General features: G+C 38.4%; 3 protein-coding genes across 3 annotated transcripts; 1 reads left to right on the top strand and 2 right to left on the bottom strand.

Moving 5' to 3' along the window:
- Positions 1-29,081: 29,081 nt before the first annotated feature.
- LOC111902732 (isoleucine--tRNA ligase, chloroplastic/mitochondrial-like) lies at positions 29,082-31,492 on the bottom strand. Its single transcript, XM_052767290.1, has 9 exons — positions 31,487-31,492; positions 31,344-31,413; positions 30,903-31,015; positions 30,749-30,817; positions 30,518-30,625; positions 30,217-30,361; positions 29,847-30,078; positions 29,439-29,725; positions 29,082-29,361 (listed from the first exon to the last, which is right to left on the bottom strand). The coding sequence occupies exons 1-9, from the start codon at positions 31,490-31,492 to the stop codon at positions 29,114-29,116; spliced, it is 1,278 nt and encodes a 425-aa protein (XP_052623250.1). The 3' UTR covers positions 29,082-29,113.
- Positions 31,493-254,830: 223,338 nt separating this feature from the next.
- On the top strand, positions 254,831-256,363 carry LOC111881033 (uncharacterized). The gene has a single exon (XM_023877428.2). The coding sequence runs from the start codon at positions 254,831-254,833 to the stop codon at positions 256,361-256,363; it is 1,533 nt and encodes a 510-aa protein (XP_023733196.1).
- A 1,931-nt stretch (positions 256,364-258,294) lies between these two features.
- On the bottom strand, positions 258,295-258,759 carry LOC122195717 (uncharacterized). The gene is made up of 2 exons (XM_042897793.2): positions 258,607-258,759; positions 258,295-258,537 (listed from the first exon to the last, which is right to left on the bottom strand). The coding sequence occupies exons 1-2, from the start codon at positions 258,757-258,759 to the stop codon at positions 258,295-258,297; spliced, it is 396 nt and encodes a 131-aa protein (XP_042753727.1).
- Positions 258,760-576,716: the final 317,957 nt, after the last annotated feature.

Below are 576,716 nucleotides of genomic sequence, written 5' to 3'. Positions count from 1 at the left end.
GGAATTTATGAAACTGTTATGATTGTAGATAACCTAGGAAATGATGTTTTATGCATGGATTCTTCCAATGGTATGGATAAATCATCCTTGTGGCATTGTCATCTTGGACATGTCAACAAGAAGCGCATAGCCCAACTCCAAATAGATGGAGTGTTGGAGTCATTCGACCTTAGGGAAGATGACACATGCGAGTCTTGTTTACTTGGAAAGATGACCAAATAACCCTTCACTAGTACGTGTGAAAGGGGTGAGGGTCTATTGGACCTCATACATACCTATGTATGTCGACCGTTTAGATCAACCACAAAGGATGGGAACCGCTTCTATGTGACTTTTACCGATGACTATAGTAGATATGGGTATATCTACTTAATCAAACAAAAGTCAGAAACGTTTGAAAAGTTCAAAGAGTTCAAGAATGAAGTGGAGAATCAATTGGGCAGGAAAATCAAGATGCTTCGATCCGATCAAGGAGGAGAGTACCTAAGTCTTGAATTCCACGACTATCTCAAGGAGTGTGGACTAGTTTCACAATTGACGCCACCTAGGACACCACAGTTGAATTGTGTGGCAGAAAGGCGTAATCGAACCTTGTTAGACATGGTCCGCTCTATGATGAGTCGTGCTTCACTACCTATCTCATTCTGGGGGTATGCCTTAGAGACTGCCGCCCATATCCTTAACCAAGTCCCTACTAAGAAGGTTGCCAAAACACCTCACGAGATGTGGACAGGGAAAGCTCCCTCGTTAGCACATATCAAGGTTTGGGGTTGTGAGGCTTTTGTAAGACGAGATACTCACGACAAGCTTGAACCTCGTAGTGAGCGATGTATTTTCATCGCCTACCCACATAAATCCTTTGGATATCGCTTCTATAGACCGAAGGACAATGTTGTCTTCGTTGCGAGGAGAGGAGTTTTCCGAGAGCGAGAAATCATAAGCCAAGGAGACAGTGGGAGGCAAATCGAGCTTGAAGAGATTCAAGAGTCAATAGATGAAGCAACCTCTACCGCTGGCACTCAACCCGAGGAGGAAACTCCGGTTGACGAGTCATTACCTCTTAGACGTTCCGAAAGAGTTAGAGTTCAACCCCAGTTTTATGGTTTTCATATTACTACCGAAGGGGACACGTATATTAGTGATGGTACACTAATAAATCTAGATGAACCTGATAACTATAAGGAAGCCATGGCAGGCCCGGAGTCTGCGAAGTGGAAAGAGGCAATTGACAGCGAGATCCAGTCCATGTATGACAACCAAGTTTGGAATTTGGTTGATAATGTGCCCGGACGTAAGACCGTTGGGTGCAAGTGGATCTTCAAGAAGAAGACCGACGTGGATGGAAACATACACACATATAAGGCGCGATTGGTTGCAAAGGGCTTTACTCAAACTCCCGGAGTTGACTATGATGAGACTTTCTCACCAGTTGCGAAGATAAAATCTATTAGGGTGATGCCAACAATTGCCGCATTTCATGATTATGAGATTTGGAAAATGGATGTCAAGACCGCTTTCCTTATTGGGAAATTGGTTGAGGATGTGTACATGGCTCAGCCAGAGGGTTTTGTTGATCCAAAGCATCCGAATAGAGTGTGTAAGCTTGAAAAGTTCATTTATGGACTTAAGCAAGCATCTCGCAGATGAAATCTTTGCTTCAATGAGAAAGTCAAAGAGTTTGGATTTGTACGAAGAGAAGATGAATCATGTGTATATGTCAAATCCAGTGGGAGTATAGTAAGCTTTCTCGTTTTGTACGTCGACGACATACTACTCAAAGGAAACGACGTCCTGACTCTGCAGGACGTTAAGTCCTGGCTCGGGAAGTGCTTTGCTATGAAGGACCTCGAAGAGGCTTCCTATATTTTGGGAATAAGGAACATGAGAGAACGAAGTAAGAGACTAATAGGACATAGTCAGAACACTTACTTAGATAAAGTACTAAAACGTTTTAGTATGGAAAATTCGAAGAAGGGAGAATTACCGATACAAAGTAATGCCAAGTTGAGTAAGACTCAAAGTCCGAGTACCGAAGTCGAAATAGCATAAATGAGCCGAGTACCATACGCTTCCGCAGTTGGCTCAATCATGTATGCTATGACTTGTACTCGCACTGATGTAGCCTTTGCTTTGAGCATGGTTAGTAGATATCATGGGAACCATGGCAGAGCCCATTGGATTGCGGTCAAGAATATCCTTAAGTACCTTCGGAGGACGAAGGAATGGTTTTTAGTCCTCGGAGGGAGTGATGACTTGAAGGTACGAGGGTATACTGACGCCAACTTTCAGACCGATAGGGACAACTACCGTTCGCAGTCGGGTTAGGTCTTTACCCTGAATGGAGGAGCAGTAACTTGGAAAAGTTCCAAGCAGGAAACCGTAGCTGATTCAACTTGCGAATCAGAGTACATTGCAGCGAGCTAAGCGTCGAAGGAGGCAATATGGTTGAAGAACTTCATTGGTGATCTTGGAGCTGTACCTGCCATAAAGGAGCCCATGGAGATTTTTTGTGATAATGAAGGAGCGGTTGCCTTGACCAAGGAACCGAGGGATCATGGTAGATCTAGACATATCGACAGAAATTATCACTTTATTAGACATCGTGTAGAAGAAGGACAACTCGTGGTTAAGAGGATATCATAAGAAGATAACCCAACAGATCTTCTTACGAAGGGACTAAGCAGGGTTAAGCACTTGTAGCATGCTAGGAGTATTAGGTTGAAGGATTATATTAGTATAGATTAGATAGTATTGGAAACATGTAATGGATAAATGTAATTAACATTTGATGATTAAATAAAACAGTATTATTTATCAGTAATGTTACTGTATTATGTTAATTGTTTAACTATTGTTTCACTTTGCATGTTTTGACTTGCAGAAAAATTGAGTTTATTAAGAATAATCGAATTATTCAAAATTGTCCACAATCGTTCATATGTTGGAAGTAGGTATGAATGAAGATTCTCATGAATTGGTGTGTAGATTGTCTAAATGGTATTAGACATTGCAAAAGTTTGCTGCAACGTTCATGAGTGCTTATGAACTAGTTTTGAGCATTGGAACAAACCTGCGCTTACTGGAATCACCTTATGGAATGTGATAAAAAGGGTGATCGCAAGACGATAATATCATATGGTCTTAAAACCTAGATATATGGTTTGTTATTTGTTAATTGGTTGTCCATTGATAATGTGAAACCGTATCAGTAACTTGATGTTATAAAACGCATTGTTGTGTATAGTTGATTAATGAATAAGTAAAGGCATATAAGTCGAAGTTTATCTGTTACTTTTATCCTAGAGGGTAAAAGCGATATCTCGGCCGCTCGATGATTTGATTTGACTTATGTGTCGAGCCCGATCAGAACTGAATTGATGTGTTCGATTAAGTTCTATGTCAAATAAAATCTGAGATTGACAAACCAAGTGCCAGACAATTGGTTCCATGTAAATGTCTGCATGATATCTGAACAGAGGACTGTACGATCCCTTATCTAAAGGACAAGATTGATAAGATCAGAGTTTGACAACGTCTTTGAGAGCTACGATTGCTGATCGGATTATACTTGTATATAGTTACTAGACTTATGCAAGCGGGAGACTGTTGGAATAGTGTCTAAGGCTGAAACTATATTAGGAAAGTATTTGACCTGATTGAGCATGGTCCTTTGGGTTGCCTTCACCATAGCAACTTGACATGATGCTTTATAATGAGAGAAGAAATATTATTAATATATTATGAGAATAATATAAGGAATAATAATATTATTATTTGATTAATATAATTCATAAATTAATTAGGAATTAATTTGGTGACTTAAAGAGATTAATTAAATAAAGGGGCATAAACTGTCAATTGATTGATAGTTGTATTTTAGGCTATAATCCCTTAAGGATAAAGGGGGACGGTTTTGAGGGCTTAGGATAGGCCTTAAAATCGTCCAAGGCTTATCATTAGGGTATTGGATTGCTTAGGGACTAAGTTATACAATTAGGGTTTAAGGGTGAAACCCTAGGAGCCTTACTAGTATAAATAGACCCTATGGGTTAAGGGAAATTGGCACTCTTATCTCTAAAGAAACCATGGCTGATTTCTAGCTCCTCTCTCCTCTCTCTATAATCATCCTCTTGCTAGTTGGTGTTTTTAAGCCATTAGAGGAGTGACAATTATGACTCTAAAGCTCCAAGGACAAGAAGATTCAAGCAAGTGATTCAAGGTAATCTTTCAAATCTGATTTCTAATGTTATTATACTCTAATAGACATTAGATGTCTTAGATTCAATGCTGTTCAATTACAGAAACCTGGATCCAAGGATTAGGGTTTGTATGTGCACATAGGAATGTTCATATAGCCAAAACCCATCAGTATCTGACTCATCTCAGCTATCTCAGCCTCTGTACTCGGTCGTTGAGTCTTACTTAACTTGGCATTACTCTGGATTGGTAATTCTCCTTTCTTGGAATCTTGCATACTGAACATCTTCAGTACCTTATCCACATAAGTACTTTGACTAAGTCCAATTAGTCTCTTACTCCTATCTATCAATATCCTTATCCCTAGGATATAGGCAGCTTCCCCAAGGTCTTTCATAGCAAAACACTTCCCAAGCCAGGCCTTAACCCCCTGCAAAGTTGGGACGTCAGTTCCTATGAGGAGTATGTCATCCACATACAACACCAAGAAGCTAACTATGCTCCCACTAGCCCTGACATACACACAAGACTCATCCTCACTCCTAGAAAAGCCAAACTCTCTGACTTACTCATCAAAGAAAAGATTCCACCTGCGAGATGCTTGTTTCAATCCATAAATGGATTTTTCAAGCTTACACACTCTATTAGGGTATTTTGGATCGACAAAACCCTCTGTGTGACATCCCCATATTTCTCGGCCAGAAAAGACCGATTTAATTTATGCTTTTTAAAATAAAATCAGAGAAATCTTTTTATAAGATATTTCGGAATTGGTCCCCAAACAATATATGATAAAAGTTTTATCCAAATCCTTCATTAAGAAGGTATATATTTTCCATATATATATCAAAACCTCGGGATGTCATGTTCCGATACAGATCAAAAGCATAAACAAGACATTATAAGCCTTTCAATAGTTATTTACAACTACTAGCCTATAATCCAAAAATCTCTCGTCATCCTCCGACTATGCTCGGGGTCCACTACCTGTAATCATAAAACTGAGTGGGTCAGGCTTGGGAGCCTGGTGAGCATATAGGGTTTTCAACCCACAATAATAATATACTTATTAAGTTCACCAATCAACAATAACCCTGATTACCCATTCCCGTTGTCCTCACTTTACGTCCCTAAACACCTATCACAAGAGACCTAGCCTAAGGATTATCATCGGGATGGACACTACTGCTAAGGGGTTTCCTCAGCCATACATGTCCTTAAGGCAATCATGAGGGGGATGAAGTACGCCAATGAAAATTTAATTCATCAACACCTACAAGTTGCGAACCTGCTAGTGTTCCACTGGACTATCTAGAAAGTCCGTGGTCGTCATCTATACTTCGCTAGATGGCTACAACAACAACACAACATCGACATCGAGGCCTCTCACCATTTTAACACACATCAACTATTTCATCTACCCATGTTCTACCCAACATATTTTGTAGATAAAAAGCATATACAGTTTAAAACTTGTATAAAACATCAATTCAACAGTCACCTCGAATAAACAATTAGCATATTTACACATAACACGTATTTCAAGGTAAATACTTCATATCTATGTGTAAATTGAAAGTAACTACACACTCACTTATTTTGGTGAAAATCGGGCAGCAATTCGTTTCCTAAAACGATCGTTTCTAATACAACCGGGAGTTTTATTGAGAAACCGGGCTCTGCAAAAGTCGGGCTTCGAAACCGAAAAGATAAATTTTTCGGGCTTCTCGGGCACTTCGTGGGGTATTCCGGGCTTTACAATTGATACCGGGGCTTTGCGGGATGTTAAGATGAAGAAAATATGGAGAGAGGGGCTAAAAATGGCTAAATTCCAAAAGTAACCGGAAACCCTCGCAGGTACCCTTCTATTTATAGGGTCCGAAGTTTGATCCAAAGGCTGAGAAGTTTCCTGATCCGACGGCTAAGAGGCTTCGCAGGGGGGGGTCTCGCACATGGCTCGCATGGCTCGCACATGGCTCGCACATGCGAGGGCTCGCTGTCGGCTTCTAAGTGGACCGCGGCTTGCTGGCGCACCTGCGAGGCTCGGAGCTAGGCTATGCGAGGCTCGGACACACGCGGCAGCTGGGCGAAGCTTCGGCTGGGGAGCTGGCTGCTTCGGATTGGGCCTCCTCCTCGGTCGAATCAGAAGAGGACACGTGGCTCGCATGACTCAGCAGCCTCGATGACTCAGCAGCCTAATGACTCAGCAGCCAGGTGACTCAGCAGGACACGTGTCACTTTCTAAGCGAGGGTGACGTGGCAATTGTGACTATGCGAAATTTCTCGGTTTTCGTGCCAAAACTTCTAAAATCCATAACTTTCGCATACGAGCTCCGTTTTTGACGTTCTTTATATGCACGCGTAGCTAAAATTACGATCTACAACTTTCGTTTAGACTTCGTCGGCTAATTTTTGACTTTAATTTTTATATTATTATTTTTAACAGACCGGGACAGGAAATCCGTTAAAAATTCATAACTTCTTCATCCGACGTCCGTTTTCGTCAGACTTTTTACCGTTGTGCTCCTAATGACGAGACCTTCAATTCTCGTTTAGGTTGTGTCGGCTAAAAATCGCTCGATCTAAAATTCGAGTTTTTAGCTGTCTACTGCTACGCTGAAACTTCGAAAAATCATAACTTCCTCATACGAAGTCAGATTTGGGCGTTCTTTTTATCGAACTTCTCGGTTTAACGAATACTACAACTTTCGTTTAGATTACTAAGGCTAAAAAGTAGTTTATCAAAAACTCACTTTTTACGACATTCAGCACCGTGCCGGTTTTGTCGCGAAACTTCGACAGGTCATAACTTCTTCGTTATAACTCGGATGTTGGTATTCTTTATATCCCCGAAATCCTTGTTTCGACCACTACAACTTTATGTAAAGATATCGGGCTTATCTCACACTTTAATTTTGACGCTTATTTTTATTCTTAATTAATTAAGCCCTAATACTTAAGCATAAAACACATAATTCACATAATATTCACATAACTCCTTTTCATTTCTTCAAAATGAGTTACAACGGTTAACCTAGACTATCAACTCAATATAAATACCTAGGCTAGAAACACGAGTGTTACAATTCTCTCCCTCTTAGGATGATTCCGTCCCCGGAATCACATATTACCAAACAACTGCGGGTAGCGACTCATCATGTCACTCTCCGTTTCCCAAGTGAGATTTGGTCCATTCGTATGTTTCCAGCGCACAAGCACTAAATCGACCATCTTGCGTCGTAACTTCATAGTCTTACGGTCAACGATTGCCTCAGGTTCTTCGATCAACCTCTTGTTTTCATCCAACCTTAACTCAGAAATCGGAATTATGTCGGGCACATCTCCTGTGAATTTTCTCAAATAACACACATGAAAGGTGTTATGAATACCCTCTAGTTCTTCCGGTAACTCTAGCTTGTAAGCTTGATTCCCGATCCTCTGAAGAACTTTAAATGGTCCAATAAACCTTGGACTCAACTTCCCTCGTTTCCCAAATCTTATAAGTCCCTTCCACGGCGAGACTTTAAGTAAAACCAAATCTCCAACATCGAAGGATATCGGTCGTCTTTTCTTGTCAGCATAACTCTTTTGTCGATCTTGAGCAGCTAACATCCTTTCCCTTATCACTTTCAACTTTTCAGCAGTCTCATGGACTATTTCAGGTCCCATAAACTGCTTTTCCCCAGCTTCCAGCCAACATGATGGCGTTCGACACTTCTCTCCATACAAAGCGTGATAAGGTGTCATCTTAATGCTTGAGTGGAAACTATTATTATAGGAGAATTCTACTAAAGGTAAGTGTTCATCCCAGTTACCTTGGAATTCTAGGGTACATGCTCTCAGCATATCCTCCAATGTTTGAATCGTTCGCTTGCTCTGACCATCGGTTTGCGGATGGTAAGCTGTACTCAAACACAACTTGGTACCCAATTCCTCTTGTAGACTCCTCCAAAACCTTGAGGTAAAACGGCTGTCACGATCGGACACAATCGTTAACGGAACACCGTGAAGCCTCACAATTTCCTTCACGTAAGAATTCGCAAGTTTATCCATAGACCATTTCTCTTTGGCCGCTATGAAATGCGCACTCTTAGTGAAGCGATCAACGACCACCCAAATCATGTCGTGACCGTTCCTTGTTCTGGGCAGTTTAGTTACAAAATCCATGGTGACGTCTTCCCATTTACCCATGGGTACGGGTAAAGGTTCTAAACTCCCATACGGTTTCTGATGTTGTGCCTTAACCCTAGCACAAGTTACACACTCGGCCACATACTTAGCAACATCGAGCTTCATCGTCGGCCACCAATAATAGGGTTTTAGATCCCTATACATTTTCGTACTGCCGGGATGAATTGAGTACATGGTCTTGTGAGCTTCTTCCATCAGAAGATCTCTTATTCCGCCCGTCTTAGGTACCTAAATTCTATCTTGAAATACCTTCAACCCTTGGTTGTTTGTACCGAACACTAACGTTTTGCCTAAACGTTCTTCCTTTTGGTCATTTTTCTCTAAAGCTTCCTCTTGAGCTTTCTTTATACTTCCCACAATTGTCGAGACAACTTCAATTCTCAATGCTCTTGGCCTTTTCTTTTCAAGGTTTACCTTCCGACTGAGAGCATCGGCAACAACATTTGCTTTACCAGGGTGGTAAAGTATCTCACAGTCGTAGTCCTTGAGTAACTCTAGCCAGCGTCGTTGCCTCATGTTCAATTCCTTCTGATTAAAGAGATATTGGAGACTCTTATGATCAGTGAAAAGTTTACACTTTGTGCCATAAAGATAATGCCTCCATATCTTCAAGGCAAATACTACCGCTGCCAACTCCAAATCATGAGTGGGGTAGTTCTTTTCATGCTCCTTCAATTGCCTCGATGCATACGCGATCACTTTATCCCTTTGGGTCAGAACACAACCTAACCCAACTCCGGATGCATCGCTATAAACTGCAAAGTCATCAACTCCTTCGGGCAATGAAAGAATCGGTGCTTCACACAATCTCTTCTTCAACTTCTCAAAGGCTTCCTTATGCTTCTCATTCCAAGAATAAGTGGCTCCTTTGTGGGTCAAAGCTGTTAATGGAGTAGCAATCGAAGAAAAGCCTTGGATAAACCTTCGGTAATATCCAGCTAATCCTAAAAAGCTTCGAATCTCCGTAGGACTTTTTGGTTGTTCCCACTTCATTACAGCTTCAATCTTTGCTGGGTCGACCATTATCCCTTCTTGGTTAACCACATGACCTAAAAATTGGACTTCTTGAATCCAAAATTCACACTTGGAGAACTTTGCATACAGCTTCTCCTTTTTCAGGACTTCTAGCACTTCACGCAGATGCTTTTCATGCTCCTGCTTGCTTTTCGAATAAATCAAGATATCATCTATGAATACTATCACGGATTTATCTAAGAATGGTTTACAAACCCTATTCATCAAATCCATTAAAGCTGCTGGGGCATTGGTTAGTCCGAACGACATAACCAAAAATTCATAGTGTCCATATCTCGTTCTAAAAGCAGTCTTTTCGATGTCCTGCTCTCTCACCTTTAGTTGATGGTATCCCGACCTAAGATCGATCTTCGAGAAATAGCTCGAACCCTGCAACTGGTCGAACAAGTCATCGATCCTTGGCAACGGGTACTTGTTCTTTATCGTCACTTTGTTCAGCTCTCTGTAATCAATGCACATTCTCATGCTTCCGTCTTTCTTCTTTACAAATAACACAGGGGCTCCCCAGGGTGATGAACTAGGTCGAATAAAACCTTTGTCCAATAACTCCTGAAGTTGTGTCATAAGTTCTTCCATTTCGGTTGGCGCTAGTCGATAAGGTGCTTTCGCTATCGGCGTCGTTCCTGGCAACAAGTCGATACGAAATTCTACTTGTCGATCAGGGGGCAATCCGGGAAGATCTTCGGGAAAGACTTCCGGATAATCACACACCACCGGAATATTCTGCACCTCCTTCTTTTCCATCTTGGCATCGATCACGAATGCTAGATATGATGTACATCCCTTGGCCAAACACTTTCTGGCTTTCATTAGGGAAATTATTCCAGAGTTTACTCTGCGTTTGTCTCCGTACACCATAAACGACTCTTTCCCTGGCGGGTTTACTTTTACTATCTTCTTTCTACATAGTATTTCTGCGTCATTGGCGCTAAGCCAATCCATTCCTAGAACTATGTCGAATCCATTTAACTCGATAGGCAATAATTCCTCTTGGAACTTATTCCCATCCAAGTCAATGACGATGTTTTTCATACGATGGCTAACAGGTACAAACTTGCCACTAGCAATCTCGACTATTATAGCATTAACTAGCATATCTACAGGCAAAGCTAGCTTTCTACCAAATTCATGCGATATAAAGGAGTAATTGGCTCCAGAATCAAACAAAATTTGGGCAGGCAATTCGTTTACGAGAAAGGTACCTGAAGCAACATCGGCTTCTTCTTTCGCAGCTTCGAGGGTCATCTGAAAGGCTCTCGCCTTCGGCTTTGGTGGTAGATTGGGTTTTGCTGCATCCTTCTTCTTCGGGCAGTCCCTCAAAATATGCCCGTCTTCATTGCACCCAAAACATACGTTCTTATTGAAGGTGCATTCATTGGCATAATGCCCTGGCTTTCCACATTTGTAACAAGTGACTTCCATGCTGCACTTCCCAGCATGTTTCTTCTTACACTTGTTACACCACTTGGCTTCGCTTCCTCCTCCAAACTTTCTCGAACCAGTCTTCGAGAATTTGTTCTTTTTATTGGAACCTGAAGTTCCTTCAAACTTTCGCTTTTCGCCAACTTCAACCTTGCTGGCGGCTCTCCCTTTTATCATATCTTCAACAGACTTGGCAGCCCAGATAGCTGCCTCCAAAGTAAGTGCCTGACGTACTGGCACCGCATACTCCCATGGAAGTCCCTTTGCGTACCTGTCTATTTTTGCCAACTCATCTGGGACAATACGCAAAGCAAACTCCATTTTGTCTGTGAAGTTATTTGTATATTCGTCAACGGTCATACTCCCCTTCTGCAACGTTAGAAATTGGTTTTCTAACTCAAGTACGTTTTGGGCCGAGCAGTACTTGCGCTTGAAGTGCACTAAGAACTCTGCCCAAGTTAATTGCAGTGGCTCGTTAGGGCTTAGGGTTTTCCCCAAAGTGCTCCACCAACGGGCAGCACTACCCCTGAACTGACGTACTGCAAACGTAGTTTGTAACTTGCCTTGGCAATCACAAGTCATGAAAGCCAACTCCATTTCCGATATCCAATCCATTACTCCGACAGGATCTTGTTTTCCATTGAAGGTCGATGGCTTGCAAGTCATAAAGTCCTTATACTTGCACCCATTTCTCTCCGCTCTACCCTCGTGGTTATTCCTCCCAACCATAAGCGGTTCACCATGACCAACCGATCTGCTACTGTTCCCTTCTTCAGATCGATCGTTATTTAGTTCACGTTGTTCAACAGGAACTGAAGGTTCATCCCTGTCGTTCAGCAACATTTGCCTCAATTCCTCCCTCTGTTCAGCCAACATGGCCTGAATCATAGTTCGTACTCCAGCCATAGTGATGGGTTCGGGTGTAGCTCCTACTATAGGCACCTGTTCCACCACTGGAGGTTGAGGTTGTTGGTTTCTGTTTGCATTTCCAGCTCCACTCCGAGTTCTTGCCATTACAATCTATATACCGAATAAGGCGAAATTTAGGTCTTTATCCTCGTATTCATACACTTAGAATCCTACACACATAAGGTTTCCAGATCCGGTCGGCAACAGACCATAGATCCGAACAAATAATGGCACACATGGCAAACACATAGCATTTAGCACATAAGGGCATTTTAGGCATCTTCCCTAAAATAAACTAGTGCTCGTGCCTAAAATATGGTAGACACTCATCTCACAATCATCACTTAGCATTCTAAGTTCAAGTCTAGAAATTCTACAATTTCTTAGTTCGCTTAAACTAATGCTCTGATACCAACTGTGACATCCCCATATTTCTCGGCCAGAAAAGACCGATTTAATTTATGCTTTTTAAAATAAAATCAGAGAAATCTTTTTATAAGATATTTCGGAATTGGTCCCCAAACAATATATGATAAAAGTTTTATCAAAATCCTTCATTAAGAAGGTATATATTTTCCATATATATATCAAAACCTCGGGATGTCATGTTCCGATACAGATCAAAAGCATAAACAAGACATTATAAGCCTTTCAATAGTTATTTACAACTACTAGCCTATAATCCAAAAATCTCTCGTCATCCTCCGACTATGCTCGGGGTCCACTACCTGTAATCATAAAACTGAGTGGGTCAGGCTTGGGAGCCTGGTGAGCATATAGGGTTTTCAACCCACAATAATAATATACTTATTAAGTTCACCAATCAACAATAACCCTGATTACCCATTCCCGTTGTCCTCACTTTACGTCCCTAAACACCTATCACAAGAGACCTAGCCTAAGGATTATCATCGGGATGGACACTACTGCTAAGGGGTTTCCTCAGCCATACATGTCCTTAAGGCAATCATGAGAGGGATGAAGTACGCCAATGAAAATTTAATTCATCAACACCTACAAGTTGCGAACCTGCTAGTGTTCCACTGGACTATCTAGAAAGTCTGTGGTCGTCATCTATACTTCGCTAGATGGCTACAACAACAACACAACATCGACATCGAGGCCTCTCACCATTTTAACACACATCAACTATTTCATCTACCCATGTTCTACCCAACATATTTTGTAGATAAAAAGCATATACAGTTTAAAACTTGTATAAAACATCAATTCAACAGTCACCTCGAATAAACAATTAGCATATTTACACATAACATGTATTTCAAGGTAAATACTTCATATCTATGTGTAAATTGAAAGTAACTACACACTCACTTATTTTGGTGAAAATCGGGCAGCAATTCGTTTCCTAAAACGATCGTTTCTAATAAAACCGGGAGTTTTATTGAGAAACCGGGCTCTGCAAAAGTCGGGCTTCGAAACCGAAAAGATAAATTTTTCGGGCTTCTCGGGCACTTCGTGGGGTATTCTGGGCTTTACAATTGATACCGGGGCTTTGCGGGATGTTAAGATGAAGAAAATATGGAGAGAGGGGCTAAAAATGGCTAAATTCCAAAAGTAACCGGAAACCCTCGCAGGTACCCTTCTATTTATAGGGTCCGAAGTTTGATCCAAAGGCTGAGAAGTTTCCTGATCCGACGGCTAAGAGGCTTCGCAGGGGGGGGTCTCGCACATGGCTCGCATGGCTCGCACATGGCTCGCACATGCGAGGGCTCGCTGTCGGCTTCTAAGTGGACCGCGGCTTGCTGGCGCACCTGCGAGGCTCGGAGCTAGGCTATGCGAGGCTCGGACACACGCGGCAGCTGGGCGAAGCTTCGGCTGGGGAGCTGGCTGCTTCGGATTGGGCCTCCTCCTCGGTCGAATCAGAAGAGGACACGTGGCTCGCATGACTCAGCAACCTCGGTGACTCAACAGCCTAATGACTCAGCAGCCAGGTGACTCAGCAGGACACGTGTCACTTTCTAAGCGAGGGTGACGTGGCAATTGTGACTATGCGAAATTTCTCGGTTTTCGTGCCAAAACTTCTAAAATCCATAACTTTCGCATACGAGCTCTGTTTTTGACGTTCTTTATATGCACGCGTAGCTAAAATTACGATCTACAACTTTCGTTTAGACTTCGTCGGCTAATTTTTGACTTTAATTTTTATATTATTATTTTTAACAGACCGGGACAGGAAATCCGTTAAAAATTCATAACTTCTTCATCCGACGTCCGTTTTCGTCAGACTTTTTACCGTTGTGTTACTAATGACGAGACCTTCAATTCTCGTTTAGGTTGTGTCGGCTAAAAATCGCTCGATCTAAAATTCGAGTTTTTAGCTGTCTACTGCTACGCTGAAACTTCGAAAAATCATAACTTCCTCATACGAAGTCAGATTTGGGCGTTCTTTTTATCGAACTTCTCGGTTTAACGAATACTACAACTTTCGTTTAGATTACTAAGGCTAAAAAGTAGTTTATCAAAAACTCACTTTTTACGACATTCAGCACCGTGCCGGTTTTGTCGCGAAACTTCGACAGGTCATAGCTTCTTCGTTATAACTCGGATGTTGGTATTCTTTATATCCCCGAAATCCTTGTTTCGACCACTACAACTTTATGTAAAGATATCGGGCTTATCTCACACTTTAATTTTGACGCTTATTTTTATTCTTAATTAATTAAGCCCTAATACTTAAGCATAAAACACATAATTCACATAATATTCACATAACTCCTTTTCATTTCTTCAAAATGAGTTACAACGGTTAACCTAGACTATCAACTCAATATAAATGCCTAGGCTAGAAACACGAGTGTTACACTCTGGCCGAGCCATGTAAACATCCTCAGCCAACTTCCCATTAAGGAAAGAGGTTTTGACATCCATTTTCCACATTTCATAGTCATGAAACGCAACTATGGCTAACAACACTCTAATAGACTTAATCTTAGCTACTGGTGAGAAGGTCTCATCATAGTCAACTCCCGAAGTTTGAGTGAAGCCCTTTGCAACCAGTCGCGCTTTATAAGTGTCTACTTTCCCATCCATGTCGGTCTTCTTCTTGAAGATGCATTTGCACCCAACTGTCTTATGACTTGGTACATTGTCAACCAAGTTCCAAACTTGATTGTCATACATGGACTAAATCTCGCTGTCCATAGCCTCCTTCCATTTCGCAGACTCAGGGCCTGCCATGGCTTCCTTATAATTATTAGGTTCATGAAAATCTATCAGTGTACTATCACTGATAAATGTATCACCTTCAGCGGTGATGTGATAACCATAATAAAATTCAGGTGTGTTCCTCACCCTAGTGGAACGTCCTGGAGGTACAGACTCATCTATCGGCTCAACAGGAGTTTCCTCCTCAGGTTAGCTAACAGCATTTGAGGTTCCTTCACCACTTGACTGTTGAAGCTATTCAAGGTCAATTTGCCTCTCACTGTCCCCTTGGCTTATGAATTCTCTCTCACGAAAGACTCCTCTTCTTGCTACAAAGACCACATTATCACTTGGTCTGTAGAAGAGGTAACCAACGGATCTCTTCGGGGCTGAACCTTGTCATGAGTCTCCCGCCTCACACAATCTTCACAACCCCAAATCTTGATGTGGTCCAAATTGGGCACTTTCCCAGTCCACATCTCGTGAGGTGTTTTGGCAACCTTTTTAGTAGGGACTAGATTAAGGATATGGGCAACAGTCTCTAAGGCATACCCCAGAAAGAGATTGGTAACGAAGCTCGACTCATCATGGAACGAACCATATCCAACAGGGTTCGATTGCGCCTCTCAGCTACACCATTCAATTGTGGTGTCCTGGGAGGTGTCAGTTGTGAGACAATCCGAAATTCCTTAAGATAGTCAAGGAACTCAATGCTAAGATACTCACCTCCCCGATCGGATCGGAGCATCTTGATGTTCCTGCCCAATTGATTCTCAACTTCCTGCTTAAACACTTTGAACTTTTCAAAGGTTTCTGACTTATGCTTGATTAAGTAAATGTATCCATATCTACTGTAATCATCAGTAAAAATCACATAATAACGATTAGCATCCCTTTTAGCAACTCTGAAGAGCCCACACACATCTGTGTGTACAAGGTCTAACAAACCTTCACCCCTATCACAAGTACCTGTGAAGGGTGACTTTGTGATTTTTCCAAGTAAAGAAGACTCACAACTATCATCTGACTTGAGGTCAAATGATTCCAAGACTCCAGCCTTTTGGAGTTGGCCTATGCGCTTCTTGTTAACATGTCCAAGACGACAATGCCACAAGGATGCTTTGTCTAAGCTATCAGAAGAATCAATATACAACACATTATTTCCTAAATTATCTACAATATTCACAGCTTCATATACACCATCACAGGGTATTGCTTTAAAGTAAAATACATCATTGTAATAAACATTAATAGCACCATTTTTATTATCAAATGACAATGTAAAACCTTGCTTGTACAAGCCATGAAAAGAAATAATATTTCTTGCCATTTCGGGCGAGTAACAACACTTATTCAAATCTAACATTAACCCATTATTAAGCAATAAAGAATAAACTCCTATCTTGGTAACAGGTGATGCTTTCCTGTTGCCTATGACTAAGTTTATCTTCCCGTGCTCCACTTGCTCACTTCTTCTTAGTGCCTGCAAATTAGTACAAATGTGAATACCACACCCTGTATCAAGGACCCAAGAATTAGCATTAGATGAGTTGTTAGACAATATTGTGTAAATACCTGCATGGGTGGGTTTAACCTTCCCATCCTTTACATCTTGCAGATATTTGGCGCAGCTTCGCTTGAAGTGTCCCTTATCCTGGCAATAGAAGCACTATGCTTCATTTGGGTTTGAAGAAGGAGTAATGGGACCTTTCTTTTTCCCGCTTGAAGAGGAACCATCAAGAGTCTTACCCTTGGTACCCTTCGAAGGGCTTTTCCTCTTCTAACCCTTTCCGTGCCTAATAGCCAGAACAGGGGCTGTTAAAGGAGTAGAAGTAGCAACCGCTTTACCCTTAAGGCCATTTTCAGCTATCCTTAAGAGTCCTTGAAGTTTGCTAAGTGTGACTTCCTCCTTGTTCATATGATAAGTCATACGAAAATGATCATAACTTGGAGGTAAGGAATGGAGAATGATGTCAATCGCCAATTCCTCAGGGAAGTCAACATTGAGCTTTAGCAACCGGTCAATGAACCTCTGCATCTTCAGCAAGTGACCGGTGATGGGTTCACCATCCTTCGTCCTTGCGGTTATCATGGAGGAAATGATTTCATACCTCTCTTGACGCGCGCTCTGATGGTACCTTTCCATCAGATCTAGGTGCATCTCATAGGGGTAGAAATCTTCATAAGATTTTTGGAGTTCCGGAGTTATTGTGGCCATCATGATGCAGCACACCTTGGTGGCATCCTTTTCATGCGCAATGAACTCCGCAAGCTCTTCTGGAGTAGCAGTGGCTTCATTAACAACCTTAAGCTCCCTGTCAAGGACATATTCTTTGTCCTCATAGCGGGTAATCATCCTGATGTTTCTGATCCACTCATTAAAGTTGGATCCATCAAAGATGACCTTACCACACAAGTTCATTAGGGAAAAGGAGCCTATTGGGTTTGAGCCAGCAACGTTATTGGAAGACATCTGGAATAAAAGGAAGATAAGTTTCATTAGATTAAGAGTCCTTAAGAAGTCACCCAAATGAAATTTTAAGGCTAGGATCCAACAAACTATTTATAGGTGGAAGAGGGATGTCGTAATCCACACTATAAAATATTTGAAGGTAGGTAAATGGCGATTTACCAATTTCCACCATAAGAACGAAATATTTTATTATTAGTTTTTATTGGTTTTGAAACTCCTAGATATTTTGAGATACATTGAACTTTTCAATGGCATGTTTGAATCTCGAATGTGCCCTCTCAAGTTTGTGACTGGGATGCCGAGGATCACAAACAAGGTGTGAATAACCATACAAATTGACTCGGTACCCTTAACAATATTACCTAATCGATGTGCCGGTTAACCACACACGCTCCACCGATCTATAATAAAGTCAAGTTACCCTTTGCCACTCTTACTAGTCCATGTTAGTGTGCCGGTTCACCACACAGGCTCCACTAATGACTTGGTAAGGTACAAAGTGTAATTTTATGGGCTAGCACCAAATTCACATTTTCCTAAAGTAACTAAGATTGGGAATTTATAATGTATAGTTACTTTATAATTCATTATACTTTTAATGTGAATTTAAAGTCGTATCCTACCCGTTCGGCTAACGACCCTCCACCGATCAAGGAAGCGGTGGGTGAAAGTGGACACCCATTAAGTCACCATTTTATAGGCAACAACCTTACACCCCCCTTATAGACTGACTTCGTGAATGAGGCCTACTAACGGTAAGAATGACATATTCTTATAGATATCTACATAATAAAATTATAATAATAGTATAAGTGTTGATTTTTAAACTTTTTAAAAATCTATGGTTTAATTTGGAATTAAAGTATTAAAGTGTAAGACTTTTCAAATTCTAAAACTTGAGGGCAAGAATTGAAACTATTCCAAGTCTCTTCAATTTGTAACTTATGAGTTTTAATGGTTCATAAAAATGAAGAATCTTCATTTTATGAAACCTCTTTAGTTCTTTAATCACAATTTAAAGAAGTGACTTTTGGTTATCCATAACTTGAGGACAAGTTATGAACACCATCATTACCATTAATATCATGAACTAAACACACATGGAGGTTACACATAATTCCTATGATCTTCTAAAAACTCATAAGAACACAAATTCATGTCAAGCAATTTCAAGAAATCATATAAACATATACAATACTTGAAAATTAATAAAATCATGTAAAATGGGTTAACATGTCACACCCCAAAACCAAGAACGGCGGAAACGTTCTGGGGCGGAGGACGTCATGTATAATATCAACAACAATGTAAAGTAGTAAAGATGCAACAACATCATCCATTGCATTAATAAAATAATTATTATACAATTGTATTCTGTCAAACTTTGATAAACACTAAAGCATAAATCAAAATGAAAGATAAGTCTTGAACAAGCTCCATCTTCCTTTCTCCTTGCATCGGTACCTGTCTATGATGACCTCAGGATACAAGTAATTTTGAACGCGAGTATCAGCTTGGAAGCTGGTGAGATCATAAGTATTTAGTGTCTTAATTTGTATGTAAGTATTTGTATGTAAGAATTTGTAAGTATATGTATTGTAAGTATTTGAAAGTGTATATAAACTGTAAGTGTTTGAAAAACCCTAGAATCCCTATGATTCCTTCTAGTATATGAAGGTGTCTTCTACCAAGACCTAACTGTTCTGAATGTGTGTCTCTTGTAAGAGTATGTATTTTCCAAAGTATAACTATCATTATCCAAAAATATAGTTTGTACATTAATGTTTAAGTGAGGTTATCACTAAAAATATGTAATGGGAAAATTAATTTAGTACTAAAACGTAGCTCTAAAAGGACTACTACCGTACTAACTACCTTAAACTGGATTTTAGGCTAAGGCATTATGTGATAAATTGTACCATACTATCGACTGGTAACAACGACATAAGAATGGTCGTAATAAGGAATGACGTTTGGCACCCGCAGATCTGCAGATCCCACTGTAGCTAGCAGTAAGGTGTAGGATAGTCAATCCAATATAGATCTATACACAAACTCATACTATAGACTGGTTACATCGAAATAAAAATGGACGAAATTAATGTATGACGTTTGGCACCCGCAGACCTGCAGGTCCCGCTATAGCTAGCAGCAAGGTGTAGGATAGTAAATCCATTATAGAACCTATACGCAAACTCACGCTCTCCCTTCAAGAGACTCTGGCTACAACTCGGGCCATGTCATTTAAGTCATGCTCCGATTTAAATCATAGTAATTAACGTATTCTAGTATATGTAATGTAATGAACTGTTCTAGCTGTAATGTACGTGCTCTCTACCTAGCAAGTATAGTAATGTAATCGTTCTAGTATAGTTGTATATGTTCTTGTCCTAGTATAGTTGTATATGTAATGTACAGTAATGTTCTAGAAAGTATTGACTCATGAATGAACTGACTCATTGTATGATATCGCGTTCTAGTAATTGTTCTAGTATCTTCCTAAACTACCCGTATGGTAGTTTACTAGTAATCTAACTGGTGTGTATGGTCGTGGATGTATACCCTTGCTACCCAAGGGCATGGGATGAACTGGAAGGACCTTTTATGACTATATATGTACATATGATATATAACGAATATTTAAACGACTTTTGGACGAGTACCGATATCCCACCAGACCACATCTCAAGCGCGAAAAGGAAATAGGGTGGATAGCCTTCCTAAGTCTTTTAAACATTTCTTATATAACTATACATATAGAGGCATGAAATTTATTATAATATAAAAGCATAACTAAGTTTTGTAAGACATTTGAAACAAAAATATTGGTTTAAGAAAAGATCGACTTGATGTCAGTCTATAAAACAATTTGAAGGCATAAGTTTGATAAAACAGTTTAGGTATAAGGAAACATTTGTTTGGAAACACAGTTGTAAATAAGTTTGAAAGGTAATGTACTGAGTAAGATGTATAGTGTAATAAGTAGTTTAAAACATATAAAATGTTTTAATAAAAATCGTTTGAAGGAAATCGTTTGGTAAAACGGCTAATTAGTAGCCAAATCTTTTGAATGCTATATATTAATCACAGGTGATTGATATAATAACTAGCGTAATTCTACTTATTAATCGCATGTGATTGATATAATAACTAGCATGATTCTACTTGTATCCCCCCATAAAACATTTAAAAGTAGTTTAAAACATTAATTAAGGGGTATGAACTCACCTGCAGTAAGTGACTGGAATTGAACGGACTGTTATCGTACGGAAGGATCGGATAAGTCCTTTGTGTCAAGTGAAGACTTAGACACACACAAAGGTCCTAATTACATATGAAAACATATTTATATAAATAATTAGTGATCAAAACACTAGTTATACAAGTAATAACGTTTAAGCGCGAGGAAAACAATTTTGGTCAAGTGCTAGGAGGCTAATGGGTTGCAACAAAGGAGTGCAATGCCCCTAATGTGAGTTTAAGGTCTAATGACCATAATCATCGGAGTTTACGGCCCAGGGGAGTAAGCTCCTAGCCGTAAACTCTCAACCAAGGCACTAAATGGAGCTTAGAATTATCACAACTCTAGTGGGGAATTGTTTCAAGGCTTAAACAAGTTTTTGGGTACCATATTGACTCCTTTGGGGAGTTTATGGCCCATAGACCATATTCCCTTGGAGTTTACGGCCGTAAACTCCCTTGGGAGGGTTATTATGGTGCTTTCAAGTCTCAAACATTTCTAGGAACAAATCTAGACTTTAGTACTTGGCTTTAGGAGAGTTTATGGCACATTTGGCACCATTTTATGGAGTTTACGGCCCTGGAACCTTTTGGGCCGTAAACTCCCTCACTCATGGAGTTCTAAATGTTTTACCTAGTCCATAACACATTTAGGTACATGCCCACATTGTTTCTTGGCTCAAGGAAGGATTTAGGGTGTCCTTTGACCCCTTAATAGGAGTTTACGGCCCAAGAACCACTCTTGGCCGTAAACTCTTCAATACTTGTGCTTTTCTTATGTTTTCTAGGTTCTAAACACATTAGTATACATGTCTATAATGAAGCCTAAGCCTTTGAGGGGAATTAGGGCACATTTAAGCCCTTGAAATTGGTGTTTACGGTCCAAGAATCTCTTGGGCAGTAAACTCCTAAGGCTAAGTGTTCTTGGTTAATTTCTAGTCTCAAATGTACATATCAATTATCCTTAACTAGTTGCCTAACAAGGAAATGGGACTAGGTGGCCTTTAAGCTTTATTTTGGAGTTTACTCCCCAACAACATTCTTGGGCGGTAAACTCCCGGATCTCATGTATTTGACATACAATCTATGTTAATAAGCATAAAACAAGCATTAAAACACAACTAGAGAAGTGTACTCACGATTTGGGATGAAAACCCGAAGATCCGTGAGAGGGAATTTGGCTTTTCTCTAATTGGAATTCAACTAATGAACCAATTTGGTTCAGAATTCTGTTTATAGTCCTGAGATTTTTGGCAGAAAAATATTTCTATTCTAGGAATGGATTCTAATGTCCTAGAGTATTGGATTTACAGTGTTGCACAAAACCCTAGTGCAACCACTCTCCTAATATCTCCTTAGATGTACAATCCTGAAAACTGCCAAGCTTACACTCGAAATTTGAGTTTTCACTGTAACTGCTCTACTTCTATTGGCTTGGTGTGGTTTGTTCAGAATGGAAATTTCGGGTTGTCACATCATCCCCTTGTTGAAGGGAATTTCGCCCCAAAATTAGAATTTAGGCAAGGAAGTATGCACGAATGATCGAGTCGTGAGGAGGATACTTCCTACTTGATTGGTTCTAGCGCACCTAAGTGAAATCGGGTTGTTTGGTGGAATCCCAACGAACCTTCACTATCGGGCGATCGCGCTGCTTCGTCCGCTTGACCTCTCGGTAGAGGGTCACTACGGTTCTAAAACGAAGGCGAGGATCTCGACGAGTGGAGTTACAAGAGTCCTAACGGAAAGATATGGTTCCACGATCGAGACGCGAAGAGTAGGATGTATGTTACTGCGTTCGTGGAGTAGGTCTAGTTTGTGCAAGGCACAAGACCGATTCTGATAAGAATCTCGGAGGTCCTAACTATATTGGATTTAGCCATCCACGCTTTACGAAGCGTATTAAGCCATTCCCAAAGTGAGTTATCCTAAAGAACTTGGTCACTCACTTGGAATTTCAAAGGTTCCTTTTCTTGCGTAACTTCCCAGTCAAAGGCCACCCCTTGTTGGGTCAAAGTCGTACGGGTTTCTGTATCTTGCGAGGAGTTCTGAATGAACTAAGACGGTAGGTCGGTAAGACCTAGAATTTGGCGAAAGACTACCGGCATCTTTGGTGTCGATAAATGCTCAGCGGTTTTGACAAATTGAAAGAGTGCTCATAATTTCTCACATTACTAACAGTGTGTCATAGAAATTTGACTCTTCAATTTCAAAACTCGTGTTTAGAGAACTTCGCTAAAGTTCCTCTGTAGGAAATGTTTCCATGGGTTTTCTTCTTACTACGAGGGTAGATAAGTAAGTCATTACATGGAGAAATGACGAATTGATCCTAGTAAGAAAGACGTAACCCTATTCATTTAGCTTATGAAAACTATGGGGGTATTGGTCCTATCCGCAGGGTATCACTACGGACTCGAAGTCTCTGCATCAAGTTCAGGAGATAGTCTTCCGGACATCTTTCCCTAACACTCGAACTGGTGATATTTGGATCTCAGGCCCATTTCTGAAAGTAATTTTGTCCTTGCGTTTGCTCAACCATTTCGTCTACGCGAGGCAGAGATAGCGATTTCTAATGAAAAATCTTGACGGAGTCCTCGAAATCCGAGGCACATACGATGCAATCCGTCAATCTCTGGAAGAATATGACCGGGGTTCTCTAGGGTGAGAAACCTAGTCTTCTAATTTTATTTCTGTGTAGTTTGCTAAGTTGTCCGGACTGTTCTTGTATCTCCGTAGGTGTTAAACTATAGGGCGATCTGTTTACGGGAGTCGTACTGGGTTCTAAGTTTGTTCACATGACGATGTGATTTCTCGTAGGCTTAAGTAGTTCTCCGTCCTGAAGTTCATATTATAATTCATACGTGGTTTCACAATCACAATTTCGGGTATACGAGTCACATATAATTAAGGTTGAAAAGGTAGTCGAATAACTGATTCTTCTTTAAGCTCACATCCCATCGGGGAAAAGAAGTTAAAGTGGAATCATCAGTTCTAAACCTGTAGAATCTTGATTATATATCACTCTTATGTATACCATTCCTCAGTGATAGATCATTCGCATGAATCCTTGGATTAAACTTGACGTACTGCTCGAGTGGTACTTCGGGGATTTCTTCGGAAAGAAAAATAACTAAGTGGTACTCCTGGCATGAGTACTTCGGTGTTCTGATATGACGGCTTCGCTGGAAAAGTGATCTAGAAGAAAGAGATGTACGTAAAAAGCTGTTTTCGTGAGGATCAAATTTAATCGAGTCGTATGATATTGTCGGAATCATAGTGAAATTTAAAGACATTAGATTTGAACATAAGACGTTTACAGACAAAACACAACCGTGCAACCATGAACAGAGTTACAGTACTTTAGATTTACCACTGGACTATTGCTGCGAATAAGATATACTACAAAAGACAAGTATACGCAACACGAGAATTCCTATACAGTCAGGGTCTCGCAAAAGGTAAGACTCTAGTTGCACTAGTTCTAGATAGTTTATAAGTCTGTTACAACGAAACCCCTAAATTACATTAACGTGGGTTCCGGAGTAGGCTCTCCTGCAGCTGTGATCCTGAGGATCTTCCCATCAACACCCGAGTTCTTGGTTATCGGGAAATCTCTCTTAAAATGTCCAATTTCACCGCATTGGTGACATATCTGGACAACACCAACATTGGTGGTAGAAGGGAAGCGTCGAGTGGGATTTATGGGGATGCGGGTTCTTTCCTTGATTTCCTTCTTTGGGAAATCTCTTTTATAGTGCCCAAACTCACCACAATTATAGAAAACTAGGCTTGCTCCAGTGGTGGAGGTAGTTCTACAAAAACGAGCACTGTGCCCCATCTTGTTGCAATTTTTGCATTGCAAGGCTCGGCAAATTCCCTCGTGGTGGTAGTTGCACCGATCGCAATTTGGGAGTGTTCCTTTGTATGGTCTGCTCGGTACTGGGATGGCAGAGGTTTCTGCTTGCTGTTGTTGCATGGCAAGTTTTCGGGGTTTCTTGCGTTCTTTCTGGGTTTGACGATTCCGTTTCTTGTTCTTTGATTTTCGGCTTTGCGGGCCTGAGGCCGTTACTGTTTGATGACCTCCTAGATGGATACCACGATTGGAAACTTCATTCCCATCAGCAGCATTGACTGTGCTGTTAGCGCTACGGTGCGCAAGGACCGCGGTTACGGCAGCCACTACGACTGTTGTAACTGCTGTTTGAAAGGTAGCGGTGTCCATAGTAAAAGCGGAGGTTTCCTTGTTCGACTGATTGCTTCCGGATGATGACATGATTCTGTAACACGAAAGATAAGGATTTTATGAGTGATTCTGGTTGATCCTGATGTACTTTGATTGTTCATGTAAAGAGTACGACTATGTTCTCGAAAGTTTGACCGACATCCCTATGATGCAGTCCTAGTACAGAATGAAAGTATGTTCGCGAAGGTTTGACCTACATCCCTATGATGCAGTCCTAGTACGGAATGGAAGTATGTTCGTAGAATGGTCTCAAGACGTTGGTTGTTCAAGCCGAGGTATCGTGCGTTAGTGAATAACAAGATCTAACCACTGTAAGAGACTTGGAAATGTCTCCGGAGCTTAATTACTATAGCCAAATGACTTGACTAAAGCATGATTCAGATAGACTCCAATGAAAGTATGATGAAAGTACTTGAATGAAGAATAACACAGAAGTTAGCCGGCTGTCAATATCTTCGATATTCACGACGTAAAGATTCTGGATAATAACCTTGTAAAGGTCTTACATCATATCTACAGAAGGTAGTTCCTGAGAGCATAAAGACCTAACTAAAGTACTTACGGTACAAGATAATTTCATAGAAAATGCCACATCAGGCATAGACAGAAAAATACGATTCCTCTTTATAAGGAAATAAAGTAAAGCGTCTACTACTGGCGACAGTCATCCTTCTGGTGAACTCTTAGTTCAGCCAATTGACGTTCCATGTCAAGTAGGTATCTTTCGCACACCATCTGGCATACTCGGAGTTCTATGACTTCGGCCCGTGATTCAGCCAGTGCTTGCAGCAGGGTTTCATGGTTTCTCTCTGACCTCTCGTGAGCATCTTCTTGATGAACGGTGTGGAGGGTATGCATTCTAGCATAGGCGACTATTTCTGTAATCTGATGTAGGGCTGTCCTGCCTTGAATCTCATTTCGGGCCACTCTGCGGACCAAGATTGGCAAGACTCTATCTGCTGAGCCCACATTGTTTCCAAGCATGTTTCCAAGCATTCCACTCACTCAGGGGATCGGGCCATGAAAAAGTCGGACGAGGGTTAGGAATTGGAAAGGGAGCTGCTTAGGGTAGGTTCTCAACCTCTGGTTCGGATTTAGCATCGTACGAAAGGTCTTCATCATGGTGATCATTCAAGGGGAACAGGATGATCATTCTCTGGTTCTTCTCCAATCCAACCAGCTATGACTTCAGTCGGAAGATACTGGTTGTCAAGGGGATGGAGTCCAGCTATGATTTCTATGCGAGAATTTAGGGTAAGAGAATAATTATTAGGCGAACTATCTAGATAATTATTTCGAAAACCTTCATTAGTTACATCGCTATTTGTGAAGTGCATACCAACTATGTGTAATCTAAACAGGATAGACCTTCGAATAAGTGACCTTAATTCCCAATTCACACAAAATAGGGGTAAGGCAAAATTATCACCGATTCTAAGTCTATAACATCCTAATTACATATAGCCTTAGTGTATCCACTTAGCAACTATCAACTTAGTAATGAAGATCCCGTTTTAGTTCTCAAGTATAACGTACTTATAGTAACACCAAATACTCCTATAGTATTTTAAGTTTTAATGTTATGTTCACTACTAGAAAAAGGCCTTTTACGACGCTCATTGCGCGTCGTAAAAGGCTCAGACGACGCGCAAATGCGTGTCAAGGAAGGCCCTGTCATAAAGAGAGACGACGCGCTTTTGCGCGTCGTCTATAGACGACGCGCATTTACGACGCTCATTTACGACGTGCAATTACGACACGCGTTTACGACACGCAATGCGTATCAAGGAAGGCCCTGTCATAAAGGAAGATGACACGCATTCGCGTGTCGTAACCTTACGACGCGTGTGTTAATGACACACAATGCGTATCAAGAAAGCCCCTGTCAAGAAAGGCCATGTCATAAATGAAGATGACACACATTTTTGCGTATCGTAAATTTAAATGTTTAAAAAAAATAAATTTATATATTTATTAATTTTTAAATTAAATTTGCATTTAATTTCTCATAATAGAAATAAAATACCATATACAAAAAATACAATCCATTGCATAATATAAAATAAAATTTCATACTCAAAAAATAAAATAAATTCCACAAATTGTAATGTCATACAAAGAATCATTAAAATGTTAAACAAAAATAATACATTGCTAACATGGGTTATACATTCCTATAAAACTAACAAATAATCATACAACTCTGTTTAATTCATTCAGACCAAAAAAGAAAGACTTTCTGTATACAGCACATACTACAGACATACATCATTTACCCATTCATAACTTACCCTAGACAGATCAAATAAACAATCACTTGTTATTCTACCTTGTTTCTAAACAGAAGGGTACAATGGTCATTTACTCACAAGTCATTTGGACCATAAAAGAAAGACTTTATGTAAGACAGACATCATTTACCCATTCAGAACTTACTCAAGAGTCGAGGCAGATCAAACAAATAGTCAATTGTACACCAAGTCAAACCTACTCACTTGTTTTCTTGGATGTTGAATCTGAAACCCAATTACCAAATCTTAAAATATTAAATTAAAAAGAGATTTTCATAAAAAAGTTTATTTGACTGATTAATGTGAGGAGAAAGGATTCGAGTTGACTCACCTGAACAGCAAATACATTTTCAGATGCTAATCTTTTTACATAGCTAGCAATTGATATAGTATCTCTACCACATGCAACCATCAATAAAGGCCCATCCCTAACAAAAAAAAATGATTAATGATAAAAGAAATGCAAATTTTAGTTAGAAGTAAGCTGCTATTCTTAAAAATTAATGGTAAAAATCTATAAGAAAGGCTTACTTGTAAGTAGTTCCTCTTGCCATTGTTACTACTGACTTAACATCAACTTCAATTATAGATGATAAGCCAACACTTCCACCATTTTCTGTGGTCAAAGCATTTGACTTTACTCTATTTAGTTGTAAATAGATTAAACACTTCATACGTAGCCCATCAGTTTAGGGTTCCACTGATCTCAATAACTGGGCTCACTCACCATGGACAACCAGTTATATTCGGTTTTGGATTGCTTTGAATCCGATTGTTCTTACATTTCGCTACTCCAAAATTGGCTCCATGCAATGTCAGAAAACCAACCTGTCTCCATCACAACCGAACCTAATCATCACATTCAAATGGCTGTTTCACAGGGTTTTCCCCAAACCCATCATTGATTCTGTAAATGGAGAAGGAGAAAGAGAACATAATTAGTTTAGCTATGACATCAACAAAATCTAAACCTTTCATCAAAAAACTCATAAAACTTACTCAATAAAATAGATTTTCCATTGAACTTAGCTACTATACGATGTCTAAAATAACAACAAATTTCACTTGGGACTTTCAACAAACACCTGGATGGCATCCACATTGGGACATCCTCCTTCTATTTATATGTACTCAGACAGGGTAACTTACAACCGATTCAAAAAAGAAACACAATAAAAATAGATGATCAATACTAACAAATAGAAAAAACAAAGATGCAAATATATATTTACCAAGCAAAGAGGTGAACCGAGTTGGTAAGTGTGTCACAGGGAGCTGCGATGGATTACAATGAAGAGATGGATTCTTCAGTCGTTGAAGAGGTGAACTCAAATCAGAGATGGATCCAAAATAGAACTCAAACCGAGTTGGTATTTGCAATCCCATCACTACCCCCTGTAACAGCCCAAACCTATAAAACAAACACACCCACTAAGCAAAATAGAATTATGCAAAAAACTTTGAAGCATTTCAATCCTAATCAAAAGATACTTTTGGAGTCCAGAAACTATCATAATTTTTTTTATATATTTGAATAAAACTTCAACTTTTAACAAACTAGTAATGTACCAAACCTTTTTCAGTTTTGGTATTTCAAGGTTCTAGAGACCAAAATTGATATGATACCTTGAAATAAGGACCAGTTTTGAAAAAAAGCGTTCGATTTTGGACTAAAAATGTAAAAATCAGATAGACGTTGAACCATTTTAGTAATTTATTTTAGTCTATATATTATTATCTTATGTACCGAACCTTTTTTAGTTTTGGTATTTCAAGGTTCTAGGGACCAAGATTGATATGATACCTTGATATAAGGACCAATTTTGAAAAAGCGTTGGATTTACGACTAAAAATGTAAAAATCAGAAAGAACTGGAACCATTTTAGTAATTTAGTGTTATATATTATCTTATGGATTAAACATTTTTTAGTTTTGGTATTTAAGGTTCTAGGGACTAAAACTGATATGAAACCTTGAAATAAGGACTAATTTTGAAAAAGTGTTGGATTTTGGACTAAAAATGTAAAACGTCAGAAAGAACTGGAACCATTTTAGTACCTGAGATGGAGTCCATACTACTTGACTAATGGCATCCATAGCAGCCTCTCTGAATCCTTCAACAGATGCAAACCATTGTGCAGTTGCCCTAAAAATCGTAGGCTTTTTTGTCCTCCAATCATAAGGATACTTATGCTCTAATATCAAGAAAACAAGGGCATTTAAGTAAATTTTATATTAAACCATTTCAATGGTGTCTTTATAACTAACTTACTGTAAGGTTCCACCATGATAATTGATGAAAGTTGATCCAAGTGATCAATTACAGCAGCATTCCCATCTCCTAACACATCAAGCCCTTTAAAGATTCCAGCTTCTTCAGTGAATTTTCCTTCATCGTCTACTGGGGATATTATTGGCAAATTGTATTTTAATCCTGTTATATAATCATCTTGTCCATGTCCAGGGGCAGTATGGACAAGTCCTGTTCCTGATTCTGTTGTGATGTAATCTCCTCCAATCACAACTGGACATTCTTCCCCATTTATTGGATGTGCATATCTGTTCAAAATAAGTAATTTCAGAAAAAAAAAAAAAGTAAGTCATGATAAAAACATGAAACTATGAGACTTGTTGGTTGGATGGAATCGGAATGAATGATTCCATTCCTACCTAAGTATACCTGCAATTTTCAAGATCTGAACCGAAAACTGTTTTCTTAACAGCAAGTTTCACATTCCATTTGGATTCCAGTGTTGACAAAAGGTCAAGTGCAACAATGAAAAATGGTATCTTAGAGCCTTTCAAAACACTACCAATTCTCTTCTTTCCATCTTCAGAAGATGAAGTAACATCAGGTGAAGGTGATTGCACTTCAACAATGGCATATTGGAGCTTGGAATTCACTGCAACAGCTAAAAAAAGAAAGAAGAAAAATTACACTATTACAAATAAACAACTGATTACATAAAAGTTGTTTAAGGAAAGAAAGAAAAAGAAAAAGAAAAACTCACATGATACATGATATATGAATTATGAAGGTGGACACATACCAGCATTTGCAGGAATAGTCCAAGGAGTTGTGGTCCAAATTGCAAGGGACAATTTGGGAAATTCATCAAGTAATCCATCTTTAGTTGGAGTAGTTAGTAATTTGAAAATTGCATTCATGCTCTTTGAAACATGGACTTCAGGATACTGCAAGAAACTTCCAAGGAAAATAAGACACTCTATATATGTATCCTATTTTTAGTAAATATTTCATGATATGAATTAAATTATAATTTTGTTTTCTTGAAATTAACTAAAAACTTATTTATTTATTTATTTTTAATTATAATCTTATCTGTTTACCTCTAATTCAGCCTCTGCAAGAGCAGTGCGTGATGAAGGACTCCAGTGCACTAGCTTTCTCCGTCTGTATATGTACCTTTTGAAAACCATTTGCCCAAACACTTCAATCTAGAAAAAACAAAACAATTAAATAAATAAAAAATAATAATAATAATAATAATAATAATAATAATAATAATAATAATAATAATAATAATAATAATAATAATAATAATAATTTGGCATCAGTACCTGAGCAGCTTCATATTCTGGATCAAGAGTGAGATAAGGATGATCCCAATCTGCCCATACTCCAAATCTCTGTAGACATATATTATATATTATATATTTTTAATGTTATCTTTTTTTTCTTAATAATACTAATAAAGAATTATAATAAATTGACCTTGAATGATGCCATTTGTGCCTTGACTGTTGCTTTAGCAAATTTAGCTGATTTTGCTCTTAATTTTATTGGTGTCAATCCGTTTCTGGCATCTTGATCCAATGACTGCAATACTAAGATAGTTCAACAGAAAATTACTCTTAAGTCTTAATTAATATAAGCTTTAAAAGATTATTCAGTTTTATTATTGAATTGCATTAATCTGATGGAATTGGAATTCGAGATTCCATTCCAGGGTTGCCAAATGGATGGAATTCCATTACCATTACGTTGGAATCCTTCAGATTCCATGGTTAATGGATTTAACTATTCATCCTTGTTCTTCTTTTTCAGTAAATGACCAAATTATCATATTAACATAAAGAAAAACAGAAGATATATAAATATGACTTAAGTTAAAAGATTATTTAATGGAAGAAGAAGCAACAAACTATCACTTACCTTTCAACTCAATGGGTAGACCATGGCAATCCCATCCAGGAATGTAATGCACTTTACAGTTTTGAAGAAGCTGTCAAAAAAATAAATAAATAAATAAATAATAGAAGTTTAGATACACTCATACACATTCATCATATGCATACTTGCATAGTATTTATACTATAAAGAAGATTTTCACACATAAAACTTGACTAAAATCATTTTCTAGGATAGCCTTTTGCATTATCACTATAAAAGGATTTGGATATAGCACAACAATCATGGAAGATAGAAAAAATTCCACTTCTATCCTTCAATAAGTGAAGACAACCACATCAAATCATACCTTATATCAGTTAATAATATCCTTTATGATCTTGTTTAATGCAAGTCCCATGTGTAAATCACCATTAGCATATGGAGGACCATCATGAAGAACAAAAGTTCCCTATTAAAAGCAAGAAAAAAATATATCAGAGAGAACAGAATAAGAAAAATTTAAAAATGAACTTGAATAATTTCCAAAACTGACCCCATTATTCTTTTCAGAAACTTTCTTGAAAACCTGATTTTCATCCCATAATTTCTGGATTTCAGGTTCGCTTACTGAAGAATTTGCTCTCATACCAAAAGTTGTTTTAGGAAGATCAACAGTGTGCTTGTATTTTCCATCTCCTTGCTTTGTTCCTAAACAATGGAATACATGGATAGTTAGTAAGGTAGTGTTTGGCATCAGGGAATCAGGGAAGGAAGGAATGGAATCGGTTACTCCATTGTAATGAGACTTTGTTTTGCCTGATGGAATGGAATAAGACCCCGATTCTTTCCATTTTGTTAACTTTCATTCCATCATGGAAAGGAATGAAAGATTAGTTTATAATGAAACATTATTTTTTCAAAATTTCAATACTTTACATAGTACATACATTATAGTTTTATTTTTTTACCAAATAACAAAATAAAATTTTTTGTTACAACTTATTTGGTATCTTTCTTACTCAATTACCATGTTCACTCCATTCCATTCCCATCCAGCCAAACAACCCTAAAAGCTCTTTAAAAAAAATGTAATCAGGTATATACCTTTAGAATCTGCAAAGGGTATATATGATAAAAAGAAATTTTAGTTGTAAGGTGATATCATACTAAATTACTAATTACTACAACATGTTACAACATGGTCAGAGACCCTTGGCGGTGATGACAGAATGTGTGATTGCAATTTAAGAGATGGATGATAACATATATAATGATAAAAGAAATTATGAGCTGCCTATATGTGGATCGTTGGTCCAGATTCTTAAAGGTTCCAAATTTTCTTCTTGCAATAAACAATTTGCTCAAGGAATGTGTGATTGGCAATAATAAATAAATAAATAATTTATTTGTGTTACCTCTGTAAGATCATCAGGGAGATGAAAAGTGTGACGCATTTCTTCAGGAGATTTTCCTTTTATCATGTGGGCAAGTGCACGGCTTGTGAGGTCAACTAGTGATCTTAGCCGGAGACTATCCTCACCAGATGTCAATTCACATAACTTTTTTGTATCCAACCGAAGTTATGATCTGCTTACCTCAATGTTGAAATGGCGTTCAATGACCAAATCAGGGGCAAAATCGCACCATCAATGAAATGGTAGCGGGGATGTTGATCCGAGCCCTAGAAATCGGACCAAAGGAGTGGGGGTTATTGACTCACAATGTTATACTGTAAAGGTGAAAGTGAATGAGATTTAGGAGAGGGGGAAAACAATTTTTAGTGTAATATGGAGAAGGTTCCTTCAAGCACTAGAAGATGGTCAGAGACCCTTGGCGGTGAGAGATCGGAGGCTAGGTGGTGGTACCATAGAAAAGATAAGATGTAAAATAGAAAATGCTTCCTTCTCTAAGATGCGATCAAAATTTTTGCGATTCTAGCCTCGTCGGACTCCAAATCCAAAAAATTAGTTGAAGTAAACTCAATCATTGGCTTTATGATAGAAGTAGATGGATGATGAGAAGTAGAGCGGAGGTGAAAATAACCCCCAATCGCTATCAGGCTCTGGAATCATTCGCTTGTGAAATTTTTGTGAGGCAGTGGATGTCGATGAGAGGTGGAGACGAGGGAGGGGAGATATGAGATACATGGAAATGAATGTAGGGGAAGAAGGCGGGGTTTTAAAAAATTTGGGGATTTTATTTTCCCTCTGAGAGGAGACATGCGTTTCTTAAAAAAAATATAAAACGACATTCACAGAGGACGCCCGTTTTAAATAAAGTGCCCTCCGTTTTTTTAATTTTTTTACATGAGACACTAATTTAAGGGCACGCAATAATGCGCGACCTAAATCCTTAAATTTTTTTAACAGATGACACTTTTTTAATGTCACTCTCTTTTACGTAACATAAATCAATAAGTGTCATGGTTTGCGCGTCGTAAAAGGGTTTTTTTCTTGTAGTGGTTCTATTGTTCTCATTGTGGTAGGGTTGGTAAGATTTTAGCATTGTTGCAACCACACAATTAAACTTAGGCACATGCTAGTCAACCCTCGGATAATATAGGCGATCAGGCTATATCTTCCCAGTTTTGACCATATGCCTCTAAGCCCACTTGTGTTGTCCAACAATCGTAATTCTTTTGTACTGTCCTAGTGACACTAATTTTAGTATGAATGCAGCACGTATACTTACTTAAATATTTTACTATTTAAAATATGAACTCTTGGTCAGAGTATTTTTAATCCCTTATGTATTTATAGTTAGTATATCTTTTATGGGTTGATATACTTAATTCACTATAAACAATGCTCTGATACCAATCTGTCACACCCCAAAACCAAGAACGGCGGAAACGTTCTGGGGTGGAGGACGTCATGTATAATATCAACAACAATGTAAATTAGTAAACAAGCAACAACATCATCCATTGCATTAATAAAATAATTACTATACAATTGTATTCTGTCAAATTTTGATAAACACTAAAGCATAAATCAAAATGAAAGATAAGTCTTGAACAAGCTCCATCTTCCTTTCTCCTTGCATCGGTACATGTCTATGATGACCTCAGGATACAAGTAATATTGAAAGCGAGTATCAGCTTGGAAGCTGGTGAGATCATAAGTATTCAGTGTCTTAATTTGTATGTAAGTATTTGTATGTAAGAATTTGTAAGTATATGTATTGTAAGTATTTGAAAGTGTATATAAACTGTAAGTGTTTGAAAAACCCTAGAATCCCTATGATTCCTTCTAGTATATGAAGGTGTCTTCTACCAAGACCTAACTGTTCTGAATGTGTGTCTCTTGTAAGAGTATGTATTTTCAAAAGTATAACTATCATTATCCCAAAATATAGTTTGTACATTAATGTTTAAGTGAGGTTATCACTAAAAATATGTAATGGGAAAATTAATGTAGTACTAAAACGTAGCTCTAAAAGGACTACTACCATACTAACTACCTTAAACCGGATTTTAGGCTAAGGCATTATGTGATAAATTGTACCATACTATCGACTGGTAACAACGACATAAGAATGGTCGTAATTGATGGGTTTTGAGCATTCTAACACTTCCTAAGTGTACATGCAACCCTAATAACCTTGGATCTATGTTTGTCTAATTACCATGCAAAGTTGAATTCCAAGGTTATATTCCTATCTAGCATACATGGGGAACAATTTTAACTTGAATCATAGATAGAATAACTTACCTTGTTGTTGCTTGTGTTCCTTGAAACCTTGTGAGCCTAGCACCCCAAGTGTGATGCCTCAAATGCTCCACACAACACCAAATGCTCTTGGAAAGACTCTTGAGATAACACACACTTGTCAAAATCGGCCAAGCTCTCTAGTTTCTTTTTCTAGCCGATTTTGGTGGAGAATATGATCCTTATATAGTGTTGACACATCTAGGGTTACACCATGTAAACCCTAATGTGTCATGACTCTTCATTTCCATGACCCATGGGTTTGTAACTCCCATGGAGCATCCATGGAGCATCCTATGGGTAGAACCCAACTTGATAATACATGGAGCCTCTTAGCCCACTATACAAGATATGGATGATTTACATAATCAACCCATATATTTAATTAGTTATCCTTTGATCACTTAATTAATTCCAAATTAATTGTTGATCAAACTAATCAAATAATATTATTAATATATTAGAACTTATAATATGTTAATAGTCTCCAAGTGTTATTTCTCTCATTTAGTCTAACCAATTGCATGGTGCCATGCAACCCAAATGGACCATGCCGGGTCGGGTCAAGTACAAGCCCAAAATAGTTATGGACTTAGACACCTTATCCAACAGTCTCCCACTTGGATAAGTCTAATAACTATATCTCTAGTACTTCAGGAACCGACCGGCAATCGTAGCTCTTTCAAGGTCTCTCGGAACTGAGAAGATGATGATACGCCATTTAAGATAAGTGATCATATAATCCTCTGTTCTAGATTTCAGCCGGACAAATACATGGAACATTGTCTTGCTTATTGTCCAGCATTTGTTTCCCGATTTCCGATTTGTTTGACATAGAACTTAATTGAACACATCAACTTAGTTCTGACCGGGCCCGGTACTTGGGTCAAAACAAAATCATCGAGGGGCCCAGATACCAGCTTCTAATCCAAGAAGGAACAGATAAACTTCGACTCATATGTTTGTTCTACCACTTATTGAATTACACACAAAAGTACGTTTTATAACATCGAGTTACCAATGCGGTTTCGTACAGTCAATGCATAACCAACTTGTAAGTAACAAATCATATCTCTAGGTTTGAAGACTTATATGATATTACCGTCTCACGATCACTCGAGATAAAATTCCATGAAGTGATTCCAGTGAGCGTGGGTTGTGTCCAATGCTCAAAACTTATGAGCACTCATGATTGTTGTAGCCTTGTCCAAGACCTCTACAACCAAACATGACAGTCTTGATTCATATCTACTTCCAACATATGACCGACTGTGGAGATTTGAATAATATGTTATACCAAACAAAGTTATTCTGGAAGTCAAAACATGCAAAAGAAATATAGTAAACGATTGACAAGAGATAGCAACACTTTACTCATAAATAAAACACCTTTTATTCATCATCAAATATCAATTACACTTTACAAATTTCCGGGTTATCTAACTACTAAAACTTATATCATCCTTCAGCCCTATGCTCCGAGCATCCTGAAGATGCTTAACCCTACTCAGTCCCTTCATGAGGGGATATGCTGGGTTCTCATCCGATGATACCCTCTTTGCCACGAGGAGTCCTTATTCGATCCGATGTCTGATGAAATGGTATTTTCTGTCGATGTGTCTGGATCTCCCGTGATCCCTTGGTTCCTTGGCTAAGGCAACAGCACTTTCACTATCACAGAAAATTTCCATTGGCTCTTTAATAGCTGGTACAACTCCAAGGTCACCAATGAAGTTCTTCAGCCATATCGCCTCCTTTGCTGCTTCACTAGCTGCAATATACTCTGATTCACAAGTAGAATCTGCCACTGTCTCTTGCTTGGAACTCTTCCAAGAAATTGCTCCTCCGTTTAGGGTAAAGACCCAGCCCGACTGAGAGCGGAAATTATCCCTATCAGTCTGGAAGCTAGCATCACTATACCCAACAACTCTCAAGTCATCACTCCCACCGAGGGTAAGAACCCAGTCCTTAGTCCTCCGCAGGTACTTGAGGATATTCCTTACCGCAGTCCAGTGTGCCTTGCCAGGGTTTGCCTGATACCTGCTAACCATGCTCAAGGCAAAAGCTACATCGGGTCGAGTACACGTCATAGCATACATGATCGATCCTACAGCCGAAGCGTAAGGTGTTAGACTCATTTCTGCTATCTCAGCCTCAGTGCTAGGGCTTTGTGTCTTACTCAATCTGGTGTTACTCTGGATGGGTAACTCTCCTTTCTTGGAATCCTGCATGCTGAATCTCTTCAGCACCTTATCCAAGTAGGTACTCTGACTAAGTCCAATTAGTCTTTTACTCCGATCTCTCAAGATTCTTATCCCTAGAATATAGGCAGCTTCACCAAGGTCCTTCATAGCGAAACACTTCCCAAGCCAGGACTTAACTTCCTGCAGGGTTGGAATGTCGTTTCCTATGAGTAGTATGTCATCCACATACAGTACCAAAAAGCTAACTATACTCCCACTAGCCTTGACATACACACAAGATTCATCTTCACTCCTAGAAAAGCCAAATTCCTTGACCTTTTCATCAAAGCAAAGATTCCATCTGCGAGTTGCTTGCTTCAATCCATAAATGGATTTCTCAAGCTTACACACTCTATTAGGGTACTCGTTACTGACAAAACCCTCTGGCTGACTCATGTAAACATCTTCAGCCAACTTTCCATTAAGGAAAGCAGTTTTGACATCCATCTGCCATATTTCATAGTCATGAAATGCAGCTATGGCTAACAGAACCCGAATAGACTTAATCTTGGATACCGGAGAAAAGGTCTCATCATAATCCACTCCAGGAATTTGAGAGAAGCCCTTTGCAACCAGTCTAGCCTTATAAGTGTGTACTTTACCATCCATGTCGGTCTTCTTCTTGAAGACCCATTTGCACCCTACTGTCTTACGACCTGGTACATTTTCAACCAAGTTCCAAACTTGATTGTCATACATGGATTGTATCTCGCTATCCATAGCCTCTTTCCATTTAGCAGACTCGGGGCCTGCCATGGCTTCCTCGTAGCTGTTAGGGTCATCTTGACTTACTAGTGTTTCATCACTAATAAGTGTCTCACCTTCTGTAGTAATATGGAATCCATAGTAATGCTCAGGTGCACTCCTAACTCTCGTGGAACGTCTCAGAGGTACAGATTTGTCAATTGGCTCAACAGGAGTTTCCTCCTCAAGTTGAGGGCTAGAGTTTGAAGTTCCTTCACCGCTTGATTCTTGAATTTCTTCAAGATCAATTTGCCTCCCACTGTCTCCTTGGCTTATAAATTCTCTCTCTCGAAAGACACCTCTTCTTGCTACAAAGACCACATTGTCACTAGGTCTGTAGAAGAGGTAACCAAAGGATTGCTGTGCGTAACCGATGAAAATACACCTCTCGCTTCGAGGTTCGAGCTTATCATGAGTCTCGCGTCTCACGAAAGCCTCGCAACCCCAAATCTTGATGTGGTCTAGTTTAGGTACTTTACCAGTCCACATCTCGTGAGGAGTTTTGGCAACTTTCTTTGTAGGGACTAGATTAAGAATATGGGCGGCAGTCTCTAAGGCATACCCCCAGAATGAGATTGGTAGCGTAGCTCGACTCATCATGGAACGAACCATATCTAGCAAGGTTCGATTACGCCTCTCAGCCACACCATTCAACTGTGGTGTCCTGGGAGGTGTCAATTGTGAGACTATCCCACATTCCCTTAGATAGTCGAGGAACTCTGAACTAAGATACTCACCACCACGATCGGATCGAAGCATCTTAATGTTCCTGCCCAATTGATTCTCGACTTCCTGTTTAAATTCCTTAAACCTCTCGAAAGTCTCTGACTTATGCTTGATCAAGTAGACATATCCATATCTACTATAATCATCAGTAAAAGTCAAATAATAACGATTAGCATCCCTTGTGGCATGTTTGAATGGTCCACACACATCCGTGTGTATAAGGTCCAACAAACCTTCACCCCTCTCACATGAACCTGTGAAGGGTGACTTTGTCATTTTTCCAAGTAAGCATGATTCGCAACTATCATCTGACTTTAGGTCAAACGACTCCAAGACTCCATCTTTTTGGAGTTGGCCTATGCGCTTCTTGCTTATATGTCCAAGACGACAATGCCATAATGATGCTTTATCCAAGTTATTATTAGTAGAATCAATACACAAAACATTATTTCCTAAGTTATCAACAACAGATACAGCTTCATACACACCATCACAAGGTAATGCTTTAAAATAAAGAATATTATTAAAGAAAGCATCAATAGAACCAACTTCATTATTAAATGAAAAGGTAAACCCTTGTTTGTACAAAGCATGGAAGGAAATAATATTTCTTGCCATTCCTGGCGAATAACAACACTTATTCAGATCTAAACTAAACCCACTACTTAGCGATAAAGTATAAACTCCAATCTTGGTAACAGGTATAGCTTTCCTATTCCCCATGATCAAGTTTATCCTTCCTTGCTCCACATCCTCACTTCTTCTTAGTCCCTGCAAGTCACAACAAATGTGAATACCACACCCGGTATCAAGGACCCAAGAATTAGAATGGGGAGAGTTATTAGAAATGATAGTGTAAATACCTGCATGGTTGGGTTTAACTTTCCCATCCTTCACATCTTGCTGGTATTTTGGGCAGTTCCGCTTCCAATGAGCTTTTTCATGGAAATAGAAGCATTCAGCCTCTTTTGGGTCAAAAGAAGGAGTAATGAAACCTTTCTTGGTTCCACTTGAAGAAGAGCCATCAAGGGTCCGAGCCTTGGTACCCTTCGAAGATCTCTTTCTCTTCCTCCATCGATTCTTCCCAATTGCCAAAACCGGAGTAGAGTTTTGAGTAGGAGTGATAGCAACCGACTTCCCCTTAAGACCTGATTCTGCGGTCTTGAGAAGTCCCTGAAGTTTGCTGAGGGTGACTTCTTCCTTGTTCATGTGATATGTCATGCGGAATTGATCATAGCACGATGGTAAGGAATGCAAAATAATATCTATTGCAAGATCCTCCGGGAAGTTCACATTAAGCTTCAGCAAACGATCCACATACCTTTGCATTTTCTGCATGTGGCTCGTGACGGATTCCCCGTCCTTCATCATGGTTGTTATCATGGAGCAGATGATCTCATACCTCTCTTGTCTTGCACTTTGATGGTATCTTTCCATCAAATCTTGGTGCATGTCATAAGGGTAGAAATCTTCATAAGACTTTTGGAGTTCCGCTGTCATCATGGCCGTCATGATGCAAGCCACTTTCGTAGCATCCCTTTCATGTGCCCGAAATTCAGCGATCTCCTGAGGAGTTGCAGTGGACTCATTAATCTCCTTAAGCTCCTTGTCAAGGACATATTCTTTGTCCTCATAGCGGGTAATCATCCTGATGTTTCTGATCCACTCATTGAAGTTGGATCCATCAAAGGTGACTTTCCCACACAAGTTCATAAGGGTAAAGGAGCCATTAGGATTAGAGCTAGAAGCATTGTTGAAAGACATCTGAAGGAAAGAGGACAAGATTAGTTTAGATATAAGAGAGTCCTTAATAAAACACCCAAATGTAATATTAAGGCTAGGATCCAATCAAAATATAATATAACTTAGAAGAGGTATGCCGTAATCTAAGCTATATCATATTTGAAAGGTAGGTGAATGACGATTCACCAATTTCCACCACGAAAACCGCAATATTTTAGTATTAGGTTTTTGAATGGTTCTTAGAAATTCCTAGATTCTTTGAGATTCAATGAACTTTTCAAAGGCATGTTTCAATATCGAGTGTGCCCTCCAAGTTTTGTGACTGGGATACCGAGAATCACAAAACGAGGTGTGAAGTAACCATGCAAATCACTTGGTACCCTTAAAGTTTATCACTCAATCGATGTGCCGGTTAACCACAGACGCTCCATCGATACTATAATAAACTCTAAGTCACCCTTTACCTACCTTGTTAAGTCCAAGTTAGTGTGCCGGTTAACCACACACGCTCCACCAACGACTTAATCAAAGTGTAAAGTGTAATTTCATGGAATAGCACCTTATTCACATTTTTCCTAAAGTAACTAAGATTGGGAATTTAATAAAACATTTAGTTACTTTATAATATTCATCATACTTTGAATGAGAATTAATAAGTCCTTGTCTTACCCGTTCGGCTAACGACTCTCCACCGATCAAGCAAGCGGTGGGTGAGAGTGGACACCCATTAAGTCACCATTTTATAGGCAACAACCTTATACCCACCTTATAGACCGGCTTCGTGAATGAGGCGTACTAGCGGTAAGACGACTTTGTTCTTATACATATATATATATATATATATATATATATATATATATATATATATATATATATATATATATATATATATATATATATATATATATAATTATTAAATCATAATAATATAAGTATAAGGGTTGAATTTTAACTTTTAAAATTCTAGGGGTTGGAACTAAAGTTTTAACTTAACTTTACTTGTTCCAAAACTTGAGGGCAAGTTTTGTAAACTTTCAAAACTTTTCATTTCTTGTAACTTATGAGTTTAATAGAGTAATAAAATGAGGACTTTTCATTTTTCCTAACTCTTGTGTTCTTTTAATGGTTTTTAATCCAACAGACTTTTGGTTTTCCATAACTTGAGGACAAGTTATGGACTCCATTAAAACACATTATGATCATGAATTAATCTACCACATAGGTTACAAATAATTCCTATGATCATCTAAACATCATAAGAACAAGAATATGAATATGAACACTTTCACGAATCAAAATCACATTTAATCTTTGTAATTTTGATAACTAGTTGTTGTAAATGAGTTAGAAAAGACATTACACCTTCTAAAATAAGTTTTCAAGTACCAAAATATTTTAGCGTAATGATTCTAATCCATTTCCAGCAACTTAAGTCGAAATTCTGCACTCTGTCGACCCTACTCGTCGAGTGCATAAACCTACTCGCCGAGTAGGTTGAAGATACACATGAACTCGACGAGTCCTCCCCATGGACTCGCCGAGTCCATCAGTCAGACAGCAAGATTTTCGACTTTCTTCAACTTTTAAGCACAAATAACAAACAAACAAGCCTAGGCTCTGATACCACTGATGGGTTTTGAGCATTCTAACACTTCCTAAGTGTACATGCAACCCTAATAACCTTGGATCTATGTTTGTCTAATTATCATGCAAAGTTGAATTCCAAGGTTATATTCCTATCTAGCATACATGGGGAACAATTTTAACTTGAATCATAGATAGAATAACTTACCTTGTTGTTGCTTGTGTTCCTTGAAACCTTGTGAGCCTAGCACCCCAAGTGTGATGCCTCAAATGCTTCACACAACACCAAATGCTCTTGGAAAGACTCTTGAGATAACACACATTTGTCAAAATCGGCCAAGCCCTCTAGTTTCTTTTTCTTTTGCCGATTTTGGTGGAGAATATGATCCTTATATAGTGTTGACACATCTAGGGTTACACCATGTAAACCCTAATGTGTCATGACTCTTCATTTCCATGACCCATGGGTTTGTAACTCCCATGGAGCATCCATGGAGCATCCTATGGGTAGAACCCAACTTGATAATCCATGGAGCCTCTTAGCCCACTATACAAGATATGGATGATTTACATAATCAACCCATATATTTAATTAGTTATCCTTTGATCACTTAATTAATTCCAAATTAATTCTTGATCAAACTAATCAAATAATATTATTAATATATTAGAACTTATAATATATTAATAATCTCCAGGTGTTATTTCTCTCATTTAGTCTAACCAATTGCATGGTGCCATGCAATCCAAATGGACCATGCCGGGTCGGGTTAAGTACAAGCCCGAAATAGTTATGGACTTAGACACCTTATCCAACAGTAATAAGGAATGACGTTTGGCACCCGCAGATCTGCAGATCCCACTGTAGCTAGCAGTAAGGTGTAGGATAGTCAATCCAGTATAGATCTACACACAAACTCATACTATAGACTGGTTACATCGACATAAGAATGGTCGAAATTAATGTATGACGTTTGGCACCCGCAGACCTGTAGGTCCCGCTGTAGCTAGCAGCAAGGTGTAGGATAGTCAATCCATTATAGAACCTGTACGCAAACTCACGCTCTCCCTTCAAGAGACTCTGGCTACAACTCGGGCCATGTCATTTAAGTCACGCTCCGATTTAAATCACAATAATTAACGTATTCTAGTATATGTAATGTAATGAACTATTCTAGCTGTAATGTACGTGCTCTCTACCTAGCAAGTATAGTAATGTAATCGTTCTACTATAGTTGTATATGTTCTCGACCTAGTATAGTTGTATATGTAATGTACAGTAATGTTCTAGAAAGTATTGACTCATGAATGAACTGACTCATTGTATGATATCGTGTTCTAGTAATTGTTCTAGTTTCTTCCTAAACTACCCGTATGGTAGTTTACTAGTAATCTAACTAGTGTGTATGGTCGTGGATGTATACGCTTGCTACCCAAGGGCATGGGATGAACTGGAAGGACCTTTTATGACTATATATGTACATATGATATATAACGAATATTTAAACGACTTTCGGACAAGTACTCGATATCCCACCAGACCACATCTCAAGCGCGAAAAGGAAATAGGGTGGATAGCCTTCCTAAGTCTTTTAAACATTTCTTATATAACTATACATATAGAGGCATGCAATTTATAATAATATAAAAGCATAACTAAGTTTTGTAAGACATTTGAAACACAAATATTGGTTTAAGAAATGATCGACTTGATGTCAGTCTATAAAACAATTTGAAGGCATAAGTTTGATAAAACAGTTTAGGTATAAGGAAACATTTGTTTGGAAACATAGTTCTAAATAACTTTGAAAGGTAATGTACTGACTAAGATGTACAGTGTAATAAGTTGTTTAAAACATATAAAATGTTTTAATAAAAATCGTTTGAAGGAAACCGTTTGGTAAAACGGCTAATGAGTAGCCAAATCTTTTGAATGCTATATATTAATCACATGTGATTGATATAATAACTAGCATGATTCTACTTGTATCCCCCTATAAAACATTTAAAATTAGTTTAAAACATTAATTAAGGGGTATGAACTCACCTGTAGTAAGTGAATGGAATTGAACGGACTGTTATCGTACGGAAGGATCGGATAAGTGCTTTGTGTCAAGTGAAGACTTACACACACACAAAGGTCCTAATTACATATGAAAACATATGTATATAAATAATTAGTGATTAAAACACTAGTTATACAAGTAATAACATTTAAGCGCGAGGAAAACACTTTTGGTCAAGTGCTAGGAGGCTAATGGGTTGTAACAAAGGAGTGCAATGCCCCTAATGTGAGTTTAATGTCTAATGACCATAATCATTGGAGTTTACGGCCTAGGGGAGTAAGCTCCTGGCCGTAAACTCTCAACCAAGGCACTAAATGGAGCTTAGAATTATCACAACTCTAGTGGGGAATTGTTTCAAGGCTTAAACAAGTTTTTGTGTACCATATTGACTCCTTTGGGGAGTTTACGGCCCATAGACCATATTCCCTTGGAGTTTACGGCCGTAAACTCCCTTGGGAGGGTTATTATGGTGCTTTCTAGTCTCAGACATTTCTAGGAACAAATATAGACTTTAGTACTTGGATTTAGGAGAGTTTATGGCACATTTGGCACCATTTTATGGAGTTTACGACCCTGGAACCTTTTGGGCCGTAAAATCCCTCACTCATGGAGTTCTAAATGTTTTAGCTAGTCCATAACACATTTAGGTACATGCCCAAGTTGTTTATTGGCTCAAGGAAGGATTTAGGGTGTCCTTTGACCCCTTAATAGGAGTTTACGGCCCAAGAACCACTCTTGGCCGTAAACTCTTCAATACTTGTGCTTTTCTTATGTTTTCTAGGTTCTAAACACATTAGTATACATGTCTATAATGAAGCCTAAGCCTTTGGGGGAATTAGGGCACATTTAAGCCCTTGAAATTGGTGTTATGGTCCAAGAATCTCTTGGGCTGTAAACTCCTAAGGCTAAGTGTTCTTGATTGATTTCTAGTCTCAAATGTACATATCAATTATCCTTAAATAGTTGCCTAACAAGGAAATGGGACTAGGTGGCCTTTAAACTTGATTTTGGAGTTTACTCCCCAAGAACGTTCTTGGGCGGTAAACTCTCGGATCTCATGTATTTGACATACAATCATTGTTAATAAACATAAAACAAGCATTAAAACACAACTAGAGAAGTGTACTCACGATTTGGGATGAAAACCCGAAGATCAGTGAGAGGGAATTTGGCTTTTCTCTAATTGGAATTCAACTAATGAACCAATATGGTTCAGAATTCTATTTATAGTCCTGAGATTTTTGGCAGAAAAATATTTCTATTCTCGGAATGGATTCTAATGTCCTAGAGTATTGGATTTTCAGTGTTGCACAAAACCCTAGTGCAACCACTCTCCTAATATCTCCTTAGATGTACAATCCTGAAAACTGCCAAGCTTACACTCGAAATTTGAGTTTTCACTGTAACTGCTCTACTTCTATTGGCTTGGTGTGGTTTGTTCAGAATGGAAATTTTGGGTTGTCACATAACATAATCATTATCATTTTGAAAAACAGATTTTACAAGTCCAAAATAGATTGGGATAATGATCTTAATCCATTTTCAGCAACAAAACACGAAAAGGCTGCCCAACACGCACCTACTCATCGAGTGCATGATCATACTCGACGAGTAGCATGAATTTGTTCATGGACTCGGCGAGTCCTCCCCATGAACTTGGCGAGTCCAGTCGACAGTGAGCAGAATTTTCGATTTTCAAGTAGTTTTGCATCAAATATACAGAAAACAATCCTAGTCTCTGATACCATTGATGGGTTTGGAGCATTCTAACACTTCTTAAGTGTACATGCATCCCTAATAACCTTGAATCTATGTTTTCTCTATATACATGCAAATTTCTTTTTCAAGGTTATTTCCTAACTAGCATGACATGGGGAATAAATAAAATATCAAACTAGTAGAAAACATACCTTGATGTTGCTTGGATTCCTTCAAGACTTTGTGAGCCTAGCACCCCAAATGTTGTGCCTCAAATGCTTCACACAACACCACAAAACATGGAATAACTTGAGAGAATACTTCTAGCACTCAAAATCGGTTATGCCCTCTCTAGTAACACTAGGTCATGATTTTGCTAGCCAAAGGGTTCCTTTTATAGTGGTCTCAGAATTAGGGTTTCATTAAGAAGACCCATAATTGTCAGGACTCTTCATTTCCCACGAACCATGGGTTTGTAACCCCCGTGGACTATCCATGGAGCTCCAAATGGTTACATCCATAACCCATAAACCATGGATCATTAATCCACCATAAAAGAATTGATGATTGTCATAATCAACCCTATATATTTAATTAGTCTAACTTTGATCACCAAATTAATACTAGATTAAAACTTGATCAATACTAATTAAATAACACTATTATTAATATATTAGAACTTATAATGTATTAATAATCATAAGTCCCATATTCTCTCATTTACTCTATCCTAGTACTGCAATGCCATGCAACCCAAATGGACCATGTCGGGTCGGGTCAACTACATACCAAATATAGTTATGGACTTAGACACTATATCCAACAACTACATGACCAGAGAAAATGTTTTAACCGAAGGGCACCACCACATCGAGTCCTGACCGCTGTCTTGGACACATCATCCTCACGGAGATTTGGCTATGAGATAGTTTCAGGGATTAGGTCGATGCGATACTCTACTAGACGTTCGGAAGGAATTCTCGGGAAATCTTCGGGAAAGACATCAGAGAAAAAGTTGCAAACTTCCCGTTTTCCCGATGATCACACGGACAATGAATACATGGCATTCCCTTCAGGGAAAATTTTTAAGATTTGATGCACAAAGAGATGCGAAGGTTGGATTTAGGTTGTTGCCGGAAATTATGAGAATTGGGTTAGAGGAAAGATTTAGCCGGACGACCTTTTCGAAACCAGGAATAACAGCATGAATGAGACCCGATCATTACATGCCAATGATAGCATCAAAGCATTTCATGAAAAATTTTCCATTTTATCGAATGGAAAAGAATAATCGTCCGGATTAAGGATACAACCTATAGGTATGACATTAGCGTTCTCTTTCTCACTTGTTAACCATTTTGGCGGTACACGTTTCGGTTACTAACGAAGGATTAAGCTTAGAAATGTGTTTGAATGGATAGTTAACAAATTTTCTTTTAGCATTGGAATCGAAAAGGAATCACAGGTATAAAATTCATTGAGGAGAAATATACCTGTGGCAACAGTGGGGTCGGCGGCTGCCCCTTCTTGTCCCATAGCTAGGACTCTCCCTGTGTTGCTAGATGTTACTGTCTTAGGGCGGTTTCGCTTGTAATGTCCAACTTCTCCACAGCTGTAACAGGTCTAGCCGATACTCACTCCGGAAGCTTGACTAATCGATTGGGTTCGTGTTCTGCAGCTTCGCGCGAGGTGACCTTCCTGGCCACAGTTTTTACAAAACTTTGCATGACAAGGACCAGGGATACGATGGTGGTAACTGCACCTATTGCACCACGGGAGGATACCGACGTATCCGGTGATAGGTGCTTGGGCTGAGGAACCGATAACAGAAACAACAGCAGGGGTAGTGGCAGCGTAGACTGCCACTATCTGTTGTTTCTTCGAGCACTCCTGGGAAGACTGACTCTTCTTCTTCTTCTTCTTCCAAAAATTTCTTTGCTGGGTCATCGCTATGGTCGATCAAGGTTTGTGCTAGGTATTTGGCACTGTCATAGGTATCCGGCTTCGCAGGTTAAACGTTCCCTTTGGTTGGCTGGGTCAATTCCCAGATGAACCTCTCAACCTTTTTACTCTCCGTGGTAACCATTCCCAGACAGAGTAATGCCAGGTCATCGAATCTGGATGTGTAGGTGGCGATATCAGAACCTTTCATCTTCAGGTTCCAGAGTTCATGTTCCAGCTTCTGTATTTCACCCCGAGGGCAGTATTCCGCGAACAGAAGTTCCTTCATAACCTCCCAACCCATAGCATTTGCTATAGGTAAAGTTAAGGATTTGACTCGGCCGTTCCACCAGGTCAGAGCTTTATAAGTGAATATGCAGGCGGCGAATTTCACCTTGTCGGATTCTGAACAGGCACGCATCTCAAAGATAGATTGAATTTTCTCTAACCACCGAGTTAGGGCAATGACACCCCCTGTGCCATCGAAGAATGTGGGTTTCGCATTCATAAAGTCCTTATAGGAACACTCCTTCCGGTGTCCCTGGCTACCTTCTTGGTTTTGGGGCTGGGGACCACCTCCTGAACCACCAGGGTTTATGTGAGACAAGGCAGCTGCCACTGCAGCAACAACAGCTGTTTGGAACACGACAGGATCAATTTGAGGAGGAGGTGGTGGTGGCAGAGGGTTGTTGTTGTTCTTTGAGCTGGGTATTTTCCTATGAGGCATCTTGATCTAGAATAGCCAGGAAAGAGAGGATAAACTATCTCGATAAAGCAGGAAAGAGTTATCAAAGCAGATAAACTATCACTAAAGGAATGATCAAGGAACAATGCTTGAATGAGGATTTCTACAACGGATTGGCTCGAGAAATACTCCCATAGTATTTAATGATTCGCTGTGATGACAATTTGTTGTTTGGGTATTGGGTAAGTTTTAGGCATGCTGCATACCACAGTCACTCCCAAGCACATGTTGGCCGTGTATCGAATGAATATAGTTGGCCAAGCTATATTAATACTAGACACGACTACATAACTGCCCAAATTTAACCGCAGCGTACAACACCCATTTACTTATCTTTTGTTCTACTTGTAGTTACGGATTTCGACGGCTAGGTATACTTGTATACTCTTGAAAATACTTATATTTTAGAGTATACTTTTAGTTTAGAGCACTTAGGCCCCTTAATGTTTATAGTCTTATACCATGTAAGGTTTGGTATACTAGTTCGCTATAAACAAGGGTTCTGATACCAATCTGTCACACCCCGAAACCTAAGGCAGAAACGTTCCGGGGTGGAGGACGTCATGAATATCGCAACCAATGTACATAGTTAGCATAGTAAACACAAAAAAATACATTACATAGATTCATTTACATTGTCTGAAAACAAAGAGTTACATGTGTTATACATATACATATCGTATGAACAAAAGTAAATACGAGTCTTCCAAACGCTTCGTCTTCTCCAAAGGATGGCGGTGTACCTGTCTAATGCTGACCTGAGAATACAAGCAGTTTGAAAGTTAGCATAAAGCTGGTGAGTTCATAAGTGGTTTAGTTTTGAAAAGAACGAGTTCCCTTTTGGTTTTCTGAAAAGTTGTTATCCAATAAAATCCCATATTTTCTTATAAATACAGTTTAGTTATCATTCGTTACCCGATTCGATTATGAGTAGTTATGTTATCCCAGGAAAATCCCATATTTTCCTCAACGTTGCTGTCACTTCTTAGTTCTAATTTCGATGTACTAGTATCTACCATAATTTTAGTATTACCTAGGTATTCTGATATCTTAGTTACCCTACATTCGAATGTCGATTATCTACTATACTTAGTTGTATTTTCGAATATTTGGGTACACTCAGAAACTTACATTAATAGTATTTTCGATGTTCTGGTGATTTCCAAAAGAGTACATTAGGCGTATCTTCGAAACTCTGTCGACATCCAAAGGCGTATGTTTTCGAAACTCAGTCGATGTCCAGAGGCGTACTTTCGAATTAATTTTGAAACTCTGGTGACACTCAAGGCGTACATTAACTGTATTTCCGAAGTCTTGGCGTCATCCAAAGGCATGCTTTCGAATTCGTATTCGTATTCCTATTCCTACTCCTATTCATATTCGTATTCGTATTCGTATTCGTATTTGTATTTGTATTTGTATTCGTATTCGTATATCTATTCTATTCGTATTCGTATTCGTATTTGTATTCCTATTCCTATTCGTATTCGTATTTATATTCGTATTCGTATTCGTTCTATTCCTAGGTACACTTTCGTATTATCATCTGTTTCTAACTATCCTTTCGTATCTACGGGGAGTTATATTAAGAACACTTTAATACTTTAAGATTCATGCTTTTAACAATATAGATATGGAAATTCATTTGTGAAATATAAAATATAACATTTTAAAACGAGCTTCACAAATAACAAGATGGTTTACTCTGCAAGTTAAACAATTGGTTAATACAGTTTTCCGTGTTAAAAGCACATGAAATATGAAATAGATCAAATGAAATCATATGTTTCAGTATAGTTTTCCGGGTCTCAGATCTTATGAGCACTCATGAATGTTGTAGCAACATTTTCTATGTCCAACACCTTAGACATCTACAAGCTAACTTCATGACAGTCTTGCCTTAATACCTACTTCCAACGTATTGTCAACTGTGGATGGTTTGAATAACTTAGTCATTTGGTAAGAACGATCTAGTTATTCTTGAAGTCAAAACATGCAAAGTGAAACATGTGACATCCCCAAAATCTTGGCGAGAAAAGACCGATTTCATTTATGCTTTTTAAAATAATTTCAGAGAAAATCCTTTTGATTTAAAAGAGTTGCGGAATTTGTTCCCAAAAACAAAATATGATAAAATAATATTTATCAAATCATTTCCTCAAGAGATACGTTTTCATTATATAATCAAAACTCGGGATGTCATGTTCCGATACATACCATAAAGCATAAACGATAACATTACAAGTCATTCAACAAATATATACATATACATACGTGTAAACAAAACAACTTGATGATTCATCCATCTTATGCCCTCGCGCCACTACCTATAATACGAATAAACTGAGTGGGTCAGGCTTGGGAGCCTGGTGAGCATATAGGGTTTTCAACCCACAATAAATAATTATATTTAATTTGACCAACCATCAATAACCTGATTACCCATTCCCGTTATCCTCACTTTTTATCCTTAAAACAACATCTGTCTCAAGGGACCTAATCTAGGATTTTCATCGGGACGAACATTACTAGTAAGGGGTTTCCTCAATAATAGATATCCTAAAGGCAACCATGAGGGGGATAGAGTACACCGGTGAACACATCGTTCACAACACCTACAAGTTATAAACCTGCTAGCGTTCCACAGGACTATCTAGAAGGAGTCTTTGGTCATTATCCATACTCCGCTGAATAACTAGATCAACTACAACAAATCGAGGCCTCTCATCTGTTTATCACACATCAACTATCTACCCATGTTCTACCCAACATATTAGTAGATAAAAATATATATTTTTATACATAGTTTAAAACCTATATAACATTATCATTCTATACATATTCCACATAACAGATGAGGCACACACACACATAACACGTATTTCGTATAAAATACTTCATAGTTATGCGTTAGAAGAAATTAAGTACACACTCACTTGATCAGAAGATGATCGGACAACACTACAGTTCTAAGAGTAGTATTCTTCGGTGAAACCGGGATCACTTCACACACCGGGCTTCTCGCGGATAGAGCTTCTACTCGGAAACTCTTTTCTTCTCAGGATCTTCGAGCTTCGGGACTAGCTTCGGGTCTCAGGATGAACACCGGGGCTTCGGGGGTTAACATAGGGCTTGGAGAGAGTATCGGGAGTGGGAGAGAAGAGATGGAGCAACCAAAATCACCTCGTGAGTTTTTAATTCTTACCTCGTGAGTTTCGCAATTCTCACCTCATGAGCTCGATATGTCATTGCATTTGTCACGGCCACTTGCCCTGGAAGACGTCCATCAACTACTCACCTCGTGAGTTTTGCAATTCTCACCTCGTGAGTTCTGACACCACCTTGGGTTTCACACCCGTATTTCAGAAATTCATAACTTTCGCATACGAGTTCCGTTTTACGTTCTTTATATCCACGTGTAGGTGAGATTATGCTCTACAACTCTCGTTTAGACTCCATTGGCAAATTTTGACTTTAGTTTTAATATATTATTAATATATTATTTTTAGTAGGCTGGGACAGGTAAACTCCGTTCGAAATTCATAACTCCTTCATCTGAACTCCGTTTTCGTTTGTATTTTTATTGTTTCACTACTATCAATGAGATCTTCGATTCTCATTTATATTGTTTCGGCTAAAAATCCCTTGATCTCAAATCGAGGATTCGGGCTGCATACTGCTAAGTCGAAACTTCGGAAAATCATAACTTCCTCATACGAAGTTAGATTTGGGCGTTCTTTTTATGCACGCTCTAGGTTTAACGAACCCTACAACTTTCGTTTAGATCACTAAGGCTAGATACCGCTCTATCTTAAATTCATATTTTACGTCATTCAACGTCGTGTCGGTTCTGTCGCGAAGCTTCGACAGGTCATAACTTCTTCGTTATGACTCGGATTTCGGCGTTCTTTATATCTATGGAATCCTTGTTTTGACCACTACAACTTTATGTAAAAATATCGGGCGTATCTCACACTTTAATTTCGACGCTTATTTTTATCATTTATTAGTTATATCTTTATAATTAAGTAATAAGCACACAAATACACATAATTCACATTATACTCAAATATTTCATCATTAATACTTCAAAAAAAGTTACAAGGGTTAACCTAGACTATTACATCAACGAAAATGCCTTGCCTGGAAATGCGGGCGTTACAATTCTCTCCCCCTTATGATGATTCCGTCCCCGGAATCACACATCAACAAACAAATGCGGATAGCGACTAAACATGTCACTCTCTGTTTCCCAGGTGAGATTTGGTCTATTCGAATGTTTCCAATGGACAAGCACTAATTCGACCATCTTGCGTTGAAGCTTCTTAGTATTTCGGTCAATAATTGCCTCTGGTTCTTCAATTAACCTCTTGTTTTCATTAATTCTCAATTCAGAAATTGGAATTATGTCAGGAACTTCTCCCGTGAACTTCCTCAAATAACACACATGAAAAGTGTTATGAATTCCATTTAGTTCTTCGGGTAATTCGAGCTTGTAAGCTTGGTTCCCAACCCTCTGAAGAACTTTAAACGGTCCAATAAACCTTAGACTCAACTTTCTCCTTTTACCAAATCTTATAAGTCCCTTCCACGGTGAGACTTTAAGTAAAACCGAATCCCCCACTTCAAAAGTCATCGGTGTTTGCTTTTTGTCAGCATAGCTCTTTTGATGATCTTGAGCGGCTAACATTCTTTCCCTGATTATTTTCAACTTTTCAGTGGTTTGATGAACCATCTCGGGTCCCATAAACTGCTTCTCTCTAGCCGCAAGCCAACAAGACGGTGTACGACACTTTTTTCTGTACAAAGCTTGATAAGGTGCAATCTTTATGCTCGAGTGGAAACTATTATTGTAGGAAAATTCTACCAAAGGTAAACGTTCACCCCAATTATCTAGGAATTATAGGGTACACGCTCTCAGCATATCTTAATGTGTTTTTATTGTTCTTTCACTCTGACCACCAGTCTGTGGATGGTAAGCTGTACTTAAACACAACTTGGTACCCATTTCCTCTTGTAGTCTTTTCCAAAACCTTGAGGTGAAAGGGCTATCACGATCCGATACAATCGTTAACGGAACACCATGAAGCCTCATAATTTCCTTCACATAAGAATTCGCGAGCTTATCCATAGACCATTTGTCATTGGCTACTATGAAATGCGCACTCTTAGTGAAGTGATCAACTACCACCCATATCATGTCGTGACCGTTCTTTGTTTTGGGCAATTTAGTGACAAAATTCATGGCAATGTCTTCCCATTTACCCATAGGTACAGGTAAAGGTTCTAAACTCCCATATGGTTTCTGATGTTATGTCTTGACTCTCGCACAAGTCACACACTCGGCCACATACTTTGATACATCAAGCTTCATCATTGGCCACCATTAGTAGGGTTTCAGGTCCCTATACATTTTAGTACTGCCAGGATGAATTGAGTACATGGTTTTGTGAGCTTCTTCCATCAGAAGATCTCTTATTCCTCCTGACTTAGGCACCCAAATTCGATCTTGGAATACCTTTAGTCCATGACCGTTTGTATCAAACACTAACGTTTTACCCAAACGTTCCTCCTTTCGGTCATTCTTCTCTAAAGCTTCTTCTTGAGCTTTCTTTATAATCTCCACAATTGTCGAGACAACGTCTATTCTGAATGCTCTTGGCCTTTTTCTCTCAACATTGACTTTCCAACTGAGAGCATCAGCAACAACATTAGTTTTACCGGGGTGGTAAAGTATCTCACAGTCGTAGTCCTTGAGTAACTCTAGCCAGCGCCATTGCCTCATATTTAACTCTTTTTGATTAAAGAGATATTGGAGACTCTTATGATCAGTGAAAAGTTTTCACTTCGTGCCACAGAGATTATGCCTCCATATTTTCAGAGAAAAAACTACCGCTGCCAACTCCAAATCATGAGTAGGGTAGTTCTTTTCATGCTCCTTCAGCTGTCGAGACGCATATGCTATCACCTTTTCTCTTTGGGTCAAAAAACAACCCAACCCAACACCAGACGCATCATTATAAACAGCAAAGTTTTCAACTCCATCGGTTAGAGAAAGAATCGGTGCCTCACATAGCTTCTTCTTTAGCTTCTCGAATGCTTCCTTATGCTTCCCTCTCCAAGCATAAGTAGCTCCTTTGTGGGTCAGAGCTGTTAATGGAGTAGCAATCTGTGACAACCCGAAATTTCCATTCTAAACAAACCATATCAAGCCAATAGAGCTTAGAACAGTTTCAGTGAAATTCAAAACTTCGGGTATAAGTTTGGCAGTTTTTCAGGATTTACACATAAGGAGATAACAGGAGAGTGGTTGCACTAGGGTTTTGTGCAACACTGTTATTCCAACACTCTGTTATATTAGAAATCATTTCAGGAATAAAAATATTTTCTGCCAAAAATATCTCAGGACTATAAATAGAATTCTGAACCAAATTCATTCATTATTCGCATTTCCAACTAGAGAAAAGCCATTTTCTCTCTCACGGATCTTCAGGTTTTTATCCTAAATCATGACCACACTTCTCTAGTTGTCTTATAATGCTTATTATGTGCTTAATAACTTAGATTACATATCAAATCTGTGTGATTCGGGAGTTTACCGCCCAAGAACGTTCTTGGAGAGTAAACTCCTATATGTGGCTTAAATGCTACCTAGTCTTTTCCCCATGTTAGGTAATGAACTTAGGCTTGTATATAAGTGTGTTTGAGGCTAGAAAACAAATAAAACCCTAAGATTCGGGAGTTTACCGCCCAAGAACACTTGGGGAGTAAACTCCAATTTAAGTGCTAAAGGTGTCCCAAAGTCCCTCAAAGCCTCGGATCTCAAACTAGAAGCCTACATTACATGTTTAGACCACAAAATCAATTAAGATTCAAGGGAGAAAGAGAGTTAACGGCCCAAAAGGTTCTAGGGTCGTGAACTCCAATAAATGGTGCCATAATTCCTCCTAAAGCCCTGAAAAATTGCCTAGAACATATCATATGTGAGTATGGGACTTGAAAGCATCAAAAACAACATTCCAAGGGAGTTTACGGCCGTAAAATCCAAGGGAATATGGTCCCAGGGCCGTAAACTCCTAAAAGGAGTTATATTATGCCCTAAACTCTTCCATAGATCAAGCCATTTAGTAGAAATGCTTATTAGGGCCTTATAGAGCATCAAGCATCAAATGGTAACATGAGTGTGAGATTATGGCCGTAAACTCATGAGTTTACGACCGTAAACTCACTTAGTAGGGTCATTAGGGCCGTGAACCTCATGGTGGAGTATTCCTTGAGCCCTACACACAATAGCTTCCCCTACAAACACTTAGATGCAATCCTAGAGGCTAATAACACTTGATAAAGGTATTTAGCATGTCCTAGGGTGTCTTGACTTGTTTATTAGTTGTTTATAGACTAATTTGTTACATATATGTGAAATTATATGGTAAATAGGATCGTGTGTTCAAGACTTCACTTGACACCTAGCAGTCCTACCTCTTCAGTTCATCCGTATCACCCACAACAGGTGAGTTCATACCCCTTAATCAATGTTTTAAATGATTTTAAATGCTTTAATAGGGGGAATACAAGTAGAAAACAATATGTTATTAAATCAATCATATGTATTTTATAACTGTGTTTTCACTCAGTAGATTTCACAAACGTCAAAAGGTGATACATGAAATGGTTTCCTATCTTAAAAACACGTTATCAAAAGTATTACTTTGAAATGTTTATTTAAAATGACATCAAGTCACTCTTTATTATAATTTCAAAACTCATAGATATCTTACAAAACCATTTCTTTTACCTACTTGATCAAAACTATACTTACACACTTATGCTCATATAAATGTTTTGAGATTATAGTTTCATCTTTCATCTGGTTTTTCCCACAATCTTGTATAGTAAGGGTGTATAAAACTACTTGAACAACCAATTACCTTTCAGTTAATTATCATAGGGATAGTTAGAAGATACAAAACATTATTCCTATTACAAGGAATCACACAAGAGTCAGTTCATTCATGAGTCTATACTAGTACATTACCTGATACATGAGTACATCTACATATGCCTACATGATACATTAATACGCTTACATGAACACATTACATGAATACCTTTACGTAGATACAATTACCTATGTATACTTACACGAATACTTGAACCTCGGTTCATTAGGATGAATTATTAGTACCTTCAGTAAATCGTCCTGCCTATCCCTGGTCAACGGGAGACAATTACGGGACTAACCATTCCTGGAACCTACTGTTTGCTACGGAGGCTAATTGGACAATCTTCGGATGTTCATTAGGTTGTTATTACTATTATTAAGAGTCAATTACAGGACTAACCATTCCTGGAACCTACTGTTCGCTACAGAGGTTAATCGGACAATCTTCGGATGTTCAGTAGGTTATTTATTTCCCTTACCGCGATGTATTGTTAGCACTAGTACCTCCGACTAACACTTACATTATTAGATATTTCCTATTAGTTTATTTTGTGATATCTTCACATAAACGAGTAGTTAGACTAAGTGCTTGTTAGCACCAGTACCTCCGGCTAACACTTACCTGATTATACTTTTTCCTATTTACTTTATTTTGTGATACTTTCACATAAACTAGGAGTTAGACTAAGTACTTTATTACTAGTCAATAGAAAGGAAAAATTATCATTTTACTTACAGAACATTCGGGTCTTGGTAGAAGACTACATTTCATACTTGTAGGAAATACGGGATTTTCTAGGATTTTCAAACTTATATCAATTGTTACATTTAAAGATTTGCCAGACAATCATGACAGTTTTCCAAACAAGACAATGACACTTAAATACTTATGAATTCACCAGCTTTAGGCTGATACTCACTTTCAAAATAACTTGTATTCTCAGGTCACCAGTTAGACAGGTACGATGTCCAGGCCTTGAGAAGACGGAGCACAATCAAGACTCGTCATGTTTTGATTACTCATTTTTATTATTGTACATTATGAAAGAACACACATGTATTAAAACTTTACTTTTAATGCAATGGATGATGTTGTTGCTTGTTTACTACTTTACACTGTTATGATACTTCACATGACGTCCTCCACCCCGGAACGTTTCCGCCGTTCTTGGTTTTGGGGTGTGACAGATTGGTATCAGAGCATTGTTTATAGTGAATTAAGTATATCAACCCATAAAAGATATACTAACTATAAATACATGGGATTAAAACACTATGTCTAAGAGAATATACTTTTAAATAATAAAATATTTAACACATGCCCAAGAATGGTTGTGCCTGCATTCATACTAAAATCAGTGTCACAATGACAAGAGCAAAAGTATTACGATTGTTGAATATCACAGGTGAGCTCGGGGATGTATGGTAAGTCTTGGGAGTGGCATAGCCCGATCAACTATGCTGTTCCAAGGAGTGATTAGCACATGCCCAAGAATGGTTGTGATATGGCAACAAGTCTAAAAACTTACCAACATTACCACAATGAGAACATTATAACAGAACCTAAATCTAAAATACCATAGGAGTGTTTTGTGTTACTAAAGTACTTTATACTTGAGAACTAAAGTAGGATCTTCATTACCAAATTGATAGTTGCTAAGTGGATACACTAAATTTATATGTATCTAGGATGTTATAGACATAGAATCGGTGAAATTTTTGCTTTACCAATATTCCTTGTGAATTTGGAGTTAAGGTCACTTATTCGAAGGTCTATCCTGTGTTGATTACATATAACTAGTATGCATTTTGCAAATAGCGATGGAACTAATGATGATTTCCTAAATAATTATCTAGATAGTTCGTCTAATAATTATTCTCTTACCTCAATTCTCGCGTAGATAACATGGCTGGACTCCATCCCCACGGTAACATGTTCCTTCCGAACGAAGTTATTGATGGATGATTTGGAGAAGAACCATAAAATGATCATCCGATCCCCCTGAATGATCACCATGCTGAAGACCTTTCAGACGGTGCTATCTCCGAACCCGAGGTTGAGAACCTACCCCAGGCAGCTCCCGTTCAAATTCCTAACCCTCGTCCGACTTTTCAAGGCCCGACGCCTCCATGGGTGGAATGCTTGGAAACATGGAGCGAAGGTCAAGATCAACCTATGTCGTTTAATGGAGACCGAAGCTTTTACAACGTAATTGAAGGGAGCTCAGCAGATAGAGTTCTACCAACTCTGATCCGTAGAGTTGCCCGAAACGAGATTCAGGGCATGACAAACCTACGACGTATCACAGAAGTTGATACAAATGGAGGAAAGCATATACTTCGCACCAGTCACCTTGAAACATGCTCGTGAGAGGTCTGAGAGAGACCATGAAACCTTGCTGCAAGCACTAGCTGAATCAAGAGCCGAAGTCATAGAACTTCGAGTGCGCCAGAGAGTGTACGAAATACACCTACTTGATGTGGAACGCCAACTAGCTGAACTGAGAGTTCACCAAAGGGATGACCGTCGCTAGTAGTAGATACTTTACTTTATATTCCTTGTTAAAAAGGAATCGTGTTCCTGTCTATGCCCGATGTGGCATTCACTATGAAACCATCTTGTACTATAAGTACTTTAGTTAGGTCTTTATACTGGCAGGAACTATCTTCTCTGGATATGATGTAAGACCTTTTTACAAGGTCATTTTCCTGAACTTGTACGTCATGAATATCAAAGGTATTGACAGTCGGCTAACTTCTTTGTCATTCCTTATTCAAATACTCTTATATTCTTTCATTTAAGTCTATTTGAAACATGCTCTGGTCAAGTCATTGGACTATAACAATTTAACTCCAGAGACATCTCCAAGTTTCTTTTAATGATTAGATCATGTTATTCACCAACCAACGATACCTCGGCTTGCACAACAAACATCTTGAGACCATTGTAAGAACTTACTTCCAAACTTTACTAGGACTGCATCATAGGGATGTAGGACAAACCCTCGTGAACATACTTCCATTCCGTACTAGGACTGCATCATAGGGATGTAGGTCGAACCTTAGAGAACATACTTCTATTCTTTACGTGAGCGATCGAACTACGTCTAGGTTTAACCATTTTCGCTCACAAATTCATTTTCTTTCAGTGTAACAGAATCATGTCACCCAAGAAAAACGATCAGCCCATCAACCAAATGCCAACTCTTTAGATTGATGCAGCTACCTTTCAAACTGCAGTCTCGGCTGCCGTGTCAGCTTTTCTGACCCACCTGAACGCTAATAACGCAAGTGTTAGCGGGTTTGTTAACGACATTTCCAACCCAAGTAACAAGCCAGTACCTCAGCAAGCAACAAACTACCACGATACCCCGAGTCCTAAGACCAAGAGTAACAAACGAAAGTCTTGGACTAACTCTAAGGACAAGTCGCTTCGAAGGGCGAACAGGAAACAACCACCAGTAACAACCTCCACAGCTACGACGTCTGCACCTCCTACGACCATTCCTTCTGGTGTCCCAATGGTCCCCACACCCGCCAAACTTTATGCTGGAAGTCTCCCAAAATGCATTAAATGTAGTTGTCACCACCGTGGACCTTGTAGGGAGAAGCAGTGCTCACACTGCAACAGGAAGGGACATAGAGCCCGTGTCTGCGGGACGCCAACAGCTCAAGACACTCGAGTGCCAAACACCCGGGTAAACCAGGTTTGCTACGGTTATGGCAAAGTAGGTCACTACAAAAGGAACTACCCAGGGGCAGCAATTGCTGGCACAGACGAAAGTCTACTACCAACCGCCGCCGCAAGAGAGTCTACTCCGGACCCACATTAATGTAAATTTAGGCGTTTCGTTGTAACAGACTTATAAACTATCCAAAACTAGTGCAACTAGAGTCTTATCTTTTGCAAGATCCCGCCCGTTTAGGGATGCTCGTGCTGCGTATACTTGTCTTTTGTAGTATACCTTGTCCGCAGCAACAATCTTGTAGTAAATCTAAAAGTACTATAACTTTGTTCATGGTTGCACAGTTGTTTTGTCTGTAAACGTCTTATGTTCAAATATAATGTCTTTAAGTTTCTGTATGATTCCGACATTATCATACGACTCGGTTCCATTCGATCCTCGCAATACCAGCTTCATAAGTACATCTCTTTTTCAGTAAATGTCTTTTAGCGAAGCCGTCGTATCATAACGCCGAGGTACTCGTGCAGGAAGTACCTTATAGTTCCTTTCCTTTCCGAAGGAATCCCCACAGTATTACGCGTGCAGTACGTCAAGTTCAACTCCAGGATTCATATGGTTGACCTATCACTGAAGAATGTATACATGAGAGTGATATATAATCAATGTTCTACAGGTTTAGAATTGATGATTTCACTATAACTTCTTTTCCCTCGATGGGATGTGAGATTAAGGAAGAATTTTTCAGTCTTAATTATATACGACTCGTATACACGAAATTGTGATCATTGAATCACATATGAATTCTAATAATGAACTTTAGGACGGAGACTGTCCAGGAGTACGAGTAATTGCATTGGCATAGGAACAAACTTAGGACTCAATATGACTCTTATAACTAGATCGCCTTCAGTCTAAACACCTACGGAAGATACAAGAACAGCCCGGACATCACAGCGAACTACTCAACAATAGAATTAGAAGACTAGGCTTCTCACCCTTGAGAGCTCCGGTCTTATTCTTACCAGAAGTCGACGGAGTGCATCATATGTACCTCGACGACCGGAGATTTCATTAAGATTTCCTTTAGAAATCGTTGTCTCTGCCTCGCATAGACGAACTGATTGAGAAAGCACAGGGAAAGTATTACTTTCAGAAATGGACCTGAGATCCGAATATCACCAGTTCGAATGTTAGGGAAGGAAGTCCTAAAGACTACCCTCCGAACTCGATACGGACACTTCGAGTCCATAGTGATACCCCTCGGATAGGACGAATACGCCCATAGTATTCATGAGCTAAATGAGTGGAGTATGCCTTTCTTACTGGGATCAGTTCGTCATTTCTCCATGTCATGACTTACTTATCTACCCTCATAGTAAGAAAGAACCCATAGAAACATTACCCTCGGAGATACTTTTCGCAAAGTTCTCTAATCAAGAGTTTTGGAATTTAGAGTCAAATTTCCTGAGACAAACTATTAGTGTTGTGGAAACTCCCGAGTACTCTGTCAAATTATCCAAAACCGTTGGGAATTTGTCGGCACCGTAGTCACCGACGGAAAATTCTCCAAATTCTAGGTCTTACAGACCTACTACCTTAGTCCATTCGGAATCCCTCACAAATTTCAGAAACCCTTTCGACTTTGACCCAACAAGGGATGGCCCTTGACTGGGAAGTAAGTGAGGGAAAGAACCTTTGGAATTCCAGGTGAGAGACCAAATTCTTTAAGAAACCTCACTCTGGGAATGGCTTACATACGCTTCGTAAGGCGTGGAAAGCTAAATCCAATATAGTTAGGACCTCCGAGATTCCTACCAGAATCGGTCCTACATCTCACCGAGTAGATCTACTCCGTGAACTCAGTAACCTACATGTTACCCTTCGCATCTCAATTTTTAAACAATACCTTTCCGTTAGGACTCTCATAAGCCCACTCGACGAAATCGAGATTTACGAGATCCTCGCCTTCGTATTAGAACCGTTGTGACGCTCAACCGAGTGGTCTAGCGGACGAAGCAGCGCCATCGCCGTTAGTGAAGGTTCGTTGGGATACCAACCGAGAACCCGATTTTCACTTAGGAGCGCAAGAACCAATCGATTAAGAAGTTCACATAAAGACTCGATCATTTATACTTACTTCCTTATCTAAATTTTAATTTCGGGACGAAATTCCCTTTAATAGGGGGATGAAGTGACAACCCGAAATTTCCATTCTGAACAAAGCATATCAAGCCAACAGAGCTTAGAACAGTTTCAGTGAAATTCCAGACTTCGGGTATAAGTTTGGCAGTTTTTCAGGATTTACACTTAAGGAGATATCAGGAGAGTGGTTGCACTAGGGTTTTGTGCAACACTGTTATTCCAACACTCTGTTATATTAGAAATCATTTCAAGAATAAAAAATATTTTCTACCAAAAATATCTCAGGACTATAAATAGAATTCTGAACCAAATTCGTTTATTATTCGCATTTCCAACAAGAGAAAAGCCATATTCTCTCTCACGGATCTTCGGGTTTTATTCCAAATTGTGAGTATACTTCTCTAGTTGTCTTATAATGCTTATTATGTGCTTAATAACTTAGATTACATATCAAATCTGTGAGATTCGGTAGTTTACCGCCCAAGAACGTTCTTGGAGAGTAAACTCCTATATGTGGCTTAAATGCTACCTAGTGTTTTCCCCATGTTAGATAACGAACTTAGGCTTGTATATAAGTTTGTTTGAGACTAGAAAACAAATAAAACCACAAGATTCAGGAGTTTACCGCCCAAGAACACTTGGGGAGTAAACTCCATTTTAAGGGCTAAAGGTGTCCCAAAGTCCCTCAAAGCCTCGGATCTCAAACTAGAAGCCTACATTACATGTTTAGACCACCAAATAAATTAAGATTCAAGGGAGAAAGAGAGTTCACGGCCCAAAAGGTTCTAAGGCCGTGAACTCCAATAAATGGTGCCAAATGGTGCCATATTTCCTCCTAAAGCCTGGAACAATTGCCTAGAACATATCCTATGTGAGTATGGGACTTGAAAGCATCAAAAACATCATTCGAAGGGAGTTTACGGCCGTAAACTCTAAGGGAATATGGTCCCAGGGCCGTAAAATCCTAAAAGGAGTTATATTATGCCCTAAACTCTTCCATAGACCAAGCCATTAAGTAGAAATGCTTATTAGGGCCTTATAGAGCATCAAATTCCCAATGGTAACATAAGTGTGAGCTTACGGCCGTAAACTCATGAGTTTACGATCGTAAACTTATTTAGTAGGGTCATTAGGGTCGTGAACCTCATGGTGGATTATTCCTTGAGCCCTACACACGATAGCTTCCCCTACAAACACTTAGATGCAATCCTAGAGGCTAATAACACTTGATAAAGGTGTTTAGCATTTCCTAGGGTGTCTTGACTTTTTTATTAGTTGTTTATAGACTAATTTTTTACATATATGTGAAATTATATGGTAACTAGGATCATAAGTGTGCTCAAGACTTCACTTGACACGTAGCAGTCCTACCTCTTTAGTTCATCCGTATCACCCACAACAGGTGAGTTCATACCCCTTAATCAATGTTTTAAATGATTTTAAATGCTTTAATAGGGTGGAATACAAGTAGAAAACAATATGTTATTAAATCAATCATATGTATTTTATAATTATGTTTTCACTCAGTAGATTTCACAAACGTCAAAAGGTGATACATGAAATGGTTTCCTATCTTAAAAGCACGTTATCAAAAGTATTACTTTGAAATGTTTTTTCAAAATGACATCAAGTCACTCTTTATTATAGTTTCAAAACTCTTAGATATCTTACAAAACCATTTCTTTTACCTACTTGATCAAAACTATACTTACACACTTATGTTCATATAAATGTTTTGAGATTATAGTTTCATCTTTCATCTAGTTTTTCCCACACTCTTGTATAGTAAGGGTGTATAAAACTACTTGAACAACCAATTACATTTCAGTTAATTATCATAGGGATAGTTAGAAGATACAAAACATTATTCCTATTACAAGGAATCACACAAGATTCAGTTCATTCATGAGTCTATACTAGTACATTACCTGATACATGAGTACATCTACATATGCCTACATGATACATTAATACCTTTACATAGATACAATTAGCTATGTATACTTACATGAATACTTGAACCTCGGTTCATTAGGATGAATTATTAGTACCTTCAGTAAATCGTCCTGCCTATCCCTGGTCAACGGGAGTCAATTACGGGACTAACCATTCCTGGAACCTACTGTTCGCTACGGAGGCTAATTGGACAATCTTTGGATGTTCATTAGATTGTTATTACTATTATTAGGAGTCAATTACAGGACTAACCATTCCTGGAACCTACTGTTCGCTACAGAGGTTAATCGGACAATCATCGGATGTTCAGTAGGTTATTTATTTCGCTTACCGCGATGAATTGTTAGCACTAGTACCTCTGGCTAACACTTACATTATTACATATTTCCTATTACTTTATTTTGTGATATCTTTACATAAACGAGTTGTTAGACTAAGTACTTGTTAGCACCAGTACCTCCGGCTAACACTTACATGATTATACTTTTTCCTATTTACTTTATTTTGTGATACTTTCACATAAACGAGGAGTTAGACTAAGTACCTTATTACTAGTCAATAGAAAGGAAAAACTATCATTTTACTTACAGAACATTCGGGTCTTGGTAGAAGACTACATTTCATACTTATGAATTCAGCAGCTTTAGGCTGATACTCGCTTTCAAAATAACTTGTATTCTTAGGTCACCAGTTAGACAAGTACGATGTCCAGGCCTTGAGAAGACGGAGCACAATCAAGACTCGTCATGTTTTGATTACTCATTTTTATTATTGTACTTTATGAAAGAACACACATGTATTAAAACTTTACTTTTAATGCAATGAATGATGTTGTTGCTTGTTTACTACTTTACACTATTATCATACTTCACATGACGTCCTCCACCCCAGAACGTTTCTGCCGTTGTAGGTTTTGGGGTGTGACACAATCGAAGAAAAGCCTTGGATAAACCTTCGGTAATATCCGGCTAATCCTAAAAAGCTTTGGATCTCCGTAGGACTGTTCGGTTGTTCCCACTTCATTACAGCTTCAATCTTTGTTGGATCAACCATTCTCCCTTCTTGGTTGACCACGTGACCCAAGAATTGGACTTCTCGAATCCAAAAATCACACTTGGATAACTTTGCATACAGCTTCTCCTTGTTCAAAACTTCTAACACTTCTCGCAAGTGTCTGCCATGCTCCTCTTGGCTTTTCGAGTAAATCAAAATATCATCTAGGAACACTATCACAAATTTATCAAGGAATGGATTACAAACCTGATTCATTAAATCCATGAATGCTTCTGGAGCATTGGTTAGTCCAAACGACATAACCAAGAACTCGTAGTGTCCATATCTAGTTCTGAATGCAGTCTTCTCAATATCTTGCTCTCTTACTTTTAGCTGATGGTATCTTGACCTTAGATCAATCTTCGAGAAATAGCTCGAACCTTGTAATTGATCAAACAGGTCATCAATCCTTGGCAACGGGTATCTATTCTTTATCATTGCTTTATTCAGCTCTCTGTAATCAATGCACATCCTCATGCTCCTGTCTTTCTTCTTTACGAATAACATCGGAGCTCCCCAGGGCGATAAACTAGGTCTAATGAAACCTTTGTCCAATAACTCCTGAAGTTGCATCATCAGCTCCTTCATCTCTGCCGGTGCTAATCGGTAAGGTGCCTTTGCTATTGGTGTCATCCCTAGTAACAAGTCTATTCTAAACTCCACTTGTCTATCAGGCGGTAATCCAGGAAGATCTTCTGGAAATACTTCCGGATAATCACACACGACAGGAATGATCTGCATCTCCTTTTTCTCCTTCTTTGCATCAATCACAAATGCTAGATACGATGTACATCGTTTGGCCAAACACTTTCTGGCTTTGATCATTTAAATGATTCCAGAATTTACTCTACATTTATATCCATACACCATAAACGACACTTTCCCTGGCGGGTTTACCTTTATAATCTTCTTCTTGAACAATATCTCGACATCATTGGCGCTAAGCCAATCCATTCCCAACACGATGTCGAACCCATAAAGTTCTATAGGCAATAATTCCTCGTGGAACTTATTCCCATTCAAGTCAATTAAGATGTTTTTCATACGATGTCTAATAGGTACAAACTTGCCACTAGCAACTTCGACTAATAAGGCATTATCTAGTCTATCAACAGGAAAAGCTAGTTTCCTACCAAATTCATGCGAAATAAAGGAGTAGTTGGGTCCAGATTCAAATAAAATTTGGGCAAGCAATGTGTTTAGGAGAAAGGTACCTAAAGCAACATCGGATTCATCTTTAGCAGCTTCCAGTGTCATATGGAATGCTCTCACCTTCGGCTTTGGCGGAATGTTGGCTCTTGCTGCCTCCTTCTTTTTCGGGCAATACCTCGACATGTGTCCCTCCTCACCACAACCATAACAAACTTTCTTAGTGAGGGTGAATTCATTGGCATAGTCCCCTGACTTTCCACATTTAAAACATGTGGCCACTACATCACATTTTCCATGATACTTCTTCTTACATTTTTCGCACCATTTCGCTTCGCCTCCTCCTCTTCTCGAACTAGACTTTGAAAAATTGGTTTTCTTGTTGGACCCTGAAGGTCCATCGAACTTCCTTTTTTCACCAACATCTATCCTTTCCAAACCCTTTTCCTTCTACTGGGCCTCCACATTCTTAGCTGCTCGAACAACTGTTTTCAGAGTGGGTGCCATCTTGACTGTCGGGCCAAAGTCGGTAGGCAGTCCATTAGCGAACCTCTCAATCTTGGAGAGTTCCGTTGGCACTAGGTACGGAAATAAATTCATTTTCTCAGTGAATGCAGTAGCATAGTCATCTATGCTCATACTCCCCTTCTTCAAGTTTTGGAACTCATTGTTCAGATCAATCAGATCTATCTCTGAACAATACTGCACCCTTAAGTGTTCCAAGAACTCCTCCCATGACATTTTCAGGGCTTCTCCTCGTGGCATAGTATCTGCCAGCAACTTCCACCAACTCAAGACTCCAGTCTTCAGTTGTCTAACTGCAAAGACAATCTTTTGTTTGTTTCTACAGTCGCAACTTTCAAATACCATCTCCATCTCGGAGATCCAATCCATAATCTGAACATGATTTGGGCTTCCAGAAAGACTTGGCGGCTTGGCACCGAAGAAATTCTTGTACATTCGCCCATCCTTATTGTTTCTCCTTTCCGGGTTGTTCCTTCGTTCTCCTTGACTCCCAAATTGACTCACCATGCGACTATTGTTCCCTTCCTCCGATTGCTCGGGAATCAGTTCAGGTTCCTCAATAAGTATGATAGGTTCGTCCCTATTATCATGCAACATCTGTCGCATTTCATCCCTTTGTTCGGTTAACATAGCCCGAATCATGGCTTGCACCCCAACCATCATTATTGGTTCTGGTGCTGTTGCTACAATAGATGCTTGCTCAATCACTGGTGGTTGATTCCTGTTTTCATCCGCGTTTCCAACGCCACTTCTAGTTCTTACCATTTTTGATCTACACACCGAATAAGGTGAAATTAGATCCTCATCCATGATAGATAATTAAATCATCCTTACTACTCCGAAACGTTTACATGTTAGTTCTAATACCATAGACGTACGCTTAGAATCCTACACACATAAGGTTTACAGATTTGGTCGGCAACAGACCATAGATGCGAACAAACAATATCATATATGGCAACATATAACATTTAGCACATAACAACATTTTAGGTAATTTTTCCTAAAATAAACTAGTGCTCGTGTCTAAAATATAACCGACACACATCTGAAAATTTCACTTAGCATTATAAGTTTAAGTCTAGAAATCCTACAAATTCCTTGTTCGCTTAAACTAATGCTCTGATACCAACTGTGACATCCCCAAAATCTCGGCCAGAAAAGACCGATTTCATTTATGCTTTTTAAAATAATTTCAGAGTAAATCCTTTTGATTTAAAAGAGTTGCGGAATTTGTTCCCAAAAACAAAATATGATAAAATAATATTTATCAAAGCATTTCATCAAGAGATGCGTTTTCATTATATAATCAAAACTTGGGATGTCATGTTCCGATACACACCATAAAGCATAAACGATAACATTACAAGTCATTCAACAGATATATACATATACAAACTTGTAAACAAAACAACTTGATGATTCATCCATCTTTTGCCCTCGCGCCACTACCTGTAATACGAATAAACTGAGTGGGTCAGGCTTGGGAGTCTGGTGAGCATATAGGGTTTTCAACCCACAATAAATAATTATATTTAATTTCACCAACCAACAACAACCCGATTACCCATTCTCGTTATCCTCACTTTATGTACTTAAAACAACATCTATCTCAAGGGACCTAATCTAGGATTTTCATCGGGACGGACATTACTGCTGTCACACCCCAAAGCTGGAACGACATAAACGTTCGCGGGTGGAGGACGTCATGTCAAGTATCACAAGATATGTATATGGTAAGAAAGTAACGAACAACCATTTCATTTAGAAAGAAAGTGTTTACACTGTGTGTGATCACAAAATATAGAAGTCATAAACAAATAACAAAACAGGACTTGAAGCTGTAATGCTCCATCTTCTAAATTCCCAGCACTAGCACCTGTCTAATAGTCTCCTGAGAATACAAGTTATTTGAAAGAGTTGATCAGCAATTAAGCTGGTGAGTTCATAAGATTTTAGTGATGTGAGTAAGCTGTAAAATGTTGTTTGAAAATGTATATGCACAAGTGATGTAAGCTGTAAGCTCTATTTTAAAAAGTTTGCCTGTTCCTCTAAAAAATCCTATATTTCCTACTTTAATGGAAGTTAAGTAAAAGGACACTACAAGCCTTTCTATGCGTACTAAGTGGGTACAATTTATATATACTTGGAGTAAATAAAGAATCGATTGTGCGCATTTGTCCTGAACTAACAACCCAACGGAGAATAGTAAGTAAGGCGGCTAGCACACATTCCATTTGTTGTTAGATCGTTGTCATATACAACCTTGGTGTATTCACTTGTTACTCATGGAATTATTTGTAATGGTTCCTTTATATCTAATGGAGAGTTCTTGTAAGAAAACCTATATTTCTTATAGTAAAATATTGACTACGGTGATTACTTTTATAATAGCTTTGTTTATAATGCTATATATAACCTGATATCGGGTAGATAGTTAATTGGGGGAATCTGCTCTAAGCCCACATCCAATAGGAACAGGACGTCGGGGTAAAACACACATTTAGCTATCTATCGGATGTTAGTTTTATATATAAACATGGTGTATAAACTAAGGTGTTATAAAGTTAACTCACTTAAAGTCTTTAAATTGTACTGGCTTAATAAAATGGATTAATCCCTTAACTGGGAAATCGCTAGTTTTGTATACCAAAAGTACTGACTTTGAAAAGTAAGCTTTGTACTTGAATAACTGTGCGTTGACTCTGTGTCCTATGACCTGATCCATACCTGGTACCCTTATGATGACTTAATGTATACTAACCATAGATATATATAGATTCGTGTAGATAATAGATTGGGTGACCTCGGTGTAAGCCCACATCCAACGGGAACAGGACATACAGTGAAGAGCACACATCCTATTAGCTGTCAGAATCTACTAGCATATATGTATCCTATAGTGTATACATTAAGGAATCATAACAGTATCATTATGATCCTAACCTTTAAAAGTATCCTTCTACCAAGACTCGACTGTTTTGAAAGTAGTTTTCTACCAAGACTCAACTGTGTTGAAAGTAGCCTCCTACCAAGACTCGATTGTTTTGAAAGTAGCCTTCTACCAAGACTCGACTGTTTTGAAAGTAGCCTCCTAGCAAGACTCGACTGTTTTGAAAGTAGCCTTCTACCAAGACTCGACTGTTTTGAAAGTAGCCTTCTACCAAGACTCGACTGTACGACTATTAATAACATTGACTCTGGAATTTTATATCCTTCTGTAATTGTCATAATGACAATGTAAGTACTGTAGTATTTGTAATAAGCGACTACTTTAAGTACTATTGTGCCTTATTTGACGGTTAAGGCATAATATGATGGCTAGATCCTATGCTAGACGCTCCCTTGTCAAAAGATTTTAGGAACTTCACGTGACCCCTGCACGAGTGCAAGCCGTGAACATCCACATTACTATGATCATGTATACCCAATATAACTATCACAAATGTAGAAGTGATTCATTGGTATAGTTAGATCCTGAAAACGTTCCATGCTATAGCACCTTATTATGTTCTGTTTTGTTATCGTGTATTGATATCGTATTTATGTAAATGCACTCCATGTAAAAGTATTTATGTAAACGCATTTCATGTAAGCGTATTGTATTTGTATAGAACTGTGAACTGAACTGACTCTTTGTGTGTTTCATTGTCCTACAAGTAATGAATGACATTCTCCTAAACTATACCCATAATAGTTTAGTAATGTTCTAACTATACTGATACTTAAAATACTCATTTATCTACGAAGTTATGCTTATACTTTAAAAAACAGAGTTTTGTTCAACTCTAAAGTAACAAAACCTTTAAAAGAGTTTTGAAATGTATTGAGAACTTATAAATCATATAAGTAACATTTTGAAAGATGTTTATAACAAACATTTACACAATTATCATTGTGTTCAACTTGTATTCCCCCCCTTAAAACATTTAAAATAGCTTAAAAGATTCATTACGGGGTATGAACTCACCTGATGTGGGTGATTCAAACGGTTATGCGCGTACGGATGAGAAGTTCCACGAATAAAGACCCGAGACACAATAAGTCCTAAATGATATATGAGGACACATATTGACATGAATATAGTGTTTATAAACAACTATATGAAAGATAACACCTTCCGGGACTAGGAAACACCTTGGCTAGGTGTTGGAATCACATGTGATTCAACAAAGGGAAGTGAAATGGCACTAATTGGTGTTTACGGTTTTGAAACCAACTCCACTTGAATTTAAGGTGGTAAACCCATGAGTTTACAGTCGTAAACTCATGGTACTTTCACCATATGGTGGTTTGAAGTCCTAGAAGTACTTTTGAAGCATCCTAACTTCTAGGTAAAGGTCTAGGTTAGTTTGTTGGCTTAAGGAAGAAATATGGGGCATTAAAACCCTCATTGGGGTGTTTACGGTTTTGGGAGCTCCCCAAACTGTAAACACCTAAACATGGGACATTTTTGTGGTTTTCTTATGCTAAACACATCAAAGGAAGGTTTTATGATTGCTTCTAAGGTTTGGCAAGAGTTTAGGGGCACTTTGGCACACTTTTAGCACCCTTTTTAGGGTTGACGGTCCAAGGAGATTCTTGGACCGTAAACACTAATTCCTTGTGATATTTGGGTGTTTTCTTGATGCTCTTAAGGTTTAAACATGCTAAGGCTTGTTTCTATGCTTGTTTCAAAGGTCTAGAGGCGCATTGGGCACATTTAAGCCACACTTTTAGTGTTCACGGTCCCATAAGATCGTGGGCCATGAACACCTTGTTCTTGGGGGATTTTGATGATTTCTTGATGTTTAACACTGTATCTAAACATAATAGGGCTAGAAACACTTACTAGTTGAAGATCTTGAAGAAAAACGGGATGATACTTGAGAGAGAAATGGCTTTAGTCTTTGGAATTGTGAAAAAGTGATTAAAATTTCTAAGTCTTACTTATATAGTCTTTTGGGTTTACGGTCCCAAAGCCAATTTGGACCGTAAACTCAAAACTCTTGAAGTTTTGGGCACTTTGCTACATAATCAACCCTAGGGTATCCACTCTCTTGATATCTTTTGAAGCACTAACTTTAAAACACTCAAACTTATTCCAAGAAGTTTAAAAGTTAGTAGAAATAGTTTTAACTCATATTGAAGTGGATGGTTGATCAGAATGGAAAGTTTTGGGTTGTCACATCATCCCCCCGTTACAATGAATTTCGTCCCGAAATTAGCTCTCTTAACGTTACTACTGGGGTTTAGCTCTTCTGCTTTGTAGAATACTCACTCGTACACCTGGCAACTTTGCCCTGGTGTTCTTGGTAGGATTCATACCTGGTCCATATATCATTACCTCACGTATAATAGTTGTATATGATTAAGATTAGTAGTTCTGTCGGATGTGCGACTATGCCCCAGGTCCACAACCCAATGGGAAACAGGAGATAAGGCGGAAACACACATACTAGATCTGCGTAATCATACTCATATACCGCTCTTGTGTATACTTTTAAAAATAATAGGCGAGCTATATTCGTCCATAGCCTCTATGCTCGAACTTGGTCTATTGGACGAGTGGTATTTCGTGACGGTCTGCGGACGTTTGATGATAAGGCTTCGGAGGACAAGGTACTCTTCGCACGAGTACTTTGGGGGTTTACAATGCGTAAGATAAAATTTCTGATTTAGGTCGGAATTTCGATACAAATGACGAAAGTTTCGAGAACATGCCAATCGAGGGGATAGAAACATATGAACTCAGTATGGTGAGGACCACGCCAACTCATGACGAAAGAAAACAACGGACTCTATACCGAATGAAGTTTTGGTCAAATGAAAGAAACGTCTGATAAACGACGATGTATCCCTGGTATGCTTGGTACTGTACTCCTAGTATGTTCAACAATGTACTCCTTGTAACTGTTCTCGAGATTCCTGTTTTCTATTTTGAAATCAACACTCCTATGTATTGTACCGCTATGTGCGCATACATACAAATAAAAGTGAATACTTAAGATGAGCCAGGCAGTTGACTGAGCATCTCTGCCTCAAATCCTCAACCAATTAAGGAAAGGGGACCTGAGCGGTGTCACTCACTGTAAGTCTGCAACATCTTAGTTGCGCACAACCCTGATGTATATGGTGAGTCATAATAGCTTCTTTAAGGGATCTTTTATTTCTCTTGAATTTTACGATCTATTTCAACATGTGAGTTGTTATAGTTACTTTTAAGTGTCATCCCCAAATTTTAATCTTATATGAATATAAATTAATTTGTAAATGTAATTACTAATTTGAAAACGTACCACCACTCGACGACGACTTCGGGGTAGATTCTCCTGCGGTGATCATCAGAATACGTCCATCCGTGCCTGAGTTCTTCATTATTGGGAAGTGCTTCTGATTGTGTCCATTCTCAACACAACCATAACAGGCTTGGTTTTCTTTAGCTCCGAGGACTTGGGAGATCGGTTGAGCCGGTGCCCTGCAGTAACGGACTGCGTGTCCTTTTCTGTGGCAGTTTAGACACTGCATTTCCCGGCACACTCCAGTGTGGTGAAAGTTGCACTTTCCACACTTTGGAAGGTTTCCAACATAACGACTGGCAGATGCTGAAGCAGTAGGCATCATTGCGGCGTACATAGTACTCGCTTGTTGCTCTTGTGGGGTATCTTGTGTTGTTCGCTTTTTCTTTCTCTTGTTCTCCGACTCCTTATTAAAGTCCTCTTCCCTTGACGACTCGGGAATAGGAATTTTTACGTTGTGGCGGACTCCATGATCGATGAGTTGCTGAGCCAAGCGTTTGGCACTAGCGAACGTGGCTGGGTTAGAAGACAACACATTTCCTTGGGTTGGAGCAGTCAGACCCCAAATGTATCTTTCTATCTTCTTGCCCTCCGAGGTAATCATCTCGATGCATAGAGTTGCTAGTTCGCTGAACCGGTCAGTGTAGGTCACTATGTCTAAGCCGACGATAGTGAGATCCCACAACTCTTATTCCAGCTTTTGAATCTCGCCTAACCGGCAATATTCTTCCCGCATTAACTCTTTTAGGTTTTCCCAACCTATTGAGTTTTCCACTGATAGGGTCAGTGACTTAACATGGCTGTTCCACCATGTTAGTGCCTTGCCATCGAAGATGCAGGCAGCAAACTTCACTTTGCTTCCTTCTAGGCATAGACAGATTTCGAAAACCGACTCGGTTTTCTCGAACCATTGCAGGAGGGCAATGACTCCTTCAGTCCCTTTAAAGGACAATGGTTGGCATCTGGTGAATTCCTTGTAGGAGAACTTTCTCTGGCGTAAAGGGACCTCACCTTGAGTAGAATCACCAGGTTTTTCACCTCCACTTGTACTGATGGAGTGATATTGTGCCATGGATGTTGCCACAGCCACGGCCACTGCAGCGTTTAGAGTTGCTGCATCCATTTGTGGAGAAGGTATGGGAGTTATCGGAGTAGCGTGTCTGGGTGATCTATGAGGAGGCATATTTGCTAAAAGAAAACAAAGATGAGACGGAATAAGTCTAGAGTAACGGACACAAGCCGAAAGCTGAAAAGACAAGGTTATCCTAGATCTGGATGTATCGGGTCCTGACTTCCACATGGTTCTAGGAACAATTCATAAATGAGTCTATACCAAATATACTCTATGAATTTGAAATAACTATCCTCGAATTAATATATGTTTCCTGAATAACTATTACCAGCTACATGTAAGAAAATAACTCTAACACATGTAATGTGAGCAGTGTTTCCACTCGCTCAACAAATTAACCTACTTAATATTTATTAGTGTGACGCGTAAGACGTTTTGGTTACTTTGGCTGATCTTTCCTTGAAATTTTCTCATGAATTTGTCCTTGTTCCTCCTGAACTCTTCTGTTCTTTACTATGAAGAAGTGGTTACGTTTATCTAGGCTTGTCGTGCGAGAATGAAAGTGACTAAAGAACCTATGAACTTTAAGGTAACTATATGGGGTGATTCTTACGGAATCCCCCAATAATTGTACCAGGTACACCAGTTTGTATTGTATATAATTGAAGATTAAACAGACCTTCAAATAATTAATCCCACCTCAACACTACTTCCTTAAAAGGAATGGATAGCGAAGCGTCGGTCACAGATTCTATGTCTATAAGATCTTGAATATATATAAAACTTTATGAATATACCCTGTAAGATTATAGACCTATCTGCAAGGGTCTTTTATGTTATCACATAAGTTATTTATCTGGACTAAAATACTACTATAGTATTCTAACGTAATGTACTTGGTATGTTCTAAACTTGTTATTGCGCTATCGTATCATAGAATACTCCCATAGTACTCTAACTCTAACTATACTTGTTCTGGCATTCTCTTGGCTGGTGTTTCGGTAAGTTTTAACTCTGTTGCAACACCACATCATTCCCAAACACATGTCGGTCACATCTCGAATAAATATAGTTGATCAGGCTATATTGATCCTAGCTATGATTACATAACTGTTCAGGTTGACGACAGTGCCCAACCTTTAAATACTTTTAATTATGTTCTCCTCGTGACCCTAGTTCTATTATGTACATGTATGAGAAAGTATGTATATTTTTATAACTTGTAGTTATAGTCTAAAATATATCATTATCCAGTGCACTTAATCCCCATTGTATTTATAGACGTATATCTTTTATCAGTTGATATACTTAATTCACTATAAACAATGCTCTGATAACAATCTGTCACACCCCAAAACCGGAACGGCGGAAACATTCGGGGGTGGAGGACGTCATGTCAAGTATCACGAGATATGTATATGGTAAGCAAGCAATGAACAACCATTTCATTTACAAAGAAAGTGTTTACACTGTGTGTGATCACAAAACATAGAACTCATAAACAAATAACAAAACAAGACTTGAAGCTGTAATGCTCCATCTTCTAAATTCCCAGCACGAGCACCTGTCTAATAGTCTCCTGAGAATACATGTTATTTGAAAGAGTTGATCAGCAATTAAGTTGGTGAGTTCATAAGATTTTAGTGATGTGAGTAAGCTATAAAATGTTGTTTGAAAATGTATATGCACAAGTGATGTAAGCTGTAAGTTCTGTTTTGAAAAGTTTGCATGTTCCTCTAGAAAATCCTATATTTCCTACTTTAATGGAAGTTAAGTAAAATGACACTACAAGCCTTTCTATGCGTACTACGTGGGAACAAGTTATATATACTTGGAGTAAATAAACAATCGATTATGCGCATCTGCCCTCAACTCATAACCCAACGGGGAATAGTAAGCAAGGCGGATAGCACACATTCCATTGGTTGTTAGATCGTTGTCATATATAACCTTGGTGTATTCACTTGTTACTCATGGAATTATTTGTAATGATTCCTTTATATCTAATGGAGAGTTCTTTTAAGAAAACCTATATTTCTTATAGTAAAATGTTGACTATGGTGATTACTTTTATAATAGCTTTGTTTATAATGCTATATATAACCTGATATCAGGTAGATAGTTAAATGGGGGAATCTGCTCTAAGCCCACATCCAATGGGAACAAGACGTCAGGGTAAAACACACATTTAGCTATCTATCGAATATTAGTTTTATATATAAACATGGTGTATAAACTAAGGTGTTATAGAGTTAACTCACTTAAAGTCTTTAAGTTGTAATGGCTTAATAAAATGGATTAAGCCCTTAACTGGGAAATCACTAGTTTTGTATACCAAAAGTACTGACTTTGAAAAGTAAGTTTTGTACTAGAATAAATGTGCGTTGACTCTGTGTCCTATGACCTAATCCATACCTGGTACCCTTATGATGACTTAATGTATACTACGCATAGATATATATAGATTCGGGTAGATAATAGATTGGGTGACCTCCGTGTATGCCCACATCCAACGGGAACATGACTTACAGCGAAGAGCACACATCCTATTAGTTGTCGGAATCTACTAGCATATATGTATCCTATAGTGTATACATTAATGAATCATAACGGTACCATTATGATCATAACCTTTAAAGGTAGCCTTCTACCAAGACACGACTGTTTTGAAAGTAGCCTCCTACCAAGAGTCGACTGTTTTGAAAGAAGCCTTCTTCCAAGACTCGACTATATTGAAAGTAGCCTCCTACCAAGACTCGACTGTTTTGAAAGTAGTCTTCTACCAAGACTCGGTAGTTTTGAAAGTAGCCTTCTACCAAGACTCGACTGTACGACTATTAATAACATTGACACTGGAATTGTATATCTTTCTGTAATTGTTGTAATGACAGTGCAAGTACTATAGGATTTGTAATAAGCGACTACTTTAAGTACTATTGTGCCTTATTTGACGGTTAAGGCATAATATGATGGCTAGATCCTATGCTAGACGCTCCCTTGTCAAAAGATTTTAGGAACTTCACGCGACCCTTGCACGAGTGGAAGCCGCGAACATCCACATTACTATGATCATGTATACCCAATATAACTATCACAAATGTAGAAGTGATTCATTGGTATAGTTAGATCCTGAAAACGTTCCATGCTATAGCACCTTATTATGTTCTGTTCTATTATCGTGTGTTGATATCGTATTTATGTAAATGTATTCCATGTAAAAGTATTTATGTAAACGCATTTCATGTAAGCGTATTGTATTTTGTATAGAACTGTGAACTGAACTGACTCTTTGTGTGCTTCAGTGTCCTAAACACTTCTAGGTAAAGGTCTAGGTTAGTTTGTTGGCTTAAGGAAGAAATATGGGGCATTAAAACCCTCATTGGGGTGTTTACGGTTTTGGGAGCTCCCCAAACTGTAAACACCTAAACATGGGACATTTTTGTGGTTTTCTTGTGCTAAACACATCAAAGGAAGGTTTTATGATTGCTTCTAAGGTTTGGCAAGAGTTTAGGGGCACTTTGGCACACTTTTAGCACCCTTTTTAGGGTTTACGGTCCAAGGAGATTCTTGGACCGTAAACACTAATTCCTTGTGATATTTGGGTGTTTTCTTGATACTCTTAAGGTTTAAACATGCTAAGGGTTGTTTCTACGCTTGTTTCAAAGGTATAAAGGGGCAATAGGCACATTTAAGCCACACTTTTAGTGTTCACGGTCCAAGAATATCTTGGGCCGTGAACACCTTGTTCTTGGGGGATTTTGATGATTTCTTGATGTTAAACACTTGATCTAAACATAATAGGGCTAGAAACACTTACTAGTTGTAGATCTTGAAGAAAAACGGGATGATACATGAGAGAGAAATGGCTTTAGTCTTTGCAATTGTGAGAAAGTGATTAAAATTTCTAAGTCTTACTTATATAGTCGTTTGGGTTTATGGTCCCAATACCAATTTGGACCGTAAACTCAAAACTCTTGAAGTTTTGGGCACTTATTGCTACATAATAAACCCTAGGGTATCCACTCTCCTGATATCTTCTGAAGCACTAACTTTAAAACACTCATACTTATTCCAAAAAGATTGAAAGTTAGTAGAAATACTTTTAACTCATATTGAAGTGGATGGTTGATCAGAATGGAAAGTTTTGTGTTGTCACAACTGCTAAGGGTTTTCCTCAACAATAGATATCCTAAAGGCAACATGAGGGGGATAGAGTACACCGGTGAACACATCGTTCACAACACCTACATGCTATGAACCTGCTAGCGTTCCACATGACTGTCTAGAAGGAGTCTGTGGTCATTATCCATACTCCGCTGAATAACTAGATCAACTACAACAACATCGAGGCATCTCATTTGTTTATCACACATCAACTATCTACCCATGTTCAACCCAACATACTAGTAGATAAAAATATATATTTTTATACATAGTTTAAAACCTGTATAGCATTCTCATTCTATACATATTCCACATAACAGATGAGGCACACACACACATATAACACGTATTTCATAGAGAATAAATCATATCTATGAGATAGAAGAAAGTGAATATACATTCACACATACAACAAAAAAATATACACATAATATGTATTTCGTATAAAATACTTCATAGTTATGCGTTAGAAGAAAGTAAGTACACACTCACTTGATCAGAAGATGATCGGACAGCACTACGGCTCTAAGAGTAGTATTCTTTGGTGAAACCGGGATCACTTCACACACCGGGCTTCTCGCGGGCAGAGCTTGGCCTCGGAAACTCTTTTCTTCTCGGGATCTTCGAGCTTCGAGACTTGCTTTGGGTCTCCGGATGAACACCGGGGCTTTGTGGGGTTAAAATAGGGCTTAGAGAGAGTATCGGGAGTTGGAGGGAAGAGATGGAGCAACCAAAATCGGTTGCCCCTTGAATTCTATTTATATGGCAAAAAATTTAGGCTCACCTCGTGAGTTTTGCAATTCTCACCTCGTGAGCTCAATATGTCATTACGTTCATCATGGCCACTTGCCCTCGAAGACGTCCATCAACTACTCACCTCGTGAGTTCTGACACCACCTTGGGTTTTGCACTCCGAAGTTCAGAATTTCATAACTTTCGCATACGAGTTCCGTTTTTGACGTTTTTTATATCCACGCGTAGATGAGATTATGCTCTACAACTCTCGTTTAGACTCCATTGGCTAATTTTGACTTTAATTTTAATATATTATTTTTAGTAGGCCGGGACAGGTAAACACCGTTCAAAATTCATACCTCCTTCATCTGAACTCCGTTTTCGTCTGTCTTTTTATCGTTTCACTACTATCGATGAGATCTTCGATTCTCATTTACATTGTTTCGGCTAAAAATAACTTGATCTAAAATCGAGGATTCGGGCTGCATACTGGTATGTCGAAACTTCGGAAAATCATAACTTCCTCATACGAAGTCAGACTCGGGCTTTCTTTTTATGCACACTCTCGGTTTAACGAACCCTAGGACTTTCATTTAGATCACTAAGGCTATATACCGCTCTATCTTAAATTCATATTTTACGTCATTCAGTGTCGTGCCGGTTCTGTCGCGAAACTTCGACATGTTATAACTTCTCCGTTATAACTCGGATTTCGGCGTTCTTTATATCTCCAAAATCCTTGTTTCGACCACTACAACTTTATGTAAAAATACCGGTCTTATATCACACTTTAATTTTGATGCTTATTTTTATCCTTTATTAATTATATCTTTATAATTACATAATAAGCACACAAATACACATAATTCACATAATACTCAAATATTTCATCATTAATACTTCAAAAAAAGTTACAAGGATTAACCTAGACTATTACATCAACGAAAATGCCTTGCCTGGAAACGCGGGCGTTACAAAACACAAGAATAATAATAATCCTATATGGCCCCAACACTTTCAGAGTAAATAAAAAACATCTTTTATCTAAGCACCATATTGATTACTCATTATTCATGTAATGTTTCGAATTGTCAAATTAATACTTGAATTAAAACAATAATCATGCCATGCTCCAAGCATGCACACTATGTTTACCTATGGCCCTTTCTTTTATGAAATAGATTAATTGAACACGACTCCAATGATGCTCATTTCACAATCCCAATCCCTTTTGTAAATGTAAGAATACCAAACTCTTGCCATTTACTGTAATTTGTTAGATTCTAAACTTATATGCAATGATTCTCTTGTAATGACTATGCACAAAAGTCACAAAGACTTGGCAACTAACATTACAAAGAATTCCAATGGAGATCAATTCCATGGAAAAGAAGTATCATATTTAAAGTACATTCCTTTGAACATCCTTCTTTGCATTAAATTTTATAATCTTACACAGATTCAGAGAATAACTTCCACCTAAGGAAACAATTCAATATTTCCATTTGGACCATCACTTCTGAACAAGAGTTTCCTCTTTTCAAAATATGTCAATATGGTCCTAACTATATACTTCCAATTGTCCATGAGCAACCAATATTTGGTAAACCTCAGATTGTCCTTGACAATTGCTTCATCATTTTAGTCATATCCAGTTCTATTCCTTTTTTCCTCTTAATGCCCTAGTCATTTGGAAAATTTAGAATGGATAAATATTATATCACATGTAATCAATCCTCTACCCGAAGCATATGTGAGACGATTCATACTATAAAAAAATTTATTTTCTATGTTCTCATAATTCGAACTATGAAGAGGGATGTCATAATCATAAACGGATTTTGAGAATGCAACATATATAGAATTTCCTCATGTTGAACCATTCCAACATAACATTCATATATATCCTTGACTAAAGTTTATTAAAATATCAATCTACGCTTGTAGAATGGGAATGAAGTATACAATCGTCTTCCTTAATTATAGCAAAACAACTTTTTCAAAGCGAATTGAAACTTTAGTTTTCTATAATTAACATTGATAACTTGCAACACTTAATCATAACAATCATTATCCCACTAGTATAATGATTATCACCTTACGACCATAACACTTATGCTCCCACTAACTTTGACTTGTACCCAAAAATCAGCTGGACATTTAGAAATCAATATACGAGATGCTTTGGTAAGACTTTATTGAAATCATACACCTTTCCTAAGATGGCTCACATGTTTAGCTTTCCATTCTCACTAGTTAGTGTGTCGGTTAACCATACACGCTCCACTAACGACATGAAAATGCAAAAATCACAACTGCTATCTTACTTAAAATCTACTTAGTGAAAGCATTTCCTCTCCATCATTTTCATGAATCGAAGAAAAACCTTATGACACTTAGATATTTATGGTGTAAGTGTTCCTATCCATGCGAATTTGTCATAACCAAATTCACAAGACAAGGTTACTGACAAATCCAAAGTCATATGGACTGAACTTGCACAATCTTAATTTCTTGCCACTTGGTAGCACAGTTTCCACCATTGCTTCCGGGTTGTTATGCAAACAATTGAGAAGTCATAGAACTCACACATACAGTCAGCTTTGACTGGAATGGGCATAGAAACAGAAACATGTCAACATGATAGGATACAAACCTCAAGTCGTAGGCTAGTGATTAACAAAACTCTTGAAACTTTCTCAAGATCTTTTAAGACTCCTAATGTCCTCTCGTCATATAAGATTCTCTTGTCAAGAACCATTTCTTGACAAAAACAAATATTTAAGAGTTAGTGCGGATTCTTATTAAGTTAAACACTTTATACAATTGGTCTTAGATGGTCTTTGTTTTATACAAAACATCACAACTTACCAAGTTCAAATGTATAAGAGTAGAACTCATTTTACTCTACATTTGACAAGTGTTTTTAAATCTTTCTTAAGATTATGTCAGTCAAGGCTCAATCTTGGAGCATGACTCTAAGATTTGATTTTGGAACGAATTATGATTTTCTTTTGATTTAACTAATTCAACAATTCACGAATCTCCCCTTAGCCAAACAAATGCACTAAGGTGTACTTAGAGGATCAATTGTAATATGGTTTCATAATCACTAAGATGATCATAAAACACGATACTAAAGTACTTTCCCATCTCTTCAGATTCGAGAAACTTTTATCTTTCTGCCTAATTTGATTCTTCTTATTCATTCTTCCAATCATTGAAACTTTTCCAATATTTCAGAATTACACTTAAACTTGTAAGCATAACCATATTTACTTAGCTTTAGTAAATCATGACGAATAGTCTTATCGATCTTTGTGGTGAACCTGACCGGTGCACACCCTATGTACCTGATCCCTTAGTCCTTTACATGACTCACATACATAGGAACAAGGAATTAGTCTTAATTTCCCAAAGATGAAAATTCTCATTCATCACACAATACAACTTGCATGATTCTAAGTATCTATCCAACTGAAACTTGGGTGATGAGAATCTTTCCATATTTGTCACAACTAGGAATTTTGAGGCCTTGTAACTACAACGCTTATAACAACTATGAATCAATAACATGAAAGCATGCATGATGTTGTTCTATAACAACAAAACTTCAACAAATACTTCATTCTAGCACTACAAATGGTCAACAAAGAATTGGAAACCTTTGAAATCTCAATTTAAGTCCATTTCGGACTAGGATTTCTGTATTGGGATTAATGGACTAATAAACTTCCAAATTATCCATCTTGAACCTATAACTCTAAAATGGGCCCTATTTGGACCCATATACATGAAACTTAATATTTTTGGGCCTTATGAGCCAAAAATATACTTGGTTAGCTTTAATGGGCCTTAATGGGTCACAACCAAATTAATTTAGCCCTATTAGGTCATAAAAACTACACTTTGATTTATTTGGGCCCAAACATCATCTAAAGTGAGTCATAATATGGGCTAAGCACTCAAGACCCAATTCTTTCTCTTTTCCCTCTCCATTCTCGGCCCAAGCCCACAAAGAAGGAGGAGTTTACCTTCTGTGTGCCAACTCATTTTTACTTAATGGTCTTCCATGCATTCTCCCATATTTCCATGCAACCAACTCATCAACCTTCTCTCTTCTCTTCTCTATTCTTCTCTTGACCGAACACAACACACACACACACTCACAAAAATTCATTCCATTCTCTCAAACTCTCACTAGAACATCCTTACACTCACTCATCAAATTTTCAAGATTAAGGGAGCTTTCAAGGAGATTTTTCCCACAAACACATCATCTAAGGTAAGTTGATGTTAAATCCATGATCTAGCTGCTTCATTTCATCAAAAATCTCTTCTAAATCTATTCCAACTTGTGATCTTGCACCTTAGAAGTCACTAAACTCGAGATCTACCAAGACGACTTGCTAGGATCGAAATTTTCTTCTTTTCTCTCTTCAAAATCGAAAACACAACTCAAGGTGAACTTCATACCCCTCTCTTTTTGGTTTTCATATGTTTTATGGGAGAGAATACAAGAAAATGTGTAGACCTATGTGTGAAAACCCGGAATTTCCATTTTGAACAAACCATATCAAGACAATAGAGCTTAGAACAGTTTCAGGAAATTCCAGACTTCGGGTATAAGTTTGGCAGTTTTTCAGGATTTAAATTTAAGGAAATATCAGGAGAGTGGTTGCACTAGGGTTTTGTGCAACACTTTTAGAAATCATTTCAGGAATAAAAATATTTTCTTCCAAAAATATCTCAGGACTATAAATAGAATTCTGAACCAAATTCATTCATTATTCGCATTTCCAACTAGAGAAAAGCCATTTTCTCTCTCACGGATCTTCGGGTTTTTATCCCAAATGGTGAGTACCTCTTTCTAGTAGTGTTAGAAAGCTTTATATGTGTTAATAACATGATTTAGATGGCTAACTCACTAGATTTAGGAATTTACTCCCCAAGGTGTTCTTAGGCGGTAAACTCCCGAAACAAAGCCTAGACCGACCCTTGTGTTATGCTACTAATTTAGACTCATTTATATGTGTGTTAGGGACATGAAATCAAGCAAGAACCACCCAAGTTTGGGAGTTCACGTCCCAAGAGTTTCTTAGGCCGTAAACTCCAAAATCATACTCTAAATGGTGCTTTCAAGGCACCTAAGGCCTTAGGCTTTTACCTAGACTTGTTCCCAATAAATCAAGGGCTTTAAAAACATCAAAATCACCTTCCAAAGTTAGTTTACGGCCAAGACATGGTTCTTGGGGCGTAAACTCATTAAAAGGGCACCAAAGTGTGACAAATGCCTTCATATGCTTTTGGTAAAAGTCTAGAACCTATACTTCATATACAATCGACTTGAAAACAACAAAAATACCATTCCAAGGGAGTTTACGGCCGTAAACTCCAAAGGAAATGGCCTTGGGGCCGAAACTCCTAAATGGAGTGTTTCTATGCCTTAAACCCTTCCAAGGACTTAACCACCAAGTTGGAATAATTCTAGGGATTATTTAACACCTGAAAACAACCAAAGACATTGAGTCTTGTAGTTTACGGTAGTAAACTCAAGAGTTTACAACCGTAAACTCCATGTGTGTTGGTATATGAGGAGTAAACTCATATATGGGGTCCTTTGGAACCCTAAACACAAGTGCCTTGTCCCACAATAGCATAGATGCAATCCTTAGGGCTTAAAACACTTACATAAAGTGTTTATTATGTCTAGGATGTCTTAACTTTATCAATTAGTGATTTGAGACTAATTGAGTGCATATATGTGTGATTATATGTTCATTAGGATCGTAGTGTGTGTACAAGTCCTCACTTGACGCCTAACAATCCTACACCATCTAGTTCATCTAAACTACCAACAACAGGTGAGTTCATACCCCTTAATCAATGTTTTAAATGATTTTAAATTCTGTAATGGGGGGAATACAAGTAGCAAACAGTATGTTAGTAAATCAATCTTATGTATTTTATAACTGTGTTTTCACTTAGTAGATTTCAAATATTTCAAAAGGTGGCACATGAAATGGTTTTCTATCTTAAAATACCTTGATAACAAAAGTATTAGTTTTGAAATGTTTATTAAAATGACATCAAGTCACTCTTAATTATTGTTCAAAACTCCTAGATATCTTGCAAAACCATTATTTATCCTACTTGAATAAAACTACACTTATACGCATATGTTCTTATATATGTATTGATGTTATAGTTTCCATCCTTCGTTTAGTGGATGAGGGTGCATAAATCTACTTGAACAACCAATTACTTTCCAGTTAATTATCATAGGGATAGTTTGAAGAAACAAACATTTATTCCTATTACAAAGAATCACACAAGAGTCAGTTCATTCATGAGTCTATATCAATACCTTACATGATACATGAGTACACTTACTTAGGATTACATGATACATGAATATGTTTACATATACTTACCTGTTACATGAATACACTTACATGAATACCATACAGGAACACTGTTACTTAGGTGCACTATCATGTATTTACTTACCTGGATACTTGTACTTAGAACTACGAGGATGATTTATTAGTACTTATTGTGTAAATTATCTTTCCTATCCCAGTTCAATGGGATAATTCGGCCGGACTTACCATTCTGAACCCCACTGATTAGCACCAGTGGTCGATGAACGTCTACGGATGTCTAAGGTTGTCACTTATTTAGTAGTCAGTGACGGGACTAACCATCCCTCTGTCCACTGTTGCAACAGTGGATTGATGGGTTTTGAGCATTCTAACACTTCCTAAGTGTACATGCAATCCTAATAACCTTGGATCTATGTTTGTCTAATTATCATGCAAAGTTGAATTCCAAGGTTATATTCCTATCTAGCATACATGGGGAACAATTTTAACTTGAATCATAGATAGAATAACTTACCTTGTTGTTTCTTGTGTTCCTTGAAACCTTGTGAGCCTAGCACCCTAAGTGTGATGCCTCAAATGCTTCACACAACACCAAATGCTCTTGGAAAGACTCTTGAGATAACACACACTTGTCAAAATCGGCCAAGCTCTCTAGTTTCTTTTTCTAGCCGATTTTGGTGGAGAATATGATCCTTATATAGTGTTGACACATCTAGGGTTACACCATGTAAACCCTAATGTGTCATGACTCTTCATTTCCATGACCCATGGGTTTGTAACTCCCATGGAGCATCCATGGAGCATCCTATGGGTAGAACCCAACTTGATAATCCATGGAGCCTCTTAGCCCACTATACAAGATATGGATGATTTACATAATCAACCCATATATTTAATTAGTTATCCTTTGATCACTTAATTAATTCCAAATTAATTCTTGATCAAACTAATCAAATAATATTATTAATATATTAGAACTTATAATATATTAATAATCTCCAAGTGTTATTTCTCTCATTTAGTCTAACCAATTGCATGGTGCCATGCAACCCAAATGGACCATGCCGGGTCGGGTCAAGTACAAGCCCGAAATAGTTATGGACTTAGACACCTTATCCAATAGTCTCCCACTTGGATAAGTCTAATAACTGTATCTCTAGTACTTCAGGAACCGACCGGCAGTCGTAGCTCTTTCAAGGTCTCTCGGAACTGAGAAGATGATGATACGCCATTTAAGATAAGTGATCATATAATCCTCTATTCTAGATATCAGTCGGACAAATACATGGAACATTGTCTTGCTTATTGTCCAGCATTTGTTTCCCCATTTCCGATTTGTTTGACATAGAACTTAATTGAACACATCAACTTAGTTCAGACCGGGCCCGGTACATGGGTCAAAACAAAATCATCGAGGGGCCCAGATACCAGCTTCTAATCCAAGAAGGAACAGATAAACTTCGACTCATATGTTTGTTCTACCACTTATTGAATTACACACAAAAGTACGTTTTATAACATCGAGTTACCAATGCGGTTTCGTACAGTCAATGCATAACCAACTTGTAAGTAACAAATCATATCTCTAGGTTTGAAGACTTATATGATATTACCGTCTCACGATCACTCGAGATAAAATTCCATGAAGTGATTCCAGTGAGCGTGGGTTGTGTCCAATGCTCAGAACTTATGAGCACTCATGATTGTTGTAGCCTTGTCCAAGACCTCTACAACCAAACATGACAGTCTTGATTCATATCTACTTCCAACATATGACCGACTGTGGAGATTTGAATAATATGTTATACCAAACAAAATTATTCTGGAAGTCAAAACATGCAAAAGAAATATAGTAAACGATTGACAAGAGATAGCAACACTTTACTCATAAATAAAACACCTTTTATTCATCATCAAATGTCAATTACACTTTACAAATTTCCGGGTTATCTAACTACTAAAACTTATATCATCCTTCAGCCCTATGCTCCGAGCATGCTGGAGATGCTTAACCCTACTCAGTCCCTTCGTGAGGGGATCTGCTGGGTTCTCATCCGATGATACCCTCTTTGCCACGAGGAGTCCTTCTTCGATCCGATGTCTGATGAAATGGTATTTTCTGTCGATGTGTCTGGATCTCCCGTGATCCCTTGGTTCCTTGGCTAAGGCAACAGCACTTTCACTATCACAGAAAATTTCCATTGGCTCTTTAATAGCTGGTACAACTCCAAGGTCTCCAATGAAGTTCTTCAGCCATATAGCCTCCTGTGCTGCTTTACTAGCTGCAATATACTCTGATTCACAAGTAGAATCTGCCACTGTCTCTTGCTTAGAACTCTTCCAAGAAATTGCTCCTCCGTTTAGGGTAAAGACCCAGCCCGACTGAGAGCGGAAATTATCCCTATCAGTCTGGAAGCTAGCATCACTATACCCTACAACTCTCAAGTCATCACTCCCACCGAGGGTAAGAACCCAGTCCTTAGTCCTCCGCAGGTACTTGAGGATATTCTTTACCGCAGTCCAGTGTGCCTTGCCAGGGTTTGCCTGATACCTGCTAACCATGCTCAAGGCAAAAGCTACATCGGGTCGAGTACACGTCATAGCATACATGATCGATCCTACAGCCGAAGCGTAAGGTGTTCGACTCATTTCTGCTATCTCAGCCTCAGTGCTAGGGCTTTGTGTCTTACTCAATCTGGTGTTACTCTGGATGGGTAACTCTCCTTTCTTGGAATCCTGCATGCTGAATCTCTTCAGCACCTTATCCAAGTAGGTACTCTGACTAAGTCCAATTAGTCTTTTACTCCGATCTCTCAAGATTCTTATCCCTAGAATATAGGCAGCTTCACCAAGGTCCTTCATAGCGAAACACTTCCCAAGCCAGGACTTAACTTCCTGCAGGGTTGGAATGTCGTTTCCTATGAGTAGTATGTCATCCATATACAGTACCAAAAAGCTAACTATACTCCCACTAGCCTTGACATACACACAAGATTCATCTTCACTCCTAGAAAAGCCAAATTCCTTGACCTTTTCATCAAAGCAAAGATTCCATCTGCGAGGTGCTTGCTTCAATCCATAAATGGATTTCTCAAGCTTACACACTCTATTAGGGTACTCGTTACTGACAAAACCCTCTGGCTGACTCATGTAAACATCTTCAGCCAACTTTCCATTAAGGAAAGCGGTTTTGACATCCATCTGCCATATTTCATAGTCATGAAATGCAACTATGGCTAACAGAACCCGAATAGACTTAATCTTGGCTACCGGAGAAAAGGTCTCATCATAATCCACTCCAGGAATTTGAGAGAAGCCCTTTGCAACCAGTCTAGCCTTATAAGTGTGTACTTTACCATCCATGTCGGTCTTCTTCTTGAAGACCCATTTGCACCCTACTGTCTTACGACCTGGTACATTTTCAACCAAGTTCCAAACTTGATTGTCATACATGGATTGTATCTCGCTATCCATAGCCTCTTTCCATTTAGCAGACTCGGGGCCTGCCATGGCTTCCTCGTAGCTGTTAGGGTCATCTTGACTTACTAGTGTTTCATCACTAATAAGTGTCTCACCTTCTGCAGTAATATGGAATCCATAGTAATGCTCAGTTGCACTCCTAACTCTCGTGGAACGTCTCAGAGGTACAGATTTGTCAATTGGCTCAACAGGAGTTTCCTCCTCAAGTTGAGGGCTAGAGTTTGAAGTTCCTTCACCGCTTGATTCTTGAATTTCTTCAAGATCAATTTGCCTCCCACTGTCTCCTTGGCTTATAAATTCTCTCTCTCGAAAGACACCTCTTCTTGCTACAAAGACCACATTGTCACTAGGTCTGTAGAAGAGGTAACCAAAGGATCGCTGTGGGTAACCGATGAAAATACACCTCTCGCTTCGAGGTTCGAGCTTATCATGAGTCTCGCGTCTCACGAAAGCCTCGCAACCCCAAATCTTGATGTGGTCTAGTTTAGGTACTTTACCAGTCCACATCTCGTGAGGAGTTTTGGCAACTTTCTTTGTAGGGACTAGATTAAGAATATGGGCGGCAGTCTCTAAGGCATACCCCCAGAATGAGATTGGTAGCGTAGCTCGACTCATCATGGAACGAACCATATCCAACAAGGTTCGATTACGCCTCTCAGCTACACCATTCAACTGTGGTGTCCTGGGAGGTGTCAATTGTGAGACTATCCCACATTCCCTTAGATAGTCGAGGAACTCTGAACTAAGATACTCACCACCACGATCGGATCGAAGCATCTTAATGTTCCTGCCCAATTGATTCTCGACTTCCTGTTTAAATTCCTTAAACCTCTCGAAAGTCTCTGACTTATGCTTGATCAAGTAGACATATCCATATCTACTATAATCATCAGTAAAAGTCAAATAATAACGATTAGCATCCCTTGTGGCATGTTTGAATGGTCCACACACATCCGTGTGTATAAGGTCCAACAAACCTTCACCCCTCTCACATGAACCTGTGAAGGGTGACTTTGTCATTTTTCCAAGTAAGCATGATTCGCAACTATCATCTGACTTGAGGTCAAACGACTCCAAGACTCCATCCTTTTGGAGTTGGCCTATGCGCTTCTTGCTTATATGTCCAAGACGACAATGCCATAATGATGCTTTATCCAAGTTATTATTAGTAGAATCAATACACAAAACATTATTTCCTAAGTTATCAACAACAGATACAGCTTCATACACACCATCACAAGGTAATGCTTTAAAATAAAGAATATTATTAAAGAAAGCATCAATAGAACCAACTTCATTATTAAATGAAAAGGTAAACCCTTGTTTGTACAAAGCATGGAAGGAAATAATATTTCTTGCCATTCCTGGCGAATAACAACACTTATTCAGATCTAAACTAAACCCACTACTTAGCGATAAAGTATAAACTCCAATCTTGGTAACAGGTATAGCTTTCCTATTCCCCATGATCAAGTTTATCCTTCCTTGCTCCACATCCTCACTTCTTCTTAGTCCCTGCAAGTCACAACAAATGTGAATACCACAACCGGTATCAAGGACCCAAGAATTAGAATGGGGTGAGTTATTAGAAATGATAGTGTAAATACCTGCATGGTTGGGTTTAACTTTCCCATCCTTCACATCTTGCTGGTATTTTGGGCAGTTCCGCTTCCAATGAGCTTTTTCATGGCAATAGAAGCATTCAGCCTCTTTTGGGTCAGAAGAAGGAGTAATGAAACCTTTCTTGGTTCCACTTGAAGAAGAGCCATCAAGGGTCCGAGCCTTGGTACCCTTCGAAGATCTCTTTCTCTTCCTCCATCGATTCTTCCCGATTGCCAAAACCGGAGTAGAGTTTTGAGTAGGAGTGATAGCAACCGACTTCCCCTTAAAACCTGATTCTGCGGTCTTGAGAAGTCCCTGAAGTTTGTTGAGGGTGACTTCTTCCTTGTTCATGTGATATGTCATGCGGAATTGATCATAGCACGATGGTAAGGAATGGAAAATAATATCTATTGCAAGATCCTCCGGGAAGTTCACATTAAGCTTCAGCAAACGATCCACATACCTTTGCATTTTCTGCATGTGGCTCGTGACGGATTCCCCGTCCTTCATCATGGTTGTTATCATGGAGCAGATGATCTCATACCTCTCTTGTCTTGCACTTTGATGGTATCTTTCCATCAAATCTTGGTGCATGTCATAAGGGTAGAAATCTTCATAAGACTTTTGGAGTTCCGCTGTCATCGTGGCCGTCATGATGCAAGCCACTTTCGTAGCATCCCTTTCATGTGCCCGAAATTCAGCGATCTCCTGAGGAGTTGCAGTGGACTCATTAATCTCCTTAAGCTCCTTGTCAAGGACATATTCTTTGTCCTCGTAGCGGGTAATCATCCTGATGTTTCTGATCCACTCATTGAAGTTGGATCCATCAAAGGTGACTTTCCCACACAAGTTCATAAGGGTAAAGGAGCCATTAGGATTAGAGCCAGACATCTGAAGGAAAGAGGACAAGATTAGTTTAGATATAAGAGAGTCCTTAATAAAACACCCAAATGTAATATTAAGGCTAGGATCCAATCACAATATAATATAACTTAGAAGAGGTATGCCGTAATCTAAGCTATATCATATTTGAAAGGTAGGTGAATGACGATTCACCAATTTCCACCACGAAAACCGCAATATTTTAGTATTAGGTTTTTGAATGGTTCTTAGAAATTCCTAGCTTCTTTGAGATTCAATGAACTTTTCAAAGGCATGTTTCAATCTCGAGTGTGCCCTCCAAGTTTTGTGACTGGGATTAGAGGATCACAAAACGAGGTGTGAAGTAACCATGCAAATCACTTGGTACCCTTAAGGTTTATCACTCAATCGATGTGCCGGTTAACCACACACGCTCCATCGATACTATAATAAACTCTAAGTCACCCTTTACCTACCTTGTTAAGTCCAAGTTAGTGTGCCGGTTAACCACACACGCTCCACCAACGACTTAATCAAAGTGTAAAGTGTAATTTCATGGAATAGCACCTTATTCACATTTTTCCTAAAGTAACTAAGATTGGGAATTTAATAAAACATTTAGTTACTTTATAATATTCATCATACTTTGAAAGAGAATTAATAAGTCCTTGTCTTACCCGTTCGGCTAACGACCCTCCACCGATCAAGCAAGCGGTGGGTGAGAGTGGACACCCATTAAGTCACCATTTTATAGGCAACAACCTTATACCCACCTTATAGACCGACTTCGTGAATGAGGCGTACTAGCGGTAAGACGACTTTGTTCTTATACATATATATATAATTATTAAATCATAACAATATAAGTATAAGGGTTGAATTTTAACTTTTAAAATTCTAGGGGTTGGAACTAAAGTTTTAACTTAACTTTACTTGTTCCAAAACTTGAGGGCAAGTTTTGTAAACTTTCAAAACTTTTCATTTCTTGTAACTTATGAGTTTAATAGAGTAATAAAATGAGGACTTTTCATTTTTCCTAACTCTTGTGTTCTTTTTAATGGTTTTTAATCCAAGAGACTTTTGGTTTTCCATAACTTGAGGACAAGTTATGGACTCCATTAAAACACATTATGATCATGAATTAATCTACCACATAGGTTACAAATAATTCCTATGATCATCTAAACATCATAAGAACAAGAATATGAATATGAACACTTTCAAGAATCAAAATCACATTTAATCTTTGTAATTTTGATAACTAGTTGTTGTAAATGAGTTAGAAAAGACATTACACCTTCTAAAATAAGTTTTCAAGTACCAAAACATTTTAGGGTAATGATTCTAATCCATTTCCAGCAACTCAAGTCGAAATTCTGCACTCTGTCGACCCTACTCGCCGAGTGCATAAACCTACTCGCCGAGTAGGTTGAAGATACACATGAACTCGACGAGTCCTCCCCATGGACTCGCCGAGTCCATCAGTCAGACAGCAAGATTTTCGACTTTCTTCAATTTTTAAGCACAAATAACAAACAAACAAGCCTAGGCTCTGATACCACTGATGGGTTTTGAGCATTCTAACACTTCCTAAGTGTACATGCAACCCTAATAACCTTGGATCTATGTTTGTCTAATTATCATGCAAAGTTGAATTCCAAGGTTATATTCCTATCTAGCATACATGGGGAACAATTTTAACTTGAATCATAGATAGAATAACTTACCTTGTTGTTGCTTGTGTTCCTTGAAACCTTGTGAGCCTAGCACCCCAAGTGTGATGCCTCAAATGCTTCACACAACACCAAATGCTCTTGGAAAGACTCTTGAGATAACACACACTTGTCAAAATCGGCCAAGCCCTCTAGTTTCTTTTTCTAGCCGATTTTGGTGGAGAATATGATCCTTATATAGTGTTGACACATCTAGGGTTACACCATATAAACCCTAATGTGTCATGACTCTTCATTTCCATGACCCATGGGTTTGTAACTCCCATGGAGCATCCATGGAGCATCCTATGGGTAGAACCCAACTTGATAATCCATGGAGCCTCTTAGCCCACTATACAAGATATGGATGATTTACATAATCAACCCATATATTTAATTAATTATCCTTTGATCACTTAATTAATTCCAAATTAATTCTTGATCAAACTAATCAAATAATATTATTAATATATTAGAACTTATAATATATTAATAATCTCCAAGTGTTATTTCTCTCATTTAGTCTAACCAATTGCATGGTGCCATGCAACCTAAATGGACCATGCCGGGTCGGGTCAAGTACAAGCACGAAATAGTTATGGACTTAGACACCTTATCCAACATGGATGAGATGTGAATCTTCGGAGGATCATTAGTTTAGCAATTTGTATTAAGAGATCTATATCGGGACAGAGGATGAGGGGACACTCTTCGGATGTCCATAGGTTCTATCTTTCGCTTCGGCGATGTCGTGTTTGTCCTGGTAAACCAAGATAATAACACTTACATGATTATATTTTTCCTGTTTACTTTATTTTGTGATACTTTCACATAAACGAGGAGTTAGACTAAGTACTCTAGTACTACTCAATAGAAAGGAAAAGCTATCATATTACTTACAAAACATTCGGGTCTTGGTAGAAGACTACCTAGTCATTACAAAACATTCGGGTCTTGGTAGAAGACTAGATAGTCATAACAAAACATTAGGGTCTTGGTAGAAGACTATCATATCATTTTCCTATTTTACTTTATTTTGTGATGTATTCACATAAACGATCAGTTAGACTAACTGCTCTAAGTACTAGTCGATAGAAAGGAAAAACTATCATTTTACTTACAAAACGTTTAGGTCTTGGTAGAAGACTATCATACCATTTTCCTATTTTACTTTATTTTGTAATATATTCACATAAACGATGAGTTAGACTAAGTACTCTAAGTACTAGTCGATAGAAAGGAAAAACTATCATTTTACTTACAAAACGTTTAGGTCTTGGTAGAAGACTATCATATCATTTTCCTATTTTACTTTATTTTGTGATATATTTACATAAACGATGAGTTTGACTAAGTACTCTTAGTACTAGTCGATAGAAAGGAAAAACTATCATTTTACTTACAAAACGTTTAGGTCTTGGTAGAAGACTATCATATCATTTTCCTATTTTACTTTATTTTGTGATATATTTACATAAACGATGAGTTTGACTAAGTACTCTTAGTACTAGTCGATAGAAAGGAAAAACTATCATTTTACTGGTCATAACAAAACATTTGGGTCTTGGTAGAAGACCACATTTCATACTTATATCAACTATTCTATTTAAGGATTTGTACGACATTCTTAACAACATTCCAAAACAGGACAATAACACATAAATACTTATGAATTCACCAGCTTTAAAGTTGATACTCGCTTTCAAAATAACTTGTATTCTCAGGTCATCAGTTAGACAGGTGCGATGGCCATGTTTTTGAGAAGATGGAGCACAGACAAGACTCTCCTTATTTTGATTATTCATTTTATTGTCGTACATTATGAAAGAACACACATGTATTAAAACTCTACGTATAATGCAATGGATGATGTAGTTGCTTGTTTATTATATTACACGGTTGTGATACTATACATAATGTCCTCCACCCCTGAACATTTCTGCCGTTCGTTCTTTTGGGGTGTGACACTATGTTTATGTGTATGCTATGTGTGATTTTATGTATGTATGTGTGTGATTTTATATGTTTTTCTGATAAATATGTAACCAAAAGGGGTGTTAACTCGAGATCTATGACATGAGAAGGGAAACAAACATAATCTAAGTTATTTTACACTAAACAAGTGAAGAAAATAGCTTATAAGGTTATGAGGAACATATTCTAACATAAAACCCATTTTAGGACTTAAATTGTCAAAAATAAAAAACATGGGTTAAAAACTGTCAAGTCACAGTTTTTTGAGGGTCATAAGAGTCAAAAAAGTTTCTATAATCATTTTTCTAAATATTAGAATTTTCAAAGGACTTGAAACGCAAAAATTTAGCTTAATGGGCTAAATTTGGGCTTTTCGGCCCAATAAGCCCATAATTGCGAAATTTAAAGTTTTAAGGGGCTAAAATGCAACATTCTGCAAAATAGGGGATAAGAAGTGAAATAAAACTATTTCAAAGGTCAAAAATGAAATTCTTTTATCTAACGGACTAAAAGTGTTATTTTTATAAAAGAAAGGTAGTGAAAAGTTCAAAGTCATACTTTTAAACAAATTAATTCATCAAGACAAAATAGAAGATACCCGACTAGCGACAAAACGGAAAACGAATGCACATCAATACCAAATATCGTTATAAACGAATTGATTCGGTCTCGAATCGATACAAAACAACGATCGCTAAACCAAAACTCTCCAATAGATATGTGATGACTAAAATGAATAAACCTACAAACTTTGGGCTTATGAGTTTCAAATAATGCTTGTTGGGCCTTTCAAGCCCACCAACATGATCTTTGGGCCCAAAGGGATAATGCTTATATGTTATTGGGCCTTCAATGACCCAATATTTTGTAAAAGAACATTCAATAGCTTTTATGTTCTAGTGGGCCAAAGTGTCCCGTTAGAAAAAGCTAGTAAGGTCACAGTAATCAAATGCGAGTTGGACCATCATGTCTTTTGCATCCGCGACAGCCTAAGGTACTTACGATAGTAGTGGGACATAATTCTCCCATTCTCTTCGTTCGCTCAGGCTTACGAGAAATCAAAGTAGACAAAATTAGGACGATATACAATGTGGATTAATCAGTATTCATTCGTTAAGACAATACAAAAATCAGTAATCACGAATATATTTCAACATCGGAAAACATCGAGTTTTCCAGGGAATTCAATACTACTCGCTCGAAATTTTATAACCATAATACAAAATACCCTTCATATACATACATATATATATACATATATATATATATATATATATATATATATATATATATATATATATATATATATATATATATATATATATATATATGATTTTTGAAATTATTCATGCATCAACTAATGGATCTTCACACTTTGATAAACAAAAGTCTTTTCAGAAAATATCGGATTTTCTGGGTTTTACAAACTACACAAATCATTTTATCACAACATTTCTTATGAACTCACCAACATTTAATATCTTGACATTTTTACAAAATAACTTGTATTATCAGGTAACAGGTAAGCGGGAGCGTAATATGAAGTAATGTTAGGATGTTATGTTGTTAGAAGTACTCAAACAATTTATGTTATGAATGTGTAATGTTAAAACAATGCACTTGATGTGAACAATTCCAGTTGTAATATATTGATGCATGGGGACGTTTATGTTATGATTCATGTATATTCTTTGTGATGATATGCAATTAAAGTCACGCGAGCCCTCGGACGTTTCCGCCGTCTGGTTTGGGGGTGTGACATTATTTGCTAAATTATGACACTACCACAAATGAAAGAATCAAATACATTTTCCAATATTGCTATCAATGAAATCATATAAACAACAATTTTTCACAAATGTCATTGTAAGGATACTAAAAATAAATAAATCAAAACTCTTTTTTTTCTTTTATTTTAAAAGTTGCGGAAAAACCTTATCCTTACAATGCAAATACATATGAAATCTATGTTGTTATCTATTCCTTAAGCAATCTATCATATCTCTTAAGCAATAGCTCAAAATTTTGATCATCGAACCATGCGATCGAAATCCATTTTTGTGATCAGAATTAGCATACTCTTTCTTTAAGCTTCCTTTGATTCTCCAAAACATCAAAACGTAATTACATTATATCATGTATTAAGAATATTCAAATAGGAACTTAATAGAGTTAGATAATGGAGTTTTACCTAAAGCAAAGCCAATCTTTTTGACTTTTACCATCCTTATGAACTTTCAGGTAAATTCGACAACTTCACAACCAATGCCCCTTCTTTTGGCAAAAGAAACATATGGACACTTTGGAAATGGCACACTTGATTGTCTCAGACTTATCCCTTCTCTTTACCATCAGTAAAATGACTTGACCATGGCCAATCCCTTTCCATTGGGAAGAGAAAGCTTTTCTGGACTTCCAATGTCACAATTGTCAATGTCGAAATAGGTTTGGGAAGTAGATCTTCTAGTCTAGTTTGCTTTACCAATGCTCCAAATCATTGCAGATTTAGCAGCCTCAAGCAAATAGGTATGATCACTAAAGGTTCATATCACGATCTGTCATCAGAGAGTTACTGAAGAACCAAGTCAACAGTCAGTTACCTCGAGACTTCGACACCCGACTCTCCTGGCTTGCCAATATGTGACTTAACCTCCAAGATGTATGTAAATATAGTCTTTTCTTGCCAATAGGGATTAAGTGACTTGGAACTTTTCAAGTCTTGAAACTTGTAGGATAGTGAGAATTATTGGAAGAGGTGGAGGAAGTGAATTATGATTTCTAGTCCCATTAATGCACAACAAAGGGATTAATGTTTCACCTTGATTGCCATTTGGGATATCATCTTCATTAGGAAGCTTGTTCCTAAAGATTTGGGAAGACCATAGTTGTCTAAACTAGACATTTATAGTGGGAGAAGTTCAAGTCAGTTGATTTAAAGTCCTTAATATAACACCCAATATGAAACATTAAGGCTAGGATCGAACAACCTATTTATAACCGGAAGATGGATGCCGTAATCCAAGCTATAAAATAGTTGAAGGTAGGTAAATAACTATTTACCAATTTCCACTATGAAAACGAAATATAATTAATTTTTAATTGGATTTGAAAATCCTAGATCTTTTGAGATACGTTGAACTTTCAATGGCATGTTTGAATCTCGATTGTGCCCTTTCAAGTTTATGGCTGGGATGCCGAGGATCACAAACAAGGTGTGAATAACCATGCAAATTAACTTGGAACCCTTAACTTTATCACCTAATTGATGTGTCGGTTAACCACACGCGCTCCACCAATCTATGATAAACATTAAGTTACCCTTTGCCACACATTATCAGTCCCAAGTTAGTGTGCCCGTTAACCACACATGCTCCACTATCGACTTAATAAAGGTGCAAAGTGCAATTTCATGGGTTAGCATCGTTTCACATTTTCCTAAGTAACTAAAATTGGGAAATTATAAGTTAGTATTTATCATTATACTTTTAAAGAAGGGATAATTATAGTCATTTGCAACCCGTTTGGCTAACGACCCTCCACTAGTTAAGGAAGCGGTGGGTGAGAGTGGACACCCATTAAACTGCAATTTTATAGGTAGTAACCTTATCCCCCACCCCCTTAGAGACTGGCTTCGTGAACGAGGCCTACTAACGGTAAGATTGACTTTATCTTATACATGTCTATATAATTAAAATTATAATAATAGTATAAGGGTTGAATTTTAAACTTTTAAAATTCTAGGATTTGATTTGGAATTAAAGTATACATGGGGAGGTAACTTTGCGAATTCCAAAACTTGAGGGAAAGTTTTGAAACTTTTAAAAAATCTTAGATTTTCATAACTTATGAGTTTAATTAAAGTTTTAAATACTTTAATGAAGAGACTCTTGAACATCCATAACTTGAGGATAAGTTATGAAGTCCATAAAAACAATTTATGACAAAGATGACTCTTCAATTTTGTAACCTATGACTTCTAATGATTCTTTAACTAGGAAAAGTCTTGGTTTTCCGTAGCTTGAGGACAACTTACAAAAACACATATTATGAATAACTTTTTGATTAATTTGGATTGATAACAACTATCGCAAACATGTCTAGCAATATTTATAATCTTGATTAAACTCATATGAATAAGACAATTCAAATCACACAATTTTCATCTAATTAGCCTAACCATTAAACTAATACAAAAGATGAAACTTTTGACAATTATCTTTTGAATTGGATTAGAATGATCATTACCAAATCAAAAACAGGTTTATAGGTTCAAAAACAGCTTATCGTAATGTTCCTAGTCCAATTCCAGCCAAAAAACACAAAGATATGCCTTCTGGGAAACCAATTCATCGAGTTCATGCTTTTACACATGAAATCGTCTAGTTTTTGGCGAGAACTCGTCGAGTTTTCAGTTTGGGCTATTTCTTGGCTTCGAAAAATGAGTTTGCATCAATTATAATTGAAAACAAGCCTAGCCATTGATACCACTGATGGGTTTTGACCTTTCTAACACTCCTAAGGTGTACATGCAACCCCAAATACCTTGGATCTATGTTTTCTCTATTAAACATGCAAATATCAATTTCCCAAGGTAGTACCCTAAATAGCATAGAATAATATGCACTAGGATAACAAAACTAGATAGAATACATACCTCTTTGTTGTACCTTGATTCCATGGAGCTTAAGAGCCTAGTGCCCTAAGTGTGACACCTTAAATGGTTCACACAAAATCATCAACATTTGGAATAACAATAAGAAGAGATACTTGACTCTTTGAAATCGAATTGCGCTCTTGTGTATCCACTAGTGCCAATTTCACTAACTAATGGGGTCTTTATATAGTGTGCACATCAGGGTTACACCATGTAACCCATGACTTTACCCATTCCTTATGCTCCATGGGTTTCAACCTCCATGGAGTATCCATGGGTCACCACATGGGTTAAACCCAACATAAGGAATCATGGATCATAAGCCTACATATATAAGAATGAATGATTTACACAATCAATCCCCATATATTTAATTAGTCTCTTTTGATCACTAAATTAATTACAAATTAATTCCTTATTGTGACAACCCAAAATTTCCATTCTGAACAAACCATATCAAGACAATAGAGCTTAGAACAGTTTCAGTGAAATTCAAGACTTCGGGTATAAGTTTGGCAGTTTTTCAGGATTTACACTTAAGGAGATATCAAGAGAGTGGTTGCACTAGGGTTTTGTGCAACACTGTTATTCCAACACTCTATTATATTAGAGATCATTTCGGTAATAAAAATATTTGCTGCCAAAAATATCTCAGGACTATAAATAGAATTCTGAACCAAATTCATTCATTATTCGCATTTCCAGCTAGAGAAAAGCCTTTTTCTCTCTCACGGATCTTCGGGTTTTTATACCAAAACGTGAGTACCTCTTTCTAGTAGTGTTAGAAAGCTTTATATGTGTTAATAACATGATTTAGAAGGCTAAATCACTAGATTTAGGAGTTTACTCCCCAAGGTGTTCTTGGGCGGTAAACTCCCGAAACAAAGCCTAGACCGACCCTTGTGTTGTGCTACTGCCTTGGACTTGGATAGGAGTGTATTAGGGACATGAAATCTAGCAAAGATCACCCAAGTTTGGGAGTTTACGGCCCAAGAATATCTTAGGCCATGAACTCCAAATGCAAGCTAACAATGGTGCTTTTAAGGCACCTAAAGCTTTGGACTTTTACCTAGCCTTTTTCCCAATAAATCAAGGGCCTTAATCACATAAGAATCACCTTGCAAAATGAGTTTACGGCCATGACATGGTTCATGGGCCGTAAACTCATTAAAGGGGCACCAAAGTGTGCCTAAGGCCTTCATATGCTAGGAATAAAAGTCTAGAAACTATACCACATGTACAAGAGACTTGATAGCAACAAAAACACCATTCCAAGGGATTTTACGGCCGTAAAATCCAAAGGAAATGGCCTTGGGGCCGTAAACTCCTCTAAGGAGTGTTTCTAGGCCTTAAACCCTTCCAAGAATTTAACCACCAAGTTGGAATAATTCTAGGAATCATTGGAACTTCAAAACACACAATACACCCATGGTTGGGAGTTTACAACCGTAAACTCCATGTGTGTTGGTATATGAGGAGTAAACTCATATATGGGGTCCTTTGGAACCCTAAACACAAGTGCCTTGTCCCACAATAGCTTAGATGCAATCCTTTGGGCTTAAAACACTTATATAAAGTGTTTATTATGTCTACGATGTCTTAACATTATCAATTAGTGATTTGAGACTAATTGAGTGCATATATGTGTGATTATATGTTCATTAGGATCATAGTGTGTGTACAAGTCCTCACTTGACGCCTAACAATCCTACACCGTCTAGTTCATCTAAACTACTAACAACAGGTGAGTTCATACCCCTTAATCAATGTTTTAAATGATTTTAAATGCTTTAATGGGGGGGGGGGGAATACAAGTAGAAAACAGTATGTTCTTAAATCAATCTTATGTATTTTATAACTGTGTTTTCACTCAGTAGATTTCACATATTTCAAAAGGTGTCACATGAAATGGTTTTCTATCTTAAAATACCTTGATAACAAAAGTATTAGTTTTGAAATGTTCATTAAAATGACATCAAGTCATTCTTAATTATTGTTCAAAACTCCTAGATATCTTGCAAAACCATTATTTTACCTTCTTGAATCAAACTATACTGATGCGCATATGTAAATTTATATGTTAGAGATTATAGTTTTCACCCTTCATTTAGTTTCCAATACTCTTGGGTAGCAAGGGTGCATAAATCTACTGGAACAACCAATTACTTTCCAGTTAATTATCATAGGGATAGTTAGAAGAAACAAACATTTATTCCTATTATAAAGAATCACACAAGAGTCAGTTCATTCATGAGTCTATACCAATACCTTACATGATACATGAGTACACTTACTTAGGATTACATGATACATGAGTACACTTACTTAGGATTACATGATACATGAATATGTTTACACATACTTACCTGTTACATGAACACACTTACATTAATACCATATAGGAACACTGTTACTTAGGTGCATTATCCTGTGTTTACTTACCTGGATACTTGTACTTAGAACTATGAGGATGATTTATTAGTATTTATTGTGTGAATTATCTTTCCTATCCCAGTTCAATGGGATAATTCGGCGGGACTTACCATTCCGAACCTCACTGATTAGCACCACTGGTCGATGAACATCTACGGATGTCTAAGGTTGTTACTTACTTAGTAGTCAGTGACGGGACTAACCATCCCTCTGTCCAACTGTTGAAACAGTGGATGAGATGTGAATCTTCGGAGGATCATTAGGTTAACGATCGGTATTAGGAGATCGATTTCGGGACTAAACCTCCCTCCACGTTGCTGCCGCTACAGAGGATGACGGGACACTCTTCGAATGTCCATAGGGTCTATCTTTTGCTTCGGTGATGTCGTGTTTATCCTGGTAACCCCAGATAATAACTCTTACATAATTATATTTTTCCTGTTTACTTTATTTTGTGATATATTCGCATAAACGATGAGTTAGACTAATTACTCTTGGTACTAGTCGATAGAAAGGAAAACCTATCATTTTACTTACAAAACATTAGGGTCTTGGTAGAAGACTATCATATCATTTTCCTATTTTACTTTATTTTGTGATATATTAACATAAATGATGAGTTAGACTAAGTACTCTTAGTACTAGTCAATAGACAGGAAAAACTATCATTTTACTTACAAAACGTTTAGGTCTTGGTAGAAGACTATCATATCATTTTCCTATTTTACTTTATTTTGTGATATATTCACATAAACGATGAGTTAGACTAAGTACTCTTAGTACTTGTCAATAGAAAGGAAAAACTATCATTTTACTTACAAAACGTTTAGGTCTTGGTAGAAGACTATCATATCATTTTCCTATTTTACTTTATTTTGTGATATATTCACATAAACGACGAGTTAGACTAAGTACTCTTAGTACTAGTCAATAGAAAGGAAAACCTATCATTTTACTTTGTCATAACAAAACATTCGGGTCTTGGTAGAGGACCACATTTCATACTTATATCAACTGTTCTATTTAAGGATTTATATGACATTCTTAACAACATTCCAAAACAGGACAATAACACATAAATACATATGAATTCACCAGCTTTAAAGCTGATACTCGCTTTCAAAATAACTTGTATTCTCAGGTCATCAGTTAGACAGGTGCGATGGCCATGTTTTTGAGAAGATGGAGCACAGACAAGACTCGCCTTATTTTGATTATTCATTTTATTGTTGTACATTATGAAAGAACACACATGTATTAAAACTCTACTTATAATGCAATGGATGATGTTGTTGCTTGTTTATTATATTACACTGTTGTGATATTGTACATGACGTCCTCCACCCCTGAACGTTTCTGCCGTTCGTGGTTTTGGGGTGTGACAGATTGGTATCAGAGCATTATTTATAGTGAATTAAGTATATCAACCCATAAAAGATATACTAACTATAAATACATTGGGATTAAAACACTATGTCTAAGAGATTATACTTTTAAATAATAAAATATTTAACAAAGTATATGTGCCTGCATTCATACTAAAATCAGTGTCACAACGACAAGAACAAAAGTATTATGATTGTTGAATATCACAGGTAAGCTCGGGGATGTATGGTCAGTCTTGGGAGTGGCATAGCCTGATCAACTATGTTGTTCCAAAGATTGATTAGCACATGCCCAAGAATGGTTGTGATATGGCAACAAGTCTAAAAACTTACCAACATCACCACAATTAGAACATTATAACAGAACCTAAGTCTAAAATACAATAGGGGTGTTTTGTGTTACTATAAGTACTTTATACTTGAGATCTAAAATGGAATCTTCATTCCTATGTTGATAATTGCTAAGTGGATATGCTAAAGTTATATGTAACTAGGATGTTATAGACTTAAAATCGGTGAAATTTTTGCTTTACCCTTATTCCCTGTGAATTTGGAGTTAAGGTCACTTATTCGAAGGCCTATCCTATGTTGATTACATATTAACAGGTATGCACTTTACAAATAGCGATGGAACTAATGAAGATTTCCTAAATAATTATCTAGATAGTACGTCTAATAATTATCTTCTTACCCCAAATTCTCGCGTAGATAACATGGCTGGATTCCATCCCCACGACAACTTGTTCCTTCCGAACACGGTTATTGCTGGATGGTTTGGAGAAGAACCAGTTAATGCTGAAGACCTTTCAGACGATGCCATCTCCGAAACCGAGGTTGAGAACCTACCCCAGGCAGCTCCCTTTCCGATTCCTAACCCACGTCCGACTTTTCATGGCCCGACTCCTGAGTGGATGGAATGTTTGGAAACATGGAGCCAAGGACAAGATCAGCCCATGCCATTTAATGGTGACCGAAGCTTCTATGACCTGAGCAATGGGGGCTCAGCAGACAGAAGCATGCCAATTCTGATCCGAAGAGTTGCCCGAAACGAAATTCAGGGCAGGACAGCCCTACAACATATCGCATAAGTTGATACAAATGGAGGAATGCATATGCTTCGCACCAGTCGCCTTGAACATGCTCGTGAGAGGTCTGAGAGAGACCATGAAACCCTGCTGCAAGCACTGGCTGAATCACGAGCCGAGGTCATGGAACTTCTGGTACGCCAGAGAGTGTACGAAAGACACCTACTTGATGTGGAACGCCAAATGGCTGAACTGAGAGCTCACCAGAGTGATGACCGTCGCCAGTAGTAGATACGTTACGTTATATTCCTTGCTAGAAAGGAATTGTGTTCCTGTCTATGCTCGATGTGGCATTTTCTATGAAACTATCTTGTACTGTAAGTACTTTAGTTAGGTCTTTTTAATGTCGGGAACCATCTTCTCTGGTTATGATGTAAGACCTTTTACAAGGTCATTTTCCCGAACTTGTACGTCATGAATATCAAAGATATTGAGAGTCGGCTAACTTCTATGTCATTCTTTATTTGAATACTCTTATCATACTTTCATTAGAGTCTATTCGAAACATGCTCTAGTCAAGTCATTGGACTATAGCAATTTGACGCCGGAGACATCTCCGAGTCTCTTTTAATGGTTGGATCACGTTATTCGCCAACCATTGATACCTCGGCTAGAACGACAAACATCTTGAGACCATTGCATCAACTTACTTCCGATATTTGCTAGGACTGCATCATAGGGATGTAGGTCAAACCTTCGTGAACATACTTCCATTCCATACTAGGACTGCATCATAGGGATGTAGGTCGAACCTTAGAGAACATACTTCTATTCTTTACATGAGCGATCGAACTACGTTTAGATTCAACCATTTTCGCTCACACATTCGTTTCCTCCCGTGTAACAGAATCATGTCATCCAAGAAAGACGATCAGCCCATCAACCAAACACCAACTCTTCAGATTGATGCAGTTGCCTTTCAAGCTGTAGTCTCGGCTGCCGTGTCAGCTATTTTGACCCACCTGAACGCTAACAATGCAAGTGTTAGAGGGATTGTTAACAATCATTCCAATCCAAGTAACAAACAGAAGTCTTGGAATAAACCTAAGGGCAAGTCGCTTTGAAGGGCGAACAGGAAACAACCACCAGTAACAACCTTCACAGCTACGACATATGCACCTCCTACTACATTTCCTTCTGGTGCCCCAATTGTCCCTACACCAGCCAGACAATATACCGGAAACCTACCAAAATGCTATGAGTGTAGCTTTCATCATCTGGGTAGTTGCCGACCGTTACACTGTTATAAGTGCAGCAGGAATGGACATACTGCCAGTTACTGCAGGATCCAGATCCAACACATTTCTTCAACCACCAATGTCCAAACCTCTCAGATATGCCATCTATGTGGCATCATGGGACACTCAAAAAGTGACTGTCCATCGGAGAAGGACAACGGAGAATCCGGAGGAGTTTGACCTCAGAATGCAAAGAGGCAGTTAAGGACCCTAATATAGTATAGGTTCCCTCCAAATCGTCAGTATTTAGTATGTTCAAAAACATGTTTAAAACTAGTGCAACCAGAGTCTTATCTTTTGCGGGATCCCATCCGTTTAGGAATGCTCGTGCTGCGTATACTTCTCTTTTGTAGTATACGTTGTTCGCAGCAATAGTCTTGTAGTAAATCCTAAGTACAGTAACTTTGTTAACGGTTGCACTGTTGTGTTTTGTCTGTAACGCCTTATGTTCAAATATAATGTCTTTAGATTCCATATGTTTCCGACTTTATCATTTGACTCAAGTAAATTTGATCCTCGCAATACCAGCATCATAAGTACATCTCTTTCTCAGAAATCATCTTTTAGCAAAGCAGTTATATCAGAACAGCGAAGTACTCATACAAGGAGTACCTTATAGTTCTTTTCCTTTCCGAAGGAATCCCCACAGTATTACTCATGCAGTACGTCAAGTTCAATTCCAGGATTCATACGGTTGATCTATCACTGAAGAATGTATACATGAGAGTGATATATAATCAATGTTCTACAGGTTTAGAATTGATGATTCCACTTTAACTTATTTTCCCTCGATGGGATGTGAGATTAAGGAAGAATCAGTTATTCGACTACCTTTTCAGTCTTAATTATATACGACTCGTATACATGAAATTGTGATCATTGAATCACGTATGAATTCTAATATGAACTTCAGGACGGTGACTGTCCAGGAGTACGAGTAATTGCATTGGCATAGGAACAAACTTAGAACCCAGTATGACTCTTATAACCAGATCGCCTTCATTCTAAACACCTACGGAAGATACAAGAACAGCCCAAAAAACACAGCGAACTACTCAACAATAGCATTAGAAGACCAGGCTTCTCACCCTTGAGAGCTCCGGTCTTATTCTTACCAGAAGTCGACGGAGTGCATTTTATGTACCTCGCCGACCGAAGACGATGGCGTGCATTTTATGTACCTCGATGACCGGAGACTTCATTAAGATTTCCTTTAGAAATCGTTGTCTCTGCCTCGCATAGACGAATTGATTGGGGAAACGCAGGGAAAGAATTTCTTCAGAAATGGACCTGAGATCCGAATATCACCAGTTCGAGTGTTAGGGAAGGATGTCCTAAAAACTACCCTCCGAACTCGATACGAACACTTCGAGTCCGTAGTGATACCCCTCGGATAGGACCAATACGCCCATAGTACTCATGAGCTAAATGAGTGGAGTACGCCTTTCTTATAGGGATCAGTTCGTCATTTCTCCAAGTAATGACTTACTTGTCTACCCTCATAGTAAGAAAGAACCCATAGAAACATTACCTTCGGAGATACTTTCCGCAAAGTTCCCTAAACAAGAGTTTTGGAATTTAGAGTCAAATTTCCTGAGACACACTTTTAGTGTTGTGGAAATTCTTGAGTACTCTGTCAAATTATCCAAAACCGTTGGGAATTTGTCGGCACCATAGTCACCGATGGAAAATTCGCCAAATTCTAGGTCTTATAGACCTACTATCACAGTCCATTCTGAACTCCCCACAAATTTCAGAAACCCTTTCCACTTTGACCCAGCAAGGGATGGCCCTTGACTGGGAAGTAAGCGAGAGAAAGAACCTTTGGAATTCCAATTGATAGACCAAAATCTTTAGGAAACCTCTCTCTGGGAACGGCTTAATTTGCTTCGTAAAGCGTGGAAAGCTAAAATCCAATATAGTTAGGACCTCCGAGATTCTTACCAGAATCGGTCCTGCATTTCACAAACTAGACCTACTCCGCGAACTCAGTAACGTACATTTTCCCCTTTGCGTCTCGAACTTGAAATAGTATCCTTCCATTAGGACTTTCGTAATCCATCTCGACGAGATCGAGATTTACGAGATCCTTGCCTTCGTATTAGGACTGTAGTGACTCTCGACTGAGAGGCCAAGCGGACGAAGCAACGCCGTCGCCCACTAGTGAAGGTTCGTTGGAATACCAACTGAGAACCCAATTTCACTTGGAAGCGTGAGAGCAAATCGATTAGGAAGTTTTCCCCCAACGACTCGATCATTTATACCTACTTCCTTATCTAAATTCTAATCTCGGGACAAAATTCCATTTAACAGGGGGATGATGTGACAACCCGAAATTTCCATTCTGAACAAACCATATCAAGACAATAGAGCTTAGAACAGTTTCAGTGAAATTCTAGACTTCGGGTATAAGTTTGGCAGTTTTTCAGGATTTACACTTATGGAGATATTAGGAGAGTGGTTGCACTAGGGTTTTGTGCAACACTGTTATTCCAACACTCTATTATATTAGAGATCATTTCGGTAATAAAAATATATAGAATTCTGAACCAAATTCATTCATTATTCGCATTTCCAGCTAGAGAAAAGCCATTTTTTCTCTCATGGATCTTCGGATTTTTATACCAAAACGTGACTACCTCTTTCTAGTAGTGTTAGGAAGCTTTATATGTAATAATAACATGATTTAGAAGGCTAAATCACTAGATTTACGAGTTTACTCCCCAAGGTGTTCTTGGGCGGTAAACTCCCGAAACAAAGCCTAGACCGACCCTTGTGTTGTGCTAGGAGTGTATTAGGGACATGAAATAAAGAAAAGATCACCCAAGTTTGGGAGTTTACGACCCAAGAGTATCTTAGGCCGTGAACTCCAAATTCAAGCTCAAAATGGTGCTTTTAAGGCACCTAAAGATTTGGACTTTTACCTAGACTTGTTCCCAATAAATCAAGGGCCTTAATCACATAAGAATCACCTTGCAAAGTGAGTTTACGGCCATGACATGGTTCATCGGCCGTAAACTCATTAAAGGGGCAACAAAGTGTGCCTAAGGCCTTCATATGCTAGGAATAAAAGTGTAGAACCTATACCACATGTACAAGAGACTTGAAAGCAACAAAAACACCATTCCAAGGGAGTTTACAACCATAAACTCCAATGGAAATGGCCTTGGGGCCGTAAACTCCTCTAAGGAGTGTTTTTAGGCCTTAAACCCTTCCAAGAATTTAACCACCAAGTTGGAATAATTCTAGGAATCATTTGGAACTTCAAAACACACAATACACCCATGGCTGGGAGTTTACGACCGTAAACTCAAGAGTTTACAACCGTAAACTCCATGTGTGTTGGTATATGAGGAGTAAGCTCATATATGGGGTCCTTTGGAACCCTAAACACAAGTGCCTTGTCCCACAATAGCTTAGATGCAATCCTTAGGGCTTAAAACACTTATATAAAGTCTTTGACAAGCACTACTTGCGTCGAAGGTTGCGCTTGGAGCTTGACTCCGTATCTGATTGCTTTGACTCCATTAGACGCCTATCTAAAGCGGCTTGTTGTTCCCTTAGTTCGGCGAGGGCTGCAATCATTTGCGCTTGAAACGCTTCGGTTTGGAATTGAGCGTTGTCTTGCATCTTGTCCAGCCTACGGATGTCAGAAGTGTGAACCTGCACTTCTATGTTGATATCCCGAAGTCGACTAGCTTGTACTCCAGACTGACAGGACTGATTGGCTAACTTACCTACCATTACCGGGAGTGCTCGATCAGCCGAACCTCCGCCGCGGACATCATAGAAGTCCCGGCACATGCCGTAGGGAGGGCGTAGGTTTTGCTGTTGGCTCCAATGGTGGAGGTGACTTCCCCAGACGGGAGTCGGTCCTTGAAAGTTCCTTACGAAGACGGGAGGTTGAATGGGTGGTGGATCGATAACTTCCGGCTCTGAGTCGGTACCGGAGTCATCACCCACTTCTATGGGTTCCTCGTCCTCTTCGGGATCATCTTCGATCCATCCTCCGTTGCCTTGGTTGGGAAAGTAGGGGTCGCCAGGGTGGTGAAATCCAGCCATTTGACTGTACGAGAAATAGGGTTATAAGAATTGAGTAAAGTCGGAACATGTAAAACATGTAAGTTAAACTAGTTTAGATAGCAAATACTCCTATAGTATTTAAGTTCTTGTGTTTGATTCTTGTAATGGTTTGGTAAGTTTTGACTTGTTGCTTACTACGATCATTCCTCGATATACGTTGGTCCAATCTTCGGCAAATATAGTTGATCACGCTATATTTGTCCAAAATCTGATTACATATATTGAGTCTCAATCGTAGTGTCAACTTGTCTAAATACTTGTATAGTTGTATAACATGAAAATAGTTTGTGTTATGCATGTAATTGTACTTAAATGAACTATCAATTTAAGTTGAACAAAATGCTGCTTAAGTGTAAAAAAAAGAAAATTTGTTTTGTCAGAGAGTATTAGTCCCTTAAGCATTTATAGTTTGTATATCTTATGTGGTTCGATATACTTAGTTCACTATAAACATTGCTCTGATACCAATCTGTCACACCCCCAAACCTGAACGGCGGAAACGTTCGGGGGCGGATGACTTCATGTGGTAACGTAACAAATGAATACATAGTAAAGAAAGCAATACAACCATCATATATATAATTGAAAGTTTACATTTGTCAAAGTTACATGTTCAAAACTCAATTACAATATGATGTCAAAATACGAGATTAAACTGGCGCCGCAGCATCCCTTCATCAAAAGCGAAATGAATACCTGAAATTACTGATTTCCTGGGACATACAAGTAATTTTGAAAGAGTAGATCAGCATTTAAGCTGGTGAATTTCATAAGTATTTAAGTGACAATGTTTGAATGAAATGAAATGTTTTATCTTTGTTTGTTTGTGTTTAGAAAATCCTATATTTTCTACTAGTATAAAAGTAGCCTTCACTCAAGACCAATGTTTGTTTCCAAAATGTATGTAAATGTAAAATAACCAATGAGTTTGAAAACCTTGTAAATCAATGCATTTTTAATACCCCTTGTGAGTTTTATAACCATACTATTGACTCGGAATGCCTATACACAACGTTCTTCAGGCGTTGGAATGTTATGAAGTTTGTCACCCCAAACGGTGGACTGCAGCTAACAGTCAGGGCGCGGGTTGTCAAGCCCGTATAGATCTATACGCAAACACGATGCTCCCCCTCCAAGGGATTCTGGTATATAATACAGGACTTGAAATGTGTACTCGAACGTACATGAAGTTAGTGTCTCACAAAACCGTGGTATAAAAACAGATCTACTTGTTAAAATGTTATGTTTGTTCTTGTATATGAGAGTAAACTTCTTGAAATATATGCTTCTAGTACATAAGAGTTAGAAATTTGTTCGTAAAACTATACCTATTATAGTTTTCAAAAAGTGTGTCTTGTTTGTTTAGAAATACTGAGAAAAGGAATCACTTGGTTATAAAAGTATAGATTTTTGGTGTAGAGTCTAGGATAGACAAGAAAAATCTAAGAACAGTTTAGTTTATACATGCATTTCAACAATTTTATATTTTAAAAGATAAAATGCTATTGTAACATATGTTATATATATAAAAGTTCCTTTAAAGGTTTATAAATCGCATGTGATTTGAATATATAACAGTATATAAAAGGGTTTCTTTATGTAACACACGATAATACTCGTGTGTTTTACTTGTAATCCCCCCCTTGAAAGCATATAAAAGTATTTAGAATAATTAAAAAGGTTGATTAAGGGGTATGAAACTCACTTGAAAGTTTTGGAGATAGCGAGATGGAAAACCGGGCAGAGTTTCGTCTCGGGAAACGGATTTTCCTCGGGATTCTCGGGAATCTCGGGAGTAAAATTGACCTTTGGGACTTGAGCCAAAAAGACCAGAGCTTCGGGTTTGAACGGACACGGAAAACGAGGCAAAGTTGAGGGAGAGAGGAGAGAAATGAGCCCTTTCTTTGGAAACCCTCGCATCCTATTTATAGTAAGGCTGGTGTGCCTCGGTATGCGGGGTGTACGCTCGTACGCAGCGCGTACGCGTACGTCATGCATGACCGAAGCCTCGACTGCCTCGGTTCGGATGGGACGGGTTGCTGGGTACGCGGGTCAGATGGGACGGCGGGTCGGATGGGACGTCGGGTCGGACGGGTCGGGGCTTCGGACGGGTCGGACGGGTCGGTTTCCTTCGGATAGCGCGACGTGGACGATCAGAGGCCAATCCTCTCGGTTACGCGGGGCATACAGGGTACGCAGCGCGTACCTCGGATGAGGACGCTGACTCCCCTTCGGATAATATCCGAATTTTGAATAAAATAAATAATTAATTTATTTAATAAATTTCAAAAAATCATATCTTCTTCATACGAACTCCGTTTTCGATGGTCTTTATATCCTCGCGTAGGTGAGACTACGCTCTACAACTTTCGTTTAGACTCCGTCGGCAAATTCCGAAATTATTTTTTTTATTATTTATTGAAAACCCATCGTGTTTAAGGAATTTCTTTGAAAATTCATAACTTCTTTATCTGATGTCGGTTTTTGCCAGACTTTTTACCGCTGGAATACTAATGTCGAGACCTTCGATTCTCGTTTAGGTCATTCCGGCCAAAAGTCGCTCGAGTTCCGATTCGGGTTTTTAGCTGTCCGTTGCTAAGGCGAACTTGGAAAAATCATAACTTCGCTATATGAAGTCGAATTTGCGCGTTCTTTTCACGTACGATCATGGTTCAAAGACATTTAATCATAGAAGGAAATTAAATAGAACTTATTTGTACATTTTATTATGAAAGTAAATTTTATTACTCAGAAGTGGTTACAATACTTGACCCATTTTGGTCGTTACAAAGAGTTGAAATATCGGGTTGCCACATCATCCCCCCGTTAGAGAGAATTTCGTCCCGAAATTTAAAGTAGTAAAGATACTAGTGAATATGAAAGAGATGAGGGTACTTTTGTTTCATCTGATCTTCGCGTTCCCATGTGAATTCGGGTCCCCGCTTGGCGTTCCAGCGAACCTTCACGATGGGTATGCGACTTTGTTTTGTTTGTTTGACCTCTCGGTCCATGATTTCTACTGGTTCTTCCACAAAGTTGAGGCTCTCGTTGATCTCGATCTCGTCGAGTGGAATAACAAGAGTCTCGTCGGACAGACACTTTTTCAAGTTTGAGACGTGGAAGGTTGGATGGATGTTACTAAGTTCGCGCGGTAGGTTAAGCTTGTAAGCCACAGGGCCGATTCTGGCAAGAATCTCGAAAGGCCCTATGTATCTTGGATTCAGTTTCCCACGCTTTCCAAATCGTATTAAACCCTTCCACGGTGAGACCTTTAATAAGACGTGGTCTGCTACCTGGAATTCCAAAGGTTTCCTCCTTTGGTCAGCGTAGCTTTTCTGTCGGTCTCTTGAGGCTTTCAATCGTTCACGAATCTGAACGATCTTCTCTGTTGTTTCACGTATGATCTCCGGACCTGTGAGAGTGCTTTCAGGAACTCTTCCTCTAGCTAACTGGGTATCGCCAACTTCAGTCCAGCATAGAGTGGATCTGCACTTTCGAACATAGAGGGCTTCAAACGGAGCAGCCTTTATGCTTGTATGATAACTATTGTTGTATGAAAATTCGACAAGGGGTAAATGAATATCCCATGCCTTTCCAAAGTCAATCACGCAGGCTCTCAGCATGTCTTCTAAAGTTTGTATTGTTCTCTCACTTTGTCCGTCTGTCTGTGGGTGGTAGGCTGTACTCATGTCTAGCCTAGTTCCCAGGGAACTTTGTAGTGACTTCCAGAATCTTGAAGTGAATCTACTATCTCGATCGGAGATAATGGATATCGGAACACCATGCAGTCGCACTACTTCCCTTAAGTAAGTTCTTGTGAGCTTCTCCATTTTGTCAGTCTCCTTGATGGGTAGGAAATGTGCGGATTTGGTCAATCTGTCGACAATGACCCATATGATATCGAGTCCACTTGTCGTCTTGGGTAACTTGGTTACGAAGTCCATAGTAATCCGCTCCCATTTCCATTCCGGTATCTCTGGTTGTTGTAGTAGTCCTGACGGTTTCTGATACTCGACCTTAACCTTAGCGCAAGTAAGACATTTACTCACGAAGGTAGCAATTTCTGCTTTCATGTTAGGCCACCAGTACAGTTTCTTAAGATCCAGATACATTTTATCTGAACCCGGGTGAACGGAATATCTTGAGTTGTGAGCCTCGGTCATGACTACGTTTCTGAAACCAACATGTTTTGGGGTCCAGATTCGGTTCATGAGATAGTAGGCTCCGCCACCCTTGACCTCTAAATTCTTCTCCATTCCTCGCAGGGATTCACCCGCCACATTTTCAGGTTGCAAAGCTTCCATTTGTGCTTCCTTAATTTGTGTGGATAAGTGGGAATGGATAGTCATGGTCAGAGATTTAACCCTCCGACCAGTGTATTCCTTTCGACTGAGGGCGTCGGCTACTACGTTGGCCTTGCCAGGATGATAACGAATTTCGCATTCGTAGTCATTCAGTAACTCAACCCATCGTCGTTGTCGCATGTTGAGTTCTTTCTGATCGAAAATGTGTTGAAGGCTCTTGTGATCGGTGAATATAGTACTCTTTGTTTCGTATAAGTAGTGCCTCCAGATCTTCAGAGCAAATACCACTGCTCCTAACTCGAGGTCGTGTGTCATATAGTTCACCTCGTGTGTCTTAAGCTGTCGGGAGGCATAAGCGATAACCTTCCCTCTCTGCATAAGAACACAACCAAGTCCTTGATTTGAAGCATCGCAATACACTATGAAGTCTTCTATCCCTTCGGGGAGGGATAGTATCGGTGCGGTGCACAAGGCCTGCTTTAGTGTCTGGAATGCCTTCTCTTGTTTCGCTTCCCAGTCAAAGGCCACACCTTTCTGGGTTAATGAAGTAAGAGGTTTCGCAATGCTCGAAAAGTTCTTTATGAATCTACGATAGTAGGCAGCTAGACCTAGAAATTGACGAATTTTTGTAGGTGTCTTTGGTGCCGACCAGTTCTCAATAGCCTTAATTTTGGAGGGGTCCACGTGTATACCTTTCTCGCTAACAACGTGACCTAAAAATTCGACTCTTCGAATCCAAAATTCGCATTTAGAGAACTTCGCATAGAGTTTCTCCGTTCGCAGTGTTTCTAGGACCTTTCGCAGGTGTTGACTATGCTCTTCCTCACTTCAAGAGTAGATAAGTATATCATCGATAAAGACGATGACGAACTGATCCAAGTAAGGGCGGCATACCCTATTCATTAGGTCCATAAATACTGCTGGTGCATTGGTTAATCCGAACGGCATCACCACGAATTCATAGTGTCCATAACGAGTTCGGAAGGCTGTCTTTGGAATGTCCCCCTCTAGAACTCGTAATTGGTGATATCCGGATCGCAGGTCTATTTTGGAGAAGTAGTTCGCCCCTTGAAGTTGATCGAATAGGTCGTCGATACGGGGTAGAGGATAGCGGTTCTTGACAGTAAGTTTGTTCAGCTCTCTATAGTCGATGCACATATGGAACGATCCGTCTTTCTTCTTTACAAACAAGACCGGTGCTCCCCAAGGTGAGAAACTTGGCCTTATGAACCCTTTGTGAAGGAGTTCATTAAGTTGACTGGAGAGTTCCTGCATCTCTGCTGGTGCAAGACGATAAGGCGACTTCGCTACTGGGGTAGCTCCTGGAATTAAGTCGATTCTGAACTCGACTTGGCGTTGCGGTGGTAATCCTGGTAGTTCTTCTGGAAAGATATCGGGAAAGTCGCGTACTACCAAGATGCTCTTGATGTCCTTCAGTTCTTGACTTGTATCAACGATGTGCGCTAGGAATGCTCGACAATCCTTCCGCAAGCACTTTCGAGCTTGGATGCACGAAATGATGCGAAGGTTTGTACTAGATTTGTCACCGTAGATAACTAATGTTTCGTTGTTAGGGAGGTTAAGACGGACTGCTTTCTCAAAGCACATGATGTAGGCGCGAAGAAGACTCAACCAATCCATGCCGACTATGACGTCGAAACTTTTAATTTGAACCGGCATGAGATTGATTGGGAAAGAATGGCCGTCTAATGTTAACGTACAGCCCATGTATATGTAATTTGTGTTTTCGGTTTTTCCATTGGCCATCTCTATAGTGAATGAATTTTCTAACTTGCTAGGTTTAGGTTTAAGTAAATGAATAAAGTTTTGACTCACGAAGCTTCTCTCCGCTCCACTATCGAATAATATGCATGCGTATGAATTATCGAGAAGGAACATACCAGCAACTATAGTTGGGTCAGCTACAGCTTCGTCGTGGCCTATTGCCAAAACTCGTCCCACACCTCCGGTGCCTGCTGCCTTAGGACAGTTTCTCTTGTAGTGGCCCACCTCGCCACAACCGTAGCAAGCCTGCCCTACACGCGCACCGGGAACTTGAGTGATCAGCTTTGCGGGTTCCTTGCAGAAACGGGCTATGTGTCCTTTCCTGCTGCAGTTGGCGCACTGCATATCTCGACAAGGTCCATGGTGGTGGTAATTGCATTTGGTGCATTTTGGGAGGTTACCTATATAAGGCTTTGTTGGGTAGGTATTTGTAGGGGCTGTAGCAGGTACAGTGGCAGCATTTACTGACACCAGTTGTTTCTTTGCAGATTCTTGGGAAGACCCACCCTTCCCTTTAATCCACGCTCTCTTCCTGCCATTGTTGTTGTTGTTGCTGTTGTTGTTGTTGTTGTTTCCTTTCTGTAGTGCTGGTGCAGAAGTGGTTGAGTTCTGATGACCTCCGTAGTCGATCAGAGATTGTGCCAGTTCCTTAGCACTTTCAAAGGTGTCAGGTTTAGACGCTAACACGCTTGATCGCATTTGGGGCGTCAGTCCCCAGATGTACCTTTCTATCTTGTTGCTCTCGGGAGCAATCATATCTGGACAAAGGATTGCCAGTTCGCAGAATCTGTTGGTATAAGTAGCGATGTCGGTACCCACCATTCCGAGAGTCCATAGCTCGTGTTCAAGCTTTTGAATTTCTCCCCGTGGGCAGTATTCTCTCATCATCATGGCCTTCAAGCTCTCCCAGCTTATGGAGTTCGCCACGATTAGGGTAAGTACTTTAACGTGGCCATTCCACCAAGTTAAAGCTTTATCGAGAAGGGTGAAAGTTGCAAATTTGACCTTGCTGTGCTCGGGGCAGGAGCATATTTCAAAGACTGCCTCCGTCCTTTCAATCCACTGCCTTAGGGCCATCACACCACCAGTACCATAAAACATTCGGGGCTTGGCATTAGTGAAGTCCTTATAGGTGCATTCTCGAGGTGGTCCATGACTCTCGCCATGGTTGGATAGGTGTGTGCCAGATCCCGAGCCATTAGTACTCGAGTTATTGATCTGTGACATGGCAGCTGCTACCGCTGCGGTGACTGCTGCTTGAAACATAACAGCATCAAATTGGGGTGGTGGAGGTGGTGGTGGTATAGGTGCTTCCTCACCGTTGTTTCCCCTAGGATTCCTACGCGGAGGCATCCTTCAACTATAGATTGAAAAGACAAGGATAAGAATTTCATAGAATGGAAAATGTATGTGTCTCATGAACTAAATCGCTATAGTTCAACAACAGATGATAGTATAAGTTTTAAAATAGAAGAATGAAAGTTATTTGTAAGACTGAAGGTATGAAACAAGTATTTGGGTTCACACAGACCATTCAAGGTTCGAACGAAATACTCAACCTAGTAGTAATAGTGCCACTTATATTAATATAAAAGTTGTTACAACGATCATGAAAATTTGACCCCTATAAGGGTCTCCGATTACAAAGTTCGAGAAATTTAAAGACTTTTAGCCGAGGTCCTAAGCTATAACAAAATTTGAGTCTTTGACAAGCACTACTTGCGTCGAAGGTTGCGCTTGGAGCTTGACTCTGTATCTGATTGCTTTGACTCCATTAGACGCCTATCTAAAGCGGCTTGTTGTTCCCTTAGTTCGGCGAGGGCTGCAATCATTTGCGCTTGAAACGCTTCGGTTTGGAATTGAGCGTTGTCTTGCATCTTGTCCAGCCTACGGATGTCAGAAGTGTGAACCTGCACTTCTACGTTGATATCCCGGAGTCGACTAGCTTGTACTCCAGACTGATAGGACTGATTGGCTAACTTACCTACCATTACCGGGAGTGCTCGATCAGCCGAACCTCCGCCGTGGACATCATAGAAGTCCCGGCACATGCCGTAGGGAGGGCGTAGGTTTTGCTGTTGGTTCCAATGGTGGAGGTGACTTCCCCAGACGGGAGTTGGTCTTTGAAAGTTCCTTACGAAGACGGGAGGTTGAATGGGTGGTGGATCGATAACTTCCGGCTCTGAGTCGGTACCGGAGTCATCACCCACTTCTATGGGTTCCTCGTCCTCTTCGGGATCATCTTAGATCCATCCTCCGTTGCCTTGGTTGGGAAAGTAGGGGTTGCCAGGGTGGTGAAATCCAACCATTTGACTGTACGAGAAATAGGGTTATAAGAATTGAGTAAAGTCGGAACATGTAAAACATGTAAGTTAAACTAGTTTAGATAGCAAATACTCCTATAGTATTTAAGTTCTTGTGTTTGATTCTTGTAATGGTTTGGTAAGTTTTGACTTGTTGCTTACTACGATCATTCCTCGATATATGTTGGTCCAATCTTGGGCAAATATAGTTGATCACGCTATATTTGTCCAAAATCTGATTACATATATTGAGTCTCAATCGTAGTGTCAACTTGTCTAAATACTTATATAGTTGTATAACATGAAAATAGTTTGTGGTATGCATGTAATTGTACTTAAATGAACTATCAATTTAAGTTGAACGAAATGCTGCTTAAGTGTAAAAAAAAGAAAATTTGTTTTGTCAGAGAGTATTAGTCCCTTAAGCATTTATAGTTTGTATATCTTATGTGGTTCGATATACTTAGTTCACTATAAACAGTGCTTTGATACCAATCTGTCACACCCCCAAACCTGAACGGCGGATGACTTCATGTGGTAACGTAACAAATGAATACATAGTAAAGAAAGCAATACAACCATCATATATATAATTGAAAGTTTACATTTGTCAAAGTTACATGTTCAAAACTCAATTACAATATGATGTCAAAATACGAGATTAAACTGGCGCCGCAGCATCCCTTCATCAAAAGCGAAATGAATACCTGAAATTACTGATTTCCTGGGACATACAAGTAATTTTGAAAGAGTAGACCAGCATTTAAGCTGGTGAATTTCATAAGTATTTAAGTGACAATGTTTGAATGAAATGAAATGTTTTATCTTTGTTTGTTTGTGTTTAGAAAATCCTATATTTTGTACTAGTATAAAAGTAGCCTTCACTCAAGACCAATGTTTGTTTCCAAAATGTATGTAAATGTAAAATAACCAATGAGTTTGAAAACCTTGTAAATCAATGCATTTTTAATACCCCTTGTGAGTTTTATAACCATACTATTGACTCGGAATGCCTATACACAACGTTCTTCAGGCGTTGGAATGTTATGACGTTTGTCACCCCAAACGGTGGACTGCAGCTAACAGTCAGGGCGCGGGTTGTCAAGCCCGTATAGATCTATACACAAACACCATGCTCCCCCTCCAAGGGATTCTGGTATATAATACAGGACTTGAAATGTGTACTCGAACGTACATGAAGTTAGTGTCTCACAAAACCGTGGTATAAAAACAGATCTACTTGTTAAAATGTTACGTTTGTTCTTGTATATGAGAGTAAACTTCTTGAAATATATGCTTCTAGTACATAAGAGTTAGAAATCTTTTCGTAAAACTATACCTATTATAGTTTTCAAAAAGTGTGTCTTGTTTGTTTAGAAATACTGAGAAAAGGAATCACTTGGTTATAAAAGTATAGATTTTTGGTGTAGAGTCTAGGATAGACAAGAAAAATCTAAGAACAGTTTAGTTTATACATGCATTTCAACAACTTTATATTTTAAAAGATAAAATGCTATTGTAACATATGTTATATATATAAAAGTTCCTTTAAAGGTTTATAAATCGCATGTGATTTGAATATATAACAGTATATAAAAGGGTTTCTTTATGTAACACACGATAATACTCGTGTGTTTTACTTGTAATCCCCCCCTTGAAAGCATATAAAAGTATTTAGAATAATTAAAAAGGTTGATTAAGGGGTATGAAACTCACTTGAAAGTTTTGGAGATAGCGAGATGGAAAACCGGGCAGAGTTTCGTCTCTGGAAACGGATTTTCCTCGGGATTCTCGGGAATCTCGGGAGTAAAATTGACCTTCGGGACTTGAGCCAAAAAGACCAGAGCTTCGGGTTTGAACGGACACGGAAAACGAGGCAAAGTTGAGGGAGAGAGGAGAGAAATGAGCCCTTTCTTTGGAAACCCTCGCATCCTATTTATAGTAAGGCTGGTCTGCCTCGGTACGCGGGGCGTACGCTCGTACGCAGCGCGTACGCGTACGTCATGCATGACCGAAGCCTCGACTGCCTCGGTTCGGATGGGACGGGTTGCTGGGTACGCGGGTCGGATGGACGGCGGGTCGGATGGGACGTCGGGTCGGACGGGTCGGGGCTTCGGACGGGTCGGACGGGTCGGTTTCCTTCGGATAGTGCGACGTGGACGATCAGAGGCCAATCCTCTCGGTTACGCGGGGCGTACAAGGGTACGCAGCGCGTACCTCGGATGAAGACGCTGACTCCCCTTCGGATAATATCCGAATTTTGAATAAAATAAATAATTTATTTATTTAATAAACTTCAAAAATTCATATCTTCTTCATACGAACTCCGTTTTCGATTGTCTTTATATCCTCGCGTAGGTGAGACTACGCTCTACAACTTTCGTTTAGACTCCGTCGGCAAATTCCGAAATTATTTTTTTTATTATTTATTAAAAACCCATCGTGTTTAAGGAATTTCTTTTAAAATTCATAACTTCTTTATCTGATGTCGGTTTTTGCCAGACTTTTTACCGCTGGAATACTAATGTCGAGACCTTCGATTCTCGTTTAGGTCATTCCGGCCAAAAGTCGCTCGAGTTCCGATTCGGGTTTTTAGCTGTCCGTTGCTAAGCCGAACTTCGAAAAATCATAACTTCGCTATATGAAGTCGGATTTGGGCGTTCTTTTCACGTACGATCATGGTTCAAAGACATTTAATCATAGAAGGAAATTAAATAGAACTTATTTGTACATTTTATTATGAAAGTAAATTTTATTACTTAGAAGTGGTTACAATACTTGACCCATTTTGGTCGTTACAAAGAGTTGAAATATCGGGTTGCCACATCGATGAACGTCTACGGATGTATAAGGTTGTTACTTACTTAGTAGTCAGTGACGGGGACTAACCATCCCTCTGTCCAACTATTGCAACAGTGGATGAGATGTGAATCTTCGGAGGATCATTAGGTTAACGATCGGTATTAGGAGATCGATGTCGGGACTAACCCTCCCTCCACCCTGCTGCCGCTACAGAGGATGAGGGGACACTCTTCGGATGTCCATAGGGTCTATCTTTCGCTTCGGCGATGTCGTGTTTATCCTGGTAACCCCAGATAATAACACTTACATGATTATATTTTTCATGTTTACTTTATTTTGTGATATATTCACATAAACGATGAGTTTGACTAAGTACTCTTGGTACTAGTCGATAGAAAGGAAAAACTATCATTTTACTTACAGAACATTAGGGTCTTGGTAGAAGACTAGCATATCATTTTCTTATTTTACTTTCTTTTGTGATATATTCACATAAACGATGAGTTAGACTAAGTACTCTTAGTACTAGTCAATAGAAAGGAAAAACTATCATTTTAATTACAAAACGTTTAGGTCTTGGTAGAAGACTATCATATCATTTTCCTATTTTACTTTAGTTTGTGATATATTCACATAAACGATGAGTTAGACTAAGTACTCTTAGTACTAGTCAATAGAAAGGAAAAGCTATCATTTTACTTACAAAACGTTTAGGTCTTGGTAGAAGACTATCATATCATTTTCCTATTTTACTTTATTTTGTGATATATTCAAATAAACGATGAGTTAGACTAAGTACTCTTAGTACTATTTAATAGAAAGGAAAACCTATCATTTTACTTTGTCATAACAAAACATTCGGGTCTTGGTAGAAGACCACATTTCATACTTATATCAACTGTTCTATTTAAGGATTTATACGACATTCTTAACAACATTACAAAACAGGACAATAACACATAAATACTTATGAATTCACCAGCTTTAAAGCTGATACTTGCTTTCAAAATAACTTGTATACTCAGGTCATCAGTTAGACAGGTGCGATGGCCATGTTTTTGAGAAGATGGAGCATAGACAAGACTCGCCTTATTTTAATTATTGATTTTATTGTTGTACATTATGAAAGAACACACATGTATTAAAACTCTACTTATAATGCAATGGATGATGTTGTTGCTTGTTTATTATATTACACTGTTGTGATACTATACATGATGTCCTCCACCCCTGAACGTTTCTGCCGTTCGTGGTTTTGGGGTGTGACATTGATCAATACTAATTAAATAATGTGATTTCATATTAGTATATTAGAACTTATAATATATTAATATGTCACAAATATCCTCTTATCACAAAAGGTCTATCCAAATGTTCCGATGTCATGCAACCCAAATGGACCATGTCGGGTCGGGTCAAGTATATACCAATTATAGTTATTGTTGAAACATAAAAGTGACCCTCTTGAACTAAGATACCACAATCATCTATCTACCGCAACTGTTCACCATCAGCGATCATCTCAGCACCCGGAGTCAACTCGTCTTCAGCATCCACAGTCCTTTGTTTTTTCTTTTCTTATCTTTATATAATGTACTCTATTATCCAACATGCCTTGCACGACTGCTTATAGAGTAGTTGTTTATTTCTGAGACTCTATAAATAGAGACTCTTTCTGATGTATTCGATATGACTTATAATTTCTTAATACACAGGTTATCTTCTTCATTCCTCTATCTTACTACTCTCCATACTCTAAATTGCTACTGAAACATAAACTCTCTTCGGAGAAAGTCTTCTAGACTTAATCACTAAACTTGATCTTCCTTATTAACTCGGAGTGAATGCATTCCTTGTTATGAATCAGTTTAAGTGTATTCTTGATATAACAATTGCTGTCATTTATATTTCTTTACTTTCCGCAACTAACAATCTAACTATCTAACTATATTATTGTTGAGCTTTTAGATCCTTTGAGATTAACTATTCCGCAATATACTTGTTCTATCGTTTGTTCAAGCGTGTCTCCAAGTTTTTCTCTCAACAATTGGTATCAGAGCCAAAGTGGTTGCTTTTTGAATATCGGAACTCTTATTTTCTCATTAAGCCTTCTATACCACTAAAGCTCATTTCTTAAAAAAAACACAAAAAAAAAACAAAATGGCACAATCTTTATCTCTGAATGTCTCCAATAGTGTTGGTGGTTCTAACCGAGCTCCAATACTGGTAGCAAATGAATATCATCACCGGTCACAAAGAATGCAGAGGTACTTAAGAAGACTGGGTAGAGATGTATGGCGATCCGTGGAAGGACCACGTGTTCCAGTCCTCACACCAGTCCAAACTGACGGTGCGGCAACTAGGCTAGGAGGAGATCAACCAACCATGAGTCGTCCCACTAAGGATGATCTCGATAAAATGGAAAATGATGCTGTTGCTTTTTGTGAAATTTCTTGTGGTGTTGCTCCTGACAACTTTGATATAATCATAAACTTCAAGTCAGCAAAAGGGATATGGGATGTACTCAAAAACCTGTACGAAGGCTCAGAACAAGCACAAGATAAGAAGCTCACTACCGCACTCAACGACTTCAACAACTTCAAAGCTCCTACCGGTGAAAGTTTGGAGGACTCCTTCAAGAGATTCAACCTGATAGTCACAAAGTTATCAAATGCTGGTACCATCCGCAGCAACCATGAAACCAATCTCCAGTTCCTTAATGGCTTAGGACGACATTGGACTACGGCTAAGATGATAGTCCAAGGTGACAGGAAGATTCACTATTTATCACTCTACAAACTCTATGGAGAACTCCAAGCACAAGAATCTACTGTACTCAAAGACTGTGCTGACTTCGGAGGACCACTTGCTCTCATAGCACAATCTCCACCACAGTCACCCTACTCTTCATCGTATGATAGCCCACCACAGTCATACGAAGCGGATTCTGAGTATGATGATGAAGAAGAATTTAAGAAAGTTATTGCTCTGGTTAGCCAACACTTCAACCGCATACCACCTTCTTCTTTCTGCAAGAATCAGCAATTCAACAAACCTCTATTCAACCGTAACTTCGGTCCTCAAAACAACCACTCTCGATATAGTAAAGGCTCTCAGAACAATCGATCAAAGGAGGTACAACAGTCTCCTCAGAACAATGACTCCGATACTCAATCAGAAAACAAGACTGATGTTGTGATTTGTCACAAATGCAATAAAGAAAATCACTTCGCAGAAGACTGTAAGGCCAATGTAGTCAAGGGCAAAGCATTCTATCTTAGAATGGCTCAAGAGTTGGAAGAAAAAGAAAAGGCAAGGGCATATGTGGCTCAAGTTAAAAGAGACCATCAAGTTTGGTCATCAGGAGATGAAGAAGAGACCATCAGCAGTGTTAAAGGAAAAGGGAAAATCAGCATGCTGGCCACTGCGGATGATGATGGGTCAGCAATGTTGAACAAAAACTATTGCTACATGGCAAAGGATGGGACTCTAAGCATCGTTGAACATGTAAAACTCATGATCCAAACTTTAAATTATAGTATGCATGACTGTCAACCCTACATAGATGATCTTAATGACACATGTGTTGCCGTCCTTACAGACTATAACAAAGCCCTAGATGAGAAGAACATTGCATCCCAAGAGATGTTCCATGTAAGAGGAAGACTGGATAACAAGAGACTTAAGATGGCAATGTTAGAGAAGGATCTAGAGTTAGAGAAAGATGCTAGAATGTTAAGTGAAACCCAATTAGAGATAGCTTTGAAGTAGAGAGATTTAGCTCAGAGAGAAATTGTACGCTTAAATCTCTTAATCGAAAAATTATTTAATGAAAGTAAGGCTATTGAAAATTTGGTAAACAATAGAACCGTGGACAATACATATAATTGGGGTTGGTCAAATGGGTATCCTACCGCAATGGATTCCTCACCCCGTTTCAACAAAGACAGAGTGTATGTCCCTCCTGATAGAGAATTCCATTTCCCTGTCAATGACAAGACTTTTCCCGAAGATATCAAAACTCACTTCGGTAGATTACAAAATTTGAGCAATAATTGTGTCATTGAGGAAATTGTGCCCGAGGATTCTAGTGACACATGTTATCAAACTCCCGTCTGTGGCACCACATATTCAAATTCTCAAAATTCATCCATAGTTAATGAAGACATTGTTGTTAAAGGCCCCGAAGTCTCAAAGGACTTTCCATCTTTGTCCTCAGATCACAGTGTTCCACACTATAGTCAAATGTCCCAGAAGTGTCCCACCGCAGTTTCATCTAAAACCTACTCTGCGGTAGTCAAATCATCTTTACCAAAACCATCAGTTCAAGGAACCACAACCCTTTAGACAATTTTTCATGAGTTACCTATAGAAAATTTTGAAGTAGGCCAATGCTCTCAAATTCCAGAATCCTCAAGTTCTGATGATTCTAGCCGACGTTTTCAAAATCGTTCAAGAGATTCCAGGAATCCACAGTTGAATAACAATGACTGCGGTTCACCAAAATCCTTGGCAAAAAGAGCTTTCAAAGAAGAAATTAGATCTTGAAACACAAGCAGACAAAGTTTTTCAAAAAATAAGAAACATATGAGAATTCCAAAATCTAAGAGTCCAGAAAAATTTGTTTTCACAAACTACATTTCAAAAAACTCTTCTTTCATGAAAACGAGCAAAAAAGGAAGTTCAGTTTCAAAAGTCATTCCTGCTACTTCTGACATAACCCAAAAAGGTGTCAAACTTGAAAGAAACTATGTTTTTCAGGTCTATTCCTCAAAAGACCCTAATTGAAAAGGAATTTTACCCAATCCAACACTTTTAAAATCACATCAAAACAAGTGGAAGGGAATCTTACCAAATCCACCCAAAGATTTACACGTGCTAAACCTCGTTCAAAACAAACTTTTCAGAAACCAAACAACATGCATGTCAAATCTTACAGTCCAAAACTTCGTTCGAAACAAACTTTTCAAAAATCAAATGTCAAATCTTTCAGAAGTTACCCACCTCGGACCAATACCAAGTCCAATTCACTCTATAAACCGCTGACCAAGCACAATGTCAGATTTAATGACAAACATTCTTTTTGTAAATGTCAGTGCAGCTGTCAAAAGTTTTTATCTCATGTCAAGTCAAATCAAAGTCAGAAACCTCGTACTTTTCAAAAACCTCGCAACAATCCAAATCTAAACAAACACCCAGGACTGGGTCTAAAAGTTGACAAAAGACCTGTCCATGCAACCTCGGACTATGCATCATTTAAGAATACATCAATTCTCCCTGGCTCCAAACTTGTTTGGATGCCTAAACTAACCGTGTAATTCTTAGGCTTTGTGCAAGGAGGAAATAGAAGAAGAATGGTTAATTGACAGTCCCTGCTCCTTGCACATGACCGGAAGCTTAGAGTACCTTCGGGATTTCAGGCCTATATGCAATGATGGAAATGTCACATTTGGCAACAATGCAAACGGTGTCATCCGAGGTTATGGTGTTCTCACTATGGGGAACTTTTCCATTCAGAAGGTTGCTTATGTAGAAAGCCTTAAACACAATCTTATCAGTGTTGGCCAACTATGTAAAGCAGGACATCACGTTGAATTTGAAGATCAATTCTGTTACATAATGACGAGTGATCGAAGCACTTGCTTAATCAAATATTGCTCGGAAGGCACGATGTATCCTCTGGATGTTTCTCTCATCATTGGTAACCCGCAGCTGTGCTCTCTGTCCAAAGTTGTATCCGAAGTCTACTGGTTATGACATTGCAAGCTAGCTCATCTCAACTTTCGGTACATCAATAACCTCGTCACTGGAGAACTAGTCTGTGGTCTCCCCATTCTCAAATTCATCAATGATACCCTTTGTCCAGCGTTTGAATGCGGTAAACAATCAGAAGCAAGCCATCCTCTGATAATGGATTCTTCCATCTCTGAACCACTAGAGCTATTACACATTGATCTCTGTGGTCCCTCAAGCATAGCCAGTCTTCACCACAAAAAATATATACTAGTTATTATTGATGACTATACACGCTTCACATGGGTCTTCTTTCTCATACTCAAATGAGAGACACCGCAAATCTTCATTAACTTCATCAAAGAACTCGAACTTCAAGTCAAGCTTCCAATCAGACGCATCAGCAATGATAATGGAACTGAGTTCACTAATCATCTTCTCAACAGTTTCCTGGTTTCCATAGACATATCTCAAAACTTTTCAGCACCCTATACACCGCAACAAAATGGTGTAGTAGAAAGAAGGAACCGCACACTTGTTGAAGCAGCCAGATCCATGCTTAACTTCGCCCAACTTCCTCTCTACTTCTGGGCTGAAGCAGTAGCAACTGCATGCTTTTTTCAAAACTGAAGTATCGTGTGCAAGCGTCTCAATAAAACACCATATGAAGGTCTCAACAATCGCAAACCCAATGTTCGTTTCTTTCATATCTTTGGATGTAGATGCTTCGTGATCAACAACAGAGACCAACTCAATAAGTTTGCACCAAAGTCTGATGAAGGTATCTTCCTTGGCTATTCCACTAACAAGGTTTCATATCGAGTGCTCATCAGACGAACAAGGTTGATCATTGAAAGCTTTGATGTAAAATTTGATGATTCTCACATCCGCATTGCACCTCCGTCCACCGACACCACTACAATCATCGAAAGTGACATTCCAGCTGCTTCCGGACCTCTAAATCTTGTTGAAGTCAACTATGATGATCTTTTTGATCCCATTGAAATGGCGAAACTATCCGAAGTTCTAGTGTCACCCGCCGCTCAACAAAAACATGCCGACGTATCTGGACCATCTGTATCTGAAGTAGTATCGCTCAATACTTCCACCTCTCCGGTTGAGGGGGAAAGCTCTACTCTGGATGTTGTCACAACCGTTGATGTTCCAGTACCTGATGCTGCTTACATTCCTGCCCGAAGTGAAGCTTCACCATCAAACGAACCTTCGGAGGACTCAGATGATGAATTCATAGAGAATATTGGCACTAGAACTGATCCTAGAATTGTCACTCTCCCATATGCATTCCAGGGGGAACCTTATCAGGTTCCAGAGGAACTCCCATCCACAATCCAGGGGGAACTTCAACCTCTGCCGATTCCTTAAGAAAATTTTGTTCCAATAGATCAAGATGATTCAGCAGGATGTTCTCAAATCCAGGGGGAACTACCATCCCCAATCATAGATTCCTCTGACATCCAAGATATCCCTTCTACCGTATTTGTTGATCATCTGATGCCACATCTTCATGTATGGACAAAAGACCACCCACCAGGTGAAATTATTGGCAACCCATCCGCAGGTATCCAGACTCGATCGTCCAAGGATTTATCTGATCACTGCCATTATGCAGTATTTATGTCTTCGGTTGAACCTAGAATGATCAAAGAAGCATTGCTTGAACCGGACTGGATAGCCGCAATGCAAGAAGAATTAGAAGAATTTCAAAGAAACAAAGTATGGCAACTTGTTCCTCTTCCACAAGGTCATACTATTGTTGGTACAAGATGGGTTTTCAAGAATAAGCTAGATGAATCTGGCACAGTCATCAGAAACAAGGCAAGACTTGTTGCCAAGGGCTATAGTCAAGTAGAAGGCATTGACTACGATGAAACGTATGCTCTGGTAGCACGCATGGAAGCCATCCGGATCATTCTAGCATACGCAGCCCACAAAAATGTCAAGGTACACCAAATGGACGTTAAGAGTGCTTTTCTCAATGGGGGTACTAAAAGAAGAGGTTTATCTTTCGCAACCTCCAGGATTTGAAAATATTGAATTTCCAGACCACTCCTACAAGCTTGAAAAAGCAGTCTATGGCCTGAAACAAGCCCCAAGAGCTTGGTATGAGACACTCTCTGAATTCCTTGTCTCATCTGGGTACAAAAGAGGAGTGATTGATCTCACATTATTCTGAAAAGCAAATGGTGACCACCTTATGATGGTACAAATATATGTGGATGATATCATTTTCGGGTCGACTGATCAAGGCATTGTAGATGAATTTGCTAAGCTCATGACCAACAAATTCAAAATGAGCATGAATAGAGAGATTAATTTCTTTCTAGGTCTTCAAGTCAAACAAATTCAGCAAGGAATTTTCATTCATCAAGAAAAATACACCACTGAACTTCTGAAGAAGTATTCAATGGACAACTTCTCTTCTGCTAAGGTCCCTAAGGTCCCTATCATTGGTTCACTGATGTACCTCACCGCAAGCAGACCTGACATTGTCTTCGCAACTGGTGTATGTGCAAGATACCAGGTTGATCCAAAAGTGTCTCACATGACCGCAGCCAAACAAATTCTTCGGTATCTTAAAGGAAGCAAATCAATGGGTTTATGGTATCCCGCAGGAAAAGACTTAAGTCATCAAGCCTTCACCGATGCGGATCATGCAGGTTGCAAGCTCGATAGAAAAAGTACATCAGGTAGATGCCAATTCTTAGGAGGAAGACTTGTAAGCTGGTCTTCAAGAAAACAAACATGTGTATCCCTATCTACTGTAGAAGCCGAGTATGTGGCCGCATCCAGCTGTTGTTCCCAAGTTCTTCGGATGAAGACACAATTGCTAGACTATGGGTACAGAATGTTGCGGATACCAATTTACTGTGACTCTGAAAGTGCTATAGCTATCTCTTATAATCCTATTCAGCACTCCAAGACAAAACATATTGAGTTACGGTATCATTTCATCAAAGATGATATTCTGAAAGGTAATATTGAACTCATCTTTGTTCCTACTCATGAAGAGATTGCTGATGTTTTTACAAAACCTCTTGACTCTACAAAACTCAATGCATTCTTACAAATGTTGGGAATGATGAATCCGGACCCACAATTCTTTCTAAAGTATTAGCTACTGCAGACCATCATTGGTCCCCATTGCGGTTCTAACTGAGAATTACATATGATAGATGGTTTTGGTACCACAATCTAGGTACCACAACCATATGTCATACGTACCTCTCATGGGTTTTAATGATCTTTTATTTCTAACTTTTGTACAAGTTTTTTTCTCACAGATTCTCTCTTAAATCTTTCTTTGCTCATCCGCGATGAAGTTTCTCAACCGCAATAATGATTCCATCCGCAATCATCTTAAATAAATTCCAGCAGATTCATTAACTCTCGAATCTTTGTGTGCTATTTAGTGATCCTTCATTAAATAAAATACAAACATTCCCTTTAGAATCTGTCACATTCCCTTTCTGAATAAACCCCGTATCAGACCTATTTTAGGTATGATGACAAAAAGAACGATTCCCAAATAAATCCATCCTCAACTTGTCCTTTCCTCTCCCAACCACGTCCCATCATTTACAACTTTATCTCTCATCACCCCACGTTTACCTGGCGTATTTCCATGCGTCTAATCCGCCATTAAATGCAAACCCTTTTTGAGATCTCTCAAAATCTTTCCAAAACCAGTTTCATCTTCGTGTGGCTGAGATTTAATCCCAAAATCATTGATTCTCCCCAAAAACCCCATTCAACTTCTTACCCTCTTCTATCTTTTACCTAGGCTTAAAATCCTTTTTAACTCCTTTATAAACCCATCTTCTTCCCTAAAATCGTTTACGCTCTCTGTTTAATTGATTGTTCTCTCTCAACTCTCCAAAACTCCCATAAACTCTCAAGAACTCCAATTTCTCATCTCTCAATGGCTAAATCACGTGCATCAAAGAAGCAATCCAAGGCTTCAGGCTCCATGAATCTAACTGGTTCCACATCTCCAATGATAGCTTCAAGCAACTTCAGAGCAATTTTTGAAGATCATCCATCGTACAATGCCCCAACCAAGCTTATGATCAAGTATCTCAAGAACCATATTTTGTTTGGCCCATTTGACGCATTCACTGATGTTGTTCCTGTTTCTACACTCTTCAAGTGTGCTCTTTCTGCATACAGACCATTGGAGAACCCACAATAAGTGCATCTTAACCTTATCGATGATTCTTTGGTCATCTTGACCAAAGAGAAGTTCTTGTCTGCCATAAATCTTCTGATTCATCCCTCCATCAAGATCTTCACAGCATCCTTATCTGACATCACCACCGCACTCTACCAAATGGGTTATCAAAAACAGATCCGATGGATTGTTGAGGTTAAGAAGAACCAACTGCCTACGGTTTGGCAGTTCGTATGCCATTTCGTCATCCGTTATTTGTCTGGCAGGACCGGAGGCATCGACAACATGGGTTTGAAGCTCCTTGAATTAGTGTGGAGCATCTACATAGTCCACGATGTCAATTATGGTCAGATTCTTTGGGATGATTTCCACCAATATATCCCCAAAGAGCACCCAAGGGAGAACCCAACCGAGCCCACCTTTGCTCAATTTTGGTCTTGGTGCATATCTGATCTACATGCGGATGTTGGTATCAACATGGGCAGTGACATCAACTTCTTTGTCACTAAGGATCTCAAAAGGTACAATCCCTCTTCTGATCAAACTTTATTTGGACCTATCCGCAGGCTCCCCATTCACATTCTTACCTTGCTTGGTCTTGAGACTGCTGATGTCTCATATCATATAGAGGCCACGAAGGGTATTGTCCCATACCCTTCTACCCCACCTCTTCCTTCTACAACCATTCTTCCTGAGGGTACCGCAACCCCCTCTGCTACTACACTATCTAACCCTTCTCAACGGAAAAAAACCGTGGCATCTAAAAAGAAAACTAGTACACCTAAGAAAAATGCCCCAAAACAAACTGCACCCTCAAAGAAACGCAAAACCAAACCCACCACTGTATCGAGCAGTGACTCTGAGGAAGATAGACAGCCAATATCTATCCTCAAGAAAAGAAAAACAACTGAAATCTCTGGCCAAATGCCTGACCGGACTGATACCATAGCCTCTCAACAGGCTCCGGTAGTCCTTGGGATGGCCGCACATCCATTCAATACCACACTCGAATACCACTCAACCTCATCATATGAGATTGTTTCATCCTCTTCATCATTCAAACGTGGAGACAGCCCCCCCAGTTATATCTAAAGTAGATAAATCTGGACATCACCCTAAGGTCTCCAGGGCTTCCCGACTGCATACCTTTTCTTCTGAGGAGTTAGACTCCATCCTTTTGCATGTATCCAAAACACTTCAAACGCCACTCCATCCGCAGGGCATCTCTTTCACCCATGCCAGAACTGGGTCGAGGCCAGACTTGACCACAGGTCAAGGAGACCAAGGAAGCCTAGGAAATCCTACTATGCTTCCCTTCTTTTCAGGTGGTTTAGGCACATGTGCAAGGATCCATGAACCCAAGGGACACCTTGGTGCGAACACAACGAATTGACGACGATGATTCAAGTGACTCTTGGAGTCGATATCAGCCAACTACTGATGTCGAAATCAAGAAATATGTTGCTTTTAAAAGAGCATTCCAAGCCCGCAAGGAGCAACAGGTCAAACAGCAACAACAGAAGGAACAAGAAATATTGTATGTGGCTAAGTACTGGGCAAATGCCATCAACAATGCCCATACTGCTGCCATAATCCAAACGGTTCAAACCTGGATGGATCAAATGGCAGACACTATGTTGAAAGCTCAAGCTTCAGCCGCAGCCGCAACTACCTCGAAAGTTCCTCCTACTCCAACTCCTGTTCCATCTCCCGCAGTCAATCCATCTTAAGACGAAGAGTCGGCAATTGAACTCAGCTCAGCCCCAACCTTCGGTTTTTATGATGAAGACATCCAAGAGGTCAATAAACCAAATCCTTCAGACGACGACCTTATGATGTTCAAAGCAGAAGAAGATTCCAGCGGTTCTCAACCTTCCACTTCTAAGCTCAAGGAAAAGAAAAAGAAGAAGAAGGATGCTGTCACCAGGAAGGAATTCCTCAATCTCCAAGCCAATGTTGATCCAATTTTGGCTGCGCTTAAACCCACCCAACCTCCATCTGAAGATATTCTAGGACCGCAGTCCTTAATTGAACGAGTTGAAAGACTTGAGACGAGAGAGTGTATGGCTGCTGAGCGCATCTCTCTCAAAGTCGAAATGGGGATCCGATCTCTTGACAACAACCGCAGGGCCGATCATCAAGAATTTATGGCTGCAGCGGAACGCCTCATTACTGAGGTGACCGCAATCAAACAAGATCCTTAAACAGCCATTCCGGATCAAGCTTCACTATCTCAAAAAGTGATAGATGAGACTCATACTGCCTATGAGTCCACTATCTCTGTTCTTCATGCCATAATCAACAAAATGCAGAAATCCCTCACTTCTAACTTCCATGGCCCTGAGATCCTCTAGCTTACCAAGGATATACACAAGCTGCTCTTCAACTCCTCCACCGCAAACAACTCACAGTTGGCTGAGACCATGAAAGCTCACTTTGCAGAAGTCTGTGCCAAAGTGGATGGCCTTAAACAATGGTTTGAGGAAGCACCTCCGTTGCATCCCTCAAGAGGGGGAAGTGATGAAGAAGTCCACCACTCGGATACCTCCATCCATCAGAGTCCTCCCATCACCAGAAAGAAAATTCCCACACCGCAGCCCTCACCTCCACCATCCCACAATATTCCATCTCCTCACTCTTCACCTATAAACAACACCCTCAATAGGCCTGAGACTCCTCCTCACCTCAAAAATCTTGAGGAAAATATATCATCAGCAAGTTCCACATACTCTCCTGACACGGCCCAAAGGAAACACGATTGGAAAGCGGCCAAGCTTGCTGAACTCATATGGAGAGAATGCGGATTTGATACAATGATAGATGAGTCGCTGATTAACTCATGGGTCAATCCGCTCCGCAGGCTACTAGATGAAGACTATGATGGGTTTTAGTCATAAGAACATCCTATGTGCTCATACAAATCCTAATGCTTGGATCTAGGTTTCTCTATTGTACATGAAAGTTATCTAAGACTATAAACCCTATATCTAGCATATGATAATCAATATAACATATAATTAGGGTTTAGATCATACCTTGATTGTTATGTAGCAATAACAATCACAAATCCTTCTTGTATTGACTTTAGAAAGCTTAGAGTCACAAATGTCACTCCTCTAATGGTTCACAAACACCAAGAGCAAGAAGATGAAGAGGAGAGGTAAAGGAGGCTGCCCTAAAACGTGTGAAACCCTAGAAGAAGTCTTGGACACGTTTTTGGGTCATAAGGGATGTATATATAGTTAGCCTATTAGGGTTATCTAACAAGGAAACCCTAATTTGGATGCTTAAGCCCTAAGCAACCCATGGATCCCTTTCCTTAAGGCCTTGGACGATTTCTTATGGGTTTCCCCATAGAATTTGTCCACTCCTTAATATAAGGCAATCCATGGCCCAAATTGCAATTATCTTATAATTACAATTCCAGTCCCTTAAGTTTAATTAATTTCTTTTAATCACAAAACTAATTACCAATTAATTATTGACTAATATTAATTAAACAATATGATTTCTTTTTGAATATATTATTCTCATAATATATTAATAAATCACATTTAATCCTTTCTCTCCATAATTCATCCTATCAAGTTGCTTTGGTGAAGGCAACCCAAAAGGACCATGCAGCATCAGGTCAAGTACATACCAAAATAGTTATGGACTTAGACGCTAATCCAACAGTCTCCCACTTGGATAAGTCTAATAACTATTATGCGTATGACTTCAGATCCTGATCTGCAATCGTAGCTTTCCAAAGCCGCTGTCAACTCTGATCCTATCAGATACGCGTGTCCTTTTGATAAGGGATCATATATTCCTCCATTCTAGATATCGTATGAGACATGATTTCTAATCATTCTCTCTGTACTATTTCTCTAACTCCGATTTATGACGACCGACTAATTGAACAAATCAAATTAGCCCTAGCCCGGCCGAGCATTTACGTTTGTCATCATTAAATCACCGAGAGGCCCAAAAATATCATTTTTATCCTACATTGGATAAAAGGAACGGATAAACTTTGATACAATGCTCGCTAGCACTCACTCACCGAATCACACACAACAATATGTTTTATGAAACCAAGTTACTGGTGCGTTTACATATTATCAATGTGCAACCGATTTGCAAGATACAACTCACACATCTCGGTTTCAAGAATATAAGATGGTATCGTCTCACCAATCACTCGTGCTACAATCCATGGAGTGATCCAAGTGAGCGTGGGTTTAATCCAATTCTCAAATCATATTTATAAGCACTCATGAACGTTGCAGCAAACATTTGCTTATGTCTAATACCTTTTAGAAAATCCACACACCAATTCACGACGGTCTTCATTCATACTTTCCATATGAACATCCTTTTGCATAAAAGTTTTTAATCTAGACATTGATTTACAATATCCAACTCCCAATATGGAAACGTTTCCATATTTTCCATATGACAACTTATTCTTAATAGAATCTTTTCTATTCATAATAATGTCGACATGGTCCATCCAATATCATACTTCCAACTACTCACAAGCGACCAATCCTCGGCGAACTTTGGATTGTCCATTGTCCTTTGATAGTTGTTTAATTATCTTAGTTAAAACCGATTCTTGTCCTTTTTCCCTCAAAATGCGCTAGACATTTGGAAAATTTTAGAATGGTCAAATATTATCGCATTTGCAATCGATCCTATACCCGAAGCGTATGGGACACGATGCATAATGCCTTACATAAAGATTTGATACTTTATCAATCTTCTGCCATAATATTTTATGTGCTATGTTCTCAAAATTCGAACTATGAAGAGTAATGCCGTAATCATAATCGAAATTCGAGAACACACTATTGATCCTTGACTAAATTTAATAACATTCCACTACCTAAACCTTTAAATTTGAAATGAAGCATAATATTCTCTCCCTTAATTATAGCAAAACAACTTTACAAACCTTACGACTTTGTAAGGTGTAACTCTTGTTTTTCTATAATTAATATTGCTAATCATACAATCATAACATTTATACCCCCACTATCATGATGATTATTATAAACATAACACTTATGCTCCCACTAGCTTTGACATGTATTCAGAAACCAGCTTAACTTCCTGAAAAAAAAATACTTATTGAATTTCTTAAGTTCATGTTTCTAATACCTAATGCTTTGATAATCCTTTATCTAAGCTTATACACCTTTCCTTTAGATAGCTCATATGTGTGTCTAAACAATTTAGAATAATTGCCAAATCTCACAATTCGAATCATGGAAAGGGATACCGTAACCATAATCGAATTTGAGAATACAATTTTCACAATCACTATCTTCTCAAAAATCTATCTTAGTGAAAGCCTTTCCTCACAGTCATTTTCATGAAGGAGGGAATCTTATGACACTTAGATTTTAATGATGTATACATTCCTATCCATGTGAATTTGTTAAAGCCAAATTTAACGACAAATTCAAACTCATATGGACCGAACTTTCTTAATCTTGATTTCTTGCCTTATGGTCGCACAGCTGCCCACCATGTCTTCCAAGTAGTTAAGCAGTTCACCCTTTCCTATCAATGTACTTTTCATTGATCAAGGTTCTTGCCTTTTTATGCATTCAAATGAGAACTCATGGAACTCACATGCATAATTAACTCAATTGGAGTGGCCCAGAAACAAAATAGAGTCAACACGATAGGTTGCAAACCTCAACTCATGTGCTAGTGTTGATGATAAGGTTTATTTTGATTTGTTTTTTGAAACTTTTCAAGACCATTAAGACTCCCACTGCCTCCTTGACATATAAGATTCTCTTGTCAATAAACATTTCTTGACAAACAAATATTCAAGAGTTAGTGTAGTTTTTATCAAAACACTTCATAAATTGGTCCTAGTTAGTCTTTGTCTTATCCAAGACATCACAACTTTCCACATTTGATGAATGTTATAAACCTTCTTAATACGTTTTCACTCAATGTCACAATCTTAACTCTAAGACTTGTTTTGGAATGAATTATGATTGACTTCTTGATTTAACCATTTCTTCAATTCTTGATTCCTCTTCTTAGACATACAATTGTACTAAGACTCACTTAGAGGATCAATTGAGATATGGTTCTTAATCATTAAGACCTATCATAAAGCATAAAAGGTACTATCCCTTCTTCTTAGAATGGAGAAACTTTTATCTTTCTGCCTACTTGATTCTTTTTATTCATTCTGATATTGATTTAAACCTTTTTTAATCAATTCAGAATTACACTTAATCTTATAATTATAATCATATTTACTAAACCTTTCGTAAATCATGACGAATATCTTTGTTACTCTTATGGTGGACTTGATCAACACACAACTTGTGTACTTGATCTCCTAGTCCTTCACTTGACTCATTGTCAATGAATTAGTCTAATTTCCAAATATGAAGTTTCTCATTCATCGTGCAAGGAAATAAACAAATAAATAAATACGTCAAACCAAAATTTATTTTATTTATAAATGCAGCGGAAAACATTTGTCCTTACAATGCAAAATCCATTGAAAACTATGTAGTCAAATATTCTTAACAATTCTATCATAACCATCTAAGCTCAAAATCTAATCTTCAAGTCCATGCGATCTAGATCCATTTCTTTGTGATTAGACTCATCTTGCTCTTTCCTCAAGCTTCCTTTCTTTTCACCGATCCTGCAAGACATTCAAATGCAATCTTATCACATCATGTATTAAGAATCAACGAATAGGAACTTAATGGAGTTAGATAGTGGATTTTACTGAAGCACAACCATACTCTTTGACTCTCCCATCTTCAGGCTCTTAGGGCGGACTTCTATCCAACGCCCTTTCTCTTGGCAGCAAACGCAAGTCGGTTCTCCTAGAACGTCCTCGGAAGCATGGTTGGTTGACTTTCCCAACAAATACGCTCCATTGCTTTGCCAAATCATTTCTGATTCAGCAGCAATGAGCATGTAAGTTAGGTGAATGAGGTTGTCGTCATGATCCATCATATAATACTTTCTTTTGAACTCATTATATGATTCAGGAAGTGAATGCAGAACCCAGTTCACAGCCAACTTATCGGGGAATGACACACCCAACATAATCAACCTATCGATGTGTGATTTCATTCCTAGAACGTGGGCACACACGGATTTACAATTTTCATGTTTCATTTCCAATAGGGCTTTAGTGATATTGAACCTTTCAATTCATCGATCTTGTGGGTTAGGGAGAACAATTGGAGGAGGAGGAGGAAGTGAAGCAGGATTTCTAGTTCCTCGATCGAATCGTGGAATATCATTTTCATGTGGAATGCTTGTTCCACGGGATTTAGGAAGACCATAGTTGTCGTACTTTGACATCTACAAAATGGGAGAAAACGAATTCAAGTTAGTTGATTGATAGAGTCCTTAATAAATCACCCAAATGAGATATTAAGGCTAGGACCCAACACAATACGCTACAACCTAGAAAAGGGATGTCGTAATCTAGTTGCAGAGTATTTGAAGGTAAGTGAATGACGATTCAATAATTTCCACCACGAAAAACGAAAAGAAATTTAAGTTATAAATCTATGAAAACTCCTAGATCCTTTGAGATTCATTAAACATTTCAATGGCATGTTTAAATCTCGATATGCCCCTCTTGTTTGTGACTGGAATGCCGAAGATCACAAAGCGGGTGTGAATAACCATGCAAACTACATGGTGCCCCCACATGTTACAGTCACCTATTCGATGTGCCGGTAAACCACACACGCTCCACCGAACTATGATAAACATTGAGTCACCCTTTGCTACCTTTGCTTAGAACCATTTAGTGTGCCGGTAAACCACACACGCTCCACTAACGTCTTCCCAAGGGTACAAAGTGTAATTTCATGGAAATGCATCAATTCACTTTGCCTAAGTAACTAAGATTGGGAATTTGAAAAACATTTAGTTACTTTTGTACTTCATTATACTTATAATGGAAGGTTTCGTCATATCCTACCCGTTCGGCTAACGACGCTTCACTAGTCAAGAGTGTGGTGGGTAAGAGTGGATACCCATTTAATCCCCATTTTATAGGCAATTTCCTTAAACACCCCTTATAGACCAACTTCGTGAATGAGGCCTACTAACGGTAAGACTTGACACTTTACTCATACATATATAATATTAGACTTTTAATGTTATATATAGTATAGGGTATATTTTACACTTTTAAAATACTAGGTGGTCAAATTTAATAATTATACCTTTAATTCAATTAAATTATAAACCAAAACTTCTATAGATTTATTAAACCTCTTTTAATTATACACCTTAATTAATAAATAAAACCATAAGGGTGTGATTTGAACTTTTCAAAACAAAACTAGGGTTTTAGAATTTAACAATCCTAGTTAAACTTTTAATCAACTTTTAAATTCCAAAACTTGAGGACAAGTTTTGAAACATTTCAAAACATTAGGGTTTAGAATTTAAATATTCATCAAAATTAAGCTATTAATCAAAATTTAAATTCCAAAACTTGAGGGCAAGATTTGAAACCTTTTTCAAAACATTAGGGTTTCAACTATTAAATTTCAAAACAACAAAACTTTTGAGTTCAAATTTAAACTATAAAACCTAAAGGGGAAAATATGAAACTTTTCATAACACAAGGATCAAATAACAAATAATCTTAATTAACATTTAATCACATAATTATCCATATTGGATTTATTTAATGATTTCTTGCAAAACAATTTACCAATTTAATAAAAATAATTAATCAATTATCACATAAGGAAACAAATAATTTATTAATTGATAAATATCTTCAATTAGATCAAGAATATAGTCATATATATCAGAAAATCGGATTTATATTCATCTAATATGATAAAGGCAAGTATCTCAAAGATAAACAGCAAGAAATCCCGAAAATAGCTCCATCTGACGCTCGAACTCGCCGAGTACCCCCATGGACTCGCCGAGTCCACAGTGGGACTCACCGAGTCCATCATGCAGAACCACAAAAATCAAATTTTTTCAACATAAAAGGCATCAATACAATAGAAACCAATCTAGGCTCTGATACCACTGATGGGTTTTAGTCATAAGAACATCCTATGTGCTCATACAAACCCTAATGCTTGGATCTAGGTTTCTCTATTGTACATGCAAGTTATCCAAGACTATAAACCCTAGATCTAGCATATGATAATCAATATAACATATAATTAGGGTTTAGATCATACCTTGATTGTTATGTAGCAATAACAATCCCAAATCCTTCTTGTATTGACTTTAGAAAGCTTAGAGTCACAAATGTCACTCCTCTAATGGTTCACAAACACCAAGAGCAAGAAGATGAAGAGGAGAGGTGAAGGAGGCTTCCCTAAAACGTGTGAAACCCTAGAAGAAGTCTTGGCCATGTTTTTGGGTCATAAGGGATGTATATATAATTAGGCTATTAGGGTTATCTAACAAGGAAACCCTAATTTGGATGCTTAAGCCCTAAGCAACCCATGGATCCCTTTCCTTAAGGCCTTGGACGATTTCTTATGGGTTTCCCCATAGAATTCGTCCACTCCTTAATATAAGGCAATCCATGGCCCAAATTACAATTAACTTATAATTACAATTCCAGTCCCTTAAGTTTAATTAATCTCTTTTAGTCACAAAACTAATTACCAATTATTTATTGACTAATATTAATTAAACAATATGATTTCTTCTTTAATATATTATTCTCATAATATATTAATAAATCATATTTAATCCTTTCTCTCCATAATTCATCCTATCAAGTTGCTTTGGTGAAGGCAACCCAAAAGGACCATGCACCATCGGGTCAAGTACATACCAAAATAGTTATGGACTTAGACACTAATCCAACAGACTACACTCCACATCTCACGTATGCTGAACCTCCCTCCGATGGTTATTGGGATATTCCAATATCTCCCAATGCCAAGTATTTTGCAGCTTTTGAGTCCTTTGACTGTAGTCTCCCTGATCACAAACGACTGCCTATGGAATTTGAAAGACTCAATCGCTTGTATGCGAAGCATGGCTCCTCTGTGGAAAACATATGGTCTAACGATAGACCATCCGCAGTTAAAATTTACAAGATGTGGAAGTTCATGAAGGCTGATTTCGTTCAGTACACTCTTACCAAAAGAGAGCATGACTACATACGCACTCAGGCAGCTTTTCCTAGCATGAATCCGGAAGAAATATTCCTCATTGCCAGAGTATTCCAAAACAAGGCAGAAAAGCATCTGAAGATGCAAATGGCGCTCGACAAAGCCAAATCCTTTCTAAGCGACACAGTTGATGACTTCGCCAAGATCGATGCGGATATCCACCCCACCATCATCAGGAAGTTTGATCTCCCTCCACTTGAACCTGTGCCAATGCCCACCGAAGGCTTTAAAGAAAGATCATTAGGCGCAACAAACTTTCCTGAACTTGGGATCATTTTCAAACGGAAGGCTAACAACGTCAAATACTTCATTCTGATGAATGCTATGCACCGCTTACCCAAGAAACACCTTGACATCTGCAAGACCGCAGTAGAAAGATCGAAGCACACTACTGATGAAGTCAAGTATGAAATTTCTAGAAGAATCACTTGGCTTTAAAATGTCAGAAAATTCTGGTGGATTTTGATCAAGTTCCTCAAACTTGATACCTGAACCAAAGTTAAAGAGGTCACTTAGGGGGAAATTGTTGAAACATAAATGTGACCCTCTTGAACTAATATATCGCAATCATCTATCTACCGCAACTGTTCACCATCAGCAATCATCTCAACACCCGGATTCAACTCGTCTTCAACATCCGCAGTCCTTTGTTATTTCTTTTCTTATCTTTATATAATGTACTCTATTATTCAGCATGCCTTGCACGGCTGCTTATAGAGTAGTTGTTTATTTCTGAGACTCTATAAATAGAGACTCTTTCTGATGTATTCGATATAACTTATAACTTCTTAATACACAACTTATCTTCTTCATTCCTCTATCTTACTACTCTTCGTACTCTAAATTGCTACTGAAACATAACCTCTCTTCGGAGCAACTCTTCTAGACTTAATCACTAAACTTGATCTTCCTTATTAACTCGGAGCGAATGCATTCCTTGTTATGAATCAGTTTTAGTGTATTCTTGATATAACAGTTGATGTCATTTATATTTCTTTACTTTCCGCAACTAACTATCTAACTATCTAACTATATTATTGTTGAGCTTTTACATCCTTTGAGATTAACTATTCTGCAATATACTTGTTCTAACGTTTGTTCAAGTGTATCTCCAAGTTTTTCTCTCAACAATTATGGACTTAGACACTAACACAATAGAAACTACAACAAACGATATAATTAAGAATTAAATCCACATTTAACATTGGTAATAATAGAAATATAACCACCAATTTACATAAATTCCATTTCAAGGAAATATAAAGTAAATAAATTAAAATTTCACTTTTACTGATAATAAGTAGAAAAATATATCCTTACAATGCAAATATATGAAAAATATGTTTCTAAATATCTCTTAAGCAATCTATTAAGTTATCATAACTAGAAAGAGTAGCTTCCAAAATTTAATCATCGAATGCGACCGAAATCCATCTCTGATGATCGGATTCAACTCACTCTTCTTCGGATTCCTTCTTTCTCTTAGATCCTGCAAAACATCAAAATGTGATCATCACTAGTTTTGGTTCGAACAACGTACTATAAAGCTTGTTTAGGGTATTTCATCTAAAATATTGAATCCAAGAAAATCTTAGAGTGTATTTTATTGATTTATGGCTTTGTACTTCAATACTATCAAGTCAGGATTGGCCAGGTGAGAAGTGTCGGAGAGCAGGACCATTTTAGCATATAGCCCTTCTGATATCTAGCAAACTTGTCACACCCCCAAACCGAAACGGCGGAAACGTTCGGGGGTGGAGGACGTCATGTGTAGTATCACAACAACTGAATAATAGTAATCAAAGCAACCACAACCATTGTATTAGTAGTATAAGGTCTACATTACATTTGAATCATACACGATTGACTCCAAAAGTAAATAACAAGTAAAGACTCGAAGCTACTATGCTCCGACTTCTTGAACCCGGTGCGTGTACCTGTTTACTAATGTCCTGAGAATACAAGTAGGCTTTGAAAGCCTATCAACATAAAGCTGATGAGTTCATAAGCTTTTTGTTTTGGAAAAATTGTTCTTTTTTCCTTTTGAAAATGCATTATCTTTCTCCAGAAAATCTTATATTTTCTGATGTAGTTAATTAAAAATTATTCTTACAAGTTCTTAGTGTGAGTACCTAGTGTATACCAATTATATACAATCCAGATCGAACAAGCAGTCGATTGTGTGGTTCTGCCCCAAGCCCACAACCAAACAAGGAATAGGAAAAGAGGCGGAGCCCACACATTCCACTGGTAGTCGGATCCTCATGTACATAATCCTGAAGTATTCACTAGGTACTTACAAAGTTAACAGTATTAGTCCTTTGATATCCGTTGAAAGTGTTCCTTAAGAAAATCCAATATTTTCTGATGAAATGTATGATTATTCCCATTCTTTGTATAACTTCTTGGTTCATACTAGTTACGTATAAACCAATATCGAATAGACGGTTAATTGTGTGGATCTGCCCTAAACCCACAACCAAACAAGGAACAGGGAATGAGGCAAAAACCACACATTCCACAGTCTATCGGATATTCTTCATACGTAACCCGGATGCATAAACTAAGGAATTATAGAATTAATAATGAATATTCGTTAATTGAATAATTAATTAGTTATTGTAAGTACTGATGTTTACTCTAGAAAATCCCATAGTTTCCCTAAGTGTACGTTATTGAATTATATGTTCCCTTTCGTAGAATATAAGTATCTACCATACTTATGTTTTTTAAGTATTGTTCTGTTTGAAAAACTTTTATATGAAAACCTTTACATGAAAACCATTGTATAGTGGTCTTATTACATAAATAAAACTAGTTGAATGCATGTTGTACGGTATACTAAAAGTGTTGTTAATACCCTCCTGTGATCAAATAGTACATACGAGTTATAGAAATCTAGATCGAACAGACAGTCGATTGGGTGATTCCGCCCTAAGCCCACAACCAAACAAGGAACAGGAAATGAGGCGGAGATCATGCATCCCACTGCATGTCAGATGTTAATTTCATATTACCCTAATGTACATACTAAGTTATCACATAGTTACTAACCCTATTGAGTGTTTGTTAGTTATATTATTACATGAACGAGTCGTTGTTTCACCTGTGGATTGTTATAACCATACTATGGACGATCAACATTAAGGCGTACTCGGACGTCGTGAAAATTGATGTTTGTCACCCTAGGTTGACTATAGCTAATAGTCATGGTTCGGGATTGTCACTCCCGTATAGATCTATACACAAACTCATGCTCTCCCTCCATGAGACTCTGGTTACAAAACATGACAAAACAAAATGGTTGTTGTGTCATGAAGTAGTATCTCACATTGTGTTATCTTGAATCTTGTTATAGTATACTTGATATAGTAATAGTATTCTATGTATAGTATTCTCTGTCTAGTACTCTCTGTTATAGTATTCTCTTTCTAATATTGTTTTGTGACAACGCGAAGTTCGTTCCATTATTTGTAACCCTTTTCGTTAATACATTCGTCGTTTTAAATTTCATTTCCGTTTACGTCATTAAATTAAGTCATAAGTATGGGATTTGTATTATGACTTAATGGGTGTCCTAACGCGTTTAGAACTCATATTAACACCCCATTCTAGTAATCAGAATATTTTTAGAATCGACAATATTAGGTTACAGCAACTGAATCGGGTGCGACCAAAAGCCACGTCTAACGTCGGTATCAGGTAGAATTCCACCGTGCCATGAACTTACAACATATTTAAAGGGGATTAATCTTCCATTTGAAGCTTTTGCACTCTCTCACTACTCTCTCTCTAACCTCTCTCCTCAATCCAACTTAAGGTCCAAAATCATTCAATTTCAAGCTCTAAAACATCAAGGTAATCACCCTAACTTGTTGTTCAACCTTTTAAGCTTCCAAATCCAAGTTCAAACAATGGAATAGGACCATTATAATGAGTTTACGGCCCTATAATAGTCCTAGGCCGTGAACTCATATAAAATGGGTTTTAGAGCCCAAAAACCCTTCCAATCGACCTTTGGAGCTTAGATATGGCTAGATGGTTTAATGGAATGGACTTAGAACACCTTAAACTTAACTTTTGAGGAGTAAACATGATTTTACTACCCAAGAACATGCTTGGGCCTTAAACTCATCTTCATGGGGAGTAAACTCAAATTTGAGTGTTTAAATGCCACTTAAACACACCAATAGCCTTGGATTAAATTCTAGAACCAACCACAATCGATTTAGGGGCCATAAACATAATGAAAACCATCTTTTTGAGAGTTCACAGCCATAAACCCCCCAAGAATGGGTTCCTGGGCCGTAAACTCTCATAAACTAGTCAAATGATGCCCTAAATCCATTCTAAGGCTTGTAAAAATTGTTTGAATCACATGTGATTGATCTAAGGCCACCAAATCATTAATATAACAAGGTGTAACACCAAGAATTTAAAAATAATTTTTAAATTTAATAAAGACAACTTCATTTAATATTCATAAAACATCATTGTTTGTAATCGATTTCATCGTATATATAAAATCCCCAAGATCACGTAATATAAAAATCCCGCGTGTGTGCACTGATCAGGCCGGCGCCTTCCCGCGATCCTCACTAGTACCTGAAACAATTAACATCAACACTGTAAGCATAAAGCTTAGTGAATTCCCTAAAATACCATATAACACATATTAGCCACTCGAGGCTATAACTCTGTGGGTCCGTGCACCCAAACTCTGTGAACCCTCAGGTTCTAACTCTGGGAACCTTCCGGTTCCAACTCTATAAACATGCACACCATATATCACATAGACATCATACAGTACAACACATAGCATACACATAACATACACATACTCTGTCACATAACTCTGATTACCTACTCAAGGTAAAGTATAGTGAGAAGACTCACCTCGCGTGTCTCGATATCTCACAACCTGGGAATCCCTCGTGCCCGATTCTCCGAGTTCTAATCCTCCTATAACATCATAATGTCCCTATTTAACAATTTATATCTCTAATGTTGAATATCCCTAAGAAGTCAACACAGGTTCACTCTGGTCAACGGTCAACGGTCAACGGTCAACTTTGACCGGACTCGGCGAGTGCTAGGGCGACTCGGCGAGTCTAGACGTCCTCACCAATTCTCTAAGATTCCCTTTCTACTCGTCGAGTATCTCCCCTGACTCGACGAGTTCCTCCTGGAAGAATCACGGGGCCACCCCGACTCAACTCGCCGAGTCTGAAGAACAACTCGACGAGTCCCAGTTAATCTTCAAGCTACTCGCCGAGTCTGTTCATCGGACTCGGCGAGTCCATGCCATGCAACCGCTCAAACTGCTTTCTGAGGTCAGAACTGCTCCGACCATTCATAGGTCTGGCCTTCCTAGACTGATTCATCACGTGAGGTCCTCATTTCGGTGCTCATAATACACCCCATGACTCATAATTTACATTTTGACCTAAGGCATAACGATTCCAATCCAAAACCTCCATTGATTCACGAAATGCTCAGGCATGGGACATTCTGGACTTCCAAAGATCCCAATACAGGGTTCCAATCGTTTGGGGGACTAAGGTAACACTCAATCTAGCCACAAAAGGGTTCAATAAACCCTAAATCCATATACACATCAATCATAGGAGGATGCAATTCGAAATATTACCTGAATAGCGTGCTCTTTGTGTCCCCAATTCTCAGAATGTGGCTTCCCTTGTTGTTCCCTTAGCCAAGCCTCCTCTTCCTTGCAAAACAACACTTCCAAAATCAACAATGGTCTTCTACCTTGCTCCAGATGCTCACAAACGAATTAGGGTTTCTCTCAGAGGACTAGGGTGAACAATGACGGCCATAAAGTCCCTCATATACGTCCCAAACCTGAACGGTTAGGGTTTTCGCTAAACAGCGCAGATTCGCCGAGTCCATATCCGGACTCATCGAGTCCAGTCATGAACCCGCGGCCAGATCCGTGATCCTACTCGGCGAGTCTGAGCTCCAACTCGCCGAGTCCCCTCTTAAAACACCCAAAAATCATAAATATAACGATACCTGGAATTCCGGTCTGTTACACAAGGGTATAGGAGCTTATGGCCGTAAACTCCTAGTTTAGGTTTATAAACTCCCTTTGATGGTCCCTTTGGTGTTTTAACTCTTTCCTATTCCTTAGATTAAATCATAACAACCTTCCTCAAGTGTTAATTGACCATTTGACACCATAAAACCCTCATCCATGAGTTCACGGCCGTGAACTGATGTGGAGTTGGTCTAGGGGCCGAACACTCCATGAGGAGTTTACTCTCGAAGAGTAAAAACATTATCTAAAGTCCCTTATATCCGTAGATGTCACCCGAGTCACTCCAAACACTTGATTTGAAGTGTTTTCGCATCTTGGAGTGTATAATCATATCTAATTAGTGATTCAAAGTCTAATTACGTACCTTTATATACCATTTCATATTACATAGGAACCTTGCGCGTTAACAAGCCCCGAACCGACATTTAGCATCCAAACCGTTGCGTTTTCTCGTCTGGTGAGTTCATACCCCTACCCTATTTCAATGTTTTTCACTGTTTTCAGGGGGAATACAAGCAAATTAGAAGGAATACTTGTACTCAAAAACTTGTTTTATATGTGTTGTGTTTCATATTACATATGCTTTTAACACTGATAATCATATTTGATAACAGTTTGAACTTGCAGAACACATTACAGTATTATTTGTGAAAAACATTATAAAATGTTGTATTTAATATTTTCACAAATGGTTTTCCACATTTTATCAGTGAAAAGCATAACATTTGATCCTTGAACATGAAACTTAGTACACTGTTTTGTCCTCGGTAACACTCCACAGAGATACACGAGTGGAGGATCATTATTTGTAACAGTATCTTTCTGTATTATTACTAGTAAATTTGCTATTCCTATAAATTGGAGACACGTCCTCGGAGAACACTCCACAGAGATACGCGATCGGAGGACCGCACCCGTAACCAGAATCTCTTAGATAGGGAGCGTGACTTGAGTGTATAGATCTATACGGGGCTGACTACCCCACACCTGGCTACTAGCTACAGCCGAACCAAAAGGTTCAAGGGTGTCGAAAGTCTTAAGGTGATGTGGACTACTTATTGCCATATCTAGTCTATCGTATGGTTATGGAACTCGTAATTTGGATAACTGAGATTTACTTGATAGTAATAATGAATTAAGTAACTTGTTTACTTTGTACATATTAGTTTTATATACGTGTTAAAACTAATACATTTCATAAGGATAACCGGGTTTTCAGTATACATCTTTCATATTTCAGATTGGTAACCAACTTTCAGGAAAATATGGGATTTTCCTGGGGTATCATTTGTACATAACAAACCAGATAACTAAACCTTAAAATTTACAAGAGTAACCATGTTTTCAGTGTACATCTTTTACATTACATTTCGGATTAGTAACCAACTTTTAAGAAAATATGGGATTTTCTTGGTGCATAACTTTTCAGAAACAGAAAGGAAACAAATACATTTTCAGAAAACAAAACCACTTACGAACTCACCAGCTTTATGCTGATTTTCAAACTGCTTGTATTCTCATGTCAACACTAGACAGGTACCTGATGATCCTTTTTGGCGAAGACGGAGCGCGTAGAAGACACGTCTTACTTTTGTCTATATATATACATATGTATCACACTTGTAGTACTTTTTACTTTAAAACAAATGTAAAATCTTTATATGTAATGTAATGGTTGTTTACTTTGCTTACTATGTAGGTTAGATTTGATACTCAACGTGGAGTCCACCCCGGAAACGTTTCCGCCTTGGGTTTCGGGGTGTGACAGATTGGTATCAGAGCCCATGTTTATAGTGAACTAAGTATACCAAACCATACATGGTATAAGACTATAAACATTAAGGGGCCTAAGTGCTCTGAACTAAAAGTATACTTTAAAATATAAGTATTTTCAAAAAGTATATAAGTATACCTAACCTTCGAGATCCGTAACTACAAGTAGAACAAAACAATAGTAAATGGGTGTTGTATGCTGCGGTTAAACCTAGGCAGTTATGTAGTCATGTCTAGGATCAATATAGCCTAGCCAACTATATTCATTCAAGACACGGCCAACATGTGCTTGGGAGTGACTGTGGTATTCAGCATGCCTAAAACTTACCTTAATACCCCAAACATCGAATCATGGTCGTAGCGAATCCTGAAATACTATGTGAGTATTTCTCGAGTCAATACGTTGTAGAAATCCTCATTCAGACGATACCCCTTGAACATTCCTCTAGCGATAAATTATCTGTTTTGATAACTCTTTCCTGTTTTATCGCTTATTCGGAATATATATAACTGTCATATCTCTTGATTCAATTCGGAGGACTTATCATCCTCTCTTTCCTGATCTTATTAGATCAAGAGGCCTTCAATAAAGAGACCCAACACAAAGACCAACAACCCTCCGCCACCACCTCTTCCTCAAATTGATCTTGTAATGCTTCAGGCAGTTGTTACTGCCGCAGTGACAGCCGCCATGTCACAAATGAACCCCGGTGGTTCAGGAGGTGGTCATTAGCCTCAAAACCAAGAAAATAGCCAGGGACACCGAAAAGAGGGTTCATGTAAAGATTTCATGAACGCAAAACCCACGTCCTTTGATGGCACTGGAGGTGTCATTTCCCTCACTAGATGGTTCGAGAAAATCGAATCTATCTTTGAAATCTGTGCCTGTTCGGAATCTGACAAAGTAAAGTTCGCAGCCTGTACTTTTATCGATAAAGCCCTGACTTGGTGGAACGGCCAATTCAAATCCCTAACCCTACCTGTAGCCAATTCCATGGGTCGGGGCGAAATACAGAAGTTAGAGCACGAGCTTTGGAACCTGAAGATGAAGGGTTCCGATATTGTCGCATACACCTCGAGATTTGATGACCTGGCATTGCTCTGTCCGGGATTGGTTACCCCGGAGAGTAAGAAGATAAGGAGATTTATTTGGGGGTTGACCCAACCGACCAAATGAAATGTCTTATCTGCGAAGCCGGATACATATGACAGCGCCAAAAGTTTAGCCCAGACCCTGATTGACCACAGTGATGATGTTGAGGAAACAACCGCCACCCCTGAATCGACTAAGAGGAGTGGTGAGAAAAGGAAATTTTGGAAGAAGAAGAAGGGTCAATCTTCCCAAGGTTCCTCAAAGAAATAACAGACTATAGCAGTCAATGATGCTACTACCCATGTTGTTGCTGCTTCTGTTGTGGGATCCACAGCTCAAACACCTACTAGTAGGTATGCTGGTAACCTTCCCCAGTGTGAAAAGTGAAAATACCACCATAACCCCGGCCCCTGTCGTGAGCTGACATGTACCAACTGTGGTAAAAAGGAACACACGGTCTGATTCTGCAAAGCACCAGCCCAATCCGCAAATCAATCTTCTGGAGCAGGTGTTGGTCAAGCCTGCTACAATGGTTGAGAAGTTGGGCATTTCAAGAGGAACTACCCCAAAAAGACGACAACTGATAATACCGGAAGAGTCCTAGCCATGGGATAGGAGGAGGCAGTCGCCGATCCCACCGTTGTTTCGGGTACGTTCCTTCTCGACAACTCTTATGCTAGTATTCTTTTCGATTCGGGTGTTGAAAGAAGCTTTGTTAGTCATACGTTCAAACATAATCTAAAACCTAATCCCCAACCATTAACCGAAATGTTTACCATCGAGATGGATAAGGTGAGAAAGAGAGCGCTAGCGATGTATTCATAGGTTGTACCCTTACCCTGAACGATCATTCATTTTCCATCGATCTTATGCCAGTCTCCATAAGGAGTTTTGATGTTATCATTGGCATGGATTGGTTGAGTCCCAATCATGCTGATATCCTTTTCTACGAAAAAGCCATCCGTCTCAATCTCCCTGCGGGTCAAACTCTCATAATCTATGGCGATAAACTCAGCTCCAATCTTCACATTATTTCCTGCATCAAAGCTCAGAAACTCTTGCGAAAGGAATGCCAAGCATTCCTATCCCATGTAATCAATGAAAAACTGGAATTTAAAGACCTCGCGAACATCCCCGAAGTTTGTAACTTTCCTGATGTCTTTCCCGAAGAGCTCCCGGTAATTCCTCCTGAACGTCAAGTTGAATTTCGCATTGACCTAATCCCTGGAGCTGCCCCCGTAGCCAAATCTCCGTATCGCTTAGCTCGAGCAGAAATGTAGGAGTTATCCAGTCAGCTCAACGAGTTACTCACTAAATGATTCATCAGACCGAGTTCCTCACCCTGGGGAGCTCCGGTTTTGTTTGTGAAGAAGAAAGATGGATCCTTCTAGATATGTATCGACTACCGTGAGTTGAATAAGTTGACCGTCAAGAACCGATATCCTCTTCCGCGAATAGATGACCTCTTCGACCAACTTCAAGGAGCCAGTTACTTCTCAAAGATAGACCTTCGGTCAGGGTACCATCAGCTACGAGTTCATGAGGGTGATGTTTCCAAAACAGCTTTCAGGACTCGATATGGACACTACGAGTTTGTAGTGATGCCCTTCGGTCTAACCAATGCACCGGCAGTGTTCATGGACCTGATGAACCGGGTGTGTCGTCCCTTCTTAGACAAGTTCTTCATTGTGTTCATTTACGACATACTTTTCTACTCCAGAAGTGAAGAAGATCGCAAGAAGCACTTGAGGCTAGTATTGGAAACCCTTAGATCCGAAAAACTGTACGCGAAATTTTCCAAGTGTGAATTCTTGATTCGGAAGGTAATTTTCCCCGTTCACGTGGTAAGCGAAGAGGGTATTCACGTGGACCCATCCAAGATCAAAGCGATATAGAATTGGTCGGCATCGAAGACACCCACAAAAATTCGTCACTCTTGGGTCTCACCGACTATTATCGGAGATTTATCCAGAATTTTTCCCGAATCGCCAAACCTATAACCACTCTGACACAGAAAGGTGTACCCTTTTGTTGGAGTGAAAAGCAAGAAAACGCATTTCAAACAATAAAGCGATCCTTGTGTAGTGCACCGGTCCTATCCCTGCCCGAAGGAACAGATGACTTCGTTGTTTATTGTGATGCGTCTAACCAGGGATTAGGTTGTGTGCTTATGCAAAGGGGAAAGTTGATTGCATATGCCTCAAGACAGCTGAAGGCACACGAGGTCAACTATACCACTCATGACTTGGAACTAGGAGTCGTAGTCTTTGCACTGAAGATTTGGATACATTATCTCTATGGAACCAAGTGTACGATCTTCACTGACCATAAGAGCCTGCAGCACATCTTCGATCAGAAAGACTTAAACATGAGGCAACGACGATGGGTAGAACTACTCAGCGACTATGAGTGTGAAATCCGCTACCATCCCGGCAAGGCCAATGTGGTGGAAGATGTCATTAGCCGAAAGAATAGTTCAAGCCGAAAAGTGAAGACCCTGACGATGACTATCCATTCTCATCTATCCATGCAAATTCAAGAAGCCCAATTAGAAGCCCTAAAGCCCGAGAATGTGTCAAGCGAAGCATTGAGGGGAATGGACAAGAAACTTGAGATCAGAGGTGACGGAGTCTATTGTTTCATGGACCGAATCTGGATCCCAAAGTCCAGAGGATTCAGAGAGATTGTCATGGAGGAAGCACACAAGACTAGATACTCTGTGCACCCAGGTTCGGACAAGATGTACTTAGACCTCAAGAGACAATACTGGTGGCCCAACATGAAAGCTGAGATCGCTACATTTGTGGGCAAGTGCTTGACTTGCGCCAAGGTGAAGGTTGAGTACCAGAAACCCTCGGGTCTGCTCCAGCAACCATAAATACCTGAGTGGAAATGGGAAATGATTACCATGGACTTCATCACCAAGTTACCCAAGTATCCGAGTGGGTTCGACACCATTTGGGTAATTGTCGGTCGTTTGACAAAATCTGCTCACTTCATTCCGATCAAAGAATCATTCAAGATGGAAAGACTCGCGCGGATATACATCCAGGAGGTAGTCCGACTACACGGTGTACCTGCATCCATTATCTCCGACCGAGATAGCAGGTTTACCTCAAGGTTTTGGCAGTCCCTTCAGAAAGCTCTTGGAACTAGGCTAGACATGAGTACGGCCTATCATGCTCAGACCGATAGACAGAGTGAGAGAACTATCCAAACTCTGGAAGACGTGCTTAGAGCATGTGTCATTGATTTCGGAAAGTCGTGGGACACACATTTGCCTTTGATCGAGTTCTCGTACAACAACAATTACCACACTAGCATCAAGGCTACCCCGTTTGAAGCCTTCTACGGTCGCAAGTGCAGATCCCCTCTGTGCTGGGCCGAGGTAGGGGACACGCAGCTAGCCAAGAGTCAATTCCCCGACAATGCTCTCAATGGTCCTAAAATCATTCGCGAAACCACCGAAAAGATCATCCAAATCTGGGAGCAATTGAAAGCTTCACGAGATCGCCAAAAGAGTTACACTGATAACCGACGGAAACCTCTGGAGTTCCAGGTTGGAGACCGTGTCTTGTTGAAGGTCTCGCCTTGGAAATGCATGATATGGTTTGGGAAGCGTGGGAAACATAATCCGAGGTACATTGGACCCTTCGAGATCCACGCCAGGATTGGTCCGGTAGCCTATAAACTCCAATTACCCCATGAACTCAGCAACATTCATCCCGTCTTTCATGGCCCAAATCTCTAGAAGTGCTTATCCGATGAAACCTTAGTGATTCCCTTAGACGAGATCGAGATCAACGAAAACTTGAGCTTCGTGGAGGAACCAATCGAAATCATGGATCGAGAGATCAAACGCACGAAACAAAGTCGCATCCCGATAGTGAAGGTTCGTTGGAATGCCAAGCGGGGACCGGAATTCACTTGCGAGCGTGAAGACTCGATGAGACAGAAGTATCCACATCTCTTCTCAGATCCATGATATGTATCTTAATTCTGAATTTTGGGACAAAATTCCCTCTAACGGGGGGATAATGTGACAACCCGAAGGTCGTTCCTTTATTTGTAACCCTTTTCGTTAATACATTCGTCCTTTTAAATTTAATTTCCGTTTACGTTATTAAATTAATTCATAAATGTGGAATTTCTATTATGACTTAATGGGTCTCCTAACGCGTTTAGAACTCATATTAACACCGCATTCTAGTAATCGGTAAATTTTTAGAATCGACCATATCGGGTTACGGCAAATTAATCGGGTGTGACCAAAAGCCACGTCTAACGTCAGTATCAGGTAGAATTCCACAGTGTCCTGAACTTAGAACATATTTGTAACAACCCGTTATTTCCAAGCATTATAAACCGAGTCTTGTAACCCCTTTTGAATGTAATGGGATTATCATCGATAAATGAATTATTCAAAAGCTCTGATTTGGAGTACGCTATGTGGTAGATATCATCTTAAAGGTTCCAAATATATAAAGAACACTAAAATCTGAGTTATGGCGAAGAAGCTATGACCATTCTAAGATTTCTGTCAAAACCGACAACACCGATCAAACGAAAAATGCAAAGTTTCAATACGATAACATTTAGCCTTAGGTATCTAAATGAAAATCATAGATAACATTAAACCGTGAGCGTACACAAAAAGAACGTCCAAATCTGACTTCGCATGAGGAAGTTATGATTTTTCAATGAAATTCCTTAAAAACGATTAGTTATAAAATAAATAATAAAAATAATTTTGGAAATTGCCAACGGAGTCTAAACGAAAGTTGTAGATCGTAGTCTCACCTACGCGTGGATATAAAGACCATCGAAAACGGAGTTCGTATGAAGAAGATATGGATTTTTGAAGTTTATTAAATAAATTAATTATTTATTTAATTCAAAATTCGGATATTATCCGAAGAGGAGTCAGCGTCCTTCTCCGAAGTACGCGCTGCGTACTCCTGTACGCCCCGCGTAACCGAGAGGATTGGCCTCGGATCGTCCACGTCGCCATATCCGAGGAAGCCGACCCGTCCGACCCGTCCGACCCGACGTCCCATCCGACCCGGCGTCCCATCCGACCCACCTCCCCAGCAACCCGTCCCATCCGACCCGAGAACCCAAGAACCCGTCCCATCCGAACCGAGGCAGTCGAGGCTTCGGTCATGCATGACGTACGCGTACGCAGCGCGTACGAGCGTACGCCCCGCGTACCGAGGCAGACCAGCCTTGCTATAAATAGGATGCGAGGGTTTCCAAGAAAAGGGCTCATTTCTTCTCTCTCTCTCACAGCCTTGCCTCGTTTTACGTGTCCGCTCAAACCCGAAGCTCTGGTCTTTTTGCTCAAATCCCGAGGCTCGATTCTACTCCCGAGATTCCCGAGAATCCCGAGAAAAATCAGTTTCCCTAGTCGAAACTCTGCCCGGTTTTCCACCTTGCAATCTTCAAACTATCAAGTGAGTTCATATCCCCTTCGAACACTCTTTAAATACATTTTAAATGTTTTATACTCTTTTTGGGGAGGAATACAAGTAAACACATGACTAAAATCGTGTGAAACATTAACCTTTTGATATACTTTTCATACTGTTGTTTTAACTATCTTGTGAAGTTATTATGATACAAAACCCCTCACAACACAGCTTTACCCTCTTGGGATATAATATGTTTATAAATAGAAATATGTTTTATTTATACGTTTACATACAAAAACATCATATCAAGGGTAACATTCTTTACTAAGTCATTTTATGCACTTAAAAGAACTTATGATTTATGCTTTGTCAAACATTGTAAAAGAGGTTAAACTTTGCATACAAACTACTACTTTATTACAGACTTAGTTGAGAATCCATGAGTCGTGTATATCTTCAAACGTTACTTTCTTTATTAGAAAATAATGCTGCAAGTCCTGTCTATAACCAGAGTCTCCCGTTCGGAGAACGTGTCAAATGTGTATAGATCTATACGGGAAGTCATGATCCCGCGCCCTGACTGTTAGCTACAGTCCGTCTTTTTGGGGTGACAGTTGTCATAACGCTACGACGCCTGAAGAACGTCGCTACAGGCATATTATGTTTAGTATGGTTATAAAACTCATCGGATATACAATTATTATGGTATTATGCTCTTATGAACAAGTAGTCATTAAAACTATTCTTCATTTAATAAGGGCGATTTTCGTATAGCTTTACTATGTAAAACTATGACACAACTTACAAGCACGTCGCTTGCTTGCGATTTTCGGTCTTAAAGACTGCCAATTATGTCAGGAAAATAAGGGTTTTTCCTGTATACAAACCAAACAACTAATAGGAAAATAAGGGATTTTCTCGGTACAATTAGTTGCAATTTACATCACGAACATTCATATGCATTTCATACTTTTATAGGAAAATAAGGGTTTTTCTGGAAAACATGCAAACACTTTCGAATGGCATACATCTTCTCAAAACACCACTTATGAATTCACCAACTTAAATGTTGACACTTTTTCTTTGAAATAACTTGTATTCACAGGAAACCGCTAGCCAGGTAGCAACTACTTCTGAAGACTAACGCACTGGCGTTAGTAACATATTTTGGATCACCATTTTATATTTGATTTCTTTTGCAAATATGTAACATCTACAATCATGTAAACTTTTCAAACATATTTATATTATGGTGGTGTGTACTTTCCTTTCTATGAACTGTTATGATACTAAATATGACGTCCTCCGCCCCCGAACGATTCCGCCGTTCTGGTTTGGGGGTGTGACAGATTGGTATCAGAGCATCGTTTATAGTGAATTAAGTATATCAAAACCATTTTTTTATATACAACTATAAACTCAACTGGGCAAAAACACTCTGAGAAGAGTCATACTTTTGAAATTAAATCTATTTAGTTTTTGTAAAGTAAGCATGCATTCATTTAGTAATAAATAACAGTTCCACATCGTACCATATTAGAAGTATTATTAATAAGTTGTGCAGTACAGGTACGCCTTGGGACACGTAATCGGAACTGGGAAGGATATAGCCTGATCAACTATATTTGTCCGAGAGCCGACTAACGTGTGCCGAGGGGTGTCTGCAGTGGACAACAAATTTTAAAAACTTACCAAACCGTTATTAGAATCAAACACAGTAATTTAAATACTATAGGAGTAATTGCTATTTAAACTAATTTACATGTTTTGCATGTTCCGACTTTATTCAATTCTTATGACCCTATTTCTCGTACAGTCAAATGGCTGGATTTCACCACCCCAATGACCCCTACTTTCCCAACCAAGGCAACGGAGGATGGATCGAAGATGATCCCGAAGAGGATGAGGAACCCATAGAATTGGGTGATGACTCCGGTACTGACTCAGAGCCGGAAGTGATCAATCCACCACCCATTCAACCTCCTGTCCATGTGAGGAACTTCCAAGGACCCACTCCCGTCTGGGGAAGTCACCTACATCATTGGAGCCAACAACAAGGCATACGCCCTCCCTACGGCATGTGTCGGGACTTCTATGATGTCCGCGGTGGAAGTTCGGCTGATCGAGCACTCCCGGTAATGGTGGGTAAGTTAGCCAACCAGTCCTATCAGTCCGGAGTACAAGCAAGCCGACTCCGGGATATCAACGTGGAAGTGCAGGTTCACACTTCTGATATCCGTAGGCTGGACAAGATACAAGATAATGTTCAACTCCAGTCTGAGGCATTTCAGGCACAGATAATTGCAGCCCTAGCCGAGTTAAGGGAGCAACAAGCCGCTTTTGATCGGCGCCTAATGGAATCGAAGCAGTCAGATGCGGAGTCAAGCTCCAAGCGCAATCTACGTCGCAAATAGTGTCTGCCAGGATTTCAAATTTTGTTATAAATTAGGACTCGGATAAGAATGTTCTTTTCGTTAAAACTTTCTGTAATCGGAGACCTTTAGATAGGTCAAAAAGTTTTGTCTAAACCCGGATGTAACACAACTATATGTTTTATATATATATAGGGCATACCCCCTTTTTCTGGTTTTAAATATGTGTATTCCGTTCAACTCATAAGTGCATCCATTCACACGTTATTAATAAATCAAGCTCAAAACCCATTGTTGATCAAACCAAATTCTTAATCTATTTTAAGGCAGTTAACTCAATATCATTCAACACACAACCACCAAAACTCATAATATCTCATTTTTTTTCCTTTTGACAGAGCAATGCCTCCCCGTAGATCAGCACGTACCAACGCAACCCCACCACCACCTCCACCACTAACTTATGATCCGGCAATGGTCCAGGCTGCTATCACAGCAGCAGTAGCAGCAGCCCTCTCTCAAATAAACTCCAATGCCAATGGAGGTACAGGAAGCAGCACGAATCATCCAAATCGTGGCACCGGCCAGGGCCATGTTAGAGAGTGTACTTACAAGGAGTTCTCCAACTCGAAGCCAAAGACTTTTAATGGCAGTGGCGGAGTCATTGCACTAATGCAATGGTTCGAAAAGACCGAAACGGTCTTCGAGATCTGCTCGTGCCAAGAAACAAGCAAGGTTAAGTTCGCTGCTTGCACCTTCATAGATCGAGCCCTCACTTGGTGGAAAAGCCATGTGAACTCAGTGACGCTCACTGTCGCTAACGCCATGAGTTGGGAAGAACTGAAGGTACTACTACTGGAAGAATACTGCCCAAGGGGTGAAGTGCAAAAGCTTGAGCAGGAGCTCTGGAATTTGAAAATGGTCGGGTCTGACCTAGTCGCTTACACAGCTAGGTTCAACGATCTCGCTGCTTTGTGCCCTACCATGGTCAACCCAGAATCAAAGAAGGTCGAAAGGTACATTTGGGGGTTGTCACCCCAGATTCAAGGGCATGTCCTAGCCTCCAACCCTATCACCTACAACAGCGCTAAACGCCTGGCGCAACGACTCATCGATCACGGAACGAAACAGAGTACCATCACAACAACCGCAAATCCACCTAGGGAGGCTCAGGGACAGAGTAGGCCTTGGAACAAGAGGAGGGGACAAATCCTCCAGGAGAACCCTAAGAAACAACAAGTGATAGCGACCCACGCCATTACTGTACCTACCAACTCTGCCCCCACAAGTTCATACAATGGAAAGCTACCGAAATGTAACCAGTGCAACTTCCACCATCACGGTCTCTGTCATGGCCTTCAATGCACCAGATGCAATAAGAAGGGTCATACAGCCCGCTATTGCAAGGAGCCAACCCAACAATCCGCCCCCACTGCTAATACCGGAGTAAGCCGCGCTTGCTTTGAGTGCGGGAGCACAGGGCACTACCGCAAGGACTGCCCGAAGGCAAACAACAGGAATACCGGCGGAAGAGGCCGAGTTTTCGCAATGGGACAAGATGAAGCCATTGCGGACCCTACTGTTGTTACGGGTACGTTCCTTCTCGATAACTCGTATGCATGCATTTTGTTTGATAGTGGAGCGGAAAGGAGTTTTGTGAGTCACGACTTTAAAAGCATGCTAAAACCAATACCACAATCATTAAGTGAACCGTTCATAGTAGAAATGGCCAACGGGAAAACTGAAGGCACTAAAGAGATATACTTAAATTGCACCCTAACTCTAAACGATAATCCCTTTCAAATCAACCTCATGCCAGTCTCGATTAAGAGTTTCGATGTCATCATTGGCATGGATTGGCTGAGTTCACATCGTGCGGACATTCTATGTTACGATAAGGCCGTTCGCCTTAATCTGCCAACCGGCGAAACCTTCCTTGTCTTGGGCGACAAACCTAATACCACCCTTAGAATCATCTCAAGTATCCAAGCTCAGAAGCACATACGAAAGGAGTGTCACGCATTTCTTGCACATGTTGTAGACGTGAAACGCGAAGTCCGGGACATCAAGAATGTGCCCGACGTTTGCGATTTTCCCGATGTGTTTCCCGAGGACCTTCCAGGGATACCACCCGTAAGACAAGTCGAATTCAGAATCGATCTGATTCCCGGAGCTACCCCAGTAGCCAAAGCACCCTATCGATTAGCCCCAGCAGAGATGCAGGAGCTATCCAGTCAACTGAATGAACTACTGGGAAAAGGATTCATCAGACCGAGCTTCTCACCTTGGGGAGCACCCGTGTTGTTTGTGAAAAAGAAAGATGGATCGTTCAGGATGTGCATCGACTATAGAGAACTCAACAAACTGACGGTCAAGAATCGTTATCCTCTACCACGCATAGATGATCTATTCGACCAACTACAAGGGGCGAACTATTTTTCTAAGATTGATCTGAGATCCGGGTATCACCAGTTACGAGTGCTAGAGGAGGATGTGCCGAAGACCGCCTTCCGAACTCGTTACGGACATTACGAGTTCGTGGTGATGCCATTCGGATTGACCAATGCGCCCGCAGTCTTCATGGATCTGATGAATAGAGTATGCCGACCTTACTTGGATCAGTTCGTCATCGTCTTCATTGACGACATCCTAATCTACTCCCGAAGTAAGAAAGAACATGGCGATCATCTGCGACAAGTTCTAGGGACATTACGAAAAGAGAAACTTTATGCGAAGTTCTCGAAATGTGAATTTTGGATCCGAAGAGTCGAATTCTTAGGACACGTGGTAAGCGAAGAGGGAATCCACGTGGACCCAGCCAAAATTAAGGCCATTGAGAACTGGTCAGCACCGAAGACTCCTACAGAAATTCGTCAATTTCTAGGTCTCGCTGGCTACTACCGCAGGTTCATTCAAAACTTCTCACGAATAGCGAAGCCTCTTACAACCCTAACCCAGAAAGGTGTGGCCTTTGACTGGGAAGAGAAACAAGAAAGAGCGTTCCAAACGCTCAAACGAGCCTTGTGCACCGCACCAATACTATCCCTTCCCGAAGGAATAGAAGACTTCGTAGTTTATTGCGATGCATCAAACCAAGGACTCGGATGTGTTCTGATGCAGCGAGGTAAGGTCATCGCCTACGCCTCGAGACAGTTGAAAACACATGAGGTTAACTACACGACCCACGATCTTGAGCTAGGAGCAGTAGTGTTTGCTCTGAAGATCTGGAGACATTACTTGTATGGAACGAAGAGCACTATCTTTACCGACCACAAGAGCTTACAACACATTTTCGATCAGAAGGAACTCAACATGAGACAACGGCGATGGGTCGAGCTACTCAATGATTACGAATGCGATATTCGTTATCATCCGGGTAAAGCCAACGTAGTAGCCGATGCCCTTAGTCGAAAGGAGTACTCAGGCCGAAGAGTGAAGTCCTTAGCTATGTCGATCCATTCGCACCTATCAACGCAAGTCAAGGAAGCTCAATTAGAGGCCTTGAAACCCGAAAACGTGGCAGGTGAGGCCCTTAGGGGGATGGGCAAGAACTTAGAAATCAAGAGTGACGGAGCACGCTACCTCATGAACCGGATCTGGACACCAAAGTTTGGGGGATTCAGAGAGGTAGTTATGAGCGAGGCACACAGGACCCCATACTCCGTACACCCAGGGTCAGACAAGATGTATCTAGATCTCAAGCAACTCTACTGGTGGCCAAACATGAAAGCAGAGATCGCTACGTATGTGAGCAAGTGTTTAACTTGCGCCAAAATAAAGGTAGAACACCAAAAACCCTCAGGCCTACTCCAACAACCTGAAATACCTGAGTGGAAATGGGAGCAGATTTCCATGGACTTCATAACCAAACTGCCCAAAACTCAGAGTGGCCAAGATACTATTTGGGTAATCGTCGACAGATTAACCAAATCAGCCCATTTCTTACCTATCAAGGAAACCGATAGGATGGAAAAACTATCAAGAACCTACATCCGGGAGATCGTACGACTTCATGGGGTGCCAATGTCCATCATCTCAGATAGAGACAGCAGGTTCACTTCCAGATTTTGGCAATCATTGCAAAAATCCATGGGAACAAGGTTGGACATGAGTACAGCATACCACCCTCAAACTGACGGACAGAGTGAGAGGACGATCCAAACCTTGGAAGACATGTTGCGAGCATGTGTAATCGACTTTGGCAAGGCATGGGATATTCACTTGCCTTTGGTCGAGTTCTCCTATAACAATAGTTATCATACTAGTATCAAGACCGCCCCATTCGAAGCCCTTTACGGCCGTAAGTGCAGATCACCCCTGTGTTGGACGGAAGTGGGCGACACCCAATTGGCAAAAGGTCTAGTCACTAAAAGCACCCTTACTGGTCCAGAGATCATCAGAGAAACTACCGAAAAGATCGTGCAAATACGAGAACGACTGAAGTCCTCAAGGGATAGGCAAAAGAGCTATGCCGACAGGAGACGTAAACCCTTGGAATTCCAGATTGGCGACCGTGTGCTACTGAAGGTCTCACCCTGGAAAGGCATGATACGCTTTGGGAAGCGTGGAAAGCTAAATCCCAGGTACATTGGACCCTTCGAAATCATTTCGAGAGTTGGTCCAGTGGCCTACAAACTCCAACTTCCAATCGAGCTTAGCAAAGTGCATCCAGTATTCCACGTGTCGATCCTGAAAAAGTGTTTGTCCGACGAAACACTTGTAATTCCACTCGATGAAATCGCGTTAAACGAAAATCTTAACTTTGTGGAAGAACCCGTCGAGATCATGGATAGGGAAGTTAAAAGGACCAAGCAGAGTCGCATTCCAATAGTAAAAGTTCGATGGAATGCTAAGAGAGGACCCGAATTCACATGGGAACGGGAAGACCAAATGCTACAGAAGTATCCGCATCTCTTCCTCAGCCCCTAAAACTCTTACCTTGTATTAAATTTCGGGACGAAATTCCGTTTAACGGGGGGATGATGTAACAACCCGTTATTTCCAAGCATTATAAACCGAGTCTTGTAACCCCTTTTGAATGTAATGGGATTATCATCGATAAATGAATTATTCAAAAGCTCTGATTTGGAGTACGCTATGTGGTAGATATCATCTTAAAGGTTCCAAATATATAAAGAACACTAAAATCTGAGTTATGGCGAAGAAGCTATGACCATTCTAAGATTTCTGTCAAAACCGACAACACCGATCAAACGAAAAATGCAAAGTTTCAATACGATAACATTTAGCCTTAGGTATCTAAATGAAAATCATAGATAACATTAAACCGTGAGCGTACACAAAAAGAACGTCCAAATCTGACTTCGCATGAGGAAGTTATGATTTTTCAATGAAATTCCTTAAAAACGATTAGTTATAAAATAAATAATAAAAATAATTTTGGAAATTGCCAACGGAGTCTAAACGAAAGTTGTAGATCGTAGTCTCACCTACGCGTGGATATAAAGACCATCGAAAACGGAGTTCGTATGAAGAAGATATGGATTTTTGAAGTTTATTAAATAAATTAATTATTTATTTAATTCAAAATTCGGATATTATCCGAAGAGGAGTCAGCGTCCTTCTCCGAAGTACGCGCTGCGTACTCCTGTACGCCCCGCGTAACCGAGAGGATTGGCCTCGGATCGTCCACGTCGCCATATCCGAGGAAGCCGACCCGTCCGACCCGTCCGACCCGTCCGACCCGACGTCCCATCCGACCCGGCGTCCCATCCGACCCACCTCCCCAGCAACCCGTCCCATCCGACCCGAGAACCCAAGAACCCGTCCCATCCGAACCGAGGCAGTCGAGGCTTCGGTCATGCATGACGTACGCGTACGCAGCGCGTACGAGCGTACGCCCCGCGTACCGAGGCAGACCAGCCTTGCTATAAATAGGATGCGAGGGTTTCCAAGAAAAGGGCTCATTTCTTCTCTCTCTCTCACAGCCTTGCCTCGTTTTACGTGTCCGCTCAAACCCGAAGCTCTGGTCTTTTTGCTCAAATCCCGAGGCTCGATTCTACTCCCGAGATTCCCGAGAATCCCGAGAAAAATCAGTTTCCCTAGTCGAAACTCTGCCCGGTTTTCCACCTTGCAATCTTCAAACTATCAAGTGAGTTCATATCCCCTTCGAACACTCTTTAAATACATTTTAAATGTTTTATACTCTTTTTGGGGAGGAATACAAGTAAACACATGACTAAAATCGTGTGAAACATTAACCTTTTGATATACTTTTCATACTGTTGTTTTAACTATCTTGTGAAGTTATTATGATACAAAACCCCTCACAACACAGCTTTACCCTCTTGGGATATAATATGTTTATAAATAGAAATATGTTTTATTTATACGTTTACATACAAAAACATCATATCAAGGGTAACATTCTTTACTAAGTCATTTTATGCACTTAAAAGAACTTATGATTTATGCTTTGTCAAACATTGTAAAAGAGGTTAAACTTTGCATACAAACTACTACTTTATTACAGACTTAGTTGAGAATCCATGAGTCGTGTATATCTTCAAACGTTACTTTCTTTATTAGAAAATAATGCTGCAAGTCCTGTCTATAACCAGAGTCTCCCGTTCGGAGAACGTGTCAAATGTGTATAGATCTATACGGGAAGTCATGATCCCGCGCCCTGACTGTTAGCTACAGTCCGTCTTTTTGGGGTGACAGTTGTCATAACGCTACGACGCCTGAAGAACGTCGCTACAGGCATATTATGTTTAGTATGGTTATAAAACTCATCGGATATACAATTATTATGGTATTATGCTCTTATGAACAAGTAGTCATTAAAACTATTCTTCATTTAATAAGGGCGATTTTCGTATAGCTTTACTATGTAAAACTATGACACAACTTACAAGCACGTCGCTTGCTTGCGATTTTCGGTCTTAAAGACTGCCAATTATGTCAGGAAAATAAGGGTTTTTCCTGTATACAAACCAAACAACTAATAGGAAAATAAGGGATTTTCTCGGTACAATTAGTTGCAATTTACATCACGAACATTCATATGCATTTCATACTTTTATAGGAAAATAAGGGTTTTTCTGGAAAACATGCAAACACTTTCGAATGGCATACATCTTCTCAAAACACCACTTATGAATTCACCAACTTAAATGTTGACACTTTTTCTTTGAAATAACTTGTATTCACAGGAAACCGCTAGCCAGGTAGCAACTACTTCTGAAGACTAACGCACTGGCGTTAGTAACATATTTTGGATCACCATTTTATATTTGATTTCTTTTGCAAATATGTAACATCTACAATCATGTAAACTTTTCAAACATATTTATATTATGGTGGTGTGTACTTTCCTTTCTATGAACTGTTATGATACTAAATATGACGTCCTCCGCCCCCGAACGATTCCGCCGTTCTGGTTTGGGGGTGTGACAATATTTAAAGGGGATTAAGCTTCCATTTGAAGCTTTTGCGCTCTCTCACTACTCTCTCTAACCTCTCTCCTCAATCCAACTTAAGGTCCAAAATCATTCAATTTCAAGCTCCAAAACATCAAGGTAATCACCCTAACTTGTTGTTCAACCTTTTTAGCTTACAAATCCAAGTTCAAACAACGGAATAGGACCATTATCATGAGTTTACGGCCCTAGAACAGTCCTAGGCCATGAACTCATATAAAATGGGTTTTAGAGCCCAAAAACCCTTCCAATCGACCTTTGGAGCTTAGATATGGCTAGATGGCTTAATGGAATGGACTTATAACACCTTAAACTTAAATTTTTAGTAGTAAACATGAGTTTACTGCCCAAGAACATGCTTGGGCCTTAAACTCATCTTCATGGGGAGTAAACTCAAATTTCAGTGTTTAAATGCCACTTAAACACACCAATAGCCTTAGATTAAATTCTAGAACCAACCACAATCAATGTAGGGGCCATAAACATAATGAAATCCATCTTTTTGAGAGTTCACGGCCATAAACCCCCCAATAATGGGTTCCTGGGCCGTAAACTCTCATAAGCTAGTCAAATGATGCCCTAAATCCATTCTAAGGCTTGTAAAAATTGTTTGAATCACATGTGATTGATCTAAGGCCACCAAATCATTAATATAAGAAGGGTATAGGAGCTTAATTACAACCGTAAACTCCTAGTTTAGGGCCGTAAACTCCCTTTGATGGTCCCTTTGGTGTTTTAACTCATTCCTATGCCTTAGATTAAATCATAACAACCTTCCTCAAGTGTTAATTGACCATTTGACACCATAAAACCCTCATCCATGAGTTCACGGCCGTGAACTCATGTGGAGTTGGTCTAGGGGCCGAACACTCCATGAGGAGTTTACTCTTGAAGAGTAAACACATTATCCAAAGTCCCTTATGTTCGTAGATGTCACCCGGGTCACTCCAAACACTTGATTTGAAGTGTTTTCGCATCTTGGAGTGTATAATCATATCTAATTAGTGATTCAAAGTCTAATTAGGTACCATTTTATACCATTTCAAATTACATAGGAACCTCGCGCGTTAACAAGCCCCGAACCGACATTTAGCATCCAAACTGTCGCGTTTTCTCGTCTGGTGAGTTCATACCCCTACCCTTTTTCAATGTTTTTCACTGCTTTCAGGGGGAATACAAGCAAAGTACAACAAATACTTGTACTCAAAAACTTGTTTCTATGTGTTGTGTTTCATATTACATATGCTTTTAACACTGATAATCATATCTGATAATAGTTTGAACTTGTAGAACACATTACAGTATTATTTGTGAATAACATTATAAAATGTTGTATTTTATATTTTCACAAATGGTTTTCCACATTTTATCAGTTAAAAGCATAAAATTTGATCCTTAAACATGAAACTTAGTACATTATTTTGTCCTCGGTAACACTCCACAGAGATACGTGAGTGGAGGATCGTTGTTTGTAACAATATCTTTCTGTATTATTATTACTAGTAAATTTGTTATTCCTATAAATTGGAGACACGTCCTCGGAGAACACTCCAGAAAGATACGTGAGTGGAGGACCGCACCTGTAACCAGAATCTCTTAGATAGGGAGCATGACTTGAGTGTATAGATCTATACGAGGCTGACTACCCCGCACCTGACTGCTAGCTACAGCCGAACCGAAAGGTTCAAGGGTGACAAAAGTCATAAGGTGATGTGGACTACTTATTGCCATATCTAGTCTATCGTATGGTTTGTGGAACTCGCAATTTAAATAACAGAGATTTACTTGATAGTAATAATGAATTAAGTAACTTGTTTACGTTGTACATATTAGTTTTATATACATGTTAAAACTATTACATTTCATAAGGATAACCGGGTTTTCAGTATACATTTTTCACATTTCAGATTGGTAACCAACCTTCAGGAAAATATGGGATTTTCCTAGGGTATCATTTGTACATAACAAACCAGATAACTAAGCCTTACAATTTACAAGAGTAACCATGTTTTCAGCGTACATCTTTTACATTACATTTCGGATTAGTAACCAACTTTTAAGAAAATATAGGATTTTCTTGGTGCGTAACTTTTCAGAAACAGAAAGGAAACAAATACATTTTCAAAAAACAAAACCACTTATGAACTCACCAGCTTTATGCTGATTTTCAAACTGCTTGTATTCTCATGTCAACATTAGACTGGTACCCGATGATCCTTTTTGGCGAAGACAGAGCACGTAGAAGACACGTCTTACTTTTGTTTGTATATATATATATATATATATATATATATATATATATATATATATATATATATATATATATACATATGTATCACACCTGTAATACTTTTTACTTTAAACCAAATGTAAAATCTTTATATGTAATGTAATGGCTGTTTACTTGGCATACTAGGTACATTGGATTTGATACTTAACGTGGAGTCCACCCCGGAAACGTTTACGCCTTGGGTTTCGGGGTGTGGCATGTTTGTTATAGTATTCTCTGTTATAGTATTCTCTCTATAGTATTCTCTGTCTAGTATTCTTTGTTATAGTATTCTTTGTTTTAGTATTCTTTGTCTAGTATTCTCTGTTATAGTATTCTATGTCTAGTATTCTCTGTTATAGTGATAGTGCTCTCCTAAACTATTCCTATTATAGTTTACTAGTGATTTCTGTAGTTCAAAGAATGATTGTATACCTTTGGTACCCAAAGGTACTGAACTGATTGATAGTACTTTTATATCCACATATGTATACATAATATATAACTAATATTTAGACGAAATTCGGACAAGCAACCGAATACCCTAAGTCCACAACCAAACAAGGAATAGGAAGTAAGGCGAGTTATCAGTCCTAAGTCCTTTAAACATTACTTATATAACTATACATATATAGACATGCTTTTGACAATATATGAGTTTAAAAGAAGGTTTGTTAATACATTTGAAGAGGTTAACAATAAATATTAATGACTTGATGTCAGTTTATAAAACGATTTAAAAACAGTTTGTTTGATAATAAAATTTAAAGTATAAGAAATCCTTTGTTTGAAACACAGTTTGAAGTATAAGAAATCCTTTGTTTGAAACACAGTAATAAATCACATTTGTTTGATTATATAACTAAGATGATTTCTACTTGTATTCCCCCCTATAAAAGCATTTAAAATCATTTAAAAGATAAGTTAAGGGGTATAAAGTCACCTGTAGTGAGTAACCCGAATGTAAGATCGATAAGGATGCCAAGTGTCAAGTGAAGGCTTGAGAACACACGGATCCTATTTAGCATATAATGAAACATATGTGTAACTAATTAGTGTTTTAAACATCTATACATGAGATGGAACAACCTTAGGGACTAGAAAACACTTGTAATGAAGTGTTACACCACATAGGGTTGCATATAAGGAGTGTAGGGCCTCACATAGGAGTTTACGACCCAAATGGTAAGACTCCCATGAGTTCACGGCCCATGGGTTTACGACCCTATGAGTTTACGGCCGTAAACTCATGGTATTTTGTTCCAAAGTGTGTGTTAAGGTCTAATGGTCTTCCAAGAAGTGTTCTAGTTCACAAGCTTAGCTCCTCGAAGAATTTAAGGTCAATATGGGACCATTTTAAGGTTTACGGCCAATGGAGATGGTCTTGGCCATAAACTCCCTTTTTTCTTGTCAAATGGATGTTTTCTAAGTGTTCTTCAAGTATTTCAAGTATACAACAAGCTAAGGAGAGAGTACTTACGATATAGAAGCTTGAAAGGGTGTTTAAGGTCCAAAACACTAGTGTGTGTTCTTGGTGTTTCTTGAAGATCTAACCAAAATAGATGATTTCATGGATGAAATCAAAGGGTTGTACTAGTTAAAGTATTGCATCAACTAATTAAATGGAAAGAATTCTTACATTTTTCGAAGATCAAGATGAAGATCTTAAGATAATTGAGATATAAATCAGGTTCTTAGACTTGGAATGGAAGAGAAATGAGGAAAAGTGATGAAATCTCATACATATAGCATGTGTTTACGGCCCACATGAGTTTACGGCCGTAAACTCAAGGTGGTGTGGCCGTAAACTCCATATGATGGGGTTTAAACCTTGATTAAGGCATAATAGGCTCAAGCAGATGCTTTCTAACACCCGATCCTTGAATGTACTTTGCTTAGAACACTCAAACAGACTCTAAATAGTGCTAAATGATAGTAGAAACAAGTCTGAATTTGATTGAATTGAATGGTTGTACAAGGTAGAAATTTCGGGTTGTCACAAAATTTCGTCTTCTCAAAACTTGGTCGACTGAACCTGTCTACTGACGACCTGAGAATACAAGTTATTTTGAAAGTTTAGATCAACATTTAAGCTAGTGAGTTCATAAGCATTTAGTGTCAATGTTTGTATAACTTTACTTAAAGTGTTCGTAAATGTTTATATATGCTTGAAAGCTCCTAGAAAATCCTATATTTTCTACTAGTATAAAAATAGTCTTCTACCAAGACTCGACTGTTTCTTACGTTTGTTTCTTTGTAAAAGTGAATGTTTTTACCAAATATGACTATCATTACCAAAATATAGTTTTACATTACCCTTTATGTGAGAAGATCACAATTTGAATGCAACGGGAAACTGTGTGTGTAGTACAGTATTATATGTAGTAAACGTTCTAGTAATAACTACCTTAAACCAAAAAGGCTTATATAAGGTAAAATGTGATGAGTTTGTTACCATACTAAACCGACTATAACACGACAATGAAAGACGTCGGAAGAAATGACATTTGGCGCCCGTAGACTTGCAAGTCCCACTATAGCTAACATCAAGATGTAGCATAGTCAATCCAGTATAGATCTATATGCAAACTCACGCTCTCCCTCCAGGAGATTCTGGTTACAAAACGTGACACAACAAAATGATTGTTATGTCATGAAGTTGTATCTCACATTATGTTGTCTTGAAGCTTTTTATAGTATACTTGATATAGTCGTAGTATTTTATGTATTGTATTCTCTGTATAGTATTCTCTATCTAATATTCTCAGTTATAGTATTCTTTGTTATAGTATTCTCTGTCTAGTATTCTTTGTTATAGTATTCTCTATCTAGTATTCTCTATTAGAGTGATAGTGCTCTCCTAAACTATACCTATTATAGTTTACTATGGATTTATGTAGTTGAATGAATGATTGTATACCTTTGCTTTCCAAAGGTACTGAACTGATTTATAGTACTTTTATATCTACATATGTATACATAATATATAACTAATATTAAGACGACATTCGTACAAACAACCGAATACCCTAAGTGCACAACCAAACAATTAACAGGAAGTAAGGCGAGTTATCAGTCCTAAGTCATTAAACATTATTTATATAACTATACATATATATACATGCTTTTGACAATATATAAGTTTAAAATAATGTTTGTTAATACATTTGAAGAGTTTAACAGTAACTATTAATGACTTCATGTCAGTTTATAAAAAGATTTAAAAAAGTTTGTTTGATAATATAATTTAGAGTATAAGAAATCCTTTGTTTTAAACACAGTTATAAATCATATGTGATTGATTATATAACTAAGATGTTTTCTACTTGTATTCTCCCCCCCCCCCCCCCCCGCCCCCATAAAAGCATTTAAAATCATTTAAAAGATAAGTTAAGGGGCGTGAACTCACCTGTAGTGAGTAACTCGAATGTAAGATCGATAAGGATGACAAGTGTCAAGTGAAGGCTTGAGCACACACTGATCCTATTTAGCATATAATGAAACATATTTGTAACTAATTAGTGTTTAAAACATCTATACATGAGATGGAACAACCTTAGGGACTAGAAAACACTTGTAATGAAGTGTTACACCACATAGGGTTGCATATGAGGAGTGTAGGGCCTCACATAGGAGTTTACGACCCAAATGGTAAGACTCCCATGAGTTCACGGCCCATGGGTTTACGACCCTATGAGTTTACGGTCGTAAACTCATGGTATTTTGTACCAAAGTGTGTGTTAAGGTCTAATGGTCTTCAAAGAAGTGTTCTAGTTCACAAGCTTAGCTCCTATAAGAGTTTAATGTCAATATGGGACCATTCTAAGGGTTTACGGCCAAGGGAGATGGTCTTGGCCATAAACTCCCTTTTTTCTTGTCAAATGGATGTTTTCTAAGTGTTCTTCAAGTATTTCAAGTATACAACAAACTAAGGAGAGAGTACTTACGATATAGAAGCTTGAAAGGGTGTTTAAGGTCCAAAACACTAGTGTGTGTTCTTGGTGTTTCTTGAAGATCTAACCAAAATAGATGATTTCATGGATGAAATCTTACATTTGGAAGATCAAGATGAAGATCTTAAGATAATTGAGAGAGAAATCGGGTTCTTAGACTTGGAATGGAAGAGAAATGAGGAAAAGTGATGAAATCTCATACATATAGCATGTGTTTACGGCCCACATGAGTTTACGGTTGTAAACTCATGGTGGTGTGGCCGTAAACTCCATATGATGGGGTTTAAACCTTGATTAAGGCATAATAGGCTCAAGCAGATACTTTCTAACACTCGATCCTTGAATGTACTTTGCTTAGAACACTAAAACAGACTCTAAATAGTGCTAAATGATACCAGAAACAAGTATGACTTTGATTGAATTGAATGGTTGTACAAGATAGAAATTTCGGGTTGTCACAAAATTTCGTCCCGAAATTCAAGAATAAAGATACAAATCATGGACTCGGAAAAAGATGAGGATGGTTCTTTCGTAGCTCTGAGCAGCCTTCGTCCTAAAGTTAATGATATGACAAATACCCGATCCATATATAGGCTAAGTGTACCCACCCCTATCCTCTATGCTTGAACTTGACTTGCTGCACGAGTAGTGTTTCCAAAATAGTCTGTTGAGGGTGTTTTAGGAAGGTTACGGGTGAATACCATACTCCTCGAATGAGTACTTTCGGGGTTTGAGCGAGATGAAATTTCGAGGTTCGCATCTAGTTTGTCGTTATGAGTGACGTGATTTTTGTTATTCGATCGGTTTAAGGCAAAGGGTCTCCTCGGTGACGCGTGGGTTTGGTATAAGCGGGATAACATTGTAGGATCGCGTGTTAAGTTAGCTCGGGAGGAGTGTTTCGTTATCGCATTAGTGTATCTGTGTGTGGACATTCTTAGTGCTTTCCGTGTTGACCTTGTTATTACTACTGCGAATTTTTTGTACTGTATTAAGTGTACTAACCGAGAACTTGTTCTTAGTGAATGATACTTGATATTCTGGTCCCTATCCCGTCCCTCTATAATCGCTTGGTGCTTACAAGTCATATATAATTAAGATGAATAAGACGGTCAACTTAGTGACTCTTCCCTAAATCCACAACCAAACAAGGAACAGGAAATAAGGCGAAATCACGCACTCTAAGTCTATTGGTCCTTAATTATATATGGCCCTACTATTTACACCAAGTCATTATAGCTTACCAGAAAGAGTATTTAGTTCTACATAAACTATTTGCTCTGTTTAGACGAGGAAGAAAATATTATAGTTAGAATTTAGTTGTGAGACAATTTCCTTAGATAAATGTAGGTTTAAGGAGAGATTCGAGTTGTAAGACGTACCGCTGTTCTCATGTGGTTCCAGGGTAGACTCTCTTGTAGTGATCATTAGCACTCTTCCTTCGTTACCAGGGTTCTTGACCAATGGACAATCTCTCCTGTAGTGTCCCGTTTCACCACATTCGTGGCAGGTCCGACTCACCTCTTCAAATGGGACCTGAGAGATTGGTCGTGCCGGTGCCCTACTGAAGCGGATGGTATGTCTCCTTCTGAGGCAATTCTTGCAATACAACTTTAGACACCTTCCGACATGATGGAAGTTTCACTTATTGCATTTAGGGAGGGTTCCAGCGTAACGACTATCTGGTGTAGATGTGTTTGGTGTCGTAGCAGCACAGGCTGCACCCGTTTGTTGTTCCTTGAAGGGTTCTTGTTTTGAATGTCTCCTCTTTCTACTCTCGGGTCTTTGATTATCATCACCTCCTTTGGTCGACCCAAGAACAGGATCCATTATGCCTTGGCGGGTCCCATAGTCCACCAAAGTTCGAGGAATGCGTTTGGCACTTTCAAATGTAAGAGGTTTTGCTGCCAATACATTTCCTTGGATTAGAGAAGTCAATCCCCAAATGTATCTCTCTGCCTTCTTGCTCTCCGGGGTAATCATTCCCAGGCAGAGCGCAACTAAGTCGTTGAATCTATCGGTGTAAACTTCTATGTCTGAGCCTGCCATGGTAAGATTCCACAACTCGTGCTCTAGTTTCTGTACTTCGCCCCTCGGGCAGTATTCTTCCAGCACAATCACTTTTAATTTTTCCCATCCCATTGTGTTTGCTATTGGAAGAGTCACTGACCTGACAAGGCTGTTCCACCATGTAAGGGCTCTGTCAGAGAAGGTGTAGGCAACAAACTTCACTTTGCTTCTTTCGGGGCATGCACATAACTCGAAAATCGACCTGGTGTTTTCGAACCACTGCATCAAGGCGATGAATCCCTTATTTCCATCGAAGGATTTGGGTCCACAAATCATGAAGTCTTTGAATGAGCACTCCCTTGTGTGTCTATCGTTAAAATTGTTGGTACAGTTACTCGATCCACCGGTACCACTTGCATTGATTTGAGCCATGACAGTTATCAATGCGGCTGTTATTGCCGCCTGAAAGACAACCGGGTCATACTGAGGAGGTGGTGGCGGTGGTTCATTGTTCTTGTTTTTGTTCAACTTCTTCGGTGGCATCTTGCTGCCAACAGGTTTAAAAGACGAAACGAGGGTATGTCCTTAGTGGTTACAAATCGAGCGCATTCTGAATGAAAATTTTCTTAGTTCTGAGTGTTCCGTGTTCTGATGTTCGAAGTAGTTCATAACAAAGGTCTATGCAACATACACTTACGAATTTGATAGTGACCGCCCTCTAAATGAAGTTATGGAATATGGTTTACTATTACTTAGCTGATATGATAAAGACGATAAACCTAACACACAGTGTGAGAAGTGTAATCACTAACTCACTAGATCATATTAGTTAGTTAATTATTAGTATGACGTATATGGTGCTCTACCACCTTGTGCGCCTCAGGAGGGGTTTCTCTTTTAGTTATGATGGTCCTGAATTCGGCTGTGAGGGTTTGTTGTTACTGGGCTTTCTTATGGATTTCCTATTCACTATAGATCATGCTTCGGGTTTTACCACAAATCTCCATCACTTCCTGATGGAAGAATTTCATCCTCGTATGATTTCTCCTAGGAGTCCTCTTTATGAATCCTCTATGGTTCCTCCGTGATTCCTCTGTTAGTGATTGTAATGGAGTGGCTATGTCTATCTAGGTTGTTCGCACGAGAATGAGAATGTCTAAAGAATCTTATGAGATTAATTAAATCATTTATTTTGTAGTTATTGATGATCCAAACTAGGTCCTCCTATAGTTAAGCAGTGCATGCAAGTTGTATATAACCAAGATCAAATAGACCTTTGAATAGATGATCCTACTCTAAAACCACAACCAAACAAGGAACATGTTATAGAGCGGAGATCACCAATTCTAAGTCTATAAGATCCTAATCATATATAACCCTAGAAGCATGCACTTCGCAACTATAGACCTGCCAGTAAGGGTCTTTTAGTTTTCATATAAGTTTGTTATAGTGCCTAAAATACTCCTATAGTATTTTATCTTTAAGTTTTGTTCTAAGGATACTTTTGTATATGGAGTTAGGTAAGTTTTAGACTTGCTGCAACACCACTATCACTTCCAAAAACATGTTGGTCATGTCTCAAATAAATATACTTGATCAGGGTATATTTATTCTCGATATGATTACATAACTGCTCAGGTTTGACTGTAGTGTCCAACAACTAAATACTTTTGTTTGTTTTATTCTTACTTATTCTTATTGTAATACTTTCTCTTAGTATGTATGCTTACTAGTATACTTATCGTAAAATACTTATATTTGAAAAGTATACTTTTAGTCAGAGCACTCTGGCCCCATTGTATTTATAGTTTTATATCTTTTACTGGTTGATATACTAAGTTCACTATAAACAATGCTCTGATACCAATTTGTCACACCCCCAAACCGAAACGGCGGAAAAGTTCGGGTTTGGAGGACGTCATGTGTAGTATCCCAACAACTGAATAATAGTAATCAAAGCAACCACAACCATTGTATTAATAGTATAAGGTTTACATTACATTTGAATCATACACGATTGACTCCAAAAGTAAATAACAAGTAAAGACTTGAAGCTACTATGCTCCATCTTCTAGAACCCAGTGCGTGTACTTGTCTACTAATGTCCTGAGAATACAAGTAGGTTTTCAAAGAGTATCAGCATAAAGCTGGGAAGTTCATATGCTTTTTGTTTTGGAAAAACTGTTCTTTGTCCTTTTGAAAATGGGTCATCTTTCTCCAAAAAATCCTATATTTTCTGATGTAGTTAAGTAAAAATGATTCTTACAAGTTCTTACTGTGATGTACTTAATGTATACCAATTATATACAATCCAGATCGAACAAACAGTCGATTGTGTGGTTCTGCCCAAGCCCACAACCTAACAAGGAACAAGAAAAGAGGCCGCGGCCACACGTTCCACTGGTTGTCGGATCCTCATGTACATAATCCTGAAGTATTCACTAGGTACTTACAAAGTTAACTGTATTGGTTATTTGATATCGGTTGAAAGTGTTCCTCAAGAAAATCCAATATTTTCTGATGAAAAGTATGATTATTCCCATTCTTTCTATAACTTCTTGGTTCATACTTGTTACGTATAAACCAATATCGAATAGACAGTTAAATGTGTGGATCTACTGTAAACCCACAACCAAACAAGGAACAAGGAATGAGGCGGAAACCACACATTCCACAGTCTACGGATATTCTTCATACGTAACCCGGATGCATAAACTAAGGAATTATAGAATTAATAATGAATATTCGTTAATTGAATAATTAACTACTTGTTGTAAGTACTGATGTTTACCCTAGAAAATACGATATTTTCCCTAAGTGTACGTTAATGAATTATCTGTTCCCATTCGCAGAATATAAGTATCTACCATACTTATGTTGTTTCAGTATTGTTCTGTTTGAAAAACCTTTATATGAAAACCTTTACATGAAAACCAATGTATAGTAGTCTTATTACATAAAGAAAACTAGTTGAATGCATGTTGTACGGTATACTGAAAGTGTTCTTAATACCCTCCTGTGATCACCTAGTACATATGAGTTATAGAAATCTAGATCGATCAGACAGTCGATTGGGTGATTCCGCCCTAAGCCCACAACCAAACAAGGAATAGGAAATGAGGTGCAGATCACACATCCCACTGCATGTCGGATGTTAATGTCATATTACCCTAATGTACATACTAAGTTATCACATAGTTACTAACCCTGTTGATTATTTGTTAGGTATATTATTACGTGAACGAGTCGTTGTTTCACCTGTGGATTCTTATAACCATACTATGGACGATCAACATTAAGGCATACTCGGACGTCGTGAAAAATGACGTTTGTCACCCTAGGTTGACTGTAGCTAATAGTCAAGGTGAGAGATTGTCACTCCAGTATATATCTATACACAAACTCAGGCTCTCCCTCCAGGTGACTCTGGTTACAAGGCGACTCACATTGTAGTTCCCTCAACGAATTCACTAATAATACTATGAAAATCCATTTTCTTATTAACATGAAATCTTATAAAATAATATATTTTATTTTATAATTCACAATTTTGTTTCCTTTGTTCTAAAAAATGTATTTTCAACGTTTATATCTTAACATGTTTATAAAGCTATCCACAAATCTAGTAGTAACTATGTTCATCATGTTTAGTAAGTTCTGTGTTCAGTATCTACTAATGATAGGAAAATAAAGCAAATCAAATTATATTTTTCAACACAAGATTTCTTGTGGTTTAACTTGTATCCCCCCCTGAAAACATTAAAAACTCGGAAAATGTAGAGGTATGAACTCACCTCGAGTGAATGGTTTGAATGAAAGATCGGTATGAGGTGTTGAGTGTCTAGTGAAGCCTCAAACACAATTAGATCCTATTTATCATGTAATAACACATATAGGAGTCAAATTAGGGTATTTCACTACTATACATGATGGGAAACCAATCTAGGTACTTGGAAACACTTGAACTAAGTATCAAAAGCACATGTGATTGAGTGAGAGAGGTGTACGGCCACCTTAAGGGTGTGTACGGCCATGGGTGTGCGGCCCACGAGTGTACGGCCACACACTCATGAAGAGGTGTGCTTTTGAGCTGTTTCTAAGGTTCTATCTAGCATCCAAGAATTGTTCTAGGTCCCATGCTTAGTGGTATTACAAGTTTCAGGCTAAAAATGATCATCAAAGTGGGTATACGGCCCTAAGGGTGTGTGTACAGCCTTACAAAGGGGTGTGCGGCCATACACTCTTCATTTACATGTCCAAATTGTCGATTTTTGGTGCATCAATGCTAAGATCATGTCCAACTAGAGCTAGGGGCCAAACTTCACACTTTGGAGAGCCTTTAAGGTGTGTACGGACAACCTTATGATGGCGTGCGACCGTACACCTTCAACGGGATGAAGAACTATGTTGAAACATGAAAAAACAAGAGGTCCTTCAAGTATAACGAGCTAGGGGATGAATTACTTATGTTTTTGAAGCCTTTGGAGGGTTCTTGGATGAAGATTCTAGAGACAGAAAGCAGTAGTGTGCAGTCAAAAGAAGAAAATAATGAAAGCAGGGGGTCTCCTCATATATATATATATATATATATATATATATATATATATATATAGAGAGAGAGAGAGAGAGAGAGAGGTGGGTGACCCACCACCCCGAGTGTGCGGTCATGGGGTGGGTGTGTGGTCGCACACCTATGTGCACGGCTGTACACTCCTCCCAAGAGGGTGTATGGCCCGATTTTGCTACTTTACGACTTCATAGTTCATCCCTAATTTCAACCTTGGTTGTACTTAAGCTTAGAACAGCTGAATGAATCCTTAGATGATGCTAAAATGTGATGGAATCGAGTTTAACATTGATAGAATTGACCAATTGTACAAGATAGAAGTTCCGGGTTGTCACAAAACTAAGCAATAGTTCAAACTAGAAACCTCTCACATAGGTATTCTATCAGTAGTGCTTTAATAATAATAATTTTATTTGTAGGTCTTAAGGAGACCTTTTTAAAGTATATGTCCCTACTTTATCGTTGTAATTCTTTTTAAGAAGAATACATAGTTCGCAATAACTTATAGCTCTGAAACCAATCTATCACACCCCGACCGGCGCTGGAAATGTCGGCCAAAACAATGATAGGATGTTGGTTCATGTATATAGATTGAACTTGAATTTAGGCATACCTTTATAACATCAATATAACTTCTATTTATGAATTTATTATATAGTGATTTATCTTTTTAATTATGCCTCTCGACAGACTACTAGTCACCTCTTTAGCCATAGTTGTAAAATCATCTATTTCCATCAGTTTCCTTGGAATACATGTTTCAAAGGTCAACATCATGTTGGTGAGTTCACATGTTTTGTAAAACTTGAAAAGTTTAGTATAATTTTTTATGTCAATGTTTACTGTATTCCTAAACTTGTGCCAGTGGGTTTGTGTATGACAAACTATTTTCAAAGGGCTATCATAGTAGTAGTTTGGATAGTTAAGAATCTATATTTGATATTTTGGATTTTTATTTATGAATAGGAAATATATATATTATGATTTCATATTCTCTTGTGTCTTAGTTCTTGTTACATTCGTTAGAATCATGTATAGTTTGTCTCTTGTAGTCACTAGCTAGAGAATTACCATCCTAGTATTCTTTTACTGTTTACTTTACATGTGCTACTACTTCTTTTGAGACATCCCTTACAAACTAGTAGTTTAAGTTTAAAATATTACAATGACTTCCCATATTCGAGCTATCACTGTGTAGATTAATCCCCGAAACGACGACGCTTCACCGGACGTCAAAAATAGTTTCGAAAGATATGTCTTCTTTGACTTGCCGTTGGGTTGTAGCTAGAAATCACATGTGAGAGTTTCAATCTCGTATACATCTATACATATCTTTCATGCCCACTTCAGATTTAGCGATTATAGGTTGGGGCTAGCTAAAGTTTATTTGTCTAGAATATGAATTGTTTCTCATCTAACTCTTGTTTGTGTGTAACCTCCACTTGTGAATCAATATAAATATATATATATATATATATATATATATATATATATATATATATATATATATATATATATATATATATATATATATATATAAGTTATAATATTCAGTTCAGCTGGGTGTTTGAGTGTTGTAACCACTAGGTATAAAGTTATCCAAAGGGTGACTATAGGTTGGCTAGTGTAACAGCTACGTAGAATGTTTCCCTAAATGCTTTATAAGCACAATGACTGGGTATGTATAATTTTTGAGTATTTGACTAGGCCTAACATCCAAGCATAATATTATACATAAAATTTGGGCAGGGTAACTACCATACATAATATTATCCTAATATCCTAAGCATAATTAGATAACTAGTGGTATACAATTAGTAATAATTATGAAAATAATTGTAATGTGACATATACCCTCCCCACTTGGTAAAAGGTTTGAAAATTGTAAATTGGGGCCGTTGAACTCACTCTTGTAGCAAGAACCATTAATGTAGGGTAGACTCAAAGGTCCTGAACTCGAGGATTGCTTTGATGGTCGCTTAGATGGTATCAACACGAGAATCCAAAGAGTGAGAGAGAGAAAGAGAGAGAGAGAGAGAGAGAGAGAGAGAGAGAGAGAGAATGGTGATTTTGAAAGTGTGAGAAATGATCCACCGAAGCTTCCTATTTACAAGGGAATTTTGGAGAGCACATCATGGAGCGCACGACATGCAAGTTGCGCATGAACCACCCATGAGCTGGCATGTGTCCTCTCTTTCATGGTGCCGCATCATATGTATCTTGTTGGATAGGGGTGTTGGTAAACACGTCGCGCGTTGCGTGTGGGTCTAGGCGTGGGAAATTTTTGAACTTTGAAAATCTTTATCTCTCGAATACACACTCAGTTTTATATCCATATAGGTTTTGACATGCACTACAACTTTCCTTTTGATAGTTTTGGATAACTCTAACTTATGCTTTTAGCTAATATTTTATAACTACGATGATTTTATAAAATTCATAACTCTCTCGTGTAGATCCTGATTTAATGTTCTTTGCTTCAAAATTCCTACTTTATGAAGTACTAAATTTCTCCTCTTGGCGACTTTTGCTAAAGGTCAACCATTCTAGTTGTAGTTGTTGACGTTGTAACTTTTTGTGTGCGGTAGATTTTTGTTTACTATAAAAATTATATCTCTTTGATGCAAAGTCGGATTTTTCACGAAGTTTATATTTGATAGGGTGCAAAGTCATGCTTGGATGTAGTGTTTTAGGCTTTCCTCTTTGTATGTGTAAATGGGTTGAGTCTTTCCTATAAATAGGAATTGAGTGACTCCCATTATGTAAGTGAACCATTTGGAGTGTTAGACTACAGAAAGAAATTGTATACAAACCCATTTGTATAATCTTTCTAGATCTAATAAGAGCCCACAAAGATTTATTTACTCCTTGTGTTCTTGATTTTACATGATGAATTACTAGATCTTTCCTAATTCTGCACATGCCATCATAATCATCACCACTTCAATTGGTATCAGAGCGGGTGTTCTTGATTTTCATCAAGAATTGATCCTTGATGGTTATCTTGATTTGGTGATTCTTCATGTTCTTATTGATCTTTGTGTTTTGAGAGTGTTTTTGTGTTCTAGAAGTCGAATTTTTCCTTGATTTGATCCATAATTCGACTTTCTCTCTCTAGAATACTTGTTTGTATCACTTTCTCTTTCTAGAAAACCCATTTGAAATCACTTTCTCTCTCTAGAAATCTTCAAGTTTTTGTAATCATGGTGAATTTTCCATACAATTCTTGTATTTTGATCATTGAAGGTATCAAATACAAAGTCAATAAAGATCAATATTATGGGTTGGTGTTAAACAAGAAGATATATTGGGGAACTATGGTTTCTTATGGAGGATTGAAGGATGATCAGGGAAGCTTGATATTTCAACCACTTTGTGAGATCAAATGGTTGGCTGATATTACATGTTCCGTAATATCACGTAGTAATGATAAGATTGGAGAAGAAAAATATTTGTTCGATAAGAAATATGTTTCTCTTGTTGAAAACCCAAATGATCTTCGTGCTCTTAAGCTTGTTGAAGTTCTTGACAATGGAGTTCAATGTGATGTTCTTGATGTTCAATAAAAAGGAGTTCAAGTTGATTTTCAAGATGAAAAAGTTTTTTTCTCGATTGGAGTTCAAACTGATGATATTTTGTGTTCTTGTGATTCGTTTGAAGGAATGATTCCTTATCGGAACCCGATGATCCAAGAAAATCACAAGTATCAATCTCCAAAAGATTTGATTCAAACTCAAAATGTTCATGTTGTTGAAAGTGGGTTTGTTCATGAAATCAAGTCATCAAGAAGCAAAAAGATGAGAAAGAAAAAGAAAAAGAAGATGAATCGGAAGAACAAGCGGGTTTACTCACAAAAATTGTCAAATGTTGTGAAGCCGAAATCCGTGAAACAAATTTGGGCTCTAAAGCACAAATCTCCAAAGGTTGAAATGAATTGGAAGTCAAAACCCAAAAGTGTTGGTGGTTCTTTTGAAGATGTTCTTGGATCGTTGAAGAACACGAAGAACACGAAGAACGAGTTGTACATTTCGCATGGTGGATGGTACAATGTTCGATTTGGAGATTTTCTCATTCCAACAAAAGAACCAAGATTTTCAAAATTTTATTCATTCTTTGAAAATGGATCTTGATTCGTCAAAAAGGTATCTCAAATTCTCAAATGGATTCCAAAACATCCATGATTTCAATTCGTGCTTTACGTTTATCATTTTTGAATGATTTGCCTCATTGGATCAAATCTGTTTCAACCCCATTGTTGATCCAATTATCTTTTGTTTAGATCAATTCAAAATCAAAATATTATTCTAATTTTTTTTACTGTTCATCACATGCCCAATCAATTTCAATAAATTCATTTTGTTCAATCGATTTACAGCTCATCCGATTAGAAGCCCATTTAATTGAATTGTTACTGTTCATATCGGATCATTGAGCCCAAATTTAAACTGCTCGTACACAATAAGCTAGATCCGATGAACTTCTCATTCATAATATCTCGATTTCTGAGTCGCATGATCTGTATCGTTTTTGGTATTGATTCCATTTGTTTCACAGATTTATGAAACTCGACATTATTTCTTCGATTTCATCTCGTGTTAATGAATTTAGAACCGATTGGAAGTAAAGATCGACTTGTTCTTTGATGTATCCAGTTGTGCCATCATCAATTTTTGTCTCAGATTATAATCGAAAGTGTTATTGAATAAAGTTCATACGATATATATCTTTCTCATAATTCTTAACAATCGATACCTTTTGATTGTTAAACTGGTTATGTGAATCGGTTCTTCTATGGCAAGCCGATGATGATCAAGTGAATCAGTTTTTTTGAAATTGTTAATCAAGAATACTTGAAGGTTATGAAGAATAGTGAAGTAATCTTGTTTGATCTAAAAATTGTTGAGAGATGCATCGATTTCGTGTTTAATTGCATTTGATTTCGAAAAGTCAATCATCATAAAAAGTCAACTGCAATTTTCTGGAGTTGATTCGTTGAATTGGAGGATGAAATCAGTTGATACAAGTTGAACAGAGGCTATGAATGTTGAAATCATACTTGATTTGGTGTTTAATTTCGAAAATCTCAACTCAAATATCGATGTCAATTTGCGATGACTTAGGTTTCACAGTCGATAATTTGAAGTCGATGGTGGATGATTGAAAACGAAATTGAGTTTGTCGTTGATGGTCGAATTGTCAAGAATGGTTGATGTCGATTTTGATTTGCTTGATTGTTTCTGGGAAGCAAAGTTCGTGAGATTGAATTCAAGTTTGGTTTATTTAGTTCACAAGAATTTATTTTTGCAAGTTCGTTTGATGTTGACTGAAATACTGAACGAACAGATTGATTTATCCATTCGCATCTTGGTCTCAATTTGTGTTCGCATCCGGGTTTCAAAAATGATTTCGCATTTGGTGAGAAAAATTGTGTGATTAATGGTAAAACAAGATTCGCATATAAGGATATGAACTGGACTTTGTTCGCATCTATGGATTGAGTTTGTATATGTGATAATCAATTTTGGGTTCGCATATTGATTTTGTTCACATATTGATTTTGTTCATCATACGAGTTCGTGAATTTGGGTCTGGATGTCAAACTCACTTCGCATTTGGTTACTTGGGATAAAGATGCGAAGTATCTTCTTATCCATGGTTCGCATATCTGGAAGTCGTTCATTCCCATTTGGTTCATTTGGTTAATTGGGTTAAAGATGCGAAGCATTTGTAAGGAACATGTGAAGAATCTGGAACATGCGAAGTAATTGACTGTATAATGTGATTTGGGGAAGAACACAAAGAATTTCAGTTTGCACCCCTGATCTTTTCACAAAATGACAGTTTATACCCAATTTCGCAAAAGGGTAATAAAAGCTGAGAAATTGCAGAATTTTCAGTTCTGGTCCTTGCAGTTTGTGCGAATTTATGCTTTATGCCCGGTTTCGCAAATGGGCTAGAGTTTTGCATATTTGACTGTTTTTGGCGCAACGGGTCCCTGCAAGTTTCAGAAAGTGACAATTTCTACCCGGTTTTGAAAAATCTTGCAACTTTCACCCAAAAAGTCAAAAATTTCATAAATTGGAAATTTTTGTGGCTTTTTCGTGATTGTTTTTCCGTGCAAGATTTTTGGTGATTCATTTTTGGTACACATCAAGGGGGAGTATTGTGAAGTTTATTCCTCGAGCGCTTCTCATCCTTAGTGGGTTTTATAATAATTTTTTGATTATATAAAGGGGGAGAATGATGGGTATTCGAAGCTTCTCGGGTTTGTTGAATATTCATTTGCGGATTTGAAGACCGGTGTTACTTCGAGGGGGAGTTTGGTCTTGATCGCGCTAGCTCGTTGGAGATTAAAGCCGGACATCCAATCCTAACTTTGAGGGGGAGAATTTTAGGGTGCAAAGTCATGCTTGGATGTAGTGTTTTAGGCTTTCCTCTTTGTATGTGTAAATGGGTTGAGTCTTTCCTATAAATAGGAAGTGAGTGACTCCCATTATGTAAGTGAACCATTTTGGAGTGTTAGACTAGAGAGAGAAATTATATACAAACCCATTTGTATAATCTTTCTAGATCTAATAAGAGCTTAAAAAGATTTATTTACTCCTTGTGTTCTTGATTTTACATGATGAATTACTAGATCTTTCCTAATTCCGCACATGCCATCATAATCATAACCACTACAATATTTTTCGAATTGCGGTAATGTGTTGGTTTAAAAATGTTAACATGCTCATAAGATGACACAATTTTTCACGCATATATATTTTGAGCCTATTAATCGACATAATTAAGGACAAAATAGAGTATATGCATTTATATGTTGAATGGTTATAGAGTGGTCTAATTACTTGTTATTGACAATGTTAGCTTCTAGTGGAGGCTGGCAACATATTTTCTAGGTTGTCACAAAATATGGATATTTTAACAAAGGCACATAGTTCCATTCTATTGAGTTTGATAGATGAAATATTGAGGTAGATCATTGAAGGCTTGGGTACATTGTTACATGGGCAGAGTGAGAGGACAATATAGGCGTAAGATGATATGTTTAGGGCTTTTTTACTTTACTTTGGTGAGAGTTAGGATTTGTATATACCGTTGATATACTTCTTTATGGAAAGAAGTGTAGGACCCAGATTTGTTGGGAGAGCTCATTCAGAGGGCTATGGGGAGCATTGGTTTCATGCTTAATATTACTAAGATTGCTCGACAAGTACATGAGAGGAAGTGTAGGACCCAAATTTGTTAGGAGAGATTCGTCATAGGGCTACATGGAGCATTGGTTTCATACTTAATATTACTAAGGTTATTCAGGTTGGGGACCTCGTGCTTATGAATGAGTCTTCAGACTTTCCATAATCAGTAGAAGATTTATGCATATTATTGTTGGTCTAATCTTGAGTTTCAGGTTGCGGACCTCGTGCTTATAAATGAGTCCCCTTCGAAAGGTGTCATCCTGTTCCATAAGCGAGGAAAGGTTGGCCCTAAGAATATTACACCCTTTAAGGTTATTGCGCATATAGGCTAGGTCTCCTACCGATTGGAACTACCTGAAAAGTTCACCCAAATCCACAAACTTTCTGAATTTATGAGTTGAGAAAGCGCTTAGCTGATGAATCTCTAGTGGTTATGTTAGATGACATTCAAGTAAATGAGAATTCAAAGTATAGAGAGGCTAGTTGTGATCTTCGATAGGATGACAAAGACCTTATGCAACAACGTGGTAAGTTTAATGAAGGTGCAGTGGAAGCACCATAAAGGTTCTAAACGAACATGGGAACTTGAGGAGGAGATGTGTGGGCACTACCACGAGTTGTTTGCAACAACCAATTTTGAGGAATTGGTAAAGGAAAGTTGTAACACCTTATTACCGATACGTGGTATGTATCTCATTTTAATTTTAATTTTTTAAGTTTTAAGAATGGACCTGAAGTGTGGGTCGACTGATTTGGTCGCGACGCACTAGATTAATGAAGGAACGAAACATTTTCTATAATGTGCAATGCACCCTTTCTAATTAGTGATCCCTAATTCTCATCCTTTGGTCAGATTTAAAGGAACTAAATCCACGGGATTTTGTTTCATTCTCAGCCTCCACCCACTAAAAACGAAATCCTAGCCTCTTGCCCCCCTCCCCCCCCCCCCCACTTGTAAGAGGTTTGAGTGTGTTGAAGATTCGTAATCCTTTGGTGTGATCATTGAAGATTGTGTGTGAATCTTTTGTGCAAAGGAGTATCTCCAATGTAGATTCAACATCTCTACTCATTCCAAAACCATTGCAAAGTATAAAGCTTGCACCTTTTTGGTTCTTTAATTCACATATCTTGATTTTATGTCCCTTTTGACAATTACAAGGAATGTTCTTTGCGTTTGAGCAACTCCAAAACCACAAGATGACATTTTGTTGATCTCTTGAGCTAACATCCTAGAAACATATCTGTGCATGGGCTTTATTTAAGTCGTGCCCAAGTTCTTGGTCATTTTGGATCATTATTTAGTTAGGGTTTAAATTTTAGCAAATGGGAGCCTTGGTTATGGGTAAAGTTGGAAACTTTATCCATTAATACATTGATGATTTTCAGATTTGAAATTTACAACCACTAACTTTAAGGATTAAGTGCTAAACAGAAGGATGTTGTCAAGCAAGTAAGCACATAGCACTGATTAAGGGTTGCGACATGCCTTTTGAATGATTTTGAGTATATTTTGTCGTGTAGTGGGCATGTCGTGCCTAGTCTTTGCTACAACGCACTTCCATTGACTTTAACCATTGATTTTTTGACTAAGTTTTACTTTTGGTCAAGGTTTTGAGGAATTAATTGTTGAATGAGGATTAACCTCTTTTGAATTTAGGTAGTTCGTGCTAGTTGATCCGCTGAGGACTCATGTGAGTGTGTATGATTAAGATCTTTCGATTCAGGTGAGTGTTCTCACTATATTACTTATATGGGTCTTGGATCTATTGTGTGTAGCACGCTTGTTTGATATTATGATATGCTCGTATTCTTAGCTAGACTAGTAGGGTCTTGCTTATTGCTTGAATGTTTATATGCTTGTTTGGGATGATGACGATATTAGTGTCGTGTCATGAGTCTACACGCCTGTTTGGATGATGGCAATACTGCTGTCGTGCAGTGAGCATACAAGTTTGAGGGACGATGGTGAAAGCCAACAGGCATGCTCTGATATGTATAAGTGTCACAATGATGTATGTGATATTTTGAGAATCTCACTAACCTTTGTGCGTACGTTTTAATGTTAAATGTTTGTTCATATTGTTCTTCTAATCATGAAAAGTATCAAATGCGACTGTACTGCATCTGTATTGTTGATGATTTTTGATTTTAGTCTTTCACTATTTATTATGATTTTGATATATTTTTTTCATTGATCGACTTTGTAGATTTTAAAACAATTTGGTATTCTATCTTTCTAGAAAATGTATGTTTATTTATGTCTAAGAAAGAACAATATTGTTTAAAATTTTAGGCATCACACATTGACGTCATCGCTACCGCCACTGACTCAAGATCTAGTTGTCATCATCGTTGTTGCGCCTCCGGCAAATGTAATAACGTCATAGCCACCGCGGATGCCATTAGTTCTTGATCTTCATCTCTCCAAATCTACCATCTCTCTCTTGATCTTCATCTACGTTAGTTTAATTGTCCAATACTCTTCTACCATTAAACTAGAGTCTCCTCCTATTAAAACTACGAGAAGGTGTTAGTTTAGAAATAGGATTCAGACGGATGCACCTTAGAGTTTAGGTATTATATTTATATATTCCACCGAAATTCTTATTTTAATTTTATGAAATAAAATGGCTATAATATTTGCATATATGTATAATTCGGATTAAATAAGATTTTAAAATTTGGTTCTAAATATAAGAAGTAATCATAGTCTTTGGGAAAAAAATAGTGGGCGGATGAAATGAAATGTTACGCAATTTAAAGCTGTTACAGACTGATTAACTCCCTATAAATAATATTCGTCAAATTATTTTGATTAAGGACATTGTTTATTTCATAACTTATGAATAAAAAATTATATTATTTATTTTATTTATATCACCTACTTTTACTATATTATAATCCTATATGTAGATTCCCCGTCCATAATATTTTAATAAAGAAACAGCAACAAAAAAGAAGATCCCACATGGACCCTAACCAAAGTGCCTATATTTTAACCTCACATGACGGCATGAGCAAAAGTTAATCCAACGAAAAAAAAAAAAAAAAAAAAAAAAAACCGTCTGGTTTGAAATGCAAATATTTCTATATTTCATTTAGAAATGAAAATATAATAGGAAGTCTATGGGTAGGTTATAATATAAATGAACAATTATTGTGCGGACGTGTGCGCATTGCTAGAAGAATAAGTTTGTTAATAATATGAATACGTTCAACCTTACAAAAATATCATTATTTCCATATATTCTCACTAATAATTATTCATTTTTGTTCTCATACATCGTTTTTCACTCATTTTCATTCTGACAGAATACAACTCAATAAAAATTCTAACAAAATGAGAATAATAATAAAAAGTATATAATAATCTTATAAACGATTTAATTACTAAAAATATGTGATAATGACAGTAGTTATGTAAAATTGAACGTATTCATATTATCAAACAATATATTTTCTTTGTCATTCTCACAAAATAGCATTGTCCACACGTTCGCACAATAGATGTCAAACCACATTTGAACCTAGCATCTCTCCCTCTCTCAATATATATATATATATATATATATATATATATATATATATATATATATATATATATATATATATATATATATATATATATATATGGGGTTAGGTTCATTTAAGATGACTTAATTTTGTGAGACCGTGGGACCATTTTTTTCAAGTGAAATATTCTAATGTTATTGTACGTCGAAATATATTTTTCTAAGCCAAAATAATTTTAACATATTTTACATGTTGAATTATTCTAAAACATATAATATTAGAATAAATTGAATATTATATTTTTACGAACGATAAAATATTAGAATATTTTTCTTAAAAAAAGTTGGTATCACGGTCTCACAAAAATATGGTCGTCTAAAATGAACTCTTATATATATATATATATATATATATATATATATATATATATATATATATATATATATATATATATATATATATATATATATATATATATATATATATATATATATATATATATATATATATATATATATATATATATATATATATATATATATATAAGCAAAAGATCAAATGAGAACCACTAAAAATTAAGAACCGTAAGAACCCTTTTTTTATAATGAGATCTACACACACTACATACGCATATAGTTATTTTCTCTCTTATCTCAAACTTAAAGAACACACAAACACTACCACTAGTTAGCCACCAACCACAACCATTGACTGTCACCGCCTCCTACCACCGGCGAACCGCCGCCGCGTACTACCGCCGAAGAACCACCGCCATCGGATCCACTATGAGAACATGGATCTGATTGCGCAGGGACAAGGCTTCAAAACTCAAACCTTGAGTTAATGCTTAAGATCAATGTCTGCTTCTTATTAAGTGTTTCAGTCATGTCTGGTAAGACCAATCGATACTGAAGAGGAAGATTAACAAAGTACTTTAAGTATTAAATATGGAACTATGAGTATAATCAAAGTAAAGACAATAAAGGAACACGAAGAATATGAGAGAAAGGTGAAATTAAAGTAAATGTGAATATAGCTATCTTTGGAGCAACAAAAACGACTTATATTCTTATCATTAAACAATCCTTATATAGGAAAAGGAGATACGACGTAATACCAAGATGTATACAAAGGACTGGATAAAAGTATAACTCTTGACACACTGATTATCCATTTTGACAAAAAGACATAGTCCTATGTAAAGTTACATTAAACAAAACGACAAGAATAATTAATGTAGACGGATTTACTATCTCGGAACATCTTTTCACTTCTCACCACAAAACTTCATTACTGACTTTAATCACCATATCGGACATCAACTCCATTTCACACTAATAAGCATTCCTGACCACAACTCCATTTCGTACCAGAGACTGATTTCGGATCTTCTTACTAAATGACTACTAGAGGTTCACTTTCAGGTACTGACAGTCTCCCCTAAGTGAACTTAGCAATCCAGTCTTTTAGCTCGATTCTTCTTTGATGAAGACATATGCCCGATACAACCAATATCTGACCTCGATGTACCACTGCAGCTGACTTATGAACTTGGCTTTTACATGTTCTGGTGCCTCGGACTTTGATGCGCGACTGATAAACTTCTGAAGTGCCTTGGTGGGAACCATATGTTTGTCGAGGAATCGGAAAAAGTCATTTTTTTTTTCTTTGAAGATAGAAAAATCCTAGGACTAGTTCGTCAATTGGTCCTTCTACCGATATCTCAGTTTCTAGCAGCTTGAAGTCAATCTTGGCCAAATACTTCTCGATTATGAACAAATAGGCCAATTCAAAATCATAAAGAAAAAATTCAGTAACATAATCTTTGAGAAAGCTCATGGTAGCATGATAAGCTCCCATGCTAAGATCATCGTCTTGGTGTGTTCTGAAATATGCGGCAATGGTTAGGATGTCATTTGGATTGAGTGATGGAATGTCGACGTCAGTGATGGTCTTTTGTGTTGGTTTGTTACGGAAGATGTGGTATCGAAACATCACCCAATTCAGCTTGAATTTTGTTAAGATTTTCCTTCCAAACCCGGAAATCTTGGTGATCCTTTTCCTAGACCATACTTCTTTTTGAGGAAGTGCGTTCTTCGAATAAATGGTCTTCAATCTTTCACGTTCTGTTCTGATGATCATTTGTGGATCATTTTTCGGGTGAAGTGGAGCAAACTTTATATAGAACTTGTTGTATGGAGAGAAAGGCAGATCGATTTGGTCTAAGTCTTGGTAAGGAAGATCATAGTAGATGAAAGGCACTATGTCTAGATCATGATGATCCCTTCGCGACAAAGAGGAGAAAGCCCTAGCATCATATTAGGATTTTTCTTTGATGGCTTGAATCTGGATGCTTTCCTCAAGAGCTTGGTTTATCTATTCTTTGGACCAGCCACTTCTCTCTTTTAATGGAGGTGCGAGGTAGGGAAATTTCGAGATGGGCTTCTTTCCCTTGTCTTGCTACTTATTAAGGAGGGAGAGAATGTGTTGCATGTTTTCATAAACAACAAATTTTGGAGGAGAAGAAGGCATGTCCTATTCCGGAATATCATTCGACTTCCAAATAGGAGAGCTTTCATCAATAGGAGAAACCTTTGGTGAAGGAATCGGAGGCAGCATTGATGTGGTGGCTCGGAAGGCATCAGCGACTAGTTTGGATTTAGTCATAGCTTCTTCTCGGCATCTTTGAAGTACTTCGGCTAGAATTGATGGCCATGAGATAGCTGACCAAATCCTTTTCTCTTCCCAGAGAGCACCTTTGTCGGAAACATTTTCAGGGCTCGGTTGCATTAGTAACATACTTATCTTTATCATCATATTCATCATCATTATCACCACCTGAAAAACCTGAAAGAATTTGTATGGAATCATCAGAATTTTCATCTCGAAGTCTGAACTCCGAGACAGGCTTCTAGAGTTGAGTTCTCCGGCTAGGTCCTTCTCCCCCTCTTACAATGGAGGATCTTGCAACTGGTGCAAGCAACGGAGATACCTTAAGTTCCGAGAATTGTTTGAACACCTTCTGGAAGCTTGTGTTAATTTTCAAAGTCAAGGCATCATAGGCATCAGCCGTTGGAGCCTGAGCTTTGAGGTGATCGAAAAGGTTGCCAAGGACTGAGAGCATCTCGTCAAATTTGTGGTTCAGAACAGTAATGATGTTCCAAGATGCTCTTAAAAGCTTGATAAGGACTTGTTGCATGATCAGGTTCATTTCATCTTTCTTACGAATCTCCTTCTCTAACCTATGAGTCTGTTTCTCATGGCGTACATGAGTTTTTTTGATGAGTTCATTGGTGGCACCGATTAAATCATCATGTACATTGAGCATTTTGGTGATGGTATCGAGATAGTGATCGAGAGAGGAATTATACTTCTGTTCAACCTCCTCGATAGTGTGCTTGAGTCGAAGGGAGATGAGCTGATCAAGTTGGGCTTCCCTATCAACAGCAGTGAGTCCGTACTTGTTCGTTTCAAACAAGGATGTGAGAATTGCGTCATGTTTAGAATCCAGTCCGGAAACTTTTTCATCAAGCTTTGCATTGAGTCCGACCACATAAGTTTCTATTGCATCAACCTTGTGCATGGTGTCAGTGGCATTATCTTGGAGTTCCAGGAGGGCAAAAGGATTAACGTAATTGCCAGCGGATGATCCTGTGTCCGAGGTGGAAGTCCGGGACTTGTTTTTGTCATCTCCTTGATTCACTGGCGGTTCGGAAGTGTCAGGCTGGGTTATATTTTCACTGTATTGCTTGGGAGTAGATTCTGTTTCAGCTCCCGGATGCATCTGCTGAACTTGGCCCTTAGTGTTGATTTCTTCATCAATCAGTTTGGAAAAGGATGATGAGAGTCCGAAATCAAGATCTGGCCTTGATGAGGATGGCTTTAATGAAAGAAAAATTAGGTGAACTGAGGAGGAGCAACAATCGAAGCACCTTCATCATCGAACATGACTTCATCTGAATGTTCTTCATTTGGATTGGAGTGCAGACCATCATGATGTTGAGTCTTGAAAGTATTGTCAGATATGATGTTTTTGGATTAGTGTCTAAGGCCGTAACTATATTTGGTATGTACATGACCCGGTTGTGCATGGTCCTTTTGGGTTACCTTCACCAAAGCAACTTGATAGGATGATTTATGGAGAAAGAGGATTAATTGTGATTTATTAATATATTATATGAATAACATATGAAAGTAGAAATCATATTGTTTAATTAATATTAGTCAAAAATTAATTGATAGTTAGTTTTGTGACTAAAAGACAATAACTAAACTTAGGGGACTGGAATTGTAATTATAAGATAATTGCAATTGGGCTATGGATCACCTTGGAACATAGGTTGGACGAATTTTATGGGAAGCCCATAAGGAATTCGTCCAAGGGGTGTTCTAAAGGGAGTCCATGGGTTGCTTGGAGCCTAAGCGTCACACCCCAAAACCAAGAACGACAGAAACGTTCCGAGGTGGAGGACATCATGTATAGTATCAAAACAGTGTAAAGTAGTAAACAAGAAACAACATCATCCATTGCATTAAAAGTAAAGTTTTAATACATGTGTGTTCTTTCATTGTAATAAGACACCAAAATATACGATCAAAATAAAAGACGAGTCTTGTCTGTGCTCCGTCTTCTCAGAAACCTGGCCATCGTACCTGTCTACTGGTGACCTGAGAATACAAGTTATTTTGAAAGCGAGTATCAGCCTAAAGCTGTTGAATTCATAAGTATTTAAGTGTCATTATCTTGTTTTGGAAAGCTGTTATGAATGCCATGTAAATCTTTAAATGAAACAGTTGATATAAGTATGTAAACCCTAGAAAATCCCTTATTTCCTACTAGTATGGAATGTAGTGTTCTACCAAGACCCGAATGTTTTGCTATAAAAATGATAGGTTTTCCTTCCTTTTTGACTATTATTAACAGTACTTAGTGTAACTCATCATTTATATGAATGTATCACAAAATAAAGTAATAGGAATGATGTAATCATGTAATTGTTATCCTTTTGTATTAGGATTAACACGACATCGCGATTTGCGAAATGAATAACCGTTGAACATCCGTAGATTGTTCAATTTTCCTCTGTAGCTACAACAGGTTTAAGGAATGGTTAATCATGTAAAGGTACTCCTAGTATAAGTATTAACCGTAGGCATCCGTAGATGGTCATTTACCTCTGTAGCGAACAGTAGGCCAAAGGAATGGTTAGTCCCGTCAAGGTACTCCTAGTATAAGTGTTAACCGTAGGCATCTGTAGATGTTCATCTACCACTGTTGCTAACAGGTGGGTTTCGGAATGGTTAGTCCCGTCTAGATATCTCGTTGAACTGGGATAGGCAGGACAACTTACACACAAGGTACTAATAAATCATCCTAGTGAATCGAGGTACAAGTATTCATGTAAGTGCATACAAATAAATGTATATATGTAAATGTATTCATGTAAGTGTACCGATGTAGATGTATTCATGTAACATGTAATGTATAGTATAGACTCATAAATGAACTGACTCTGGTATGATTCCTTGTAATAGGAATTATGTTTTGTATCTCCTAACTATCCCTATAATAGTTAACTGGAAGGTAATTGATTGTCCAAACAGATTTATACACATTTGATACACAAGAGTGTGGGAAACTGAATGAAGGATGAAAACTATAATATTAATACATATAAAAGAACATAAGTGTATAGATATAGTTTTGTTCAAGATGGTAAAATGGTTTTGTAAGACATCTATGAGTTTTGAACAATAATTAGCAATGACTTGATCTCATGTTAATAAACATTTCAAACGTAATACTTTTGTTATCAAGGTATTTTTAAGATATAAAACCATTTCATGCATCACATTTTGTAGTATGTGAAATCTGCTGAATGAAAACACAGTTATAAATACATATGATTGATTTAATAACATGCTATTTTCTACTTGTATTCCCCCCATTAAAGCATTTAAAATCATTTAAAACATTGATTAAGGGGTATGAACTCACCTGAAGATGGTGGTTTGGATGAACTGAACGGTGTAGGATTGCTAGGTGTCAAGTGAGGACTTGTACACACACTATGATCCTAATGAACATATAATCACACATATATGCACCCAATTAGTCTTAAACTACTAATTGAAAATGTGAAGACATCCTATAACATGATAAACACCTTATATAAGTGTTATAATCCCTAAGGATTGCATTTAAGTTGATGTGGGACAAGGCTAATGGGTTTAGGGTTCCAAAGGACCCTATATATGAGTTTACTCTCCAATAAACCTCACACAAGGAGTTTACGATCGTAAACTCTTGAGTTTACGGCCGTAAGCTCCTTAGCTTAATGTCCTTTTGTGTTTTGAAGTGTTACATAATCCCTAGAAGCAATTCTACTTGGTGGTTTAATCCTTGGAAGGGTTTAGGGCATTAATACACTCCTTTGAGGAGTTCACGGCCCTGGGACCATTTCCCTTAGAAATTACAACCGTAATCTCTCATGGGGATGGGTTTTTGGTGATTCCAAGTCCCTAAATTAACTAGGAACTTATCTATGCTAGTGTGCAAGGCTTTAGGAGTGATTAAGGCACCTTTTGGCCCTTGAGTTTGGAGTTCACGGTCCAAGAACTTATTGGGCCGTGAACACCTTACTCTTTGTGTTCATGGATGATTTCAAGTCTTATGTACACTAACATACAAGTCTAAGGTAGTTACATATCAAGAGGAAGGGACACGGCATAAATTTACCCTTATAAAAGAGTTTACTCCCCAAGGTGTTCTTGGGCGGTAAACTCTCGAATCTTGTTGTTTTGTTATGAAATCTATGTTATTAAGAACATTATAAGCCATATAATACAACTAGAAAATGGTTTTTCTCTAGTTGGAAATGTAACTAATGAATGGATATGGCTCAGAATTCTATATATAGTCCTGAGATTTTTGGCAGAAAATATTTATTCACGAAATGAACTATAATATAATAGAGTTGTGGAATAACAGAGTTGCACAAAACCCTAGTGCATCCACTCTCCTGATATCTCCTTATGTGTAAACCCTGAAATACTCAAACTTATACGGAAAAGTCTGAAAATTTACTGTGACTGTTCTAACTTCTATTGACTTGATAATGTTCGTACAGAATGGAAATTTCGGGTTGTCACATCATCGAATTTCGTCCCAAAATTAGAATTTAAGAAAATAAGAAGTTACAAATAACTAAGCGAAAAGATGAGGATATTTTAGTTTCATCTGATCCTCTCGTTCCCAAGTGAATTCAGGCCCTCGTTTGGCGTTCCAGCGAACCTTCACTATCAGGATACGGCTCTACTTTGTTTTCTTGACCTCTTGGCCCATGATCTCTACTGGTTCCTCCATGAAGTTGAGGCTCTCGTTGATCTCGATCTCGTCGAGTGGAATAACAAGAGTCTCGTCGGACAGACACTTTTTCAAGTTCGAGACGTGGAAGGTTGGATGTACGTTACTGAGTTCATGTGGTAGATTGAGTTTGTAAGCTACGGGGCCGATTCGGGCAAGGTCCTCGAAAGGCCCGTACGTATCTTGGATTGAGCTTCCCAAGTATCTTGGATTGAGCTTCCCACGCTTTTCGAAGCGTATCACGAATTTGAACGATCTTCTATGTCGTTTCCCGAATGATTTCCGGACCCGTGAGAGTGCTTTTGGGAACTCGTCCCTTAGCTAACTGAGTATTGTTGGATTAGTGTCTAACTCCATAACTATTTTGGTATGTACTTGACCCGATGGTGCATGGTCCTTTTGGGTTGCCTTCACCAAAGCAACTTGATTGGAGAAATAAATAGAGAGAGAGGTTATTATGATTTATTAATATGTTATAAGAATAATATATTAAAGGAGAAATCATATTTGTTTAATTAATATTGGTCAATAATTAATTAAGAATTAATTTTGTGATGAAATGTAATTAATTAAACTAGAGGGGCTGAATTGTAATTATGTGATAGTTGCAATATAGGGCAATGGTTATCCTTGTTGAAGGATGGACGAATTCAAGGATAAGGATATCCTTAAAATCGTTCAAGGTCCGAGAGATAGGGATTTTCAAGGCTTATCTTATGGTTGCTTGATGGGCAAGTAACTAGATAAGGATAAGGACTGAAACCCTAATCCCAACCCTATATAAAGACCCCTAATGCCAAAGGATTTCATGCACTTGATCCCTAGAGCATCTAAGGACGAATTTCTACCTTTTTCCTCTCTCTTTATACCTTCTCCATTTGCTCTTGGTGTTTGTAAGCCATTAGAGGAGTGACACTTGTGACTCTAAGCCTTCCAAAGTCAATTCAAGGAGATTTGGGATTGTTATAGCTACATAACAATCAAGGTAATATCTTAAACTTAATTATATGTTAATATCAATTTCCATATGCTAGAATTAGGGTTTATAGCCTCGGATAACATGCATGTACAATAGAGAAACCTAGATCCAAGCATTAGGGTTTGTATGAGCACATAGGATGTCTTATGACCAAAACCCATTAGTGGTATCAGAGCCTTGACTGGTTTCTATTGTATTGATGCTTGATATGTTTGAAAAAAAATTCAATTTTTGGTATTCTGCTTGATGGACTCGGCGAGTCCCACTGTGGACTCGGCGAGTTGCCCCTACTCGGCGAGTTCCAGAGGGTGACTCGGTGAGTCGGTGCGTCAGACAGAGGTATATTCGGGATTTCTTGCTGTTTTTGCTTATGGATGGTTACCTTATCATGTTAGATCAATATCAATCCGATTATATGATATATTTGACTATATTTTTGATCTAATTGAAGATATATATCAACTAATATAGTTTAAATTTGAACCTAAATTTTTGTTGTTTTGAAATTTAAATAGTTAAAACTCTAATGTTTTGAAAAAAGGTTTCAAAACTTGCCCTCAAGTTTTGGAATTTAAATTTTGATTAAATGGTTTAATTTTGATGTATATTTAAATTCTAAACCCTAATGTGTTGAAATGTTTCAAAACTTGCCTCAAGTTTTGGAATTTAAAAGTTGATTAAAAGTTTAATTAGGAATGTTAAATTCTAAAACTCTAGTATAGTTTTGAAAAAGTTCAAATCACACCCTTATGGTTTTATTAATTAATTAAGGAGTATAATTAAAAAAGTTTTAATAAATCCATAAAAGTTTTGGTTAAAATTTAATTGAATTAAAAGTATAATTGTTAAATTTGACCACCTAATATTTTAAAAGTGTAAAATACACCATATACTATATATATAACATTAAAATTCTAACATTATATATATGTATGAGTAAAAGTCAGTCTTACCGTTAGTAGGCCTCATTCACGAAGCTGGTCGATAAGGGGTGTTTAAGGAAATTGCCTATAAAATGGCGATTGAATGGGTATCCACTCATACCCACCGCACTCTTGACTAGTAGAGGGTCGTTAGCCGAACGGGTAGGATAGGACGAAACCTTCCATTATAAGTATAATGAATTATTAAAGTAACTAAATGTTTTCATAAAATTCCCAATCTTAGTTACTTAGGCAAAAGTGAATTGATGTAATTCCATGAAATTACACTTTGTGCCCTTGCAAAGACGTTAGTGGAGCGTGTGTGGTTTACCGGCACACTAAATGGTTCTAAGCAAAGGTAGCAAAGGGTGTCTCAATGTTTGTCATAGTTCGGTGGAGCGTGTGTGGTTTACCGGCACATCGAATAGGTGACTGTAACATGTGAGGGCACCATGTAAGTTTGCATGGTTATTCACACCCGCTTTGTGATCCTCGGCATCCCAGTCACAAACGAAAGGGCATATCGAGATTTAAACATGCCATTGAAAGTTCAATGAATCTCAAAGAATCTAGGAGTTTTCATAGATTTAAAACTTAAATTCCTTTTCGTTTTTCATGGTGGAAATTAGTGAATCGTCATTCAGTTACCTTCAAATATTCTGCAATTAGGGTTACGACATCCCTCTCCTGAGTTGTAGAATATTGTGTTGGGTCCTAGCCTTAGTATCTCATTTGGGTGATTTACTAAGGACTCAATCAATCAACTAACTTGAATTTGTTTTTCTTTTGTTTTGTAGATGTCAAAGTTCGACAACTATGGTCTTCCTAAATCCCGTGGAACAAGCATTCCACATGAAGATGGTATTCCACGATTCAATCGAGGAACGAGAAATCATGCTTCACTTCCTCCTCCTCCTCATATTGTTCTCCCCAACCCACAAGATCGAAGAATTGAAAGGTTCAATATCACTAAGGCCCTATTGGAAATGAAACATGAAGATGGTAAACCCGTGTGTGCCCACGTTCTAGGAATGAAATCACACATTGATAGGTTGATAATGTTGGGTGTGTCAATCCCAGATGAGTTGGCTGTAAATTGGGTTTTGCAGTCACTTTCTAAATCATATAATGAGTTCAAAAGAAAGTATTATATGATGGATCATGATGACAACCTCATTGATCTAACTTACATGCTCATTGCTACTAAATCAAAAATGATTTGGCGAAGCAATGGAGCGTATTTGTTGGAAAAGTCAACCGACCATGCTTCCGAGGACGTTCTAGGAGAACCGACCTGCGTTTATTGCCAAAAGAAAGGGCGTTGGATACAAGTCTGCCCAAAGAGCCTGAAGAGTCTAGAAGATGGGAGAGTCAAAGAGTATGGCTGCACTTCAGGTAAAATCCACTATCTAACTCCATTAAGTTCCTATTCATTAATTCTTAATACATAATGTGATAAGATTGCATTTGAATGTTTTACAGGATCGGTGAAAAGAAAGGAAGCTTGTTGAAAGAGCAAGATGAATCTAATCACAAGGAATGGATCTTGATCGCATGGACTTGAAGATTAGATTTTGAGCTTAGATAGTTATGATAGAGTTGTTAGAAATTTTTCTTTTGAAATACATAGTTTTCAATAGATTTTGCATTGTAAGGACAAATGTTTTCCGCTGCTTTTATAAATAAAGTAAAGTTTCGTTTGACTTATTTATTTATTTATTTGTTTATTTCCTTGCAATGAAATCGTTATGAAAATTGGTGTTTGCATATTTCTACAACAAATGGATATGATTCTTATTTATGGTGTTTATGGAAAAGTCGAGAATTTACCAAATAGGGAGAGTTTCTCATCACACAAGTTTCAATTGGACAGAAACTTGGAATCATGCAACTTGGTTGTACGATGAATGAGAAATTTTATATTTGGAAATTAGACTAATTCATTGACAAAGTGTCTAGTGAAAGACTAGGAGATCGAGTACACAAAGGTGTGTGTTGATCAAGCCCACCATAAGAGTAACAATGATATTTGTCATGATTTACTAATGGTTTAATAAATATGATTATACTTACAAGATTAAGTGTGATTATTAATTGATTGAAAAAGGTTTAAATCAATAAGCAGAACGAATAAGAAGAATCAAGTAGGCAGAAAGATAAAAGTTTCTCCATTCTAAGAAGAAGGGAGAGTAGCTTTTATGCTTTATGATAGGTCTTAATGATTAAGAACCATATCTCAATTGATCCTCTAAGTGAGTCTTAGTACAATTGTATGTCTAAGAAGAGGGATCAAGAATTGAAGAAATGGTTAAATCAAGAAGTCAATCATACTTCGTTCCAAAACAAGTCTTAAAGTCAAGATTGTGACATTGAGTGAAAAGTATTAAGAAGGTTTGTAACATTCATCAAATGTGGAAAGTTGTGATGTCTTGGATAAGACAAAGACCAACTAAGACCAATTTATGAAGTGTTTTGATAAAAACTACACTAACTCTTGAATATTTGTTTGTCAAGAAATGTTTTGACAAGAGAATCTTATATGTCAAGGAGTAAGTGGGAGTCTTAATGGTCCTGAAAGGTTTCAAGAAAAAATCAAATAAACCTTATCGGTCATCACTAGCACACGAGTTGAGGTTTACAACCTATCGTGATGACATTATTTTGGTTCTATGCCAATCCAATTGAGTAAATTATGTATGAGAGTTCTATGAGTTCTCATTTTGAACGCATAAAAGGCAAAGCACCTTAATCAATGAAAGGTACATTGATAGGAAAGGGTGAGCTGCTTAACTACTTGGAAGACATGGTGGGCAGCTGTGCTACCATAAGGAAAAAAATCAAGATTAAGAAAGTTCGGTCCATATGAGTTTGAATTTGTCGTAAACTTTGGTTTTAACAAATTCAATTGGATAGGAACACATACACCGTTTAAATCTAAGTGCCATAAGATTTCCTCCTTCATGAAAATGATTGTGAGGAAATGCTTTCACTAAGAAGGATTTTAAGAAGATAGTGATTGTAAAATTGCATTCTCGAATTCGATTATGGTTACGGTATCCCTTTCCATGATTTGAATTGTGAAGTTTGGCAATTAGTCTTAATTGTTTAGACACACATATGAGCTATCTAAGGCAAAGGTGTATAAGTTTAAGAGGCCTTGATAAAAGATTATCAAAGCATTAAGTATTAGAAACATGGACTTAAGAAATTCAATAGGTATTGTTTTTCTAAAAGTTAAGATGTTCATGAATACATGTCGAAGCTAGTGGGAGCATAAGTGTTATGTTTTATAATAATCATCATGATAGTGGGAGCATAAATGTTATGATTGTATGATTATTAAGGAAAGTATTGCAAGTTGGCAATATTAATTATAGAAAACAAGAGTCATTCTTTGCAAAGTTGTAAGGATGGAATAGTTGTTTTGCTATAATTAAGGGAGAGAATATTATGCTTCATTTCAAATCTAAAGGTTTAGGTTGAGAAATGTTAATAAATTTAGTCAAGGGTACATAGTGTGTTCTTAAAATTTCGATTATGATTACGGCATTCCTCTTCACAATTCGAATTTTGAGAACATAGCAAATAAAACATTATGCGTCGTGTCCCATACGCTTCGGGTATAGGATCGATTGCAAATGCTTTAATGTTTGACCATTCTAAAATTTTCCAATTGTCTAGCGCATGTAGAGGGAAAAAGGACTAGAATCGGTTTTGACTGAAATAATTAAACACCTATCAAAGGACAATCCAAAGTTCGACGAGGATTGGTCGCTTGTGAGTAGTTGGAAGTATAGTATTGGAAAATATGGAAATGTTTCCATATTGGATGGACAATATCGACATTATCATGAATAGAAAAGATTCTATTAAGAATGAGTTGTCATATGGAAAATATGGAAATGTGTCCATATGGGGAATTGAATATTGAAATAACTATGTCTAGATTAGAAACCTTTATGCAAAAGGATGTTCAAAGGAATCTAATTTGAGTGAGAGAGATCATATCTAAGGAATTGTATTGTAACAATCTCCGATAGAGGACTTTGTAATATCATTGGCAATAGTCTTTGTGACTTTGGTGCAGTGACATTACGAAAGGATAGTTGCATAGAATGTTAGAATCTAGCATATTCTATAAGTAGCAAGAATTTGATATTCTTTCACTTGTGGAAAAGGATTTGGAGTTGTGAAATGAGAAAGATTGGAAATGTGTTCAATTTGATCTATTTCACAAAGTAAGAACCATAGGTAAACATTGTGTGCATGCTAGGAGCATGGGACAAGTGTTGTAATTCAAGTAAGAAGTTGATTAACCGAAACGACAAATAATGATTAATCAATATTGTGATAAATAAAAGGCGTTTTATTTATACTCAAAGGTTTGAGGCCATATGGCATTAGTATTATTCTTGTGTTTCACATTTGCATGTTTTGACTTCCAGAATAATTGAGTTTATTAAGAATAATCGAATTATTCAAACGGGCCACAGTCGTTCATATGTTGGAAGTAGATATGAATGAAGACTGTCGTGAATTGGTGTGTGGATTGTCTAAAGAGCATTAGACATAAGCAAATGTTTGCTGCAACGTTCATGAGTGCTTATAAATGTGATTTGAGCATTGGATTAAACCCACGCTCACTTGGATCACTCCATGAAATTGTATCACGAGTGATTAGTGAGACGATAACATCTTATATTCTTGAAACCGAGATGTGTGAGTTGTATCTTACAAATCGGTTGCACATTGATAATATGTAAACGCACTAGTAACTTGGTGTTATAAAACATATTGTTGTGTGTGATTTGGTTAGTGAGTGCAAGCAAGCATTGTATCAAAGTTTATCCGTTCCTTTTATCCAAAGCAGGATAAAAGCGATATCTTTGTGCCCCTCGATGGTTTAGTGATGACAAACGTAAATGCTCGGCCGGGCTAGGGCTAATTTGATTTGTTCAATTAGTCAGTCGTTATAAATCAGAATCGAGATATAGTACAAAGAGAATGATTTGAAATCATATCTCATATGATATCTAGAATGGAGGAATATATGATCCCTTATCTAAGGACACGCGTATCTGATATGATTAGAGTTGACAGCGGCTTTGGAAAGCTACGATTGCAGATCAGGATCTGAAGTCATACGCAAAATAGTTGTTAGACTTATCCAAGTGGGAGACTGTTGGATTAGTGTCTAAGTCCATAACTATTTTGTTATGTACTTGACCCGATGGTGCATGGTGTTTTCGGGTTGCCTTCACCAAAGCAACTTGATTGGAGAAATAAATAGAGAGAGAGGTTACTATGATTTATTAATATGTTATAAGAATAATATATTAAAGGAGAAATCATATTTGTTTAATTAATATTGGTCAATAATTAATTAAGAATTAATTTTGTGATCAAATGTAATTAATTAAACTATAGGGGCTGAATTGTAATTATGTGATAGTTGCAATATAGGGCAATGGTTATCCTTGTTGAAGGATGGACGAATTCAAGGATAAGGATATCCTTAAAATCGTTCAAGGTCCGAGAGATAGGGATTTTCAAGGCTTATCTTATGGTTGCTTGATGGGCAAGTAACTAGATAAGGATAAGGACTGAAACCCTAATCCCAACCCTATATAAAGACCCCTAAGGCTTTAGGATTTCGTGCACTTGATCCCTAGAGCATCTAAGGACGAATTTCTACCTTTTTCCTCTCTCTTTATACCTTCTCCATTTGCTCTTGGTGTTTGTAAGCCATTAGAGGAGTGACACTTGTGACTCTAAGCCTTCCAAAGTCAATTCAAGGAGATTTGGGATTGTTATTGCTACATAACAATCAAGGTAATATCTTAAACCTAACTATATGTTAATATCGATTTCCATATGCTAGAATTAGGGTTTATAGCCTTGGATAACTTGCATGTACAATAGAGAAACCTAGATCCAAGCATTAGGGTTTGTATGAGCACATAGGATGTCTTATGACCAAAACCCATCAAGTATAACCCACTTCAGCCCAACACAGAGGGGATCTGCACTTTTGGCCATAGAGGGCCTCGAATGGAGCTGCCTTTATGCTCGTGTGAATGGGTATCCCAAGCTTTCCCAAAGTCAATCACACAGGCTCGCAACATATCTTCTAATGTTTGGATAGTTGTCTCACTTTTTCTGTCGGTCTGTGGATGGTAGGTTGTACTCATGTCCAGCCTAGTTCCTAGGGAACTTTGTAACGACTGCTAGAACCTCGAACTGAATCTACTATCTCTGTCCGAGATAATAGATAAGGGAACACCGTGCAGTCTTACAATCTCCCTAATGTAAGTTCTTGTATGTTTCTCTATCTTATCTGTTTCTTTGATTGGCAAGAAGTGTGCAGACTTGGTCAGTCTATCGACGATGACCCATATGGAATCAAGTCCACCCGTCGTCTTGGGCGACTTGGTTATGAAGTCCATAGTGATCCACTCCCACTTCCATTCTGGTATCTCCGGTTGCTGTAGAAGACCGGAGGGCTTCTGGTATTCTACCTTTACCTTCGCGCAAGTAAGGCACTTACTTACGAAGGTAGCAATATCTGATTTCATGTTAGGCCACCAGTATAACTTTTTAAGATCCAGATACATCTTATCTGAACCTGGGTGGACGAAATAACGAGTGTTGTGAGCTTCGGTCATGTCCAAGTCTCTAAAGTCACTGTGTTTCGGTGTCCATATCCGATCCATGAGGTATAAGGCTCCACAACCCTTGACTTCCAAGTTCTTATCCATCCCTCTAAGGGATTCGCCTGCCACGTGATCAGGTTTCAAAGCGTCGAGTTGAGCCTCCTTAATTTGTGTGGACAAGTGTGAATGGATAGTTAGAGTCAAAGATTTGACTCTACGACCAACATATTCTTTCCGACTTAGGGCGTTGGCTACTACATTGGCTTTACCCAGATGATAACGAATTTCGCACTGGTAATAACTGAGTAGCTCGACCCACCGTCGTTGTCTCATGTTGAGCTCCTTCTGGTCGCAAATGTGTTGTAGACTCTTGTGGTCTGTAAAGATCGTGCTTTTTGTACCATACAGGTAGTGTCTCCAGATCTTCAGAGAAAACACAACTGCTCCTAGCTCAAGATCATGGGTGGTGTAGTTAACCTCATGTGTCTTCAGCTGTCTCGAGGCATAGGCTATGACTTTACCTCGCTGCATCAGAACACATCCGAGTCCTTGATTTGATGCATCACAATAGACAACGAATTCTTCTATCCCTTCGGGGCGGGATAGTATTGGTGCGATGTACAAGGCTCGCTTGAGCGTTTGGAATGCTCTCTCCTGCTTCTCTTCCCAGTAAAAGGCCACGCCCTTCTGGGTCAGTGTTGTAAGAGGTTTCGCTATGTAGGAGAACTTCTGAATGAACCTGCGATAGTGGCCAGCGATACCTAGAAATTGATGAATTTCTGTAGGTGTCTTCGGTGCTGACCAGCTCTCAATGGCCTTGATTTTGGAAGGGTCCGCGTGTATTCCTTCTTCGCTAACAATATGGCCCAAAAATTCGACTCGTCAGATCCAAAATTCGCACTTGGAGAACTTCGCATAGAGCTTCTCCGCTCGCAATGTTTCTAAGACTCTATGGAGATGTTGACTATGTTCCTCCTTACTTCGAGAGTAGATAAGTATGTCATCAATGAAAACAATGACGAACTGATCCAAGTAAGGACAATACACCTCATTCATCAGATCCATGAATACTGTGGGCGCGTTAGTTAATCCGAATGGCATCACCAAAAATTCGTAGTGTCCATAACAACTTCGGAAGGCTGTCTTGGGAACATCCTCCTCTAACACTCGTAGTTGTTGATATCCGGATCATAGATCTATCTTCGAGAAGTAGTTGGCTCCTTGAAGTTGATCAAATACATCGTCGATGCGGGGCAAAGGATAACGATTTTTAATGGTAAGCTTGTTGAGTTCTCTATAGTCGATGCACATACGAAACGATCCATCTTTCTTCTTGACGAACAAGACCGGTGCTCCCCATGATGAGAAGCTTCGCCTAATGAATCCCTTCTTGAGAAGTTCGTTAAGCTGACTGGAAAGTTCCTGCATCTCGGCCGGTGCCAGACGATAAGGAGATTTGGCTACGGGAGTAGCTCCTGGCACTAAGTCGATTCTGAACTCGACTTGGCGTTGTGGTGGTAATCTGGGAAGTTCTTCTGGGAAGATGTCAGGAAAGTCGCGTACTTCGGGGATTTTCTGAATGTCTTTCACCTGTTGACTCGTATCGACGATGTGTGCGAGGAATGCATTATATTCCTTTCACACGCACTTCTCGGCTTGGATGCACGAAATGATGCGAAGGCTCGTACTAGGTTTGTCGCCATAGATAACTAAGGTTTTCATTGTTAGGAAGGTTAAGACGAACTGCTTTTTCAAAGCACATGATGTCAGCGCCAAGAAGACTCAACCAATCCATGCCGATGGTAACGTCGAAACATTTAATTGGCACCGACATGAGGTCTATCTTGAGAGTATGGCCATCTAAAGTTAAATTACAACCTACGTATATGCAGTTAGTACTCTCTGTTTTCCCGTTATCCATTTCTACCGTGAATGATTTATCTAATGCACATGGTTTTTGTTTAAGCAGGTGTGCAAATTTATGACTTACGAAACTTTTCTCTGCTCCACTGTCGAAAAGTATGCAAGCATATGAGTTATCGAGGAGAAACGTACCAGTAACTATCGTAGGATCAGCTACTGCTTCCTCGTGGCCCAAGGCCATAACTCTTCCTACTCCTCCATCCATCCCTGCTTTCGGGCAGTTCCTCTTGTAGTGGCCCACTTCGCCACAACCATAGCAAGCTTGGCCCATACCGGCGTTAGGAACCTGGGCGGCCTAAGCTGTTGGAGTCTTGCAGAAACGGGTTGTATACCCCTTCCTGTTGTAGTTAGAGCACTACATCTCCCTGCAAGGTCCGTGGTGGTGGAAGCTGCATTTGTTGCACTTCGGGAGAGTTCCAGCATAAGTTTTTGCTAGTAAGGGGTTCGCAAGGACAACGGGAGTTGCCGTGGCAGCATTGATTGCCACAAGTTGTTGTCTCTTGGAGGATTCTTGCGAAGCCCCTCTTTTCCTCTTGTTCCACCCCTTCTTGTTGTTGTTGACCTTTTGTGGCACTGGTGCAGGGATTGTTGGGTTCTGTTGTTTCCCGTGATCTATGAGAGATTGTGCCAGCTCCATGGCACTATCGAAGGTGACAGGCTTGGAAGCTAACACACTTGACTGGATCTGGGGCGATAGTCCCCATATATATCTCTCTATATTCTTGTTCTCAAGAGCAACCATATCAGGGCATAGGATTGCCAGATCACAGAACCTATTTGTGTAGGTTGATATGTCGGATCCAACCATTTTTAGACCGCAGAGTTCCTGCTCGAGTTTTTGTATTTCACCTCGAGGACAGTACTCTCTCATCAGCATGTCCTTTAAGTGTTCCTAGCTGATGGAATATGCCACCACTATAGTCAGATACTTAACATGGCCATTCCACCATGTTAGTGCTCTATCAGAGAAGGTACAAGCTGCAAACTTGACCTTGTTGCCCTCCTGGCAAGCACAGATTTCAAAGACTGAGTCCATCTTTTCAATCCATTGTCTTAACACCATAACCCCACCAGTTCCATTGAAGCTGCAAGGTTTGGAGTTCGTGAAGTCCTTGTAGGTGCATTCCCAGGGATTCCCATGGCTTTTGTCGTGGTTTGAGGGAGGTGCACCTGATCCCGATCCACTAGGGACAGGAGCGTTGATGGCTGACACAGCAACTGCTACTGCTGCTGTGAAGGCTTCCTGGAACATAGTGGCATCAAAAGGAGAAGGTGGTTGAGGAGGTTGAGGTGGTGGTGGAGGTGGTGGTATTGGTGTTTCGTTATTTGAGTTACGCCTGGGATTCCTGCGTGGCGGCATCTTTAACTATATGTTTAAAAGATGACGACATGGATAAGAATAAATGAATAATGAGTGTATCTAATGGACTAACTCTCCATAGTCCAACAACATAATGAATAGTATAACTAAATGAAGATGATGGCATTTGGATAATAATTTCCATATGATTAGATATCTGTCAATAATACTGGGATTATAGATGTAATAAGTTCAGGAAAAATGGCTTAGAAGTAGGCCTTACATCAACCAATATAGGAAAATTTTGACAGAACTATGACTAGATCAAGACCTAACAGGTCTAAGATTTACAAAGATACGAAATTAGACCAAAGTTTTTACATAAACTAGGTTATATCCAAAAGATGAGTCGTCGAGATTCTATCGACGACGAGAACTGCTAGCATGAGTTCTTGATCCCGAAAGTAGACGTTCCATGTCCCTCATACACATGTCAACTCTCACTTGCTGAGCTCGAAGTTCCCTAACTTCAGCTTGAGTTTCAACAAGTTCCCTTTGTAGAGCTGCATTGCGGACCAGAGTCCTTTCATGAGCAGACTCTAGTTGGCGAATACGGACGGTGTTAACGCCAGAGTTGGCGTCAATCTCCAAGACTCGATTGATAGTTGATTGACCCAGTATCTTGTTCCTATAAATCCTACGAACCACGATGCGTAGGACCCTGTCAGCAGAACCTCCCTCAGTGAGGTTGTAGAAACTTCTGTCTCTGTTGTAGGCAATGGGTTGACCCTGTTCATGACTCCATCTAATCAAGTTAGTGGCCCATAGAGGTGTAGGTCCTTGAAATGCGGGACGGGGGTTCAGGTTTGGGTCTTGAGCAGCTGGGGGTAGGTTGTTGACTTCAGGCTCCGAGTCAGAACTATCGGAAAAACCCTCGTCATGGTGATCATCCAAAGGGATTGGGTGACCATCTTCTAGTTCTTCCTCTATCCATCCAGTGTTGCCTTGGTCTGGGAAGTACGGGTCGCCGTGGTGAAATCCAGCCATTAAAATCTACGCGAGAAAAGGGATATAAGAAATACCTAAATAGACGAACTGACTAAGATAATTATAGTAAGACTAAATACCCCTATGATATTACTTTATGGTTGTGTTGGTAAGTTTTTAGACTTGTTGCCACATCACAACCATTCTTGGGAATATGCTAATCACTCCTCGGACCAACATTGTTGATCAGGCTTTGCCATTCCCAAGACTGACCATATATCCCCAGGCTTACTTGTGATATTCAACAACCGTAATACTTTTGTTCCTGTCATTGTGACACTGATTTTAGTATGAATGCAGGCACGTATACTTACTTAAATATTTTATTATTTAAAAGTATAACCTCTTAGACAGAGTGTTTTTATCCCAATGTATTTGTAGTTAGTATATCTTTTATGGGTTGATATACTATATTAACTATAAACAATGCTCTGATACCAATCTGTCACACCCCAAAACCAAGAACGGCAGAAACGTTCCGGGGTGGAGGACGTTATGTACAATATCACAACAGTGTAAAGTAGTAAACAAGAAACAACATCATCCATTGCATTAAAAGTAAACTTTTAATACATGTGTGTTCTTTCATTGTAATAAGACACCAAAATATACAATCAAAATAAAAGACGAGTCTTGTATGTGCTTTGTCTTCTCAGAAACCTGGCCATCGTACCTGTCTACTGGTGACTTGAGAATACAAGTTATTTTGAAAGCGAGTATCAGCCTAAAGCTGGTGAATTCATAATTATTTAAGTGTCAATATCTTGTTTTGGAAAGCTGTTATGAATGCCATGTAAATCTTTAAATGAAACAGTTGATATAAGTATGTAAACCCTAGAAAATCCCTTATTTCCTACTAGTATGGAATCTAGTCTTCTACCAAGACCCGAATGTTTTGCTATAAAAATGATAGTTTTTCCTTCCTTTTTGACTATTACTAACAATACTTAGTCTAACTCATCGTTTATGTGAATGTAAGACAAAATAAAGTAATAGGAATAATGTAATCATGTAAGTGTTATCCTTTTGTATTAGGATTAACACGACATCACGATTTGCGAAATGAATAACCGTTGAACATCCATAGATTGTTCAATTTTCCTCTGTAGCTACAGCAGGTTTAGGAATGGTTAATCTCGTAAAGGTACTCCTAGTATAAGTATTAACCGAAGGCATCCATAGATGTTCATCTACCACTGTTGCTAAGAGGTGGGTTTCGGAATGGTTAGTCCCGTCTAGATATCCCGTTGAACTGGGATAGGCAGGACGATTTACACACAAGGTACTAATAAATCATCCTAGTGAATCAAGGTACAAGTATTCATGTAAGTGCATACAAATAAATGTACATATGTAAATGTATTCATGTAAGTGTATCGATGTAGACGTATTCATGTAACATGTAATGTATGGTATAGACTCATGAATGAACTGACTCTGGTGTGATTCCTTGTAATAGGAATTATGTTTTGTATCTCCTAACTATCCCTATAATATTTAACTGGAAGGTAATTGATTGTCCAAACAGATTTATACACCCTTGATACACAAGAGTGTGGGAAACTGAATGAAGGATGAAAACTATAACATCAATACATATAAAAGAACATAAGTGTATAGATATAGTTTTGTTCAAGATGGTAAAATGGTTTTGTAAGACATCTATGAGTGTTGAACAATAATTAACAATGACTTGATGTCATTTTAATATACATTTTATACGTAATACTTTCGCTATCAAGGTATTTTTAAGATATAAAACCATTTCATGCATCACATTTTGTAGTATGTGAAATCTGCTGAATGAAAACACAGTTATAAATACATATGATTGATTTAATAACATGCTATTTTCTACTTGTATTCCCCCCATTAAAGCTTTTAAAATCATTTAAAACATTGATTAAGGGGTATGAACTCACCTGAAGATGGTGGTTTGGATGAACTGAACGGTGTAGGATTGCTAGGTGTTAAGTGAGGACTTGTACACACACTATGATCCTAATGAACATATAATCACACATATATGCACCCAATTAGTCTTAAACTACTAATTGAAAATTTTAAGACATCCTAGAACATGAAAAACACTTTATATAAGTGTTATAAGCCCTAAGGATTGCATCTAAGTTGATGTGGGACAAGGCTAATGGGTTTAGGGTTCCAAAGGACCCTATATATGAGCTTACTCTCCAATAAACCTCACACAAGGAGTTTACGGTCATAAACTATTGATTTTACGGTCGTAAGCTCCTAATCTTAATGTCCTTTTGTGTTTTGAAGTGTTACATGATCCCTATAAGCAATTCTACTTGGTGGTTTAATCCTTGGAAGGGTTTAGGGAATTAATACACTCCTTTGAGTAGTTCACGGCCCTGGGAACATTTCCCATAGAGATTACGACCGTAATCTCTCATGGGGATGGGTTTTTGGTGATTCCAAGTCCCTAAATTAACTAGGAACTTATCTATGCTAGTGTCCAAGGCTTTAGGAGTGATTAAGGGACCTTTTGGCCCTTGAGTTTGGAGTTCACGGTCCAAGAACTTCTTGGGCCGTGAACACCTTACTCTTGGTGTTCATGGATGATTTCTAGTCTTATATACACTAACATACAAGTCTAAGGTAGTTACATATCAATGGGAAGGGACTAGGCATCAATTTACCCTTATAAAAGAGTTTACTCCCCAAGGTGTTCTTGGGCGGTAAACTCTCGAATCTTGCTGTTTTGTTATGAAATCTATGTTATTAAGCACATTATAAGCCATATAATACAACTAGAGAGAGGTACTCATGATTTGGGATGAAAACCCGAAGATCCGTGAGAGAGAAAATGGCTTTTCTCTAGTTGGAAATGTAACTAATGAATGGATATGGCTCAGAATTCTATATATAGTCTTGAGATTTTTGGCAGAAAATATTTTATTCACGAAATGAACTCTAATATAATAGAGTTTTGGAATAACCGAGTTGCACAAAACCCTAGTGCATCCACTCTCCTAAAATATCCTTAAGTGTAAACCCTGAAATACTCAAACTTATACGGAAAAGTCAGAAAATTTACTGCGACTGTTCTAACTTCTATTTACTTGATAATGTTCGTACATAATGGAAATTTCGGGTTGTCACACTAAGCAGTCAAATTAGGGTTTCCTTGTTTGATAACCCTAATAGCCTCACTATATAAAGACCCTATGGTCCCAAAACGTGGCTAACCCTTTTGGAAGAACCCTAGGACGTTTTTGATGCTCCTCCTCCTTCTCATAAATCATTATCTTGCTCTTGTTGTTTGTGAGCCATTAGAGGTGTGACACTTGTGACACTACGCTTCTTAAAGATCAAAGAATTCTTGTAACTATTGTGAGGTAAGATCTAAGCCCTAATTCATATGTTGATTTGATTATTGTATACTAGATCTAGGGTTTACGACTTTGGATGATTATTGCATGTTCATTAGACAAACTAGATCCAAAGCTCTAGGGTTTGCATGTACACCATAGGAATGATGTAGTGCTTAAAACCCATCAGTGGTATTACAATCATGAATTGTTTCTGTTGTATGGGATGCAATGCTTGTTTATCTGCTGAAAATCGAGTTTCTGGCCTCTGCCAGACCCGACTCGGCGGGTCAGCCCAACTCGGCGAGTCGAGGTAGTGACTTGGCGAGTCCGGGAGTCAGGCAAAGGATATTTCGGGATTTATTGCTGTTTTGCTGAAGGATAGTTGCTAAAATCGTTTTCTTATGATAAAATCCGAATTTTATTATTTCTATGTGATTATACTTAGCAAAACAAAAGACAATTTCAAATTGTTTGAATAATAATTTCCTTATATGATAAAAGTTGATTATTTAAATTATTTGGTAAATTATGTTGTAAATAATCTTGATTAGGTCAAATTTAGATATTTATTAATTTAACTGTTTAATTTAAAATTATTGACTATTTGGTCCTTTGTGTTTTTAAAAGTTTCAAAACTTGCCCTCACGTTTTGGAATTTAAATTTTTTGATTAAAAAGTTTTATTTTGAAATATTTAAATTCTAAACCCTAATGATTTGAAATGTTTCAAAACTTTCCATCAAGTTTTGGAATTTAAATTTTAATTAAAAGTTTAATTTTAAAATGTTAAATTCTAAAACCCTAATTTTTGAAAAAGTTCAAATTGCACCCTTATGGTTTTATTAAATTAATTAAGTGTATAATTAAAAGAGAGTTAATAAATCCATAATGATATGTTTTACATTTAATTATACTAAAAGTGTAATTTTTTAAAGTAGACCACATTGTATTTAAAAGTGTAAAATACACCCTTATACTATATATAATATTAAAAGTCTAATATTATATATGTATGACTTAAACTGCTAGTCTTACCGTTAGTAGGCCTCATTCACGAAGTCGATCTATAAGGGGGGTATAAGGTTATGACCTATAAAATGGTTGTTTAATGGGTGTCCATTCTCACCCACTGCTTCCTTGATTGGTGGAAGGTCGTTAGCCGAATGGATAGGATAGGGCAAACCCTCTCCTCATTAAAAGTATAATGAATGTTAATGTAACTAAATGTTTTACAAAAAAAATTCCCAATCTTAGTTACTTTAGGCAAAAGTGAATTGATGCAATTCCATGAAATTACACTTTGTACCCTTTCTAAAGACGTTAGTGGAGCGTGTGTGGTTAACCAACACAATAAATGGGTTCTAAGCAAAGGTGACTCGATGTTTGTCTTAGTTCGGTGGAGCGTATGTGGTTAACCGGTAAGTTTGCATGGTTATTCACACCTTGTTTTGTGATCCTCAGCATCCCAGTCACAAATCGAGGGGCATATCGAGATTTAAACATGCCATTGAAAAGTTCAATGAATCTCAAAGTATCTATGAGCTTTCAATACATTTAAAGCTTAATCTTTTTTTCGTTTTTCATGGTGGAAAATTAGTGAATCATCATTCACTTACCTTCAATGTTCTACAATTTGGGGTACAACATCCCTCTCCCGTGTTGTAGAGTATTGTGTTGGGTCCTAGCCTTAATATCTTATTTGGGTGTTCTATTAAGGACTCAATCAATCAACTAACTTGAATTTTCTCTCGTTTTGTAGATGTCAAAGTATGACAACTATGGTCTTCCCAAATCCCGTGGAACAAGCTTTCCACATGAAGATGATATTCCACGATTCAATCGAGGAGCACGAGATCATGCTTCACTTCCTCCACCTCCTCCTATTGTTCTCCTAACCCACAAGTTCAAAGGCTTGAAAAGTTCAAGCTCACTCAAGCCCTTTTGGCTAGTAAACATGAAGAAGAAAAGTCAGTGTGTGCACATGTCCAAGAGATGAAGTCACACATTGATAGGTTAAGAATATTGGGAATCGTTGTCTGTGAGAAGCTGGTTGTTGACTTGGTTCTTCAGTCGCTTCCTGTCTCATATAGTGAGTTCGTAAGAGAGTACTATATGATAGACCACGATGTGACCCTCATCGATCTCACCTATTTGCTTGTTGCTGTTGAATTAGAAATGATTTGGCGCACCGGAGAATCAATGTTGTTTGGTGGATCTACCTTCCAAACATCTATGGGCATAGGCAATGGCAACGAAAGGCATTCCATGGTCGAAAAGTTTGATCATAAGAGAAAGGAAAAGTCTGAAGTAGCTTTGTGCGCTGTTCCAAAAAGAGTCAATTTGCTTTTATTGCAAAGAGAAGGGGCTTTGGAGATGAAGCTTCCCTGTCTACCTGAGAGATCTAAGAGATGGGAAAGTCAAGACGTTTGGCTCTGCTTCAGGTAAAATCCATTAACTAACTCTATAAGTTCCTATTTTTGATTCTTGTTACATTATTTGATAATATTACATTTTTGATGTTTTGTAGAATCGAAGAAAAGAAAGGAAGGTTAAAGGAAGAAGTGAGTTGAGTCTGATCGCGAAGAAATGGATTTTGATCGCATGATTCAAAGATCGGATTAGGATAAATTGCTAAGAAATGTAATAGCATAGTTTTTCAATTGAGTTGCATTGTAAGGACAAAATTTTTCCGCAATAAAATAATTTTTGATTTTGTCTTATTTATTTATCCTTGCAATGACATGTATGAAAAATTAATGTTTGTGTATTTCTATTATTACCCATGTTGAAATGGAAGTGATTCTTAGTTATGTTATTTATGGTAGTGTCATAATTTTCAAAGTAAGGAAAGATTCCCATTACCAAAGTTTCAATTGGACAGAAACTTGGAATCATACAACTAGTATTATGTGATGTATGTAAATCTTGGTACTTAAGTAATTAAGACTAATTCCTTATTCACATAAGTATGTGACTCAAGTGAAGGACTAAAGGAACTAGTACACAATGTTGTGCACTAGTCAAGTTCACCATAAATAACAATAACACTATTCGTCATGATTAACTAAAAGTCTAGTAAATGTGGTTATACTTACAAGATTAAGTGCAATTCTGAATCATTGAAAGGTTTCAATGAATGGCAGAACGAATAAGTAGAATCAATGAAGGCAGAAAGATAAAAAGTTTCTCCAATCTAAGAAGAAGGGAGAGTACTTTTGTATCGTGTTTTATGATCATCTTGGTAATTGTAGGAACCATATTACAGTTCATCCACTAAGGACACCTTAGTGCACTAGTTTGGCTAAGAAGATGAATCAGGAATTGTTGTAGTGGTTAAGTCAGTAAGATGTATCGTACTTCCTTCCAAAATCAAGTCTTAGAGACATACTCCAAGATTGTGACTCGAGTGACATAATCTTAAGTAGGAACGTTCTTACACTTGCACATTTTGGTAAGTTTGTGATGTCTTGAATAAGACAAAGACCAACTAGTACCAAACTGCGTGTAGGTTTTGTCTTGATATAAACACACACTAACTCTTGGATATTTGTTTTGTCAAGAAAAGTCTCTTGATAAGAGAATCTAATATGTCAAGAGGCCAGTGGGAGTCTAAAGATATTGAAAAGTTTCAAGAACAAATCAAGAAATAAACCTATTAAAAACTAGCACACGATTTGTGGTTTATAACCTATGGTGTTGACAAAATTTTATTTCTATGCCATTCCAGTAAATTTACTTATGCATATGAGATCTACAAGTTCTCAATTAACTGCATAAGGGCAAACACCTTGTTCAATGAAAGTACATTGACTGGCATAGGTGAGCTGCTACATAACTTGGAAGCAATGGTAGGACCCTTGATGGCAAGAAATTAACAATAAACAAGTTCTGTCAATAAGAGTTTGAATTCGTCACAAACATTATCTTATGATTATGCTTATGACAAATTTCCATTGATAGGAACACATGCACCATAAAATCTAAGTGTCATAAGGTTTCTCTCCTTCATGAAAATGATTGTGAGGAAACGCTTTCACTAAGAGAGATTTTAAGGAGACAGTGATTATGTAAATTGCATTCTCAAATTCGATTATGATTATGACATCCCTCTTCATAGTTTGAATTGTGAGATTTGGCAACTAGGTTGAACATTTGGGACTTAGTAATATATGTTCTAAATTAGTTTAGATGCACATATGAGCTATCTAAGGAAAGGTGTGTGAGTTTGAGAAGCTTAGATAACGGCTTATCGAAGCACATCGTATTGGAAATATGAACTTTGGAAGTCAATAAGTATTGTCTTCTAGAAGTCCAAATGTTTTCTGAATACGTGTCAAAGCTAGTGGGAGTATAAATGTTATCCTGGAATGGATATAATAATCACGTTAGTAGGAGCATGATTATTATTTAAGTATTGCGAGTTGTTAATATTAATTATAGAAAAACAAAAGTTTCAATTTGCAAAGTTGCAGGGGTTGAAAAGTTGTTTTTGCTATAATTAAGGGAGAGAATGTTATACTTTGATTCCAATCTAAAAGATTAGATCGAGAAATTTTAATTGAATTTAGTCAAGGGCATATTTATTACTTGCATTCTCAAAGTTCGATTATGATTACGCCATCCCTCTTCATAGTTCGAATTTTGAGAACATGGAAAATAGAAATATTATGACAATATTATAGCAAGAAACTGGTAAAGTATCACGTTTTCATTATGAATCGTATTCCATATGCTTCGAGTATAGGATCGATTGCATATGTTGTAATATTCAACCGTTCTCAAATTTTCCAAATGCCTAGCGCATTAAAAGGGAAAAAGGGAATAGAACCGGATTTGACAAAAATAATTAAACAACTGTCAAGGACAATCTAAGGCTCGCTAAGGATTGGTTGCTTTTGGGTAGTTGGAAGTATAGTAACAAATGGACCATAAATGGAATTATTATGATTAGATATGATTATATTAATAATGAGTTGTAGTATGGAAAATATGGAAAATTTTCCATATTGGGAGTTGGATATCGAGAATCTATGTCTAGATTAGAAACTTTTATGCAAGCAGAATGTTTAAACGAATGTACTTTAAATGTGAGACTTCACTGTTGGATTAGTGTCTAAGTCCATAACTATTTTGGTATATACTTGACCCGATGGTGCGTGGTCCTTTTGGGTTGCCTTCACCAAAGCAACTTGATAGGATGAATTATGGAGAGAGAAGATTAATTATGATTTATTAATATATTATGAGAATAATATATAAAAGGAGATATCATATTGTTTAATTAATATTAGTCAAGAATTAATTGATAATTAATTTTGTGGCTCAAAAAGAGATTAATTAAACTTAAGGGACTGGAACTATAATTATAAGATAATTGCATTTGGGCTATGTATAACCTTGGGATAATAGGTTGGACGAATTCTATGGGGAAACCCATTAGAAATTGTCCAAGGGATATTCTAAAAGGGTCCATGGGCTGCTTAGGGCTTAAGAAGTCAGATTAGGGTTTCCTAGTTGAAAACCCTAATAGCCTACATGTATATATAGTACCCTTAAACCCCAAAAACGTGTCTAAGAGTTCCATTGGGGTTTTTGGATGTTTTGGGCAGCCTCCTCTCTCCTTCTTCTTCATCCTCTTGCTCTTGGTGTTTGTGAGCCATTAGAGGAGTGACACTAGTGACTCTAAGCTTTCTAAAGCCATTACAAGGAGGATATGAGATTGTTATTGCTACATAACAATCAAAGGTAATTCTCTAAACCCATTTCAGTTTATAATATGTTAGATCTAAGATTGTAAGTCTTGGATACATTGCATGTACAATAGAGAAACCTAGATCCAAGCATTAAGGTTTGCATGAGCACATAGGATGTTCTTATGGCTAAAACCTATCAGTGGTATCAGAGCCTTGATTGGTTTCTGTTGTATGTGATGCTATGTTGAATTATTAACTGAAAATCGAATTCTAGCCTTCTGTTCGAACTGACTCGGCGAGTCACTACATGGACTCGGCGAGTCTGCCCTACTCGGCGAGTTCTAATGTGTGACTCGGCGAGTCGAAGCGTCAGACAGAGGGAATTTCGGATTTTATTGCTGTTTTGCTTAAGGATAATAACCATATTCATTTTAAACTTATAAAATACGATTTTTAATGTTTATAAAAGATTATCCTTGCCAAAACACAAGATAATTATCAATTGATTAGATAATAACTTCCATATATGATTAAAGATTGATTATTTGTATTAATTGGGTAACTTATCTTGCAAGAAATTGAAATTAGGTCCAATATAGATGATGACAAAGTTAATTGTTTAATTTCTATTATTTATTATTTGATCCATGTGTTGTGAAAAAGTTTCATTTGTGCCCATGTAAGTTTTATGGTTTAAATTTGAACTTAAAGGTTTTGTTTTGAACTTTAAATAGTTGAAACCCTAATGTTTTGAAATGTTTCAAAACTTGCCCTCAAGTTTTGGAATTTAAAAGTTGATTAAAAGTTTAATTTAGAAATGTTAAATTCTAAAACCCTAGTATTGTTTTGAAAAGTTCAAATCACACCCTTATGGTTTTATTAATTAATTAAAGTGTATAATTATTAAATTTGACCACCTAGTATTTAAAAAGTGTAAAATACACCCTATACTATATATAACGTTAAAAGTCTAATATATATGTATGAGTAAAAGTCAGTCTTACTGTTAGTAGGCCTCATTCACGAAGGTGATCTATAAGGGGTGTTTAAGGAAATTGCCTATAAAATGGCGATTGAATGGGTATCCACTCTTACCCACCGCACTCTTGACTAGTGGAGGGTCGTTAGCCGAACGGGTAGGATAGGACAAAAACCTTCCATTATAAGTATAATGAAGTACAAAAGTAACTAAATGCTTTTACAAATTCCCAATCTTAGTTACTTTAGGCAAAAGTGAATTGATGCAATTCCATGAAATTACACTTTGTGCCCTTGCGAAGACGTTAGTGGAGCGTGTGGGTTAACCGGCACACTAAATGGTTGTAAGCAAAGGTAGCAAAGGGTGACTCGATGTTTTTCATAGTTTGGTGGAGCGTGTGTGGTTAACCGGCACATCAAATAGGTGATTGTAACATGTGGGGGCACCATGTAAGTCTACATGGTTATTCACACCGGCTTTGTGATCCTCGGTATCCCAGTCACAAACTAGAGGGGCATATCGAGATTTAAACATGCCATTGAAAAGTTCAATGAGTCTCAAAAGATCTAGGAATTTTCAATAGATTTAAGACTTAAATTTCATTTTCCTTTTTTATGGTGGAAATTAGTGAATCGTCATTCACTAACCTTCAAATATTCTACAACTAGATTACGACATCCCTTTTCTAGGTTGTATAGTATTGTGTTGGGTCCTAGCCTTAATATCTCATTTGGGTGATTTATTAAGGACTCAATCAATCAACTAACTTGAATTTAATTTTTCTACCATTTTGTAGATGTCAAAGTATGACAACTATGGTCTTCCCAAATCCCATGGAACAAGCTTTTCACATGAAGATGATACTCCACGATTCGATCGAGGAACACGAGATCATGCTTCACTTCCTCCGCCTCCTCCTATTATTCTCCCTAACCCACAAGTTCAAAAGATTGAAAAGTTCAAACTCACTCAAGTCCTTTTGGTAAGTAAACATGAAGAAGGAAAGTCAGTGTGTGCACACATCCTAGAGATGAAGTCACACATTGATAGGTTAAGAATGTTGGGATCTGTTGTCTGTGTGGAGCTGGCTGTTGACTAGGTTCTTCAGTCACTTCCTGACTCATATAGTGAGTTTGTAAGAGAGTACTATATGATGAACTACGATGTAACCCTCATTGATCTCACCTATATGCTTATTGCTGCTAAATCAGCAACGATTTGACGCACTGGAAAAGAAAAGTTGATTAGTGGATTTGCCTTCCAGACCTCTGTGGATATAGGCAACGAAAGGCATGCCATGATCGAAGGGTTTGATCATAAGGGAAAGGCAAAGTCTGAAGAAGTTCCATGCGGTGTTCCAAAAGAGTCAATTTTCTTTTTTTTGCCAAAAGAAGGGGCATTGGAGATGAAGCTGCCCTATTTACCTAAGAGATGTAAGAGATGGGAGAGTCAAAACGTATGGCTCCGCTTTAGGTAAAATCCATTAACTAACTCTTTTAAGTTCCTATTCTAGATTCTTGATACATGATGTGATAAGATTACAATTGATGTTTTGTAGGATCGAAGAAAGGAAAGGAAACTTAAGGGAAGAAGTGAGCAGAATCTAATCATGAAGAAATGGATTTCGATCGCATTGCTTGAAGATTGGATTTTTTATTTACTACTTAGAATTAGAATAGATTGCTAAGAAATATGTATTAACATAGTTTTTCAATGAATTTCATTGTAAGGACAAATTTTTCCGCAATAAAATAGATTTTGATTTTAAATTTATCCTTGCAATAGCGTGTATGAAAAATTGGTGTTTGAATGTTTCTGTTATTAGCAGTAATGGATTTGTTTCTTAATTATGTTATTTGTGGAAATGTCAAGAATTTACCAAATAGGGAAAGTTTCTCATCGCCCAAGTTTCAATTGGATAGAAACTTGGAATCATACAACTTGGTTGCATGATGAATGAGAAATTTCATATTTGGAAATTAGACTGATTCGTTGACAAAGTGTTAAGTGAAGGACTAGGAGATCGAGTACACAAGGTTGTGTGTTGATCATGTCCACCACAAGAGTAACAAAGATATTCGTCATGATTTACTAAGGTTAAGTAAATATGATTATACTTATGAGATTAAGTGTAATTCTCAGTTGATTGAAAGAGTTTCAACAAATAGAAGAACGAATAAAGAAGAATAAAGTAGGCAGAAAGATAAAAGTTTCTCTATTCTAAGAAGAAGGGAGAGTACCTTTTATTATGTTTTATGATAAGTCTTAATGATTAAGAACCATATCTCAATTGATCCTCTAAGTGAGTCTTAGTGCAATTGTATGTCTGAGAAGAGGAATCAAGAATTGAAGAAATGGTTAAATCAAGAAGTCAATCATACTTTATTCCAAAACCAAGTCTTAGAGTTAAGATTGTGAATTGAGTGACAAGACTCAAAAAGGTTTATAACATTTATCAAATGTGGAGTTTGGAAAAGGTTTTCTTATTCTTGCACATTTAAAATTGGAAAGTTGTGATGTCTTGGATAAGACAAAGACCAACTAGGACCAATTTTTTGAAGTGTTTTGTCTTGATAAAAAACTACACTAACTCTTGAATATTTGTTTGTCAAGAAATGTTTATTGACAAAAGAATCTTATATGTCAAGGAGTCAGTGGGAGTCTCAATGGTCTTGAAAGGTTTCAAGAACAAATCAAGAATAAACCTTATCAATCATCACTAGCACACGACTTGAGGTTTACAACCTATCGTGTTGACACTATCTTGTTTCTGTGTCGTTCCAATTGAGTTAATTATGCATGTGAGTTCTATGAGTTCTCATTTGAATGCATAAAAGGCGAGGACCTTGATCAATGAAAAGCACATTGATAAGAAAGGATGAGCTGCTTAACTACTTGGAAGACATGGTGGACACTCGTGTTACCATAAGGCAAGAAATCAAGATTAAGAAAGTTCGGTCGATATGAGTTTGGGTTTGTCGCAAACTTTGGTTTTGGACAACTTCGCATGGATAGGAACACATACACCATTAAAATATAAGTGTCATAAGATTCCCTCCAGCATGAAGATGACTGTGAGGAAATGCTTTCACCAAGAGAGATTTTAAGAAGATAGTGATTGTGAAAATTGTATTCTCGAATTTGATTATGGTTACGGTATCCCTTTCCATATTTCGAATTGTGAGATTTGGCAATTAGTCTGAATTGTTTAGACACACATATGAGACATCTAAGGCAAAGGTGTATAAGGTTGAGAACCTTTGAAAAAAGATTATCAAAGCATTAGGTATTAGAAATATGAACTTAAGAAATTCAATAAGTATTGTTTTTCATGAAGTTAAGCTGTTTTCTGAATACATGTCAAAGCTAGTGGGTGCATAAGTGTTATGCTTATATGATAATAATCATCATGATAGTGGGAGCATAAATGTTGTGCTTTTATGATTATTAAGGCAAGTATTGCAAGTTAGAAATATTAATTATAGAAAACAAGAGTTATACTTTGCAAAGTCGTAAGGGTTGAATAGTTGTTTTGCTATAATTAAGGGATAAAATATTATGCTCCATTTCAAATATAAAGGCTTAGGTTGTGGAATGTTAATAAATTTAGTCAAGGATACATAGTGTGTTCTCAAATTTCGATTATGATTATGGCATAGTTCGAATTGTGAGAACGTGGCACATAAAATATTATAGCAGAAGATTGATAAAGTATCAGATCTTTATGTAAGACATTATGCATCGTGTCCCATACGCTTCGGGTATAGGATCGATTGCAAATGCTATAATGTTTGACCATTCTAAAATTTTCCAAATGTCTATCGCATTTTGAGGGAAAAAGGACAAGAATCGGTTTTGAATAAAATAATTAAACAACTATCAAAGGACGATCCAATGTTCGCTGAGGATTGGTCGCTTGTGAGTAGTTGGAAGTATTGTATTGGATGGACCATATCGACATTATTATGAATAAATAAGATTCTATTAAGAATGAGTTGTCATATGGAAAATATGGAAATGTTTCCATATTGGGAGTTGGATATTGAGAATATATATCTAGATTAGAAATTATTATGCAAGAAGGATGTTCAAAGGAATGTACTTTGAATGAGAGACATCATATCTATAGAATTGTTTCTAATAGAGATTAGCCAAGTCTAGAAGCTTTTGAGCTATGACTTTACGAAAGAATCATTGCATAAAATGTTAGAATCAATCATAAGTAACAAGAATTTGATATTCTTATACTTATGATAAGGATTGGGAGTTGTGAAATGAGTATGATTGGAAATGTGTTCATTTGATCTATTTCACAAAGTAAGGAGTGTAGGTAAACATTGTGTGCATGCTGAGAGCATAGGACAAGTATAGTAATAATTCAAGTAAGAAGTTGATTACCTAAAACAAAAAATAATGAGTAATCAATATGGTGATTAAATAAAATGTTTTATTTATACCCAGAGTTTAGGGCCATATGGGATTAGTATTATTCTTGTGTTTCACTTTGCATGTTTTGACTTCCTGAATAATTAAGTTGGTTCAGAACAATCGAATTATTCGAACGAACCACAGTCGTTCATATGTTGGAAGTAGGTATGAATGAAGATTGTCGTGAATTGGTGTGTGGATTGTCTAAAGTGTATTAGACATAAGGAAATGTTTGTTGCAACTTTCATGAGTGCTTATAAATATGAGTTTGAGCATTGCATTAAACCCACACTCACTTGGATCACTTCATGGATTTTATCACAAGTGATTGGTGAGACGATAATATCTTATATTCTTGAAACCGAGATGTGTGAGTTGTATCTTGCGAGTCGGTTACACATTGATAATATGTATACGCACCAGTAACTTGGTGTTATAAAACATATTATTGTGTGTGATTCGGTGAGTGAGTGCAAGCAAGCATTGAATCAAAGTTTATACGTTCCTTTTATGCAAAGTAGGATGAAAGTGATATCTATGGGCCCTCGATGATTTAGTGATGACACTATGTGCTTGGCCAAGCCGGGACTAATTTGATTTGTTCAATTGTAGTCTGTTGACAGTCTTCATCAATCGAAAACCGAGAAACAACACATACACAGAGAGAATGATTTAAATCCATGTCTCAGTCTATAGGATATCTAGAATGGAGGAATATATGATCCCTTATCTAAAGGATGCGTATCTGATAAGATCAGAGTTGACAGCGGCTTTTGAAAGCTACGATTGCAGATCAGGATCTAAAGTCATACGCATAATAGTTATTAGACTTATCCAAGTGGGAGACTGTTGGATTAGTGTCTAAGTCCATAACTATTTTGGTATGTACTTGACCCGATGGTGCATGGTCCTTTTGGGTTGCCTTCACCAAAGCAACTTGATAGAATGAATTATGGAGAGAGAAGATTAATTATGATTTATTAATATATTATGAGAATAATATATTAAAGGAAAAATCATATTGTTTAATTAATATTATTCAAGAATTAATTGATAATTAATTTTGTGGCTAAAAGAGATTAATTAAACTTAAGGGAGTGGAACTGTAATTATAAGATAATTGCATTTGGTCTATGGATTACCTTAGGATAATAGGTTGGACGAATTCTATGGGGAAACCCATTAGAAATCGTCCAAGGGATATTCTAAAAGGGTCCATGGGCTGCTTAGGGCATAAGCAGTCAGATTAGGGTTTCCTAGTTGAAAACCCTAATAGTGTACATGTATATATAGTACCCTTAAACCCCAAAATGTGGCTAAGAGTTCGACTAGGGTTTCTGGACGTTTTTGGGCAGCCTCCTCTCTCCTTTTTCTTCATCCTCTTGCTCTTGGTGTTTGTGATCCATTAGAGGAGTGACACTTGTGACTCTAAGCTTTCTAAAGCCATTACAAGGAGGATTTGAGATTGTTATTGCTACATAACAATCAAAGGTAATTCTCTAAAACCTAATTTCAGTTTATAATATGTTAGATCTAAGATTGTAAGTCTTGGATACATTCCATGTACAATAGAGAAACCTAGATCCAAGCATTAGGGTTTGCATGAGCACATAGGATGTTCTTATGGATAAAACCCATCATTCACATCTATGGAATTGTCTTGTAACAATCTCCAATAGAGCACTTACTAATTTCATTAGCAAAAGTCTTGGTGACTTTGGCGCTGTGATATTACGAAAGGACCGATGCATAAAATGTTAGAATCTATCATATTCTAGTACTGGCGAGAATTTGTATTCTTACACTAACTGATTAAGATTAAGAATTGTGAAATGAGCATTGTTGGAAATGTGTTCATTTGATCTATTTCACAAAGTCAAGACCACAAGAAAATTTAGTGTGCATGCTATGAGCATGAGACAATGGTTGTTATAATTCAAGTAAGAATTTGATTACCCGAAACAACAAATAATGAGTAATCAATATGGTGATTAAATAAAAGGTGTTTTATTTATACTCAAAAGTTTGGGGCCATATAGGATTACTATTATTCTTGTGTTTCACTTTGCATGTTTTGAATTCCCGAATAATAAGATTAGTAAAACCCTCCACAGTCGCTCATTCTTTGGAACTAGGAATGAAAGAACACTGCCATGAATCCGTCTCTAGATTAACTAAAGCGTTTAGACATAGCAGAAGTTTGCTACAAAATTCATGAGTGCTGCTATAAGATTACAGTATTGGAGTAAACCTACACACATTTTGGATCGCTTCATGGATTTTATCATGAGTGATTGGTGAGATGATAATATCTTATATTCTTGAACTGAGATGTGTGAGTTGTATCTTGCGAGTCGGTTACACATTGATAATATGTAAACGTACCAGTAACTTGGTGTTATAAAACGTATTGTTGTGTATAATTCAGTAAGTGAGTACTAGCGAGCATTGAGTCAAAGTTTATCCGTTCCTTTTACTCAAACTGGGATAAAAGCGATATCTGTCGGCCCCTCGATGATTTAGTGATGACACCCTAAGCGCTTGGCCAATCCGGGACTAAGTTGATGTGTTCAATTGTAGTCTGTTGCCAGTCGTTATAAATCGGAAATCGGGAAACAACACGTGAACTGAGAGTATGATTAATATCCATGTCTCAGTTCATACGATCTCTAAAATGGAGGAATATATGATCCCTTATCTAAAGGAAAAGTTGCTGATAAGATCAGAGTTTGACATCGTCTTTAAGAGCTACGATTGCTAATCGTTTTGCACTCATATTATAGTAACTAGACTTATCTAAGTGGGAGACTGTTGGTTTAGTGTCTAATCCCATAACTATATTTGGTATGTACTTGACCCGGTTGTGCATGGTCCTTTTGGGTTGCCTTCACCAAAGCAACTTGATATGATGATTTATGGAGAAAGAGGATTAATTATGGTTTATTAATACATTATATTAATAATATATTAAAGGAGAAATCATATTGTTTAATTAATATTAGTCAAGAACTAATTGATAGTTAGTTTTGTGACTAAAAGACATTAATTAAACTTAGGGGACAGGAATTGTAATTATAAGATAATTACAATTGTGCTATGGATCACCTTGGAACATAGGTTGGACGAATTCTATGGGACGCCCATAAGGAATTCGTCCAAGGGGTGTTCTAAAGGGAGTCAATGGGCTAGTTGGAGCCTAAGCAGTCAAATTATGGTTTACTTCTTTGATAACCCTAATAGCCTCACTATATAAAGACCCTTATGGCTCCAAAACGTGGCTAACCCTTTTGGAAGAACCCTAGGACGTTTTTGATGCTCATCTTCCTTCTCATAAGTTATTCTCTTTCTCTTGGTGTTTGTAAGCTATTATAGGTGTAACATTTGTGACACTAAGCTTCTTGAAGATCAAAGAATTCTTGTAAGCATTGTGAGGTAAGATCTAAACCCTAATTCATATGTTGATTTGATTATTTTATACTAGTTCTAGGGTTTATGGCTTTGGATGATTATTGCATGTTCATTAGAAAAACTAGATCCAAAGATTTAGGGTTTGCATGTACACCATAGGAATGATGTAGTGCTCAAACCCCATCAGATGTTGCTTTGTGTCTCTTCGGAAGAAAACTTGAGATCTTCTACGTCATCAGTTGGAGCAACAAGGGGAAAGTTGCTTTGGATGGCCTTGTTTCTCATTAAGACGAGAGTTGCTTCGACTTGAGGCTTGGTGAGTTTCGGATGCCTCATATGAGCCCTGTCAATAAAATCTTCCCACAACGGTTCATTAGCAGATGGTCGTCCTGTACCCTTACTGGGTATCAGACCAGTTCTGTAACCTAAGGTTGGAGGGATAACTCCATCCTCGGAATGCTTGGGGTCTGTAATAGGGATATAGGGACGTGCATGTGTTGAAAGAATTGGGATTTCCAAGGAGACACGTGGGTTTGTTCCAGTGGGTGCAAGGAACTTTGTTCAATACAAACAACACCTTGTTGATAAGGTGAGGGTGGATCATGTAGAGACTCCCCCCGTGTGTGTGCTAGTGATATTGAAACTTTGAAGCGTACTTTGGAAGCGTGGGAAGGTAGGGTAAGTGGATGGCCAGAGTCAGCCATAATGGATTTTGTTCTTTCCTGTTGAGAGGAAAAACTAACTTTGGTTTTCTTTTTAGTCTTGGGAAGAGAGGGAGAAGTCTTTCACTTAGTTGGCTTCTTTTTCATACCTCCTAAGGGAACAGGCTTGGCCACTTCCAGAGTGGGCTCAACAGGGACCGGGGTAGATTGTGTAGGGCTCTACACAATTGAGGTCTCCTTTTGATATTTCAAATGAATTGATCCAGAAGGTAGGATGGCTAGATTATGTTCCGGTAATTGTTTAATTGGTCTGAAAGACGTTTGGTCCGGAATGCGGTAATTTCTAATAGTTTTGAAAGAAACAAATACCTCTCTCGGAATCGTGTTGAAGGGAACTGGTTCATTCATTTCACGATACATTTATTGGATCGTCTGGACCCAAAACCATGGACTGGAAATCTCTTTGTGCTTCATGTTGATGGAAAACTTCCGAAAGTCTTGCCACAAGACTTCAGGAAGATCTACAATGTTGCTCTTGCCGGAGAATATGCTGTAAACTTCTTATAACCAATCTTTGTTGAGAGTGTTTCTACCTCCATGTTTGCTAGATAGACCGCTAACAATGAAATGCATCAGGACTATCCAAAGTCCTAAAGTAGCCGATTTCTTGAATTTCATGGCTTTATATTCTTCGCCATAACCGATGCGAGTGAGAAACAATTGGAATTCTTCTGTTGTTGGTTCTTGGATCTTGAAATCTGTAGGGTTCTCGTGTACTTCAATTGCCTTCAGAAACGTGGATTTGTGAACAGGTACAATGCAATCACCTATTATTTTGATTTCAAGAACATCATTCTCGATTTTGATGCTATCAAAAGTTGTGTGAAGAAGACGAATAGGAAGTGGAGGTTATGGAATCTTGGTGAGGGGAACTGCAATGGGATGGTAAGCAATGAACTCAATCATGACTCTGATGGACTCATCGAAGTCCATGGGATCTAGGAAAACGGTTGCGTTGTTTCTGAGTAAGGGTTCATTGGACTGAGATGATGAAGATCCTTTGGATGATTTCTTTTTGGAAGTTGGTTTGGAAACTACAGGAGCAGGTTGAGAAACTTTTGGAGGAGATTGGGAAGACGTCGTTGTTGCAAGAGATGAAAGATTGAAGAACACGGTTGAAATTGCAGAGAAAAGAGATGAATTTGAGAGTGTAAAAGTGAAAAAGGTTATAAAGAAAGGTTTATATAGGGTTAGGGTTAAAATGGGTCGGGTCTAGAAAGGGTAATGATGAAACACAGAAATAGAAATGGATGGCATTTATTATGTTTCCGTTTTTGGATGAGTTTACCTACAATGACTAAAGATGTCAATGGCTTATTGTGCAAAATAGAAACCGTCACGTTGTTGATGTGATGTTTACTTTACAAAGACGTGTGCAACATGGAGCGAGTTTTGAGGGTGAAAAGATAATCATCATTAAAAAGCAACCATTAAAACGTTTCATATGAAAACCTTTTGGGCTTCATCATGTGATTTGATTTCGGAGCTGTAAGGTTCCAGAATGTTTTCAAAACTGTTTCTATCCACGAAGAGTTCAAAAATATTTTTAATGATCTCGTAACATGAGAAATGCCCGAGATATGGTCTGGAATGAAAACATATGATCCATAAGGTCCATAATGAATTTTTGAAGAGATTCCAGAGTGAAGGATCCGGGGTGAATTTTTTGAAAAGATTCCGGAGTCAAGGGTCCAGAGTGAATTTTTTTTTGAAAACTCCAAGATCTGATCTCAGACAAGATAAGAGAAGAGAGTTCAATACCGTTTCAGACTTGAATTCCGGGATGATTTTACGAAGTAAGTTCCGAGGTAAGATTGATAGCAATGTGACTATATTGGTCATGGACTCTATATGATGAAATGAGTTGTACAACTTAAAACTACAAGAAGTGGTTAGATAAAAAAGGCAAGTAGAATGACCCTATTTAATCCGAGAGGCAATAGTTCCGAGATGAGAGAAAATTTGACTCCAGAACATTCTACTTTCTGATTTGCTATCAGAGAGTGCAAACCTCTTGAAAGAACTGAGGATCTGGCATCATCATACCCATTTTCTTCAGAAAACCATTGAATTTGGCTTCGTCTAATGCCTTAGTAAAGATATCATCAATTTCATCGTCAGATGGAACAAAAATAAGTTCGATGTTACCATTTAAAACATGAGCTTTAATAAAATGGTACCGTATGTCGATGTGCTTCGTCATTGAGTGTTGAATTGGATTGTGCAAAATTGCAATTGCACTTTGAGAATCACAATAGATTGGGATTTTTTGAAACCGGTAAGCATAATCCAAGAGTTGTGATTTCATCAAAAGAACGTGAGATATGCAGCTAGCAACAACAAAGTATTCTGCTTCAGCTGCTGAGAGTACAATGCAGTTCTGTTTCTTAGATGACCAGATAACAAATCGACCACCTAAAAATTGATAGCTACCATATATGCTTTTTCTGTCAAATTAAAGACCGCCATAGTTCGAATTGGAATATGCTTGAAGGAGGTAACTCTTATTTGTTGGGTACCAAATTCAAAGATTCTTTATATCTTTGAGGTATTAGAATATTTTCTTAACGGCCAAGAGATAAGACATATTTGGATTGAATTGAAATCTGGCACACAAACATGTTGAAAACATGATGTCCGGACAACTTGATGTAAGGTAGAGTAGTGATCCAATCGTTTCTTTGTACTTCTTTTCATCAACAGCAACACCCGAAGGGTCCGAAAAGATATTGTGTCCGAAACCCATTAATATCTTTGTCGAGGCACAGGTGTCCATTGAATATATTTCTTTAGATGTTCTAAGATGTACTTTTCTTGGTGAATGAAAATTCCTCGATTGGTTTGTTTAATTTAAAGACCGAGGAAAAAACTCAATTCACGATTCATACTCATTTGAAAACGATTGATCGTTAGTTTGGAAAAATCAACAACCATTGATGAATCTGTAGATCCAAAAATGATATCATCAACATAAATTTGGACAAGCATGAGATGTTTTCCGTCTGACCTTTAGAACAAGGTAGGATCGTGAATACCTCTTTGAAAACCTAAACGCTTGAGGAAGTTGGTAAGAGTCTCGTACCAGGCACGAGGAGCTTGCTTGAGGCCATAAATAACTTTTCGGAGTTTGTAGTAGTAATTCAGAGATGAGAGAGTGACAAAACTGGGAGGCTGTTGGAGATATACTTTAGTATCAAGTTCACCATTTAGAAAAGCACTTTTGATGTCTATCTAGTAAACCTTAGAAGTCTTTGTGAGCAGCATAAGCAAGGAAGATTTTGATGGCGTCAAGACGGGAAACAAGAGAAAAGGTCTCATCGTAGTCAAGCCCTTCGATCTTTGTGAATCCTTTGGCCACTAATCTTACTTTGTTCTGAATGATAACTCATGCGTCTTCTAGTTTGTTCCGAAACACCCATCTAGTACCAACAATGGGATCGTCATCATTGTTGATTGGATTAGAGTCAAATTCAGCAGTTGCATCTTGGAATCCATTCACATTTGATTCAAGGGAATGTTGCCCATTCTCCCCCTCAACCTGAGAAGGTTGAAACGGTTCGGAATCAAATGGAGGAAAAATGGGTGTCAGACCTAAAACATTTTGGAAAACTGGAGCTTTGATTGATGAGATTTGTCTTGTTCGATATTCTGAATCAAGAGCTATTTTGAAGGTCCGAACAAGGTTTCAAAGTCAACTTCATAATTCCTGGTTCGGACATCTTGACGCAAGTGCATCGGACTCCATGATGTGAGTTGTAACATGGGTTGGGCCAGAATTCCGAACAAAGTTGTCATCAAAGGTAACATCAATGCTTTCTTCTAGAGCACGAGTTCGCCGATTAAGAACACGACAAGCCTTTGATTTAGCAGAGTACCCAAGAAAAATTGTTTCATCAGCTTTCGGTTGGAACTTTGTAAGTTGATTGTGGTTGTTTTTGATGAAACATCTACATCCAAAAACATGAATAAAAGAGATACTAGGCTTCCGACAGTTCATGGCTTCGTACGGTGTCATGTTGAGGCGTCCATTGGTAATACTCCTATTTTGAGTGAAGCATGCAGTTGAGACAGCTTCAACCCAAAGTTAGAGTGGAAGATTCGACAATCGTTTTGTTGCATCGTTTAACTACACCATTTTGATAAGTGTGGCACAACTCACTTATGCGAATAGACGAGTTTGAAATGGAGAAATTGTCATTTGTAAGGATGCTATAACCTCTTATCTGAGAGTTGGAGTTGTTGTCATTCGTCATGTAGCCAGCATTTGAAGAAAGTTTGAGATCTCATAGAAAGTCCTTCTACCCCGTCATGTGCATGGAGCAAGCACTATCAATATACCATATCTTTTCTTGCTCTGAAGCACAGAGTGCCTGCAAAATTAGTGAGTTGTGGAGTTTTTAGGATCCGAGTTTGGTTTTGGGACAAAGTCACGAGTTTTGAACTTTGATTGTGACTTTTGAGCAATAGGTGTTTTGGATGGTTTGTTCTAAGATTCTTTAAGAAATAAACAGAATGCCATGGTTCTTTCATCTATCCAATAATCATACTCAATGACATGAGGGTTCAGAACAACCTTTCGCGGACAAGCAGCTTCCAGAACAGTAGGAATCATTGTTTCACTCGGAATTGCAGTTTCATTTAGGAAATAAAGAGAATGCCATGGAGCAAGCAATATTAATATACAATATTGTTTCTTGCTCAAAAGCACATAGTGCCTGCAAAATTAGTGAGTTGTGGAGTTTTTAGGCTCCGAGTTAGCTTTTGGGACAAAGGCACATGTTTTGGACTTTGATTGTGACTTTTGAGCAATAGATGTTTTTTATGTTTGCTCTGAGATTATTTAGGAAAAAAAACTGAATTCGATGGTTCTTTCATCTATCCAATAATCATACTCAATGACATGAGGGTTCAGAACAACCTTTCTCGGACAAGCAGCTTCCGGAACAGTAGGACTAATTGTTTCTCTCAGAATTACAGTTTCATTTTTGAGATTTTTTTACTTTACATACAAGATTTTGTTTTAAAGATTTTGTGAAACTGTTTTCTTAAAAACTCTTTTTTTGGTTGATGATACATTTGGTTTTGAAAGATGTTGTGGTGTGAAAATTGTACCATCAATTTTGGGTAAAAAAAACAGATGAAACAATCCGATGAGAGTTAGTTCTAATAGATTGAGTATCGACAATGGGCTGTTTCGAGGTAGGACTGACCACTTGCTTATGTTCTACCTGATTGGAAGTATTAGAAGCTCTTTTAAGATTCTTAGTGAGTGTGAAGGTCCTATGACTCCTAGTTGGTGGAATGTCAGTCCGAGATACACTCTTTTTGGAGTTGTCATGGATTCTTTAATTTTGTCTCGACATAATTTCCTTTTTGAGAGTATTTTTGGATTCTACCTTAGGATTAAAAACATTTTTCCCATTCAACATAGGTTTATTTTTGAAGTTAAAAGAAGGCTTGGAAGTTTGACCAACAGAGGGGTTGTTAAACATAGGTTTGATTGGCACAAGTTTGGTTTTTGAGACCACTTGTGTATCAGACACACATGAATTATATGAATTAACAATGTCACTATCTAATGATGCCCAAACAAACTCAGAGGTATCAGGTTCAGTTGTCTCCGGAATGATTTCCTCAACAACACAGTTGTTAGGAGGGTTGTAGTTTGGAATTTGATCGACAGTGTGTGGAATACTAGAGTGGGGTTCTGAGGTCTGATTTGGGTCCATGTTTATCAGAGGCGGAAGATGCGTGGAATTGGGAAACTTGACAACTATAGGATGAATCTCAGGAACTAGTGATGAAAATGGGTCAAAAGTCTCAGGAAGGGGTGACAAAGGCGAGACAAGGGTGTCTGGATTCTTGATGTTCGGAACGTCTCCCATAAAAGTTAGGTTTTGCAACTCCTTCAAGAGACAAGCCATAGGTTTCGGAAACTCGCTTCCGAGACCAGGAGCTTTTGACCACGGATGAAGAAAATTGTCAGAAATTAAAAGTTAGGTTTAGCATTGAGACATCTTTGGTTACAAATTAAAACATTTCTTTCAGAATAAGTGATTTCACATTTGTCTTTAAGAATGATACATTTATCATGTGACATTACAAGCACTCGTTCTAAAGACTCTATTTTCAACTTCTTATCCTCGAAACGTAAACTAAGACAACTTAATTCACTCTCCTTCTTCTCACTGGCTTCTATGGCTGACTCATAGGGTTTTTAAACGTTGTTCTTATCTGATTGGATTTGAGTTAGATAAGGTTAACAAAGAGATAAATCAAAGTTATTTTTTGTAATCATAAATTTTACCTATTGAATGATGCTTCTACAGGTGGATCGTTGGCAGCCATGTAGCAGTAGTTTGGTTCAACATCTTCATCATCTCTCTCTGACCTAGATGACCAATAGACTTCATCACATTAAATTTCTAGTTGAGCCATGATACATATGTTTCTGCCAGTGGTTACGTCATCATCATCTCCAGCAGACCAATACCCTTCCACTTCCCTTGATACAATCGTAACAAAAGCCTTTTCACTCTCTGCCATTTCTTGAGCTCGATGTGCATAGAAAGCTGTCACACCCCAAAACCATGAACGGCGGAAACGTTCTGGGGCGGAGGACGTCATGTATAGTATCACAACACAGTATAATAATAAACAAGTAAATAACATCATCCATTGCATTAAATATATAATTTTAATACAAGTGTGTTCTGTAGTATATAAGACACCAAAATATGAATCAAAATATAAGATGAGTCTTGTATGCGCTTCATCTTCTCAAAAGCTGGCATTGGTACCTGTCTACTGAGAGAATACAAGTTATTTTGAAAGTGAGTATCAACATTAAGGATGGTGAGTTCGTAAGTATTTAGTATCTATGTTTGTATCAAAATGTTTGAAACAGTGTTTGAAGTATGAATTTGTAAACGTTTGTAGTAAAAGTATGAATATGTGTGTAAGTGTTTGTAAAAGTTTGTAACTCCTAGAAAATCCTATATTTTCTACTAAAAGTAGCCTTCTACCAAGGCACAACTATTTGGTATGCTTGTTTCTTGTAAAAGTGTGTAATTTTCCCGTGTGTAACTATCATTATCAAAATATAGTTTGTACATTAATGTTTAAGTGAAGTAATCACCAAATAAATGTAAAGGTAAATTAATGTAGTACTATAGTGTTGTATTATAGGAACTACTGTTGTACTAACTACCTTAAACCGGATTTATATCAAGGTATTATGTGATTAAGTGTACCGTACTATCGACTATGAAACACGACAATGTAAGTCGTCAAAAGGTATGACATTTGGCACCCGAAGACCTGCCGGTCCCACTGTAGCTAGCAGTAAGGTGTTGGATAGTCAATCCAATATAGATCTATATGCAAACTCACGCTCTCCCTCCGGGAGATTCTTGTTACAACTCGGGCCATGACAATGAAGGCATGTTCTGATACAGTGGATCACATTTATTTTATCGTATACTTGTATATGTAATTTATGTACTTGTGTAATGAATGTTTTGTTTCTCACCATATTATCGTTGTATATGCTCTCATCCTAGTATAGTTGTATAAGTTCTCGTCATAGTATAGTTGTATATGTTCTCATAGTAGTAAGTAATGACTCATGAATGAATTGACTCTTGTATGCTTCATTGGACTAGAAGTAGTAAGTAGTATAACCCTAAACTATACCTATTATAGTTTATTAGTAGACTTGTTTGTATGACTAAATGTACTGAACTGAGATAAAAGTCTTTATATCTATACATATATACATAATATATAAGTAAGGATTCAACGACACTCGGACAAACAATCGGGTACTTTAAGTCCACAACCAAACATGGACAGGAAATAAAGTGGGTTATCTCTCCTAAGTCCTTCAAACCTTATTTATATAACTATATATGCAGTAGACATGGTTTTCACAATTTATAAGTTGGAAAACTATAAAAGAAAGGTTATTATAAAAAAGTGAATTTGATAAAGAGTTTGACATGTAAAATAGTTTGATAAACAGTTTGAAGTCATTTGTTTGGTAAAACAGTTTAAAGTATAGGAAATCCATTTGTATGCTAGTTATTAATCACATGTGATTGATCTAATAACTAACATGATTCAACTTGTATCCCCCCCCCCCCCCCCCCCCCGCATAACTAACATGATTCAACCTTATTTAATTAAGGGGTATAAACTCACCTGTAGTGAGTGGATTGTACGAAAGTGTTGGACAAGGTGCTAGGTGACAAGTGAAGACTTGTACACACACAATGAGCCTGGTTGACATATAATAAACACATATATATATATATATATATATATATATCTAATTAGTCAATTAACAACTAATTAATCAAGTTAAGACACCTTAGGACATGGAAACACCTTGATTCAAGTGCTATAGGTACCAAAGGGTTGCATCTAAGGGTTGTATGGCATAACATTGGAGTTTATGGCCCAAGGAGCACTCCTTATAGAGTTTACGGCCCATGACCATTTCCCCATGAGTTTATGGCCGTAAACTCATGGTACTAAGTGCCAAATTGTGTTTTGAGGTCTTACAAGTCATGATTGAGCATCTGATAATCAAGTCCAAGCCTTAGGAAAGCATTAGGGGCACACTAACACTACCTTGTAGAGTTTACGGCCTAAGGACCACTTCCTTAGGTGTTTACGGCTGTAAATCTAATGGGGACTTGTTTTGATTGTTGTTTAAGGTCTTAAACACTTCTAGGAAGGATCAAGGTTGGCATCCAAGGCTTAGGAAGGAATTTGGGTCCATTTAACCACCTTAAGAAGGGTTTACGGTCCAATAACCTCCTTGGCCGTAAATTCCTTTGTTCTTATTATTCTTGATGATTTTCAAGTGTTATCAAGTTCATATTAAGCACACAAGAAGCCAGGGCAAGTGTACTTACAAGATAGCTTGATTGGGTGTTTAAGGTCCAAGAACACTAGTGTGTGTTCTTGGTGTTTTGAAGAACACTTAAAGATCTAGTTGAAAAGAAAGAATGGATGGATGAAATCATGTATAACTACTAGATGTTAGGTTATAACAATCAAGTCGAGAAATACTTACGTTTTCAGAAGATCGGGTGAAGAACGGGATGATAGTTGAGAGAGAATAGGGAGTAAACTTGAAGGTGGAAGTGAGAAATGAGGAGTTTGGGGAGTAAACTCATGGCTAAGGCATGAGTTCACAGCCACAAGGGAGTTTACGGCCCAAACTCTAAAAGTTTGGCCGTGAACTCCTTATTAGGGTGCTATGTGTGGTTTTGCAACTCCAAGACCCAAGAAGGTACTTCCTTTCATCCATTCGTTTGAAGAATAAATACTAAAAACACTCAAACGGACTTTAAATTGGCTAAAAATTATTAGAAATGTAATTGACTTTTAATTGAAGTGATTGACTTTAGAGTTTGTACGAATGAAAATTTCGGGTTGTCACAAAAGCAGAGTCCTTGATCTTGGGTTTCTGTGGGACTTCAGCTAATCAGTCCTTGGCAAAGTGGTTTGTATCACCACATTTGTGACATACAATTTTTGGTTTGTCTGAATTTAGAGTCTGTGAAGATTCTAAGGTGTGTTTCAGGGTAGGAAGGTTAGGTTTGTAGGCTTGAGGGTTTTCTGAAGGATTGGTTAAAGGTTGAGGATTATTTTGGCGAGGAGCATGGAAACGGTTGTGTTATGTTTTGTTATAAGGAAGATTGTATTTCATGGAAAGTATAGCAAACTCTTGTTGGAAACGGAGTTCGGAGTCCATTTATTCAAGGTGAAGGTCACAAATTGGTTGATAGTTGCTGTTTCTGAGAGCTGGTATGATTGGAGGTGAGGGTTGAACAGGAGGGATATATGGAACAACAACAGTGAAGGGGTACGAGACAGTGACGTTTGGAGTTTGTGGATCGTAGTAACTGACTAAAGCTAGAGGACCTCCAGTGAGTTCTCGTAGGGTTTGTGCAACATTTGATTCATGACCATGAAGCGCATCGAAAAGTTGGTAGAGCTTCAGCTTTTTCAGAGATCCATTACTCTGAAGACATGATTTCACATTTCCCCAGCCCTTTCCGAGGCTGTTAATGAACTTGAGGTTGTATTCAAGTGGGGTTCGGACTATCCTATGATTTGTCATGTTGTTGACGAAGATTCGATATCTGTTTGAGGCTAAGACAACAGATTCACCTTGTGTTGTAGTGAAAGTATCAAAGTTGTTGACAACGGAGGTTAGACACTTATCCTTCATGTTTTCTGATCCCTCAAACAAGTCTTGGAGTGTGTCCCAAATCTCTTTAGCAAACTTGCACATTTTAATGTGCTCAAACTGAGAATGTGGAGCACCAAACACCATTTCCGAAAAGGCAACTTGATCTACATTCAACTTTTCGAGGTCATCAGCAGTGAGAAGTGCTTGATGTTGTTCATCCTGTCCCATTAGAGTTGCAGCAGCATCTCTAACAATTGTTTAAACAGGAACACGTTGACCTTTCTTTAACGGATCTCCAGATAGCTTCACCTTTTTCTTTTCCAAGTAAAAATCTTTCCATTCCGACTTTCTGGTGATCATACTCTTCAATAACTAGCAGTGGGGCATGTATAGGGCAACCCACACTATTCGCTATTTGCATTGTGTACATTTCATGAGAATTAGAAGCAGCCATTGAAGTTAAAATATCTTGAGGAAAAATGGCATATAGAAGAACTTTTATCTTGAACATAGAAATGATCGAAATACCTAGGTAATCTCGAATCAACTATATCAAGCTCTTATACAATTTGTGAGAACAAGGATCAGATTGCGCAGGGACAAGGCTTGAAAACTCAAACCTTGATTTAATGCGTAACATCAATGTCTGCTTCTGATTAAGTGTTACAGTCAAGTCTGGTAAGACCAGTCGAGACTGAAGAGGAATATCAACAAAGTACTTCAAATATTAAATATGGAACTATGAGTATAATGAAATTAAAGACAATAAATGAGCATGAAGAATGTTTGAAAGAGTTTGACTTGAGAGAAAGCTGAAAGTGAATTAAATGTGAATATATTTATCTTTGGAGCAACAAAAGCGTCTTATATTCTTATCATTAAACACTCCTTATATAGGAAAAAGTGATACAACGTACATAGCAAGATGTATACAAAGGACTGGATAAAAGTATAACTCCTGACACTCTAATTATCCATTTTAACAAAAAGTCTTAGTCCTATGTAAAGTTACATCAAGCAAAACGACAAGAATAATTAATGCAAACAGATTTACTATCTCATAATATCTTTTCATTTCGCACAACAAAACCTTGTTTTTTACTGTAATCACCATCTCGGACATCAATTCCAGTTTGCACTAGTAAGCATTCCAGACCACCACTCCGTTTCATACCAGAGACTAATTTTGGATCTTCTTATCGAATGATTGCTAGAGGTTCACTTTAAGGTACTAACATCCACATGTTCTGGTTGGCTCCAGATCTATAATTTCAGCTTCAGATCTATGATTTTCCTCTTTAGATCTACAATTTCAGCCTCATATCTATGATTTCCCTCTTCAGATCTACAATTTTTTGTCTTCAGATCTACTATTTTCGACTTCAGATCTTCGATTTTCTCCTCCAAATTATGAGCTCCAGTGAGCAGTGATAACAACCACCATCCTCCATTATTGTCGATCACCATCTGGTCTTAGATCTGGAGTCAACAAGTTGTTTCAACTTCACTTTCTCTCTCTAAAAGAAAAAACATAGCAAATCTGGTGCAATTTGGTTAGATAGCATAGTCGACCTTATCACCACTGACCACCGCCTAACATCAACTATTATGCTTTGTTGGAGTACAAAAGCATCACACTTTACTCTTAAGTCCATATCTAGTTCGTCTCTAGATCTTCGGCATCTAGATCTGATGGAATACAAGAAAACTTCTTCGATTTGCTTTGTTGGAAAAACAAATTTACATCCAGAAGTAATGCTACCGCTGTCGTCGTGACTCCACCTCTACCACTACCAACGTCGCACTACCGTTGTCGCTTCCTACCAGTTGCCCATGGATCTGTAGCAAGGGAACAATCTTAGATCTGGACATAAGATGCATTGAATGTGTTTGATGAAATGCTTCACTAAAAAGAAGGTATGTTTTTAAATATTGAATAATATGAATAGGTTTCTGAACTAGTTTCTTAAGCTGTGAATAAGTGTTTTTTTTATAATTATTAAGTTATTGATGCATTGATTTTATACATATATGATTTTTTCAATTAGAAAAAAAAATAAGATATGAATGCATGATTTTTTTTATAAGTATTAAGTTATGAATGCATGATTTTTTGTAAGAATTAATTTGTAAATGCATGATTTTTTTTTCATAATTTTTGGTTGTGATTAAATGAATTTTTTATAAGTTTTAAGGAGTATATGTATGAATTTTTATAAGTTTTAATGTGAATTTAAACGTGTTTTTATTTTATTAGTGTTTTCTCAAATAATATGAATTTAGGCTTTTGAAGTTGTGAATTGTGATGAGTGTGTGAACTGCTATCTAGTACAACCTCCAAGCTCTTAACATCATCATATGTAATTTTTAACCTGTAAATATATTTATTAAACTGTGAATTTATGTATTAAATTGTGAATTAAATGTATTAAGTTATGAATTTAGTATATTAAGCTGTTACTTTTTTTAGGAATTTTATTTTTGCTTCTAAAATATAGAGAAATCTCTAGAAAAGTCCTAAAATTTACCCTAATTTACAAAAAAGTCCAAACTAAATTTTGTTTACGAAAAAACATAAATTACCGGTAAAACTGGCGATTTGACCCATTTTTTCTAGTTTACCGGTTTTATTACTTACCCGTTTCACTAAACTCTCATTATTTTTCCATAATTTGCGAATAAGTCCCAAAATAAAATTTACTGATGATTTCGCCCTTTGCTCTATGTAAAATACATTTTACCGGTTTCATTGCTGACCCGGACGCCTAGTCATTAAATAAGATGATGAGATGGATATGTTGAGTTATATAATGCTATACTTAGCATAAAACTTGATATCTTGATGTATTGTATATCTTTTTGGAACATAAAATACACCCAACGAAGACTACAATAATTACATAAACTAACAACAACTGCATTATTTTTTACGTTTATAAGAAATATCAAATTGTCTATCTAATCTTATGTAACTAATATATCCATCTCATCAAACATCAACTCATTCTCTTCCCGTTTTTTTTTGGAAAAACACATTTTATTGGTTTCAGTGTTGACGTACATACATAGTCACATATGATCCAATAAGATTGATATCAAATCTTACAGTAAATGTGACATTATATAACCCATCCTATTCATTTTATCAGCTAATTTAATGACTAGGTGTCTAAGTGTGCAATGAAACCAATAAATATATGTTACATGAAGAAAAGAGCCAAATCATTAGTAAGTTTTATTTTGGGACTTATTCGCAAATTAGGGTAAAATAATTGGACTTCAGTGAAACATGTAAGTAATAAAACCGGTAAACCGGAAAAATGTTTCAAATCGCCATTTTTACCAGTAATTTATAGTTTTTCATAAACAATTTTTAGTTTGGGATTTTTTTCGTAAATTAGGGTAAAATTTTAGGATTTCTCTGGAGATTTCCCTAAAATATAAGATGAAAGAAACATTAGATTTTATTTTCTCTAATTTCGAATAACATGTAAAATTTAAATTGTGAATATTATATAAATTAAAATTTGAAATAAACACTAGCCCACATATCTGAAGTTATAAATATAAGTACTAAGTACAGAATACGGATGTGAATGTATAGTTTATGTGTATTAAACTGTGAATTTAATATATTAAGTTGTTAATTTTGTGTATTTACTATATCAAGCTTTGAATTAATTGTATTAAACTATGATTTTTTTTATGAAGGTTGTGTTTAATACGAATATTTGTTTTAATTTTCTTGACAGTATTTTTTTGTGAAGTAAATATGTAATAATGTATTAGTTTTTTATAATCGTTGCATTAAAACTCTAAGTTAGTGAATTAATATGTTTATTAAACTGTGAATATAGTATTTAATCTAACAATGCACGATTTTATCTACAGATTTGGTATGAAATGAATGATGGTTATGACGTTGACATAGATGGTTGGTGTTGACATGTGGTGGTGGTAGAGTTTGAGTTTGACTCTCCTAAATTAGCAAATTAGCGATATTATGACTGTATTTAAATTAGTAATTTTGTGTACTAAACTATGAATGGACTGTATTAAATTTTGGATTTTGTATAATTTTTTAGTGAAAACATGAATCGATGTATGAATGAAAATATTAGACTGCAAAAATTACAATTTTGCCATTTTTATACTGAAAATACAAAAAAATTTCCAGATTGTAACATGCTTATTGTGTACATATTTACTTATAAAATGAGGTTCTTACGGTTCTTAATCTTTTCTTGTTCCCATTTAAGCCACTCCATTCGACAAAAATATGTGATGTAAAATTAAGAAAATAATGAAATTTCTAAAATCGTGGGAGTAATCAAGTTACGGATTGATGTTCAAGAATGTTGTAATACATATTTGAAAATCTTGGAAGCAATCTTATATACCTTCTAGGGTGTATATATATATATATATATATATATATATATATATATATATATATATATATATATATATATATATATATATATATATATAAGTGTAGGATCAAATGAGAACCCCTAAAAGGTTGAGAACGCAAGAACAAATCATAACCTTCTAAATAATTAGATCTAGGGCTATTAAAAACCGGGTCATTTATGTAAATTATAAAACTAATGGGTTAAATATGTAACTTTGAAATGATGATAAGGATATAATAGGAAATCCAAATAATATAAATAAACGGAAATTTCTATAATTTTGGTATAATATTAATTTGAATCCTTGTTTATCTCAACTTACCTATATATATATATATATATATATATATATATATATATATATATATATATATATATATATATATATATATATATATATATATATATATATATATATATAACCCTAATCTATTTGTTTTTTTATTATCAGCCGCACTGTAACACCCCTAGATTCAGGTGCATTTCTTTCATCCTTGTTCTTTATTAAATTGTCATGTTTAGTCCTTAAGTGGAGGATGTATGGCAAGTGAGTACATTGGGCGTACCTAGGGGTACGCTGCGCGTTCTCACGCGCTTAATTTGGACGCGGAGTCGCCAAGGTACACTGGGCGTACCTAGAGTTACGTCGGCCGTATCCGACCCAGGTGCAAAAACCCTAATCCTCCTTGTACACTATTTAGAGGGTGTTATGGCTCATTCCTTAGCCTCCACATCAGTGAGTGAAACCCTAAAAGAGAGCCCCATCGTTCTTAGTGTGTGAGAGTGTTGATTTGAGCTTGTTGGTGCTTTAGTGGCTTGGTGAAGAAGGAGGAAAGGAGATCTTGGAGGCTAAAGCTTGAGGTGCCATTTTGGATCTGAGATCTACAGAGGAAAGAGCTACTCTTAGAGGTATAAAGTTCAAAACTTTCCTCTTCTTTTCGTTTTTGTTGTATGTGTCCTTTTTAGGGCTAAAAACCCCAAAGGTGGAGACTTTATGAGTGTAAAGAGCTCCATGGTCCAAGATCTATCCCTTTTCGGTGTTATTAGTGATGTAGAGCCATAACGTTCCCATCTTGGATGTTACTTTGGAGTCATGCATGTGTTTAAGCCTTCTAGAGTTGAAGGATGGATCATTTTTGGAGTTACTGACTTGTTCAGCCATGTAAAGGCTTAAAGTCATCAACTTTATGGATTAAGGGGCTTAGAAGGGGTCAGATCTAAAATATGGACGTAGGTCTTAACTGTTTAAGACCTCAAGAGCAAAAGGGCTGAAGCAGGGGAGTACGTCGAGCGTAATTCCTAGTACGCGCCGTGTACTGGGAGGCACTCCCCGATTCTGAGGTGCAGCTAGGTACGCTCGGTGTACACATCTGGTACGCGCAGCGTATCCTGAAGAGTTGACTTTTGGTTGACTTTTAGGGTATGGGCTATTTTGGGGCCTTTGAGCTATGAGAGGGGTAAAATGGTCTTTTACCCTTCTGAGAGTGTCATAAGAGAGCATAGTCTAGCCTTTGAGAGTTATATTAAATAAAGTGTTATTTTCATATGATTAGGCGAAGGCTAGGCCAGCATTTACCGAGTCAGAGATTTACCGAGATACCCGAGGTGAGTCTTCTCACTATACTTTACCTAGTGTGGTAACAGAGTTAAGAGACAGAGTATTATAGAGTTATATGCCAGTGTGATTGCATGTTATTATGTGTTGTGATTTATTGTGATATGTGATATGCATGATTCAGAGTTACAGAGTTGGGACTTTCGGGTCCCTAGAGTTAGGGCCAGAAAGCCCACAGAGAGTTGGGGCTGGAGGGCCCCACTGAGACACATTGACCAGAGGGTCAACAGAGTTACAGCCTCGAGTGGCTATTATGTGATTATTGTGGTATTTTGGGGAACTCACTAAGCTTATGCTTACAGTGTTCAGTGTTATGTGTTTCAGGTACCAGTGATGACCGCGGGAAGGCGCCGGCTTGATTCGTACACACATATGGGATTGGATGTATTTTGATCTTGGGAGACATTTGTGAATTAAAAACATGATGTTATGAGATTTTATGAATGAATGGTTTTATTAAAATGTGTTTTCAAATGTGAAAAATTGTTTTAATTTTTACAGTGTTACAAGTTGGTACCAGAGCCTAGGTTTGAGGGATTCGATTGCACCTTCGGGCATATCTGAACTCAAACCGATGATTTGAGAAATTTTTTTATAAAACAAGTTTTCAAAAGAAGAACTTGCGAGACAAATAGAGTAGAGTCATGTGTACGAACAGCCAGTGCCCGAACGGTGATTTCCCAAAATACCATTATTATAAGTGTTATGAGATATGATGAGCTATGATATGCATGCTAGAGTAGACTAGGTATTCTTATTAGGACTAGAGTGGCTTGATATGTGATGATTGAGTCTAGGAGTCTTGCTGCTATGAATATTTCAAAGTGGTTAGGTAGCAGCGAGGAGATTGTGAGAGATCTGTTTGCGAGTATCATATGATTAGAGAGAGTAGAGTGCTTAGGACTTGGGACTCTGAGAGGAGGACTTGGGGTGGATGCTGATGCGGTGTGGACGGTAGTATTGGGCCCATACTACTGAAGACACCGGGTCAGTGCACACAGTCCAAGTAAGAATCTTTGGAGTACCAAGGAACAAGTAGGATGGAGTACTCGAGTGTGAGTATACTCGAGTGAGTCCCTGATATTATTCTTATGTTGTATTTCAGAGAGAGAGATCATGGTTGGGACTCGCCAAGCATCAGGGACCAGTGATACGAGGGATGAGGAGATCCGTAGGATCATCCAGGAGGAGGTGGTTGTGGCCATCAGGGTAGAGATACCAGAGATGTTCGGGTCTATCAAGACCACGTTGATAGAGACATTTGATGAGAAGTACGCTGCTCTTTCTGAGGTTGCTGTTGCTGCAGCCACTGCAGCTATAGCTGCGACGAGGCCGCAGGGTTGTGATGCGTTGCTGTTCCGAGAGTTCAGCAACACAAAACCACCGGAGTTTGACGGGACCCAGGACCCGATCATGGCGATGAGATGGATTTCATACATAGAGGGTTGTTTCTTTACTTGCTCATCTCCTGAGCATTTGAGAGTCCGGTTCATGCTGAATCAGCTTCACTTGGGAGCGAAGGACTGGTGGAAATTTGTGACGGAACACTATACGCCAACTGATCTTGCAGCAGTGACCTGGGAGAGGTTCACTGCTATGTTCTGAGATGAGTACGTTCCCCAGGTGGAGAGGGAGCGTTTGGCCCAGGAGTTTCTGACCCTCAAGCAGGGTATTGAGTCTGTTACGGTGATCACGAGGATGTTTCATGAGCGGGCGATGTTCTGCCCAGAGCACATGTCCTCCGAGCAGGCACGTATGAGTCGATATTTGAGCATTCTGAGGAGGGACATACGTGAGTTCGTGGCGAACTCGACGTACCGGACATTTTTCGAGCTTCAGGCAAATGCCCGGAAGAGGGAGATAGAGCTGGAGACTCAGGCTAGGGAGGAGGCTGAGTCTCAGTGGAGGGATCGGCGACCGGTGCAGTCTCAGCCGGTAGCCAAGCGGGCCAAGCCCGCCGATTCGAGATCAGGGATCCAGAGGGGCCGCACTTGTGGCAAGTGCAGCAAGAGCCACGACGAAGTGTGCAGAGCAGGGTCTTACTACAAATGTGGCAAGGAGGGGCCAAGGACTGCCCCAAGGGGTTTGTAGTATGTTTTCACTGCAACCAGACCGGAAACCGGAAGGCAGAGTGTCCGCAATTGTGGGGATCAGCACAGGGAGCACCTCAGGGATCTGCCCCTGCCGCCATCAGAGATACCGAGTGTCGGCCAGTGAAGGTCGAGACACCGAGAGCACGAGCGAAAGCCTTTCAGTTGACCGCGGAGGAGGTCCGCGCGGCACCCGATGTCATGGCTGGTATGTATTCTTTCGTGTATTTATTTTGATGTTGAGATATTGTGCTTATATTATGTTATGCGTAGGTACTTTTCTTGTGAATTTTGTACCTACCTTGGTGTTATCTGACTCGAGTGCGAGTCGGTCTTTTGTATCTTTGGCTTTTAGTCAGCATATCAGTGTTAGTCGTGAGGCATTGAGTCGGCCTCTGAGAGTTTCCATAGCTGACGAGAGGGTGATATATGCCACAGAGGTGATCCGAGGGTGTGTATTCGATATTTTCGGTGTTGAGTTCCCGATTAATTTGGTTCCTATTGTGATGGGTGATGTGTGTGTCATTGTAGGCATGGACTGGTTGAGCAGATTCGATGCGGTTATCGACTGCGAGCGACAGATGGTGATCATATGAGACCCTAGTGGGGGAGTTCTTACGGTGTACGGCGAGGGTACACATTCTGGGTCAGCGTTTTGTTCGGCCGCTAGAATGAGGCAGTGTCTCTAGCAGGGCTGTAAGGGCTTTGTGGCGTATGTGATGGATACGCAGGTTGATTTAGAGAGACCGAGGTCAGTTGAGGAGGTTCCGATAGTGTGTGAGTTCCCGGACGTATTTCCAGAGGAGTTTCTGGGTGTGCCTCCCGTGAGGCAAGTGGAGTTCAGTATCGATTTGGTTCCGGGGGCCGCGCCTATTGCCAAGGTGCCCTATCTTCTTGCACCTCCAGAGATGCAAGAGTTATCCTCGCAGCTTCTGGAGCTATTGGGAAAGGGATTTATTCGGCCGAGCAGCTCGCCGTGGGGAGCACCTATCCTTTTTGTCAAGAAGAAGGATGGTTCACACCGGATGTGCATTGATTACCGGGAGTTGAACAAGCTGACAGTCAAGAACCGTTAACCGTTGCCGAGGATCGATGATTTGTTTGATTAGTAGCAGGGAGCATCTTGGTTCTCCAAGATCGATTTGAAGTCGGGGTATCATCAAGTAAGGGTACGAGATGAGGACATTCAGAAGATAGTATTTAGGACTCGTTATGGGCATTATGAGTTTCTGGTGATGCCTTTCAGACTCACCAATGCCCTGGCAGTGTTCATGGATCTCGTGAACAAAGTGTGCAGGCCGATGTTGGATCGGTCGGTGATCGTGTTCATCGACGATATTTTGGTGTATTCGAGATCCAGAGAGCAGCATGACGAGCATTTGAGGGAGATCCTCGGAGTACTGAGATCGGAGAGGCTTTAGGCCAAATTCTCCAACTGTGATTTCTGGTTGCGAGAGGTCCAGTTCCTAGGGCACCTCGTTAACCAGAAGGGGATATTGGTCGACCCGACCAAAGTGGAGGCAGTGATGAGTTGGGAGGTGCCAAGTTCACCATCCGAGATCAGGAGTTTCTTGGGGTTGGCAGGCTATTATCTGAGATTTATCAGGGATTTCTCCAAGATCGCCGTGCCACTCACCAAGTTAACCCGGAAGGGTGTTGCTTTTTCATGGGGACTAGAACAGGAGACCTCCTTTGAGACGCTTCGCCAGAGGCTATGTGAAGCCCCAATGTTAGCCCTCCCAGAGGGGATGGAGGACTTTGTGGTGTATTGTGATGCGTCGATTTTGGGGTTGGGAGCGGTGCTGATGCAGAGAGGGCATGTGATATCATACGCATCGAGGCAGCTGAAGCCTCATGAGATGAGGTATCCCACCCACGATCTTGAGTTGGGGGCAATGGTGTTCGCCCTCAAGATGTGGTGTCACTATCTGTACGGGGTTCGGTGTACGATATTCACGGACCACAAGAGTCTGAAGTATTTGATGGATCAACCCAACCTAAACATGTGACAGAGGAAGTGGTTGGACTTGGTCAAGGATTATGATTATGAGATCCTGTACCACCCGGGCAAGGCTAATGTTGTAGCCGATGCTCTGAGCCGCAGGGCGGAGAGCACCCCATTGCAAGATGTGTTTTTGAGATTGACCGTGATAGCTCCGGTGTTGGACGCCATTCGTGGGGCACAGGCTGAGGCTGTGCAGCTTGAGATGCAGAAGAAAGAGCGAGTTGTTGGGTTGGTATCGGAGTTCGTTACCGATGGTCGGGGGCTTATGACATTTCAGGGGCGTATCTGGGTATCGTTTGTGTGAGGGACGCATACCACTTTGATGGAAGAGGCTCATCGGCCGAAGTTCTCGATCCATCCTGGAGCCACTAAGATGTATTTAGACCTGAATAGGGAGTATTGGTGGCCATGTATGAAGAGGGATGTCGCGTGGTTTGTTGAGAGGTGCTTAACCTGCTGTAGGGTTAAGGCCGAGCACCAGAGACCGCATGGTAAGTTGCAGCCATTGGAGGTTCCCTAATGGAAGTGGGAACAGATTACCATGGATTTTATCACCAAATTGCCAAGGACTGCTAGGAGAGTCGATGCAATTTGGGTGATTATGGACAGGTTGATAAAGAGCGCCCACTTCCTTCCTATCAGTGAGAGCTCATCCGCAGAGAAGTTGACAGATATGTACGTGAGGGAAGTGGTATCACGACATGGAGTGCCGATCTCGATTGTCTCAGACAGAGATGTGCGTTTCACTTCCATATTCTGGAAGAAGTTTCACGAGGAGTTGGGTACTAGGCTGCATGTTAGTACCGCACATCACCCCAGACGTCACCCCAGAGTGAGCGGACGATTCAGATGCTCGAGGATATGCTCCGGGATTGTGTGTTGGATTTCAGGGGGAGTTGGGACACGTATTTGCCCTTGGCAGAGTTTTCCTACAACAACAGCCATCATTCGAGCATTGGTATGCCACCCTTTGAGTTGTTGTATGGGAGGAGGTGTCGGACCCCCATTTGCTGGGGAGAGGTCGGGCAGCTTGTTATGCGTAGTACAAAGATTGTGCTGCAGATGACTGGGCAGATACAACAGGTCAGACAGAGGTTATTGACCGCTCAAAGTCGTCAGAAGAGTTATGCGGATAGGCGCCGGTCCGAGCTCGAGTTCCAGGTCGGTGACTTTGTACTCCTGAAGGTCTCTCCTTGGAAAGGAGTGATCCGATTCAGGAAGAGGGGCAAGTTGGGGCCCCGTTATATCAGTCCTTTTCGGGTGATTGCAAGGGTAGGCAGGGTAGCCTACCGGTTGGAGGTACCTGCAGAGTTAGGTCAGATCCATGACACTTTCCACGTGTCGCAATTGCGGAAGTGTATAGCCGATGAGTCAGCAGTGGTACCATTAGAGGATATTCAGGTGGATGTGAGCCTGAATTATGCTGAGAGACCGGTGGCAATCAGAGATCGGAAAATCAAGGCTTTGAGGAACAAGGAGGTACCTTTTGTTTTGGTTCAGTGGCAACATCGTAAGGGATCCGAGATGACTTGGGAGTTAGAGTCGGAGATGCGAGGGCAACATCCAGAGTTTTTCGAGGAATGAGACCTCGAGGGGGAAGTCTAGTTCTAGTGGGGGAGAATTGTAACACCCCGAGATTCAGGTGCATTTCTTTCATCCTTGTTCTTTATTGAATTGTCATGTTTAGTCCTTGAGTGGAGGATGTATGCCAAGTGAGTACGTTGGGCGTACCAGAGGGGTACGTTGTGCGTACTCACGCGCTTAATTTGGACGCAGAGTCGCCAAGGTACGTTGGGCGTACCTAGAGTTACGTCGGGCGTACCCGACCCAGGTGCAAATACCCTAATCCTCCTTGTGCACTATTTAAAGGGTGTTCTGGCTCATTCCTTAGCCTCCATATCAGTGAGTGAAACCCTAAAACAGAGCCTCATCGTTCTTAGTGTGTGAGAGTGTTGATTTGAGCTTGTTGGTGCTTTAGTGGCTTGGTGAAGAAGGAGGAAAGGAGATCTTGGAGGCTAAAGCTTGAGGTGTCATTTTGGATCTGAGATCTACAGCGGAAAGAGCTACTCTTGGAGGTATAAAGTTCAAAACTTTCCTTTTCTTTTGGTTGTTGTTGTATGTGTCCTTTTTAGGGCTAAAAACCCCAAAGGTGGAGACTTTATGAGTGTAAAGTGCTCCATGGTCCGAGATCTGTCCCTTTTCAGTGCTATTAGTGATGTAGAGCCATAAAGTTCCCATCTTCGATGTTACTTTAGAGTCATGCAAGTGTTTAAGCCTTCTAGAGTTGAAGGATGGATCATTTTGGGAGTTAGTGACTTGTTCAGCCATGCAAAGGCTTAAAGTCATCAACTTTATGGATTAAGGGGCTTAAAAGGGGTCATATCTAAAATATGGACGTAGGTCTTAATTGTTTAAGACCTCAAGAGCAAAAGGGCTGAACCAGGGGAGTACGTCGAGCGTAATTCCTAGTACGCGCCGCGTACTAGGAGGCGCTCCTCGATTCTGAGGTCCAGCCGGGTACGCTCAACGTACACATCTGGTACGCACAGCATAACCCGGAGAGTTGACTTTTGGTTGACTTTTAGGGTATGGTCTATTGTGGGGCCTTTGAGCTATGAGAGGGGTAAAATTGTCTTTTACCCTTCTAAGAGTGTCATAAGAGAGCATAGTCTAGCCTTTGAGAGTTATATTAAATAGAGTGTTATTTTCATATGATTAGGCGGAGGCTAGGCCAGCATTTACCGAGTCAGAGATTTACCGAGATACCCGAGGTGAGTCTTCTCACTATACTTTACATTGTGTGGTAACAGAGTTAAGAGACAAAGTATTATAGAGTTATATGTTAGTGTGATTGCATGTTATTATGTGTTGTGAGTTATTGTGATATGTGATATGCATGATTTAGAGTTACAGAGTTGGGACTTTCGGGTCCCTAGAGTTAGGGCCAGAGGGCCCACAGAGAGTTGGGGCTGGAGGGCCCCACTGAGACACATTGAACAGAGGGTCAACAGAGTTACAGCCTCGAGTGACTATTATGTGATTATTGTGGTATTTTGGGGAACTCACTAAGCTTATGCTTACAGTGTTTAGTGTTATATGTTTCAGGTACCAGTGATGACCGCGGGAAGGCGCCGGCTTGATTCGTACACACATATGGGATTGGATGTATTTTGATCTTGGAAGACATTTGTGAATTAAAAACATGATGTTATGAGATTTTATGAATGAATGACTTTATTAAAATGTGTTTCCAAATGTGAAAAATTGTTTTAATTTTTACGGTGTTACACGCACACCCGCATTTTTTCATGTTATGCCGCCATTGCCATCCCTATCCACATCTCACCACCATCTGCCTTCATTGTCTTTCGGCAGGCTTCATCATTGATCGGAGGAGAGCAGGTTTTGAAACAAAAAAGAAGTTGGAAAACATTCACCACCATTTTTGTGTGCTGTCATCATCACCTGCCACTACCACTGACCGCCTTTGAACAAGCACCACCACCCAAGACGCATCTGTTCACCTCCGCCACACTTATGGTCTGCCTTCTCCTCCTCCTCGACCGATCTTCAAAAGTGTCACGAAATTCCCCTTTCTGGTGTTTGTTATTTCTTGATAGGTTTCTTTGTTATCATGCTCATATATGTATATATTTTTTAATTTTTTATATTGTTCTTGATGCTTAAATCATATTTGACAAAGTCCGGTGATCTAAATAAGTTTCAGATTAGAGTCACGGTAAATCTTCCAATTTCCATATTTTATCATGGTTGTGCTTTATTAATTTGTTTTGGGCGTAACTGTATGAATATTTATGATTAGTTTATAAATTGATCATTAATGATTTTTATTTTTTAAAGGATGATTATGTTGCTCTGTTTCATTCTTGAAAGATTTTAGGTCCCAATTTAATTAAGCCAAAAGATTATAATAGATAGTTAGTCTCATAAGTGTTAATCATTTATAATTTTAAATTCATTCAACCGTGGACATGTGTTTTTTAAATCTGTTCAATTGTGGACATGTGTGTGATGGGTTGAGACTCGATTTCAACTGCTTGTTGCTAAATTTAATATATTTATTTTTGTTATCTTAAAATATTATTCATTTATGTTGGTATTTTAAAGGTAACCAATCATTTGTGTAAAATAATTAAAAAACACTCTTAGAGTAATTTTCTTCAAAATGGTTTTGAAATGGATTTTCATCATAAATAAATATAACTATAAATCATAAATGAATAATACCGTAATATAAAAGGTTATAGTTAATTATTGCATTTTTTATATATGATTATAAAAGGAGACATACAAAGATTCATTTGTGAATTAGTGAAGAATAGTTTGTAATTTATTTTAATATTTTTGAACTTGATTTTGTAGGTGTGAATCCAAAAATAAGAATAATCAAATGTGCCCCTTTTTTGCTTTTGTGTGATATTGTAGCCTCAAGGAAAACTATAACAAACTACATTTTTTTATCCTCTGTATCTAGTTGTGATTAAACTTAAATTAGTTTTTTTTTTATCTTCATGTTGTCCTTTATTCATTTGATTACAAATGTATTGATTTTTCTATTAATGTAATGTATATTATAAATTTATGATTATCATCGTATTTTTTCTTTTTATTGTTGTATGGTGCTTTATTCATTCCAAAATTTAGTTGTTACTTATAATCATTAATGAATATACATAATCATTTATGAATACAACAACAAATCATTTCTCAATATATATAAAAATACAATTAAAAAGTAGAATCATTAAAATTTTAAAACTGTTTTTATTTTGTCATTATTGAAATGGTTTGAATCATGTAATATAATTTTTAAGATTTTTGTCTCTTTAAATTTTGAAAAGTAGAAAAAGTGACTTTTTTCAATTTTTCATTTAAAATATGATTTCTATTCATTTTGGAATAATGAAATTATATTAATCATGTGATACAAGACAAAAAAAAAAAACGTTTGATTTTTTACTTTTGAAAGAAAAATTAATAAAAATGTGTTTTTACCTTTCCTTAATAAAAAATATAAAAAATCAATATCATACATACTTATAAAGCTAGCATTTTTTCTTGAATCTCATGCATTTGAAACCCCCATTCTTTTTTCCTTTCACCACATTCATTTGAAACTCCCATGACTTTTCAATTTCTTTATAATAATAATTATAATTTGGTAATTAGGTTAAATAAATATCAAATCTAAAGTGTATTCATATATAAACTAAATTTCAATATTAAAATAATATCTTTAATTCTACCTATAAAATTATGTTTTTTTAACTTTTAACATATCATACTTAATTTATTAGTTTTAATATATTGTTGAATGTAAACCATTATCATTTTAAAGGTATAATTTTTGAACAATTTGTATAAAATACTTAAATTATTAATTAAAATATAACATTATAGGCTCAACTTATATATAAATTTTATTTAACTTATACAACCCAAAGATTATTTTATAAATAATTAAAAGTGATTAATTGTAGTGTCTTTCTAATAATGATTGTAAGTTGGTTAATAAGGTTAAATAAATATCAAACCTAAAGTGTAATCATAAATAGATTAAATTTCAATTTTAAAATAATATCTTTACTTCTATTTATAAAGTTATGTCTTCAAATTTGAACATATTATACTTAATCTATTAGATTTAAAATGTTGTTGCATGTAACCCATTATCAGTTTAAAGCTACAATTTTTGAACAGTTTGGACAAAATACTTAAATTGTTAATTTAAATATAACATTACAGTGTCAACTTAAATATAAATTTCAGTTCTACTAAAAACACCAAATAATATTTTGTAAATAGTTAAAAGTGATAAATTATAGTGATAAATGCAAAAACTAAATTGTAATATCAGTTTAACTAAAATATTTCCTAAATATTTTTATATAATCGTTAAAAATTTTCAAATAAGTAGCTTAAAATAACTTATAATAAAAATAGTTAAAAATAACTCTATATAAATGATTATATTGTTACCTTTAAAATCAAAAAATAATGTTTGATGTTTTAAATAACTATAATGATAAAAATTAAAACATTAAGCAAACATATTTTAAATAATTAGTTAAAAATAACAACTATAAATAATATTAAACCATATATAGTATTTAATTTTATTGATGTGTAACTCGCGAGTTGAAGACATTCAAACGATTGAGATTATGACGTTATAATAGATTTATATATTATCATACAATTCAAAATAGTCAATATATTATATCAAATTAATATACGAATTATTATATAAAATTTAATAACAACGTTAGTGTTATATTTTAAAAAATATATATTTGTAAAGACTTCAACTATATAGGTGTTTCTGTGCATTACAATGTTAAATCAAATATAAATTTCAGTTCCATTTAAAAAAAAGGGATATATACAGTAAAGCCCCGATATTTTCATCCAATTGACACGAAAGTCCCAAACTAATTTTTTTTGACACAAAAGCCCGAATTACCGGCATTTATTGACCCGGTTGACCTTTTCTGCCGGTAACTTATTTAATAGCCGGTAATCGAGATGATGTGGCTACTAACGCTTACTTGGAAGATGACGAGGACATCATTAAATGAAGAAGTGTTAATCGAGCTGGAAAAACCTCTCTTTCTACTGCGACAATTCTAGGGTTTTTACTGTGAAGGAGATACGAATTCGAGTCAAAGGGAGATACGAGTTGGAGCCTTGAAGATGGAAGGTGTGTTGGACTTTGACACGATCGTTGTGGAACTAGATGAAGACCTTCTAAAGAAACAGAGTAGGAGATGTACATATGAGTTCTTGAAATCACTGTCTATTGACGATGAAGATGAAGACTTCATTATCCCATTATTCGAGAATGTTGAAGATGATGAAGCACCCGTGGAAGAAGAACCTTTGGATGACGAACAGGAGGAGGAAGAAAATGTAGATGAAGTTGTGGATGAAGAGGAAAATGATAGTGAAGCTCAGTTTAAATATTCCACACATGATCCAAATGTGAAATGGAATAGAATGAAACCTCAAGAGGGAGAAAGGTATGAATCTCCACAGCAACTTAAACTCTGTTTAACAAATCATGCCATATCTAAAGGTTATCAGATTAGGTTTAATAAATGTGATAGTGTTAGACTACACTGTGTGTGTGCTAGTGATCATGAGAAATTCGGTTGCCCTTATTATGTTAAAGCCTCTTGGATGAGCACTGAAAAGTCATTCCAAATAAAGAAAATGTATCCACATCATACATGTGTCAAGAATTTTAACAATGGAAAACTTATGGGACCAACATGGTTAGCTAGACAATTCCTTAAAGAACTTATTAGGACACCTAATTTGAAAGCTAAGGAAATCCAAGAAAAAGTTCAACACAAATTTCACACTAAGATTTCATGGGTAAGGAGTTATAGGGCTAGATGTAGGGCAATGTCCATGATTGAGGGAAAATTAGGTGATCACTATGCAAGGGTGTGGGATTATGGTGGTGAATTGCTAAGATCCAATCCAGACAGCACCATTAAAATTTGTGTTGAAGACAACAATGATGGTACAACTATTTTCAAAAGGATGTACATATGTTTCAAATCAATCAAAGAAGGGTGGAAGATGGGTTGTAGAAGGGTAATAGGGATCGATGGATCTTTTCTGAAAGGGCAGTGTAAGGGACAATTATTAACAGCCATAGGTAGGGACCCAAACAATCACGTTTTCCCCATAGCTTGGGCTATAGTTGATATTGAGAATAAGTTTAACTGGAAGTGGTTCCTTCAGTTGTTAGAGGTTGACCTTGGAATGGATGCAGGAAGGGGCATGTGTGTAATTTCAGACCAACATAAGGGTCTTCTTGAGGCAACAAAGGAGGTGTTACCATATGTTGAGCATAGACAGTGTGCACGACATATCTATGCCAACTTCAGAAAAGTATATAGTGGAATTCAGTTAAGGAACCTATTCTGGAAGGCTGCCAAATCAACTGTAGAGGGTGAATTCAAGAATCACATGGATGAGATTAGACAGATTAGCCCAGGTGCTTATGAACATCTAATGGCAAGGGAGCCAAATACATGGTGCAGGGCTTTCTTTTCCACTGGATTGGCCTGTGAGGCTGTAGAAAATGGTATGGCAGAATGCTTCAATGCAGTTATACTTGATGCTAGGAAGAAGCCACTACTGACCATGCTTGAAGAGATAAGGCTGTATATGATGGACAGGTTTTACAACCTCAGGGAGTTAGCTGAAAAATAGGAAGGAGATGTGTGTCCATCTGCAATTAAGAAAATGGAAGAATTTGGTGAGGACTTGAAGTAAGTTCTCCTTGTTTTGTATACATTTATGCTAAGTTATTAATAACTTTTATGCTAATTTAGTAACAACTTTTATTTGCAGGTTTTGGAGGGTACACCCTAGTGGACAAAATGAGTTTGAAGTTAGAAATGGTCTTGAATCATATGGAGTCAACATAGAGAAAAGGAGTTGTGCATGTAGACTTTGGGATGTATCAGGGATACCATGTGTCCATGCCCAAGCATCTATCATGTTAACTCATCAGGATCCAAAGACATTTATCAGCAAGTGGTTTGGTAAGGCAATGTACATTTCAAGTTATAGTTCTAACATTCTACCTGTTAATGGCAGCAATTTATGGAAAGAAGCTCCTTATATTAAGCCCTTACCCCCCTTAGAGAGGAGGATGCCAGGCAGGCCTACTGTGAAAAGGAAAAGGCATGTATCAGAGAGGGATGACAAGTTCTCTCAAGTGTCCTCAAAGGGCAGAACTGTCCAATGTCAAAACTGTCAACAAAAGGGGCACAACAAGAAAACCTGTAAAACTCCACATGTTGAACCAGATCCTAAACCCAATAAGAAAATAGGCAGGCCAAGATTGGACCCTAGTCTAACCCAATGGACAAGACGTGGTAGAGGGGGGAGAAGGGGAAATAGAGGAGGTGGTAGGGTACCTAGAGGTGGGGGTGGCTTTCATAGCTGGTTTGAAAGAGGTGAAACCTCAAATACAGTACCACCCCAAAAAAGGGTCAATGAAGAATATAATTCTGAAGAGATGGTGGATGTAGATGTGATGAGTGATGGAGATGGGCTAGATATGGCAGATATGGACTACATTACATAACAAATTACAGAGTTGAGGAAATCAGGTTACACTGATGTAGACATTATGAGATGCCTTGGAATTACAAAAGCGCATTTAGAAGAGTTTGGATATGTGGTAAGGTTTCATTTAGTGTTTATGTATATGATTAAGTGTTTTTACTATTTTTTTTCTGTTTTAGGCTGCCAATGTTGAAGGTGGACAAGAAGGAGATGGACAGGGTAATGAAGAAGAAGGAGGACATGGACAAGGAGATGGAGTGGAAGGAGGTGGAGATGGACAAGAAGGAGAAGGAGATGGACAGGGTAATGAAGAAGAAGGAGGACATGGACAAGGAGATGGAGTGGAAGGAGGTGGAGATGGACAAGAAGGAGATGGACAAGAAGGAGAAGGAGATGGACAGGGTAATGAAGAAGAAGGAGGACATGGACAAGGAGATGGAGTGGAAGGAGGTGGAGATGCACAAGAAGGAGATGGACAAGAAGGAGAAGGAGATGGACAAGAAGAAGATGAAGAAGGTGTTCCAGTGAATGATCCAGTACAACAAGGGCATTTTGGGAATAATATGAAACAAAGAACAAGGAGACCCTCAGAGAGGATCATTCTTCAGAAGCTGAAAAAGAAGGTGGTTGACCCTCTTGGTATAGGAATGTGTGAAGATAAGGCATTAGTTATAGATTAGTGATAGGGGTTATCATCTTTTGGTTCATATTTTGTAAAAGGTGCTACTATGTAAACTGTTGCATACCATCTTTTGGTTCATATTTTGCATACCACCTTGTGGTTCATATTTTGTAAATGGTGGTACATATCCACTTATATTGGTTCATATTTTGTAAACAATTACTGGTAATTAAGCAAGGGCATTAATCAATGGTCACAATTGATCAATGTCATATTTTATTTCAAGTTTGGTTGTGCAGGTTAGCCTTGGTTATTGACAGTTTTATTATTCATATGTGGTTCATAGTTGTCGTACTTTGATTTCACCATAATTCAATACAACATAAGTAAAATGTTCATTACATTGCAAAAGAAACAACATCGTACATAGTGACTACATATCCCACTACATTATCTTAAAATACAAACCAAAACATAAACCCAAAATAAACCAAAACATTGACCACCTTGGAACAACACCACCCGCACCTTGAACTTGAGCTGGAACAACTTCTACTACTGCTTCTTCCATTTGTTCTACAACATCTCCATTCCACCCATTGTGCAATTGTAAGAGCAAGTCCTTGTACCACTGATTAGGGAGTGGAGGATCCACCCAATCAAAGAATTTGCAATCTTTACTCGAATCCTGGATAATCCAAGATTAAAGAAAGAAAAAAAAACTAAAAGATGAAGAATTTCAACATTAAAAACTAACCCTATAATTTGGGCACCCAATGAATCTTCTTCCAGGATTTCTTGTCTTCCATGAAGTCCACCTTCCAACTAAGTCACCGCAGTCGCAATGTGTCCTTTGAGGGGGATTGAACCTTCGCATAACCTTGCTTCCAACAGATGAAGAAGACGACATTCTCGTCTTTTCCATTGACAAATACGAAGCTAGGGTTCATGGGAATTGACGGTATGGTGCTTAAGTAAGGTCGAAAACTCCACATAAGCCTCTCATTTAATAAATCAGTGGTCCATGTAAGCATTTGGTGCCACTTCACCAAGTAAACCGGATGCACCGGCAGAAAAGGTCAATTGGGTCAATAAATGCCGGTAATTCGGGCTTTTGTGTCAAAAAAAATTAGTTTGGGACTTTCGTGTCAATTGGATGAAAATATCAGGACTTTACTGTATATATCCCTAAAAAAACAAAAGAATATTTTATAAATAGTTAAAAGTGATAAATTTTAGTGATAAAAACAAAAACTAAATTGTAATTTTAATTTAACTAAAATATTTCTTAAATATATTTTTATAATCGTTAAAAGTTTCCAAATAAATAGCTTAAAATAACTTACAATAACAATAGTTAAAAACAACTCTATATAAATGATTATATTGTTACCTTTAAAATAAAAAAAACAATGTTTGATGTTTTAAATAATTATAATGATAGAAATTAAAACATTAAGCAAATAAATTTTAAAAAATTAATTAACAATAAAAACAACTATAAATAACATCAAATTATATATTATATTTAATTTTATTCATGTGTAACTCGCGGGTAGAAGTCATTTAAACGATTGAGATTAAGAAGTTATAATAAATGTATATATTATCATATAATTCAAAATAATCAATATATTATATCAATTTAGTATATACAAATTACTATATCAAATTTAACAACAACGTTATTGTTATATTTAAAAAATCATATATATATGTAAAGACTTCAACTATATAGGTGTTTCTGCGCAACGCGCGGGCATTCGCCTAGTTGAAAATAATACATCCCATGATTGCAGGATTAATTACTTCCTTATAACTACTTTTCCATAATTAATTACAAGGTAAAATTCTCTTTATACCCTTATGAAATGATTTGTCCATAATTATTCTCGCATTCTCAGCCTTTAGGTGTTCTCATTTGATCATCTCTCTCTCTCTCTCTCTCTCTCTCTCTATATATATATATATATATATATATATATATATATATATATATATATATATATATATATATACACATACATTAGGATCCTGAACATCACCATTATTATTTCCTAATAAAATTAACATATATATTTCTTGTTTATTCTTCATATGGGCATAATTAGTCAACAATGTAACAACCCAAAAACTAGGATAAATTTTTTCATTTTAAAGTAAGAGTTGCAATCATCACATTGTTCCTAACCATCACATAATAACAATGTCAAATCCTTAGAGCACAATATCGGTAAATGCATAAAATAGTGAGGATTGAATGTTGTGTCTTCAGGTCGGGCCCTTCCCCTAGAATTGGAAGTACATGAAACCACAAACATAAACTATAAGAAAAAGCTTAGTGAGTTTCCCCAAAGTACCACACACCACATATAAATAAACTTGCGCTATGGGCTAAACCATAGTTTTAAAAGTAATTTCCTGTCGATGGCAAAATCCCGATCTTCCATACAGTTACCAGGGGCCGGATTCTAGTCTTTCATACAGGTGCCAGGGGCCACATCCTGTTCTTTCATACAATTGTCAGGGGCCAAATCATAGTATTTCATACACTATCACAAATATAGCTAGCATCATATATTCAGAAATAATGGGCCGGCCTTGGTGCCTTCGAACCATTGAGACAATAAAAAACTCATCTCAGTCTGCTGATAGATAAGAAAATGCTCGGCTAACGAACCTAATGATCCCACACTGAGCACAAACAAATCACCCTAATCAAAAATAGGTTATATACCATAACTATGGGCCTTAATCTGAAATCAAGACCCCTAAGATAAAAGCCCATTTTGCCCTTCCCATAATGGGCGTAACAAAACTTGGCTCAATAACACAATAATGAACCTAAACGCCCAAAAAGGCCCAACTCATGCAACAAATAGTCCAAGGCCCAAAATCTAACTAAGGTCGAAACTCCAACAGTTGATCCTTATGTCGTGACCATCTCATGGTCACGTCATAAGCACCAACTCGACCCAGTCCCGACTCAGCGGGTCAACTCATCCCATCAATACGATTCCAATCTTTGTCACGTCGTGACCACACCCTAAATCACGTCGTGACCTAATTTTGACAAAACAATCAAAATGGCTAGCATTCTCACGACTCAACAAACTTAATCCTTACGTCGTAGGATCTATACTGACTAGCTTTGAGCATTAACCTCTTATTCCTTACAACCATATCTTGGGACTCTCCATAGGAACTTCTCTTACATAAAGGATGTTAAAAATCGTAGCTTTTTAGTCATGCATGTCCAATGCATGACCCAAACTCTTACTAGGCCAAAAGGGGGGAAAATGAGATTTAGACTCTTTCTTAGAGTCTCAAACTTTACCAAAACTCAAATCCAAAGACTATCTTATAGAGAATGAATCAATGATCCATAAAGTTGCCAACTTTATGGATCCCATTCATGCAATCCAAAACAAACATGCAAAAAAAGAAGCTTATTTAGCATGCAAGAGGTAGACCCAAGCTATAAGACATACAATGGTCCAAAAGCTCCAAAAGAGTGTAAGGTAGAAGCCAAAACACCAAGTGGTTGCTCAACCTAGATCTTCTTCCACTTCAAAGAGTAAAAAACCACCAAAGAATGCTTCAAAGAGTTCAAAAACGACTAAAGACTTCAATAAGGTCGAGATTATGTTTTTTAGGTGGCAAAAAGAATGCAGGAGGCTAAGAATGGGCAACCCTAGCCCTCTCTTTACATTAAATACCAAAAATATTAGGGTTTTGATTTCCGGCCAATCTCACGTCGTGAGAATTCAAATTCTCATGCCGTGAGAATTAAAATCACAGGTTATGTAGTCAATGGGCATTCACGATGTGAACATCATGTCTCTCGCAGTGACCTTCATCCAAAGCTAAAAATTCAATAAATTAAATACCTCCACGAGCAGAGTGTTACAACTCTCCTTCTACTAGAGTCAGACTTCGTCCTCAAAGTCCGTCACCTCAAATAATTATGGGTAGTGCTCCCTTATCCCACCCTACGGCTCCCACGTCCACTCAGAGGCTTTTCGGTGCTGCCAATATAAACTTACCAGATTTGCCACCTTATTACGTAGAGTCTTAGTTTTTCTGTCGAAAATCGCAATTGACCTCTCCACGTAATTCAGGCGCTCATCCACCTGAATATCATCCAACGAAATTACTGCCAAATCTTTGCTACACACTTCCACAACTGGGAAACATGGAAAGTGTTATGGATCTAACAGAGCTTATCAGGAAAATCTAGCGGGTATGCAAGCCCACCCACCCAAGCTATGATCCTGAAAGGACCAATAAAGCGGCGGCCCAACTTTCCCCGTTTCCGAAACCGGATGACACCTTTTTATGATGACACCTTTAACAATACCAATCCCCATGAAATTCGATGTTCGAAAGTCATCGATCAGCATAACCTTTCGGATATCATCCTTCAAAATATCATTCTATCTCTTCTTCCTCATCTCCTCATTCACAACTTACTGTGGGACTAAAAATGCTCTCTCCCTGAATTTGGCGATAATCTCCGCCATAGTCTCTATAGTCTAGAAAAGGTCCTGAAAATCCCTCACAATTTGTTTCACCTCGATAGGTGGTGTAAACTCCCTCTGGAACCTATGAACAACGTCCTCCTATGTTATATCTACCACTATTGCCGCCCCTACGGCTCGAGTAATCTCCTTCCACCAGTATCATACTTTCTCCCTTAATAGGCAAGATGAAAATCCTATCTTTCCCACTCAGGAAAAAATCTTATACACTGAACATTCTCCATGTCAGCGATCCAGCGACGGCTAGCGATGGGGTCCTTGAATATAAAGAACTCAGGCGCTCTACACGCCTTGAACTCCTAAAATGAGGGAGTTCGCGCCCTAATCTGCCCTGATGCAATATCGACTCTAAAATACCTTAGCTGCTCCTCCATGAGCTCCAAAATTCCCTCCTTGACAGTACCAAAAATCATAGGGGTAGCGCCTAGTATGCCACGAGTAACCTCAGCTGCAATAAGCTCACGCAACCTTTCATTAATCAGTTTCGAACCAGAGCTATAACCTGAACCCGAACTGGATGCAGAACCAATACCGCCCGATCTCAAGCGATTGACCACCATCCTCAAACTGAAACACAAGATATAAACAATCAACAAACACTCACAGGATACTCACAACGCGCAGGTACCCTTAAAGTCCTCAGGCATGTTCTTGAAGGGTTTTGAGCATTCTAACACTCCTAAGTGTACATGCAACCCTAGATACCTTAGATCTATGTTTTCTCTATTATACATGAAAATATGAATATCCAAGGTATTCATCCCAACTAGCATAATAACATTGATTCATATGAATATCTCAAGTTAAAATTACATACCTCTTTGATGTAGAATGTCTTCATGAAGCTTGAGTGCCTAGTGCCCCAAGTGTGACGCCTCAAATGGTTCACACAACACCAAATACACTTGGAATAACTTGAGAGAATATACACACTTCATGAAAATCGGCTAGCCCTTTCACATATACTCTAGTGCCGATTTTGTCAACAATAAGATGCTTATATAGTTATTGACAATTAGGGTGAACCCTAATTGTCATTGAGCATCTTATGGGTTTTAGCCCAACTTGACAATCCTTGAAGCATTAGCCCACTATACAAGTGCGGATGATTTACACAATCAACCCATATATTTAATTAGTCTTCTTTTGATCACTTAATTAATCCTAGATTAATTCTTGATCAATACTAATTAAATAATCTTATTAATATATTAGAACTTATAATATATTAACAAACCTTAAGTGTTATTTCTCTCATTATAGTCTATCCAAATGCATGATGCCATGTAACCCAAATTGACCATGCCGGGTCGGGTCAAGTCTTACCAATTATAGTTATTGTGACAACCCGAAGTTATTCCATCGTCGTAACCCGTTTCGCCCGTAAAACCCGTCTTTTGCGAATCGATCCGATCACGTTTTTGGGCTAATTTATTTAAATTTATATGTTTATTTTAATCTCATGAGTGTCCAACCCCCTTACGAACTCATGAAAGTGGCCCAAGTTATTTTTTTAAAATTTTTTTAGAATCGTTTCCGCCGAGTTACTACAACTTAATCGGGTGCAACCAAAAGCCCCATTTAACGTCGGTACCGGGTAGAATTCCACCGTGTCCCGAACTTAGGACCTATTTAAAGCTCAAAGACTTCATTTTGAAGCCTTTCCTCTCCCTCACTACTCTCTCTAACCTCTCTACTCAAAATCAAGATTAAGGTCCAAAAACATCAATTTTAAGCTCCAAATCACCAAGGTAACTACCCTAACTCCTAGTATAGCACCTTAGACCTTCAAATTCGAGTTCAAATCATGGAATAGGACCATATTCATGAATTTACGGCCCTAGAACAGTCCTAGGCCGTGAACTCACATAAAATGGGTTTTGGAGCCCAAAAATCCTTCCAATCGACCTTTGGAGCTTAGATATGACTTAGGGGCTTACCAAAATGGACTTAGAACACCTTGAACATAATTTTTGGAGAGTAAACATGAGTTTACTTCCCAAGAACATGCTTGGGCCATAAACTCCATATCATGGGGAGTAAACTCATTTTGAAGTGTTAAAATGCCATTTAAACACACCAATAGCCTTGGAATAAATTCTAGAATCAACCATAAACGAATTAGCAGCCTTAAACTCAATGAAAACCCCTCCCTTAGGAGTTCACGGCCGTAAACCCACCAAGGATGGGTTCCTGGGCCGTAAACTCTTCTAACATAAACAAATGATGCCCAAAATTCCATCCAAGGCTTGTAAAATGAGTTTAAATCACTTGTGAGTGTCCTAGCACCACCAAAACACATAAGGTATGGGTATGGGGGAGTTTACGGCCGTAAACTCCTAGTTTACTGCCGTAAAATCCATTAAATGGTCCATGTGTAAGTCTAATCCACTCCTATGCCCTAGAATTGATCCAAGCCAATTTTCCAAAGTCATATAAGGCCATTTAGCACCATAAAACCCTCACCCATGAGTTCACGGCCATGAACTCATGTGGAGTTGGTCTTAGAGCCGAAAACTCCATAAGGAGTTTACTCTCGAAGAATAAACACATTATCCCAGCCATAAACGACCTTAGATGTCACCCGGGTCACTCCAAACACTTGATTTGAAGTGTTTTCACGTCTTGGAGTGTATAATCGTATCTAATTAGTGATTTAAAGTCTAATTAGATACATTTGTATATCATTTCATATTACATAGGAACCTCGCGCGTTATCAAGCCCAGAACCGACATTTAGCATCCAATCTGACACGTTTCTCGACCGGTGAGTTCATACCCCTATCCTTTTTCAAATGTTTTCTGGGGGAATACAAGCAAAAGTACAAGGAAATCTTGTACTCAAACTTAGTATTTTCAGTTCAAATATCTATATTCTGTATGATTTTAATATCGAAAACTATGTTAATCAAATAGTTCAAATTACGAAGTTAGCTTTCAGACTAATCATAGATTTCTCGATAAAGTGTTACAATCTAAATTATATTTCATAATCTACAAACAATTCATACTAAAAATACAATTAGGAACATAACGAATACGAAAGTACAATTAGGAACAGAACGAATACGAAAGTACAACTAGGAGCAGAACGAATACGAAAGTACAACAAGGAACAAAATGAATACGAAAGTATAACTAGGAATAGAACGAATAGGAATACTAAAGTAATAATGCGAAGATAATAATAGGAATACAAATACGAATGTGAATACGAATACGAATACGAATAGGATTAGGAATAGGACTAGGAATACGAATACCAATGTGAATACGAATGCGAATACGAATACGAATAGGATTAGGAATAGGACTAGGAATACGAATACGAATGCGAATACGAATGCGAATATGAATACGAATACGAATACGAATAGGATTAGGAATAGGACTAGGAATACGAATACGAATGCGAATACGAATGCAAATATGAATACGAATACGAATAGGATTAGGAATAGGACTAGGAATACGAATACGAATGCGAATATGAATGCGAATACGAATACGAATAGAATTAGGATTAGGAGTAGGAATACGAATACAAATGCAAATACGAATACGAATAGGACTACAAATATAAATACGGATACAAATATAAAATACGAATATGAATATGATTAAGAATAAGAATACGAATATGAAGGCACGCATCTAGGTACATTCAAGTGTAACACAATTAGGATATCAGAATATCTAGCTAGTATAACAAGTATGATAGACAATCAAGCATTACAATTGGGATTCAATAACTAAACTTACTTTTAGGAAAATATAGCATTTTCCTGGGATAACAATTGTACATAACCAGAATTGTGTAATAAATCAGTTAATCAAACTTTACATATAAGAAAATATAGGATTTTCTTGGATAACAATCTTTTCGGAAAACCAAAGGGAACTTGTACATTTTCAAAAAACAAACATCTTATGAATTCACCAGCTTTATGCTGATTTTCAAATTGCTTGTATTCTCAGGTCCATTTTAGACAGGTACCCAGCGATCCTTTTTGGAGAAGATGGAGCATACAATAGACTCTTCTCTACTTTTGTCTATATATTTATATACATGTGTATCATCACTTGTAACACTTTACTTTTGAACAGATGTAAATTCTAATATGTAATGTAATGGTTGTTTACTTGCTTACTATGTGCATTGGATTTGATACACAACGAGGAGTCCGCCCCGGAAATGTTTCCTCCTTCGGTTTTCGAGGTGTGACAGATTAGTATGAGAGCCCTTGTTTATAGTGAACTGAGTATACCAAACCTTACATGGTATAAGACTATAAACACTAAAGGGCCTAAGTGCTCTAAACTAAAAGTATACCTTAAAGTATAAGTATTTTCAAAAGTATACAAGTATACCTAACCGTCGAAATCCATAACTACAAGTAGAACAAAACATAAGTAAATGGGTGTTGTATGCTGCGGTTAAACCTGGGCAGTTATGTAGTCATGTCTGGGATCAATATAGCCTAGCCAACTATATTCATTCGAGACGCGGCCAACATGTGCTTGGGAGTAACTGTGGTATGCAGCATGCCTAAAACTTACCCAATACCCAAACAACGAGCCGTCATTGCAGCGAATCATGCAATACTATGGGAGTATTTCTTGAGCCAAATTCGTTATAGAGATCCTTAGCCCAGCGTTGCTCCTCAATCATTCCTTTAGTGATAATTTATCTGCTTTGATAACATTTTCCTTATTTATCGCTTAATAGAATTCTATATCTGTCATTATGAGATATCCCTTGTATCATATCTCTTAATTCAATTTGGGGGACTTATCACCCCCTCTTTCCTGATCTTTTTAGATCAAGATGCCTCCAAGAAAAAAACCCAGCTCAAAGACCAACAACCCTCCACCACCACCTCCTCCTCAAATCGATCTGGTAACACTTCAGGCAGCCATTACTGCCGCAGTGACAGCTGCCATGTCACAAATGAACCCTGGTAGTTCAGGAGGTGGTCCCCAGACCCAAAACCAAGAAGGTAACCAGGGACACCGGAAGGAGTGGTCCTATAAGGACTTTATAAGTGCGAAACCTACGTTCTTCGATGGCACAAGAGGTGTCATTGCTCTAACTAGGTTGTTAGAGAAAATCGAATCTATCTTCGAGATCTGTGCTTGTTTAGAATCCGACAACGTAAAATTTGCTGCCTGCACTCTCACCGATAAAGCTCTGAGTTGGTGGAACGGCCGAGTCAAATCCCTAACTCTACCTGTAGCCAATGTTATGGGTTGGGAAGTTATGAAGGAACTTATGTGCGCGGAGTATTGCCCTCGAGGTGAAATTCAGAAGCTAGAGCATGAACTCTGGAACCTGAAGATGAAAGGTTCCGATATCGCCACTTACACTTCAAGGTTTGATGACTTGGCGCTTCTTTGTCCAGGGATGGTTACCCCGGAAAGTAAGAAGATTGAGAGGTTTTTCTGGGGATTGACTCAACCAACCCAAGGGAACATTTTAGCTGTGAAGCCGGATACATAGGACAACGCCAAATGCCTAGCGCAAATCGTGATCGACCATAGTGAGGATGTAGAGGAAGCAGCCACTACTCTTGAGCCGACAGAAAGAAGTGGTGAGAAAAGAAAGTATTGGGAGGCGGGGGAGAAATGTCAGCCTTCACTGGAGTTCTCGAAGAAACAATAGATGGTGGTAGTCCACGCTACCACTACCCCTGCTAGTGTTTATGTCGTAGGTTTTCCAGCCCAAGCACCTATCACCGGATATGCTGGTGTTCTCCTGTGGTGTAATCAGTGCAGTTACCACCACTACATCCCCGGTCCCTGTCGTGTGAAATTTTGCAAAAATTGTGGCCAAGTGGATCACCTTGCGCGGAGTTGCAGAACACCAACAAATCAAGCTTCTAGAGCGGGCATCAGTCAGGCCTGTTATGATTGCGGTAAAGTCGGACATTATAGGAGAAACTGCCCCAATGCAGCAACAACTGGCAACACTGGAAGATTCCTAGCTATAGGACAAGGTGAGACAGCCACCGATCCCACAGTTGCCTTAGGTATATTCCTCTTCAACAACCCTTCTGCTTGCAATTTTTTTTTTCAATTCTAGTCCTGAAAGATAAACTGTTACCTATTCATTCGAACCTCTTCATAAACATAGTCCTCAATTAGTAACCGAAACGTCCTCCATCAAAGTAACCAACAATGAGAAAGATGATGTGATACATTCTGAAATGCGTATCCCAAGGAACATAAAACTTTTCGAAATCCTCATTAGGATTGATTCTGTAGCCTACAAACTCCGACTACCCTTAGGACTTAGCAGCATCCATCCGGTATCCCACGTCTCTGTCCTTAAGAAGTATCTACCCGATGAAACCCTAGTAATCCCTTTGATGATATCGAAATCAACGAAAGTCTGAACCCTATGGAAGAACCAATCGAAATCGTTGATCGAGAGGTTAAACGTACGAAACAAACCGTATTCCCGATAAGTAAAGGGTTCCCTAGAAAGCCACGCAAGGACCCGAGTTCACTTGCGAGCGTGAAGATCCGTTGAAACAGAAGTATCCGTATCTCTTTCCAAATCTTTGAGTCGTATCTAAAGTCTGAATTTCGGGACGAAATTCCCTCTAACGGGGGGATAATGTGACAACCCGAAGTTATTCCATCGCCGTAACCCGTTCCGCCCGTAAAACCCGTCTTTTGCGAATCGATCCGATCTCGTTTTTGGGCTAAGTTATTTAAATTGATATGTTTATTTTAATCTCATGAGTGTCCAACCCCCTTAGGAACTCATGAAAGTGGCCCAAATTATTTATTTAAAAAAATTTTAGAATCGTTTCCGCCGAGTTACGACAACTTAATCGGGTGCGACCAAAATCCCCATTTAACGTCGGTACCGGGTAGAATTCCACCGTGTCCCGAACTTAGGAACTATTTAAAGCTCAAAAGACTTCATTTGAAGCCTTTCCTCCCTCTCATTACTCTCTATCTAACCTCACTCCTCAAACTCAAGATTAAGGTCCAAAAACATCAAATTTAAGCTCCAAATCACCAAGGTAACTACCCTAACTCCTAGTATAGCACCTTAGACCTTCAAATTCGAGTTCAAATCATGGAATAGGACCATATTCATGAATTTACGGCCCTAGAATAGTCCTAGGCCGTGAACTCACATAAAATGGGTTTTGGAGCCCAAAAATCCTTCCAATCGACCTTTGGAGCTTAGATATGACTTAGGGGCTTACCAAAATGGACTTAGAACACCTTGAACATAATTTTTGGAGAGTAAACATGAGTTTATTTCCCAAGAACATGCTTAGGCCATAAACTCCATATCATGGGGAGTAAACTCATTTTGAAGTGTTAAAATGCCATTTAAACACACCAATAGCCTTGGAATAAATTCTAGAATCAACCATAAACAAATTAGCAGCCTTAAACTCAATGAAAATCCCTCCTTTAGGAGTTCACGGCTGTAAACCCACCAAGGATGGGTTCCTAGGCCGTAAAATCCTATAACATAAGCAAATGATGCCCAAAATTCCATCCAAGGTTTGTGAAATGAGTTTATATCACTTGTGATTGTCCTAGCACCACCGAAACACATAAGGTATGGGTATGGGGGAGTTTACGGCTTTAAACTCCTAGTTTACTGCCGCAAACTCCACTAAATGGTCCATGTGTAAGTCTAATCGACTCCTATGCCCTAGAATTGATCCTAGCCAATTTTCCCAAGTCATATAAGGCCATTTAGCACCATAAAACCCTCACCCATGAGTTCACGGCCGTGAACTCATGTGGAGTTGGTCTTAGGGCCGAAAAATCCATAAGGGGTTTACTCTCGAAGAGTAAACACATTATCCCAACCATATACGACCTTAGATGTCACCCGGGTCACTCCAAACACTTGATTTGAAGTGTTTTCGCATCTTGGAGTGTATATTCGTATCTAATTAGTGATTTAAAGTCTAATTAGATACATTTGTATATCATTTCATATTACATAGGAACCTCGTGTGTTATCAAGCCTAGAACCGACATTTAGCATCCAATCCGACACGTTTCTCGACCGGTGAGTTCATACCCCTACCCTTTTTCAAATGTTTTTCAAATGTTTTTAGGGGGGAATACAAGAAAAAGTACAAGGAAATATTGTACTCAAACTTATTATTTTCAGTTCAAATATCTATATTCTGTATGTTTTTAATATCGAAAACTGTGTTAATCAAATAGTTCGAATTACGAAGTTAGCTTTCAGACTAATCATAGATTTCTCGATAAAGTGTTACAATCTAAATTATATTTCATAATCTATGAATAATTCTTACTAAAAATACAATTAGGAACAGAACGAATATGAAAGTACAACTAGGAACAGAACGAATACGAAGTACAACTAGGAACAGAACGAATACGAAAGTACAACTAGGAATAAAATGAATACGAAAGTATAACTAGGAATAGAACGAATAGGAATACTAAAGCAATAATGCGAAGATAATAATAGTAATACGAATACGAATACGAATAGGATTAGGAATAGGACTAGGAATACGAATACAAATGCGAATACGAATATGAATACCAATAGGATTAGGAATAGGACTAGGAATACGAATACGAATGCGAATATGAATACGAATACCAATACGAATAGGATTAGGAATAGGACTAGGAATACAAATACGAATGCAAATACGAATGCAAATACGAATACGAATATGAATACGAATACGAATACGAATACGAATACGAATACGAATACGAATAAGAATACGAATACGAATAGGATTAGGAATAGGACTAGGAATACGAATACGCATGCGAATACGAATGCGAATACGAATACAAATAGAATTAGGATTAGGAGTAGGAATACGAATACAAATACGAATAGGACTACAAATATAAATACGAATACAAATATAAAATACGAATATGAATATGATTAAGAATAAGAATACGAATATGAAGGCACGCATCTAGGTACATTCAAGTGTAACACAATTAGGATATCAGAATATCTAGCTAGTATAACAAGTATGATAGACAATCAAGCATTACAATTGGGATTCAATAACTAAACTTACTTTTAGGAAAATATAGCATTTTCCTGGGATAACAATTGTACATAACCAGAATTGTGTAATAAATCAGTTAATCAAACTTTACATATAAGAAAATATAGGATTTTCTTGGATAACAATCTTTTCGGAAAACCAGAGGGAACTTGTACATTTTCAGAAAACATACATCTTATGAAGTCACCAGCTTCATGCTGATTTTCAAACTACTTGTATTCTCAGGTCCATTTTAGATAGGTACCCAACGATCCTTTTTGGAGAAGACGGAGCGTACAGAAGACTCGCCTCTACTTTTGTCTATATATTTATATACATATGTATCGTCACTTGTAACACTTTACTTTTGAACAGATGTAAATTCTAATATGTAACGTAATGGTTGTTTACTTACTTACTATGTGTATTGGATTTGATACACAACGAGGAGTCCACCCCGGAAATGTTTCCTCCTTAGGTTTTCAGGGTGTGACAGATTGGTATCAAAGCCCTTGTTTATAGTGAACTGAGTATACCAAACCTTACATGTTATAAGACTATAAACACTACAGGGCCTAAGTGCTCTGAACTAAAAGTATACCTTAAAGTATAACTATTTTCAAAAGTATACAAGTATACCTAACCGTCGAAATCCGTAACTACAAGTAGAACAAAACATAAGTAAATGGGTGTTGTACGCTGCGGTTAAACCTGGGCAGTTATGTAGTCATGTCTAGGATCAATATATCCTGGCCAACTATATTCATTCGAAACACGGACAACATGTGCTTGGGAGTAACTGTGGTATGCAGCATGCCTAAAACTTACCCAATACCCAAACAACGAGCCGTCGTTGCAGCGAATCATGAAATACTATGGGAGTATTTCTTGAGCCAAATCCGTTATAGAGATCCTTAGCCTAGCGTTGATCCTCAATCATTCCTTTAGTGATAATTTATCTGCTTTGATTACTCTTTCCTGCTTTATCACTTCTTAGAATTCTATATCTGTCATAATGAGATATCCCTTGTATCATATCTCTTAATTCAATTCAAAGGACTTATCACCCCCTCTTTCCTAATCTTTTTAGATCAAGATGCCTCTAAGAAAAAGACCCAGCTCAAAGACCAACAACCCTCCCCCACCACCTCCTCCTCAAATCGATCTGGTAACACTTCAGGCAGCCATTATTCCCGCAGTGATAGCTGCCATGTCACAAATGAACCCTGGTAGTTCAGGAGGTGGTCCCCAGACCCAAAACCAAGAAGGTAACCAGGGACACCGGAAGGAGTGGTCCTATAAGGACTTTATAAGTGCGAAACCTACGTTCTTCGATGGCACAAGAGGTGTCATTGCTCTAACTAGGTTGTTAGAGAAAATCGAATCTATCTTCGAGATCTGTGCTTGTTTAGAATCCGACAACGTAAAATTTGCTGCCTGCACTCTCACCGATAAAGCTCTGAGTTGGTGGAACGGCCGAGTCAAATCCCTAACTCTACCTATAGCCAATGTTATGGGTTGGGAAGTTATGAAGGAACTTCTGTGCGCGGAGTATTGCCCTCGGGGTGAAATTCAGAAGCTAGAGCATGAACTCTGGAACCTGAAGATGAAAGGTTCCGATATCGCCACTTACACTTCAAGGTTTGATGACTTGGCGCTTCTTTGTCCAGGGATGGTTACCCCGGAAAGTAAGAAGATTGAGAGGTTTTTCTGGGGGTTGACTCAACCAACCCAAGGGGACATTTTAGCTGTGAAGCCGGATACATACGACAACGCCAAATGCCTAGCGCAAATCGTGATCGACCATAGTGAGGATGTAGAGGAAGCAGCCACTACTCTTGAGCCGACAGAAAGAAGTGGTGAGAAAAGAAAGTATTGGGAGGCGGGGGAGAAATGTCAGCCTTCACTGGAGTTCTCGAAGAAACAATAGATGGTGGTAGTCCACGCTACCACTACCCCTGCTAGTGTTTATGTCGTAGGTTTTCCAGCCCAAGCACCTATCACCGGATATGCCGGTGTTCTCCTGTGGTGTAATCAGTGCAGTTACCACCACTACATCCCCGGTCCCTGTCGTGTGAAATTTTGCAAAAATTGTGGCCAAGTGGATCACCTTGCGCGGAGTTGCAGAACACCAACAAATCAAGCTTCTAGAGCGGGCATCAGTCAGGCCTGTTATGATTGCGGTAAAGTCGGACATTATAGGAGAAACTGCCCCAATGCAGCAACAACTGGCAACACTGGAAGATTCCTAGCTATAGGACAAGGTGAGACAGCCACCGATCCCACAGTTGCCTTAGGTATATTCCTCTTCAACAACCCTTCTGCTTGCAATTTTTTTTTTCAATTCTAGTCCTGAAAGATAAACTGTTACCTATTCATTCGAACCTCTTCATAAACATAGTCCTCAATTAGTAACCGAAACGTCCTCCATCAAGGTAACCAACAATGAGAAAGATGATGTGATACATTCTGAAATGCGTATCCCAAGGAACATAAAATTTTTCGAAATCCTCATTAGGATTGATTCTGTAGCCTACAAACTCCGACTACCCTTAGGACTTAGCAGCATCCATCCGGTATCCCACGTCTCTGTCCTTAAGAAGTATCTACCCGATGAAACCCTAGTAATCCCTTTGATGATATCGAAATCAATGAAAGTCTGAACCCTATGGAAGAACCAATCGAAATCGTTGATCGAGAGGTTAAACGTACGAAACAAACCGTATTCCCGATAAGTAAAGGGTTCCCTAGAAAGCCACGCAAGGACCCGAGTTCACTTGCGAGCGTGAAGATCCGTTGAAACAGAAGTATCCGTATCTCTTTCCAAATCTTTGAGTCGTATCTAAAGTCTGAATTTCGGGACGAAATTCCCTCTAACGGGGGGATAATGTGACAACCCGAAGTTATTCCATCGCCGTAACCCGTTCCGCCCGTAAAACCCGTCTTTTGCGAATCGATCCGATCTCGTTTTTGGGCAAAGTTATTTAAATTGATATGTTTATTTTAATCTCATGAGTGTCCAACCCCCTTAGGAACTCATGAAAGTGGCCCAAATTATTTATTTAAAAAAATTTTAGAATCGTTTCCGCCGAGTTACGACAACTTAATCGGGTGCGACCAAAATCCCCATTTAACGTCGGTACCGGGTAGAATTCCACCGTGTCCCGAACTTATGACCTATTTAAAGCTCAAAAGACTTCATTTGAAGCCTTTCCTCCCTCTCATTACTCTCTATCTAACCTCACTCCTCAAACTCAAGATTAAGGTCCAAAAACATCAAATTTAAGCTCCAAATCACCAAGGTAACTACCCTAACTCCTAGTATAGCCCCTTAGACCTTCAAATTCGAGTTCAAATCATGGAATAGGACCATATTCATGAATTTACGGCCCTAGAATAGTCCTAGGCCGTGAACTCACATAAAATGGGTTTTGGAGCCCAAAAATCCTTCCAATCGACCTTTGGAGCTTAGATATGACTTAGGGGCTTACCAAAATGGACTTAGAACACCTTAAACATAATTTTTGGAGAGTAAACATGAGTTTACTTCCCAAGAACATGCTTGGGCCATAAACTCCATATCATGGGGAGTAAACTCATTTTGAAGTGTTAAAATGCCATTTAAACACACCAATAGCCTTGGAATAAATTCTAGAATCAACCATAAACGAATTAGCAGCCTTAAACTCAATGAAAATCCCTCCTTTAGGAGTTCACGGCTGTAAACCCACCAAGGATGGGTTCCTAGGCCGTAAAATCCTATAACATAAGCAAATGATGCCCAAAATTCCATCCAAGGCTTGTAAAATGAGTTTATATCACTTGTGATTGTCCTAGCACCACCAAAACACATAAGGTATGGGTATGGGGGAGTTTATGGCTTTAAACTCCTAGTTTACTGCCGCAAACTCCATTAAATGGTCCATGTGTAAGTCTAATCGACTCCTATGCCCTAGAATTGATCCTAGCCAATTTTCCCAAGTCATATAAGGCCATTTAGCACCATAAAACCCTCACCCATGAGTTCACGGCCGTGAACTCATGTGGAGTTGGTCTTAGGGCCGAAAACTCCATAAGGGGTTTACTCTCGAAGAGTAAACACATTATCCCAACCATATACGACCTTAGATGTCACCCGGGTCACTCCAAACACTTGATTTGAAGTGTTTTCGCATCTTGGAGTGTATATTCGTATATAATTAGTGATTTAAAGTCTAATTAGATACATTTGTATATCATTTCATATTACATAGGAACCTCGTGTGTTATCAAGCCTAGAACCGACATTTAGCATCCAATCCGACACGTTTCTCGACCGGTGAGTTCATACCCCTACCCTTTTTCAAATGTTTTTCAAATGTTTTTAGGGGGGAATACAAGAAAAAGTACAAGGAAATATTGTACTCAAACTTATTATTTTCAGTTCAAATATCTATATTCTGTATGTTTTTAATATCGAAAACTGTGTTAATCAAATTGTTCGAATTACGAAGTTAGCTTTCAGACTAATAATAGATTTCTCGATAAAGTGTTACAATCTAAATTATATTTCATAATCTATGAATAATTCTTACTAAAAATACAATTAGGAACAGAACGAATATGAAAGTACAACTAGGAACAGAACGAATACGAAGTACAACTAGGAACAGAACAAATACGAAAGTACAACTAGGAATAAAATGAATACGAAAGTATAACTAGGAATAGAACGAATAGGAATACTAAAGCAATAATGCGAAGATAATAATAGGAATACGAATACGAATACGAATAGGATTAGGAATAGGACTAGGAATACGAATACAAATGCGAATACGAATATGAATACCAATAGGATTAGGAATAGGACTAGGAATACGAATACGAATGCGAATATGAATACGAATACGAATACGAATAGGATTAGGAATAGGACTAGGAATACGAATACGAATGCGAATACGAATACGAATACGAATACGAATACGAATAAGAATACGAATACGAATAGGATTAGGAATAGGACTAGGAATACGAATACGCATGCGAATACGAATGCGAATACGAATACAAATAGAATTAGGATTAGGAGTAGGAATACGAATACAAATACGAATAGGACTACAAATATAAATACGAATACAAATATAAAATACGAATATGAATATGATTAAGAATAAGAATACGAATATGAAGGCACGCATCTAGGTACATTCAAGTGTAACACAATTAGGATATCAGAATATCTAGCTAATATAGCAAGTATGATAGACAATCAACCATTACAATTGGGATTCAATAACTAAACTTACTTTTAGAAAAATATAGGATTTTCCTCGGATAACAATTGTACATAACCAGAATTGTGTAATAAATCAGTTAATCAAACTTTACATATAAGAAAATATAGGATTTTCTTGGATAACAATCTTTTCGGAAAACCAGAGGGAACTTGTACATTTTCAGAAAACATACATCTTATGAAGTCACCAGCTTCATGCTGATTTTCAAACTGCTTGTATTCTCAGGTCCATTTTAGATAGGTACCCAACGATCCTTTTTGGAGAAGACGGAGCGTACAGAAGACTCGCCTCTACTTTTGTCTATATATTTATATACATATGTATCGTCACTTGTAACACTTTACTTTTGAACAGATGTAAATTCTAATATGTAACGTAATGGTTGTTTACTTACTTACTATGTGCATTGGATTTGATAACAACGAGGAGTCCACCCCGGAAATGTTTCCTCCTTAGGTTTTTAGGGTGTGACAGATTGGTATCAAAGCCCTTGTTTATAGTGAACTGAGTATACCAAACCTTACATGTTATAAGACTATAAACACTACAGGGCCTAAGTGCTCTGAACTAAAAGTATACCTTAAAGTATAAGTATTTTCAAAAGTATACAAGTATACCTAACCGTCGAAATCCGTAACTACAAGTAGAACAAAACATAAGTAAATGGGTGTTGTACGCTGCGGTTAAACCTGGGCAGTTATGTAGTCATGTCTAGGATCAATATAGCCTGGCCAACTATATTCATTCGAAACACGGACAACATGTGCTTGGGAGTAACTGTGGTATGCAGCATGCCTAAAACTTACCCAATACCCAAACAACGAGCCGTCGTTGCAGCGAATCATGAAATACTATGGGAGTATTTCTTGAGCCAAATCCGTTATAGAGATCCTTAGCCCAGCGTTGATCCTCAATCATTCCTTTAGTGATATTTTATCTGCTTTGATTACTCTTTCCTGCTTTATCACTTCTTAGAATTCTATATCTGTCATAATGAGATATCCCTTGTATCATATCTCTTAATTCAATTCAAAGGACTTATCACCCCCTCTTTCCTAATCTTTTTAGATCAAGATGCCTCTAAGAAAAAGACCCAACTCAAAGACCAACAACCCTCCCCCACCACCTCCTCCTCAAATCGATCTGGTAACACTTCAGGCAGCCATTATTCCCGCAGTGACAGCTGCCATGTCACAAATGAACCCTGGTAGTTCAGGAGGTGGTCCCCAGACCCAAAACCAAGAAGGTAACCAGGGACACCGGAAGGAGTGGTCCTATAAGGACTTTATAAGTGCGAAACCTACGTTCTTCGATGGCACAAGAGGTGTCATTGCTCTAACTAGGTTGTTAGAGAAAATCGAATCTATCTTCGGGATCTGTGCTTGTTTAGAATCCGACAACGTAAAATTTCCTGCCTGCACTCTCACCGATAAAGCTCTGAGTTGGTGGAACGGCCGAGTCAAATCCCTAACTCTACCTAGAGCCAATGTTATGGGTTGGGAAGTTATGAAGGAACTTCTGTGCGCGGAGTATTGCCCTCGGGGTGAAATTCAGAAGCTAGAGCATGAACTCTGGAACCTGAAGATGAAAGGTTCCGATATCGCCACTTACACTTCAAGGTTTGATGACTTGGCGCTTCTTTGTCCAGGGATGGTTACCCCGGAAAGTAAGAAGATTGAGAGGTTTTTCTGGGGGTTGACTCAACCAACCCAAGGGAACATTTTAGCTGTGAAGCCGGATACATACGACAACGCCAAATGCCTAGCGCAAATCGTGATCGACCATAGTGAGGATGTAGAGGAAGCAGCCACTACTCTTGAGCCGACAGAAAGAAGTGGTGAGAAAAGAAAGTATTGGGAGGCGGGGGAGAAATGTCAGCCTTCACTGGAGTTCTCGAAGAAACAATAGATGGTGGTAGTCCACGCTACCACTACCCCTGCTAGTGTTTATGTCGTAGGTTTTCCAGCCCAAGCACCTATCACCGGATATGCCGGTGTTCTCCTGTGGTGTAATCAGTGCAGTTACCACCACTACATCCCCTGTCCCTGTCGTGTGAAATTTTGCAAAAATTGTGGCCAAGTGGATCACCTTGCGCGGAGTTGCAGAACACCAACAAATCAAGCTTCTAGAGCGGGCATCAGTCAGGCCTGTTATGATTACGGTAAAGTCGGACATTATAGGAGAAACTGCCCCAATGCAGCAACAACTGGCAACACTGGAAGATTCCTAGCTATAGGACAAGGTGAGACAGCCACCGATCCCACAGTTGCCTTAGGTATATTCCTCTTCAACAACCCTTCTGCTTGCAACTTTTTTTTTTCAATTCTAGTCCTGAAAGATAAACTGTTACCTATTCATTCGAACCTCTTCATAAACATAGTCCTCAATTAGTAACCGAAACGTCCTCCATCAAGGTAACCAACAATGAGAAAGATGATGTGATACATTCTGAAATGCGTATCCCAAGGAACATAAAACTTTTCGAAATCCTCATTAGGATTGATTCTGTAGCCTACAAACTCCGACTACCCTTAGGACTTAGCAGCATCCATCCGGTATCCCACGTCTCTGTCCTTAAGAAGTATCTACCCGATGAAACCCTAGTAATCCCTTTGATGATATCGAAATCAATGAAAGTCTGAACCCTATGGAAGAACCAATCGAAATCGTTGATCGAGAGGTTAAACGTACGAAACAAACCGTATTCCCGATAAGTAAAGGGTTCCCTAGAAAGCCACGCAAGGACCCGAGTTCACTTGCGAGCGTGAAGATCCGTTGAAACAGAAGTATCCGTATCTCTTTCCAAATCTTTGAGTCGTATCTAAAGTCTGAATTTCGGGACGAAATTCCCTCTAACGGAGGGATAATGTGACAACCCGAAGTTATTCCATCGCCGTAACCCGTTCCGCCCGTAAAACCCGTCTTTTGCGAATCGATCGGATCTCGTTTTTGGGCTAAGTTATTTAAATTGATATGTTTATTTTAATCTCATGAGTGTCCAACCCCCTTAGGAACTCATGAAAGTGGCCCAAATTATTTATTTAAAAAAATTTTAGAATCGTTTCCGCCGAGTTACGACAACTTAATCGGGTGCGACCAAAATCCCCATTTAACGTCGGTACCGGGTAGAATTCCACCGTGTCCCGAACTTAGGAACTATTTAAAGCTCAAAAGACTTCATTTGAAGCCTTTCCTCCCTCTCATTACTCTCTATCTAACCTCACTCCTCAAACTCAAGATTAAGGTCCAAAAACATCAAATTTAAGCTCCAAATCACCAAGGTAACTACCCTAACTCCTAGTATAGCACCTTAGACCTTCAAATTCGAGTTCAAATCATGGAATAGGACCATATTCATGAATTTACGGCCCTAGAATAGTCCTAGGCCGTGAACTCACATAAAATGGGTTTTGGAGCCCAAAAATCCTTCCAATCGACCTTTGGAGCTTAGATATGACTTAGGGGCTTACCAAAATGGACTTAGAACACCTTGAACATAATTTTTGGAGAGTAAACATGAGTTTACTGCCCAAGAACATGCTTGGGCCATAAACTCCATATCATGGGGAGTAAACTCATTTTGAAGTGTTAAAATGCCATTTAAACACACCAATAGCCTTGGAATAAATTCTAGAATCAACCATAAACGAATTAGCAGCCTTAAACTCAATGAAAATCCCTCCTTTAGGAGTTCATGGCCGTAAACCCACCAAGGATGGGTTCCTAGGCCGTAAAATCCTATAACATAAGCAAATGATGCCCAAAATTCCATCCAAGGCTTGTAAAATGAGTTTATATCACTTGTGATTGTCCTAGCACCACCAAAACACATAAGGTATGGGTATGGGGGAGTTTACGGCTTTAAACTCCTAGTTTACTGCCGCAAAATCCATTAAATGGTCCATGTGTAAGTCTAATCCACTCCTATGCCCTAGAATTGATCCTAGCCAATTTTCCCAAGTCATATAAGGCCATTTAGCACCATAAAACCCTCACCCACGAGTTCACGGCCATGAACTCATGTGGAGTTGGTCTTAAGGCCGAAAACTCCATAACGGGTTTACTCTCTAAGAGTGAACACATTATCCCAGCCATATACTACCTTAGATGTCACCCGCTTCACTCCAAACACTTGATTTGAAGTGTTTTCGCGTCTTGGAGTGTATAATCGTATATAATTAGTGATTTAAAGTCTAATTAGATACATTTTTATATCATTTCATATTACATAGGAACCTCGTGCGTTATCAAGCCTAGAACCGACATTTAGCATCCAATCCGACACGTTTCTCGACCGGTGAGTTCATACCCCTACCTTTTTTCAAATGTTTTTCAAATGTTTTCAGGAGGGAATACAAGCAAAAGTACAAGGAAATCTTGTACTCAAACTTATTATTTTCAGTTCAAATATCTATATTCTGTATGTTTTTAATATCGAAAACTCTGTTAATCAAATAGTTCGAATTAAGAAGTTAGCTTTCAGACTAATCATAGATTTCTCGATAAAGTGTTACAATCTAAATTATATTTCATAATCTACGAATAATTCATACTAAAAATACAATTAGTAATAGGACGAATACGAAAGTACAACTAGGAACAGAACGAACACGAAAGTACAACTAGGAACAGAACGAATACGAAAGTACAACTAGGAACAAAATGAATACGAAAGTATAACTAGGAATTGAACGAATAGGAATACTAAAGTAATAATGCGAAGATAATAATAGGAATACGAATACGAATACGAATACAAATACGAATACGAATAGGATTAGGAATAGGACTAGGAATACGAATACGAATGCGAATACGAATGTGAATACGAATACGAATACGAATAGGATTGGGAATAGGACTAGGAATACGAATACGAATGCGAATACGAATGCGAATATGAATACGGATACGAATACGAATAGGATTAGGAATAGGAATACGAATACGAATACGAATGTGAATACGAATACGAATACGAATACGAATACAAATAGGATTAGGAATAGGACTAGGAATACGAATACGAATGCGAATACGAATACGAATAGAATTAGGATTAGGAGTAGGAATACGAATACGAATGCGAATACGAATACGAATAGGACTACAAATATAAATACAAATACAAATATAAAATACGAATATGAATATGATTAAGAATAAGAATACGAATATGAAGGCACGCATATAGGTACATTCAAGTGTAACACAATTAGGATATCAGAATATCTTTCTAATATAACAAGTATGATAGACAATCAACCATTACAATTGGGATTCAATAACTAAACTTACTTTTAGGAAAATATAGGATTTTCCTGGGATAACAATTGTACATAACCAGAATTGTGTAATAAATCAGCTAATCAAACTTTACATATAAGAAAATATAGGATTTTCTTAGATAACAATCTTTTCGGAAAACTAAAGGGAACTTGTATATTTTCAGAAAACCAAAGGGAACTTGTATATTTTCTTAGATAACAATCTTTTCGGAAAACCAAAGGGAACTTGTATATTTTCAGAAAACAAACATCTTATGAACTCACCAGCTTTATGCTGATTTTCAAACTGCTTGTATTCTCAGGTCCATTTTAGACAGGTACCCAGCGATCATTTTTGGAGAAGACGGAGCGTATAGAAGACTCGTCTCTACTTTTGTCTATATATTTATATACATATGTATCATCACTTGTAACACTTTACTTTTGAACAGATGTAAATTCTAATATGTAATGTAATGGTTGTTTACTTGCTTACTATGTGCATTGGATTTGATACTCAACGAGGAGTCCGCCCCGGAAATGTTTTCGCCTTCGGTTTTCGGGGTGTGACAGTTATGGACTTAGACATTAATCCAACAGTCTTCCACTTGGATAAGTCTAAAACTTTTATTGCAAGTATGACTTCAAGAACCGACTGGCAATCGTAGCTCTCAAAAGCTTCTTTCGAACATTGACCTTGCCGATGATCTCTGACCTTTGTCAATGACTTGTCCATTAGATAAGTGATCATATATTCCTCCATTTCAATATATCATATGGACTAAGACATGGATTATAATCATTCTCTATGTCCATTTGTTGTTTCCCGATTTCCGATTTATGACGAGTGAGTAATTGAACAAATCAAATCAGTCCAGGCCCGACCAAGCACTTACATTTTGTCATCACTAAATCATCGAGGGGCCCACATATATCGCTTTTATCCCATTATGGGTAAAAGGAATGGATAAACTTCGACTCATATGCTTGTACTGACTACTTGTTGAATCATACACAAAGACACGTTTTATAACATCGAGTTACCAATGCGTTTTCGTGCAATCAATGTATAACCAACGGACAGACTATGATTTTGTGGTTTGGGCTAGGCATTCTATTGTATAGGAATTGGTAGGATGATAGGTAGTGTTGTAATGTTTGTAACTTGGTTGTGGGTGTGTGCTGCTGTACATGTGTGTGCGACTGGACACTGTGTGTGCGGCCGTACACGTATGTGCGACTGCACACTTGTGTGCTGCTTCAGGTGGTATAAATAGTCTTAGTCTGTGACTGTTATAGAGTGACATATGTATGTGTTTTCCAAGGTGTACCTGACATTTATGTGATATAGATGTGTGCATGCTTGACTTAATTCTCTTTCTTCTTCTTCTACACTCTGTTTGATTGTTTGCATTTCATTGATCACTGATTTGGATCTATAGATCGGGACATACAATTGGTATCAGAGCCAAATCAGTGTCATTCTGAAGAATCATAAGGGTGTGCGGTTGAAGATAGTTGTGGTTCTTGAAGTGCATTTATAATTTTTAATTGAGAAACTACGTCTAAACACTAATTTTACTGGTTTGAAACCAAAATTCACTCAAAAAAACTAGTATTTATGGGTGTGCGATTGAGACTTTGAAGGTGTGAGGCTGAGATTTTGAAGGAGTACAGTTAAACGTGTTTCGCCAAGTGAAAGGCTAAGTGTACTACGCAGTATGCTACAAAGTGTACGGTTGGTTTGTGCTGCCAAGTGTACGGTTGGTTTGTGCTGCCAAGTGTGCGGTTGGTTTGTGATAATTAAGTTTTAATTGGATTTGAAACTCCTAGATCTTTTGAGATACATTGAACTTTCAATGGCATGTTTGAATCTCGATTATGCCCTCTCAAGTTTGTGACTGGGATGCCGAGGATCACAAACAAGGTGTGAATAACCATGCAAATTGACATGGTACCCTTAATTTTATCTCCTAATCGATGTGCCGGTTAACCACACCTGCTCCACCGATCTATGAAGAAACTTAAGTCACCCTTTGCCACACATTGTCAGTCCTATGTTAGTGTGCCAGTTAAGCACACACGCTCCACTAACGACTTAACAATGGTGCAAAGTATAATTTCATGGGTTAGTACCATTTCACATTTTCCTAAGTAACTAAGATTAGGAATTTATAAGTGTTTAGTTACTTAGTATTTATCATTATACTTTTAATGAAGGGAGAATTATAGTCCTTTCCTACCCGTTCGGCTAACGACCCTCCACCAGTCAAGGAAGCGGTGGGTGACAGTGGACACCCATTAAACTGCCATTTTATAGGCAGTAACCTTCTACCCCCTTATAGACCGACTTTGTGAATGAGGCCTACTAACGGTAATACTTACTTGCTCTTATACATATATATAATAATTAAACTCTTAATTTTATATAAGTATAAGGTTTGAATTTTAAACTCTTAAAATTCTAAGGTTTTAATTTGGAATTAAAGTATTAGAGTATAAAACTTTACAAATTCCAAAACTTGAGGGCAAGTTTTGAAACTATTTCAAGACTTTTCATTTCATAACTTATGCGTTTAATATACATTAAAATGAAGAATCGTCATTTTTATGTAACTCCTTATTCTTTAATAACACTTTTAAAGAAGTGACTCTTAAACATCCATAACTTGAGGACAAGTTATGGAGTTATAAAACAATTTAATGAAAATGACTCTTCATTTTTGTGTAACCTATGACACTTTTATGAGTTTTAAGATTCATAAATATGACTTTTCACATAACTTGAATACAAGTTATTAAACATATTTTATGAACTTCTTTTAGATCAATATGGATTGAAAACAACTAACACATAATTTTTTTTTATTTTTTTTTATTAATCTAAATCAACTCATAAAAAAGTTAACACAAAAAACTTGTAGTAATCCATAATTTGAGGACAAGTTATGGAGTCCATACATTTTCATTAGGATCAAGAATTACACTAATAAAACAATTTGCACATAATTCCTATGATCTAACAAAAAAACCCACAAGCATGAATATTCATAATCAAAAATTTTCAAGAATTACATAAACATATATAAACTTGAAACTTCGATTATAGCATTGAAATTGGTTTAACATAATCATTACCGCATTAAAAAACAAGTTTTATAAGTCCAAAACAGTCAAAGGTAATGATTATAGACCAATTCCAACACCAAAACTCGAAGATATGCTGTTTGAGGATCCAACTCGTCGAGTCCATGAACCAACTCGCCGAGTTGGATGATTTTTGACTTGGACTCGTCGAGTCCCTTCATGGACTCGTCGATTCCCCTATCCATACAGCATAAAACTTTGTTTTTTAAGCAGTTTAAGCAAGTATAACAAGAAAACAAACCTAGGCTTTGATACCACTGTTGGGTTTTAAGCATTCTAACACTCCTATGTAACCCTAAATACCTTGGATCTATGTTTTCTCTATTATACATGAAAACATCAATTTTCCAATGTATTATCCTAATTAGCATATTATGAAGTACAAGTAATATAAAACTAGTAGAATTACATACCTCTTTGTTGGTTCTTGATTCCATGGAGCTGAAGAGCCTAGTGCCCCAAATGTGACACCTCAAATGGTTCACACAACACCATGAACATTTGGAATAACCATGAGAGAAGATATAAGTTCATAGAAATTGGCTTGCCCTCTATATTATGTACTAGTAGACGATTTTGATAAGAATGATATGTTTGTATAGTGTGACACAATTAGGGTAAACCCTAATTGTCATGGCTTTCCATTTCCTTGGCTCCATGGGTTAAAATACACCATGGAGCATCCATGGAGCATCCTGTGGGTTTTATCCCAACTTGATAATCCATGGAGCATTAACCCACTATACAAGTATGGATGATTTACACAATCAACCCATATATTTAATTAGTCTTCTTTTGATCACTTAATTAAATCTAAATTAATTCTTGATCAATATTAATTAATTAATCTTATTAATATATTTAAACTTATAATATATTAATAAACCTTAAGTGTTATTTCTCTCATTTTAGTCTATCCAAGTGCATGATGCCATGCAGCCCAAAATAGACCATGTCGGGTCGGGTCAAGTATATACCAATTATAGTTATGGACTTAGACAGTAATCCAATAGCTACATGTTACGGTTTTGAGAGCATCACGTAAAAAGAGATGAAAACCTTTACTTAATGCTCATTCTTGGACCATTAGTCCTTAATACTTTAAGCAAATCATTTCCATATACCTATATGCCCCCATGCTCTATAAGACATGTATACTTTTGAATAAACTAATTCAAAATCCACTCTTCCCTTTTCCCTTGTCTACCTATGGTTTTCAAGAAAGAAAAAGAGTAGTTTGTATATTTTATAAAACCTAAGTTTATAAAATATACAAACTACTCTTTTTCTTTCTTGAAAACCATAGGTAGACAAGGGAAAAGGGAAGAGTGGATTTTGAATTAGTTTATTCAAAAGTATACATGTCTTGTATAAAATATAAACCTTAACATTTAGGTTAAAGACAAAAGTCCTTATAGTCCAAAATATTGTACATGACTTAGTAAATCAGACCATATAATATATTATGCTACTTGCTAATTAAAATTAATTATTTCCTAGAAATAAATAATTTTCAATTTAATCCTAAGAGTTTTTATTGAATATGTATTAAATAAATTTCTAATAAGTGATCTATTATAACAAGTTGTTGTTAGTGTGACCCATTAGTTTCATATCTTAATTCGGAATATTACTTTAATATGATTCTTGAGCATACTAGAGCCTTTAATCTCCCACTTGCACAAGATTCATACTAGACTGATATAGACAGTGGTGAACATCTAGCAACATTTCACTGCCCCCAACAACATACGACTTTGTGCCATTCTATCAATGCTTAATTCCTCAAAAGCTCAACGCTATAATTGGTGTATAAGGTAAGTTTATCAGTTATCCCTTTGCTACAGAAATCATGTTGAGCATGAGATACATATAACAATCAGTCTCATTAGTTATTCAACATTTTTAAGGCGCCTTAGATGTCTAACTCTCAACACATAAGAGGAACAAATCCCATCTTGACTACATAAGCCTCTTGCATAGTTCACACCATATGTGAAAATTGCTTTTATAACTGCCCAATTAAGGAACAACATTTGACCATATCAAAGCATATTACTCCCTACACTCAAGTCCCACTTTGTATCTCAGGTATTAAGGATACAAAGATAGTACCTTTTAATCAAGTTTCATTCATGATAGTGATCCATGAGATGATCTTGATGCGGGTCAGTTCAATACTAGTTCTCTGACTAGTACCTATGAAACTTGGTTACAGCCACTTGCCTACTTTCATATAGTGAGAGTCAACCAATCCAATTCATATTAGTCTTATTTTATAATTGCTCCCACAATTATAACCGACTACGAACTTTTAGAATAATAACATTATTTATAAATTAAACATGTTAATATAGAACACGACCAGTATTAATGTGATTACTATATCCCAATATATCATAATATTATCTACTAGTTGTTGTTATAATGTTCCAATATCCAAATATTAAATCCAAATCAAAATCACCTTTCTAGAATAATAAAGCCCTACAGCTGAAGTGTGACCATTCACACTTGGTTCAAAAGAATGACCTTATCAATGGGTCTGACAAAATTTAATTTGTGTGAATTTTGTGAATACTATCATCTCCATACTTAACTTTACTCTAATTATAGTAAAATTTCTTGGAGAATATGATTGGTGTTCTTTCATGACATAGAGTCTCTTATCTTGATTAAGTATACCCTCGAAGTCAGAAAGATTCCTATGTGATCCTTGAATGGCAATAATCAACATAGTTTTTCAATGATCCCATTTATCCAATCATATTTGAATTCAACTTTTAAAGTAGTGTTTTCTTATTTTATAGTAGATTGTGTCATTATTTTTTGTTTGGACCTCATTCCAACAAGACTTACCATTCATTCCATAATGGAGTCAAAATCCAATTATAATTCATAATTATTTATATCTATTTATAAATTAACATCTTGTGTAGCTCTTTCCATGAAGATATTTTTCTAAACCGATTGTCTCACATACATTCTCTTAGTTCTTTTGAAGTACTCTTAGATTTCTCTCGTAGTCATCCGGTGACTCAACCATGTATTCAATTAGTATCCTATGACATGCTCACAACATGATCAAATACCATGTTCTATGCATAATATGGCGTAAATGATGATTTCATTTGCCAAGCAAAAAGAATATAAATCATTTCATCTAGTTCAAGCCTATGAGCTATGTACTTTTGAGGCTAGCTTAAAATGGTGCCATATGACAATGCCAAGAATTCTCCAAAAGAATCTTGTGTCTTGATCTTTTTCAAGGTATTACCAATATATGTATAAGGACATGAAACTTTTAACATTCATTTTATCTATACCTAATAGATTTTATATTCCAAGAATGTATCTTCTCGTTCCTAAGTCTTTCACTTTAGAAAACTATCCGAGTCAAGGTGAAAACAACCTTGCTTAGTCATAATGTTATTTCAAATGATTAATTATCTCTCATTCAAACAAGATTAGGAATTTCACTACGCTCCCACTAGTTCTTAGTAAACACACATGTTCTATTTATTTCGATATAAAAACATACCTTCTAGTTTTACATAAAATGATGATTATAACATTGAGATGTTCGCTTTAGATCCAAAAGTGGATCTCAAGCTCTACACATTTTGTTTCAGATAACATGGATTAAGAAAACCTCTAGGCTAATCTATATAGATATCTTCTAGTAGATGTCTATTGAGAAAAGCAGCATTTCTTGAAATCTATTTACTATATTTCATATTAAGAGTATAAATTTATAGAAAATAATATCCTTGTTGATCTAATCATAGCTACTTAAGAAAAAGGTTTGATTACAATTAATGTCATGAGTATGATGAAGACCATAGTGAATGGTATAAGTATGAGAAAAATGCTTTTACAATAGGTCTTGCTTTAAATGTGTATGGTTATCCATGTAATTTATTCTTTCAAGAAGAATCAATTACTCCTTCTAGACTTGGTATAATGATAAATTTTAATCAAGCCCATACTTGATTCTCATAAATTGATTACATCTCATGTTCATGACTCTAAGGTGTTGTTTGTTTTTTCTGAGACAAAATGTCTGCAGTCTGTGGACCACATCTGTAGACCTCTGCAGCAGAAGAGGTGGACCAAACGTCGGCAGTCTGAAAAAAGAAGATTGTTAGTTTTTTTATTGTATGCAGGCTACTAAAATAAATTAAAATCTAAATAAAATGATTTTTTTTAAAACTACAAAGTAATTTTTTTAATATATTTATGACTTTGTTATAAACAATTAACAAATCCAAATCAAATTTTATATATTATTGTATAAAAAGTGAAAATAAAAATGGTACAAATTAACGTATATATTTGATAAAAACTAAAAATTTTGGTCGCAAAGTTATGCCTAAACATTGTAATTAGGAATCAACGAATTTGATATATAAATGAATGGAAACAAAATTTAATTTTTTCAATTAAATTAACTAAAAACGTGTCATAAATATTTTTCTTACAACTTGACGATGCTTTATTAAATAATGTTTTATAAAATTTCGCACAAAAAATTATAAGAATATATTACTTTTTTCATATTTATATGAACAACTTCAACGACCATTATTGTAATAAACTTTTATTTATAAATTTGTCAAAAATATCATGTTTGCGTTGTCGAACTTTTTTTTTTAAGTATTGTAATAAAAATTCAAAATTTTTATCACTAATAAAGTTGGAATAAATCTAAACTCAAAAAAGTTAAAAAAAAAAAAAGTATGTGCTTTTTTAGCCTAGAAGATGTTAGAAAATTCTAGTCCACATCTGTGCCAAGAAGAGGGCGCACATATATTTTTAGGTCTGTAGTCTTCCAAAAAAACAAATAGTCTGCGAAGGCTAATGTCTGCGGGTGGTCTGCGTCGCGCAGACAGAAGAGGCCAGAAAGATTTACGGACAAAAAAAAACAAACACCACCTAAGTCATTTATCAGATTCAAGATCTTACATAACATCTTAGTATTTGATGGATTTTCCAAAAACCTTCAATAAAATCTCATCGAAGAGAAATTCCACATTTCTCAAGTCATAGATGATTTCTACCATTAATGTGAACAATTTGTATTTGTGAATAGCTATTATTCAAGTTTAACAATCCTTGGTAAAACTAGTACCAACCATTACTAAATAAGGTTATGATTCTTAAGTTGTTTCAAGTTCTATGTACCTCCCACTTTATTTGTCATTAGAAGCTTGCTTTCTACTAACTTAGATTTCACAAGAATAAGAGAACTTATTCTTGGTGGGCTTGCATATGATAATGTAACCCACATTTAGAGTATTACACAAAGATTTATTTTGTAGATTTTGGGTTTCGAAGCTTTAGTTCAATATCAGCTTCAAATCCACAAAACACTAAGTAAGATGAGGATGGATCATTTCCATACTAAATCTTATAAAGTGTTTAATCTAATTGTTAGTTGGTATTTGTATTCAAGATACAATCAATAGTGATTGAAGTATTATCCCAAAAAGATTAAAGGAAGATATTTCTAACGATTAGAAAGTAAATCATGCCAAGTAAGATCTAATTCATCCTTTATTATCCTGAAGGCCTTAGAGGGTTCTTTCCTGTTTGTATCTCAACTTTTGAAACCTTCAACAAAGATTTCATAATTATGATTTACCGTGTAAAATATAATTAAAACTACTATAGTTTTTAATAAAGTTGATTTGGTATCTTGTGCTTAATCTTAGATATTCATCAGAAAGGAAAACATACACCAAAGTGTATAGTTCCTTAATTATTCTCTCTACACCTTAGTGGAAATATCATTAGGAATCCTTTACATATAAATAAGGTTCACATATGTCAAATAAACTACATTAATTTCCTTCAAAGATCCATTTCTTGAAGTTGGAATATGTGAATGCCATTTATACAACAAAGATAACAATGTCAAAGATGAGTTTGATTTAAAAAAAGTTGAAGTCACAAAGTGCTTGCATATAGAACTTGATTTTATTTATAAAAATGTTTATATTCACTTTACAATTCTATTAAGAGATCTAGTCTCATAAATAGAAGCTAATAATTGTAGAATATGAATATTATCGTTATGAAAAACGATTGAGTAAATTATCAAACATTTGAATAAAATAACTGAGACAAAAATTTAGACATAATAAATTTAAACCCACATTGTTCCAAAACAAATATTGTTTTACATTGCAAGTAATTTATGTTCTATGCATAAATGTTAAACTAAACTCTGAGAGTGTAGTTCCAATTTGGTTGTGCTCAGCTAGTTACTCTTCAATAAATATATGCAAGCCATTTACAAATATTAGATTAACATTTAAGTACCAAGTACCTAAGTGTTATATGAAAAGTATGAGTTCTATCTGGTAGATACTAGAAGTACTAGTCTCTTCCAGAATTTCTTGCATATAAGAGGAGGAGATCCTCTCCTAGTGTGTAGTTTCTTAACAAAAGAAATAAGATCCATCGATGTGGGCTTTAGTAGATTTATTGGGCTTAAAGGTGTTCAATCCATAAAACATGGGCCTCTTAGATCACAGTAGGTGACTCTTTTTGCCTTGCATTTTTCTAACGTTTTACACTAGCTTTAAATAAAATATCATTGTATTTATTGGAATATTGCATGTCCTGTTATATCATTAGATATATGTTTAAATTATCCAAAACTTCCTATAAGTCATGAATAACTATTCCTAGCTTGATGTTAGAAGCATCTTTAGCATCAAAGTGATACCTTTACTAGGTATCTTGTTTCAAGTTTATTGCTCAAGGCAAATAGTTTAGGACTAGGACCTTTAAGTGTATACAATTTAATATCTCTCACGCGATTATCACTTAAGACATGAACCCATTCATTGAAGTTGTATCTTTTGAATGTTATTTTTTCATTAAGTCATTAAAGAAAATGAAATAAATGATAATGAGAACGGATTATTTAACTACAAAATTTTAACGAAATTCATTTAGTACTTTTAATATTTAATCTTGAATAATTAATAAACTTTTAGTTTCCAAAAACATTAATTATCAAAGTCTAGGATCCAACTTGGAAAAACAAATAAATGGTCAGGTATCCTTTATCCCATCCATTTGAATTCAAACAGGTAGATATCGATTATGAATTATATATCACTATATAATACCTAGATTTATGGGATCGCTAATAACAAATTTAATTAGGCATATTTGATCCCATATATGCCTTAGATTTCTCTTTCTTAGGTATCCTTTATCACAAAAAATTTCCGATCCAATCGTCTAATTTGAAAAACACGTGTAATCAGCCCAGAAGGTGGTTATAGAAATCACAAAGATAGCCTGGCCATCAAAAGATAACACTATGCGGTTAGGTATCTTTTATCCCACTAGTGCATATAAGAGATGTGTCAGTGTTCTTCAAAAGAATTGCATAGATTTCAGGTTTGTAAAAAAAGGGTCTTTATATTTTTTATAATTCTAGTTTAAAAACATATGATATCATTGATGGGTTTTAGTCATAAGAACATCCTATGTGCTCATACAAACCCTAATGCTTGGATCTAGGTTTCTCTATTGTACATGCAAGTTATCCAAGACTATAAACCCAATATCTAGCATATGATAATCAATATAACATATAATTAGGGTTTAGATCATACCTTGATTGTTATGTAGCAATAACAATCCCAAATCCTTCTTGTATTGACTTTAGAAAGCTTAGAGTCACAAATGTCACTCCTCTAATGGTTCACAAACACCAAGAGCAAGAAGATGAAGAGGAGAGGTGAAGGAGGCTGCCCTAAAACGTGTGAAACCCTAGAAGAAGTCTTGGCCACGTTTTTGGGTCATAAGGGATGTATATATAGTTAGGCTATTAGGGTTATCTAATAAGGAAACCCTAATTTGGATGCTTAAGCCCTAAGCAACCCATGGATCCCTTTCCTTAAGGCCTTGGACGATTCCTTATGGGTTTCCCCATAGAATTCGTCCACTCCTTAATATAAGGCAATCCATGGTCCAAATTGCAATTATCTTATAATTACAATTCTAGTCCCTTAAGTTTAATTAATCTCTTTTAGTCACAAAACTAATTACCAATTAATTATTGACTAATATTAATTAAACAATATGATTTCTTCTTTAATATATTATTCTCATAATATATTAATAAATCATATTTAATGCTTTCTCTCCATAATTCATCCTATCAAGTTGCTTTAGTGAAGGCAACCCAAAAGCACCATGCACCATCGGGTCAAGTACATACCAAAATAGTTATGGACTTAGACACTAATCTAACAATCATGGTTATTACATGGATATAATAAACCATGGTATCTATTTTCAAAAGAAAATCACTTTTAAAGGTTGTATATAAAAAACTTGTTTTTATATAATTTGACCAAATTCAATTTTAATAATCGGTGTTAAGGTTGAGTGCATTTGAACCTTTTATATCTTTAATAAAACTTTATTTTATTATGTAACATCCCAAAATCAAGACCCAATTATTTTTTATTTCATATTACTTAAGAAAATAGTTCACGGAAAACATCATTGTTATTGTTTCAAAACGTCCAGTAAAAATCACCAATCCTAAAAACCAAGATTTCAAATGGTAAAATGTCAGAGTATAATCCCAGGTTTTTTAAATGTGGAAAGTAATGTATATATGTGTGATGCGCTGCTACCCCGTAGGCTCCTTCCCCTTGTATGAAGAGGTACCTGAAACCAAAACTAAAAACCGCAACCACAAAGCTTAGTGAGTTCCCCCATCATACCCATACCAAATAATACATAATCCTCGGTATCTTCCAACCGGTAACTGTCGAGCACAGCCAGGAGTTGGACTCCTCTTCGGTATCTTTCAACCGGTAACCAGGAACTAACCTGCCCTTCGGTATCTTGCAACTGGTAACTGGGAGCTACCCTCCCCTTTGGTATCTTTCAACTGGTAAGTGGGGACTATTTCACTCCTACTACTGCTAGCACATATCAAGCACGATAACATATCAATCACAATAATCATATCAGACACAATAATCAAATCACATATCAACACTAGATAATTATCACAAATACAATCATTTATCCAATGCTCTTACTTGTGGGTCGGCATTGTGGTCGTAGACCCACTCCTACTAGGAGAAAACTCACCTCAAAGTCGTGTAGTGTCTGCACTGATCTTGGTATGAAAACCAACTCTCCTCGAATCTTCGATCCCTACACAACAAATTTTCTAACCTATCAATCCATACTCGTAACCCTTACAAGGATCAACTCCAGTCCAATAGAATGTCAATTTCAACACCTTCGTCAAAGTCAACTTTGGTCAAAGTCAACATCCGGTTGACTCGACTCACCGAGTATGTATACCAACTCACCGAGTCCCCATGTCCACAAAATGCCATATTCATGTCCCTACTCGTCAAGTCTGGCAAGTGCTCGGTGTGTTCGCCTTCAACAACACATCAAACTATCTTCAACTATAACAACCCTAAGTTGTTCATCGCCGAAAACCCATTCTACCCGTATAACTCGTTGGAGATCGAAATGTCCCGATATCGTTTTTGGGTTTAGTTAACTAAAATAATATGTTTATTATCATTCAATGAGGGTCCAAATCATTTAGGAACTCATGAAATTAGCCCAAAACATTTATTTCATAAGTTTTAGAAATATCCTCGTCGGGTGACGGAAACTCAATCGGGTGCGACCCAAAGCATCGTTTAAGGTCGGTATCGGGTAGAATTCCACCGTGTCCAAGTTTTAGGAACTATATAAACATGTTTAAGCACTCATTTGAAGCTTTTTCCTTCTCTCTCTACTCTCTCTCTAACCTCTCTCCTAAATCCAAAGATTAAGTGTCCAAAACTTAATTTTAAGGCCTCAAATCCTTAAGGTACCTTCCTATCCTTAATCTATAGCATGTTAGGCTTCCAAATTTGACATTTAATCATGAAATGGGACTACATATGTGAGTTTACGGCCCAGGAGGCTGCCTAGGCCGTAAACACCATTTTGAAGGGTTTTAAGCCCTTAAACTCCTTCCTAAACTCATTTGGACTTTAGATATGGCTAAGGGACTTCAAGATATGGACTTAGAACATTTAAAACATTGATTTTGAGCCATTTGAAGGAGTTTACGGCCAAGGCATAAGCTTGGGCCGTAAACTCATGTAAATGGGGTTTTTCATGCCCTTAAACCCTTCCAAATCACTTCTATGGCTTAGATATGAGTTATAGGACCTTGGTTTTAGCATTTGGACACTTGAAACATGATTTTTGGGGGATTTAGGTGAGTTTACGGCCAAGGCATGTGCTTGGGCCGTAAAATCCTCAAAACTTGGCATAAGTCCAATTCTAAGGTGTTAGAAAGCCATCCAACACCACCAAAAGCCTTGGAATAAATCAAAGGACCAACCAAAAATAGTTTAAGGGCCTTAAACACATCATTTGTGGGATTTCTAAGAGTTTACGGCCAAGGCTTGTTCTTGGGCCGTAAACTCCATAATTTATGGTGTTAGAATGCTAACTAAACACCCCTAAAGCCTTTAGATGAATTTTAGAAGCCCTTCTATGCAAGTTTTAGACCTTGAAACACCTTGTAGCACCCTATAGAAGAGTTTACGGCCATGAGGGGGGTCTCATAGGCCGTAAACTCGATAACACCCCTCAAATGTCCCATAAAACTCATGTTAGGCCTTGGAATAATTCTATTAATCACATGTGATTTGTTTTAACAACATTTAACACCATTTTCTTGAGAAAATAGGAGTTTACGGCCAGGAAGCCATGCTAGGTCGTAAACTCCCATATAAGTGTCTATTTGATACTTTGAAATCATTCCAAGTCCTTAAACCAAGTCTAGAAATTACCTCCTAAGTGTTACAAGTCATTTAGCACCATAAACCACACCCACCATGAGTTTACGGCCATAAACTCATGGGGAATGGGTGTTTTTAGACCAAAACTCTTATATTAGTTTACTCATGGGGAGTAAACTCAAGTCCCAAGTCCCTAGTGTCATTTCACGTCCTTAAACGCCACCCGGGTCCCTCCAAACACTTGTATCGGAGTGTTTTCGCGACTTGAAGCAAGTGTCCCTAACATATAAATAAACTAAGTCCTAATTAGATACAAATGTGTATCTTTACATTATAATTAGGAACCTCGTGTATTTGCAAGCCCCATATCAACTCTTAGCATTCAAATCGACACATTTCTCGTCCGGTGAGGTCATACCCCTACGCCTTTTTCACTGTTTTTAACTGTTTTCAGGGGGGGGGGGGGATACAAGCAAACCATAACTGTTTTCAAATCATAACATTTATGTGTTTCAAATAATATCTAGCAAACTTATAAACTCTTTTACTCCTTATGTATTATGTTGAGCATAAGGAATGATTTATCGATTACAACTAAATGGATTTTAGTTAAGAAAATAATCAAACTAATCAAATTATTATGGGAATAATTTGGGGTTCTATATTTCTCTTTATATCATGTACTGATATATGTATAAAGTTATTAGATAAACTATGTCTGATTCAGTTTATCTCTATATCATTCGAATGTTTTGCCAGATAGTCTCATTGTATGTATCTATTTTTCATTGTATCATGTCTTGAAATCTTTGTATGTTTGGTATCGTATGAGAATCCTGTGAATAGTTTAATACTAGCTTGTGAGATAGTCACTACCCTTTATGGATGATCAAGTAAATCCTCTCCGGAAGTGTAACCAGAGTCTCCTGGAGGGAGAGCGAGGAATTTGTGAATAGATCTATTCGGGACTGACAATCCCACACCTTAACTGCTAGCTACAGTTAGGCGGGCACGCCTGGGGTGACAAATTCTGTATATCATTCGACGTTTGACTAACGTCAAGGAGCTCTCGTTGTCATATCAGTATGGTTACCCGACTCACAATACGTATTAATATAAACTTATTCACAGCTAGGATTATGTTTAGAATCTATATCTCGTTCGGGATGGTATTCCCATGGTTTTATGTCTATATCTCGTTCGGGATGATAATCCCATGATCTTGTGTCTATATCTCGTTCGGGATGGTAATCCCATGGTTTTAAAACTAAATCTTATACGGGATGATAATCCCATGATTTTATCAAACTATCATATATCTAGTTTCGGGATAGTGATCCCATGGTTTATCAAGCTATCTTATATCTAATTTCGAGATAGTGATCCCATGGTCTTTATCGAATTATCTTACAACTGGTACGGGATGTTAGTCCCAAGGTTTTCAAAATACTTTCTATCTATAGTTCGTCTAAATTATAGTTTTGTATATTAAACTATACTTTGTGTTATTCAATCAATCTTGCATTTAGGAAAATATGGGATTTTCCTGGGGTTAACTTATAACTTGTAACAGAACTGTAACGAAAGATAACTTAACTACTTTACATAAGAAAATATGGGATTTTCTTGGATATCAAACCTTTTCGGAAAACTAAAGGAAATCGATACATTTTCACAAAACAAAACCGCTTATGAACTCACCAGCTTTATGCTGATTTTCAAACTGCTTGTATTCTTAGGTCCAAGTTAGACAGGTACCCGGCGATATCTTTTGGTGAAGACGGAGTGCTCCGAAGACTCGTCTCTTTTGTTCATATGATATATGTATAACTTTTGTACAATTTACTTTTGAACCAAATGTAAACTTTCAGATATAAGTAATGTAATGGTTGTTTACTGTGATTACTATGTACATTGGATTTGATACACAACATGGAGTCAACCCCGGAAACGTTTCCGCCTTTGGTTTTCGGGGTGTGACATCAACCGACTCGTCGAGTTCGTCCTTGAACTCGTCGAGTCCATCTTCATCCATATGAAGGTGTTCAGTCTACGACTCGCCGAGTTCATCCTTGAACTTGTCGATTCCATCTTCATTTGGTTGTTACATTGCCTTGAACTCGCCAAGTTCCTCCTTGAACTCATCGAGTCCTTCGATCTTTAAGTCCACAACAAACCCCAAATAGGCTGAGTGTTCCTTCCACTCAAACAAAAACCATTTCCAGAAGACAGTTGGGGGAAAATGCGACCTGACTCAGCGAGTCCCTCTTTGTTCAAAACTATTCAGTCGATTATAAAGGGTATTAACGCATCAAAACCATAGATTTGGCCTCCTAAGGTCCATTTTATACGTAAAGCTACAAACTTGATGTCCATGCATGGGGTTTTGGACTCAGAAGACCATAAAAAGAAGTCTATAAGATGCACGGGGTGCTTATGGCAACAAAGTTGGCACCTTTATGTTATAAGGACCCCTAATAGTTCCAGATCTGAAGTGCAACTCTAAGCACACACACAAAATCCGATTATCGCTTCTCTAAAGTCATAAAAAAGGGTAGGAAATAGCCCCAAATCAAGATCTAAGAGATAGATGGTCAAGGTTCCAGCTTTTTACCTTGAATAAGATAAGAATGGAGCATAACCCCTAGATCTTGTTGCTTCTACTTGAACTCCCAAGCTTATTTCCTCTTTTCCGTCTCCAAAAACACATAAAAAGGTACCAAAAAGCTCAAGAACACACAATAGAGGATAAGGGTTTGAGTTAGGGTTTTCTCCAAGTTAGGAGGGAGGATGGGGGCTGGGTTGGGGGAGTAGGTCACTTAACCCCCTGATCAAAAGTCGAGTCTACTCGACGAGTTGGGCCTCCAACTTGCCGAGTCCCAGAGCAAAACATGTAGTTACCTGAATTTAAATACGTACCAGGAAGCGGGTGTTACAAATCTCTCCCACTTATTTTAGACTTTGTCTTCGAAGACTGTTGCTGAGTCCTGAAAAGCTCGGGGTAGAGCTCCCTCATCTTGTCCTCCGACTCTCAACTCCATTTTGAGCCGTTGCGGTGCTGCCATTGCACCTTCACCAGCTCCACCCTTTTGTTCCTTAGATCCTTCGACTTCCGGTCGAGGATCGCCATAGGCCATTCAATGTAGCTCAGGCTGTTATCCACCTGAATATCCTCCAATACGGAATCGTCCACCAGACACTTCCGTAACTGGGAAACATTAAAAGGGATATGAATCTGACTTAGTTCGGCTGGCAGGTCTAGCCTATACGCCACCTTGCCCACCCGGGCGACGACCAAGAAAGGTCCAATGTACCTGGGGCCCAAATTGCCCCGGTTCCTTACCTGGAATTCTAGGTCCGATCGATGCTTGTCGGCATAACTTTTCTGCCGACTCTGATCAGTCTGAAGCCTACTCTGAACCTGTTGGATCCACTCTGTAGTCTTGAGTACCACTTCGGTAGTCCCCATGACTCTCTGCCCAACCTCTCCCTAACATATTGGGGTCCTGCACTTTCTCCCATACAAAATCTCGAAGGGAGGACGGTCAATACTCGCATGATAGTTGTTATTATAGGAAAACTCAGCCAAAGGAAGGTAAGTATCCCAACTACCTCCGAAGTCTAAAACACACACCCACAACGTATCCTCCAGAGTTTGGATGGTCCGCTCATCCGTCTGCGGATGAAAAGCGGTGCTAAAGTGCAGATAAGTACCCAGCTCATCATGAAACTTCTTCCAGAACCTGGAAGTGAACCGTACATCCTTGTCAGAAATCACCGAGACTGGCACTCCGTGTCGAGCCACTACCTCTCTGATATAGATGTCGACCAACTTTTCGTCTGAAATGCTCTCCAGAATCGGAATGAAATGGGCGCTCTTGGTCAATCAATCCAAAATGACCCAAATTAAATCCACTCCCTGCGTGGTCCTGGGAAGCTTTGTGACGAAATCCATAGTGATATCCTCTCATTTCCACAACAAGATATCCAATGGAGGGGTCTTTCCTTGAGGCCTCTAGTGCTCGGCCTTAACCTTCCTGCATGTCAGGCATCTCTCAAGAAACCAAGCTACATCCTGATTCATGCAGTGCCTCCAATAATCAAGACGAAGATCCCTGTACATCTTTGTCCCCCTGGGATGAATAGAAAACCTGGATTTATGCACCTGCTCCATCAATACCTGGCGCACACCTCCATAATATGGGACTTACACCCTGCGGCGTAAAGTCAGCAATCCATGCTTGTCATAATCGAAGGAGGAAACATGGCCCACAATATGTTGACTCTTACGATGTTCCTCCTTCATACCCTTCTGTTGGGCCTCTCGAATCCGCTCCAACGACGGAGTTACCACGGTCATCCTCATGCAAATGTCTCTAATCGGCACTGCCTTGCGGCTAAGCACATCGGCCACGACATTGGCCTTCCCCGGGTGGTATAGGATCTCACAATCGTAATCCTTCACCATATCTAGCCATCGACGCTGCCTCATAGAGGTAATGACTCCAAATCTTGAGGCCGAAAACAATTGCCCCCAACTCTAAATCATGTGTTGGATATTTCGCCTCATGAGGCTTCAGCTACCTCAAACCGTAGGCGATAACACGCTCCCTCTACATCAGTACCGCGCCTAACCTCTGTCTCTATATCTTGAATGTGGCATGCTGCTCCGGCCCCAATCAAAAGATCCCGACATTCCTTGTTAGTCGGTGTTGGATTAGTTGTCTAAGCCCATAACTATTATTGGTATGTATTCGATCTGAGAGTAGCATGGTCCATTTGGGTTGCATATCATCAGGACAATTTGTTAGGATGGACTTTTGAGAGAATGTTATTTATGGTTTATTAATATATTATAAGTAATAATATATTAATATGAAATCATATGTTTTAATAAGTATTGATCAAGAATTAATTTGGAATTAATTTAGTGGTTGAAAGAGACTAATTAAATCTATGGGGACTAATTATGATATTTAGTTATATTTATATGTGTTGGGCTTATGATCCATGTTGGACCAAGTTTATGTATGGATACATAAAGAGTTGGGCTATATGAACCATGGATCATAAAACCCATGGGTATGGATTTGGGATATATCCATGACCCTAGAAATCCCACATATAAATAGATACTTCATTGCCCAAAATCGCCACTTGTATCTTTTTAGAGTTCATGGTGTTTTTTGTGTGCATGGAATTCTCTCTCAAGTTCATCCTTTGTCCATGGTGTGTTGTGATTCCATTTGAGGCTTCTACACTATTGGGCTAAGCTCTTTAAGGCCAAATACACCAAGAATTCAAGCTCCATCAAAAGGTATGTCATGCTAACTAGTATATTATATTTTTATGTTAAATGCATGCTAGTTGTAAGATTAATACCTTGGAAACCATTTGCATGTATAATTAGTGAAAAAATAGATCCAAGGTATTTAGGGTTGTATGTGCACCATAGGATGTTGTAGTATACTAAAACCCAACAGTGGTATCAGATCCAGGTTGTTTTCAATTATACTTGTTGCAAGTTGCTGGAAAAAAAAGCTGGAAAAAATCGAATTTTTTGTTGTCGGGACAACAGACTCGACGATTCCATGAATAAATTCATCCAACTCGTCGAGTTAGTTCATGCACTCGACGAGTTGGACCTCCTGACAGCTTATCTTCGAGCTTTTTTGGCCTGTTTTGGATTAGAATCATTACCGCAAAGTGTTTTTGTTCATAAAATTTGTTTTTTGATACTATGGTAATGTTTATTCTCATCCAAATAAAGGATAATAATCAAAGTTTCAAGTTTTATACATGTTTATATGATGCTTGAAAGATGTTGATTATGAATGTTCATGTTTATGAGTTTGTTTAGATTAATAGGAAAAAATATGAGATAGTTGTTTTCAATCCAAATTAATCTTGAAGTTGTTCATAATATGTGTTTTTGTAACTTGTCCTCAAGTTACATGAAAAGTCACATTTATGAATTTTAAAACTCATAAAATTTCCATAAGTTATGAAAAAAAATGAAGAGTCACATTTTTTAATGCCTGTAAAGTCTTCCATAACTTATCTACAAGTTATGGAACGTGAAGGGTTTTTTCCATTAAACCACTCTAAAATTCATAAGTTATGGAAACCATAAGTTTTTTGAATTGTTCAAAACTTGTCCTCAAGTTTTGGAATTTGTAAAGTCAAACCCCATATACACTTTAATTCCAAAACCAAGAATTTTAAAAGTTAAAGTTCAAACTTTATAGACTTCATTAAATTAATTAAAGTGTCTAATTAAAAGAGTTAATAATTCCTTAAAGACATGGTTTAAGTTTAATTAAATTAAGAGTATAGTTTAATTAATAGATTAAACCACCAAGTATTTTAAATGTTTAAAATACACCCTTATACTATTATAATGTTAATAGTTAATACTTATATATATATATATATATATATATATATATATATATATATAAGAGCTAAGTCTGAGATAGTCACATTACCAAAGGGTCCATATGTTTATATTGCCAAAGAAAGGGGCATTGGTTGCGAAGCTGCCAAATTTACCTAAGGATGTTAAAGTCAATAAGTTTGACTCTACTTCAGGTAAAGTCCACTAACTAACTCTGCTAAGTTTCTATTCTAAGATTCTTGGTACATGATGTGACTGGGTCACATGTTGATGTTTTAAGAATCAAAGAAAAGTGAAGAAACTTAAAGAAAGAATATGCTGAATCTGATCGCGTAGATGGATTTCCATCCCATAGTTTGAAGATCGGATTCTTGTGCTACTTATTAGGAGTTATGATATTTTGCTTAGGAATAGATAACAAGTTTTCATATGGATTGTAAGGATAAGTTTTTCCACAAAGTTTTAAAATAAAAGGTAAATCTTTTTATTTTATTTATTTTAAAATATCCTTACAATGGCATTTGTGAAAATCTGTGTTGCTTATAAGATTCCATTAAGAGCAAGAGTGGAAATATGAATTTGATTCTTTCATTTGTGGTAGTGTCTAAATTGTCCAAATAAGGAAAGATTCTCATCACCAAAGTTTCAGTTGGATAGAAACTTGGAATCATGCAAGTTGTATAGCATGATGAATGAGAACTTTCAAGCATTAGAAAAAGTAAGACTAACTACTTGTTTACATGGATGTGTGAGTCAAGTGAAGGACTAAGGGATCGGGTACACATTCTTGTGCACTGGTCAGAGTCCACCACAAAAGATCGATAAGACTCTTCATCATAATTTACTATAGCTCAGTAAATATGGTTAAACTTAGAAGCTTAAGTGTAATTCTGAGACATTGGAAAAGGTTCCAATGTATGGCAGAACGAATAAGAAGAATCAATTTAGTCAGAAAGATAAAGGTTTCTCAAATCTAAAAAGACGGGAGAGTACTTTAGTATCATGTTTTAATACCATCTTAATGATTTTGAGACCTTATCACAATTCATCCTCTAAGTGCATTCTGATAGTTAAGAAGAGGAGTTATGAATTGTTGAAGTGGTTAAATCAAGAAGATGATTCATACTTCGTTCAAAAAAACAATTCTTAGAGTTATACTCTAAGATTGTAACTTGAGTGACGTGTCTTAAAGAAGGTTTAAAACAGTTATCAAATGTAATCGTATTTAGTCAAGTATATATATGAATGTTATGTTGGAATGGCTCAACATAAGAAAACTCTAATATATGGGTCCATTATTTGCGTTCTAAAATTCGATTATGATTACGGCATCCCTTTTCATAATCTAAATTATGAGAACTTGGAAAATTGAAATGGAAATATTATAGCAAAAGACTGGTTTAGTCTTTATGTGAGACATCATGAATCGTGTCCCATATGCTTCGGATATAGGATCGATTGCATGTGCTATATTCATCCTTTCTAAAATTTTCCAAATGCCTAGGGCATTAAGAAGGGAAAAGGTCTAGAATTGGATATGACTAAAAGGATTAAACAATTGTCAAGAACAATCTAAGGTTTACCAAAGATTGGTTGCTCAAGGACAGTTGGAAGTATAGTGATAATTCTAGAAGGACCATATTGACATAATTTGTAAGGATGCAACTCTTGTTCAGAAGTGATAGTCAAAATGGAATATGGAAATGTTTCAAAGTTAGAAATTATTCAATCTGTGTAAGATTAGGAAACTTAATGCAAGAAGGATGTTTCCAAGGAGTTGATCTCCTGTGGAATGCTCTGTAATGTTTGTTGTCAAGTCTTTTTGACTTTGTGCATAATCATTACAAGAGGATCAATGCATATAAGTTTAGAATCTAACGGATTTCAGTAAATGGCATGAATTTGGAATTCTTGCATTTGCAGTAAGGATTTGGGACTATGAAAAGAGGATCCTTGGAGTTAGGTTCAATTGATCTATTTCACAAAGTAAAGATCATAGACAAACATAGTACGCATACTTGGTGTATGGCATGACTAGTGTTTAGAAAACATAGTGTACATGCTTGGAGCATGGGACAACTATTGTTTTAAATTCAAGAATAAAGTTGATAGCTAAAACAGTATACAATGAATAATGTGTAATCATATGGTGATAAATAAAAGGTGTTTTATTTATGTTCATAGGTTTTGATACCATATTCGATTCAATTATTCTTATGTTTCATTTTGCATGTTTTGACTTCCAAAATAAACTAGGTCATTGTTTTGGATGACTAAGTTATTCAAACCATCCACAGTCGGTCATATGTTGGACGTAGATATGAATTAAGACTATCATGGATTGGCTTGTAGAGGTCTAAGATGTTGGACAAAGGGCTACAACACTCATGAGTGCTCATATGTTATGAGTATTAGATTCAACCTGCGCTTATTGGAATCACTTCATGGATATTATCACGAGTGATCATGAGACCATAATATCTTATATTCTTCAAACCTAGAGATATGAATTGTTACTATGAGTTGGTTATACATTGATTTCACAAAAACACATTGGTAACTCGATGTTATAAACGTGCCTTTGTGTATGATTCAACAAGTAGTAGAACAAGCCATATGAGTCGAAGTTTATCCATTCCTTTTACCTTCCAGATAAAAGCGATATCTGTGGGACCCTCGATGATTTGGTGATGACAAACTTAAGTGCTCGGCCGGGCCTGGACTGATTTAATTTGTTCAATTAGTCAGTCGTCATAAATCGGAAATTGGGAAACAACAAATGGACAGAGAGAATGATTATAATCCATGTCTCAGTCCATATGATATCTAGAATGGAGGAATATATGATCCCTTATCTAATGGACATGTCATTTGATTTGTTCAGAGTTTGACAGTGGCTTTAGGAGCTACGATTGCTAGTCGGGATCTTGGAGTCATACTTGAATAATAGTGTGAGACTGTTGGATTAGGTGTCAAAGCCCATAACTATTATTGGTATGTATTTGATCTGAGAGTAGCATGGTCCATTTGAGTTGCATATCATCAGGACAATTTGTTAGGATGGACTTTTGAGAGAATGTTATTTATGGTTTATTAATATATTATAAGTAATAATATATTAATATGAAATCATATGTTTTAATTAGTATTGATCAATAATTAATTTGGAATTAATTTAGTGGTCGAAAGAGACTCATTAAATCTATGGGGATTAATTATGATAATTAGTTATATTTATATGTGTTGGGCTTATGATCCATGTTGGACCAAGTTTATGTATGGATACATAAAGAGTTGGGCCACATTAACCATGGATCATAAAACCCATGGGTATGGATTTGGGTTATATCCATGACCCTAGAAATCCCACATATAAATAGATACTTCATTGCCCAAAATCGCCACTTGTATCTTTTTAGAGTTCATGGTGTCTTTTGTGTGCATGGAATTCTCTCTCAATTTCATCCTTTGTCCATGGTGTGTTGTGATTCCATTTGAGGCTTCCACACTATTGGGGCTAAGCTCTTTAAGGCCAAATACACCAAGAATTCAAGCTCCATCAAAAGGTATGTCATGCTAACTAGTATATTATATTTTTATGTTAAATGCATGCTAGTTGTAAGATTAATACCTTGGAAACCATTTCCATGTATAATTAGTGAAAACATAGATCCAACGTATTTACGGTTGTACGTGCACCATAGGATGTTGTAGTATACGAAAACCCAACAGTCGGTTCAAGGGGATGGCTATGTTGGAGAATTCCTGAATGTATCTCCAATAATAACCTGCCTGTCCCAGGAAGCTCTGGATCTTAGACGGAGACCTTGGGACCTTCCACGTCATCATGGCCTCCACTTTGGCCGGGTTTGACCGAAATCCGGTTCTGGTTGACAAGGTGCCCAAGAAACTGCACCTCGCGTAACCAGAACTCACACTTGGAGAACTTTGCATACAAGCTCTTGTTCCTCAAGGTATCCAACACCTCCTGCAAGTGCTCCTCATGCTGCTCCCGAGTCTTGGAATAGATCAAAATGTTATCAATGAAAACTATCATAGATCGATCTAACATCGTTCTGCACACACGGTTCATGAGATCCATGAATGTGGTTAGAGCATTGGTGAGCCCGAAAGGCATCACCACAAACTCATAGTGACCATATCGTGTCTGAAAGGCAATCTTCTGCACATCCTCCTCTCTGACCCTCATCTGCTGATATCCTAAACGCAAATAAATCTTTGAGAACCAAGATGCTCCTTGAAGTTGGTCAAAGAGATCATCAATCCTCGGGAATTGGTAACGGTTCTTCACCGTTACCTTATTCAGCTCCTGGTAATCTATACACATCTGATGCGACCTATCCTTCTTCTACACAAATTGAATCGGGGCTCCCTAAGGTGAACTGCTTGGTCTGATGAATCCCTTGTCTAATAGCTTCTATAGCTGTGTAGACAACTCCTGAATCTCAGGAGGAGCCAACAGATATGGTGCCTTGGCTATCGGAGCCGCACCAGGGACCAGGTCGATCCTGATCTCTACTTACCTCTCTGGAGGTATCCCAGACAACTCCTCTGGGAATACATCCACGTACTCTCGTACCACTGGCACATCACTCACCGTCGCCTGACTACCTCCCGGGTATCCATAACATATGCGGCATACCATGTGCAACCCTGCAGGAGGTAGCGCCTAGCCCTCGTCGTTGAACATAAAGTTGGTCCTCATTGTGGCCTCTTGCCCTGAATCAGCAGTTCTCCACGACTTGGGGTCCTGATCCATACCCACTGATGCGCACAGTGAACACTGCCCCATTGGGGCTCAACCAATCCATGCCTATAATAACCTCGTTCCCACGCAATGGTATGGGAACCAATTCTACCAAGTAACGCTCCTCGAACAACCTCAAAACACAATCCATGAACACCTATGATGCTCGCAGTGATCAATCGTCTACAATCTCAACCTCTATAGGGCAATCCAATATGCCCAAAGACTTAGGGAACCTCTTCCTAAGCACAAGAGAGACAAACGATCGGCCAGCACCTAAATCAAACAACACTTGAACTGGAATATCGTTCACATGGAACGATCCTAACATAGCACATAATATAGCATATCAATATCACAAGCGACAAATAATCAAAGATTACAGAGAAGAAATCATACCCGTCACCACATTGGGTGCGCTGCGTGCCTCCTCGTATGTCAATTGAAACGCTCGGCTCTGCAGCACTAGAGCCTCTGACTTGACCTTCCGGCCATCAGCAACCCGTGTTGTCGTTGGATTTGGTGCCACCGCTAGCGTCGCTACTACTGCTATCAACCTGGGGCAGTTGGCCTTTTTATGGCCCCTCTGATTGTAATGAAAGCAAATCAGGTCTGATGGCTGAATAGTGGGAGCAGGGGCAGTACAATCCCTTCCAAAATGCTCGGTATTGCCGCACTTATAGCAGCCTAATCCCGACCCAATGCGGCAAACTCCCTTGTGTGACCTACCGCATTTCCCACAGCGGTCCCGACCCTGCTGACCCTTCGACCTAGTGTCGAATCCCTTGGGTTTCTTCCCTGAAAACCCAGCAACCTACTCTGTCTCCGCTTTCCTCTTCCTGAGGTGCTCTAAATCAATCTCCCTCTCCCTCGCCCTGGTAATCATGGAATCCAGGGTTGGGCAAGCAGAATAGCCGACATGCTCCCGAATGTCAGCCCTCAACATATCATGATAGCGGGTATTTCGCATGTCCTCATACCTTGCATACCGAGTTACCAACAAGGCCCTCTCCCGGAACTTGGCGGTGATCTCTGCCATAGTCTCAGTAGTCTGCCTCATATCAAGAAACTCCATGGCCAGCTGCTGAAGCTCCACAGGTAGCACAAACTCAGCCCTGAACTTGGTCACAAAATATGGCAAAGTCATAGCCTCAATGGCTGAGGCCCCCAGTGAATCACCCACTAACTCCCACCAATATATGGCTCGATCTCTTAAACAACCCGCAGCACAGTGGACCTTCGACCCCTCCGGGCAGAAGCTCGTCAATTGTGCAGACTCGATGACTGTAATCTATCTCCTAGCCACAATGGGGTCCTTCACCCCGTGAAATTCTGGCGCACCACTCCCCCTGAAGTCCTTAATAGACAGTGTGCACGTCCCAGACTGGCTGGACGCCAAGTCACTCCAGAATGTCCAGAGGCGATCCTCTATCAGCTCAATGATCCCTTCCTTGATCGACCCGAAAATTACCGGGGTCGCCTCAAGGATACCTCTCGTGATCTCAGACACGATGAAATCGCGTAAGCCTTCATCAACTTCCTCGGATCCCGCACCCGAGCCTGATCCTAAACTTCATGCAGACCATGAACCTCTTGCTTCATGATGCGTAATCACAATTCTGAAATAAAACATATAAACGTCAGGGTCATACATACTCTCGAGAGGTCCCACACTTCCCAAGTTCCCTGTTTCTATCTCAACCCTCCTTGACTCGAGTACGGATCCTCTGCTTTCAGTTGTATCGACCCATACTACCTTCCACATCCATCCATACTTTCCTCAAGGTTTGCTTCAACTTCACCAAGTCCCTTCTAACAGCACTGCTTTCCAACTAATCTCATCCTAGTCTTGACCTAAGGCAGTCTCCGACCTACTCTTCGCCATGAGCTACACAAGGAATCCCTACCATCCTTCTGTAACTAGCTTGTGAATACTATTACATATTCGCTCTCTAGTTAGTTAAAGCTAGCTAGAACCCCTATAAGCACAAAGCAAGCAACATTCGTGCGTCGGGTAACCAAACCAGGCATAACCTAATCAGGCTATCCTATTGCTGACTGAACAGCCCTAGCATATAGCTCACTTAGCTCATACGATAGGCATATAAGGCATCCTTCCTAGATCCTTAGCCCTAATCTAGCATGCAATTCTGATAGTCACATCATATAACATAACAGGTATGGGTATGTTGGGGAAAACTTACTTGAGCTCAGTCGGTCGCACGCATCACACACCTTGTCCTTTCTAGAAATTCCTTATTTTTAAATTTAAGAAAATCATTTTCTTGTAAAAATCTTTAAAGCCCTAGATTTGAGTCCAAACACCCCTGAAGGTGTGTCTGAATCCCTCAAACAAAGGCTCTGATACCAACTTGTAACATCCCAAAATTGACACCCGGTTTTTTTCATATTACTTAATAAAATAGTTCACGGAAACCATCATTGTTATCGTTTCAAAACATCAAGTAAAAATCACCAGTCCTGAAAACCATGACTTCAAATGGTAAAATGTCAAAGTACAACCCCAAGTTTCTCAAATGCGGAAAGTCATGTGTATATGTGTGATGCGTTGTTACCCCATCGGCTCCTTCCCCTTGGATGAAGAGGTACCTAAAACCAAAACTAAAAACAGTAAGCATAAAGGTTAGTGAGTTCCCCCATCATACCCATAACAAATAATAAATAATCCTCGGTATCTTCCAACTGGTAACTAATGACCATAGCTAGGAGCTAGACTCATCTTCGGTATCTTTCAACCGATAACCGGGAACAAACCTCCCCTTTGGTATCGTGCACTCAGTAACTGGGAGATACCCTCCTCTTCGGTATCTTTCAACCGGTAACCAGGGACTATTTCACCCCCTACTACTGCTAGCACATATCAAGCACGGTAAGATATCAATCACAATAATCATATCAGACACAATAATCATATGACATATCAATACTAGGAGGAAACTCACCTCAAAGTCGTGTAGTGTCTGCACTAATCTCGGCATGAAAAACAACTCTCCTAGAATCTTCGATCCCTACACAACAACTTTTCTAACTTATCAATCCATACTCGTAACCCTGAAAAGGGTCAACTCCAGTCCAAGACAAAGTCAAGGACAACATCTTGGTCAAAGTCAACATGTGGTTGACTCGACTCGTTGAGTTGGTCTACCAACTCGCCGAGTCCCCATGTCCACAAAATGTCGTAATCCTGTCCCTACTCGTCGAGTCAAGCAAGAGCTTGACGTGTTCACCTTCAACAACACATCTGACTATCTTCAACTAACTTGCTGAGTTCGTCCTTGAACTCGTCAAGTCCATCTACATCCATATGAAGGTGTTTAGTCTATGACTCGCTGAGTTCATCCTTGAACTCGTTGAGTCCGTCTTCATGTGGTTGGGACATTGCCTGGAACTCGCTGAGTTCCTCCTTGAACTCATCGAGTCCTTCGATCTTCAAGTCCATAACAAACCCCAAATAGGCTGAGTGTTCCATCCACTCAACCGAATAGCATTTCCAGAAGACAGTTGGGGGAAAATGCGACCCGACTCGCAGAGTCAACCAAGTGACTCGCCGAGTCCCTCTTTGTCCAAAACTATTTAGCCGATTATAATGGGTCTTAACACATCAAAACCATAGGTTGGCTTCCTAGGGTCCATTTTATACATAAAGCTACAAACTTGATGTCCATGTATGGGATTATTAACTCAAAAGACCATAAAAAAGAAGTGTATAAGATGCATGGGGTGCTTATGCCAACAAAGTTGGCACCTTTATGCCATAAGGACCCCCAATAGTTCCAGATATGAAGTGCAACTGCAAGCACACACACAAAATCCGATTATATCTTCTCTAAAATCATAAAAACGGTAGGAAATACCCCAAATCAAGATCTAAGAGATAGGTGGTCAAGGTTCCAGATTTTTTACCTTGAATGAGATGAGAATGGAGCAAAACCCCTGGATCTTCTTGCTTCTACTTGAACTTCCAATCTTCCTTCCTCCTTTCCAACTTCAAAAACACACAAAAAGGTACCAACAAGCTCAAGAACACACAATGGAGGCTTAGGGTTCGATTTAGGTTTTTCTCTGGGTTGGGAGGGACGATGGGGGCTGGGTTGGGGCGTTATAAGTTGTTTAAATAGGGTGCAAACTCAAATATTAGGGTTTCATCCAAACATTCCTACTCGTCGACTAGGTCACTTAACCCCCCCCCCCCCTATCAAAAGTTGAGTCTACTCGACGAGTTGGGCCTCCAACTCGCCGAGTCCCAGAGCAAAACATGGAGTTACTTGAATTTAAATACGTACCAGGAACTGGGTATTACATATTACTTATATATTTGGAGTTTGTATAAGCAACAAAAGTCACCATTTTAAAATTTATAATGGAGTATTTCAAAATTTGTCGTTTTTAACGATTTTATGAAACCGGGTTTTATTTTAAAATAATAACTTGTTACATCCAATGTCCAATTTTGAAAAAATACTCCATGTGATGTTTATTTTGTCGAAAACTATTTTAGCATGTGAAAAACTAATTTATCAAGCACAGATAATAATTGCATAAAATAAACAACACAAACATGCATAAAAACATATGTGCATAACCATAACCAACTAATGACATTTTTGTGAGCCAACACAAAATATGCCAAGTCCATTCCTAAAGGGACATTTAAGGGGACCAAAAATCTTCTTGTAATGTTATTGTCGAAGCTCCCACTTGAGTAAACGGCCATTGCTTGCAAAAGATTTGAAAGACTTTTTTAAAGGAAAATCTGCAGTGTTCATGACAGTTCTCAGAAAGTGTCATCTTTCTGTTCAGCACATGTTCAACACATGCGTAGCATTCATGACACTTTTCAGAAAGGGTCATGTTCTGCCTAGCACATGTTGAACTCGAAATTTTCCCTTTTGTCTTAAAAAATGGCTCCAACTTCATTTCTTGTTACATGTTTGTACACATAAATTATTTCTAAAAATTAATCTATTAGTTCACAAAAATAACCAAGAAAACCAATCTATTTAATTATTACATACCATATGAAAAAATAAATTATTACAACCATTTTTATAACAAAAACAACAAAAATAACAACACAACAATCATAATGGTACTTAGCTTGTTTATGCACATTATACACATCAATATACACATAAAACAAACTTTGTTTTTCTAAGACAACTTTAAATGACAAAAGATGCATTAAACTTTTGTCACATAAAATAACAAAAATTAAGTTGTCATAGAAAATACGTATGAACTTATTTTTATACAAAAAAACAAGTTATCCATATTCTCCAAGAACCAAGATTTCCAAAAATCATAAAATCTAACCAAACTTGCAAGGAGGCTGTGATATAAATTGTTGGGTTTTACTTCAAAAATAGTTTCAAAAACTACAACATGGCAAACGGAAGACTTATTAGTTTCGACATAACATAACCTTCTATAACCAGACTTATTAGTTTCGACATAACTTAACCTTCTATAACCACCAAGGATCATCTTGCAAGTTATAGAAAGATTAAAATACCAACCATAGAAAGGATGAAGAAAATAACAACCTTTGTTGTTCTTTGGATCCTATTGGGAGGCTTGGAAGTCGAAGAAGAATATGAAACCTTTGAGACACCAACAATGCCTCAACTTGATCTAGATGCTAGTCAATAAACTCTTAAACCCTTAATCTTTAAGTTCATAACTAATATAAACTTAAAGAGGGCATGTAAAATCAAGTAATCTCCAAGTCTTAAGAGCAAAACTAGAGAGAGTATGAGAGGAGGAACATGTTACGGTTTTGAGAGCATCACCAAAAGAGAGATAAAAGCCATTACTTAACGCTCATTCATGGATGATTAGTCCATAATACTTTAAGCACATCATCTCCCTATACCTATGTGTCCCCCATGCTCTTTAAGACATGTATACTTTTTAATAAACTAATTCAAAAACCACTCTTCCCTTTTCCCTTGTCTACCTAGGGTTTTCAAGAAAGAAAAAGAGTACTTTGTATATTTAATAAAACCTAAATTTATAAAATATTAACCTTAACATTTACGTAAAAGAAAAAACTCCTTACAGTCCAAAATGTTGTACACCACTTAATAAATCATACCATACGATATATTATGTTCCTTGCTAATGAAAATTAATTATTTCCTAGAAATAAGTAATTTCCAATTTAATCACTAGAGTTTTTATTGAATATTTATTTAAATCAATTTCTAATAAATAAACAATCATATCAAATTGTTGTTAGTGTGACCCATTAGTATCATATGTTAATTATCATTATCACTTTAGTATGATTCTTGACCATACTAGATCCTTCACCCGAAAGTGTGCCGAAATCCCTCAAACCAAGCCTCTGATACCAATTTCTAACAACCCAAAAACCAGGATAAATTTTTGTATTTTTAAAATAAGATTTACAACCATCACATTGTTTCAAAACCACCACATAATAACAATGTCAAATCATTACATTACAATATCGATATGTGTGGAAAATAGTGAGAGTGAATGTTGTGCCACCTGAAACCACAAGCATAAAATTTAAGAAAAAGCTTAGTGAGTTTCCCCAAAGTACCACATACCCTACATAAATAAAATTGTATTACAAGCCAAACCATAGTCTTACCAGTAAATTCATGCTGATGGCTAAGTCCTAGTCTTCTATATAGTTGGCAGGGGCCACATCTTGGTCTTTCATACAATTTTCAGTGGCTAAATGTTGTCTTTTATACACATATCACAAATATAGCTAACATCCTATATTCACAAATAATAGGCTGACCTTCGTGCCTTTGACCCATTAACATAGTAAGAAAACTCAATTCACTCTTTTGATAGATAACTAAATGATCGACTACCGAACAAGAAGATCCCATACTAAACACAAACAAATCACCCTAATCAGAAATAACACATAAAACACACTCCAATGGTGTGACCAGCTCATGGTCACGTCGTAAGCACTAACTCAACCTAGTCCTGAATCAATGGTTCAACTCAACACATCAATACGATTCTAATCTTTTTCATGTCGAGATCGCTTGCATTCTCACGATGCAACAAGCTTAATACTCACGTCGTCAGATCTATTCTGACTAGCTTTGAGAATTAAGCTCTTATTCCATACAGCCATATCTTGGGACTCTCAATAGGGTCTTCTCTTACCCAAAGGATGATAAAAATTATATCTTTTCGGTCATGCATGTCCAATGCTTGACCCAAACTCTTACTAGGAAAAAAAGGGGGGAAATAAGAAATAGACTCATGCTTAGAGTCTCAAACTTTACCAAAACTCAGATCCAAAGACAATCTTATAGAGAATGACTCAATGATCCATAAAGTTGCCAACTTTATGAATCCTAGGCATGCTATCCAACACAAAAATGCAAAAAAAATAAGCTTAGAACTTAAATCCAGGATGCAAGATGTAGAAAGTTCTAAGCATTAAGACTTACAATGGGCCAAAAGCTCCAAAAGAATGCAAGGTAGAAGCCAAAATGCCAAGAGGTTGCAAAATTGAGATCTTATTCCACTTCAAAGAGTCAATGAGCATTCAAAAGGTGAACATAATGTCTCACGTGGTGACCTACAACCGAAGCTAAAAATTCAATAATTTAAATACATACATGATCAAAGTGTTAGAACTCTTCCTAACTAGAATCAGAATTCGTCTTTGAAGTCTGCCGCCTCAAACAATTATGGGTATTGCTCCCTCATCTTGCCCTTTGGCTCCCACGTCCACTTAGAGCCTTTTCCGTGTTGCCATTGCACCTTTACCAAATTTACCACTTCATTACGCATAATCTTAGTTTTTCTATCGAGAATCACAATCGGCCTCTCCACGTAATTCAGGTGCTCATCCACCTGAATATCATCCAACGAAATTACTGTTGAATCATCAGCTACACACTTCCGCAATTGACACACATGGAAAGTGTTATGGATCTGACTGAGCTCATTAGGAAAATCCAACCGATATGCAACCCCACCAACCCAGGCCGTGATCCTAAAAGGACCAACAAATTGGGGGCCCAACTTCTCCCGTTTCGGAAACTGGATGATACCTTTCCAAGGTGACACCTTCAGCAGCACAAAGTCCCCCACCTAAAATTCGAGGTCTGAAATTCGTCGATCAGCATAACTCTTCCGATATCATCCCTCGACATATCATGATATTTTGTCTTCCTCGTCTGCTCATCTGCAAAGTACTGCGAGTCCAACAATGCCCTTTCCTTGAATTTGGCAGTAACCTCCGCCACAGTCTCTATAGTCTGATGAAGGTCCTAGAATTTCCTAGCCAGCTGTTGCACCTTAATAGTGTTGTATTAGGTTTCTAAAAACATAACTATAATTGGTACGTACCTGATTTGATAGTAGCATGGTCCTTTTGGGTTGCCTTCACTCTAGGAAATTGACATGATAACTTATGGAGAGAGATGTTGAATTTATTATTTGGAATAATAAATTGATTTATTAATGTATTATGAAAATAATATATTAATTAGAAATCATGTTAATTAGAATTTAATCATAAATTAATTTGGAATTCATTTTGGGATTAAAGGAACTGATTAAAGGAACAAGGGTTGTTTTCCAAATCATTGATAGTTGTGAAACTGGCCTGATGGACTCGTTAATTAGGAGTGGACAAAATCCTAAAAGGAGGCCCTATAGTTTTCTTCTAAGGCTCCCTAAATAAGAGTCCATGGGCTGTTTAAGCCCTAAGCAGGAAATTAGGGTTTACTCCAGAAACCCTAGCAGCCCACAGCTATATAAGAACCCCTTTATCTATGATTTGAAGCTAATGATTTTGTATAGAGAGCCCTAGCCGAAATTCTTAGAGCATCCCTCCTCTCTCCTCTCTTCCTCTTGCTAGTGGTGTTTGTGAGCCACTAGAGGTTCAACATTTGAAGCACTAAGCTTTCAAGAGTCAAGGATCTAAAAGGTTTCTTGTTATTACTACATAACAGGCAAGGTAATCATCAAAACCCTTTTGTTATATGTTTTTTGAAATTGCATGATAGATCTAGGGTTTATTTGTTTTGTATTCAATTGCATGTTAAACTAATGAAAAACTTAGATCCAAAGCAATTAAGGTCGCATGATAGCATAGGTTGTAGTTATGCTCATAACTCTTCAGTAGTATCAGAGCCTAGGATGTTTTTCAGTTGAATTTGATGCATATGTGAACTATCCATAGGAGGAGGGAACAGATTTGTCAATCTATTCATGGAGCTTGACAAGTTTCTCATGGGACTCAACGAGTTGGTCTAACTCGACGAGTTCACTGCCCGAAACTCAATGAGTTGGCTCGTCAGATCCTTGAATTTTTTATTTCCATATTTTGTTTTGATTAGGGTAATTGCCAAAATTCGTTTTTAAGCCTTCAATTGAATTTTCTGAAAATGAAATTGTATATCCTTATCAAGATAATTGATTTGGTCAAATTTTAAGATAATGAAAAAATTATTTTATTAATTTAATTATTTAAAATTTGATCTAGTATTTTTGAAAAGTTTTAACAATATCCCTTTGGTTTCAGAATTTAAAACTTAATTAAAAGTTTAATTTTGAAGTCTTAATATTTAGAACCCTAGTATTTTAAAGGTTTAAATTCAATTAAATTAAAAGTTTAAATATATATATATATATATATATATATATATATATATATATATATATATATATATATATATATATATGTAAGGAAAGTCAGTCTTACAATTAGTAGGCCTCACAAGCTGGTCTAGAAGGGGTGTTTAAGGAAGCGGCCTATAAAATGCCCACCATTAGGTATCCATTCTTACCCACCGCACTCTGGACTAGTTGAGGGTCATTAGCCGAATAGGTAGGATATGACACTAAAGTCTCATTAAAAGTATAATGACATAAATAACTAAACCTTTTCTAAAATACCATTCTTAGTTACTTTATGAAAAATGCGAATTTGATGCAAACCCGTGAAATTTCACATTGAACCTTATTAGTCGTTAGTGGAACGTGTGTGGTTAACCGGAACACTAATATGGACTAATATTGTTGGCAATGAGTGTCTCATGAATTATCATTGACCAATGGAGTGTGTGTGGTTAATCGACACATTGATTGGGTGATAAATGACATCAAGAGTACCAAACCAAACTGCATAGTTATTCACATCTCGTTTGAGATCCTCGACATCCCATTCACAAAGTGAGAGCATAATCATGATTCAACATGCCATTGAATAGTTCAAAGAATCTCTAAAGATTTAGGAGTTTCATCTTATTGAAACTTGTAATTGCTTACCTACCTAAAATAGATTCGAATTTGATTACGACATCCCTTTTCAGAATTTGAATAAAAAATATGGATCCTAGCCTTAATTTAAAATTTTGGGTTAACGATTAAGGATTATATAAATCAACTAACTTGAATTCTTTTCTCCCTTTATAGATTTCAAATTCAGACAACTTTGGTCTTCCAAGAAATAGTTTTCCTTCTCAATCTGAAGATGATCTTCCAGAAGTTGATCAAGGTGAAAGAATGTTCCTTTGTTCAGATGGTGGAGCTGGAAATCATTCTTCTCCAACTCTTCCTACACCACCTCCAGAGATTCTCCCCGACCCACGTTTTCGTTAAATTGAAAAGTTCAAGGTTACGCAAGCCTTGTTGGCATGAAAACACATAGATGGAAATTATGTGTGTGCACATGTTCTAAACATGAAGTCGCTCGTTAATAGACTGGGAATGTTGGGTGTCATTTTCCCAGAGGAGCTGGCTGTTGACTTGGTTCTTCGCTTGCTTCATGAGTAATATACTCAATTTGTTAAGAACTACTATTTGACTGACAATGACGTGACCCTATTGATCTGACATATTTTCTAATTGCTACTGAAGTGCAATGGTCAAGTAAATGTGTTTGAAAGATCAATTTCCCAAATTTCGATGGACCTTAACAATGGCAACATTGGTAGTCCAAAAAAGGTTTCTCTTCCTAATGGAAACGGATCGGCCAAGGTGAAACTGTTTGACATTATGGTAAAGTGAAAGGCTAATTTTGAGATAGTCCCATGTGCCATTCCTGAAGAGTTCATTTGCTTCTACTGTCAATTGAAGGGACATTGGATGCGAAGCTGCCCAGACTAATTGAAAAATATTAGAGATAGTAAAGTCAAGATATCTGACTATACTTCAGGTACATCCACTATCTAACTCTATTAAGTTCCTATTCATAGATCCTTATTACATGATGTGATAATCAAATTTTGATGTTTTGCAAGATCTAAGAGAAAGAAGGAAGTTTAAGAAAAGCAAGCAAAATCTGATTGTGAGAGATGGATTTCAATCACATGGTTCGAGGATCAGATTTTTGAGCTGCTGCTTAGAAGTTATGAAAGATTTGTAGATTGCTTAGGAAATTTCTAGAAACATATTTTTTATATTTGCATTGTAAGGACAAATTTTTCTGCATTTTATCAATAAAGTGAACTTGTTACTTTACATTTCCTTGCAATGGCATTTATGAAAATTGGTGGTGATATTTCCATTATTAGAAATGTTAAATATGGATTTCATTCTTTGTTATATCATTTGTGGTAATGTTGTAATTAACCAAGTGAAAAGGAATTCTCATCACCTAAGTTTCATTTTCATAGAAACTTGGAGTCATATAACTTGAATTGTGTGATATATGAGAATCTTGATCTTTGTAAGATTGTGGCTAATTCCTTGATCACATGTTTATGTGAGTCAAGTGATGGACTAAAGGATCTAGTACACATTGATATGGAATGTTCACATCCACCACAAAAGTTGATAAGTCTATTCGTCATGATTTTTTGAAGGTTCAGTAAGCATGGTTGTGTTTATACTATTAAGCACAATTGTGACAGTTTGAAAATTTTCAAAGAGAAGCATAATGAATAAGAAGAATTTGTTAGGCAGAAAGATAAAGGTTTCTCTGATCTGAGAAGAAAGGAGATTACCTTAGTATCATGTTTTATGATCATCTTAATGATTATGGAATTATGTCACAATTAATCCTCTTAGTTTATCTTAGTGAAATTCTTTTGACTAAGAAGAGGAATTGATAATTGTTGGAATAGTTTAATGGAGTGATGATTCATACTTCGTTTCCAAAATCAAGTTTTAGAGTCACACTCTAGTAACTTCGAATCCCATCTCAAACTAAGTAGGTTTATAACACCTCATGAAATGTGAAGTAGAAATGTTTTCTTACTTTAGTGCATTTGAAATTGGTAGTTGGGATGTTTAGGTTAAAACAAAGATAAACTAGTACCAATTAAATGAAGTCTTTTCTTGACAAGAACCCACACAAACATTTCAATATTTGTTTTTTCTTGTCGAGGAATGTTCCTTAACATAAAAACTTATATGAAGTCAGTGGGAGTCTTATTAAATTGAAGATTTTCAAGAGTCAATCGTGAATAAACCTTTTAGTTATCACTAGCATACGACCTAAAGTTAATAACCTATCGTGTTAAGTTGACAATTTTTGTTTCTATGCATCTTCCACAAAAGTTGACTATGCATGTGAGTTCGATGAGTCCTCATTTGAATGCATTAAGCAGAGCACATTAGTCAGTGATAGTACATTGGTCAATAGGAGTGAGCTACTTCACAACTTGGAAGCATTGGTAGGCCCTTGTGTTACCAGTAGGCAAGAAATTAAGAAAGAAGTAAGTTCAGTCCATGAAAGGAAAACTAAATTTGATTTTAGTTTTGTCATCAACCTTATCTTATGATTGTAGGTTGGGAACGACAAACTTGTATGGATAGGAACACATACACCATAAATCTAGGTGGAAAAAGGTTTCGCTCTAGTTCATGAAAATGATTATAAGGAAACACTTTCGCTAGTGGATTTTAAATCTGAACTAATATCATTAAGGTTAGCATTTGTGATAATAGTGTTCTCAAATCCGTATATGATTACGACACCCCTTTTCATAGTTCGAATTTTAAGAAATGACAAGAAATGGTTTGAATGTTCAGGAATTATTGTTATAGGTTCTGAAAAGATGTAAACACACATATATGCTATTTAACGAAGGTGTGTGAGCTTGAGAAGTCTAGTTAAAGACTTATCAAAGCACCACGTATCAAAAATCTGATCTTTGGAAAGAAAGTTAGTAGTATTGATTTCTAGAAGTCCAGTTGATTTCTGAATACATGTCAAATCTAGTGGGAGCACAAGTGTAGTGCTAATGGGAGCCTAATTGTTATGCTAGCAAAGACTATTGTTATTATACGAGTAAGAGTATAATAGTTATGGTAAGTATTGCAACTTGGTAATACTATTTATGGGAAACAAAGTTTTCAGTTTGCAACTTGGTAATACCATTTAGGGGAGAGAGCACTTATACTTCATTTCAAATCTAAAAGTTTAGATTGAGATTTTAATGGAACTTAGTCATGAACATATATGAATATCGTGTTGAAGTGAATCAACATTCGAAAATTCAATATACGGAAATATTATAGCAAAAGACTTATCAAGTGTCATGTCTTTATGTAATACATTATGTATCGAGTCCTATATGCTTGATTGCATATGTTATATTATTCACTTTTTCTAATTTTTCCAAATGCCTAGGGCTTTAAGAGGGAAAAGTGTTGGATTAGTGTCTAAGTCAATAACTATAATTGGTATATACTTGACCCGACCCGGCATGGTCCATTTGGGTTGCATGGCATCATTCATTTGGATAGACTAAAATGAGAGAAATAACACTTAAGGTTTATTAATATATTATAAGTTCTAATATATTAATAAGATTATTTAATTAGTATTGATCAAGAATTAATCTAGAATTAATGAAGTGATCAAAAAAGACTAATTAAATATATGGGTTGATTGTGTAAATCATCCATACTTGTATAGTGGGCTAAGACTCCATGGATTATCAAGTTGGGCTAAAACCCATAAGGATACTCCATGGATGCTCCATGGTGTATTTGAACCCATGGATCAAGGAAATGGAAAGCCATGACAATTAGGGTTTACCCTAATTGTAACAACTATATAAGTATCTTATTGTTGTGCAAAAATCGGCCACTAATGTGTGTATGTAGAAGGCAAGCCGATTTCATGAAGTGTGCATTTTCTCTCAAGTTATACCATGTGCATTTGGTGTTGTGTGAACCATTTGAGGTGTCACACTTGGGGCACTAGGCTCTTGAGCTCCATGGAATCGACCACCAACAAAGAGGTATGTAATTCTACTAGTTTTATACCACTTGTACTTCATAATACGCTAGTTAGGATAATACCTTGGATATTCATATTTGCAAGTATAATAGAGAAAACATAGATCCAACGTATTTAGGGTTGCATGTACACATAGGAGTGTTAGAATGCTCAAAACCCAACAGTGGTATCAGAGCCTAGGCTTGTTTTCTTGTTATACTTGCTTAAACTGCTTAAAAACGAAGTTTTGTGCTGTCTGGACAGGGGACTCGACGAGTCCAAGACAAAAATCATCCAACTCGGCGAGTTGGTTCATGCACTCGACGATTTGCCCCCCCCCCCCCCCCAAACAGCATATCTTCGAGTTTTGGTGTTGGAATTGGTCTAGAATCATTACATTTGTCTGTTTTGGACTTATAAAACCTGTTTTTTAATGTGGTAATGATTATGTTAAATCAATTTCAATGTTAGAATCGAAGTTTCAAGTTTATATATGTTTATGTAATTCTTGAAAATTGTTGATTATGAATATTCATGCTTGTGGGTTTTTTGTTAGATCATAGGAATTATGTGCAAATTGTTTTGTTAGTGTAATTCTTGATTCTAATGAAATTGTATGGACTCCATAACTTGTCCTCAAGTTATGGATTACCAAAAGTTTTTTTTGTGTTGCATTGTTTTATGAGTAATTTAGATTCTTGAAAAATATTATTTTTTACTTGCTTTCAATCCATATTAATCTAAAAGAAGTTCATAAAATATGTTTTTGTAACTTGTCTTCAAGTTATGTGAAAAGTCATATTTATGAATCTTAAAACTCATAAAGGTGTCATCGGTTACACAAAAAATGAAGAGTCATTTTCATTAAATTGTTTTATAACTCCATAACTTGTCAAGTTATGGATGTTTAAGAGTCACTTCTTTAAAACTGTTATTAAAGAATAAGGAGTTACATAAAAATGAAGAGTCTTCATTTTAATATATATTAAACTCATATATGTTATGAAATGAAAAGTCTTGAAATAGTTTCAAAACTTGCCCTCAAGTTTTGGAATTTGTAAAGTCTTATACTCTAATACTTTAATTCTAAATTAAAACCTTAGAATTTTAAGAGTTTAAAATTCAAACATTATACTTATATAATATTAAGAGTTTAATTATTATATATATGTATAAGAATAAGTCAATCTTACCATTAGTAGGCCTCATTCACGAAGCCAGTCTACAAGGGGGGTATAAGGTTACTGCCTATAAAATGACAGTTTAATGGGTATCCACTCTCACCCATCGCTTCCTTGATTAGTGGAGGGTCGTTAGCCGAACGGGTAGGAAAGGACTATAATTCTCCCTTCATTAAAAGTATAATGATAAATACTAAGTAACTAAAAACTTATAAATTCCCAGTCTTAGTTACTTAGGAAAATGTGAAATGGTGCTAACCCATGAAATTACACTTTGCACCTTTGTAAAGTCGTTAGTGGAGCATGTGTGGTTAACCAGAACACTAACATGGGGCTGACAATGTGTGGCAAAGGGTGACTTAAATTTTATCATAGATCGGTGGAGCGTGTGTGGTTAACTGGCACATCGATTAGGTGATAAAATTAAGGGTACAAAGTCAATTTGCATGGTTATTCACAACTTGTTTGAGATGCTCAGCATCCCAGTCACAAACTTGAGAGGGCACAATCGAGATTCAAACATGCCATTGAAAGTTCAATGTATCTCAAAATATCTAGGAGTTTGAAATCCAATTAAAACTTAATTCAATTTCGTTTTTCATGGAGGAAATTGGTAAATCGTCATTTACCTACCTTCAAATATTTTATAAATTGATTACGGCATCGCTCTTTAAAGGTATAAAATAGTTTGTTGGGTCCTAGCCTTAATATTTCATATTGGGTGTTATATTAAGGACTTTAAATCAACTAAACTTGAATTTCTCTCATTAAAGATGTCTAGTTAAGACAACTATGATCTTCCCAAATCTTTAGGAACAAGCTATGCTATTGAAGATGATATCCCACATGGCAATCAAGGTGAAAGATTAATCCCCTTGTTGTGCATTCATGGGACTGGAAATCATGCTTCACTTCCTCTACCTCCACCAATTATTCTCCCTATCCCAAAAGATCAAATACTTGAAAAGATCAAGGTCACTCAATCCCTATTGGCAAGTCAGGAGAGTCAGGTTTCGAAGTCTCGAGGTAGCTGGTTGTTGACTTGGTTCTTCAGTCACACCCTGATGACAGATTTGCTTGATGCTGCTAAATCAGCAAGGATTTGGGGCACTGGTAAAGTGAAATTTTATTGGAAGATGAACTTCCCAAACTTCCATGGACATTGACAATGGTAACATTGGAAGTCCAGAAAAGCTTTCTCTTCCCAATGGAAAGGGATCGGCCATCGTCAAGTTACTTGACCTAATGGTAAAAAGAATGGCTAACTTTGAGATAATCAAGTGTACCATTTCTAAAGAGTCCATATGTTTCTATTGCCAATAGAAGGGACATTGGTTGCGAAGCTGTCAATTTTACATGAAAGATCATAAGGATGGTAAAGTCAAAAAGGTTTGACTCTACTTTAGGTAATGTCCACTATCTAACTCTATTGAATTCTTATTTGGAGATTCTTAATACATGATGTAATCTAATTAAATTTTGATGTTTTGTAGAATCAAATAAAAATAAGGAAGCTGAAAGAAAGAGTAAGTTGATTCTGATAGCAAATAGATGGATTTTCGATCGCATGGTTCGGTGATCAGAATTTTGAGCTGATGCTTAAAGAGTTATGATAGACTGCTTAGGAATAGATAAAAACATGTTTTTCATATGTATTTGCATTGTAAGGATATGTTTTCCGCAAAGTTTTCAAATAAAAGAAAAGTTTTGATTTTATTTATTTCAAGTATCCTTACAATGGCATTTGTGAAAAATTGTTGTTTATATTTTTCCCTTGATAAGCAATATTGTTAAATGGATTTGATTCTTTCATTTGTGGTAGTGTCATAATTTACCAAATAAGGAAAGATTCTCATCACCCAAGGTTTAGTTGGATAGAAACTTGGAATCATGCAACTTGTATTGTATGATGAATGAGAATTTTTCATCTTTGGGAAATTAAGACTAATTCCTTGTTCACATGTATATGTGAGTCAAGTGAAGGACTAAGGGATCGAGTGCACATTCTTGTGCACTGGTCAAGTCCAACACATAAGATCGATAAGACTATTCGTCATGATTTACTAACGTCTAGTATATATGGTTATACTTACAAGTTTAAGTATAATTCTGAAGCTTTGGAAAAGTTTCAATGTATGACATAACGGATATGAAGAATCAAATAAGGCAGGAAGATAAAAGTTTCTCAAATCTGAAGAGATGGGAGAGCGCTTGAGTATCTTGTTTTATGACTATCTTAGTTATTATGAAACCATATCACAATTGATTCTCTAAGGACATATTAGTGCATTTGTTTGACTAAGGAGAGGAATCATTAATTATTGAAATGGTTAAATCAAAAGATAAATCGTACTTCGTTCCAAAATCAAATCTTAGAGTCGTACTCCAAGATTGAGCCTTAAGTTACATAATCTTAAGAAAAGTTTAAAACACTTGTCAAATGTAGAGTATAATGTTTTCTTACTCTTGTACATTTGAAATTGGTAAGATGTGATGTTTTGGATAAAATAAAGACCAACTAAGGCCAATTGTGTGAAGTATTTGTCTTGATTAGAATCTACACTATCTCTTGAATATTTGGCAAGAGAGTCTTATATGTCAAGAGGACTGTGGGAGTCTAAAAGATCTTGAAGTAGTTTCAAGAACTAATCAAGAATAAAACCGATTGTTTAATCGCTAGCACACAACTTGAGGTTTGTTACCCATTGTGATGACATATTTCTGTTTCTGTGCCCATTCCAGTTTAAGTTGACAATGCTTGTGAGTTCTATAAGTCCTCAATTGTTTGCATAACAACCTGGAAGCATTGGTTGGCACTTGTGCTGCTGGGTGGCAAGAAAATGAGATTGGCCATGTTCAGTCCATATGAGTTTGGATTTGTCACTAACTGTCACACCCCGACCGTTGGCGGAAACACCGGGCAATGTAACGTCATTTCTCGTATCATAGTTATCAACTTCCTGAAAACACATGCATTTTAAAATACGTCAACATAAAGTTGGCGAATCCATAGGTTTTGACTCCATATAAAAATAATACATTTTCCATGTTCAAAAGTATAGTTTTGAAAGTATCATTTTGACTCTCCAACATTTAGCATATATATCCTAGGTATAAAAGTTTACTTACCAAATAAGTAGTTTACCTATAAGTCTCATATACTATGAATATAAGTGTTTGTAATTCCATACAAATGAAAGTTTCTACGTATAAATCTTATTTCAATTCTATACGAGTAAAACCGCTACGTATAAATATATTTCAATTCTATACGAGTATGTGTGTTAAGTATAATTAACTACTAATATACAAGTAGTATACCTACCAGTTTCTTGTACCTAGAGTATAAGTGTTTGGGAAACTTATACTTAACATTAATACTTGTATAACGACAAAGTATAATGCTTCTAACAATTTGCTACCATGAGTCTGTAACCGCGGCTATATGACTTGTTTCAAACCTCTACTTGATGCTACAAGTTTCGCATCTTGAGATAAGTTCCACACGCTTCATCAACGTCAGAACAATAAACAAACAAAAGGACAGTTCGTCACTCACACACGGTTTTGTTGTAGCTAGCAACCACAAGTGGGGTTGTCAACCTGTATCTTATTCATACACGACTTCCTTGCTCACACGGGATTAACGGTTACAAGTCAGAGGATTTTCCCTAAGATCTCCAATCTTAGTTGATGAATACAATAGCTCATGTAGACTTTTCGAGTTCCATTAGTTCTAGTAGTAAAATCATATTCGTCTCTAAAACCCTAAGTTATTAGACTATGCTTTTAACATTACTCCTAATATTTATAATACTTAGGTAGTACAAAAGCTATAATTAGAATTAAAACCAGGTTTTATCTTGACATAAAATCAGTAATAGCAACATATAACGTTCCTTGTTTTATCTTGACATAAAACTATCAATAACAATATATAACTTACTAAGTTTTATCTTGACATAAAACAAACAATAACAACATATAACATACCAAGTTTTATCTTGACATAAAACCAATAATAGCAACACACTTTATAACTTAACATATAGAACTTCTGAATATAACTTCAGAACTATATCGCACATAAAATATATATATAGAATCCTAAGTATAACTCAAGATCTACATTAGTATACTACTATGACAATAACATGCTAACAACTTTACGGTAGTTGTATACTTTCAAATACGAAACAACTATATCCCGGTTATTATAACTATCTACGTTGATACTGATATATACTATCATATAGACATAATAATAACATATATATATATATATATATATTATTTAGAATGTGTTTTCCCCCGAAATATTAGAAAGTGGGGCTGTGAAACTCTCTTTAGTAACGTGATTTTATGTAATCTAAGAAGAAACGGTAAGCATACTAGGTCGTCGGGGCTCAGGAGGCAAGAGGGCTAGCAAAGGAGAGAGGAGAAAGAAGTTCAGGTGTAAGAATGGTTGGGGTCGATCTTGCTATTTATAATAAGATTTTTGGCCCTCACGACGTGAAAAACGCCTTGTTCACATTGTGAGTTTGGATCTTATCCCCTCGCAGCCTCGTCACACCTTCTAGATCTGAAATATGGCAGTTTGACTCCTCACGTCGTGAGTTTTTATGCTCACGTCGTGAGTGTAGTCAAATTAGGGTTTCTGACAGTGACATCTTCGGAAGGCCATAACTTTTGCATACGAACTCCGTTTTTGACGTTCTTTATATGCACGCGTAGGTAATTCCAAGTACTACAACTCTCTACTATATTACAATAGCTAAATCTAAGCCTATTTTAAATTCCTCTTGTTATAAAGATTTTATAGTGTTCAGTTTATCATAACTTCTTCACACGAAGCTAGATTTCGATGTTCTCTACATTTTTGGAATCGTATGGACATATACTTTGATTTATACTATAATGTATGTATGAAAGTTCATATTTATATTAGAATTATCATGAAATACATAGTAAGTTTACTACATTACTGGTTTTAAAAAAAAATCACATTTACATGATTGGTATAATCACATGTGATTGTTATTGACCTACTTTTGACTAGTGTTACATTCTCTCCCGTTGATAAAATTTCGTCACGAAATTTATCTTATACTAGATTCCACTGCAGGGTCCTGGATAGCTTCTCTGCTTCCTGTTACGAATGCCCTGCCACAGCCTAAGTTCCTTGACTCCTTAACTTTGGACATTCCTTCTTGATATGTACAATTTCACCACACTCAAAACACGCTCTTCCTCCATCATAGCCTGTTCTAGTGTTTGCTCCTTGATTTTTCTGTTGTAAGTGTTTTGCTCCTGCAAAAATTGGCGGTGTGTCCCCTTTTCTTGTAGTGAGTGCATATAAATCAGTTACCTAGATGGTGACGGCTACACTGAGTGCATTTTGGGAGTTTTCCTTCATACCGTCGTGGTTGTGTGGGTATTGTTGTTGTGGTTGCATAATTAGTTGCTACATCTTGTCTTTCCTCAGATGATTGTGTGGGATTCTTCCCATTAAATTTGCGCTTGTTCGTTCCAGATTCGAGAGACTCAACTATAAATCCCACTTGGATTTCTGTGCTGGTTAGCTGATGAGTTGTACGCTTTGCATTGTCATATGTTGTAGGCTTCGATGCGATCATCATTCCTTTGATTTGCGATGCTAGACCCCAGATATATCGCTCGATTTTCTTGTATTCTTGGGTTACAAGTGTCGGACACATAACCACAAGATCATTGAATCTAGCGATATAAGCATTTATCTCTGAACCCTTCATGGTTAGGGTCCAGAGTTCTTGTTCCAACTTATGTATTTCCTCCTTGGGACAATACTCCTCTACTAGCATCCTCTTCAGCTCTTCCCATTGCATGGAATTGGCGGTATCAATACCCGTTGTATTCACAAGGCTATCCACCATGTAAGTGTTGCATCAGCGAAGGTACACGCAGCAAATTGTACCTTACATTCGTCAGGACAGAAGCTTATCCGAAATACTGATTCTGTCTTTTGAATCCACCGGGTCAAGCTAACAACCCTTTCCATTCCATGGAAGCTCTTAGGTTTTCAATTCATAAAATCCTTGTAGGTACACATTCTGGCGGTCCCTACATTACCTTGATTTCTAACTCCTCCTCTTGTGACATTAGCAAGAGCTGCAACGATTCTCTGGGCTATGATTTCATCAAGTTCTGTTGAACTTATTGGAGGGTTTTTTTCTCGTGGTGGTGGTTGCGGTTGCTTTTGTTGTGGTTCTGGTCATTGTTTCAGGTTTAGACGAGCGCTACTTCTTCTATGCATTTTGTTTAGTTCCTATAGATTTTAGATCACCAAGTGTTTAGTCTATCAAATATTACTCTCAATTTAAATAGTTCATATGATCTGATCATAATAAAATATAGTTGTTCACCTACATCTAGTTGTTATAAGAGCTATGCACATATGAACTTTAGTTGGAATATCTGATCTAAATCCTTGAGATCAAAAACATTCTGGGTATTTAGGTGTATTCTCATCACAGGTCTGAGTCTTCATATATGACTCTATATTTGTTATTTGTTGTATTCATGCTCTTTTAATTATTGTTTGTTACTTTAGGTCTAGCTGATAAGGCACCGGCCAGTCAGGACAGTCGAAAGGGCAAGATCATTTTAGCATATAGCCGTTCTGGAGTCCAACAACCCAAATCGACATGTCTATCTTGTCACCGCTCCCGTAAGTAGTCCTTCAGTAGAATAATTAATAATACTTTTTATTATACGCTAAGGGATATACCTAAACCTAACAGAGTAAGTCCTAAACTATAGTCGTGCTTTCCTAAGAAAGTACTAATTCATTATAGTTAATAGCTCTGATACCAACCTGTCACACCCCGGCCGTCGGCGGAAACACTGGGCGGTGTAACTTCATTTCTCTTATCATAGTCATCAACTTCCTGAAAACACATGCATTTTAAAATACGTCAACATAAAGTTGGTGAGTCCACAGGTTTTGACTCCATATAAAAATAATACATTTTCCATGTTCAAACGTATAGTTTTGAAAGTATCATTTTGACTCTCCAACGTTTAGCATATATATCCTAGGTATAAAAGCATACTTACCAAATAAGTAGTTTACCTATAAGTCTCATATACTATGAATATAAGTGTTTGTAATTCCATACAAACGAAAGTTGCTACGTATAAATCTTATTTCAATTCTATATAAGTAAAATCGCTACGTATAAATCTATTTCAATTCTATACGAGTATGTGTGTTAGGTATAATTATCTACTTAATATACAAGTAGTATACCTACCAGTTTCTTGTACCAAGAGTATAAGTGTTTGGGAAACTTATACTTAACATTAATACTTGTATAACGACAAAGTATAATGCTTCTAACAATTTGCTACCATGAGTCTGTAACCGCGGCTATATGACTAGTTTCAAACCTCTGCTTGATGCTACAAGTTTCGCATCTTGAGATAAGTTCCACACGCTTCATCAACGTCAGAACAATAAACAAACAAAAGGACAGTTCGTCACTCACACACGGTTTTGTTGTAGCTAGCAACCACAAGTGGGGTTGTCAACCTGTATCTTATTCATACACGACTTCCTCGCTCACACGGGATTAACGGTTACAGGTCAGAGGATTTTCCCTAAGATTTCCAATCGTAGTTGATGAATACAATAGCGCATGTAGACTTCTCGAGTTTCTTTAGTTCTAGTAGTAAAATCATATTTGTGTCTAAAACCCTAAGTTATTAGACTATGCTTTTAACATTACACCTAATATTTATAATACTTAGGTAGTACAAAAGCTATAATTAGAATTAAAACTAGGATTTATCTTACCATAAAATCAATAATAGCAACATATCACGTTCCTTGTTTTATCTTGACATAAAACTATCAATAACAACATATACCATACTAAGTTTTATCTTGACATAAAACTAATAATAACAACATATAACATACCAAGTTTTATCTTGACATAAAACCAATAATAGCAACATACTTTATAACTTAACATATAGAACTTCTTAATATAACTTCAGAACTATATCGCACACAAAATATATATAGAATCCTAAGTATAACTCAAGATCTACATTAGTTTACTACTATGAAAATAACATGCTAACAAATTTACGATAGTTGTACACTTTCAAATACGAAACAAATATATCCCGGTTATTATAACTATCTATGTTGATAGTAATATATATATTATGATATAGACATAATAATAACATATATATATATATATATATATATATATATATATATATATATAATATTTAGCATGCGTTTTCCCCCGAAATATTAGAAAGTGGGGCCGTGAAACTCACCTTAGTAATGTGATTTTATGTAATCTAATCAGAAAAGGTCGGCATACTAGGTTGTCGGGGCTCGAGATGCAAGAGGGCTTCAACAAAGGAGAGAGGAGAAAGAATTTCAGGTGTAAGAACGGTTGGGGTCGATCTTCCTATTTATAGTAAGATTTTTGGACCTCACGACGTGAAAAACGCCTTGTTCACGTCATGAGTTTGGATGTTATCCCCTCGCAGCCTCGTCACACCTTCTAGATCCAGAATATGGCGGTTTGACTCCTCACGTCGTGAGTTTTTATGCTCACGTCGTGAGTGCGGTCAGATTAGGGTTTTGGACAGCGACATCTTCGGAAGGCCATAACTTTTGCATACAAACTCCGTTTTTGACGTTCTTTATATGCATGCATAGGTAATTCCAATTACTACAACTCTCTACTAGATTACAATAGCTAACTCTAATCCTATTTTAAATTCCTCTTGTTATAAAGATTTTATAGTGTTTGGTTTATCATAACTTCTTCACACAAAGCCAGATTCCGACGTTCTCTACATTTTTGGAACCGTATGGACATATACTTTGATTTATACTATAAAGTATGTATGAAAGTTCATATTTATATTAGAATTGTCATGAAGTACATAGTAAGTTTACTACATTACTAGTTTTAAAAAAATCACATTTACATGATTGGTATAATCACATGTGATTGTTATTGACCTACTTTTGACTAGTGTTACACTAACCTTGTCTTATGATTATGGTTATGACAAGTTCACATGGATAGGAACACGTACACCATAAAATCTATGTATCATAAAGTTTCTCTCTGATTCTTGAAAATCATGGTGATGAAACGCTTTCACTGAGGAGATTTTAAGAAGATAGCAACTGTAATATTTGTATTCTCAAAGTCTTTAGTGGAGTGCGTGTGGTTAACCTGTACACTAACATAGACTTGTGAGAAATGGAAAATGTCTAAACAATTGAGACTATGATTACAACATCCCTTTTCATAGTTATAAATTGTTTAGACACACATGTGAGCTATCTAAGGAAAGGTGTATGATTCTGATAAAGTTTTATCAAAGCATCTCATATCAGAAATCTGAACATTGGTAAGAAAGTCAATAAAGTGTTTTTTTCTAGAAGTCCAACTAATTTTTGAGCACATGTCAAAGCTAGTGGAAGCATAAGTGTTATGCTAGTAAGATAATAATCATTATGCTAGTCGAAGCATGATGATTATGTTGCAAGTTAGCAATGCTAAATATAGAAAACAAAAGTTTCAATTCGCTTTGAAAAGTTGTTTTGCTATAATTAAGGGAGAGGATTTTATACTTCATTCAAATTCTACAAGCTTAGCTTGATATTTTAGTCAAGGATATATATGAATGTTATGTTGGAATAGTTCAACATAAGGAAATTCTTTATATGTTGCGTTCTCAAAATTCGATTATGATTACGGCTTCCCTCTTCATAGTTCGAATTGTGCAAACAAGGAAAATAAAAATTTTATAGCATGAATCATGTCCCATACGCTTCGGGTATGCCGTAATCCAAGCTATAACATATTTGAAAGGTAGGTGAATGATGATTCACCAATTTCCACCACGAAAACCGAAATATTAAATATTAGGTTTTGATTGGTTCTTAGAAATTCCTAGATTCTTTGAGATTCAATGAACTTTTAAAAGGCATGTTTCAATCTCGAGTGTGCCCTCCAAGTTTTGTGACTAGGATACCGAGGATCACAAAACGAGGTGTGAAGTAACCATGCAAATCACTTGGTACCCTTAAAGTTTATCACTCAATCGATGTGCTGGTAAACCACACACGCTCCACCGATACTATAATAAACCTTAAGTCACCCTTTACCTACCTTGTTAAGTCCAAGTTAGTGTGCCGGTTAACCACACACGCTCCAACAACGACTTAAACAAAGTGTAAAGTGTAATTTCATGGATTATCACCTTATTCACATTTTTCCTAAAGTAACTAAGATTGGGAATTTAATAAAACATTTAGTTACTTTATAATATTCATCATACTTTTAATGAGAATTTATAAGTCCTTGTCTTACCCGTTCGGCTAACGACCCTCCACCGGTCAAGCAAGCGGTGGGTGAGAGTGGACACCCATTAAGTTGCCATTTTATAGGCAACAACCTTATACCCACCTTATAGACCGGCTTCGTGAATGAGGCGTACTAGCGGTAAGACGACTTTGTTCTTATATATATATATATATATATATATATATATATATATATATATATATATATATATATATATATATATATATATATATATAATTATTAAATCATAATAATATAAGTATAAGGGTTGAATTTTAGCTTTTAAAATTCTAAGGGTTGGAACTAAAGTTTTTAACATGACTTTACTTGTTCCAAAACTTGAGGGCAAGTTTTGTAAACTTTCAAAACTTTTCATTTCTTGTAACTTATGAGTTTATTAGAGTAATAAAAATGAAGACTCTTCATTTTTCTAACTCTTGTGTTCTTTTAATGGTTTTAACTCAAGTGACTTTTGGTTTTTCCATAACTTGAGGACAAGTTATGGACTCCATTAAAACACATTATGATCAAGAATTAAACTACCACATAGGTTACAAATAATTCCTATGATCATCTAAACATCATAAGATCAAGAACATGAATATGAACACTTTCATGAATCAAAACTACACTTAAAACTTTGTAACTTTGATAACTAGTTGCTGTAAATGGATTAGCAAAGACATTACACCATCTAAAACAAGTTTTCAAGTACCAAAACAGTTTAGGGTAATGTTTCTAGTCCATTTCCAGCAACTAAAGTCGAAAATCTGCACTCTGTGGCTCCTACTCGCCGAGTGCATGAACCTACTCGGCAAGTAGGTTGAAGATACAAGTGAACTCGGTGAGTCTCCCCATGGACTTGGCGAGTTCATTAGGCAGACAGCAAGTTTTTCGACTTTTTTCAACTTTTAAGCACAAATAACAAACAAACAAGCCTAGGCTCTGATACCACTGATGGGTTATGAGCATTCTAACACTTCCTAAGTGTACATGCAACCCTAATAACCTTGGATCTATGTTTGTCTAATTATCATGCAAAGTTGAATTCCAAGGTTATATTCCTATCTAGCATACATGGGGAACAATTTCTAACTTGAATGAAAGATATAATAACTTACCTTGTTGTTGCTTATGTTCCTTGAAACCTTGTGAGCCTAGCACCCCAAGTGTGATGCCTCAAATGCTTCACACAACACCAAATGCTCTTGGAAAGACTTTTGAGAGAATACACACTTCTTGAAATCGGCCTAGCCCTCTAGTTTCTTATGTGTAGCCGATTTTGGTGGAGAATGGGACTCTTATATAGTGTTGACACATCTAGGGTTACACCATGTAAACCCTAATGTGTCATGACTCTTCATTTCCATGACCCATAGGTTTGTAACTCCCATGGAGCATCCATGGAGCATCCTATGGGTAGAACCCAACTTGATAATCCATGGAGCCTCTTAGCCCACTATACAAGATATGAATGATTTACATAATCAAACCATATATTTAATTACTTATCTTTTGATCACTTAATTAATTCCAAATTAATTCTTTGTTCAAACTAATCAAATAATATTATTAATATATTAGAACTTATAATATATTAATAATCTCCAAGTGTTTTTTCTCTCATTTAGTCTATCCAATTGCATGGTGCCATGCAACCCAAATGGACCATGTCGGGTCGGGTCAAGTACTGACCCGAAATAGTTATGGACTTAGACACCTTATCCAACAGTGTCCCAGGTCGGATATATTTCAATCACGCAGAGGGGAGAACATATGGCTAACTAGGATAGAGGGATTGAGAGGTATAATGTTGCATATGCTGTGTCCCAGGACGGATCTTCTGATCACGCAGAGGGAACAACATATGGCTCACAGATAGAAAGAATTTCATAGATAAGGAGGTGCGTAGAAATAGAGTTGCATATGTTGCAATCCAGGCCGGATCTTCCGATCACGCAGAGGAGGCAACATATGACTAACAGATAGAAAGCAGGAAAATAATTTCTACAGACCTACTTTATCAGAACCCCCCGGTCGCCCTATCAGAACCATAATTAAAGACATAAGTCCGTACATCAAGGAAAAGTTAAACCACTGTTCAAGATGCTTATTAATTTAGTGTATCCTGTGGGTTCCCGTGTTTATCTCATTGCTCAATCTACCCGAGCGTCTTATGGTCAATCCAAACAATCCTATCTAAATCCACATTGTCAAATCCTTTGTGCCTACCAGCACAATGAACATAGAGTCTTGACAATTCAGATTCAGTCCTTTACACATGTTTTAGACTACCCGTTATCACTTTCTTGATATCACTTCCCAAAACATCTCCTGCAAGCACATTCCATTAACACCATATTTTTTATTTTCTGATTTTCTAATGTTTTTGGATTTTTTAAATTAAAATTTTCTAATTTTTGTTTCGTTTTTATTTCTCCCCCTAAATTTGTGCATAGGAGAGAAAAGAAAGTAAATGCGTAAATTTAAATTGTCCTAAAACAAAAATTGGTCTTTAAAGCGAATCAGCTTAAGAAAAACTCAGGAGTATATAGAAGAAAATTCAAACTGTAAGTCACCGATTGAATTTGCATCCAGAAGGTCTGAGAACAGCACGCGTAATCTCAGAACAGATCCAAAAATTATTCACATCGTTAAGCGCTAACCCCATGAGTGATCCCTTCCTGTCTTCCCTTCCCGCAAATTACACATACTCTCAAATAATGTTCTGAGTGTTGTATAGTTAAGAGATGCCTCCTGTCATGTGTCAGGAACAGCCACTACCAACAAACCGAAGTCTGATGATATGCCTCCATAGCTGCTCCGACACAGAGCGGGATTAGTTGGTCTTTGGAACCAAGTCCATTTTGAAACTAGGTCAACCTTTGTCATCATTTCAGGGTACTCTCTCCCATGACATATCCTGCTTATCACAAACAGTAGATGTAAAAACGTTAGAAGCATTAGGAGATTTGGGAGAGTGAACCTTCGGAACCCATCTATAGTCGGGTTTAACCCATTTCTTTTTCAATCGGATGGGTGGCTCAGTACTTGCTTTTGATCTTGATGTCGGCCACTGAGATGACTTTGACCTAAGTGGTCTTTGTTTTACTAGAGCATCTCTTGGATTGGGCTTCTCGGCCGACATTCCCTTCTTGCCTTTGGGATTTGGATTTTTGGCCTTCTGCGTGTTCCAGCCACCATTATCTGAACGTGACCTGGAAGGGCTTCTTTTGAAGTATCTCCCACTTCGTGCGTTTTTCCATCCTTGTGCATAGTAGGGAACGTATACGCGATTAGGAAAATTTCTGGCAATGTGTCCAGATGTTCCACAATGAAAAAAGTCTTTTTCTTCACTGTGAAGTTGTTTCTTCCTGCCCCTAGTGGCGTATCCATGCCTTGTCTCTTATTGATCCCACATGCACACTTGCAACAAGCACTCTATTACACTAGAATTGGAGGCCTATATTTCTCAACGGTAGGTTTGTTAGGAGTAATAGAATGCGAAGGCAATAGATTCTGAGTTCAAGGAGCCATTGGTTTGTTCAGTAGTTTTCTCCTTGTTCTCATCTTTTGCTACTTTACTTGCACATAAATTAGAAACATTAGAATCTTCAACCTGAATACCTCCTGACACAAATCCAGATGGTTTGCCATAATGAAGATGTGCCTCCCTGTCAATTTCTTCATGTGTCATAGGGATGGATGTGTAGTTATGATTGAAAGGTGGAGGAACACTATCATACCCTAGACCCTTGTTTTGATTATCTTTGAATTTTAATTGGGTTTCAAATAAGGACTCGAATGTCTTACTTGACGCACTTAATTTTCAAAGTGTCAAGTTCTTCAGTTACAGCAGCAAGTTGTCTCTTAATATAGTAATAATTTTCACACTTGTTGTTATACTCTTCCTGAAGCTTCCTAAAGTCTTTGGTTTTTGCTTCTAATTCAGCCTTCAGGGGTTTCTGTCCTTTCCTAAGTTGATATCCTTCGTAATTTAGGTCCTCGACTTCCCTTTTTAGCAAATCATTATGTTCACGAAGAAGTTTAATCGTAGCTTCACATGATTGAGAGCATGAAACTTTATTGACCAGAGTGTTTGTAGAAATCATTGTTTTTCCACAATTCAAAGCATCAAGTTCTTCAATTATAGCAGCAAGACTAAGATGATTGAGATCTTTTGTCTTCTTGATGACAGCCACGTTCATATCCCACGATTTCGGAAGTGAATTTAGCAGCTTTTTGTTTATCTCAGATTTAGTCAAGAATATCCCAGTTGTATTCATCTCAGTTGTAAGTGTAGTAAATCGTTGAAACTGAGCTTCCAGGGTTTCTCCAGGGATATAATTGAACATGTTGAACTTTTGTCTTAACATCTCCTGACAACTCTCTTTCATGTCTTTATTTCCCTCGTTGCCCTTAAAAGTCATTAAAAACACAACTAGAAGCAAAAATCAAACTTAAAAATCAAACCCTTTGATTACAAACCTCAAAAGTCAAATTTAAAAAGTCAAACTGAAAAGTCAAACTTGAAAAATCAAACTTGAAAAGTTAAACTCAAAAGTTATGTTTGAAAATTTAAAAGTCAAACGAGAAAGTCAAAGTTTAAAGTCAAAGGTCAAACTTGAAAGTCAAATTCAACTTTTTAGTAAAAAGTCAAAAAATAAAAGTCAGAAAAATTAAACACCAATTTTATTATTATTATTATTATTATTATTATTATTATTATTATTTTGGTCAAAATTGGAATTTAAAATGAAGGAAATTGAATTTTTTGTGCTAAAAGTGTCAATTTGTGAAATTAAGGTGCGACTGGAAGTGCTTTTGAGTTAAATTTCGAAGGAATGGAACAAAAGACTTGATAGTCCAACCGGTAAGGCATGCATTTGAAGACCTAGAGGTCTCGAGCTCGAACCCTTGCAGCCTCTAAATCTCTCCTTTATTTTTAATGAAGCGCGTGCAGGAGCCACAATCCACCAAGCCAAGCCGTAAATCGCCGAGCCGCAATCCTCGGGCCGTGAACTCCAAGGCCGTAAACTCCGAAACCCTAGCCGCCGCTGCCGAGAAACCCTAGCCGCAAACTGTTTACGGCCGAGAACCCTTCAATGGCCATAAACCCTTCAAAAAACATCGTTTTTCACCCTTTTTTGCTCAAAAACTCGTTTTATCAAAAATGCAAAGAACAAACCCCCCTTATTTTTCAGAGATCTATCCAAAACGCAAAAAAAATTCAAAAATAAGATCAAATAAGCTCCAGATCTGACAAAATTGATTGATACAATCCTTTCTCTGATACCAATTGTAAGTCCCCAAAATGCATGTGTATCAATCAGATCCGTTTGATGGTACAGAATCTCAATCAAACGGGTGATGTCAGATAAAATAGAAGAGAAGGAGAAGAAGAAGATGATGAATCTTGTATTTTTTTGATTATTAGAATGTAAATCCAAAATACAAGATTCACACATAACACATACTATTTTCTCTCTCTCTCTCTCTCTCTCTCTCTCTCTCTCTCTCTCTCTCTCTCTCTAGGTCGTACACTCCTTTTCTATTCATCATTTTACTCCTCACCCCTTACACCTATATTTATACAAGGGGAACATGGGCCGGAGAACATGGGCCGTAAATGGGTTTACGACCGTAAACACAACCGTAAACACGTATACGGCCGTAAACACCAAGCTGTTTACGGTCCAAGACACAAAAATACATTTTCCTAGAAAAGTAAAGTATAAACCATATTTTTGACCCAACAGCGGTTGAGAGGTTAGAGAGAGAATGATGGAGTTTTTGGCCAGATAAGTGTAAATTAGGGGTAGGAGCACATATTTATAGGCTGGGTGTATGGTCGGTGGCGGAGTCCACCAACCGTGAACAGGTTTACGGTCGTGATCGGGTTTACAGCCGTGAACACCATTCAGGCCAATTTTCGTTGATTTTCGAAGTAACTCGAGTTTGTGCGCGATTTTGGTTCCGACTCAAAAAATAAAATTCAATTATATAACTTAAATGATTTACCAAACCATAAGAATTTAATGGAACAAAAAAAATTCGAAATTTATTTAACGGAATCGGCTAACGTTAACGGAAAAAGGTTCGGGTTGTCACATCATCCCCCCGATGAATGGAATTTCTTCCTAAAATTCAAATGTACAATACAATCATGGACTCGGAAAAGATGCGGGTACTTATGTTTCATCTGATCTTCACGCTCCTAAGTGAATTCAGGTTCCCGCTTGGCATTTCAGTAGACCTTCACTATCGGTATGCGACTTTGTTTCTTTCGTTTGACGTCCCGATCCATGATTTCGACTGGTTCATCCACGAAATTATGGTTTTCGTTGATTTACGGTCGTGATCGGGTTTACAGCCGTGAATGCCATTCAGGCCAATTTCCGTTGATTTTCGAAGTAACTCGAGTTTGTGCGCGATTTTGGTTCCGACTCAAAAAATAAAATTCAATTATATAACTTAAATGATTTACCAAACCATAAGAATTTAATGGAACAAAAAAAAAATTCGAAATGTATTTAACGGAATCTGCTAACGTTAACGGAAAAAGGTTCGGGTTGTCACATCATCCCCCCGATAGATGGAATTTCTTCCTAAAATTCAAATGTAGAATACAATCATGGACTCAGAAAAGATGCGGGTACTTATGTTTCATCTGATCTTCACGCTCCCAAGTGAATTCAGGTTCCTGCTTGGCATTCCAGTGGACCTTCACTATCGGTATGCGACTTTGTTTCGTTCGTTTGACGTCCCGATCCATGATTTCGACTTATTCATCCACGAAATTATGGTTTTTGTTGATCTCAATCTCATCAAGAGGGATCACAAGGTTTTTGTCAGATAAACGCTTTTTAAGGTTCGACAAGTGGAAGACAGGATGAATGTTACTAAGCTCTTGGGGAAAACGAAGTTTGTATGCTACGGGACCGATCCTAGCGAAGATCTCGAATGGTCTTATGTATCTCGGATTCAGCTTCCCATGCTTTCCAAAGTGTATCATGCCTTTCCCGGGTGAGACCTTCAATAGAACACGGTCACCAACCCGGAACTCCAAAGGTTTTCGTCTCTTGTCGGCATGGCTCTTTTGTCTATCTCTTGAAGATTTTAATCGTTCTCGGATTTGTACGATCTTTTCGGTGGTTTCTTGGATGATTTCTAGGCCAATGAGAGAGCTATCTGGGACTTGACCTCTAGCCAACTACATGTCACCCATCTCAGCCCATCACAGAGGGGATCTGCACTTACGGCCATAGAGGGCTTCAAATGGCACAGCCTTGATGCTAGTGTGATAGTTGTTGTTGTAAGAGAACTAAACTAATGGCAAATGGGTATCCCACGACTTACCATAGTCAATAACGCACGCTCTCAGCATATCTTCTACGGTTTGAATGGTTCTCTCACTTTGCCCGTCTATTTGTGGATGGTAAGCTGTACTCATATCCAGTTTAGTTCCAAGAGCTTTTTGTAATGACTGCCAAAATCTCAAGGTGAATCTGCTATCCCGATCCGAGATAATGTACATGGGCACACCATGCAGATGAACTATCTCTTGGATGTATATTCGCCCTAGTCTCTCCATCTTGAAGGTTTCTTTGATTGGCAGGAAGTAGGCAGACTTAGTCAATTTGTCAACAATTACCCAGATAGTTTCATGGCCACTCGGAGTCTTGTGTAATTTGGTGATGAAATCCATTGTGATATGTTCCCACTTCCACTCAGGTATTCTTGGCTGCTGAAGTAGACCTGAGGGCTTTTGATATTCCACCTTCACCTTGGCATAAGTCAGGCAATTGCCCACAAAGGTAGTGATCTCTGCTTTCATATTTAGCCACCAATAGAGCTTTTTGAGATCCAGATACATCTTATCCAAACCTCGGTGAACGGAGTATCGAGTCCTGTGAGCTTCACTAATAACAACCTCTCTGTAACCACCGAACTTTGAGGTCCAGATTTGGTTCATGAAATAATAAACTCCGGCTCCCTTGATCTCTAAGTTCTTTTCCATTCCCCTCAAGGCTTCCTCCAACACATTCTCTGGTTTTAAGGCTTCTAACTGAGCCTCTCTAATTTGTGTGGACAAATAGGAACAGATGGTCATCGTAAGTGCCTCCACTCTGCGACCTGAATACTCCTTCTGGCTGAGGGCATCTGCTACCACATTGGCCTTGCCGTGATGATAGCGTATTTCGCACTCATAATCGTTGAGTAGCTCTACCCACCGTCGTTGCCTCATGTTCAACTCTTTCTGATAAAAAAATGTGATGTATGCTCTTATGGTCGGTGAAGACACTACACTTGGTTCCGTGGAGATAATGTCTCCAAATCTTTAATGCGAAGATCACTGCTCCCAACTCCAGATCGTGAGTTGTATAATTGACTTCGTGTGCTTTCAGCTGTCTTGAAGCGTATGCAATGACTTCTCCTCGCTGCATGAGCACACAGCCTAGCCCTTAATTGGATGCATCGCAGTAGACCACGAAGTCAACCGTCCCTTCTAGAAGAGACAAGATAGGTGAGTTGCATAGGGCCTGCTTCAATGTTTGGAATGCAGTGTCTTGACTTTCTTGCCAACTAAAGGTTACACCTTTCTGAGTCAGGGCAGTTAGAGGCTTAGCAATACTTGAGAAATTATGGATAAACCTGCGATAGTAGCCAGCAAGACCCAAGAATTGACGAATTTTTGTGGGTGTCTTCGGTGCTAACCAATTCTCAATCGCCTTGATTTTGGAAGGGTCCATGTGTATGCTTTCTTTGCTGACCACATAACCAAGGAAAGTTACTTTTCTGATCCAGAATTTGATGGGTTTTATCCATAAGAACATCCTATGTACTCATGCAACCCTAATGCTTGGATCTAGGTTTCTCTATTGTACATGAAATTCATCCAAGACTTTAAACACTAGATCTAGCATACAATTAATCATATTAACATGTGAAAGGGTTTTTAGATCTTACCTTGATTGTTATGTAGCAATAACAATCTCAAATCCTCCTTGTAATGACTTTAGAAAGCTTAAAGTCACAATTGTCACTCCTTTAATGATTCACAAACACCAAGAGCAAGCGGATGAAGAATAAGGAGAGAGGAGGCTGCGCAAAACGTGTAGAAACCCTAGTGGAACTCTCTTAGCCACGTTTTTGGGGCTTAAGGGTACTATATATACATGTAGGCTATTAGGGTTTTCAACTAGGAAACCCTAATTTGACTGCTTAAGCCCTAAGCAGCCCATGGACCCTTTTAGAATCACCCTTGGACGATTTCTAATGGGTTTCCTCATAGAATTCGTCCAAGCTATTATTCCAAGGTAATCCATAGCCCAAATGCAATTATCTTATAATTATAGTTCCAGTCCCTTAAGTTTAATGTAACACCAGAAATTTGGAAAGCCAAGAATAGAAAGAAAACCCCAAATTTTAAGGGAAGACTCGGCGAGTCCAAGGAGGGACTCGGCGAGTCCGAGCGGGATCCGGGTTGAGGTGTAAGCGACCGACTCGGCGAGTCGGCCAAGGTGACTAGGCGAGTCAGGCCTGAGCAAGGAAAACCCTAAATCCGGACTTGGAGCCTATTTAAACGTCTCATTCTCCTCCCTAGGGTTCCTTTACTGCCTCTCTACCCCAGAAAACCAAACCCTAGCCGCCATATTCGTTTTTGAGCTAGATCTTGCCTTGAAGAGTGCACTAAAGCTTGGAGAAGGAAGAAAGGCCTTGGAGGTGCAAGAAGGAACTGTAGATTCGGGATTGAGAAGACATTCCAGACCAATTGGAGGTAATAAGTTGTTGCTTGGACTCCCTTTGCACCTAGATCTATTCTTATGTGTGAGTTTTGGACATTTTTGGCATGATAAGTAACCATTTCGAGTTAGAGGTCCAGATCTGAGGTTGCTACCTCAGATCCATGCTTGTTTTGGTCTAGAATCCCCTAAAGTATCAGCCCTTGGTATGTTGAAGAAGTATGTTGCCATAAACCCTAGTTTGAATGTGTTTTGAGCCTAGATCTCTTGATCTACACGTAAAGTTTGCCACTTTACGTGGGGGATAGGCCTTAGAAGTATGGATCTATGTGTTGGAAGCCCTGTTTGGCTCGAAAAGCCACTGCATGGATTAAGGACTGGATAGACTCGGTGAGTCCTTCGAATGGACTCGGCGAGTAGCTTGAAGATGAGGAGGAACTCGATGAGTGGGATGAACAGCTCGTTGAGTCGGATGAAGTTAAGCATGAACTCGGCGAGTTGGAAGAACAACTCGGCGAGTTGGAAGAACAACTCGACGAGTTGGTTGAAGATTTCCTTGGACTCGGTGAGTCTATTAGTGGACTCGGCGAGTCAGGTCACGAAACCCCAAACCCTTCAAGTTGAGACTCGAATCAGTGAGTCGGGTGGTGACTCAGCGAGTTGGTCAGGACAGAACTTGGAACTAGTTGGACTTGGCAAATCATAGACTGACTCGGCGAGTCGAGTCGCGAATAGAAAGACCCTGAGCATACGAACTCGGCGAGTCATTAGGAGGACTCGGCGAGTAGGGTTGGCCTGGAAGGTTGATTTTGACCAGGATTTTGACCTTGACCAGAGTTAACCTAGTTGACCTTTGGAGGTCAGTTGGACTAAGTGTTATATGGATATTGACAGCTCGGAGAGCTAGAGGAACAGCGGTTCAGGAGATTGTCGAGTAGCAGCCAGAGGTTTATCAGCAGAGCTCAGCAGTTCAGGTGAGTTTCCCTTCAGTAGGAACGGGTCTAAGGCCACAATGTCAGCCCGTTCAGCTAGCAGTAGTCTTCGGACTCCGGTCCGATGTAGTAGTTAGTATGTTTGATGCCTTCGTGGCTCAGACAGGGTTTATGTGTTTATGCTAGTTGATATGTTTATGCTATGTTCAGCCAGCTTCGGACTTCGGTCCGATGTAGGGGACAAGGTCCCAGTCAGCTTCGGACTTCGGTCCGATGTAGGGGACAAGGTCCCAGTCAGCTTCGGACTTCGGTCCGATGTAGGGGGCAAGGCCCCAGTTAGCCCGGACTATGGCCCGATGCAGTGGGCAAGGCCCAGTATGTGCTTTATATGTTATTGTGTGGTATGTGGTAGATTGGGGGAGCTCACTAAGCTTCGTGCTTACGGTTTTCAGTTTTGGTTTCAGGTACTCGGTTTTCAAAAGAGGAGTTCGGGAAGATTGCAGTGCACACACCATAGTCAGTTAGCCTGGGAACGTTTAACTCTGATAATGATGTTATGTTTTGATTTAATACTCTAGAAATTATGTTATGTCTTATGATGCGATTTTTATAAATATGATTTTAGTAATGTTTTAAAAGAAATTTTTAGTCGTGATTTTTGGGTCGTTACATTTAATTAATCTCTTTTCGCCACAAAATTAATTATCAATTAATTCTTGACTAATATTAATTAAACAATATGATTTATCCATTAATATATTATTCTCATAATATATTAATAAATCATAATTAATCTTCTCTCTCCATAATTCATCCTATCAAGTTGCTTTGGTGAAGGCAACCCAAAAGGACCATATACCATCGGGTCAAGTACATACCAAAATAGTTATGGAATTAGACACTAATCCAACAGTCTCCCACTTGGATAAGTCTAATAACTATTCTGCGTATGACTTCAGATCCTGATCTGCAATCGTAGCTTTCAAAAGCCGCTGTCAACTCTGATCTTATTAGATACACGTCCTTTAGATAAGGGATCATGTATTCCTCCATTCTAGATATCGTATAGACATGAGACATGGATTTCAATCATTCTCTCTATACTGTATCCCGATTTCCGATTTATGATGACTGACAACAGACTACAATTGAACACATCAAATTAGTCCCGGCTTGGCCAAGCGCTTATGTATCATCACTAAATCATCGAGGGGCCCACAGATATCGCTTTCATCCCACTTTGGATAAAAGGAATAGATAAACTTTGATTCAATGCTTGCTTGCACTCACTCACCGAATCACACACAACAATATGTTTTATGACACCAAGTTACTGGTGCATTTACATATTATCAATGTGTAACCGACTCGCAAGATACAACTCACACATCTCGGTTTCAAGAATATAAGATATTATCGTCTCACCAATCACTCGTGATAGAATCCATGAAGTGATCCAAGTGAGCATGGGTTTAATCCAATGCTCAAATCATATTCATAAGCACTCATGAACGTTACAACAAACATTTGCTTATGTCTAATACACTTTAGACAATCCACACACCAATTCATGAGTCTTCATTCATACCTACTTCCAACATATGAACGAATGTGGTCCGTTCAAATAATTTGATTGTTCTGAACCAATTTAATTATTCAGGAAGTCAAAACATGCAAAGTGAAACACAAGAGTAATACTAATCACATATGGCCCCAAACTTTGGGTATAAATAAAACATTTTATTTAATCAACATATTGATTACTCATTATTTGGTGTTTTGGGTAATCAACTTCTTACTTGAATTATTACTACACTTGTCCCATGCTCTCGGCATGCACACAATGTTTACCTACAGTCCTTACTTTGTGAAATAGATCAAATGAACACATTTCCAATCATACTTATTTCACAACTCCCAATCCTTATCATAAGTATAAGAATATCAAATTGTAACAGCCCGGAATTTCAGGTATTGCTATATTCATGATTTTGGGTGTTTTAAGAGGGGACTCGGCGAGTTGGAGCCTAGACTCGCCGAGTAGGATCGCAGATCTGGTCGCGGGTTCGCGACTGGACTCGACGAGTCCGGATATGGACTCGGTGAGTCTGCGCTGTTTAGCGAAAACCCTAACCGTTCAGGTTTGGGACATATATGAGGGACCTTATGGCCGTCATTGTTCACCCTAGTCCTCTGAGAGAAACCCTAATTCGATTGTGAGCATCTAGAGCAAGGTAGAAGACCATTGTTGATTTTGGAAGTGTTGTTTTGCAAGGAAGAGGAGGCTTGGTCAAGGGAACCACAAGAGAAGCCACGTTCTGAGGATTGGGGACGTAGAGAGCACGTTATTCAGGTAATATTTCGAGTTGCATTCTTCTATGTTGATGTGTATATGGATTTAGGGTTTATTGAACCCTTTTGTGGCTAGATTGAGTGTTAACTTAGTTCCCCAAACGATTGGAACCCTGTATTGGGATCTTTGGAAGTCCAGAATGTCCCATGCCTGAGCATTTCGGGAATCAATGGAGGTTTTGGATTGGAATCCTTATGCCTTAGGTCAGAATGTAAATTATGAGTCATGGGGTGTATTATGAGCACCGAAATGAGGACCTTACGTGATGAATCAGTCTAGGAAGGCCAGACCTATGAATGGTCGGAGCAGTTCTGACCTTAGAAAGCAGTTTGAGCGGTTGCATGGCATGGACTCACCGAGTCCGATGAACAGACTCGGCGAGTAGCTTGAAGATTAACTGGGACTCGTCGAGTTGTTCTTCAGACTCGGCGAGTTGAGTCGGGGTGGCCCCGCGATTCTTCCAGGAGAAACTCGTCGAGTCGAGGAGGATACTCGACGAGTAGAAAGGGAGTTTTAGAGAATTGGTGAGGACGTCTAGACTCGCCGAGTCGCACTAGCACTCGCCGAGTCAGGTCAAGTTGACCGTTGACCGTTGACCAGAGTTGACCTATGTTTGACTTCTTAGGGATAGTCAAACTTAGAAGATAAAAGTGTTAATAAGAGATGTATGATGTTATAGGGGGATTGTAGCTCGGCGGATCGAGTACGAGTGACTTCGGGATTTATTAGCTTTCGACATTCACAAGGTGAGTCTTCTCACTATACTGTACCCGGAAGGGCTTGACTGTGTGACCGGAAGGTCGGATGTGATATGTGATATATGTGTTATATATGTGATAGTTAATTGTTATATGTGCTATGTATGTTATGTGGGCCGGAAGGCGTGTAATATGAACCGTATGATTGGCGTGGGTAGGACCGGAAGGTTTACCCAGCAGGGACGGAAGTCCCCTGATACACATGGACCGGAAGGTCAGGGCCTGGAAAGGCGGAAGTGCGTAAGTTGTAATTTGGGGAACTCACTAAGCATTTATGCTTACAGTTGTTATGTATGTGTTTCAGGTACTAGCGAGGACCGTGGGAAGGCGCCGGCGTGATCTGTACACACTGGAAGACGTTTTGTGATCTTGGGATTTAGTTGATTTGTATTTTGACATGATACTTGAAATGTTATGCCTTGTTTTGAATGAAAATACTATATTTTGAAATGAAAATTTTGTTTGAAAATTTTCGGTGTTACAAATTGGTATCAGAGCCTTGGTTTGAGGGATTCGGGTGCACCTTCGGGCGTAACTGAACTCAAACCAAGGATTTGAGGAAAACTTTTAAAATAAAGGCATAAACTTTTATAAATGATTTTGTGGTAAACAAGAAAGAAGCAGTGTGTACGATCAGTCAGCGCCCGAACGGTCAAGATCCCCAAAATACCTTACAATGTTATGTTATGAGATAAGTTATGATATGAATTGTTATGCATGCTAGAAGACTAGGTATTCATGATAGGACTAGAGTGGCCTGATTTGTGATGCCTTAGTCTAGGGAGAATTGCCGATATGAGATGCTTTGATAGCGTGCAGATAGATAGTGCATATCAGAGGTAGAGTACTCACTATCCGGGGTTTGGGGAGGAAGATTTGGGGATGAATGTTGATGTGGTGCGGTCGGTAGTATTGGGCCCGTACTACCGAAGACACCGGGTCAGTGGGAGACCCAAGTAAGAATCCCTGGATATCGGAGACTGAGTAGGGTTGCGTTATCGAGTGCAATTACACTCGATGGAGTCTCTGATAGTTTTATGTTGTATTTCAGAGACATCATGGTTAGACCACGCCACGGAGCGAGTACGAGCGGTGTGAGTGACGAGGAGATTCGTCAGATGATTCATGAGGAGGTGGCTGCAGCGATCCGGGCTAAGATTCCGGAGATGTTTGGGTCTATTAAGACCACCTTGATGGAGACTTTTGAGGAGCGGTACGCCGCATTGACTGAGGCTGCAGCCGCTGCAGCTACCGCAGCTGTGGCCGCTGCCAGGCCACAAGGGGGTGACTCGTTGCTGTTTCGGGAGTTCAGCAACACGAAGCCACCTGAGTTTGATGGGACGCAGGATCCGATTGCTGCGATGAGGTGGATCGCTGATATTGAGGGGTGCTTCTACACTTGTTCATGTCTGGAGCATCTGAGGGTACGGTTCGCTTTGAACCAGCTCCGTCTGGGGGCGAAGGATTGGTGGAAGTTCGTGACGGCGAACTTCACTTTGGCAGAGATTTCAGCAGTGATATGGGAGAGGTTTACCTCTATGTTCAGAGACGAGTACGTTCCCCCGGTAGAGAAGGAACTTTTGGTTCAGGAGTTCTTGACCCTCAAGCAGGGTATTGATTCGGTTGCAGAAGTTTCACGAGAGGGAGATGTTTTGCCCCGAGCTGGTGTCCACAGAACAGGCTCGGATGAGCCGGTACTTGGGTGTTTTGAGGAGGGATATCCGGGAGTTTGTGTCAAACTCCACCTATCATACCTTTGCTGAGCTTCAGGCGAATGCCAGGAAGCGCGAGATCGAGTTGGAGACCCAGGCCAAGGAGGAGGCCGAGTCTCAGCGGGTGGACCGGCGGCCGGCTCAGTCTCAGCCGGCAGCCAAGTGGACTAAGTCCGCCGATTCGAGGACGGGAGGTCCGAAGGGCCGCACTTGTGGAAAGTGCGGGAAGGGTGACGAGGGGATATGTCGATCTGGTGCTTGCTACAAGTGTGGCAAGGAGGGGCACATCGCTAGGGATTGCCCCAAGGGGTTTATGGTTTGCTTTCATTGCAACCAGACAGGCCATCGGAAGGCCGAGTGCCCTCAGCTTCTTCAGGGATCTGCACCTACTGCCAGGGCTACTGAGACTCGACCGGTGAAGACCGAGGCCCCGAGGGCTCGTGGGAGAGCCTTTCAGCTGACTGCGGAGGAGGTCCGCGCTGCGCCCGATGTTGTGGCAGGTATGCTTTATTTCATGTAATTATTTTGATGTCGAAATGTTATGCTTATGTTATGATATGCGTAGGTACTTTCCTTGTGAACTCTGTGCCTGCTTTAGTGTTATTTGACTCGGGTGCGAGTAGGTCCTTTGTATCTTTGGCTTTTAGTCAGCATATCAGCGTTAGTCGTGAGTTGTTGAGTAGGCCTCTGAGAGTTTCTATAGCTGACGAGAGAGAGATTTGTGCCACAGAGGTTCTCCGGGAATGTGTGTTAGAGATTTTCGGGGTTGAGTTTCCGATTGACCTGATTCCTATTGCGATGGGTGATGTCTGTGTTATTGTGGGCATGGACTGGTTGAGCCAATTCGGCGCCGTCATCGACTGTGAGCGTCAGCTGGTGACTATACGAGACCCTAGTGGGGGAGTTCTTTCGGTGTACGGTGAGGGTACCCGTTCGGGATCAGCTTTTTGTTCGGCCGCTAGGGCGAGGCAGTGTCTACAGTAGGGCTGTAAGGGTTTTGTGGCGTATGTGATGAATACGCGAGAGGTTTCCGAGAGACCGAGATCAGTTGAGGAGGTCCTAGTGGTGCGTGAGTTTCCAGATGTTTTCCCCGAGGAGCTGCCGGGAGTACCTCCTGTGAGGCAAGTAGAGTTTGGTATTGATCTGGTTCCGGGGGCCGCGCCTATTGCTAAGGTGCCTTATCGTCTTGCACCTCCAGAGATGCAAGAGTTGTCCTCGCAGCTTCAGGAGTTGCTGGGGAAGGGATTCATTCGGCCGAGCAGCTCGCCGTGGGGAGCACCTATTCTGTTCGTCAAGAAGAAGGATGGTTCGCACCGGATGTGCATTGATTACCGGGAGCTGAACAAGTTGACGGTCAAGAACCATTACCCGTTACCGAGGATCGATGATTTATTCGATCAGTTGCAGGGGGCATCTTGGTTTTCCAAGATCGATCTGTGGTCGGGGTACCATCAGGTGAGAGTGCGGGATGAGGACGTCCAGAAGACAGCGTTTAGGACGCGATATAGGCATTATGAGTTTGTGGTGATGCCTTTCGCGCTCACCAATGCCCCTGCTGTGTTCATGGATCTCATGAACAGGGTATGCAGGCCGATGTTGGATCGGTCAGTAATTGTATTTATCGATGATATTCTAGTGTATTCGAGATCTAGAGAGCAGCATGAGGAGCATTTGAGGGAGGTCCTTGAAGTATTGAGATCAGAGAAGCTTTATGCAAAGTTCTCCAAATGTGATTTCTGGTTGCGGGAGGTCCAATTCCTAGGACATGTTGTTAATCAGGAAGGGATATTGGTCGATCCGGCCAAGGTAGAGGCGGTGATGAGTTGGGAGGTGCCGAAGTCACCTTCTGAGATCAGGAGTTTCCTTGGATTGGCGGGGTATTATCGGAGATTCATTAAGGACTTCTCCAAAATTGCAGTGCCACTCACTAGATTGACCCGAAAGGGGGTCGCATTCTCATGGGGACCCGAGCAGCAGACCTCCTTTGAGACACTTCGCCAAAGGTTGTGCGAAGCCCCGGTGTTAGCTCTCCCGGAAGGGATGGAGGATTTTGTAGTATATTGCGATGCATCGATTTCGGGGCTGGGTGCAGTGTTGATGCAGAGGGGTCATGTGATAGCTTATGCGTCGAGGCAGCTGAAGCCTCATGAGGCGAGATATCCTACGCATGATTTAGAGTTGGGGGCAGTAGTGTTCGCTCTCAAGATCTGGCGTCACTACTTGTATGGGGTTCGATGTACGATATACACAGACCATAAGAGCTTGAAGTATTTGATGGATCAGCCCAACCTAAATATGCGTCAGAGGAGGTGGTTGGATGTGGTTAAGGATTATGATTGTGAGATCCTGTACCACCCAGGCAAGGCTAATGTGGTAGCCGATGCATTGAGCCGCAGGACGGAGAGCACTCCACTGCGAGATGTATGTTTGAGATTGACTGTAATAGCTCCAGTACTGGATGCTATTCGTGGGGCACAGGCTGAGGCTGTGCGACCAGAGATGCAGAAGAGAGAGCGGGTTGTCGGTTTGGTTTCAGAGTTCGTTACGGATGGACGAGGGCTTATGACGTTTCAGGGTCGGATTTGGGTACCGTTCGTGGGTGGTACGCGTATTACTTTGATGGAAGAGGCTCATCGATCGAAATTCTCGATCCATCCCGGGGCTACGAAGATGTATTTGGATTTGAGGAAAGAGTATTGGTGGCCCTGTATGAAGAGGGACATCGCATGGTTCGTGCAGAGGTGCTTGACCTGCCGTATGGTTAAGGCTGAGCACCAGAGACCGCATGGCAAGTTGCAGCCATTGGAGGTTCCCGAGTGGAAGTGGGAACAGATCACCATGAATTTCATCACCAAATTGCCGAGGACTGTCAGAGGAGTCGATGCAATTTGGGTGATTGTGGATAGGTTGACGAAGAGCGCTCACTTCCTTGCCATCAGTGAGAGTTCTTCAGCGGAGAAGTTGGCGGAGATATATGTGAGAGAAGTGGTATCTCGGCATGGGGTGCCGATCTCGATTGTTTCAGACCGTGATGTGCGCTTCACTTCCAGATTTTGGAAGAAACTCCATGAGGAGCTGGGTACTAAATTGCATTTTAGTACCGCATACCATCCCCAGACAGATGGTCAGAGCGAGCGAACGATTCAGATGCTGGAGGACATGCTTCGAGCGTGTGTGTTAGATTTCGAGGGTAGCTGGGATGCGTATTTACCCTTGGTAGAGTTTTCCTACAACAACAGCCATCATTCGAGCATTGGTATGCCACCCTTTGAGCTGTTGTATGGTAGGAGGTGTCGGACTCCCATTTGCTGGGGAGAGGTGGGGCAGAGAGTGATGGGCAGTACAGAGATCGTGCTTCAGGCGACAGAGCAGATTCGGCAGGTTAGACAGAGGTTATTGACCGCCCAGAGTCGACAGAACAGTTATGTAGACAGACGCCGATCCGAGCTTGAGTTTCAAGTCGGCGACTTCGTTCTCCTGAAGGTCTCTCCTTGGAAATGAGTGATTCGATTCAGGAAGAGGGGCAAGTTGGGACCCCGGTACATTGGGCCATTTCGTGTAATTGCGAGGATAGGCCGGGTAGCCTATCGTTTGAGTTGCCAGCAGAGTTGGGGCAGATCCACGACACTTTTCATGTGTCGCAATTTAGGAAGTGTATAACCGACGAGTCGGCAGTGGTTCCATTAGATGATATTCAGGTGGATGCGAGCCTGAATTATGCCGAGAGACCAGTGGCCATCAGGGATCGGAAGATCAAGGTTCTGAGGAACAAGGAGGTACCTCTGGTGTTGGTTCAGTGGCAACACCGGAAGGGATCGGAAATGACTTGGGAGCCAGAACGTGAGATGCGGGAGCAGCATCCAAAGCTATTTTCAGAGTGAGACTTCGGGGGCGAAGTCTAGTCCTAGTGGGGGAGAGTTGTAACAGCCCGGAATTTCAGGTATTGCTATATTCATGATTTTGGGTGTTTTAAGAGGGGACTCGGCGAGTTGGAGCCTAGACTCGCCGAGTAGGATCGCGGATCTGGTCGCGGGTTCGCGACTGGACTCGACGAGTCCGGATATGGACTCGGCGAGTCTGCGCTGTTTAGCGAAAACCCTAACCGTTCAGGTTTGGGACGTATATGAGGGACCTTATGGCCGTCATTGTTCACCCTAGTCCTCTGAGAGAAACCCTAATTCTATTGTGAGCATCTAGAGCAAGGTAGAAGACCATTGTTGATTTTGGAAGTGTTGTTTTGCAAGGAAGAGGAGGCTTGGTCAAGGGAACCACAAGAGAAGCCACGTTCTGAGGATTGGGGACGCAGAGAGCACGTTATTCAGGTAATATTTCGAGTTGCATTCTTCTATGTTGATGTGTATATGGATTTAGGGTTTATTGAACCCTTTTGTGGCTAGATTGAGTGTTACCTTAGTTCCCCAAACGATTGGAACCCTGTATTGGGATCTTTGGAAGTCCAGAATGTCCCATGCCTGAGCATTTCGGGAATCAATGGAGGTTTTGGATTGGAATCCTTATGCCTTAGGTCAGAATGTAAATTATGAGTCATGGGGTGTGTTATGAGCACCGAAATGAGGACCTTACGTGATGAATCAGTCTAGGAAGGCCAGACCTATGAATGGTCAGAGCAGTTCTGACCTTAGAAAGCAGTTTGAGCGGTTGCATGGCATGGACTTGCCGAGTCCGATGAACAGACTCGGCGAGTATCTTGAAGATTAACTGGGACTCGTCGAGTTGTTCTTCAGACTCGGCGAGTTGAGTCGGGGTGGCCCCGCGATTCTTCCAGGAGAAACTCGTCGAGTCGAGGAGGATACTCGATGAGTAGAAAGGGAGTTTTAGAGAATTGGTGAGGACGTCTAGACTAGCCGAGTCGCACTAGCACTCGCCGAGTCAGGTCAAGTTGACCGTTGACCGTTGACCAAAGTTGACCTATGTTTGACTTCTTAGGGATAGTTAAACTTAGAAGATAAAAGTGTTAATAAGAGATGTATGATGTTATAGGGGGATTGTAGCTCGGCGGATCGAGTACGAGTGACTTCGGGATTTATTAGCTTTCGACATTCACAAGGTGAGTCTTCTCACTATACTGTACCCGGAAGGGTTTGACTGTGTGACCGGAAGGTCGGATATGATATGTGATATATGTGCTATATATGTGATAGTTAATTGTTATATGTGCTATGTATGTTATGTAGGCCGGAAGGCGTGTAATATGAACCGTATGATTGGCGTGGGTAGGACCAGAAGGTTTACCCAGCAGGGACGGAAGTCCCCTGATACACATGGACCAGAAGGTCAGGGCCTGGAAAGGCGGAAGTGCGTAAGTTGTATTTTGGGGAACTCACTAAGCATTTATGCTTACAGTTGTTATGTATGTGTTTCAGGTACTAGCGATGACTGTGGGAAGGCGCCGGCGTGATCTGTACACACTGGAAGACGTTTTGTGATCTTGGGATTTAGTTGATTTGTATTTTGACATGATACTTGAAATGTTATGCCTTGTTTTGAATGAAAATACTATATTTTAAAATGAAAAATTTGTTTGAAAATTTTCGGTGTTACACAAATTCTTGTTACTTATGCTAGATTCTAACATTTTATGCAATGATTCTTTCGTAAAGTCATAACTCAAAATCATCACGACTTGGCCAATCTCTATCAGAAACAATTCTATAGATATGATGTCTCTCACTCAAAGTACATTCCTTTGAACATCCTTCTTGCAAAAAATTTCTAATCTAGACATAGATTCTCAATATCCAACTACAAATATGGAAACATTTCCATATTTGCCATATGACAATTCATTCTTAATAGAATCTTATCTATTCATAATAATGTCATCCAATACCATACTTCCAACTACTCACAAGCGACCAATCCTTGGCGAGCTTTGGATCGTCCTTTGATAGTTGTTTAATTATTTTAGTCAAAACCGACTCTAGTCCTTTTTCCCTCTAAATGCGCTAGACATTTGGAAAATTTTAGAATGGTCAAATATAATAGCACGGGCAATCAATCCTATACCCGAAGAGTATGGGACACGATGCATAATGTCTTACATAAAGATATGATACTTTATTAATCTTCTGCCATAATATTTTATGTGTCTCGTTCTTACAATTCGAACTATGAAGAGGGATACCATAATCATAATCAAAATATAAGAACACACTATGTATCCTTTGACTAAATTTATTAAAATTTCTCAATCTAAGCTTTAGATTTTGAAACGAAGTACAGTATTCTCTCCCTTAATTATAGCAAAACACCTATTCAACCCTTACGACTTTGCAAAGTATAAATCTTGTTTTCTATAATTAATATTGCTAACTTGCAATACTTGCCTTAATAATCATACAAGCACAACATTTATGCTCCCACTATCATGATGATTATTATCATATAAGCATAACACTTATGCTCCCACTAGCTTTGACATGTAATCCTTTATCTAAGCTTCTTAAACTTATACACCTTTGCCTTAGATAGCTCATATGTGTGTCTAAACAATTTAGACTAATTGCCAAATCTCACAATTTGAATTATGGAAAGGGATACCGTAACCATAATCGAATTCGAGAATACAATTTTCACAATTACTATCTTCTTAAAATCAATCTTAGCGAAAGCATTTCCTCACAGTCATTCTTATGAAGGAGGGAATCTTATGACACTTAGATTTTAATGGTGTATGTGTTCCTATCCATGCGAATTTGTCCAAAACTAAAGTTTGCGACAAATCCAAACTCTTATGGACCGAAGTTTCTTAATATTGATTTCTTGCCTTATGGTAACACGAGTGCTCACCATGTCTTCCAAGTAGTTAAGCAGCTCATCCTTTCTTATCAATGTACTTTTCATTGATCAATTTTCTTGCCTTTTATGCATTAAAATGAGAACTCATAGAACTCACATGCATAATTAACTCAATTGGAACGGCATAGAGACAAGATAGTGTCAACACGATAGGTTATAAACCTCAAGTCATGTAATAGTGATGATCGATAAGGTTTATTCTTGATTTGCTCTTGAAACCTTTCAAGACCATTGAGACTCCCACTGACTCCTTGACATATAAGATTCTCTTGTCAATAAACATTTCTTGACAAACAAATATTCAAGATTTAGTGTAGCTTTTATCAAGACAAAACACTTCACAAAATTGGTCCTAGTTGGTCTTTATCTTATCCAAGACATCACAACTTTCCAATTTCAAATGTGCAAGAATAAGCAAAACTTTTACAAATTCCACATTTGATGAATGTTATAAACCTTCTTAAGACTTGTCACTCAATTCACAATCTTAACTCTAAGACTTGATATTGGAACGAAGTATGATTGACTTCTTGATTTAATCATTTCTCCAATCCTTGATTCCTCTTCTTAGACATACAATTGTACTAAGACTCACTTAGAGGATCAATTGAGATCTGGTTCTTAATCATTAAGACCTATAATAAAACATAATAAAAGGTACTATCCCTTCTTCTTAGAATAGAGAAACTTTTATCTTTCTACCTACTTGATTCTTCTTTATTCATTCTGCTGTTTATTGAAACACTTTCAATCAACTGAGAATTACACTTAATCTTCATAAGTATAATCATATTTACTTAACCTTAGTAAATCATGACGAATATGTTTGTCACTCTTATGGTGGACTTGATCAACACACAACTTTGTGTACTCGATCTCCTAGTCCTTCACTTGACACTTTGTCAACGAATTAGTCTAATTTCCAAATATGAAATTTCTCATTCATCATGCAACCAAGTTATATGATTCCAAGTTTCTATCCAAATGAAACTTGGACGATGAGAAACTTTCCCTATTTGGTAAATTCTTGACCTTTCCACAAATAACATAATTAAGAATCAAATCCATTATTGCTAATAATAGAAACATTCAAACATCAATTTTTCATACACACCATTGCAAGGATAAATAAATAATATAAATCAAAGTTTAGTTTATTGCGGAGAAATTTGTCCTTACAATGCAATTCAATTGAAAAACTATGTTAATACATATTTCTTAGCAATCTTATTCTAACTCCAAATAGTAGCTTAAGAATCTAATCTTCAATTAATGCGATCAAAATCCATTTCTTCACGATTAGATTCTGCTCACTTCTTTCCTTAGGTTTCCTTTCCTTTCTTTGATCCTTCAAAACATTAAAATGCAATCTTATCACATAATGTATTAAGAATATAGAATAGGAACTTAAAAGAGTTAGTTAATAGATTTTACCTAAAGTAGAGTCATACGATTTGACTCTCCCATCTCTTAGATCTCTTAGGTAAATAGGGCATCTTCGTCTCCAATGCCCCTTCTCTTGGCAATAGAAGCAAATGGACTCTCTTGGAATGGCACAAGGAACTATCTCAAAATCTACCTTTTCTGGATCTCCAATGTCACCATTTTCAATATCCGTTGAAGTTTGAGAGTTTGATTTACCAGACAAATTTGCTCAACCAGTTTGCCAAATCATTGTTGATTCAGCAGCTATAAGCAAACAGGTCAAATCAATAAGGGTCACGTCATGATCCATCATATAGTACTTTCTAACGAACTCACTATATGATTCAGGAAGCGACTGAAGAACCCAGTCAACAGCCAACTTACCTGAAATATCGACAACCAGCATCCTTAACCTATCAATGTGTGACTTCATCTCTAAGACATGTACATACACTGACTTTGCTTCTTCATGTTTACTTGCCAAAAGGGCTTGAGTGAGTTTGAACGTTTCAATCTTTTGAACTTGTGGGTTAGGGAGAAAAATAGGAGGAGGTGGAGGAAGTGAAGCATGATCTCGTGTTCCTCGATCGAATCGTGGAATATCATCTTCATGTGAAAAGCTTATTCCACAGGATTTGGGAAGACCATAGTTGTCATACTTTGACATCTATAAAACGGGAGAAAAATTAAATTCAAGATAGTTGATTGATTGAGTCCTTAATAAATCACCCAAATGAGATATTAAGGCTAGGACCCAACACAATACTCTACAACCTATAAAAGGGATGCCGTAATCTAGTTGCAGAATATTTGAAGGTAAGTGAAAGACGATTCACTAATTTCCACCATGAAAAATGAAAAAGAAATTTAAGTTTTAAATCTATTGAAAATTCCTAGATCTTTTGAGATTCATTGAACTTTTCAATGGCATGTTTAAATCTCGATATGCCCCTCTAGTTTGTGACTGGGATACCGAGGATCACAAACCTGGTGTGAATAACCATGTAAACTTACATGGTGCCCCCATGTTACAATCATCTATTCGATGTGCTGGTTAACCACACACGCTCCACCGAACTATGACAAACATTGAGTCACCCTTTGCTACCTTTGCTTAGAACCATTTAGTGTGCCGGTTAACCACACACGCTCCACTAACGTCTTTGCAAGGGCACAAAGTGTAATTTCATAGAATTGCATCAATTCACTTTTGCCTAAAGTAACTATGATTGGGAATTTGTAAAAGCATTTAGTTACTTTTGTACTTCATTATACTTATAATGGAAGGTTTCTATCCTGTCCTATCCATTACGCTAACAACCCTCCACTAGTCAAGAGTGCGGTGGGTAAGAGTGGATACCCATTCAATCGCCATTTTATAGGCAATTTCTTTAAACACCCCTTATAGACTAGCTTCGTGAATGAGGCCTACTAACGGTAAGACTGACTTCTACTCATACATATATATATATATATATATATATATATATATATATATATATATATATATATATATATATATATATATATATTAGACTTTTAATGTTATATATAGTATAGGGTGTATTTTACACTTTTAACATACTAGGTGGTCAAATTTAATAATTATACTTTTAATTTAATTAAATTGTAAACCAAAACTTTTATGGATCTATTAAATCTCTCTTAATTACACACTTTAATTAATTAATAAAACCATAAGGGTGTGATTTAAACTTTTCAAAACAATACTAGGGTTTTAGAATTTAACATTTCTAAATTAAACTATTATTCAACTTTTAAATTCCAAAACTTGAGGGCAAGTTTTGAAACATTTCAAAACATTAGGGTTTAACTTATTTAAATTTCAAAACAAAAACTTTTAAGTTCAAATTTAAACTATAAAACCTAAAGGGATTAATTTGAAACTTTTCCAAACTTTATCAAGAATATTCTAGAACACATAACTCAAATAAGGCAATTAACAATTAATTGGTGGTTATCTAATTAGATCTAGTTCAAATTCTTGCAAGATAATAATCAAATAATTCAAATAATTTAACATTTATCAAATAAGGTAACAATTATCTAATTAGATGACCAAAATCTTTTATCATAAGGAATCAATAAAATTCGAATTTTATTAATTTTAAACAATTATGGAAATTATCCTAAGTCAAAATAGGTAAAAATTCCGAAAATCCGTCTGTCTGATAGCTAAACTCGCCGAGTCCCCTTATGGACTCGCCGAGTTCACCCTACTCGACGAGTTTGTCAGGAAGATGGCCAAAAACTCGATCTTGCAACAAGAATGAATGTACTGGGCATCAATACAATAGAAACCAATCAAGGCTCTGATACCACTGATGGGTTTTAGCCATAAGAACATCCTATGTGCTCATGCAACCCTAATGCTTGGTTCTAGGGTTCTCTATTGTACATGCAATTCATCCAAGACTTTAAACCCTAGATCTAGCATACAATTAATCATATTAACATGTGAAAGGGTTTTTAGATCTTACCTTGATTGTTATGTAGCAATAACAATCTCAAATCCTCCTTGTAATGACTTTAGAAAGCTTAGAGTCACAATTGTCACTCCTCTAATGGTTCACAAACACCAAGAGCAAGAGGATGAAGAATAAGGAGAGAGGAGGCTGCCCAAAACGTGTAGAAACCCTAGTGGAACTCTCTTAGCCACGTTTTTGGGGCTTAAGGGTACTATATATACATGTAGGCTATTAGGGTTTTCAACTAGGAAACCCTAATTTGACTACTTAAGCCCTATGCAGCCCATGGACCCTTTTAGAATCACCCTTGGACGATTTCTAATGGGTTTCCCCATATAACTCGTCCAACCTATTATTCCAAGGTAATCCATAGCCCAAATGCAATTATCTTATAATTACAGTTCCAGTCCCTTAAGTTTAATTAATCTCTTTTAGCCACAAAATTAATTATTAATTAATTCTTGACTAATATTAATTAAACAATATGATTTATCCTTTAATATATTATTCTCATAATATATTAATAAATCATAATTAATCTTCTCTCTCCATAATTCATCCTATCAAGTTGCTTTGGTGAAGACAACCCAAAAGGACCATGCACCATCGGGTCAAGTACATACCAAAATAGTTATGGACTTAGACACTAATCCAACAGATTTCGCACTTTGAGAATTTTGCATATAGTTTCTCCGCCCTTAGAGTTTCTAGAACTAGCCTCAAGTGTTGTATGTGATCTTCCTCACTCTGAGAATAAACAAGTATATCATCTATGAACACTATCACAAACTTGTCTAGGAATGGGCAGCACACCCGATTCATCAGATCCATGAATATCACGGGTGCATTGTTTAGACCAAAGGGCATAACTACAAACTCATAGTGACCATAGCGATTCTGAAATGTTGTCTTAGGAACATCACTCTCATGGACTCATAACTGATGGTACCCTGATCTTAGGCCTATCTTTGAGAAATAATCAGCTCCTTGGATTTGATCGAAGAGGTCGTTGATTCTGGGTAGGGGATAATGGTTTTTGATGGTAAGCTTGTTCAGTTCACGATAATCTATGCACATCCGAAAGGACCCATCTTTCTTTTTCACAAACAAAATCGGGGCTCCCCAAGGCGAGGAACTTGGTTTGATGAATCCCTTGTTGAGTAGTTCATTGATCTGGCTGGATAACTCTTGCATTTCTGTCGGCGCTAGACGGTATGGGGATTTAGCTCCGGGCATTAAGTCGATTCAGAACTCGACTTGACGCTCGGGAGGGATTCCGGGAAGATCTTCGGGGAAGACATCAGGAAAGTGCAGACTTCGGGGATGCTCTCGAGGTCTTTAACTTCCTATTTCTCATTAACAATATGGGCTAAGAATGCATGGCACTCCTTTGACAGATATTTTTGGGCTTTGATGCATGAAATGATACGAAGGTTTGAGTTGAGTTTATCACCATAGATAATAAGGGTTTCGCCAGAAGGCAGATTGAGGCAAATGGCTTTTTTCATAACAAATGATATCAGCACGATTGGGACTCAACCAATCCATGCGAATGATGACATCGAAGCTCTTTATGGAAACTGGCATATGGTCAATTGGAAAAGAATGGTCATTTAGGGTAAGGGTACAGCCTATGAATACGCCGTTAGTGCTATCTTTCTTTCCGTTAGCCATCTCGACGGTAAATGTTTCGGTTAAAGGTTGGAGTTTATGCTTGAGTAGATGTTTAAATGCATGACTAACAAAACTCTTCTCCGCACCACTATCAAAAAGAATGCATGCAAAAGAGTTGTCGAGGAGGAACGTACTCGTAACTACGATGGGATCAGCGACCGCTTCTTCCTGGCCCATGGCTAGCACTCTCCCTGTGTTGCCAGCTGTTGCTTTTGGGCAATTTCTCTTGAAGTGCCCGGTCTCTCCACTGCCATAGCAGGCTTGACCAATACCCACTCCAGGAGCCAGATTGGTTGGTTGGGCTGGTGTCTTGCAGAAACGGGCTGTGTGATCCTTTTTGCCACAGTTATTGCACAACATCTCGCGACATTGCCCATGATGATGAAAGTTACACTTATCGCGCCTTGGAAGGGTACCAACATATCTACTGGCAGGTTCTGGAGTGGTAGGAACAGCGGCAGGAGTGATAGCAGCATGAACTGCCACTACTTGTTGTTTCTTGGAGGGCTCCTACGAAGACTTTCCCTTACGCTTGTTCCAAAAAATTTCTTCTCACCACTCTTCTTTGGTGGTTCTGTAATGGCAGCCACAGCTCCATGATCAACCCCATGATCTATCAGGGTCTGCGCTAGACATTAAGCATTGTCAAACATGAGAGGTTTTGCAGCCAAGACATTTCCTTGAGTTGGGGGTGTCAATCCCCAAATGTACCTCTCAATTTTCTTGCTTTCCGGGGTGACCATCCTGGGACACAGAAGAGCCAAATCGCAGAACCTAGTTGTGTATGTAGCAATGTCGGAACCCTTCATCTTCAGGTTCCAGAGCTCGTGCCCCAGCTTTTGCATCTCGCCCCTTGGGCAATACTCTGCAAGCATTAATTCTTTCAAACTCTCCCAATCCATGGCATTGGCTACCGACAGAGTTAGGGATTTGACTCGGCTATTCCACCAATTCAGTGCTCTATCGGTGAAGGTGCAGGTGGCGAACTTCACCTTACTTACCTCAGGGCACGCACAGATCTTGAAGATTGATTTGATCTTCTCGAACCAACGAGTTAAGGCAATGATATATCCATTGTCGTCAAAGGATTTGGGCTTCGCATTCATGAAATCATTATAGGAACACTCCTTCAGGTGTCCCTAACCACTATCAAAATTATGGGGATGGGTACCACTTCCTGATCCACTAGAGCCGCCAGAATTGATCTGCGACAACACAACAGCCACAACGGCTGTAACTACTGCCTGGAACATGGTAGGATCAAACTAAGGAAGTGGTGGTGGAGGATCTGTCGGAGGGTTGTTGCTCTTTCTATTAGGTCTCTTCATGGGAGGCATCTTTCTCTAAAAGATACAAAGGGAAAAGGAAAATAAGCCTTCTATACAGATCATGAATAGGATAGTTTCGACCAAGATGTATCTAAATCATATAGCGATATCAGAGATCTATAATAAAGGTTTACTAACATAAACAACGAATTGCATGTCTTGCATTTATGAGGATTAGTACTACTTGTAACAATTTTGTGCAATGTTATAGAACCATAAAATACTCCTATAGTATTTTAACTATGTGCTTCATTAGTATAATATTTGGTGAGTTTTAGACTGGTCGCAACACCACAGTCAATCCCAAACACATGTTGGTCATATCTTGGAAAAATATAGTTGATTAGGTTATATTGGCCCCACATATGACTACATAACTATCCAGGTTTAACCGTAGTGTCGAGCTCGCCCTAAATACTATGTTATGGCTTCTTGTACATATGTATACTTGTATACTTTTTGTAAAACTCTTAAATTTTAAAAGCATACTTTTAGTTTCAGAGCACTTCGACCCCTTTAGTGTTTATAGTTGTATACCATGTAAGGTTCGGTATACTTGGTTCACTATAAATAATAACTCCGATACCAATCTGTCACACCCCCAAACCGAAATGGCGGAAACGTTCAGGGGTGGAGGACGTCATGTGTAGTATCACAACAATTGCATCATAGTAATCAAAGTAAACACAACCATTACATTAGATAAGTAAAATATTTACATCTGTTTCATTCATATTTATATACACCAAAATTAGCAAAATATAAAGACATGACTCTCTATACGCTCCGTCTTCTCAAAAGTTGTGGGAGTACCTGTCTACTGATTTACTGAGAATACAAGCGGTTTTGAAAATACTATCAACATTAAGCTGGTGAGTTCATAAGCATGTTTTTTTTAATGAAAACCTATTAATGAATCAGTGAAAATGTTTATATGCATCTAAGAAAATCCAATATTTTCTAACATATGAGTTTGTTACAGTGTTCCATAAAGTATTAGTTCGAATGCCTGTCTACCACTAGATGAATTGTATAAGACTGTTTTGAATGTAAAAAACCCTTTTTTATGAAAACCTTGGCTATCACCAGTATGTATAGAATGTTCTATTGGAAAACCCTGGTTGCCACCGGTATGTATAGTAGTTTCATTACTTAAAATAAAATCATGTATTTTATCCCCTGAAATCCTCCAGTATAATGTATAGTAGTTCTATTAATTAAAATAAAACTAATAAAGAATGAAATCCCGTAAACAAAAGGTTAGTTTATACTATTCTGAGTTCGTATAACCATACTTGATATGACTGATGTGTAACGCCCGTAAATCTGGGCTAGTCAATTTAGAGACGATAAGCGTCAAAATTGACTTGTTAATAGAAGAGTGTTTAGAATAAATAATCTTAACCAAGTTGTAGTATATTTCACAAGGTTTATGTACATATAAAGAATGCTGAAATCTAAGTTATAACGAAGAAGTTGTGACCTGTCGAAGTTTCGCGACAGAACTGGCACGACACAGCGCGACGTAAGTAGTGAATTTACGATGAAGTGATTTTTAGCCGAAACAATCTAAATGAGAATCGAAAATCTCGTCGATAGTAGTGCAACGGTAAAAAAGACAGACGAAAACAGACGTCGGATGAAGAAGTTATGAGTTTATAACGCAGTTTTCCTGTCCCATCCTACTAAAAATAAATATAATAAAAATTAAATTCAAAATTAGACAAAAGAGTCTAAACGAGAGTTGTAGAGCATAATCTCACCTACGCGTGGATATAAAGAACGTCGAAAACAGAGCTCGTATGCGAAAGTTATGAATTTCTGAAGTACATGGCACGAACCCTAACACTATGTCAGAGTTCACGATGTGAAAAAGGGGTTCACGACGTGAACTCAGTGCTGACGTCTTCTAGAGCCTGACAGATTGAACATCGCGACTACGCACCTGATGACGTCCAAGGTCACGACGTGAAATGATGGTTCACGACATGAAAACTGAATTTCCAACCCTATAAATAGAAATCGAAGGCAGCCGGTTTTGGTTGTTAATTTCTCAACCTCTCTTCAACTTTACTCATCTTTTAACCCCCCGAAGCCCCGGTATCATCCCCGATACCTGAAGCGAGTCCCGACGCTCCGAAGATCCCGAGAAGAAAAGAGTTTCAAGTCGAAGCTCTGCCCGCAAGAAGTCCGATGTGTGAAGATATCCCAGTTTCATCAAAAAATAGTACTTGAAGACCCGTAGTGCTGTCCGATCATCGTTTTATCAAGTGAGTGTGTAGTTACTTTCTTCTAACACATAGATATGAAGTGTTTGTTATGAAATACATGCTATGTGTTTATACATTGTTTGTTTACTTGAGATAGATGTTGAATGAATGTTTTATACAGGTTTTTAAATGATTTAAAATGTATATGTATTTGCATCTAAAAATATGTTGGGTAGAGCATGGGTAGATGAAATAGTTGATGTGATACGAAAGGATAAAAAGTTTCGATGATATCAATGTTCTAGTGAACTAGTGGAATAGAGATTGTGACCACATACTGTTCTAGACAATCCAATGAAAAGTTAACAGGTTCGTAACCTGTTGGTATTTTCGAACTCTATGTGTTCACTAGGTATTTTTGAACTCAATGTGTTCATTAGGTATTTTTTAACTCTATGTGTTCACTAGGTATTTTTGAACTCTATGTGTTCACTAGGTATTTTTGAACTTAATGTGTTCATTAGGTGTTTTTGAACTCTATGTGTTCACTTGGTATTTTTGAACTCAATGTGTTCACTAGGTGTTTTTGAACTCAGTGTGTTCATTAGGTATTTTTGAACTCTATGTGTTCACTTGGTATTGTTGAACTCAATGTTTTCACTAGGTGTTTTTGAACTCAATGTGTTCTTTAGGTATTTTTAAACTCTATGTGTTCACTAGGTATTTTTGAACTCAATGTGTTCATTAGGTATTTTTGGACCTGATGTGTTCATTTGGTGTTGTTGAACTGAGTGTGTTCACTAGGTATTCTAGAACTAAGTGTTCATTGGATGTTTTGAATTACATGTTCACCAGATGTATGAACCACGGGCAGCAGCGAGCTTTGTGTCAATTCCTTAGGTCAAGCCTTAGGAATGAATGAGTAAAGGATAGTTGATTCTTAGGTTAAATCCTTAATATATAAAGGAGATAATGGGGATGGGTAATTGAGCTTATTGTTTGATGAATGTTTATAATAATTAATTTATTGTGGGTTGAAAACCCTATACGCTCACCAGGTTCCCAAGCCTGACCCACTCAGTTTTCTTTGTATCATAGGTAGTTTGTCAAACTGCTGAAAAGTTGAAAATAATTAGGGACAGAATGTTAGCAACTCAGGATCGTCAAAAGAGCTATATTGACAACAAGCGAAGACCGATGACTTTTGAAATTGGAGATTCAGTTTTGCTTAAAGTCTTACAATGGAAGGGACTTATAAGATTTGGTAAAAGGGAAAGTTGAGTCCAAAGTTTATTGGACCGTTTAAAGTTCTTCAGAGGATTGGAAACCAAGCTTACAAGCTGGAATTACCCGAAGAACTGAATGAAATTCATAAGACTTTCCATGTGTGTTATCTGAGGAAGTTCACGGGGGAAGTTCCCGACATAATTCCACTTTCGGAGTTGAGAATTGATGAGAACAAGAGGTTAATTGAAGAACTAGAGGCAATTGTTGACCGTAAGACTAAGAAGTTGTGACGCAAGATGGTGGAATTAGTGCTTGTCCGATGGAAACATACGAATGGGCCAAATCTCACTTGGGAGATGGAGAGTGACATGATGAGTCGCTATCTGCATTTGTTTGTTGATGTGTGATTCCGGGGACGGAATCATCCTATGGTGAAGAGAATTGTAACGCCCGTGTTTCCAGGCTACGCATTAGTGATAATGTAATAGTCTAGCTTAGCCTTTGTAACTCATTTTGAAATAATAAGAATGTATTATTTGAGTATTATGTGTTTTATGCTTAATTGTGTTGCTAAATTGAATTAAAAATAAAAACAAGCGATAAAATAAAATATTAGATAAGTCCGATATCTATGAAGGATGTGGTAGTGGTCGTGGCAAGGTTTCCGAATATATAAAGAATGTAGAAATCTGAGTTATAACGTAGAAGTTATGACCTATCGAAGTTTCGCGACAGAACCGGCGTGACACTGCGTGACGTAAATAGTGAATTTACGATAGAGCGATATTTAGCCTTAGTGGTCTGAACAGAAGTCGTAGAATACGTTAAACTGAGAGCATGCATAAGAAGAATGTCTAAATCTGACTTCGTATAAGGAAGTTATAATTTTTTGAAGTTTCGACTTAGTAGTATGCAACCCGAAACTCGAATATGAGACTGAGTGATTTTTTAGCCGAAACAATCTAAACAAGAATCGAAGATCTCGTCGATAGTAGTCCAACGGTGAAAATACAGACGAAAACGGACGTTGGATGAAGAAGTTATGAATTTCTAACGGAGTTTTCCTGTCCCGACCTACTAAAAATAATATAATAAAAATAAAGTCAAAATTAGCCGACAGAATCTAAACGAAAGTTGTAGAGCATAGTCTCACCTACGCGTGGATATAAAGAACGTCAAAATGGAGCTCGTATGAGGAAGATATGAATTTCAGATAATACCCGAATGCTGGCAGACTCATAACCTTTAGGTGTTTGTGAACTAGGGTGTTCATTTGTTGTATTCTATCCCCCTCATGGTTGCCTTAGGACATTCATTGCTGAGGAAACTCCTTTACAGTATTGTCCATCCCGATGAAAATCCTAGATTAGGTCCCTTGTAATAGTTGTTGTCATAGGGACGTAAAGTGAGGATAACGGGAATGGGTAATCGGGTTATTGTTGTTTGGTGAAATTAAATATAATTATTTATTGTGGGTTGAAAACCATATATGCTCACCAGACTCCCAAGCCTGACTCACTCAGTTTCTTTGTATTATAGGTAGTGGCGCGAAGGCATAAGTTGGAGAACTTGTGAAGATGTTTTTGTTTATAGACCAGTAGTTGTATTTAGCTGTGTAAGGTCTATGTTTTATTGTTTATGTTTTTGTGTCTGTATCGGAACATGACATCCCGAGTTTTGATATATAATGAAAATACATTTCTTTAAGAAATGCTTTGATAAACCTTATTTTATCATGTATTGTTTTGGGGACAAATTTCGCAACTCTTTTAAATCAATGAATTTACTTTGAAATTATTTTAAATGCATAAATGAAATCGGTCTTTTATGGCCGTGATTTTGAGATGTCACATAAGAGTCCAAACACAAAGAGTTAATCTCACCACCTCCACCCATATGACCCTACAATCTAGAGTAAAAACAATATGTACATGTATTAATTCCATGAAGAAAGAATTCAGTTCTTCACTTTGTTAAATCTAATACATGTATTTTGCTTTTTAAATATAATCTATACCCAATTTCTACCAATATACACAATATTTAATATATTGAATCCCTCGTTATATCAAAGTTTGTACAAATTTTCAATAATATTCATATCACACACCTTCCCGAATAGAATTGTAGATGAATATGGAATTAACATCATATATATCATTCCCAACGATAGTACTTCAATGGGTGGATTTTTAACTTTTATCGTCTCATAATAATTTTCTTCCCCATAATAGAAGCATATGATCTTTCATTAATTCATTACCTTCCTTGACCCATGTTCCTGTCGAGTAGGAGCTCAGCCTCCTATTTTGTTCCGATGCACATTCTTTTTTTTTTAACCGTCATTCCTATTGAATTGTGCCCACACGAAGAGATCATATGATGATTTCTAATCCAAATGTAATTCGAATCATCCACCACATGTGCATGATCTTTTCACTTAAGGAACCTAACGTATGTGAACCTCTTTCCAGTTTTTGATAACTTTCATGCTATATACATGTTGGTCACAGTCTCATGTCTCGCATACAAATTTCACAAGTCTTTGCTCGTCATTGAGCATGGGAAATTTGTCACATAGACATTGACTGAAATCTCGTTTAGTTCTTGCCATTATTAGTACCTTTATTCATGTGGTAATTAGGATTAAAGGAATTCTCGATTATTGTTTAATGTTTTACACTAGTTGGAAGTTGATAGCTGCAAACTTGAAGTTGGAATATCTAGTTTTTTTTATATGTATAAAAATATTTTGCAAAAATAATTGTAAACTTTTGAAATTTGTAAACATAAAATACAAAAAGTAATATAAAAAAATCTCTCTAGAGCTAATTGAAATAGCTTTTTACCTGGTAATTCGAGTTCTTTTCTATTAAAACCAAATTTAAAAAACTCAATAAAACTGAAAGGTGTTGTCGAACATTCTCTATAAAATAAAAATAAAAATAGCGATATTTTGGGCTTTTATATATGCAATAAAAGAAATAAAAAATACAAGATATTTATTATTGATGCATTTGCCTTATATGGCTAATATATTTTTATTAAAAGTGAATCCTTTATTTATTTTAACATATATGGTATCGCTTCACACAAAATGAGCGGTCCATGGGTATGACACCAGAAATCCTATAACACCAAGCCCCACAAAACGGTGTCCATACAAGAAACGTCACATGGGTTTTTTGTTTCCTCCACAATTTGCCAATTGTAGATGCTTTAATGAAATTAGTAACTGCAAAAAGGAAACAAAATTTCAAAAGTAGCAGACTCATAATGCAATACAAATCGTTTTCTTGAAAATTTAGACCAAGTCTAAAATGAAATGATTGACGTGATGAAAACAGGAGAAATCACAATCCAATGACACGGTTAATGATATGGGTAGAGTTGTATAATTTTGTACATATCCTGAAATCATGTTCTAATTCTTTAAATGGAAAAAGGACTCGAACAAGCTCTTATACCCAATTTAGATAGAAACTATGATTTGCTTTTTATTTCAACTTTTTGAAATCAAAATAAATATGGCAAGTTATTCATTATCTTCATCTATTATTTAAAATACAAACTAAGGCATAATCACAAAAGTAAGTATCACAAACTCGGAGTAGATAATTTTAAAAGAAGATTCCCTAAATCATAAAGTTATTTCAGTACAACAAATTTTAAGTCATCTGAAAAAATGCTCGGAGAAGATAATTTTTAAAGTGCATTCCCAAAATCATAAAGTTATTTCAATACAATCAATTTTAAGTCATTTCAAAAAATATCAGTATGTTCAAATGGACATTTCTGAATAGATATTTTATCCATATTAATTTCCTTACTACTTTCCTTTATAAACAACTCATCACATAAATGTTGATAAGTATGCCACGGGACAATCTATTTGTTAACCGTGATGCTAAACGAAGCATGATTTATTATTATTATTAGGTGGAAAATCTGGTATTACATGCGTTAATTAAAAACAATTAAATATAAAGATCTAAATATTTAAGAATTTTAGATTTATAAGAAAGTAAGAAAAATAATTAATTATTAAAATTGATTTTTTATCTTTTAAATTTAAATAAATAAACAAAATAAATTAATAAGCTTTAATTTGGAAATTTTGAAATAAAAAGGTAGGTTTATTAATAAAATTGATATCTATTTATTACTACATTTATTGTAATTATTATATTAAAATATTATGTGGAATTTATTAAAATAGAAAAAAAAACTCATAAAATAACATGTAGAAAAAAGAATTAATTCAAAATAACTCCAAAATGACATTTGGCAATTTGAATGAAAGTATGACATGTGACAAAAAAAAACATTTATTTATTATTATTATTATTATTATTATTATTATTATTATTATTTATAGGGTTATATCATCACTGATTCCACTCACACCCGATGAACATTTACTCAAACCAATTATATATTTACTTGCTCCATTTCGATAATGTTTTCTACCACCTATTTACATGTTCTACTTAGATAAAATTTTATATTTGTTGACGATGATGTGAAATAGTCCATGATTTTATTATTATTATTATTATTATTATTATTATTATTATTATTATTAATGGGTTGTATCATCACCAACCTCACTCACACCTGACCCAACCAATAATCCAATCACACTTATTATAAATTAATTTGCTGGCCTTCGATAACGTATACTATTCGGCCCTCCCAACACCCTCCCTTTCCAATCACACTTATTAGCTTTTAACTAGTGTTATATCCGTCCGGTGGACAGTGAACCGGTGTAATAAAAAAATATGGATTTTACTTTCTTCTATATCATCATTCTATAATTTATTCCCATATAAATAAATTTTGTATTACTCAAATAAACATGTGGAATTCTGCACATTATTATTATTATTATTATTATTATTATTATTATTATTATCATCATCATCATCATCTGGACACAACTGTTTAAATCAGTTTGTTGGACGAATTGATCGATGAAAAAAATAATCTATTTGAATTCATTTAAATTATAATATCACATTGTCTATCCGATAGCGAACATAACAACTTACTTCTTTCAAGTATAACATCTCACTTCCAATTTTTTATATTCAACATCATACTTTCTATTACAACGACAAAAACAAAGTAAAATTGTTTAGTGTTTGCAATAATATCAATAAATTCAAATCATTATAGACTCGAACACATGCCCGGGAATCTAGATGTTTATAAATTTGGTCATTTGATTACTAATAGTCATAAAACTTAAAAAAAAATGTTAAAAGTATCTAATGCAATGCAAAAAAACCAAAAAAAACATAAAAAAATCAAATATTATATTCATGTTAAAATAGTTTCTTTCTATAGATCAAAATTTGTTTATTGCGGTAATCTCATGACTCATTTGCAACCTTATTGTCATTGCAAACATGAGTCATCAACTCCCAAAAACAGTTCTCGTGTACACAAAAAATTTCTAACATTTTTTCAGATTTTATAAATAACATGGAAGCATAAAGTAGATGATCGATAATTAGAGACAATAATGAAAATGTTTCATATTCGGAATCTGAATATGTCATTTCCCAAGCCTAAAGATAATTTAATTGTTATAATTATTTATTATGGATTGTTTTTAATTATAGATCGTTAATTGTTAGTGATTACGTTACAGTCGGTTAAAAATGTGTATTATTAAATTGGTATGTGTTATATTGATATTCTGAAGTTAAAATACGTTTATTTTTTAATTGGTTGTTGAATATGGACATTTTAAGTTAAAATAGATGTTGTTATGTTAAATATGTTAAGGTATGTTGAAAATTTGTTATTTGTGTGTGGGAATGTTAATATTTTTTTTTCTAAATTTATTATATGTTATCACTATTGGATTAAGTGTCTAAGCTCATAACTATAATTGATATGTACTTGAACTGATAGTGACATAGTCATTTTGGGTTGTCTTCACACTTGCAACCAGACAGGATGATTAATTGAGAAAAATAAAGAATTTATTAATTTGATTAATAAATTTGAATAAATTATTTATTAACATGTTATGGAAATAATATAGAAATTAGTAATCATATTGTTAATTAATATTTAATCAGAAATTAATTTGGAGTTAATTTTGTGATTTAAGGAATTAACTAAAAATGTAGGGACTAAAAGTGCAATTATTTAATAGTTGAGCAAAAGGGTCCAACACCTTCTTAGGGAAGGTGGTGGACGATTTTCTCTCTTTCTCTCTCTCACACACTTTTAAGAGGTACATATTTGAAAACTTAATGTACAAATTTGTTATGCACAAAACGCTCATATTTCTGTAAACAAAAACTAATTATGGTAAAGAATAATCACTGAAAAAATTTAAGGAAAGAAATATCAATTAAATTTTGTTCCTTTTTTTAAGGTAAAGAGAAGATTATACTAAAATGTAAAAATAAATACGAGATATTTATCGTTTCACATTACTGTCATTTTATTCACTAGAGTTCACGATTCCATATTTTTTTAACATATTTCTACTTTGGTTTTAATCTTTTAGTTTATTTTTCTTTTTTTATTCATGTTCCATATCGATACTTTATAGTCAAGAATTATTGTGAATCTCCAAAGATGTATTTGGTTTTAGTGGTGCGATTATCACATAATGGTGGACTTTTATATTCCTGATTTTCTATTAATTGTTTCTATCACAAGTATGCATTATTTTTATTCTTGATTTTCTATATATCTATGTATATTGTAAAGTTTTGACATGAAAAAAATTGTGCATTATTTTTATTCTTGATTTTCTGTATATCTATGTATATTGTAAAGTTTTGACATGAAAAAAATTATGCATTTATATTCTTGATTCTCTATACATCTCTGTACATGTTAAAATTGTATATGGTGGGCATATTCTCTTCTCTTGAGTGAATTTTGTGGAAAACTTGAAGTGTATTTTTAATGAACTGCATGAGGATTGAAACAATAGATATTATCTATTATCTTCTCCAAAGTATTACTGGAGGGCTATTAACGGTCATTCATCCATCCAACTTTTTGATGAGTTGGTCGGTTCAAGCTCCTCAAGAACAAGGATCTATGTCGTTCAATCTTCTCTCGATGTGATATCTTTTCCTTCATAAAATATAATTATTCTTGTTGTTACATTTAAGTCTATGTTTTTTTTTTGAAAACTTATTTTTTCAGGATGAAAATCAGTTTCCGAACCATCTCGAGTGGCTTCTTCCTCTAGATAAAAAAAATTTACTTAGGACCAGTTTGTTAAGTAGTACACGACAAAACAATATGAATTATGCTTAGTATGTATTCACCAAATGGTAATTGGACAAAAATGTATTTTCTTTTGTTCCGCCCATTTCTTTATATCTCTCATCGTTCCAACATATATGATTTCCCTCCTCATCCTTACTATTGAAAATAGTCCAAGATAACAGACCATAGATCCGAACAAATAACAGCATATAAGACATTTTTATAGCTATAACATAAATTATTTAGCACATAAAACATTTTAGGCATATTTCCTAAAATAAACTAGTGCTCGTGTCTAAATTATAGAAGACACTCATCTCACAATCATCGTTTAGCATTCTAAGTTTACGTCTAGAAATTTACTACAAATTCCTAGTTCGCTTAAACTAATGCTCTGATACCAATTGTGACATCCCCATTTTCACGGTCAGAAAAAACCGATTTTGTTTATGCTTTATAAAAGTCAGAGTACTTCTTTTCATAAAAATGTTGCTGAATTTGTTCCCAGAAAAACACGATAAATACTTTATTAAAACATTTTCGAAGAAACGTATTTTATTCATTTTAAAACATTTGGGATGTCATTGTCAATGCAGAAACATAAGCATAAACAGAACTTACATTTATTTACACTAGTGATCTACATCTCTTTAATCTCTTAATGTAATGTGACTTCATATCAACACATATGATATAAATAAACTGAGTGGGCCGGGTTGGGAAACCTGGTGAGTACATAGGGTTTTCAACCCACAATAATATAATTATTATGTTTAAACAATCAAGCAATTAAACCCAATTACCCATCCCCATTATCTTCTTTACTCTTAAGGATCTACCCTAAGAATCAGCTATTTCTCGTTCATTCATTCCTAAGGAATCATCACGAAATCCATCGTTACCAAAGCTTATAGATTACAACTGGTGAACACGTAGTCCAAAACATCTGGTAAACACTTAGTTCAAAAGTAACTAGTGAACACACTTAGTTCAAAATACCTAGTGAACACACTCAATTCAAAGATACGTAGTGAACACACTCAGTTCAAAATACCTAATGAGCACCTAGTTCAAAAACACCTACAGGTTACGAGCTTACTAGCGTTCCACCGGACCGTCTAGTATCGCCCATGGTCATCATCTATACTCCACTAGATGACTGGATCACTGACAACATTGATGTCTCCCATCGTGTTATCACAAAACAACTATTTCATCTACCCATGTTTTACCCAACACATTTTGTAGATATAAAATACATATATAGTTTAAATCATTTAAAACATGTATAAAAATCTTTCACCCAGCATAGACAGCAAGTATTCAGACAATATGCACACACAGCACGTAATTTATATTAAAATACTTCATATCTATGTGTAAGATGAAAAGGACTATGCACTCACCTGTGAAGGTGGTGACGCGGTACTCGGACAGCGCTTCGTTTACTTTAAAATAATTTTCTTCGACGAAACAAGGGGATTTTAGCTAGGAGTCGGGCTCTGTAGGGGCAGAACTTCGTCACTGAATATTCCTAAGAAAAATCCGTGCAGCGCTTCAACGCTCACCTTACTATATACTAAAACTACAAAAAGAGAAGTCGAATCACGAGGGACCGAAATGCTCGGGGGATAAGGAGAGAAAGACTCTTGAATCAAGAGAATGGTGCAAGAAATATGAGAGCTAGAGGCCCTTATTTATACTAATTGGATTTTCAAAAACTACCATCCATAATTACTTAATGACCTTATAGTTATATAAACAACTAAACACCCCTTTATAATACTATTTTAAATAGATTTAACGATATTTGTACTAAACTAATGTCGAAAATACTCAAAAATAGTCTTATAATGACCGCATCGTCGATCCCTTTCTAATGATATATAAATTTGTATATATATGTATATGTATATATGATTTATACTTTATTTTAATACGTAAATATGCTATTATATTTTATAACTCGTTCATACAAACTCCATTTTTGACGTTCTTTATATCCACGTGTAGGTGGAGACGTACTCTACAACTTTCGTTTAGACTCCATCGGCTAATTTTGACTTTATTTTTAAAGTTATATTTTTAACAGGCCGGGACAGGATTGGTCCGTTAAAATCTCATAACTTCTTCATCTGATGTCCATTTTCGTCTGTCTTTTTATCGTTATGCTACTAATAACGAGATCTTCGATTCTCGTTTAGGTTGTGTTGGCTAAATACCGCTCGATCTAATACTCGAACTTCGGGCTGTACACCGTAAGCCGAAACTTCGAAAAATCATAACTTCCTCATACGAAGTCAGATTTGGGTGTTCTTTTTATGGACGCTCTCAGGTTAACATATTCTACGACTTTCATTTAGATTACTAAGGCTAAAAGTCACTCTATCATAAATTCACTATTTACGTCTTCATGGTATCGTGTCGGTTTCGTCGCTATATTTCGACGGGTCATAACTTCTTCGTTATAACTCGGATTCTGGTGCTCTTTATATGTACGGAACCCTTGAGACATATTCCAAAACTTGGTTAAGATTATTTATTCTAAAAAATCTTTTGTCAAAAAGTCATTTTCGACCCCTATTATCTTTAAATTGACTAGCCCGGATCTACGGGTGTTACAATTATCTCCCCCTTAGGATGGTTACGTCCCGGAATCATCAACGAAACATGATTCACATGATGACTCCATACGTTATCTCTTCATCCTAAGTAATAACTGTAACTTCGATGTTTCTTCGATTGAGTATCTAACTTTAAGACTTCCTGACTGCAAGCGGTGTCCGATCTTGGACCCGCTCTCTATCTCATCTTAGACTTCCAATCATGATCTTTATGTCGCAATCTCGATCTTTTATTGGAGACTCCTTTTTAACAAACTTGAGATAAGTTTCTTCATTTGATTATCATAATAGACTGATGGGTCATGTTCTAATGACCTCTCATCATATGATGCATCGCTTGGACTTAGGTCTTTTACAGTCAAATTCCAGAACAGACTATACTTTCCTTCATGTTTTAACCACATCTTAAAAGGTAGCATTTCTAGCTACAAGCAACTTTTCGCGATACCTCTACTGATCGCTTTTTATTTCAACCTTCCATCTTAAGTCATATGTTACATCGAACTTGATTCCCTGAACCACATAACATACTCAGCGTAGTCGGACTCAATTTGATATGACCACTAGGGCCGGAATAACAACAATCCTCTTAGTCATTACCGAAACGATGGTAACGACATGCTTGAATAAATTTATTATATGTTATCACTATTGGATTAAGTGTCTAAGCCCATAACTATAATTGATATGTTCTTGAACTGATAGTGACATAGTCCTTTTGGGTTATCTTCACACTTGCAACCAGACAGGATGATTAATTGAGAAAAATGAAGAATTTATTAATTTGATTAATAAATTTGAATAAATTATTTATTAATATGTTATGGAAATAATATAGAAATTAGTAATCATATTGTTAATTAATATTTAATCAGAAATTAATTTGGAGTTAATTTTGTGATTTAAGGAATTAACTAAAAATGTAGGGACTAAAAGTGCAATTATTTAATAGTTGAGCAAAAGGGTCCAACACCTTCTTAGGGAAGGTGGTGGACGATTTTCTCTCTCTCTCTCTCTCTCTCTCACACACACACACACACACACACTTTTAAGAGGTACATATTTGAAAACTTAATGTACAAATTTGTTATGCACAAAACGCTCATATTTCTATGAACAAAAACTAATTATGGTAAAGAATAATCACCGAAAAAATTTAAGGAAAGAAATATCAATTAAATTTTGTTCCTTTTTTTTAAGGTAAAGAGAAGATTATACTAAAATGTAAAAATAAATACGAGATATTTATCGTTTCACATTACTGTTATTTTATTCACTAGAGTTCACGATTCCATATTTTTTTAACATATTTCTACTTTGGTTTTAATCTTTTAGTTTATTTTTCTTTTTTTATTCATGTTCCATATCGATACTTTATAGTCAAGAATTATTGTGAATATCCAAAGATGTATTTGGTTTTAGTGGTGCGATTATCACATAATGGTGGACTTTTATATTCCTGATTTTCTATTAATTGTTTCTATCACAAATATGCATTATTTTTATTCTTGATTTTCTATATATCTATGTATATTGTAAAGTTTTGACATGAAAAAAATTGTGCATTTATATTCTTGATTCTCTATACATCTCTGTACATGTTAAAATTGTATATGGTGGGCATATTCTCTTCTCTTGAGTGAATTTTGTGGAAAACTTGAAGAGTATTTTTAATAAACTGCATGAGGACTGAAACAATAGATATTATCTATTATCTTCTCCAAAGTATTACTGGAGAGCTATTAACGGTCATTCATCCATCCAACTTTTTGATGAGTTGGTCGGTTCAAGCTCCTCAAGAACAAGGATCTATGTCGTTCAATCTTCTCTCGATGTGATATCTTTTCCTTCATAAAATATAATTATTCTTTGTTGTTACATTTAAGTCTATGTTTTTTTTTGAAAACTTAATTTTTCAAGGATGAAAATCAGTTTACGAACCATCTCGAGTGGCTTCTTCCTCTATATAAATTTTTTTTTACTTAGGACCAGTTTGTTAAGTAGTACACGATAAAACAATTTGAATTATGCTTAGTATGTATTCACCAAATGGTAATTGGACAAAAATGTATTTTCTTTTGTTCCGCCCATTTCTTTATATCTCTCATCGTTCCAACATATATGATTTCCCTCCTCATCCTTACTATTGAAAATAGTCCAAGATAATTTCTCACAAATTAAACTTTCAAAACATTCTCCAAAAAGCTTTGATTTTTTGATTTTTATTTTATACTTAATTTTTAACCACCTTCGTAGGACCCAACATGGAGAAGTGATTTTATTATCTCAACTTGGTCATGATGTTTTTCCAATGGTCGGGCATATTAATTTTTCTAACATATCATCCAGAAAATATGTAGTCATTGAAACAATTAAATAACATTTTCTAAACAAAACATTTGTTGAAATAATAATAATTGTTCCCGCCGCTTTGGGTGGGTGCACACCTAGTGTGTGTGTGTGTATGTGTGTGTGTGTGTATATATATATATATATATATATATATATATATATATATATATATATATATATATATATATATATATAAGAATATTCTAGAATTTCTAGAATATCTTATCATATATGGATAATCGAAGGAGGTGGATAATTACCATATTTGAGATAATGATATTTTATTCAGATTAGGGTTATCCATAGCATTCTTGGTGCACTATATAAATGGTGCTAAACCCAATAATTTTCAGTAATTGATTCCAAATAGAAGAAACTGAAAATTTGATCTTCTTCCTCTTCTCTCATATCATTCTCTTGCATTGTGTGTTTGTGAGTCATTAGAGGTGTTACACTCGTGACACAAAGTTCTCAAGCTTCAAGATCTACAAGGGAATCATTGTTATTATAATATAACAATCAAGGTATGTAACCTAACCCTAGTTTTATGTTGATTTCGAAAATTGTAGTTACTTCCTAGAGTTTCTCCTTTTGTGTTCAAGTTTGCATGTTCAGTTATAGAAAACCTAGATCCAAAGCATTAGGGTTGCATGCACACATAGGAATTATTGTTTTGCTCATAACCCATCAGTGATATCAGACCCTAGGATTAGTTATCTATTGAATTGATTCAATTGTGAATTGCTGAAAGGAGAAGGGAACATAATCGACATTATGTTCTTCAAACTCCTCGCGTTGGTCTTTGATCTTGACGAGTTGACATGCAACTCGACGTGGTATTTACCAACCTCGACGAGTTGCACTGTTAGATCCAATATTTTCGGTTTTGATAATTGTCTCATGGATTGATTAAGATAATTACCTTAAATTCGTATTAATTGTTTAAAATTGGATACTGTAACTAGTAATCTGTATCCTTATCATGAATTCATGATTGGGTTAAATTTTTATGATAAAAATAAAATTACTTTGATTATTAAAAATTTAACCTAGTATTTTTGAAATGTTTTAAAAATGCATCCTTGGAATATCTTGGTTTTAAAATTTAAATTAAATAGTTTAATTTTGAAATCTTAAATTTTAGAACCCTAGTATTTTAAAATTTTAAAGTACACCCTTTATATATATATATATATATATATATATATATATATATATATATATATATATATATATATATCACTACAAGAAAATGGGGCTTCTATGACTAAAATATCAAAGATTGATTTATCAGTCCTGGATACAATGTATCTAGGACTGATGAATTATGTCTAGGACTGATTTTAATTTGTGAATCATTAGAGTCTGGCCAAACTTATTCAAGACTAAAATTCAATCCCCATTATGTTTGCATCGGTTTAGGATTGGTGGGAAACACATTAGGGACTGAATTTCTGTCACGAATAGTTTGGCGCGAACTTTAAATTTGGAGGGGAAGTTATAAAGGACTGATTTTTAGTCACTGATAAACTTGTGTTAGTTTTGATTATGTAAGGAACTTATTAGGGACTGAAGTTTAGTCATTGATACAATTGCACCAATTTATCCTACGGACGAGAAACTTTTTAAAGACTGAATTTCAGTCCCTAATAGACATGCACTATTTGACATTCGAATGAACACTTATAATTAGTTGTTGGTGATTTTATATCATCAATATTATATAAGTGTGATAGGATTAAATTTGTTGACCAAAAGTGGTCATGTTGAATATTGAACAAGTTAGGATGGTGTAGGAGTGCACACTTGTTAAAGTTTTTCAAGATTCAAAGTACATTGTTATTTAAGGGCGAAGCCCCTAAACGAATGGGGGTCCGGGGGCAGCGCTCCAAGGAGCGGGGTCCCAGGGGCGGAAGCCCATGGCGCGGTCCAAGGGGCAGAGCCCCTGGCTCAAAAATCCAATTTTAGAAAATTGACTCTTTTTTCCCTAAGATCCGTTTAGTGACAGGTTTGGTAGTTTTATGACAGTTTGTAACTGTCTATTGACATTTTTCAAACAAGAATGATATATCTGTTTTTTGGTCATTTTTCTGGTACATTTTGAAGAATATTTTTCACATACATTCTCAAATTTCATTCTTTGAATTTCATCCAATTGAGTGTTCGATCTGTACTATCGAAATACTTCAATTTGATAGTGAATCACGAATTTTAGAGAATCCAAGCAATCTATTCATCCCCTTTTTCTAACAAAAATGGAAGTATTCTGTAATCATGGCAAGCGGTGATTATGTGAAGGATATAACAAGCAAGTTTGACAAATTGAACAAGTTTGAAGGGCAAGATTTTCATTGATGGCAGAAGAAGATGCACTTTCTCCTTACCACTCTGAAAGTGGTGTATGTTATGAGTACACCCATGCTAGTCTTACCAAAATCTGGTGAAGATGAGCCTTTGGAGGCAACAAGAAGGAGATCAAAGTGGGAAAATGATGATTACATATGTCGTGGTCATATTCTCAATGGTATGTCTAACTCTCTTTTTGATATCTATCAAAATTTCGAATCTGCAAAAGAACTTTGGGATTCTCTTGAATCCAAATACATGGCTGAAGATGCGTCTAGCAAGAAGTTTCTTGTCAATAAATTTATGGGTTACAAGATGATTGACTCTGGGCCTGTTATGGAACAATTCCATGAAATGTTAAGGATCCTAGGACAGTTTGCTCAGCACAATCTGAAAATGGATGAAGCCATTTCTGTGGCTGTGATAATTAAAAAACTGCCCCCTTCCTGGAATCTGAAACATATCAAAGAGGAATTAACTTTGACTCAACTTGGAAGTCATTTACGGATTGAAGAGTCCTTAAGGAATCAAGAACTTGATAACAATTTTAAAGGAAAGAACCAAGTTGGTTCCTCTTCTGTGAACATGGTGGAAGGAGAAAGTTCAAAGAATCCCAAGAAGTCTAATGGAAAAAGGAAGTTTAAAGGAAAGGATGACAAGTCTTCCAACAAGAAGGCTAAGTTGGTTTGTTGGAATTGCAACAAACCGGGTCACTACAAGAAAGATTGTCGTATTCGCAAAGTGAACAAGGATGGTGTTGGACCAAGTGGATACAAGGGTCCAGAAAAGCAACAAGGTCAGATTTCTGTGTCCATGCAGAATTCTAAATATATTCAGAATTATATTTCTGTTATTTCTGAAGCATTTTATGTACAGGATGATGATGTTGCATGGTGGGTTGATTCAGGAGCAACAAGCCATATATGTAAAGATCTTTGTTGGTTCAAGGAATGTCAACCAATTGAAGATGGATCTGTGGTGAAAATGGGAAATTTTGCAACTGAACCAATCAAGGGTTTAGGATCTGTTTTACTTTACTTTACTTCTGGAAAGTGTTTGTGTCTGAACAATGTTTTATACGTACTGGGGATTCGAAAGAATTTTTTGTTTGAATTTGTTTTAAATAATTATGGTTACAAACAAGTATTAGAAAGTGACAAGTATATCTTGTCAAGACATGGTTCTTTTATGGGTTTCGGATATGTATGTAATGGAATGATTAGGCTTAATATTAATTATCCTAGTTATGATATTTCTGTTTGCATGGCTTCTTCTAGTACTAGTAATAACTTTAATAAATCTTATTTATGGCATGCTAGACTAGCACACATTCATTAGAAGAGATTAAAAGACATGTCAAAAATGAGTTTAATTCCTGCTTTTGATATAAACAATGCAAAATGTAAAACATGCATGTTAACCAAAATCACAAGACAACCTTTCAAAGATGTTGTCAAGGAAAGCAAGGTGTTGGAACTTATGTTGGATTAGTGTCTAAGGCTGTAACTATATTTGGTAAGTACTTGACCCGGTTATGCATGGTCCTTTTGAGTTGCCTGCACCATAGCAACTTGACAAGATGATTTGTTAAGAGAGAAGAGGTATTATTATTAATATATTATGAGAATAATATATTAAAGGAATAATAATGTTATTTGACTAATATAAGTCATATATTAATTGAGAATTAATTTGGTGACTTAAAGAGGTTAATTGAATAAAGGGGCATAAACTGTCAAATGTGTGATAGTTGTGCTTTGGGCTATGTATCCTTATGGATATAAGGGTGGATGGATTTTAGGGTTAGGAGACCATAAAATCGTCCAAGGCTAGTATCTAGGAGGATCTTGGATTGCTTAGGGACTAAGTTATTCAATTAGGGTTAAAGGTGAAACCCTAGTAGCTCATAGTATAAATAGATCCCTTGGGTGAGGCAAATCGACACTCATGCAAGGCAGGGAACCCTAGAGCCGATTTCTCACCCTCCTCTCTCTCTCTCTTGCTCTCTCTTTCTCAAGATCATTCTCTTGCTAGTTGGTGTTTGTAAGCCATTAGAGGAGTGACAATTGTGACTCTAAGCTCCAAGAAGAAGAAGTATCAAGCAAGTAATCCAAGGTATTTTTCTAGATCCTAATTCATATGATTAGATTCAATTGTTTACATTAGATCTAGTGTTGTAAGTCTTGGATACAATGCATGTTCAATTAGAGAAACCTAGATCCAAGCAATTAGGGTTTGCATGTGCACATAGGAAAGTTCTTATGGCTCAAACCCATCAGTGGTATCAGAGCTTTGATTGATTTCTATTGAATTGATGTATTGGTTGATTGCTTGTTGCTTAAAAAATTTGATTTTTGTGATTCTGCCTGATAAACTCGGCGAGTTCCACTGTGGACTTGGCGAATAGCCCCAACTCGGCGAGTTCGAGCGTCAGAAGGAGGTAGTTTCGGGATTTCTTGCTGTTTTACTTGAGGATACTTGCCTTAACTGTTTTGGGTCATTAAAATCCGATTTTAATAAAATATATGAGTATATTCTTGACCAAACAAAAGATAATTACCAATTAGTTGAATAATAATTTCCTTATATGATAATAATTGATTATTTGAATTGAATTGGTGGATTGTCTTGCAATTAATATTGAATAAGATCAAATTGAGATAATCTAGTTAGTTGATTTATATTATTTGCTATTTGATCCTTATGTTTTGAAAAGTTTAAAACTTGTCCTCAAGTTTTGAAATTTAAGTTTTGTGATTAAAAGTTTAATTTGAATAATTTAAATTTCAAACCCTAGAATTTTACAAGTTTAGAATTCAACACTATACTAATATATTATTACAAGCTTAATATATATATATATATATATATATATATATATATATATATATATATAAAATTAAAAATGCTAGTCTTACCGTTAGTAGGCCTCATTCACGAAGCCAGTCTATAAGGTGGGTATAAGGTTGCTGCCTATAAAATGGCGCTTAATGGGTGTACACTCACACCCACTGCTTGCTTGACTGGTGGAGGGTCGTTAGCCGAACGGGTAGGATAGGGCAAAACTCTTCTCATCAATAAGTATAATGAATCTATATAAAGTAACTAAACGTGTTTCATAAAATTCCCAATCTTAGTTACTTTAGGAAAAGTGAATTGATGCAATCCCATGAAATTACACTTTGCACCCTTGTTAAGAAGTTAGTGGAGCGTGTGTGGTTAACCGGCACACTAATTGGTTCTAAGCAAAGGTGGCAAAGGGTGATTCATTGTTTGTCATAGTTCGGTGGAGCGTGTGTGGTTTACCGGCACATCGAATAGGTGATTCTAACAATGAAGGCACCATGTAGATTTACATGGTTATTCACACCCGCTTTGTGATCCTCGGCATCCCAGGCACAAACTAGAGGGGCATATCGAGATTTAAACATGCCATTAAAAGGTTCAATGAATCTCAAAGAAAAACTAGGAATTTTCAATATATTTAAAACTTAAGCTTACGTTTTTCATGGTGAAGAATTAGTGAATCGTCATTCACTTACCTCCAAATTATTTGCATATTGGATTACGTCATCCCTTTTCTAATGTGTAAATAAAGTTGTTGGGTCCTAGCCCTAATTTTTATTTTGGGTGTTAATTAAGGACTTAACTCTAATCAAACTTTGTTTCCTTTCTATTTGTAGATGTCTAACGCGAACAACGCTGCTGCTAGCTCATTCACGCTAATGAGACTTTGTCAAAAGGTGACTTTTGACGGATCGAACTTTAGCGAATGGATAAGATACATTCGCACAATCGCGCGTTACGAGGACAAAGAGTATGTTCTCGATGAGAAGCTCGAGAAGATCAATCCAGAAACTGCTACTCCCGAAGAAATGGTTGTCTTTGAGACACAAGAACGTGATGCAACGAAAGTCCATTGCATCATGATAGCCACAATGAACTCCGAATTCCAAAAGTCCTATGAGGACTTGTATCCTTATGAGATGCATCTAGACTTGATGGAGAGATATCACCAAAGCACGAGGCAAGAGCGCTATGAGATCATAACGAATATGATCAATGCTAAAATGGGAAATGGAGAGTCTCTAACCGTGCACTTGCAAAAGATACAAAGGTATGTCGATCATCTTCGCAAGTTGAATGTCAACTTTAGGGAAGATTTGGCTATCGACATTGTTCTTCACTCCTTGCCCTCATGCTACAACCAATTTAGGATGACCTATCACATGAATAAGGAAGAGGTTACCCTAAGCAAACTCCAAGGGCTCCTAAGGACTGCTGAGAGAAACCTAAAGGACAAGTTTGTTGCACCAAATCCCAATCTAACCGATGCTCCTGTTTTGGCTATTGGGCAGGGAAGGGGCAAGAAGAGGAAGGCTTCTTCGAAGAACCACCGCAAGGGAAAGTCCCAAGATGGTTCCTCTTCTAGTGGGACCAAGGTTGATCCTGCTAAACCCAAACCAAACCCAAAGGAGGCAGAGTGCCATCATTGCCACAAAATAGGGCATTGGAAAAGAAGCTGCCCGAAATATCTACAAGCCATCAAGGATGGGAAGATCAAGCCATCTTTCATAGGTATTTACACAATTAAATCTAATGATTCATCTCATGCTTTTTCTTGGGTTCTTATTACAGGGTGTGGTTACCACATTTGTTCTGATTTGCAGGGACCAGGAAGAAATAGGGATGTGGAGCTTGGAAGAATAAATCTAATCATGGGGAACAGAAGATCGTCGCCTGTTACCAAGATTGGAGTGTATTCTTTAGTGCTTAGAAATGGATTGAATTTAGATTTAAATAATTGTTGCTACTCGCCAAATATGGCAAGAAACATCATTTCTTTTCATGGTTTATTTAGACAAGGATTTAGATATTTGTTTAATAATGATAATGGTTCGATTTATGCTTATCTAAATGGTGTTTTATATTTTGAAGCAATGCCTTGTAATGGAATTTATGAAACTGTTATGGTTGTAGATAACCTAGGAAATGATGTGTTGTGTATGGATTCTCCTAATAGTATGGATAGAGCATCCTTGTGGCATTGTCGTCTTGGACATGTCAACAAGAAGCGTATAGCCCAACTCAAAAAGGATGGAGTGTTGGAGTCATTCGACCTTAGGGAAGATGACACGTGCGAATATTGTTTACTTGGAAAGATGACCAAGTTACCCTTCACTAGCACTTGTGAGAGGGGTGAGGGTTTATTGGATCTCATAAATACCGACGTGTGTGGGCCCTTTAGATCCACCACAAAGGATGGGAACCGCTTCTACGTAACTTTCACCGATGATTATAGTAGATATGGACATATTTACTAAATCAAGCACAAGTCAGAAACGTTTGAAAAGTTCAAAGAGTTCAAGCATGAAGTGGAGAATCAATTGGGCAGGAAAATCAAGATGCTTCGATCCGATCGAGGAGGAGAGTACCTAAGTCTTGAATTCCACGACTATCTCAAGGAATACGAAATAGTTTTGCAATTGATGCCATCTAGGACACCACAGTTGAATGGTGTGGTAGAAAGGCATAATCGAACTCTGTTAGACATGGTATGTTCTATGATGAGTCGTGCTTCACTACCTATCTCATTCTCGGGGTATGCCTTAGAGACTACCGCCCATATCCTTAACCGAGTCCCTACAAAGAAGGTTGCCAAAACACCTCATGAAATGTGGACAGGGAAAGATCCCTCGTTGGCACATATCAAGGTTTGGGGTTGTGAAGTTTTCGTAAGATGAGAAACTCACGACAAGCTCGAACCTCGTAGTGAGCGATGTATTTTCATCGGCTACCCGCATAAGTCCTTTAGATATCTCTTCTATAGGCCGAGTGACAATGTTGTCTTCGTTGCGAGGAAAGGGGTTTTCCGAGAGCGAGAACTCATAAGCCAAGGAGACAGTGGGAGGCAATTCGATCTTGAAGAGATTCAAGAATTGAGCAATGAAGGAACCTCTAACGATGACACTCAACCCGAGGAGGAAACTCCGGTTGAACCGATTGACGAGTCCTTACCTCTTAGACGTTTTGAAAGAGTTAGAGTTCAACCCTAGTTTTATGGTTTTCATATTACTACCGAAGGGGACACGTATATTAGTGATGGTACACTAATAAATCTAGATGAACCTAACAGCTATAAGGAAGCCATGGCAGGCCCAGAGTCTGTAAAATGGAAATAGGCGATGGACAGCGAGATTCAGTCCATGTATGACAACCAAGTTTGGAATATGGTTGACAATGCGCCCGGACGTAAGACGGTTGGGTGCAAATGGATCTTCAAGAAGAAGACCGACATGGATGGGAATGTGCACACGTATAAGGCACGATTGGTGGCGAAGGGCTTTACTCAAACTCCCAGAGTTGACAATGATGAGTCCTTCTCACCAGTTGCTAAGATAAAATCTATTAGGGTGATGCTAGCCATTGCTGCATTTCATGATTATGAGATATGGCAGATGGATGTCAAGACCGCTTTCCTTAATGGGAAGTTGGCTGAGGATGTTTCCATGGCTCAGCCAGAGGGTTTTGTCAATCCGAAGCATCCCAATAGAGTGTGCAAGCTTGAGAAGTCCATTTATGGACTTAAGCAAGCATCTCGCAGATGGAATCTTTGCTTCGATGTAAAAGTCAAAGAATTTGGATTTGTACGAAGTGAAGATGAATCATGTGTATATGTCAAGGCCAGTGGGAGTATAGTTTGCTTCCTCGTTTTGTATGTCGATGACATACTGCTCATAGGAAACGACATCCCGACTCTACAGGAGGTTAAGTCCTGGCTCGGGAAGTGCTTCGCTATGAAGGACCTCGGAGAGGCTTCCTATATTTTGGGAATAAGGATAGTGAGAGAACGAAGTAAGAGACTAATAGGACTTAGTCAGAATACTTACTTGGATAAAGTACTAAAACGTTTTAGTATGGAAAACTCGAAGAAGGGAGAACTACCGATACAGAGTAATGCCAAATTGAGTAAGACTCAAAGTCCGAGTACAGAAGCCGATATAGCTAAGATGAGCCGAGTACCCTACGCTTCCGCAGTTGGCTCAATCATGTACGCTATGACTTGTACTCGCCCTGATGTGGCCTTTGCTTTGAGCGTGGTCAGCAGATATCAAGGGAACCCAGGCAAAGCTCATTGGATTGCGGTGAAGAATATACTTAAGTACCTTCGGAGGACCAAGGAATGGTTCTTAGTCCTAGGAGGGAGTGATGACTTAAAGGTGCGAGGGTATAGTGACGCAAGCTTCCAGACTGACAGGGAAAACTACCGTTCGCAGTCGGGCTGGGTCTTTACCTTTAATGGAGGAGCAGTGACTTGAAAAAGTTCCAAACAGGAAACCGTAGCCGATTCAACGTGCGAATCAGAGTACATTGCAGCGATCAAAGTGTCAAAGGAGGCGATTTGGTTGAAGAACTTCATTTGTGATCTTGGAGTGGTGCCTACCATAAAGGAGCCTATGGAAATTTCTGTGATAATGAAGGAGCGGTTGCCTTAACCAAGGAACCGAGGGATCACGGTAGATCTCGGCATATCGACAGAAAAATATCACTTTATTAGACACCGAGTAGAAGTAGGACACCTTGTAGTAAAGAGGGTATCGTCAGAGGATAACCCAGCAGATCCGCTTACGAAGGGACTGAGCCGGGTTAAGCATTTGCAGCACGCTAGGAGCATTGGGCTGAAAGACGATATTAGTTTAGATTAGATAGTTTTGGAAACATGTAATTGATAAATGTAATTGACATTTGATGATTAAATGAAGGAGTATTATTTATAATTAAAGCTACTGTCTTATGTTAATTGTTTAACTATTGTTTCACTTTGCATGTTTTGACTTCCTGAATAATTAAGTTATTAAGAATAATCGAATTATTCGAATGGTCCACAATCGTTCATATATTGGAAGTAGGTCTGAATGAAGATTGTCATGAATTGGTGTGTAGATTGTTTAAAAGGTATTAGACATAGAAAAAGTTTGCTACAATGTTCATGAGTTCTTCAGTTTTGAGCATAGGAATAAACCCGTGCTTGTTGGAATCACTTTATGGAATAAGATACAAGTGATTGCAAGACGATAATATCATATGGTCTTAAAACCAAGATATATGGTTTATTGTTTATTAATTGGTTGTGCATTGATAATGCGAAACCGCATCAGTAAATTGATGTCATGAAACGCATTGTTGTGTATGATTGATTAGTAAATAATAAATGCATAAAAGTCGAAGTTTATCTGTTACTTTTATCCTAAGAGGGTAAAAGCGATATCAGGGCCCCTTAATGATTTGATTTGACTTATGTGCCAGGCCCGGTCAGGACTGAATTGATGTGTTCAATTAAGTTCTATGTCAAATAAATATGAGATCGAGAAACCAACTGCTGGACAATAAGTTCCATGAGATTGTTCGCACAATATCTAAACAGAGGACTGTACGATCCCTTATCTAAAGGACAAGATACTGATAAGATCAGAGTTTGACAACGTCTTTGAGAGCTACGATTGCTAATCGGATTGTGTTTTCATATATAGTTACTAGACTTATAAAAGTGGGAGACTTTTGAATTAGTTTCTAAGGCTGTAACTATATTTGGTAAATACTTAACCCGGTTATGCATGGTCCTTTTGGGTTGCCTTCACCATAGAAATTTGACAGGATGATTTGTTAAGAGAGAAGAGATATTATTATTAATATATTATGAGAATAATATATTAAAGGAATAATAATGTTATTTGATTATTATAAGTCATATATTAATTGAGAATTAATTTGGTGACTTAAAGAGGTTAATTGAATAAAGGGGCATAAACTATCAAATGTGTGATAGTTGTGTTTTGGGCTATGTATCCTTATGGATATAAGGATGGACGGATTTTAGGGTTAGGAGACCATAAAATCGTCCAAGCCTAGTATCTAGGAGGATCTTGGATTGCTTAGGGCCTAGGTTATTAAATTAGGGTTAAAGGTGAAACCCTAGTAGCTCATAGTATAAATAGATCCCTTGGGTGAGGGAAATCGGCACTCATGCAAGGCAGGGAACCCTAGAGCCGATTTCTCACCCTCCTCTCTCTCTCTCTCTCTCTCTCAAGATCATTCTCTTGCTAGTTGGTGTTTGTAAGCCATTAGAGGAGTGACAATTGTGACTCTAAGCTCCAAGAAGAAGAAGTATCAAGCAAGTAATCCAAGGTATTGTTCTAGATCCTAATTCATATGATTAGATTCAATTGTTTACACTAGATACAGTATTGTAAGTCTTGGATACAATGCATGTTCAATTAGAGAAACCTAGATCCAAGCAATTAGGGTTTGCATGTGCACATAGGAAAGTTCTTATGGCTCAAACCCATCAACTTATACATAGTGATTTGTGTGATTTCCATGCAACACCTTCCCTTGGAAACAAAAAGTATGTTGTTACTTTTATTGATGATGCATCTAGATATTGTTATGTCTATTTGCTACATTCTAAGGATGAAGCACTTGATAAATTTAAAATTTATAAACAACAAGTTGAGCTTCATAAAAATAAATTAATAAAAGTCTTGCGTACTGATAGAGGTGGTGAATATTATGATCTAATTTATTTGGAATCAACTAGAATAATACATCAAACCACAGCTCCTTATACACCACAACAAAATGGTGTAGATGAAAGGAAGAATAGGACTTTCTAAGAAATGGTTATTTCCATGTTGTCCTATTCTGGATTAAGTGAAGGGTTTTGGGGTGAGGCAATTTTAACTGCATGTTACATTTTGAATAGAACTCCAAACAAAAAGAGTAAGAATACTCCTTATGAACTTTGGTGTAAAAAGGTACCAAATTTGAGTTATCTCAAAGTTTTGGGGTATAGAGCAGTTGTAAGGCTCACTAAACCCAAAAGTAAAACAATGGTTGAGAGAGGTGTATATTGTATCTTTGTTGGATATGTTGAGCATTCCAAAGCATATAGATTCTATGTTATAGAATTTAATGACTCTGTGTCTGTAAACACCGTGATAGAGTCAAGAGATGCTATTTTTGATGAAGAAAGATTTACTTCTATACCTAGACCAAGGGATATAATTCATCGATCTTCTACAAAGAGTACCAATCAACCTGAAGATGTTTCTGGTGGTGCAAGTTTTGTACCTGAACCTAGGAAAAGCACAAGAGCTAGAAAAGCTTAGTCTTTTGGATCTGATTTTCATCTATATTTAGTTGAAGGAACAAGAAATGATATTGTGTCTCAACATCAATATTTTTTTAATACTGTAACATCCCAAAAATTGAGGCCAAAAATTACATTTTAAATTTAGTGATTTACAAAATAACTTGCCAAGACATTGCTAAAATCATCTCAATACATAAAACCTTAGTATTGTGTCTCAAAACCATATCATCTGAATGTAATAAAATATTAGAGTACAATCCCAGAAAACTCTAAGCGGAAATCATATGTGCGTGTGTGATGCGCTGCTACCCTGCCAGCTCCTTCCCCTTGGACGAAGAGGTACCTGAAACCAAAACTGAAACTGTAAGCACAAAGCTTAGTGAGTTCCCCCATCATACCACATACCATACAATCACATAGACTACATACTGTCGGGCAATTCCTGGGGTGCCCGACCTACCCGGTATGGCCATTCTGGGGTGCCGACTGACCTGTGTCAAGCCATTCTGGGGTGCTGACCTGCCCATGTCAAGCGTTTCTGGGGTGCTGACCTACCATCGGTCCTAACAACCGAACCTCGTGGACTATTCCACCCCCTACTGCTACTATCACATATATCATAATATAAATACACAATCAGACATATCTGGGGTGTCCGAACTACCCTTCGGTCCTAACAACCGAACATAGGGGCTATTCCCGTCCTACTACCACTATCACATATAACATATCATGCCAGAATATAACATATCAGGTAGTAGCAAATCTAGATGAATATCACAAAGACAATCATCTAACATACAACTCCTACTGGTGGGCCGACATTATGGCCGTAGACCCACCGCTACTGGAAGGCAACTCACCTCGTATGGATGAATGTTGTTAATCCGAGTGAGAAGTCTCTATCTGCTACTTTGGCGATTCTCCGGCTATAATTCCCATAATGACACTTAGTTAGAAGCTGATAACTACTCCTAGGGTAAAATGACTATTTTACCCCTGACCACAGTCAATAGCCTGGTCAAAGTCAACTTCCAATTGACCTAACTCGTGGAGTTGGGCCGCCAAGTCGCCGAGTCCCATTTCTTTCATCTGACCCCCTCCCAACTCTACTCGTTGAGTTTAGCAAAGACTCGACGAGTTCTCCTTCTACAACATCATCGAATAAACCTTCATCCGACTCGCCGAGTTGTATGAACAACTCGTTGAGTCCATCTTCAAAGGGTTAGGAGATTGCCTTGGACTCATAGAGTTTGCTCATACACTCGTCGAGTCCTATGATTCCCATGACAATGGTTAAGTCTAATACGTTGGGTCACTCTCCTGGACCCCCTAAAACCCTTCCTAACACTCAAATGGGTTCCTTCGACGCTCAACAGATTGGGGACTCAAGCCCCGGACTCGCCGAATTCCAAGAACAACTCGCCGATTCGATGTTGTCTAAGTCTTATACCTCGATATTTGATGTACAACCCTCGTCCAAAAGGTAGATTTGAGCTTCTAAGATCGATCTAGCATGTAAAGTTATGAAATTTACGTGCATGCATGGGAGTATAAGCTTAATGGACACAAAAATGAGGTCTAAAGGTGCATGTGGCTCTCTAAGGTTACAAAGTTGGCCACTTTAGGCCATGTAGTCCCCTTAGGACCCTAGATCTAGAGTCTTAACCCTCAACCATGCTTGCACTCATGATTGGTCACCAAAAATGGTTCCTAAAAGCCCTAATTCACCCCAAAAAGGGTTCTAGAACATGAATGAACAAGGTATAAGCTTTATACCTCTAAGGAACTGTAGATGTGGCACAAACTCAAAATCTCCTGGTTTCCTCTTGGCTTCTCAAGCTTTTCCTTCTTTCTTGTGATCACAAACTACCAAAATCACCAAAAAGAGCCTTAGATCTCACAAAACGATTAGGGTTTCAGTATGAGGTGTTCTGGGAGCATAAGGGACGATGGAGGCTGCATTAGGACGTTTAAATAGGGTGCAATCCCACGGATTTAGGGTTTTGTCCAAACAGCGCCTACTCGTCGAGTCGGTTTACCGACTCGCCGAGTAGGTCACTAAACTCTTGTGTCCAAAGTAGATTCTACTCGACAAGTCCCAAGCCAAAATGTTACAATTACTTAAATGAAAATATGTACCAAGAATCGGGTGCTACAAATCTCCCTCACTTATTTTAGACTTTGTCCTCTAAGTCTGCTGCTCAATCCTGAAAAAGCTCTGGGTAATGCTCTGATGGGTTTTATACAAACAATCCTATGTGTACATGCAAACCTAGCATTGGATCTATGTTTGCACTATTAGATACACAACATTATGAACACATAATAAAACCCTAATCATGATTTCTATTTTCGAAATTAACCAAGAAGGTTAGATTACATAACTCTTGTTGTTATATTGTAATAACAACTTAAATCTTCAAACCCTAAGTCTTGAAAGCAAGCACCACAAGTGTAGTGCCTCTAATGGCTCACAAACAAAACCAGCAACCAAGGATTACTATGGAGAGAGAAGGGAAGTGTAAAATTCGGCTCTAAGCCTCTCTTGGAGTGCCTTAGACGAAATCCAACCCTATAAGGGTTTATATAGGTGATAAGGAAGGTTTAGGATAAGGCAGGTGTATCTTAGATAACCCTAATCCCTTAACTTCCTCCCTAAGGCTTCCAAGGCACCCTTAGAGCCCAAGGAAACCCTAAGACATTCTAGATTTCGTTCCCCACCTCTAAGGGAGGTTCTAGAATGCTTCAATGCTCAACTTTTGAACATTGTCACCTTTAGTCCCTGCAGTTTCAATTAATTCCTTTAATCCTAAAATTAATTCCAAATTAATTTCTGATTAAATATTAATTAAACAATATGATTTCTAATTAATATATTATATCCATAATACATTAATAAATCATTTATCCTGATTTCAAATTAATTTATTAACCAAGTAATAAATTAATAAATCATTCTTCACTCTCCAATAATTATCCTATTCCATTGCCAGGTTTGAAGCCAACCCAAAAGGACCATGCACAATCGGGTCAAGTACTTGACAAACATGGTTATGGGCTTAGACACTAATCCAACAGCCTCCATCATCTCGTCCTCCGGCTCCCACGTCCATTCCGAGCCCTTGTGGTGCTGCCACTGCACTTTTACCAGCTCCACTTTCTTTTTCCTCAGATCCTTTGACTTCCTATCGAGGATCGCCACTGGCCACTAAATGTAGTTCAGGCTGTCATCAACCTGAATATCCTCTAAAGTCACCACTGCCAAATCATCCACCAAAAATTTTCGTAACCGGGAGACGTGAAAGGTGCTATGAATCTGACTGAGTTTGGCTGGCAGATCCAACCTATATGCTACCCTGCCCACCCGGGCTATAACCCTGAAGGGCCCAATATACCTGGGGCCCAGCTTTGCCCGCTTCTTGAATCGAATGACACCCTTCCATGGTGACACATTCAGGAGCACCATATCCCCGACCTGGAATTCCAAGTCTGATCGACGCTTGTCGGCATAACTTTTCTGCTGACTCTGAGCAGTCTGAAGCCTGCTCCGAACCTACTGGATCCTCTCTGTAGTCTTAAGTACCACTTCGGTACTCCCCATGACTCTTTGCCCCACTTCTCCCCAGCATATCAGGGTCCTGCACTTCCTCCCATATAGCATCTCGAAAGGAGGTCATTCGATACTCGCATGATAGTTATTGTTATAGGAGAACTCTGCCAACGGGAGGTAAGTATCCCAAGTACCTCCGAAGTCTAAAACACACGCCCACAGCATATCCTCCAGAGTATGGATGGTCTGCTCGCTCTGACCATCCATCTGCGGGTGAATGGCGGTGCTACAATGCAGTCGAGTACCCAACTCGTCATGAAACTTCTTCCAAAACCTGGAAGTGAACCACACTTTCCTGTCTAAAATCACCGAAACTGGCACCCTGTGCCGCGTCACTACCTCCCGGATGTAGATGTAGGACAACTTTTCGGCCGAAATACTCTCCAGAATTAGAATAAAATGGGCGCTCTTGGTCAATCGATCAACGATGACCCAAATCGAATCCACCCCTCGCACGGTCTTGGGAAGCTTTTTAATGAAGTCCATAGTAATATCCTCCCACTTCCACAGCGGGATATCCAACGACTGGACCTTATCATGAGGCCTCTGCTGCTCAGCCTTGACCTTCCTGCAGGTCAGGCACCTTTCCACAAACCAAGCTATCTCCCTCTTCATACATGGCCACCAATAATCGAGACGAAGATCACTATACATCTTCGTCGCCCCAGGATGGATGGAGAACCTGGATTTGTGCGCCTCTGCTATCAGTACCTGGCGCACACCCCCATGATAAGGGACCCACACCTTACGGTGAAAAGTCAACAATCCCCGGCTATCATAGTCGAACGAGGAAACCTAACCCACAATTCTCTCACTCTTTCGATGTTCCTCCTTCATGGCCTCCTGCGAGGCCTCCTGGATCTGCTCCAACAATGGAGTCACAACTTTCATCCTCCGAAAGATATCCCCCTTATCGGCACCGCCTTACGACTAAGCGCATCGGCCATGAAATTGGCCTTCCCCGGGTGGTAGAGGATCTCGCAATCATAATCCTTTACCACATCAAGCCACCGACGTTGCCTCATATTCAGATTTGGCTGGTCCATGAGATACCTTAGTCTCTTGTGGTCCATGTAAATGGTACAACAAACCCCATAGAGGTAATGGCGCCAAATCTTGAGGGCGAAAACAACAGCCCCCAGCTCCAAATCATGCGTCGGGTAATTCGCCTCGTGAGGCTTCAGCTGCCTCGAAGCGTAAGCTATAACATGCCCTATCTGCATCAATATCGCGCCCAAACCTGAGATGGACGCATCGAACTATACCACAAAGTCCTCCATGCCCTCTGGTAGGGCTAAGATTGGCGCCTCGCACAATCTCTGTATCAACGTCTCAAATGCGGCATGCTGCTCAGGCCCCCAACGAAAGACCACAACTTTCCTCGTCAACTGGGTCAGGGGCACGACTATCTTCGAGAAGTCCTAAATGAACCTCCGATAGTAGCCTGCCAGTCCCAGGAAGCTCCGAATCTCAGATGGAGACCTCTGAACCTCCCACCTCATCACGGCCTCCACCTTGGCCGGGTCAGCCGAAATCCCGTTCTAGTTGACAAGGTGCCCAAGAAACTGCACCTCGTGCAACCAGAACTCACACTTGGAGAACTTAGCATACAAATTCTCTATCCTCAATGTACCCAAAACCTCCCGCAAGTGCTCCTCATGTTGCTCTCGCGTCTTGGAATAAACCAAGATGTCATCGATGGAAACTATCACAGACCGATCCAACATCGGTCTGCACACGCTGTTCATGAGGTCCATGAACGTGGCATGAGCATTGGTGAGCCCGAATGGCATCACCACGAACTCATAGTGGCCATAGCGCGTCCGAAATGCAGTCTTCTGCGCATCCTCCTCTTTGACCCTCATCTGATGATATCATGAACGCGGATCAAAATTGGAGAACCAAGATGCTCCCTGAAGCTGGTCAAAGAGGTCATAAATCCTCAGGAGTGGGTAACGGTTCTTCATCGTTACCTTATTCAACTCCCGATAGTCTATACACATCTGATGCGACCTGTCCTTCTTCACAAACAGAATCTGGGCTCCCCTGGGTGAACTGCTCGGCCTAATGAATCCCTTGTCTAACAGCTCCTGCAGCTGCACAAACAACTCCTGCATCTCAGGAAGAGCCAACCGATACGGTGCCTTGGCTATCGGAGCCGCACCAGGGACTAGGTCGATCCTGAACTCTACCTGCCTCTCCGGAGGTATCCCATGCAACTCCTCAGGGAATACATCCACAAACTCTCGTACCACGGTCACATCGCCCACCGTTGCCTTACCCGCTTCATGGGTATCCACAACATAGGCGAAAAATATTGAGCAACCCTGCTGGATGTAGCGCCTAGCTCTTGCTGCTGAACATAAAGTTGGTCCTTGATGTGGTCACTCGCCCTGAATCACTAGCTCTCCCCCACTTGGAGTCCTAATCCGTACCAACTGTTGCGCACATTCGATCACTACCCCATTGGGGCTTAGCCAATCCATACCAATAATAACTGTGTTCCCCTGCAAAGGTATGGGAACTAAGTGTACCAGGTAACGCTCCTCGAACAGCCTCAAAACACAATCCCGATAGACCTCTGATGCTCGCACTGACCGGTCGTCTGCAATCTTGACCTCCAAAGGGCTATCCAGCACGCCCGAAGACTCAGGAAACTTCTTGCTAAGCGCAAGAGAGACAAACGATCGGGTAGTACCCGAATCAAACAATAACTGAACTGGGATACCGTTCACATGGAACGATCCTAAACAAAGCACATACATAACATATCAAAATCACAATGACATAACATAAAATCATAAGAAAGGAATCGTACCCGTCACCACATTGGGTGCAATGCGTGCCTCCTCGGCTGTCAACTAAAATGCTCGGTGTCACACCCCAAAACCGGAACGACGGAAACGTTCGGGGGTGGAGGACGTCATGTCAAGTATCACGAGATATGTATATGGTAAGCAAGTAATGAACAACCATTTCGTTTAGAAAGAAAGTGTTTACAATGTATGTGTTCACAAAACATAGAAGTCATAAACAAATAACAAAACAAGACTTGAAGCTATAATGCTCCATCTTCTGAAGTTCCAGCACGAGCACCTGTCTAATAGTCTCCTGAGAATACAAGTTATTTGAAAGAGTTGATCAGCAATTAAGCTGGTGAGTTCATAAGATTTTATTGATGTGAGTAAGCTGTAAAAATGTGGTTTAAAATGTATATGTAAAGTACTGTAAGCTGTAAGGTGTTGTTTTGTAAAGTTTTCCTGTTCCTCTAGAAAATCATATATTTCCTACTTAAAATGGGAGTTGAGCAAAACGACACTACAAGCCTTTCTATGCGTAAAAAGTGGGTACAAGTTATATATACTTGGAGTAAACAAAGAATCGATTATGCACATCTGCCCTCAACCTACAACCCGACGGGGTACAGTAAGTAAGGCGGATAACACATATTCCATTGGTTATTAGATCGTTGTCATATATAACCTTAGGGTATTCACTTGTTACTTATGAAGTTATTTTTAATGGTTCCTTTATGTATAATGGAGAGTTCCTTTTAAGAAAACCTATATTTCTTATAATAAAATATTGACTATGGTGATTACTTTTATAATAGCTTTGTTTATACTGCTATATATAATTTGATATCAGGTAGATAATAGATTGGGTGACCTCGGTGTAAACCCACATCCAACGGGAACAAGACGTACAGCAAAGAACACACATCCTATTAGCTGTCGGATATTAGTCTTATATATAAACATGGTTTATAAACTAAGGTATTATAGAGTTAACTCACTTAAAGTCTTTAAAACTGTACTGGCTTAATAAAATGGATTAAGCCCTTAACTGGGAAATCACTAGTTTTGTATATCCAAAAGTACTGACTTTGAAACGAAAGTTTTGTACTAGAAAAACTGTGCATTGACTCTGTGTCCTATGACCTGATCCATACCTGGTACCCTTATGATGACTTAATGTATACTAAGCATAAATATATATAGATTCAGGTAGATAATAGATTGGCTGACCTCGGTGTAAGCCTACATCCAACAGGAACAAGACGTACAACGAAGAACACACATCCTATTAGCTGTCGGCATCTACTTAACATATATGTATCCTAAAGTGTATACATTACGGAATCATAAGGCTAGAATCATGGTCCTAACTTTTAAAAGTAGCCTTCTACCAAGACTCGATTGTTTTGAAAGCAGCCTTCTACCAAGACCCTACTGTTTTGAAAGCAGTCTTCTACCAAGACCCTACTGTTTTGAAAGCAGTCTTCTACCAAGACTCTACTGTTCCTTTGTCAACTGTAAAGTACATTCTCCCTAGTTTATAACCTACCTCGATTAGAGAATAGATCAACCTTCAAGTGTTACCGACACTTTATGAAAGTAATGGGAGAAAGTGAGTACCCTGATGTCGTTTATAATGACATACGGAGGTACTATCAACCTAAAAACATAAGTGTGTTTTATTACGGTCATAATGTGAAAGCTAGAACCCCTACTAACCCGCTCTCATGTATGGAGATTTAGGGAACCAAACGCGACCCGAGCAAATCCATGCAAGCCGTGTAATTCACATTAAAGTTAGATCCTGTCTGCGTGTTGTCATGCTATAGCAAATTAACTTTTTAGTTATGTTATGTTTTGTTATGTTCTGTTATGTTCTGTTCTGATATTGACTCTTTGTGTGCTTCATTGTACTAGAAGAAATGAATAGCATTCTCCTAAACTATACCTATAATAGTTTACTAATGCTCTAACTGGACTGTTACTGAAAAGACTCATTTATCTACAAAGTTATGCTTATACTTTAAAATGGAGTTTTGTATAACTATAAAGTAACATAACCTTTAGAAGAGTTTTGAAATGTTTTAACAACTTATAAATAACATAAGTAACATTTTGAAAGAATGTTTAACAACAAATAATTACACAATTATCATTGTGTTCAACTTGTATCCCCCCTTAAAACAATTAAAATAGTTAAAAGATTCATTACGAGGTATGAACTCACCTGTTGTGGGTGATTCAAACGGGTATGCGCGTACGGATGAGAAGTTCCACGAATGAAGTTCCGAGACACAATAAGTCCTAAATGATATTTAAGGACACATAATGACATGAATATAGTGTTTATAAATAACTATATGAAAGGAAACACCTTCCGGGACTAGGAAACACCTTACGGGACTAGGAAACACCTTCCAGGACTAGGAAACACCTTAACCAAGTGTTGGAATCACATGTGATTCAACCTAGGAGGGTATAAAGGCACTTAAATGAGTTTACTACCATGAGTTCACGGCCCAAGTGAGTTTACGGCCGCAAACTCATGTTTACTCATGGGTTAGTGCAAGTTTGAAGTCTAGGGGGTGATTTAGGGACATTAACTTTAACCTAGGATGAGAAAGACCACATCTTTTGGCACTTTTGGGGTGTTTACGGCCCAAATGAGTTTACAACCGTAAACTCATGGCCAAATATTCCTATGAGGGTCCTAAAGGTCATAAAGAAGCATTCTAAATTCATGCCCAAGCCCTTGGAAGTGTTTGTGGCATCAAAACACCTCTATTTTGAGTTTACGGCCCATGGACCATTTGGTCATGTGTTTGTGGCTGTAAACACTTATGGAAGATGATATTTTGGTTGTTTTGGGTCCTAAACACATATAGGTAAAGTTCTATGCTTGTCTCTTGGGCTATGGAAGGCATTTAGGGCATTTTGGCACCCTAAAATGGAGTTCACGGCCCAAGAACTTTCTTGGCCGTGAACTCACTTTTGGTCCTTGATTTTAATTGCTTTTGATGCCTAAACATGTCAAGGTTTGTCCCATGTTTGGTTTCCAAGGTCTAGGGGTCATTGGGCACACTTTGGCCCTTGAAATGGAGTTTACTCCCCAAGGTGTTCTTGGGTGGTAAACTCACAGATCTTGGTGTTTTCCTATGATTTCTAGTGTATTAAGCATATATAAAGCTTTAAAACAACACTAGATAGAAGTACTCACGTTCCGGAACAAAAGTCCGAAGGTCCTTGAGAGAGAATTTGGCTTTTCTCTAGTTGGAATTGTAACTAATGAATAATTTGGTTCAAAATTCTATATGTAGTCCTGGGATTTTTGGCAGAAAATATTTTATTCCTGGAATGAACTCTAATATCATAGAGTTTTGGAATAACGGAGTTCCACAAAACCCAAGTGCAACCTCTCTCCTGATATTTCCTTAAGTGTAAATCCTGAATTGCTCAAACTTATCCCACAAGTTTGAAAGTTAACAGCAACAGACTTGGTTTCTATTGAAGTGGGAATTTTTGGGTTGTCACATCATCCCCCCGTTAGAATGAATTTCGTCCTGAAATTAGCTCTCTTAGCATTACTAATGGGGTTGCGCTCCTCTGATTTGCGGAATACTCACTCGTAGACCTGGCAACTTGCCCTAGTGTTCTTGACAGGATTCATACTTGATCCATCTATCATTACCTCATGTATACAAGCCGTATATAATTAGGATTAGTTGGACTGTCGGATGTGCGACTCCGTTCTAGGTCCACAACTCAACAGAGAACAGGAGATAGGGCGGAAACACACATACTAGATCTGCGTAATCATACTCATATACCACCCTCGCGTATACACTAAATAATAATAGGCGGGCTGTATTCGTCCTTAGCCTCTGTGCTAGAACTTGGTTTGCTGGACGAGTGGTATGTCGTGACGGTCTGTGGATATCTGACGATAATACTTCAGAGAATAAAGTACTCTTCGCATGAGTACTTCGGGGTTTGGAATGCGAAAGATAAAGTTTAGGTTTAGGTCGGACCTTTTATACGAATGACGAAAGTTTCGAGAACTTGCCGTTCGAGGCGATAGAAACATATGAACTCGGTATGGTGAGGACCATGCCAACTCATGACGAAAGGAAAACAACGGACTCTATACCGAACAAAGTTTTGGTCAAATGAAAGAAACATCTGATGAACGACGATGTATCCCTGGTATGCTTAGTACTATACTCCTAGTATGTTTAACAATGTACTCCTTGTAATTGATCTCGAGTTTCCTGTTTTCTATTTTGAAATTAACACTCCTATGTATCGTACCGCTATGTGCGCATACATACAAATAAAAGTGCTTTACTAACTGAAAGAATACTTTTATACTATGATCCCCCATGGTACCACTACCATCGCCCGTCATATACAAGTTGTGAATACATAAGATGATTCAGGCAGTCGACTGAGCATCTCTGTCTCAAATCCTCAACCAATTAAGGAAAGGGGACCTAAGCGGAGTCGCTCACTCTAGGTCTGCAACATCTCAATTGCGCACAACCCTGATGTATATGGTGAGTCATAATAGCTTCTCTAAGGGATCTTTTAGTTCTCTGAATATTACGAGCTAATTAAACATGTGAGTTCGTTATAGTTACTTTTAAGTGTCATCCCCAATTATTAATCTTATATGAATATAAATTAATTTTAAAAGTAATCACTATTTTGAAAACGTACCACTACTCGTCGACGAATCCGAGGTAGATTCTCCTGCGGTGATCATCAGAATACGTCCATCCGCGCCTGAGTTCCTGATTATCGGGCAGTCCCTCTGACGGTGTCCAGTCTCACCACAGCCATAGCAGGCTTGGTTTTCTTCAGTTCCGAGGACTTGGGAGATCGGTTGAGCCGGTGCCCTGCAGTAACGAACTGTGTGTCCCTTTTTGTGGCAGTTCAGACACTGCATTTCTCGGCACACTCCAGTGTGGTGAAAGTTGCACTTACCACACTTTGGAAGGTTTCCAGCATAACGAATGGCAAATGCTGAAGCAGTAGACGTCGTAGTGGCATACATAGTACTCGCTTGTTGCTCTTGAGGGGTGTCTTGTGTTGTCCACTTCTTCTTTCTCTTTTTCTCCGACTCTTGATTATAGTCCTCTTCCCTTGATGACTTGGGAATAGGGACTTTTACGCTGTGGCGGACTCCATGATCGATGAGTCGTTGAGCCAAGCGTTTAGCACTATCGAACGTGGTTGGGTTAGAAGATAACACATTTCCTTGGGTCGGAGCAGTCAGACCCCAAATGTATCTTTCTATCTTCTTCTTTTCCGAGGTAATCATCCCGAGGCATAGAGCTGCTAGTTCGCTGAACCGGTCCGTGTAGGTCACTATGTCTGAGCCGACCATAGTGAGATCCCACAGCACTTGTTCCAGTTTTTGAATCTCGCCTAACGGGCAATATTCTTCCCGCATTAACTCCTTTAGGTTTTCCCAACCTATGGAGTTTGCCACTGATAGGTTCAGTGACTTAACATGGTTGTTCCACCGTGTTAGGGCCTTGCCATCAAAGGTGCAGACAGCAAACTTTACTTTGCTTCCTTCGGGGAATGAACAGATTTCGAAGGCCGACTCTGTTTTCTCGAACCATTACAGGAGGGCAATGACTCCTTCAGTCCCTTTAAAGGACAGTGGTTGACATCTGGTGAAGTCCTTGTAGGAGAAATCTCTCTGGTGCACAGGGACCCCACCTTGAGTAGAATCGGTAGGCACTTCCCCTCCACCTGTACTGGTGGAGTGATATTGTGCCATGGCTGTTGCCACAGCCTCGGCCACTGCAACGTTCAAAGTTGCTGCATCGATTTGTAGAGAAGGTATGGGAGTTATCGGAGTAGCGTGTCTGGGTGATCTGCGAGGAGGAATCTTCGCTAAAAGAAAACAAAGATGAGATAGAATAAGTCTATAGCAACGGACACAAGCCAAAAGCTGAAAAGACAAAGTTATCCTAGTTCTGGATGTATCGGGTCCTGACTTCCACAGGGTTCTAGAAAATATTCATAAATAAGTCTATACCAATAAACTCTATGAATTTGAAATAACTATCCTCGAATGAATATCTATTTCCTGAATAACTGTTACCAGTTGCATGTAAGAAAATAATTCTAACACATGTAATGTGAGCAGTGTTTCCACTCGCTCGCCAAATTAACCTAGTTAATATTTATTAGTGTGACGCGTAAGACGTTTTTGGTTACTTTGGCTGATCTTTCCTTGAAATCTTCTCATTGGTTAGTCTTTGTTCCTCCTGAACTCTTCTGTTGTCTACTATGAGGAAGTGGTTACGTTTATCCGGGCTTGTCGTGAGAGAATGAAAGTGACTAAAGAACCTATGAGCTTTAAGGTAACTTTATGGGGTGATCCTTACGGAATCTTCCTATAATTATACTAGGTATACCAGTTGGTATTGTATATAATTGAAGATCAAATAGACCTTCGAACAATTGATCCCACCTCAACACTACTTCCTTAAAAGGAATGGATAGCGAAGCGTCGGTCACAGACTCTATGTCTATAAGATCTTGATTATATATAAAACTTTATGAATATACTCTGTAAGATTATAGGCCTATACGCAAGGGTCTTTTAAGTTATCACATAAGTTATGTATCTGGACTAAAATACTCCTATAGTATCCTAACGTAATGTACTTGGTATGATCTAAAATCGTTATTGCGTTATAGTATCATAGAATACTCCCATAGTACTCTAATTCTAACTGTACTTGTTATGGCGTTCTCTTGACTGGTGTTCTGGTAAGTTTTAACCCTATTGCAACACCACATCATTCCCAAACACATGTTGGTCACATCTCGAATGAATATAGTTGATCAGACTATATTGATCCTAGCTATGATTACATAACTGTTCAGGTTGACGAAAGTGTCCAACCTCTAAATACTTTTAGTTCTGTTCCCCTCGTGATCCTAGTTCTATTATGTACATGTATGAGCAAGTAGGTATATTTTTATAACTTGAAGTTATACTCTAAATATATCATTATCCAGAGCACTTAAGCCCCATTGTATTTATAGACGTATATATTTTATCGGTTGATATACTCAGATCACTATAAACAATGCTCTGATACCAATCTGTCACACCCCAAAACCGGAATGGCGGAAACGTTCGGGGGTGGAGGACGTCATGTCAAGTATCACGAGATATGTATATGGTAAGCAAGTAATGAACAACCATTTCATTTAGAAAGAAAGTGTTTACAATGTATGTGTTCACAAAACATAGAAGTCATAAACAAATAACAAAACAAGACTTGAAGCTATAATGCTCCATCTTCTGAAGTCCCAGCACGAGCACCTGTCTAATAGTCTCCTGAGAATACAAGTTATTTGAAAGGGTTGATCAGCAATTAAGCTGGTGAGTTCATAAGATTTTAGTGATGTGAGTAAGCTGTAAAAATGTGGTTTAAAATGTATATGTAAAGTACTGTAAGCTGTAAGGTGTTGTTTTGTAAAGTTTGCCTGTTCCTATAGAAAATCATAGATTTCCTACTTAAAATGGGAGTTGAGTAAAACGACACAACAAGCCTTTCTATGCGTAATAAGTGGGTACAAGTTATATATACTTGGAGTAAACAAACAATCGATTTTGCGCATCTGCCCTCAACCTACAACCCGACGGGGTACAGTAAGTAAGGTTCCTTTACTCATTGGTTATTAGATCGTTGTCATATATAACCTTGGGGTATTCACTTGTTACTCATGGAGTTATTTGGAATGGTTCCTTTATGTCTAATGGAGAGTTCCTTTTAAGAAAACCTATATTTCTTATAATAAAATATTGACTATGGTGATTACTTTTATAATAGCTTTGTTTATACTGCTATATATAATTTGATATCGGGTAGATAATAGATTGGGTGACCTTGGTGTAAACCCACATCCAACGGGAACAGGACGTACATCGAAGAACACACATCCTATTAGCTGTCGGATATTAGTCTTTTATATAAACATGGTGTATAAACTAAGGTATTATAGAGTTAACTCACTTAAAGTCTTTAAAACTGTACTGGCTTAATAAAATGGATTAAGCCCTTAACTGGGAAATCACTAGTTTTGTATATCCAAAAGTACTGACTTTGAAACGAAAGTTTTGTACTAGAAAAACTGTGCATTGATTCTGTGTCCTATGACCTGATCCATACTTGGTACCCTTATGATGACTTAATGTATACTAAGCATAAATATATATATATAGATTCGGGTAGATAATAGATTGGGTGACCTCGGTGTAAGCCTACATCCAACGGGAACAAGACGTACAGCGAAGAACACACATCCTATTAGCTGTCGGCATCTACTTAACATATATGTATCCTAAAGTGTATACATTACGGAATCATAAGGCTAGAATCATGGTCCTAACTTTTAAAAGTAGCCTTCTACCAAGACTCGATTGTTTTGAAAGCAGCCTTCTACCAAGACCCTACTGTTTTGAAAGCAGTCTTCTACCAAGACCCTACTGTTTTGAAAGCAGTCTTCTACCAAGACTCTACTGTTCCTTTGTCAACTGTAAAGTACATTCTCCCTAGTTTATAACCTACCTCGATTAGAGAATAGATCAACCTTCAAGTGTTACCGACACTTTATGAAAGTAATGGGAGAAAGTGAGTACCCTGATGTCGTTTATAATGACATACGGAGGTACTATCAACCTAAAAACATAAGTGTGTTTTATTACGGTCATAATGTGAAAGCTAGAACCCCTACTAACCCGCTCTCATGTATGGAGATTTAGGGAACCAAACGCGACCCGAGCAAATCCATGCAAGCCGTGTAATTCACATTAAAGTTAGATCCTGTCTGCGTGTTGTCATGCTATAGCAAATTAACTTTTTAGTTCTGTTCTGTTCTGTTCTGTTCTGTTCTGATATTGACTCTTTGTGTGCTTCATTGTACTAGAAGTAATGAATAGCATTCTCCTAAACTATACCTATAATAGTTTACGAATGCTCTAACTGGACTGTTACTGAAAAGACTCATTTATCTACAAAGTTATGCTTATACTTTAAAATGGAGTTTTGTATAACTATAAAGTAACATAACCTTTAGAAGAGTTTTGAAATGTTTTAACAACTTATAAATAACATAAGTAACATTTTGAAAGAATGTTTAACAACAAATAATTACGCAATTATCATTGTGTTCAACTTGTATTCCCCCTTTTAAACAATTAAAATAGTTAAAAGATTCATTACGGGGTATGAACTCACCTGTTGTGGTTGATTCAAACGGGTATGCGCGTACAGATGAGAAGTTCCACGAATGAAGTTCCGAGACACAATAAGTCCTAAATGATATTTAAGGACACATAATGACATGAATATAGTGTTTATAAATAACTATATGAAAGGAAACACCTTCCGGGACTAGGAAACACCTTACGGGACTAGGAAACACCTTCCGAGACTAGGAAACACCTTAACCAAGTGTTGGAATCACATGTGATTTAACCTAGGAGGGTATAAAGGCACTTAAATGAGTTTACTACCATGATTTCACGGCCCAAGGGAGTTTACGGTCGTAAACTCATGGTTACTCATGGGTTAGTGCAAGTTTGAAGTCTAGGGGGTGATTTAGGGACATTAGCTTTAACCTAGGATGAGAAAGACCACATCTTTTGGCACTTTTTGGGTGTTTACGGCCCAAATGAGTTTACAACCGTAAAATCATGGCCAAATATTCCTATGAGGGTCCTAAAGGTCATAAAGAAGCATTCTAAATTCATGCCTAAGCCCTTGGAAGTGTTTGTGGCATCAAAACACCTCTATTTTGAGTTTACAGCCCATGGACCATTTGGTCATGTGTTTGTGGCCGTAAACACTTATGGAAGATGATATGTTGGTTGTTTTAGGTCCTAAACACATCTAGGTAAAGTTCTATGTTTGTCTCTTGGGCTATGGAAGGCATTTAGGGCATTTTGGCACCCTAAAATGGAGTTCACGGCGCAAGAACTTCCTTGGCCGTGAACTCACTTTTGGTCCTTGATTTTAATTGCTTTTGATGCCTAAACATGTCAAGGTTTGTCCCATGTTTGGTTTCCAAGGTCTAGGGGTCATTGGGCACACTTTGGCCCTTGAAATGGAGTTTACTCCCCAAGGTGTTCTTGGGCGGTAAACTCACAGATCTTGGTGTTTTCCTATGATTTCTAGTGTATTAAGCATATATAAAGCTTTAAAACAACACTAGATAGAAGTACTCACGTTCCGGAACAAAAGTCTGAAGGTCCTTGAGAGAGAATTTGGCTTTTCTCTAGTTGGAATTGTAACTAATGAATAATTTGGTTCTGAATTCTATATATAGTCCTGGGATTTTTGGCAGAAAATATTTTATTCCTGGAATGAACTCTAATATCATAGAGTTTTGGAATAACAGAGTTCCACAAAACCTAAGTGCAACCTCTCTCCTGATATTTACTTCAGTGTAAATCCTGAATTGCTCAAACTTATCCCACAAGTTTGAAAGTTAACAGCAACAGACTTGGTTTCTATTGAAGTGGAAATTTTTGGGTTGTCACACTTGACGCTGGGGTCGGCGCCACCGTTGGCGCTGCTGTCAATGTAGGGCAGTTGGCCTTCTTGTGGCCCATCTGATTGCAATGGAAGCAAATAAGGTCTGACATCTGCACTGCGGGGGCGGGGCAGTACAATCCCTGCCATAGTGCCCCGTCTTGTCGCACTTGTTGCAGCCGGATGATCCCGCTCTACAAGCTCCCTCATGCGGCCTTCCGCATTTCCTGCAGCGGCTCTGGCCCGGCTCGCCCTTCGACCTAACGTCGGATCCCTTGGGCTTCTTCCCCGAAACCTGCTCAGACTCTGCTTTCCTCTTCCTGACATGCTCCAAATCGAGCTCCCTCTCTCGTGCCCTGGCAATCATGGACTCTAGGGTCGGGCAGGCTGAATAGCTAACATGCTCCCGGATATTAGCCCTCAACATATCATGGTAGCGGGTCTTCCGCATCACCACATCCCCCGCATACTGGGGTACAGACAATGCTCTATCTCTCGGAACTTGGCTATGATCTCCTCCACAGTCTCCGTAGTCTGTCTCATATCAAAAACTCTCTAGCCAGCTGCTAAAGCTCCACAGCTGGTGCAAACTCAGCCCTGAATCTGGTCACAAAATCTGACCAAGTCATAGCCTCGATGGCTGGGGCCCCCAATGAGTCACCAAACGACTCCCACCAATCTATGACTCTATCCCTCAGACATCCCGCAGAAAAGCGGACCTTCGACCCTTCCAGGAAAAAGCTCGTCAACTGCGCATACTCAATGTGTGCGATCCATCTCCTGGCAGGAATGGGGTCCTTCACCCCATGAAAATCCGGCGTACCACTCCCTCGGAAGTCCTTGAGGACAGCGTGTGTGTACCCGTCTGGCTGGACACCAGATCACTCCTGAATGCTCGAAGGTGATCCTCCATCAGCTCAACAATCTCTTCCTTGATCGACCAGAAAATAACCGGGGTCGACTCAAGGATACCTCTCGTGATCTCAGACGCGATGAACTCGCGTAGCCCGTCATCAAACTGCTCGGATCCTGCACCCGAGCCTGATCCCGAACCTCCTTCTCCATGTCGCGTGATTACGATACTGCAAATAAACACATAAACTTCATGATCATTCATGCTCTCGAGAGGTCTCACACACTCTCCAAGTTCCCTGGTTCCATCTCGTCCCTCCTTGACTTGAGTACGGATCCTCTGCTTCCAGTAGTACGGGCCCACACTACCTTCCACATCTATCCGTACTTTCCTCAAGGATTGATTCAACTTCACCAAGTCCCTTTACTGATACCCTTTCCTACTAATCTTGTCCTAGGCTTTCCTGGGGCACTCTCCGACCTACTCTCCGCCATCAGCTGCACTAGGAGTCCCTACTTCCCTTCCCTAACTAGATTACGGATACTGTTAAATATTCGCTCACTAGTTAGTTAAAGTTAGCCAGGACCCCTTAAGCACAAAGCAAGCAGCATTCGTGCATCGAGTAACCACATCAGGCATAACCTAATCAGGCTATCCTACTGCTGACTAAACAATCCTAGCATACAGCTCATACAACATGCATTCAAGGCATCCTCTAGATCTTTAGCCCTACTCTAGCATGTAGTTCTCAGAATCATATATAAGGCATACAAGGCATCCTTCTAGATCCCTAGCCCTAATCTAGCATGCAGTTCTCAGAATCATGAATCATACACATAACATAACAAGTATGGGTATCTCAGGGAAAACTTAGTCATGCTCGGCCGGTCGCACGCATCACATAACAAGTCTGGGTATCTCTGGGGTGCTGACCTACCCGTCGGTCCTAACAACCGAACCTCAGGGACTATTCCACTCCTACTGCTACTATCACATATATCACAACATAAACATACTATCAGACATATCTGGAGTGTCCGAACTACCCTTCGGTCCTAACAACCGAACGTGGGGGCTATTCCCCTCCTACTACCACTATCACATATAACATATCATGCCAGCATATAACATATCAGGTAGTAGCAAATCTAGATGAATATCACAAAGACAATCATCTAACATACAACTCCTACTGGTGGGCCGGCATTGTGGCCGTAGACCCACCGCTACTGGAAGGCAACTCACCTCGTATGGATGAATGTTGTTAATCCGAGTGAGAAGTCTCTGTCTGCTGCTTTGGCGATTCTCCGGCTATAATTCCCATAAAGACACTTAGTTAGAAGTTGATAACTACTCCTAGGGTAAAATGACTATTTTACCCCTGGCCACAGTCAATAGCCTGGTTAAAGTCAACTTCCAATTGACCTAACTCGCGGAGTTGGGCCGCCAAGTCGACGAGTCCCAATTCTTTCATCTGACCCCCTCCCGACTCTACTCGTCGAGTTTAGCAAAGACTCGACGAGTTCTCCTTCTATAACATCATCGAATGAACCTTCATCCGACTCGCAGAGTTGTATGAACAACTCGTCGAGTCCATCTTCAATGCTTTGGGAGATTGCCTTGGACTCGTCGAGTCTGCTCATACACTCGCCGAGTCCTATGATTCCCATGACCATGGCTAAGTCTAATACGTTGGGTCACTCCCCTGGACCCCTCTAAAACCTCTTCTAACACTCAACTGGGTTCCTTCGACCCTCAACAGATTAGGGACTCAAGCCCCGGATTCGCCGAGTTCCAAGAACAACTCACCGAGTCGATGATGTCCAAGTCTTATACCTCGATATCTGATGTAAAACACTCATCTAAAAGGTACATCTGGGCCTCTATGAACAATCTAGCACGTAAAGTTATGAACTTTAATCCGAGTGAGAAGTCTCTGTCTGCTGCTTTGGCGATTCTCCGGCTATAATTCCCATAAAGACACTTAGTTAGAAGCTGATAACTACTCCTAGGGTAAAATGACTATTTTACCCCTGGCCACAGTCAATAGCCTGGTCAAAGTCAACTTCCAATTGACCTAACTCGCGGAGTTGGGCCGCCAAGTCGACGAGTCCTAATTCTTTCATCTGACCCCCTCCCGACTCTACTCGTCGAGTTTAGCAAAGACTCGACGAGTTCTCCTTCTATAACATCATCTAATGAACCTTCATCCGACTCGAAGAGTTGTATGAACAACTCGTCGAGTCCATCTTCAATGCTTTGGGAGATTGCCTTGGACTCGTCGAGTCTGCTCATACACTCGCCGAGTCCTATGATTCCCATGACCATGGCCAAGTCTAATACGTTGGGTCACTCCCCTGGACCCCTCTAAAACCTCTTCTAACACTCAACTGGGTTCCTTCGACCCTCAACAGATTAGGGACTCAAGCCCCGGATTCGCCGAGTTCCAAGAACAACTCACCGAGTCGATGATGTCCAAGTCTTATACCTCGATATCTGATGTAAAACACTCATCTAAAAGGTACATCTGGGCCTCTATGAACAATCTAGCACGTAAAGTTATGAACTTTATGTACATGCATGGGAGTAAAAGCTTAATGGATCCAAAAATGAGGTCTAAAGGTGCATGTGGCTCTCTAAGGCTACAAAGTTTGCCACTTGAAGCCATGTAGTCCCCTAAGGACCCTGGATCTGGAGTCTTAACCCTCAACCATGCTTGCACTCATGATTGGTCACCAAAAATGGTTCCTAAAAGCCCTAATTCACCCCAAAAAGGGATCTAGAACATGAATGAACAAGGTATAAGATTTATACCTCTAAGGAACAGTAGATGCTGCACAAACTCGAAATCCCCTGGTTTCCTCTTGGCTTCTCAAGCTTTTCCTTCTTTCTTGTGATCACAAACTACCAAAATCACCAAAAAGAGCCTTAGATCTCACAAAACGTTTAGGGTTTCTGTATGAGGTGTTCTAGGAGCATAAGTGACGATGGAGGCTGCATTAGGACGTTTAAATATGGTGCAATCCCTTGGATTTAGGGTTTTGTCCAAACAACGCCTAATCATCGAGTCGGTTTGCCGACTCGCCGAGTTGGTCACTAAACTCCTGTGTCCAAAGTCGATTCTACTCGACGAGTTGGACCTTCAACTCGCTGAGTCCCAGGCCAAAATGTTACAATTATTTAAATGAAAATACGTACCAGGAACCGAGTGCTACAAATATCGAGGAGTATCTAAAGACTTTCAATGAAGCTATGACTTCTAGGGATGTTCATTTATGGAAAAAGGCAATTCAGGATGAGATTGATTCTATCATGCATAACAATACTTGGGTATTGTCTGATTTACCTCCTAGTTGCAAGGCATTAGGATGTAAATGGATCCTCAAAAGAAAAATGAAGGTGGATGGCACAATTGAGAAGTATAAAGCCAGATTGGTTATCCAAGGCTTTAGACAAAAGGAAGGAATTGTGTAACGACGTGAAAATTTAAAACAATTTTTCATTTTTAAAATGCATACTCTTCATAACATATCTTATAAAAATCTCTTTCATTTAATTATAAATCACAATTCCATTATTAATCCAGGATCCTCTTAACTCTTTCTTTGGTGTGTACAATCAAGCCGGTGCCGTCCCGCGATCCAGACAAGAAAACCTAAAACACATAACACATAACACGGTAAGCACAAAGCTTAGTGAGTTCCCCAAAATACAACATACAACATATATCAGCCACTTGAGGCTATAACTCTATGACCCTCTGGTCCTAACTCTATGGAACCTCCGGTCCTAACATTGTGGACCCTCTGGCCCTAAATTTGTGGACCCTCTGGTCCTAAGCTCGTTGGACCCTCCGGTGTGGTCTACTTAAGCCTTCCGGCCTCATAAATCGTTGGACCCTTTGGCCCGGTCTATAAACTCTGCATAGCATAAATCACAAAGACATAATGCATAACATGTCACATACAACAAGATAACATAACAATCAATGTAAGCACATAAGACCTTCCGGTCACACATAACTACCAATCAAGGTAAAGTATAGTGAGAAGACTCACCTGAAGCAACAATCATAACATATGGACCACCAAAATGGCTAATATGGATTTCCAGCCCTCCAAACTCCTAAAACCATGCAATTAGTCTTTGCTTAGCTCAAAATTTAGATATCACTTAATAACATGTCTTAATACACTTATATTCGCCTTTTTATTATAAAATACAATCACAAGCCAAATCCATAAGCTAAGTGACTAAATAAATTTATTTAGTCAAAATATATCTATTTCTCTAAAAAGAATTCCAACGGCTAAAAAAATGGCCCAACACAAAACCTCCATGGACTACTTTCATTTAAATTAAAACAAAGCCCATTAGGATTGATTACTTAACCCAACATGCAGCCCACTTAAAAAAGATGGTAAATAAGGTCAAAGAGGTACCTTTCTTCATCTCGAACGTACAATAGTTGAGCTTCAAGGTATTTTATGGCAAACCACAGGCCTCCGGTGATGCTTCCTTCCCTTGGAAACAACGGCTATCTTCTTCTTGTCTCTCCACCGGAGCTCCTGATATTAACCCATCTTCTGCACTTGACTGGATAAAGAGAACCAAAGTCTCGATTTCAATGGAGACATCTCACAGAAATCCCGATTATCCCTCTCTTAAATTGATACATATCTCGGCTTCTCTCATCATCTCCTTCCAATTCCTTCGCAACTCACACACTCATTGCCTAAAGAAGGAACAACCACTCATTCCTTACTCACCTTCCTATTGTTGGATTAGTGTCTAAGTCCATAACTATTTTGGTATGTACTTGACCCGATGGTGCATGGTCCTTTTGGGTTGCCTTCACCAAAGCAACTTGATAGGATGAATTATGGAGAGAGAGAGGATTAATTGTGATTTATTAATATATTATGGGAATAATATATTAAAGGAGAAATCGTATTGTTTAATTAATATTTTTCAATAATTAATTAAGAATTAATTTTGTGGCTAAAAGACATTAATTAAAGTTAAGGAACTAGAACTGTCAGTTGTATGACAATTGAATATTGGGCTAATGGACTCCATATTAGAGGGGTAGACGAATTCTATGGGGAAACCCATTAGAAATCGTCCTGGGCCTCTAAGGAGGGAGTCCATGGGTTGCTTAGGGCCTAAGCACTCAAATTAGGGTTTCCTTGTTAGATAACCCTAATAGCCTCACTATTTAAGGATCCCTAGAGCACCAAAAACGTGGCCAACTAATTCCTTAGGGTTTCTACACGTTTTTGGGTGCCTCCTCTCTTATCATTCTTCATCCTCTTGCTCTTGGTGTTTGTGAGCCATTAGAGGAGTGACACTTGTGACTCTAAGCTTTCTAAAGCCATTACAAGGAGGATTTGAGATTGTTATTGCTACATAACAATCAAGGTAAGATCTAAACCCCAATCTTATGTTAATATGGTTAATTGTATGCTAGATCTAGGGTTTATAGCTTTGGATATTCAAATTGCATGTTCATTAGACAAACTAGATCCAAAAGCTATTAGGGTTTGCATGTTCACCATAGGAATAATGTTTTGGTTAAAACCCATAAGTGGTATCAGAGCCATGGTTGTTTGTTTGATGTATTTGATGCTATTGTGAATTATCCTTGCTTAAGGATCGAAATTTAGGGTTTCTGGGGGCTGAACTCGCCGAGTCCATGCCTGACTCGACGAGTCAACAGGTCAGATAAAGGGAAAATCGGGATTTTGTGCTATTTTGGCTTAAGATTATTACCAAAAACGTTTTTGATAAATAAAATCCGATTTTTATTGATTTTGGGTGAATATCCTTACCAGAATAGAAGATAATTACCAATTAATCAAATATTTGTTACCTTATAAGATAATGTTTAATTATTTGAGTTATTTGATGAATTATCTTGCAAGAATTTGGACTAGGTCAAATTAGATAACCACCAATGAATTGTTAATTGCCTTATTTGAATTTTGTGATCTAGAATATTCTTGACAAAGTTTGGAAAAGTTTCAAATTAATCCCTTTAAGTTTTATAGTTTAAATTTGAACTTAAAAGTTTTGGTTTTGAAATTTAAATAAGTTAAACCCAAATGTTTTGAAATGTTTCAAAACTTGCCCTCAAGTTTTGGAATTTAAAAGTTTATTAAAAGTTTAATTTAGAAATGTTAAATTCTAAAACCCTTGTATTGTTTTGAAAAGTTCAAATCACACCTTTATGGTTTTATTAATTAATTAAAATGTATAATTAAAAGAGATTTAATAAACCCATAAAGTTTTTCTTTACATTTAATTAAATCAAAAGTATAATTTATTAAATTAGACCACCTAGTATTTTAAAAGTGTAAAATACACCCTATACTATATATAACATTAAAAGTCTAGTATTATACATGTATGAGTAAACAGTCAGTCTTACCGTTAGTAGGCCTCATTCACGAAGCTGGTCTATAAGGGGTGTTTAAGGAAATTGCCTATAAAATGGCGATTGAATGGGTATCCACTCTTACCCACCGCACTCTTGACTAGTGGAGGGTCGTTAGTCGAATGGGTAGGATAGGACAGAAACCTTCCATTATAAGTATAATGAAGTACAAAAGTAACTAAATGCCTTTACAAAATTCCCAATCTTAGTTACTTTAGGCAAAAGTGAATTGATGCAATTCCATGAAATTACACCTTGTGCCCTTGCAAAGACGTTAGTGGAGCGTGTATGGTTAACCGGCACACTAAATGGTTCTAAGCAAAGGTAGCAAAGGGTGACTCATTGTTTGTCATTGTTCGGAGGAGCATGTGTGGTTAACCGACACATCGAATAGGTGATTGTAACATTGAGGGCGCCATGTAAGTTTGCATGGTTATTCACACCCTATTTTGTGATCCTCGGCATCCCAGTCACAAATTGAGGGGCATATCGAGATTTAAACATGCCATTGAAAAGTTCAATGAATCTCAAAAGATCTAGGAATTTTCAATAGTTTTAAAACTTAAATTTCTTTTTCATTTTTCATGGTGGAAATTAGTGAATCTTCATTCACTTACCTTCAAATGTTCTGCAATTTGGGTTACGGCATCCCTCTCCCAAGTTGTAGAGTATTGTGTTGGGTCCTAGCCTTAATATCTCATTTGGGTGATTTATTAAGGACTCAATCAATCAACTAAATTGAATTTTTCTCCCGGTTTGTAGATGTCAAAGTATGACAACTATGGTCTTCCCAAATCCAGTGGAACAAGCTTTTTACATGAAGATGATATTCCACGATTCGATCGAGGAACACGAGATCATGCTTCACTTCCTCCACCTCCTCCTATTGTTCTCCTTAACCCACAAGTTCAAAAGATTGAAAAGTTCAAGCTCACTCAAGCCCTTTTGGCAAGTAAACATGAAGAAGGAAAGTCAGTGTGTGCACACGTCCGAGAGATGAACTCACACATTGATAGGTTAAGAATGTTGGGATCTGTGTTTTGTGAGGAGCTGGCTGTTGAATAGGTTCTTCAGTCACTTCCTTACTCATATAGTGAGTTCGTAAGAGAGTACTGTATGATGAACCACGACGTAACCCTGATCGATCTCATATAGTTATGTGTGCTGTTCCAAAGGGGTCAATTTGCTTTTATTGCCAAGAGAAGGGGCATTGGAGACGAAGCTGCCCTATTTACCTAAGAGATCTAAGAGATGGGAGAGTCAAAATGTATGGCTCTACTTTAGGTAAAATCCATTAACTAACTCCTTTAAGTTCCTATTCTAGATTCTTAATACATGATGTGATTAGATTACATTTTGATGTTTTGTGGGATCAAAGAAAAGAGAGGAAGCTTAAGGGAAGAAGTGAACGGAATCTAATCGTGAAGAAATGAATTTCGATCGCATTGCTTGAAGATTAGAATCTTGAGCTACTACTTGGAGTTAGAATAAGATTGCTAAGAAATATGTATTAACATAGTTTTTCAATTGAATTGCATTGTAAAGACAAATTTTTCCGCAATAAAATAAATTTTGATTTTACATTATTTATTTATCTTTGCAATGGCATGTATGAAAAATTGATGTTTGTAAGTTTCTATTATTAGCAATAATGGATTTGATTCTTAATTATGTTATTTGTGGAAAGGTCAAGAATTTACCAAATAGGGAAAGTTTCTCATCGCCCAAGTTTCAATTGGAAAGAAACTTGGAATCATATAACTTGGTTGCATAATGAATGAGAAATTTCATATTTGGAAATTAGACTAATTCGTTGACAAAGTGTCAAGTGAAGGACTAGGAGATCAAGTACACAAGGTTGTGTGTTGATCAAGTCCACCACAAGATTAACAAATATATTCGTCATGATTTACTAAAGGTTTAGTAAATATGATTATACTTATAAGATTAAGTGTAATTCCAAGTTGATTGAAAGAGTTTAAATCAATAGCAGAACGAATAAGAAGAATCAAGTAGGCAGAAAGATAAAAGTTTCTCTATTCTAAGAAGAAGGGAGAGTAACTTTTATTATGTTTTATGATAGGTCTTAATGATTAAGAACCATATCTCAATTGATCCTCTAAGTGAGTCTTAGTGCAATTGTATGTCTGAGAAGAGGAATCAAGAATTGAAGAAATGGTTAAATCAAGAAGTCAATCATACTTCGTTCCAAAAACAAGTCTTAGAGTTAAGATTGTGAATTGAGTGACAAGTCTTAAGAAGGTTTATAACATTCATCAAATGTGGAATTTGAAAAAGGTTTTCTTATTCTTGCGCATTTGAAATTGGAAAGTTGTGATGTCTTGGATAAGACAAAGACCAACTAGGACCAATTTTATGAAGTGTTTTGTCTTGATAAAAGCTACACTAAATCTTGAATATTTTATTGTCGAGAAATGTTTATTGACAAAAGAATCTTATATGTCAAGGAGTCAGTGGGAGTCTTAATGGTCTAGAAAAGTTTCAAGAACTAATCAAGAATAAACCTTATCAATCATCACTAGCACACGACTTGAGGTTTATGACCTATCGTGTTGACATTATTTTGTTTCTGTGCCATTCCAATTGAGTTAATTATGCATGTGACTTCTATGAGTTCTCATTTGAACGCATAAAAGGCAAGAACCTTGATCAATGAAAAGTACATTGATATGAAAGGGTGAGCTGCTTAACTACTTGGAAGACATGGTGGGCACTCGTGTTACCATAAGGCAAGAAATCAATATTGAGAAAGTTCAGTCCATATGAGTTTGGATTTTTCGCAAACATTGGTTTTGAAAAATTCACATGGATAGGAACACATACGCCATAAAATCTAAGTGTCATAAGATTCCCTCCTTCATGAAAATGAATGTGAGGAAATGCTTTCACTAAGAGAGATTTTAAGAAGATAGTGATTGTATTATCAAAATCGATTATGGTAACGGTATCCCTTTCCATAATTCGAATTGTGAGATTTGGCAATAAGTCTGAATTGTTTAAGACACACATATGAGCTATCTAAGGCAAAGGTGTATAAGTTTAAGAAGCTTAGATAAAGGATTATCAAAGCATTAGGTATTACAAATATGAACGTCAGAAATTCATTAAGTATTGTTTTCTGGAAGTTCAGTTGTTTTCTGAATACATGTCAAAGCTAGTTGGAGCATAAGTGTTATGCTTATATGATAATAATCATCATGATAGTGGGAGCATAAATGTTGTGCTTGTATGATTATTAAGGCAAGTATTGCAAGTTAGCAATATTAATTATAGAAAACAAGAGTTATACTTTGCAAAGATGTAAGGATTGAATAGTTGTTTTGCTATAATTAAGGGAGAGAATATTATGCTTCATTTCAAATCTAAAGGCTTAGGTTGTGGAATGTTAATAAATTTAGTCAAGGATACATAGTGTGTTCTCAAATTTCGATTATGATTATGGCAACCTTCTTCATAGTTCGAATTGTCAGAACGCGAAACATAAACAAAAGATTGATAAAGCATCATATCTTCATGTAAGACATTATGCATCGTATCCCATATGCTTCAGGTAAAGGATCGATTGCAGATGATATAAAATTTCACCATTCTAAAATTTTCCAAATGTCTAGCGCATTTAGAGGGAAAAAGGACTAGAATCGGTTTCGACTAAAATAATTAAACAACTATCAAAGGACGGTCCAAAGCTCGCTGAGGATTGGTCGCTTGTGAGTAGTTGGAAGTATGGTATTGGATGAAATTATTATAAATAGATAAGATTCTATTAAGAATGAGTTGTCATATGGAAAACATGGAAATGTTTCCACATTTGGAGTTGGATATTGAGAATCTATGTCTAGATTAGAAACTTTTAGGCAAAAAGGATGTTCAAAGGAATGTACTTTGAGTGAGAGACATCATATCTATAGAATTGTTTCTGATTGAGATTGGCCAAGTCTTGATGATTTTGAGCTATGACTTTACGAAAGAATCATTGCATAAAATGTTACAATCTAGCATATTCTATAAGTGGAAAGAATTTGATATTCTTACACTTGTGATAAGGATTGGGAGTTGTGAAATGAGTATGATTGGAAATGTGTTCATTTGTTCTATTTCACAAAGTAAGGACCGTAGGTAAACATTGTGTGCATGCTGAGAGCATGGGACAAGTGTAGTAATAATTCAAGTAAGAAGTTGATTACCCGAAACAACAAATAATGAGTAATCAATATGGTGATTAAATAAAATGTTTTATTTATACCCAGAGTTTGGGGCCATATGGGATTAGTATTAGTCTTATGTTTCACTTTGCATGTTTTGACTTCCTAAATAATTAAATTGGTTCAGAACAATTAAATTATTCGAATAGGCCACAGTCGTTCATATGTTGGAAGTAGGTATGAATGAAGACTGTCGTGAATTGGTGTGTGGATTGTCTAAAGTGTATTAGACATAAGCAAATGTTTGCTGCAATGTTCATGAGTGCTTATGAATATGATTTGAGCGTTGGATTAAACCCACGCCCACTTGGATCACTTCATGGATTTTATCACGAGTGATTGGTGAGACAATAATATCTTATATTCTTGACACTGAGATGTGTGAGTTGTATCTTGCGAGTCGGTTACACATTGATAATATGTAAATGCACCAGTAACTTGGTGTCATAAAACATATTGTTGGTGTGATTCGATGAGTGGGTGCAAGCAAGCATTAAATCAAAGTTTATCCGTTCCTTTTATCCAAAGTGGGATGAAAGTGATATCTGTGGGCCCCTCGATGATTTAGTGATGACACATAAGCGTTTGCCCAAGCCGAGACTAATTTGATGTGTTCAATTGTAGTCTCTTGTCAGTCGTCATAAATCGGAAATCGAGAAACAACACATAGACAGAGAGAATGATTCAAATCCATGTCTCAGTCTATACGATATCTAGAATGGAGGAATATATGATCCCTTATCTAAAGGATGCGTATCTGATAAGATCAGAGTTGATAGCTGCTTTTGAATGCTACGATTGCAGATCAGGATCTGAAGTCATATGCATAATAGTTATTAGACTTATCCAAGTGGGAGACTGTTGGATTAGTGTCTAAGCCCATAACTATTTTGGTATGTACTTGACCCGATGGTGCATGGTCCTTTTGGGTTGCCTTCACCAAAGCAACTTGATAGGATGAATTATAGAGAGAGAGAGAGAGAGAGGATTAATTATGATTTATTAATATATTATGGGAATAATATATTAAAGGATAAATCATATTGTTTAATTAATACTAGTCAATAATTAATTAAGAATTAATTTTGTGGCTAAAAGACATTAATTAAACTGAAGGGACTAGAACTGTCAATTGTATGATAGTTGAATATTGGGCTAATGGATTCCATATTAGAAGGGTGGACGAATTCTATGGGGAAACCCATTAGAAATCGTCCTAGGCCTCTAAGGAGGGAGTCCATGGGTTGCTTAGGGCCTAAGCACTCAAATTAGGGTTTCCTTGTTAGATAACCCTAATAGCCTCACTATTTAAGGTTCCCCAGAGCACCAAAAACGTGTCCAACTAATTCCTTAGGGTTTCTACACGTTTTTGGGTGCCTCCTCTCTTATCATTCTTCATCCTCTTGCTCTTGGTGTTTGTGAGCCATTAGAGGAGTGACACTTGTGACTCTAAGCTTTCTAAAGCCATTACAAGGAGGATTTGAGATTGTTATTGCTACATAAAAATCAAGGTAAGATCTTGTTGGGTTTTGAGCATTCTAACACTCCTAAGTGTACATGCAACCCTAAATACCTTGGATCTATGTTTTCTCTATTATACATGCAAATAAGAACTTCCAAGGTATTATCCTAATCTAGCATACAGAAACAATGAATGTAACAAGATAGAATACATACCTCTTGATGTAGAAAGTCTTCATGAAGCTTGAGTGCCTAGCCCCAATAGTGTGGAAGCCTCAAATGGAATCAAAATCACCAAAACACTTAGAATAACTTGAGAGAATTCTACAACTCATGAAATCGGCTAGCCCTTTTACTTCACACACTAGTAACCGATTTTGCTCAAGAATAAGATGCTTATATAGTTAGGGTTACACCATGTAAACCCTAATTGACATGGCCTTTCATTTCCATGATCCATGGGTACAAATACACCATGGAGCATCCGATGGTAAAAGGAATGGATAAACTTCGACTCATATGGCTTGTTCTACTACTTGTTGAATCATACACAAAGGCACGTTTTATAGCACCGAGTTACCAAATGCATTTTCATGCAATCAATGTACCATCAACTCATAGTAACAACTCATATCTCTAGGTTTGAAGAATATAAGATATTATCATCTCCTGATCACTCGTGATAAAATCCATGAAGTGATTCCAATGAGCACGGGTTGAATCCAATACTCAGAACTTATGAGCACTCATGAGTGTTGTAGCCCTTTGTCCAACACCTTAGACCTCTACAAGCCAACCCATGACAGTCTTAATTCATATCTACTTCCAACATATGACCGACTGTGGATGGTTTGAATAACTTAGTCATTCTGGAAGAATAACCTAGTTTATTCGGGAAGTCAAAACATGCAAAATGAAACACAAGAATAATTGAATCCAATATGGTATCAAAACCTATGAACATAAATAAAACACCTTTTATTTATCACCATATGATTACACATTATTCATGTATACTGTTTTAGCTATCAACTTTATTTTTGAATTTAAAACAATAGTAATCCCATGCTCCAAGCATGTACACTATGTTTTCTAAACACTAGTCATGCCATACACCAAGTATGCATACTATGTTTTTCTATGATCTTTACTTTGTGAACTAGATCCATTGAACATAACTTCAATAATTCTCTTTTCACACTCCCAAATCCTTACTGCAAATACAAGAATTCCAAATTCATGTCATTTACTGAAATCTGTTAGATTCTAAACTTATATGCATTGATCCTCTTGTAATGATTATGCACAAAGTCAGAAAGACTTGACAATAATCATTACAGAGTATTCCAAAGGAGATCAGCTCCATGGAAACTTCCTTCTTGCATTAAGTTACCTAATCTTACACAGATTGAATAATTTCTAACTTTGAAACATTTCCATATTCCATTTTGACTATCACTTCTGAACAGGAGTTGCGTCCTTACAGATTATGTCAATATGGTTCTTTCAAAATTATCACTATACTTCCAACTTTCCTTGAGCACCCAATCTTTGGTAAACCTTAGATTGTCCTCGACAATTGTTTAATCCTTTTAGTCATATCCAGTTCTAAACCTTTTCCCTTCTTAATGCCCCAGGCATTTGGAAAATTTTAGAAAGGATGAATATAACACATGTAATCGATCCTATATCCGAAGCATATGGGAATCGATTCATGATGTCTCACATAAAGACTAAACCAGTCTTTTGCTATAATATGTCCATTTCAATTTGCCAAGTTCTTATAATTCAGATTATGAAAAGGGATGCCGTAATCATAATAGAATTTTAGAACGCAAGTAATCGACTCATATACAAAATTTCCTTATGTTGAGCCATTCCAACATGAAATTCATATATATATCCTTGACTAAATATGATTAAAACCTCAATCTAAGCTTTTAGATTTGAGATGAAGTATAATTTCCTCTCCATTAATTATAGCAAAACAACTTTTTCCCAACTGAAACCTTTTGTTTTCTATAATTAACATTGCTAACTTGCAACCTTTATCATAATTATCATGCTCCCACTAACATGATGATTATTCGCATAGCACTTATGCTCCCACTAGCTTTTACATGTACTCAGAAATCAGCTGACTTTCTTACCAAAGTTCAGATTTCTGATACTAGATTGTTTTGATAAAACTTTATGAAAATCATACACCTTCCCTTAGATAGCACACTTGTGTGTCTAAACAATTATGAACAGGGATGCCGTAATCATAATGGTTAGACCTTTTTGCCACTTCTCACAAGTCCATGTTAGTGTGCCGGTAAACCACACACGCTCCACTAACGACTTTGAGAATGCAAATATCACAATTGCTATCTAAGCTAAAATCTACTTAGTGAAAGTGTTTCCTCACCATCATTTTCATGAATCGGAGAGAAACCTTATGACACTAAGATTTACTGGTGTATGTGTTCTTTATCCATGTGAATTGTCATAACCATAGTCACAAGACAAGGATAATGACAAATCCAAAATAATATGGATTGAACTCAATCTTAATTTCTTGCCACCTGGCAGCTCAAGGGCCTGCCATTGCTTCCAAGTAGTTGTGCAACAAATTGAGAACTCTAAGAACTCATATGCAAAGCCAACTTTAACTGGAATGGGTACAGAATATGTCAACACGATAGGTTATAAACCTCAAGTCGTGTGCTAGTGAAGAACTTCAGGTTTATTCTTGATTAGTTCTTGAGACTTTCAAGACCTTTAAGACTCCCACTGTCCTCTTGACATATAAGACTCCCTTGTCAAATATCCAAGAGATAGTGTGGATTCTAATCAAGACAAACAATTCACACAATTGGCCTAAGTTGGTCTTTGTTTTATCCAAAACATCACAACTTACCAATTTCAGATGTACAAGAGTAGAAAACTTTTACTCTTACATTTGACAAGTGTTTTAAACCTTCTTTGAGACATGTCACTCAAATTACAATCTTAGAGTATGACTCTAAGACTTGTATAGGAACGAAGTATGAATCATCTTCTTGATTTAGCCACTTCACCAATTCATAGCTCCTCTTCTTAGCTATCAGAATGCACTTAGAGGATGAATTGTGATTAGGTCTCTAAATCATTAAGATGATCACAAAACTGATACTAAAGTACTCTCCCATCTTTTCAGATTTGAGAAACTTTTATCCTTCTACCTAATTTGATTCTTCTTATTCGCTCTGCCATACATTGGAACCTTTTCCAATGTCTCAGAATTACACTTAATCTTGTAAGTATAACCATATTTACTGAGCTTTAGTAAACTATGACGAATAGTTTTATCAATCTTTTGTGGTGGACTCGACCAGTGCACAAGAATGTGTACTCGATCCCTTAGTCCTTCACTTGACTCACACATCCATGTGAACAAGTAATTAGTCTTAATTTTCCAATACTTGAAGGTTCTCATTCATCATGCTATACAACTTGCATGATTCCAAGTTTCGGTCCAATTGAAACTTGGGTGATGAAAATCTTTCTTTATTTGGTAAATTTAGACATTACCACAAATGAAAGAATCAATTTTATATTTCCACTCTTGCTATTAATGGAATCATATAAGCAACAATTTTTCCTCAAATGCCATTGTAAGGATATTTTAAAATAAATAAAATCAAAAATTTTCTTTTATTTTAGAACTTTGCGGAAAAACTTATCCTTACAATCCATATGAAAACTTATTGTTATCTATTCCTAGGCAATATCTCATAACTCCTAAGAAGTAGCTCAAGAATCCGATCTTCAAACTACGCGATAGAAATCCATCTACGCCATCAGATTCAACATATTCTTTCTTTAAGTTTCTTCACTTTTCTTTGATTCTTAAAACATCACCATGTGACCCAGTCACATCATGTATCAGGAATCTCAGAATAGAAACTTAGTAGAGTTAGATAGTGGAATTTACCTGAAGTAGAGTCAAACTTATTGACTTTAACATCCTTAGGTAAATTTGGCAGCTTCGCAACCAATGCCCCTTCCTTTGGCAATATAAACATATGGACCCTTTGATAATGGTACAAGGGACTATCACAGACTTAGCTTTTCTCTTTACCATTTGGTCAACCGAGTTGACTATGGCCGATCCCTTTACCATTGGGAAGAGAATGCTTTTCTGGATTTCCTGTGTCACTATTGTCAATGTCCATCAAGTTTTAAGGAAGTTGATCTTAACAAATAGATAAGATCATTAAGGGTCTTGTCATAGTCTGTTTCATAGGTGTCCCAAAGGAACTCACTATGTGACTTAGAAAGTGATTGAACCACCAACTTTCTCAAGACTTTGACACCCAACTCTCCCGGCTTGTCAATATGTGACTACATCTCCAAGATGTGATCACACCTAGACCTTGCCTTGCCAATAGGGCTTGAGTGACCTTGAACTTGTGGGTTAGGGAGAATAATTGGAGGAGGTGAAAGAAGTATGATTTCCATGGGACATCATCTTCATTTAGGAAAGCTTGTTTTAAGAGATTTGGGAAGATCATATATGTCTAAACCAGACATCTTTTCGGAGATATTCAAGAAAGTTGATTTTTAAAGTCCTTAATATGACACCCAATATGAAATATTAAGGCTAGGACCCAACAAACTATTTTATAACTTAGAAGAGGGATGTCGTAATCCAAGCTATAAAATATTTGAAGGTAGGTGAATGACGATTCACCAATTTCCACCAAGATAAACGAAATGTATTATTAGGTTTTAATTGGTTTTGAAACTCCTAGATCTTTGAGATTCATTGAACTGTTCAAAGGCATGTTTCAATCTCGAGTGTGCCCTCTCAAATTTTGTGACTGGGATGCCGAGGATCACAAAACAAGGTGTGAATAACCATACTAATTCACTTGGTACCCTTAATATTATCACCCAATCAATGTGCCGGTTAACCACACACGCTCCATTGATCTATGACAAACATTAAGTCACCATTCGTGATCCTTACTAGTCCAAGTTAGTGTGCCGGTTAACCACACACGCTCCACCAACAACTTGGTAAGGTACAGAGTGTGAATTCCATGGGCTAGCACCATATTCACATTTTCCTAAGTAACTAAGATTGGGTATTATTAAGAGTTTAGTTACTTAGTATTTATCATTAATACTTTTAATGAAAGGGAGAATTATAGTCCTGTCAAACCCGTTCGGCTAACGACCCTCCACCGGTCAAGCAAGCGGTGGGTGAGAGTGGACACCCATTAAGTTGCCATTTTATAGGCAACAACCTTATACCCACCTTATAGACCGGCTTCGTGAATGAGGCGTACTAGCGGTAAGACTGACTTTACTCTTATACATATATATATTATTAACTTATAATATTATAAAGTATAAGGGTTGAATTTTAACTTTTAAAATTCTAAGGGCTAACTTGGAATTAAAGTATTCATAAGAGAAAACTTTACAAATTCCAAAACTTGAGGGCAAGTTTTGAAACTATTCAAAACTAATTAATTCCATAACTTATGTGTTTAAAGTAGTTTTAATCCAAAAACTCTTCAAGTTCCATAACTTGAGGACAAGTTATTGAAGACTTTAAACTAATAAAAGAAATTAACTTTTCTTTATTTTATAACTTATGGAATTAATTAAGGTTACACCATTTTTTATTTTATTTTATTTTATTAAATGAAGAGACTCTTGGTCCTCCATAACTTGAGGACAAGTTATGGAGTCATAAACCCATTTAATTAGAACTATACTCTTCATTTTTGTAACCGTTGCCAATTTTTATGAGTTTTATGATTCTTAAATGTGACTTTTCATATAACTTGAGGACAAGTTACAAAAACACATTTTAGAATCAATTCTTAGATTAATTTGGATTGAAAACAACTATTTCACTCATTTTTTCTATTAATCTAAGCAACTCATAAAACAAGGTAACACAATTTTTTTTTTTGGTGATGCATAACTTATTCTTAAGTTATGGAATCCTTTAAAACATTAACACCAAATTTTGTAACACCATAAAAACTTTGAATCAATTTTTTTTAAAACCTTTTCATATCCATAACTTATGGAGGTTTCAAAAAATAAAACTCTTTAGATCAAACTTTTAAAACTAATAAAATAATCATATCATTTTATCTTTTATTAAATTTGACCTAATTCAACTCATAAAGCAAATTATTCAAATTTTACAAATAATTAGTTTTTCACAAGAACAAGTAATTATCTTAAAATTTGACAAACTTCATGTTTTTTTTCTTTTTTTTTTCCAACTTTGAAAATAAAATATTTGCATCAATATAACAGAAAACAACCCGTGGCTCTGATACCATTGTTGGGTTTTGAGCATTCTAACACTCCTAAGTGTACATGCAACCCTAAATACCTTGGATCTATGTTTTCTCTATTATACATGCAAATAAGAACTTCCAAGGTATTATCCTAATCTAGCATACAAAAACAATGAATGTAACAAGATAGAATACATACCTCTTGATGTAGAAAGTCTTCATGAAGCTTGAGTGCCTAACCCAATAGTGTGGAAGCCTCAAATGGAATCACAATCACCAAAACACTTAGAATAACTTGAGAGAATTCTACAACTCATGAAATCGGCTAGCCCTTTTACTTCACACACTAGTAACCGATTTTGCTCAAGAATAAGATGCTTATATAGTTAGGGTTACACCATGTAAACCCTAATTGACATGGCCTTTCATTTCCATGATCCATGGGTACTAATACACCATGGAGCATCCATGGACCATCCTATGGGTTTTAGCCCAACTTGATTATCCATGGAGCATTAGCCCACTATACAAGTATGGATGATTTACACAATCAACCCATATATTTAATTAGTCTTCTTTTGATCACTTAATTAATCCTAGATTAATTCTTGATCAATACTAATTAAATAATCTTATTATTCTTATTATTAATATACTAGAACTTATAATATATTAATAACCATAAGTGTCTTATTTCTCTCATTATAGTCTATCCAAGTGCATGATGGTATGCAACCCAAATGGACCATGCCGGGTCGGGTCAAGTCTTACCAATTATAGTTATGGACTTAGACATTAATCCAATAGATCTAAACCCCGATCTTATGTAAATATGATTAATTGTATGCTAGATCTAGGGTTTACAGCTTTGGATATTCATTTGCATGTTCATTAGACAAACTAGATCCAAAAGCTATTAGGGTTTGCATGTTCACCATAGGAATGATGTTTTTCTTAAAACCCATCACCTATGACGTCCTCAGTAGGCAGACCCGGTGCCCAACAGTTGTTCCGATGATGGCAGCCGCCTCCTCTTTTTCTCTCTTTTTCTCGATCTCCCACTCTTCCCCTCACTCTCCAGCCGCACAAACACACACTTACCCAACGATTGAGGGTTTGTGCAATTAAATACGAGATACGATGTAGATACAAACAAAATGTGATGAAGGTCTCCTCCCTCCACCCGCTTTCGCGATGCAGGGAACAAGGAAACGATTGTTTTCCAAAATTGGTAGAAACAACCCCTTAAGTTTAGATATTTGACAGATTTAACCCATCCTTGGGTTTCATTAACAATCCAAGTTTTGAAATTCGCATAATACCCCCTTGGACCTTTATACCAATTAACATTATATTATTATACCTTCAATTAACTAAATGGTCCCTTGAAGAAAACAAGCTTATAAGTACCATTTTCAAACTAATTAAAACCCAAATGGTTCCTGTGACAACCCGAAAATTTCTAACTTGCATTCTTCATTTCTTATCAATAATAGACTCGTTTTGCTATCTTGTAGTACCATTTGGGGTCTACTGGAGCGTTCTAAATGTGTTATATTCAAGGTTGGAGTGTGGAAAAGGGTTAACTCAAAGTGTAGGAATCAAAAAGAGGCCAAACACTCCAACACATGGAGTGTGCGGCCACACACTTGAGTGTGCGGCCACACACATGTGTTTGCGGCCTCACACCCTTCCCAACCGCACACTCCACCTATATATACCACACTTAGTCATTTTTGAACATTTCTTTCACTTCTTCAAGCATAGAACACGAAATCCTCTCAACTCTCATCCATTCTCCTTGAAGATCTTCATAAAAGGTACCAAGAACACCAAGAACACCGAGAACACCATCTGGCCGCACACATGGCGGCACACACCATCTGGCAGCACACATGGCCGCACACAGGGCCGCACACAAGTGCTGGCAGCAGACTAGGCCGCACACCTGGCCGCACACACACATATAGTGTGTATTTTGGCCATACACTCCCTTATATAGCATTTTAACCCTTCGTACAATCATTTATGGTTGTAACACTTCATTATAAGTGTTTACTAGTCCCTAAGGTGGTCCCAATTCATTAATTAGTTGTTCATAACACTAATTATATTCATATATGTGCCAATATATGCTAAATAGGATTCGCATGTGTACTCAAGTCACCACTTGATACTTAGCAACTGATCCAACATTGTCATCAGAACCACTCACTATAGGTGAGTTCATACCCCTTAATCAATGTTTTAAAGTGTTTTTAAATGTTTTATGGGGGAGGATAAAAGTAGAATTATGCTAATTATTATATCAATCACATGTGATTAATAAGCAGCATTCAAATGATTGGCTACTCATTAACCGTTTTACTAAACAGTTTCCTTCAAATGTCTTTCATAAACACTTTATGTGTTTAAAACTCCTTATTTCTCTGTACATTTTACTCTGTATATTACTTTTCAAACTTATTTACAATTGTGATTCAAACAAATGTTTCCTTATACTAAAGTTGTTTTATCAAACCCATGCCTTCAAAACGTTTTATAAATTGACATCAAGTCGATCTTTTCTTAGATAATAATTATGTTCAAAGATTTTACAAAACTTATTTTATGCTTTTATATTATAAATTACATGCCTCTATATGTATAGTTATAAAAGAAATGTTTAAAAGACTTAGGACGGCTATCCACCCTATTTCCTTTTCGCGCTTGAGATGTGGTCTGGTGGGATATCGGGTACCCGTCTGAAGGTCGTTTAAACATTAGTTATATATCACATGTACATATATAGTCATAAAGGTCCTTCCAGTTCATCAAATGCCCTGGGTAGCAAGGGTATACATCCATGTTCATACGTGCCAGTTAGATTACTAGTAAACTACCATAGGGGTAGTTTAGGAAGATACTAGAACTATTACTAGAACGCGATATCATACTATGAGTCAGTTCATTCATGAGTCAATACTTACTACCAGAAGAACATATACAACTATACTAGAAAAGAACATATACAACTATACTAGAGAAGAACATATACAACTATACTAGAAAGAGAACATATACAACGATACCAGAACGATTACATTACTATACTTGCTAGATGGAGAGAGAACACACATTACAGCTAGCACACGTAGAACATCACAGTACAATACTATACTATTACATGATCACACTTACATAAGTACAATTACATGATCACACTTACATGAGTACGCTTACATATACATAGAACAGACGTCACTAGGTGCTATAGCATGGAACCAGTTCAGGATCTAACTATACCGATGAATCACAACGCAATTGTGATCGTTATATCGAGTATACATGATCATAGTAATGTGGATGCTCACGGCTTGTAGATATGCAGGGGTCGTGGGTAGGTCTCAAAATCCCTTTGATAGGGGAGCATACAGCCTGGGATCTAGACAGCACATTATACCTTATCCCTCAAATAAGGCAGCTGAGTACCGATGTAGTTATTTATTACTACACCATAGTACTATTTCGTTTTCCCATTTACATTGACTTCGTGAACATTCACACGACGCACGGTAATGTAGAAACTATATTTTTGGTTAATGATAGCCATACCTGGGAAAATACATACTCTTACAAGAGACACACGCACAGACACTAGATGCCTTGGTAGAAGGCTACATTCAGAGGAGTTAGTTCTTGGTAGAAGACTACATTGAGAATGGTTAAGTCTTGGTAGAAGACTCCTTTTGTTACTAATAGGTATCATAGGGATTTCTAGGGCTTTTCAAACGAGTACAGTGGTTTTACAAACATTTTTACATTTACAGTTCATATACATTTTCAATACTTACAATTCATATACATTTTCTATACTTACAGTTCATAAACTTACAAATTCTTACATATAAATTAAGACACTAAAATACTTGTGATCTCACCAGCTTCAAAGCTGATACTCGCTTTCACAATTACGTGTATCCTCAGGTCATCATAGACAGGTACCGATGCAAGGAATAGGGAAGATGGAGCTCGTTGAAGACTCATCTTTCATTTTGATTTGTGCTTTAGTGTTTATCAAAATTTGACAGAACACACTAGTATAATAATTATATTATTAATGCAATGGATGATGTTGTTGCTTGTTTACTACTTTACATTGTTATGATACTGTACATGACGTCCTCCGCCTCAGAACGTTTCCGCCATTCTTGGTTTTCGGGTGTGACAGATTGGTATCAGAGCATTGTTTATAGTGAATTAAGTATATCAACCCATAAAAGATATACTAACTATCAATACATAAGGGATTAAAAATACTCTGACCAAGTGTTTATACTTTAAATAATAAATATTTAATTAAGTATACGTGTTGCATTCATACTAAAATCAGTGTCACTAGGACAGTACAAAAGAATTACGATTGTTGGGCAACACAAGTGGGCTTAGAGACATATGGTCAAAACTGGGAAGATATAGCCTGATCACCTATATTATCCAAGGGTTGACTAGCATGTGCCTAAGTTTAATTGTGTGGTTGCAACAATGCTAAAATCTTACCAACCCTACCACAATGAGAACAATAGAACATAACATTAAACTTAAAATACTATAGGAGTATTTGGTGTTACTATAAGTACGTTATACTTGAGAACTAAAACGGGATCTTCATTACTAAGTTGATAGTTGCTAAGTGGATACACTAAGGCTATATGTAATTAGGATGTTATAGACTTAGAATCTGTGAAAATTTTACTTCACCCCTATTCTGTGTGAATATGGAGTTAAGGTCACTTATTCGAAGGCCTATCCTGTTTCGATTACATATAATTGGTATGCACTTCACAAATAGCGATGTAACTAATGAAGATTTTCTAAATAATTATCTAGATAGTTCGTCTAATAATTATTTCTTACCCCAATTCTCGCATAGATAACATGGCTGGACTCCATCCCCACGGCAACCAGTACCTTCTAAGTGAGGTCATAGCTGGTTGGTTTGGAGAAGAACCAGAGAATGACCATCCTATCCCTTTGAATGATCACCATGATGAAAACCTTTCGGACGATGCTAATTCCGAACCAGAGGTCGAGAACCTACCCCAAGCAGCTCCCTTTCAAATTCCTAACCCTCGTCCGACTTTTCATGGCCCGACGCCTGAGTGGGTGGAATGCATGGAAACATGAAGCCAAGGACAAGATTAACCCATGCCATTTAATGGCGACCGAAGCTTTTATGACTTGAGCAATGGGGGCTCAGCAGATAGAGTCTTGCCAATCTTGGTCCGCAGAGTGGCCTGAAATGAGATTCAAGGCAGGACAGCCCTACATCAGATTACCGAAGATGTCGCCGATACGAGAATGCATACCCTCCGCACCATTAGTCTAGAAGATGCTCGCATGAGAGCAGAGAGAAACCATGAAACCCTTCCGCAAGCACTAGCTGAATCACGAGCCGAAGTCATAGAACTTCGAGTACGCCAGAGGGTGTACGAAAGACACCTACTTGATGAGGAACGTCAACTGGCTGAACTGAGAGTTCACCAGAGGGATGACCGTCGCCAGGAGTAAATGCTTTACCTTACTTTCCTTGTTAGGAAGTAATTCTTTTCTGTCTTTGCCCGATGTGGCATTTTCTATGGAAATTATCTTGTACTGTAAGTGCTTTTGGTTAGGTCTTTATGCTGTCAGGAACTATCTTCTGTGGACATGATGTAAGACCTTTACAAGGTCATTTTCCCGAACTTTTACGTCATGAATATCAAAGATTTTGACAGTCGGCTAACTTCTCTGTCATTCTTCATTCAAGTACTTTTATCATACTTTCATTTGAGTCTATCTGAATCATACTTTAGTCAAGTCATTGGACTATAGTAATTTAGCTCCGGAGACATTCCAAGTCTCTTTTAGTGGTTGGATCTTGTTATTCACCAACCCACGATACCTTGAGTTGAACGACAAACGTCTTGAGACCATTCTACGAACTTACTTCTACTCATTACTAGGACTGCATCATAGGGATGTAGGTCAAACCTTCGCGAACATACTTCCATTATGTACTAGGACTGCATCATAGGAATGTAGGTCAACCTTTCGAGAACATACTCTCACTCTTTGATTGAACAATCGCCGTACACCTAGGGTCAACCGAAATCGCTCACAAATTCCTTATCTTTCGTATTACAGAATCATGTCGTCATTCGGAAGCAATCAGTTGAACGACGAAACCTCCGCCTTTCCTATGGACGCCGCTACCTTTCAAACCACAGTTACAACTGCCGTGATGGCTGCCGTGACAGCTGTCCTTGCGCACCGTAGCACTATCAGCATGATGAATGTTGTTGATGGGAATGAAGTTTCCAATCGTGGTATCCATCCAGGAATTCATCAAACGGTAATGGCCACAGGCCCGCAAAGCTGAAAATAAAAGAATAAGAAACGGAAGCGTCAAGCCCAGAAAGAACGCAAGAAACCCCGAAAACTTGCCATGTAACAACAGCAAGTGGATACCTCTGCCATCCCCGTACCGAGCATACCATACAAAGGAACACTCCCGAAGTGCGACCGGTGCAACTACCACCATGAGGGAATGTGCCGAGCCTTGCAATGTGATAATTGCAACAAGATGGGGCACATTGCTCGTTTGTGTAGAACTACCTCCACCACTGGGGTAAGCCTAGTTTGCTATAATTGTGGTAAGTTTGGGCATTATAAAAGAGATTGCCCGAGAAAGGAATTCAAGGAAAGAACCCATGTCCACATAACTCCTAATCGACACTTCACTTCTACCACCAAAGTTGGTGTTGTCCTGATTTGTCACCAATACGGTGAAATTGGACATTTCAAGAAAGATTGCTCGATAGCAAAGAACTCGGGTGCAGATGGGAAGATCCTCAGGATCACAGCCGCAGGAGAGCCTACTCCGGAACCATCGTTAATGTAATTTAGGCGTTTCGTTGTAACAGACTTATAAACTATCCAAAACTAGTGAAACTAAAGTAATACCTTTTGGCGAGATACTGTCTGTATAGGGATTCTCGTGCTGCGTATACTTGTCTTTTGTAGTATACCTTATTCGCAGCAATAGTTCTATAGAAAATCTAAAGTACTGTAACTCTGTTCATGGTTGCACGGTTATGTTTTCTCTGTAAACGCCTTATGTTCAAATCTAATGTCTTTAAAGTTTCTGTATGATTCCGAAATTATCATACGACTCGACTCAATTTCATCCTCACCAAAACAGCTTCATATGTACATCTCTTTCTGCTAGATCACTTTTCCAGCGAAGCCGTCATATCAGAGCACCGAAGTACTCATGCCAGGAGTACCTCTTAGTTAATTTCTTTCCAAAGAAATCCCCGAAACACCACTCGTGCAGTACGTCAAGTTCAATCCAAGGATTTATACGATTGATCTATCACTGAGGAATGTATGCATAAGAGTGATATATAATCAAGGTTCTACAAGTTTAGAATTGATGATTCCACTTTAACTTCTTTTTTCCCCGATGGGATGTGAGCTTAAAGAAGAATCAGTTATTCGACTACCTTTTCAATCTTAATTATATACGACTCGTATACACGAAATTCTGATTGTGAAACCAGGTATGAATTCTAATATGAACTTCAGGACGGAGATCGGCCTAAGCCTACGAGTAATCGCATCGTCATTTGAACAAACTTAGAACCCAGTACGACTCTTGTAAACAGATGGCCCTATAGTCTAAACACCTACGAAGATACCAGAACAGTACAAACAACTTAACGAACTGCACAGCGATAGAATAAGAAGACTAGGCTTCTCACCCTGGAGAACACCCAGTCTTATTCTCCCAGAGATCGACGGATTGCATCGTATGTGCCTCGGATATCGAGGACTCCATCAAGATTTTCATTAGAAATCGTTATCTCTGCCTCGCATAGATGAAATGGTTGAGCAAACGCAAGGAAAGAATTACTTTCGGAAATGGATCTGAGATCCGAATATCACCAGTTCGAGTGTTAGGGAAGGATGTCCGGAAGATTATCTTCCGAATTCGATGCGGACACTTCGAGTCCGTAGTGATACCTTTCGGATAGGACCAATACGCCCATAGCTTTCATGAGCTAAACGAGTAGGGTACGTCTTTCTTACTTGGATCATTTCGTCATTTCTCCATGTAATGACTTACTTATCTACCCTCGTAGTAAGAAGAAAACCCATGGAAACATTTCCTACAGAGGAACTTTTAGCAAAGTTCTCTGGCACGAGTTTTGAAATTGAAGAGTCGAATTTCTATGACACACTGATAGTAATGTGGGAAATCTTGAGTACTTTTTCAATTTTTCAAAACCGTTGAGCATTTGTCGACACCAGAGACGCCGACAGTCTTTCGCCAAATTCTAGGTCTTATAGACCTACTGTCATAGTTCATTCAGAACCCCTCACAAATTACAGAAACCTTTACGACTTTGACCCAGCAAGGGGTGGCCTTTGACTGGGAAGTTAAGCAAGAAAAGGAACCTTTGGAATTCCAAGTGAGTGACCAAGTTCCTTAGGAGAACTCACTCTGGGAATGACTTAATACGCTTCGGATCGCGTGGAAAGCTAAATCCAATATAGTTAGGACCTCCGAGATTCTTACCAGAATCGGTCCTGTGTCTCGCACACCCTAAACCTACTCCGCGAACTCAGTAACGTACATTTTACCCTTCGCATCTCGATCTTGAAACAGTACCTTTCCGTTAGGACTCTCGTAAGCCACTCGACGAGGTCGAGATTAACGATATCCTCGCCTTCTTATTAGAACCGTAGTGACCCTCGACCGAGAGGTCAAGCGGAAAAAGCAACGCAGTCGCTCGTTAGTGAAGGTTCGTTGGGATACCAACCGAGAACCCGATTTCACTTAGGACCGCTAGAACCAATCGATTAGGAAGTTTCCTCCTCATGAATCGATCATTTTACCTACTTCCTTGTCTAAATTTTAATTTCGAGACGAAATTCCATTTAACGGGGGGATGATGTGACAACCCGAAAATTTCTAAATTGCATTCTTCATTTCTTATCAATAATAGACTTGTTTTGCTATCTTGTAGTACCATTTAGGATCTATTGGAGCATTCTAAACGTGTTATAATCAAGTTTGGAGTGTGGAAAAGGGTTAACTCAAAGTGTAGGAATCAAAAAGAGGCCAAACACTCCAACACATGGAGTGTGCGGCCACACACTTGAGTGTGCGGCCACACACATGTGTTTGCGGCCTCACACCCTTCCCAACCGCACACTCCACCTATATATACCACACTTAGTCATTTTTGAACATTTCTTTCACTTCTTCAAGCATAGAACACGAAATCCTCTCAACTCTCATCCATTCTCCTTGAAGATCTTCATAAAAGGTACCAAGAACACCAAGAATACCATCTAGCCGCACACATGGCAGCACACACCATCTGGCCGCACACATGGCCGCACACAGGGCCGCACACAAGTGCTGGCAGCACACTAGGCCGCACACACATATATAGTGTGTATTTTGGCCATACACTCCCTTATATAGCCTTTTAACCCTTCGTACAATCATTTATGGTTGTAACACTTCATTATAAGTGTTTACTAGTCCCTAAGGTGGTCCCAATTCATTAATTAGTTGTTCATAACACTAATTATATTCATATATGTGCCAATATATGCTAAATAGGATTCGCGTGTGTACTCAAGTCACCACTTGATACTTAGCAACTGATCCAACATTGTCATCAGAACCACTCACTATAGGTGAGTTCATACCCCTTAATCAATGTTTTAAAGTGTTTTTAAATGTTTTATGGGGGAGGATAAAAGTAGAATTATGCTAATTATTATATCAATCACATGTGATTAATAAGCAGCATTCAAATGATTGGCTACTCATTAACCGTTTTACTAAACAGTTTCCTTCAAATGTCTTTCATAAACACTTTATGTGTTTAAAACTCCTTATTTCTCTGTACATTTTACTCTGTATATTACTTTTCAAACTTATTTACAATTGTGATTCAAACAAATGTTTCCTTATACTAAAGTTGTTTTATCAAACCCATGCCTTCAAAACGTTTTATAAATTGACATCAAGTCGATCTTTTCTTAGATAATAATTATGTTCAAAGATTTTACAAAACTTATTTTATGCTTTTATATTATAAATTACATGCCTCTATATGTATAGTTATAAAAGAAATGTTTAAAAGACTTAGGACGGCTATCCACCCTATTTCCTTTTCGCGCTTGAGATGTGGTCTGGTGGGATATCGGGTACCCGTCCGAAGGTCGTTTAAACATTAGTTATATATCACATGTACATATATAGTCATAAAGGTCCTTCCAGTTCATCAAATGCCCTGGGTAGCAAGGGTATACATCCATGTTCATACGTGCCAGTTAGATTACTAGTAAACTACCATAGGGGTAGTTTAGGAAGATACTAGAACTATTACTAGAACGCGATATCATACTATGAGTCAGTTCATTCATGAGTCAATACTTACTACTAGAAGAACATATACATCTATACTAGAGAAGAACATATACAACTATACTAGAGAAGAACATATACAACTATACTAGAAAGAGAACATATACAACGATACCAGAACGATTACATTAATATACTTGCTAGATAGAGAGAGAACACACATTACAGCTAGCACACGTAGAACATTACAGTACAATACTATACTATTACATGATCACACTTACATAAGTACAATTACATGATCACAATTACATGAGTACGCTTACATATACATAGAACAGACGTCACTAGGTGCTATAGCATGGAACCAGTTCAGGATCTAACTATACCGATGAATCACAACGCAATTGTGATCGTTATATCGAGTATACATGATCATAGTAATGTGGATGCTCATGGCTTGCAGATATGCAGGGGTCGTGTGTAGGTCCCAAAATCCCTTTGATAGGGGAGCGTACAGCCTGGGATCTAGACATCACATTATACCTTATCCCTCAAATAAGGCAGCTGAGTACCGATGTAGTTATTTATTACGAATGCTACAGTACTTACAAGATTACCTTAGACTTAAGGTAATTAGTACGGTTGTAGTTCGACACTACACCATAGTATTATTTCGTTTTCCCATTTACATTGACTTCATGAACATTCACACGACGCACGGTAATGTAGAAACTATATTTTTGGTTAATGATAGTCATACCTGGGAAAATACATACTCTTACAAGAGACACACGCACATACACTAGATGCCTTGGTAGGAGGCTACATTCAGAGTAGTTAGGTCTTGGTAGAAGACTACATTGAGAATGGTTAAGTCTTGGTAGAAGACTCCTTTTGTTACTAATAGGTATCATAGGGATTTCTAGGGCTTTTCAAACGAGTACAATGGTTTTACAAACATTTTTACATTTACAGTTCATATACATTTTCAATACTTACAATTCATATACATTTTCTATACTTACAGTTCATAAACTTACAAATTCTTACATACAAATTAAGACCCTAAAATACTGATGATCTCACCAGCTTCAAAGCTGATACTCGCTTTCAAAATTACTTGTATCCTCAGGTCATCATAGACAGGTACCGATGCAAGGAATAGGGAAGATGGAGCTTGTTGAAGACTCATCTTTCATTTTGATTTGTGCTTTAGTGTTTATCAAAATTTGACAGAACACACTTGTATAATAATTATATTATTAATGCAATGGATGATGTTGTTGCTTGTTTACTACTTTACATTGTTATGATACTGTACATGACGTCCTCCGCCCCAAAACGTTTCCGCCATTCTTGGTTTTGGGGTGTGATAGTTCCTTGCTCCTAATTATATAATTATTCACATATTTGCACTTGTATTTAAATAATTTATTGGAAATCAGGGTGTTACAACTCTCCCCCACTTAGATTGGGTTTCGCCCTCAAAATTCGACTGGGTTATAATCTCTGGAAGCAACAACGACATCATCCCTATGTCTCCCTCATCCACCTCCTAAAATATTCCTTATTATCTCCTTTGTAAATCCCTCATTGAATATCATACCAAAAAAAAACACTTCAAACCCTGATTATCTTGATGCGACTGGTGGAAACGCGTCATTGACAATAATCGGCTGCTGGGCACTCATGCCCGTCATATCAGTCAATCCTGACCTAAAACCCAAACGAAACGGAGGGGTCATCTCACACCTAAAGGCCAAACACTAATACTACTATCAGAACCCATCCGCAGCATGAACCTTAATACTCTGCCTCTCAACACTAAATGAAAACCTGTCGATCCACATGGATCCCAAAACCTTACACTACGTCTGACCTCCCGTCCGACAGAACCATTCCACTACCGATCCCAGGACAATTCAGCTCCGACCTGAACTGGATGACCATGCCCATCTAAAGCTATCCACTGATCTCCGAAAACATAACTCCAGCTACCTTCTAATGCCGAATAATAAATCCCAATACAGGATCGACTCTCAACCCATCAGTTGGACTACCAATGCTACCCAAGCACATTCGACAACATAACTTCACAGTCACGCAATCTAACTGAGTTATCCCAACCAATCATATGGCACACATAATCACGAAGTCCGCTTACTCCAAGCTATATTACAACTGATCTATAGTCACGCCTCATTTCCGATCTATTTCGTTCACTGCTTATAGTTCCAAGCATCTCGCGCTACGTCCCGTACCCGAGTACTCACCTACACAGGTCTAAGACATCAGATGATAAACAATACACATCAATATGGAATCCATCTCTGAATCCGACATCTGATTCCACCTACTCAATACACCACTAGAATCAAACTCAACTCGAGAGTCTGGTCTAGCACAAAATTTGAACCACTCGTCCCAACGAAAACTCAACTCGTGACCCATGACCCGCAACCCACGCACACATCACTTCTCCGATCCCCTCCGATTGCGGTCTCCTATGCTAACTTAGAATATAACGATTCCCGATAAATATGGAGACCCCAATCTCGCCCCTGGTTCGACCTCCAGGACCATACAGGCTCAAATGATGAGGCTACTCAAGCCTAGAAACTTACCTGAGTCACGCACTGACCAGCGAATACTATCGTTCCCTGTAGGTTCATAACGCTTCTCGCTCGCTGCTTGGTGAATACTACGTCTCCCTGTAGTATCACTACACCCTCTCACAGACTGGTGAGTACTACAGCTCCCCGCAGTATCACCACACCCTCTCACTAACTGGTGAGTACTACGGCTCCCCGTAGTATCACCACACCCTTTCACTGACTGGTGAGTACTACGGCTCCCCGCAGTACCACCACACTACGTTCACTTACTCATGCTCCGCGGACCAATCATAGATAGGTGCACGCACTTACCCAAATTATGCATCACTATATCTGACGACAACCGTCATAACAAAACACATTTCCTTGCTGCAATCCACATTCCTAAATAATCTCACTTGATGTCATTAGCCAAAGGGCTCCCCCTGGAACCATAGATACTTGATACACAATTTGCCGTCTCAAACTCAAGACCCAACATAATATGAAATTCAAGGCGTTATACTTGGATACCCCGGTACACCATCACAGAGCCTCATGATGTCTTGCCTCTGTCGCTGATCTCCCTGTCACACAACCCGAAATTTTGGAATATTCCACTTCTCAATTTAAGCCACGGAGGAATCGTCAATGACTTAGATCTCGTTGACGACAATCCGAAACTCCATCATCTATTTCCCAAAACCCATGCAAGAATATTCAAACCGACTTTGAAATCGGTTTCCCAATCGACTTCTGCCGTTCCCAAAATTCATATAACAACTCATACGCTGAACCAGAAATTCTTAGCAGACGAAACTATCTTACGAGCCAACCACCTCAAATTCACTATTACAACCTCACAAAGTTCCTAACCACCACAAGGTCTCTGACCAGCGACGACTTGTCGTAGGGAATCTCATCCTTCCCTGAACACATACAACCTGCATTATCTCGCTCTGTGCCCCACCTCAACCACCAATAACCCTGGTCTCATGCATCCGCATCGCAGGTCTCCACGTCCAGTTCTCCAACTGCTCTTGAACAAGTCTCTAATCCTTTTCTATAAAATACCCGTTTCTCCCCCACACAGGGTTTGAACCCTCACCAATTGGCACTCCAACAATCTCTTCCAAAGACTATGTCACTAGGTACATTACACTTACTCTTGGAGGATACCACATAGCACTCGATGATCTTTCTGTTAGAGACCAAGCAACTCAAAATGTGTCGAATCTCAAATGAAATCCTCAGAAACTTCTCATCATGACTGCCTCTAGTCTTTCAGAATCTCATATCATCCCACTATCGGACATCTCAAATGTCCAGTAGTAACCCTCACTCTTAGTCTGGAAATAATGAACTATCATACTCTTCATCCTCGACTTCTCGCCCATTGCTCCGACACGTCCCTTATCATAAGAGCAGAAACCACATTTCCACTCTGTAGACCCATTAAAGACAATAAGAGTCATCGCCCTGATATACTCCTCTTGATCGTCCAACGTTGCAGCTAACACATTCCCTACTATACTCAAATAGGGTGTATCCTGGTCCTTGAGCGTCTCAGTGCCCACTAACATCCTGCTCGAGCTATATCATTCCCTCGCGACAGACCTACTTCCAGATACTCAGTTTGAAGATCACCATCAGTGCGATCCCACAAGGCTCACCCCTAACTCAGAAACCGAAATCTCAAAACCTCTTACGTCTCCTTCAGGAAACGAAAATAGCACCACTTGGGTCACAAAAGGTGACATCTCTACTATCGGCCGATTGCCCAGCTCAGACCGTATTCTTCCATAACGCACCGTCCCTACTCAACTCTAAGTCTTGCGACTCTACTGGCATATCACCAACAATCCCTCGGAGCTAACTTGAGTCCCCTATCAAGGGATGCTCCACTGAAACTCGTTCATCCTGGCCTTCTGGACCCATACTCTTTCACATCCGACCTTGGTCTAGATAATCTCTGCGGAATAACCGGTAAAACCAGAAGCACTGACCGCCACATATCATGGTACCCAAACCATGATATCTCCTCTCAATCTGCCACCAATCATGGTACTCGAACCACGATATCTCCTCTCAATCTGCCACCAGTCATGGTACTTGAACCACGATATCTCCTCTCAATCTGCCACTAATTATGGTACTCGAACCATGACATCACCTCTCGATATGCTACCAATCATGGTACTCGAACCATGACATCACCTCTCGATCTACTACTTAGAACCTATGGAATACTCCCTGCATCGAGTATGGCTCCTCTGCTTTCGGTAGTACGGGCCCATAATACCTGCCACATCTACCCATACTCTCTACATTGACCATCCTAGATTCCCTAAGTAGTTGCTCAACCTTCTCATCACCAATCTCAACACGCGTGCTTGCTCCCCAGCAAAATGCTCTACTCTGTCAGTGTACTTATCTAACTAAGGTCACTTCCTAGGCTCTTCCTAGGTTCTCACACTTCTCCGCCATCAGCTGCTGAGAAACTCCTTATGATGCTAGTCATCTACCTCCTTAATATCGTCACATTCACTTGGTAGCTGACTCCCATCATCGGGAGTTCTAGAAAGCACAAAGCAATAAGCATTCGGGCGTCAGATAAACACATATAACCCGCCCTAGGTTTATAACTCCACTAGCTTTACTCATACCCAAGAGATATCACCAAAGCTCTACAACCCTACCCACGCGGGTATCTGGCTACTCTCTCGGTAGGCTCCACCAATGCTCATCTATGTATCTCTCCTAGATTACTCCTCTACTCAAATCCCTCTCTACAAGGATTCCCATTGGATACTCTTACTCAGCACATACTCGAAAGCGCATCACAGATAACAACTCCTAGGCTAAGGCATCACAAATCAGGCTACTCTAGTCCTAATGTATGAAATACCTAGCCTATCTCTAGCATGCATAATATCTCAAAAAACATAAGATAAGGGTATTTTGGGAAATCATCGTTCGGGCTCTGGCTGATTGTACACACTGCTCTTTCTCGTTTCCTCTTAGAAACTCTTGCTCGTTTTAGGAAATCATTTATTTCGAAAATTTTCCTCCATTCCTCAGTTCGAGTCCAGATATACCTGAAGGTGCATCCGAATCCCTCAAACCAAGGCTCTGATACCAACTTGTAACGACGTGAAAATTTAAAACAATTTTTCATTTTTAAAATGCATACTCTTCATAACATATCTTATAAAAATCTCTTTTATTTAAGTACAAATCACAATTCCATTATTATTCCCGGATCCTCTTAACTCTTTCTCTGGTGTGTACAATCAAGCCGGTTCCGTCCCGCAATCCAGTCAAGAAAACCTAAAACACATAACACATAACACGGTAAGCAAGAAGCTTAGTGAGTTCCCCAAAATACCACATACAACATATATCAGCCACAGAGGCTATAACTCTGTGGACCCTCTGGTCCTAACACTGTGGACCCTCTGGCCTTAAATCTGTGGACCCTCTAGTCCTAAGCTCGTTGGACCCTCTGGTCCGGTCTGCTTAAGCCTTCTGGCCTCATAAATCGTTGGACCCTTCGGCCCGGTCTATAAACTCTGCATAGCATAAATCACAAAGACATAATGCATAACATGTCACATACAACAAGATAACATATTACTCAATGTAAGCACATAAGACCTTCCGGTCACACATAACTACCACTCAAGGTAAAGTATAGTGAGAAGACTCACCTGAAGCAGCAATCATAACATATGGACCACCAAAATGGCTAATATGGATTTCCAGCCCTCCAAACTCCTAAAACCGCGTAATTAGTCTTTGCTTAGCTCAAAATTTAGATATCACTTAATAACACGTCTTAATACACTTATATTCGCCTTTTATTTATAAAATACGATCGCAAGCCAAATCCATAAGCTAAGTGACTAAATAAATTTATTTAGTCAAAATATATCTATTTCTCTAAAAAGAATTCCAACGGCTAAAAAAAATGGCCCAACCCAAAACCTCCGTGCACTACTTTCATTTAACTTAAAACAAAGCCCATTAGGATTGATTACTTAACCCAACATGCAGCCCACTTAAAATAGATGGTCAATAAGGTCAAAGAGGTACCTTTCTTCATCCCGAACGTACAATAGTTAGCTTCAAGGTATTTTCTGGCGAACCACAGGTCTCCGGCGATGCTTCCTTCCCTTGGCAACAACGACTATCTTCTTCTTGTCTCTCCACCGGAGCTCCTGATATTAACCCATCTTCTGCACTTGACTGGATAAAGAGAACTAAAGTCTCGATCTCAATGGAGATATCTCATAGAAATCCCGATTATCCCTCTCTTAAACTGATACATATCTCGGCTTCTCTCATCATCTCCCTCCAATTCCTGCGCAATTCACACACTCATTGCCTAAAGAAGGTACAACCACTCATTCCTTACTCACCTTCCTATGGCGTCCTCAGTAGGCAGACACGGTGCCCAATAGTTGTTTCGATGATGGCAGCCACCTCCTCTTTCTCTCTCTTTTCCTCGATCTCCCACTCTTCCCCTCACTCTCCAGCCGCACAAACACACACTCATTCAATGATTTAGGGTTTGTGCGATTAAATATGAGATACGCTGCAGATACAAACAAAATGCAATGAAGGTCTCCCCCCTCCACCTGCTGTCGCGATGTAGGGAACAAGGAAACAACAGTTTTCCAAAATCGGCAGAAATAGCCCCTTAAGTTTAGATATTTGATAGATTTAACCCATCCTTGGGTTTCTTTAACAAACCAAGTTTTGAAATTAGCATAATACTCCCTTGGACCTTTATACCAGTTAATATTATATTATTATACCTTCAATTAATTAAATGGTCCCTTGAAGAAAACAAGCTTATAAGTACCATTTTCAAACTAATTAAAACCCAAATGGTTCCTAGCTCCTAATTATATAATTATTCAAATATTTGCAGTTGTATTTAAATAATTTATTGGAAATCAGGGTGTTACAAATTGATTTCTTTGATACTTATGCTCCTGTTGCAACTATATATAATCTTGTGATTCACCAAATGGATGTGAAAACTGCATTCTTTAATGGTGACTTGGATGAGGAAAGATACATGAAACATCTTGAAGGGTTTGTGATGCCTGGAAATGAACACAAAGTGTGCAAATTAAAGAAATCATTATATGGTTTGAAACAAGCACCAAAACAATGGCATCAAAAGTTTAATGATGTTGTCTTGTCTAATGGTTTTTCATTAAACCAAGCTGACAAGTGTGTATATAGAAAATTTGATACTTCTGGTAAAGGAGTCATGATTTGTTTATATGTGGATGATATGTTAATTCTTAGTACTGATTTAGAAGAAGTTAATAAAACCAAGAAATTCTTATAATCCAGTTTTGAAATGAAAGACCTGGGGGAGGCTGAGGTAATTCTTGGTATAAGAATTAAACAAGGAAACAATGGGATTTCAATTTCTCGATCTCATTCCATTGAGAAGATATTGAAAAATTTTAACTTAGAGAATTGTTCTCCTGTTAGAACTCCTATAGATCCTAGTTTCAAGCTTTTACCAAATAAAAGATCTCCAGTGTCTCAACTTGAATAGTTTAGGGCTATTGGTTGTCTAATGTATGCCATGGTTAGTACTGGGCCTGATATAGCATATGTTGTGGGAAGGCTTAGTAGATATACTAGTCATCCTAGCTCACATTATCGGCAAGTTGTAAGTAGAGTATTCAAGTACTTGAAAGAGACCATGAATTATGCTTTAACTTATAGTGGATATCCTTCTATTTTGGAAGGTTATTCATATGCCAGTTGGATTAACAACTTAGAGGATCACTCCTCTACAATTGGTTGGGTGTTTCTTCTTGGAGGAGGTGCCATTTCTTGGGCATCTAAGAAACAAACTTGTATTACTAACTCAACCATGGAGTCTGAGTTTGTTGTATTGTCTGCTACTGGTAAAGAAGCTGAGTGGTTAAGGAATTTGATTTATGAAATTCCATTATGGCCCAAATATCTACCATTTCTATCACATGTGATAGTGTCGCAACCTTGGCTAAGGCTTATAGTCAAGTGTACAATGGAAAGTCTAGACATTTACGTGTTACACATAGCATGATTCGTGATCTCATCATGACTGGTGTGATATATGTGGAGTTTGTAAGAACTCAGTTGAATTTAGCCGATCATCTAACCAAAGTGTTAGCAAGAGATCTTGTGCACAAAGCGGCTATAGGGATGGGTTTAAAGTCCACTTAAAATCTTTTATATTAAGATACCCAATTCCCATCTAATGCAATATTTGATGTTAAATTCAATGTGGAAAGCTTGATATTTGAAGATTGGAACACAGTTTTATGATCATCCCAAGGTATGTGCTTAATACTACAAGTTAAGGAGGTTGAAAATTTATTTCTTAATAGTTCTTTGAAAAATTGCATTTGCAGGTGGAAGAATAAAAGAACTACCTATATAAGCATGAAGTTTAGCTGCTTCAAGAAGTTGGGACTTGGCTTTGATATGCTTATTGAACGATGGGACACAAGCTAGTAAAATATAGTGTCAAGTTAGAAATTATGAGAATGTAAACAGGTGTGTGTATTATCTTCATGTATTCACTTTGAATAGAAAGGGTTCAATCCTTAGTGACACCCTGATATTCGGATATTTGGATTGAATAATATACTAATATGAAATTCAATCGTCACGACATTTTATTTATGTATCAGTTTGTTGTTGTTTATTTTTTGTTTTAAGTTTTATCAGGATTACACTTAAATGGGGGGGGGGGGGGGGTTTGTTGGTGATTTTATATCATCAATATTATTTAAGTGTAATAGGATTAAATTTGTTGACCAAAAGTGATCTTGTTAAATATTGAACAAGTTAGGATGGTGTAGGAGTGCACACGTGTTCAAGTTTTTCAAGATTCAAAGTACATTGTTATTTAGGGGCGAAGCCCCTAAACGAACGGGGGTCCGGGGGCAGCGCCCCTGGGAGTGGGGTCCCAGGGGCGGCAGCCTCTGGCGAGGTCCAAGGGGCAGAGCCCCTGGCTCAAAAATCCAATTTTAGAAAGTTGACCATTTTTTCCCTGAGATCCGTTCAATGACAGGTTTGGTAGTTTTATGATAGTTTGTAACTGTCTATTGACAGTTTTCAGACAGGAATGATATATCCATTTTTTGGTCATTTTTCTGGTACATCTTGAAGAATATTTTTCACATACATTCTAAGATTTCATTCTATGAATCCAAGCAATCTATTCATCCCATTTTTTCTAACATTAGCTAGATCTTTGTATTTAAGACTGATTATTTAGTCATAGATGCCATATATCAGAGACTGATGAATCAATCATAAATTCTAATTCGTAGAAAACTTATTAGGGACTGAAATTTAGTCTTTGATATACTACACACATTTGGCTTCAGAGAGAAATTATTAGGGACAAAATTTTAGTCTTTGAGACACCCATGCCCTTCACTCCACCCCATCCCATCTATACCATTCACTTCTTGTAACCACCACTCGTCAACACATATAACCACCACCCACAAGCTCCAACTATGGAGCATTAGTTTGCGTTTTAGTTTGTGCTACTCTAGTGATCATTTTCAAGAAGGATGTGATGGGAAAATGATTGATTTGGTCATTTTTTAGTTATTAAAAATATATAAATAAAAAATAATCAATGAGGACATTTTATCTATGGTATGAACCGAGACTTCAATAAAAACAAACAATGAGGACGGTCCAAGTTTGAAGAGAAAATGTTCGAAACTAAACGCGTAAATTAATACAAAACATATGGACTATTCATGTGATTTACTCTTAAAAAGAAGGTGTTGAAAACCGGATTGGAGACCGAACTAGTCGTCACATGTTCGATGGTTCAACTGGTCCAACCGGTTGGACCAGTCTCAAAAACCGGAAAAACCGGATGATGTCATAATTATATTATTATTAATTTTAATTATATACAAAATTACATAAAATAAAAAAAATAAATATTTCTTTTAAATTTTTGGTTTTTACCATTTCAACCGGACCAGTTCTTACAGTTTTAACCGGTTCTTACAGGTTCAACCGGTTCACATGACGAGAAGTTTTTTTTGCCTCCAAGAACTTGATTTAGGTCCGGTTCCCGATCGAGCTAGTTGAACCGGCCGGTCCAGTCCGGTTTTAAAAACATGGTAAAGAAACAAAAAATTATAGCAATTTGTATAAAATTGAAATAAAAAAAAACACTGAAATTCAATAAAAAAATATATATATATAAACATTTAATTCTTATTGAAAAAGTACGAGTCCTAGATTTATTAAAAAAATGTAACAAATAAAATATTAATATTTGAAATAAGGAGAAACGCGTCTGTGGTTTGGATGGGATACGAGATCAACACGATCTTTTCCAGAATTGTCGAGAGCATGGATATAGAGTAATAGAACGGTTATACAATCACATTCGGCCACACAAAACCCTATCAATACCTTACGAAAATTGAAGGACGACTAGAGACTGCAACGAGTTAAGGGCTTTGTGAAGTATTCGTCAATTCCAGATAACATTAATTGTTTGTAGCTTTAATTTGATCGAGACTTTGATTTTGAATATGGTTATGCTTGGAATAACATGTTGAAAGTCAATTCCAAAAAGTGTGATATTAACTATTTTTTATATCAACTCATTGGGTATTTGTGCCTCTTGTTTTCTTTCTATTGTTTACTGCATCAATTGTTTAATTGTGCACCAGATAAAGCAATAAAGCAATAAATGAATATGAGTGATATTTTGAAGATGATACTTTTTTCTGCTACATATTGGAGTAACAAATATTTGTTTAATATATCAATTTTGATTGGTTCAGCTCATTGACTACTAAACTATGTACAATGCTTAATGTATAACTACAATGCATAATCTAATTAAAATGCCTAAATTCTAAACACAATGCCTAAACTGTAAGTTCAATGCCTAATCTAACTACAATGCCTACTATTTAAAATCTTCCTTTTGTGTGTGAAAAATATAGTGAAAGCAATGTATACAGTTCTAGGTGAAAGCAATGTATACAACTCTAGGTGAAAGAATTAGTTCTTGGCAAAGACTATTAAATAAATTATATAAAAGATTAACAATCCAACTATAAAAACAATTCCAAACCCATTACAAAATCAATAATAATAGTTCACTTCTTCTGGCAATGATTTCATAAATCACTTCCCGAAATCAACGATTCTGGAATCTACAGACGAACGATTTAGCCAACACTAAACCCTATCAATACCTTATGAGAGGAACTGCAACCAAAGGAAATTTACAGGCATTGGTATCCACTTTTTTGGATGAGCACAAGAACACCCAAACTTAGACTTACTTTCATCAATCATATCTATAGAGATTTAGGCTTTCTTTCTTTATCAGAAAAAAAAACCCATAAAAAATCAAGCATAAATCTCTAAAAGAACGATCTTTATCTCTTTTATTTTCAACAATAACAATCCCACGTTCATGTGGATGATAATCAACCACACCACTTCAATCTTCTTGTCTTTTCTTGAATTTAATAATCGTTAATCCAAATTATGCCCTGCTTTAAAACAGTGACATCCTCTTTTGCTAATGATACACATTATGATGACAACTATAAACCATAGTTGTCATTTCTTGAAGTTTTATAATCTTTTGTTTAAATACTCAGCTACGTGTCTTCTTTTGCATCAATTTTTTAATTTTTAAAGATCACCACACCATCATATACACCCATGCTTGCTTATAAAAAATAACGACTTCCACTGAGATTTCCAATGAAGACAACTGGAAAGAAAATCAAATCCTTCCTTTGTTGTATTAATCTCTCTGTCAGTTCAGTCGATATATCATCGTCTCTATCTATCCTTACTTCAGAAATGCAAAAATGTTACATCCTTTCATGGCATCAGTTGAAATAATCAAAATCTAGGACAGGATTGACCCCGGGGTATTTTCGGAAAAACCTTCCTATTTTTACTTTTTGTGTCAATTAGGATTTGTTTCGATTTAGTATAAATAATATATGGATCTAAGATGTTTTAATTAAGTTTTATTCACATTTTTCTCAACAAATCTTGGAGTACATGCAAATTTTCCCAGATATCTTTTCCCCTGTTTTCTTCTTATTCTTCACCTGTTCCTCCTTTGTATCATGTTTTTATGTCCCTAACATGCTGTGATTTCTCAGTTTGTTTCTTTTGTGTGATAAACTCTGTGAATTAAGTGATAGTTCCTAGATAATTAATCTATCATCTATTAAGATCTCATTTTTAAAGAATCAAGCAACTTGAAAACATCGTATCGGTTCAAGGATACTTAGAATAATAATTTCTATAACCAACAAATTACTAAATTAACCCCTAAGAGATACCAAATATTTAATTGTAGATTAACTTTCAACAATACTGTGCAGAATGTAAAACCTTTTTATTAATCACAATATCAACACTCTACATTCAACATGAATTTCCCAGGTACCTTTTCCTTCTTCAACTGCATTGTGTATATTATGAAATTACTTGCCTTAGTCCATAAAATCAATCTTTAGATTTAATTAATTGTGAACAACACATATAGTATAATTTGAATTGATTCATGGAGAAGGTTTTTAAATAATTTAGAGAAAAGATTTAGCAACTATATGGTAGGTTTTTTATGGTTCTTCTTTTTCTTCTTTTTGGTTCCTTGTAGTTCAACATATTCACACTAAGATAAGATGGACAAGAGTTGGACTAAAATCACGAATAAGGTCGATCCAAAGTTCATGAAGGGGGCAACTGATTTTGCATAGATGGCTAAAGGTTATGTTGATAGCGATGGTCGTACACATTGTCCATGTAAAAACTGTCTAAATGTAAGAAAGCATGCACCTAATGTAGTTTGTAATCATATCATACATCATGGCTTTCAACAGTCATATAAAATATGGACATTTCATGGGGAAATTTGTCGGAAAAATGAAACAAACAACGAGCATGACGAAAGTGATAATGAATCAAATGACGGTGTCGATACTTTACTTGGTGATGCGTTTCATGTGGGAGCTGAAACCAAAGGAGTAGATGACAACAATGAGGCCGAGAGTAACACCGTGAATTTCAAAACAATTTTTCGCATAATTTAATAACATGTTCATTTAATTTTCATAAAATATCAGTATTTGAAACTCCAATCAATGTCATACAATAAATCCCAAGATCACATATCATAAAAATCCCATGTGTGTGTACTGATCAAGCCGGCGCCTTCCCACGGTCATCACTAGTACCTGAAACAATAAACACCAACACTGTAAGCACAAAGCTTAGTGAGTTCCCCAAAATACCACACGTAACACATATTAGCCACTCGAGGCTATACCTCTGTGGGTCCGTAGACCCTACTCTATGAACCCACTGGTTCTAACTCTGGGAACCTTCCGGTTCCAACTCTATAAACATGCACAGCATAAATCACATAGAAATAATGCAGTACAACACATAACATACATATAGCATACAAATACTCTATCACATAACTCTGATTACCTACTCAAGGTAAAGTATAGTGAGAAGACTCACCTCGTATATCTCGATAACTCGCGAATCCTGGAAATCACTCGTGCTCGATCCTCCGAGCTATAATCCTCTAATAACATCATATATCTCTAATTAACACTTTTACCACTAAGGTTGACTACCCCTATCAAGTCAACACTGGTCAAATCTGGTCAACGGTCAACTTTGACCGGACTTGGCAAGTGCACTAGGGCGACTCGGCGAGTCTATACGTGTTCACTGACTCCCTAGGATCCTCTCCTGACACGTCGAGTACACCCCTAACTCGACGAGTTCCACGTGGCATGAATCATGGGGCCACCACGACTCAACTCGCCGAGTCTCAAGAACAACTCGGCGAGTTCCAGCTCGACTTAGTCCATCTGTCACCCTCTCCAACTCTCCCTGACTCACTGATTCAACCCTTAACTCGGCAAGACCACTCGCTGAGTGGTTAAGGACAATCTTCATGCTACTCGTCGAGTCTGTTCTTCGGACTCGGCGAGTCCATGCCATGCATCAACTCAATCTCGTTCCTGAGGTCAGATCCGCTCCAACAACTCCTAGATCTAGCCCTCCCAAGCACATTCATCATGTAAAGTCACAATCTTAGCTACCATGCAACGCCTACAAGGCTTCTTTTGGTGAAATGACATCTAAAATGGCAACCTAAGTCCCCAACTCAAAAGGATATGCATAAAGCAGGGCATTGTGGACTCTCTGGACCTACTAAGGTCCAGATCTAGGTACCATTTCCCCATGGGACCTCTCACACTCCAAATACAAGGCAAACAAGGCATGAAGAAGCCCTAGATTTGACCATATCAAGAAAAACACGAGAATAAGCTCGGAATGTTACCTCAAATAGTTTGCTCTACTGAAATGGAAGTAGATCCAAGCTCCCCAACTCTCCTAGCTTGGCCTTCCTCTTCCTTTCTTGCAAATACACACAAAAATGGTGAATGATGGCCTCTTATCTCACTCACAGGGTTTCACAGGTGCTCTGGTGCTCTCAAGGTCGAAGGTAGCCGCAATGAAGGGGTATAAGGTCCTTTAAATAGGGCTCAAGGCCGGGAAGTTAGGGTTTCATTAAACAGCGTGGACTCGCCGAGTCCGGACGCGAACCCGCGTCCAAATCCGCGATCATACTCGGTGAGTCTAGGCTCCAACTCGGTGAGTCTCCAGACAATTTACCAAAAATATAAACATGAATAATACCTGGGAATCCGGGCTGTTACACCGAGTCTTGTAATCGATCTAGTAATCCAAATGTGGACAAGTTATTCGCTGATATGGAGAAACGTTTATTTCCGGGATGTGATACTTTCTCTATACTAGGATTTATATTACGATTGATGCACGTGAAGGTAACGTGTAAAATGACAAATTTGTCCTTGGATATGATACTAAAGTTATTGAGTGAGGCATTCAAGGACACAATAATCCCTAAAACCCACTATGAAGCAAAAAAGTATTTGCGTACTCTTGGACTTGGATACGAATCAATACATGCTTTCACGAATGATTGTGCATTGTTTTGGAAGGAAAATTCGGAATTACAATCATGTCATGTTTGTGGTGCTAGTCATTGGGTAGACAATAAAATGCATCAAAAGAAGATACCAACTAAAGTCTTGCGTTACTTTCCCATCAAAAGTAGACTTAAGCGGCTATATGCCTCTAGGTATACTGCAAAGGACATGCAGTGGCATGCTCATAAGAAGTCTAAAGAAGATGGAGTTCTTAGGTATCCGGCAAACGGAAAAGCATGGAAGCACTTTGATAAAATATACCCTGATTTTTCCAAATAACCCAGAAATGTACACCTAGGTCTTGCGAGCGATGGTTTCAACCCTTTTGGGACGATGAGTACTTCATATAGTATGTGGCTGGTTGAGCTTATATTGTACAATCTGCCTCCATGGAAGTCTATGATTGATGCTTCATTTATGATGGCTTTGTTGATTCCAGGAAAAGATTCATTAGAAAAGGATATTGATGTATATTTACGTCCACTGGTAGATGAGTTGAAACTTCTATGGGAGAGGGGTACTCAGACATATGATTCTGAATCGGGACGTACATTCAACATGCATGCAACACTTATGTGGACAATAAATGATTTTCCTGCGTATGGTTACTTGTCTGGATGGAGCACAAGTGGGTACATGGCATGCCCAACATGCAACAAAGATGAATCTAGTATTTGTATACGAAATAAAATAGCATATGTAGGTCATAGGAGATTTCTTCCCCCTGATCATCCTTGGAGGAATACACGAGATTTTAATTGGAAAAAAGAGTTTAGGGTTGCACTGAAACATAGCAGTGGCGAAGATTGCTTGCGCCAATTAGAAAATGTCCCTCATTGTCCACATGGAAAAAACAGTCTCACATTAGCCAAAAACATAGAAGGAGAGCGAACGCGAGTTAAACTGGTAAAAAATAGCATATACTTTGAACTACCATATTGGTGTAAGTTGTTAATGTTGGTTCTGAGCATTCTAACACTCCTATGGTGTACATGCAACCCTAGAAACCTTGGATCTATGTTTTACTAAGATACATGCAAATTTTTTCCAAGGTTCTTAACCTAACTAGCATGGCATGTGGAACTTTGAAACATAATAAGCTAGTAGAGTTACATACCTTTTAGTAGTGGTTGATTGCTTGGAGTTTGAGAGCCTAGCACCAATAATGTGGATGCCTCAAATGGAAGTCACAAATCACCACAAACCTTGGAAACTTGAGAGAATAGTAGAACACTTCTAGAAATTGGCCACCCTTAGTTCCCACACACAACTAGTTCAATTTCAAGTGTCGAGGACTCCTTTAAATAGTGTGGTGGATTAGGGTTATATCCATGTAAACCCTAATACCCATGACCTTTCATTTCCATGAGATCCATGGGTTAAATCTCAATGGACTTACCATGCTAGCCTAGCCCATTCTCAATAAGAATTAGCCCACACTATATAAATACAAGAGCCCATATTTAATTAGTCACACTTTTGATCACCAAATTAATTCTAGATTAATTTTAGATCAATACTAATTAAATAATATGATTTCATATAAATATATTAGAACTTATAATATATTAATAAATCATAACTTATACTATTCTCAAAAGATTATCCATATAAATTGTTCGGGTGAAGTGCAACCCAAATGGACCATGCTGGGTCGGGTCAAGTACATCTCAAATATAGTTATGGACTTAGACACCTTATCCAATAGTCTCCCACTTGGATAAGTCTAATAACTATAGGTGCAATTATGACTTCAGGAACCGACCGGAAATTGTAGCTCTTAAAACAGTGTTGAACTATGAAGTGCCATTTTAGATAAGGGATCATATAGTTCTTTGTTCTAGATATCAGCCGGACAAATACATGGAACAATGTCTTACTTATTGTCCAGCAGTTTGTTTCACGATTTCCGATTTGTTTGACATAGAATTTGATTGAACACATCAATTTAGTTCTGACCGGGCCCGGTACATGGGTCAACAAAAAATCATCAAGGGGCCCAGATATCGCTTCTAATTCAAGGAGGAACAGATAAACTTCGACTCATATGCTTTCTCTACTACTTGTTGAATCATACACAAAGGCACGTTTTATAACATCGAGTTACCAATGCGTTTTCGTACAATCAATGCATGACTAACTCATAGGCAACAACTCATGTCTCTAGGTTTGAAGACTTGTATGATATTACCATCTCACGATCACTCGAGATAAATTCCATGAAGTGATACAAGTGAGTATGGGTTGAATCCAATACTCAGAACTTATCAGCACTCATGAGTGTTGTAGCAACACTTTGCTATGTCCAACATCTTAGACATCTACAAGCCAACTCAAAACAGTCTTGATTCATATCTACTTCCAACATATGACGAACTGTGGAGAATTTGAATAATACGAAATACCGTAGCATAATTATTCTGGAAGTCAAAACATGCAAAATGAAACGATAGTAAAAGATTGACAAAAGATCGCAACACTTTACTCATAAATAAAAAACAACTTTTATTCGTCGTCAAATGTCAATTACACTTTACACATTTCAAAAAACCTATCTAATTACTAAAACTAATATCATCCTTCAGCCCTATGCACCTCGCATACTGGAGATGCTTAACCCTACTCAGTCCCTTCGTGAGGGGATCTACTGGGTTCTCATCCGATGATACCCTCTTTTCCACGAGGAGTCCTTCTTCTATTCGATGTCTAATAAAGTGATATTTTATGTCAATGGGTCTGGATCTGCCATGATCTCTAGATTCCTTGGCTAAGGCAACCGCATTATTGTTGTCACAAAAAATCTCCATAGGCTCCTTTATTGCTGGTACAACCCCAAGGTCTCCGATGAAGTTCTTTAGCCATATAGCCTCCTTTTCTGCCTCGCTTGTCTCTATATACTCTGATTCGCAAGTTGAATCAGCCATTGTCTCCTGCTTGGAACTTTTCCAAGAAATTTCTCCTCTGTTTAAGGTAAAGACCCAGCCTGACTGAGAGCAGAAATTATACCTATCAGTCTGGAAGCTAGCATCACTATACCCTACTACTCTCAAGTCATCACTCCCACCGAAGGTAAGGACCCAGTCCTTAGTCCTCCGCAGGTACTTGACAGTGTTCTTTACTGCAATCCAGTGATCCTTGCCAGGATTCCCCTGATATCTGTTGATCATGCTCAATGCAAAGGCCACATCAGGACGATTACAATTCATAGCATACATGATCGAGCCTACAGCGGAAGCATATGAAACTCGACTCATCTCTACTATCTCAGCCTCTGAGTCTTACTCAGTCTGGCGTTACTCTCGATCGGTAACTCACCTTTCTTGGAGTTCTACATGTTTAACCTTTTCAACACTTTATCTACATAGGTGCTCTGACTAAGTCCAATTAGTCTTTTACTCCTGTCTCTCAAAATCCTTATCCATAGGATATAGGCAGCTTCTCCAAGGTCCTTCATAGCGAAACACTTCCCAAGCCACGACTTCACTTCCTGCAGCGTTGGGATGTCATTTCCTATGACTAGTATGTCATCCACATACAATACCAAAAAGCTGACTATACTCCCACTAGCCTTGACATATATGATGGGTTTTGAGCATTCTAACACTTCCTAAGTGTACATGCAACCTTAATAAACCTTGGATCTTTGTTTGTCTAAATACATGCAAAATTTGGTTTCCAGGGTTCATAATCCTATTTAGCATACATGGGAACTTTAATCCTAAAAGGATAGCTAGAAATACATACCTTGTAGTTGATTTTGATTCCTTGAAACCTTGTGAGCCTAGCACCCCAAGTGTGATACCTCAAATGCTTCACACAACACCAAATGTTTTTGGAATGACGTTAGAGAGAATGCACACACTCTAAAATTGGCCTAGCTCTCTTGTTTCTTAGTGTAGCCGATTTTGGTGGATAGTATGTTACTTATATAGTGTTGACACATCTAGGGTTACAACATATAAACCCTAATGTGTCATGACTCTTCATTTCCATGACCCATGGGTTTGTAACTCCCATGGAGCACCCGTGCAGCATCTTATGGGTTTAACCCAACTTGATAATCCATGGAGCCTTTTAGCCCATTATACAAGTTATGGATTATTTACATAATCAACCCATATATTTAATTAGTTATCTTTTGATCACTTAATGAATTCTTGATCAATACTAATTAAATAATACTATTAATATATTAGAACTTATAATATATTAATAAACCACAAGTGTTATTTCTCTCATTTAGTCTATCCAAAATGCATGATGCCATGCAACCCAAATAGACCATGACGGGTCGAGTCAAGTACATACCAAAAATAGTTATGGACTTAGACACCTTATCCAACAGTCTTCCACTTGGATAAGTCTAATACCTATAACTGCAAGTATGACTTTAGGAACCAATTGGCAATCGTAGCTCTTTCAAGGTCTCTCGGAACTGAGAAGATGATGATACGCCATTTAAGATAAGTGATCATATAATCCTCTGTTCTAGATATCAGCCGGACAAATACATGGAACAATGTCTTACTCATTGTCCAGCAGTTTGTTTCCCGATTTCCGATTTGTTTGACAAAGAACATAATTGAACACATCAACTGAGTTTTAACTGTGCCCGGTACATAGGTCAAAACAAAATCATCGAGGGGCCCAAATATCAACTTCTAATCAAAGAAGGAACAGATAAACTTCGACTCATATGTTTGTTCTACTACTCATTGAATTATACACAAGAGCACGTTTTATAACATCGAGTTACCAATGCGTTTTCGTACAATCAATGCATAATCAACTCATAAGTAACAAATCATATCTCTAGGTTTGAAGACTTATATGATATTACCGTCTCACGATCACTCGAGATAAATTCCATGAAGTGATTCCAGTGAGCGTGGGTTGAGCCCAATGCTCAGAACTTATGAGCACTAATGAATGTTGTAGCCATGTCCAACAACTTAGACCTCTGCAACCAATCATGACAGTTTTGATTCATACCTACTTCCGACATATTGTTGGGTTTTGAGCATTCTAACACTCCTATGGTGTACATGTAACCCTATAAACCTTGGATCTATGTTTTCTCTACTATACATGCAAATAAGAACTTTCCAAGGCTTTAATCCTAACTAGCATATTATGATGTTCTTAATCTACAAAGTACTAGTTAGAGGACATACCTTTTGATGTAGCTTGATGTCTTCAAGCTTTAAGAGCTTAGCCCCAATAGTGTGGAAGCCTCAAGTGGAATCACAAATCACCAAGACACCTTGGAAGACTTTAGAGAATATGAATACTTGGTTCTCTCTTAGTAAAATCGGCTAGCCCTCTTAGTGTATCCACACTAGTGCCAATTTCACCAACCAAAGACATCTTTATATAGTATGGAGGATTAGGGTTAAACCCTAATACCCATGACCTTTCATTTCCTAGGATCCATGGGTTAAACACTCCATGGACTATCCATGAAAGCTTAGCCCAACCTAAATGAACTTGGCCCATTCCATATATATAAGAGTCCATATTTAATTAGTTCCTTTTGATCACTTAATTAATTATAAATTAATTCTTGATCAATACTAATTAAATAATATGATTCCATATTAATATATTAGAACTTATAATATATTAATATTAATCATAAACATACTATTCTCAAAAGATTATCCATATAAATTGTGTCGGTGAAGTGCAACCCAAATGGACCATGCCGGGTCGGGTCAAGTACATACCAAATATAGTTATGGACTTAGACATTAATCCAACAGTCTCCCACTTGGATAAGTCTAAAACTATTATTGCGTATGACTTCAAACCTAAATGGCAATCATAGCTCTTAAAGTTGCTGTCGAACTCTGACCTTGTCGGTGAACTCTGACCTTTGTCAATGACTTGTCCATTAGATAAGGGATCATATATTCCTCCATTCTAGATATCATATGGACTGAGACATGGATTATAATCATTCTCTCTGTCCATTTGTTGTTTCCCGATTTCCGATTTATGACGACTGACTAATTGAACAAATCAAATCAGTCCTGGCCCGGCCGAGCACTTCCATTTGTCATCATCAAATCATCGAGGGGCCCACAGATATCGCTTTTATTCCGAAGGTAAAAGGAATGGATAAACTTCGACTCATATGGCTTGTTCTACTACTTGTTGAATCATACACAAAGGCACGTTTTATAGCACCGAGTTACCAAATGCGTTTTCGTGCAATCAATGTACAACCAACTCATAGTAACAACTCATATCTCTAGGTTTGAAGAATATAAGATATTATCGTCTCATGATCACTCGTGATAAAATCCATGAAGTGATTCCAATGAGCGCGGGTTGAATCCAATACTCAAAACTTATGAGCACTCATGAGTGTTGTAGCCCTTTGTCCAACACCTTAGACCTCTACAAGCCAACCCATGACAGTCTTAATTCATATCTACTTCCAACATATGACCGACTGTGGATGGTTTGAATAACTTAGTCATTCCGGAAGAATAACCCAGTTTATTCGGGAAGTCAAAACATGCAAAGTGAAACACAATAATAATTGAATCCAATATGGTATCAAAACCTATGAACATAAATAAAACACCTTTTATTTATCACCATATGATTGCACATTATTCATTGTATACTGTTTCAGCTATCAACTTTATTCTTGAATTTAAAACAATAGTTGTCCCATGCTCCAAGCATGTACACTATGTTTTTCTAAACATTAGTCATGCCATACACCAAGTATGCATACTATGTTTGTCTATGATCTTTACTTTGTGAACTAGATCAATTGAACATAACTTCAATGATTCTCTTTTCACACTCCCAAATCCTTACTGCAAATGCAAGAATTCCAAATTCATGCCATTTACTGAAATCTGTTAGATTCTAAACTTACATGCATTAAACCTCTTGTAATGATTATGCACAAAGTCAGAAGGACTTGACAACAACCATTACAGACCATTCCAAAGGAGATCAGCTCCTTGGGAATACCCTTCTTGCATTAAGTTTCCTAATCTTAAACAGATTGAAAAATTCTAACTTTGAAACATTTCCAGATTCCATTTTGACTATCACTTCTGAACAAGATTTGCCTCCTTACAGATTATGTCAATATGGTCCTTCCAGAATTATCACTATACTTCCAACTGTCCTTGAGCAACCAATCTTTGGTAAACCTTAGATTGTCCTCGGCAATTGTTTAATCCTTTTAGTCATATCCAGTTCTAAACCTTTTCCCTTCTTAATGCCCCAGGCATTTGGAAAATTTTAGAAAGGATGAATATAGCACATGTAATCGATCCTATATCCGAAGTATATGGGAATCGATTCATGATGTCTCACATAAAGACTAAACCAGTCTTTTGCTATAACATTTCCATTTCAATTTGCCAAGTTCTCATAATTCAGATTATGAAAAGGGATGCCGTAATCATAATCGAATTTTAGAACGCAAATAATGGACTCATATACAAAATTTCCTTATGTTGAGCCATTCCAACATGAAATTCATATATATCCTTGACTAAATGATTAAAACCTCACGATCTAAACTTATAGATTTGAGATGAAGTATAATTTCCTCTCCCTTAATTATAGCAAAACAACTTTTTCAACCCCTGCAACCTCACGAATTGAAACTTTTTGTTTTTCTATAATTAACATTGCTAACTTGCAATATTTATCATAATTATCATGCTCCCACTAACATGATAATTATTAGCATAACACTTATGCTCCCACTAGCTTTGACATGTTCTCAGAAATCACCTGGACTTCTAGAAATCAATACTTCATTGACTTTCTTACCAAAGTTCAGATTTCTGATGCTAGATTGTTTTGATAAAACTTTATCAAAATCATACACCTTCCCTTAGATAGCACACTTGTGTGTCTAAACAATTATGAAGAGGTATGCCGTAATCATAATGGTTAGACCTTTTTGCCACTTCTCACAAGTCCAGGTTAGTGTGCCGGTTAACCACACACGCTCCACTAACGACTTTGAGAATGCAAATATCACAATTGCTATCTAGATAAAATCTACTTAGTGAAAGTGTTTCCTCACCATCATTTTCATGAATCGGAGAGAAACCTGATGACACTTAGATTTAATGGTGTATGTGTTCTTATCCATGTGAATTGTCAAAACCATAGACACAAGACAAGGATAATGACAAATACAAACTCATATGGACTGAACTCAATCTTAATTTCTTGCCACCTAGCAGCTCAAGGGCCTGCCATTGCTTCCAAGAAGTTGTGCAACAAATTGAGAACTCTAAGAACTCATATGCAAAGCCAACTTTAGCTGGAATGGGCACAGAATATGTCAACACGATAGGTTATAAACCTCAAGTCGTGTGCTAGTGAAGAACTTCAGGTTTATTCTTGATTAGTTCTTGAGACTTTCAAGACCTTTAAGACTCCCACTGTCCTCTTGACATATAAGACTCCCTTGTCAAACATCCAAGAGATAGTGCGGATTCTAATCAAGACAAACACTTCACACAATTGGCCTTAGTTGGTCTTTGTTTTATCCAAAACATCACAACTTACCAATTTCAAATGTACAAGAGTTTTAAACCTTCTTTAAGACATGTCACTCAAGTTACAATCTTAGAGTATAACTCTAAGAATTGTTTTTGGAACGAAGTATGAATCATCTTCTTGATTTAACCACTTCAACAATTCAAGTTCCTCTTCTTAGCTATAAGAAGGCTCTTAGAGGATGAATTGTGATATGGTCTCTAAATCATTAAGATTATCACAAAACTGATACGAAAGTACTCTCCCATCTTTTCAGATTTGAGAAACTTTTATCCTTCTGCCTAAGTTGATTCTTCTTATTCGCCCTGCCATACATTGGAACCTTTTCCAATGTCTCAGAGTTACACTTAAGCTTGTAAGTATAATCATATTTACTGAGCTTTAGTAAACTATGACGAATAGTCTTATCAAACTTTTGTGGTGGACTTAATCAGTGCACAAGAATGTGTACTCGATCCCTTAGTCCTTTACTTGACTCACACATCCATGTGAACAAGTAATTAGTCTTAATTTTTCCAATACTTGAAAGTTCTCATTCATCATGCTATACAACTTGCATGATTCCAAGTTCCGGTCCAATTGAAACTTGGGTGATTAGAATCTTTCCTTATTTGGTAAATCTAGACATTACCACAAATGAAAGAATCAATTTCATATTTCCACTCTTGCTCTTAATGGAATCATATAAGCAACAATTTTTCCTTAAATGCCATTGTAAGGATATTTTAAAATAAATAAAATCAAAAATTTTTCTTTTATTTTAAAACTTTGCGGAAAAACTTATCCTTACAATCCATATGAAAACTTGTTGTTATCTATTCCTTAAGCAATATCTCATAACTCCTTAGAAGTAGCTCAAGAATCCGATTTTTCAAACTATACGATAGAAATCCATCTATGCGATCAGATTCAACATATTCTTTCTTTAAGTTTCTCCACTTTTTCTTTGATTCTTAAAACATCACCATGTGACCCAGTCACATCAAGTATCAAGAATCTCAGAATAGAAACTTAACAGAGTTAGATAGTGGACTTTACCTGAAGTAGAGTCAAACTTATTGACTTTAACATCCTTAGGTAAATCTGGCAGCTTCGCAACCAATGCCCCTTCCTTTGGCAATATAAACATATGGACCCTTTGATAAAGGTACAAGGGACTATCACAGACTTAACTTTTCTCTTTACCATTTGGTCAACCGAGTTGACTATGGCCGATCCCTTTACCATTGGGAAGAGAATGCTTTTCTGGATTTCCTGTGTCACTATTGTCAATGTCCATCAAGTTTTAAGGAAGTTGATCTTAACAAATAGATAAGATCATTAAGGGTCTTGTCATAGTCTGTTTCATAGGTGTCCCAAAGGAACTCACTATGTGACTTAGAAAGTGATTGAACCACCAACTTTCTCAAGACTTTGACACCCAACTCTCCCGGCTTGTCAATATGTGACTACATCTCCAAGATATGATAACACCTAGACCTTGCCTTGCCAATAGGGCTTGAGTGACCTTGAACTTGTGGGTTAGGGAGAATAATTGGAGGAGGTGAAAGAAGTATGATTTCCATGGGACATCATCTTCATTTAGGAAAGCTTGTTTTAAGAGATTTGGGAAGATCATATATGTCTAAACCAGACATCTTTTGGGAGATATTCAAGATAGTTGATCTTAAGTCCTTAATATAACACCCAATATGAAATATTAAGGCTAGGACCCAACAAACTATTTTATAACTTAGAAGAGGGATGCCGTAATCCAAGCTATAAAATATTTGAAGGTAGGTGAATGACGATTCACCAATTTCCACCAAGATAAACGAAATGTATTATTATGTTTTAATTGGTTTTGAAACTCCTAGATCTATTGAGATTCATTGAACTGTTCAAAGGCATGTTTCAATCTCGAGTGTGCCCTTCAGGTTTTGTGACTGGGATGCCGAGGATCACAAAACAAGGTGTGAAGTAACCATGCAAATCACTTGGTACCCTTAATAAATTACCCCTCAATCGATGTGCCGGTTAACCACACACGCTCCATCGATACTATGATAAATATTAAGTCACCCTTTACCTACCTTGTTAAGTCCAAGTTAGTGTGCCGGTTAACCACACACGCTCCACTAACGACTTAGACAAAGTGTAAAGTGTAATTTCATGGGTTAGCACCTTATTCACATTTTTTCCTAAGTAACTAAGATTGGGTATTATTAAGAGTTTAGTTACTTAGTATTATCATTAATACTTTTAATGAAGGAGAATTATAGTCTTGTCAAACCCGTTTGGCTAACGACCCTCCAGCAGTCAAGCAAGCGGTGGGTGAGAGTGGACACCCATTAAGTTGCCATTTTATAGGCAACAACCTTATACCCACCTTATAGACCGGCTTCGTGAATGAGGCGTACTAGCGGTAAGACTGACTTTACTCTTATACATATATATATTATTAACTTATAATATTATAAAGTATAAGGGTTGAATTTTAACTTTTAAAATTCTAAGGGCTAACTTGGAATTAAAGTATTCATAAGAGAAAACTTTACAAATTCCAAAACTTGAGGGCAAGTTTTGAAACTATTCAAAACTAATTAATTCCATAAGTTATGTGTTTAAAGTAGTTTTAATCCAAAAACTCTTCAAGTTCCATAACTTGAGGACAAGTTATGGAAGACTTTAAACTAATAAAAGAATTAACTTTTCTTTATTTTATAACTTATGGAATTAATTAAGGTTACACCTTTTATTTTATTTTATTTATTTTATTAAATGAAGAGACTCTTGGTCCTCCATAACTTGAGGACAAGTTATGGAGTCATAAAACCATTTAATTAGAACTAGACTCTTCATTTTTGTAACCTTTGCCAATTTTTATGAGTTTTATGATTCTTAAATGTGACTTTTCATATAACTTGAGGACAAGTTACAAAAACACATTTTAGAATCAATTCTTAGATTAATTTGGATTAAAACCAACTATCACATAATTTTATTCATTAATCTAAATTCACTCATAAAACAAGGTAACACGAAAAACTTTTGGTGATCCATAACTTATTCTTAAGTTATGGAATCCTTTAAAACATTAACACCAAATTTTGTAACTCCATAAAAACTTTGAATCAATTTTTTTTTAAAACCTTTCCATATCCATAAGTTATGGAGGTTTCAAAAAATAAAACTCTTTAGATCAAACTTTTAAAACTAATAAAATAATCATATTATTTTATCTTTTATTAAATTTGACCTAATTCAACTCATAAAGCAAATTATTCAAATTTTACAAATAATTAGTTTTTCACAAGAACAAGTAATTATCTTAAAATTTGACAAACTTCATGTTTTTTTTTTCCAACTTTCAAACTAAAATATTTGCATCAATATAACAGAAAACAACCCGTGGCTATGATACCACTGTTGGGTTTTGAGCATTCTAACACTCCTATGGTGTACATGCAACCCTGTAAACCTTGGATCTATGTTTTCTCTATTATACATGCAAATAAGAACTTTCCAAGGCTTTAATCCTAACTAGCATATTATGATGTTCTTAATCTACAAAGTACTAGTTAGAGGACATACCTTTTGATGTAGCTTGATGTCTTCAAGCTTTAAGAGCTTAGCCCCAATAGTGTGGAAGCCTCAAGTGGAATCACAAATCACCAAGACACCTTGGAAGACTTTAGAGAATATGAATACTTGGTTCTCTCTTAGTAAAATCGGCTAGCCCTCTTAGTGTATCCACACTAGTGCCAATTTCACCAACCAAAGACATCTTTATATAGTATGGAGGATTAGGGTTAAACCCTAATACCCATGACCTTTCATTTCCTAGGATCCATGGGTTAAACACTCCATGGACTATCCATGAAAGCTTAGCCCAACCTAAATGAACTTGGCCCATTCCATATATATAAGAGTCCATATTTAATTAGTTCCTTTTGATCACTTAATTAATTATAAATTAATTCTTGATCAATACTAATTAAATAATATGATTCCATATTAATATATTAGAACTTATAATATATTAATATTAATCATAAACATACTATTCTCAAAAGATTATCCATATAAATTGTGTCGGTGAAGTGCAACCCAAATGGACCATGCCGGGTCGGGTCAAGTACATACCAAATATAGTTATGGACTTAGACATTAATCCAACACATATGACCGACTGTGAAGGTTCGAATAATATGATATACCAAACATAATTATTCTGGAAGTTAAAACATGCAAAAGAAATATAGTAAACGATCGACATGAGATAGCAACACTTTACTCATAAATAAAACACCTTTTATTCATCATCTAATCTCAATTACACTTTACAAATTTCAAGGTTATATGACTACTAAATCTAATATAATCCTTCAGCCCTATGCTCCGAGCATGCTGGAGAGGCTTAACCCGATTCAGTCCCTTTGTGAGGGGATCTGCTGGATTCTCATCCGATGATACCCTCTTTGCCACGAGGAGTCCTTATTCTATTCGATGTCTGATGAAATGGTATTTTCTGTAGATGTGTCTGGATCTCCCGTGATCCCTTGGTTCCCTGGCTAAGGCAACTGCACTTTCACTATCACAGAAAATTTCCATTGGCTCCTTAATAGCTGGTACAACTCCAAGGTCTCCAATGAAGTTCTTCAGCCATATCGCCTCCTTTGTTGCCTCACTCGCTGCTATATACACTAATTCGCAAGTTGAATCAGCCACCGTTTCTTGCTTGGAACTCTTCCAAGAAATTGCTCCTCCGTTTAAGGTAAAGACCCATCCCGACTGAGAGCCGAAATTATCACTATCAGTCTGAAAGCTAGCATCACTATACCCTACAACTCTCAAGTCATCACTCCCACTGAGGGTAAGGACCCAGTCCTTAGTCCTCCGTAGGTACTTGAGGATATTCTTTACCGTAGTCCTGTGTGCCTTGCCATGGTTCCCCTGAAACCTGCTAACCATGCTCAAGGCAAAGGCTACATCAGGTCGAGTACACATCATAGCATACATGATCGATCCTACAGCCGAAGCATAAGGTATTCGACTCATTTCTGCTATCTCAGCCTCAGTACTAGGGCTTTGTGTCTTACTCAATTTGGTGTTACTCTGGATGGGTAACTCTCCTTTCTTGGAGTCCTGCATGCTAAATCTCTTCAGCACCTTATCCAAGTAGGTACTCTGACTAAGTCCAATTAGTCTTTTACTCCGGTCTCTCAAGATCCTTATCCCTAGAATATAAGCAGCCTCTCCTAGGTCCTTCATAGAGAAACACTTCCCAAGCCAGGACTTAACTTCCTGCAGAGTTGGGATGTCATTTCCTATGAGTAGTATGTCATCCACATACAATACCAAAAAGCTAACTATACTCCCACTAGCCTTGGCATATACACAAGATTCATCTTCACTCCTAGAAAATCCAAACTCTTTGATTTTCTCATCAAAGCAAAGATTCCATCTGCAAGGTGCTTGCTTTAATCCATAAATGGCTTTCACAAGCTTACACACTCTATTAGGGTACTTTGTGTTGACAAAACCCTCTGGCTGATTCATGTAAACATCCTCAGCCAACTTTCCATTAAGGAAAGCGGTTTTGACATCCATTTGCCATATTTCATAGTCATGAAATGCAGCTATGGCTAATAGAGCCCTAATAGACTTAATCTTGGCTACTAGAGAAAAGGTCTCATCATAATCAACTCTTGGAGTTTGTGAAAAACACTTTGCAACCAGTCGTGCCTTATAAGTGTGTACATTACCATCCATGTCGGTCTTCTTCTTGAAGATCCACTTGCACCCTATAGTCGTACGACCTGGTACATTCTCAACCAAGTTCCAAACATGATTGTCATACATGGACTGTATCTCGCTGTCCATTGCCTCTTTCCACTTGGCTGACTCAAGGCCTGCCATGGCTTCCGCGTAACTGTTAGGTGCATCCAGGCCTATAAGTGTCTCATCACTGATAAGTGTATCACCTTCCGTAGTAATATGGAATCCATAGTAATGCTCAGGTGCATTCCTAACCCTTGTGGTACGCCTCAGAGGTACAGATTTGTTAATTGGCTCAACAGGAGTTTCCTCCTCAAGTTGAGTGCTAGGGTTTGAAGTTCCTTCGCCACACGACTCTTGAATTTCTTCAAGGTCAACTTGCCTCCCACTGTTTCCTTGGCTTATGAACTCTCTCTCTCTCTCTCGAAAGACAGCCCTCCTAGCTACAAAGACCACATTTTCACTAGGTCTGTAGAACAGGTAACCAAAGGATTGTTCTGGGTAGCCGATGAAATACACCTCTCAATTCGAGGTTCGAGCTTATCATGAGTCTCGCGTCTCACGAAAGCCTCGCAACCCCAAATCTTGATGTGGTCTAGTTTCGGTACTTTACCAGTCCACATCTCTTGAGGAGTTTTGGCAACTTTCTTTGTAGGGACTAGATTAAGGATATGGGCAGCAGTCTCTAAGGCATACCCCCAAAATAAGAAGTTCGACTCATCATGGAACGAACCATATCCAACAAAGTTCGATTACTCCTCTCAGCTACACAATTCAACTGCAGTGTCCTGGGAATTGTCAATTGTGAGACAATCCCACATTCCCTAAGATAGTCGAGGAACTATGAACTAAGATACTCACCAGCTCGATCGGATCGAAGCATATTAATGTTCCTGCCCAATTGATTCTCGACTTCCTGTTTAAATTCTTTAAGCCTTTCAAAAGTCTCTGACTTATACTTGATTAACTAGACATATCCATATCCACTGTAATCAACAGTAAAAGTCAAATAATAATGATTAGCATCCCTTGTGGCATGTTTGAGGGGTCCAGACACATCCGTGTCTATAAGATCCAACAAACCTTCACCCTTCTCACAAGAACCTGTGAAGGGTGACTTTGTCATTTTCCAAGTAAGCATGATTCTCAACTATCATCTGACTTTAGGTCATATGACTCCAAGACTCCATCCTTTTGGAGTTGGCCTATGCATTTCTTGCTTATATGTCCAAGACGACAATGCCATAATGATGCTTTATCCAAGTTATTATCATTAACAGAATCAATACACAATACATTATTTCCTAAGTTATCAACCACAAATACAGTTTCATACACACCATCACAAGGTAATGCTTTAAAATAAAGAACATTATTAAAGAAAGCATTAATCGAACCATCTTCATTATCAAATGAAAAGGTGAAACCTTGTTTATACAATGCATGGAAGGAAATAATATTTCTTGCCATTTCTGGCGAATAACAACATTTATTCAAATCTAAACTAAACGCACTACTTAGCGATAAAGTATAAACTCCAATCTTGGTGACAGGTATAACTTTCCTATTCCCCATGATTAAGTTTATTCTTCAATGCTCCACATTCTCACTTCTTCTTAGTCCCTGCAAATCAGAACAGATATGAATACCACAACCGGTATCAAGGACTCAAGAGTTAGAATGGGGTGAGTTATTAGATAAGATAGTGTAAATACCTGCATTGTTGGGTTTAACTTTCACATCCTTCACATCTTGCTGGTACTTTGGGTAGTTCCGCTTCCCATGTGATTTTTCATGGCAATAGAAGCGCTCAGCCGCTTTTGGGTCAGAAGAAGGAGTGACGAAACCTTTCTTGGCTCCACTTGAAGAAGAGCCATCAAGGGTCCTAGCCTTGGTACCCTTCGAAGATCTCTTCCTCTTCTTCCCTCGACCTTTCCCGATTGCCAAAACCGGGGCGGAGTTTGGAGTAGGAGTCTTAACAACCGACTTACCCTTAAGACCTGTTTTTGTGGTCTTGAGGAGTCCCTGAAGTTTGCTAAGTGTGACCTCTTCCTTATTCATGTGATATGTCATGCGGAATTGATCATATCATGATGGTAAGGAGTGCAAAATAATATCTATTGCAAGCTCTTCAGGGAAGTTCACATTAAGATTCAGCAATCGATCCACATACCTTTGCATTTTCTGCATTTGGCTCGTGACGGATTCCCCGTCCTTCATCATGGTTGTTATGATGGAACAGATGATTTCATACCTCTCTTGTCGTGCACTTTGATGGTATCTTTCCATCAAATCTTGGTGCATTTCAAAAGGGTAGAAGTCCTCATAGGACTTTTGGAGTTCTGCTGTCATGGTCGCCAACATGATGCATGCTACTTTGGTAGCATCCCTTTCATGTGCCCGAAAGTCAGCGATCTCCTGGGGAGTTACAGTGCTCTCATCAATCTCCTTAAGATCCTTGTCAAGGACATATTCTTTGTCCTCGTAGCGGGTAATCATCCTGATGTTTCTGATCCATTCATTGAAGTTGGATCCATCAAAAGTGACTTTCCACAAAAGTTCATAATGGTAAAGGAGCCATTAGGATTAGTGCCAGAAGCAGCATTGTTTGAAGACATCTGAAAGAAGAGAACAAAATTAGTTTAGATATTAAGAGAGAGTCCTTAATAAAACACTCGAATGTAATATTAAGGCTAGGATCCAATAACAATATATTATAACTTAGAAGAAACGTAGGCGAATGACGATTCACCAATTTCCACCATGAAAAACAAAATATAAACATTAGGTTTTAATTGGTTCTTAGAAATTCCTAGATTCTTTTGAGATTCATTGAACTTTTCAAAGGCATATTTCAATCTCGAGTGTGCCCTCCAAGTTTTGTGACTGGGATACCGAGGATCACAAAACGAGGTGTGAAGTAACCATGCAAATCACTTGGTACCCTTAAAGTTTATCACCCAATCAATGTGCCGGTAAACCACACTCGCTCCACCGATACTATGATAAACCTTAAGTCACCCTCTACCTACCTTGTTAAGTCCAAGTTAGTGTGCCGATTAACCACACACACTCCACCAACTACTTAAACAAAGTGTAAAGTGTAATATCATGGATTAGCACCTTATTCACATTTTTCCTAAAGTAACGAAGATTGGGAATTTAATAAAAGCATATAGTTACTTTATAATATTCTTCATACTTTTAATGAGAATTTATAAGTCCTTGTCCTACCCCTTCGGCTAACGACCCTCCACCGATCAAGGAAGCGGTGGGTGAGAGTGGACACCCATTAAGTTGTCATTTTATAGGCAACAACCTTATACCCCCCTTATAGACCAGCTTCGTGAATGAGGCGTACTAGCGGTAAGACGACTTGATCTTATACATATATATTATTAACTTATAATATAAAGTATAAGGCTTGAATTCTAACTTTTAAAATTCTAAGGGTTGGAACTAAAGTTTATTAAGTGACTTTACATGTTTCGAAACTTGAAGGCAAGTTTTGTAACTCTACAAAACCTTTCATATTCGTAACTTATGAGTTATTAAAATGAAGACTCTTCATTTTATAACTTATGTGTTCTTTTAATGGTGTTTAACACAAAGAGACTTTTGGTTATCCATAACTTGAGGACAAGTTATGGACTCCATTAAAACATATAAAGATTATGAATTAACCATATAAATAAGTAACTCCTATGATCTCTCAAGAACTCATAAGAACATGAATATTCATATCAACCTTTCAAGAACATATGAACACATATAATTATGAAAAATTGATATTAGCCATTGTAAATGGATTAGAACAACCATTACACCTTCTAAAACAAGTTTTATAACACCAAAACAGTTTAGGGTAATGTTTCTAGTCCATTTCCAGCAGCCAAGCTCCAAAAAATGCTCATCGGATGACAAACTCGTTGAGTTCAACTGGGAACTCGTCGAGTTCATGCTTTAACACACAAACTCGACGAGTTTGTGGCCAGAACTCGTCGAGTTTTCCTGTCTGGACAGTTTTTGGCATTTGAAAAACAAGTTTGCATCAAGTATTCAACAAACAAGCCTAGGCTCTGATACCACTGATGGGTTTTGAGCATTCTAACACTTCCTAAGTGTACATGCAACCCTAATAAACCTTGGATATATTTTTGTCTAAATACATGCAAAATTTGGTTTCCAAGGTTCATAATCCTATCTAGCATACATGGGAACTTTAATCCTCAAAGGATAGCTAGAAATAGATACCTTGTAGTTGATTTTAATTCCTTGAAACCTTGTGAGCCTAGCACCCAAAGTGTGATGCCTCAAATGCTTCACACATCACCAAATGCTTTTGGAATGACTTTAGGAGAATGCACACACTCTAAAATCGCCCTAGCCCTCTTGTTTCTTAGTGTAGCCGATTTTGGTGGATAGTATGTTACTTATATAGTGTTGACACATCTAGGGTTACACCATGTAAACCCTAATGTGTCATGACTCTTCATTTCCATGACCCATGGGTTTGTAACTCCCATAGATCATCCATGGAGCATCTTATGGGTTTAACCCAACTTGATAATCCATGGAGCCTTTTAGCCCACTATACAAGTTATAGATGATTTACATAATCATCCCATATATTTAATTAGTTTATCTTTTGATCACTTAATTAACTCCAAATTAATTCTTGATCAACACTAATTAAATAATACTATTAATATATTAGAACTTATAATATATTAATAAACCACAAGTGTTATTTCTCTCATTTAGTCTATCCAAAATGCATGATGCCATGCAACCCAAATGGACCATGCCGGGTCGGGTCAAGTACATACCATAAATAGTTGTGGACTTAGACACCTTATCCAACAATATACACATGAATCATCTTCGCTCCTCGAAAAGCCAAACTCTTTGACTTTCTCATCGAAACAAAGATTCCATCTACAAGGTGCTTGTTTCAATCCATAGATGGATTTCTCAAGCTTACACACTCTATTAGGGTACTCTATGCTGAGAAAACCCTCTGGCTGACTCATGTAAACATCCTCAGCCAACTTTCCATTAAGGAAAGCGGTTTTGACATCCATTTGCCATATTTCAAAGTCATGAAATGCAGCAATGGCTAGCATAACCCTAATAGACTTAATCTTCGTTACTGGTGAAAATGTCTCATTATAATTAACTCCCGGAGCTTGAGAAAAGCCCTTTGCAACCAGTCGTGCCTTATAAGTGTGTACATTACCATCCATGTCAGTCTTCTTCTTGAAGATCCATTTTCACCCGACTGTCTTACGACCTGGTACATTGTCAACCAAGTTCCAAACTTGATTGGCATACATGGACTGTATCTAGTTGTCCATAGCCTCTTTCCATTTAGCAGCCTCAGGGCCTGCCATGGCTTCCGTGTAGCTGTTAGGTTCATCCATACTTACCAGTATGTTGTCACTTATAAGTGTATCACCTTCCGTAGTATATGGAAACCATAGTAATGTGAAGGTGCATTCCTAACTCTCGTGGAACGCCTCAGAGATACGGACTCATCTGTCGGATCAACAGGAGTTTCCTCCTCAGGTTGATTGCGAAGGTTTGAGGTTCCTTCATCACTCGACTCTTGAATTTCTTCAAGGTCAATTTTCCTCCCATTATTTCCTTGGCTCATGAACTCTCTCTCGCGAAAGACTCCTCTCCTTCCTATAAAGACCACATTATCGTTGGGTTTGTAGAAGGGGTAACCAAAGGATCTCTGTGAGTAGCCGATGAAAATACACCTCTCACTTCGAGCTTCGAGCTTATCGTGTGTCTCGCGCCTCATGAAAGCCTTGCAACCCTAAATTTTGATGTGGTCTAGATTTGGAACTTTTCCAGTCCACGTCTCATGAGGTGTTTTGGCAGCCTTTTTGGTAAGGACTAGATTAAGGATATGGGCTGCATTCTCTAAGGCATACCCCTAAAATGAGATTGGTAGCGAAGCTCGACTCATCGTGGAACAAACCATATCCAATAACTTCGGTTGCGCCTCTCAGCCACACCATTCAACTGCGGTGTCCTTGGAGGTGTCAATTGTGAGACAATCCCACACTCCTTAAGATAGTCAAGGAACTTTGTACTAAGATACTCACCACCTCGATCGGATCGAAGCATCTTAATGTTCCTACCCAACTGATTCTCCACTTCCTGTTTAACCTCCTTGAACTTTTTAAAGGTCTCAGACTTATGCTTGATTAAGTAGACATATCCATATCTACTATAATCATCAGTAAAAGTCACATAGAAGCAGTTAACATCTCTTGTGGCGGTTCTGAAGGGTCCACACACATCAGTATGTATGAGGTCCACAAAACCCTCACCCCTAGCACACGAACCAGTGAAGGGTGACATTGTCATTTTCCCAAGCACACAAGATTCACAACTATCATCCGACTTTAGGTCAAATGACTCCAAGACTCCATCCTTTTGGATTTGGCCTATGCGTTTCTTGCTTACATGTGTAAGAAGAAAATGCCATAATGATGCTTTATCCAATCTAGTGGAAGAATCGATAATACATTATTTCCTAGGTTATCAACAACCGACACAGTTTCATACACACCATCACAAGGTAATGCTTTAAAATAAAGAACATTATAAAAGAAAGCATTAATACTACCACATTCATTATCAAACGAAAAGGTAAAACCTTGTTTGTACAAACCATGAAAGGAAATAATATTTCTCGCCATTTCAGACGAGTAACAACACTTATTCAAATCTAACACTAACCCACTACTTAGCAACAAAGAATAAAATCCAATCTTGGTGACAAGTGAAGCTTTCTTATTCCCCATGATCAAGTTTATCTTCCCATGCTCCACATTCTCACTTCTTCTTAGTACCTGCAAATCAGAACATATGTGAATACCACAACCAGTAACAAGGACCCAAGAACTAGAATGGGGTGATTTATTAGACAATAGAGAAAGAGTTGCTTCCTATTGTCTTTGATTTATTAGACACTATAGTGTAAATACCTGCATGGTAGGGTTTTACTTTCCCATCCTTAACATCTTGCAAGTACTTTGGGCGGTTTTGCTTCCAGTGCAACTTTTCATGGCAAAAGAAGCATTCAGCCTCTTTAGGGTTGGCAAAAGGAGTGACAAAACCTTTATTGGTTCCACTTGAAGAGGAACATTTAAGGGACTTTACCTTGATACCCTTCGAAGGGTTATTCCTCTTCTTTCCTTTGCCTTGCCTGATTTCCAAGATAGTGGCCGCAGTAGGAGTAGGAGTGGTAACAACCGATTTAACCTTAAGACCACTTTCGGCGGTCTTCAAGAGTCGTTGAAGTTTGCTGAGTGTTACTTCCTCCTTGTTCATGTGGTATGTCATTCGGAATTCATCATAACATGAAGGTAAGGAGTGCAAAATGATATCAATTGCCAACTCCTCAGGGAAGTTCACATTTAGTTTCTACAAACGGTCCATATACCTTTGCATTTTTTGCATATGGCCCGTGATGGGTTTACCATCCTTCATCCGGGTTGTTATCATGGAGGAGATGATTTCATACCAATCTTGACGAGCACTCTGATGGTAGCGGTTCATCAAGTCCTGGTGCATCTCAATTGGGTAATAGTCCTCATAGGACTTTTGGAGCTCGGTTATCATTGTGGCCAACATGATACTGTCACCTTAGTGGCATCTCTCTCATGTGCGTGGTATTCAGCGATCTCCTCAGGTGTAGCAGACGACTCATCAAGTTCCTTAAGCTCCTTGTTCTCATACCGAGTGACCATCCTGATGTTCTTGGTCCAATCCATAAATTTGGAAACATCGAAGATGACTCTCCCACAAAGGTTCATGAGAGAGAAGGAGCCAGTAGGGTTTGAGCCAGAAGCAGCATTGTTAGAAGACGTCTGAAAAGAAGAAAGGACAAGTTTAGATTAGATATAAAGATAGTCGTTAAAAAACACCCAAATGTAATATTAAGGCTATGACCCAACCCAATATTTTATAACATAGAAGAGGGATTCCGTAATCCAAGCTATAAAATATTTGATGGTAGGTGAATGACGATTCACCAATTTCCACCATGAAAAACGAAATAAATTATTAGGTTTTAATTGGTTTTGAAACTCCTGGATTCTTTGAGATTCATTGAACTTTTCAATGGCATGTTTCAATCTCGAGTGTGCCCTTCAAGTTTTGTGACTGGGATGCCGAGGAACACAAAACATGGTGTGAAGTAACCATGCAAATTACTTGGTACTCTTAATGTTTATCACTCAATCGATGTGTCGGTTAACCACACGCGCTCCACCGACCTATCATAAACCTTAATCCACCCTTTTCCTACCTTGTTAAGTCCATGTTAGTGTGTCGGTTAACCACAAACGCTCCACTAATGACTTAAACAAAGTGCAAAGTGTAATTTCATGGATTAGCACCTTATTTACATTTTCCTAAAGTAACTAAGATTCAGAAATTATAAAAACATTTAGTTACTTTACATTCACCATACTTTTAATGAGAATTTAAAGTCATTGTCCTACCTGTTCGGCTAACGACCCTCCACCAATCAAGGAAGCGGTGGGTGAGAGTGGACACTCATTAAGCTACCATTTTATAGGCAACAACCTTATACCCCCATTATAGACCGGCTTCACGAATGAGGCCTATTAACAGTAAAACGACTTGTTCTTATACATATATAATTATTATTAAACTTGTAATATTATTAAGTATAAGGGTTTAATTTTAACTTTTAAAATTCTAGGGGTTGGAACTAAAGTTTATTAAAATGTGTGAGACTTTACATGTTCCATGTGACAACCCGATATTTCAAGTCAATGTAATGACCTAAAAGTCAAAGATTTGTAATCTACTTTTGATAATAAAAATAGAGTCAAAAATAAAATGTTCTAAAGTCTCAATTGGGTTGCATCAAGTATAAGATATTGTATCAAGGTTTTCAGAAATATAGAGAACATAAAAATCCGAGTTATAATGAAGAAGTTATGACCAATTGAAAATCCGCAAAAAACCGGTAAAACACTGTTAAGCGTAAAACGCGAAATTTCAATAAAATACTTTTTAGCCTTAGGTATCTAAATGAATGTCGTAAATATAATTAAACCATGAACGCACATAAAAAGAACGTCCAAATCTGACTTCGTTTGAGGAAGTTATGATTTTTCTAAGTTTCGGAGTAGCGGTAGACAGCTAAAAACTCGAAATAGAGATCGAGCGATATTTAGCCGACACAACCTAAACGAGAATTGAAGGTCTCGACAATAGTAATACAACGGTAAAAAGACAGACTTAAACGGACATCGGATGAAGAAGTTATGAATTGAACGGAATTTTCCTGTCCCGGCCTATTAAAAATAAATAATTAAAAATAAAGTCAAAATTTGCCAACAAAGTCTAAATGAAAGTTGTAGATTACATTCTCACCTTCGTGTGGATATAAAGAACGTCAAAATGGAGCTCATATGCGAAAGTTACGCATTTTAGAAGATTGAGGCACACAAACCGAGAGGGTGTACGCTATTGCGTACGAGGGTACGCCCAGCGTACTCAGTACGCGACCTCGAATCGCTCATGTCTCGCCCTACAGCTCTACCCCCTATCCCATCTGAAATGTGGTATCCGAAGAAGACATCATGCATGACGTACACCCAACGTACGAGTTGCGGACAAGGTACGCCCCACGTACTTCGGAGTACGCCCAGCGTACGAGGCTGCCTCCACCACTATAAATAAGGATATGATGGTGCCGGCTCCATTTGCTGATTCACACCATTTCTCTCCCACTTTTTCACTTCCGAGCCCCTTGAGACTACCCCAACGCCCCGGTTACGTATCCAAGTCCCAACGAATGTCTAAAGCTCCGAAATACCCGAGAAACTCACTTCCTACCGGTCGAAGTGCTTCCCGAGAAAAATCTCGTTTTTATCAAAGCATCACACTTACCAGGTGAGTTCATACCCCTATATTTTCACGTTTTTGCTATATTTTAGGGGGGGGGGGGAAATACAAGAGAAACGCAAGAAAAACTTATGTTAAAATACAAATCGTTACATACGGTTTCTAATGTTTTATCTACATTTTGTGTATAAATGTTAAATAAGTAAAATAGCGTTATTACAAATGTTATACTTTACATGCAAAGCTAGTAATACACTAAGGTTTATCATTCAAACAAAACACACTTTTCAAAAACTATAATAGGTATAGTTTACGAGATATTCATGATATTTTACACTCTATAAACTCTATGAAGAGGAAATACTTACATTTACAAGAAAAACGGACTTTTCATACATAAATCTATTTGATACTAACTTTTGTGAGACACATTTCAAGTCCTATGTTATCAACCATAATCTCCTGTATGGAGAGTGTGATACTTGTGTATAGATCTATACGGGATTGACAATCCCGCACCTAAACTGTTAGCTACAGTTAGACCGGCAGGTCTGCGATGACAAAAGTCATATCATTTCAACGCCTGAAGAATGTTGTTACAGGCAGTCTAGGTCATTAGCACGGTTATAAAACTCACACAAAGTACTAGAACATTTGATTTACGGGGCTATCAAATGTCTTGTTTGTTTATATATACATATATAAATCTACTTACACTATTTTAGATATGGAAATACTTATGCATTTTGGTTTTCGAATCATTTAAAACTACTACACATTTATGGAAAATATTGGATTTTCTAAGAAACCAACACAATTATTTTTACAGAAAGGCATACCATTTTAATACAAAAATGCTTATGAACTCACCAACTTAATTGTTGACACTCTTTCAAAACTACTTGTATTTCTCAAGGATTCAGTAATACAGGTAAACAACAGCTTTTGGGGAAGGGACGCTAAGGCGTCAATTTCAAACTTAATATATATCATCATAATGTAATTTCTTTTGAAACATGCAATACAATCATCAATGTAACTTTTTAAATTATATTTATGATGGTTGTGTTTACTTTCTTTACTATATACTCAACTGTTATGATACTACATGAAGTCATCAACCCCGAGCGATTCCGCCGTTCTGGTTTGGGGGTGTGATAGATTGGTATCAGAGCATTGTTTATAGTGAACTGAGTATATCGAATCACATAAGATATACAAACTATAAATGTTTAGGGACTATAAATCTCTGTCAAAACGTTTTACACCCGAATCACATAAGATATACAAACACATGCATGCAACAATTTATTTTCATAGTTAGAACTATACAAAAGTATTAAGACAAGTTGGACACTACGACTAGGCCTCTAAATATGTAATCGAATCTGGGACGAATATAGCCTGATCAACTATATTTATTCGAGATATGACCAACATATGTCGAGGAATAGTCATATTGAGCAACAAGTCAAAAACTTACCAATGTAACACTAGAATCAAACTTACAAATTTAAATACTATAGGAGTATTTTGTGACACAATAAAAACTATATCCAGCGAGTAAACCTCGACATTTCGTTAGGATTAGGATCGTCAATTAAAATAAAAGTTTAGCTTATAAAAACTAAAAACCTTCAATGACAGGGCTGTAATTGCAAAGTGCATACTTTAAAGTTACACATGAGTGAGGTTGCATGGACTTAGGATTTATGATTTTGCTTTAGGCTCTTTTCCTTGTTTGGATGTGGGCTTGGAGTGAAGCTACTTATCCAACGATCCATTCAATCTCAATTGTATGTAATTCCTATACACTAGGTAATTATAGGAGGACTCGGTGTAGGTCTTATCATAAAATTTTCTCTTTACACTTAAATTTTAGAGCAAATTACACGAATGGTCCCTATGGTTTAGGGTAATTTACACGTTTGATCCCTAACTTGTTTTTTAACTCGGAAGGTCCCTATAGTTTGTTTTTGTTACATGTTTGGTCCCTGTCTTACCTAATAACACTATTTTGCCGTTGATTTTTTTTAATTTATTTAAATAAACACAACCCCAATCCCATCCCCTTACGTTACCTTACATATCCCATCATTTTTCCCTATTTAAATAATACTCTTTTTAGTTAAGACAAGGACCAAACGCGTAAAAAAACAAACAGTAGGGACCAAAAGCGTAACAAAAATAAACAGTAGGGACCTTCCGACTTAAAAAAATAAGTTAGGGACCAAACATGCAAATTACCCTAAACCATAGGGATCATTCGTATAATTTACTCTAAATTTTACATATGATTCTCTTATCTTCATTCTCGATCAGACGAAATACCAGGATTTCATATCCCCGGGGATCCCTACTACCCAAATCAGGGCAATGGTGGTTGGATCGAAGAAGATCCAGAAGAGGATCCCGAAGAGATTATCAAAGAAGACCCGGAAGAGGATCCCAAGGAGGAAGAAGAAGGAGATGCAGATGATGAAGGCACAGACTCGGAACCAGAGGTCTACGACCCTCCCCAAGTGGTACCAAATCCCCGATGGAACTTTAACAACCCAGCGCCCCTATGGGTTGTAGATCTGAAACGATGGAGCAGGGAACAAGGACAACGTCCACCCTACGGCATAGGACAAGGCTTTTTATAACCTCAGAAACAGAGGTTCAAGTGACAGAGCACTCACTGTCATGGTTCGTCGCATCGTCAATCAAGGCGAGCAAGCAAGCGTAAACGTCAACCAAATCATGGACGTTGATGCCACAACCCAAATCACGGCGGTACGTCTTCGTCGCCTGGACGAAGAACATGCTCGAACAATAGAACACACCTTTTCCCTTCAGAAGGACATTACCGCTGCTAGAGCCGAGGTAAGGGAGTTCCGGAAAAACCAAGTTGCAATGGAGAGGCGCATCATCGAGGCTGAACGTCAAGTAACTCGAGCTCGGACTTCCACGACAACGTACCAGGGTCCGCATCGTACCACCCACTCGGAGTAGAGCACGTACTTCTTGCGGGTCCGCATCGTACCAGGGTCCGCATCGTACCACCCGCTCAGAGTAGAGGGCTTACTTTAGGTATGTAAACCCGACGGATTGTGAGTACACGATTTGGGGGTCTGAATGCGGTCAAATTTTCCCATTTTCATTGATGTACTCTAGACCTATGTTAAGGTCAAATTTTCCTGATCGATGTATCAAATGTTAATATCAATGAAATTGACACGCATTTATTATTTCATTGATTATTTCAATAAGTTCTTAAAATATATAATACCAAGACTTTCCATAATCATTCCTGAAGACTTATCAAGAGCTCGTCTTTTAGTTTATGGCAGAATCATGCCACCAAGAAGAAATCCCCGATGCTTCAATACTACAGGATGACCACCTCCTCCACCACTACCGCTAGGACCATCGATGGACGGTGCTGTTTTTCAAGCTGCGGTGACAGCTGTCGTGACAACGGCAATGGGTCAAATGAGTAACAACGGGTCGGGAGGAGGGGTAAATAGCTCTACCAATGGTCAGCACCAAGGTCGTTCCAGGGAATACACTCACAAGGACTTCACCAACATCAAACCCATAACCTTTAATGATACTGGAGGAGTTATGGTCTATCCCAATGGATAGAGAAAATGGAAGCAGTGTTCGAGATCTGCTCATGCTAAAAGGGGAGCAAAGTAAAATTTGTTGCCTGTACTTTCTCCGAACGAGCTCTAACGTGGTGGAATGGCCACGTCATGTCACTAACTCTAGTAGTGGCTAACTCCATGGGATGGGAAAACCTGAAACAAATGCTCATGCAAGAGTACTGCCCGAGAGGCGAAGTACAGAAGCTCGAGCAAGAGCTTTGGGGCCTTATGATGGTAGGCTCGGACATCACAGCCTATACCCATAGGTTCAGTGACTTAGCAATACTTTGCCCGGGAATGGTTTCTCTAGAGAGCAAGAAGATCGAGAGGTATATCTGGGGACTGTCACCCCATATTCGAGGAAGTGTACTAGCTTCCAAGCCAATTACTTTTGATAGTGCCAAATAGTTGGCACACTCCCTCGTCGATCATGGCATCTGCCAAGGATTCGTGACTACTATTCTGAAGCAAACCATAGAGATCAACAATAACAACAACAACAACAACAACAGCAAGAAGAGGTTTTGGAACAAAAGGAAGGGTCAATTTTCGCAAGAACCTTCCAAGAAACAACAGATAGTGGCAGTCCATGCCGCTACAACTCCCATCACTGTTCCTGTTACCCCAACACCAGCGAAGCAATACGCTGGAAACCTACCAAAGTGCAGCAAATGCAATTTCCATCACAACGGAAATTGTCTGGAGATGCACTGTAATAACTAAAACAGGAAAGGGCACACTGCCCGTTTCTGTAAGGCACCGGCGCAACCAATCACCCAAGTTCCTAGAGTCGGTGTGGGCCAGGCATGTTATGGATGTGGTGAAGCGGGGCACTACAAGAGGGATTTCCCTATGGCAAGGAATGTTGGCGACGTAGGAAGAGTGTTGGCAATAGGGCAGAACGAGGCAATAGTCGACCCCACGGTGGTTACGGGTACGTTTCTTCTCAACAACGATTATGCATGCATACTTTTTGACTTTGGTGTGGAGAGGAGTTTCGTGATCCATGAATTCAAACACTTACTTAAACAAAAACCTCAATCACTCAATAAGATATTTACAGTAGAAATGGCAAACGGTAAAACAGAAAGAACAAACGATATGTACATAGGCTGCACACTAGCTCTAAATGAACACTCTTTCTAAATCAATCTAATGCAGATCACTATAAGAAGCTTTGATGTCATCATCAGTATGGACTGGTTAAGCCTTCACCATGTCGATATACTTTTTCACGAAAGGGTCGTTTGCCTTAATCTGCCAAATGGCGAAACTCTTATCATTTATGGTGATAAATCCAGTACAAATTTACAAATCATCTCTTGTGTCAAGGCCCAAAAATACCTGCGCAAGGAATACCATGCTTTCCTAGCCCACGTAGTAGATAAGGAAAAAGAAATGAAACATATCAAAGACATCCCAGAAGTCTACGATTTCCACGACGTCTTCCCTGAAGATCTTCTAGGAGCTCCACCAGAACGTCAAGTCGAGTTCAGAATCGACTTGATTCCCGGAGCTACCCCCGTAGCAAAATCGTTGTACCGTCTAGGCCCGGCAGAGATGCAGTAATTATCCATCCAACTAAATGAGCTACTCAATAAACGATTTATCAGGCCGAGCTTCTCACCTTGGGGAGCGCCAGTCCTATTCATAAAGAAAAAGGATTGATCTTTTCGCATGTGCTTCGACTACCGAGAACTAAATAAACTCACAATCAAGAACCGATACCCCCTTCCGCGCATAGACGATCTGTTCGACCAACTCCAAGGAGCAAGATACTTCTCAAAGATCGATTTAAGATCCGAGTATCATCAGCTACGAGTCCTGGATGGAGACGTTCCCAAGACGGCCTTCCAAACTCGTTATGGTCACTACGAGTTTGTAGTAATGCCCTTTGGATTAACATATGCACTAGCGGTGTTCATGGACTTAATGAATCGAGTATGTCGTTCATTCCAAGACAAATTCATGATCGTGTTCATAGATGATATACTCATCTATTCGAAGAGTGAAGAAGAACATAGTCAACACCTCCAACAGATCTTGTAAACATTAAGGGCAGAGAAGTTATACGCAAAATTCTCAAAGTGCGAATTTTGGATTTGGAAAGTAGATTTCCATGGTCATGTGGTCAGTAAAGAAGGGATACACGTGGGCCCTTCCAAAATCAAGGCAATCGAGAACTGGTTAGCTCAAAGAATGCCAACGGAAATCTGACAATTCTTGGGCCTTGCTGGCTATTACCGAAGATTCATACAAAAATTCTCAAAGATTGCCAAACCACTTACCGCCTTGACTCAGAAGGGTGTAACCTACAACTGGGGATAAAAACAAGACGTTATGTTCCAAACGCTAAAACAATCCCTATGCAGCGCACCTATATTATCCCTACCAGAAGGAACAAAAGACTTTGTGGTCTAGTGCGATGCATGAAACCAAGGTCTTGGATGCGTTCTAATGCAATGAGGAAAGGTCACCGCATACGCCTCGAGACAACTGAAGATGCACGAAGTAAACTACACTACCCATGACTTAGAACTGGGAGCTGTCGTTTTCGTCCTAAAAATCTGGAGGCACTATCTCTACGGCACGAAATGCACAATCTTCACCGGTTGATATTTACATATTTAGCTATATTTTTATGTTGGATTTTTATCATTTATTGGCTAATTAATTGCATATTATGGACAAAAGATACTTAATATTGTTCAAATTATATTTTCAGTCAAAAAAAAAGGAGCTCGGAAGCAAAAGGAAGCAGGAGATATCAACGGAAGCTCAGGAACAAAAGAAAGAAGAAAAAGGCTTAATTCTGAACCTACTCAACGAGTAGGGTCGTCTACTCGATGAGTAGACACGAAGATTCATGAAGTGACACGTGGAATCCTTGCCGTATACGGATTCCTCAAGGGGGACTCGACGAGTCAGTTGGCTACTCGACGAGTAGCCCCTGCTTTGAGAAAATTATAAATAGACTTCACAAACCCAAATTGAGGACTCTCTTTGGATTTTTGGTGAAACACTTGGCGATCAAGGAAGTCCCTGGAGCTCTGGAAAACGTTGAAGAACCCTAATCCTTCATTCTTAATAGATTAAGGCACTTTAGGTTTAATTTTCCACTTTTCCTTTGAATAGAATTATGTTAGGTTTAATTGAATTTGTTTTTAAGCTTTCATACACTGAAATCATGAACTAATTTCGTTAGTTTCTGTTTGGGGGAAACAAATTTGCTCCTATGGTTTAATTTACTCTGTTAATTAATTGTTAATTGGTGATATTGTTAAATTAAGCTTGTTAAAGACCCTTATGTATTAACCATAACTATTTTCTGTTAATTGCTAAGTGATTAAGCTGCATGAACATCTCTTAATTGCTTATCTCATATAATTTATGTGAACACAATACTATATGCCTAGGAATAATGAACATGAAATTAGGATGAATTAGAGAATGGGTAAATTAATGTGTGAGCTTGTGTGATACACCATCAGCAAGAGGTTAATTGAATCATCAAATTTAATTAGCTAGCTACAAGTCTTATTTAACCCGAATAATTAACCTAGGAAATCTATTAGTTTAATCAACTGGCCATTGCTTGAATTGGTATGTTTTCTAAGGATTAGTAATAGCGAATGCGAATCTAATCACCAAAGTCAATAACCAATAACAATTAATCTATAATATTATCACAAAAATTAACCATAGGAGTAAATGAGTTGAACCTAAACAAAAACCCTTTTGATCATTGAATTTAGTTTGTTTTTACGTGTTTTCAGATTTTAGTTGAGTAGTTAAGTTTTAGTTAAGTTTCTAGTCTTGCAAAACCAAAGAAAGCTCTATTTTCTATTACTTGTTTTAGTTAATTTTAGTTTTTAGTTTTAATTTTCCGTTCCCTGAGTTCGATACCCTACTTATTTAGCTACACCACAATTGATAGGTCCACTGCCTTTGTGTGTCAATTTTATAATTAAAAGCAGGATTAAAACTAGTTGAGTAAACACACATTAAGTTTTTGGCGTCGTTGCCAGGGAAGATTATAACCCCTCTGGCCCCTATTCAGAACGAAGATCTGAAGCCGGTGCAAGAGAAAGAGGCAGAAGGGCAGCATCAAGATCAAACCCAGCTGAACCCAAACTCTACTCGCCGAGTCCACGATATGGACTCGATGAGTCCGACACCTGATTAGAAAAGTAAACCTCCTGTTAAGCCATATCAGCCTCCACTGTCATATCCAGCCCGAGCTAGACAAGAAAAGAATGAAGAAGACTACCAGAAGTTTCTAGAACACATAAAGGCTCTTCAAATTAATATACCATTCATAGAAGCGGTTGCTCAAATGCCAATATACGCCAAATTTCTCAAGGAGCTTCTAACTAATTGAAGGAAGATGTAAGAAGTGAAGAAGGTGGTCCTAAACGAGAACTATTCAGCTACTATGTTGAACAAACTTCCTAAGAAGAAAGGAGATCTGGGAAGTTTAACATTGCCCTGCCAATTTCGAAACTTGGCTACCATTTATGCACTAGCTAATTCAGGGGCAAGTGTAAATCTCATGCCCTACTCGTTTTTCAAAAAGTTAGATCTCCCCGAGCCAAGACCCATTCGTATGGCAATACACATAGCAAACAAGACTGTTACATTTCCTAAGGGAATTTGTGAAGATCTTTTGGTGAAAGCGGACTAATTTGTGTTCCCCGCGGACTTTATAGTCTTAGACATGGAAGCGGATCCCCAAGTCCCGATCATATTAGGAAGACCTTTTCTTAATACAGCAAGTGATATCGTCGACATGCGAGATTCTAAACATATCCTTCGGGTAGGAGACAAATCAGTCACTTTCGGAGTTGATCAAGCCATGAAGCATGCAAGGAGTAGTGATGACACGGAATTTTCGATTGACATGTTGGAAGAATTGTTGGAGGATTGGAATGAAGATAAACCAAAACAGTTCACCATCTCATTTGAAGAAGAGTTTGATGCTGAAAGGGACCTGTTGGAATTAGAAAGACCGCTCGAGGAAGCTGAGTATAACGATCTGATCAGACGTGCAGAAGGCCTGACTTGCCGAGTAGCCTCGACCGACTCAGCGAGTCCATTCGAAGAACCCCAAACAGTCGCGAAAATTACACTGGACTCGACGAGTCCCCTTACTGGACTCAATGTGTTTAGCATACAGAACACAAAAACCGAGCTCAAGGCACTACCAGATGTAACATCCCAAAGTCAAAATCAAGAGTTCAGGGGGGGTAAAAGTGTAAGTTGGAAGAAAGGACCTCGGCAAGTAGGAGTAGTAACTCATCGAGTGTAAGCGGGTGTCGGGCACATGTTAAGTGACCGGACTCGCCGAGTCAGAGGCTGGACTCGACGAGTCCGTGCTGGAATGAGGAACCCTAATTCCTGGGGTTTGCACCATATATAAGGAACCTTAAGCCCCACCCCAGCCTCTTTAGCACCCCCTTTGATGTCCAAAAGCTTTCCCCATCGTTTTCAAACCCTAATTTGAGAATGAGAGGGATTTAAGTGTTTTATGGAGCTTGGAGAAAAAGGATACTTGATGCAAGAGTTGGTGGGATCATAAAGGAGCAAGTCGATCTGATTTCCTTGCTTGTTGGCATCAGATTAAAGGTAAAAAGTTGTTGCCTTGGCTTGGTTGTGCTTAGTTTGTTCATGAATGAAGTTTTAGGGCCAAATTGTCATATATGAGTCTCTTTTCGAGTTTTGGGTTCAGATCTGTGGTTGCTACTACAGATCTAGACTGGTCTTGACTCATGAATCTGGAAAGTGATAGCTTCGGGGCTTGTTTGAGAGTGTCCTTGCCTTAAACCTTCATCTTATCTTGTTTAGAGCTTGTTGAACCTTGCATGCATGTAAAGTTGGAAAATTTACGTGTGAATCTGGCCCTAGGAGTCCAGATCTATGTATTGGAAGCATTGGAATGGCCTGAAATTGTCTGGATGAAGATGTCACGTCAGGACTCAGCGAGTCACATGGGTGCACTCGGCGAGTTGTATGAATATGTGCATGGACTCGGCGAGTTGGAAGAACAACTCGGTGAGTCTGTTAAAGATTGCCTTGGACTCGGCGGGTCTGTTCTTGGACTCGGCGAGTCTGGTCGTAAGGTCCTAACCTCTTTGGCTGAGCTGTGAATCGGTGAGTCGAGGGACGACTCGGTGAGTTGAGCAGGAAGTGACTCAGAGTTGGTTGAACTCGGCGAGTCTTGGGGCGACTCGGCGAGTTGAGTCGTGGATTGGGAGTTTCTGAGTATAGGGACTCGACGAGTCAGCGGGTTGACTCGGCGAGTAGAGTCAGTCAGGAAGGTCGACTTTGACTGAGGACTTTGACTTTGACCAAAAGTTGGCCAGTTGACTTCCAGGGGTATTTTGGTAATTATTGCTATTTATTGAGTTCGGTCTTTTGGTATTATCAGTGGTGGAGTTCGTGTCGGAGGTTAGAGCAGCATGATCTTATCTTTTCAGTCAGCAGTTTCGAGGTGAGTTATCCTCACTATATCAACAGGGTCTAAGGCACCAAGGCCAGCCCTTTCTCGGATGGAAATCCGGGTAGTTGTTTGTTATGTTATTGCTCTGTTATGTTCTCATCCTGCTAGTTAGGATGGTGTATGTTAGAGACCTGGTAGGGTTGGTATCCTGGTTTATAGGATGATGCTACGCTAGTGACCGGTTAGGTCGGAATCCTGGTAGGGATGTGCTATGTATGTGATCTGCTAAGATCGGTTTGATTAGTTGTGAATTGATATATGATTATATGTTTATGTGCACGTGGTTGTTGGACTAGGGTTGGGTTGAGGCGGGTCCTGCTTTGTGCTATAGGCCAACATACCCAGGGCGGACTGGTTATCCCAAAGGCCCAGCGAGCGGTCCGGATAGACTGTAGGCCCCAAGAGGGTGGACCATACGTGTTGTGCCTCGGGGAGTGGACCAGGCCGACTGAAGGCCCGGTGCGGGCGGACCAGTCATACTGTAGACTCAGAGATTGGACCAGGTGTATTAAAGGCCCAGTGCGGGGGGACCAATCACACTGTAGACTCGGTGTATATGGCTAGACTCGGAGGGTGGACCAGGTGGACTGTAGGCCGGTGCGGCGGACCAGTCACACAGTAGACCCGAAGTGCATGGTTGTTCAGTTCTATTATGTTGTTATATGTTATGTGTATGGTATATGTGGTTGGTGTTTTGGGGGGTATCTCCCTAATCTTTCGAGCTTACAGTTGTGGTTTAACGTTTTAGGTACTTCAGGAGACCGTGGCAAGGCAAAGGCGTGATCGTACCGCTCCTCATGTTTATGTTTTATGATATGGTTCTGGGAATACTCTGATACTAAATGTATTGAAAACCTTTTTGTAACAACTTAATGAAATTGGGTGGTTTTTGAAAAGTTTAAATTGGTTGGAATTTTTAGAGCGTTACAAGTTGGTATCAAAGCCTTGGTTTGAGTGAATTGAAGGAACATTCGTGTGAATCCAGTCTCAAATCAAGGAGAGTTTTCGAAAGAGAACTTAAAATTGTTTTCAAAAATGAGTAAAGGAGGACGTAGAGGTACGATCAGCCGGAGCCAGTAAGTAACCCCAAAATACCATACAAGTTATCTGTTTATGAGATGTGATAGAACAGCATGCTAGTACTAGGCTAAGGATCTTCAGGAATTTCATGATAGAGTTGCCTAATTTATGATGCCTGCTAGCCTAGGGTTTCTTTCTGCATGAGATTTATAGTGCTCCTCTAGGAGTGAGGGTTGAGTGCTTGTTATGCATGTTCATCACTAAGGTGTTGTGGTGATACTTGATATAAATATGGGTAGGTGTGGAAGGTAGTATGGGCCCGTACTACTAAAAGCACAGGACCCATACGTGTATCAAGGAAGTCACAACCCCTAGGGCTGGGTTGGGAGTTGGTTCCCGGGTTAGTGAGATGCATCTGATGTTTTGCAGTAATTTCAGTATGGTGGTTACGAGGCATGCTGGGAGCGGATCCGGGTCAGGATCGGGAGCAAGAGGGGGCGGTCAGGGTGGATCAGCACCACCCGAGGTTATCGGTCAGATGAGCACAGACGAGTTGGATGCTAGGATTCGTGAGATCCTGCATGATGAGGTTGTTGCTATGTTCCGGGCCGAGTTGCCGGAACTGTTTGGGTCGATCAAGACCGCCATGGTCGAGTATTTTGATGAGCGCTATGCAGCTCTTACAGAGACGGCTGCCGTGGCGGCTACAACGGTTGTAGTAGCGGCAGGGGGAGGAGCCGGTAGAGGTTTTTAGTATCATGAATTCGATAATACGAAGCCCCCTACTTTTGATGGAGTTCAGGATCCGATTGTTGCTATGCGATGGTTGTCAGATGTGGAGGGATGTTTCTTCACATGTTCATGCCCTGCTGATCAGAGGGTAAGGTGTGCTCTGAACCTGTTGAGGCTCGGGGCGAAGGATTGCTGGACGTTGTCTACGGGGTCACATTCGGATGCTCAGAGGGTTGCCGTTTCTTGGGATCAGTTTTAGGAGATGTTCAGCACTCGTTATGTTCCACGGTTTAAGAGAGAAAGGTTGGATCAGGAGTTCTTTGAACTAAAGCAGGATTCAGAGTCGGCGACGGAGATCACCAGGATGTTCACTGAGAGGGCGATGTTTTGGCCTGAGTTTGCTTCGGAGCAGGATCAAATGTTCCGATACCTGAGTATGCTCAAGAGGGACATCAGGTAGTTTGTGTCTACGTAGAGGTGCGAGACCTTACTGGAGTTGCAAGAGGTCGCTCGGTGGCGTGAGTTGGAGATTGAGTTGTAGTTTAGAGAACAGAGGCAGGCCCCGGCGTAGTCACAGTCGGCGCCGAAACGGTCCAAGACCGTTGATTCCAGGTTGGGAGATCAGAGTAGCCGCACTTGTAGGAAGTGCAGGAAGGATCACACTAGAGTTTGTAGGTCTGGCGGTGCGTGCCGCAAGTGCGGGAGAGAGGGGCATTATGCGAGGGATTGTCGTCAGTTAGCCCCAGTTTAGGATATGAGGATTTGTTATCAGTGCCATCAGGTTGGTCACATGAGGGCCAACTGTCCACAGCTTACTGCAGGACCGGTACAGGCTCCAGCACCAGCCACTTTAAGGATTACGGGTGGAGGTCAGAGTGGAGCAGAGCCCCCGAGGGCTCAGGGGCGTGCCTTTCAGCTTATGGCAAAGGACGTCAAGGCAGAGTCGGATGTGGTTGCGGGTATGTTTTCGTTTCGTTGTTGTCTGATTATCTTGTTATTTTGTGGTGTTGTATTTTTATTCGTCGTTCTGCGTTTCATGGGTTGGTTGAAAGTGATAGTAGTAAGGGGTTGTAAATGGTTAGCATCCAAGGGATTGATGGTCAGAATTTGGTTGTATGGTCTTGTTGTCGGGTATAGCAATTGTGTTTTGGGAAGTGTTCGGTGGGGAGTCAAACTCCCTTAGAGTTTGAGATGTGCGATGCCGGAACATGGTTTTGTGGAGGTTGCTCGTTTAGAACTAGTTCAAGTATAAGAGAATTTGTGAGTAAGTGATACCGGTTGGGTCACCAGTGGTTGGTAGTCAGTGCTCTAAGTGGGGAGAATTGGAAAATTCTCAGGAGGATCGACAAGTATTTAAGGTTGATTAGCCTTTTGGGATTCAGCAGTGTTTCAGTCAGCCAAGAGTGTGGGCTGGTATGAGTAAGTGGCAGGCAAGTGGGGTGAGATACAGACCAGGGTTGGGCTTAGGGATAGGCCGGGATTCGAGTATAAGGAATGGAATTAGAGTTCAGAACCCCTATAGGGCTAGAACAGTATGTATGGGAGAGATTCCCAGGAGGAATAGTTCGGAATGATATTTTGAGCGGACCGGGGAGACTGAAGGTCGGTGGGCGTACCAGTCAGGCCGAAGGCTCGGAAAATGGTCCAGACAGGCTGAAGGCCCTGGAGGGCGGTCCAGACATGCTGAAGGTTCGGAGAGTGGTCCAGATTGGCTGAAGGCCCGGTAAGGCGGTCTAGTCATGCTGAAGACTCTTTATGGGTTAGTGGATCGGTTCGAGGACAGTGAGTAAAGGCGTCACCATGGGATGATAATTGATATGGTCTGGCCCCAAGTATTGATCATGTTAGTAGAAGGCAGTGCATGGATCTGAGAGTCCTTGCAAGAAGAATCAAAGTTTATGGAAATTCAAGAATAGCAGTTGCTCTACATGGACAATGTAGAGTAAAGTTTAGCTCAATGGCACGTGCAAGTGTAGTAAGGGTTGTTGAGAGGATTTCCTAGAAGGAAAGGCATGTAGCTCGGGAAGGAGTGTGGGTACTCCAAAAGAGGAGAAAGTTGAGTAAGTGGATTATCGGCAGTACTTCAGCTATTGGTAGTAAGTACCGGGATGGTACCAGTGGTATGGGAACACATCTAGGTTGGGTGTCTGTTGAGGTTGCGGAAGGATTTTCGGTAGTGTAGAACCAGAAGAGTTCGTAGGGAATGCAAGGATGGAGCCTTGGATTTTCCAGTATGGTTGTGATCAGGAAGTTATGTATGTAGCGGTAATTCTTCCTGGGGATGTTTTGAGGTATCGTCAGTGTGTCGGGTTTCCAGCCCGAGGATGTTAGAGCAGATTCGGCATGCATATGTGATTATAGAGGAAAGCTCATGGGAGTTGCTCAAGAGCTGAAGGAATGTGTCGTCCTGTTAGCACGGAAAGAAAAGAGTTGGATTCGGAAAGAAATCAGGATAAGTCCCAGCAGTGAATTCGATAGAGTTGTGGCAAGCAAGGAAAGGGATAGCAGTTGGTACCGAGTCAGGACCCGGTGTTTCAGGAGGATATCTAGTTTGTAATAGTCAAGTGATTTTGTGATTGAGAATGATGGAAGTATCATCGGGTGATCATTGGTTGATAAGTGTTGTTGTCAGGGAAAGAAGCCAGTGGCCGGTTTGAAGCAGTTGTTGTGACCCTGTGAGAAAGAGTTGGCTATATAGGGGGTTGATAGCAGTGTTTGGAAGAACCTGGGTCGTTTGTGACCAGGAGCTGTATTGTGGGAGTATTCATCTGGGATGTATTACTTCCGGCTTCGAGGACGAAGCCTAATTTAAGTGGGAGAGAATTGTAACATCCTAAAGTCAGAATCAGGAGTTCAGGGGGGTAAAAGTGTAAGTTGGAAGAAAGGAACTCGGCAAGTAGGAGCTGCAACTCGTCGAGTCTAAGCAGGTGTCGGGCACATGTTAAGTGACCGGAATCGACAAGTCTGTACTGGAATGAGGAACCCTAATTCCTGGGGTTTGCACCCTATATAAGGAACCATAAGCCCTACCCCGGCCTCTTTAGCACCCCTTTTGATGTCCAGAAGCTATCCCCATCGTTTTCAAACCCTAATTTGAGAGTGAGAGGGATTTAAGTGTTTTGTGGAGCTTTGAGAAGAAGGATACTTCAAGCAAGAGTTGGTGGGATCATAGAGGAGCAAGTTGTCACACCCCCAAACCAAGGATGGCGGAAACTTCCGGGGGTGGAGGACTTCATGTAGAGTATCACAACAATGAGTATAATAGTGCTCAAAGTAAATACAACCATCATAAATATAATTGAAAAAGTTACACCAAAGTATATGTTTACATGATTCGAATCAATTACATTAAGATACAAAATGAGCTGTTTGACGATTTATCGTCCCATCCTCAAAACGTTGTTGATTTCCAGTTTTCACTGAATTACTGAGAATACAAGTAGTTTTGAAAAGTGTCAACACAAAGGTTGGTGAGTTCATAAGCTTTTGACAGTAAGAGTTTAAAATCGATCTTTGTAAAGAGATGTATGTTACCAAGAAAAATCCAATATTTTCCTTATAAAAGTTATGTGGTCCTAAATACCAGGACCGAAAATGAACAAGTATTTGTCATACTTAAAGATATGAAAGTGGTTTCAAATTGGCGTAAAACCCTTTTTGATATGAAGACGTACAAGTATTTTTCCATACTTAAAGTAATTTCAGTTAGCTAAATCGACATAACTCGCTAAATTAAAGTTAGAACCCGTAAATCTTATGATTTGTTAATACCACATGTGAGCTATCATAACCATACTAGACTTAGACGGCCTCGTAATACGACGTTCTTCGGGCGTCGGAACTGTTATGACACTTGTCACCTTAGACCTGTCAGTCTAGCTGTTACAAGCAGCTCTGGTGTGGGTTTGTCAAGCCCAATATAGATCTATACACAACTATCACGTTCTCTCTACAAGAGATTCTGGTTACAATTTACAGGACTTTTTGAATTGGTTACTTTGGAAGTAACCTGAAGCGAATGACTCACAAATTTATTCATTAACAAATTTACGTGAACTAAACTGAAAACCTTTGAAAAATAAGTTTGAAAAGTAAACGATACATAAACTATACCTATTATAGTTTATCCAAAACGTTTGTAATGTACAAGAACTCTTTCATGAATATGCATTTGTGCTATGAATCCATAAACTATGCTTATTATAGCTTAATATATGTGTTCTAAATGAATGAGTAATGTTATCATGAATGACTAAGTTTCAGTTTATGATGATAAAATAACAAGGAAACACATTCGATATTTAGAACTTATTGTTATACACTTTGCTCAACATAATACAAAGTGTTATGAAATTTATATGATGTTAACTAAATTTAACCTTTCTGCACTGTTTTAGAAAAGTCATAGAAAAATCATACGAAGTCGAAAACTAAATCTGTAAATTATGAGAGCTCCCAAAATGTGTCTAGTTTACTCATAATTTTTATCACGATTTTTAATGACTTCCAACTTGGGTAAAATAGTCCATAATCACAGACTGGTCCGGATTGGTGTTTGAAATGATAGGCAGTTTTCTAAAAATCACCATAAATTGTAGAAACATCGTATGGAGATGTGCAAGTAGTCATTTTAAAGATAAGAGCTAGAACTACTTACACCTAAAACAGTTTTTCAAAAAAAAATGTTTAAGTTGTCCAAAATAGTCCGTGAATGGAGTCCAACTTTTCTGATGAAAGCTGTTAGAAAATTTTAGTTATGTTCTTGGTGTTTTAACTTGTATTCCCCCCTAAAAACTTGAGAAAACATAAAAAGGTAGGGGTATGAACTCACCTTGATTAGTTTCAGTAGATGAGTGTTGAATAAGAGAAGTGTACAACTCAAGAACACTTGAAGAATCACTTGAAGATTCGAAGATCTAACAAGAATGTGATGATGTTTGTGTAAGCAACCTATGATTTTGAGTAGGAGGATGTGTAATAATCATAAGAAAGAGGATGATACTTACTAAATGAAGGAGAAAAGCCTTGGAGTATGCCTTGAAGTTCTCGAAATTGAGAGAGAAAGATGAGAGAGTTTGGAGTGTGATTATTGGTGGAAAAATGAGAGAATGAATGAAGTGTGAGGAGAGAGGGGACTTTCTACCCTTTGACCAATTGTGAGGTTGGAAAAAAAAAGTGGGAAAAGTACAATGAAGTGACTAGGTAAGGGCTGGTGGGGAATAGTGACATGAGTGGGTATGGGTGGTTGCTTGTGTCATAGAATAAAGGAAAGTCAACACTCCACCTTTGTACTTCACCCACTCTTCTTGGATAAGGTTTTATCCTTAAAAACGTGATTAATCATTAATTAAAGGGTCTTATATGTTAAAATAAAGTTTTGGGTGAAAATCCCGTGTTAAAACAATTAAAAACGGGCCTAAAACGCAAAACTAGACGAAAATCGGGAGAAAAAGAACTTCCAGCGAGACCTCCCGGTCCTAGGCCGAGGTTCGGTCCCTAGGCCGAGGTTCAGTCCCTACTGATGCCGAGCCAGAAGCGAAATGGGGCGAACCAGAAGTGAGAGGCGAAGGCGAAGGCTCGGTCCGAAGTCTTAGAAGCGAAGGTGGTCAGACCCGAAATGAACCGAATGAACAGTAGTCTCGGGTTCGGGTGGGTGTATGCGAGGTTCGGCCTTGAGAGGACCTTCGGGTTCGATTCTTCCTGGAGCCTTCGGGTTCGGGTCTTCTTGGTCTCGGTCCCTAAGAGGACTTTCGGGTCCTAAGAGGCTTCGGCCCTATTAGGAGGGTTCCGGGTCCTTAAGCCCTTTTTGCCCGTTCTTTCCCCGTTTCAAGCGGTTCTTGATCCGGTTAAGGGTTGGGAGGACCCGAATGACCTCAAAAGTTACGGGAACTTTTGAGAGAGATTTGGGAGATATTTGGGAGAGATTTCACATTCTTGGAGAGATTTCTCATATAAAGAGATATTTGGGAGAGATTTCACATACTTAGAGAGATTTGGGAGAGATTTGACATTCTTGGAGAGATTTCTCATACAAAGAGATATTTGGGAGAGATTTCACATACTTAGAGAGATTTGGGAGAGATTTGACATTCATGGAGAGATTTCTCATACAAAGAGATATTTGGGAGATATTTCACATACTTAGAGAGATTTGGGAGAGATTTGACATTCTTGGAGAGATTTCACAATAGAGAGAGACAGAGTGAAAACGATTGAGAGAGGTTTCATGTGTGACAATTATGAGTGTTTGGCTCCGCAACGCAAGGTCCGTGAACCCCGTTAAGCCTTGTTTAAGGATCTTACACACTCCCGATGAGTATGCAACATTGTTTTATCGGTTTGGCTCGTCACTTACCACAGTTTTAGGTTAAGGAGATCTAGATGTACGTACTTTTCGATTTATGATCTCTCATTAGAATGGCAAGTTGTTTAGTAATTACATAACATAAGCCCTAGTACACAAGGGTTAGTTGAGTTGACCGGTTTGACTTGTTGACTTTATTTGACTTCGAATTGACCAGAAATTGACGGTTGTCATATCATCCCCCCGTTAGAGGGAATTTCGTCCCGAAATTTGAATTTAGGCAGGGAGTAGGCATGAACAATCGAGCTAAGAAGTGGGGATACTTCCTAATCGACTGATTCTCGCGCTCCCAAGTGACTCCTGGTTCTTGGTTAGGATTCCAACGATCTTTCATTAATGGGAAGCGGCGTTGCTGCATTCGCTTGACCTCTTGGTCCATGGTCACTACGGTTCTTCCACGAAGGTGAGGCTCTTGTGGAACTCGATCTCGTCGCGGGGGATTACAAGAGTCTCATCGGATAGATACTTTTGCAAGTTCGAGACGTGTCGGGTAGAATATACTTTACCAAGCTCGTGGAAGTAGATTGAAGTAGCGAGTTACAAGGCTGATTCTGACAAGAATCTCGAAAGGCATAGTTATCTGGGGTTTTGGCTTTCCACGCTTTCCGAAGCGTACTAAGCCTTCCTAGAGTGAGGCTTCCAGAGGAATTTGGTCTCTTTTTCTGGAGCTCTAAAGGTTTCTCCCTCTTGCTTCTCTTCCCAGTCAAGGGTTTCTCCCTTCCAGGTCAAAGTCGTAAGGGGTTCCGTAATTTATGAGAAGTTCCAAAGGAACTAAGATGGTAGGTCAGTGAGACCCGGAATTTTGGCGTATTCCTGCTGACGCCTTTCTTGCTGACTGTTTCTCAACAGTTTTGATCAATTGAAAGGGTCCTTAAGAGTTTCCACATTGATAATGATGTGTCATAGGAATTTGACTCCTCAATTCAAAAACTTGTATGAAGAGAACTTCGGGTAAGGCTTCTTTGATCGTATTGCTTCCGCAGTTTGTTGTAGCTGCTCTCCTTGGTTTCCTTCTTACCACGAGGGTAGATAAGCAAGTCATTTACAATGAAAATGACAAACTGATCCCAGTAAGAATGGCATATCCTATTTTATTACACTCATGAATACTGCGAGCAGGTTGGTCCTATCTGAGGGGTATCACTACGGACTTGCAGCGTCCGCATCGAATTTGGAGTATTATCCTCGGACATCCTTCTCCAATACTCGCGACTGGTGATATTCAGATCTCAAGTCCAATTCCTGAAGGGTACCTCGTTCCTTGCGATTGGTCGGTTTATTCGTCTATGCGAGGCAGATAGTAAAGGTTTCTACTAGATATATTGTCGGGGCCTCTAAAGTCGATGGAACTACGAGCAATTTGCCTTTCTATTTGAAGAATAAGACCGGAGCTTTCCAGGGTGAGAAGCTTGGTTCTTCAATTTCATTGTTGAGTAGTTCGACGGGTTTGACCTGACAGTTCTTGTAGCTCGGTAGGAAGCATGTGGGTTTGGTTTTCGCGACTAGACCATTTCGGATGGTAGGACATTTACTCGTCCTTCTGGGCAACCTTCGCCCGAAGTTCATGGCAGGACTCGTACCTGGTCCATCTATCATTAACTTGCACATATAGGTCGTATGTGCTTAAGATTGGCAAGACATTTGGATGGGTGACTCTGTGTAACGTCCCAAAATTTAAAACTAAAAATTTCTTTTAATAAAACATTACTTTAAGCAAATTCATCATTTCAAAACATAAACAGAGTATTAGTTTCCAAAATACATGTTCGTTATCAGAGTAAACATTCCCAGGCTGTCTAAACTATGGTGTGTGCCATGCGATCACCCCGAGCTCCTCCCTCCGCTACCGGAAGTACCTGAAACCAAAACTGAAAACCGTAAGCACGAAGCTTAGTGAGTTCCTGTAACACTCGTGTTTCTAGCCTAGGCATTTATATTGAGTTGATAGTCTAGGTTAACCGTTGTAACTCATTTTGAAGAAATGAAAAGGAGTTATGTGAATATTATGTGAATTATGTGTTTTATGCTTAAATATTAGGGCTTAATTAATTAAGAATAAAAATAAGCGTCAAAATTAAAGAGTTAGATAAGCCCGATATCTTTACATAAAGTTGTAGTGGTCGAAACAAGGATTTCGGGGATATAAAGAATACCAAAATCCGAGTTATAACGAAGAAGTTATGACCTGTCGAAGTTTCGCGACAAAACCGGCACGGTGCTGAATGTCGTAAAAAGTGAGTTTTTGATAAACTAATTTTTAGCCTTAGTAATCTAAACGAAAGTTGTAGTATTCGTTAAACCGAGAAGTTCGATAAAAAGAACGCCCAAATCTGACTTCGTATGAGGAAGTTATGATTTTTCGAAGTTTCAGCGTAGCAGTAGACAGCTAAAAACTCGAATTTTAGATCGAGCGATTTTTAGCCGACACAACCTAAATGAGAATTGAAGGTCTCGTCATTAGGAGCACAACGGTAAAAAGTCTAACGAAAACGGACGTCGAATGAAGAAGTTATGAATTTTTAACGGATTTCCTGTCCCGGTCTGTTAAAAATAATAATATAAAAATTAAAGTCAAAATTAGCCGACGAAGTCTAAAGGGAAGTTGTAGATCGTAATTTTAGCTACGCGTGCATATAAAGAACGTCAAAAACGGAGCTCGTATGCGAAAGTTATGGATTTTAGAAGTTTTGGCACGAAAACCGAGAAATTTCGCATAGTCACAATTGCCACGTCACCCTCGCTTAGAAAGTGACACGTGTCCTGCTGAGTCACCTGGCTACTGAGTCATTAGGCTGCTGAGTCACCGAGGCTGCTGAGTCATGCGAGCCACGTGTCCTCTTCTGATTCGACCGAGGAGGAGGCCCAATCCGAAGCAGCCAGCTCCCCAGCCGAAGCTTCGCCCAGCTGCCGCGTGTGTCCGAGCCTTGCATAGCCTAGCTCCGAGCCTCGCAGGTGCGCCAGCAAGCCACGGTCCACTTAGAAGCCGACAGCGAGCCCTCGCATGTGCGAGCCATGTGCGAGCCATGCGAGCCATGTGCGACACCCCCCCCTGCGAAGCCTCTTAGCCGTCGGATCAGGAGACTTCTCAGCCGTTGGATCAAACTTCGGACCCTATAAATAGAAGGGTACCTACGAGGGTTTCCGGTTACTTTTGGAATTTAGCCATTTTTAGCCCCTCTCTCCATATTTTCTTCATCTTAACATCCCGCAAAGCCCCGGTATCAATTGTAAAGCCTGGAATACCCCACGAAGTGCCCGAGAAGCCCGGAAAATTTATCTTTTCGGTTTCGAAGCCCGACTTTTGCAGAGCCCGGTTTCTCAATAAAACTCCCGGTTTTATTAGAAACGATCGTTTTAGGAAACGAATTGCTGCCCGATTTTCACCAAAATAAGTGAGTGTGTAGTTACTTTCAATTTACACATAGATATGAAGTATTTACCTTGAAATACGTGTTATGTGTAAATATGCTAATTGTTTATTCGAGGTGACTGTTGAATTGATGTTTTATACAAGTTTTAAACTGTATATGCTTTTTATCTACAAAATATGTTGGGTAGAACATGGGTAGATGAAATAGTTGATGTGTGTTAAAATGGTGAGAGGCCTCGATGTCGATGTTGTGTTGTTGTTGTAGTCATCTAGCGAAGTATAGATGACGACCACGGACTTTCTAGATAGTCCAGTGGAACACTAGCAGGTTCGCAACTTGTAGGTGTTGATGAATTAAATTTTCATTGGCGTACTTCATCCCCCTCATGGTTGCCTTAAGGACATGTATGGCTGAGGAAACCCCTTAGTAGTAGTGTCCATCCCGATGATAATCCTTAGTCTAGGTCCCTTGTGATAGGTGTTTAGGGACGTAAAGTGAGGACAACGGGAATGGGTAATCAGGGTTATTGTTGATTGGTGAACTTAATAAGTATATTATTATTGTGGGTTGAAAACCCTATATGCTCACCAGGCTCCCAAGCCTGACCCACTCAGTTTTATGATTACAGGTAGTGGACCCCGAGCATAGTCGGAGGATGACGAGAAATTTTTGGATTATAGGCTAGTAGTTGTAAATAACTATTGAAAGGCTTATAATGTCTTGTTTATGCTTTTGATCTGTATCGGAACATGACATCCCGAGGTTTTGATATATATATATATATATGGAAAATATATACCTTCTTAATGAAGGATTTTGATAAAACTTTTATCATATATTGTTTGGGGACCAATTCCGAAATATCTTATAAAAAGATTTCTCTGATTTTATTTTAAAAAGCATAAATTAAATCGGTCTTTTCTGGCCGAGAAATATGGGGATGTCACAGTTGGTATCAGAGCATTAGTTTAAGCGAACTAAGAAATTGTAGAATTTCTAGACTTGAACTTAGAATGCTAAGTGATAATTGTGAGATGAGTGTCTACCATATTTTAGACACGAGCACTAGTTTATTTTAGGGAAGATGCCTAAAATGCCCTTATGTGCTAAATGCTATGTGTTTGCCATGTGTGCCATTATTTGTTCGGATCTATGGTCTGTTGCCGACCGGATCTGGAAACCTTATGTGTGTAGGATTCTAAGTGTATGAATACGAGATTAGAACTAACATGTAAACGTTTCGGAGTGATAAGGGAATTGACATGTCTAACAAGGATAAAGACCTAAATTTCGACTTATTCGGTATATAGATTGTAATGGCAAGAACTCGGAGTGGAGCTGGAAATGAAAACAGAAACCAACAACCTCAACCTCCAGTGGTGGAACAGGTGCCTATAGTAGGAGCTGCACCCGAACCCATCACTATGGCTGGAGTACGAACTATGATTCAGGCCATGTTGGCTGAACAGAGGGAGGAATTGAGGCAAATGTTGCTGAACGACAGGGATGAACCTTCAGTTCCTGTTGAACAACGTGAACTAAATAACGATCGATCTAAAGAAGGGAACAGTAGCAGATCGGTTGGTCATGGTGAACCGCTTGTGGTTGGGAGGAATAACCACGAGGGTAGAGCGGAGAGAAATGGGTGCAAGTATAAGGACTTTATGACTTGCAAGCCATCGACCTTCAATGGAAAAGAAGATCATGTCGGAGTAATGGATTGGATCTCGGAAATGGAGTTGGCTTTCATGACTTGTGATTGCCAAGGAAAGTTACAAACTACGTTTGCAGTACGTCAGTTCAGGGGTAGTGCTGCCCGTTGGTGGAGCACTTTCGGGAAAACCCTAAGCCCTAACGATCCACTGCAATTAACTTGGGCAAAGTTCTTAGTGCACTTCAAGCGCAAGTACTGCTCGGCCCAAAACGTACTTGAGTTAGAAAACCAATTTCTAACGTTGCAAAAGGGGAGTATGACCGTTGACGAATATACAAATAACTTCACAGACAAAATGGAGTTTGCTTTGCATATTGTCCCAGATGAGTTGGCAAAAATAGACAGGTACGCAAAGGGACTTCCATGGGAGTATGCGGTGCCAGTACGTCAGGCACTTACTTTGGAGGCAGCTATCTGGGCTGCCAAGTCTGTTGAAGATATGATAAAAGGGAGAGCCGCCAGCAAGGTTGAAGTTGGCGAAAAGCGAAAGTTTGAAGGAACTTCAGGTTCCAATAAAAAGAACAAATTCTCGAAGACTGGTTTGAGAAAGTTTGGAGGAGGAAGCGAAGCCAAGTGGTGTAACAAGTGTAAGAAGAAACATGCTGGGAAGTGCAGCATGGAAGTCACTTGTTACAAATGTGGAAAGTCAGGGCATTATGCCAATGAATGCACCTTCAATAAGAACGTATGTTTTGGGTGCAATGAAGAAGGGCATATTTTGAGGGACTGCCCGAAGAAGAAGGATGCAGCAAAACCCAATCTACCACCAAAGCCGAAGGCGAGAGCCTTTCAGATGACCCTCGAAGCTGCGAAAGAAGAAGCCGATGTTGCTTCAGGTACCTTTCTCGTAAACGAATTGCCTGCCCAAATTTTGTTTGATTCTGGAGCCAATTACTCCTTTATATCGCATGAATTTGGTAGAAAGCTAGCTTTGCCTGTAGATATGCTAGTTAATGCTATAATAGTCGAGATTGCTAGTGGCAAGTTTGTACCTGTTAGCCATCGTATGAAAAGCATCCTCATTGACTTGGATGGGAATAAGTTCCAAGAGGAATTATTGCCTATCGAGTTAAATGGATTCGACATAGTTCTAGGAATGGATTGGCTTAGCGCCAACGACGCAGAAATACTATGTAGAAAGAAGATAGTAAAAGTAAACCCGCCAGGGAAAGAGTCGTTTATGGTGTACGGAGACAAACGCAGAGTAAACTCTGGAATCATTTCCCTAATGAAAGCCAGAAAGTGTTTGGCCAAGGGATGTACATCATATCTAGCATTCGTGATCGATGCCAAGATGGAAAAGAAGGAGGTGCAGAATATTCCGGTGGTGTGTGATTATCCGGAAGTCTTTCCCGAAGATCTTCTCGGATTGCCCCCTGATCGACAAGTAGAATTTCGTATCGACTTGTTGCTAGGAACGACGCCGATAGCGAAAGCACCTTATCGACTAGCGCCAACCGAAATGAAAGAACTTATGACACAACTTCAGGAGTTATTGGACAAAGGTTTTATTCGACCTAGTTCATCACCCTGGGGAGCCCCTGTGTTATTTGTAAAGAAGAAAGACGGAAGCATGAGAATGTGCATCGATTACAGAGAGCTGAACAAAGTGACAATAAAGAACAAGTACCCGTTGCCAAGGATCGATGACTTGTTCGACCAGTTGCAGGGTTCGAGCTATTTCTCGAAGATCGATCTTAGGTCGGGATACCATCAACTAAAGGTGAGAGAGCAGGACATCGAAAAGACTGCTTTTAGAACGAGATATGGACACTATGAATTTTTGGTTATGTCGTTCGGACTAACCAATGCCCCATCAGCTTTCATGGATTTGATGAATAGGGTTTGTAAACCATTCTTAGATAAATCCGTGATAGTATTCATAGATGATATCTTGATTTATTCGAAAAGCAAGCAGGAGCATGAAAAGCATCTGCGTGAAGTGCTAGAAGTCCTGAAAAAGGAGAAGCTGTATGCAAAGTTCTCCAAGTGTGAATTTTGGATTCAAGAAGTCCAATTTTTAGGTCATGTGGTTAACCAAGATGGGATAATGGTCGACCCAGCAAAGATTGAAGCTGTAATGAAGTGGGAACAACCAAAAAGTCCTACGGAGATTCGAAGCTTTTTAGGATTAGCTGGATATTACCGAAGGTTTATCCAAGGCTTTTCTTCGATTGCTACTCCATTAACAGCTTTGACCCACAAAGGAGCCACTTATTCTTGGAATGAGAAGCATAAGGAAGCCTTTGAGAAGTTGAAGAAGAGATTGTGTGAAGCACCGATTCTTTCATTGCCCGAAGGATTTGATGACTTTGCAGTTTATAGCGATGCATCCGGAGTTGGGTTAGGTTGTGTTCTGACCCAAAGGGATAAAGTGATCGCGTATGCATCGAGGCAATTGAAGGAGCATGAAAAGAACTACCCCACTCATGATTTGGAGTTGGCAGCGGTAGTATTTGCCTTGAAGATATGGAGGCATTATCTTTATGGCACCAAGTGTAAACTTTTCACTGATCATAAGAGTCTCCAATATCTCTTTAATCAGAAGGAATTGAACATGAGGCAACGACGCTGGCTAGAGTTACTCAAGGACTACGACTGTGAGATACTTTACCACCCTGGTAAAGCAAATGTTGTTGCCGATGCTCTCAGTCGAAAGGTAAACCTTGAAAAGAAAAGGCCAAGAGCATTGAGAATTGAAGTTTGTCTCGACAATTGTGGAAAGTATAAAGAAAGCTCAAGAGGAAGCTTTAGAGAAAAATGACCGAAAGGAAGAACGTTTAGGCAAAACGTTAGTGTTCGGTACAAACAACCAATGGTTGAAGGTATTTCAAGATAGAATTTGGGTACCTAAGACGGGCGGAATAAGAGATCTTCTGATGGAAGAAGCTCACAAGACCATGTACTCAATTCATCCCGGCAGTACGAAAATGTATAGGGATCTAAAACCCTATTATTGGTGGCCGACGATGAAGCTCGATGTTGCTAAGTATGTGGCCGAGTGTGTAACTTGTGCTAGGGTTAAGGCACAACATCAGAAACCGTATGGGAGTTTAGAACCTTTACCCGTACCCATGGGTAAATGGGAAGACGTCACCATGGATTTTGTAACTAAATTGCCCAGAACAAGGAACGGTCACGACATGATTTGGGTGGTCGTTGATCGCTTCACTAAGAGTGCGCATTTCATAGCGGCCAAAGAGAAATGGTCTATGGATAAACTTGCAAATTCTTACGTGAAGGAAATTGTGAGGCTTCACGGTGTTCCGTTAACGATTGTGTCCGATCGTGACAGCCGTTTTACCTCAAGGTTTTGGAGGAGTCTACAAGAGGAATTGGGTACCAAGTTGTGTTTGAGTACAGCTTACCATCCGCAAACCGATGGTCAGAGCGAGCGAACGATTCAAACATTGGAGGATATGCTGAGAGCATGTACCCTAGAATTCCAAGGTAACTAGGATGAACACTTACCTTTAGTAGAATTCTCCTATAATAATAGTTTCCACTCAAGCATTAAGATGGCACCTTGTCACGCTTTGTATGGGGAGAAGTGTCGAACGCCATCATGTTGGCTGGAAGCTGGGGAAAAGCAGTTTATGGGACCTGAAATAGTCCATGAGACTGCTGAAAAGTTGAAAGTGATAAGGGAAAGGATGTTAGCTGCTCAAGATCGACAAAAGAGTTATGCTGACAAGAAAAGACGACCGATATCCTTCGATGTTGGAGATTCGGTTTTACTTAAAGTCTCGCCGTGGAAGGGACTTATAAGATTTGGGAAACGAGGGAAGTTGAGTCCAAGGTTTATTGGACCATTTAAAGTTCTTCAGAGGATCGGGAATCAAGCTTACAAGCTAGAGTTACCGGAAGAACTAGAGGGTATTCATAACACCTTTCATGTGTGTTATTTGAGAAAATTCACAGGAGATGTGCCCGACATAATTCCGATTTCTGAGTTAAGGTTGGATGAAAACAAGAGGTTGATCGAAGAACCTGAGGCAATCGTTGACCGTAAGACTATGAAGTTACGACGCAAGATGGTCGATTTAGTGCTTGTGCGTTGGAAACATACGAATGGACCAAATCTCACTTGGGAAACGGAGAGTGACATGATGAGTCGCTACCCGCAGTTGTTTGGTGATATGTGATTCCGGGGACGAAATCATCCTAAGAGGGAGAGAATTGTAACACTCGTGTTTCTAGCCTAGGCATTTATATTGAGTTGATAGTCTAGGTTAACCGTTGTAACTCATTTTGAAGAAATGAAAAGGAGTTATGTGAATATTATGTGAATTATGTGTTTTATGCTTAAGTATTAGGGCTTAATTAATTAAGAATAAAAATAAGCGTCAAAATTAAAGTGTGAGATAAGCCCGATATCTTTACATAAAGTTGTAGTGGTTGAAACAAGGATTTCGGGGATATAAAGAATACCAAAATCCGAGTTATAACGAAGAAGTTATGACCTGTCGAAGTTTCGCGACAAAACCGGCACGGTGCTGAATGTCGTAAAAAGTGAGTTTTTGATAAACTACTTTTTAGCCTTAGTAATCTAAACAAAAGTTGTAGTATTCGTTAAACCGAGAAGTTCGATAAAAAGAACGCCCAAATCTGACTTCGTATGAGGAAGTTATGATTTTTCGAAGTTTCAGCGTAGCAGTAGACAGCTAAAAACTCGAATTTTAGATCGAGCGATTTTTAGCCGACACAACCTAAACGAGAATTGAAGGTCTCGTCATTAGGAGCACAACGGTAAAAAGTCTGACGAAAACGGACGTCGAATGAAGAAGTTATGAATTTTTAACGGATTTCCTGTCCCGGTCTGTTAAAAATAATAATATAAAAATTAAAGTCAAAATTAGCCGACGAAGTCTAAAGGGAAGTTGTAGATCGTAATTTTAGCTACGCGTGCATATAAAGAACGTCAAAAACGGAGCTCGTATGCGAAAGTTATGGATTTTAGAAGTTTTGGCACGAAAACCGAGAAATTTCGCATAGTCACAATTGCCACGTCACCCTCGCTTAGAAAGTGACACGTGTCCTGCTGAGTCACCTGGCTGCTGAGTCATTAGGCTGCTGAGTCACCGAGGCTGCTGAGTCATGCGAGCCACGTGTCCTCTTCTGATTCGACCGAGGAGGAGGCCCAATCCGAAGCAGCCAGCTCCCCAGCCGAAGCTTCGCCCAGCTGCCGCGTGTGTCCGAGCCTTGCATAGCCTAGCTCCGAGCCTCGCAGGTGCGCCAGCAAGCCGCGGTCCACTTAGAAGCCGACAGCGAGCCCTCGCATGTGCGAGCCATGTGCGAGCCATGCGAGCCATGTGCGACACCCCCCCCCCCTGCGAAGCCTCTTAGCCGTCGGATCAGGAGACTTCTCAGCCGTTGGATCAAACTTCGGACCCTATAAATAGAAGGGTACCTGCGAGGGTTTCCGGTTACTTTTGGAATTTAGCCATTTTTAGCCCCTCTCTCCATATTTTCTTCATCTTAACATCCCGCAAAGTCCCGGTATCAATTGTAAAGCCCGGAATACCCCACGAAGTGCCTGAGAAGCCCGGAAAATTTATCTTTTCGGTTTCGAAGCCTGACTTTTGCAGAGCCCGGTTTCTCAATAAAACTCCCGGTTTTATTAGAAACGATCGTTTTAGGAAACGAATTGCTGCCCGATTTTCACCAAAATAAGTGAGTGTGTAGTTACTTTCAATTTACACATAGATATGAAGTATTTACCTTGAAATACGTGTTATGTGTAAATATGCTAATTGTTTATTCGAGGTGACTGTTGAATTGATGTTTTATACAAGTTTTAAACTGTATATATGCTTTTTATCTACAAAATATGTTGGGTAGAACATGGGTAGATGAAATAGTTGATGTGTGTTAAAATGGTGAGAGGCCTCGATGTCGATGTTGTGTTGTTGTTGTAGTCATCTAGCGAAGTATAGATGACGACCACGGACTTTCTAGATAGTCCAGTGGAACACTAGCAGGTTCGCAACTTGTAGGTGTTGATGAATTAAATTTTCATTGGCGTACTTCATCCCCCTCATGGTTGCCTTAAGGACATGTATGGCTGAGGAAACCCCTTAGCAGTAGTGTCCATCCCGATGATAATCCTTAGGCTAGGTCCCTTGTGATAGGTGTTTAGGGACGTAAAGTGAGGACAACGGGAATGGGTAATCAGGGTTATTGTTGATTGGTGAACTTAATAAGTATATTATTATTGTGGGTTGAAAACCCTATATGCTCACCAGGCTCCCAAGCCTGACCCACTCAGTTTTATGATTACAGGTAGTGGACCCCGAGCATAGTCGGAGGATGACGAGAAATTTTTGGATTATAGGCTAGTAGTTGTAAATAACTATTGAAAGGCTTATAATGTCTTGTTTATGCTTTTGATCTGTATCGGAACATGACATCCCGTGGTTTTGATATATATATGGAAAATATATACCTTCTTAATGAAGGATTTTGATAAAACTTTTATCATATATTGTTTGGGGACCAATTCCGAAATATCTTATAAAAAGATTTCTCTGATTTTATTTTAAAAAGCATAAATTAAATCGGTCTTTTCTGGCCGAGAAATATGGGGATGTCACAGTTCCCCACCCTACCACATACAATGCATAACCACATACTGCACATACTGGGCCACGCCCCCTATCCTGGGCCTCGCCCCCTACCCCGGGCCTCGCCCGCTACAACGGCCCCGCCGCTCGAGGCCCCTCCTGGCATCAAGCCCCGCTCGGATACAGATCTGTTTCACTTAGGCCTCGCCTGTCACAGGGCCCCGCCCACTAGCATATAATAGCACATAAACATATCACATCACATCACATAAGCTAAATACATACTAACGAATCTTGTTCTAAGGCCTCGCCTATCTCTGGACCCCGCCCGTGTCCTGCTACTGATGAGTCATGGCACCCCGTCCATACTCCTGCTGATAGTGAGATACGGGCCCAACCCAGCCTCACTCCTTCCCTAACTTGGGCCTCGCCCCTGCTCTGCTGCTACTGAGATGTGGAACACCATCCACACTCTACTATTGGTGAGATATGGGACCTCGACCACACTCACCTCCCTACCAGGCACATACAAGTATCACACAGACAACAAGTATAAACTATCACATAAACCATTCCTTGGGCACCCGCCCTCTACCATTGGACCTCATCCAGAATATCATACTAGCATACTGTGCCTAGGGCTAACCCCCGGGTCTTCTACTCATAACTACATGGGCCGGCATTGTGGCCTTAGACCCATTCACACAAAGGGAAACTCATCTGCACTGGCTGAACTTGCTGATGATCCCACTAGCCGATGCCTGGCAACTCTCTGAACTCCGGCTCCACCCGCTCCCCGAGCTATCAATAACAATGCAACACTGAGTCTAACTGACCCCCGAAAGACTACCAATCCAACTCAGGTCTAAGTCAAAGTCCTGGTCAAAGCCAACCATCCAGGTCAACCCTACTCGGCGAGTCCACTTACTGACTCACCGAGTTCTTATGCTCAAAGTCCTTCCAATCGCGACTTGACTCGCCGAGTCACCCCTGACTCGCCGAGTCTGCTGATTCCCGAATCCTGTCTTGTCTAACTCACTAAGTCCTTGCTCGACTTGCTGACTCGAGTCTTAACTCGAAAGGTTTGGGGTTCCGCGACCTGACTCGCCGAGTCCAAGAACAGACTCACCGAGTACAAGGCAATCTTCATCCAACTAGCCGAGTTGTTCTTCCAACTCGCCGAGTTCATGCCCAACTTCATCCAACTCGACGAGTTGTTCATCCCACTCATCGAGTTCCTCCTCATCTTCAAGCTACTCGCCGAGTCCACTCAAAGGACTCGCCGAGTCCATCCGGTCCTTCATACATGCAGAGGAATTTTGAGTCATGCAGGGACTCAAATCTGTAGATCTACCCTTCCCAAGCCTATTCCTTACGTAAAGTTGCAAACTTTACGTGTAGAGAAGGAGATCTAAGCAAAATACACCATAAACTAGGGTTGAAGGCAAGGAGGCTCCATAATCAACTCAAGGGCTGCTACTTTATGCTTCTCAAGACCATAATATGCTTAGATCTGAAGTAGCAACTTTAGATCTGGCTTCTAACTCAAAATAATAACATTATGGATAAAAGCCCCAACAACCACACATAGATCTAGGCGCAAAAAGGGTCCAGGAACTAGTTTATTACCTCCAAATGCTCAGAATGAACTCACAATCCCAGATCTATAGTCCCTTCTTGCTCCTCCAAGTTCCTTCTTCCTTCTCCAAGCTTTAATGCACCTTCCAAGGCAACAACTAGCTCAATCAAAGGATATGACGGCTAGGGTTTGGTATCCAGGGCTAAAGAGGCAGTAAGGAACCCTAGGAAGAAGATTAAGACGTTTATATAGGTTCCAAGTCCAGAATTTAGGGTTTTCCACGCACAGACCAGACTCGCCGAGTCACCTTGGCCGACTCGTCGAGTCGGTTACTTACTCCTCGACCCGGATCCCGCTCGGACTCGCCGAGTCCCTCCTTGGACTCGACGAGTCGACCCCTAAGCTTAGGGTTTTCTTTCCTTTCTTGGCCTTCAAAACTTTGGGTGTTACAACTCTCCCCCACTTAAATTAAACTTCGTCCTAGAAGTTTGCCATGGCCCACCGCCTGCGATCCGCCTCCAATACCCACCAATTATCCCAACACCAGCTGCCTACCTTTGCTGGTCTTCCACCTGGTCATTCTGACTAACATAAACCTCGCGGTTAAACCTTGGGTCAAACCTGACCCTGAACAAATTAGAAACACTACTTACTCAACCGACAATCCTTCTGGTACTCACCGAGTACTGCACTGAACCTATAGGGGTTCACCCCTTCTTTACTTGCGCAAATTCCCTGCCTTCCCAAGGCAAAGGTCCATATCCAACTATTTCCTCTGACACTGTGAAGGTCCTATCCTTCACCAACTCCATCACCCCCGCTATTCCCAGAACGGGTCATCACCGTCAGTAATCACTGACACTCCTCTCTGCCAATACTTGGTGCCGAGCACCCCTAGATTCAACTAACTGAATTCCACCATACACTGCTTACCCGCAGTACTACTGACTAAAAATTCTGCTATTCCTTGTCTGCCTTCAGGCTGAACTGAGACCACCCTGGTCCCTACCAACCTATCAATGTCTGGATTACCGGTTTCCACCGGTAGCTAATCCCAACATCACCACTAGTCGCTCCCAGCGACTTCCGAAGAAAGTTCGACCACCTATAACTGCTCAATCTATTCTGCCATTCAGGAACTACAATACTGGGATCCCCGATCCCCTATCTTGACACTAAGGTCCCTACCAGGTCCCACCTGCGCTGCTAAAACTCACGGGTCTCGCCCACGGGTCCCACCCGCCTCTATCCTTTTAGTCCCTTTAGTCTAATCACTCTTGCTCGGGCCTCGCCCACGGGTCTCACCCAACCATACTACTGAGCAACCCTGCTCTCAGGTCTTACCTACACTGCTAATCTCATATGGGCCTCGCCCACGGGTCTCACCCGACTATATCCTGGAGCGGCCTCTCCCAAGGTCTCACCTCTCTAGGGCTATACAAGTAACTCCCTATCATTCTCATCCACTACCCATTCCTGATCCCTATCAGATCACTAGGAGATAAGGGCCTCGCCCCAACTCCGCTAACGAAGCTACTAAGGAATGCTACGGCTTACCTGTAGTCTTACGTCACCATCCATTGCTGACTGCTAGTGAATGCTACGGCTGCCCCGTAGTCTTACATCACTTCCACCACTGACTGCTAATCCGAAGGCACCCACGTGCCATTAGCTCTCAAGATCCTCATTCCGACTCCCCCGAGTCCTACGGGCGATCCACAACCTGAATTCCCAACCACGTACTAACCATTACCACCACACGCACTAGCTGATGGGGAGTTTCTGAAACTCCCAACCCTGAAATCCTCAATCCATCTAACGCTGAGCTACTTCCTTTCATTCTCGGAGGTCGCGCACTCATTCTGGGTCTGCGTGCTCCTACCTTTGCACACTCGGAGGATTCTCCCCCACTTCGATCTTGCTTACCCTTGTTGCTCAATACTCAAAAGAAATCCCAATTCTTGCTACCATTCCATAATCAATCTGCTGAGGAATCCAAGCTTACCATAGCTAGGGATCTAACCAATCCATTTCTAACACTACCCAACTCCGATCTAGCGAGACATACCAAATCCCTCCCAAGCATGCTACAGTTACTACATCCCATGCAACCTTCTCCAATAGGGCACATCCCCTCACTACCTTTCGGATATCCAAGGTATGCAGATGGCATATAACTCGATCACAATCAACTGTTCAAAAAAAATAAAATATTCATACTGATAATGATGCAGAACCATAACAATATAATCATGCACAAATAAAAGAACTGAAAACAGAAATCGCATATATGCAACGTCCGGTGCTGATCGTGCCTCTAAGGTAGTCATCTGAAAAGCTCTGCCTCCCACAGCAGGCGCCTCTACCCGGCCCTGACGGCCATCCGTGATCCTCAAGGTTGCAGGGGCGGGTGCCATCACCCGTCCTATCGAAAGCAAACTGGGACACTAGGCCTTCTTGTGGCCTCGCTGGTTGCAATGAAAACATATCAAGTCGGATCCCTGAATGGTGGTAACAGTACAATCCCTGCTGAAATGACCAGTCCGACCACATTTGAAACAGCCAGACTCGCCACCGCTACCACTCTTGCATGCGCCCCCGTGCGCCCTGCCACACTTCCCGCACCGGCTGCAGTCCTGATAATCCCTCGACCTCGAATCCGATCCCTTGGGCCTTTTGCCCGAACCTGCAGCTACCTGAACCTCATCCGGCTTCCTCTTACGGATCTGCTCCAATCAATTTCTCTCTCTCTAGCCCGATAAATCATATCTTCCAGCGTCTTACAGCTGGATCTGCTCACGAACTCCCTGATGTCATCCCTCAACATCTCATGGTATCGGGCCTTCTTCATCTCCTCATCCGCGACATACTGCAGTACAAGAAGAGCCCTCTCCCTGAACTTGGCGGTGATCTCCGCCACAATCTCAGTGGTCTGCGTCAAATCCTGAAACTCCCATGCCAACTACTGCACCTCAATAATCGGCAAAAACTCCGCCTTGAACCTGGACGAGAAATTGCTCCAAGTCATCGCGTCCAACGCGTCATCATCCCCCATAGCATGACCAATCTCCTCCCACCAATCCCTCGCTCTGTCCTTCAGAAGATAGGAAGCGAGTCTGTCCTTATCCCCCTCAGGACACCGGCTCGTACGGAATGCGTTGCCAACATCAGCCAACCATCTGCTGCTAGCAATGGGGTCCCTAGCCCCATGATAATCTGGTGCCCCGCAAGCCCTAAACTCCCGAAAGGTCAAGGTACGCGCTCCCATCAAAGCCATCATCTCAGTACGGAAGGCTCCCAGCCTCTCATCCAAAATCTCCAATATACCCTCCTTGACCGTGCCAAAGATCACAGGAGTCTAACTCAAAATACTGTGCGTAACCTCGGCGGATATCAACTCCCTCATTCGCTCCTCGAGCTGCACGGCCCCTGAACCCGAGCCTGATCCCTCTTTGGCGCCTGATCCGCCCGCTGGTCTCTCTCGCAATGTCACCATACTGAAAATATAATACATTCACTATCAAAAAACTCATCACTGCTGCGAGACCAAACACACTCCCTACTAGGTTCCCGGTCTTGTCTTCGCCTTTCCCGAATTGAGTACGGATCCTCTGCTTTCAGTAGTACGGGCCCATACTACCTTCCACATCTATCCGTACTTTCCTCAGGAATTGCTTCGACTCCACCAGGTCCCTTGTCCACTACTACTGCTCCCAGCACTATCTCATCCTAGGCTTACCCTAGGGAAACCTCAGACTCAACTCAATCAGTCCTCAGTTGCTGAAGGTTTCCTTGTGATGCCAATTAGCCATCACCTGGATACCATCACATGTGACGAGGCTCAGATAATCCTTCAAGTAAAAGACTCGTCCCTACAACGGTTGGACTCAGACAAGAGCTGCGCAATAGGGCCAAATCCAGCACTCTGAGATTATTCAACCCTGATCACATGTGACGTGACGTATCCACCTAATGGCTAACTCCCATCACTCAAAATCCCACAATGCACAAAGCAAGCAGCATTCGGACGAGGGGAAAATCTAACCACAACATACTCAAGCAATCATATCCAAACAGCAAGAATCCGAACTAGCATGCAACACAAACTCATAAACTCAGGCATAACATAAACAGGCTATCCTACTACTGTCTAATCAGCACTATCATGCAACTCAAACACATATAATAGGCACATAAGGCATCATTCCTAGATCCTTAGTCCTAATCTAGCATGCTGTTCTATCAACTGATAATCATAACATAAACTTGTATGGGTATTTTCGGGTACTTACTTGAGCTCGGCTGATTGCATGCACCACACCCTTTTCCTCTTTTCAAAGTTCCTTTCTTTATGAATTCTTTTTGCTTTTCTAAAACTGTTTTCTTTCTCAAAACTCTCTTTTTACAAAACTGTCTTTCCATTTTGAAAACTTTTATACCAATTCCTCAGTTTGAGTTCAGACACACTCGAGAGCATGTCTGAATCCCTCAAACCAAGGCTCTGATACCAACTTGTAACGTCCCAAAATTTAAAACTAAAAATTTCTTTTAATAAAACATTACTTTAAGCAAATTCATCATTTCAAAACATAAACAAAGTATTAGTTTCCAAAATACATGTTCGTTATCAGAGTAAACATTCCCAGGCTGTCTAAACTATGGTGTGTGCCATGCGATCACCCCGAGCTCCTCCCTCCGCTACCGGAAGTACCTGAAACCAAAACTGAAAACCGTAAGCATGAAGCTTAGTGAGTTCCCCACCCTACCACATACCATGCATAACCACATATTGCACATACTGGGCCACGCCCCCTATCCTGGGCCTCGCCCCCTACCCCGGGCCTCGCCCTCTACAACGGCCCCGCCGCTCCAGGCCCCGCCTGGCTTCGAGCCCCGCTCGGATACAGATCTGTTTCACTTAGGCCTCGCCTGTCACAGGGCCCCGCCCACTAGCATATAATAGCACATAAACATATCACATCACATCACATAAGCTAAATACATACTAACGAATCTTGTTCTAAGGCCTCGCCTAACTCTGGGCCCCGCCCGTGTCCTACTACCGATGAGTCATGGAACCCCATCCATACTCCTGCTGATAGTGAGATACGGGCCCAGCCCACCCTCACTCCTTCCCTAACTTGGGCCTCGCCCCTGCTCTGCTGCTACTAAGATGTGGAACACCATCCACACTCTGCTATTCGTGAGATACGGGACCTCGCCCACACTCACCTCCCTACCAGGCACATACAAGTATCACACAGACAACAAGTATAAACTATCACATAAACCATTCCTTGGGCACCCGCCCTCTACCATTGGACCTCGTCGCGAATATCATACTAGCATACTGTGCCTAGGGCTAACCCTCGGGTCTTCTACTCATAATTACATGGGCCGGCATTGTGGCCTTAGACCCATTCACACAAAGGGAAACTCACCTGCACTAGCTGAACTTGCTGATGATCCCACTAGCCGCTGCCCGGCAACTCTCTGAACTCCGGCTCCACCCGCTCCCCGAGCTACCAATAACAATGCAACACTGAGTCTAACTGACCCCCGATAGACTACCAATCCAACTCAGGTCTACGTCTAAGTCCTGGTCAAAGTCAACCTTCCAGGTCAACCCTACTCGCCGAGTCCACTTACTGACTCGCCGAGTTCTTATGCTCAAAGTCCTTCCAATCGCGACTTGACTCGCCGAGTCAGCCCCTGAGTCACCGAGTCTGCTGATTCCCGAATCCTGTCCTGTCCAACTCACTGAGTCCTTGCTCGACTCGCTGACTCGAGTCTTAACTCGAACGGTTTGGGGTTCCGCGAACAGACTCGCCGAGTACAAGGCAATCTTCATCCAACTCGCCGAGTTGTTCTTCCAACTCGCCGAGTTCATGCCCAACTTCATCCGACTCGACGAGTTGTTCATCCCACTCGTCGAGTTCCTCCTCATCTTCAAGCTACTCGCCGAGTCCACTCATAGGACTCGCCGAGTCCATCCGGTCCTTCATACATGCAGAGGAATTTTGAGTCATGCAGAGACTCAAATCTGTAGATCTACCCTTCCCAATCCTATTCCTCATGTAAAGTTGCAAACTTTACGTGTAGAGAAGGAGATCTAAGCAAAATACACCATAAACTAGGGTTAAAGGAAAGGAGGCTCCATAATCAACTCAAGGGCTGCTACTTTATGCTTCTCAAGACCATAATATGCGTAGATCTGAAGTAGCAACTTCAGAACTGGCTTCTAACTCAAAATAATAACATTATGGCTAAAAGCCCCAACAACCACACATTGATCTAGGTGCAAAAAGGGTTCAGGAACTAGTTTATTACCTCCAAATGCTCATAATGAACTCACAATCCCATATCTATAGTCCCTTCTTTCTCCTCCAAGTTCCTTTTTCCTTCTCCAAGCTTTAATGCACCTTCCAAGGCAACAAATGGCTCAATCAAAGGATATGACGGCTAGGGCTTGGTATCCAGGGCTAAAGAGGCAGTAAGGAACCCTAGGAAGAAGATTAAGACGTTTATATAGGCTCCAAGTCCCGAATTTAGGGTTTTCCACGCACAGACCAGACTCGTCGAGTCACCTTGGCCGACTCGCCGAGTCGGTTACTTACTCCTCGACCCGGATCCCAATCGGACTCGCCGAGTCCCTCCTTGGACTCGCCGAGTCGACCCCGAAACTTAGGGTTTTCTTTCCTTTCTTGGCCTTCAAAACTTTGGGTGTTACACTCTGCCCCAAATCCACAACCAGACATGGAATAGGATTTAGGGCGGAAGCACACATCCAATGTCCGTAGAATCTTAATTATACATTATCCTCACGTATACACGTAGTAGTGGTAGACTAACCGTATCCGTCCCAAGCTTCTGTGCTTGAACCTTGTCTGCTACATGCGTGACATTCCTGAAGGTCTCCTGTCAATACATGTGATAAGGTTTTGGGAAGTATAACACCCCTCTGGTGCGTGTTTTGGAGTTTCGCAGCGAGAGATGACCCGGAGATCCGTGATGGACGCATTTGTGGGAGACAAAGGTTCCGATATTTTGGTGGGTTAGGTGAAGGGTCCTTTTGTAGACGTTAAATCGAAAAGATGAGGACTATACTAATCGAAACTGAATGGTGACAACCGAATCTTTTTAGATAACATGAGTTAAGCTGTATTCATAAGAAGAGATCACTAGTGTGATAGAGTATCTTGTGTTTCTTTTCAGGGTGATCCGTTTTGTTTGATGTTATTATTACTGCAGACGATTCATACCATAGTGTCTAGCACTGGTAGTGGGTGTGTTTCGATAGCCAGTAATGATACTTGATATCATGATCCCTGACAGGTCTCCCTACAATCGAGCGGTATATGAACGTCGTATGTAAGTTGATGTTGGTACAATCGTCGAGTGGGTGGCCCCACTAAATTCTTACTACTAGACACGGAATAGGAGTCAAGATGGAATTATTTATTTCAAGACTTCAGTATTTTGATTATAATTAACCCCGATGTATGTACAAAGTCATCACATCTTACAGGTAATGATCCTAAGATCATATATAAATGTCTTCGATTTGATTTGAACGAGAGAGTATTTTAACTATTTTTTTAGAAAGACTGTGATTTTAGCAAGCATACCAAATGCATTACAAACATATGGTACTTAAACATTTTTGTTGTTGGGAACATTACAAAAGTCCTAATATGGTTCCCAGTTACCCTTGTTGGTTCGTTTGTCACACTCCTCCGGCTCCCCCGTCATTCTTCTTAGTTGGACAGTTTCTCCTAAAATGTCCTATTTTGCCACATCGAAAGCACACTGGGATTACTTTGGTATTGGGGGTTGAAGCGACGTACTGAGTCGGGGACCTACAGAAACGGACGGTATGCCCTTTCTTGTCGCAGTTTTTACAGTGTATCTCCCAGCAATCCCCATGGTGATGGAAGCCACATTGGTTACACCTTGGGAGTGATCCCTTATATGGTCTGGCCGGCGTTTGGGTGGTAGAACCTGTGGCTAGTGTCGCGGCATTCGTCGTGACTTTTGTTGTAATGGCAGGTGCAGCGACGGATTGCTTTCTTCCAGCGAGTTTTTGAGGTAGGTTACACTTCTTTTCGTCCCAGAACTTTCGCTTCTTGTTCGTAGGTTTGTGGCCTAACGTATTTTCGCTGGCAGACACCCGTTGGTGTTCCTGATTGTTACCACAATCTGTATTGTCAGTACCGCTTCCATTTCTGTTGGCGTTGTTAGCATTGAATTGCGCCATGACGGCTATCACGGCTGCCGTGACTGCAGCCTGAAAAGTAGCAAAATCTATCTGCTGGGTTGGCGCCTTGCTAGTTGGTTGATTTCCCCTTGGTGAAGACGTAGCTTTGTTCCACGATGAAAAACGACTTCGTTAGTGGGGATAATTATCTCAAGTGCATTCTTACGATTTATATTCATATATATAAATTTAGGCACATTGATGTACTATTCTTAGTGTTTCTGCTAATGTTCCCGAGACGGGGTTATGGCAGTGGGTAGGAGTAGGTTTCGTGTGAGCGTTAAGCTTTACTCATCTTAGGATCATGTTCGTCCAAACATACTTAGCTGAGGAATTTTGATGGGATTCGGTGCATTAGTTCCTGAACGATCGCACCCCATGGGTCTACGAAGAAAGCATCCCCTCAATCATAAGGGTTAAGGGGAGAGACAGTAACGGGTCTTTAGAATGGCTATACGTTGCGAGTTTTCTAACTAAGTTGATCGATCTCAGTTCAATTTATAACGTATTTCGGTTGTTAGGGGTGTTCTAAAAACTGTTCATAACGGGAGTCTTTATATGGTAAACCCATGAATTTTTAGTAGTTCAGTATCCAAGTGAAACCTTGTAACTTGACCCAAGCTAGGTCCTTATTATGCCCAATTGATGTATGCTTAGTTATATAATTAAGGCTAATAGACCTTCGAGTCTGTTAGGTATGTCCTAAGCCCATCTTGTTAATATGATTCTAGTAATTTTGATTTCAACGAAAAAAAAATTTTGACCTAGATGTAGGTTTACCTCACATCCGTGCATGGAAAAGTTTTGATAGCAACTAGATCCCTCGTTTAGTATGACCGCTTAAATCCCAGTGTCGTGCTTACGCCTAGAATAGAGTAGCACAAACGCATACTCACGAACCTAGTTTACAAGGTCTTGTGAGCGGTATGAACTCTACTTACGACGATCCATCCCTTGCGTTGCCTGAGGCAAAGTCGATGCCCCTTGCAGCTCTATCAATCGATGCTTGGTTGCAATCCTCCTCTCTTTGAATGTCATGTGTCTACCCCGTTACTCTTTTGCCTCTGCCTGAGTGGCGATAAGGTCCTAAACAAAGAGTTGGTCTCCGAAATAGTAGTCTCTTTCCGAGTCTTGGGTACGTGAGACAGTAGGGTCTGTAGTAGCACGCAGTTTCCGAACTCGGGTTGTAGTCTACCTGCTTTAATCCCCGATGTTCGCGATCTGCCGGGTCTTCGCCGGGAGGGCTCTGTCATTCAGTCCCCTGTGGTTGAGGTCATAGCATCCTCGTTGATCTCCACATGGTGGTTGTTGTCATTGATGTCGACATTCAACCCTCAATCATGATTGCCCAACGGGGCATAGGTTCGATGTAGTTGAAACGGTTCGCGGAAATCCTTGCTATGCATGGAGGATTGATTACCTCCGGTTCCGCTTCTGATTCTCCTCATAACCATTCACCATTTCTCGGATTCGGATTGGGAAAGTAGGGGTCGTCCGGTAAGTAGGATCTTACTATGTTGTACGTGCGAGAATAGGAGTGGAAGAGATAATTACTATGCGTCTAACTCTATAATTAATTACTTATAGGGGTGATCCTTATTAGTTACTTCTATAATGACATAGTTCATACTAATTACATATAACAAGATATGATAGACCTTCGAATAAGTGATCCTACCCTAGATCCACATCCAAACAAGGAAAAGGAAGTAAGGCAATGACCACAAATTCTAAGTCTATGATTTCTAAGTTATATAATATCTTAGGGTATCCACTTAGGGACTATAGACATATTATTAAGGATCTATTTAGTTTTCATATAAGTTATGATATTACAAAATACTCCTATAGTATTTTAAACTCGTATTCTGTTCTAATGTTCTCATTGTGGTAGTGTTGATAAGTATTTAGACTTGTTGCCATATCACAACCATTCTTGGGCATGTGCTAATCACTCCTCGAACTAGCATAGTTGATCAGGCTATGCCATTCCCAAGACTGATCATACACCCCCGAGCTTACATGTGATATTCAACAATCGTTACTTTTGTTTTCTTCGAGAATGATGTTGACCTTAATATGTATGCATGCATGTATACTTTTAATAGGAAATTATTTATTTCTAAAAGTATGATTGTTTTGAAAACTTTAAATCAGAGACTTTTAGTCCCAATGCATTTATAGTTTGTATATCTTATGTGGTTCGATATACTGAGTTCACTATAAACAATGCTCCGATATCAATCTGTCACAACCCCAAACCAAGGATGGCGGAAACGTCTGGGGGTGGAGGACTTCATGTAGAGTATCACAACAATGAGTATAATAATGCTAAAAGTAAATACAACCATCATAAATATAATTGAAAAAGTTACACCAAAGTATATGTTTACATGATTCAAATCAATTACATTATGATACAAAATGAACTGTTTGACGATTTATCGTCCCATCCTCAAAACGTTGTTGATTTCCAGTTTTCACTGAATTCCTGAGAATACAAGTAGTTTTGAAAAGTGTCAACACAAAGGTTGGTGAGTTCATAAGCTTTTGACAGTAAGAGTTTAAAATCGATCTTTGTAAAGAGATGTATGTTACCAAGAAAAATCCAATATTTTCCTTATAAAAGTTATGTGGTCCTAAATACCAGGACCGAAAATGAACAACTATTTGTCATACTTAAAGATATGAAAGTGGTTTCAAATTGGCGTAAAACCCTTTTTGATATGAAGTCGTACAAGTATTTTTCCATACTTAAAGTAATTTCAGTGAGCTAAATCGACATAACTCGCTAAATTAAAGTTAGAACCCGTAAATCTTATGATTTGTTAATACCACATGTGAGCTATCATAACCATACTTGACTTAGACGGCCTCGTAATACGACGTTCTTCAGGCGTCGGAACTGTTATGACACTTGTCACCTCAGACCTGTCAGTCTAGCTATTACAAGCAGCTCTGGTGTGCGTTTGTCAACCCGAATATAGATCTATACACAACTATCACGTTCTCCCTACAAGAGATTCTGGTTACAATTTACAGGACCTTTTGAATTGGTTACTTTGGAAGTAACCTGAAGCGAATGACTCACAAATTTATTCATTAACAAATTTACGTGAACTAAACTGAAAACCTTTGAAAAATAAGTTTGAAAAGTAAATGATACATAAACTATACCTATTATAGTTTATCCAAAACGTTTGTAATGTATAAGAACTCTTTCATGAATATGCATTTGTGCTATGAATCCATAAACTATGTTTATTATAGCTTAATATATGTGATCTAAATGAATGAGTAATGTTATCATGAATGACTAAGTTTCAGTTTATGATGATAAACTAACAAGGAAACACATTCGATATTTAGAACTTATTGTTATACACTTTGCTCAACATAATACAAAGTGTTACGAAATTTATATGATGTTAACTAAATTTAACCTTTCTGCACTGTTTTAGAAAAGTCATAGAAAAATCATACGAAGTCGAAAACTAAATCCGTAAATTATGAGAGCTCCCAAAATGTGTCTAGTTTACTCATAATTTCTATCATGATTTTTAATGACTTCCAACTTGGGTAAAATAGTCCATAATCACAGACTGGTCCGGATTGGTGTTTGAAATGATAGGCAGTTTTCTAAAAATCACCATAAATTGTAGAAACATCGTATGGAGATGTGCAAGTAGTCATTTTAAAGATAAGAGCTAGAACTACTTACACCTAAAACAGTTTTTCAAACAAAAATGTTTAAGTTGTCCAAAATAGGCCGTGAATGGAGTCCAACTTTTCTGATGAAAGCTGTTAGAAAATTTTAGTTATGTTCTTGGTGTTTTAACTTGTATTCCCCCCCTAAAAACTTGTGAAAACATAAAAATGTAGGGGTATGAAATCACCTTGATTAGTTTCAGTAGATGAGTGTTGAAGAAGAGAAGTGTCCAACTCAAGAACACTTGATGAATCACTTGAAGATTCGAAGATCTAACAAGAATGTGATGATGTTTATGTAAGCAACCTATGATTTTGAGTAGGAGGATGTGTAATAATCATAAGAAAGAGGATGATACTTACTAAATGAAGGAGAAAAGCCTTGGAGTATGCCTTGAAGTTCTCGAAATTGAGAGAGAAAGATGAGAGAGTTTGGAGTGTGATTATTGGTGGAAAAATGAGAGAATGAATGAAGTGTGAGGAGAGAGGGGACTTTTCTACCCTTTGACCAATTGTGAGGTTGGAAAAAAAAAGTGGGAAAAGTACAATGAAGTGACTAGGTAAGGGCTGGTGGGGAATAGTGACATGAGTGGGTATGGGTGGTTGCTTGTGTCATAGAATAAAGGAAAGTCAACACTCCACCTTTGTACTTCACCCACTCTTCTTGGATAAGTTTTTATCGTTAAAAACGTGATTAATCATTAATTAAAGGGTCTTATATGTTAAAATAAAGTTTTGGGTGAAAATCCCGTGTTAAAACAATTAAAAACGGGCCTAAAACGCAAAACTAGACGAAAACCGGGAGAAAAAGAACTTCCAGCGAGACCTCTCGGTCCTAGGCCGAGGTTCGGTCCCTACTGATGCCGAGCCGGAAGCGAAATGGGGCGAACCAGAAATGAGAGGCGAATGAGAAGGCTCGGTCCGAAGTCTTAGAAGCGAAGGTGGTCAGACCCGAAATGAACCGAATGAACAGTAGTCTCGGGTTCGGGTGGGTGTATGCGAGGTTCGGCCTTGAGAGGACCTTTGGGTTCGGTTCTTCCTGGAGCCTTCGGGTTCGGGTCTTCTTGGTCTCGGTCCCTAAGAGGACTTTCGGGTCCTAAGAGGATATGGCCCTATTAGGAGGGTTTCGGGTCCTTAAGCCATTTTTGCCCGTTCTTGCCCCGTTTCAGGCGGTTTTTGATCCGGTTAAGGGTTGGGAGGAGCCGAATGACCTCAAAAGTTACGGGAACTTTTGAGAGAGATTTGGGAGATATTTGGGAGAGATTTCACATTCTTGGAGAGATTTCTCATACAAAGAGATATTTGGGAGAGATTTCACATACTTAGAGAGATTTGGGAGAGATTTGACATTCTTGGAGAGATTTCTCATACAAAGAGATATTTGGGAGAGATTTCACATACTTAGAGAGATTTGGGAGAGATTTGACATTCATGGAGAGATTTCTCATACAAAGAGATATTTGGAAGATATTTCACATACTTAGAGAGATTTGGGAGAGATTTGACATTCTTGGAGAGATTTCACAATAGAGAAAGATAGAGTGAAAACGATTGAGAGAGGTTTCATGTGTGACAATTATGAATGTTTGGCTCTGCAACGCAAGGTCCGTGAACCCCGTTAAGCCTTGTTTAAGGATCTTACACACTCCCGATGAGTATGCAACATTGTTTTATCGGTTTGGCTCGTCACTTACCACAGTTTTAGGTTAAGGAGATCTAGATGTACGTACTTTTCGATTTATGATCTCTCATTAGAATGGCGAGTTGTTTAGTAATTACATAACATAAGCCCTAGTACACAAGGGTTAGTTGAGTTGACCGGTTTGACTTGTTGACTTTATTTGACTTCGAATTGACCAGAAATTAACGGTTGTCATATCATCCCCCCGTTAGAGGGAATTTCGTCCCGAAATTTGAATTTAGGTAGGGAGTAGGCATGAACAATCGAGCCAAGAAGTGGGGATACTTCCTAATCGACTGATTCTCGTGCTCCCAAGTGACTCCAGGTTCTTGGTTAGGATTCCAACGATGTTTCACTAATGGGAAGCGGCGTTGCTGCATTCGCTTGAACTCTTGGTCCATGGTCACTACGGTTCTTCCACGAAGGTGAGGCTCTTGTGGAACTCGATGTCGTCGAGGGGGATTACAAGAGTCTCATCGGATAGATACTTTTGCAAGTTCGAGACGTGTCGGGTAGAATGTACTTTACCAAGCTCGTGGAAGTAGATTGAAGTAGCGAGTTACAGGGCTGATTCTGACAAGAATATCGAAAGGCATACTTATCTAGGGTTTTGGCTTTCCACGCTTTCCGAAGCGTACTAAGCCTTCTTATAGTGAGGCTTCCAGAGGAATTTCGTCTCTTATTCTGGAGCTATAAAGGTTTCTCCCTCTTGCTTCTCTTCCCAGTCAAGGGTTGCTCCCTTCCAGGTCAAAGTCGTATGGGGTTCCGTAATTTACGAGAAGTTCCAAAGGAACTAAGACGGTAGGTCAGCGAGACCCGGAATTTTGGTGTATTCCTGCTGACGCCTTTGGTGCTGACTGTTTCTCAATGGTTTTGATCAATTGAAAGGGTCCTTAAGAATTTCCACATTGATAATGATGTGTCTTAGGAATTTGACTCCTAAATTCAAAAACTCGTATCAAGAGAACTTCGGGTAAGGCTTCTTTGATCGTATTGCTTCTGCGGTTTGTTGTAGCTGCTCTCCATGGTTTCTTTCTTACCACGAGGGTAGATAAGCAAGTCATTTACAATGACAATGACAAACTGATCCTAGTAATAATGGCATATCCTATTTATTACGCTCATGAATATTGCGAGCGGGTTGGTCCTATCTGAGGGGTATCACTACGGACTTGCAGCGTCCGCATCGAATTTAGAGGATTATCCTCGGACATCCTTCTCCAATACTCGTGACTGGTGATATTCACGTCTGGACTCGGCGAGTCACATGGGTGCACTTGGCGAGTTGTATGAATATGTGCATGCACTCGGCGAGTTGGAAGAAAAACTCGGCGAGTCTATTGAAGATTGCCTTGGACTCGGCGGGTCTGTTCTTAGACTCGGCGAGTCTGGTCGTAAGGTCCTAACCACTTTGGCTGAGCGGTGAACCTGTGAGTCGAGGGACGACTCGGTGAGTTGAGCAGGAAGTGACTCAGAGTTGGTTGAACCCGGCGAGTCTTGGGGCGACTCAGCGAGTTGAGTCATGGATTAGGAGTTTCTGAGTATAGAGACTCAACGAGTCAGCGGGTTAGCTCGGCGAGTAGAGTCAGTCAGGAAGGTCGACTTTAACTGAGGACTTTGATTTTGACCAAGAGTTGGCTAGTTGACTTCCAGGGGTATTTTGGTAATTATTGGTATTTACTGAGTTCAGTCTTTTGGTATTATCAGTGGTGGAGTTCGTGTCGGAGGTTGGAGCAGTGTGATCTTATCTTTTCAGTCAGTAGTTTCAAGGTAAGTTATCCTCACTATATCAACAGGGTCTAAGGCACCAAGGCTAGCCCTTTATCGGATGGAAATCCGGGTAGTTGTTTGTTATGTTATTGCTCTGTTATGTTCTCATCCTGCTAGTTAGGATGGTGTATGTTAGAGACCTGGTAGGGTTGGTATCCTGGTTTATAGGATGATGCTACGCTAGTGACCGGTTAGGTCGGAATCCTGGTAGGGATGTGCTATGTATGTGATCTGCTAAGATCGGTTTGATTAGTTGTGAATTGATATATGATTATATGTTTATGTGCACGTGGTTGTTGGACTTGGGTTGGGTTGAGGTGCGTCCTGCTTTGTGTTGTAGGTCAACATACCCAGGGCGGACCGGTTATCCCGAAGGCCCAGCGAGCGGTCCGGATAGACTGTAGGCCCCAAGAGGGCGGACCATACGTGTCATGGCTCGGGGAGTGGACCAGGCCAACTGAAGGCCCGGTGCAGGCGGACTAGTCGTACTGTAGACTCAGAGAGTGGACCAGGTGGATTGAAGGCCCAGTGCGGGCGGACCAATCACACTGTAGACTTGGTGTATATGGCTAGACTTGGAGGGTGGACAGGTGGACTGTAGGCCGGTGCGGCGGACAAGTCACACAGTAGACCCAAAGTGCATGGTTGTTCTGCTTTGTTATGTTGTGATATGTTATGTGTATGGTATATGTGGTTGGTATTTTGGGGGTATCTCACTAAGCATCCGGGCTTACAGTTGTGGTGTAACGTTTCAGGTATTTCAGGAGACCGTAGCAAGGCAAATGCATGATCGTACCGCTCCTCATGTTTATGTTTTATGATATGGTTCTAAGAATACTCTGCTAATAAATGTATTGAAAACCTTTTTGTAATAACTTAATGAAATTGGGTGGTTTTTGAAAAGTTTAAATTGGTTGGAATTTTTAGAGCGTTACACCAGATCACTTGGAGTATGCATTTCTTGAAGATGGCCAGCAAAAACTTGTAATTATAGCTGCTGATTTGGCCAAACATGAGAAGGAAAGCCTTGTGGGTGTACTAAAGAAGAGGCAAGGTGCTATAGCATGGAAGATAACCGACATAAAGGGAATCAGTCCGGCCTATTGTTCCCAAAAAATCAACTTAGAAGATAGGTCAAAAGCTATAGTACAACGCCAAAGAAGACTCAACCCGAACATGTAAGAAGTTGTGAAAAGGGAGGTAGTGAAATTACTGTTGGATATAGTGTCTAAGTCCATAACTTTATTTGGTATGTACTTGACCCGACCCGGCATGGTCCATTTGGGTTGCATGGCATTGCAATACTTGGATAGACAAAATGAGAGAAAGTACACTTGTGATTATTAATATATTATAAGTTCTAATATATTAATAGTACTATTATTTAATTAGTATTGATCAAGTATTAATCTAGTATTAATTTGGTGATCAAAGTGAGACTAATTAAATATATAGGGTTGATTATGACAATCATCAATTCTTTTATGGTGGATTAATGATCCATGGTTTATGGGTTTGGTTATAACCATATGGAGCTCCATGGATAGTCCATGGGAGTTACAAACTCATAGGTCATGAGAAATGAAGAGTCATGACAATTAGGGTTTACACTTGTAACTCCTAATTATGACACACTATAAAAGAAACCCTATAGCATGCAAAATCTGCACTAGAGTGTTTCTAGAGAGGGCATAACCAATTTTCAAGTGTAAGAAGTATTCTCTCAAGTTATTCCAAGTTTTGTGGTGTTGTGTGAAGCATTTGAGGCACAACATTTGGGGTGCTAGGCTCACAAAGTCTTGAAGGAATCCAAGCAACAACAAAGTATGTATTTCTACTAGTTTTATGTTTTATGTAATCCCCATGCCATGCTAGTTAGGAAATAACCTTGAAAAAGAAATTTGCATGTATATAAATAAAACATAGATTCAAGGTTATTAGGGTTGCATGTACACTTAGGAAGTGTTAGAATGCTCAAACCCCATCAGTGGTATCAGAGACTAGGATTGTTTTCTGTATACTTGATGCAATTTGCAAGAAAAATCGTTTTTTTTTTGCATCTGCCTGTTTACCACGAGGTGGTGACTGTTCAATGAAAAAAAAATTGTTTTTGGCCTGTTTTGGATTAGAATCATTACCACAAAGTGTTTTTTGTTCTTAAAACTTGATTTTGATGTTATGGCAATGTTTATTCTCATCCAAATAAATGGTTATTATCAAAATTTCAAGTTTTATATGGTTTATTTATGATTCTTGAAATTGTTGATATGAATATTTATTCTTATGAGTTTTAGAAGATCATAGGAACTGTTTGTAGCTTGCATGGTTGATTAATTCATGATCTTAATGGCAATGATGGTGTCCATAACTTGTCCTCAAGTTATGGATAAACAAAAGTCACCTCTTTAAATTGTGATTAAAGAACTAAAGAGGTTTCATAAAATGAAGAGTCTTCATTTTTATGAACCATTAAAACTCATAAGTTACAAATTGAAGAGACTTGGAATAGTTTCAAATCTTGCCCTCAAGTTTTGGAATTTGAAAAGTCTTACACTTTAATACTTTAATTCCAAATTAAACCTTAGATTTTTAAAAGGTTTAAAAATCAACACTTATACTATTATTATAATTTTATTATATAGATATGTATAAGAATATGTCATTCTTACTGTTAGTAGGCCTCATTCACGAAGCCGGTCTATAAGGGGGGTATAAGGTTTTTGCCTATAAAATGGTGACATAATGGGTGTCCACTCTCACCCACCGATTCCTTGATCGGTGGAGGGTCGTTAGCCGAACGGGTAGGATACGACTTTAAATACTCATTAAAAGTATAATGAATTATAAAGTAACTATACATTATAAATTCCCAATCTTAGTTACTTTAGGATAATGTGAAATTGGTGCTAGCCCATAAAATTACACTTTGTACCTTACCAAGTCGTTAGTAAAGCGTGTGTGGTTAACCGGCACACTAACATGGACTAATAAGAGTGGCAAAGGGTAACTTGACTTTATTATAGATCGGTGGAGCGTGTGTGGTTAACCTGCACATCGATTATGTAATATTGTTGAGGCTACCAAGTCAATTTGTATGGTTATTCACACCTTGTTTGTGATCCTCGGCATCCCAGTCACAAACTTGAGAGGGCACAATCGAGATTCAAACATGCCATTGAAAGTTCAATGTATCTCAAAAGATCTAGGAGTTTCAAATCCAATTAAAACTTAATTATATTTCGTTTTTCATGGTGGAAATTGGTAAATCGTCATTTACTTACCTTCAACTATTTTATAACTTGGATTACGGCATCCCTCTTCCAGTTATAAATAGGTTGTTGGATCCTAGCATTAATATTTCATATTGGGTGTTATATTAAGGACTTTAAGTCAACTAACTTGAATTTCTCCCATTATAGATGTCTAGTTTAGACAACTATGGTCTTCCCAAATCTTTAGGAAAAAGCTTCCTAATGAAGATGATATCCCAAATGGAAACCAAGGTGAGAGATCAATCCCTTTGTTGTGCATTAGTAGGACTGGAAATCATACTTCACTTCCTCCACCTCCTCTAATAAATCTCCCTATCCCACAAGTTTCAAGACCTGATAATTTCTATGTCACTCAATCCCTATTGGCAAACAAAGTCTATATGTGCTTAGGTCTTGGAGATTAAGTCCCATATTGACAAGTCGGGAGAGTTGGGTGTCGAAGTCTCGAGGTAGCTGGTTGTTGACTTGGTTCTTCAGTCACTCCCTGATGACAGATCACGGCATGACCCTTAATGATCTTACCTATTTGCTTGATGATGCTGAATCAGCAATGATTTGGAGCATTGGTAAAGCAAAAGTTAATTGGAAGATCAACTTCCCAAACTTCCATGGACATTGACAATGGTAACATTGGAAGTCCAGAAAAACATTCTCTTCCCAGTTGAAAGGGATTGGCCATAGTTAACTCGATTGACCATATGGTAAAGAGAAAGGCTAAGTCTGTGTACCGTTTCCAAAGAGTCCATATGTTTCTGCTGCCAAAGGAAAGGCATTGGTTGCGAAGCTGCCAAATTTACCTAAAAGTCCATAAGGATAGTAAAGTCAAATGTTTGACTCTGCTTTAGGTAAAGTCCATTATCTAACTTTATTAAGTTTCTATTCTGAGATTCTTATTGCATGATGTGACTGGGTCACATATTGATGTTTTAAGAATCAAAGAAGAGTGAAGAAACTTAAAGCAAGTATATGTTGATTCTGATCGTGAAGATGGATTTCGATCACATGGTTCGGTGATCAGAATTTTGAGTTGTTACTTAAGAGTTATGATATATTGCTTAGGAATAGATAACAACAAGTTTTCCATATGGATTGTAAGGATAAGTTTTCCATAAAGTTTTAAAATATAAGAAAATGGTTTTGATTTTATTTATTTTAAGTATCCTTACAATGGCATTTGTGAAAAAGGTTGTTGCTTATATGTTTCCATTGATAAGCAATATGGGTAAATGGATTTGATTCTTTCACTAGTGGTAGTGTCATAATTTACCAAATAAGGAAAAATTCTCATCACCCGAGTTTCAGTTGGGTAGAAACTTGGAATCATGCAAGTGTTATTGTGTGATGAATGAGAATTTTCATCTTTGGTAAATTAAGACTAATTCCTTGTTCACATTCGCATGTGAGTCAAGCGAAGGACTAAAGGATCGGGTACACTAAGTTATGCACTAGTCAGGTCCACCACAAAGGTAGATAAGATTATTCGTTATGATTTACTAAAGTTTAGTAAATATGGTTATGCTTACGAGTTTAAGTGTAATTCTAAAACATTGGAAAAGTTTCAATGTATGGCAGAATGAATAAGAAGAATCAAATAAGGAAGAAAGATAAAAGTTTCTCCAATCTGAAGAGATGGGAGAGTACTTGTGTATTTTGTTTTATGATTATCTTAGTGATTATGGAACCATATCACAATTGACCCTCTATGGACACCTTAATGTGTTTGTTGCCTGAGGAGATTAATCGTGAATTTTTGAAATGGTTAAATCAAAAGATAATTCATACTTCGTGCCAAAAACAAATCCTGGAGTTATACTCCAAGATTATAACTTGAGTGACATAGTCTTTAGAAAGTTCATAACACTTGTCAAATGTAGAGTAAGATGTTTCCTATTCTTGTACATTTGAGATTGGTAAGTTGTGATTTTTTGGATAAAACAAAGACCAGCTAAGACCAATAGTGAGAAGTGTTTAACTTGATAAGAATCCGCACTAGCTCTTGAATATTTGTTTTGTCAAGGAATGGTTCTTGACAAAGAGAAGTCTTATATGTCAAGAGGACAGTAGGAGTCTAAAAGATTCTGAAATAGTTTCAAGAGCTAATCAAGAGTTTTGTTAATCGCTAGCCCACGACTTGAGGTTTGTAACCTATCGTGTTGACATATTCTTATTTCTGTGTCTATTCCAGTTAAAAGTTGATTATGCTTGTGAGTTCTATGAGTTCTCAATTGTTTGCATAACAACCCGGAAGCAATGGTGGGCATTGTGCTACCAGGTGGCAAGAAATTAAGATTGAACAAGTTCAATCTATATGAGTTTGGATTTGTCACTAACCTTGTCTTGTGATTATGCTTATGACAAATTCACATGGATAGGAACACATACACCATAAAAATCCAAGTTTCATAAGGTTTCTCTTTGACTCATGAAAATGATGGTAAGGAGACTCTTTCACTAAGTAGATTTTGAGTAGATAGTAATTGTGAGAATGACAAAAGGTCTAAACATTATGATTACGAAATCCCTCTTCATAATTGTTTAGACACACAAGTGAGCTATCTAAGGAAAGGTTTATGGTTTTGATAAAGTCTTATCAAAGAAATTGCGTATCAGAAATCTGAACTTTGGTAGAAAAGTCAATAAAGTGTTGGTTTCTAAAAGTCCAGCTAATCTCTGGATACATGTCAAAGCTAGTGGGAGCATAAGTGTTATGTTGGTAAGATAATAATCATTATGCTAGTGGGGGCATGATTATTATGTTAAGTGTTGCAAGTCAGCAATATTAATTATAGAAAACAAAAGTTTCAATTCTCCTTGAAAAGGTTGTTTTGCTATAATTAAGGGAGAGGATTTTATACTTCACTCCAATTCTACAAGCTTAGATTGAGAATTTAATCTACTTTAGTCAATAACATATATGAATGTTATGCTGGAATGGTTCAACATAAGGAAATTCTATATATGTTGCGTTCTCAAAATCTGATTATGATTACGACATCCCTCTTCATAGTTCGAATTATGAAAACATGGCAAATAAAAAAAATTATAGCATAAATCATGTCCCATATGCTTTGGGTATAGGTTTGATTACATGTGCTATAATATTCATCCATTCTAAATTTTCCAAATGCCTAGGGCATTAAGATGGAAAAAGGAATAGAACTGGAAATGACTAAAATGATTAAGCAAAATTGTCGAGGACAATCTCAGGTTTAACAAAGATTGTTTGCTCATGGACAATTATAAGTATAGAGTAAGGACCATATTGACATATTTTGAAAAGAGGCAACTCTTGTTCAGAAGTGATGGTCAAAATGGTAATATGGAATTGTCGCCATATGTGGAAGTTATTCTTTGAATCTGTGTAAGATTAAAGAACTTAATGCTAAGAAGGATGTTCAAAGGAATGTACTTTGAATTTGAGACTTCATTTCCATGGAACTGTTTTCCATTGGAATACTTTGTAATGTCTGTTGCCAAGTCTTTGTGACTTCTGTGCATAGTCATTAAAAGGGGATCATTGCATATAAGTTTAGAATCTAACAGATTACAGTAAATGGCAAGAGTTTAGTATTCTTGCATTTATAACAAGGATTGGAATTGTGAAATGAGCATTATTGGAATATTGTCAATTGATCTATTTCACAAAGAGAGGACCATATGTAAACATAGTATGCATACTTGGAGTATGGAATAATTGTTGTTTGGAAAAACATAGTGTACATGCTTGGAGCATGGGACAACTAATGTTTTAATTCAAGCATAAAGTTGATTAATCGAAACATAAATAATGAGTAATCAATATGGTGCTTAAATAAAAGGTGTTTTTATTTACACTCAAAGTGTTGGGGCCATATAAGATTAGTATTATTCTTGTGTTTCACTTTGCATGTTTTGACTTCCAGAATATTTATGTTATGGTATATATCATATTATTCAAACCATCCATAGTCAGTCATATGTTGGAAGTAGATATGAATCAAGACTGTCATGAATTTGGCTTGTATGATTTGTATAAAGTGCTTTAGACAATGCAATGGTTGGTACATCATTCATGAGTACTCATAAGGGCTTAGTATTGGATTCAACCCACGCTCACTTGCATCGCTTCATGGAATTTCTCTCGAGTGATCGTGAGACAGTAATATCATATAAATCTTCAAACCTAGAGATATGAGTTATTGACTATGAGTTGGTTATTCATTAATTATACGAAAACACATTGGTAACTCAATGTTACAAAACGTGCCTTTATGAATAATTCAACAAGTAGTTAGTACAAGCATATCAGTCGAAGTTTATATGTTCTTTCTAGAAATAGAAGCGATATCTGGGGCCCTCGATGATTTGGTTTTGACATATGTATCGGGCCTGGTCAGAACCTAATTGATGTGTTCAATTTAGTTCTATGTCGAAACAAATCCGAGATCGAGAAATAAATGTTGGACAATAAGTAAGACCATGTTCCATGTGTTTGTCTGGCTGATATCATGAGAACGGAGGATTATATGATCACTTATCTTAAATGGCGTATCATCATCATCTCAGTTCCGAGAGACTTTGAAAGAGCTACGATTGCTAGTCGGATTTTGAAGTCGTATTTGCAAATATAGTTATTAGACTTATCCAAGTGGGAGACTGTTGAATATAGTGTCTAAGTCCATAACTTTATTTGGTATGTACTTGACCCGACCCGGCATGGTCCATTTGAGTTGCATGACATTGCAATACTTGGATAGACAAAATGAGAGAAAGTACACTTGTGATTATTAATATATTATAAGTTCTAATATATTAATAATAGTATTATTTAATTAGTATTGATCAAGTATTAATCTAGTATTAATTTGGTGATCAAAGTGAGACTAATTAAATATATAGGGTTGATTATGACAATCATCAATTCTTTTATGGTGGATTAATGATCCATGGTTTATGGGTTTGGTTATAACCATATGGAGCTCCATGGATAGTCCATGGGAGTTACAAACCCATGGGTCATGAGAAATGAAAAGTCATGACAATTAGGGTTTACACTTGTAACTCCTAATTATGACACACTATAAAAGAAACCCTATAGCATGCAAAATCGGCACTAGAGTGTTTCTAGAGAGGTCATAACCGATTTTCAAGTGTAAGAAGTATTATCTCAAGTTATTCCAAGTTTTGTGGTGTTGTGTGAAGCATTTGAGGCACAACATTTGGGGTGCTAGGCTCACAAAGTCTTGAAGGAATCCAAGCAACAACAAGGTATGTATTTCTACTAGTTTTATGTTTTATGAAATCCCCATGCCATGCTAGTTAGGAAATAAGCTTGAAAAAGAAATTTGCATGTATATAGAGAAAACATAGATTCAAGGTTATTAGGGTTATATGTACACTTAGGAAGTGTTAGAATGCTCAAAACCCATCAATTACTAGATGGCGGAATCATTTATTCGATCTCCGATAGCCCATGGGTGAGTCCGGTCCAAAGTGGTTCCGAAGAAAGGAGGTATGATGGTAGTGGCTAATGAAAACAACGAATTAATTCCAACAAGGACGGAAATCGGGTGGCAAGTTTGCATCGACTATAGGAAGCTAAATGAGGCCACATGCAAGGATCACTTTCCATTGCCTTTTATCGATCAAATGCTTGAGAGGCTTTCCGGTCATCTTTATTATTGTTTTCTCGATGGGTTTTCGGGGTACTTTCAAATTCCAATCTGTTAGGTCCAGAAGGTGTTGCGTCTTGGGCTCGCTATTTAGTCCATTTAGTCTCTGGTATGGGCCTGTCCATCCGTGAGTTATTTTATAGGGTTTTGTATTTATAGGTGCTTGCATGCATCCTAGGACGTAAGATTTGGAAATTAATTTGTCAAGTATTTTGATCTTTATCTTTTGTAACCCTAATATCCTCTACAGCGGAAGTTCTTAATCGAGCTCTGCTGAGGATTGAATCAATTGAATCATTCGACATATTCAGATTCATTCTTGTGTTTTATATTGGTGTTTTTCGTTTTCGTGATTTACCTGTTATAAGATCTAAACGATCAAAGAGTTTCTTAAACTTATCACAATCGACCCACAAGACCAAGAGAAGACCACTTTTACATGCCTGAGTGGAACATTTGCATATAGACGTATGCCTTTTGGGTTATGCAATGCACCAGCTACTTTCCAAAAGTGCATGACGGCTATCTTTCAAGATATGATCGAAAAGTTTATGGAGGTTTTTATGGATGACTTCTCGATTTTTGGGTCCTCTTTTGAAGATTGCTTGTCCAACTTGGATCTAATGTTATCAAGATGTGAGAAGACCAACCTTGTCCTTAATTGGGAGAAGTGTCATTTTATGGTGAAGGAAGGAATTGTGCTAGGACACAAGGTCTCAAGGAGGGGGATAGAGGTAGATAGAGCAAAGGTGGACACTATAGCCAAATTGCGACCTCCAACAAATGTCAAGGGGGTAAGAAGCTTTTTAGGCCATGCAGGGTTTTATAGGTGCTTTATAAAAGACTTTTCGAAGATCACAAGACCCTTGACTCAACTAATTTTGAAGGACGCCCCATTCAACTTTTCTAAAGAATGTCTTGAAGCCTTTAATTTGTTGAAGAAAAAGTTAACTACTTCACCTATTATGGTGGCTCCAAATTGGAGTCTCCCTTTTGAGCTAATGTGTGATGCTAGTGACTTTGCGGTGGGAGGTGTTTTGGGAAAAAGAATTGACAAGCATTTTCAGCCAATCTATTATGCAAGCAAGACATTGAATCCGACTTAAGAGAACTACACTACTACCGATAAGGAGCTGTTAGCAGTGGTATATGCTTGTGAAAAGTGCCGGCCATACTTAGTTTTATCCAAGACAATCATTTTTACCGATCACTCTGCGTTTGAGTATCTATTTGCCAAACAAGATGCAAATCCTAGATTGATACGTTGGGTTCTACTTCTACAAGAGTTTGATTTCGAAATACGCGATAAAAAGGGGATGGAAAACGTAGCTGCCGATCATTTATCAAGACTAGAGAACCCACTTTTGGAGAAGTTAGAAGAAGATAAAATTGGGGATGATTTTCCCGATGAGTATATCTTGGTAGTAGCGGGAGAAGTGCCATGGTTTGCGGATATAGCGAATTATTTTGCAACCAAATACATCCCAAAAGATTTGACTCACCAACCAAAGAATAAATTCTTTTTGTAAATTAAATACTACTTTTGGGACGAGCCATACCTTTTCCGAAGTTGCACAGATGGAATGATAAGAAGATGTGTATTCGGGAAGGAAAGTCAAGAAATATTTGATGTGTGGGGGATTGACTTCATGGGACCCTTTCCCATGTCTAAAGGCATTAAATACATCTTGGTGGTGGTTGATTATGTATCTAAATGGGCGGAGGCACAAGCATTACCCACTAATGATGCTCAGGTGGTGGTATGATTTTTAAAGAAATTATTCTCAAGATTTGGAGTTCCTAAAGCTCTCATTAGTGATCGGGGCACTCACTTTGCCAATGATCAATTAGCTAATGTGTTGAAAAATATGGTGTTCACCATAGATTTTCAACATCCTATCATCCTCAAACTAGTGGGCAAACTGAAGTTACAAATAGGGTGTTGAAGAGAATATTAGAAAGATCGGTTGGAAGTAATAGAAAAGAGTGGTCAGATAAGCTTGATGATGCACTATGGGTGTTTAGAACACTTTTTAAGGCACCTATTGGTACTACACTACACCATATAGGCTAGTCTATGGAAAAAATTTTCACTTACCGGTTGAAATAGAGCACAAGGCTTATTAGGCATTAAAGGTGTGCAATTTTGATTTAGCTGAACTTAGAACTAACCGGTTAATGCAAATAAATGCCTTTGGAAGAGCTTAGGAATGAGGCTTACACTAGTTCCTTGATTTACAAAGAAAAGACCAAGAATTGGCATGACAAAAGACTCAAGGGTAATAAGGACTTTTACAAAGGACAAAAGGTGTTACTTTTTAATTCAAGGCTCAAACTATTTCCGGGCAAGCTTAAGACACGTTGGGATGGTCCATTTATAGTAAAGAAAATTTTTCCACATGGAGCTATTGAGCTAATATCAAGAGATGGAACTCCTTTCAAGGTCAAGGGTCATAGGGTGAAAAAATATGAAGAAGGAATTCCGAGAAATGAAGAACTTGAGGAAGGGCTGCTGCTGCAAGGGATTACAGACACGTAAGCAGGAAAGAAGTCTAGCTAAAGACTCTTCAAAAAGAAGTGCTTTCAGGAGGCAACCCGCGTTTAGAGTTTGCTTTCTTTTTCTTCTTTTTTTTGTTTTTTTCATTTTGCTTAGGATTTGTTTTTATCAATCTTCTTCTGTGTTTAAAATGATTGCTTGAGGGCAAGCAATGCTCAAGTGTGGGATGGCATACATTTCATTTTACAAACTCAAAATTGACACCGATCATAAGAGCCTTCAGCACATTCTCAACCAAAAAGAACTCAACGTGAGACAAAGACGATGGGTTGAACTACTGAGCGATTACAAATGCGAGATTCGTTATCATCCGGGAAAAGCTAATGTAGTAGCTGATGCTCTCAGTCGAAAGGAATACTTGGGCCGCCGAGTGAAATCCTTAACCATGACGATCCATTTACACATGTCCACGCAAATCAAGGAATCTCAAATGCAATCCTTAAAAACAGAAAACGTGGTTGGCGAAGCCTTAAGAGGAATGGGTAAGAATCTTGAATTCAAGGGCGACGGAGTTCGTTACTTCATGAATCGAATCTGGACACCGAAGTTTGGTGGATTCAGAGACGTTGTCATGAATGAGGCTCATAAGACTCGATACTTCGTGCATCCTGGTTCAGACAAGATGTATCTGGACCTCAAGAAAGTGTGTTGGTGGCCGAACATGAAAGTCGAAATTACTGCCTATGTAGGCAAATGGCTGACTTGTGCCAAAGTCAAAATAGAGTACCAAAAGCCCTCGGGGTTGTTACAACAACCTGAAATACTTGAGTGGAACTGAGAGCAGATAACCATGGATTTCATAACCAAGTTACCCAAAACAGCGGGCGAACTTGACACCATTTGGGTGATCGTCGATAAATTAACAAAATTCGCGCACTTCCTACTAATAAAGGAAACTAACAAAATGGAGAAACTAGCTCGAACATACATCAGAGAGATTGTGCGACTGCACGGTGTACCAATATTCATTATCTCCGACAGAGATAGTAGATTCACCTCACGGTTCTGGTAGTCACTACAAAAATCTCTAGGGACGAGACTAGACATGAGTACCAATTACCATCCACAAACCGATGGTCAGAGTGAGAGGACCATTCAAACATTGGAAGATATGCTAAGAGCTTGTGTGATTGATTTTGGTGGGGCATGGGATACCCATTTACCACTAGTTGAGTTCTCGTACAACAATAGCTATCACACTAGCATCAAGGTTGCTCCATTCGAAGCCCTCTATGGTCGTAAGTGCAAATCACCTCTGTGTTGGGCTGAAGTGGGTGACACGCAACTAGCTAAAGGACAAGTACCTGAAAGCACTCTCACCGGCCCGAAAATTATAAGAGAGATGACCGATAGGATTGTCCAAATCCATGAAGGACTAAAAGCTTCAAGAGACAGATAAAAGAGTTATGCGGACAAAAGACGGAAGCCCTTGAAATTTCAGTTTGGGGACCAGGTACTATTGAAGGTCTCACCCTGGAAGGGATCAATACGTTTTGGAAAACGTGGGAAACTAAATCCAAGGTATATCGGACCATTCGAGATCCTTTCCAGGATCGGCCCGGTAGCATACAAGCTTCGATTACCGCAGGAACTTAATAACGTACACCCTACCTTTCATGTGCCAAACTTAAAGAAGTGTTTGTCCGATGAGGCCCTCATCGTCCCTCTAGACAAAATCGAAATCAACGAGAGTCTCCACTTTGTAAAGGAACCCGTAGAAATCATGGATAGGGAAATTAAAAGAACAAAACAAAGTCGCATACCCATTGTGAAGGTTCGCTGGAATGCAAAGCGAGGACCTGAATACACCTGAGAGCACGAAGATCAGATGAAACAAAAATACCCGCATCTTTTCCCTAGTCCATAAATACTTACCTTAAAATAAATTTCAGGACAAAATTCTCTCTAACGGGGGGATGATGTGACAACCCGATATTTCAAGTCAATGTAATGACCTAAAAGTCAAAGATTTGTAATCTACTTTAGATAATCAAAATAGCGTCAAAAATAAAATGTTCTAAAGTCTCAATTGGGTTGCATAAAGTATTAGATAGCGTATCAAGGTTTTCAGAAATATAGAGAACACAAAAATCCGAGTTATAACGAAAAAGTTATGACCAATCGAAAATCCGCAGAAAAACCGGTAAAACACTGTTAAGCGTAAAACACGAAATTTCAATAAAATAATTTTTAGCCTTAGGTATCTAAATGAATGGCGTAGATATCATTAAACCATGAACGCACATAAAAAGAACGTCCAAATCTAACTTCGTACGAGGAAGTTATGATTTTTCTAAGTTTTGGAGTAGCGGTAGACAGCTAAAAACACGAAATAGAGATCAAGCGATATTTAGCCGACACGACCTAAATGAGAATTGAAGGTCTCGAAAATAGTAATACAACGGTAAAAAGACAGACGAAAATGGACATCAGATGAAGAAGTTATGAATTTTTAACGATCTTTTCCTGTCCCGACCTATTAAAAATAAATAGTTAAAAATAAATTCAAATTTTGCCAACAAAGTCTAAATAAAAGTTGTAGATTACATTCTCACCTTCGCATGGATATAAAGAACGTTAAAAACGGAGCTCATATTCAAAAGTTACGCATTTTAGAAGATTGGGGCACACAAACCGAGAGGGAGTACGCTATAGCGTACAAGGGTACGCCCAGCGTACTCAGTACGCGGCCTCGGATCAGCCACGTGTCCCCCTACACCTCTACCCCCTGTCCCATCCGAAATATGGTATTCAAAGAAAACATCATGCATAACGTACACCCCGCATACGAGGCTACGCCCAGCGTACGAGCTGTGGACGAGGTACGCCCCGCGTACTTCAGAGTACACCCAGCGTACGAGGCTGCCTCCACCACTATAAATAAGGATGTGAGGGTGCCAACTCCATTTTCTAATTGACACCATTTTCTCCCACTTTTTCACTTCCGAGCCCCTCGAGACTACCCCGACGCCCCGGTTACATATCCAAGTCCCGACGAAGGTCCAAAGCTTCGAAATACCCGAGAAACTAACTTCCTTCCGGTCGAAGTGCCGCCCGAGAAAAATCTCGTTTTCATCAAAGCATCACACTTACCAGGTGAGTTCATATCCCTATATTTTCACGTTTTTACTATATTTTAGGGGGAAAATACAAGTGAAACGCAAGAAAAACTTATTTTAAAATGCAAATCGTTACATACGGTTTCTAATGCTTTATCTACATTTTGTGTATAAATGTTAAATAAGTAAAATAATGTTATTAGAAATGTTATACTTTACATGCAAAGCTGGTAATACACTAAGGTTTATCATTCAAACAAAATGCATTTCAAGTCCTATGTTACAAACCATAATCTCTTGTATGGAGAGCGTGATACTTGTGTATAGATCTATACGGGATTGACAATCTCGCACCTAAATTGCTAGCTACAGTTAAACCGGGAGATATGGGGTGACAAACGTCATATCATTTCAATGCCTGAAGAATGTTGTTACAGGTAGTCTGGGTCATTAGCACGGTTATAAAACTCACACAAAGTACTAGAACATTTGATTTACGGGGCTATCAAACGTCTTATTTGTTTCTATATACATATATAAATCTAATTACACTATTTTAGGTATGGAAAATACTTATGCATTTCAGTTTTCAAATCATTTAAAACTACTACACATTTATGGAAAATATTGGATTTTCTAACAAACCAACACAGTTATTTTTACAGAAAGGCATACAATTTTAATACAAAAACGCTTATGAACTCACCAACTTAATTGTTGACACTATTTCAAACTACTTGTATTTCTCAGGGATTCAGTAATACAGGTAAACAACAGCTTTTGGGGAAGGGATGCTAAGGTGTCCATTTTCAAACTTAATATATATCATCATAATGTAATTTCTTTTGAAAAAAGTAATACTATCAATAATGTAACTTTTTAAATTATATTTTTGATGGTTGTTTTTACTTTCATTACTATTTACTCAACTGTTATGATACTACATGAAGTCATCCACCCCCGAACGATTCCGTTGTTTTGGTTTGGGGGTGTGACATTCCAAAACTTGAGGGCAAGTTTTGTAACTTTCAAAACTTTTCATCTTTCGTAACTTATGACTTAATGGTTTATTAAGATGAGAGACTTTTCATTTTATGTAACCTATGTGTTTCTTTAATGGACTTTAAAAGAGTAACTTTTGGTAATCCATAACTTGAGGACAAATTATGGATTCCATTAAAACACATCAATATCAAGAATTAAACTACCAAGCAAGTTGCAAATAATTCCTATGATCTTCTAAACTCATAAGTTCATGAACAAGCATATCAAAAATTTCAAGAATCATAAATAAATCATACAAATCTTGAAATTTTGATAATAGCCATTGAAAATGGAATAGTATAACCATTACACCATCTAAAACAGGTTTTATAAGACCAAAACAGTTTAGGGTAATGTTTCTAGTCCATTTCTGTCACAACCCAAAACCGAGAACGGCGGAATACGTTCTGGGGTGGAGGACGTCATGTACAGTATCATAACAAAGCATAATAGTAAAAACAAGCAACAAAATCCATTGAATTAATATAGTAATTATAATACAACCGTGTTCTATATAGTTTGTTAGACACCAAAAAGTATAATCAAAATAAAGAGGAGTCTTGTACGTGCTTCGTCTTCTCAAAAGCTGCATGTGTACCTGTCTACTGACGACCTGAGAATACAAGTTATTTTGAAAATGAGTATCAGCATAAAGCTGGTGAGTTCATAAGAATTTAGTGTTATTGCTTGTATAAAAGTGTTTTCAATCGTGTAATATGAAAGTTGTTATCAAGTTTGAAAATAGTGTGAATCTCTAGAAAATCCTATATTTTCCAGTAAAAGTAGTCTTTGGTTACTTGTAGGTTTGATCCTTTGAGTGTGTAAAAGTTTTCCCAATTAGACTCTCAATTATAAAAATATAGTTTGGACTTCATTTATACAAAGTAAATGGGATGATAATGTATTATTCTAGCAGTGTTACTGCCGACTGAATGTTAAATAAACTGAAGACTCTAGGTAGTGATAAGTCTATAGTACACCTCGGGGAGTCTACTTTACCTTCAATTCTTAATTTGTTAATTTAGGGATCCGAATGTGAATCTATATGTAACCATGTGGATAGGCGAACAAATGTATAATGACCCTCCAGGTCACACGTAGTGTGGTAACATGTTATCTTCCCTGGGCCTAGTCGGCTCGGACTGTAGCTAGCAGTCGGGATGTGAGAGTGTATGCCCTGTATAGATCTATACACTTAGAGCCCGCTCTCCCTCCAGGAGACTATCGTTACATGGAGAAGGCGAAGTAAAGTGTCGTATAGAGGAATAGTGTATCACATTATGTTTTAGTATGTTCTCTTGTATTAGTGTATAGTGTGCTTCTCGACATTATGTATTTAGTGTTCTTTTGTATAGTACATAGTATTCTCCTGGTATACTACTTAACATGTAGAGACTCATAATAGTGCTAACTATGGTAAGTATCATAGTAATGGTAGTAAAGAGCAGGAAACCTTAACTATACCTATTATAGTTAAATAGCACGTTGTAGTCTATCTTGGATACACCAAAGTATTGAACGGAGTGAAGACATAAGACCCCAATCAAACAAGAACAAGAAATAAGGCGAGATATCAGTCCTAAGTCCTTCAATTCTTACTTATATAAATATATTGGTGTAGATATATTTTAGGAACATAAGAAGTTTAAAAGAGTTTGGAAATAGTTTTTATAACAATTTAACATGAAAATGAGTTTGATAAACATTGAAAGCAGTTTTGATGGCAAAATGGTTAAAAGTATAGAAATCATTTTTGATTGTAAGTTACAAATCGCATGTGATTGATACTATAATTTGTTGGATTCAACTTGTATTCCCCCCCCCCCCATAAAAGCATTTAAAAACATTTGAAAGGTTAATTAAGGGGTATGAACTCACCTACAGTGAGTGGAGTGGATGGGATGCCGGGTAGGATGCTAGGTGTCAAGTGAGGGCTTGAACACACCCACGGATCCTATGAACATGTAGTGACATATAATGGTGTCTAATTAGTCATTATATCACCAATTAAGTGAGTGAAGACCCTCTAATGCATGAAAGAACTTTGTTTCAAGTGAAATGAGTGCTAGGGGTTGGTTTTAAAGAGTGTATAGCCTCACTATGGAGTTTACACTTCAAATGGTCACCCTAATATGGGTTTATAGTTGAGAGTCCATTTCCCCCATGAGTTTACGGCCGTAAACTCATGGGAATGGTGAATTTGTGTGTTAAAAGGTCTCTTGTATCACTAGGAAGGGTTCTAAGGTTAAATCAAAGGCTTGAGAAGTGATTAGGGTTCAAAAGGGTACTCCTTTGGAGTTTACGGTCCTTGGACCACTCCTTGGGAGTTTACGGTCGTAAACACTAGGGTTTACAGCCGTAAACCCTTGAGCACATAATTTCTTTCGTGTTTTGTGGTCCTAAGCTCTTTCATACAAGTTTCTAATCCGTTAAACATGCTAAGGAAGGAGTTAGGGACACCAAAACACCCTTTATGGTGTTTACGGTTTTGGTGTTTACAGTTTTGGGAGATCCCCAAACCATAAACACATGTTCTTGGGGTTTTTCGGTGTTTAATCCATGAACACTAATCCAATAACTAGTTAGGAAGAGTATACTTACTTCTAGGAAGCTTGTAGAGGTGTTTTAGGACCTAAAAACACAAATGTGTTCTTGGTGATTTGAAGAGCCTTTGAAGATCTAAGTAAAAGTCGAAAATTCATGGATGAGAAGATGTAGAAACACTAGATTAAGTGTTTTTATGAAAGAATCTAGGAAGAAAACTTACATTTTTGGCAGATTTTGCAAGAAGAAAGTGATGATACTTGAGAGAAAAGAGTTAGTGTTCTTGAGTGGGGAGTGGTAAAAGTGAGGACAAAGTGTAAACTCATGCTATATGCATGAGTTCATGGGGATAAGGGTGTTTATGTCCCAAACTCCCTTGTTTGGCCGTAAACACCTAGCTAAGGTGTCGGGTTGTCCGGTTTATTACACGTCACTAATTACGTCATTTCTTTTTATTATATCTTTTGACGAAAAATAAAATAAGGTACCAAACGGGTTTAAATCCGGCCAAAAATGTATTAAAATATCTTTGACTAATATTTGAAGTGTTTGGATGTGGAAATTATACAAATGTAAATTTCGGGTTGTCACATCATCCCCCCGTTAGAGGAAATTTCGTCCCGAAATTTAGAATTCAAGCAGCTAAGTTATTGTAGGGTCTGAAAGGTGTTGCGTCTTGGGCTCGCTATTTAGTCCATTTAGTCTTCGGATTGGGCCTATCCATCCGAGAGTTATATCTAGGGTTTTGTATTTATAGGTGCTTGCATGCATCTTAGTACGTAAGATTTGGAAGTCAATTACTCTGAGAGATTTGATTTTTATTGTTTGTAACCCTAACAGCCTCTACAGCGGAAGTTCTTTATCGAGCTCTGCTGAGGCTTGAATCTATTGAATCATTCGACATATTTTGATTCATTCTTGTGTTTTATATTGTTGTTTTTCGTTTTTGTGATTAACCTGTTAGAAGATCTAAACGATCAAAGAGTTTCTTAACTCATCAATTGGTATCAGAGCAGGAGACTGTGTAATTCATACACATCTCTTCTGTGAAAGAAGTGATTAGGGTTTATTCCGCATTTACTGATATTTATTGATCCGTCACTCCATAATTGACGTATCTCATTATTTATTAATCTTGTCCTAATATTACGTATTACAAGTCTGATCTTACAACAGGTTAAACGATCAAGCATGGACGATTCTCAATCCAATCCTATCAACATCTCAAACAGTATAGGATCTACATCTAAGATTCCAATTCTCTACACTCAAGATTATGAGGTTTGGGCGCATCACTTTGAAGACTACGTCATTGGATCTGAAGATAATGGGTATCTGATATGGGAAGCTATTGTGTCTGGACCATTTGCTCATTCAGGAACATCCAGAATTATTAAAACTCAAACGGAGTATAATGATTTGTTAAAAGATGTGAAAGATGTTGCTCAGGACGAAAAGGAGAAGTTTCAGTGCAACATCAAGGCATTGAGACTGATTCGATTCGCTCTTCAGTCTGACACGTTTAGATTGGTAAGTTCCTGTAGTACAGCTAAAGAAATCTGGGATCGGCTGCGAGAGCTGTATTCCACAGATGAAGATCTGGAGCACTCAATTCAGACCTTGCTTTTGTCTGAATTTGGAGAGTTCAAGCAAAATCCTGATGAGTCTGTTACACAGACATTTGATCGCTTCAATCATCTTCTCAGCAAGATGATCAAACATGATATTGAAAGGAAGCTTATTGAACAGAAGGTCACTTTTCTGAATGGTCTAAGATCCGAATGGAGAGCTATTGTGTCGACAGTTAAAGCACACGAGCAGTTCAAATCGTACTCACTGGCGAAACTGGTGGGAATTCTGAAATCCCAAGAAAAGATTGTGCTGCAAGAGAAAAGCGTGGTTTCTAGTCTGGGGTCTCTGGCGCTTCTGTCCAAGGGTAAAAGTGTAGAAGAAGATGAAGAGGATCTTAATCTGGGAGATTACGATCTGAAAGCAGAAGGCTATGCTTTAATGGTGTCAAATCCTAGAAGGTTTATCAAGAAAAAGTTTCCTTCCAACAAAAATCGTAATTGGCAGGGAAGCTATAGTTACGAAAGAATGAAAATGAACCGAAGGTTGAGGAGTCGAAAAAGGAAGCAAAGGGTGAAGCTGACTCTGGTGTCAGTTACTTCTACTGTGAGGGAAAGAATCACTACGCAAAGGATTGCGTGCTGAAGAAGATGGCAGAGAAAGATGAAGAAGCAAGTCTTATGAAAAGACTGGAAGAGATAAAAAGGAAGAAGGCTGCTACTCATTCTTCTATGAATGCTCTTATTGTGCAGGGTTCGGCAGAGGATGACGAGTTCGGTGGCGTACAAGTATGGTCGACCGACTCAGAAGATGATGAGGTGAGAAAGCCTTCTCATGGAAAGGCTTATGTCGCCAAAGGTGGTGAAACCAGTGGAAGATGTCTGATGGTGACCGATGTATCTCAGATGAGGGGATACAACACTAATGGTGGAAATGAAGAGGCCAAGGAGCGAGAGGACTTATGCTTTACAGCAAAACCTCTCAGTGTGCAGATCAGTGAACTTGATGAACTGATCAATAAGGTGCAATCTGTTTTTGTTTCGTTTAAAATTCCACAAAAATCATATGAAATGGAATTAAGTAACTTGAATTCAAGAATTTCAAATCTAGATAGTTTTTTAACTCAAACACGGGTCACAAATTCTAATCTGACTGACCAAATAAGCAGGGTGTCATCCAAGAGTGAGGAGCGAAGGATGTGGATTGAGCAGAAGGAGTTGGAGCTAATTAAGTCTAGGGATGAAAAATTTTATTTGCAAAGAGACAATCTGAAATTGTTAAAACAAAAGAATTTTTTTTGTTTGATCGCTAAAAGGCTTTATACTAACATTACTCAACTGCATCTAAATTGTGAAATAGGGCAGAAGATACATCGCATGATTCTACCCTTTCTTGAGTTTAAGGAGGATGAAATCGATGCCGAAGCATATAACTGTGAAAGTGTTGTATCTTCCGATGATGTTAATCCTACTTATATGTATGGTCTGGACAGAATAGAATCTTTTATAAAGTCCAAAGACCATAAGGACATGCTTAAAAATCTTTTGGATGAAAATGATAAGCTGAAACTTAGGACCGAAACCATACAAAAATTCGACTCATTGAGTACCAATTTAAGTTTAGAAAACAAAATTGATGTTGAAAATGCATCTGAACTTAATGAGGACGATGATATGAGTGAAATTTCTGTAGAGGATGAAGTCAACTGTTCTGAGTTTGTCAAGAGCGAACCCAAAAACCACAAAAACCTGATTTCTGAAAATTCTGTGGAATTCACTCGGTTGTCCAAAACTAAGTCCCCAGCCCTTAAAGAAAAGTCCGTTGTATTTCAGAAGGTTAGAATTACTCCCAATCAGGTATATAAGGTCACAGGAGTAACCGAACATCAAACAGCCGATCTCACTGCCATAGTGAACGATGATAATGCAGATGGCTGTGATGGGTTTTTCTGGTCAGCACCTATAGACAATGCAGACGAAACGGTTGGTCTGTCGCAGCGAACATCCTGGAAGACCAAAGGTAGATATGTGCCCGAACCGCTGAATAAGCCTACCAACTTTGACGTACCAAGTACAAGTGGCACAAAAGAAATTCCTGTAGAAGAAGTCACCTCCACAAGCGAAACCTCATCTATGAAGAGTGAACCGGTTGCCAAGAAGCTGAAACAAAAAGCTAATATCCACAGACAACCGAAACAGGTGAAAAATCAAAAGCAGCAGAGAAACCTGAGATACAAGAAAAATCTCTCAGAACGAAAGCAGTTTTGGCGCTCCCAAAATCCTCACTACACTTACCATGACAAAGATTCTAAGTCAAAGGGAGAAGAAAGCAAAAGTCAGAAGAACCAGAGAAAGACTTTTGGGCCACACGAAGAACAGAACCAAAAGTATAGGTTCGGTCCCGAAAGCAACAGCAACCGAAAAGCTAGTCTCGGTCCGCCAAATAATAACAGGCAAAGACCTGATTTCAGTCCATCAAGCTTTTATAATAAAAGTGTTGGGCTGAAAAGAGTTTTGATGTTGCGTCTTTTGGGCTCGTTAGATTAGCCTTTTATTCTCCGGTTTGGGCCTGTCCAACCGAGAGCCTTTTATGTATTGTATATAAGTTAATGCTTGCATGCATATTAGGAAAAGATTCTAGAGATTATCGATATAGCGATTAATCAAGAGTTCAATATTTTCCAGTAATCGTTCTTGTAATCTTCCAATCCTTTACAGTTGATGTTCTTAATCGAGCTCTTCTAAGGATTTTATTTAATCATTCGACTCGTTTGATTCAAGTTGTTTGTTCTTATTATTGCGTTTTTACTGTTTTAAATTCATACACTTGTTCAAGATCTAATCGATCTTCTTAGATTAAAAGTAGTTTTAATCACTTCAATTGGTATCAGAGCAGGAGGCTGTGTAATCGATACACATCTTTTCTGTGAAAAAGATTTCTATTAGGGTTTTCCGCAATCATCGATATTTATTGAGCCGTCATCTTAATTGACGTATCTTAGTATTTATTGTTTTGCCCTAATCTGCTTTATTACAAGTCTGATCTTTGAACAGGTTTTTACGATCATTATGGACGCAACGCAATCAAACCCTATTAATATTTCCAACAGCATCGGTTCGATGACAAAGATTCCAATCTTGTACACCCATGACTATGAAGTATGGGCGCATCATTTCGAAGATTATGTGATTGGATCGGAGGACAATGGTTATCTCATATGGGAAGCCATCATCAGTGGACCGTTTTCTCATTCTACGACATCCAGAATCATTAAGACGCAAAAAGAGTACAATGATCTGCTCAAGGATGTGACGAATATCGCGCAAGATGAAAAAGACAAACTCCAGTGCAATATTAAGGCACTTAGGTTGATCAGATTCGCCCTTCAGTCCGACACATTCAGGCTTGTCAGCTCATGCACTACGGCGAAGGAAGTGTGGGATAGACTTCGCGAACTGTATTCCACAGACGAAGATCTTGAACATTCCATCCAAACCTTGCTTCTATCTGAATTTGGTGAATTCAGGCAAGGGGCCGAAGAAACTGTGACCCAGATGTTTGATCGCTTCAATCATCTTCTCAGCAAGATGATCAAACACGACATTGAAAGGAAGCTCATCGAACAAAAGGTTACTTTCTTGAACGGACTGCGATCTGAATGGAGAGCAGTTCTTTCCACAGTCAAAGCCCATGAACAGTTTAAATCATATTCTTTGGCGAAACTGGTGGGTATTCTAAAGTCCCAAGAGAAGATTGTGGTTCAAGAGAAGAATGTTGTCTCCAGTCTTGGTTCGTTGGCCCTCCTATCTAAAAGTAAAGCTGTGGTGGAGGATGAAGAGCTCAACTTGGAAGAATATGACCTCTCAACTGAGGATTATGCCATGATGGTATCCAATCCTAAGAGGTTCATAAAGAAGAGATTCCCCAGCAACAAAAACCGAAACTGGCAGGGGAGTTACAGCTCAGAAAAAGCAAACAATGAACCGAAAGCTGAGGAGCTCAAAAAGGAACCGAAAGCAGATGGCGATTCCGGAGTAAGCTGTTTCTATTGTGGTGGCAAGAACCACTACGCTAAGGACTGTGTTCTTAAGAAGATGGCTGAAAAGGACAATGGAAATGATGAGGAAGCTATGCTGCAGAAGAGATTGGATGAGTTGAGAAAGAAGAAGTCTACCGCTAACCCTTCTATTAATGCTCTTATTGTGCAGGGTTCGGTCAATGACGATGAGTTCGGTAGCACTGAAGTTTGGTCTACTGACTCAGAAGACGAAGAAGTGAGGAAGCCTACTCATGGAAAGGCATATGTGGCTAAGGAGGAAAGCAGTGGTGGAAAATGCTTCATGGTGACTGAAGTGTCTCAAATGAGGGGATACAACACCGATGGAGGAAGCAATGGACCGAAGGTGCAGGAGGATATGTGCTTTACGGCCAAACCACTCAGCCAGCAGTTCAATGAACTCGATGAACTGATAAAGAAGGTACAATCTGCTTTTATTTCATCTAAAGTACCACCATCCTCTTATGAGAAAGAACTAAAAAATATTAATACAAGAATTTCTCATTTAGATAGTAGCCTAACTCAAACTCGAGTCACCAATTCTAACCTGACTGATCAATTAAGCAGGGCGGCGTCGAAGAGTGAGGAGCGGCGAATGTGGATTGAGTTAAAAGAGTCGGAATTAATTAAAGTTAAAGACGAAAACATTTATTTGCAGAGAGACAATTTGAAATTGTTAAAACAACGAAATGTTTTTTGTTTAATAGCTAAACGTTTATATTCCAATATTACTCAACTTCACTTGGATTGTGAGATAGGTCAAAAGATCCATCGCATGATTTTGCCCTTTCTAGAATTTAAGGAGGATGAAATCGATGCCGAAGCCTACAATTGTGAGAGTGTGATATCGTCTGATGATGTCAATCCGACCTATATGTATGGACTGGACAAAATTGAGTCCTTCATTAAGTCCAAAGACCACAAGGACATGCTCAAAAACCTTTTGGACGAAAATGACCGACTTAAACTGAGAACCGAAACCATGCAAAAATTTGACTCTCTAAACGCCAACGTAAGCTCAGAAAACAAAATCGATGTTGAAAATGCATCTGAGCTTAACGAGGACGAAAACATGAGTGAAATTTCTGTGGAGGATACGGTTGACTGCTCAGAATTTGTTAAAAGCGAAACTGAAAACCACAAAAATCTTATTTCTGAAAACTCTGTGGAATTCGCTAGATTGTCCTAACAAAAGTCCCCGAAATTAGTAGAAAAGGCCGTTGTGTATCAAAAGGTCAGGACCACTCCAAATCAAGTATACAAGGTGACTGGAGTAACCAAACATCAAACAGCTGAACTCACAGCTATTGTTAACGAAGACAATGCTGATGGCTGTGATGAGTATTTCTGGGAAGCTCCTATTGATAATGGAAACGAAACCGTCGGCCTATCTGAAAGAACCTCTTGGATGAAGAAAGGGAGATACATACCTGAACCCTTGAACAAGCCTGATAATTTCAGTGAACCAAGTACAAGTGGTACGAAAGAAATTCCTCAAGAGGATGATCGTTTAGCAAAAGAAGACATTCCTTCAACACCTACAGCTCGAAGCGAAACTTCATCAGATACTCCCTCCACTTCCTCAGGGCAAACTGAATCTTCTTCAGATATTCCATCTGTTCCCTCTGCTCAAAGAAAAACTCCTGAAGTTCAAAAGGAACCAGCCAAGGTGACATCAAAAACAAGAGCGAACGTTCATCATCAACCTAAGCAGATGAGGGATAAGAAGATAGAGAGGAACCAAAGATACAGGAAAAATCTTTCGGAAAGGAAACAATTCTGGCACTCCCAGAACGCATACTATACACACAAGGACAAGAATCTGAAGTATGAAAACAATCCTGTACGAAAGCCTGAAAGTTCCTCCAACTGAAAGCCAAGGTTCAGTTCACAAGAAGATACCAACCGAAAGCCAAGGTTCGGTTCACAAGAAAATACCAACCGAAAACTAAGGTTCGGTTCGCAAGAAGATACCAACCGAAAGCCAAGGTTCGGTTCACAAGAAGATACCAACCGAAAGTCAAGGTTCGGTTCTGAAAAGGATTTCAACCAAAACCAAAGGTTCGGTTCCAAGAACAACTCCAATCGAATGCAGAGGTTCGACTCTGAAGTCAAAAGAGAACAAGACTCGAAGGTCCGCCCCTCTAATGATCAAAAGCAAAAAGGTCACCTAAAGTCATCAGCCAGGAAGTCCTCCCCATCCAACTCCTCTCGTTCTAATTCTTCTCGTTCTTCTACTTTCACTCATTCATCTCCATCTAGTTCCAAAACTAATCCCGCTTGCCCTCAAAAACCTCATTCTTCAGCTGAACAGAAGGGAAAGCAAAAGGTCAATGAATCCAAAACTGAGTTCAAAACGAACAAACCCAATCTTAACAAAATAAAAGTCTACACCATTAAAAAGAAAGATGAAACAACTCTAATTAAAAGAACATATCTAGTTGACATCTCTCTTACTATTCCCGTTCCCATGAAAATCTCACATGGACCCAAGAAACTTTGGGTTCCTAAATCTGCTTAATTTTTGCAGGTTATAAGTGACGAGCAGTTTGACGAAGAATGGTACATCGACAGTGGCTGCTCGCGTCACATGACAGGGAGGAAAGAGGAGCTCAGGGAATACAGATCTCTTGCAAATGGTGGCAACGTTAAGTTTGGAAATAACTCTTTCGGCACCATAAAGGGATATGGGATGATAACGAATGGTGATTTTACCATAAGGAAGGTGGCCTATGTGGAAGGACTTCAACACAACCTCATCAGTGTATCTCAGCTTGTTGGAGGTACAGGTCTCAAAGTTTCATTTGATGATGAAGGTTCTGAAATCATAGAGAAAAAGACAAAGAAAGTGATTCTAAAGTCAGAGCGAAAGGGTGAAATGTTTCCTCTGAACATGAAACCCATCAAAGGAAACCCAGCCATATGTCTGCTATCAAAAGCTCAATCTGACGAAAGCTGGTTGTGGCACCGAAGACTCTCACATCTCAATTTCAAAGACATCAACCGACTTGTCACTGGAGGTCACGTTAGGGGTCTTCCATTGCTCAAGTTTGACAAAGAGCATTTGTGTGCTGCATGCGAAATGGGAAAGCAGAGTCGTCAAAGTCACCCATCCATAATTAACTCAAAAGTTGTTGAACCACTCGAATTGCTTCATATCGATCTGTGTGGTCCTTCATCTATTGAAAGCATCGGTGGTAGCAAGTACATTCTTGTTATCGTTGATGACTTCTCTCGATTTACATGGGTGTTCTTTCTAAAGCTCAAATCTGAAGCGACTCAAAAGCTGAAAGTGTTTATCAAGCAAATTGAAGTCCAGCTCAAGAAGGTCGTTCGAAACATCAGGAGCGACAATGGTCTCGAATTCAAGAACAGGGAGTTTGAAGAGTTTCTTGCAGAGAAGGGAATTAGTCATAATTTCTCAGCTCCCTACACACCCCAGCAGAACGGGATAGTCGAAAGACGAAACCGATCTCTGTGTGAAGCTGCCCGAACTATGTTAAGTTTCGCTTCCTTACCTCTTTATTTTTGGGCTGACGCTATTTCTGCTGCTTGTTATACACAAAACAGGTCCTATCTCAACAAGCGATTCATGCTCACACCATATGAGATATTAAACAACAGAAAGCCCAATGTGAAATTTTTCCACGTTTTTGGCTCAAGGTGTTTCATCTTTAACTCTAAAGAACACCGCAACAAGTTTGACGTCAAAGCTGACGAGGGAATCTTTCTGGGTTACTCACTCACATCCAAGGCGTACAGGATCCTAAACAAACGATCAAGAAGGATTGAAGAGACATACTATGTGACCTTCGACGATAACTACGTCAAGAAGCTACAGGCCATAGATGACACTGCCGGGGAAATATTTCCTGAAACTGGCCAAGTCACAGTCTCAATCGCCAATCTGTATGAGAAATTTCTGGAACTCTTTGACGAACCGGAAAAAGCTTCTCTCTCCGAAGCAGGTGTAGCTGACAACAAAATAGATCATATGAAGCAAATTGTCGAAGATGCTGCAAGAAGAATGCATGAAGGAGAATCGCCCACTGATGAATCTCCAACCAACACTGCTTCTGTCGAGGGGGAGCCAAGTTCTCATGTCGAGGGGGAGCCAAGCTCACAAGTCCAGGGAGAGCAAAGCTCTACCACTTCACCCGAAGGTCCTTCACCAACCGAAGGTACCTCTCCAACCGAAGGTGCCCCTCCAAACGAAGGTGCTTCAATGCCTGAAACTCCAGCACCACAAGAAACCCCTGAAACTCATGTTTCTCAAGACTCATCAATTGAGGGGAGCATGATGATATGACGCTTGATGACGATAGCCAATCTGAGCCCGAAGAGATGATCAACGCTGAACTAGATCCAACCTTCGACCCGAATTACCCTCCTCTTACCAAATGGACCAGAGATCATCCTATCTCTCAAGTAGTTGGTGATGTATCTGATAAGGTCTTGACCCGATCTCGACTGAAGGCAAAACAGACATCTTTATTCTCAAAAGTAGAGTTTTGTATGTTTAACTCATTCGTATCAAAAGTTGAACCGAAGACAGTGAACACTGCCCTCGATCACGCTGATTGGGTTCAAGCAATGCAAGACGAACTGAACGAGTTTGAAAGGAACAAAGTCTGGCGCCTCATTCCAACTCCTCCAGATGCTTCGGTTGTTGGTCTTAAATGGGTTTTTAGAAACAAAATGGACAAGGAAGGTAATGACATAAGGAACAAGGCTCGTCTGGTTGTCAAGGGATACTGTCAGGAGGAAGGGATAGATTACGAAGAGACGTTCGCTCCAGTAGCTAGGCTAGAATCGGTTAGAATATTTCTGGCCTATGCTGCTCACAAAAACTTTGAGGTCTTTCAAATGGACGTCAAGTGTGCATTTCTCAATGGAGAACTTGAAGAAACTGTGTATGTGGAGCAACCTCCTGGGTTCGTGAACGAAAAGTATCCAAATCATTGCTATATTCTGGATAAAGCTGTGTACGGCCTCAAACAAGCTCCGAGAGCCTGGTATGAAACGCTTACAAAATTTTTAAAGATGTTCAAATTCAAACAAGGTTCGGTTGACCCAACCTTCTTTCGCAAAAAGGAAGGTAACCACCTTATGATAGTTCAAATTTATGTCGATGACATCATCTTTGGCTCTACGAATCCCAGCTTAACAGCTAAATTCAGAAAGTTGATGGAGACTAAGTTTGAAATGAGCTCAACGGGTCCTATTAATTTTTTCCTTGGTTTAAATATAAGACAGGGACCCGAAGGCATCTTTATCAATCAGGAAGCTTACACAAAGACTCTCCTAGCAAAGTTTGGCATGATGGGAGACTCAAAAGTCAAAGTCCCAATGGCATTCGGCACCAAGCTTACCCCTTCTCTAGACAAACCGGCTGTCGACATCACACTCTATCGTCAAATGATAGGCTCACTGATGTATCTAACTGCTAGCAGGCCTGATATCACGTTTTCTGTGTGTTATTGTGCTCGATTTCAGGCTAACCCACGCGAACCTCACATGCTGGCAGTGAAGAACATCCTACGCTATCTCAAGCGAACTGCCTCCTTAGGTCTATGGTATCCATCCAATTCAGGCTTCTTCGTTCAGGCCTATTCTGATGCTGACCTTGGAGGATGTGGACTCGACCGCAAAAGCACAACTGGTGGCTGTCAATGTCTTGATGGGAAGTTGGTTAGCTGGCAATCCAAGAAACAAACATGTGTGTCGCTGTCTACTACTGAAGCGGAATACATTGCCGCTGCATCCTACACATCGCAAGTGATTTGGATCCAGAGTCAACTTCGAGACTATGGACTCAATATGAAGAAGATCCCACTATATTGTGACTCTGAAAGTGCAATTAGGATCTGTCATAACCCAGTGCAACACTCTAAAACCAAACACATAGCACTGAGGTATCACTTCATCAAAGATCATGTGGAAGATGGAAATGTCGAAGTTCACTTCGTAAGAACCACTGATCAACTGGCTGATGTCTTTACCAAAGCTCTTCCTGAAGCATCATTCAATAAAATATTGCAAGGGCTAGGTATGATGGAATCAGCGTCAGTACCTCACACTACCTCTCAAACTCAACCGTAAGAAGCGAAACCAACCGAACGTTCGGGTTCGGTTCACCCATTTCACTCGCTCATTACTTCAAAGGTAGTTTTTCTGTGTTGTATATTTCTTGTTAAAAATTTGTTTTTCTTTATGTAAAAAGTTTTTTTATATTGCATATCTAAACTCCTTGGTTTCTTAAAAATTTTCCATAACCGAAACCTCCAGAAGGTTCGGATTCGGTTTTTCAAAATTTTCAAGAACCGAAACTAACCGAAGGTTCGGGTTCGGTTTTTCAAAATTTTCAAGAACCGAAACTAACCGAAGGTTCGGGTTCGGTTTTTCAAAATTTTCAAGAACCGAAACCAACCGAAAGTTCGGGTTCGGTTTTTCAAAATTTTCCTGAACCGAAACCAACCGAAGATTCGGGTTCGGTTTTTCAAAATTTTCCTAAACCGAAACCAACCGAAGATTCGGGTTCGGTTTTTCAACTTTTTCCAACCGAAACCAACCGAACGTTCGGGTTCGGTTTTTCATTTTTTTCCAGAGTTTTTTTTTAGGTCTTATTTTTATTTTCACTCTTAATTTTTTATTTTTATTTATTACTGTTTTATTTTTTTTATAAATTTCAAAAACTGCAAAAATATTTTATTTAGTTGTGTGCTCATTCGTTTATGGGGATCTATTTGATGACTTACTTAAGTGTCCCTAGAAGCATGCTGCTGTATGTGTCCCAAGCCTCATAAGATTTTGAATAATAGCCTTCATGACCTGGTATACACAAACCTTGTCTTCCCAATAAGGCTAACTCATTTATTCTAATCGTGAGCTACCTCACTCTTTTCTCACATGAGTTCAGAGTCTCCTGCTTGGTCCTTTTGTTCGCAGCAGAGGTACTATGTCTTCTTTCACCATCCCTATTACACTTCTCCATAACATTCGTTTCATCACTGTAACCCTTGAGACTCTCAGAAACTACCACTGAGGTTTATGGTTACACAACATCTGTGTTTATGATCTTAGCTTCGTGCCACTACGAGCTGAGTGAAACCCAAAATTCAACACCAACGAATTGACGGTGACCAATTAACTTGATCAAGTTTTCACCAATGAATTGACGAATGTACCTTCATGAAATCTCAATTTTTTTTTTGCGTGATTCCAATGAAATTGTTACACACCATAACATTTCTTCCCATGGGATCCAGTTTTAAATTTTTATCTGAGATTTCATATTTATCCAACCCACTACAAAATCAACTCAAACCTACTTGTTCAACAGACTACACTGGTCTCACAAGTACTTTGTTCACATTCGTTCTTATATCAAGAATTGCATTGTTGAATCAAAGCGAAACCACCATTACTTAGCCTAATTAACAGAAGCCTTTCAACATTTCTTAATAAATGTTTGATCGTACTTCAACGGGATTCCACATTAACACTTTGAGGTTCTTCTGGACCTTGAAGGAAGAGATTCGTGCCCGGGATCATCAGTTTCGTGTCATTATTGACATCACAGATTATCCTAAAAAGAGTTGCTTTATTTCTTTTTTCTTTTACACTCTTTGCACGAAAATCCAAGATTTTCCAAAATTCCGTTACTAATTATTTTACAGGCTGGATATTTACTGGATGGTTACAAATGAAGTTGTGGTCAAAAATTAGACACGTGGATCATTAATTGGAAACAGCCGTTTAAAAGGGGATAAGACAAAAAGTTGCTGACTCGGCGGAAGTTAAAAGGATAGAAATTCAAACGACGGTAAAAAGGAGGGCGCGTGAATTGGAAACGGCCGCGCTTTTTCTGACACTTGAGGACGCGTGTGCAATGTCGAAGCGTCATATCTCTGAAGTTACAGGCGCGTGTGGAAATGGAAACGATTTCTCTCTCTGAACCGACGCTTATTGGGCGGCGTGATCCTAGGAATCTGACACTCTCTCTCCTACGTGATCATCGCACGTCCCAACTGTCACCAATCAGTCACTCCAAAAACACCCGTTTCGTATTTCCATAAGAGATTTGAAACGATCTTTCTCTCTCCTATCACCTACTATAAAAACCCATCAACACCACCTTTTACCTCTTTACTGCCCCATATTTTCCAAAGCAAAAATACTTCCAAACTCTCTCCCGGTTATCTTCTTCTCCAAACCTGCAACAATGGCTGAATCCTCTTCCGTCCATGCTACTTCTCAGATTCTTCCAATCAGACCTCAACAATGCCTCGTCATTGATCTGAACCCAATGGCCTATGATCCCTATATGTCGCCGGTTATCGAATGCCTCAAGTACTCCCAGCTTGCTCCGGCATTGTCCAGAATTGAAACGGTGCCACTGGTGGCTCTATCTCAGGTCTATGCGACGGCCTACTACGACAAGGGCGTCGACCGGGTATTCTTTGAAGTGGGAGATCACAAGACTTCCATTTCTCGCCCCCGTTTCTGCACGCTGTTAGGGTTTGCCACTGACCCATCGCGTGTTCACCCGGAGACGATTCCGGTTGGTATGCTCTACAACATGTTCTACAACATGGGCTACACGGAAGTTCTTACCTCCGTTGCAAGGTTCAAGAAGTCCTGCCTACCGCCCCAGTGGAATGGGTTATTTACAGTTCTCTTCAAGGGACTGTCAGAAAGGAGCTCAGGATCGGACGGGGCCAGTCGTCTTTTCCTGTCAATTATGTATGGGGTGTACAACGGGATCAATCTGGACTACGGGTTTGTCCTCTGGCAACAGCTGCTTCAGAGCCTCTCTTCTACTTCTCGACACTCCGAGGTGTCGCTGGCCCGGTTCTGGATCTTGATCACAAGATGGGCTATGGACAGGTTTGATGTCCCAACTGCTGACGGTGCACCGATGTCTTCTATTGGTACGTTCCATACCAAGAAGATCATCGTCTCGGATGCATCAAAATTCTCCTTCATTGGCTTCATCCCGGAGACTATGTATGGAAGTGTGCCTTCAGACAGCAGTATGATCAAGGTGATCAAGGAGTTAGGGCCATCTGGTCCGAGGGAACTGACACCGGACATGCTGCGCTCGATTCATGATGCTGACAAACCGGTGGCCAGGGGTAAGAAGGCAGACAAGGGGAAGAAACCATCCAAAGCCCCAAAACCTTCTCCAAAGAAGCGTAAACAACAGAAACCTGCTTCATCCCCACAACCGAAAAGGAGGAAGACCCAACCGAAGCGTAAGCTCCTCATACCCTCCTCTTCAAGCGAATCCGAAGGTGGGAGTTCAGACTCTGAGGGCTCACAAGGAGACGAATCTCCACAACGAGGCAACACACCCCCTCGCTCACCAACCCCGGAGATGGAACTTCACCAATCCCCAGTTCCTTCCCCTCCACCCACAATACCTATTTCCATTCCCACCATAAACCCTACTATTCCACCAACCTCATTCCCTATACCCCCACCCATATTCACCACATCAACCGAAACACCACCAGTAACCGAAACCCCTCCTGTAACCGAACCTCCACAAACCGAAACCCATACACCACCACCACCCGAAACTAACCCCCCACCCACTCAACCTGAACCAACCAAACCCACAACACCCCTAGCTTCACCACCACCTCAATCTCCAGACGCCGCCTCCGATGGCGATGATCAATACCTTGGTGGTGATCACATGAATTTTGATTCGGTCTACTATAGTCCGTTTCAAGTTCAAAGTGATGAGGAGGATGATGCTCCAGTGACAAAGAAGCATCTTCGCGAGCTTAACGAGAAGGTTGATCAACTTCTCGCCTCCTCTTCCAACCAGCAGTCATCCTTGTCTGAAGCTGCCCTTCAGAAGATAGTTGATGCCTTCTCCAGGGCTCAACAAGACTCAGTGGCCTCAGCAACTGCTGCAATAGACGCCTCCACCCGAGCTTGTGAGGCAGCGACCGAAAAAGTCGATAAACTATTCTCCGACGCTTCTGCCCTGCTACAGTCTCTGCAGGAAAGCGCCAATGCCACAACGACAACTCTGGAACCGATTGTTCAGCAATTGGCCAAGTTCGTCTCGATGGAGTTGACTTCGTTCGCTACCCTCCGACAAAATATAAGCGACGACAACTCGGCACTCCGTGCCTCCATCGATGCCCGTCTGGCAAAACTACAAGAGGATCTTGCGGCAGAGAACTCTCTGATGGACGCTCTGGCGAGTAAAACAAATGCCCTAAAGGTCAAGAGCACGCAGCTTTCCAACTCCGAACAACAATTGGAAGCTCTTCGATCCGAGAGGGAAGTCATAAAGACGTGTGTTTCGGATGTCCACGCCGCTCTATCCAACATCCTGGAAGCACACGACCCCATCCTTAATCATTCGGTGAGGCGCACCCTTGCTGAAAAGCTCTCCCCGGCCATGGACCTCTTAAGCAAAATTGAAGGCCTGCCGAGTTTCGTGTCCATTCCGAAACAAGGGGGAGATGAGAAGAAAGGATCGAAACCACCTCCGTCCTCCAAAGCTACTCACACAACCGAACCACCCCCAACTGGTCATGCCTCGGGTTCGGGTGTGAAGAACAAGGGTAAACACATAGCAGAGGATGAAGATGAAGATGAAGACAAGGAGACCATTGCGGACATGTTAAAAAGAAAGAACAGTCGCAATGCTGAAGGTGATGCCAGTCGTGTGGCGCGTGAGCCTGAAGAAGCCGAACGAAAGCAAAAAGAAGCCCACGATCTCCTTGAGAGCCGAAAGTTGCTCTTCCCTGCCTGGACCAGGAATCGTTTGATAAAAGAGGCCATAGAGACTCCTAGCATACTATGGCTCGAGCCGGTGATATCGTTCGACTGCAACAACACCATCGATTCGCAGTTCGATATGCCACTGACTCGAAAGGCGTTCATCTTCCACGCCTTCTCCAACATCTTTGAAGTCCCGCATCCGAACGATGAGCTTGACAGGGAGCTCATTGACTTCTACCTGGAGGCCGCTCGCCCTCAATACCTTACATGGAGCGCCCAAAAGATTGTCAATGCTTGGGTGATGAAGCCTTTTGCCGTGGGGAGATTCACTAACGTCAAGTTCAAGCTTATCCGAGGATCTGCAAGAACTGCTCACATGATCTCTCTGGCGGATCTGCCCAATCTGAACCCTCATGATTGGATAGTCTTGTACAATATCCTGCTGACAAACGAAGCCGAATATGGTCCCATCTTAGACCATGTCAAAAGCATGCTGGCATGCTATATCATGGAGGTGGCCCTAATGGATCAGGAGGTTGCCACAGTTTTTAAGAAGAAACCGAAAGTCAAGCCTGTGGGATCGGCCAGTGATCTGAATCAAATGCAAATGGGCAAGATAGATTCGAGGCGAAACTCTGTGATGTTCACTAGAGCCGAAGGACAGAAATGTCTCTTCGCTTTAGCTGACAAACATCTTTACACCACAACTTGCTTGGAGCACATCTTATCAATTATCAAGCGGTGTAAGGACAATTCGGCTGATGATATCAAGTACTTCAATGATATGATCAATTGGTACATCCGGTTTAGACAGACCATCCTTTCCATAACCAAGTGTCTGTTTAGTACCGTGAAGAAGAAAGTACCAGCTTCAGCCGTCGGCCCAAGTAGAAAGTGAAGGTCTCGCTCCAAATTGACGCAAAGGGGGAGATTGTTGGGCTGAAAAGAGTTTTGATGTTGCGTCTTTTGGGCTCGTTAGATTAGCCTTTTATTCTCCGGTTTGGGCCTGTCCAACCGAGAGCCTTTTATGTATTGTATATAAGTTAATGCTTGCATGCATATTAGGAAAAGATTCTAGAGATTATCGATATAGCGATTAATCAAGAGTTCAATATTTTCCAGTAATCGTTCTTGTAATCTTCCAATCCTTTACAGTTGATGTTCTTAATCGAGCTCTTCTAAGGATTTTATTTAATCATTCGACTCGTTTGATTCAAGTTGTTTGTTCTTATTATTGCGTTTTTACTGTTTTAAATTCATACACTTGTTCAAGATCTAATCGATCTTCTTAGATTAAAAGTAGTTTTAATCACTTCAAAAAGACCAAGTTTCGGACCACCAACCAACAACACCCAAAAATCAAACTTCGGCTCATCATCAAGCGGCTACCGAAGGTTCAGGTTCGGTCCCTCTAATGACCACAAACGAAAGGGTCATTTTGAACCCCAAGTCAGGAAAGACTCTCATTCTAATTTATTTTCCTCTAATTCTTCTCATTCTCAATCTTCTTCTAAACCCAATTCTGTTCCTACACAAAATTCAAGATCATCAACGAACTTGAAAGGAAAAAGGAAGATTTCCTCAGCCAAGGAAGACCGAAAGCAGACTAAAGTTCATACCCCAGAATCTGAATCCAAAAAGCCTGCAACTAATCCTAATAAAATCAAAGTGTTTACCATTAAAAGAAAAGATGAAATAACCTTAATAAAATGAACATATCTTGTTGATGCTTCTCTTACTATTCCTGTTCCTGTGAAAGGCTCACGTGGACCCAAGAAACTTTGGGTTCCTAAATCTGCTTAATTTTTGCAGGTTATTAGTGACGAGCTGTTTGACGAAGAATGGTATATTGATAGTGGCTGCTCACGTCACATGACAGGAAGGAAGGAGGAGCTAAGGGAGTTTCGATCACTTCAAAATGGTGGAAATGTCAAGTTCGATAACAACTCCTATGGAACAATAAAGGGTTATGGGATGATAACCAATGGAGACTTCTCAATAAGAAAGGTGGCATACGTAGAAGGATTGCAGCATAACCTCATCAGTGTATCTCAACTAGTGGGAGGAACCGGTCTCAAAGTTTCATTCGACGACGAAGGCTCAGAAATTATAGAGAAGAAATCCAACAAGGTCATTCTCAAATCAGATCGAAAAGGCGAAATGTTTCCTCTGAATCTCAGACCAATCAAAGGGAATCCAGCCATATGTCTTTTATCCAAAGCTCATTCAGACGAAAGTTAGTTGTGGCACCGAAGGCTCTCACATCTCAACTTCAAAGACATCAACAAACTTGTCGCCGGAGGTCATGTTCGGGGTCTTCCATTGCTCAAATTTGATCGAGAACACTTGTGCGCTGCATGCGAAATGGGGAAACAAAGTCGTCAAAGTCACCCATCTATTATAAACACGAAAGTTGTTGAACCACTTGAGTTGCTTCACATCGACTTGTGTGGTCCATCATCAATAGAGATCATTGGCGGTAGCAAGTATATTCTTGTTATTGTTGATGATTTCTCACGTTTTACATGGGTATTCTTTCTGAAGCACAAATCTGAGGCCACTCCTAAGCTAAAGATGTTTATCAAGCAAGTTGAAGTGCAACTGAGAAAAGTCGTTCGAAACATTAGGAGCGACAATGGACTGGAATTCAAGAACAAAGAATTCGAAGACTTCTTGACAGAAAAAGGAACCAGTCATAACTTCTCAGCCCCTTATACGCCTCAACAGAATGGTATTGTCGAAAGGCGAAACCGATCCTTGTGTGAGGCGGCCCGAACTATGCTAATTTTTGCTTCTCTTCCCTTATATTTCTAGGTTGATGCTATTGTTGCAGCATGTTTTACGCAGAATAGGTCTTATCTCAACAAGCGTTTCTCTCTCACTCCTTATGAGATCATCAATAACAGGAAGCCGAATGTAAAATTCTTCCATGTGTTCGGTTCAAGGTGCTTCATCTTCAACTCCAAACAACATCGTAACAAGTTTGATGTTAAAGCTGACGAAGGAATTTTTCTGGGATATTATCTTACTTCTAAGGCATACAAGGTTTTAAATAAACATTCTAGAAAGATTGAAGAAACATATTATGTGACTTTTGATGACAGTTACGTCAAGAAACTAAAGACTACTGAAGAATCAATTGGAGAGATTTTCTCTCAAACAGGTCAAGTCACAGCCACAATTGCTAATTTATTTGATCAATTCGTAGACTTATTCGATGAACCTGAGAAAGCCACTCTCTCGGAAGCCAAGGCAGCAGACAACAAAATCGATCGTCTGAAGCAGATTGTCGAAGATACAGCCAAACAAATGAGAGAACGAGAACCAGCTCGAAACGAACCTCCTCAGCACAGCACTTCAGTTGAGGCGGAGAATCAATTCTCTTCAAATCAACCGGACTCACAGTTTCAGGGGGAGAATTCAATCCCTGTAACACCCGAAAGCCAGGCTACACCCGAAAGTCCTGTAACACCCGAAAGTCCTGTAGCACCCGAAAGCCCGGTTACACCTGAGAGTTCCGTAGCACCCGAAGGTCCAAATCAACCTGGAGATCCAAATGATTCATCATCTATCGAGGGGGAGAATTCTGACATGTTCTATGATGATGATATTCAATCTGAGTTGGAAGAAATGGTCAACGCCGAATTGGATCCATCCTATGATCCAAACTTTCCTCCGCTCACTAAATGGACCAGAGATCATCCTGTATCTCAGATAGTGGGTAATGTATCTAAAAAGGTCCTAACCCGATCTCAAGTGAAGGCAAAGCAAACCTCCCTATTCTCCAAAGTAGAGTTATGCATGTATAATTCCTTTGTATCCAAAGTTGAGCCAAAGACCGTCAATATTGCTCTTGATCATTCTGTTGGGTTTTGAGCATTCTAACACTCCTATGGTGTACATGCAACCCTATAAACCTTGGATCTATGTTTTCTCTATAATACATGAAAATAAGAACTTTCCAAGGCTTTAATCCTAACTAGCATATTATGAAGTTCTTATACTACAAAGTACTAGTTAGATGACATACCTTTTGATGTAGCTTGATGTCTTCAAGCTTTAAGAGCTTAGCCCCAATAGTGTGGAAGCCTCAAATGGAATCACAAATCACCAAAACACCTTGGAAGACTTTAGAGAATATGGATACTTGGTTCTCTCTAGTGAAATTGGCTAGCCCTTCTTAGTGTACCACACTAGTGCCAATTTCACCAACCAAGGACATCTTTATATAGTGTGGAGGATTAGGGTTAAACCCTAATACCCATGACCTTTCATTTCCTAGGATCCATGGGTTAAACACTCCATGGACTATCCATGAAAGCTTAGCCCAACCTAAATGAACTTGGCCCATTCCATATATATAAGAGTCCATATTTAATTAGTTCCTTTTGATCACTTAATTAATTATAAATTAATTCTTGATCAATACTAATTAAATAATATGATTCCATATTAATATATTAGAACTTATAATATATTAATATTAATCATAAACATACTATTCTCAAAAGATTATCCTTATAAATTGTGTCGGTGAAGTGCAACCCAAATGGACCATGCCGGGTCAGGTCAAGTCTTACCAAATATAGTTATGGACTTAGACATTAATCCAACACATTCTGATTGGGTCCAAGCAATGCGAGATGAACTCAATGAGTTTGAAAGAAATAAGGTCTAGCGTCTCATTCCAACACCAAAAGATGCCTTAGTCGTTGGTCTCAAATGGGTATTCAGAAATTAAATGGATAAAGAGGGAAATGTGATTCGTAATAAAGCTCGTCTTGTGGTGAAAGGATACTGCCAGGAAGAAGGAATTGATTATGAAGAAACATTTGCTCCGGTAGCAAGGCTGGAATCTGTTCGAATATTTCTTGCCTATGCTGCACACAAGAACTTCGAGGTCTACCAAATGGATGTGAAATGTGCCTTTCTGAAAGGAGAACTTGAAGAAACGGTTTACGTGGAGCAACCTCCCGGTTTTGTGAATGAAAAGCATCCAAATCACTACTACATTCTAGACAAGGCAGTTTATGGTCTGAAACAAGCGCCTAGGGCATGGTATGAAACACTAACTAAGTTCTTAAAGATGTCTAAATTGAAACAAGGTTCGGTTGACCCAACCTTCTTTCATAAAAAGGAAGGTAACCACCTTATGATAGTTCAAATCTATGTCGATGATATCATCTTTGGCTCAACGAATCCTAGCTTAACAGCTGAATTCAGAAAGCTGATGGAGACTAAATTTGAAATGAGCTCAATGGGTCCGATTAACTTCTTCCTTGGTTTAAACATTAGACAGTGACCCGAAGGCATCTTTATCAACCAGGAAGCATATACCAAGACTCTTCTTGCTAAATTCGGCATGATGGGAGATTCAAAGGTCAAAGTTCCAATGGCGTTCGGCACCAAGCTTACACCATCTTTGGAAAAACCGGCAGTCGATATAACGCTATACCGCCAAATGATTGGTTCCCTGATGTACCTTACAGCTAGCAGGCCTGATATAATGTTTTCTGTGTATTATTGTGCTAGGTTTCAGGCGAATCCTCGTGAACCACACATGCTAGCAGTGAAAAACATACTCCGATATCTGAAGCGAACCACCTCTCTCGGTATCTGGTATCCCTCAAACTCAGGTTTCTTTGTTCAAGCTTACTCAGATGCAGACCTTCGAGGATGTGGTTTAGACAGGAAAAGCACCACAGGAGGCTATCAATTCCTCGACGGGAAGTTGGTGAGCTGGCAATCTAAGAAACAAACATGTGTTTCACTGTCTACAGCCGAAGCAGAATATATTGCAGCCGCTTCTTGCACATCTCAAGTGATTTGGATCCAAAGCCAACTCCGGGATTATGGACTCAATATGAAAAAGATCCCACTATATTGTGACTCAGAAAGTGCAATTAGGATCTATCATAATCCAGTGCAACATTCCAAAACCAAACACATTGCACTAAGATATCACTTCATTAAAGATCATGTAGAAGACGGAAACGTCGAGATTCATTTTGTTCGAACTACTGATCAACTGGCTGACATCTTCACCAAAGCTCTTCCTGAAGCAAGTTTTAATAAAATTCTACAAGGGCTAGGTATAATGGAATCGGAGTCAATACCAAAAACTACTTCTCAAAACTAAAAGTTGGAAGCGAAATGAACCGAACGTTCGGGTTCGGTTCACGTGAGTGCCGAAATGAACCGAGCGCTCGGGTTCGGTCCTATTCACTTGTCTTTGCTTTTCACTTAAAGGTAGTTTCTTTGGTTGTAAACTTTTCGTACGCTTATTTCTCAATTATTTCTCTCTTATTTTTCAATTCTTTTTCTTTTTCAAACATTTTTTTTAAAACCGAAATGAACCGAGCGCTCGGTCTATTTCGGGTTCGGATCCAAATTTTTTTTGTTTGTTTTATTTTTGTTTTTCTATTTGAATCAAAAACTCCAAAAATATTTTTTTTGTTTTGTTCGTTAATTTTTATTTTATTTTTTTATTTTATTTATTTAATTTTTTTATCATTTGTGGATAATCAATGGGGCAAGTATTGTTCTCACATCTTTTAATAGTTAAATGTCCCTAGAAGCATGTTGTTGTATGTTGTCCAAAGCCTCACCTGATTCTGAATAATAGCCTTACTGACTTGGTATATACAAACCTTGTCTTCCCAATTAGGCTATCATATTTATTCTAATCATGAGCTACCTTACTCTCTTCTCACATGAGATAAGAGTTATCTGCTTGGTCCTTATTTTAACAGCAGAGGTACTTTGGTTTCTTTACACCATCTCCAATATTTTTCTCCATCCTATTCGCTTCATACACGTAACCCTTGAGACTCTCAGAAATTACCACTGAGGTTTATGGTTACACAATTTCTGTGTTTATGATCTTAGCTTCGTGCCACCACGTGCTAAGTGAAACCCACAATTCAATACCTACTATGCATTGACGGTGAACAATTATATTTGCTCTAGTTTTCACTAATGAATTAATGAATTCACCCATGTGGTTGTACCTTGAAATCTCCTTTTTTTTAGATTCTTATGAAATTGTTAAATCCCATAGCATTTCTTCCCTTAGAATCCAGTTTCAATTTTTTTGAGATTTCACCTAAAAGTATTTTCAACATGCCACTTAAATTCTCTTCACACCTACTTGTTCAACAGACCACATTGGTCTCACAAGTACTTCAGTCGATTTCTGTCTTATGTCAAGATCAGGAATTCTGAACTGAAGTGAAAGCCTCCCAAATTAACCTTATTTAAAGATGCCTTTCAACACTTCTTAATAAGTGTCTGATCATAATTCAACGGGAAACCACACAAACACTTTAAGGTCTCTCTTAACTTTGAAGGAAGAGATTCGTGCCCGGGATCCATTGTTTTGTGTCTTTATTGACATCACAATTTCCCACATATAAGTTGCTTTATTTCTTTTTCTTTTACACTCCATGCACGAAAATCTTTTTCATTTTCCGTAAATCTGGTTTTGTTAATTACAAGCTATTTTTGGCTATGGGATTTAAGGTTATAAAAGAGATATGGCTCACAATGTTACACGTGGTCATTTTGCTCTACGACGACAGCTCACTCTAAAGGGATAAGTTGCTGACTCAGCCGAAAGTCTAATCGCTTTGATATTTCAAACGGCGCTTGATGGGAAGGCGTGTGAAGCGGAACCGTTTTTAACATTTCAAACGGCGCCTGATGGGAAGGGGTGTGAAATTGGACAGTCTTTCTCTCTCCTGTGTAATCATCAGGGCTCTAAACTGTCACGCGTCAATCACCTAAGGAAACGCTTCGCATTTTTCTTGAAGATTTGGGAACAGATTTTTCTCTCTCTTCTCACCACGGTATAAAAGGTAACTTCTACCATTATTTACCTCTTTACTACACCAAATATTCAGAGAGCAAGAAAAGATTTGTTTCTCCTACTGTTCATCATATTCCCCAAATTCTTCTCTTCAATGGCGGACTCCTCTTCAGTTCATGCTACTTCTCACATTCTGCCAGTCCGTCCTCAACAAAGCCTGATCATAGATCTCACTCCACAAGTTTACGATGCTTTCATGTTTCCAATCGTGGAATGTCTCAAGCATTCGCCATTGGTTTCAGCTCTCACCAAAGTCGAACCTGTTCCAATGGAGTGTCTGTCGCAAATCTTCTCTATAGTCCACTATGACAAGTCTGTCGATCAAATTTTCTTCGACATTCTTGATAACAAGGCCTCCATCTCCAAACAGCAATTTTGTTCGCTTTTAGGGTTTGAACCTGATGAGTCTAGGGTTAACCCCGAATCCATTCCAGTGGGACAGTTGTTCTCCATGTTTTATAACATGGGTTATACTGAAATTCTGACGACCGTCACAAAGTTCAAGAAATCTTGCTTACCTCCTCAGTGGAACGGCTTCTTCACAGTTTTGTTTAAGGGGTTATCGGAACGAAGTGCAGGTTCAGACAGGGCGATTCGTCTGTTTATGACCATTCTCTATGGGTTGTACCACGGCATCAATCTCGATTTTGGATCGGTTTTATGGCCGCAGCTGATTCAGAGTCTAGCGTCTACTTCTCGCCATTCAGAGATCTCCTATGCCAGATTCTGGACGCTGGTCACAAAGTGGGTGATGGACAAGTATCACGTTCCTATTGTTGCTGATTCTCCACTCTCCTCAATAGGAACTTTCCACACTACGAAGATAATCGACTTTGATTCCTCTAAATTTCAGTTCGTTGGCTCAATCCCTGAGTCAATGTATGGATGTGTTCCAAGCGACAGCCGCATTATCAGAACTTACAAGGAGTTTTGTCGCTCAGATCCCAGAGAGCTCACTCCTGAAATGATTCAATCAATCCACGATGCTGATAGGCCTGCTCCCAGGGGAAAAAAACATGACAGGGGAAAAGACAAGAAGGTTGTAAAAGGAGCGAAAGGTCCTTCTCCGAAGAAACGCAAACCTTCCAAGGCAGCTCAATCCCCTCCATTAAAGAAGAGGAAGACTCAACCTAGGCGCAAGCTTATTCTTGCCTCCTCCTCCAGCGAATCTGAGGAAGAGAGTTCAGACTCCGAAGAGTCCCTTCGAGGTAATACTCCTCCACGTTCGCCTACCCCTGAGGTACCTGATTCCACTAGAACTGTCTCTCCTCCCCCAATCTCCATCTCCATTTCCATTCCCCCCATAACCTACACTACTCAAATACAACCCACCTCTATCCCTGTACCACCTCCTATTTTCACTAAAGCTACCACAACAACCGCCTTTGGCGTTAGAACCAACGTATCTGATATGGGGGCTCCTACTATAGCACCCGAAACCACTCCCACTACCGAACATACATCCGTACCCGAACCTACTTCCACAACCGAGCCTCCACCCTCGCCCTCATCTCTCGCTCACTCAGCAGAAAGTGAAGAACCTTTTCTTGGAGGAGAGGACATGACTTTGACTCGGTCTATTACAGTCCGTATCAAATGCAAAGTAATGATGACGATGATACTCCAGTCACCAAGAAGCATCTCAAGGAGCTTCATGCGAAAATCGATTCTCTCATTGCTTCCTCCTCCTCTTCCTCTCAATCTACTATCTTAGAGGCTGCTCTTCAGGGGCTTGTTGATTCGTTCACCAAGGCTCATGAAGCCTCCATCAACACTGCCACTGCTGCTATTGACGCCTCAGCCAAGACGTGTGCTGCTGCGACCGAAAAAGTCGAAAAACTATTTGTTGATGCTAATTCACTTTTGCAGTCTTTACAGGGAGCTGCAGACTCCAAGGAAGAGAAGCTTGACTCTCTTGTCAACAAACTGGCCACTTCAGTTGCCTCAGAACTGCATTCCTTTGCCAGTCTTCGTCAATCTCTCAACGATGACAAAATATTATTCCAGGCGACTGTTGAGGAGCGCCCGACTAAGCTGTAAGAAGACCTAGCTTCAGAGAACTCAGTGATGGATGCTCTTGCTCGCAAGACCACTGCTCTCAAGGTCAAGAGTCTTTATCTTTTCCAATCTGAAAAGGAAGTTGCATCTCTTCGATCTGAGTGTGCGGTTATTTCATCGTGTGTTTCGGATGTTCACGCTGCTCTCTCCAACATCATTGAAGCACATGATCCTATCCTAAATTACTCAGTGAGGCGCACTCTCACAGAGAAGCTTGCTCCTGCCCTTACTCTACTAAGCAAAATTGAATGGCTTCTTGAGTTCGTGTCCTATCCGGAACAAGGGGGAGAAGATGTGTCTCAACCGCCTCCCACTTCCACAACAACTAAAGCAACCGAACCTCCTCCAGCAGGTCAAGCCTCAGGTTCAGGTGTCAAAGACAAAGGTGTTGGATAAGGTGTCTATGTCCATAACTTATTTGGTATATACTTGACCCGACCCGGCATGGTCCATTTGGGTTGCACTTCACCCGAACTATTTATGGATAATTTTATGAGAGTTATACACATATGTTTATTAATATATTATAAGTTATAATATATTAATATGAATTCATGTTATTTAATTAGTCTTAGTCTTAAATTAATTATGAATTAATTTAGAGATTAAAAGGAAGACTAATTAAATTGTGGGCTATTGTTTTATATGGTGTGGGCTAACACTCATTTGTTAATGGGCTAGGCTTATATGGAAGTCCATGGATGATCCATGGAGCTTTTAACCCATGGATCCTTGGAAAAGGAAAGGTCATGGGTTATTAGGGTTTCACCCTAACCATGCACACTATATAAGCATGCTTATGTTGCGTGAAATAGCCACTAGTGTGGTTTTGTGTGTGTGGCCGATTTTCTATGTGTGTATACACTCTCTCTAAAGTTTTCCAAGAGTTTGTGGTGATTTGTGATTCCATTTTAGGCATTCACACTATTGGTGCTTGGCCCTCAAACTCCTTAGGAATCAAACTCATCATCAAAAGGTATGTAATCTCATCTAATTCTTTTATGTTTAAAAGTACCCCATGCCATGTTAGATATGTTATGAACCTTGGAAAAATTATTATTTTGCATGTATTAGACAAACATAGATCCAAGGTTTATTAGGGTTGCATGCACACTTAGGAAGTGTTAGATTGCTTAAAACCCAACAGTGGTATCAGAGCCTAGGCTTGCTTGTTTGATACTTGATGCAAAAAAAAAAAAAAAAAAAAAAAAGAGGTAGAATGATCGGAATGCAGAATTTCGACTTTTGCTGCTGGAAATGGACTAGAAACATTACCCTAAACTGTTTTGGTGTTTTAAAACTTGTTTTAGTTGGTGTAATGGTTGTTCTAATCCATTTACAATAGCATATATCAAAATTCCATGATTTTTATGTGTTCATATAATTCTTGAAATTTTGATGATAATGTTCATGTTCTTATGAATTTAGAAGATGATAGGAATTATTTGCTGAATTGTTTGGAATTAATTCTTGATCATTTATGTGTTTTAATGGAGTCCATAATTTGTTCTCAAGTTATGGATATCCAAAGGTCACTTTTCTTTAACAGACATTTAAACACATAAGTTACATGAAAATGAAGAGTCTTCATTTTTATGAACCTTTAATTCATAAGTTATGAAATGAAAAGTTTTTGGATAGTTACAAAACTTTCCCTCAAGTTTTGGAATTTGTAAAGTTTCACACACTTTAATAAACTTTAATTCCAACCCTTAGAGTTTTAATAGTTAAAATTCAACCCTTATACTATTTATAACATTAATGGTTAATTATTATATATATGTATAAGAATAAGTCATTCTACCGTTAGTAGGCCTCATTCACGAAGCCGGTCTATAAGGTGGGTATAAGGTTGTTGCCTATAAAATGGCAACTTAATGGGTGTCCACTCTCACCCACTGCTTACTTGACTGGTGGAGGGTCGTTAGCCGAACGGGTAGGACAATGACTTTAATTCTCATTAAAAGTATAATGATTATTATAAAGTAACTAAATGTTTTTATTTAATTCCCAATCTTAGTTACTTTAGGAAAAATGTGAATTTGATGCTAGCCCATGGAATTCACACTTTGTACCTTACCAAGTCGTTGGTGGAGCGTGTGTGGTTAACCGGCACACTAACTTGGACTAGTAAGGATCACGAAGGGTGACTTAATGTTTGTCATAGATCAATGGAGCGTGTGTGGTTAACCGGCACATTGATTAGGTGATAATATTAAGGGTACCAAGTGAATTGGTATGGTTATTCACACCTTGTTTTGTGATCCTCGGCATCCCAGTCACAAAATTTGAGAGGGCACACTCGAGATTGAAACATGCCATTGAAAAGTTCAATGAATCTTAAAAGATCTAGGAATTTCAAATCCAATTAAAACCTAATAAATTATTTCGTTTTTTATGGTGGAAATTGGTGAATCGTCATTCGCCTACCTTCAAATATTTTATAGCTTAGATTACGGCATCCCTCTTCCAAATTATAAAATATTGTGTTGGGTTCTAGCCTTAATATTTCATATTGGGTGTTATATTAAGGATTTTGAATCAACTAACATGATTTTCTCCCATTATAGATGTCTGGTTCAGACAACTATGATCTTCCCAAATCTCTTGAAGATGGTGTCCCTCAACATCATGCTTCACTTCCTCCACCTCCTCCAATTATTCTCCCTCACCCACAAGTTCTTGAAAAGTTTAAAGTCACTCAATCCCTATTGGCAAGCATAGTCTATGTGTGCTCACACCTTGGAGATAAAGTCACACATTGACAAGCCGGGAGAGTTGGGTGTCAAAGTCTTGTGTAAGTTGGATGTTCAATCACTTTCTTAGTAACATAGTGAGTCTCTTTGGGACTACTATGAGGCAGATTATGACATGACCCTTAATGATGTTATCTTTTTGCTTGGTGTTGTGGAATCAGCAATGATTTGGAACACCAGTAAAGCAAATTTGATTAAAAGAACAACTTCCCAAGTCTTAAATGGACATTGATAATGGTAGCATTGGATATCTAGAAAAAGATTTCTCTTCCCAATGGAAAGGGATCGGCCATAGTCAACTCGGTTGAACAAATGGTAAAGAGAAAGGCTAAGTCTGAGATAGTCTCATGTGCCATTACCAAAGGGTCCATGTGTTTTGTTGCCAAAGGAAGGGGCATTGGTTGCGGAGCTGCCCTATTCACCTGAAAGGTCATAAGGTTGATCAAGTCAAGAGGTTTGACTCTACTTCGGGTAAAGTCCACTGTCTAACTCTATTAAGTTCCTATTTGGAGATTCTTATTACATAATGTGAATGGGTCACATGTTGATGGTTTTAAGAATCAAAGAAAAGATAGGAAGCTTAAAGTAAGTATATGTTGATTCTGATTGCGAAGGTGGGTTTCGATCGCATGGTTCGACAATCAGAATTTTGAGATGTTGCTTAAGAGTTATAATATATTGCTTATGAATAGATAAAAACAAGGTTTTCATGTGGATTGTAAGGATAAGTTTTTCTGCAAAGTTTTAAAATAAAAGAAAAAAAAAGGTTTTAATTTTATTTATTTTAAAAATATCCTTACAATGGCATCTGTGGAAAATTGTTGCTTATATGTTTCCAGTAATAGCAATATTGGAAAGTGGATTTGATTCCTTCATTTGTGGTAGTGTCTGAATTTACCGAATGAAGAAAGTTTTTCATCACCCAAGTTCCAATTGGATAGAAACTCGGAATCATACAAGTTGTATTGTATGATGAATGAGAATTTTCATCTTTGAAAATCAAGACTAATTCTTTGATCACATGTATATGTGAGTCAGTTGAAGGACTAAGGAATTAGGTACACTGGGTGTGCGCTAGTCAAGGTCCACCACAAAGATTGATTTGTCATGATTTACTAAAGATTAGTAAATATGATTATACTTATGAGGTTAAGTATAATTATGTAACAGGGAAAGGTTACAATGTATGACAAAACAAATGAGAAGAATCAAATTAGGCAGAAAGATAAAAGTTTCTCAAATCTAAAAGGATGGGAGAGTACTTTAGTATCGTATTTCATGATCATCTTAATGATTATGAAACCATATCACAAATTCATACTCTAAGGATGTCTTAGTGCATTGTTATGGCTAAGAAGAGAAGCCATGAATTGTTGGATTGGTTAAAATAAAGAAGATGAGTCATACTTCGTTCCAAAACAATTCTTAGAGTCATACTCCAAGATTGTAACTTTGAGTGACATAAAGGAAAATTTATTAACACTAGTCAAATGTAAGAGTAAAATGTTTTCTACCCTTGTACATTTGAGATTGGTAAGTTGTGATGTCTTGGATGAGACAAAGACCAACAAGGACCAATTGTGTGAAGTGTTAGTCTTGATAAGAATCCGCACTATCCCTTGAATATTTGTTTTGTCAAGGAATGGTTCTTGACTTGGGAAACTTATAGGTCAAGGGGACAGTGGGAGCCTTAAAGATCCTGAAAGAGTTTCAAGATTTAATCAAGAGTAAAACCTGTAATTTATCACTAGCACGCAACTTAAGGTTTGCAACCTATCGTGTTGACATAATTCTTATTTCTGTACCTACATCAAATAAGTTGAATTTGCATGTGAGTTATCAGAGTTCAACTTGGAAGCATTGGTGGGCCTTGTGCTACCAAGATGACAAGAAACTAAGATTGAACAAGTTTAATCCATATAAGACTGAATTTGTCACTAACCTTATCTTGTGATTATGGTTTTGACAAATTCACATGGATAGGAACTCATACACTATAAAATCTAAGTGCCATAAGGTTTCTCTCCGATTCATGAAAATGATGGTGAGGAAACGCTTTCACTAAGTAGATTTAACGTAGATATCAATTGTGTTATTTACATTTTTCAAAAGTCGTTAGTGGAACGTGTGTGGTTAACCGGCACACTAACATGGACTTGTGAGAAATGGCAAATGCCTAAGCAATTGAGACTATGATTACGACATCCCTTTCATAGTCCTGCAAATTGTTTAGACACACATGTGAGCTATCTAAGAAAGGGTGTATGAATCTAAATTTCAGAAGTCCAGCAAATTTCTGGAAATATGTCAGAGCTAGTGGGAGCATAAGTGTTATGCTGATAATCATCATGTTAGTGGGAGCATGATTATTATGTTTAGTGTTGCAAGTTAGCAATGTTAATTATAGAAAAACAAAAGTTTCAATTCATGAAGTTGCAGAGGTTGAAAAAGTCGTTTTGCTATAATTAAGGGAGAGGAAATTATACTTCATTTCAATTCTAGAAGCTTAGATTGAGATTTTAATCATCTTTAGTCAAGGACATATATATGAATTTTATGTCTGAATGGTTCGACTTAAGGGAATTCTATATATATTGCGTTTTCAAAATTCGATTATGATTACGGCATCCCTCTTCATAGTTAAATTTTGAAAACATGGCAAATAAAAAAAAAGTAAAAAAATATTGTAGCAAAAGACTGGTCTAGTATCATGTCTTTATGTCAAACATCATGAATCGTGTCCCATATGCTTCGGATATAGGATCGATTGCATGTGCTATAATATTCATCTTTTCTAAATTTTCCAAATGCTTAAGGCATTGAGAAGGGAAAAGTCTAGAACTGGATATGACTAAAGTGATTAAGCAATTGTCGAGGACAAATCTGAGGTTCGCCAAAGATTGGTTGCTCATGGAAAGTTGGAAGTATGATGTAAGTTGTCGGAAAGGACCATATTGACATATACTGAAAAGAAGTAACTCTTGTTCGGAAGTGATAGTCAAAATGGGACTATGGAAATGTCTCCATAGGTGGAAGTTATTCAATCTATGTAAGATTAGAAAACCTTAATGCAAGAAGGATGTTCAAAGCAATGTACTTTGAATATGAGACTTTCGTTCCATAGAAGTTGACCTTCTTTGGAATACTCTGTAATGACTAGTCACAAGGTTTTGGTGACTTTGCGCATAATCATTACAAGAGGAACATTGCATAAAAGTTTAAAATTTAACAGACTTTTTGGTAAATGATAGGAATCGGGGATTCTCACATTTACAATAAGGATTTGGGATTGTGAAATGAGTATCAATGGAATCATGTTCAATCGATCTATATCACAATGTAAGGATCATAGACAAACATAGTGTGCATACTTGGAGTATGGCATAACTATTGTTTAGAAAAACAAAGTGTACATGCTAGGAGCATGGGACAACTGTTGTTTTTTATTCAAGTCTTAAATTGATTGTTTGAAACGTTATACAATGAATAATGTGTAATGATATGTGCATAATTAGTTCATATTAAGTATACATTTTTACTCATTTATTAGCTAAATTATTGCATATTATGGACAAAAGGTACTTAAAAGTGTTAAATTATGTTTTTCAGTCCAAAGATGAAGCTCGGAAGCGAAAGGAAGCGGGAGAAACAGTTAGAAGATCGAGAATGAAACAAAGAAGAAAAACATTGAAAAAAACCCCTACTCGGCGAGTCAGATCGACTACTCGGCGAGTCCAATCGAAGAATCGAGAAGATAATGACTCGGGATTCCAGAGAGTTATCACAATACGAGGAATGTGAGAGGGACTCGACGAGTCACCACTTGACGCGACGAGTCGATTCGGATATTTAAAGATAATTCCACAGATCGATAGGGAGGAGTTCTGGGACGATTCAGAAGTATTTTGCTACGATTGAGAAGCCAGAGAAACCCTAGAAGACGACGAAAGGAGCTAGAATTCAATTCCGGAGAGTAATTAAGGCAAAATTTCATCATTCCACTTATTCTTTTGTTTATTCATCATGATTAAGCAACTTGACTTTGTTTGTTTGCTGTTATTTACTTTAATTATGAGCTAAAACCTTTAGACTTCTATTTGGGGATACAAAGTTGACAATATGGTTTGATTGATTGGTAGGATTAATTCCAAGTTGGTGAATTTTTGTTATTTTAGCTTGCTAAAGAACCTTGTGTGTGAATGATAATTGATTTTCTGTTAATAGGAAGGTAATTAATTAGCATGAACATCTATTGATTATTGACCTCATATGTCATGTGAACACTATGCTATATGTCTAGGATTAATGAATATGAAACTAGAATTAATAAGAAAATTGAGTAAATTCATGTGCAAGCTTGTAAGATAACCATCAAACAAGGAATTAATTAATAGAATAAATTAGTTAACTATTGCAAGTCTAACTTAACCCGAATAATTAATCTAGTGAATATAATTAAATTACACAATTGGCCACTGTTTAAGTTAGTTTATTTGCTAAGGATTAGGGTAGTGAACACGAATCTAATCACTTGAATCGGTAACCAACGAAAGAATTAATCCATTGCACCATTACCTTGAAATCAACCATAGAGTTAACCGAGTTAAACTAAACAGAAGTTCCTTTCCAATTATTGAATCTAGTTAAGTCGTTATTTTCTAGTCTTAAATTAGTAATAGTTAGTAAGTTTCTAGTCTTGTAAAACTAGAGAAAACCCCTACTTCTTAATTAACTTAGATTAAATTAGTTTTTAGTTTAATTTGTCGTTCCCTGTGTTCGATACCCTGCTTATTTAGCTATACCACAATTGATAGGTTCACTGCCTTTTGTGTGTTATTTGATAATTAAAAGTAGATTTAAAACTAAGTGAGTTTACACACATCAAGTTTTTGGCGCCGTTGTCGGGGAACGGTTCTAAAATTAATATTAAATTCTAGTTTAATCGATCCTTTGTGTGGGATTTATCTTACACAAAGTTATTTACAAAGCAAATCAGTAAGTAGATTTAGTTTTATTAAAATTCCGTTTTTAGAGTAACTAGAAATTTTCTTTTCTGTTTTTACCTTGAACTCGCCGAGTGCACTCGTGCCGACTCAGCGAGTACATCGCTGTTTCAGTCTTTTTTATTATTTCGTTTTTGTTCCTTTTACGCGTTCTGTATCTTTTGTCTTGTTTGTTTACAGTTGTTTCATGACCCGAGGATCTGATACACCTCTGGTACCTCCTTTGGAAGACCCGGAATCCGCATTAAGAAAAAGCAAAGGAAAAGCCGTTGGAGAAACCGCAACTTCAAAGAACTCACCACTCAAGAATTTAAAGTCCGTTTTCAGCAAGAAAAGGAGCAGCAAATCAGGAGCATCTAGTGCCTCGTTAACAATTGAAGAACCAATTCAAGAAGATATCAAGTACGAGACCGAGGAAGAAGAAAAGCATACTTACGAGCACGAAACCGATTCCGAAGAAGAGTTAGCTATCACAATGGCTAACATCGATGAAGTACCCATGGGGGAGTGGAAGAAAAGGATGCGTGATGACACTGGGCCGGGGCTTGTGCAACCCGCAATTCCCGCAACCGCTACATTCGAACTAAAAGGCCATATTCTCACCCAACTCAAGGAGATTCCTTTTTACAGGAAGGATCATGAAGACGCTTACAAGCACTTGGACGAAGTGAATGATGTGGCCGATTACTTCAACGTCCCGAATGTTCCACGCGAGACCCAGCTTCTTCGCATGCTTCCTGTCACATTTAAAGGAGCTGCAAAAGATTGGTTAAAGTCACTTCCTCCCGGATCGGTCACCACATGGGCCAAGATGAAAGAAGAGT

This window comes from Lactuca sativa, chromosome 1, assembly GCF_002870075.4.
Source record: "Lactuca sativa cultivar Salinas chromosome 1, Lsat_Salinas_v11, whole genome shotgun sequence".
Taxonomy (NCBI): Eukaryota; Viridiplantae; Streptophyta; class Magnoliopsida; order Asterales; family Asteraceae; genus Lactuca; species Lactuca sativa.
Note: the sequence above shows the minus strand (reverse complement) of the source record. Positions and strands in the feature narration are given on the sequence as shown.

Coding starts and splice junctions, on each gene's coding strand:
- LOC111902732 (XM_052767290.1), bottom strand. Junction 30,362..30,517: donor TTGCAGAGGCTGAATTAGAG/GTAAACAGATAA, acceptor AGTTTCTTGCAG/TATCCTGAAGTCCATGTTTC. Junction 29,362..29,438: donor TATCATGGTGGAACCTTACA/GTAAGTTAGTTA, acceptor TCTTGATATTAG/AGCATAAGTATCCTTATGAT.
- LOC111881033 (XM_023877428.2), top strand. CDS start 254,831: ATGGAAGGTGTGTTGGACTTTGACACGATCGTTGTGGAACTAGATGAA.
- LOC122195717 (XM_042897793.2), bottom strand. CDS start 258,759: ATGTCGTCTTCTTCATCTGTTGGAAGCAAGGTTATGCGAAGGTTCAAT. Junction 258,538..258,606: donor TTGGGTGCCCAAATTATAGG/GTTAGTTTTTAA, acceptor TGGATTATCCAG/GATTCGAGTAAAGATTGCAA.